Source organism: Rana temporaria, chromosome 9 (genome assembly GCF_905171775.1).
Source record: "Rana temporaria chromosome 9, aRanTem1.1, whole genome shotgun sequence".
Lineage (NCBI taxonomy): Eukaryota > Metazoa > Chordata > Amphibia > Anura > Ranidae > Rana > Rana temporaria.
In genome coordinates this window covers 42,116,142-42,692,857 of record NC_053497.1, presented here as the reverse complement: position 1 = coordinate 42,692,857, position 576,716 = coordinate 42,116,142, and the positions used below count along the sequence as shown (strand labels likewise).

Here is a 576,716-nt window from a genome sequence, read left to right as displayed (position 1 = left end):
GATCAGTTTGTAGAGGAAATATATTAGCCAGCACAGAAGGGGTCACTTGATATTTGCAGTCTCTTGATATTTGCTACAAAGAGAAGATTTCTGTGTGAAAAAGAGTATGCGTTCTTTTTGGGGTTCTGTGAAGGTGACTTTGTAAGTCTCTCTCCCATTTTGCTAAGAATTGAGGGTCTTCAGTGGCGTGAAGGTCTAGCAGGCATTTGTAGGAGGTTGAAAAGGACTTCGGGGTCGGTCCCTCTCCCAAGCAGAGTTCCTCAAAAGAGTGAAGCTTTCTGACAAAGTGGGTTGGTTTGGGCAATGAGCCAAGTAAATTAGATAGTTGATTGACCCTTCATCAGTCTAAAGAGAGTGGAGCCTGGCCTGAGAGCAAGGTCTCCGTAGTTAGCCAACTGGAGGAACGTAAAAACAAAGAGGCCCTCATGAGTCCCTGAGGGGCCTGCGAGAGGAAGGATGGGTCAGTGAGGCCAGGTATAAAATCAGGGTGACCAACAAGTGGCATCATTGGGGATGGAAAATGAACACATAGGCTTCTAGCAATGTTCAAGAGCTGCTGCAGTTAGGGGAGTTTCAACCTCATTCAACCTCCCTCTCCTGAACACGTAAGGAAAATCTCTCTTTTTGCTGATGCCCCATTTGTAAGGACCCATGGACACATATATGCTGTGGAAACATACAATTGTGCTAAACATGCGTTACAGCAACTTACATTAACTTGTGGATATATACAGTAACACATACACTTTGTCACAACAGAACACACAGATGTGAGTGTTGCCGTGTGCTGTCAGAAACAATGCATTTGTGTGCAGGTTTTTTTGCATGCCTGGAAGCTAAGAGCCCATTTAAATGAATAGGATATCTTAATACGGACCAAAGCTAGCCATACATTAGTAGAGGTTTTTTTTCATTTTTTTTGTTTCTGGAACTTTTATTTGTCTTTCTAAAGGGTAGTGGGATTAAATGTACAGTGGAACCTCGGATTACGAGCACAATCCGTTCCAGGAGAATGCATTCGCATATCAAAGCGAGTTTCCCCATTGAAGTCAATGGAAACAAAAAAAAATTGTTCTGCATTGACTTCAATAGCATGCAATACCGCATGTGGCTAGAGGTGGGGGGCGCCGGAGAGCCTCGGAACCACACGGAATGGCCCGAGGACAGCTTGGCTGACCTCGGCAAACCTCGGAAAGCCTCGGGAACGGAGTATTTCCATGCATTTCCGAACGGCGCCAATTGTCTGCGATTGGCGCCGTTTGGCTCCGGCGCCCCCCCCCCCCACCTCAGGCCAAACGTGGTACCGCACACCGCTTTGGCTTGAATCCTGCTCATTTTGCAAACCGAGTTAGAATTTTTTAAAAATACAGTGCTCGTAATGCGAAACGCTCATTAACCGCGTTACTCGCAATCCGAGGTTCCACTGTGTATTCGTTTTCAACTGTAATTCAAAGGAGCAGGATGGAAAATGTATCTAGCATCAACACAATTTGTAGCTTGTATCTTAGCCAGGATAAGTAGCTTGTATGACATCCAGGATCATTCCAACAACCATAAAGTCCAGGCCTTTAATACATTTTACAAGAAAGTGTTAAGCTCCATGCACACTGGGCTTAAAAATAAAGGGCTCGATTCAGATAGCCCGGCGTAATTTTCTGTGGGTGTAACGTATCTCAGATACGTTACGCCGCCGTAACTTAGGGCGCAAGTTCCGTATTCATAAAGAACTTGCGCCCTAAGTTACGGCGGCGTAGCGTATGTGGTCCGGCGTAAGCCCGCCTAATTCAAATGTGGATGATGTGGGCGTGTTTTATGTAAATTACTTATGACCCACGTATTTGAAGTTTTTTACGAACGGCGCATGAGCCGTCCGTGAAAGAATCCCAGTGCGCATGCTCGAAATTATGCTGCAAATCGTCAATGCTTTAGACGTGAACGTAACTTCCGCACAGCCCTATTTGCGAACGACTTACGCAAACGACGTAATTGACGGAGAATTCGACGCTGGCCCGACGTCCATACTTAACATAGGATACGCCTCATATAGCAGGGTTAACTTTACGCCGGAAAAAGCCTAACGTAAACAACGTAAAAAAATGCGCCAGGCGGACTTACGCTTCTGAATCGGCGTATTTACCTAATTAGCATATTCCTTGCGTAAATCGACGGAAGCGCCACCTAGCGGCCAGCGTAAATATGCAACTAAGATACGACGGCGTAAGAGATTTACGCCAGTCGGATCTTAGCCTAATTTCGGCGTATCTTGCTTTCTGAATACAGAAAGAAGATATGCCGGCACAGCTTTGAATTTACGCGGCGTATCAATAGATATGCCAACGTAAATTCTTTCTGAATCTAGCCCAAAATGTCTGTTCTCTTGGGAGTAAAAAAACTCTCATATAGAGCATTTTTTGTACAAAGTTTAGGAGAGTTTTACATTTTTTTCTGCCAGTGAGGTCCAATCAGAAACGCGAATCAGAAGTGTTTTTTTTCCTGCCTCTAAACATTGAGCTCAAAATATGCCTCTAATTGTCCTAATGTGTATGGATACATATGATAACATTGAGCTGCTTCGACAAGCAGAACACAAATCTCCGGTAGAAGCAACGTTTTTTATGTCAGTGTGCATGGAGCCTTACTCATACACTTTGCAAGCTGTTGTCACTGTTTGACTTCCCTCCTTGCAGTGCGTTCCATTGTACTATCTGGTATACAAAGCACAGAATCTGGCGGAACACACTGCCCCTAGTGGTCACATTACCATAACGTTTTTTCTCCAAACGTAATTTACAAGAAGTCATCTAAAAGGCAAATAGAAGCTTTGCAAAAATATCATAAGGGCCAGACAATCTAACGGTTTACCAGCCTTTTCCAGATGGGCATTCCTATCTTCCCAGTCTGTTCTTGAGTTTCCAGTAAGTAGTTCCTGTGTCTCTAAACAAATTATCTTTCTTGAGTAAACTCTAAAGAGCCATCAGAAAAATTAAACATGATTCCTTGTTAGTTGCCATAGGTTACTGAAGTTTGCACACTGCTCTTTTCCTTACTGAATACGCAGAGTAACTAATTAGCATTTTATAAACAAAATTATACACAGAACTTCATGGGAGGATTTTCATCAAACTGGTTAAAAAGTAAAATTTGGTCGTTAGGCCAAAGGAAAATAAATAAATATATATATATATATATATATATATATATATATATATATATATATATATACAGTTGTGCTCATAAGTTTACATACCCTGGCAGAATTTATGATTTCTTGGCCATTTTTCAGAGAATACGAATGATAACACAAAAACTTTTCTTTCACTCGTGGTTAGTGTTTGGCCGAAGCCATTTATTACCAGTCAACTGTTTTAATTATTTTTCATAATCAAAACAGAAACTACCCAAATCAAAAGTTTACATACCCTGGTGATTTTGTCCTAATAACATGCTCACAAGTTGACACAAAGGGGTTTGAATGGCTATTAAAGGTAACGATCCTCACCTGTGATCTGTTTGCTTGTAATTAGTGTGTGTGTATAAAAAGTCAATGAGTTTCTGGACTCCTGGCAGACCCTTGTATCTTTCATTCAGTGCTGCACTGACATTTCTGGATTCTGAGTCATGGGGAAAGCAAAAAAATTGTCAAAGGATCTGCGGGAAAAGGTAGTTGAAATGTATAAAACAGGAAAGGGATATAAAAAGATATCAAAGGAATTGAGAATGCCAATCAGCAGTGTTCAAATTCTAATCATGAAGTGGAAAATGAGGAGTTCTGTTGAAACCAAACCACGGTCAGGTAGACCAACTAAAATTTCAGCCACAACTGCCAGGAAAATGGTTCGGGATGGAAAGAAATACCCACAAATAACTTCAGGTGAAATACAGGACTCTCTGAAAACATGTGGTGTGGCTGTTTCAAGATGCACAATAAGGAGACACTTGAAGAAAGATCGGCTGCATGGTCGAGTCGCCAGAAGAAAGCCATTGCTATGTAAATGCCACAAAGTATCCTGCTTACAATACGCCAAACAGCACAGAGACAAGCCTCAAACCTTCTGGCACAAAGTCATTTGGAGTGATGAGACCAAAATTTCGTTTTTAGGCCACAACCATAAACATTACATTTGGAGAGGAGTCAACAAGGCCTATGATGAAAGGTACACCATTCCTACTGTGAAACATGGAGGTGGATCGCTGATGTTTTGGGGATGTGTGAGTTACAAAGGCACAGGAAATTTGGTCAAAATTGATGGCAAGGTAAATGCATTATGTTATCAAAAAATACTGGAGTAACATTTGGATTCATCAGCCAGGAAGCTGCACATTCCAACATGACAATGATCCAAAACACAATGTCAATTCAACCTTTCATTGGCTACAGCAGAATAAAGTGAAGGTTCTAGAGTGACCATCTCAGTCTCAATATCATTGAGCCACTCTGGGGAGATCTCAAACCTGCAGTTCATGCAAGACAGCCCAAGAATTTACAGAAACTAGAGGCTTTTTTCCAAGAAGAATGGACAGCAGCTTGCTATGAGGTCACCCGAGCCACTGCTCTGTGTTTCCATTCAGACACTGAGCCCCGGTTTGGTTCCGCCCCCTCTCTTTTCTCATCGGCTAACTGACTTTGATTGACAGAAGCGGGAGCCAATGGCACCGCTGCTGTGTCTCAGCCAATCAGGAAGGATGGCCTAGGCACTTGTGCACACTGCTGGATCAAGATGGGGCTCAGGTAAGTATTAGGAGGGCTGAGGGGGGAGCTGCACAGTGAAGGTTTTTAATTTTAATGGAGCATGCCAATTTAGCCCCGCTCCCATGTTCTTCTGCCATGGCTCAAGTCCGCCCAGCCACTTGCCTGCTTATCTCCTTGCCTTCCCTGGTGGAGTGATCTTCCTCCGCTCCCCACTCAGTAGTAGCCGGGGCCCGGAGAGTAAGACTTGATAGGCTGTGAGACGGACGGCGGCGGCCACGGTCAGAGAGTTGCTGATTGCCGCCATTACTAGTAAAAAAAAAAATACGTTAACAGATTTCATTTTAAAAATATGGTCACCTTATTATAAGTGGATTGTGGATTGTTGGAAGTGCTCAAAATGATTCACTTAGAATTTACAACATCTTGAAAATGTTCTATGTAAAAGGAACAATCTTTTCCTTGCTTCACTGAGGACATGGAAGGAAGTGTTAATTGCACTGGGGCTACTTTTACTCATTAGCCAAGTCAAGAACAGGCAGAAGAGAGGCCTGGGTCCTCAGAGCCAAAAGCTACTAACTCCACCATGTTACGCCACATGATTTTGACTAGAGTGTAGCTACAGTGGGTTCAGAGCAGCTGCTGTGCAGACCATTGGGGAAATCCCTGCAAGGTTGCTGCAGCTTTTCTCTTTTCATCATCAGGTGCTTCCTGGTTCCCCCAAGGACATTATCTTTAACTAAATGTGTTGGGCAGGGTAGGTTGTCTGACGTCATCATGCATGCATGCTGTACAGCAAGTCCTAATATGTGCATTAATCACTGGCGAATTGTCCGTATATCTGCTGGTGAACAAATGTAAAGGGTAACTACACTTTCGTGGAAAAAAATAAAAAAACTACCGGTGGCTGGCCACAGTATGTACCAAAAAGCAGGGTCAAGAAACCTAGGGTAGGGGTGCTGCAATGAATTCCCAGAGTTGGAGTGTACAGGGGATCTCCCAGGAATAGCGAGTATTTGACATATTATTGTTGGCCGCTGGGTGGTCCCAGTGTGAGACGGTGGTGACCTATTAGGGGGTTTGCAGTATACTTTTATCAACTTTTGCTTGGGTAGACATTGTCTTTATACCAAACAACGGCTGTGGTTGGTATCATATATTGCTTGATGAACATATCTTAACACCTTTCCTCTACTTACCCCTGATGAAAGACATTCTGCTTGTCTGAAACGGGTAGGGATAATGAGGACAGATTTTCACACCAAGCTTCTGTGTATCTATTGAGTACTCAGCTGTTACTGACAAATTTGATCAGATTTTGTTATTTTTGTATTCTCCTAAATGTTTAGTAAAATGTTATAATTTTATTTATTTCATTATTGAGATTAAAGGGGTTGTAAAGGTACAATTTTTTTTTCCAAAATAGCTTCCTTTGCCTTAGTGCAGTCCTCCTTCACTTACCTCATCCTTCCATTTTGCTTTTAAATGTCCTTATTTCTTCTGAGAAATCCTCACTTCCTGTTCTTCTGTCTGTAACTCCACACAGTAATGTGAGACTTTCTCCCTGGTGTGGAGTGTCATGCTCGCCCCCTCCCTTGGACTACAGGAGTGTCAGGACGCCCACTAACACACAGCTCCTTTCTCTATCTGCAACGTAGAGAGTATCCTGATCGCTCGGTTCTCAGTCTTAGCGCTGATAGGGGGCATCATTTGACCGATGCTGCATCAACCTAGGTAAGTATGATTCTAAAATAAATAAACATTTCTACACTTCCCTTTTAACCACTTCCCGTCCAACGACGTCATATGACGTCATCAACTTTGAGTGTGGATATCTGAATTATGCCTGCAGTTAAAAAGTAAAAAGAAAGTGTCAAAATAGAAAAATAAAAGTAAAATAAACAATAAAAAAAATGTTTTATTTAAAGTGCCCCCATCCCCACGTGCTTGTGCGCAGATGCAAAAGCATACACATATGTAAACAAATTTAAAGTGTCATCTATGGGGATTTTTAAGTACCTAAGTTTGGCGCCATTCCACAAGTGCACACAATTTCAAAGCGTGACATGTTAGGTATCTATTTGAACAGCATAAAATCATCTTTTACATTATGCAAACAAATTGGGCTAACTTTACTGTTTTTTTTTTATCAATGAAACTGTTTTTTCCCCCCAAAAAAACGTGTTTGAAAAATGACTGCACAAATACCATGTGAGATAAAAAGTTGCAACGACCACCATTTTATTCACAAGGGTCTCTGTTAAAAAAGAAAACATATCTAATGTGTGGGGGCTCTGAATAACTTTATGATTTTTACATGTAGGAGCAAAGTGTCAGAATTGGCCTGGGTAGCAAGTGGTTAAAGTCCCACTATTGGGAGTAGTACTTCTGCTTGTTGTGTTCACTTTGGGACATTGGGAACAAGTTTGTGGTCTTTAAGGAAGGATTTACAATTTAGTTAATAATTGCACCACAAGCACAACACGCATTTTGCTGCATTTTTTGTGCGTTTACAGAAAAGCTAGCAAAAAAAGCGCATATCTGCCCACATTTCCAAGTCACTCAGGTGTGAATGTAGCCTTGAGTCTTTGCCATGCTATTTAAAACTAGAACATTGGTGGCTCAACAGGACCTGTTGCATTCAGTGACTATAAGTGATCTGGTCCTACTTCCGGATGCTGAGGCGAAAATCGCACTGTGGCTATGGCCACCCTAGAAGGCAATAAGAATCATATCTAAAGCCAGAAATGCTTGTTATCAGTTACAAAAACTCAAATTTGAATAATAAAGTACAGTAAAACCTTGGTTTGCGAGCAAAATTTGTTCCAGAAACATGCTTGTAATCCAAAGCACTTGTATATCAAAGCATTTTTTTTACAGGGTATAAAAGAGAAGAGAGGCACCTCTAAGGCCTCGTACACACAACCGTTTTCCTCGGCAAAATCCATCAAGAAAAATGCTGGCAGAGCATTTTTACAGAGAAAAACGGTGGTGTGTATGTTTTTCGTCGAGAAAACTGTCGTGGATCTCGACAAGAAAAAAAGAGAACATGTTTCTCATCGGGCTGGTTTACGACGAGAAACACATTCGTGTGTATGCTTAGAAACCCGCCCATGCTCAGAAGAAAGTATGAGACGGTAGCGCACCTTCGGTAAAAGTAGTGTTCGTAATGGAGATAGCACATTCGTCACGCTATGAGGCCTCGTACACACGACCGTTTTCCTCGACAGAATCCATCAAGAAACTTGGTGGCAGAGCTTTTTTGCTGGGGAAAACGGTCGTGTGTATGTTTTTCATTGTGGAACTCGATGAGAAAAAAAGAGAACAAGTTATCTTTTTCCTCGTCGGGAGTCTCAATTTCCTCGTTGTGTTCCTCGTCAGGCTGGTTTTCGATGAGAAACACGTTCGTGTGTATGCTTAGAAACCCGCACATGCTCAGAAGGGTGGCGCCAGTGGAATCAAACTTCCGCTTTATAGTGCCGTCGTACGTGTTTTACGTCACCGCGTTTGAGAATGACGAGATTTTGTCTTGACAGTGTGTACGCAAAGAAAGCTTGTCAAGATTCTCGACAAGCCTAACAAGGAACTCGTTGAGGAAAACGATGTTTCATTTACGACGAGTTCCTCGGTCGTGTGTACGACACCTAACAAAGCGCGAATCGTCTCTCTCACCAAACGTTTACTTAACACACGGTAACATGAGATTAGCAAAAGCAGCCCCAAGGGTGGCGCCAGTGGAATCTAACTTTCCCTTTATAGTGCCGTCGTACGTGTTGTACGTCACCGCGTTTGAGAATGCTGAGATTTTGTCTCGACAGTGTGTATGCAAGGAAAGCTTTACAAGAACCTCGTCGAAGAAAACGTTTCTTTTACGACGAGATTCTCGGTCGTGTGTACGAGGCCTCGGTGTAGCAATAAGTTTCTAAATGTTGTACCTTCATTAAATGTAACCATATTGCTACACGTGACGCAACACTACTCAAGACATCGCTTGTATAGTAAGGCAAAATGTATTAAAACATTTTGCTTGTCTTGCAAAACGCTCTCAAACCAAGTTACTCTCAAACCAAGGTTTTACTGTATCATGGAGCCTTTTGTGATGGCTGGAAATAATACACTGTGTGTGCCACTTCTGTTCACTGGGTAAGAGGTAAGACATAAAGGGCAGCTACTAGCATTTAGGCACAAGCATATTTCTCCCTACTCATGGCAAGCTGTTGTTCTGCAAGTAGCCTTTGTCTAATGTTTATACCACAAGGCAATGGCTTTCACATAAAGTCCCTTTTTTAAATTATGACTTTAATTGGCTCTTAAAGAAAAAATTCTAACATTACATTGTGCTCACTTCCAACATTGACAGTATGCTGATTTTTTTTTTTGCTGTACATACCGTCGTATAGCTATTTTCCCCCCCGGCTTCCGGGTAGTGGCTCCCGCGGGAGTGGGCGTTCCTATGCAGAGGCTAAGTGATTGACGTGATGACAAAAACTTCCCTCCGGCGCATAAGGCGCATCACGAGTTTCCGAAAGAAGCCGAACTGCGAGTCGGCTCTATACGGCGCTATACGGCGCCTGCGCACCGACGTTCGGCTTCTTTCGGAAACTGGTGACGCGCCTAATGCGCCAGGGGGAAGTTTTTGTCATCACGTCAATCACTTAGCCTCTGCATAGGAACGCCCACTCCCGCGGGAGCCACTACCCGGAAGCCGGGGGGGGGGGGGGAAATAGCTATACGACGGTATGTACAGCAAAAAATATATAAAAAATCAGCACACTGTCAATGTTGGAAGTGAGCACAATGTAATGTTAGAAAAATGTTTTTAGGGTGACCCTCGGCTTTAACCTGCCCCATGGATTTAGATAAAACGTATGGACAGTCATTGAGTATTTTGTATAACCCACTACTTGCTTCCCTTTTTCTAAACTTGCCAACTCCTGCAGCTATCTTCCCTCTCCTATCACCCCACATCTGATGTTTATTCCACTTCACCCCTTTCTTTGCCAAATCTGTCACCACCTCTCCGCCATGCGGCTACCCCATCTATCTCCCTTCCCTCACTCCCCCTATAACAGTTCTGTGCAATCTCAGATAACTCACACATAATTGCCAGTACAAAGCAATTAGCGTGGATCCTTCTCCATTCATCATAAGGTTCTGGCCTGGTTCTTGAAAGATAAAAATACATTAACACTCAATTAATTCCTAACATGCTAGTGACAGGGGGCAGAATAACACTTTGCCTGCTGGAGATCACCAAGGAGAGCAAAGGAGAAAACAAACTTTGCAAACATCCATCTGATGTAGCGCAACCTCCGTTGCCACATTTGTGGAGAAACGTTACTGTGAATAAAACAGGGATTTGTGTATGTATTAGATGACACTGAGAAATAATAAGAGTCACAGAAGATTAAGATAATATTTCCAGCTCCAAAATAATTTGTAAAGGGTAACTCTACCCTTTGTAAACATTTCTGGCTTAAGCCAACCCGTAGACTCAAGAGATTGGTTGGATTTGCCGGCATAATCGGCCAAAAGAGAGTGACGAGAGCTACAAATATGTGCAAGTTTGGCTCGGCTTTCACTTTAGGTTTGTGGAATGGAAAAGGGGGTAGGAGGAAAGAGCTGCAGCATGATATCTCCAGCACTGGCTTATCTATGAAGGAACAAACAGTAATCACTCAAGGTTTCCTAACTCAAAGAATAGTTATCATGGCTTCCCTAATGTACTACAGATTTGAGATGGCCACCTGATCTCACACTTTTTGACCAGAAGATGCCCGTCTGAAATGCCGAAACAAATTCCAGATTGTAGTCATTTGGGATTTCAGTACTGCTTAGACCTTGAAGAAGGGGGAACACCCCGAAAGCTTGTCCTGAAAAATTGTATGTTAGTGCAAATAAAAAAAGTATCACGGACAGTACTCAATTTTCTCTGTCACAATTGCACTAATACGGCTACAATCATGTCAAGTATGGATTTCCTAACTCAAAGAATAGTTATCAGGGCTTCCCTAATGTGCTACAGATTTGAGCTGGTCAGTTGATCTTGCACTTTTCGACCAGAAGATGCCAAACAAATTCCAAATAGTAGTCATTTGTAGCGAGATCTCCGTGGCATCAAGCTAAATGTTAACATTTCCAGTAGGGCATAGTATATACTTCAAAAGGCTATACAGACCTAATGAAAAAATTAGTAATACCACTTACAAAGCTTCCTATTTCACTGGCTTGCTCTACAGTATCAAATGTGCCACAGAAGTGACAGTTCGATGCTTAACCTCCCTGGCGGTCTTCCCGAGACTGACTCGGGGTTTGATTTTCCTGCTACGATCGGTAACCCCGAGTCAGTCTCGGGCTCGCCTCGCTGAATCCACAGGCACTTTTTACTTACCTTGTCCCTGGATCCAGCGATGCCACCGCGCTGTGTGAGCGAGCGGGACCTCGCTCGATTCACATAGTGCTTCCGTGTGACGCCGATCTCCGTTCCCTGCGACGTTACGACGCACGGGGACGGAGAACGGCGCCAAATTTAAAAACGTAAACAAACACTTTACATACAGTATACTGTAATCTTATAGATTACAGTACTGTATGTAAAAAAAACACACCCCCCTTGTCCCTAGTGGTCTGTCCTGTGTCATGCATGTCATTTTATATAATAAAAACGTTTCTTTCTCCCTGCAAACTGTAGATTGTCCATAGCAACCAAAAGTGTCCCTTTATGTCAAAAATAGTTTTAGATCAGCTAAAAAACAGCGATAATAAATTATAATCACTTGCAGAATTGTGCGATAGCGATTTGTGGGGAAATTCGTCATAAAAAAAAAAAAATAATGACAGCAACAATTCTGCAACTGAGCAAATTTCAGTGATTTTAATTTGATTACATTATTGAATAATTTTTATTATAATTATATTATTATTTGTTATAATTATTTATAATTATTTATTATATTATAATTTATAATTTTGTTTTTAAAAAAATGTCATACCCGGGATGCCTATTAGAATCTTGTTTGGTCAGATTTAAGTGAGTTATTTCTAAAAATTACAGACCTACAATATAAAACACCAAATTTCCTTGCAAATAATGGTACCGCTTTCAGCACCTTTTTTCTGACAGAATCATACCGCCAGGGAGGTTAAAGTAGACCTGTCAAAAACTTGTATAACTGAAAATGATCATGTGATGAAAAAAATGCCTTGACAGGGGTTATTTTTAGTGAAAACCACAAGTCGAAATGATCAGTACATATGGGGATATGAGCTGAACTTATACAGTAAAACCTTGGTTTGAGAGTAACTTGGTTTGAGAGCGTTTTGAAAGACAAGCAAAATGTTGTAATACATTTTGCCTTGATATACAAGCGATGTCTTGATATAAGAGTAGCGTCATGTCACAACTGAGTATAAAAAAGAAGAGAGGAGCCTCTAAGTGTAGCAATATGGTTACATTTAATGAAGGTACAACATTTTGAAACTTTATGCTACACTTAGAGATGCCTCTCTTCTCTTTTATACCCTGTCAAAAAAATGCTTTGATATACAAGTGCTTTGGATTACAAGCATGTTTCTGGAACAAATTATGCTTGCAATCCAAAGTTTTACCGTATACAGATTGAAACTTTTTGTTAAAACGTCACGCATGATCTTGCTTCTCAAGCTCCCGCTTTGTTTCATGTAACAGGCAGGCTGGCTGACCAATAGAGGGGCTCAAGAGGTGGAAAGAGATTGCCAAGCTATAGGAATAGTCCAGATTTGCATCCATTTTTGCTGGTTTCAATCATACAGCTTTGTGACAGGCTCATTTGAAGTACCATAATAAAAAAAGGCAACACAAAACATAACTGTACTGCCTTAACTACCCATATTTTACAAAAACCTGACGTGGAATATGGCAGTTGGAGGACAGAAGAACGAAAGTTAGGGGTTGATTTACTAACGGCAAACAAACTGTACACTTTGCAAAGTGCAGTTGCTCCAGAGCTTAGTAAATGAGGTAAAGCTTCACTTTGCAAAGAGTGCACGTGCAAGGAAAATAAAAAATTCAAACATTTTTTATTTCATGTGATTGGATGATGGAAGTCAGCAGAGCTTCTGCTCATTTACTAAGCTCTGGAGCAACTGCACTTGCAGAGTGCAACTGTACTTTGCAAAGTGCACAGTGTTTTTGTCTTTAGTAAATCAACCCCAATGAATCTCATTAGTAGCTACGGAGAAGTTTTCTTTTACTGAAGATATGCTAATAAATGAAGCCTATAGAAAGCCTATAAAAAGAAGCATCTGTGTTGCCCATAGTGACCAAACTCCAGCTATTAGCTTGGTAATGTTGGTTAGCATATGCTATAAATATTCAAATGAAAGCTAAAAAACTAAATCGGTCAACCCCCTCTGTTTTCCTTCCTCTGAGTTTTATTAAATAGATTTAAAGTGAGGAAAACCCTTATTAATATTCATAATCACCAACTAAGAAAAAAATAATATTAACATACAAATATATTTTTTTACTCAACTCAAATAATTAAAACATGCATTTTTTCCTTGAACTGAAAATTTGCCAGGAAGTATGCATTATAGGATTGATATAGGATACTAACGCCCTGAGTAACAAGGAAGTATGCATACCTTACAATTCAATAGTAAAATATGTTTTTAAATTACAAATAGTAAACATTAAAATCATAAGCACAGTTCAGATTACCATTATGTCTTGTTTAGCTTGTCCTTTCTCTCTTGATTTTACACAGGAAAATATGTATTTTTTTTCAGGCCCCCCTTGCCAATATTATATTCAATGTTTTATAATATAATATGTTCATTTTAATTGTCTCGTGAAAATTGGTGCATAGTATGGATGGGTTTTAAAAATAACATCTAATAAAAAAAGGTATATGTTACATGCTTAGTTCATTTCAATTGAACTACTACAATTTTTTTCAAATGTTTAAAAAAAAACACAAAAAAAAACAGAATGTGTAATGTACAATATTACTATGTAAAGTATATTTTTTTAATAAAAAATACAAAATATTCCACTGCAATCCACATGGTGGTTTAATTCAAAATATTATATGGTCATTTTAACCATGTTCAAAATAGTTTTAGTTAATTTTAAATAAAAAAAATAAAAAAATAACACAAATGCAGAGCAAGGAATTTTAGGTGCAACACTCATTATAACGAATAGCTAGAATCCATGCTGCTCCCCCCGCCTTGAAACCAAGTAAACAAACTGCCAGATGAATCAGATTCAGGCAAAAAAAAAAAAAGAAATGCTACAGATTTTTTTATATTTGCTCGTTTACAGTGCCACTCTTTAACAGGCATTCAAACATTTTCACACACATTCTGTATCAATAAAGATGTTAAAATAAATAATCTGGTTTTACAGTATTTAGGCAACTGTGCTGCTAATTTTAGGCACAGTATTCACACATATTGTCATGAAAAGATGGCTTTTCTTCAGCAAAATGTTCCCACCAACATGCCAGCAAAATAACTGGTGCTAGGTTTAACAGAAGCTTCCAGTCTAAAGCAGACAGTGAAAAGGTTAATATTATGCTTCATTAAAAACTACACCCAAGGATAATATATGCAAAATAACAGGGCTACCGTCTTTCTACTGTATTTTCCTGCAGTCAGAAATGCAAAATTCAATCTTTTTAATTTAGTTTATATTTTTTCATATGCAATCTTTAATTTTGTAGGAAAGATTCTTGATTTTTTTTTTGAGAAATACAATGTTTTTTTTTTATTTAGAAAAAAAAAAAAAAGGAAAGGGAGAAAAAGCAAAATGTTTTTTTTTTAAGGCATGGTAAAATGGAATTAGAGATGCTTGCAAGCTTCTTGATATATATTTAGTAGTAAAAAAAGAGTGCTTAAAACCCAGGCTCTGTGAAAACAAAATGTACAATATAATGGAGGGTCAAGATTTATTGATCATAAAAGTGGAATTTGACGGCGTGTTGGTGAGAGCAAAACGACCCCGTACTGTGCTTCGTTCCTGTGCTTGAACCTTCTCTGTAATTTATCTCTGACGGGGAAGAAACTTTAACTTAAAGTTTCTTCAGTAACGTTGACTGCTGAATCCAAATTGATTTAAAAAAGATGTATTTAATATACAAGCAAGCTTCCAGAAAATCTGAAAGCTTGGAGAACAGTGTGCAATGCATACATTTCAAAATAAACTGTTCTATTGAGTTCTAAGCCTCTATGCAATTTATACACTTTAGAAAAAGGGAGGCACTCTGATTGTGGCTTCATTCAAACCACAGATGGTCATTTTAGCTTCTACATGTCACTTCCAGATTTCTCTGGGAAAAACCCAGAGATGAGCCTATTCACAGCTAAAGGTGTGAATGGCTTTTGTTCAGACATAGGATGTTGAATGGTCGCATCCCATGTCTGATACATCAAAGTATAGGCTTTTAAACACAGTAAGAAATACATTGCTATTCCAATAAATTTTACCTAATGAACACAACTAATATATACATATATATATATATATATATATATATATATATATATATATATACACACATACATACATGCATATATACATACATACATGGACACACATATATACATATATATACATATACACATATATCCACATACACACATACATACACATACATAACAGAAACACATGCTTTGATAATCGTGAATAAATGTTTGATTAAATAAATGGCTATTCTATTTACCCGATCAATCCCATCTCTTGGTCAAATTAGAAATTGACCACATAATCAACAAAACATAACAGCACTATAACAATTCATACATTGGTTGTGGACAGTTCTTGACTATTCAGTGTAAAGATTCTTTTTTTTTTTTTGAGACAGTTAAAGCTGTAAAGGGCCTAACTAGACGTGAACATTATTTGTCATGATAATGGGGAAGATGGAAAAAAAACTAAGTTTCATAACACATACAAAAACCTAACATCATATACAATTATAAGTCCTAAATTCCAACATGTCCCTCTAACTGCCTAATCTTACGTGAAATATTCATTTGGTTGCTAGTTCATATTTTTCCTAATTTATGTCCCCAATTTACTTCTGCAGAAAAATCTCATTTTGCTTTGTCAAGGCTAAAAAATACAAATAAAAATATCAAAAAGATCTAAACAAAATGAAAATATTATGTTTTGGTCTAACAATGCATGAACACCAAGTCTATAGTTGATTCCTCTGCTGTAACTGTCACAGGCTATTCTTTCATGAGACGCCACGGAAACACCTTAAGAGCGCATATAATGTACATAATTTTCTTCAGGACTATCGTAGTCCACATAGACCTCCGGTAGGTGTGCACCATGTAATCTTCTTCAGGATTTTTCTCAATCCACATGATAAACAGATTTCTGATAAATGTGCAGCTTTCCTTCAGGATCTTTGCAATCCATACGATAAAATAATTTTTTTATAAATGTGCAGATTTTAATCTTCTTTTCTTCAGGATTTTTTTTTCCAATCCACACGATAAAATACCTTGTTACTGACATGGTAGGTATCAAAGTTCTTTAGACACAAGTTTTTTTGAAAGCACTCTTTTTCATCAATGGTGTTCGTGACTGATGGCATGAGGAGGGATGGTGGAGGGATGGTGGAGGAATGGTGTCAGAGATTGCTAGTCCGAAAACATGATTATCAACAAAAAAATGCCCATAAAGCCTTTTGAGTTTTCTTTTTCTGCTGAAGTAAATGTATGTTTTAGAGGCAATACGACCTAGAAGGAAAAATAAAAATAAAAAGTAAATCTTTATACAAGGAGAAACCATTCTCATTTACAATAAAATGTTATTCAACTGTCATCCAACTAAACTGTCCACATTATTCTAAATTCAATAAGACATTTATCATAAACAATAGGCTTCTCCGAAGGGGAACATATGGCCTGGATCAATGATCCTACAGGAACATAGACAAGGGAGCACAGACTACAGGAATAACAGGAGTATAGTGCAGCACTGAGCTTCATGGTTCATAGGAGGTCAGATACACAAGATACAGTTGATGTATACAAGGATTCTAAGGCAGGAATGATACCTAGCACTAAAGGCCAATAAACACATGAGAATCCCTTGCAGTGCTGAGATGCTGGGATCACTAAACAGTAGGGAGTGTGTGCCTGGACACACAGACATTGGAGACACATATGCCAAGACATATAATACAGCTAGAAATGAGTAGCCATATATTGTGACCCCGCACAGGAAACTGGCTTCAAATACACTTGGAGACACAAAGGCAGACTTGCTTGGGACATTATTATGCAAAGCCCAAGGCAATCTGTTTCAGCTTAAAAAGGCAGTACTGGCTGGGCATGTAGCTAATTCAATTACCAGGATGTTAAACTAGTCTTAAACACTTTTTTTGTAATGGAGGAGACAGATCTGTAGAAAAGCTGAAGATCTGAGACATAGGCCTAGTTTAAACTCTTAATAATACCCCAGTAATCTTAACACTCACTGTAGTGACACTAACATGCATGTAGTAATACATTCATTACTTTTTTTTTTTTTTTTTTTTATACTAGAGCAACAGTTATTCAATTCAATCTTATCAAACCTTTTTTTTTTATCATAAAATAATATACAAAAACTGTATAAGGCTCAGTTCCCACTATTGCGATTTAAAGTTGCAGCGACTTTTAAAAGATTCCTGCACTACCTTGACGGGGACTATAAATTTGGACCAAAGTCACAATCCAGAGTCTCTGAATCATGTGATTTTGGGGGTCATTATAGTGGAAACGTAGCCCAAGACAGTGGACCTTTAATTCTCTAGGGCAGGGGTGTCAAACTCAATTTTATCATGGACTGCATCAGCATCACCCTCAAAAGGGTAAAAGGGCTGGTTGTATCTATAAGACTAGATATCCAGCGTATCCCCTCCCCTCACACTAGATGTCAAGAGCCACCCCACCATCAGAAGCTGAGTCCCCCATTCTCCCCCATATTACAGTGCACCCCCCTTTCCCCATGCCGCTGCTGGGGAGAAGCTGGCATTGCTTAAAAACAGAAAGCAAGGGTCCAGCGGAAGACCAGAGGAGGGCCGAAGCTGCAGGAGAGGCATGAGGGCCACATGACATGGCCTGGAGGGCCAGATTTGGCCTGCGGGCTTTGGGCCTGAAACCTGTGGTTTAGGTCATTAGAACTTGTTAAATCTCATTCATGTCAGATAAAAAAAATGTAGTGCTAATGGCAGTACAGATTTAGCTAGTGGGGGGGGGGGGGGGGGGGGTTTGAAACTCATGTTTATATATAAATAGATAAAAAAATACTCCTCAAAAAGGGAATTGTCTTTGAAGGCTGTGGTTTTCTTCTGTTCTGAAGACCTTGAACAAATCAATCCAGGGCATAAGGCTTAATCTGAGAAATAAGCATTAAAATTTTAGTAACAAAACACATTATATTTTCCTCCTGAAAACAAACCAAAGGTTAGAGATATTTAGCATACAGTAAGCATTTTGAACATTTTCTTTAAATATTTTAACAGTGCACGTTTTCTAATACCAAAAAAAATTGTTTGACGTCAAACTATTACAACCACGTGGTTTTTTAAATGTATGGTATACCATTACTATATATATATATATAAAAAAACTATTATTCACCATGGTTTAAAAATGAGCAGCTCAAAACAAACAACATTTTTTATATGAGTTCCCCTTTGTCTTGCAAGACAATTATACTTCACCTATACTGAATATATTGGAAAACTCTTCAAAAACAGTTTTTTTTTCTATGGAAACAAAGATTACTGTTAATACAAACACATACATGTAAATATACATTATCCATATATATATTCTATAGATTGGAGGCATTTTATTTTTATTTTTACAACTTCAATCGGCTCACTTCAATTTGCATGATAATACAGCTGTTCACACACTCTTACAGGAATGAAGGGGGGGTCATTTGGGTTGTCAGCAGCTGAGAACACACGTCAATGAAAAGAACTATAAAACACCATTTCTTGTTTGTTTATTTATTTATTTATTTATTTTTCTTGGCCTTCTCGTGGTACAAAAGCATCTTGGTTGTTATTATTACCTTTGAGATGCTAGTTTAAGTTCATTTAGAGGTTTAGCTTGCTAATTTTTGCAAGATTTAGCATAATGGCCTCTTTTTCGACATCTGTAACATGTCACTTTAGAGACATCATGTTTTCCTGATTTAAAATGGTTTGCAGGTATAAATATACCATTAGGACCTACAGGACTTACATACATTACTTTTTGTGTTCTGGTCTTTATCCTCTATATCAAGTTCCATGTTTCTAGCTAAATCCATTATAGAAAGGGACCCCATTCTCCTCCATTCTGGTCTTATTAGCTTTATTCTGTGCCTCACTTTTTTGTTAAAGCCACTCATCAAAGCACTTCTAAGGATTTCATCATTTACTTGCTCATTTGCATTCTGACAACATGCAGTAACACACTCACTCATTCTTTGAAAGAACATATCACATGTCTCATTTGCACCCTGAGTTGTTTGCAACAGACCAGCCCAGTCACCCCCCTTGTATTGTTTTTGTACTTCTGTACAGAAGATGTTAATCCATTCCTCACCTTTTTTTACATCAATATTTGGTATGGGTTCTTTAAGACTGTCACTGTTATCAATAATTTGATTAGTGATTTGGACACCCAGGCATGCACAACAAGCTATGTAGATATCATATGCTGAACACTGGTGAGCAATTTGTAATGCTTTCATCTTTTGAGTGAAAGCATGTGGATTTCTCTTAAGGTCAGGCATGGTTTTTATAATTATCTGTAAATCAGAGTTAATGAGGGGTACATGCCTTGCCCCATCATTTGGTGATGTAAATTGAGATCTCACAGGCCCCCAAAAATTTGATTGATTGGCTGCATAAGGGGACATGGGAGACTGATGTGTTATCACAGGTCTTCTTGAGGGGGGGGGGGGGTTAGGATGGCTGAGAATCCCTCTGCTAGTGGTATTTTTGAATCTGCACCTATTGTTGGTTCTGAGTGGGGGGGTAGGGGTGGGGGTGCAGATAAGTTATGCACAGTGGAACTGTTCGCTGCCCTTTCATCACTAGTGGTAGGTGGGGGTGGTAATGTAAGGTCTAATCTGCTTACAGTCATTACAGCAATATTGTCATCAAGTTCTTCAGGACTGTATTCATATAACTTTCTCACAGGGCAATAGGTTACTTTTAATCTAGTTTTTAGCATGATTTCACAACACTGACTAGCCCGTCTAATGCCTGCTTGTCTTTTCTTGTTTTAAAAATAGTGGTTTTTACATTCATTCCAGAATAAACCCCTGTGGGCCTCTATTCCATTTCTTCAAGGGATGAACCGTTCCTTTTCCAAAGTTATATATCATATACTCTTTGGCCGACCAGGAAGGGTTCACAATGGGATTTACACAGATCCTCTTCTGGGGTGTACGCAGTGGTACAATTCCCAGACTTCCTGAAGAATTAATCTATACCTAAGACCCCATGTCATACAGACACAGCGACCCCAGTTATAGCAGGAACTGTATTGTTTGGACTCTATCCTGGCCAGGAATATACCAGACAATACACTATAAATCAATCACACAGACTGAGTGAGGTCACACAGATAGTTTAAGAATGTAAAAAAATAAAAAATAAACAATAAAAACACTCCCTTTAGACAGGTCACTTATGCAGGATACACACTTAGCATAATATTAAATAGGAGAAAGTTATAGAGTACAGAATCTGACAACTTGGTTTCCCTAAGAGTCTTCCACAGCAGTTTATAGACACTGTGCGGAATCGGAGAGATAGTATTTCTGCTTATTGTACGATTTTATAGAGAATTGCGCACAAGCGAAAAGAAGACAGTTTTTTTTTTTATGCGAGTCTGGTACTTGTGATTCGAGCAGCACTGTTTTTTAAGCAGGCCATCACCCTGAGCTATAAACTCCGGTCTCCCCACACAAGTACCTTATCAACCACAGCCTATGGTCCCTTGAGTCCGAAAACCCAAATCTCTGACCTGGCTAGTCGCCTAGTCGCAGGAAATGCAGAAATTCTAGCTCAACATTCACTGCATCTGATATAGAGCAGACCGTTCACACAGAGCATTCATACAAAGGACAGTAATAGCACAGATAGTATGAAAGGTAAAAACGTTATAAAGAAAAATAACAAATTTTTCAACAGTCAAGGTTCTTGAAAAAGAGAATCTCTTACAGCACACCTTCTTACACAGACCAGCACAAATGGGAAGATCACAGTAAGCAGGAAGTTTAGCTTACCTTATCCAGTTGCAATGACCTCCCAGCCTGTGTTGTTCCGTTTCTCAGCGGCGTGCTGTAGAGTATTTCTTTCCCAGCTCGAAGGACCAAATTGACGGGGAAGAAACTTTAACTTAAAGTTTCTTCAGTAACGTTGACTGCTGAATCCAAATTGATTTAAAAAAGATGTATTTAATATACAAGCAAGCTTCCAGAAAATCTGAAAGCTTGGAGAACAGTGTGCAATGCATACATTTCAAAATAAACTGTTCTATTGAGTTCTAAGCCTCTATGCAATTTATACACTTTAGAAAAAGGGAGGCACTCTGATTGTGGCTTCATTCAAACCACAGATGGTCATTTTAGCTTCTACATGTCACTTCCAGATTTCTCTGGGAAAAACCCAGAGATGAGCCTATTCACAGCTAAAGGTGTGAATGGCTTTTGTTCAGACATAGGATGTTGAATGGTCTTACCCGATCAATCTCCTTTTGTTAAAATATTATTTCACGTCGCATACTTTATTAATGTATAAATTTGCATATGCTATCTAAAGTTTATTGAATTTTTTTTTTTTATCCCAAATTTTTATTTCTTTGTAGATATTTTGAAAATGTGTATATATTTATTTTAAAAATCGACCTTTGATCTCATGCATTTAAACGGTTTAATTTACAGATTACTGGTTGTGCAACCAAGTTGAATTTATAAGTGCAGAATTAAACGGCATGCTTCCGTTTTCATAAATTGATGGAATAACAAGCCAATATTTTTTTTTCTCCCTCCTCTCTGCTGCAGTGTACAGCCTATGCGCCCGAGAGGCAGATAAAATCTCACTCGCAGATGCTGTGGGTTTGCCAGGACAATGGGTCGTGGGCTGGTCACCGGCTGAAAGGGTTAATGGGCTGGAGCTTTTATTTATATGGGTGAGATCCCTGCACCATGTGCTGGGGAGAAAGGGGGGGGGAAGGAGATTTAGTTTATTTTCCTCATTCTGTCTTCCCCTTTCAGCTGATCTTCTTTCAGAACAAACTGTTAAACATTTAACTGATTAGTTTATTTGCAAAGGCAATTAGTGTCAGGCTGCTTTGGAAAAATAAACTCTTATGAAGATGGATAGAGGGGAGAGGAGGGGAGGAAAATCTACATCCCAAACATGGGATTTGTACAAATCCTACACATTAATACGCACAAATAATCTTTTAATCCACCGCCTTGTGTTTTCATTTTCCTACCCAAAAGAGAGTGAACTTTCCCTAAACTCTGGTAATTAAGGAGTTAAAGTGCCATATCCTTTCTATAAGGGCTGGTCGTCTGTAATTGCTGGTACGGAAGCTTGTACCAGCCTGTAGTAATCTTCGGCTATGGAAGTGCCTTGTATAGCTATAGTAAAAGCGTAGAGACAACTTATCTGGGTTATTTTTTTTTAGAAATGTGCCAATCGGTTTTATTCCATTTATAAATATCCATTATATATAAATGCACATATACATATAATGCCACCACCATATAATAATACTAAATAAAATACATAAAACATAGGATTTATGTCACTTTTTTTTATTTCTGTTGTGTCTTGTAACACAAACTCCGTACTATGTCTAGAAAGATGATGACACTATAGTAATCAATATTATAACCTTTCGTGTGATTTTTTACAGAAAATAGCCATTCTATTAAGGATTAGGGTAACAAAATACAATAAGAATTACAGACTTAAGCTTACATCTATATAGATCTCTATTTTGTAATTTTTACGTAAAGACAGTAAAAAAGGGAAATCAACAAAACACTGAATAAGGTACAAACTATTCTTGTAAAAATATAATCTTGGCATTTTGGTTTAAGTATCAAGATTATACTGAATGCCATTTTGAATCAGCCATGCAAGAATCGTTGCCATGCCTGGGTAGAATTTGACATTCATGGGTAAAAAAAAAAAAACATCTCATGTGAAGATGATGCTTATATATCTTAGCTTTAACTCTGATTGCATGGAGTAAAGCCTCATACACACGACTGAGGAACTCGACGGGCGAAACACATAATTTTCCTCGTCGAGTTCCTTGTTAGGCTGTCGAGGAACTCGACAAGGAAAGTTTCTCCATTCCCGTTGAGGAAATTGAGAACTTGCTCTCTTTTTGGCTCGTCGAGTTTCTCAACAGTTTCCTCGACGAAAATGTACACACGACCGGTTTCCTTGGCAAAAAAATATCTCCCAGTAAGTTTCTTGCTGGTTTTTGCCGAGAAACTCGGTCGTGTGTACGAGGCCTTAGTGGGTTCTGATCAGTTAGATGGCTTCTGTCTAAACTGGCCTTGGTGTTGTGTGTTGGCTTTCTGGGTGACTGCAAGCAGGAAGTCATTTTGTATATTACAGGGTAGTTATTGGTGTGGATACTAAGAAGATATTCCAAAAAGTGGCACTTCTCAAGTTTTGTTAATCACGGGTCTTCACATGTGTGTCACAGATGATGCCTGGGCCTCTCCTAGTTTATACAAGGCTGAAAACTAAAACTAACGCAAGAGGCAGCTTAAAAGGAAACCCATCATGGAGGAAATACGGAGCCTTTCTTTGCTGACCTTTTTCTTCTGGCGGATGTGGTTACCAGCCGGTTTTAACACTTTCCAAGTCACTGTCCCGAAACAGTTATTAAGGGTTGTAACTTTACCTATTGCATGCTTTATTTGAAGTCAATAGCACAAAAAATGTGTGGACCCAAAGACAACTAGGCAAGTAATATTGCCAGAAGGAGGCCAGGAATTGTAGCTACCATATTTTACTTACCCTAGGTTTAACTGTTGCCCAAATCGTATATAACACATTGATAAAAAAAAAAGAAAAATGAAGCTAGAACAAGATCAGTAATTAAAAAAAGGTACACGCTTTAAACTCAGTTACTAATATGAAAAGCGGCTCAAGGCTCTCAAGTTTTAATTGGTCATCTTGCTGTCTGACAACTAGTATTTATATAGCAAAATTCAACAAGTTGTATGGTGGCACCATCCAATTTATGCTCTGAAAGGGGGGAAGGGGGGGTAGAGTGAGTGCCTGGATGCAATCAAAGACTTCCCTGTATAGAGTCAGATTGTCACACAATCAATCTATTCCAGAAGAGTTGTATGACATGCCCAAAACATCAGAGCGTCTGGTGCTGAGGACAGCTACTGCAACAATCTGTGTATGGCCTAAACGCTGCTGTCACAATGTCCTCTGAGCATTAGGAGCTGGATCACCAAAACATCAGATGATACTCTAAGCTTCTCTGTTGAGGAGGTTGAGTTAGGCCAGTGCCATACATTAGAGCCTGGGGGAAAAGGCCGAGCTATACATTAGAGCTTAGGGGAAGAGGCCCGATGAGAAGTATAGTGGATGTGTATAACATATGAAAAAGCTTCTTTGAAGTTTGATTGCTTCTACCAACCCGTTCAAGAGTCACTAAACACAAAAGTGACAGTATAATAAATGTTCTAAACTATGGATGTAAAGGTATCCAAGCTGTGCAAACATAAAAATTGACCCCAGTATGTGTATGTTTGCATGTGGGGTAGGGACCTTAGACTGTAAGCTCCTTGGGGGCAGGGACTGATGTGAATAATAATATATGTATGGCAATATGTAAAGCACTGCGTAAATTGTTGGCACTATATAAATACCTGTAATAAATAAAATATTTTAATCCCGGGTTTTGGCACCAAAAAATAAATAAGTAAAATAAATATAAACTATGAGGCCCCGTACACACGAGGAGACATGTCCGATGAAAACGGTCCGCGGACTGATTTCATTGGACATGTCTCCTGGGAGCTTTTGGTCTGATGTGTGTACACACCATCAGACCAAAATCCCAGCGGACAGAGAACGCGGTGACGTAGAAGACACCGACGTTCTCAAACACGGAAGTGCAATGCTTCCACGCATGCGTCTAATCAATTCGACGCATGCGCGGGATTTCGTCACGCTGGTTACACGTCATAACCAGCGGACATGTCCGATTAGGTGTACTAACCATCGGACATGTCCGACGGACATGTTTCCAGCGGACAAGTTTCTTAGCTTGCTAAGAAACTTTTGTCCGCTGGAAACCTGTCCGCTAGGCCGTACACACGGTTGGACATGTCCACGGAAACTGGTCCGCGGACCAGTTTCAGCGGACATGTTCGACCGTGTGTACGCGGCCTGAGACTTACCATTCAACACCACAGAGCAAATAGAAACATTCAAATCTGTACATTCTAATGGCCCTACCTTGGTTGTACATGCACATGTTGTAAGGTCAATTTATTCAGGAGTCTGCAAACCTGCCAGGATGTTTTTTTGAATGTGGGGGAAAACTGCAGCACATTGATAATAAAAAAAAAAACACACACAACGTGTCAAGCATGGAGAAATCGTTCTAACCATTTTAGCATTATTATTATACAGTATTTATACAGTGTCCTGTTCTTCTTATGCCGCATACACACAATTCGGAAATTCCGACAAGAAAAGTATGGATTTTTGTGTTGCATACACACAGTCAAACACTACAACGAGCCGAGAAAAATGAAGTTCAATGATTCCGAGAATTGTTTCTAAACATGCGTGTTTTTTTGTGCGTCGGAATTGCATACAGACAATCCGAATTTCCGACAAGAACTTTTCCTGTCGGAAAAATTGAGAACCAGCTCTCAAATTTTTGCTGTCGGAAATCCCGACAGAAAATGTCCGATGGGGCCTACACACGGTCGGAATTTCCGACCAAAAAGCTCACATAGAACGTTTCTTGTCTGAAATTCTGATTGTGTGTACGCGGCATAAGAGTTCAATTCATTTTAGATACCCACCATGGAAATGTTGATTCTGAGTAGCCCTTTAAGGGTCTATCTTCTCCCACCGGGGTCAGTGAACTTTTTTGAAGTAATTCTATATACACAAGACCTGGGGAAGTGACAAGAGTGGATAATCTGTTTGTGTAAACAGGAGAAGACAAAAGGTGAATTTGGTAGGACAATTCTCCGGCCTCTACCTTTCCGCTCCTCTGGAATACCCACATTGCAGTTTTGGGGACACGACCAAAAGCTTACAAAATGCTTGGTATTTTTCTCTCCACAAACTTGTTGCTTAATGTAATTAATCCAGAAGAGGCAGGGCGGTTAATCTGAGTCTGTTGTCTAGATCTGAGCAGAAGAGAACATTTTTTTGCTGGTTGGAAATTGGAATCATTAATTCAGTTTAAACCATAAAGATGATTTATATGACAGCGGGAGACAGCAGAAGAGCATCTTGTACACAGTCTGCACGGTGCAGCATTAACCCTGCACTGTCCTTGGGGGCACTGACAACACAGTCACAATCAGTCTGCACTATGGTACATTTGTGTAGGACACCATAATATAAAGAGGGCAGAGACCCCTACATTGGGGGACCCCAGTATGCTCAGTTTAAGACCCTATGAGCATAATGTACACTGCACATTTTACACACCATCCATTCATATCCAGATAGACCTAATGGGGCAGATCCACAAAGAGAGTACGCCGGCGTATCTACTGATACGCCGGCATACTTTCAAATTTCCCGCGTCGTATCTTTGTTTTGAATCCTCAAAACAAGATACGACGGCATCTGGGTTAGATCCGACAGGCGTACGTCTTCGTACGCCTTCGGATCTTAGATGCAATACTTCGGCGTCCGCTGGGTGGCGTTCCCGTCGTTTTCCGCGTCGAGTATGCAAATTAGCTATTTCCGACGATCCACAAACGTACGGGCGGCCGTCAAATTTTTTTACGTCGTCTCTAGTCGGCTTTTTTCGGCGTAAAGTTAGACCTGCTATTTGGAGGCGTACTCAATGTTAAGTATGGCCGTCGTTCCCGCGTATAATTTTAAAAATTACAAATCTATTTGTGTAAGTCGTCCGTGAATCAGGCTGGACGTAATTTACGTCCACGTCACAAAAAATGACGTCCTTGCGACGCCATTTAGCGCAATGCACAGCGGGAAATTTAGGAACGGAGCATGCGCAGTTCATTCAGGGCGGGACGCGCTTCATTTAAATGAAAATCGCCCCCTACTCGCCGATTTGAATTACGCGCTGTTACGCCGTGAGAGATAGACTACGCCGCCGTAACGACTACGCCGCGAAATCTTTATGGATTCGAAGTTACGGTGCGCGGGTGCAGATCTCTGTGGATCTGCCCCAATATCTCTTTCTTTCTGAAATAATCTGATCATGTATGGGGAGAAAACAGCAATCAAAGCAGTTAGAAGGCCTTTGGTTGATTCCTTTAATACCAGCTGTTTTTGAAAATACAAGCCAGCCTAGCACATGCTGTTGTATTGGTAGCGTGTACATCAAATTCAAGCATCTGACTAAGTAAGCGTTCTGTTCTGTTCTCTTTGGAGAGATAGCGTTAAAGGTGAAAAACATTTTTTTTTTTAAATACATAAACAGAATTTAGCAAATTTGAAATAATATATCCACCGGGTGCATAGCCGGCTATGCTAAGAAGAAAGCGCACACACGGGTCTACTTAGAATTTAAATAGCAGTCTAATATGTCTGTATTTGAATATATATTCTTCCTTCCTGACCAACATATTAAAAGTGATAATACATAAAAAGCAACCTTCGCTCTACAATACAATAAAAAGACTTATAGCCCAGTGCTATTGAGCCCTATCTGTCTGCATAGTAGGGGATCCATGGAAACACCAAGCCTGGAGTCCAAAAATGTCAGATGGATGGTAACAAGCTATTTCCTTATTTGAAAGAGGACCTGTAATATTTTTATATATACACTTAAAAACAAATACGTGATATGCAATGACTCTTAACAAAGCGTGTTGTTTTAAATAAAATAGTTTCAATTAATTTGCGTGTTGATGGATGCCATGATATTTGGTTATTAGACAAGCAGGCTTGAGTTTTCTTTCTGCTGCTTTCTCCTCCTACCTCACTATTAAGGTTTGCCTGATTGAAAACCTGCAGTCTTTAATTATGTAAAAACCCAATATGCCACTGGTAAGCCAAAGACCATGTCATCTTTGCTTGCCTGTAAGTGATGTTATAGATCTCAGAGTTGCATTTCTGTATTCATGGCATGCATAATAAGGCAATTTGGTGATGTCAGCTTATTCTGACATGTGTCATAGTGATTTATGGGATGGGTGATTTTTACTGGTAGGCCCAATGTAACCCATTTTTATATATATAAAAAAGGTCTAAATGAGCCCTTGTCAATTTACAGCCAAGTAGGGAAACATAAAGGGGGAGAGGACATTAGGCATATGCAAAATTAAAAAAAAAAGTTTACAGTTAACAAAAGATACGAAATTACAACCAGTTTAAAAATTTTCAATAAGAACAGAGGTCTTATCCTAATCTGTAGGACATAATAAGAGCGTTCATATAGATAAGAGTAGGAGGCTCCTTGACCGCAAATGCACAAGGCCTTGTTTTTTACCGCAAGTTCTAATTAAGCATCTATTGGTGGCTAACAAAGCTAAGAAATGTTGTTTGTTGCTATATATATATATATATATATATATATATATATATATATATATATATATATATATATGTATATATATGTTTTTTTCTGTGCATTCATAACATAGGCTTTAGAGGTCACATCTGTCTCCTCAACACCGTCATTACTCACTCCAGGCCAGAGTAAGCATTTAATCACATATAATGTCACCCTCACAATAAGAAATAGTAGGGGGAAGCACGGTGTACTCCCTGTAACCCCCCCACCCTACCCCGGCCTTCCTTGTCAGATTTCATGCTTTAACCCTTCGCCTCCTTCCCCAGTTCATACAGAGAGATGCTATCCAGACATGTGGTGGTCAGACCCCTCTGTAGCCCCCCTCCCCATACAGGATCCTTTTACACAGAAGAAGCTGCATTTTTCTGTAAAGAGTGAACTTTTTTTGACCCCCCTCAGCATCCCCCCCCTCATTTCTCACTGACACAGTCATGTACTCTATGTCTTTCATGGGGTGGGGGCTGTGTTCTATCACTTCTTCCAGAACACAAGAGATATATATCTCTTTCTCTCTACCATTCTGGAGATGCTCAAGATCTTCGCTTGTGGTTTTTACCCCAGTATGTGGGGAATTTTATTTTTAACAGCGCCTGTGATCGCCTAGTTAACGCTTTTTCACACCTTCCCGGTGCTCACTCAAGAGAAAACAAACAATAAGGCTCATTAAATCCATGTGCTGCGCGTTGGATGGTTCATTAATAGAGAATCTGCCAGCGGACGAAATGATCGCACCGTTAGAAATGGCCTCATGAACGTATAATCTAGAATTGAGGGGGGAAGAAAGCTTGCATTCTAAATGCCAAGATTTTCTTCTACTGAGATAAAAATAAAAGCTTAGGAAACCCGTCACAGGGGAAATACAAAGGCTGATTATGCTAGCTACCTGGTTGTATGCTAATGCTATGGCTCAAATGTTTTTTATTCCTTGACCGGGAACAAATCCAAACCCCCTAACTTTCCTAGATTGAAGCAAAGGCCATCTTCAAGTAGAAAATATGTAGGTAAAGGACACACCGTTTACCCCAGTTACGTGAACCATGAAAAACTGATTTCGAAAACAATTATCAATTAAGCCAGTAAATGTATCTTTCACAACTATTTTTTGTTTATACTGAACTGAATTGAGTAAATTTGAGGTTAGGTAAAAGGTTTAATGTAGTATAATGCTTTTGGAAGTAAAAATAAAAATCATATGATAGTAAGACATTTTAAGCCCTGTACACGCGATCGATCCATCCGATGAAAATGGTCTGATGGACCGTTTTCATCGGTTAACCGATGAAGCTGAATGATGGTCAGTCGTGCCTACACACCATCAGTTAAAAAACCGATCGTGTCAGAACGCGGTGACGTAAAACACAACGACGTGCTGACAAAAACGAAGTTCAATGCTTCCAAGCATGCGTCGACTTGATTTTTAACCGATGGACGTGCCTACAAACGATAGTTTTTTTTCTATCGGTTAGGTATCCATCGGTTAAATGTAAAACAAGATTGCTTTTTTTTAACCTATCGATAAATAACCGATGGGGCCTACACACGATCGGTTTGGTCCGATGAAAGCAGACCGCTCTCATCGGTTTGACCGATCGTGTGTACGCGGCATAAGAGATCTATACATCAGACAAAAAAAGAGGACAACTGAACAGAAGAGAGAGAGACAGTTCCTCCAAATGAGTCCCAACTTTACTGACTTCATACTTTGCTGTTTTACATCAGTGACTCCGAAAGTTGGTCAGCTTGACAGCCTGGCAACCACCGTTTGTAGAAAATGGTCATAACATAAATGATTACCTATTTTTCTTATGACAGGCTTCCTTAACACTGCAATGCTGCTGATATCACTAAATTTAACATAATAAAACATTTCTCAATTTTTTTTGCATATGTACAACTACATCCCACCTCCAATATGTCATGCTGACAGTATGTCCAAAGGAGAAAAGGTAAAACTACTACAATGGAGGCCTGCTCATTTATGACTTTCTAAGCAGGGGGAGTGACCATTCTCAAGTCTTATTTTTCTTATTATAGAAATGTACCAATGACTTTGAAATGTCAGCGTCAACCTCAATAAGCCATTCAGAAATATCACATTTTGCATTTGCTATTAAGTTCCAGTAAACACGGGCCGAATGTCGGGCGGCATTGGTCGATTTCTATTGAACCGGCCCATGTGTACGGCAGCCGGTCTGACAGAAGCTGGCCATTCTGCCGACTTGCTTCTGGTGAGCGCTCTTAGCCACTGGTTGACCATGTTCTGGTGGGGGAGCCACCCCCCTGTCCATGGGCTTCCGCTCCGTATGGCAAGGGGGGGCAATTGCCCCCCCTTGAATCGAGAAGGTGTTGAAGAGTGAAAACACCCCTCCGCAACTGAAGCAGTGACAGCGCAGCGGTGACAGGCAGGTAAGAACAGGGAGAGAGAGGAGAGGTGCTGGCCGTGGCGTTGCAAGGGGGGGGAGGGAGGTGGTCTTGTGCGGAGTGACCAACCATCTCCTTCTCTCGTGGCTGTTGGCTGCCTGAGCAGTCCCGGGCCGGATGTCACACAGGCACAGAGAGCAGAGTGAAGCCGCCTCCCCCTCCAGTGTTTGTGTACACAGGGGGATTGAACCTGCTGTGCTGATCTGAGGTACTGAATGGAATGAGGGAGGGTCTGTGCTGAAGGGTGGGTTTGTGCTTAAAGGTGGTCCATCTGTGCTGAAGGGGGTCTGTGCTGAATGGAGGGCTCTGTGCGGAATGGGGGGGTCCATTTGTGCTAAATGGAGGGGTCTGTGCAGAATTGGGGAGGTCCATCTGTGCTCAAGTAGGGCCAACATGTGCTGAAGGGGGGTCTGTACATTCTCTAGGCTATATTTATATGGGCATGGAGTGAAGCTGAATTATCTCAAGAGCTATTTCACACTGCCAGCTGGGCACGTTATCGGTAAAGTACCGCTAAAAATCAGCGCTTTACCATTGTTTTAGGTGCGCTATTTGGCCGCTAGTAGGGCGCTTTTAACCCTCGCTAGCGTTTGAAGAAAGTGTTAAATGCGACTGTGTATAGCAGCAGCCAAAGCGCCCGCCCCTGAAAACATTTCAGCGGATGCCCATGCCCCTGTCAGAACGCAATAGCACAGCAGGGGAGATCACTGTACTAACATCAGATTGTTAGGACAACGGCTCCGACTTGAGCTGTCAGTTTTTCTTCATTCAACCCCAAACTAGTAGCGTTAAGGAGGCTTAAGTTTTGTTAAACTAGAAGCTCAAAATTTGAATATGTGTGCCAGTTTTAGAGACCTCTAGATATTATAAACGTGTCGGGTTCCTAAACCAATTTTCTTTCTGTCTGAATTTGCAGTGGGGTTGTGGTGGTGACAGACACTTTTTTAGTTAGAGGGAGAACTTATTTACTCCCTGTACCCAAAAAGCAGTATGTACAACAAATATGCTTGTCTATCTTTGTGTATTATACTTTCCAAAAAAATGATTACTGAGGGAACATTGGCATGGAAAGCTTACTAAAGCGCAATATTGGTTTAGCCATTGGTGTAGCTTTTGAAACAGTTGCAACAGTGCTCAACAGTAGTGTTGATCTAATGAAAAAAGAAACTTACCAGAACTGAAGATATTTGAGACACAACTGCTAGAGCGGAGAGATATTTATACTCTTTCCATTTCCAGTTTTCAATGGAATACTCGTCTGTCCATTAACCCTAAGGGCAATAGTCAGCCATTCAACCAAAAATGGCTGTTAAGGAAACATACATTGCATTTAGTCACAAAAAGGTAGTATGATGTGAAAAATGACAATTCATAAAAATTTGGAGAGTTTTACTGTATACTAAATCTCACTGTTAATTTAAAAATGTACTGTTAATTTTTTGTAGATCGAGATCTAACCGCAGGATGACTGCAAAACGAAATGGTTTAAAGGCTTTATAAGAACACAGAGAAGCAATCCTGCTCATAAAAACCCAAGGAACTATTTTTTTTAAGGTGGCTTTGAGTAAGGGCTAGTATCCCAATAAAGTGAATCCTGTTCTCATCAGTCCTTACCCTGAAAATGTTTTTTATGCCATAGCACAGTAATGAACATGTTACGATCAATTTGGGTGGACGTCTATTATAGCTGATGACGTCCTGGTTTGCCGTTGGCTGCAAACTGTTATTTTTGACGCCTAGACTCCACAACTGAAACAGCAGCTTCATTAGGAGGGTTTGGAGCAGCCTGCCAACTGGGAGCCAAATTGCCTGTCCTTCAACTTTTTGTGTTCTCTCTGTAATGTAATTAATGGTATCTTAACATAATGTCATAGGATCAGTTGCCCTTTAAGAACCTTTTCAATGAACCATGTGAATAATTATTAGATACAATATTAGATACATAAAGAACATGGGGCCAGATCCACAGCCAGCCGGTGTAACTTAAATATTCGGATTTAAGTTACACCGCCGGAAAATTTCTACCTAAGTGCCCGATCCACAAAGCACTTACCTAGAAATTTTCGGCTGTGTAACTTAAATCCGGCCGGCGCAAGGCGTTCCTAATTTAATGGGGCGAGTCCCATTTAAATTAGGCGCGCTCCTGCGCCGGCCGTACTGCGCATGCTCACAACGTCATTTTCCCGACATGCTTTGCGCAGTTTTACGTTGCGCCGGGTTTTGAGAATCGCGACGGGCGTAAAAAAAAAATACGAGTTGCAGCGGGAAAAAAAAAAATAGAAAAAAAAAAAGACGGCGACGCGGGATAGAAGGGTCTACTTTTACAAGGCCTAAACAGTTTAGGCCTTGTAAAAGCAGCCCTAATATTGCGATGGCAAACTAATACTTACGGAGAAAAAACGAAGCGTAAAAGCTTTGTGGATCTCCGTAAGTGCTAATTTGCATACCCGAAGCGGCATTTCGACGAGAAATGCCCCCAGCGGCGGCTGCGGTACTGCATCCTAAGATCCGACAGTGTAAGTCCCTTACACATGTCGGATCTTCTCCCTATCTATTGGAAACTGATTCTGTGGATCAGTTCCATAGATAGAAACAGGGATATGACGGCGTATCAGTAGATACGCCGGCGTATCCCTTTTGAGGATCTGGCCCATGGTAACTCAGCATATGGGCTGGTTCTCCAGATGCAGGTCAGTGTATTTTTAATCTGCATCAAAAACACATGCACAATGAGGTTGATTTACTAAACCCCGAGAGTGCAAAAATCTGGTGCAGCTCTGCATAGAAACTTGTTTCCAAGCCTTTTTAGTTTTTGCTTAATTAAACAAGCTGAAGTTAGAAGCTGATTGGCTACCTGAGCTGCACCAGATTTTGCACTGTCTCTCTAGTTTTATTCGTTTAACCGCAGTGTTTTCCATGTATTCCAATGGCCCTAGTTCACACCAGCGCAGTCAATAAAAGTAGAACATGCTGTATTTTTTCTGTAGGGAACGCATCTGGATCATAAAAAACACCACATCAAAAAAACTCACCACAGCTATCAAAAACGCACATGTCCTGAAATAAGGGGAAAAAAAAGAGGGGAAAAAATTCCACGGAACGCATCAAAAGCATGCATGCAGAGACGCATCCGGAATGCAGGAATTGTGGTGTCAACTGGCCTTCAGGAAAACCATGGCAAATATACAGCTAGCCAGTGTTGCATTTTTTTTATGGAGAGGAACTTCTGTGCTCAAGATTTAAAGTTGACCTCTAGATGAATAGCTTAGAAGAGAGTTGAAAGAGTTATATGTGATTAGTCTCATATGTTAGTAATCTGCAAATATGTTCCAGACAGCACATTCAGTTTGGTGACCTTACTTATCTCTGCTGCAATTAAAGTAAAGCTTTTATTACTGGTCTTCACCAAGCCAGCTCAATGGCTGATGAAGGATCTTGATCACGATGAGTTGGCCATCTCTCTGCTCGCCCCTCCAGTCTGCCTGCGCCCAAGGGTAGGCTGGCAAAACTGTGTTATGTAACAGATCCACAATCTTACAGACTCTAGCCCTGGCAGGACTGGTCCTTCTCTCTTCCAGTACAATGGTAGTCATATACAGTACGTACAGTACATAAGATAACAAACAACCCATTTGCCCATTTTTAGCCAGATCGGGGGAGGAATTCATGTCTATGATTTCTTCCAAATACTGCTTGGCGGAAACGGGTGATTAGACAGAGTAGAAAGACCTTTTACACAATGCACTGGCCTTCTCTTCTCCATTCCTCCAATCGACATTGACCTTTTCAAGGATCTAAAAATACTCTGTAAACCTTGCCATAGAACAGTAGAATTTTGTTCAAAACTTTTCATTTTTAGAACATTCCGTTGATTTTCTATTGATTAATGGGATCAAATCGATGGTCACTTTTGGTCATAGTGCTGGGACGATTTGCAGAAGCATGATGGATTTTTTTCACAAATGAAATTGTGAATGTGGTTTTCATTTTTGCAAAATTGTACATATTGTAATGCACATGTTCTAGGCATAAAAGAAACAGATTTCATATGTCTGGGATTCCATTAAGGGCCCTTTCACACGGGGCGGATCAGTAATGATCCGCCTCCGTGTGTCCGTCAGCTCAGCGGGGATTGCTCCGTAAATCACCGCTGATCCGGCGGCTGACAGGGCGGTCCCCGCACATTGTGCAGGGACCGCCCTGTCTCTTCTCCGCTCTCCCCTATGGGGGATCGGATGAACACGGACCGTGTGTCCGTGTTCATCCGATCCGCAGACGGAAGCAAAAATAGGATTTTCTTCCGTCCGCAAAATCGGATCTTTGCGGAGGCGGGTGATTACGGGTGTCATCCGCTGACACCCGCAATCACATAGGGACCAATGTATGTCCCGTTTTCATCCGCAAACGGATGGATGAAAATGCGGACATGCGGTCCGCACATGTGAAAGGGGCCTTAAGCAGTAGGTCTGGATGAAATTTTAAGGGCTTTCAAACAAAATTAGTTGACTCAATTATGGCAAGATTGAATGCTCTAAAGAATGACTTTTAGGAATTAACGTACCAACATCGAAATGAAATGAAATGCTACTTGTGTATGGCCAGCGTAATGTCGCGTACACACGACTGTTTTTCGGGATGTAAAAAATTACATTTTTAATGGTCTAGAAAAAACAACGTTTTTTTCAACCCGATTATTGTTAAACTGGCCTTGCCTACACACGATCGTGAAAAAAAACAGCTCTAGCAAAGCGTGGTGACGTACAACACGTACAACGGCACTATAAAGGGGAAGTTCCATTCGGATGGCGCCACCCTTGGGGCTGCTTTTGCTGATTTAGTGTTAGTAAAAGACGATTTGCGATTTTCAGTCTGTTACAGCGTGATGAATGTGCTATCTCCATTACGAACGCTAGATTTACCAGAACGAGCGCTCCCGTCTCATAACTTGCTTCTGAGCATGCACGTTTTTTCACGTCGTTAAAGCCTACACACGACCATTTTTTACGACGTTAAAACGACGTGAAAAATTAGAGCATGTTCTAAATTTTTAATGCCCATTTTTTACGTCGTGAAAAATGCTCTGGAGCCCACACACAATAGTTTTTAATGACATTAAAAAAAAAAACTTCGGGGCAGATCCACAAAGGTATTACGCCGGCGTATCTCTTGATACGCCGCGTAATTTCAAATTTTGCGCGTCGTATCTTTGTTTTGTATCCACAAAACAAGATACGACGGCATCTCGGCTAGATCCGACAGGCGTACGTCTTAGTATGCCGTCGGATCTAAGCTGCAATTTTTCGGCGGCCGCTAGGTGGCGTTTCCGCCTAATTCCATGTCGAGTATGCAAATTAGCTAGTTACGGCGATCCACGAACGTCTGTCCGGCCAGCGCATTATGTTTACGTCGTTTGCGTTTGGCTTTTTCCGGCGTATAGTTAAACCTGCTATATGGTGGCGTACTCAATGTTAAGTATGGCCGTCGTTTCCGCGTACAATTTTTGTTTTTACGTCGTTTGCGTAAGTCGTTCGCGAATAGGGCTTTGCGTAGAATGATGTCACCGTCGTGAGCATTGGCTTGTTCCGGGTTAATTTCGAGCATGCGCACTGGGATACCCCCACGGACGGCGCATGCGCAGTTAAAAAAAAACGTTGTTTACGTCGGGTCACAACGTATTTACATAAAACATGCCCCATTACATCCATTTGAATCCCGCGCCCTTACGCCGCCAAAGATACACTACGTCGCCGTAACTTACGGAGCAAATTCTTTGAGGATTCGAAAATAAATAAATAAGTTACGGCGGCGTAGTGTATCTTAGATACGCTGCGCCCGGCGGATGATTACGCGCAGGTACAAGGATCTGCCCCTTAATTTTTTACAACCTGAAAAATGGTCGTGTGTACGCGGCATAATGCTCCACAGCCAGATTGTCCTAGGCCTGCCTAGATAACCAACTTTCTTCCCAAAAAAATCTGGAGGGCTAGGTTTTGCTGTGTAGAGGATTACAGGACAGATACGGGCACTGCTGTATTTAGAAATGCATTTATTGAATTCCCGAGAAATAAATAACTGGATGAAATGGTGTTTCTTCATACCTGTCTTGAGCTCAGTAATAATAAACTCACGCTCCTATCATAACTCACAGTGTTGTGCAATTTGCTGCTAATTGCTTTATGTATACAAGGATCTTCTCCCAAACTTCATTGTAGCATTAAATGAAGTTTATTGAATGACATGGGTGATAATGCTTGGAGGTGCTTGCCATGCTTACTGCTATCAGCAATTAATATCTTACACAGATTGTTAAATAAGGGCATCCAGGCAGGCGTGACAGACAGGTCATTCACTGGCACCTCGCACAGTCTGTGACTGGCTGATCTATGGCTTTTTAATGACTCTGACTTGTCCCCGTTGTGCAGGCAAAAAAACAAAAGCATCATGCAATTGTGTCAGCCAATCAGAGGGTCCATAAAACTATCCCAGCTAAGAATGAGCCTTGAGAGGTGATAATTAGGGTTTAGCAGCCATTTATACAATCTGAGATAGCCCAAAGGCTTCAAGACTACTTGCCTTAAAGGTGGTCCTGATTGATGTGCCGACAGGTCAGAAAGATTTATGCCTCCTGTCTATCTGTGTACAGTTATCTAGAAGTCAGAGTGATCCAATACTAGCCCATCATGTCCCTTAAGGTTGGGTAGAAGACACTGAAGAACACTTCACCGAAATATACGGTTTATCTATGTGGACAGTTTTTAAGCACTCAGGGCAGACATGTCAACTGGTGTTTTTTGGGCAGCATGCAGCTCTCCAATTGTTGGATCTATTCCTCCTAACAGAATGTTGCATATGAGTAGTTCAAGGTCCTTGCAATTAGGGTTGTCCCGATACCACTTTTTTAGGACCGAGTACAAGTACTGATACTTTTTTTTTATGTACTCGCCGATACCGAATACCGATACATTTTTTTAAATGTGTCCCCAAATGCAGCCATGTCCCCCCACATATGCAGCCATGTCCCCCCCCCACAAATGCAGCCATGTCCCCCCCCCCCACAAATGCAGCCATGTCCCCCCCACAAATGCAGCGATGTCCCCCCACATATGCAGCCATGTCCCCCCCACATATGCAGCCATGTCCCCCCACATATGCAGCCATGTCCCCAAACATATGCAGCCATGTCCCCCCACATATATGCAGCCATGTCCCCCCACATATATGCAGCCATGTCCCCCCATATATCCAGCCATGTCCCCCCATATATCCAGCCATGTCCCCCCATATATGCAGCCATGTCCCCCATACAGTATATGCAGTCATGTCCCCCATACAGTATATGCAGCCATGTCCCCCCATATATCCAGCCATGTCCCCCATACAGTATATGCAGCCATGTCCCCCATATATGCAGCCATGTCCCCCACATATATCCAGCCATGTCCCCAAACATATGCAGCCATGTCCCCCATACCTGATGATGATGATGCCGATGCCGCCGCCCCCGCCGCCGTGTTAATCATTGTGCGGCGAACATTACAGGCAGCTTTCGTTTCAATAGCTGTTTTCCCTGCCACGCCGTGTAAAGCACACTCCCCCTTGCTCGGGATTGGACAGATCCGTCCAAGGGGGAGTGTCTATACACGGCGCGGCGGGCAAAACAGCTATTCAAACTAAAGGTGCCTGTAATGTTCGCCGCACGGTGATTAACGATATACGGCGGCAGCGACGGCGTCGGCGGGGGGAAAGTATTCTATTTAGGTATCGGGGGTATTTGCGGGAGTACGAGTACTCCCGCAAATACTCGGTATCGGTCCCGATACCGATACTGGTATCGGTATCGGGACAACCCTACTTGCAATATTACCTAAAATCACTGATTAAAGTGCATGCAAACCCGAAAAAAAAAAAAATTATTTGCTGTCACAATGTACAGTATAAGATTTCCTATCATCTGTGCCCAGTCTTACCACACAGAGTTAATCCAGCTCCGAGCAATCCTCTTTTATTGTTCAGTGAAATAAAACAGACTTACAGAGAAAAACCGTAGTCCGTTCTGCCCCCTTGCTGTGAGTGACAGGTTATTTACATATCTCATACACTAGCCTGGAGACAGGCATTATTTTTTAATTCCCACCCCCACTTCTTTTATGAAGTCATGTAGTTATTTTTCTGGATTTTGACTGGATGTTAGTGATCATAGCAGAATTCAGTGTAAGGGGAGTGCAGAGGTGGGTGGGGAGTCTACTGACATCATGACTCCACCCACAGAACTCCAGACAACAGACCCACCCACAGAATATGCAGTTTTTCAGTTCTTATAACAGACAGGGGAGACATTTGACAGGTAAGGATACATGCAGGAGGCATCTATATCCTTATAGATCAGCACTATGGCAGTAGTTTAGAAAGGATGAGAGTGGGTTTACATCCACTTTAAAGTAAATTAAAAGGACACTCCAGCAGCAGAAGCAGCACTATTTTATTTGTTTTCTTCTATTTCTTTGTGGCAGGTGGGTGAAGGTGGGAGCATAGGTGCCAAGAACTCTCCATATCAGCCTCCTAGAGGCACAAGAAACTCACCTTAGGAAAATCAATTTGCTTAAATTTTTCTTGCAGGTAAACTGACATACTTAACCACTTAAGGATCGCCTCCTGCACATTTACGTCGGCAGAATGGCACGGCGAAAAAAATCGCTGATCGCCGCCATTAGTAGTAAAAAATTTTTTTTTTATAAAAATGCAATAAAACCATCCCCTATTTTGTAAACGCTATAGAATAGCAGGATAATGCACCATGTCACAAAGCTCAAATCATCTTAGGCTGCATTCACATCTATGCGACCGCGGCGTACGGCGTACGCGGCGTATTTTGCCGCGAGTGTGTATCTTTTTTTTTTTTTTTTCAGATTCTTCCCATTGCTGTCAATGGGCGAACGCCAATGTCGCCTGAAAAAAAGGGTCCGGGACTTTTTTTCTATGAGATGTGAACCATCTCCATAGACAGCAATGGGAATTCTCCCCTCTAGCGGCAGAAGCGTCCGGCGTCGGGCGTTTTGTCGCATAGATGTGAATGGAGCCTTAAACTGTTTTTTTGAACATGACAATGAGGTCACTGTACTCCAATGGCCTCCACAGTCACCAGATCTCAATGCAATATCGTATCTTTGGGATGTGGTGGAACAAAAGATTTGCATCATGGATGTGCAGCCAACAAATGTGCAGCAACTGCGCAATGCTATCATGTCACTATGGACCAAAATCTCTTATACCCTGTACACAGGATCGGTCCATCCGATGAAAACGGTCTGATAGACCGCTTTCATCGGTTAACCGATGAAGCTGACTGATGGTCAGTCGTGCCTACACACCATCAGTTAAAAAAACGATTGTGTCAAAACGCGGTGGCGTAAAACACAACGACGTGCTGAAAAAAAAAGTTCAATGCTTCCAAGCATGCGTCGACTTGATTCTGAGCATGCGTGGATTTTTAACCGATGGACGTGCCTACAAACGATCGTGTTTTTTTTCTATCGGTTAGGTATCCATCGGTTCAATTTAAAACAAGATTTCTTTTTTTAACCTATGGATAAATAACCGATGGGGCCCACACACGATCGGTTTGGTGCGATGAAAACGGTCCCTTAGACCGTTCTCATCGGTTTGACCGATCGGGTGTACGCGGCATTAGGAATGTTTTCCACACCTTGTTAAATCTATGCCATGAAGAATGAAGACCGTTCTGAAGGCAAAGGGTCCAACCCGACACTAGCAAGGTGTACCTAATAAAGTGGCCGGTGAGTGTATATACAGACCTGAGCATTTTTAATGCTCTATTGCCTTAACAAAGTAGAGACCAGGTTTTATGAGGTTATGGTTTTATAAATTTTTGTCCTGTTATCTATTTATTACACGTATTAATTTTCTCAATTCTATAATATTGTACAAGACATTATGATACACCATTTGCTATCTTCACTATCTATTGATTATACATCTTTTTTGACCTATTTATAATTATATTATTGGACGAGAAACGTATTAGTTGTGTTTACTGTCTGTTGTTTCCTCACATAATAGCCCTGTTGAAGGGGGAGGCATTTCTCCCAAAATACATTGGCCCAGATTCACAAAGCACTTACGCCGACATATAACAAGTTACGCCGACGTAAGTGCAAATGTGCGCCATCGTATCTGTGCGCCAGACCCACAAACTAATATGCGCCTAAAAACAGGCTACACCCCGCCGACGTATCTTGCTTACGCCGGCGTAGAGTGAAATACGGCGATTCACGAACGTGCGTGTGCCCGGCGCATGCTACGCAAGATGCGCGTAAGTTGTACGTCCGGCGTAAAGTTATTCCCCATAAAGGAGGTGCAACCCAGCAACAGACATGCTCAGGTCTGCACCAGGGAACACAAGCCGGCGTATTGTGCGTTGGACGTGTGTCTGGCTGGGCGTACGTTATGTTCACGGCGTACGCAGTGATCCGGCGTAGCTTAGGCAGTTTTGCCAGCGTGGTTGTGAGCAGGCGCATAGGGGTGCGTCCACGTCACGGCGTATGCCCAGTTCGTAATATGTACCTGTCTGGCGCTTGGCCCATGATTTGCATGGGGGCACTCCTCATTTGCATGGGTCACGCCCACTTCCACCTACGCCGGCGTAGGCCTTCGAAACCCACGCCACGCTGGCGCAGCGTTGGGAGCACTGGCTTGCTGAATGCAATGCTTGCCTCTCTGCGCTGCGTTGGCGTAGAGTACGGTGGTTACTCTACGGCGGCCTAATGTGCGCCTTGCTCTCTGTGAATCTGGGCCATTGGCTTTACCAGTTACCTGTGAACTTTAATACCGCACATGCCTTTACCAAGTGTTTTCTGTGGACAGTCTTTTTTGTTGCTTTCAGAAAGGCAGCAGCCTCAGACGCAAACAGGGTTTTCTTACACCAAATTTTGATTGGGTACACACAACCTGATAACCCACAGGACTTCCATTATACCAGACCATCCATCAGTTCAGTGCAGTCACACACACATCAGATATACACTGGCAGGTCAGCCTCCTGAAATTTCTCCTTTCACATAGATGACTAGATCCAGCGGGAACGATGGGGGAACGCAGTTCCGGCACCTTCTGAACTGAACTGACTGTATGTAATAGCAAGGGATGCTGGGGTGTGCTGCAGGGTATTGATGCTCACTGCTGTGGATCAATTTTTGCAGGGGGGTCTGTTGTTGCTGGTGGGGGACCTATTGTTTCTAGGGCGTCTTATGTTGCTGGGGGGGGGGTCAGTTGTTGCTGAAAGAGATCTACTGTTGGGGGAGGGGTCTATTGTTGATGGCAGCCAGAGAGTCTATTAATGCTGGCTGTACGGAGATCTGTTGCTGCTGCCGTGAGTCTATTGTTGCTGGCGGGGAAATTAGGTTGTGGGCATGGGCGTCCGCTGAAATTTTTTCAGAGGGGGGCGCTTCGGCAGCGGCGATACACAGTCGCATTTTACCCTTTCTTCGACTGCTAGCGGTGGTTAAAAGCGCCCCCCCACGTTAAAATGTAAAAACACCCCACTGTACCCCCTGCATCTTTCAATATCTCTTTGTCACTACTGTGTACCCCCTCTCCATAACTGCACCTCTGAACCCCTTTACATTACACAGCACCCTACAGCTCTGGACCCCTTTAAATTACACAAGGTCCCGTCCCCCCTATTTCAGCTTGTGTGATAGGCGGAACACTAAAAGACTATAAGACGAGCCAAACTAGGGGGGCGGGACCTTGCACACAGACTCAGCGCCATTATATACGATATGAGCGCCGGAGGGGAGCGATGCAGTCACCGCTTAAAGCGGCCCCAGGGCCAGTTCGGCCCTGCTCCTGGCTTTCACTGGCGATTCCAGGGGGGGCAAATGACCCCCCTTGCCCTATGGAGCGGACGCCCATGGTTGTGGGTGGGCCATTGTTGTTAGGTGGATCTATTGTTGCTGGCTGCAAGGGATCTATTTTACTGCTTTTCTTGATATCATTACCAAATTCCATATAAATCACTTAGCACCACAAAATTATACTTGGTTCTATATTATTATTATTATTATACACAGTGCTTTAAGTGGGCCAAAAGAGGTGCCGGTACTCTATTAGGCGCCGGTGCTCCCCCCCCCAATACTGAACATGAAAATACCCTTGGCTGCGTGTGATGGGCACAGTGGTTGCATTTGATGGGCACAGTGGCGACAATTGATGGTGGCACAGTGGCTGAGTGTGGTGGCACAGTGGCTGCGTGTGATGGCACAGTGGCTGCGTGTGATGGCACAGAGGCTGCGTGTAATGGCACAGAGGCTGCGTGTAATGGCACAGTGGCTGCGTGTGATGGGCACAGTGGCTGCATGTGATGGCACAGTGGCGACAATTGATGGCACAGTGGCTGCGTGTGTTCGCACAGTGGCTGCATGTGATGGCACAGTGGCTGCGTTTGGTGGCACAGTGGCTGCGTGTGATGGGCAGAGTGGCGACAATTGATGGGCACAGTGGCTGCGTTTGATGGGCACAGTGGCTGCGTTTGATGGGCACAGTGGCTGCGTTTGATGGGCACAGTGAGGCTGCAATTAATGGGGGGGTTTTTTAGTTAGAGAAGGCAAGCTCAAAATAACTCAAAAATATTTTTTTCTGCCATTTTTTTATTAAAAAACTGATGGTCACCTCAGTCCAACCCCCCCTCCCTCCAATACAGTCAATTCTTTTCTTACTTTCTTCTGTTGCAGTCCTGAGTCCAGGATCCAGACAGTAGCAGCACTAGGAACTGTAGACGCAGGCTGAGCTGAGGCTCCTCGTGACTTGGGCTTCTTTCCTTGCCGCCGACACAGCTCCCTGCGCGAGTCCTCCTCTCACCTCTCACCTCGCCTCCGGCGTGACGTCAGGCGGCGCACGCCGGGGAATGAACCAACTCTCCTCTATGGGGGGGGGGGGGTCGAGGAAACGCACAGGACAGGAGTGACAGGACAGAGGAAAGGGAGCCAGGAGCGCACTCGGCAGCAGTGAGTCGGCTCCGGCGGGGCGGCATACAGTTTCTATTGTGACTGCGCTGCCTGTCTGACACACATTACCGGCCCGCAACTCAACATGCCCACCGGCTGCGTTCCGGTACTGTAAACCCACGTACTGGGCGCAAGGAGAGGTGCTGGTACTCTCCAGGGCCATTTTTGGAAGTGGCGGTACTGAGTACCGCCGCGTTCCGGCCCAGTTAAAGCACTGATTATACAGGATTTATATAGCGCCAACAGTTTACGCAGCGCTATATTGTCTAAAAGGGGCGGTACTGGGAGGTGGGTAGGGGTGAAGAAAAGGGGTGACTCGGAAAGGGGGAGTTCCTGCACCTATTGTCTGAGAAAAAAAGCCCTGACTAGATCTATTACGTGGGCATGAATTGAGCCACATACAAAACCATCCACAGCTAAACATTCAACACATTTTTAAAAATTCCTTAGAAATCTTGCTTTCTATTAGTCCAGTTGACACCATGAAGCTAAAGATCAAGTAGCCGGAACTAGATGTGCAATAAACTAGACAAACAAGGAAGGCTTTGGCTGAGAAGATTCTCCATTTTCACAGCATGGGTCTTAGCATCTTCCTAAACTGTTAAGGATACGGGAGGATTGTCGTGATTCTTACACTGATGCTTAGCTGGAAGATCAATGGCTTGGCCTTCAAGGCAGGCATGATCTAGCTGCTTTAATGCCGCGTACACACGATCGGAAATTCCGACAACAAAACCGTGGATTTTTTTTACCGACGGAATTATGGTTTAAACTTGTCTTGCATACACACGGTCACACAAATGTTGTCGGAAATTCCGAACGTCAAGAACGCAGTGACGTACAACACTACGAAGAGCCGAGAAAAATGAAGTTCAATGATTCCGAGCATGCGTAGGATTTTTTTTACATACAGACGATCGAAATTTCCGACAAGAACTTTTGTTGTAGGAAAATTTGAGAACCAGCTCTCAAATTTTTGTGGTCGCAAATTCCGACAGAAAATGTCCGATGGAGCCTCTACACGGTCGGAATTTCAGACCAAAACTCACATCGAACATTTGTTGTTGGAAATTCCAACCGTGTGTACACGGCATCAGACATCTATACCTACCAGTGGATCCCTAAATCATTTTTGCAAATGCTTACCAAATGCTTATCAAAGCTTGCTAAATGCCTTTTGTACATGATGCTGCTATGATGCATGTAGGCTTACATTAAGGGTGTACTCACACTAGGCAATCTGTACTGTGCTAAGCACAATTGACCTCCAAAGTCCAGTTTGGGTGACTAATGTGAGTGGCCCCTACCATGCTGATTCATTGTATTGTGCCCTGGTCAGGGCTGGACTGGGACACAAATTTGGCCCTGGACTTCATCCAGACTAGCCCACTTTGACAGGTCTCTCCCATGGCGGCCGGACAACTCTCGCACCCCCCCCTGGCCATCCAACCCCTCTCTCCCCCTTCACTAGCCACTAGCCGTTCTACTTTATTAGAGTAGAACAGCTGGTACTGGTACTCTTATAGGCAGTACCAGTGGGGAAGCTACACATTATTTCACCCGGGGCAAAGAATCAGTTTGGTGCCCCCCCCCCCCCCCCTTATAGGACAAGATTAGGCAGAAGTGAGAAACTCCCAGGCAATAGCTGTTGAGTCAGCTGTCTGTCCCCTCCCTCATGCTCCTCTGTCGTCGTCCCTGCTCCTCCCCCTGTTTCTCTGTTCCCCCCCCAAGTGTGCGCTGCGGGTAAGGAGAGACAAAGGAGCGGAGAGGGGCGGCAGTCCGCTGTCGCTGAGCCGGCCCACTGAGCCATCGGCCCACCAGGAAACTCCCTGTAGTCTCAATGGCCAGTCCATCCCTGGCCCTGGTCCATGTGAAGAGTTAGGCTCGGGCATGGTTCAGTTGGACACAGGCATGGTACGCATCTCTGTGTTAATAGTGCTAGAGCATTGAACTATTGCCGATCACTGAGCATGGAAGTAGGGATCACTGTAGTCTGGTTGGCAGAGGTGATGACGTACGTGTGCTTGGGCCTCCCACAATATGAGTGGGGCCAGCATGGGAATGTAAAAGTGAATCATCGTGCTTGGGCATGGTACAAGGCAACTGCCCAGTGTGAGTACGCCTAAAATAAGCTTTAATCTCTATTTTTACTAAAGTTATTTTTTTTAATGGAAAAACGTCTTTCTTTAGCCTTTCCTCTTCCCACTTTGACAGGATAAAGACCTACTCGCCAGCACTATGACCTTTCCAGGTATCTCCATTCATACAACTAAAGCCTATTGATTTAGCTCAGTAGTACGCTGACTATTACCAGAAGTTATCCCAAGATTAATATCAAATGATGGTAAGTGATTCATCACCACGGTCGTACATCTGAACACACTTTATACACAGAAAGCTTTTGCCATCTCTCCTCTACCTCCATTTTTTTCTATTTTACTTCTATATTGTAGTGTGGATTTTATATATATTATAACATATATTTTTAGTTATAATTGCTGCTGTTACCTTAAAGGAAAGAGAGAAATAAACATGAAGACTTCCACGGCTGACCTCACCTTTAGCATATGCTGCCTGGCTATCATGCTGGTCCAATGGCTTGAATATTTTGAGTATGTTGATTTCTCTGACTTTCTTGATCTGCATACTTATTGTTTCTCAGATCGGTGAATCTAAAAAGTATTATAGTCAGGTGATCAGCATTAATGCCTGACAGCTAGCATTTATAGGAGCTCAGCAAAGGCAGACCCATATATTTCTCAAGATGGGCAGCGCAGTGGTGTAGTGGTAAGCACTTTCACCTAGCAGCAAAAAGGGTCGCTGGTTCAAATTCCAACCGTGACACCATCTGCCTGGAGTTTGCATTTTCTCCCTGTGCCTGTGTGGGTTTTCTCCGGTTTCCTCCCACACCCTAAGAACATGCTGGTAAGTTAATTGGCTCCTGTCTAAATTGGCCCTAGTATATGTGTGTTACGGAACTTAGGTTGTAAGCTCCTTGAGGGTAGGGACTGATGTGACTGTACAATGTAGATGTAAAACACTGCATAAATTGACAGCGCTATATAAGTACTTTAACCACTTAAGGACCGCCTCCTGCACATATACGTTGGCAGAATGGCACGGCTGGGCACAGGTACGTCCTGTACTAGTACCCAGCCGTGGGTCGCGGGCGCGCTCCCGCAACCCGGTCCGAAGCTCCGTGACCGGGACCCGTGGACCTGATCGCCGCTGGAGTCCCACGATCGGTCCCCGGGTGCTGAAGAACGGGGAGAGCCGTGTGTAAACACGGCTTCCCCGTTCTTCACTGTGGCGGCAGCATCGATCGTGTTATTCCTTTTATAGGGGGACACAATCGATGATGTCACACCTACAGCCACACCCCCCTACAGTTGTAAACACACTTCAGGTCACACATAACCACAGGGGGCGCTGATGGGGTTAACTCCCAAACTGCAATTGTCATTTTCACAATAAACAATGCATTTTAAATGCATTTTTTGCTGTGAAAATGACAATGGTCCCAAAAATTTGTCAAAATTGTCCGTAATGTCCGCCATAATGTCGCAGTCACGAAAAAAATCGCTGATCGCCGCCATTAGTAGTAAAAAAATTTTTTTTTATAAAAATGCAATAAAACTATCCCCTATTTTGTAAACGCTATAAATTTTGCGCAAACCAACCGATAAACGCTTATTGCGATTTTTTTTTTACCAAAAATAGGTAGAAGAATACGTATCGGCCTGAGGGAAATTGTTTTTTTTTATATATTTTTGGGAGTTATTTATTATAGCAAAAAGTAAAAAATATAGAATTTTTTTCAAAATTGTCGCTCTATTTTTGTTTATAGCGCAAAAAATAAAAAACGCAGAGGTGATCAAATACCACCAAAAGAAAGCTCTATTTGTGGGAAAAAAGGACGCCAATTTTGTTTGGGAGCCACGTCACACGACCGCGCAATTGTCAGTTAAATCGATGCAGTGCTGAATCGCAAAAAGGGGCAAGGTCCTTTAGCTGCATTTTGGTCCGGGTCTTAAGTGGTTAAATAAAAAACCACAGGTTTACGTTAACGTAAGTTTGAATATGACTTTTTCATTTCTACACCCTTGCTGTGCAATATTAGTACACTATGGGGGTTATTTACTAAAGTCAAATCCACTTTGCACTACAAGTGCAAACTACAAGTGTTAAGTGCACTTGAAATTGCACTGAAAATGCACTTGGAAGTGAAGTCGCTGTAGACCCGAGGGGGACATGCAAGGAAAATAAAAAACAGCATTTTAGCTTGCACATGATTGGATGATAAAATCTGCAGAGCTTCCCCTCATTTCAGATCTACCCCTCAGATTTACAGTGACTGCCTTTCCAAGTGCACTTTCAGTGCAATTTCAAGTGCACTTTGCACTTGAAGTTTGCACTTGTAGTGCAAAGTGGATTTGCCTTTCATAGAAAAAAAAAACTATGGGGTAGATTCACGTAGGGAGCGCGTATTTTAGTGCGGGCGTAACGTATCCTATTTACATTACGCCTCCGCAACTTTGACATGCAAGTGCAGTATTCACAAAGCAAAATTGCGGCGGCATAGCGTAAATAGGCCGACGTAAGCCCGCCTAATTCAAATGTGGAAGATGTGGGCGTGTTTTATGTTAATTTATTGTGACCCCACGTAAATGATGCTTTTTCCGAACGGCGCATGCGCCGTCCGTGAAAGTATCCCAGTGCACATGCTCCAAATTAACCCGCACAAATTCAATGCTTTCGACGTGAACGTAAATTACGCACAGCCCTATTTGCGAACGACTTACGCAAACAACGTAACCGACGTAAAATTCGACGCGGTCCCGACGTCCATACTTAATATTGGCTGCGCCTCATATAGCAGTGGCAACTTTATGCTGGAAAAAGCCTTACGTAAACGGCGTATCTGTACTGCGACGGCCGGGCTTACGTTCGTGAATAGGCGTATCTAGCTGATTTACATATTCTAGGCGTAAATCAGCGTACACGCCCCTAGCGGCCAGCGTAAATATGCAGTTAAGATACGACGGCGTAAGAGACTTACGCTGGCCGTATCTTAGAGAAATTCTGGCGTATCTGATTCTTTGAATCAGGCGCCAGGATACGACGCCTCACACTCAGAGATACGACGGCGTATCTGGAGATACGCCGTTGTATCTCCTACGTGAATCTGGCCCTATATTTGTAGGTCTTTCAATGATCCCTCTAGCGAATACCCGCTAAGATAAAGCTCACTTGAGTTCCCGATGAACTGGTTGAAATTCGCATTGTGGGTGGCCCTTTTGCGACCTTCCCTGCCGATGGAAAATCAGAGTCGGGAGCGAGACCGAAAACTGTCATCAAATCAGATGCATTCGCTATTTGGGCATTCTGGATGTTGGAACACAATAGCCGCAGTGGGAGATTCGTCTATCCGCGCCGTTTAACGTTTTCAAGGTCTGCACAGCTGTACTAAGTAGGAAGCGGACTCCGATTATGTAAAGTGCTAACATGACTGCCGCCATGTACTTACATAATTACAAACTCTACAAGGAGACATTAAAAATACAACCTTTTCATGTATAAGGTGATTAGTATCAGCCTGATCACTTTTTATCTGTCTAATTAAAAAAAAAAAAACCCTAGCATCCAATTTTAACACAAACGGTTAAAAAAAAAAAAAAAAAAAAAAAAAAATGTCCATGTGGCACATCAAACAGTTAAATCCCAGTGGCCCTTCTCTCTAGTTCTAGATATAAAGTCAGCATAAACGCCTATTAGTTTGTTATGGGCAACACCGCCACATGTTATGCAGGAAGCCCCTAGCGCTATATGGGTCAGTTTGTCTGCCACATGGGAGCGCTTTGCCTGTAAGAACGCCAAGTATATCATTTGTTGTAACACAGAAAACTAATTTTTCCTTTTGCTATATTAGGCCACTACAGGGATTTCAGAAATGCTCCCGTTTTGGACTGGAAAAGCACAGCACACTCCGATGTCAATGTGACACTAGGCTACGAGGCTGGGGTCAACGGTGTCATAGGTAATGTCAGAGGATTAGCTGATAACCCCAAGTGGTTGTCACTTCCCACAGATCTACAGAGGGCTGACCTCATTCACATCATGACAGGTACCCTGACATACCCCATGAGCTAAAAAAAAAATAAGATCAATTTTGAAATAAAAACAAATTCAAAACTCGGCGCGGGAACGACGGCCATACTTAACATTGGTACGCCGCACTTACGCCACCATATAGCAGGGGTAACTATAAGCCGGGAAAAGCCTAACGTAAACGGCGTAAATGTACTGCGTCGGCCGGGCGTAAGTTCGTGAATTCGCGTATCTAGCTAATTTGCATACTCGACGCGGAATTCGACGGAAGCGCCACCTAGCGTAAATATGCAGTTACGATACGACGGTTTAACACAGTTCCGCCAGTCGAATCTACGGGAAATCTATGCGTAACTGATTCTAAGAATCAGGCGCATAGATACGACCGCGCAACTCAGAGATACGACGGCGTATCTGGAGATACACCGTCGTATCTCGTTTGAGAATCTGGCCCATATAATTTAGAAGGGAATACTATAATTATAAATAAGAAGACACATATAAATATAACATTTTAAACACAACTTTTTTTTTGGGGTGTTTACCCCTCAATAAGGCTGCATTCTCACCTGAGCGTTTTGTCGCCTGAAGCGCGACGCTCAAATACGCTAGAGGGGAAAAAATACATTATTCCCTATGGAGATGGTTCACATCTGCACGCCAATACGCCTAACGCCGAACGCCTGAAGCTCAAACAAGTTCCGGACACTTTTTTGTCGCGCGTATCGGGCGATTTGGGCGTATTTGAGCGTTTCTATTTCCCATAGAAAGTAATGGAAACGCTGGATTCAAGCGACTAGCGCGACAACGAGCGTTTGCTACGGGCGTTTCGTCACTTTAATCAATAGAACTTTTCACCCAGGCAGAAGATTAAAAAAATCGCTTCCGTCGACGCGGAATTCAACGGAAGCGCCGCCTAGCGTAAATATGCAGTTACAAATTTAGTAATTTTTTTATTTTATTTTTTATAATTAAACTTTATTACATTTTTTTCTTTACATAAAACATTTAACATGCCTTGACACTTAAAAGGCAGCTCGATACTACCATCCTTTACTATATGGTGGTTTCCGGTCCTCCCCCCCAAAAAAAAAAGAGGAGGTGGGAAGGGAGAACGCAGGAAGACGTTTGTGACTATAAAAAATTTATTAATATATATGTATTCCTAGTGCTATATACTTGTGATATTTATTATTTATTATGTTCCTCTGTGACTTCTTATATTTATTTGTCTGTGATTCAGGTTTACCTCCCTTAGGCTGCATTCACACCTGAGCGTCGGTCGTTCGCGCGTATTCATGCTTATTTGCGCGTTTGCATACAGCGTCGTCCGACGTTTTTGTACTTCGACGTTTTTCATTTTAGCCAATAGGAAAAATTATCATGTTTTCATTACTTGTTGCTACGTTGGTAGATTTTTTTTATCTTCTGCCTGGGTGAAAAGTTCTATTGATTAAAGCGACGAAACGCCCGTAGCAAACGCTCGTTGTCGCGCTAGTCGCTTGAATCGAGCGTTTCCATTACTTTCTATGGGAAATGGAAACGCTCAAATACGCCCAAACCGCCCGATACGCGCGACAAAAAAGGGTCCGGAACTTGTTTGAGCTTCAGTCGTTCGGCGTCAGGCGTATCGGCGTGCAGATGTGAACCATCTCCATAGGGAATAATGTATTTTTTCCCCTCTAGCGTATTTGAGCGTTTTGTCGCCTGAAGCGCGACGCTCAAATACGCTAGAGGGGAAAAAATACATGCAGCCTTATGGCCCGTACACACGATCCGAATATCGTACGACGGATCGTACGACTTTTTTCGCTTAATAGTCGCAAGTAAAATGAAATAGGTTATTAAAGTCACGAAAATTCTCGTACGACCGAAAAAAATTATCGGAAGTGATGTCATGTGTTGTAATGTATTTGTATTGTATTGTCGGACGACAACTGTACTGACTAAACGAAAATCGTACGATCTTACATCGTACGAGGAAAATTTTCGTGCATGTCCGATCAAATAATATCGGATGAACGGTCGTGATCGGCTCTCGAAAGTGGTGTACACACGATCCGAAAATCGTACGATTCTTCATCGGACGATCGTATTCGTCCGATATTCGGATCGTGTGTACAGGCCATTAGGCTTACCTGTGGATGTTTGCAATATCTCCTAAACCTACACGGTTTAGGAGATACTTCCTAAAAAGAGTACACCGCATGCGCGCCGTAGACATCGGCGCAGGCACACTGTAAATGCAGTTTTTGCTAAAATATAATGCCGTGTTTTAAAGCACCCGCACGCATTCGCGGAGTGACGTCATCACCGCTCCGGCCAATCACAGGGCCGGAGCGGCGATACCCGGAAGTAACCTCCGGGTTTCATGGCTGCGGCTGGAGGGGGAGACGAGGACGGCATCGGGGGCTTCGATCTAAGGTAAGTAATGCATTATGAGTTAGTATGCTAGTCATACTAGCTCATTATGCCTTTGTCTTGCAGGTTGTTTTTTTTTTTTTTCAAATGGATTTACAACCGCTTTAAACTCTCCATCATGCTACTTATTTCTCTCATGACAGGTTTCCTTTAAAGCACCTGTAAGATGATCGTAGCGAACAAGTTTTTAGGGTGGAAAATTTGATTAGCCAGATTAGGGTTTTGAGTTGCCAGGTTAGGTTTGATTAGCCAGATTAGAGTTTCGATTAGTCAGTTAGAGTTTCGAACCGCCATGTTAGGGTTTCGGTTAGCTAGGTTAAGGTTTCAACTAGCTAGGTTAGGGTTTTAATTATCGGGTTAGAGTTTCGATTAGCCAGGTTAGGGTTTCAACTAGCCAAATTAGAGTTTTGATTAGCCATGTTAGGGTTTTGAATAGCCAGGTTAGGGTTTTGATTGGCCAGGATGGAGCTTTAATTTAACCAGGTTAGAGTTTTGATTAGCCAAGTTAGGGTTTCGAATAGCTAGGTTAGGGATTTGATTATCAGGTTAGGGTTTCGATTAGCCAGGTTAGGGTTTTAACTAGCCAAATTAGAGTTTTGATTAGCCAAGTTAGGGTTTCGAATAGCTAGGTTAGGGTTTTGATTTGCCAGCTTAGAGTTTCAATTACCAGGCTAAAGTTTAGATTACCAGGTTAGAGTTTCGATTACCAGGTTTGGCTTTTGATTACCAGGTTAGGGTTTTGATTAGCCATGTTAGAGTTTTGAAAAGCCAGGTTAGGGTTTTGGTTAGCTAGGTTAGGGTTTCAACTAGCCAGGTAAGGATTTTGAATAGCCAGGTTATGGTTTCTATTAGCTAGGTTAGGATTCAACTAGCCAGGCTAGAGTTTCAGTTACCAGGTTAGAGTTTCGATTAGCCAGGTTAGAATTTTGAATAGCCAGGTTAGGGTTTCTATTAGCTAGGTTAGGGTTTCAATTATCCAGGTTAGAATTCTGATTAACCAGGATAGAGTTTTAAAAAGTCAGGTTAGGGTTTTAATTAGCTAGGTTAGAGTTTCAACTAGCCAGGTTAAAGTTCTGAGTACCAGGTTAGAGTTTTGATTAGCCAGGTTAGAGTTTTGGTTAGCTAGGTTGGGGTTTCAACTAGCCAGGTTAGAGTTTTGATTGGCCAGGTTAGAGTTTTGATTGGCCAGGTTAGAATTTTGAATAGCTAGGATAGGGTTTCTATTAGCTAGGTTAGGGTTTCAACTAGCCAGGTTAGAGTTTGGATTACCAGGTTATGGTTTTGATTTGCCAGGTTGGAGCTTAAATTAGCCAGGTTAGGGTTTTGATTTGTCAGGTTAGGGTTTTGATTCGTCAGGTTGGAGCTTAGATTAGCCAGGTTAGGGTTTCGATTAGCCAGGTTAGGGTTTCGATTAGCCAGGTTGGAGCTTAGATTAGCCAGGTTAGGGTTTTGATTCGTCAGGTTGAAACTTAGCTTTGCTAGGTTAGGGTTTTGATTCGTCAGGTTGAAACTTAGCTTTGCTAGGTTAGGGTTTTGATTCGTCAGGTTGGAGCTTAGATTAGCCAGGTTAGGGTTTTGATTCGTCAGGTTGGAGCTTAGATTAGCCAGGTTAGGGTTTTGATTCGTCAGGTTGGAGCTTAAATTAGTCAGGTTAGGGTTTTGATTCGTCAGGTTGGAGCTTAGATTAGCTAGGTTAGGGTTTTGATTCGTCAGGTTGGAGCTTAGATTAGCCAGGTTAGGGTTTTGATTCGTCAGGTTGGAGCTTAGATTAGCCAGGTTAGGGTTTTGATTCGTCAGGTTGGAGTTTAGATTAGCCAGGTTAGGGTTTTGATTTGCCAGGTTGGAGCTTAGATTAGCCAGGTTAGGGTTTCGATTAGCCAGGTTAGGGTTTTGATTTGTCAGGTTGGAGCTTAGATTAGACAGGTTAGGGTTTCGATTAGCCAGGTTGGAGCTTAGATTAGCCAGGTTAGGGTTTTGATTTGCCAGGTTGGAGCTTAGATTAGCCAGGTTAGGGTTTCGATTAGCCAGGTTAGGGTTTTGATTCGCCAGGTCTTTTTGACCAATTGCTAATGTTTCCTGCGCCAGGATAGGACAGGCTGGTGCTGTGATGACTGTTTTCCTGCTACTCAGACAGAACATGCACTTTCACAGCCGCAATTCCTTGTCCAAGGCTGGCCCTTTATAAGTAAAAGTAAAACTCTCTTATCAAAGGACAAACATCCACTTAATTATGCTTAGTGTTCACCCAAAAAAGAATTCCAGTTGCAGGGTTGCCCGCTGCCGTACCCCCCAGTGTGGACAGTGATCCCCCCGCCTGGGCCCTGACCTCTCCTTGCCTCCAGTCATGTTGGGCCAATGTGTGGGAATAGTAAAGGGGCTTTTCATCCCTCTCCACAGGGCTGGGGGGCAGAATGCACATATCAAGGCAGGGAAAAACACTAACACAAACAGGGGGTGAAAACACTTTTGTGTGTATTGAAAATCCCCCCGCGGCCCCCCCTGCTCTTCTGGAAGTCCAGCACATGGAGATCTGACAGAGAGAAGGGAGAATCCACGGCTCCTTTTGTCTTCCCTGCATCTAATCTGTGTGTCCAGAATCACACTGTGCAAGAGGTGGATGAGGAGGGGCAACAAGACAATATAGAGGAATGACAAAAAAAACTTAAATGGGATCAAAGTGCACAGCAGCTAGAGGAACCAGTAGGATCAAAGACATTAAAGCAATGCAGGCAACTGCCACCTCATTGGGGCACAGCAGGGCCCGTATGCCTGGCCTTACCAGGTGACCAATGATAATAATATATTAGATCATTTAATATGCCGCTATCACTTTGTCACCGATGTTGCAAATTATAGGAAAAGAGAAACTTTGCAACTTATTTCTACAGAATCTTGTGTTCTCTTTGCACTGAAATATCACTGTGCTTTGGTGCAAATCTGGAAGGTGACCTACATAGCAATGCTAGATTATTTTTAATAAATGATTTTTAATAATTTATAGATCACTTTAATAATAGGAAGATATAGCAAGGGTAGTGCTGTGACAGGCTGCGAAACTTAAAGCGGTATTAAGCCGAATTAAAAAATGAATCATATTACAACTTACCAGGGCTTTTTTTCTTAGAAAATAGGTGAAGGAACTCAACCACAACCCCCCAAAACCCCCCTCCTCCCAGGGGTGCGCTATGTGCAGAGTTCTGGGGTGTGCTTGGTACATAGTACAGAGATTAGGGGTGCGCTATGTGCAGAGTTCTGGGGTGTGCTTTGTACATAGTACAGAGATTAGGGGTGCGCTATGTGCAGAGTTCTGGGGTGTGCTTTGTACAAAGTACAGAGATTAGGGGTGCACTATGTGCAGAGTTCTTGGGTGTGCTTAGTACATAGTACAGAGTTTAGGGGTGCGATACGTGCAGAGTTCCGGGGTGTGCTAAGTACGTGGTACAGAGTTTAGGGGTGCGATACATGCAGAGTTCTGGGGTGTGCTTGGTATATAGTACAGAGTTTAGGGGTGCGCTACGTGCAGAGTTCTTGGGTGTGTTTAGTACATAGTACAGAGTTTAGGGGTGCGATACGTGCAGAGTTCCGGGGTGCGCTTGGTACATAGAACAAAGTTTAGGGCTACGCTATGTGCAGAGTTCTTGGGTGTGCTTGGGTACATAGTACAGAGTTTAGGGGTGCACTATCTGCAGAGTTTAGGGGTGCACTTGGTACATAGTACAGAGTTTAGGTGTGCGCTACGTGCAGAGTACCGGGGTGCGCTTGGTACATAGTAAAGAGTTTAGGGGTGCGCTATGTGCAGAGTTCTTGGGTGTGCTTGGTACATAGTACAGAGTTTAGGGGTGCGCTATGTGCAGAGTTCTTGGTTGTGCTTGGTACATAGTACAGAGTTTAGGGGTGCGCTATGCGTAGAGTTCTTGGGTGTGCTTGATACATAGTACAGAGATTAGGGGTGCGATACGTGCAGAGTTCTTGGGTGTGCTTGGTACATAGTACAGAGTTTAGGGGTGCGCTACGTGCAGAGTACCAGGGTGCGCTTGGTACATAGTACAGAGTTTAGGGGTGTGCTATGTGCAGAGTTCTTGGGTGTGTTTGGGTACATAGTACAGAGTTTAGGGGTGCGCTTGGTACATAGTACATAGTTTAGGTGTGCGCTACGTGCAGAGTACCGGGGTGCGCTTGGTACATAGTAAAGAGTTTAGGGGTGCTCTATGTGCAGAGTTCTTGGGTGTGCTTGGGTACATAGTACAGAGTTTAGGTGTGTGCTACGTGCAGAGTACTGGGGTGCGCTTGGTACATAGTATGGAGTTTAGGGGTGCGCTATGCGTAGAGTTCTTGGGTGAGCTTGGTACATAGTACAGAGTTTAGGGGTGCAATACATGCAGAGTTTTGGGGTGCGCTTGGTAGATAGTACAGAGTTTAGGGATGCGCTATGTGCAGAGTTCTTGGGTGTGCTTGGTACATAGTAAAGAGTTTAGGGGTGCGCTACATGCAGAGCACCAGGGTGCGCTTGGTACACAGAACAGAGTTTAGGGGTGTGCTATGTGCAGAGTTCTTGGGTGTGCTTGGGTACATAGTACAAAGTTTAGGGGTGCGCTATCTGCAGAGTTTAGGGGTGCACTTGGTACATAGTACAGAGTTTAGGTGTGCGCTATGTGCAGAGTACTGGGGTGCACTTGGTACATAGTACAGAGTTTAGGGATGCGCTATGTGCAGAGTTCTGGGGTGCGCTTGGTACATAGTACAGGGTTTAGGGGTGCGCTATGTGCAGAGTCCCAGGGTGCGCTTGGTACATAGTACAGAGTTTAGGGGTGCGCTATGTGCAGAGTTCCGGGGTGCGCTTGGTACATAGTACAGGGTTTAGGGGTGCGCTATGTGCAGAGTTCCGGGGTGCGCTTAGTACATAGTACAGAGTTTAGGGGTGCGCTACATGCAGAGTTTTCCTTTTCTTTTATTTATTTTTCACTTCCACTCTGGATGAAGGAGGAACAGAGACATCTTTGGACAGCAGAATTGTTAATCTGGGTTAGAGGCGTGTCAGATGTATTATCAGATTTAAATACATTAACAAATTGAGCTAACACTTCCTAAGCACGTACAGCGTACATTTTTTTTTCTTTTTGCCAGAAAGGTTCCTTGTAAATATAAGATGATCATTGTAAGCACCCCTGCCAGTGCTAAATGGTTTATCTCAACCCTCTAACTGTTAAATCTCTGCAGGGCAGCTTGATCTGCTGAAAAACGACAGACTAACTAGCAAGATCACGAGGGGAAAATAAAATAAAGAAAGCCTAAAAAAGAAAACGAATGCAGCCATATAATATTGTTTGCTTTTGAGTTTATTACTACTTCAAAGTGTTACTAAACTCACAACAGTAAAATCAGTTGGATTGATTCAAAGAGCAATTGCGCCTGCGTAACCATAGTTACGCAGCGCAATTGCTTACTTGCCCCGGCGTATCGAATGCTCCCGATTCAGGAACCTCATTACGCCGACTGCAGCCTAAGATATGACTGGCATAAGGCTTCTTATGCCATCGTATCGTAGGCTGCATTCTTACGATGGCCCCTAGGTGGCGTTCCCGTAGTGGTCAGAGTATAGTATGCAAATTGCATACTAACGCCGATTCACAACGGTACGCGAGCCCTGCGTACGCAGTTTACGTCGTTTCCGTCCGTCGGGTTTCGCGTAAGGCTGCTCCTGCTAATAGCAGGGGCAGCCAATGCTACGTATACCCGTCGTTCCCGCGTTGCGAAGTTTACATTTTACGTTGTATGCGTAAGTGAATCGTGAATGGCGCTGGACACCATTCACGTTCACTTTGAAGCAAATGACGTCCTTGCGACGTCATTTGCCGCAATGCACGTCGGGAAAGTTTCCCGACGGAGCATGCGCCCTACGCTCGGCGCGGGAACGCGCCTAATTTAAATGATTCCCGCCCCCTACGGGATCATTTAAATTGCGCGCGCTTACGCCGGGCATTTTGCCGGAGCGCCCACGCAATTTACTGCTCCGTGAATCAAGGGTAGCGCAGGTAATTTGCGGAGGCGCAGCGGCAAAACGGTGCGCTGCGCCTCCGTAAAAACTGCGCAAATCTACCTGAATCTACCCCAGTCTGTATATGCAGTAAAGTATGCTTGTTATACTCACTGTGGAACCTAAGGGGTTAATCCTCTGCAGTGTGTAAAAAGCTGTTTGATCCTGTCTTCTCTGACCCTCCCCTTTTTTTACTGTCCTCAATCCATCTCCTGATAAGACAGAGCCTTTGGAGTCACTCTGCACATCATGCTCAGTTTGGTGTGTATTGCGAGAGAGTGTTTTTTTTTCTTTGTAGGGTACATGGCACAGGGCCAATCAGCACTGTCCAGGCAGAGGGTCAGGGGACCTGCAGCCTCATAGGACAACCAGAGCAGAATGAAAACTCCTCATATAAGCTTTAACCAGTGCTCAACCAGACTGCTATATACTGCTGGTGAGAAAAGGTATTTATCAGTTTATATTTACTAAGATAATTTCCATGTTCTGTGTAGTGTGGGAGTCCAGATATAGTGTATGCAGGGTCCTGGGTTTATCTGGCCATACCCCAGCAGAATTTCATTTGAAATGTTGTGTTTTCAGCCAGTTAGTTTGTTTTCCTAATCCTTAGTGAGGTCAAATCTACTTTCATTTTCGGAGGGAAATTTTCTTGCCATGTGACCTGTGTTTTCTGCTTGTCGGATAAAATGTAACGTCCCTTCTGCCTTCTCCCTTAATAGCTAAATGTGGTGAGCACTTATGCACTGGGGTCCTTGGAATCAGATCTCAGCCAGGACACTATCTGCATGGAGTTTGCACGTTCTCCCTGTGCTTGCATTGGTTTCCTCCAGGTACTCTGGTTTCCTCCCACACTCCTGAGATGAAATGTTAGGTTACCTGGCTCCTGTGTAGATTGGCCCTATCCCCTTCTGCTAGTTGGGGTAAGGAAAAACCTGGCAATCTACTTTGTAAAAATTAACCAAGAATCAGTGGCAGCTGGTGCTCAAAATTTTTTGGGGGGCGCAAACAAACGAAAAAAAACCCATCAATTGCAGCCTCACTGTGCCCATCAAACGCAGCTACTGTGCCCATCAATTGCTGCCACTGTGCCCATCAAACACAGCTACTGTGCCCATCAATTGTCGCCACTGTGCCCATCAAACGCAGCTACTGTGCCCATCAATTGCCGCCACTGTGCCCATCAAACACAGTCACTGTGCCCATCAATTGTCGCCACTGTGTCATCAATTGTCGCCACTATGCCATGCCATCAAACGCAGCCACTGTGCCATCAATTGTCGCCACTGTGCCCATCAATTGTCGCCACTGTGCCATGCATTTGTCGCCTCTGTGCTATGCCATCAATTGTCGCCACTGTGCCCATCAATTGTCGCCACTGTGCCATGCCATCAAACGCAGCCACTGTGCCATCAATTGTCGCCACTGTGCCCATCAATTGTCGCCACTGTGCCATGCCATCAAACGCAGCCACTGTGCCCATCAATTGTCGCCACTGTGCCATGCATTTGTCGCTTCTGTGCTATGCAATCAATTGTCAACACTGTGCCATGCCATCAAACGCAGCCACTGTGCCATCAATTGTCGCCACTGTGCCCATCAATTGTCGCCACTGTGCCATGCATTTGTCGCCTCTGTGCTATGCCATCAATTGTCGCCACTGTGCCCATCAATTGTCGCCACTGTGCCATGCCATCAAACGCAGCCACTGTGCCATCAATTGTCGCCACTGTGCCCATCAATTGTCGCCAATGTGCCATGCCATCAAACGCAGCCACTGAGCCCATCAATTGTCGCCACTGTGCCATACATTTGTTGCCTCTGTGCTATGCCATCAATTGTCGCCACTCTTCCCATCAATTGTCGCCACTGTTCCATGCCATCAAACGCAGCCACTGTGCCATCAATTGTCGCCACTGTGCCATGCCATCAATTGTTGCCACGCTGCCCATCAATTGTCGCCACTCTTCCCATCAATTGTCGCCACTGTGCCATGCCATTCATTTTGCCACTGTGCCCATCAATTGCTGCCAGTTTTCCCCTTCAAAAACCGCCAGTTTGTCCAGTAAAATGCTGTCAGATTGCCCGCTCAAATACCACCAGATTGCCCCCGACTTCCCTCCCCCCCCCCCCTGCTCGACATTTACTTTTCTCGGGTCAGCCATTCTCCCTCCACGATCCCTCGATGTCTTCTCCCGCCCTCGATGTCGCTTCAGCCAATCAGGTTACCGGTAAGCCTGATTGGCTAAGACGCGTGTCCCCTGGTTAACCTGGTCCCCTGGTTAACTATTTGGTAGCCGATTAGAGCCCACAGGCTTTAATCGGGAAGCCTATCAGAGCCGCTGGCTCTGATAGACACTTCCAAAAACAAACCAACTGCTGTTATTCAGATGGCCGGCGCTCACCAGGGGGGCGGCCATCTGAATAGTGGGCGGTAGTGGCGCCGGCGACAATACATAGCAATGCATGAATCTATGTATTGTTGACTTCAGTAACGGTGCAGGAGAGAGAGGGGGCGGCGCTCCTGCGCCCACTATGAACGCACCGCCACTGCCAAGAATATTCTATGAAAAAAGGCTCAAGCATATCAGACATGGTACCTGAGAGCCGGCCCATAGAATTACTAAGAGTTGGATACGGCAGAATGTACAGTATACGTATATACATACAATTTTTGAGTGGACCTAAAGCCGGCCATAGATGGTTTGAATCTCGGCCAGTTCAGCTGAGATTTGAACCGTATGAGCAGACTGATCGATCAACTCGGGTACAACCAGCCTGTCAGATTTTTCTTCATATGGTTACTGCCAGCAGCTTTACCCCGCTGGCAGTAACCATTGTATTCTGCCGGCCGGGAATGCTCCCCACGCCCCCCGCTGGCAGAATAGAATAGTGCAGCGGGAGGCATTTCCCATTAACACTGACACAAATTGGAAGGAAAGAAAATCTTATCATCTATGGCCAGCCTTACTTTATAAATGAGATCTGCTTTACTTGGGATAATCTAGCCTAGTTCAGCCATTTGACAAATTGATGCATAGTTTGTTCTTTTTAACCACTTGAGACCCGCGCTATTGACAAAAGACGTCAACAGCGCGGTTCTCAGGTGCCAAGTGGACGTCTTTGGACGTCATTTCAAAAGCAGTACCCGCGCGGCGGGTAACCACTGTGCCGCTGCATCGCTGGGGAGCCGATGTGTGTACCTGGCGGCCGCGATGTCCGCCGGGTACACGCGATCGTCGGTGACACAGCCGGTAACAGCAGGGACGTGAAGCTCTGTGTGTAAACACAGAGCTTCACGTGCTGTTAGAGGAGAGGAGACCGATCTGTGTCTCTTGTACATAGACACAGCATCGGTCACCTCTCCCAGTCAGCCCCCTCCCCCCACACAGTTAGAACACACCCAGGCTACACATTTAACCCCTTCCTCACCCCCTAGTGTTAACCCCTTCCCTGCCAGTCACATTTATACAGTAATTAGTGCATTTTTATAGCACTGATCGCTGTATAAATGTGAATGGTCCCAAAATTGTGTCAAAAGTGTCCGATACGTCCGTCGCAATATCGCAGTCCCAATAAAAATCACAGATCACAGCCAATACTAGTAAAAAAAAAAATGAAAAAAAAACCATAATTCTGTCCCTTTTTTGTAGGCGCTATAACTTTTGCGCAAACCAGTCGCTTATTGCGATTTTTTTATTTTTTTTTACAAAAATACGTCGAAAAATACGTATCGGCCTTAACTGAGAAAAAAAATTTTTTTTTTTTTTTAAAAATGGGATATTTATTATAGCAACAAGTAAAAAAAAATATATATTTTTTTTAAATTGTCGCTCTTTTTTTGTTTATAGCGCAAAAAATAAAAACCGCAGAGGTGATCAAATACCACCAAAATAAAGCTCTATTTGTGGGAAAAAAAGGACATCAATTTTGTTTGGGAGCCACGTCGAACGACCGCGCAAATTTCAGTTAAAGCGACGCAGTGCCGGGAGCTGAAATTTCGCCTGGGCACGAAGGGGGTTTATGTGCCCAGTAAGCAAGTGGTTAAATAAGCTGGCCATAGACAAAAGCGAGCAGTTGGGCGTGCACGCATGGACCAACAATCTTACCACGTCGTTTGGATCGGCTCCTTATCTAAACAGAAATGCTCTTCCTGCACAAACCTTCCTGTCCAACAAAGTAGGTACAGGAAAAGCACCCAGAATGTTCTGTATTCCAATACAAAACACCTGCTTTCTCAAAGGTTGCAGCTTTTTATATCAATCTTATCAGATATTTCTATCAGGAAGACCATAGAGGAAACATTATTTCTGGGGACAGCAGGAAGGGAGATACAGTTGTGCTCATAAGTTTACATACCCTGGCATAATTTATGGTTTATTGGCCATTTTTTAGAGAATATAAATAACACAAAAACATTTCTTTCATACATGTTTAGTGTTTGGCTGAAGCCATTTATTATCAATCAACTGTGTTTACTCTTTTTAAATCATAATAACAACAGATGAACCTGATCTAAAGTTTACATACCCTGGTGATTTTGGCCTGATAATATGCACACAAGTTGACACAAAGAGGTGTGAATGGCTATTAAAGGTAACCATCATCACCTGTGATCTGTTTGCTAGTAATTAGTGTGTGTCTATAAAAGGTCAATGAGGTTCTGGACTCCTGGCAGACCCTTGCATCTTTCATCCAGTGCTGCACTGACGTTTCTGGATTCTGAGTCATGGGGAAAGCAAAATAATTGTCAAAGGATCTGCAGGAAAAGGTAGTTGAACTGTATAAAACAGGAAAGGGATATAAAAAGATATCCAAGGAATTGAGAATGCCAATCAGCAGTGTTCAAACTCTAATCAACAAGTGGAAAATGAGAGGTTCTGCAAACCACGGTCGGGTAAACCAACTAAAATTTCAGCCACAACTCCCAGAAAAATTGTTTTGGATGCAAAGAAAAACCCACAAATAACTTCAGGTGAAATACAGGACTATCTGAAAACAAGTGGTGTGGCTGTTTCAAGATGCGCAATAAGGAAGATGGGGTGCATGGTCGAGTCGCCAGAAGAAAGCCATTGCTACGCAAATGCCACAAAGTATCCCGCTTACAATACGCCAAACAGACAGGCCATAGCAGGAACATGTCCTGATGTCAGTGGAGGCAATGTACATAGCACTAGATGACATAAGAGAGGAGATGTGATAGCGATATACATATACCTCAATGGTGATGTTAGCATAAGCACAAACTATTCAGTGTCAGGGAGAGTAAGAAGACACGGGGCCCCTCAATGAAAATGGAGGAGAAGCAGTTTAACCTGGAGGGTTTTCTCTGTCAGATCTGTAAGGGTGTGGATCTCCCTTCCACAATTGGTGGTGTCAGCGGGAAGTATAGATAGTTTAAACAAACTCTTAGATAGGCATCTTAGCGAACACAGTTTACAAGGATATGGGAAATGTTTTTTGACATGAACACACACACACACACAAGGGTTGAACTGGATGGACTGGTGTCTTTATTCATCCTTACCAACTATGTAACTATAGAACTATATATGAGAGGAACAGCATTTTTAAACTATAATACCAATCTCACATCCCCACCACAATCGCAAAGAGAGACACCCACATACCCCACATTATTGTAAAATCAATAAGACCCCTTTCACACTGGGTCGGTTTGCAGGTGCTATAACGCTAAAAATTGTGCTTGAAAACCGACCTTGAAATCAATGGGGCACCGCGGCTATACCGCCGGCACAGCGCCTCTGCAGAGACGCTTTGCAATGGTTTTTAACACTTTCTCAGCCCACCCCGCTAGCGGCCGAATAGCGCAGCGAAATTGGCGGTAAAAGCCGCCCCCGCTTCAAAGTGAAAGGGGTCTAAAAACGATTCCAGTACCGAATTTGTGTTTTGGTTCTGAGAAGAAGCCAGAGAACCTGGAAGTAGCGCAGAACTGAGTGATCATATACAGTTTATTTCATTGATTGGAATTAAGGTAACCACTTCTGGGCTACATTCCTAACCTCTTTAGCTATCCATTGGCATCTTTTGCATAAACAATCATTCCATAAGAATGCTCATGTCTCCCAGTTATCCTGGTAATTCTTATCTCCTGGCGCTTATTTTGATTTAATGGTTCCAGTACAAGTCACTGAACTGGAAGAAGTAAGAAGGTCAGGTGTTCTGACCTGGCTGCATACTTAATACGGTTTAGTGACTCAGAAATGAGCCAGCTGCCAGGCTTTTAGCATGTTCAGAAGGAGGTACCCAATGGCAAACTACATATTTCTCCCAGCCTAGCCCAGTAAGATTGATCAGCTAGGGTGTCTGGTGTTAGCCAGAGGCAAAATGGTCACTGGGGGTGTGGTCATCTAATTTATGATGGCAACTTAAAATGCATATTTTAATAAATACTATCTAAAATTACATTTATCTTATGCAGCAGGTACCTGCATGCCATCCCCACTTTCATTTAGATCAGTGGTTCTCAACCACCAGGACATTGCCTACCTCTTCCTGGGCCTTCAGCCAGCTGCTGACCCCTTTACCTCTCATAAAGCTTCCCAGCTCCCATAATGCTACCCAACCCCCCAGGGTGGTCCACAAGGCCCCTCAACCTCTGACAGTTACCAAAGCCCTCACAGTACCCCCAGCCCCCTGCAATGACCCCCATCTTGCTGCAGAGCCTCCAGCCCCATAGCATCCAACAGTGTCCCACAGTGCCCCCCAGTCCCTGCAGTACATTCCAGTCACCCACAGTGCCCCTGGAAAGCCTCCAGCATCCTGGAGAGACCTCCAACCCCCTCCAGAGACCTCATTCCCTACAGGTCCACCATCCCCCGTCCGTTTTTGCTTAAAAGATAAACTTTTAAAAACCGATCCTGGCATTTTCCATTTTGCTTGTGGGCATTGTGAAGCCCACAAGCACGGCGAGCTTAATGGCAATATTTACCTGTGTGCCCTTATTTAAAATGGCAAAATTAGATCCGCCCTCGTCACGTGACCGGCTTGACGAGTCACACGACGAGTGAAATCTCGAGAGATTTCGATAGTCGGCGTTCCGGATTGTCTCCTGGGAAGCATGACACTGTGCTCCCAGGAGAAATGGCTGAGACCTCCCAGCAAACACTGCGGCGCCGGGGGAAAAGAACATATACGCCTACTCCCGCGGGAGGAAAACCCGGAAGTCTACCTTCAGACAGCTGATTCACGGTATATAAATCATCACCAAAAAAAAACATTAGGCATATGTAACGCTTACCCCCGAAGGAGCCGCTGATTTGTTTTGGGACCGGCCTGCTAAGTTACCCTGGCGTTGTCTAAGGGTGCAATAGTGAGAACAAAAGCAGTGAGCGAAGGTCCAGGCAGTGAATAAAGGTTTTCTCAATGCTTTATTTTCCAGCCCCAACACGGCCAACATCAACATCAGTTAGGAAGGTCAAGGTTGATGAAGAACGAGAGGAGAGAACTTTGCAGTATCAGGCCTGGATATTGAGTGAAGCAGTCAGTACTGCTCTGTATAGTACCAATTTGTAACACGTCGTCACTCCATCTGAGTGGGTAAAGTGCCCCCGGACAGACTCATTTTTCACAAGTCTGGCAGCCAAGGTGTCACTTAGGATTTGTGGTAGGATGCAGGCCTGTCTCACGGGCCAAGGACAATAACTGAGCTAGGTAAATGAATAGAGCAATCCTCCCAGTAGATTTCTGCGTTGGTCACCAGATGACAGCAACATACCTGTCAGCACTCTGGTCACCGCATCCCCAATTGGTTTGTCCAGGCTCTGTTGGACGACCTGCCTCCGGGTTCCCCCTCAAACCGACACCCCAATCGCGCGGCACTCAGCCTGGGATCCCTTCAATAGAACCGGGAACCCAGCAAGTCACTGGGGTCCCCTTGTACCTCCAGATGAGGGTTTTCGTAGACTGCAACTCTGGCCAGGAGGGCCGCGCCGGCGGGGTCCATGGATGCGCGCACCCTGAAGGGGGATGCCGCACCTGTAACGGGACCCCGGGAAGATTTTAGAACACCTGTCACAGATATACTCCTCCCCAGCATGCCCCGCAAGGAAGAAACTTCTCCAATTGGCTGCTGGGGAAATTGCCAGAACCCCCCTGGCGCCAACTGCTGGCCAGGGATGATATTGCATCCCTGGACCACAGACCGACCCAGCGGACATTTCTGGAATGACAGAAGTCCCAGAAATTTCAACAATTAGTGAATGGGAGCAAGGTAACTCTCCCATTCCCCACTAACTTTAGTGTAGTGCCCGTACTGAAAGTAGGGGGGCGCTACACATATGTATATGTATATGGTGCAAAGATCAGCATAAGCTAATGTTGATATTTTGGGTGAACCTCCGCTTTAACACTACAGCACAATGTACTTCTAGGAAGGAGATGTAGACATATATACATGCTATATATATATATATATATATATATATATATATATATATACACACACACACATACTCCATATGAATATATATGTGTGGCTGAGTTCACGTCACCTCAGACAATGCAGATGGATATTAAACAGCAGTGAATTGGTTAATGAGGGACTTTAATCAAAAGCTGCAAATGATTCCCAAGGCTGGTATTAGTGAGTGGAGGGGGTGTTAGTCACTCCAATGATTTCTCCTGGGACCCAGGACTGCAGCTATAGCAAGAACCTGACAGAGCCATAAATCTTCATTTACTGCAAACATCGAGCTCTACACAGCGCCGCTGCATAGGTTGGTGCCTTCTACAATTAATGCTCCGTTCTTCTCTGCTATTACTATGCATACATGGGGGGGAAAAAATGGTGAGATTATATATGCCTAGGCCAGAATGACTAATGCCCATGTGTGCATATGTATAATTAATTTTTACAGGAATTTTGCCTTTGTGACAGGAGCTATTTTGGACGTTGTAATTTTTGTGATTTCTACAAGCTGCTACAAAAGGTTTGGACACAATGCAACAGTCTCGTAAAAGATTACAGTGATCATCAACATGTATGGGCCATGCAAGTGATATTGAGCAACCAAACCAATAAGAAGTCCCCTACTTCAATACTGTAAAGTACAGGATTATCTTTTAGAGGCAGAAGGTATTTCTCTGACATCCTTTTTTAAATCTGAAAATCACTGCAAATTCAGTTTTAGAGCAATTTCTAATCAACATTTTTGCAGTATCCTTTTACTCTCTCATATACATGAATGATTTGCAAAGTTCCTCACACTATCTTAAAATGAGAAATAATCCCCATATTTTTGATGATTTGTAATGGAATGAGCAGGCCCATCGGAACAGGACAGGCAAAACAAGCAACTGCTTGGGGCCCCGAGCTGGCCTGGGGCCCCAGCAGAGCGCCGCTGCCACGCCGCCACTTCCTATAAATCCTGCAGCCTGTAGTGTGGCCAAGCTCCTTTCCTAATTCCTCCTGCAGTCCGGCCGGGTACCGTAACAGCGTAGTACAGGAGATTCAGTTTCCTGTTCCTGGCCGGACTGACAGGAAGTGCACACACTCAGTGCTCACTTCCTTTCAGTCCGGCCAGGAACAGCAAACTGCAGTGCAGTATGCGGTTAGGGGGGGGGGGGGACAGGGTGGGAGCCGGGGAGGCAGTCAGAAGAAGTACTAGATGACGTTCGGCAGCAGCTGTATGCGGCGGTATGCGGTAGGGAGGGGAGGGGGGGTTAAAAAGAACATGGGGGGGAGGCAGTCAGAAGAAGTACTAGCCGACGTTCGGCAGCAGCAGCCCCCCCCCCCCCCGCTTATCTGGTTTATAGCAGAATAATTTGGTTTATAGCAGAATCATTTTTTACACTTGTCAACTTACCTCCCCCCCGCGCTTCTCAGCTTGAATGAAACTCAGCAACACCCCCTCCCCCGCTTCTTGCTTGGGGCCCCCCAAATTTCTGCAAACGGCCCTGGGAATGAGACATGTTAAAGGGGTTGTAAAGGTTTTTTTTTTTTTTTTTTCTAAATAGGTTCCTTTAAGCTAGTGCATTGTTGGTTCACTTACCTTTTCCTTCCATTTCCCTTCTAAATGTTTTTTTTTCTTTGTCTGAATTTCTCACTTCCTGTTTCTCCTCAGTAAGCTTGCCCACATCATCCCAGCCGTTCTGGCTGGGGGTTAGTCAGCCAGAAGAGCTTACTGAGGAGGAACAGGAAGTGAGAAATTCAGATAAAGAAAACAAAGAAAAAAATTTAGAAGAGAAATCAAAGGAAAGGGTAAGTGAACCAACAATGCACTAGCTCAAAAGAACCAATTTAGAAAATAAAAAACAAACCTTTACAACCCCTTTAACCACTTAAGGACCGCCTCCTGCACATATACGTCGGCAGAATGGCACGGCTGGGCACATGCACGTACAGGTACGTGCCGTGCTATTGTCCAGCCGTGGGTCGCGTGTCCCGGTCTGAAGCTCCGGGACCGCGGGACCAGCGGACTCGATCGCCGCTGGAGTCCCGCGATCGCTCCCCGGAGCTGAAGAACGGGGAGAGCCGTGTGTAAACACGGCTTCCCCCGTTCTTCACTGTGGCAGCGTCATCGATCGTGTGATCCCTTTTATAGGGATACATAATCGATGACGTGACACCCACAGCCACACCCCCCTACAGTTGTAAACACACATGAGGTCATACATAACCCCATCAGCGCCCCCCTGTGGTTAACTCCCAAACTGCAACTGTCATTTTCACAATAAACAATGCATTTTAAATGCATGTTTTGCTGTGAAAATGACAATGGTCCCAAAAATGTGTCAAAATTGTCCGAAGTGTCCGCCATAATGTCGCAGTCACGAAAAAAAACTATGATCGCCGCCATAAGTAGTAAAAAAATAATAATTAATAAAAATGCAGTAAAACTATCCCCTATTTTGTAAACGCTATAAATTTTGCGCAAACCAACCAAAAAACGCTTATTGCGATTTTTTTCACCAAAAATAGGTAGAAGAATACGTATTGGCCTAAACTGAGAAAAAAAAAAGTTTTTTTATATATTTTTGGGGATATTTATTATAGCAAAAAGTAAAAAATATTGAATTTTTTTCAAAATTGTCGCTCTACTTTTGTTTATAGCGCAAAAAATAAAAACCGCAGAGGTGATCAAATACCACCAAAAGAAAGCTCTATTTGTGGGAAAAAAATGACGCCAATTTTGTTTGGGAGCCACGTCGCACGACCGCGCAATTGTCTGTTAAAGCGACGCAGTGCCGAATCGCAAATATGCTAATTATAACACATCCCTTATCCTTAACGCAGTATTAAACCCAAAGTACCTAAATTGTATGAATTGCAGCTTACCAATTCTTCCGACCGTATTTACGCAAAATAACTAAATACGGTCGGAATTTCCGACAAGAAAAGTTCGATGTGAGCTTTTGGTCGGAAATTCCGACCGTGTGTAGGCCCCATCAGACTTTTCTGTTGAGAGCTGGTTCTCATATTTTCAAACGAGAAAAGTCCTTGTCGGAAATTCCGATCGTCTGTATGCAATTCCGATGCGCAAAAAAACGCATACTCAAAATCAATTTGACGCATGCTCATAATCATTGAACTTAATTTTTCTCGGCTCGTTGTAGTGTTGTACGTCACCGCGTTCTTGACGGTCGGAATTTTGTGTGACCGTGTGTATGCAACACAAGTTTGAGCCAACATTTCGTCAGAAAAAAATCCATGGTTTTCTTGTCGGAATTTCCGATCGTGTGTACGCGACATTAGATGTGACTGCATTCAGTTTATTTTTTTAGGTTTTTTTTAAATGCATTTTCACCTGGTTATTTAGCCACTAAGCCTGTTTTTCAATTTCCTTTAACCTCCCTGGCGGTATGATTCTTTCAGAAAAAACATGCTGAAAGCGGTACCATTATTTGCAAGGAAATTTGGCGTTTTATATTGTAGGCCTGTAATTTTTAGAAATAACTCACTTAAATCTGACCAAACAAGATTCTAATAGGCATCCCGGGTATGACATTTTTTAAAAAACAAAATTATAAATTATAATATAATAAATAATTATAAATAATTATAACAAATAATAATATAATTATAATAAAAATTATTCAATAATGTAATCAAATCAAAATCACTGAAATTTGTTCAGTTGCAGAATTGTCGCTGTCATTACTTTTATTTTTTTATGACGAATTTCCCCACAAATCGCTATCGCACAATTCTGCAAGTGATTCTAATTTATTATCGCTGTTTTTTAGCTGATCTAAAACCATTTTTGACATAAAGGGACACTTTTGGTTGCTATGGACAATCTACAGTTTGCAGGGAGAAAGAAACTTTTTTATTATATAAAATGACATGCAGGACACTGGGCAGACCACTAGGGACAAGGGGTGTGTGTTTTTTTTACATACAGTACTGTAATCTATAAGATTACAGTATACTGTATGTAAAGTGTTTATTTACTTTTTTGAATTTGGCGCCGTTCTCCGTCCCCGTGCGTCGTAACGTCGCAGGGAACGGAGATCGGCGGCACACAGAGGCACTATGTGAATCGAGCGAGGTCCCGCTCGCTCACACAGCGGGGATGCATCGCAGGATCCAGGGACAAGGTAAGTAAACCATACCTGTGGATCTAGCGAGGCGAGCCCGAGTCTGACTCGGGGTTACCGCTCGCAGCAGGAAAATCTAACCCCGAGTCAGACTCGGGAATACCGCCAGGCAGGTTAACAGACCAAGCTGTTCAGAAAAAGTGGAAGTTGGAGGGTTGGAACAAACCATTTAAAGAGGAGCTCCAGGCTCCCACCAAAAAATTGAAAGTCTGCAGCTACAAATAGTGTTGCTGCTGACTTTTAATATAACGACACTTACCTGTCCAGGGATCCAGTGATGTCCTCACCCAAACCGGTTTTTAATATGACTTTGGGTGCAGGTGCCAGCATGGCAAGTAAGGGAAACAGGAAGTGAAGCCTTGAGGCTTCACAGCTGGTTTCCTACTGCACATGTGGGAGCCACGCTGTGCCTTGTAAAGGGTCCTGTAGTCTTCTGGGACCTGTGATGTGTCCCAGAAGACTGCGGGGGAAGGTGGGGGGGTGAGCTTCTGTCTCAGATCACTGCGTCTGGTGTTGACAGGTACCCGCTCCCCCCTCCCCAAAATGCCAGTGGGCAGCACAGTGGCTAAGTGGTTAACACTTCTGTCTAGCAGCGCTAGGGTCGTCGGTTCAAATGCCAACCCCGGCATTACCTGCATGGCATTTGCATGTTCTCCCTGTGCCTGTGTGGGTTTCCTCCAGGTACTCCGTTTTCTTACAACACTCCAAAGATATGCTGGTAGGTTAATTGCATCCTAAGTTGGCCCCTAGTATGTACATGTATGAATGTGAGTTAGGGACCTTAGATTGTAAGCTCCTTGAGGGTAGGGACTGAATGTAAATGTATAAAAAATATGTAAAGTGCTGCGCAAATTGATGGCACTATTTAAGTACCTGTAATAATTAAATAAATTTGGCAGTGGAGAGGGGGGGGTGCAAACAAGCAGAAATTCCCCTTTTGGATGGAGCTCCGCTTTAAGATTGGCAAGGTGCTTACTTCCCTCTCTTCAGTTTGACAATGCTGCTGTCCAAAGGTGATTTCATTGCTCCCCCATCCAGAGTGGGGAAACCCCAAGACAGGAAGTGTGTTACTGGCAAGATCATTTAGTGAAAATAAGCCTAAAAAAAACAAACACAACCACCACATTTACAGTGTTACTAAACCCACAACAGTTAAATGTGTATATGCAGTAAAGCATGCTTGTTATACTCACTGTGGGGTTAATTCTATACATTGTGTAAAAAAGGCTGTTTGATCCTGTATGCACAGATCCTCCCCTTCTTCCACTGACTCCCTAACAGGTCCAGATAAGACAGAGTCTTTGGAGTCAGGCTGCACATGCTCAGTTTGTTGTGTATTGCTAGAGAGGTTTTTTTTCTTTTTCTTGGGAGAGTGTGTGTGATCAGCACAGACCCAATCAGCACTGTCCAGACAGAGGGCCAGGAGTCCTGGATCCTGATAGGACAGCTCAGTGCAGTATGATAACTCCTCCTACAAGCTTTACCAGGAACTGATAGTCATAAGACTGCTATAGACTGCTGATAAGAAAAGGTATTTAGCAGTTTATATTTACTAAAATAATTGCACGTCCATGTTCTGTGTACTGTGGGAGACCAGATATAGCGAATGCAGGGTCCTGGGTTTAGTAACACTTTAAATTGGAGGTCCGCCTAATAAAATAATTATGAAAAGCCAGCAGCTACAAATACTGCAGCTGCTGATTTTTAATAAATGGACACTTACCGGTCCTGGGTGCCCTTGATCTCGGCAGCCGAAGACGATCAATCACTCGTCTCTCGGCTGCCCCCGCCGCCATTCTCTGTGATGGAATCAGGAAGAGAAGCGTTGCGGCTTCACGTCCCGGTTCCCTACTGCGCATGTGCGAGTCGCGCTGCACTTTCTCACCAGTCGCCGCCGTCTTCTGGGACCTGTGTTTCCCAGAACACAGAGGGGGGGAAGGGGCGTGAATTTGCACCCCGGAAGTGCACGTTGACCTGTATTATACAGGTATCTGCACCCCCTCCCCCTGAAAGGTGTCAAATGTGACACCGGGGGGGGGGGGGGGGATTCCGAAAAAGCGGAGGTTCACTTTTTGTGTGGACCTCCGCTTTAAGGATTGCTAAGCTGCAATATATTGCTTTTTTGCTCTTGGTTTTAATATTCCTTTAATAAGAACACCTTTGCAGCAAAGTGTACTAAACCTTTTCATTGATAGGCTACACATGTACATGATATATATTTTTTTGAAACAGCTATTTTTTTATTGAGTTTTAAAAAAAAGGTTTCTTTTTTACACAGAACAAATCATTCAAACCAAATGGTCCAATAACATGTAAAGTAATCCAGTTACAAACGACCATGAAGTTCGAACAGACCAAATATCAATTGGATTTTACATTGATTGTGTAATTCAAACAGAGAAGGAAAATCCGTACCAAGTAACCCATCAAATGTACACAGATAGCCATCATGACTATGTATAACTTGTAATAGGCCTAAAATACAATAAAAATAATAAAACAGCAATGCCATGCATGATATCTTTAAAAAAATATATATTTTTCGAAAAAAAATCTTATGTAATGCAAAAGGGTTTGAAATATTATTACATACTACACCATGAAGCACGTACAAACATACGCAATTATAACAATTATTGCTTCTACCACGTTAACACCCTTCAATATCCCACCAGTCAGTGCTTCACAGATTGAAACACACAACGTAGAAGAGTTCTATCAATTATATATTGCACTGGCGGGTGATATTCAATGCGCTCCTCAAACTGTAAGTCTGCCTTGTCAGCATCAAGACAAGGTTTTCATTAAAAAGGTATCAAACACACACAGTACAATTTATTCCGTGTCATGGTATTATAATAATTTACCATTACTTTGACTTGTGTGTCTAAACAAAGAAATTAAAGCCATATTAAACCCAAAAGCAATCGTTTATTACTGTATTTTTCGGCGTATAAGACGACCTTTTGTACTTAAAAACTTGCCTCAAAACTCGGGGGTCGTCTTATACTCCGGTACCTGTCTCAGTCAGACTTCGGGCATCCATTATTCAAAAGCCGCACCTCCTCCTTGTGCTGTTCCGTGATAGGCGGCACACTCAGTTTCACAGCAGAGCCTCTGTTCAGTGTTCCGCCTATCACGGATGTCTTCTCATCCTCAGCCTCGGACAAGAGGACATCTGTAATAGGCTGAATACCGAACACAGCCGCTGCTGGGAAAACGGAGTGTTCCGCCTATCACGGAACAACACGAGGAGGAGGCGTGGCTTTTGAATAATGGATGCCCGCAGTCTGACTGACTCTGCATTACAGGGATAAAGTATGGGATCGTCGCGGGTATGCAATGGCACAGTGAGGCATGTAATGGCACAGTGAGGCATGTAATGGCACAGTGAGGCATGTAATGGCACAGTGAGGTGTGTAATGGCACAGTGAGGCATGTAATGGCACAGTGAGGCATGTAATGGCACAGTGAGGCACGTATTGGCACAGTGAGGCTTCCAGACAGACTAGTAGGAAGGGGGTCATCTTATACGGCGAGTATATCCCAAAACCCAAATTTTAGCTGGAAAATTAGGGGGTCGTCTTATATGCCCTGTCGCCTTATACGCCGGCAAATACAGTATCTTCCAGAAGTATCAGTTTACAGAGATGAGACAAACCATTTAAGGGGTGTTTACAGTGATTCGTTTTTATTTTTCAGCTCAATCTAATTTGATTGAAAGTAATAAAGATCAGGAAGTAACAACAAGTATGAAGTTAATATTTTCAATTGACATTGTCATAAAAGTAATACACAGCGCAATTAAGGCATCATATCGTATATTCCACTCTCTGTCTTTAGCTCGAGAATAATACTACCGTATTTATCGGCGTATATCGCACACTTTTTTGCCCTGAAAATCAGGGCAAAATCGTGGGTGCGCGATATACGCCGATACCCGCTTTCCCGCGCCGAGTTTTGAATACTGCGCCGACATATACCGAGCGCAGTACACTCGGGTATAGTCGGCCAGTCTCGGCTTCTTCCGCGGTCACGTCCTGGACGTACAGGACGTGAGCACGACAGTTGCCGAGCCTGCCCGAGTGTACTGCGCTCGGTATATGCTGGCGCAGTATTCAAAACTCGGCGCAGGAAACGAGCGGGGAGGACGCGAGGACGCCACAGAAGGACGCCGGACCCGCCGAAGAGGACACCGGACCCGCCGCAGAAGGACACCCGAAGCCGCAGAAGGACACCCGAAGCCGCAGAAGGACGCCGGACCCGCCGAAGAGGACACCCAAAGCCGCAGAAGGACGCCGGACCCGACGAGGCCGCCGATGGACGCCGCGCAAGACACCAAAACTGTAAGTACAAAAATAACTTTTTTTCCACAGGATTGGGGGTCACTTTAGGGGTGCGCGGTATACGCGGGAGCGCGTTATACCGCGATAAATACGGTATTTGGTATAACATAGAACTCAAAACGACACTTATAAGGCTAAGCTACTATTTCCGGGTAACAGAGGTGCTGCAAAAACGCATGTAGAAATTGAAAGGCATCTCATATTGTATTACGGCTAGAGTTGAGCGGACACCTGGATGTTCGGGTTCGGGTCCGAACCCGAACTTTAAAAACCCGAACTCCAAACACCATTGTAGTCAATGGGACACGGACTTTTAGAAAAAAAAAATGCGCGGAGGTCCCCTTTAGGTCTGGTATGGATACCTCTTCCTGGGCTTCCCCAATGACGTAGCAGAGGGTACATCAGAGGGGGCGGGGTCACGTGACGGGTGGCCCTGCCTCCTCTATATAAGTAATGTCACAGCTTCAGCACGTCATTCGCTGGGCTGTGTCCAGCGCTGAGAGGAGGTCGGGGATGCTGCTGCGCTGGATGGATGGATCTTCTCATCGCTGGAGCGGAGATCACCCGACGCAGGATCTTCTCATCGCTGGAGATCACCCGCAGCCGTTGCTGGATCAGGACAACGTAGGAAGCCGGGAACGAGTGGATTATCACCGCTGGAGTTTTTTTTTTTTTTTTTTAATAAAGGACTTTATTCTACGGTGTCAGTGTGTGTTTTTTTACAATACTTTACACTTCCTTCGTGAAATGGTAGGGGTACAGTGTACCCCATTACCATTTCACACAGGGGGGGTCAGGATCTGGGGGTCCCCTTTGTTAAAGGGATCTTGCAGATTCTGATAAGCCTCCCGCCCGCATACCCCCACAACCACCGGGCAAGGGTTGTGGGGATGAGACCCTTGTCCCCATCAACATGGGGACATCCTCCCCATGTTGAGGGCATGTGGCCTGGTGCGGTTCAGGAGAGGGGGGAGCTGCACTCTGTCCCCCCTCTTTTCTGCGGCCGGCCAGGTCAACGTGCTCGGAAAACGGGTCTGGTTATGGATATTTAGGGGGAACCGCACGTCATTTTTGTTTTAAATTGACGGTGGGGTTCCCCTTAATATCCATACCAGACCTAAAGGGTCTGATTATTGAATTTGCGGGGACCTCCGCCCATTTTTTTTTTCCCGAACTCCGATACCGGACCCGAACTTTTTTCAATTATTCGGGTTCGGGTCCGGGTTCGGGAAAAACCCAAAGTCCGTACCGAACCCGAACTTTACAGTTCGGGTTCGCTCAACCCTAATTACGGCCCCTTCGTGTGCAGAGAGTGATATGCTGTCAGGGTTACATATTATCTTCAAATGAAGGGAGAACATTACATAACTAATGTTCCAAGAGCAGTTAGATTAGTTAAAGAGGAAGTAAACCCTGATGGGTGTTCCTTCCTCTTTATTTCCCTCAAAGGTAAAGCATAATGGGCTACTATGCATTGCATAGTAGCCCATTATGTGTCACCTACCTGAAACCGAAGCCTGCGATGCGTTGTCCCCACTGGCAGCGAGCGTCCATCTTCACCCGTCTTCCTTCCAGGGCCGCGAACTCCAGCTCTGTGACCGGCCGGAATCGTGTGACGTCACTCCCGCGCATGCGCATGCGAGCCGCTAAACAGCACGATCGTCCTTTCTAAAGTGTGCCTGCGCCGTTGTCTACAACGCATGCGCCGTAGACATCGGAGCATGGCTCGATTGTTAATATCTCCTAAACTGTGGAGGTTTAGGAGATATTTCCAGCACCTACAGGTAAGTCTTAGACCCCATTCACACCTAGGCGTTTTTACGCCTGTAGCGCTACGCCGCTGCCGCCAGAGGGCTGAAAACAGATGTCCCTCTATGGAGATGGTTCACATCTCCACGCCGGACGCCTGTCGCCTGCCGCGTGAAAAAAGGTCCCGGACCTTTTTTTCAGGCGTCTTCGAGCGTTCGGCTAGGAGATGGCAATCATCTCCATAGAGGGGGTCATCTTGGGGCACATCTAGGCGGACAATACCGGCGTTTTGTCGCCGCAAATCCCGGTACAAAACGCCGCTATTTTTACCGCGATTTGCGGCGACAAAACGCCGCGATTTTGTCCGTCTAGATGTGAATGCAGCCTTAATTTAGGCTTATCTGTAGGTAAAAGATGTTGTATAGGGTGTACAACCACTTTAAATAGCTTACAGGAGAGTATGGGGAAAGGAAAAGGGAAAAGCCTGGTAAGTCAACCACTTGCCGACCGCCGCTCGACTATTTACATCGACAGAATGGCACGGGCAGACAGATTGGCGTACAGGTACGTCCCTTTAAATCTGCCGCCCAGCGGTCGCGAGTGCGGCCGCGGGTCCCGGGAACTCCATGTTCCCAGGAGACCCGCGATTGCGGTCGGCAAGTGCAGAACAGGGGAATGCCTTGGTAAACAAAGCATTCCCCTATTCTGCCTAGTGACACTGTCACTGATGACTGCTCCCCATGATCGGGAACGGTCATCAGTGACGTGTCAAATGTAGCCACACCCCCTATCAGTAAGAATCACTCCCTAGGGAACACTTAACCCCTGCAGCGCCACCTATTGGTTAACCCCTTCACTGCCAGTGTCATTTTTACACTAATCAGTGCATTTTTATAGCACTCATCGTGGTAAAAATTATAATGGTCCCAAAATAGTGTCATAAGTGTCCGATGTGTCCGCCATAATGTCACAATAAAAATCTCTGATCGCCACCATAACTAGTAAAAAAAAAAATATTAATAAAAAGGCCATAAAACAGTCCACTATTTTGTAGAAGCTATAACTTTTGCGCAAACCAATTAATAAACGCTTATTCCAATTTTTTTAACAAAAATGTGTAGAGGAATACGTATCGGCCTAAACTGAGGGGGAAAAAAAAATGTATATATTTTTTGGGCATATTTATTATAGCAAAAAGTAACAAATATTGAATCTTTTTTAAAATTGTTGCTATTTTTTTGTTTATAGTGCAACGAATAAAAATCGCAGAGGTGATCAAATACCACCAAAAGAAAGCTATATTTGTGGGGAAAAAAGGACGTCAACATTGTTTGGGAGCCACGTCGCACGGTTACGCAATTGTCAGTTAAAGCGACGCAGCGCCGAATCGCAAAAAGTGGCCTGGTCTTTGACCACCGGGGCTGAAGCGGTTAAAGAAAACGTAAAGGGACACTCCATCTACGCTAATATGTGGTTGTATCTGATTCCCCTTCGGCCCATGAGACAAACTCCGCAGACTACCGAAATATGGACCAATGTACCGGGAAATCTTTCTTCTTTTTTGTTTTCCTTCGCCAACAGACGCTCCAGGTCTCTTATACCAGTGGTCATCAACCCTGTCCTCAGGGTCCACTAACAGGCCAGGTTTGCAAGATAACTGAAATACATCACAGGTGATATCATTTGCTGCTCAGTGATTGCAGTATTCTAGTCTGCATCTCCCCAAGGTAATACATAAAACCTGGCCTGTTAGTGGGCCCTGAGGACAGGGTTGGATGACCACTGGGTTAGTGTATATAAATCTGCTAGTACATTTAACACGGCCAGCCCCTGACAAAATGGGGGCACTCTAATACAGGAGTTTTTTTACTGGCCTTATCAGATGAAAACAAGGGGGAAAAAGTCTAAAAAAAGAAAACAAATGCAACCACCACATCCTAAGCATTGGTAAGTTGCAATATATTATATTTTTGGGTTTAATACCGCTTTAAAGTCTTAATTGTACTAAAAGGGGCTGGACGCCTGAATGGGGGTGGCTACAGCGGCCGTGGATAGAATTATGCAATGCATGAATCTATCCATAGCAGAAGAGGCTCTAGGCTTTGTGAGGCCTTAGGCAAAACTTAGACATGAGGCTCCAGTCACGCCCATAATAGGAAAAATAATTCAAGCAAGAAAAATGGCTGCAGAAAATGCACAGATCTAGCACACAGGTGATCAGCACCACTTCCAGGGCACCCTCCTCACCCATCAGACATATTCAGCTAATGCAAGAGGGGGGAGAGAGGGGGAGGTGAGAAATAGAGAGGGATAATAGAGAGATCCGATGACGCCGACATTAGTATTTATCACAGGCAAATTAGGCGACCGCAAGGCCCCTGTGAGTGCGAGGCCTTAGGCGACCGCCTAATTAGAGAGCCGCCTCTAATCCATAGTAGACAGAGGGGGTGGCTGGAGAAAGGGGGCGGCGCCTGAGCGCCCCTAATGGACGCACCGCCACTGTATGTAATTTCAAGTCATTTGAAATATTTGTAAATCTGCAGCTTTTGTAAATATACAACCTGGTGATCCTGCCATGAAGGTCCATGATCAGATACTTACTGTTATAGGATGGAAAGCTCTGTCCCTGTCGCCTGAGTGGGCGTTTTAACATACATTACACAGGCATGCTCAACTGGCATGCTCAGTAGGAAACCCTTCCTGAGAAATGCCATGTAGCCATTGCTGTAGCGCATGTATATAGACATAAGGCGACTGCAAAGAGGCTGCATGAGATCAGCAGTATTGGGATTCAGCAAAGGATGAAAATTAGGTGAAAACAAATATTTTATTCTAAGAAAAATGACAATTCTGTATGATACTTTAGAAAACTAAAATGTCATTCCGTTAGGATATGCATCCACTCTAAAAACGATGAACCCTGTGGAAGCTAGTTCACAAGATAAACATTAGCCTTGACAGGTGAGGAATTGTGAGCCTGAGCAAACTAATTTCCATTTTAAACAAATAATTGAAATTGCCTAAATAGAGTTACATGATAGGAACAAAGGGCCAGATTCACATAGAATTGCCCAGGCGCAGCGTATCAGAGATACGCTACGCCGCCGTATCTTACCTGGCTCTAAGTCGAATCCAGGAAGATTTTGCGCAGTAAGTTACGGCGGTGTAGTGTATTTCTCGGCACGTATTTCAAATTGGGCGGGTAGGGGGCATGATTCATTTAAATGAAGCGCGTCCCCGCGCCGATTGAACTGCGCATGCTCCGTTTTGAAATTTCCCGCCATGCTTTGCGCGAAATGACGTCGCACCGACCTCATTTTTTGAACTTTGACGTGAGTTACGTCCTTTCCTATTCACGGACGACTTAGGCAAAAAAAAAAAATGTAAAATTTGACGCGGGAACGACGGCCATACTTTAAAATGGCAGGTCTATCTATACGCCACATAATAGCAGCTTTAACTATACGCCGGGAAAAGCCGACTAGCGACGACGTAAGAGAATGCGACGGCCGCGCGTACCTTCATGGATAGCGGAAAACGACGCAAACTCCACCCAGCGGGCGCCAAAGTATTGCATCTACGATCCAAAGGCGTACGAAGCCGTACGCCTGTCGGATCGAAGCCAGAAGCCGTCGTATCTTGGTTTGAGGATTCAAACTAAAGATACGACGCGGCAAATTTGAAAGTACGCCGGAGTATCAGTAGATACGCCGGCGTACTTGCTCTGTGAATCTGGCCCAAAGATCTTAGATTTGTCTAAAGCAGTGTGGACCAATGTTAATGGCATACATAATAGATCAGCAATGCCCTAAACACATGTATAGAAGGTGTTGGAAGGTGAAAATTAAGGATAAATTCCAGATATGGCAATTTTTACATAGTTGCATTGCTCCAGCTTGGATCAATGTAAGTATGAATGTGCTATACCTACCTATGGGATCCACCTGGAAGCTAAAAATAACTATAGTAGGCACCAATTCTACAGTTATCCCCACTAGTTTCCATTAGCTTCCAGGTCCTGTGCCAAGGGCTTGCCCTGCTGCATTGTGAACTCTGGAAGTTGGCATGAGCACCATTTACATATCACACTATCTTCTGTATCATGTCCTTGGTCTCTGAGTATCTTCTTTAGGCACCAATTCACACTGGTACAACATACGCTCTGAATTTGAGAGCACATGTTATATAAAATGTATAAACCTAAGATTCCCTATGAGAGCCGTCTTAGTACATTCCGTGTAGTATATATAATACAGGGCAGAGTATATAGTGCAGTCCGTATAGTATATATCAGTGGTCTCCAAACTGCGGCCAGATACGACCCTTTGATTTATTTTATCCGGCCCTTCGGGTGCTATTTTATTTATTGGCACAAATGAAGGGCACAATTCCTTCCAATGACACCAATGATGGGGCCCAATGATACCAATGATGGGGCAGAATTCCTTCCAATGACACCAATAATGAGGACATGTCCGACGGACAGGCTTCCAGCGGACAGGTTTCTTAGCATGCATAACCTGTCCGCTAGGCCGGGAAACTGTCTGGTAGGCCCTACACATGGTCGGACATGTCCGCGGAAACTGATCCGACGGACCAGTTTCAGCGGACATGTTCGGTCGTGTGTACAAGGCCTTACGCTTAATGTAAGAAGATTTTTTGCCCTGAAATCAGGATATGAGATTACCTTTTCACCTTTTAATATACACAGGAACTCTATGAACTTAGGAAAATCCCCCTCCCACCGTGCCTATAACATGACATTATCTGAGTTTTGGTGTCAGAGCTTTTTGAATCATGTCTATATTAAAGAAGACCTTAAGGCCCCATTTCCATCTAGCGACGGCAGAGCGTTGCAGTTTTAGTGCGTTTTTAAATGCACAGTTTTTGTCACGTTTTTGGAGCAGCGCCATTTATTTGAATAAGCTGCTTCCCGCTCCAAAAATTTACAAAAGTAGCTCCTGTATGTACCCTTCTTTGGAGCCGACTTTGGGGCACTGTTAGAAAGTGCATTTTTGATAGTTTTTTTTTTTTGATGTGTGATAAAATGCCTTTTTCTTTTGCATGTTTGGGGTGCCATTACTAATGGCACCACAAACATGTTTTGTGCATTTTGTGGCAATTTTACAGAGCTGCAGAATAGCAGGCAGAATCACACAATTCTGCCAGTGATTCTAGAACGCCCAAATGTGAACAGTGCCTAAATATAACGTTTTTTGCCCCCCTTCCCTTAGGCCCCATTTACATCTGGACGTTGTAGAATTGCCCACAAAATTGCGCAATTCTGCATATGTTTCAAGAATGCAATAAAATTGCTGCATACAGTAATGTGCACATGGGTGTCATTGTTGTTAATGGAACCCCAAACACGCAAGGAAACAGATATTCTGTCATATGCGCACAAAACGCTCTTTCCAAGATTACGCCAAAGTCAGTTCCAGAAAAAGGTACAGAAGCTACTTTGTCACATTTTTGGAGTTGAAATGCTATGCATACAGGAAACTGCACTTGTGGAACAATGTAAATGAAAAAAAGAGAAAGCAGCTAGCACGCTATGTTAGAATGCTAACATAGCATCAATGTTCATATATCAACTGTGCTGCGCTAATAAAGGGAAACAAGCATACAGTATAAAATAGATAAAACTCTCAAAGTCTACACTCATACAAATACACTTCTGTGCAAGACCCAGCACAAGGCTTACCAAAGATATAAGGCCTTGTACACACGAGCAGACATGTCCGATGAAAACGGACACCATCAGACCAAAATCCCCGCGGACAGAGAACGCGGTGACGTAGAAGACACCGACGTTCTCTGACACGGAAGTTCAATGCTTCCACGCATGCGTCGAATCAATTCGACGCATGTGCGGGATTTCGGGCTGCTGGTTATACGTCATAACCAGCGGACATGTCCGATGAGTCGTACTAACCATCGGACATGTCCGACGGACAGGTTTCCAGCGGACAAGTTTCTTAGCATGCTAAGAAACTTTTGTCCGCTGGAAACCTGTCCGCTTGGCCAGGAAACCGGTCCGCTAGGCCGTACACGCGGTCGGACATGTCCGCGGAAACTGGTCCGCGGACCAGTTTTAGCGGACATGTTCGATCGTGTGTACGAGGCCTAAGAGTCTCAGATTATAGAGGAGTCATATAAAGCAATTGCAGCCACTTCCCAAGGCTTCCCTTGCCATCCGAGAGGTAACACAGCTTCAAACTATTGTCTCCGGTCATCCCTTTATGCATTATATGCATGTTGAAACACAAAAAAAAAAAAAAACAGTGCCGTCTATAATGCATTTAATCATACCCTGTAATGTCAATCTATACTAGTAACACGCCTTGCGCTTTGTTTTGTATATGACCAGATGAAGAAATAGATGGATGTGGCGCCCTGACGATGCTTAATTGTGAAACATGTTGGCGACCAGCACTATCTCCGTCTAAATAACTCTGTCATCAGCATTGTATCAGGGCAAAATTGATTTTATTATCATTTTTTTATTTTTGTATTACACGTTGTTGTTATCCTTGCTCACCTATAATAGACACACTTCTCCAATAAGGTCCTAATTATTCTGAGTTGGCTAATACCCGCCCAGTTTATTCCTCTCAATCTTCTTTTAACACTTTAAGGACTGGAGCATTGTGTCTATTCTGGAAACTGTCCAATACCCCTCTCCAAATAATGCATTTAATCAGAAATTACATCTGCCGTGCCCTGGAAGACGTAATTTCTGACAAAACGCGTCAGAAAGAGCTACATGCCGTAATGTCATCATTTTCCTGAAAGTGTCCCCAGAAGTGCCTTTTACCGATACGAGATTGCATTATTACAACGCAGTAGTGCATATAAGTGATTTCTTTTATGTATTTGAGCTTTTTTTTTTGTCTCTTTACAACAATAACATGACTTAAATTATCTTACTGCTACCCTGTCCTACTCCATCTTCACTGGGTAGCCAGAATAACCCTGTGGGTGATGAACATGTAACCATTGCAATGACCATTATACAAATGTCAAGAGTTGCTTAGAAGAGCTTGCAATACTTAGAATAGACAAACTTTATTGCTGGCTAAAACTTTGGCAAAGGATTGCAATAAAAAAAAAAAAATTCACAAGTGTGTAAAGGGTCTACCAACCTTTAGTAACCTACAACTGTTGGGCCATCTAAAGAGAATAAGAGCCAAAAACATTAAGAGTAATTTTTTGTTGCAGTGATTAATCAGATAAAGATTTCTAACTTGTGAAGATAACGCCTTCTATGAGAAGTTCCAGGGACAATGCTATTCCTGGGGACACTTTGGTCCTGGCTAAAGTGTCCCTTAGCTATCTAAAGTGTTATGTCATAAATGGCTTGGCTTTTTCATCGTAACCTCGATGGCTATACAGTAACATCTTTTATGGAAAATCTTTTGCTGCATAAGGGGTTAAAATAATTAGTTCTAGTAGCATAGAGTTTTATGTCTTGCCGGTCCCGCGCCTCATGTATTCCCCTAGCCTCCAATCTATTAGGATTAAATATAAACTGTATCACAATAGGGGCTGCGTCAGAGCTCGGAAAGCAACCATTAAATTTGTAACTTCCCCCCCTTCATTTCTTCACCTAACTAGGGCCGCTAACTACCGGGGCCATTAAGGAATTAGCTAGAGAAACTGTCAGAGGCTGAAAGGCTCTCTTAACGAGATCACTCAATTAACAGCTGGGGTGAACCCAAGCATGAAACACTTCTCAATTCCTCTGTCGCTCCTGAATACATAATTACCAGTTTCTCCCCTCTATCATTTCAGCTCATGGATTAACAAGCGTTGGAGGAGCCTAATAGTTGTAGGGATGGTATTAAGTTTGCTTGCAGCCCACATTATGATGCAGAATTGGGGAGCTTAATGTCCAAAGTTGCCCCATTCAGTAGGCCAAATTTACTTAACACCACTTTAGCCAGTCCTCACCTGCATAAACTCTCAGATGGCTGAACATTTTCTAAAGCCAATTCTGTATTATAGGATCAAGCTCACCCCTTCATTCCTTCATTATTGGTGTCATGTATATTAATTGCTCCAACACACTCCAGAGTGTTGTACTGCAAAGCAGCAAACCAGGTCCTTATTGCCATAGGCCACCTGTCAGCGGACTTGAGAGAAAATAGCATTCATGCATGTTATTTTCTTTTTACCATCTGCTGTGTGATGTAAAAAGGAGGGGGAATAAAGGGTTCCAGACTTTATGCTTTTCGCATAAAATGTTCTGCTTCAATTTTCTTGCTTTTATATGCTTCTTAATACTACTGCTTTAGAAGAGGTCATGGGTGAAGCTCCCAGGTACTGAAGTTGCTAAATTTTAGGATAAGCAAAATTCCTCACAATCAGGTATCAATAGATAATGCAACCACCATAGTGGACAAAGAATCGCAGAAATTGAATAAGGTCATGCCAAGCTATTTGTGTGGTCACCTTTCTGTTTTTATGAAGCCCACAGCAAATTTAAAGGAGTTGTAAAGGAAAAAAAAAAATTGCCTAAAATTAATGGCCCGAATTCAGAAAGAATGACCTAATTTTCTGCTGGCGTAGCGTATCTCATATATACGCTACGCCGCCGTAACTTAGAGAGGCGAGTACCGTATTCACAAAGAACTTGCGCCCTAAGTTACGGCGGCGTATCGTAAATGGGCCGGCGTAAGCCCGCGTAATTCAAAGTAGGCTGGTAGGGGGCGTGTTGTATTGAAATGAATCATGACCCCACGTAAATGACGCTCCTAACGAACGGCGCATGCTCAGTATAATGTCGAATTTTCTCCCTAAGTTACGCCGGCTTAATGCTTAGTCGACGTGAACGTAACCTACGCCCATCCCCATTCACGTACGACTTACGCAAAAGACGTAAAATACGACGTTGTTTTCCGACGTTTTCGACTTCCATACCTAACATGACTTACCCCTGCTTTGTGAGGAGTAAAGTTACGCCGGACCGACGCCTTATGTAAACGACGTAGCTAAATCCGACGGGCGCAAGTACGTTTCTGAATCGGCGTATCTACCTCATTTGCATATTTGACGCGGAAATATACGGAAGCGCCCCTAGCGGCCAGCGTAAATATGCACCTAAGATACGACGGCGTAAGAGACTTACGTCAGTCGTATCTTAGACAAATTCTGGCGTATCAGATTCTTTGAATCAGGCTCCAAGATACGACGGCACGGATTCCTACTTACGACGGCGTATCTGAAGATACGCCATCGTAAGTTGTTTCTGAATCCGGGCCCTTGTCTGCAAGGTAGACAGACAGAATAGTGTAATGATTCTGTTAAAAAACGAGTAAATGCCTATTAAATTCCTTCATCTATATCACCTCCGGCATTCTAGTTTCTGTTCTCTCATTCACTTCCTGGTTTGCATCGTTCGTTCATGTAAGAACTACATTTCCCAGTATGAATTGCGGCACGCCCAGTAATTCACACGTCCTTGAAGTCTCTAACATGTAGAGAGCGTCCTGCCGCACAGATGTAGTTCCCAGGAGGGGGTGAGCACGTCACTGACCACCGCAGTAAAGCCTCCCTTCACGGTGGTGAGTAACAATCAGACAAGCAGGAAGTGAACAGAACAGAGAAGAAATAGAGCAACTTCTCAGCAAAAACTAACCATGAGGAAGTGAAAAGAGGAATGTCTGCAGGTAAAGGATGCTTATTATGGAAAAAAATGTTTTCCTTTACAACCCCTTTAAACTGATTTAGGCCAATTTAACAGGCCATTGCAGCTATAGTTCCTTTTATAATTTTGCTGCTAAAAGATTTACACAAACTTTTGCTGCACCTATGCTAGAGGTACAATTTAGCAAAAAGCAATATTTTATTAATTTAAAAAAATAATGTTTTATTTTTTTTTACATATGTAAAAATGCTGTGTTGATACAGTTCAAGCAAGTGCTACATTTTGAATAGAGCTTCCTAGAAAATAGAGTAAATATTCTCCTGCTGCCCATGCCAGAGTCTTTTGCTGCCAGAAAACTTTACTGAGTGAGCTTCAAACTATAAACAACTAAAATATAGGATTGACAGATTGTATAGATCAAGGGTGCCCAACCAGTGGTCCGGGGGCCACATGTGGCATGCTGAGCGCTCTGATGTGGCCCACGACCTCCTGCTCTGGGATGGTGGGTTGGCACACCCAGATTGAAGGTTGCCTACCTGCAATGCCAGGGCATCAGTGTTGTGAATGAAGCCAGCGGTTCCTTACCAACCAGCTTACACTGCACCCTGATTGGGCAAAGCTTTGTCCAATCAGGGTACAGAATGCACTGTGTATCACTCAGGGCATTGCAGGGTGTTCGTCAGGGCGAACACCCGGCGAATAACGTGCAAATGTGGGTGTTCGGCGAAAGGCCGAACAGTCAAATGTTCGGTCCAAACTCATGCTCGGGCTGAACCGTTCACCCATCCCTATGTCACATGAGGTTGTATATTCTGCAATATTTACATTTTTGGTAAACTCATTTGAAGAATCCAAGCAGTAAAAATGAATGCGAAACCTTCTAAGCAGCTTATAAACCTTGTGATCTTTCTGCACATGTGAAGATTGGAGTGATTTATTCCTCCCATGGGGAGCAAAATGGCAGCAGGCCATAACAGAGACCCAGTTTGGGAATATTTTAGTTCCTCTATCTATGGGAAAAGCAGGTATGCATGCAAAATGCAAGCAATGCAACAAAGAGATGCAAGGCCTGGTGGCTTAAATGAAACAACATCATGAGAAGACGTGCTGTGAAGAAAGGACTGCGTTTAAAGTTTTTTTTATGTGGACCCAGCTGACATATTCAGTTTAAGGCCCCTTTCACATGATCGGACCGATCGGATCCACCTGTCTGTTTTTCAGGTGGACCCGATCGGGCCACCCATTGTCCTCTATGGGGAGACGGATGTCAGCGGACATGTGTCCACTGACATCCAATCAGGCAAAATTTGCTGAAAACAGACAGATGGCAGTTTGGATCGGATGGGATCGGAAGAAAATGGACAGGCTGTCTGTTTTCTTCTGATCTCCCCATAGTGGAGAGCGGGGCTCTGACAGATCCGTCTCTGCGCAGTGAGCGGAGACAGACTTGTCATGCGCCTGCTCAGCGGAGATCAGTGGAGCGATCCCTGCTGAGCAAGCAGAGTCCGTCAAAACGGATCCACCCCATGTGAAAGGGGCCTAAGTTCTTTTGTTTGTTTTTTTAAAGATATTTTGTTTATGCACTTCAAGTTACTCAGAGGCGGTTCACACTGGGGCGACTCGTCAGGCGTCCCATTCTATTCACCAGAACCATTCTAATAGGAGCGACGCAAGTCGCTCCGACTTAGAGAAAGGTTCTTGTACGACTTCGGGGGCAGCTCGGGGCGATTTGCATTGACTTCTATACAGAAGTCATTTTGCTAATCGCCTCTGAAGTCGTCTTCAGGACGCCTTGCCGAGTCGCCCCCGAAGTCGTGCCGCCCCAGTGTGAACCGGCTGTAAACATACATTTTCAAGCAAATACAAGAATATGTAATATAACGTTATTGTTTTAATAAAATAAAAGAATTTAAGTAGTTCTCCAACTACGTGTGATTAACCTATTAACCTAAAATCGGTTCTGAGATCGCTGTTTTACTAACCTGACAGCTTATTATTCTAAATAGGAAACCTTCATTTTGTTTGCAAATATTAAAGATTCTAACTACCAGCAAGAATAAGTGAGTCCTTACATGTAAAGAGCACCTGTCATTTCAGATTCATCATGGCAGCGCCTGTTTAGCGGGCATCCACTCACCTGCTGCTGCGGCGTCCCTCACCTTGTGTCACTGCCGCATCACCAGCCGTCCCATTAAAGTGAATGGGACTGTCGGTGAGTCAACAGCAGGTCAGAGGAAGAGCCGCTACGGGACAGAGATGACAGTTGCTCTTTAAAATTATGATTTAAATCAAGCCTTTTTACTAGTAATTTAAATCTTGATTTAAATCGACTTGATTTAAAGTGGTTGTAAACCCTTTACAACCACTTTAACCTACAGGTAAGCCTAGATTAAAGCTTACCTGTAGGTGCTTGAAATATCTTCCAGACCTGCACGGTCTAGGAGATATTTGCAAATCGCCGTACGGCGATTTGTTCTGCGCATGCGCCAGAGTTAGAAAGGACACGCTGTGATGTTTTTAACTCAGGTCATGCCATGATTGGAGGCTCCCACACGCATGCACGGGAGTGACGTCACGTGACTCCGGCCACTCACAGAGCCGGAGTTCGCGGTCCCGGAAGGAAGAGAGGTGAAGATCCTGTTCCTGAGGAAGACGGGAACATCGTGGGTATCTCCTGCAGGTAAGTGTCACATAATGGGCTACTATGTGATGCATAGTAGCCCATTATGTTTTACCATTGCAGGGAAACAAAGAGGAAGTAACACCCACCAGGGTTTACTTCCTCTTTAAATCAAAACCACCCTGAAGGAAAATAAAGCATCTAAAAGGAGAGCAGCTCAAGTTAATGGAGACAAATGGAGGTCTCTGTTGCAAAGAGGAGTGTGTGGCAAACCACCATTAAGTGGTTCTAAAGTCTAACTGTTCTTTACCTTAATGCATTTCCTACATTAAATTAAAAAAATAATCCACTACCTGTCCCCCCGATTCCTAAACACCTACCAGGCTTCTCTCAGCACTCAATTGTTGTCCCAGCTGCAGCACCGTACCTCTTACTTCCTGGCCTCACAGAAGACACTGAGAGGAGTGGGAGCCATAGGCTCCTGCTGCTGTCAGTCAAACTGCTGTAAGGAGGGGGTAGGGGCGTGGCTTACCAGCACCGTGCGTGTCTGTGGTCGCACACAGCCCAGCTTGAGAGTGCACGTGCATGGATGCCCTCATGGATGCCCTCATAGCACACAGCTTGCTAAGGAGGAACTAGCAGAAGGAAGAAGCAGATAGCGCTGGCAGGGAACTTCCATAAAAAGTCTCAGTTTTATTTGATTAAAAAGAGTTAGCCTTTAATATAACTTTACTGCTTGCCTAATAATCAGAGATTCCAAAGAGCAGGGAATTCATAAGGTTTTGGAAAAAGCACCAGGAGTGCAGTAATACAGAAGCAAAAAATAAAAGTGCATTAACCACTTGCCGACCGGTTAACGCCAATATACGTCGGCAGAATGGCACGGCTGCACAAAGCAAGCTCCTGCAGAACAGGGAGATGCCTATGTAAACAAGGCATTTCCCTGTTCTGCCTAGTGACAGGGCAGTGATCTACTGCTCCCTGTCATCGGGAGCAGTGACCAGTGTCATGTCACTCATAGCCCAGCCCCGCCATAGTTAGAATGACTCCCTCGGAAACACTTAACCCCTTCCTCGACCCCTAGTGGTTAACCCCTTCCCTGCCAGTGTCATTTACACAGAAATCAATGCATTTTTATAGCACTGATCGCTGTATAAATGACAATGGACCCAAAATAGTGTCAAAAGTGTTCGATGTTTTCGCCATAATGTCGCAGTCACGATAAAAATTGCTGATCGCCGCCATTACTAATAAAAAATAAAATAAAAAATGCCATAAAACTATCCCCTATTTTGTAGACGCTATCACTTTTGTGCAAACCACTTTTGCTTATTGCGATTTTTTTTTACCAAAAATATGTAGAAGAATACGTATCGGCCTAAACTGAGAAAGAATTTTTTTTTTATATATATATTTTTTGGGGATATTTATGATAGCAAAACGTTAAAAATATAACTTTTTTTTTCAAAATGTACGATTTTTTTTTGTTTAGAGCACAACAAATAAAAACTGCAGAGGTGATCAAATACCACCAAAAGAAAGCTCTATTTGTGGGAAAGGATGTAAATTTTGTTTGGGTGCAACGTCGCATGACTGCGCAATTGTCAGTTAAAGCGACGCAGTGGCGAATCGCAAAAAATGGCCTGGACATTGGGCAGCCAAGTCCTCCGGTGATAAAGTGGTTAAGAAAAGTTAAAGACTGGAGCTACAAGGAAAATCTGGAACTCTAAACTGCTAGGAGATAAACCAATAAGCAATATAGCAGAACAAAAAAAATAATAACTCATAGATGACCTCAAGATCTGGCATTTGAGTGGGAGGTAGACTGTGATCATACACAAGGTATTACTGTAATAGTAGAAGAATTGGGATCCTCTGCCCCATCCTACGATCTTCTGCACTAAGATAGGTACACATTCTGAGCACTGGAGGCCTCATAAATAACTGTGTGAAGAGCAAAACCAAAGAGGAATTTAAAAGTAATGGGTGAATAGATCAAATGCACCTCTTGCATATCCTCAGCATGCCAGGAACAAAGCTAACATGCTTTACACACTTGAACAGCCAAAATGTGAGACAGCAGCTTAGATCCTTTCAAGAGACCATCACAGATGAACATAGGTTTCAAGACAATTGCTCCAAAATCTCCAGGACTTGAGGGTTTAACTTCAGGATGGAGGGTTCTCATTTACCAGAGTTGATCCATACTGACATGAATTTGTAAATCTGAGTCACTACCAATAAGAGACAGACAGTTAGTTATACCAGAGAACTGAAACTGAGACCTAAGCAGGGTATCTAATAGACATGTGCGTTCCCGTTCGTAAACGAATGGATTTTCGTACAAATTTGTTAGTATTCCTACATTCGGATCAATTCGAACATCCGAAAAGCTGAAAGAACCAAAATACGAAAATTACGGAATTACAAATAAGCAAAATAACGAACAAGCGAAAATACGAACGTACGATTGGACAATCTTACTAAAATACGAAACACCGAAAAAGCAAAAGAATGAAAATGACATTTATAACGAACGATTTGCATTCCGTATTTTAAATCCTTTGTCTGTTCGTATTTTCATTTGTGTGTTTTGTAAGGGCTCTTTCACACGGAGCGGACCGTTTCCGGGTCCGCTCCGTGTGTCTCCGTCGGCTCAGCGGGGGTCCCCGCTCAGCTGTCGGCGGATAGGCCGGTCCCCGCACACAGTGCAGGGACCGCCCTGTCTCTGCTCCGCTCTGCCCTATGAGGAACCTGATGCAGACGGACCGTCTGTCCGTCTGCATCAGTTCCGCTCCGCCGAACGGAAGAAAAATAGGGTTTCTTCCGTTCGGAAAAGCGGATCCCGACTGACGCGGACGCTAGCGGATGCTCCATCCACTAACGGACACGTTCCCATAGGGATTCATTACAAGTCCGTTAACGGACTTGTAATGAGCGGACGAACGGTCCGCTAGTGTGAAAGGACCCTAAATCTGTTTCTTTGTCTGTTCGTAAATTTGTGAACTTGTATCGATCTTTCGAATGGGCACTGGGCAGTGTAGTTAGTGAGTGATTACTTAATATCTTAGCCAATCAGCTTATCTCTTTTGTGCTGAGTCACATTGTACAGTGTAAAGCCTCGTACACACTATCGGACTTCAAACAAACTTTTCTGTGGATTTTTGAAGGGAGTTGGCCAGACTTTTGACGTTTGTTGGCAAAAAGTCCGACCGTGTGTACGGGGCTTAAGAGAAAGTATATCTTAATATGGATTAGCCGCGTGTTGCTATGTATTTACGAAAGTACAAAATTACGAATCCATTAAACAAAAATTATTATCTAACAAAATTACGAATTTCGAATCAACGAAAATAAATTAGACAGAATTACGAATCATTCAGTATGAACGAAAATAAAACTGTTACGAAAATACGAACGGGTCCGAATAGGAAAACTTGCGTCTTACGAAATTACGAATCTTTACGAATCTACGGAACGAGACGAAACGGAACATAAAAATCCGAAAATTTTTGTTGTGCACATGTCTAGTATGTAACTGAGAGTCAATGATATCCGTAAAGGTAAAAACAACTTCCACTCATTTGATAGTATGTTTGTTGATGTGAATGACTGAAATGTCTACAGTGCTGTACACATATTGCTGGATTAATTGTGCACAGACTATTAAACAAATCCGAAGTGGATATTAAAGGTCTTGTGAATATGATACAAAAGGAGAAAAAACTGCGCCAACAACTAGCAATCAAGCTAGATAAATAATAAACATAAAATAACCAAACATATAAATCAATCATGTGAAAAAAGTCCCAATAGATGATAAATCTCGTTGGTGTCAACATCTGAGACAAACATCCATGAGACCCGCCACCACATGGAAAGTCTCTTACCAGAGTGACAGGTATAAACAGCATTAAAAAAGTATGGTCTCCGTCCGTGGATCCAGATGCCCCAGGAATGAATCGCGGGATCGCTATCTCCTTCACAAATGTGGTCCGTGGATCATAGATAACAGAAAACGAACCATAGCATAATAAAGCTTTTAACTGTTTATTTTTAAAAAATAGTTGTACTTACAAACATAAATTTCATAAAAGCATGTAAAAAGATGCCGGCCGGCACTATAGGAGCCCTTCTTCCTTCACATCGAATGCGGTGACATCACTGCACGCCGTCCCAGACGCGTTTCGTCATAAGTTGACGTTTTCAATGGGGATGTGAATATGAGGTCTTACCCTTATGCTGGGTAGCTGTGCAAAACCATGGCTAGAATGACTAGTAATAAGAATGCCATCATTTATGTTGTAAAAAAACACCAAAAGATCCCTCCAATCGACAACTGAGGAGTATGCTCTTAGGTCACCAGTTGCAGTGGGACCGTACTCTTATACAGTAAAATATTTAAATTTGCGAGCATAATTCGTTCCAGAAACATGCTTGTAATCCAAAGCACTTGTATATCAAAGCATTTTTTTACAGGGTATAAAAGAGAAGAGAGGCTCCTCTAAGTGTAGCAAGAAGTTGCTAAATGTTGTACCTTCATTAAATCTAACCATACTGCTACACTTAGAGGCGCCTCTCTTCTTTTTTATACTTAGTTGTGACATGACGCTACTCTTATATCAAGACATCGCTTGTATATCAAGGCAAAATTTATGAAAATTTTTTGCTTGTCTTGCAAAACGCTCTCAAACCAAGTTACTCTCAAACCAAGGTTTTACTGTATATTAAACTGAGCAGGATATGGCTTCCTTATAATCTTATGATAAGTCTCAGGGGTTGTGTTAGAAATAAAACCATTGTATCCTGTCATGGTGGAAGCATAGGTGAAAAGATCTTAATTTTGGGTAGATGAATGTTTAATAGGCATCCAGTGTTCCCCTGATGACACAACCTGACGCAAAACACGTTGGGAGGGGCTTGAACTTGTGACGTCATCACGCCCGTCAGGCTTCTATAATGCCGCGTACAGACGACCATATTTCGGGATGTAAAAAATTACGTTTTTTTTTAATGTCATTAAAAACAATTGTGTGTGGGCTCCAGAGCATTTTTCACAACTTAAAAAATGGGCATTAAAAATTTATAACATGCTCTAAATTTTCACATAGTTTTGAATCATTTGAGTGTCACCTGTCATTTTTAAATACATTGGCTCCTTGGCTGGGTGTCATATTCTGGGATACAGTCAGCAACTATCCGTAGCAGCGAGCCTATTAAGATGTATTTTATGGTTACAGAAGTACATCATATATTAATGTACTGATCGTTAGGCTGGCAAAACGCACCTGATTCCAAGCAGTCAGACCCTCGCCAGCATCTTTTGTCACCTGGCATCTGTTCAGTGTATGTCTGCTTACTTTTAGTACTATCTCACCTCTACTGGGTAAGCAAGGAACAAGAGGGCATTGGAAAAACTTCTGCTTCAAATGTCCTCCGACAATGCACTGGCAAAGAATCTCTAATACAAAAGGACATGTTTACGGGTGATGTACACTCACCGGCACCTTTATTAGGTACACCTTGCTAGTACCGGGTTGGACCTCCTTTTGCATTCAGAACTGTCTTCATTCTTCATGGCATAGATTCAACAACGTGTTGGAAATGATTCTCAGAAATTTTGGTCCATAGCGACATGATTGCATCACTTATATTTGTCGGTTGCACATCCATGATGCAAATCTCCCGTTCCACCACATCTCAAAGGTGCTTTATTGGATGAGATCTGGTGACTGTGGAGGCCATTGGAGTACAGTGACCTCATTGTCATGTTCAAGAAACCAGTGGCAAGATGGAGCTTTGTGACATGGGGCATTATCCTGCTGGAAGGAGCCATCAGAAGATGGGGACACTGGAGTCCAGAGGCGGCTCTTTATTTAGGCAAATTAGGCGGTCGCCTAAGGCCTCACACTCACAGGGGCCTCGCGGCCGCCTAACTTACCCAATGCATTACCCCAGTTTTGAGGGACAGGGGACCTTAACGTTGCTGTGCTCAGGCAGCAATAAGAGCCCTGACTCAGGAGGGGGGCCGTCAGCGTCCCTAACAACCAGTGAATAATAGTGACACCACCCCTTGTGACGTCAATGACCCAGCATGCACTCAGTCAATGACGTCACAAGGAGACGGGTTCAGCAGGTGACATCACTGGGTGGCCCCCGCCCCTTAGTTATTAAAGAGCAGGATCTAGGGGCCACCTTGTTAAAGGGAGCATCCAGATTCTGATAAGCCCCCTGCCCACAGACCCCGACAACCACCAGCCAGGGTTGTGGGGAAGAGGCTCTTGTCCTTGAATTGTTTTTCCCATCATGGGTGTGAGTGGGGCCCTATGTCAAGTTTTGCCTAAGGCCTCACAAAGCCTAGAGCCGCCTCTGCTGGAGTCATAAAGGGATGGACATGGTCAGCAACAATACTCAGGTGGGCCGTGGGGTTTAAACGATACTCAATTGCTACCAAGGGGTCCAAAGTGTGCCCAGAAAGTACCCCCGCCCAACACTATTATACCACCACCAGCCTGAACCGTTGATACAAGGCAGGATGGATCCATGCTTTCATGTTGTTTACACCAAATTCTGACCCACATCTACACTCATCAGACCAGGCATTGTTTTTCTGATCTTCTATTGTCTAATTTTGGTGAGCCTGTGCGAATTGTAACCTCAGTTTCCTGTTCTTCTCTGACAGGAGTGGCACCCGGTGCAGTCTTCTGCTGCTGTAACCCATTTGCCCCAAGGTTCGATGTGTTGTGCATTCAGAAATGGTATTCTGCATACCTTGGTTGTATCGAGTGGTTATTTGAGTTACTGTCGCCTTTCTATCATCAACAAGGCATTTACTTTCTATTTACCAGTCTGCCTATTCTACTCTGACCTCTGATCTCAACAAGGCCTTTTCCTCCACACAACTGCCACTCACTGGATATTTTCTCTTTTTTTCGGACCATTCTCTGTAAAACCTAGAGATGGTTGTGTGTAAAATCCCAGTAGATCAGCAGTTTTTGAAATACTCAGACCAGCCCATCTGGCACCAACGTCACTTAAATCCCCTTTCTTCCCCATTCTGATGCTCGATTTAAACTTCAACAAGTCATCTTTACCACATCTAGATGCCTGAATGCATTGAGTTACTGTCACGTGATTGGCTGATTAGCAATTTGCGTTACCAAGCAATTGAACAGGTGTACCTAATAGACATGTGCACACTGAAATATTTTGTTTCGGATTTTGTGTTCGTCCAAAAATAAATGTATTTACCGGTAGTTACTCCTGAAATTCGTTTTTTTTATTTTGTTTTGTTAAAAAAATGCATTCGTCTGAAAATCCAAATTAATTAAGGTCGAATCTGTCATTGAAGGCTGTCTGTTAATTCTATAGCCTATGGGCTGAGCATTTGACTGGAAATGTACGATTGCGACGTCGTACAGTTTAGCTGCTTGTCGAATCTTCTTAGAACTTCCGACAGACACCATAAGCCTTCAATGACAGATTCAACGTTTGTATGTTTTTCGCTGCTTCATCGAATCTTCGTCGTTCATGCCGAATGGTCTACCCCAACACTGTCTCTATAATGTTGAATCTTTTCTCTCTATGTAGAATAATCTTGGACTAATAGAGTTAAGGTTAGGCACATTCGACCGCAGGTTCGATAGACACAGATTGCTATTGTCAGCGCCATGTCGAATCTTCTATCTTTATCCAACTGGTGTAGCAACAAAAATGTTGGACCTTTCAGATTCTGCGTGTTCGTTTTTATTTGTTAAAACGATAACGAAAATACCCGAAATTCGGACAAAAATGCATTTGGACGAAAACGAATGCACATGTCTAATACCTAATAAAGTGGCCGTCGAGTGTATATTACATATGTAACCACTTGTATTGGCTTATAGCAACCAGGTTCAAACCTGCGCTGTAAAATAACGATTGTGGAAAAAAAACATATATCTAAAGTCACAGCACTGCGTTCATATCGGATCAGACGAAAGACTACTTCTTAGTAAGTTCAGCCCTAGAAGAAATATATAATAAGACGTAACATAGATTATATACATAGACAGGATGGCGGCCATGCTCAGAATCTTGCTGTATTCACAGTACTGAGGTTTCTGGCAAGGAGGCGGTAGCTGTGAATTACAGACACAGGATTTGCACGTCTCATACAGCAGATTGAAGTCGCCGTCTTCCTCATCCATCTTCTCCCCGGCTCTGTTCCTGTGAGCTATGAGGGTTTGCTGGGAACAGTCCGATAATTGAAATCCCTTCCCGGCCAGTACCGGCACAAGGCTGGTCAACGGAGAAAACATTTTTCTTTCCCTCCATTCCCCCGGCTGCTCTCCCTCCGCCTCCAGAGCAAGCTGTACTCCACATATTGCTCCATTTCCCTTCGGCACGCACTCCAAGCATTGATTACCCGCCTGCACCATCTATCACCTCGGATAGCCGGCAAATTACTCTGCTCCCAACATTCATTTTTCACCATCCTGCCTCCCTCCTAATCACTTTTTGTGCTTCTAAGGCTGTTTATATCCACTCGGTTCTCTCTGCTAGTGTCGCACCTGCCACCTGCATAACACAGCGTTCATTAAACTGCTCTAACTTACAGGGTGGTGCTGGCCTGCTAAACATAGAAGCAAACCCATTATTTAAAAAGTGATAACCCAGACACTTCTCTTTTCAGAACTGTTTGCAAGTTGTTTGTTGACCATCAAGATGGCTGGCTATCACAGCAAAATGGCTGACCAACATTGCATTGCTCACCCTCTGCCCAAACGATCTTAAAACTGATCTTCAGGTAGAAAAAAAAAAAAATTGAGTTAGCAGTCATTTCAAAATCATTCAATACAGGGCTTTTTTTCTCAAACAATAGGTGCTGGAACTCAACCATGACCCACCAAAACCCCCCCACCCACATACACCCCCCAAATCACATCAAATAGTGTGTGTGTTTAGTCAAGGAACAGTAGAAGGATCTTAAAAGGGGCATTAAATACCAAGATTGCATTAGATACAGATTGCAGAGTTCAGGGGGGTTGCACACAGAGTGCAGAGTTCAGGGGGGTTGCACACAGAGTGCAGAGTTCAGGGGGGTTGCACACAGAGTGCAGAGTTCAGGGGGGTTACACACAGGGTGCAGAGTTCAGGGGGGTTGCACACAGAGTGCAGAGTTCAGGGGGGTTACACACAGAGTGCAGAGTTCAGGGGGTTACACACAGAGTGCAGAGTTCAGGGGGGTTGCACACAGAGTGCAGAGTTCAGGAGGGTTACAAACAGAGTGCAGAGTTCAGGGGGGTTACACACAGAGTGCAGAGCTGTCACTTAGGCCTCATGTACACTGCTGCTGGTAAACGGATGTTTAGGAGCAGTTGGGCATTTTTTTTCAACTGCTCCTGAACTCCCCTCTATGTTATCTTATCTGTCCATGTACACAGGGTTTATAGTAGTTTCTAGGCAGTTGAGTTTAGAGACTTTAGAGAGAGACACACAGGCAGAGAGAGAGAGAGAGAGAGACACACACAGACAGAGAGAGAGACACACGCAGGCAGATAGAGAGAGACACACACAGGCAGAAAGAGAGACAAACACAGGCAGAGAGAGACAAACACAGGCAGAGAGAGAGACAAACACAGGCAGAGAGAGAGACACACAGGCAGAGAGAGAGACACACACACACACAGGCAGAGAGAGAGAGACACCCAGGCAGAGAGAGAGACACACACAGGCAGAGAGAGAGAGAGACACACAGGCAGAGAGAGAGAGACACACAGGCAGATAGAGAGAGACACACACAGGCAGAAAGAGAGACAAACACAGGCAGAGGGAGACAAACACAGGCAGAGAGAGACAAACACAGGCAGAGAGAGAGACACACAGGAGAGAGAGAGACACACACACAGGCAGAGAGAGAGAGACACCCAGGCAGAGAGAGAGACACACACACACAGGCAGAGAGAGAGAGACACCCAGGCAGAGAGAGAGACACACACAGGCAGAGAGAGAGAGACACACAGGCAGAGAGAGAGACACACACAGGCAGATAGAGAGAGGCACACAGGCAGATAGAGACAAACACAGGCAGAGAGAGAGAGAGACACACACACGCTCATTATGTAATACTCACCTGGGATCGAAGCCCCCACTGCGGTGCCCAACCCTGCACCATCCGGCGACATGTCGTCCCGGAGTCAATTCCAGGTATTGTGGCTCCGGCGCTGTGATTGGCCGGAGCCGCGATAATGTCACTCCTGCGCATGCGCACAGGAGCCTCCAGTCACGACATGACGTCCTTTAGAAGCGGCACGATCGCCGTTTCTATAGTGCTAAAGCTTGTCTCTATTGTAAATATCTCCTTAAACGTTGGAGGTTTAGGAGATATATCTTGCACCTACAAGTAAGTCTTAATCTAGGCTTACCTGTAGGTAAAAGTGGTTGTACACGGTGTACAGCCACTTTAAGCTGGCCATAAATGGTTAGAATTTGGGCCTATTACTTCTAATCAGTCCAAATTTTTGCCGTGGTTTGCTCTGCTGGTACAATTTGGCTTTGGTGAAAAAACTCAGATGCATCCTATCAGATGCAGTCACTGTTCATGTAGTCACATACACACTATATTGTCAAAAGTATTGAGACGCCTGCCTTTACACACACATGAACTTTAATGTCATCCCAGTCTTACACCGTAGGGTTCAAAATTGGGTTGGCCCACCCTTTGCAGCTATAACTGTTTCAACTCTTCTGGAAAGGCTGTCCCCAAGGTTTAGGAGTGCGTCTTTGGGAATGTTTGATCATTCTTTTAAAAGCGCATTTATGAGGCCAGGCACTAATGTTGGACCAGAAAGCCTGGCTTGCAGTCTCTAACCTAATTCATGCCAAAGGTGTTGCTGTTGTAGCTGAAATGGTGGGCCAACTCAATATTGAACCCTATGGACTAAGACTGGAATGCCATTAAAGTTCATGTGTGTGTAAAGGCAGGTGTTCCAATAGTTTTGACAATATAGTGTATACATAGAAACAAGTGGGCTACCAGATAAACTTTTAGGCCCTGTACACACGATCAGTCCAAACTGATGAAAACGGACTGAAGGTCCGTTTCATCGGTTTACCGATGAAGCTGACTGATGGTCTGATGTGCCTACACACCATCAGTTCAAAAACCGTTCGAGTCCAACGCGGTGACGTAAAACACAATGACGTGCAGAGAAAAAGGAAGTTCAATGCTTCCAAGCATGCGTCGACTTGATTCTGAGCATGCGCGGGTTTGGAACCGATGCTTTTGCGTACTAACCATCGGTTTTGACCTATCGGTCAGGCGTCCATCGGTCCAATTTGAAAGCAAGTTCTCTGTTTTGGGACCGAAGGACAACTGACCGATGGGGCCCACACACGGTCGGTTTGGACCGATGAAACTGAACTTCAGTCCGTTTTCATCGGTTTGGACTGGTCGTGTGTACAGGGCCTTAGATGCAGTCCAAAAGTCCAATATAAATTGCATATGAAAACTATCATTATATACTATATTATCAAAAGTGTTGGGACACCTGCCTTTACACGCACACCCTTTGCAGCTATAACAGCTTCAACTCTTCTGGGAAGGCTGTCCATTTAGGAGTTTAGGAGGTTTAGGAGTGTGTCTATGGGAATGTTTGGTCATTCTTCTAGAAGTGCATATGTGAGGCCAGGCACTGATGTTGGACGAGGCCTGGCTCACAGTTTTCTCCGAAAGGAGTTCTATTGGTGTGAGATCAAGTCCCTCCACCTCAAACTTGCTCATCCATGTCTTTATGAACCTTGCTTTGTGCACTGGTCCAAATCATTTGGTGGAGGGGGGGGGGGGGGGGGGATTATGGTACGGCGTTGTTTTTTAGGGATTGGGCTTGGGCCCTTAGTTCCAGTGAAGGAAAATCTTAAGACATCAGCATACCAAGACATTTTGAACAATTCCATGCTCCCAACTTTGTAGGTACAGTTTGTAGATGGCCCCTTCCTGTTCCAACGTGATTGCGTACCAGTGCACAAAGCACTGAAGAGTTGAAGCTGTAATAGATGCAAAGGGTGGGCCAGCTCAATACTGAACCCTACAGATGAAGACTGGGATGCAATTAAAGTTCATGTGCGTTTAAAGGCAGGTGTCCCAATACTTTTGACAATATAGTGTAAATTGCATATGAAAACTATCAATAAAAAAAAGAAGAAAAAAAGCAAAAGGTCCATCCACCAAGATTAATGGAATGTGAAGGTTCCTGGATTCACCCACAGTAGCATGAATATTGGTGTGAGAAAAAACTCCAAGAGATCTTGTGCCTTCCACTACAGATGAGCCTCTTACCAGATTTACGGATCTCAAGTAACAGAGATCATTATAGCATGTGCCATGACAAACGTCTCTTGGTACTCTGTGATAGTCCTCATCTGACTGCCATGGTGAGCAGCTCCAAGCTAACAGACCCAGGCAGACCGTTTACATCAAGCACAATGGAAGAAGAAAACAGAGGCTGCACACAGTGTGAAAACCGCTAGGTATGTATTTATTAAAAGCAAAGACAGGTACTCACATAATAAAAACAGAACGCATGCACAAAGCCAGAAAGCATCCCTGACGGGCGTGATGACGTCGCAAGTTCAAGCCCCTCCCAACGTGTTTTGCGTCAGGTTGTGCCATCAGGGGAACACTGGATGCCTATTAAACATTCATCTACCCAAAATTAAGATCTTTTCACCTATGCTTCCACCATGACAGGATACAATGGTTTTATTTCTAACACAACCCCTGAGACTTATCATAAGATGATAAGGAAGCCATATCCTGCTACTTAGCAATCAGTTTAATATACAGTAAAACCGTGGTTTGAGAGTAACTTGGTTTGAGAGCGTTTTGCAAGACAAGCAAAATGTTTTCATAAATTTTGCCTTGATATACAAGCGATGTCTTGATATAAGAGTAGCGTCATGTCACAACTGAGTATAAAATAGAAGAGAGGCGCCTCTAAGGCCGGGTACTAACGAGCAAACATGTACGATGAAACCGGTCCGTCGGACCGTTTTCACCGTACATGTCTGCCAGAGGGCTTCTGTACGATGGCTGTACTAACCATCGTACAGAAGTCCGCGCGTAAACAATACGCGGAGGGTGTCCGCGTCGTCGCCGCGGCGATGACACGGCGATGTGGGCGGGCCTGCCATTTAAAGGCTTCCACGCATGCGTCGAAGTCATTCGACGCATGCGAGGGACGGCGGGCGCTCGGACATGTACGGTAGGTCTGTACTGACGACCGTACATGTCCGAGCGGGCAGGATTCCAGCGGACGGTTTTAAATCACGTCCAGGAATATTTGTCTGCTGGGAAAAGGCCCGGCGGGCAAATGTTTGCTGGAATTCGGCCCGCTCGCGCCTACACACGACCGAACATGTATGCTGAAACTGGTCCGCGGACCAGTTTCAGCATACATGTTTGGTCCTGTGTACGGGGCCTCAGTGTAGCAGTATGGTTACATTTAATGAAGGTACAACATTTAGCAACTTATTGCTACATATAGGGGCGCCTCTCTTCTCTTTTATACCCTGTAAAAAAAATGCTTTGATATACAAGTGCTTTGGATTACAAGCATGTTTCTGGAACGAGTTATGCTCGCAATCCAAGGTTTTACTGTAAATCCTTACAGCAATATCTGCAGAAGGTGGATTTGTAAAGATCTAGGATAAGTTTGCTAAAATTTAAAGCAAGGTATATAGTTTACCAGGTGGAGATTTTTTTTCTCAGCTAAACTGGAGTTTCGTTTTAATTAAGGTGGCAGTGGGTGGCAAAGGAAGAACTACACTTGGGAAGAGCCTGTCGCTACAGCTCTGGCACCAATTGGTGATTTATCTCATTAAGAACTCAAATGTCAGCTGGGCTCCAGTTTACACTTTAAGAAATGGAAATCTATTTAAAAATGATATTCCATTGCAACAGTTTGATAAAGCTGAACTCCGGGCACAAAAACTTGTATTTAAATATATTTCCTGAAGAGCCACAAAGTGTATAAATCCAGTTTGTGTCCATCGAAAACCTTTGCAAACCCAGAAAATATCTTGTGACATCATCAATGTGATGTACATGAAGCCTATGAAGAGAACAAAGCTGTGGGAGGGACCAGAAGGCCTGCAGCCAACTAGGGAGGGGCAAGACCAGTCACCCTGCAGATTTTAGAGAGAGCAGCAGTGACTGGTCTTTTTTACAGGACTTATGACTTCTATAAGGCCGGGTTCACACCGTCCCCGCATGCGGCTCACAGCAGGGGTCTGGTAAGTGCTGGTTCACCGGTTCAGGTCAGATTTCAGCCCGAATTTTGGGCTAAAATCGAACCTGAAACGCACCAAAAAAGGCACACGTTTTTCCGGCACACCGCACCGGCCCCGCTGCACAGATATGTGAACCGGCTCCATAGAGAGCCAGTCACATTCTCCTGCTATGCGAATTGAATGCGGGGAAATTCAATTCGCTTAGGTGTGAACTCGGCCTCAGTGTCTGGTTAAAACTTGTAGAAAGAGTTTTCATTCTACTCTGACTGTCCTATGAGACTGCAGGACTCCTGAGGCTCTGTCTGGACAGGGCCGATTGGCCCTGTGCCGATCACATGCAGCCTCCCAAGAAATAAAAAATAAAACTCTCTAGTAATACCCACCAAACTGACCATGTGCAGAGTGCCCCCGAGGCTATATTCTATCAGCAGATGGATTGGGGACTATGAAAGAAGGGGAGGATCAGGGACGACAGGATCAAACAGCCTTTTTACACAATGCAGATGATTAACCCCTTAGGTTCCACACTGAGTATAACAAGCAAGCTTTACTGCATATACAGACTGATTTTACAGTTGTAAGTTTAGTAACACTTTAATCACTTCCAGCCCAAGGGCGTCATATGACGTCCTTGACTTTCAGTGGGGATATCTGAATGATGCCTGCTATAGGCATCATTCAGATATCATTATTTTTTTGCACCAGATTTTGCACCGTAAGAATGATCATAGCGGCTGTTCAGTCGCTTGATCGTTCTTACTGGCAACAGGAGGGGACATCCCCCCTCCCGCTGCCCTCCGGTGCTTCTCCGGGCTCTCCCGTGCCATCGGAGACCCGGAGAAAGGATCAACTGCCACTGGATGAAGAGCATAGAGATTTCCGGTGACCAGATGGCCACCGGTTATCTCTATGACCGTCAGAGACCCGGGCACAATGTTATGATGTCTCTGCTGGAAAGCATCAGATCTGTAATTTATATTTTTGATCTGATGCTTTCCAGCCTGGAGGAGAGATGTGAGGTCTTATAGATCCCATATCTCTCCATAAAGAGGACCTGTCACACACAGTTCCTATTACAAGGGATGAAGAGCATAGAGATTTCCGGTGACCAGAGGGTCACCAGTTATCTCTATGACCATCGGAAGCTCGGGCGCAACATTATGACGTCACGTCACGTCCGGGGCCGTGGATGTCAACAAAGCGGCGATCTCTGCTGGAAAGTATCAGATCTGTAATTTATATTTTTGATCTGATGCTTTCCAGCCTGGAGGAGAGATGTGAGGTCTTATAGATCCCATATCTCTCCATAAAGAGGACCTGTCACACACAGTTCCTATTACAAGGGATGAAGAGCATAGAGATTTCCGGTGACCAGAGGGTCACCAGTTATCTCTATGACCATCGGAAGCTCGGGCGCAACATTATGACGTCACGTCACGTCCGGGGCCGTGGATGTCAACAAAGCGGCGATCTCTGCTGGAAAGTATCAGATCTGTAATTTATATTTTTGATCTGATGCTTTCCAGCCTGGAGGAGAGATGTGGGGTCCTATAGACCCCATATCTCTCCATAAAAAGGACCTGTCACACACAGTTCCTATTACAAGGGTTGTTTACATTCCTTGTAATAGGAATAAAAGTGATCACATTTTTATAAAAGAAATTGCAAAAAAAAAAAAATTACAATAAAATAAACAATATTTTTTTTTTTTTAAAAGCACCCCCTGTCCCCGTGTACACGTAAGTCCTGCCCACATATGTAAACGCAGTTCAAACCACACATGTGAGGTATCGCCATGTGCGTTAGAGTGGGAGAAACAATTCTAGCACTAGACCTCCTCTAAACATGTAACCTGTAAACAAAAAATCATTGTCGCCTAGGGAGATTTTTCAGTACCGAAGTTTGGCACCATTCCACGAGTATGCGCAATTTTAAAAGGTGATATGTTGGGTATCTATTTACTCAGCATAACATGATCTTTCACATTATACAAAAAATGGGCTAACTTTACTGTTTTGCTGTTTTTTAATTCATTAAACTGTTTTTTTGTTCTTTTTAAAAAACGCGTTTGAAAAATCGTTGCGCAAATACAGTGTGACATAAAATATTGCAACGGCCCCAATTTTATTTCCTAGGGTGTCTGTTAAAAAAACATATATAATATTTGGGGGTTCTGAGAAATTTTCTAGTAAAATTATGATTTTTACATGTAGGAGAGGAGTGCCAGAATAGGCCCGATATGGAAGTGGTTAATGATATTCTTCACAAATTTTTTTTGCGAATAGGATATGCAATGATACTTGTTCCCTATCTAAAAGTTTCACATTCATATTTATGAGTCCCTTATTCAAAGCTCCCGTGTATAGCGCGCACCCCGAAAGTTGCCCGAATTCCTGTGGAAAAAAGTTTTTTTGTACTTACAGTTTTGGTGTCTTGCGCGGCGTCCATCGGCGGCCTCGTCGGGTCCGGCGTCCGTCTGCGGCTTCGGGTGTCCTCTTCGTCGGGTCCGGCGTCCTTCTGCGGCGTCCTCGCGTCCTCCCTGCTCGTTTCCCGCCCTGAGTTTGAATACTGCGCCGACATATACCGAGCACAATACACTCGTGTATCGTCGGTCAGGCTCGGCAACTCTCGCGCTGACGTCCTGTACGCTCAGGACGTCAGCGCGAGAGGCGACGAGACTGCCCGAAAATACACGAGTGTACTGCGCTCGGTATATGACGGCGCAGTATTCAAACTCGGCGCGGGAAAGCGGGTATCAGCGTATACCGCGCACCCACGATTTTGCCCTGATTTTCAGGGCAAAATAGTGTGCGGTATACGCCGATAAATACGGTATATGTGTTTTCTCAAAAGTCAAATCACATGAAGCCATGGAATCTCCAGTGGCATAGGATCCACAACAGAGTTTCCGTATGCTTCTCTCCAAATGCATTCACCATAATGCCACATAAACAAACAATTGGCAAGTGAAAGAACAAGAGAACTGCAGGTAAGAGAGCTGCGGCTCCAGGTGAGCTCACTAGGGTAATTGATGTCCACTCAGAAGCAGATGGGTGCTGGCAATGCACAGGATGTGCAAAAACAATAAGGATATGGACAGCCGCACTCCAGTAACTTGAAAAAAGACGTGCCCTTTATTGGGTACAGGAAAAGATGCACTACAGGTATCAGCACACAGTGGGATAAACAGCTGACGCGTTTCGCATTGAGTGTCAATGCTTAATCATAGCTATGATTAAGCATTGACACTCAATGCGAAACGCATCAGCTGTTTATCCCACTGTGTGCTGATACCTGTAGTGCATCTTTTCCTGTACCCAATAAAGGGCACGTCTTTTTTCAAGTTACTGGAGTGCGGCTGTCCATATCCTTATTGTTTTTGCACAACAATAGAACTGCACTTGTTATGGTCTTGTAGGAAGGTGCTGAGATGCAAACCACTTCAGAGAAATCAAGCCTTGGAGTTTCTGGGAGGTTGCCCATTACCAACCAACCAATTCAACCCACAGATGCCCATGCCAAATAGCACTACAGTAACAGAAGTATGAGTTGGCCTTCAATACGGCAGTGAGAAGAGCAATGATGATGTATATAGCCTAGTTACCCTTATCAAACAGATGGTTGAGGAATAATTGCTTTGACACTTTCCCATATGAAAAATAATGAATTATGTTTCATGTGTGAACATTTTTCTTTCTCAACAGATTTTACAGATACATTTCCAGATACCTGATCAGCTAGACCAGTTTTCTCTACAAAAAAAGAGGGAAAAAAGCACCAAAGTGAAATAGTATAAAAGTTGTAATGCTTAGACGTACGAATGACAGAAGAGGTCAAACAATAAGGTCTTAAATGGGTTGTAAAGGTCTGTTTTTTATTTTCTAAATAGGTTCCTTTAAAGTGGATGTTTTTTTTTTATGTCACAATGTAGAGAATAAGATTTCCTATCATCTGTGCCCAGTCTTGCCACACAGAGTTAATCCAGGGCTGAGCAATCCTATTTTTATTGTTCAGGGAAATAAAACAGACTTCCAGATAAAAACCAAAGTCCTTGCTTGAGTGACAGGTTATTTACATATCTTGTGCACTGCTTGCAGACATGCACAGCTTCTGTAAAGAGTGCTCAATTCACATTCCCCACCCCTCTTCCCTCCAGCTCTATGTATATTCTGATGGCTGTTGCATTTTCTCATGACACTGAACTGTGACTTACCCCATATTTTGAAAACATTTAATCAAAACACAGGGGAGGGGATGTGAATTGTGCACTTTTTTTCAGAAGCAAGGACTTTGGTTTTTATCTGGAAGTCAGTTGTATTTCACTGAACAATAAAAGATGATTGTTTAGAGCTGGATTAACTCTGTGTGGCAAGACTGGGCACAGATGATAGGAAATCTTATACTGTACATTGTGACATAAATAATATAAAAATAAAAATTTGAGGGTTTTCATCCACTTTAAGCTAGTGCATTGTTGATTCACTTTTCCTATGATTTCCCTTCTAAATGTTTTTTTTCTTTGTCAAAATTTTGCACTTCCTGTTCCTCCTCAGTAAGTTTGCCCTCATCACTTGAGCCGTTCTGGCTGGGGGTCAAGCACTAAACACACAACCAGGATACCCAGCGTTAAAAAGTCCACCGGGAATCCCCGGGGGAAAACCGAGAACCTGCTCGGTAACTTTCCCCCTGTACACACCAGAGGTTTTCCCATCGGGAAAACTGGGGTGAGAGCTTTGGCCGGGAATATGTTCTCATTTTTCCTGCCACCATTACCAGCGTTTTTCCTGATGGGAAAACTGCCATGGAGCATACACACGGCCAGTTTTCCCGGCCAAAATCTGTCATGGCAGTTTTCCAGACGGGAAAACTGGTCGTGTGTACGAGGCTTCAGTCAGCATGCTCGCCCCCTCCCTTGGGACTACATCTCTGCAGGGAGACACTGTGCAGGGATGTAGTACCAAGGGAGGAGGCGAGCACGCTGACTAACCCCCAGCCAGAATGACAGCGTCGCCCTGCAGGGATGTAGACCCAAGGGAGGGGGCGAGCACGCTGACTAACCCCCAGCCAGAACGGCTCAGATGATGGGGGCAAGCTTACTAAAGGGGGAACAGGAAGTGAGAATTTCAAACAAAGGAAAACAAATGTTAGAAGGGGAATCGAATGAAAAGGTAAGTGAACCAACAATGCACTAGCTTAAAGGAACCTATTTAGAAAATAAAAAACAAACCTTTACAACCCCTTTAAAGATATCCCTTCCTTCCAATAAGATGTGTAGCAGCAGTAAAGTCCAAAGATAAGATAGGTTTAGGGAAGATGGAAGATATAAAATCCACCATCAATTTACCTAACTCAAGAGCGCTGCAAGAAAAGGTCAAGCGGTTGGCAGGTGGCTTCCAGGCAATCGGTTTTGGCATCACAAAATGTACACCATACTCGAAGCATAGATACAAAACTCTATCTTAGACCCACCACCCCACAGTGATTGGTGTTTATTCCTTCAGGGTTCAATTCTGACCTCATTGTTACTATGTACTCGGGGTATATTTCAGTATTTACTCCCTGCTCACGTCGCTTAGGTCTGATTTCTCTCTTTCAATCCAAATACATAATGGTAGATCAATCAATGTCTGGTCGCCATTGGTGCTAGTGTCAATGACTATAGTTACAAAATTAGATTAGGGCCAGGGAACGATATGTATGGTTCTAAGTGATTTGGAATTTGTCACCAGTAAATAATTAACCAATTTTAAAAATCTGGGTTTTTCATGGAACGATTCGCTCATCTGTTTTAGTTATTTGATTCAAATTGGATTAGGAGCATAACACGGTGTATACTACCCCAAGGTCAATCACCGTAGAACAATATTGTACCGAAGCCGAGATATTATTGGAGGCTCTCTCTATTTTATAACTTTTTTTTTTTATTATTGTATTGTTTTTGTTCTCCTTGTCTCTCCCTGGAAATGCAGTTTCCCTCACTCCCCCGTCTCCCTCTCTCTATCATCCATCTCCCCTTCTCTCCCTCGCTTGCCTCCCCCCCTTTTAATTTTCCAGGCTGTGCTCGGCTGTGGGGTAGGAGCTAACATTTTTCTTCCCTTATTGTCAGGCGGATCGCTGTGCTCTCGGCTTCCAGAGATGGCAAAAGCCAATCAGCTCGTCTATGGATTAAAGATTGTTGTTTACTGCTGGGGGACCATTGATCAAGTAAATGACTTTATGTTAATGAAGGGAACCGTTGCACTCATTACTCTTTGCTGGCCTCTGACAGGTCCTGCTAGAGATGCAATTTCCAGTCTCCCCCATCCTTCTTGGCTGGCGAAGAAACACATTAGACAGGGATACCTGCCGATTCACCCTTCTTCTCCCCGATTCTACCTGCCCTATTCACCCCACATCTCGACGCTCATTGAGGGGCACACCGCTGAGGCCCCGAGATGTCACATTATATAGGACGCCATACATTTATTGTACATTTCTCCAGAACAAATGTCTGTTGTTTCATTTTGTACATCAAACCTCATTCATGTCTGGCTCGCCTTGTTCTTATATTCAGTGCATCCCACTGAGATCTGCTATTGTATGTCCTGTTTAATTTTAAAGTTGAACTCTAAGCAGATATTAAATATAATAATATAACCCTGGGAAGAACCCATTAAAGAAGATCATTACATATCTTTTTAAATGTATCTAGTAAACGTCCCTGAATTTGTATTTATATCAGTTTACTATTTTAGCGCCCTGCTCCCAAATGACTGGGCGCTATGTTAAATTTGTGGCTCAGACTGTATGATTTATTCTAAATTAGCCTCTGTCCTGGCAGTGGCTGTGCCTGACAGCATTTTCCCACTGTTGCCTGTAGGTGGCGATGCCCCCACAGGTCAGTGTTGGAACACAGGCAAGCCATAGATCATTGAGTATCTTTCCTCTGGAGCAGCCCAGTGGGAGTGGTGCCCCGCTGTGCATGCCGGGAAGGCATACTTAAGGGGCAGATGCCATATTTTGGGGTCCTTCGTCCCGTGGCCCTCCTGGCAGAGATATGTGTTGCGTGATTTCCAGCCTCGGGACCACGTTGGCCCGAGGCTGCATCTCTACCAGTAGGCCCAGTTATGCTGACTGGGGACTATGAATCAAGAGGGATCCCAAGCTGTCCATCTAAGTGAATGAAGCTACACTTAATGAAGGAAACCAGGGGAGGACCTGCCCTGGAGGAGACCAAGCGGAAGGCTTATGTCTTGGCATAGGCCTGGTGACCTTATTAAGGAGGGATCCACGACTCAAGTTCTCCTACAGTTCGCCAGGTGGGCTTAAAGTGTAACAGCACTGGTGAGCAGGAGTGAACCACAACTGCGGATAGCAAGGATTTATGTGAGATTTCAGTATTGGACCCCAGGCGTCACTCCACACAAACAGGAGTTTGGGGGTTCTCTACATCATCTCTCTCTCACATAAAGAAGGCGCCGAGCCACTAGGGCAGGACGCATCACAACATGCAACCAAAATGTAGCTTCAAAAGAATATGATTCAGGAGGATGTTCCAATGCACAACTGTATGCAAGTGATTATCAGTATTGGACCCCAGGCGTCACTCCAATAAAAAAACAGGAGTTTGGGGGTTCTCTACATCATATCACTTAAACATACAGAAGTGCATTAGGCCACTAAGGGAGTAGGCGTGAATTACCTTCAACCCTTAGCATAGAAAAGTTAGTGACTTAGGGCATTGGCCCTTTAACAAGTAAGAACTTATGTCAAGCACGTAGCAATTAAGAATATCGTATGCAAGTAATATTTGCGTAAGAGAGGCAAGTATAGCTGAGCTGAGTTGAGAGTGTATATCCCTTTAAGATATTCAACAGCGACAGCTAAAGACACACCAGTCAATCCCAAGAAGTATGTTAATAATTAGCAAACCAGAACAATTACAATAAATGTTTAAGAGCAATTATATGTAGCAGGTCTTCCTGTAGAACTACAAGTGAAACAATTGCAACTTTTCCATTTTGTAGGGATCAGCGTTAAAGTATCATAGCAGCAAGGGTTTCTTTAGTGCAGGGTCTCCTGGTGGGGGATAGCTTAGGGTGTCAGAAGCAACTCCTGCAAGGTTGGCAGCGCAGCTCCAGGTGTGGGATAAATCCCAGGTTAGGGATGGATAGTGCCTGTGGGCTGCCTTTAGCCAGGCCGGCTACCGCCGACAATAATAGTCAGATGCAGTGCATAAGCACTGATTTGAGAAACCGCCGTGTGGAGGGAGGATGGGAAGATGTCCTGTCTAAGCTCTCTTCCGACTGAGCTCCTCCTAGACCCTTCCCACCTATCGACTCTTAAATCCACTCCTGCTCCCCTTTTTCACCAATCAGGTAAGTGCCCACACTTACATTCCCCACCTAGTAACTACTCTTATTCTCAAACCCCTTCTGACCCAGTCATGTTGGCCCTTTGTCTAGTCTTTGCCTTTACTCCAGGCCTCTCTTGCGCTCTGGAGGTCCAGCATACCTACCAGACCTTCAGAGCTTTGTGACGGAACCGAGGGCTCCCGTGTAGGAGTGACATCATCTGGGCTCCGGCCAATCACAGCCGCAGCGCGCAAACGCGAAAGGGGGGGTACATCAGCCCTCTTAGCGGTGACAAAACAGCGATGGAGGGCTTTGTTCCAGGGTGAGCATCATGTGATGCATACTAGCACATTATGCCATTGCCTTGCATGTTTTTTTTTTTTTTTTACAGGCCACACAGCTGTGGTTTACAACCGCTTTAAGTATCAGGAGCACAGTGATTACATCATCAATCTACTCCTTCTTTCTTGTTTCTAAGTTTTTCAGCGTTTTTAGCATTTTTTCAGCACAGGGGAGCCATGTTTTTCAGCGTTTATCTGCGTTTTTTGACGTTGCAGTGTTTTTACAGCTGAAAAACGCCTCTCAAAACCCACAAGTTTGGCGGGTTTTTCACAGCCAAAAACTGTTGATAACAGCCTATGTGTGCATGGATTATCAACTAAGGGACTACATACATACTTGGCTTTTAATATCAGTTAGGCCTCATTCACACTGGACGTTTTTTACATATTTACCCTTATATTAGGGTTGTCCCGATACCACTTTTTTTAGACTGAGTACAAGTACCGATACTTTTTTTATAGTACTCGCCGATACCGATTACGGATACTTTTTTTAAATTTTATTTTGACAGTGGCACTAATATGCAGTACTGACGACGCGTGGACTTTTTTTTTTTTACAATTTAATTGTTTACAATTATTTTTTTAAATTATTCTTTACTATTTTTTTTTTTTACAATGCTTTCCTTGGGGGTGGGGGGGGGTGGGGTCAGTGTGTTTGTTTTTTCTTTTTACTTTTTATTATTTTAACAATATTTAACAGACCCCTGATATCTCCTCTTTGAGACAGAGAAAGGGACTAAGGACACAGATTCCCCAGTCCCTTTCTCTGCAGGCTCAACTGCACTGTAGATGAATGTAAAGGAAACAGCGGCTCCTCTCCATTCATAAACTGAGACATTGTAACACAGTTACTATGCTCAGTTATGAATGGACAGTCAGTGATCACTGAAAAAAAAAGAAAAAAAAAGATCACTGACTGTTTATTCTAAAAAGGGCTCCTTCCTCCGCTCTCCATCCTGACAGATCGGAAACAGAGGGGGGGAGGGGGAGCGGTACACAGAGGGGAGCGGAGGACGGCAGGGGACCGGAGCTGAGCATGGCGGGGAAACGAGCGGAGCGCGGTGGGGGACACAAGCAGTACATGGAGGGGGACCGGAGCGGAGCATGGCAGGGGACACAAGCAGTACATGGAGGGGGACCGGAGCGGAGCACGGCGGGGGGACACAAGCAGTACATGGAGGGGGACCGGAGCGGAGACCGGCGGGGGAAACAAGCAGTACATGGAGGGGGACCGGAGCGGAGCACGGCGGGGGACACAAGCAGTACATGGAGGGGGACCGGAGCGGAGCATGGAGGGGGACCGGAGCGATACACGGCGGGGGACAGAAGCGGTACACGGCGGGGGACAGAAGCACCACTGACAAAAGTATCGGATTAGGTATCGGTATCGGGACAACCCTAATATATATATATATATATATATATATATATATATATATATATATATATATATATATATATATATAAAAAATAAAAACGCCAGTAGCTTTGCAGTGGGTTTTTCATTGTTTTTCAATGTCTTTGCAATAGCGTTTTAAGGGCCAGATTCTTAGAGGAGATACGACGGCGTATCTCCAGATACGCCGTCGTATCTCTGCGTCCGGCCGGTCGTATCTCTGCGCCGTTCGGGAAAAACGTCAATCACGTCGGGTCAAGCCTGTTTTACATAACACACGCCCACCTCTTCACAATTTGAATTAGGCGGGCTTACGCCGGCCTATTTACGCTACGCCGCCGAAACTTTTTTTGAGAATACGGCACTTGCCTGTAAAAGTTGCGGAGGCGTAACGTAAATAGGATACGTTACGCCCGCACAAAGTTACGCGATTCTACGTGAATCTAGCCCTAAGTGTTTTTCAGCGTTAGCGTTTTATTTTATTTTTTTAAATTGGCAATCAAAAACAATAAAAAACGCTGGTGAGCCACGTTTTCGAACGTTTATCTGCATTTTTTGACGTTAGAGCATTTTTACTGCTGAAAAACTCCTTTCAGAACCCACTAGTTTTGGGATTTTTTTACAGCCAAAAAAATGCCCCAGCCAAAAACAGTTGATAACAGCCTATGTGTGCATGGACACATAGGATAACATGCTGAAAAGTTTATTGACTGTAGAAAAAAATGTCTGAAGCCAAAAACAGCAGCTGTAAAAATGTCCAAAAACGTCCAGTGTGCATTTTGTGGTTTGCATTTATTACTCCTAACCAGTTAATGTAGATGCATGGCAAAATTATACTAAAACACATGGTATAAGATAAACACACAGTAGAAGCTTCCCAAACATACAATTTACATATACAGTGTGTAATGTATATCACCAGCATATTTTGATATGTGGTAGGAATTTAGGATAAATATTTTTTTTTCATCATATTGAAATCAGAATATCAAATGGCAAAATACGACCTATTGGGTGTACATTGTTCATTTTCTCATGAAGATCTATAATTAATTTACCTTTTCAGTGATTCTTTGCGCTCATCTTCCTTCTGGCGCCACCCACCTTTTCACATACTGCTAATGATCCGTACACAAATGGAGACGCTATGTGTAAAGAACAAAAAAAGGCCACTAGAATCAGTCTTTATTGTAATTGCCATTAAAGCGCAGAGCAGCTCACAGAATACTTGAAAAAGAACTAATGTATGTAAGGAATGCACAGGCCATATGCTAAACAAGCATGAGCTAGCCATACACGGTTACTATTGCATTTGAAAACTCAAGTTTTGGAATGGGGCTAATGGAGGCAAATCAACAATCGGTTTCAACCATGATGACGGGAATAATCAAAGGTGAAGGATTAAACATTTCTTATGTGAAGGAATAAAGTTTTAAAGGGACACTAAAGGTTCTTGTTTAAAAAAAACAAAAAAAAAACAAACATGTTATACTTACCTCCACTGTTCAGCTCGTTTTGCACAGAGTGGCCCCGATGCACGTCTTCTGGGGTCCCTCGGCTGCTGTCTTGACTCCTCCCCCGCATCAGCTAACCCCCTTCATAGGAAGCACTCTCCCAAGGGGGTTAACTTGTGGGAGCGCTCCTGTTATACAGCCGGCGGCCTTAGGTCACCGAGTGTATCACACGGCCCCGCCCCCCGGGGCGCCGCGTCATTGCATGTTATTGACAGCAGCGCGAGCCATTGCCGGGCCATCATTGCCAGGATTGTTTTCACCTTAATGCATAGGATGCATTAAGGTGAAAAAAACGAACCTTTACAACCCATTTAAAGCGGGAGTTCACCCTAAAAAAATGTTTTAACCTTAGCAACCCATTTAAAGCGGGAGTTCACCCTAAAAAAAATGTACCCTTAGATTGATGCTCATTTTGTCTAGGGGGAATCGGCTAGTTTTTTTAAAATCGAAGCCGTACTTACCGTTTTAGAGAGCGATCTTCTCCGCCGCTTCCGGGTATGGTCTTCGGAACTGGGGGTTCCTATTTTGATTGACAGTCTTCCGACAGGCTTCCGACGGTCGCATCCGTCGCGTCACGAGTAGCCGAAAGAAGCCGAACGTCGGTGCGGCTCTATACGGCGCCTGCGCACCGACGTTCGGCTACTTTCGGAAAATCGTGACGCGATGGATGCGACCGTCGGAAGCCTGTCGGATAACTGTTAATCAAAATAGGAACGCCCAGTCCCGCAGCCCATACCCAGAAGCGGCGGAGAAGATCGCTCTCTAAAACGGTAAGTACAGTTTTGATTTTAAAACAACTAGCTGATTCCCCTTGACAAAATGAGCATCAATCTAAGGTTAAAAATTAACATTTCCGGGTGAACCTCCACTTTAACTGTGAACATGGGTTTCGGTTAACCACTTAAAAGTTTTTTTTATCTTAATGCATTCTATGACGATACCCAAATCTATTTCTCTACCCCTCAGCTCACTCCCTCCGTCTCCTCACGTATCACTAATTTACTAACAGATATATCAGTCTGGATGTCACACCACTTCCTCAAACTCAATCTATCCAAAACTGAACTTATCATTTTTCCTCCCCCATGTGCCCCTTTCCCTGATCTCTCTGTCAAAATTGATGGCACAACTATAAGCCCATCCCCGCTTAGGTGTAGTCCTGGACTCTGAACTCTCCTTTAAGCCCCACGTCCAATCACTGTCCAAATCTTGCCGCCTCAACCTCCGTAACACCTCCAAAATATGCCCCTTTCTAATCAATGACACATTAAAGCTCTTAATTAACTCCCTGGTCATCTCTCGCCTAGACTACTGTAACTTCCTTCTCATTGTCTCACCTCTACATAGGCTATCCCCCCCTTCAGTCCATTATGAATGCTGCTGCCAGACTCATCCATCTTACCAATCGCTCTGTGTCTGCTACCCTTCTCTGCCAATCCCTCCACTGGCTTCCGCTTACCCAACAAATTAAATTCAAAATACTAACAACTTCTTACAAAGCCATCCACAACTTGGCCCAAGCTACATTACTAACCTATAGGTAGATTCAGAAAGAGTTAGGCCGGCTTATCAGTAGATAAGCCGGCCTAACTCAGAATCTACGCCGACTTATGTTTAAGCGTATGCTCAAACAGAGATACGCTTAAACATATCTGAGATACGACGGCTTGCGCTGTCCTATCTTAGGTTGCAATATTGAGGCTGGCCGCTAGGTGGCGCTTCCATTGCGGTCGGCGTAGAATATGCAAATTAGTAGATACACCGATTCACGAACGTACGCCCGGCCGACGCAGTACATTTACGCCGTTTATGTAAGAGATAGGCCGCCTAAAGTTAGAGCTGGGCCCTAGGTGGCGTTGCCAATGTTCAAGTATGGCCGCCGTTCCCGCGTCGAAATTCGAAATTGTTACGTCGTTTGCATAAGTCGTCCGTGAATAGGGATTTACGTAGTTTACGTCCACGTCGAAATCAATAGGCCCGTGCGGTGTACTTAGCCGCAATGCACACTGGGAAATGTAGGCGCCCGGCGCATGCGCCGTTAAAAGAATATGTCAAAAACGTAAGGTCAAAGCATATTAACATAAAACACTCCTCCTTAAACACATTTGAATTAGGCGCCCTTACGCCCGCCCGCTTAAGGCTACGCCACTGTAACTTAGCAGGCAAGTACATTGTGAATCATGTACTTGCCTCGCTAACTTACGGCGGCGTAGCTTAAATGCCTTAAGCTACGCCGCCGCAAAGTTGCGGCAATGTATGTGAATCTACACACTAGTCTCTAAATACCAACCTATTTGTTCTCTTCATTCCTCTCAAGGCCTCCTGCTCTCTAACTCCCTCATCACCTCCTCCCATGCTCGCCTACAGGATTTCTTTAGAGCCTCTCAAATCCTATGGAACGCCTTACCCCAATCTGTCTGATTATCTTCTACTCTATTAGCTTTTAGACGATCCCTGAAAACAGGACTGTATTTAAGGCAGGGCAAAAGGGGCAGCTGTCATTGTTTTGGGGCCCAAAGCAGCTGCCTCATACTTGCCAACTATCCCAGTCTAAATTCCCTTGTCCCTTGAAGTTTTAGTCCTTTGCTGTGTCCTGATATCTCAGTGTGAAGTGCTGTTACTAATGCTGCCCAGCTCTGTCCTATTTATGTGTACAGATGACTCACCTGCAGACCCTGTGTTTAAATGGCATTCATACGTAAATAACGGGAACATTCATATGTAAATAGTGGAGACATTCATATGTAAATAGTGGCCCCTCTGCAGTGAAAAGCTGATGTGCTGTAACCTCTAGCAACCAATCAGTGAGCAGTATTACTGTACAGGAATTTCTCTAGCAACCAATCAACAAGAAGAAATCATGGGCTGCAACCTCTAATAACTAATCAGTGAGCTGTAATGTGTGCTGTAACCTCTAGCAACCAGTCAGTAAGTGATAATGATATGCTGTAACCTCTGGCAACCAATTGCAATCACTGCCTGATCTGATAAAGTAAATGGATTTTAAGTCTAGCTGATATTTATTGTATGTCTCAAAGCAGGTGGAGAGCAAAAATTTTTTTGCCCAGGGCCCAATCAACATTAAAGACGGCCCTGCCTGAAAACACTTCTCTTCACAGAAGCCTATCCTGCAACAACTGCATTTTAATTTTCTCCATCACCTCACACCCCACAGTTAATACCTTTTGTTCCACTTGACCCTCCCTTCTAGATTGTAAGCTCTAACGAGCAGGGCCCTCTGATTCCTCCTGTATTGATTTGCACCTGGTCACCATATATATTGCTTCAATAATATTGTATCCAATAGAGTCACAAAGGACAGGGATGTGAGCGAAGCACCGATGTCTGCAAATGAGCATACCCCCCAAAATGAGCATACCCCCCAAACGAAGTTGTTGAGCGGGGGGGGGGGGGTCCGCGGATCAAAGTTGGGGGAGGAGGTGCCGCGAAATCGATGGACAATAGCACTGCTCGCAGGACCGCGGGACATTCCCGCGCAAAATCCGGGACGGTTGGGAGGTATGTATAGTGTCTGTGGGTAATAAAGACCTTGTTTCCCGTCTATATGCAGTGTTCATGGGTTCAAATGGGTAGGTGCCCGCTCACTGATCACCACATATAAGTTGCTGGCAATGATGCAGATGAAGATAATTTCAGCCTCTCCCTCTGGGGCCTAGCTCAAGGAATGGCGTCCAATCCCGTGATCCCACGGCCTACCCAGATCTGAAGTGCAGGCAACTCTGAGGGATCTGGTTCAACCTTTGGAAGCAATGCTGTCCTCAGATGTCCTTCTGGATGCAGCTGTATGGCTCCCGTCTGTGCAGGCCGCGATTCAGCCGCAGCACAGAACTCTTGCTGGCAGATCCAGGCCGATGTTCCAAGAGAGCGATCTAGGCCTAAACCAGCCTTTTTATATCCTCTCCCAGCAGTCTGTTCTTTTCTCCTCAGCATTCTGGTGGTTGTAGTTCAGACCAGTCCTGCTGGAATTGAAACCCCAGCACTCTGCACTACACATCCCACAATGCTTTGCTCTGCTCTAATTTTCTGTCTGTCAGGAATAGACATATGGGGCCAGATTCAGATAGAATTTACGTTGGCGTGTCTATTGATACAACGCGTAAGTTCTAGGAAGCGTCGGCGTATCTTCTTTCTGTATTCAGAAAGCAAGATACGCCAGAATTTTACTAAGATACGGCCGGCGTAAGTCTCTTACACCGTCGTATCTTAGTTGCATATTTACTCTGGCCGCTAGGTGGCGCTTCCGGAGATTTATGCAAATTAGGTAGATACGCCGATTCAGAAACGTACGTGCGCCCGGCGCATTTTTTTACGTCGTTTGCATAAGGCTTTTTCCGGCGTATAGTTACCCCTGCTCTATGAGGCGTACGCAATGTTAAGTATGGACGTCGGGCCAGCGTCAAATTTTTTACATTTTACGTTGTTTGCGTAAGTCATATGCGAATAGGGTTTTGCGTAAGTTACGTTCACGTCGAAAGCATTGACTATTTGCGGCGTAATTTGGAGCATGCGCACTGGGATACTTTCACGGACGCCGCATGCGCCGTTCGTTAAAAACATCAAAGACGTGGGGTCACGATTAGTTAGCATACAACACGCCCCCTACCAGCCAGTTTTGAATAAGGCGGGCTTACGCCAGCCCGTATACGCTACACCGCCGTAACTTCGGGCGTAAACTGTTTCTGAATACGGGACTTGCCTGTCAAAGTTACGGCGGCGTATCGTATAGGAGATACGCTACGCCCGCCTAAAGGTATCTGAATCTGGCCCATGGAGTCCAAGCCAACACTAGAGGGAGACAGCTCCACATTAACAGCGCTGCATAATGTCTCTGAATTTCAGGCATAATAACCAGCTCTGGGCTACATATACAGTGATGAAAATAAGTATTTGAACACCCTGCTATTTTGCAAGTTCTCCCACTTGGAAATCATGGAGGGGTCTGAAATTGTTATCGTAGGTGCATGTCCACTGTGAGAGACATAATAAAAAAAAAAATCCAGAAATCACAATGTATGATTTTTTTAACTATTTATTTGTATGATACAGCTGCAAATAAGTATTTGAACACCTGAGAAAATCAATGTTAATATTTGGTACAGTAGCCTTTGTTTGCAATTACAGAGGTCAAACGTTTCTTGTAGTTTTTCACCAGGTTTGCACACACTGGAGGAGGGATTTTGGCCCACTCCTCCACACAGATCTTCTCTAGATCAGTCAGGTTTCTGGGGTGTCGCTGAGAAACACGGAGTTTGAGCTCCCTCCAAAGATTCTCTATTGGGTTTAGGTCTGGAGACTGGCTAGGCCACGCCAGAACCTTGATATGCTTCTTACAGAGCCATTCCTTGGTTATCCTGGCTGTGTGCTTCGGGTCATTGTCATGTTGGAAGACCCAGCCTCGACCCATCTTCAAAGCTCTAACTGAGGGAAGGAGGTTGTTGCCCAAAATCTCGCAATACATGGCCCCGGTCATCCTCTCCTTAATACAGTGCAGTCGCCCTGTCCCATGTGCAGAAAAACACCCCCAAAGCATGATGCTACCACCCCCATGCTTCACAGTAGGGATGGTGTTCTTGGGATGGTACTCATCATTCTTCTTCCTCCAAACACGGTTAGTGGAATTATGACCAAAAAGTTCTATTTTGGTCTCATCTGACCACATGACTTTCTCCCATGACTCCTCTGGATCATCCAAATGGTCATTGGCAAACTTAAGACGGGCCTTGACATGTGCTGGTTTAAGCAGGGGAACCTTCCGTGCCATGCATGATTTCAAACCATGACGTCTTAGTGTATTACCAACAGTAACCTTGGAAACGGTGGTCCCAGCTCTTTTCAGGTCATTGACCAGCTCCTCCCGTGTAGTCCTGGGCTGATTTCTCACCTTTCTTAGGATCATTGAGACCCCACGAGGTGAGATTTTGCATGGAGCCCCAGTCCGAGGGAGATTGACAGTCATGTTTAGCTTCTTCCATTTTCTAATGATTGCTCCAACAGTGGACCTTTTTTCACCAAGCTGCTTGGCAATTTCCCCGTAGCCCTTTCCAGCCTTGTGGAGGTGTACAATTTTGTCTCTAGTGTCTTTGGACAGCTCTTGGGTCTTGACCATGTTAGTAGTTGGATTCTTACTGATTGTATGGGGTGGACAGGTGTCTTTATGCAGCTAATGACCTCAAACAGGTGCATCTAATTTAGGATAATAAATGGAGTGGAGGTGGACATTTTAAAGGCAGACTAACAGGTCTTTGAGGGTCAGAATTCTAGCTGATAGACAGGTGTTCAAATACTTATTTGCAGCTGTATCATACAAATACATAGTTAAAAAATCATAAATTGTGATTTCTGGAAAAAAAAATTTTGATTGTGTCTCTCACAGTGGACATGCACCTACGATGACAATTTCAGACCCCTCCATGATTTCCAAGTGGGAGAACTTGCAAAATAGCAGTGTGTTCAAATACTTATTTTCCTCACTGTAACATGTTTGTTATTTTTAACAAAAAAAAAAAAAAACGTCTTTAGTATCACTTTAAGGACCCACACTTTTTATGACATTTGTTGTTTATAAGTAATAATTTACATTTTTTGCTAGAAAATTACTTAAAACTATCAAACATTATATATATAAATATATGCAGAAATTTTTGAGTATAGCCTCAGATTAATTATTTAAATAATCATTTAATGTACCATCATCCAGGATTTAATGGAAAAAAGGGGGACGGGAGGATAGGATGGTAACAGCTGCTAGTACCGCAAACCAAAAATAACTATCACCCGGAAAAGAATTTAATATGGACTTTCTCGGTACTGATGACACAAGTAGATACAGTAAAAAATTCCTATATTGTACATAAAAAAATATTATTTTATTATTTTTTACGTACAATAAATACATTTTTTACTGTATCTACTTGTGTCATCAGTACCGAGAAAGTCCATATTAAATTCTTTTCCGGGTGATAGTTATATTTGGTTTACGGTACTAGCAGCCGTTACCATCCTATCCTCTGGTCCCCCTTTTTTCCATATATAAATATATATATATATATATATATATATATATTTTTTTTTTTCTAGCAGAGACCCTAGAGAATACAAGAGCATACAATGGCAGTCGTTGCAATTTTTTTATCTCACACTGTATTTGCGCAGCAAATGTTTGGGGGAAAAATGTATTTCAAATTTGAATGCAAATAAACACAATACATCACCCAATGTTTTTGTAAAATATAAAATATGATGTTACAGTAAATAGATACCAAACATGTCACACTTTAAAATTCACCCAGAGCAGAGGGATCGGTCGGCTTCAGGTGAGGACAATTGTGGGCGCCCTGGACAGGTAATGCCCCATACACACGATCAGATTTTCCTTGGAGAAACCTGTTTTTTCCGGCGGAAGTTCTGCTCAAGCTTGGCTTGCATACACATGGTCACACAAAAGTTCTCTGAACTTTTGTCTGTCAAGAACGCGGTGACGTACAACACTACGACGAGCCGAGATTGCATGCATTGCATTGGAATTTTGCGCGTCAGGATTTCCTACAGGCGATCGGACTTTAAAAAAAAATTTAAGTGATACAATTTTAGTGTAAGTCTGGCCAAAAATTTCCTTTAAGCTAGGTTCATGCTTGTACGGGTGGTTGCCATTGCAGGACGGCACCTGTTCCCGCATACGCAGGCAAAAATGCGCTGCAGTTTAGGAGATGCCTTGGGGTGCCATTAGTCTATATATAAATATCCTGGGCCAGATTCAGAAAGAATTACATTGCGCAGCGGCGGAGTAACGTATCCCATTTACGTTACACCACCGCAGGTTTACAGCGTAAGTGCCTGATTCACAAAGCACTTACCTGTAAACTTGCGGCGGTGTAATGTAAATCCGCTCGGCGCAAGCCCGCCTAATTCAAATGGGGCGGGCACCATTTAAATTAGGCGCGTTCCCGCGCCGAGCGTACGGCGCATGCTCCGTCCGTCAAATTACCCGACATGCATTGCGCTAAATGACGTCGCAAGGACGTCATTGGTTTGACGTTAACGTAAATGGCGTCCAGCGCCATTCACGGACGACTTACGCGAACGACGTGAAATTTAAAATTTCGACGCGGGAACGACGGCCATACTTAACATTGCTTAGACCACCTAGGAGGCAGCCTTAACTTTACGACGCGTATCGATACGGAAACAACGTACATTTAGACCGACGGGCATCGCGGACGTTCGTGAATCGCCGTAACTAATCATTTGCATATTCTACGCCGACCGCAATGGCCTCGCCACCTAGCGGCCGGCCTAGAATTGCAGCCTAAGATCCGACGGTGTAACACAAGTTACACCTGTCGGATCTTAGGGCTATCTATGCGTACCTGATTCTATAAATCAGTCGCATAGATACGACAATCGTATCTCAGAGATACGACGGCGTATCAGGAGATACGCCGTCGTATCTCTTCTCTGAATCTGGCCCCCAGTTTTTATTGCTGTGTTTAGATACAGCTGAAGCCCTAAGCAGGTAGGCTGTATTCTTTTGGTAACAAGGTGCATAGGTCACCCTAATTCTGTAACCTTTCACATGTAATACAGAAGGAAATGTTGCTACCCATACACATTAAATCCCAAATCTGGCCGAGCACAGACAGGGTACCAGCAGGGGTCTGGAAGTACAGCGGGAGCTGTTCTATACGTGGAAACTAAAAGCTAAAAGCTCTTTATAAGGATCAAATATTAACTTACTACACCACTGAAGTATACAATTTATAAGCCCTTGAAAAACCTTAAAAATGATGGTGCCAGGCTTTTGACTTTAAAATGTATGTAAACTTTAACAATTGACTTCCCCTATTTGCTCTCTCTTTGTCTGATAAATAAGTTCTATGGTCACAGCACACAGTTTCATTGTATAGCATCAGCATTGTAACAACACAAACAATAGGTATTATTGACAATCCAGTATGAACTTACCTGAAAAAATCTTGAGTGCTGCTTGTCTGCTGGCTATCTCTTTCCACATCTTCCTGGATTCCCTGAATGCTTTCAGCTTCTCCTCTGCTTTTTACTTTCCATTTCTAAGGACTACATGTCCCATGGTACCTTGCTGCCTGCAAGAAGTGATTCCTGTACTGACTCCGCCTCCTGAATCTCCTCCTCTCTGCACCTCTGTAGTTCAGAAAGCAAGTTCTAGCAGTGCTACTCACATGGCATAGTGACTACATGCAGGGCAGCCATCAGAAATCTTCCCAAATCACGTCTTCCTCTTACAATCTCATCTCCCTCATCCCATGTTGTCTCCTCCTCCTCCTCCATCGCATGTCGTCACCTCCTCCTCCATCCAATGTTGTCTCCTCCTCCTCCATCCCATGTTGTCTCCTCCTCCTCCATCCCATGTCGTCTCCTCCTCCTCCATCCCATGTCGTCACCTCCTCCTCCATCCAATGTTGTCTCCTCCTCCTCCATCCCATGTTGTCTCCTCCTCCTCCATCCCATGTCGTCTCCTCCTCCTCCATCCCATGTCGTCACCTCCTCCTCCATCCAATGTTGTCTCCTCCATCCCATGTTGTCTCCTCCTCCTCCTCCATCGCATGTCGTCACTTCCTCCTCCATCCAATGTTGTCTCCTCCTCCTCCATCCCATGTTGTCTCCTCCTCCTCCATCCCATGTTGTCTCCTCCTCCTCCATCTCATGTCGTCTCCTCCTCCTCCATCCCATGTCGTCACCTCCTCCTCCATCCAATGTTGTCTCCTCCTCCTCCATCCCATGTTGTCTCCTCCTCCTCCATCCCATGTCGTCTCCTCCTCCTCCATCCCATGTCGTCACCTCCTCCTCCATTCAATGTTGTCTCCTCCTCCTCCATCCCATGTTGTCTCCTCCTCCTCCATCCCATGTCGTCACCTCCTCCTCCATCCCATGTCGTCACCTCCTCCTCCATCCAATGTTGTCTCCTCCATCTCATGTTGTCTCCTCCTCCATCGCATGTCGTCACCTCCTCCTCCATCCAATGTTGTCTCCTCCTCCTCCATCCCATGTTGTCTCCTCCTCCTCCATCCCATGTTGTCTCCTCCTCCTCCATCCCATGTCGTCTCCTCCTCCTCCATCCCATGTCGTCACCTCCTCCTCCATCCCATGTTGTCTCCTCCTCCTCCATCCCATGTCGTCACCTCCTCCTCCATCCAATGTCGTCTCCTCCTCCTCCATCCCATGTCATCTCCTCCTCCTCCATCCCATGTCGTCTCCATCCCATGTCAGTAGGGCAGTGAACTGTGCCAGTCATTTTTTTTATTATTGTTAATATCACTTTAATATGTAAGACATTTCTCCTCTTCAGTGCCCTACCTGTGCAATGCTGGAAGGAACATGAGATTCAAGGCACAGGACCTTACTACTCTTATACATCTCAAACCAAGGGTATGGCAGTACAGCGTATAATAACATAATCATTTGAGTTAAAGGCATTATACATTTTCAAATGTTTTCAAGTTTTAATTATTTCTATTGTATCAGTGCAGTTATATTCCCTGTGTGGTTTGTTTGACTTACCTTGTAATGATGGTCTCACTTGTGGTGGCTGTAGGTTTGCTACAGCTACCCTGTCCTTATTCACCAAAGGGACAAGGCAACTTTCTGTTTCGGGTGGGAGGTCCAACAAAACTTCTTCCAGCTGCATAGTGACCTCTCAGTGTGTCTGTGAATGCTCTGCTTGTTTGAGGCTGTGTCAGATCCAATTACAACACCTTCAGAGCACTATACTGAGAGACCCAGGAACTATGGGATATGTAGTTTCTAGTTTTTATGAACAGACATGCCCACAACATGTTATACTTTGTATACAGAACTGTATATACTATGTTCCTTTATATTGTAGCACCCTCTAGTGTACAGTTTGGTTAGGTACATTTATGCTGACTCACAGTGGTTAAAGTGGAGGTCCACCCTAAAAAAAAAAAATAGCCAAAAAGGCTAAAAAATATATATATATTTTTTTTTACACTTACCAGAAATGGCTGTTACTAGGCAGATCTTCCTAATCTGCCCCTTCCTTGTCCGCGGTGCTCCTCGGTCTCGTCCTCCTTGCATTTTCTTCTGGGGAATGGGGCGCGCTGACATTTGGGTACTGTGGGGCAGATCCACATACATCTGCGTGGGCGCAGCGCATGTGAGATACGCTACGCCGCTGTAACTTACTTTGCTATTCTTTGAATCCTGAAAGAATTTGCTCCAAATGACGTCGCAAGGACGTCATTGTTTTCGACGTGAACGTAAATGGCGTCCAGCCCCATTCACGGACGACTTACGCAAACGACGTAACATTTTCAAAATTATACGCAGGAACGACAGCCATACTTAACATTGAGTACGCCACCAGATAGCAGCTTTAACTATACGCCGGAAAAAGCAGAACGGAAACTACGTAAAAGAATGCGACGGTCACTCGTACGTTCGTGGATCGTCGGAAATAGCTCATTTGCATACTCGACGCGGATTACGACGGGAACGGCACCTAGCGGACGTCGAAAAATTGCATCTAAGATCCGAAGGCGTACAAAGACGTACGCCTGTCCGATCTAACCAAGATGCCGTCGTATCTTGTTTTGAGGATTCAAAACAAAGATACGACGCGGGAATTTTGAAATTATCTATTGATACGCCGGCGTACTTTCTTTGTGGATCTACCCCTGTGTGTCTCCCAGAAGTCAGCCGGCCATTCACAAAGCGGCGCGCGACTGGCGCATGTGCAGTAGGAAATGGGCAGTGAAGCCCCAAGGCTCCACTGCCTGTTTCCCTTATTGAGGATGGCGGCACCGGGACCAGCCACAATTGATGGATTGGCTTTGGGCGGCCGACATCGTGGGCAACCTGGACAGGTAAGTGTGCTTATTAAAAGTCAGCAGCTACAGTGTTTTTAGCTGCTGACTTTTAAAGACATTTTCTAAAGCTGCACCTCCACTTTAAATGAGTCTGGGTAATTGCTGTGGGTTCAAACTAAAGTCAGGCTGCCTGCAGACCAGGCCTCTATCATCTCCCCCTGCTTCTGGAGGTCCACGGAAACTTCTAGAAGCTAGTGGGCTGAGGGAAAGAGGCAGGGTCTGAATATTGATGGGAGTTTTGACCAATTTCCAGGTAGGAGGCCTGGCAGGGTGGTAAGACTGGCCTAGCCAGCAGTGGTGGTTGTCGGGTTTGAAGTTGGAGTGCTGATGTTGAAGTTGCAAGGCCTGAGAGGGGCCCCTGAGGCTAGGAGGGCTCTGCTTCAAGGCTGGAGCTGAGGAAGGAAGGAGACAAAGCTGATGCAGCATTGCACTCATGCATACCTCCCAACTGTCCCTGATTTCGAGGGACTAACCCTGATTTGGAGCAATGTCCCTCTGTCCCTCATTCTCCTTATTTGTCCCTCATTTTGGTCTGATCTTATTATAGATGTATATAAAATGCACTTTTTATCTATCAAAAAGTGTTTCCCAGCACTAAACTTTCATCTGATTTCTAAATTGCTGCATTTGTAAATTCCGAAAGCCAATATAAAGGAATAGTAGTGGTAAAAAAAAGCACTTGTGGGTTTAACCAATCTTATTTTTTTGTACAATTCTCCTTTAAGGGGGCGTGGCAAGGGGTGTGTCCTATGCCTGCATACTTTTGCTGATAGGTGTCCCTGATTCTAATCTCAGAAAGTTGGGAGGTGTGCACTCATGGAATTTCACAGTAGCTCTGGTAACACAGGTGAACACCTGGAGGGATCCCAAGCCTAAGGACACAGTGGGACCACCCCACTGGAACTGTACTCTAGGGGCAATCAGATAGGTGCTCCCCACAGTAACTGAATCTTCAGAAAAGCTCTATGCTAATAGGCTCCAGCCCAGCTGCCTGCATGACGGTTCTGACAATTGAGGGCCTCTCAGCTGGCACCCCCTCCTTATCACACTCACACAACGAGAACCTCATTGGATGTGATCTATCCTTAATTTATATCTGAACCCAATGCACCAGCACCACAAATCCGCTTCTCTCTCTACCCTCACAACCTCACCCCTTTCCCTAATATTGGGTTAAATCCTAATTTTACACTTTGGTAACTGAATAACAATTTTTGTGGTCTTATGATCTGAGATATACGTTTTTAAAATTAAATGACATTGAAAGTTTCATGATATCCTCCATCCTAAGTACCCTCCCAATGGTGGTATGTCCCGTGTCTGATAATTCAAGCTGTAGGGCCCGTTCACGCCCGGTGTGTTGGGAACGCTAAAAAGTAAAAAGTAAAAAGCCCAGTTCTTTACTGAAAAAAAAAATATGGCATGCAGTAACACAATTCACCACCTTACACAATACTGCAACCAACAGAACTTAATGAAATGTCACTCTGTGATGTTTCAATAAAGTTCACACAAAAAAAATGATACATTTGGATTGGTGCAACAGCAAGTCAGTGTGCACCTCCTTTTATCCTGTAAATGTTCTCGGATAAACATTTTTATTCTGTAAAAACATAGGCCCGGATTCACAAAGCACCTCGCGTAAGTGTAACTATGCGCCGTCGTATCTGTGCGCCGTGCCCACAATCTGAGATACGCCTAAAAATAGGCTTCCTACGACCGACGTAACTTGCCTACGCCGTCGTATCGTGGGCGCATATTTCCGCTGGGCGCATTTTCCGCTCCCATTGATTTTCTATGCACATATGCAAATGAGGGAGATACGCCGATTCACGAACGTAGTTGCGCCCGGCGCATAATATACGCAGCTTGCGTAAGTCGTATGTCCGGCGTAAAGTTTTTCCCCATATAGGAGGCGCAATTCATGCAAAGGGATGGACCAGGGAACACAAGCCTTCGTATCTTTTGTCGTTTACGTTGTACGTGAATATGATTAGGCGTAGGTTACGTTCACGTCGTAGGCAGTGATTCGACGTATCTTAGGCAGTTGTTTCGACGTGATTCTGAGCATGCGCACTGGGATGCGGCCACGGGACGGCACATGCGCTGTTCATTCTAAGTACTTCTATGACGCTTGGGCCATCATTTGCATGGGGTCACGCCTCACTAGCATGGCTCACGCCCACTTTCACCTACGCCGGCTTACGTCAAGGAAACCCAGCGTATCTTTAAGAGCGAGTGGGAGCAAGTGCTTTGTGAATCCAGTGCTTGCCTCTGTGCGCGGCACCGGCTTAGCGTATATTAGATACGCTACGGCGGCATAAATATGCACCGATGTATGTGAATCCGGGCCATAGTTTTTATGTATGTTGTGTATATTATCTCTCAATGAGAGGCTGACAGCTGCTGCAGCTGGACAGGCCTGGCAGTGAGTACGATTAGGGCGGGATTTGGGAACAAATGCCCAGAACACAAGCAGTCTGCCTAAATTTTCCTGAAACACATACAACCAGGAAAATACCACATTGTGGCCACTGGGTGGAGCTGATGATCATAGGAAATATACATATTAGACACATTGCTGGGATTATTTGTGATGGCTCTGCTAATGCTGAAAGAAAAAGGGTAAATAGACACCCATGTGATATGGAAGAGGATATATTTGTGCAGAAAAGGGAGCAACATATAAATAGCAGGGCCTAGAATGGAAAATTTTGTGTAATGCCTCGTACACACGTCGGAATAAACTGGGTTTTTATGACGGAATTCCGCTCAAGCTGTCTTGCATACACACGGTCACACCAAATTCCGATCGTCAAAAATACGGTGACGTACAAAACTACGACGAGCCTAGAAAAATAAAGTTCAATGCTTCCGAGCATGCGTCGAATTGTTTGCGAGCATTCATGTTTTTTTCTCCCACGGAATTCCATACAGACGAACGGAATTTCCGATATAATTTTTTTCCGTCTGAAAAAAAGAAAACATGGGGCCAGATCCACAGTGAGAGTACGCCGGCGTATCTACTGATACGCCGGCGTACTTTCAAATTTCCCGCGTCGTATCTTTAGTTTGAATCCTCAAACCAAGATACGACGGCATCTGGGTTTGATCTGACAGGCGTACCGCTTCGTACGCCTTCGGATCGTAGATGCAATACTTCGGCGTCCGCTGGGTGGAGTTTGCGTCGTTTTCCGCGTCGGGTATGCAAATTAGCTATTTCCGACGATCCACGAACGTACGCGCAGCCATCGCATTCTCTTAAGTCGTCTCTAGTCGGCTTTTTCCGGCGTATAGTTAAAGCTGCTTTTTTGCGGCGTATAGTTAGATTTGCCATGTTAAGTATGGCCGTCGTTCCCACGTCGAAATTATAATTTTTTCTTTTTTTTGCGTAAGTCGTCCGTGAATCGGGATGGACGTAAGTCACGTCTAAGTTTAAAAAATGACGTCCTTGCGACGTCATTTCGCGCAATGCACGGCGGGAAATTTAGAAACGGAGCATGCGCAGTTCATTCGGCACGGGGACGCGCTTCATTTAAATGAATCACGCCCCCTAATCGCCGATTTGAATTCCGCCCCCAGAGATACACTACGCCGCCATAACTTACGGCGCAAATTCATTGTGGATTTGAAACAAAGCCAAGTAAGTTACGGTGGCGTAGCGTATCTTAGATACGCTGCGCCGGTGCCGATCTATGTGGATCTGGCCCATGTTCTCTTCTTACTCCGTCGGAATTTCCGAAGGAAAAAGTCCAATGGGGCACACACGGTCTGAATAGCCAATGAAAATTCCGTCTGACTTTTTCCATCGGAAATTCTGACCGTGTGTACACGGCATAACAGACACAGCTGGGGCAGATGTTAGGACAGCACAGTTACTTAATGGTTACCATTTCTCCCTTGCAGCACTGGGATCCTTGGTTTGACCATCTACATGGAGTTTGCATGTTCCCCCATGTCCTTATTGACTTTCCTTCCACACTTCAAGACATGCTGGTAGATTAATTGGCTCCTGTCTAAAATTAGCCCTGATATGAGATTCTATTGAACGTTCTCAAAATATCTGCCTCAATAGCAGATAAAAGACTTCCCCAGGGAGCATTATAGAAATGTAAGTTAAAACCTTTTTCAGTTGTTAGACTGTAGGTGGCGCTTGTCCGCAGCAGCTTAATGGAGAGTAAGTCAAAAGGAACATGGTTCCTCTATGGTTTCCGAGGTCACTGGGGAAGCTATCCAATTGGATGCTGCTGCCCCATGTGACTTGAGCAGCCATATTGGGTCATGCAGAGACTATTTAGGACCCTGGCTCCCAGGTGTGGCACACATTGGCAAGTGGGTAGAGTAAGGACAGGTACCCCATCTCTTAGGGACAGAACTAGCGGCAGGGAAATGTTCCTGGCAAGGGGGGAAAGCAGTTCGGCTGAAGCCTGCTCTTTTCATGCTGTTGGGATCTTTGAGTGCTCCCTGTTGGGCTGCCTTCCTTCCAGGATTATTGTGGACTGTCTTTGCATTACTTCAATACAAGTTCTTTACACTGCACGTGTGTGTGTTATTATTGCTTCACCATGCTGTACCCCACCTACAAGCTTTTTATTGCTGTCTGTGTCCCCATTAGGGAGGCTCACCCTCTCTATTTGTCCTGGTGACTGTTATCACCAAAATTTAAAGTGAAAGGAAACCCCAAATTTTAAAGTGGTCACCACAACAGGGATAGAGGGGAAATCTTCCAATGGGGACACTAGTATTTGGGACAACCAGGGATGGAGGTATTTCCACTAATTTCCTGTCCAGGCTATGGGACAGGAAGTGAAGGGAAATCTCTCCAATGGGTCACAGATTGGGAGACTAGCCTGACAGGAGTGATAACCCTCCTCAAAATGAAAAAATTAAAGTTTTGCCTTTGGTTCTAGATAATTACCGTATTTATCGGCATATACCGCGCACCGGCGTATAGCGAGCACCCCAAGCTGAGAAGGGAAATTTAGGGAAAAAAACGTACATTTTGGATGTCTTGCCCGGCGTCCATCAGCGGCCTTGTCCGGCGTCCGTCTGCGGCCTTGCGCGGGGTCCGTCCAGCCTTGTTGGTGTCCGTCTGCTGTCTTGCCCGGCGTCCATCGGCGACCTTGTCCGGCGTCCGTCTGCGGCCTTGCGCGGCGTCCGTCGAGCCTTGTGGGTGTCCGTCTGCGGCTTTGGTGGTGTCCATCCACACCTTGCCCGGGGTTGCAGCATCATGTGCTTGATTTCCTGCGCACTTGGCTTCACTCGGCTCCTCTCGCGTGGCTGCGGGCGGAGCCGAGCGCGGCCCAGCCTAGCCGAGTGCGCAGTACACTCGGCCCGGCTCAGACAATGTCGGAGACAGTGGTGATCAGCGTATATTGCGCACCCATGATGTTCCCCTGATTTTAAGGGGAAAAAAGTGTGCGGTATACGCCGATAAATACGGTAATATAAACCAGCAGGATTGCAAATCCCTACACTTACCCTATTTACCGTATTTATCGGCGTATACCGCGCACTATTTTGCCCTGAAAATCAGGGCAAAATCGTGGGTGCGCGGTATACGCCGATACCCGCTTTCCCGCGCTGAATTTTAATACTGCGCCGGCATATACCGAGTGCAGTACACTCGTGTATCTTCGGGGAGTTCCGGCGCCTCTCGCGCTGACGTCCTGGACGTACAGGACGTCACCACGAGAGTAGCCGAGCCTGCCTGACGATACATGAGTGTACTGCTCTCGGTATATGTCGGCGCAGTATTCAAACTCGGCGCGGGAAACGAGCGGGGAGGACGCGAGGACGCCGCAGAAGGACGCCAGACCCGACGAAGAGGACACCCGAAGCCGCAGACGGACCCGACGAGGCCGCCGATGGACGCCACGGAAGACACCAAAACTGTAAGTACAAAAAATCTTTTTTTCACAGGAATCCGGGTCAAGTTTAGGGGTGTGCGTTATACGCGGGAGCGCGCTATACCCCGGTAAATACTGTATTTATTTTGTAGAAGTGAACAGTTTTGCATAATAGACATCATTATGGTCGGAATGTACAACGAAGTAACCGGGGGGCAAGGCCATTTATTAAATGTCGCCTAACGTATCAAATTTGACTCAGGCCATGTATAAAATGTCGCCTAACGTTTGAAGTTTGTACAGATTCTCTATAAAAGTGCCAGGTTGATGTACTGAAGTATTCCAGGAAAGACGACATGACGGGGTCACTTCATACAAACCTGTATCTCCGGCCCTCTGTAGTGAAAGTGCGCTTTGTTAACAGTACCTTCCTACATTGGTCTCTTTGTGTGATTCCCGTTGTGATCCTGGCAGTGACAGCAGCATGATCTCACCTGGTACTTCTCTCTGTGTGAAATATCTCTGGTACTTAATGGAATGTTTAAAAGGCACATCCAGCCTCGGAGTGCCCTGTGGCACCCTTTGCTATTTTAACACGGGGCCCTTCTCCTGCAAAGGGGTAATTGAGGCCTGGACTTCTGCTGGAGATAAAAGCCCTCTGGGGATGACGCTGATAATTACCAAACTCATTCAACTTTGGGAGCTCAGCTGGGATTTGAACCCAGGTCTACAGAGGTTAAAGGTTAATGTGCTAACCTCGGAGACCCTCTCCAGCTCGGTGCCCCGCCATCCTTAATATACACAATTGCAGTTGGAGATTACAAGTATTTATTACACACATAATGATCGTTTCTGTACACAGTTGTGCTGATTCACGCAAAATATACTCTGCCCACACACATATAACATATTGCACGCATTCCTAAACAACCATACACAGACAATCCGGCACAAGCCTGTACTACAGCAGCCAAACACTAATTGCGGCTTATTACATATTTACCCTGGCTTGTACATTCATAGGATTGGGACTCTGTAAAGCGTTGCAGAATTTGTTGACATTATTAAATTGACTAAAATAAATAAGGTCCCGTACACACGACCGGATCTGTCCGCCGGGATTTATCCGCGGATCAGTTCCAGCAGATAGATCCGCTCGTCTGTACGAGGCCTAAGAGTAGTATCGAACCCTCAGCATTAAATAAACATTACCCAGTAATCTATTTGTTACTTGTCCCACCCCGGAAAAAAAAACCTCATGGCCAGATTCTCGTAGAGTGGCGTAAAACAGCGGCGGCGTAACGTATCTCATTTACGTTACGCGGCCGCAAGTTTTACGGGCAAGTGCTTGATTCACAAAGCACTTGCCTGTAAAGTTGCGGCGGCGTAGCGTAAATTCTCTGGCGCAAGCCCGCCTAATTCAAATGATCCAAGTAGGGGGCGTGGATCATTTAAATTAGGCGCGTTCCCGCGCCGATCGTACTGCGCATGCGCCGTCCCTGAAATTTCCCGACGTGCATTGCGCTAAATGACGTCGCAAGGACCATTCACGGACGACTTACGCAAACTACGTACTTTTTTAAATTTCGACGCGGGAACGACGGCCATACTTAACATTGGTTGCCCCTCATATAGTAGGGGCAACTTTACGCGTCGCAAAAGCTACGGAAACGTCGTAAATTCTCTGCGTCGACCGCGCGTACGTTCGGGAATCTCGCGTAAATAGCTAATTTGCATAGACGACGGGGAAAACAACGTCGGCGACACCTAGCGGCGGAAAAAAAAATGCATCTACGATCTGACAGCGTAAGAGCCTTACGCCTGTCAGATCTAATGGATATCTATGCGTAACTGATTCTAAGAATCAGTCGCATAGATACGCCGGGCCAGATTAGGACTTACAACGGCGCAAATGGCGTTGCGCCGTCGTATGCCCTTTGAGAATCTGGCCCTCAGTTTTTCCGTCGGAATAAACTCAGACGAGCTTTTCCTGACGGAATTCCGCTCAAGTTGTCTTGCATACACACGGACACACCTAATTCTTACCGTCAAAAACGCGGTGACATACAACACTAAGACGAGCCTAGAAAAATGAAGTTCAATGCTTCCAAGCATGCGTCAAATTGTTTCCGAGCATGCGTGTTTTTTTTCTCCGTCGGAGTTCCATACAGACGAACGGAATTTCCAATAAAAAAAAATTTCCGTCTGAAAAAAGTAGAACATGTTCTCTTTCTAAGTCTGTCGGAATTTCCGAAGCAAAAAGCCAGATGGGGCATACACACGGTCGGAATATCCGATGAAGAAATTCAGATCGTGTGTATGTGGCATTAGTGCTGCTTCCCTAAACTTCCAGTCTTCATAGGAAAGGGTTAAAGAAGAACTATGGGCAAAAACTTTTTTTTCATTTAGGATAGAGTAAGAGAGGGCTATAACCAGTGGAGGCTGCTGCTGGAAGATTTTGGGGGGGCATGAATAGGCCCCTCCAGGTCTGCACTCACCCTACAGCGGAGCCCTCCAGCTGCCACGGCTCCCCTAGTGCCCGGCACCGTGCCTTCTGTCTTGACCCAGTCTCCTTTCTGGGTTCTGGGTCTTCCTGATTGGCCAGGGAGCCGCAGGTTGGGAGGGCTCAGGGCGCAGTGGTCTGCGCCCCGAGGACAATATGAAACTGGCCAATTGAGGCTTTGGGATGTGGTCATGTGCCTGTGAGGGGCTGATGGACCTGGTATAAACCTGTTAGTCCGGCGCCCCACACAGTGCACAGACACACAGATGGTGCGGGCTAGGGGGCGGCGACAAGGGCAAACAGGAAGTGGGAGAATATCCCTGCAAATTAAATAAATTCTTTGGGGACCCCCGAGTCACCAGAACCAGTACCCCTATTGGAAGATATCCCCTCTATTACTTTTCTGTGGCCTTCTGTCCACTCAACAGCTCCTGGACAGAGCAAGTCTCAAGCTATTTTGCCAGTACACCCCACTACTTTTTATCTTAAAAGGAACTGAAAATTTATATTTTTACATAGTTGGTACTCTGTTGGGTAAGTTATGTTTTTTGGTTTCTTTAGCTATTACCCTTGCATGATTATTTTTTTTCTTTTATCATTAAAATAATGGCTTCCCTACAGATACCCTTAAGGGTACTTTCACACCAAGGCAGTTTTCAGGCTTTTTAGTACTAAAAATAGCGCCTGTAAAGCACCTGAAAATTGCCTCTCCTGCCTCCCCTGTGTGAAAGCCAGAGTGCTTTCACACTGGGGCGGTGAGCTTGCGGGATGGGAAAAACCGTCCTGCAAGCAGCATCGTTGGGGCGGTGAAGGATCGCTGTACACCAGTTGGTATCCTATCACTCTCGACGCGTTTCGTAAAACAAAGTTCACTTTACAGGAGACAATATTGCTTTAAGGGTACTTTCACACTGGGGCGGCGGCTCTGCAACATGGGCACTATTAACCCCTTCTTCGGCCCTTGGGGAGGGTTAAAAGTGACCGGCTAGCGATGCTTTACCGCTAACGGACCCACCGCCCCAGTGTAAAAATGCCTTTAATGCAATATCATTTCCTGAAGAAGTGAACTTTGTTTTACGAAACTTGTCAAGAATTATAGGATACCAACTGGTTATCTTGATGTGTATATATGGTACTGTGTAATCATTCATTATATTTTGTCATGCCTTATGGAACTTTATTCATAATTTTATATATTAATGTATTAGAAAAAAACTTTTTTTAAGTAACTGTTGATTTGTTTATGTGTGGTGCAGTTTTCAAAAGTCCCATTGGCAAGTTTTTGGTTGGGATATTAATATTACTTTAGGGTGGCCCTACACAGAACTAATTAGCCCTCTAAGCACCCTCCTGCCTGACATCCTATAACTGATGTAGCGCTTACCCCCGAAGGAGCCGCTGGTTGATTTGGGATCGGCGTATTAAGTTACCAAATTCTTCTGTCTAGGGGTGATACTTGTGAGTGTGGGCAAAAGAACAAGTGTCCAGCCAGTAGCGTGAGTTTTCAATGCTTTATTCCAAGGCCAACAAGGCCAACATCAACATAACTCACAGTAGAGGAAAATGTTGATGAGAAGGAAGAACTTGTAGTATCAGGCCTTGGATATCAAAAAGCATAGAGAGCAAGCCTGCTCTCCGCACAGATAATTCAAAATGTCGCCACCCTCGCCAGGGTGGGTAAGTGCCCTTTAGACTGGCAATTAGCTTAAACCTTTCAGCCAAAGGGTCACTTGCAATAATCAGATCACTGGGAGGAAATAATGCCTCTGCCACAGGCGTAGTACATTTTCTTAGTATAATCGGAGTGTAAGGATAGCGAATCCTCCCAGTAAGTCTTATTCTATAGAATCACCTACTGACAGCAATAAAAGGGTACCTGTCATGTAACGTGGTGATCGGATCCCCGGAGGTTCGTCCAGGCCTTGCAAGCAACCTCTGCACTCAGGTTCTCCCGAGCCAATCCCCCACCGTTCAGCCTCCAGCTTAGGATCTGGAACCCAGCAAGCCGCTGGGGTCCCTTTCTTCATCAAAAGAAGGCTTCGCAAGGTGCACGGCCTCAACTGGGCAGGCCATGAGGATGGGGCCCGCGGATGCGCGCACTCTGAAGGTGGATGCCGCACCTGGATCTCGGGCCCCGCAGACTACCGAGAAAAATGGTCGGTGCTCCAGATACACCCCCCCCGCCAGCATGCCCAAAGAGGGATACTCCACTGATTGGCTGCTGGGGGGAGGATGGTTCTGTCAGAACCCCTACAGCGCCATCTGTCGCCCAGGGGTGGCAGCGCACCCCTGGACACACAGACTGACTCAGGAGGCAGTTCTGAACTGGCAACAGCACAAACTAACAATCAGTGAATGGGAGCAACTGAAATCTCCCATTCCCCACTAACTTTAGCGTAACGCCCCAGCCGTTTTAAAAGGGGGGGGGGGGGGCGCTACACTGAGAAACCAAAGAAATTGGCTGAACAGCGGCTGCATCCAGTCAGATGTAGGTACTATTTTGATATTTTCAGTCGGCCCCGCCAGCTGTCAGAACATATCGGGCTAGATTCAGATAGACTCGTCTATCTTTATGCCCGGCGTAACGTATCTCAGATACGTTACGCCGCCGTAATTTAGGGCGCAAGTTCTGTATTCAGCAAGAACTTGCGCCCTTAGTTACGGCGGCGTAACGTATCTGTGTCGGCGTAAGCCCGCTTAATTCAAATGTGAATGATGTGGGCGTGTTTTATGTATATTAACTGTGACCCCGCGTATTTAACGTTTTTTACGAAAAGTTTTTTACGAAAATATCCCAGTGCGCATGCTCGAAAATCCGCCGCAAAACATCATTGCTTTCGACGTGAACGTAAATTACGTACATCCCTATTCGCGGACGACTTACGCAAATGACGTAAAATTTTCAAAACTCGACGCGGGAACGACAGCCATACTTAACATAGGATATGCCTCATGTAGCAGGGGTAACTATACGCTGAAAAAAGCCTAACGTAAACGACGTAAAAAAATGCGCCGGCCGGACGTACGTTTCTGAATCGGCGTATCTAGCTCATTTGCATATTCCTCGCTTAACAATACGGAAGCGCCACCTAGCGGCCAGCGTAAATATGCAGCCTAACATACGACGGTGTAAAACACTTACGCTGGTCGTATCTTAGGGAAATCTATGCGTAACTGATTCTATGAATCAGGCGCATAGATACGACCGGCCGGACTCAGAGATACGACGGCGCATCTGGAGATACGCCGGCGTATCTCCTCTCTGAATCTAGCCTATCATCTACAGTGGGAGATTCATCCATTCATGCTGTTTAGCAAGGATGGAGGAATCTGTTAGTTTTTTTTTTTTTGTTTAGCCCGCAGGCTAAACAAAATAAATCTATGTGTGTATGGGCAACTTTCCTCCAGAACTTATAAAAGAACGTACAGCTACTATATAAATATGCACTGATTACTATATAAATGTCACTGGCAGGGAAAAGGTTAACACTAGGAAGCGATCAAGGGGTTAGCTGTGTTCTCTATTGTGTGTTCTAACTGTGGGGGGGGGGTGGGAATAACTAGGAGATTTGACAGATCGTATTTTCTACTTTGCAGAAAGACACGATCTGTCTGGTGTCCTCAGACTGCACGGAGAATTTGTGTGTTTACACACACAAACCCCCGTGCTCCCGCTCGTGCAAGCGATCGCACGTGGCCAGTGGCGATCGCGCCCGCCGGCAATGCGCATTGGGTTCCCTACCGTGCAGGGGGCGGTGCTCGCGTGCCATCTGGTGGCTCTCCTGGGTGAAGGAGATTTCGCCCAGGAGAGCCATTCTGCCACAGTATATCGGGTCAAGCCGGTCGGGAACCGTTTAAATAAAAATCTGAGGAAAAGAGCTCCTTTTTATTCATACACCCTGGAGCCCCTCATCGTGTGTACTGTATACAGGGCCGTCTTTAATATGGTTTGGGCCCTGGGCAAACATTTTTTTTGGGCCCCCCTCCAGCTTATTTTGGGCCTGGCTGGTTCACATGTATGTGTTTTGGCGGCCCTCATTTGTGCAGGCACAGCATCCCATTGATTTGAATGGGCTGCCATGCCTTCGTATATATAAAAAATAAAAGAAATAAAGAAATATATAGAAAAAATTTTCTTTATAAAAAAAAGGGGGGTTGTCATCTGGGGCCCTGGGGAACTACGGGCCCCTGGGGACCTCCAGACCTCTAAAAAAAAAAATTGTCCCTTTAATAAAAAATAAAATACAAATATATTAAAAAATATATATTTTTTTGTTATTTAAAAATAAATAAAAAAGGGGGGTTGCCATCTGGGGCCCTGGGGACCCCTAAAAAAAAATTGGCCCTTTAATAAAAAATAAAAATATATTAAAAAAATATATATTTTTTTATTTAAAAATAAATAAAAAAAAGGGGGGGTTGCCATCTGGGACCCTGGGGACGTCCGGACCCCTAAAAAAGAAAAAAGAAAAAAAAAATTTGTTTTTTTTTTTCAAAGAGGGTTGCTTTGGGCCCCCAACAGTGACAGGGCCCTGGGCAGCTGCCCCTGTTTGTCCTATGGTAAAGACGGCCCTGACTGTATATATATATATACCTATATTCTTCACCCCTAGCTATTCATTTTTTTATACAGGATATACAGTAGCAAAATCAAATTGCATTCAACAGTATCTCTAGTGTACAGATGCCTGAAAATTGAAGACCTTGATTTGCGAGACTCACAGGGACTTACTGTGTATCATGCTAATTTTACTGACAGATCATAAACAGGTTTGCGTCAGTGCCAGGCAAGGAACCATTTTTATAGTAGAGATTGGGTTACACTCACCTCTTCAATAAGGTCATTTAGCTGGGAGTCAGTGGCCCAGGCCACATCCTAAGTGCGAATTGGGGGCCTCTGACCCCTGCTCCGATTTCTTTCTTCCCCCAGTGTGGCAAATGAACTCTTGCAGAGTGTTCTGACCTCAGTGTGCGTCCTTTTCACAAACAAGACATGCGATCAGTCTGCAGCCTCACTGGTAGCACAACATCATTCATTTGCATAGGCTGCGATTTTGATTTTTTTTTTATAATAAAATAATAATAAATAAATACAATAAATAATAATTATCAGATCCTAGTTCGCAGTTATCAGTTACTTTCAGAAAAGTAATAAAATCTGTGAACAAAAGTGATGCACTGGGCAGTCAGATTACATAGGCATATCCAACTGCACCCAGATGAACATCCCAAAGCCCTGGTGCCCACCACACAGCCTGCCTGCTCACTCAGTGTCCTGGACTGGGTCCCTCACCTGTTGGGTACCTGTATTTGCAAAGCTGCAACAGGGTGTTGGGGGTTAAAACATTTTGTGCATTTCAGCACCCAGCACTGAGTATAGACAGGGCTTTTTAGACAAATAGCCAGATTCATGTAGATGGCCGCAACTTTAAGGCGGCGTAGCTTAAAGGGGAGTTCCACCCACAATTTCACTTTTTAAATATAAATAACCCTGTAATACACAAGCTTAATGTAGTCTAGTAAAGTTATTCTGTAAACTAAGGTCCGTTTTGTTAGGTTGTTAGAGCATTTAGTTAGTTTATAATCTAGAAATAGACCGTGGCCATCTTAAGTGTGGGCATCATGAAGCCAGACTGTATGACTTCCTGGATTTCAGCCTTGCAGATCTCGCACATGCTCAGTGCTGCACAACGGAAGTGTCAGAGGAAGTTGCCGCCCCTTCTCTATGCAAATAGGCTATTTGCAAGGACTACTGGGATACATGATGCCTATCCCAGAAACCCTTGCGAATAGCCTTGTGACTTAATAGCCTAGGCTAATAAGGAGGAGGAAGTAATGAAGGACTACAAAATAAAGGTATAAAAAAGGGGTTAATCCGCGCTTAGGATCTGGCAGGGCTAATACAAATGACAGTAGATACTAGACGAAGGTCTAATCAAATCCGGGAAAAACGGTAGGTGAAATAATCAAAGTAATCAATAATCAGGCTGCAGCCCCCCAAAAACAAATCCCCATAGGGGATAGTAGAAGGATAAATGTAGGGAGGGGTGGTGGCGCTGCCCTACCTAAAACTGGACACAGCTACTACTTGCACTTTACCCCTGCAGGGGTTAGTGCCTCTGGTAAGTGGGGACCCATAAGGGGGAGCACCGTGACCACTGCATGCAAGTTACACTATCGTATACCTGAGCACCCACCTTTATAGGTGCACCTCTAACAGCACGGACTTCATCACCCCTTGGATGGCCTTTTTTAAACTTTTGTTGCAATAAGTTTTGTTCACTGCATAATTACTGCTGGACTATTTTTGCTACATCATCTACACAAATTGTTGGACTATCACACACTATATATATTTACAAGTACCACAATTTTCCCTTTTTTGTCACTTGCTTATCCCTTTTTTGTCACATGTATTCCTTTTATTGTCATATGTATTTATAGTATTATTTATCTTTATTTATTTATTTATTTATTCATTATCTTTCAATACAGTGGAGCCTTCACAGGCTACCCTTATAATCTATAAGTGATATCACAATCTACCCTTTAACCCCATAGTATATATATGCGGTGGGGTATCCTATTATTTTGCTACTATCACTACACTACTATCTTTTGAAACCTAGGTCTGTTTTTACCGACCACTAGATTATTACACGTTACCTTATACCCTTTTGGGTCACTGTTCACAATTGTAGCTGTGTCCAGTTTTAGGTAGGGCAGCGCCACCACCCCTCCCTACATTTATACAAAATAAAGGTATTTACAAGCAACAAAATAAATAAAAATTGTCCATTCTGAACACTATGAGATTAGGGCATGCAGCACATACAAACATAAAAGAATGGGTGGAACTCCACTTTAAGGCATTTAAGCTACGCCGCCGTAAGTTAGCGAGGCAAGTACATGTTTCACAATGTACTTGCCTGCTAAGTTACGGCGGTGTAGCCTAAAGCGGGCGTGCGTAATGGCGCCTAATTCAAATTTAGCTAAGGGGGCGTGTTTTATGTTAATGGAGCTTGACCTGACGTTTTTGAAGTTTTTTTTTAACTGCGCATGCGCCGTGCGTCTACATTTTCCAGTGTGCGTACGTTCGTGAATAGGCGTATCTACTGATTTGCATATTCTACGCTGACCGCAATGGAAGCGCCACCTAGCGGCCAGCAGAAATATTGCAACCTAAGATAGGACGGCGCAAGCCGTCGTATCTTAGATATGTTTAAGCGTATCTCTGTTTGAGAATACACTTAAACATAGGTCGGCGCAGATTCTGAGTTAGGTCGGCGTACTGATACGATACGCTGACCTAACTCTATCTGAATCTAGCTAAAAGTAATCTTTTCTCTGCCTGACAGTATTATAGTCCCGGCCTCATTGGGGGGAAAACAGCAGAGAAGCATGTGAAAAGGTAAAGATACATTTTTCTACCAATCCACTGACCACTGATGCAGATGGGAGGGGCTAAAAAGCACTGCCACTGACCACCAATGCGGGGGGTTACATTTTTTTTACTGACCACTAATACAGGGGGGGGGGTTAAAAAAAACACTGCACTGACCACCAATTTAGGAGGAGGGGTTAAATAACACTGCTACAGAGCACTTAAGCCAAATGAGGGGGGATAACAGCACTGTCACTGACACCGGTGCTGGGGGGGTATTATTGTGGTTGCTGAGACCAATCCTGGGGGGTAATTTTGTGGATACTGACATTAATACTGGAGGTTATTATTGCAGTCACTGACACTCAGGGCCGCCAATAAGGGGGGGGGTACCACTGGTCCTCTTACAGGGGGACCGGCAGCAGAGGGAATCGGTACGGCAGGGGGAATCGCTACGGCAGGGGAATCGCTACGGCAGGGGGAATCGGTACGGCAGGGGAATCGGTACGGCAGAGGGAATCGGTACAGCAGAGGGAATCGGTACGGCAGGGGAATCGGTACGGCAGGGGAATCGGTACGGCAGGGGAATCGGTACGGCAGAGGGAATCGGTACAGCAGAGGGAATCGGTACGGCAGGGGAATCGGTACGGCAGGGGAATCGGTACGGCAGGGGAATCGGTACGGCAGAGGGAATCGCTACGGCAGGGGGAATCGGTACGGCAGAGGGAATCGCTACGGCAGGGGGAATCGGTACGGCAGAGGGAATCGCTACGGCAGGGGGAATCGGTAAGGCAGGGCGGGGAAGAAATTACAGAAGGATGCCCTGTGCAGCGCTCTGCAGCAGCTGTGAGCTGGTTCTCTCCACCCAGAGCTGGTGCAAGGATTTTTGACACCCTAGGCGAAACCTCATCTTTCCACCCCATTGGCTCCGCCCCTGACACCACCCTCTTTGCCCTGCCCATGTGACCCATGTGACCTATCTGACCATTACACTGACATACCTAACCCCTACACTGACCTACCAGACCCCTACACTGTCCTACCCGACCCCTACACTGACCTACCTGACCATTACAATGACCTACCTGATTCCTAATACAATGTCAGTGTTTTTCACTCACCGGGGCCCTACATGCATCCGATAACCCTGCCAGTGCCAGGAACAAACCCTGCCTTGGTGCCTCCAAGTGCGCCCACTACTCCGATCCAATTAGGCTATAGCACACGCTGCCGCTGTACAGGACAGGCCAAGAGGGAGAGCGGCCTCTACGAATGACGGTGACACGGCAGGGGGTGGGGTCAGGGGGTCATGAGTTAGTTACATGCTGCAGACAGTAGATAGAGGCATCCCCTGCATACAGTCACCACTGCTCCGAAAACCTACATAGCGCAGAGGCCGGCAGAAGATGGAGAGAAGGAAAACCAGCAGATGGGGGCCCTAGGCGGCTGCCTAGTTTGCCTAGTGGTAGCACCGGCACTGTCCCACCCTTCCAGCTATTAGCTGCTGCAAGGAGAGACACTGACATAGGGCATCATTCTGTAATTGCCCCTCTCTGCACTGATCCCCCTCCCTGTCCTGCCCATATCTGTGCGCGAGCCCCCCTCCTGCAGCATTGTCAGCTTCCCTGTCCCACCAGATGATGCAGGTACACAGGGGGGTTGTGTCACAGTCAGGATGAAGAGTGGGGAAAAGGGCCAGTAAATATGTAATTTACTGGCCCCTTCCTTTTCTGAATGGACAAAGTAAGTGATCGGTACTAATCATAGTGCTTACTATGCTTCAGTTTATGAATGAACAGGAGCCTCTGTCTCTTGTTAATTCATCTTCAGAGGGTGTAGAGAAAGGAATTGAAGAATCTGTGTCCTCAATTCCTTTCTCTATCTCAAAGGGGAGATGTTAGGCCCCATACTCACGAGCAAACATGTCTGCTGAAACTGGCCCGCAGGCCAGTTTCAGCAGACATGTTTGGTCGTGTGTGGGCGCGAGCGGGCCGAATTCCAGCAAACATTTGCCCGCCGGGCCTTTTCCCAGCGGACAAATATTCCTGGACTTGTTTTAAAACAGTCCGCTGGAATCCTGCCCGCTCGGACATGTACGGTCGTCAGTACAGACCTACCGTACATGTCCAGGCGCCCGCCGTCCCTCGCATGCGTCGAATGACTTCGACGCATGCGTGGAAGCATTTTAAAGGCGGGCCGCCCACGTCGCCGCGTCATTGTCGCGGCGACACCGCGTCATCGACGCGGCGACACCGCGGACACGCCCCGCGTATTGTTTACGCGCGGACTTCTGTACGATGGTGTGTACAACCATCGTACAGAAGCCCTCTGGCAGACATGTATGGTGAAAACGGTCCGACGGACCGCTTTCTCCATACATGTTTGGTCGTGAGTACCCGGCCTTATGTGTATGTTTAGACCCTTGATAGCTCACAAAAGCGCCCCCTCAGTGTTGTGAAGTAAAAAATTATAATGTCAAAAATACAATTGTAATAAAAAATTAAAATAATAGGAAAAAAATGAATTGCAATTTAAAAAAATAATAATAATTTAATTGTAAAAAATAAAATTAAGGACTTATTCACACAGATCCTCTGACATACAGAGTGAATGAGCAGTTTGTGCAGCTGCAGCCATCTGTTACTCTATGGATGCAGCAGCTGTATGGACACAACCACAGGTCCTACACGATAAGTGTGTATGTGTGGGTGAGTGGCCCCAAATACACACTGCCACGTTATTGTTGTCTCCGCTAATATTGACTTTAGTGACACCAATGATGGGGAATATTATTGTGATTGACACCAATGCTGGAGGTTATTATTGTGGCCACTGATACCAATGTTCAGGTTTTCTTGTGGCCAATGACACCAATAATTCCTCCAATTTTCACTTGTTGATGTGAATTAAAGCCCATGCATTTTCAATGGGCTGCCTAACTCACCGCAATGCACCTAATAGCATGAAACTTGCTATTCAGCTGCCCATAGGAATTGTCAGGGTCACACTTTGAGGTCCTCTATAATTTCCACTTTCCTAAAGGCTCATATAGAGTGCCTTGAAAAAGTATTCACACCCCTTGAAATTTTTCACATTTTGTCATGTTACAACCAAAGTCATAAATGTATTTTATTGGGATTTGATGTGATAGACCGACACAAAGTAGCACATAATTGTGAAGTGGAAGTAAAATGATAACATTTTTTTCACAATTCTTTACAAATAAATATGTGAAAAGTGTGGTGTGCACGTTGTATTCAGCCCCCTTTATTCTGATACCCCTAACTAAAATCTAGTGGAACCAATTGCATTCAGAAGTCACCTAATTAGTAAATAGAGTCCATCTGTGTGTAATTTAATCTCAGTATAAGTACAGATGTTCTGTGAAGCCCTCAGAGGTTTGTTAGAGAGCTTTAGTGAACAAATAGCATCACAAAGGCCAAAGAACACACCAGACAGGTCAGGAATAAAGTTGTGGAGATGTTTAAAGCAGGGTTAGGTTATAAAAAAATATCCCAAGCTTTGAACATCTCACAAAGCAATGTTCAATCCATCATTCGAAAATGAAAAGAGTCTGGCACAACTGCAAACCTACCAAGACATGGCTGTCCACCTAAACTGACAGGCCGGGCAAGGAGAGCATTGATCAGAGAAGCAGCCAAGAGGCCCATGGTAACTCTGGAGGAGCTGCAGAGATCCACAGCTCAGGTGGGAGAATCTGTCCACAGGACAACTATTAGTTGTGCACTCCACAAATCTGGCCTTTATGGAAAAGTGACAAGAAGAAAGCCATTGTTGAAAGAAAGACATAAGGGCCCAAATTCACAGAGAACAGGCGCACATTACGCCGCCGTAGGTGCACCCTTCCCAGCCAAGAAGGTAGGAGAAGAGGTCGGGGAGTGCCCACCTAAGCAGGCACTCCCACCTAATCACATTCTGGAAGTACTACCCGCTCCTCCCGGTAAAAAGAGGAGCAAGGATTCCCTCCAGAACAACTGACTGGGGCAGATACCACCAAATCCAGGCCAACGGCCAGGGACCCGGCCTCTTGGCTTCGACCTCATACCTCTCTGTCCTGATCAGAAGGCTTTCACCTCCACGCCAACAGGCTTAGCGTCCGCCGACTGCCATCCCTTTCCCCCTCTCACAGGGTACTGGGGACAGTCAGCTTAGCACCACCTATTGGCAACTGATAAGAACAGATACTACACTTGATCTTAGCCAAAAGACCGAGAAGCGGACCAGTTTCAGCAGACATGTTCGGTCGTCTGTACGTACGAGGCCTTAGAGTCTTCACAAGACTTGAGACTGAGTGAGTGAGAAACTTGTAAAGCGCAACACATGCAAACTGAATCGCCTCTGGGCTCTGTATCCATTTCATGGGTTTTCATGGGTTTTAATCTTTCTCCTGAAGGCCAAGTGGTCCGACTCCAGTCGGATGGTAGTTGGTAGCGCATTCCACAGCTGAGGTCCCTGGACTGCAAATCTTCGATCTCCTTTGAACTTGTATCTGGCTTTGGGTATCTGGAGTAGGTTTTGATTGGTGGATCGCAGAACGCGATTGGTGTTATGGGCTTTTATTTTTTCGCATAGATATTGGGGGGCGTTGCCTTGAATACACTTATGCATTAGGCAAAGTGCCTTGAAAGTGATTCTGTCTTTTACTGGCAACCAATGAAGGGATCTCAGTGAAGGCGAGATTGATTCCCATGGTTTTTTACCGGTCACTAGTCACACGGCCGTGTTTTGAACGACTTGCAGACGAGTGATTTGGTATTTGGGGAGTCCAAGATAGAGGGCATATGCGTAGTCGAGTCTGGAATTGATGATTGTTCCCACCACGACTGCAATGTCCTCTTTTGGGATAAAGGGGGTGAGTCTGCGTAGTAGGCGCAGCAGATGATGGGATCCGCTGACTACTGACCCTATTTGTGCATCCATTGTCATGTAGGTGTCAAAAATGACTCCAAGACTTTTGACTTTGGTGCTAGGGGTGATAGTTTTACCCAGAATGGGCGGGGGAGTCCATGTTGAAGCGGGGTGACTTTTTCGGTTAGAGTGAAACAGGAGAAGATCTGTTTTTGAACCATTGAGTTTAAGATAACTGGATGTCATCCAGTTATCTATTAGAGAGAGGGATTTCTCTAGTCCAAGAGAATGATCCTTTTTGTTGCAGATGCAAAAATACAGTTGTGTGTCGTCTGCATAGGAGTGGTAAAGTAACTTCTGATTACTGATGATTTGAAAGAGAGGGCAGAGGTAGATATTAAACAATATGGGCGACAAGGGAGATCCCTGAGGGACTCCGCATGACACCGTACGTTTTTCAGAAGTGAAAGACCCCAGTTTCACAGTTTGTGATCGGTTTTCCAAGAAGGAGGAGAACCAGGGTAAAACACCTTCCGCGACTCTGGCTACTTCAGCTAGCCTAGCCAGTAGTAGTCCGTGGTCTACAGTGTCTACTGGGGCTGATCGAGGTTCACCTTCCTGCAGGACAATGACCCTAAACATACAACCAAAGCTACAATGGAATGTGTGGTGACCGGGGAGGGTGAGCCCCACGGCCACACATGCGCTTGATGGTTAGCTACTTGGTTCTTGGGGCTAGGAGCCCAGGGTCAGGTGGTATTAACCCTTAGTGAGGGCCAGATGGTATTAACCCTCTCTGTCACGTGACGCCACTGTAGTCTTGGTATACCCCGGGAAACTACAGCTCCGGGGGCCTCCGTATCCCTGCTAGTTAGGATGGTAATAACGCCGTCCACAACAGGGGTTAATACAACGAAGGCTTTACTGGCATGAAGGCAGGTGACAAAATCTTCACAGCGTTTACACAGAGTGTCACAAAGGTTCTGCAGACAGTCTCTAGAGGATCACACAGCTGATAATGCTTGAGCTTGGCTGATCATATATATATACTCGGCTGCTGAGGCCGGATTAGTAATTCAGGGCCTATGCTTAACTAGGCTGAAAAATAGATACACTTACTGAAGTGTCGGTAGACTTGAGGCTTTTCGCCGGAATAACGGATTGATCCGATAAATGAGCTGAAGTACTGGTTCTGTAGTGTTTAGGGATACTCCACGCTTTGCTGTACTTTCTCCTGAACTGGAGGCCTCTGGCCTGCACTGCTTCTCCTCTGACTGTGTTTTGCTCTGCTCTGCCAGGAACTGTGTGAAGCACTAGACTGCCTTAAACAGGAAGTACAATCCCTTATAAGGGCCTGATGAGACTGAAGCCCATTGGTTGAGAGCTGTGGATCATAGAGACTGACCTGTATTCCCCTTGGAACTTACATTCAAAGTTTGTTACAAGTTAAAGTATAACACAACACAATAAGGTCTTGTCTAGCACTTAGTCCTCCTGACTCTAATACACTCTGACTGAACATGAGATGGCTAACTAAACCTCTTAAAGCTATACACACCTAATAAACGTATTATCAACCATAACAGTGTAAATCACATCATGACTAGCTGAGTCCCTGCAGGGGAGAACCCACAAGCCGAGGGCCTCAATCTGACAGGGCCTACAGCAAATACCTGTACTGGGACACCACAAATGGCTTAGATCAAAGCATATTCATGTATTAGAATGGCCCAGTCAAAGTCCAGACCTAAATCCAATTGAGAATCTGTGGCAAGACTTGAAAATTGCTGTTCACAGATGCTCTCCAGAAGAATGGGCACAAATTTCACTCTCTAGATGCGCAAAGCTGGTAGAGACATCCCCAAAAAAACATGCAGCTGTAATTGCAGCAAAAGGTGGTTCTACAAAGTATTGACTCAGGGGGGCTGAATACAAATGCACGCCACACTTTTAAGATACTTGTATGTAAAGACAATTTGAAAACCATTTAACAATTTCCTTCCACTTCACAATTATGTGCCACTTTGTGTTGGTCTATCACATAAAATCCAAATAAAATACATTTACATTTTTGGTTGTAACATGTCCCTGCTGTACTTACCTGCATGGTTAATGAGCTATCAGTGCCCATGCATCCAGTATTATTAAGGGATATTAATTATTTTTCAAGGCATTTGTTTTCAGATCTTCTCCTGAGGTTTGTTCTACTGAGCTTAACCAGTTGTTGCGGAGGAGAAGGCCTCAAAATGGATCATATTGCAATGGAATCTAATGCCACATACACACGATCGGACATTCCAACAACAAAACCGTGGATTTTTTTCTGATGGAATTTTGGCTCAAACTTGTCTTGCATACACACGGTCACACAAATGTTGTCGGAAATTCCAATCGCCAAGAACACGGTCATGTACAACACTACGACGAGCCGAGAAAAATGAAGTTCAATGATTCCCAGCATGCGTCAAATTGATTGCATACAGACGATCGGAACTTTTGACAAGAACTTTTGTTGTCGGGAAAAATTGAGAACCAGCTCTCAAACATTTGTTGTTGGAAATTATGACAGCAAATGTCCGATGGAGCGTACACATGGTCGGATTTTCCGACAACAAGCTCACATCGAACATTTGTTGTCGGGAATTCCTACCATGTGTACGCGGCATAAGAATACAAATTATTATACCAAATGTGGCGCTCACCCCCGAAGGAGCCGCTGGTTATAGATTGGGATGGCGTGTTACCTCTGTGAGCGTCTAGGGGTAGATGATGAGAGCAGCAATGATGGAATGTCCAAACAGCAGGTGTATTTTCTTGTGCTTTTATTTTACCCAACACGGTAAAACAGTAAAACTTGAGGTAGACAACGGAAATGTAAGAGGAGGAGAAATAGCAGATTCAGGCTCAACAGTATGGAAGCAGTCCTGCTTCCAACGACACTTTACTTTCGTCACCACTCCAGCCGGAGTGGGTATAGTGTACCTGGACAGGCCTCTCACACCGACCTGGCAGCCAGGGTATCACTCGGAACCTTGCAGGAAAGCAAGTCTCTGCCACAGACCCTTCCCCGGAACGCGGATCATGGAAGAAAATCCTCCTCAGTAGTATTTGTGCCTGAATCTCCCTCAGGTAGTTCTCAATTTGGTCACCGACTGACGGGTTGCTGACATCCAACCTTTCAGTGTACGGTTACCTTGATCCCAGATGGTTTGTTGAGGCCCTATTGGATTGCCTGCCTCTCTTGGCTCTCCTCAGACTGACTCCCCACCGAACAGCTATCTCGCTTGGGATCTTTCCTCAGACTTTGGGGACCCAGTCGATCACTGGGGCCCCACCACAGCTTCAAATGTTCCGGGCCAACATGGTCCAGGAACACCGCGAGGCACGCACACCCCGGCCTGGTAGGCCATCTCTCCGGGGAGACGTGATGTGTTGTCACCCTGAAGGTGGGTGCCACACCAGGAACAAGAACCCCGCCCAATGGCGTCTGCTCCAGAAATACCCTCCCCCAGCATGCCCCGCAAAGGAAACTCCCCTCCCATTGGCTGCTGGCAAGAGGCACCCTAGCCTGGACTCCACTGGCGCCACCTGTCGCTCCAGGGTGGTATAGCACCCCGGAAACAACAGAATGGACCCACAGTACAGCCCAGCCAAAGCAGAGGTCAGATTTAGCCAAATCAACTGGATGAGAGCCAACTAACTCTCTCATCCCCCTTTAAATTTAGAATAGCACCTGTACAGAAAGTACACAGGTGCTACACAAAAATTGCGTTTTTATTTTTATAGAAAAATGTTGTCTTGTTTTCTATATATAAAAAAAAATGACATTGTCCCTGGCTTCCAGCAGCATTGTGTTTCATGTCCTTGTAGACCGGAGAGAATATTTAGCTTTTTAGCAGATGAAGCCCTTCTAGTAAACTTCTAGTGACAGCATGAGAGAATCCGCAAGGTGCGACCAGGATGCAGAGCCAGCATGTGTATTGGAAAAGTTTAGCAAGCCCCCAGTATACATAGAAACAAGATTTTTTTTTTTAATACATTAAAACACGTTAATGCGATTATTCAATAGGCTGATCTCTTTCACATGTGTTACTGAAAAAAAAAAAGTAAAGTACAATGACAAAGACAATGCTTTACTCTTAAAGGATACATAGATACGCTAGTTAAGAAGCTGTTGCAGTTGGCAGAGTTCAGCATGATTCACTTTTTGGTAACACTCAAAATGCTGCCAGAAGTGGATTTTAGTGGCAGTCCCTTGTAGACGGGGAAGAATGGAGCAGCACCAGGTAGGTAAGGGTTAATCGGCTCGTAGTCACAGTTGGAAGTAATTGGATTGTCTTTCTCTGGCTCTCACACACACTTTGCTGTCTGGTTTTCTCCCTCTCTCTTTGCCCCCCAATTAAAATAAAATGGGGGAAATAAGCCATCACATGGAACAGCTTAGTGCTTAGCTGCAGTTACTTGTGCTCTGCTGATCAAACGTGGTCAGCGACAGAGACTGTACCCGGCCATGCACGGTGAGGTCAGTTTAAGAGAGGTGAGTGGAGGGCCACTGTAAGGACAGGTCACCAATACTATCCATGTGTAGCGCTACCCCCTCAGGAGCCGCTGGTTACATTTGGGACGGCATGTTATGTTACCTCTGTGATGTGTCTAGGGATGATGATGAGATGCAATAACGGAATGTCCAAACAGCAGGGTGTCGCTTTCTGTGCTTTTATTTCTTGCCAAACACGGCAAACAGTTAACTTGAGGTAGATAGAAATAGGCTGGTGAACGGAGAATTTGCAGATTCAGGCCTATGGAAAATGGAAGCAGTCCTGCCCCCAATGGGACTTTAACTCACGTCGCCACTCCAGCCGGAGTGGGTAAAGTGTACCTGGACAGGCCTCTCACACCGACCTGGCAGCCAGAGTATTACTTAGAACTTTTGAGAAGGAACAAGTCTCTGCCACCGACTTGGCTCTAATGTATTTAGAATTAGGAGTGGAACCTCTGCCACAGGCCTTCTACTCAGGAACGTAGACAATAGAGCGAATCCTCTCAGCGAATATAACTTGCCTGAATCTCCCTCAGGTAGACTTCTTGATTTTGGGGTCACCGACTGACAAGTTGCAGCATACAACTTCCCAGTGTCCGGCCACCCAGATCCCCGATGGATTGTCCAAGCCCTGTTGGATCACCTGCCTCCGGGCTCACCTCAGACCGACTCCCCACGGAACAGCATAACTCGCTTGGGATCTTCCTCATGAAGTATGGGGACCCAGTAAGTCACTGGGGCCCCTTTACAGCTTTAGTTGCTCCGGGCCATGAGGGCCCAGAGTCAGGAACTCCGCGTAGCACGTGCGCCCTGGCCTGGTAGGCCATCTCGCCGGGGACCGTGATGTACGCAAACTCTAAAGGTGGGTGCCTCACCTGGAATCAGGAACAGGCGAAGACCCTCACAAAATGGCGTCTGCCCAAGAAATACCCTCCCCCAGCATGCCCCGCGAGGGAAACACTCCTCTGATTGGCTGCTGGAGAAAGGCACCTCCGCCTGGACCCCTCTGGCGCCACCTGACTCCAAAGATGGAATGGTATCCTTGGAACACAGAATGGAACCACAGAACAGTCCAGCCTGGCAGAAACCCAATTTACACAAATCAACATGGATGAGAGCAAAGTAACTCCCTCATCCCCCTCTAAATTTAACATAGCACCTGTAATGAAAGTACACAGGCGCTACACATGTTACTCTAAATTCTACACTACAGAAAGTACATTGCTGCCCTCCTTTACTAGTGCTAGAATCACACTGATTATATGGGTGGGACGTCACCTAAATTCGCTACGCAGTGACAACGTTCAATAGACAAAGTACAGTTCACTTAAAGTGGAACTAAACTGCATCAGAGCACCAGAAAATAAAAACGCTGTTTAACCCCTTCAATACAGGGCTTTTATACCCACCTCCATACTGGGCCTATTCTGGTACTTTTTTAGCAGACACCCTAGGGAATAAATGGGCGGCATTGCAACTTTTTATCTTGCACAGTATTTGCGCAATCATTTTTCAAACGCCTTTTTTTGGGAAAGAAAATGGTTTCATGAATTACAAAATAACAAAACAGTAAAGTTAGCCCAATTTTTTTGTAAAATATGAAAGATGATGTTAAGCCGAGTAAATAGATACCTAACATGTCACGCTTTAAAATTGCGCACACTCATGGAATGGGGCCAAACTTCATTACTTAAAGGGACACTAAAGGCAGAAATGTTTTTTTTTAAAAATAACAAACATGTTATACTTACCTCCGCTGTGCAGTTCGTTTTGCACAGAGTGACCCGGATCCGTGTCTTCTGGGGTCCCTCGGCGGCTGTCTCGGCTCCTCCTCGCAAAAGCTTTCCACGTTCATGCGAGCTCCCTAGCATGGTGGAAAGCTTTTGCGAGCGCGCTCCCGTGATACATCGGCGGCAATAGCCGTCGACTGTATCACTCGTCTTGCCCGGAGCGCCGCGTCATCCGCTGTGATTGACAGCAGCGCCAGCCAATGGCTACGCTGCAATCAATCTGCCCAGCCTAGCCAATCAACGGCCAGACTGGGAAACCAAGAACATCACGTGAACGTGCCCGTTACCATCGGATGTTTTTTCACCTTAATGCATAGGATGCATTAAGGTGAAAAAACTTTTACCATTACAACCCGTTTAAAAATCTCCATAGGCGACGCTTTGAAAATCTCTAGCGTTACAGAGGAGGTCTAGTGCTAGAATTGTTGCACACGCTCTAACGCACGCGGCGATACCTCAGATATGTGTTTTTTTACACTTTTCTTACATTTTTTTTTTTTATCACTTTTATTCCTATTACAAGGAATGTAAACATCCCTTGTAATAGGAATAGTGTGTGACAGGTCCTCTTTATGGAGAGATGCGAGGTCAATAAGACCCCACATCTCTCCTCCAGGCTGGAAAGCATGAGATCGTGAAAAAAAATTCACCAATCTCATGCTTACTAGCCACAGTCGCGGCTTTATTTACTTGACGTGACGTCATCACATCACGCCCGGTCCTCCGACGGTCATAGAGATGACTGGTGACCATCTGGTCACCAGTCATCTCTATGCTTCCCATCCGGCGCTGGACGATTCTTTCTCCGGGCCCCTGACGGCACAGGAGAGCCCTGAGAAGTACCCGAACCGCCACTATGATCGTTCTTATGGTGCGCAGGATCGCTTTCAGGGCGCTTTGCAGGCGCTATTTTTAGCGCAATAGCGCCTCAGTGTGAAAGCAGACTTAAAGGGGTTGTAAAGGTTTGTTTTTTATTTTCTAAACAGGTTCCTTTAAGCTAGTGCATTGTTGGTTGACTAACCTTTTCCTTCGATTTCCCTTCTAAATGTTTTTTTTCTTTGTCTGAATTTCTCACTTCCTGTTCCTCCTCAGTAAACTATTTTGTCTGACTAACCCCCAGCCAGAACGACTCGGATGATGGGGGCAAGCTTACTGAGGAGGAACAGGAAGTGAGAAATTCAGACAAAAAAAAACATTTAAAAGGGAAATCGAAGGAAAGGGTTAGTGAACCAACAATGCACTAGCTTAAAGGAACCTATTTAAAAAATAAAAAACAAAATTTACAACCCCTTTAAATGTAAATATGCAATAAAGATCATACCAGGAGTCCAGGTTTAAAAGGTCTTCTGTATGAGTTGCATAAACTGGAAATAAAGAGAAGGTGTCTCCCAACTTTTTGAGATGGAAAAGAGGGACACCTTTTAGCAAAAGTATGTAGACATAGGACACACCCCTTGCCACCCAGGGTTAAAGGAGAATTAAAAAAAAAAAAAGATCGATTAACCCCACTAGTGCTCTATACCTTTTATATTGACTTTTGGAATTTACAAATGTAGCATTTAGAAAAGATGAAAGGAAAACACTGCAAAACACTTTTTGATAGACAAGTAGTGTATTTTGTATACAATTATACAGATCAGACCAAAATGAGAGACAAATGAGGTGGAAAGAGGGACAGAGGGACTTTGTTCCGAATGAGGGACAGTCCATTGAAATCAGGGACAGTTGGGAGCTCTGCAATCAGATTCCATCAGCCGTTTCACTAGAGAAGGTTAGTAGGGCATACATGGACCCAACTGGTTCCTGGAGGTGAATGCTCGTTGCTTTCATCCAGGTTTTATACACTCAGGGCCGGCCTTTGGGGTGTGCGAGCTGTGCGGCCGCACAGGGCGCCATGGGCAACAGGGGCGCTGTGCGGCCATTCAGAGGCGTACTGGGGGGGGCGAGCCGCCCCCGGGTACCACACACTGGGGGGGTGTCAGACCGGCACCCCCCTCCGCTATTGTATTACACCCACGGTGGCATCGCTGCGGGTTTAGGCAGTGGCACAGGCAGGGAGAGGCGAACTAGCTACAGTGGCGAGGGGGAGGGGGTGTGCGGGGGGGGGGGTTCAGGGTGACACCGCTGCACCTACCATCCCCTCCTCTTGCGGCCACGAGCTGCCTGTCTGTGCGATCCAGGATGTCACACAGGCACAGCCGAGTGAAGCCGCCACCCCCTCCTCTCTTTTTATGTGTAAACAGGGGGAGGGGACCTGCTGTGCATGTGCCACCGCGCTGATCTGAGGTACTGAAGGAGGGGCTGCACTGAACAGGGGGTGGGCTACACTGAACGAGGGGGGCTACACTGAACGGGGGGGCTGCACTGAAGGGGGGGCTGCACTGAACGAGGGGGGCAGCGACACTGAATGGAGGGGGGGCTACTCTGAAGGGGGGCTACACTGAAGGGGGGTCTGCACTGAACGGGGGGTCCGCATTGTAGTGGTGGATACACTGAAGGGGGTTCTGCAGTGAAGGGGGGTCTGTGTAACATGCAGGGGGTCCAGAGCTGCAGGGTGCTGTGTAATGTAAAGGGGTCCAGAGGTGCAGGGTGCTGTGTAATGTAAAGGGGTCCAGAGGTGCAGGGTGCTGTGTAATGTAAAGGGGTGCAGGGTGCTGTGTAATATAAAGGGGTCCAGAGATGCAGGGTGCTGAGTAATATAAAGGGGTGCAGGGGGCTGTGTAATGTAAAGGGGTGCAGGGTGCTGTGTAATATAAAGGGGTCCAGTGGTGCAGGGTGCTGAGTAATATAAAGGGGTGCAGGGGGCTGTGTAATGTAAAGGGGTCCAGAGCTGCAGGGTTCTGTGTAATGTAAAGGGGTCCAGTGATGCAGGGTGCTGTATAATGAAAAGGGGTCCAGAGGTGCAGGGTGCTGTGTAATGTAAAGGGGTGCAGGGTGCTGTGTAAGATAAAGGGGTCCAGAGATGTAAGGTGCTGTGTAATGTATAGGGGTGCAGGGTGCTGTGTAATATAAAGGGGTCCAGTGGTGCAGGGTGCTGTGTAATATAAAGGGGTCCAGTGGTGCAGGGTGCTGTGTAATGTAAAGGGGTGCAGGGGGCTGTGTAATGTAAAGGGGTCCAGAGGTGCAGGGTGCTGTGTAATGTAAAGTTAAATTAAAACTTTACATTTAAATTAAAAAATTAAAAATGTTCCTCTTTGTGTATGTTTAGGTGACCAGGGGGCGAGGGGTGAAGATGGGGGAGGGGGGGGGGGGTCGCCACAGGATTAGCTCGCACAGGTCTCCTGAACACCTAAGGCCGGCCCTGTATACACTAGGCCAGTGATGGCGAACCTTGGCACCCCAGATGTTTTGGAACTACATTTCCCATGATGCTCATGCACTCGTCAGAGTAGCTGAGCATCATGGGAAATGTAGTTCCAAAACATCTGGGGTGCCAAGGTTCGCCATCACTGCACTAGGCCCTATTTTACTATCACAATTTATTTAAAAGGCAACAGAGCCTGTAGCGCCTCAGAGGGGGAAATTATAGGGAGAATAATGACATGTATGAACACGCTTCTCCTTCCAAACTGTCACAAAGGGTGAAGAGATGTACCCTTGAGACCTTACATATTCATAGAATGCAAATGTCAGCATTCAACCCCTATAAAATCTGTAGTGTCATTTTTACAAAAACTCTGCCAGGCAAAAAGCACTACAATAAAGCCTCGTACACACGATAGGTTAACCAGAGGACAATATTTATGAAAGAAAGAGAGATGCGCCCTAAGTGCAGTAAGCATGAAATTTAATAAGGAATGACATAAAAGAAACAGTCAAGTGACTACTCACAAATAGGAAGGGCATGTAGATAATGGTGGCCGACCCGATGTCACTGGGGTGGTCAGCAGTTCACCTGATGGATCTGAGGAAACAGCGGAGCTGTGAAACGCGTCATTGGCTGGCCAGGCTCCCCACATCACTTCCGGTGCGACAACGGCACGCTGCGTTCCACGCTGACACGCACGCCGTTTCTAGCAGCGCATCCTGGTTCCCTGCTCTCCCGTGGTTTGTTGAGGCTTCTGAGGTACTGGACCGTTGGAACTTCTACCACTCCTGTGACATCAAGCACTCCCACGCTCCTGTGACATCAAGCGCTCCCACGCTCCTGTGACATCAAGCGCTCCCACGCTCCTGTGTTAGCGGATTGAGACCCATGAACTGCTGACCACCCCAGTGACATTGGGTCGGCCACCATTATCTACATGCGCTTCCTATTTGTGATGCTTGTGAGTAGTCACTTGGCTGTTCGTTTTATGTCATTCCTTATTAAATTTCATGCTTACTGCACTTAGATGGGCGCATCTCTCTTTCTTTCATAAATATTTTCCAGAGCCTGCTTCTGCTATAGGGTTGCTGCCGCTAGTGCTGGTATATATCTTTTGGATTTTAAATTGGGCTTTTATTGGACGATTGACCAAACCCTTTGCAATTTTATGGACCATATGCTATTTTACCATTGATCATTATTAGATACACTGATAATCGTGCGCCATCTACCACATTTTTTACATTAACCAGAGGACAACGGTCTGAAGGACCGATGTCCTAGGTTAACCGATAAAGCAGACTGATGGTCCGTCGCGCCTACACACCATAGGTTAAAAAAACGATCGTGTCAGAACGCGGTGACGTAAAATACAACGACGTGCTGAAAAAAAAGAAGTTCAATGTTTCCAAGCATGCGTCGACTTGATTCTGAGCATGCGTGGATTTTTAACCAATGCTTTTGCGTACTAACGATCGGTTTTGACCTATCGGTTACCAATCCATAGGTTAATTTTAAAGCAAGTTGTCTTTTTTTTTAACCTATAGTTAAATAACCGATGGGGCCCACACACGATCGGTTTTGACCGATGAAAACGGTCCTTCAGACCGTTGTCCTCTGGTTAACCTATCATGTGTACGAGGCCTAAGAAGTGCTTGAATAAAATGCACAGGGTTTCTTTTTTATTATTAATTGATCAATTTATTTATTGTAATAGTCTTTGTTTCCAATCAGGTAAATAAGAAATATTACAGTACATGTGAATATTTACTCTTTACCATAGGTGTGCGCAGCCTATTGCATTAGGGTGTGCACCCCAAAGCTCAAACACACCTGTATACATACACACATGCTAAATAAATGTAAAAATGTTGTAGGGCAGTGGTCAGTGTCAGTAGAGCAGTGGTAGTTTTTAGACTTGTGTGGTTCGTTTCGTTCCAAATGAAAATTCTGACAAATTTTCGTTATTTAGGAATTTCGGATGTATCATATATCATTCGGATGTATAATTCGAATAGTTTTCCCATTTCCAAAGACAAAATAATCGAATAGAAAGTAAAAGAAAGAATAGAAAAGAATATATATATATATATATATATATATACCGTATTTATCGCGGTATAACGCGCTCTGGCGTATACCGCGCACCCCCAAAGTGGCCCCCAATCCTGTGGGAAAAAAAGATTTTTTGTTGTTTTGTACTTACAGTTTTGATGTCTTGCGCGGCGTCCATCTGCGGCCTCGTCGGGTCCGGCGTCCTTCTGCGGCCTCGTCGGGTGTCCTCTTCGGCGGGTCGGGCGTCCATCTTCGGCGGGTCGGGCGTCCATCTTCGGCGGGTCGGGCGTCCATCTTCGGCGGGTCCGGTGTCCATCTTCGGCGGGTCCGGTGTCCATCTTCGGCGGGTCCGGTGTCCATATTCGGCTGGTCCGGCGTCCTTCGGCGGCGTCCTCCCGCTCGTTTCCCGCCACGACTTTGAATACTGCGCCCGCATATAGCGAGCGCAGTACACTCGTGAATCTTCGGGCAGGCTCGGGCGCCTCTCGCACTGACGTCCTGTACGCTCAGGACGTCAGTACGAGAGGCGCCGAGACTGGCTAAAGATTCACGAGTGTACTGCACTCGCTATATGCCGGCGCAGTATTCAAACTCATGGCGGGAAAGCGGGTATCGGCGTATACTGCGCACCCACGATTTTGCCCTGATTTTCAGGGCAAAATAGTGCGCGGTATACGCCGATAAATACGGTATATATATATATATATATATATTTTCTATTCTATTACTTTGTTTTTTATTCTATTTTATTCTTTTTGGAAATTGGAAAACTGTTCGAATTCAAAAACTATTAGAAATTGATTTAATTTTCCTCGTTAAATCTACCTTTGACCCTCGGAACTGTTATCTTCTGAGATATTCTGTGAAACGTATCTTATGTTGCATATGTACCTGCTGGAAAATGTAATAAAATATATATAAAAAAAAAAATGCATACTAGACTCTTGTTTGGACAGATTTAAGTGAGTTATTCCTAAGGCCCCATACACACGAGAGGATTTATCCGCGGATACGGTCCAGCGGACCGTATCCGCGGATAAATCCTCTCGAGGATTTCCGCGGATTTCCATGCGATGGAGTGTACTCACCATCGAATCGAAATCCGCGCCGAAATCCTCTGGCGATGACGTGTCGCGCCGTCGCCGCGATTATGACGTGGTGACGTGCGCGACGCTGTCATATAAGGAATTCCACGCATGCGTCGAATCATTACGACGCATGCGGGGGATCCCTTCGGACGGATGGATCCGGTGAGTCTGTACAGACCAGCGGATCCATCCGTTGGGATGGATTCCAGCGGATAGATTTGATAGCATGTCATCAAATATTTATCCGCTGGAAATCCATCCCAGGGGATAAATATCCGCGGAAACAGATCCGCTGGAGTGTACACACCATAGGATCTATCCGCTGAAACCCATTCGCTGGGATTTTTCAGCGGATGGATTCTATTGTGTGTATGGGGCCTTAGAATTACAGGCCTACAGTATAAAACGCCAAATTTGGTACGTAATTTCAGACAGAATCATACCGCCAGGGAGGTTAAGAAGAAAACTTTGTTTCTGAGAATTACCATTCCACTACATTTCATAAAAAAAAAATACATTTTGCTCTACCCCTATCAGATGCAAAATTTTCATCCATGCTTTCATGTATGGTACGTATTTAAAAAATCCTGCTTGCCACTTACTTTGCAGAAACTGCTTCCATAGGTAGGGCACATTAAGACACACATATTTCACATATAACCACATGATAAAATGTACAACAAACACATCAAAAGTGCAACACATCATAAAATGCACTGGAAAGAGAAGAAATTTGCAAGCAAATATTAAATCATATATGAAATATATATGAGGGAGAATTTGAGTTACTTCAAACATAATTAACATTTAAAAAATGATGAATCCGCAGTGAACTGGTGCTGTTAATAAATGGACCCGAGCCAACGGGGTCCTCAGTGCACACTGCCTTATGTAAAGGAGTTCTTATAGTAATAACGAATGGTAGCACCGGTGCGGACTGCCTACATGTGTGGAATTTTGGACAAATCTAGAGTTTCTTGTTTGCGTTCGCTCAAGCGGTAATATGTAGTGGTAGGCAAGTGTGATTGTGTTTTCTCTGTACCTCTGAGGGGAACATATTGTATTTTTATCAGCTGCCCCCCCACCACCTCTCATCAATCTTGGCCTGTCTTAAACATCAGCATGATCCAGTTTCTGGTCCTCTCTTTCTCTCTCTCCTCCCAGTTTGATGGATCTTCCATTCTGAGCCATTTAATTGAAGTCCTTGAGTCCTCATCTGAACATCTCTGTGTGACTGGCATACTGGCTGTCACTGGGAGATCTCTGGCCTCTGGAGGGCCGGGTTGTGGGAGGTCATCCCCTCTTGACATGGAGGCCCAGCAAAGTGATCCATCATTTGCTGCCAGTCACTGATCCAGAGGGAAGACAGGACTGTGCTTGTCTTCCCCCCTTCTCATTCTTTGTGTATTGTGGATTTGGAGGAGCCCACCATATGGTAGGCAGGGTCATTGCACAGCAGAGATACTGGCAGAGTGGAACACGCTGCACATATGTGGTGTCCGTGGTGCACACGTTGATTGTTATTGTCATATGGTGTTCCTTAATCAATAGCATCAGGGCTGGAATCTATTTTGTATGATAATATGGCAAAATCAGGAAACTATTCTCCCATATCTGAAATCTTCTTATAATAGAAAGCCCAATGTCTTCTGTATTTACATACACATAGGGTCATGTACAACGTAAGACGTATTCCCAACGAGTCTAGTTCAGTTCTATTTGGAAACCTTTCTATACAGAAGAAGGATCGTGCATGAATAAATAATAATAATAATTAATTACTCTCTCTCACTTTATACCAGCTTACTTACAGTGGGTATAGAAAAGAATCACCCCCTTTTAAAATAATCAAATGTTGTTGCTTTACAGCCTGAAATGAAGGCAGACACAGTTTTTTGTTTTATCCAGCTGTATTTACTCAGAAATTCTGACAAAAAAAACATGTGCCAAGCCAGGGACCAAGCTGGCGAGTGGGGTGATGCTTAAGGAGTATCTGTGAGTGCCAAGCTAGGGACCCAGCAGGGACGCGGGGGGGGGGGGGGGACCCTTGTGGAAGATACTCAGTTAGAAGATTGGAAGAGCTCAGGAGATCCAGATTCAGCGAGTCTAGTGAAAGACTGGGAGCTCAAGATCTAAAAGGGAGATTGTGGAGGAAGTAAACAAGTTCATTGCAACCTTTGTTAGAAACTGTTCAAGATTGTTGGCATAGGCGACAGCGTGTCTGCACATGCAGATGTGGTGCCCGGCTGGCTTTCCCCTACTCATTCACCCCAAAAAAGTGTCAAAGATAAAGACAGTACACAGGTTTTTGACAAGGTCTTTCATTAAAAGTGAAAAATGTCCCCCATTGTAGCTCCTACATATCTTCTCCATCCAGTCCCTATGGAAAAAGACATCATAGGAGGAAGAAGACCCTGAGGGAGAAGATCTGGAGGGAGAAGTCCCGGAGGTAAAAGACACGTTGGAGCTACGAAGGGGGACATTCTTCATTTTTAATAAAGGACTTTGTCAAAAACCTGTATACTGTTATTATTTTTTAAACTTTTTTTTGGGGGGGGCAGGATATGGGGACCCTCTAGTTAAAAGGGGCTTTTAGATTCCGATAAGCCCCCTGCCCGCAGACCCCCACAACCACCACCCAGGGTTGTGCTAAAAAGGCCTATGGTGATGGGGATAAGGGCCTCTTCCCGACAACCCTGGGCACTGGTTGTGGATATCTGTAGGCAGGGGCTTATCAGAATCTGGGCCCCAGATCCCGCTCCCCTCATTTGAATGAGTATGGGATATATTGTACCCCTACCCATTCACCCTAAAAAAAGCAGTGTAGTGTAAATAAAAACAAGAGATGTTTTTAAAAACAGTACATAGGTTTTTGACAAAGTCCTTTATTAAAAATTAAGAAAGTCCCCCATCGTAGCTCCAAAGAGTCTTCTGTCTCCGGTTCCGCCACCAATATGTTCTTCCTCCAGTCTTCTCCCTCCACCGCTGTTTTTTCCCTCTGGTGATGTGTTCTTCCTCCGGTCTTATCCCTCTGCTGATGTCTTCTCCCTCTGGTGATGTGTTCTTCCTCCGGTCTTCTTTGCCGCTGCTGTTTTCTCTGCTGCTGACCCGATCCTCCTCCGAAGCTGGCTCCTACCGTTGTGTCATCTCCGATGTCTGCCAGTTCTTTTTTTTTTTTATTCTCTGTTTTTATTTTATTTTAAGAAAGAAAGAGATACAGAAACCAAAAAGGGAACAAACAGAATCCAATAAAACATCATATATGGATATTACATTATATCTCTCTCTTCAACTCTATTTGCATTTCATATCTTACCTTAAAGGAAAGTAAAAATATAATATAATATAATATATAATATATCCCCGGTGACTTTCCTTTACTTAAGTCCAATACCCCTGGGAAAAATGATATATCCAAACCACTATGGCCTCGTACAGACGAGAGGATATCCGCTGGAAAACGGTCCGCCGGACCGTTTCCAGCGGATAAATCCTCTGGCGGATTTGGATCTGATGGCTGTACACACCATCAGATCGAAATCCCCGCGGAATACATCCGCTGTGACGTGGCCGCGCCGTCGCCGCGCCGATGACGCGGCGACGTGCGTGACCCTGGAAGGTAAATACTTCCACGCATGCGTCGAATCATTACGACGCATGCGAGGGATGGGAGCGGACGGATTGATCCGGTGAGTCTGTACAGACGACCGGATCAGTCCGCTGGACTGGATTCCAGCGGATAGATTTCTTAGCATGCTAAGAAATTTTTATCCGCTGGGAATCCGTCGGCTGGATTTTTATCCACCTGAAAATGTCCGCTAGGCCGTACACACGACCGGATCTATCTGCTGGAACTGATCCGCGGATCAATCCCAGCGGATCGATCTGGTCGTGTGTACGGGGCCTTATCCTTCTATAACTAAAATTCATTCTTTCCCAGTTATTTCATCGCCCTTCCTAATTATCCATATATTACCTACTCTTTAAACGAATTCCCTCTTTAGCTCCGTCCTCCTTCCTTCCCCATTTCTTTCCCCAAATACCCTTCCCCTTATCCCCTCCTCAAGACCCCCATCTCCTCTACTTCTCCTCCTCCGTCCGTGCTAAGCAACGGGTCGGAAGAGGAAAGGAAAAAAAAAAGGGGGGGGAACCCCCCTCCGCTGTCCCCTCCGGTGTACGAAATCCTGACATCCTTCCTACTTTTCTCTTTTCCCTTTTTTATTTTCTTTCCCTTCCTTCCCCTCCTCCCTTCCTCTCTCCCTATCCGTTTTGATCTTATTCTTGCGCCCCTAATAACTTTTTACCTTCCTCTGATTGTACAAATGATTCCCATGGTGCCCATATCATTTTAATTTGCTCTTTCTTGTCTATCGTCCTTGGCAAGAGTTTCTCCATTATTCCTATTTTCCTAACTTTTTTAAACCACATAGAGATTGGAGGTGCTTTAGATTCTTTCCAATTTATTGCAATACAACTTTTGGCCGCATTTTGTTAGATGGCACATCACTGACCTCATATATCTTTTCGGTGAAATTTGTGTATGATGTAATAGAAGAAAAGCAGGATCATCTGGGATCTGATATTCCGTAAGTGATTGAGTAATTCTCCGAACTGTTTGCCAAAATTGTCTTATTATTGGACAGCTCCAAAATATATGTACCATTGTCCCTTTCTCCCCACATCCTCTCCAACATCTGTCTGAAACTTCTGAAAAAAATGTATTTAAACGCGCTGGTGTATAATTCCAACGTGTTAAAATTGTATAGTTTAATTCTTGTATCTTCGTACACCTTGAGGATGTTAACGATAAATCTATGATATTCTGGCATTGTACTGGGGAGAAAGTTTGATCTAGATCTCTCTCCCATTTGGCCAGGCATGACATTTTAAAGTCTTCTGGGGGTGCAGTCAATAGTGTATATATTTGTCTCAACCCCCCCACAGTACTCTTCAAACTTTGTCAGTGCTCTCTTGTAATTTTCTGCATTACCCAGAGTTTTCAAAACATGTCGGACCTGCCGCGCTTGCCATGCCGGTATTTCATATCGCCCTCCACTTTGTAAAAGTTCACCTGTTGTTAACCATCCCCTTTCTCCTAGGAAGTGCGAGCCTTGAAATTTACCTTTTTCTCTTAATCTCTTAAATACTTGAGATTCCATGTCAGGTTGAAATTCTGGATTTCCTATTATTGGATAGAGGGGGGGGAGTTTTTAGTAGAAAATTTCGAGTTATGACATACTTTGTTACCAGTCCATAGTGTTGGGCCCATCGTAAGATGAGTTTGAACTGTATAACACCATATTGCCCTGTTTAAGGGTACGGGGCATATTTGTTGCTCTATAGTTATCCCCAATTTATGATCTCCATGTCTACTCCAATCAACTATCCTTCCCAGCTGGGTTGCCTGATAGTATTTTAACATATCCAGTGCTGATTTTCCTCCAGCCCTTTTGGGTAAGGTTAATAATTTCCTGACGATCCTTGGCCGTTTACTGGCCCAAATAAATTTTGTGAGTATAGCACGAACTTGGTTGAAGTAAGACATGGGAATCTGAATTGGTAGAGCTTGGAAAAGATAGAGAAATGTTGGCACTATACTCATTTTTAAGATATTACATCTCCCGAACCATGAATGCATCCCTTTACTCCAGCCATCTAGCAGTGTTCTAACTGTACTGAGAATTGGTTTGAAATTTAGCTCAAAAGTATCTTTTAGGCCCCGTACACACGACCGGATCGATCCACTGGGATTGATCCGCGGATCAGTTCCAGCAGATAGATCCGGTCGTGTGTACGGCCTAGCGGACATTTTCAGGCGGATAAAAATCCAGCGGACGGATTCCCAGCGGATAAAAATTTCTTAGCATGCTAAGAAATCTATCCGCTGGAATCCAGTCCAGTGGACTGATCCGGTCGTCTGTACAGACTCACCGGATCAGTCCGTCCGCTTCCATCCCTTGCATGCGTCGTAATGATTCGACGCATGCGTGGAAGTATTTACCTTCCAGGGTCGCGCACGTCGCCGCGTCATCGTCGCGGCGACGGCGCGGCCACGTCACCGCGGATGTATTCCGCGGGGATTTCGATCTGATGGTGTGTACAGCCATCAGATCCAAATCCGCCAGAGGATTTATCCGCTGGAAACGGTCCGGTGGACCGTTTCCACCGGATATCCTCTCGTCTGTACGAGGCCTTAAGTCTGGGGGCATTTGTGTTCCCAAATAATTCAGTGCCTCAGTTGTCCATCTAAACTTATAACTATGTTCCAGGCCACTTTTAATGAACTCAGGGATTGCCACACCCATCGCCTCTGATTTGCTGTAGTTTATTTTAAAATTTGACATCTTCCCATAAAGTTCTATTTTTTCCATTAAATTTGGTAGGGAAATTTGTGGTTTTGCTAGGGAGAAAAGCATATCATCTGCGTAAGCCGATACTTTATATTCCCTTCTCCCAAGTTCAATACCCACAATGGGCTAGATTTAGGTAGGGCGACGTAAATTTGTGCGGGCGTAGCGTATGTTATTTACGCTACGCCGCCGCAATTTAGAGAGGCAAGTGCAGTATTCACAAAGCACTTGCTTCGTAATTTGCGGCAAATTCAAATTGTCAAGAGGTGGGCGTGTTTTAATACAAATAAAACATGACCCCACGTAAATGACGTTTCACACGAACGGCGCATGCGCCGGCCGTGAACGTATCCCAGTGCGCATGCTTCTAATCACGTCACAAATAGTCAATGCTTTTGACGTGAACGTAATTTACGCAAAGCCCTATTCGCGAACGACTTACGCAAACAAAGTAAAACGACGCAAAATTTGACGCTGTCCCGACGTCCATACTTAACATTGGCTATGCCTCATATAGCAGGAGCAACGTTACGCCGGAAAAAGCCTTACGCAAACTACGTAAAAAAATCCGCCCACGCAATGCGGGGGGCGGGGCCTTATCCGCCGGGGGGAACATTTTCTGATAGACATCAATCATCTGGGCGAACGCCCAGATTACATTGCGGCTCAGCTTGGAAACGCCTATTTCCGCGGGAGAAGTACCCGGAAGCCGGATTGCAAATATAGATTATAAGGTATGTACAGCCTAAAAAAAAAAAAGTGCCGACTGTACATGCTGGTAGTATAAAGCAGTGTTTCTCAACTCCAGTCCTCAAAATCTTCTCCCCAAAAGAAAAAGAAAAGCTCCCAGGTAAGACTTGCAGTTGCTCCATTCAGTAGAGTGGAGAGGAGATATAAAAGGGGTTCTTTGTTCCACTCGGTTGATTGGAGGACCCCCTTTGAGCCCAGCTGCTGCCATTACAATAGTTTTCGGCAGAAGCCATGCAGGACTTGTTTGTGGATCCTTGCAACAAACAGCTGCCTCTAAGGGGTAAGGCTCCCTGCATAGCTCATGCGGAGGTGAACTCTCTCCCTGACCTCTACCTGAACTCTCACAACATAGAGGCCGCTGTACAAAGAGGGTGGTGCATGTCAATTAAAACGTGCACACAGGGGGTTAAATTGAGAAGAATGCCAGTAATTCATCATTACCTGGCCATGTAAAAAAAAATAAAAAAACATGCTGATGTGAGCATGTGCAAAGAATTACCGCCTGCCAGCATTCGTAACAAAATGTCAAAAAGTGAAAATGTAACTTATTTTTGCAAAGACAAATAGCCAGATTCAGGTAGAGTTACGCCGGCGTATCAGTAGATACGCTGTCGTAACTCTGAATCTGCGCCGTCGTATATTTAAGTGTATTCTCAAATTGAGATACACTTAAATCTAGCTAAGATACGACTGCCGGCGCCGTCGTATCTTAGCTGTCTACTTCCGCCGGCCGCTAGGGGCGTGTACGCTGATTTACGCCTAGAATGCGTAAATCAGCGAGATACGCCTATTCATGAACATACGCTTGCCCGTCGCAGTAAAGATACGCCGTTTACGTAAGGCTTTTTCAGGCCTAAAGATATTCCACCAAAAAGATGGCGCAGCCAATGTTAAGTATGGATGTCGGAACCGCGTCAATTTTTTTAATTTTTACGTTGTTTGCGTAAGTCATCCGTGAATGGGGCTGGGCGTAATTTACGTTCACGCCAAAACCAATAAGTCTTTGCGGCGTAATTTGGAGCATGCGCACTGGGATATGTCCACGGACGGCGCATGCGCCGTTCGTTCAAAACGTTAATCATGTCGGGTCACGATTCATTAGCATAAAACACGCCCACCTCTTCACAATTTGAATTAGGCGCGCTTAGGCCGGCACATTTACGCTACGCCGCCGTAACTTAGGACGCAAGTGCTTTGTGAATACAGCACTTGCCTCTCTAACTTACGGCGGCGTAGCGTATATGAGATACGCCACGCCTAACGTTAGGCACGTGTACCTGAAATCAACTAAAAATGTATAGAAGTTCATCTGCATCAGAAAGGAAAGATTATAGAAGACACTGCTAATGACGTACACATCATTCATTCGGAGTAACCAATCAGAAGTCATCTTTCAGTGAAACTGGAATCTGATTGGCAACAGGTTACTGTCATTTTTCACTGCTATTTAAGATGCCCCGCCAATATTATCAATTGAGGTTGTTTAACCACTTCAGCCCCGGACCATTTTGCTGGCCAAAGACCAGGCTTTTTTGCGATACGGCACTGGGTCGTTTAACTGACAATTGCGCAGTGATAGCAAATCATTTACTGTGTTCGATGCAAGAAGGAAATGCTATGTGATTGCCTGTGCAGTGGGGAACCCTGCCGTTTGCAACTCCTACGGGGGAAATACTACATGTTTTATATCATCTTTTAACCACTTAAAGGGGTTGTAAAGGTTCGTCTTTTATTTTCTAAATAGGTTCCTTTAAGCTAGTGCATTGTTGGTTCACTTACCTTTTCCTTCAATTTCCCTTCTAAATGTTTTTTTTCTTTGTTTGAATTTCTCATTTCCTGGTTGTGCTCAGGAAACTTGCCCCCATCATCCGAGCGGTGGAAAGTCATTTAGAACACCTTACTGAGGAGGAACAGGAAGTGAGAAATTCAGACAAAGAAAACAAAGAAAAAAACATTTAGAAGGGTAATTGAAGGAAAAGGTAAGTGAACCAACAATGCACTAGCTTAAAGCAACATATTTAGAAAATAAAAAACGAACCTTTACAACCCCTTTAAGACCCGGCCCATTATGCAGGTTAAGGACCTTGCCCCTTTTTGCAATTCAGCACTGCGTCGCTTTAACAGACAATTGCGCGGTCGTGCGACGTGGATCCCAAACAAAATTGACGTCCTTTTTTTCCCCACAAATAGAGCTTTCTTTTGGTAGTATTTGATCACCACTGCGATTTTTATTTTTTGCACTATAAACAAAAATAATAATAATAACAATTTTGAAAAAAAATCCATATTTTTTACTTTTTGCTATAATAAATATCCCCCAAAAATATATAAAAAAAGTATTTTTTCTCTCAGTTTAGGCCGATACGTATTCTTCTACATATTTTTGGTAAAAAAAATCGCAATAAGCGTTTTATTGATTGGTTTGCGCAAAAGTTATAGCATCTACAAAATAGGGGGTATTTTTATGGCATTTTTATAAAAAAAATTTTTCACTAGTAATAGCGGTGATCTCTGATTTTTATCGTGACTGTGACATTATGGCGGACACATCGGACACTTTTGACACCATTTTGGGACCATTGTTGTTTTTACAGCAATCAGTGCTATAGAAATGCACTGACTACTGTAAAAATTACACTGGCAGTGAATGAGTTAACCTGTAGGGGGCGCTGAAGGTGTTAAGTGTGACCTAGGGAGTGCTTCTAACTGTTAGGGGGCGTGGCTTGCTGTGACACGTCACTGATTGCTGTTCCCGATGAAAGGGAACAGATGATCAGTGACATGTCAGGGGAAGGACGGGGAGATGTTGTGTTTACACTGACATCTCCTCGTTCTTCAGCACTGTGACCCGATCGCGGGACACCTGCAGATATCTAGCCCGCGGGTCCCGCGGGCACGGTCACGGAGCTCCTGACAGGGTTGCGTACGCGCCAACGGCGGCGTGACCACAGGGCTCGCAAATTAAAGGGGATTTATATATTTGCCCATTTGCGCAGCCGTGCCATTCTGTTGATGTATAAGTTTGTGCTGCGGTCGAGAAGCGGTTAACCACTTCAATTCCAGAAGATTTTACCCCCTTCATGACCAGGCCATTTTTTGTTATGTGTTACTTTAACTGGCAATGGCGGGGTCATGCAACACTGAAATTAAATCTATATATATATTTTTTTTTTCACACAAATTGAGTGGTATTTGATCACCTCTGGGTTTTTTATTTTTTATTATATAAACTAAAAAAGAGCGAACATTTTGGAAAAAAAAACATTATTTTTTGTTTTTCAAAAATAAAACATATTGGCAAAAAAAAACTAATTAGGCCAAAATTGATTCTGCTACGTCTTTGGTAAAAAAAAAAAAAATCCCAATAAGTGTATATTTATCGGTTTGCGTGAAAGTTATAGCGCCTACAAGCTTTGGGATATATACTTAAAATTTGTATTTATAAGTTTTTTCTATACTAGTAATGGCAGCGATTAGCGACTTATAGTGGGACTGTAATAGTACGGCGGACAATCTGACGCTACCTGGCATTTGGGGGAATTGACTAACTGCCATTGGTATCTCCATTGACACTAATACAGTGATCAGTGCTTATAATATACCCTGTCGTGTGCCTCCTTCTCGTCTGCTCTCCTCTCCTTCTTGTTGCTGACCCGGAAGTGACATGTACATAGCTCCCAACTGCCCCTGATTTCGAGGGACTGTCCCTGATTTGGAGCAATGTCCCTCTTTCCCCCTCATTTGTCCCTTTTTTTGGTCTGATCTTTATAGTTGTATATAAAATTGACTTTTTATTTTTCAAAAAGTTTTTCCCAGAGCTAAACCTTTCATCCAATCTCTAAATTGCTGCATTTGTAAATTTTAAAAACCAATATAAAGTAGTGGGGGAAAAAAAAGCCCTTGTGGATTTAATTAACTTATTTTTTGGTTGATTCTCCTTTAAGGTTGTGTAGCAGGGGGCGTGTCCTATACCTACATACATTTGCAGGTAGGTGTTCCTCATTCCCGTCTCAAAATGTTGGTAGGCATGCATGTCTGATGTCACTTCCAGGTCCCCGTTGACACTTTCCCCACCCATCAAGTCCTGGAAAGCATGTAATGCAGTGCTGTGATAGTTTGACTGACAATTATGTTACGTACTTATACTTATACAATTTTTTTTTTAGACAGCTAAAGCTACTTTAGGTCATACCGTATTTGCGCAGCGGTCTTACAAGTGCAATTGTTTTGAAAAAAATACACTTTTTTTAATTAAAAAATAGGACAGTAAAGTTAGCCCAATTTGTTTCTATATTGTGAAAGATACCCAACATGTCATGCTTGAAAATTGCGCCCACTTGTGGAATAGTGACAAACTTTGACCCTTCTAATCTCCATAGGCGACATTTAAAAATGTCTACAGGTTACCAGTTTTGAGTTACAGAGGAGGTAAAATTATTGCTCTCGCTCTAACGATACGTGATACCTCACATTTGTGATTTGAACACCGTTTTCATATGTGGGCGCAACTTGCGTATGCGGGCGAAACTTACGTATGTGGGCGCTTCTGCGCACAAGCTCAGCGGGACGGGGCACTTTAAAAAAAAATGTTTTCTTATTTATTTAACTTTTTTTTACACTGTCTTTAAAAAAAAAAAAAAATAGGTCACTTTTATTCCTATTTTAATCAACCCCTGTGTGTTTTTACTTTCTCCATCAGCTCATAATAATGTGAACGATGTCTAATGGAAATGTATCAACTATCAGTTCTAGCGGAATCTAAAGACCCATTACGGTTGATTGACTAAGGCTAGGTTCACACTGCTGCGAATTCTATTGCGAATTTGATCCGTTGCAATTACTCAAATTCGCAAGTCATTTTACTAACATAGTTTTCCATGAGTGCCCGTCCACATCGCGAATCTAAGCTACCTAAAAAAGGGTCCAGTGAGAGTTCGATCCGTGTGCGATGCGAATTCAACTCTATAGATTGGCATTCCCTGAAATCGAGGCCGCGAATCGCGGCAAATTCGCGCGATCTTACCGCGATTTGCCGCGAATTTGCCGCGATTCGCGGCCTCGATTTCAATGAATGCCAGTCTATAGAGCTGAATTCGCATCGCACACGGATCGAACTCTCACTGGACCCTTTTTTAGGTAGCTTAGATTCGCGATGTGGACGGGCACTCATGGAAAACCATGTTAGTAAAATGACTTGCGAATTTGAGTAATCGCAACGGATCAAATTCGCAATAGAATTCGCAGCAGTGTGAACCTAGCCTTAGAGCCCATTCACACCTTGGCGTTTTGTCGCCTGTAGCGCGACGCGCACAAACGCCAGAGGGACCAAAATACATGTAAGGCTATGGGCATGGTTCACATCTGAACGCCGATGCGCCTGACGCGCATCGCATGTAGTCAATAAAAGTTCCGGACCCTTTCTTGTCGCGCATATGCGCGTATTTGAGCGTTTCCATTTCCCATAGAAAGTAATGGAAACGCTCGATTCAAGCGACTTGCGCGACAACGGGCGTTTGCTATGGGCGTTTCGTCAATAGAACTTGTCGCCCATGCAGAAGATTAAAAAAATCTACCAACATAGCAACAAGTGATGAAAAGATGATAGTTTTTCCTATTGGCTAAAAAAAAAACGTCAAAGTACAAAAACGTCGGACAACGCTGTATGCAAACGCGCATATTAGCATGAATACGCGCGACAAAACGCCGGAAAAAAACGCCGGAAAACGCCGCTATTGCCTACGCCTAGGTGTGAATGCAGCCTTAGGGAGAATAGACCATGCACTTAGAAAGGGAATTTGCTCCTGAACTTAGTAAAAGAGGTGAAGCGTCACTTTGCAAAGACTACCCAATCACATGCATGGAAAAAAGTTTTTTTGCTTGCAGATAATTGGATGATGGAAGTCAGCAGAGCTTCCCCTCATTCACCAAGCTCTGGAGTAAATTTCCTTGCAGATTACAACTGCACTATTAAAGTGCGCAGTCTATTTGCCTTTAGTAAAGCCACACCACTGTGTTGCAGAATTGTCTCCGAGTTATGAGACAATAATTACACGTGCAACACAATCAAAAATTTACTCCAACATGGAAGAAGTCATATTTACCTCCACTTACCTTATCACTGATACCGCGATATTTCATTAATTATAAATCTGTCACAACAATAGCGCTGTACAGTAAAAGTGTTGCAAATAAGAACCACTTGAATTTGTTACACGGTTCGGTACTAACAATTAAAATGTCGCAGGGTTTTCATGAATTCGGCACAAAATTTCCAACTACACACACACTACCAGAACAGAAATGTGTTGTCACATTTGTTGCCCGTTGCTTGAAGTTGGATAAAGTACACAAGCGTCTATGGGGCAGATTCCTGCGTTTTTAGCTGCATAGACTCCTATGGGGCAGATTTCTGCATTCTATAGCTGCATAGATTTCTATGGGGCAGATTTCTGTGATTTTAGCTGCATCAATTTCTATGGGGCAGATTTCTGTGATTTTAGCTGCATAGGCTTCTATGGGGCAGATTTCTGTGTTTTTAGCTGCATAGGCTTCTATGGGGCAGATTTCTGTGTTTTTAGCTGCATAGGCTTCTATGGGGCAGATTTCTGTGATTTTAGCTGCATAGATTTCTATGGGGCAGATTTCTGTGATTTTAGCTGCATAGACTTCTATGGGGCAGATTTCTGTGATTTTAGCTGCATAGGCTTCTATGGGGCAGATTTCTGTGATTTTAGCTGCATAGGCTTCTATGGGGCAGATTTCTGTGATTTTAGCTGTATAGGCTTCTATGGGGCAGATTTCTGTGATTTTAGCTGTATAGACTTCTATGGGGCAGATTTCTGTGATTTTAGCTGCATAGACTTCTATGGGGCAGATTTCTGTGATTTTAGCTGCATAGATTTCTATGGGGCAGATTTCTGCGTTTTTAGCTGCATCAATTTCTATGGGGCAGATTTCTGTGATTTTAGCTGCATCAATTTCTATGGGGCAGATTTCTGTGTTTTTAGCTGCATAGGCTTCTATGGGGCAGATTTCTGTGATTTTAGCTGTATAGGCTTCTATGGGCAGATTTCTGTGATTTTAGCTGCATAGACTTCTATGGGGCAGATTTCTGTGATTTTAGCTGCATAGGCTTCTATGGGGCAGATTTCTGTGATTTTAGCTGTATAGGCTTCTATGGGGCAGATTTCTGTGATTTTAGCTGTATAGACTTCTATGGGGCAGATTTCTGTGATTTTAGCTGCATAGGCTTCTATGGGGCAGATTTCTGTGATTTTAGCTGCATAGGCTTCTATGGGGCAGATTCCTGTATTGTTAGCTGCATAGACTTCTATGGGAGCTCCTGAAAAATAATGATTATGGCTTGGCTGGCTGGCAGTTAAGGCCCACTACAATTGGACATTATCTTCCCCAAAGCTTGCAAATGGCACTCAGTGCGCTAATTTTAGCGTTACTCTATTTTTAACTGCCGTCTGACCTCAGGGAAGAATTAAATTGGGCAGAAGTTCTATTCTGACACAATGGCTGGGTGTCGAGAGTTTGCTTTAAAAAAAGAATAAAACAGACCGGAGTCTGCTTATTTAATAGTTTTCTGATCTGCAGTTTTATCATTCCAGCGGATTTATTAAACATAAACAAGTCGTAAAGCAGGGGCCAGCAATGTGTAATGCACAGTGGCAGACAAGGAGTAACCTAAAGTGACTAACAGTGGCTGCTCCTATGTGTCCCAGCTGTTCTGGTGGCTGGAGGTGTAATGGAGCCCCCTTGTGGCAGAGAATCAAAATGACAACATTCAAGTTTGGGACAGACCAGGCAGAGAAAAATTTTTCCCTTAAAAATCCTATTCCTTTAATACCGGGCTCCTTCCTTCCTGCCCAGGACAATTTTCAGCTTTCAGCGCTGTCACACTTTGAATGACAATTGCGCGGTTATTGAACGTTGTACACAAACAAAATTTGTATCATTTTCTTCTCGCAAATAGAGATTTCTTTTGGTGGTATTTGATCACCTCTGGAGTTTCTATTTTTTGCTAAACAAACTAAAAAATACTGAAATGTTTTTCTTTGTTTCTGTTATACAATTTTGTTTTCTCTTTCACCGACGGGCACTGATGAGGCAGCACTGATGGGCACTGATGAGGAGGAACTAATATGTAGAATTAATGGGCACTGAAAGGCGGCACTGATATGCAGTACTGATGGGCACTGATATGCAGCACCGATGGGCACTGATAGGCGGCACTGATTGTCACTGACAGGTGACACTGATGCACACTAATAGATGACACTGATGGGATGCATTGATGATGAGGTACTGATAGATAATACTGGTGGGCACCGATTGGCACTGTGGTGGGCACTGACTGGCAGCTGATGGGCATGGATTTGCAGCTGTGGTGGGCACCTCTCATGGAGGCTGTGCTGATAATCAGCGCAGACTCTCCCGATCGGCTCTCCCTGTCAGCGCAAACCGAGGAAAGCCGTTTACCGGCACTTCCTGGTTCACGCGATGATCAGCTGTGATTGGTCACAGTTGATCATGTGGTAAGGAGCCTCCGTCAAAGGCTTCCTACCACGATTGGAGATGCGGTGTGTCGCGCGCCAGCATGTTATCCTGAAAGACGTCATATGTCAGTATAACAGGACCACCACCCGGCCATCATTCTGCTATAGGCCAGGCGGGAAGTGGTTAAGGGGGTGTGGCATGGGGTGTGTCCTATGCCGACATACTTTTGCTAATAGGTGTCCCTCGTTCCCATCTCAAAAAAGGTTGGGGGAATGCATACCTGTAGGCCATTTGAGTAAGAAGTGAAGCCTACCTCAAACTCTTCTCAAAATTCCGTCCTGTCCTCTTCTCTGGGACAGACCAGCCTTTAGGACGAGAGCCCCCTTGTGGTAAAGGAGCAAGCGGCATCCTTCTTCTGAACCCCACACATGCGTGGAGCTTGTTACTGCACATGACCTCAGCAGCTGCAATACTTCCTCTCGCTGAGCTGATCTGTTCAGCAGAGAGCACAATGGGCAGGCGCAGGGCTCGAAAGAAGGATGGCACTCGCTTCTGTACCACTAGGGGGTGCTCATCCCAACGGCTGGTCCATCCAAGAGCAGAGGACAGAGCTGTGAGAATTATAAGAAGCATTCGGGGCAGATTTCACTCTGTGCCTCTGGGTATGTGAAGACCATAAATGCATATTTTCCCTCACTTCTTGTTTTGGCTATGGCACAGGAAGTGAAGGAAAATTACCACAATGGGACACAGAGGACAAAAAAATTAAAAAAGACAAGGGCTCAAGCCCTCCCGTACTCTATCCAAAATGAAAAAAAAAGTTTTGCCTTTAGTTCTACTTTAACTCTGTACAGTGTTATTTTAATATGTACTATACTAGAAATGTTAACGATTGTGGGCGTTAATAATAATATAAAGTGATCTTTATAGGCTCAACAACCATGGGGATGTAAAAGCAGAATGATCATCTCTGATTTCTATAGGTCCTTCACATTCAGAAAGTATCTGATTTTCATAAACTTCACATTTTTTATTTAGTAATGGTAAAAATATGAAACTTGGCTCAGCGACGTGCATAATTAGGATCAGGAAAAATATTGTACCAACTTCCATATAATTGATAATGTATTTCATCTTGTGGGACAAATCAATGTAGCCGAGTGCACAATGTGTGTTTATTAGGTGTAACAGCGACATCTGGTGGCCACTACCCAGATTTGCTGCATGTGTGTGTCCAACTCGCATCCAAACAGGATAACAGCTATTTTATATTTGTTATATGTTCACATAGGATACCATAATAGAAAATGCAAATATTTTTATTAAATTGTTACCTTCCTTTTTAAATCGCTTAAAATCCAGCCTAGCTTTCCACCATCTATGTAATGTTAACGCCTTAATGACAAAGGGCAAAACAAATCTTAACTCCTGAGTTTTAAATCTTTCTCATGTGTTACAATTTTTTTTGTATGTTTGCAAATAGTACATCCAGGAGAACTGGCCAAAAATCATTAAAAAAATTACCGTTACTGTCACACGCCATCAAAGAACCACCCAAAATATATTCTCTCACTCCTGGCGTACACTAGTGTGTATCCGGTGCGGAAAAACAACACTCAGCACACACAACAAGCTGACAACCACTGTAGTGGGGTACACTGACCACACAATATAATGGGGCATACTGACCACCAATGTAATGAGACACACTGCCCAAAACAATATAATGGGGCATACTGACCACCAATGTAATAAGACACACTGACCACACAATATAATGGGGCATACTGACCACCAATGTAATGGGAGACACTGACCACACAATGTAATGGGGCATACTGACCACCAATGTAATGAGACACACTGACGCCACAATATAATGAGGCATACTGACCACCAATGTAATGGAATAAACTGACCACACAATATAATGGGGCATACTGACCACCAATGTAATGGGAGACACTGACCACCAATGTAATGAGACAAACTGACCCCACAATATAATGGGACATACTGACCACCAATTTAATGGGGTACACTGCCCAAAAAATATAATGGGGCATATTGACCACCAATGTAATGAGACACACTGACCACACAATATAATGGGGCATACTGACCACCAATGTAATGGGAAACACTGACCACCAATGTAATGACGCATACTGACCTCCAATGTAATGGGAGACACTGAACACCATTGTAAGGGAGCACACCATAGGCTTTGGGGTGCACACCCTAATGCAATAGGCTGCACACACCTATGGAGCACGGTGACCACCAATGTAATATGGCACGCTTACTAATATACTGTAAGGGGACATACCGACCACCAATGTAATGGGGCACACTTACCACCAATGTAAAGGGATGCAGACACTGACCACCAATGTAAAGGGATGCAGACACTGACCACCAATGTAAAGGGATGCAGACACTTACCACCAATGTAAAGGGATGCAGACACTTACCACCAATGTAAAGGGATGCAGACACTGACCACCAATGTAAGGGGGCACAGACACTGACCACCAATGTAAGGGGGCACAGACACTGACCACCAATGTAAAGGGGGCACAGACACTGACAACCAGTGTGAGGGGGCACAGACACTAACCACCAATGTATAGTGGGCACAGCCAACTTCCATATAATTGATAATGTATTTCATCTTGTGGGACACATCAATGTAGCCGCGTGCACAATGTGTGTGTAGTAGGTGTAACAGCGACATCTGGTGGCCACTACCCAGATTTGCTGCATGTGTGTGTCCAACTTTTGCATCCAAACAGGATAACAGCTATTTTAGATTTGTTATATGTTCACATAGGATACCATAATAGAAAATGCAAATATTTACATTAAATTGTTACTTACCCTTTTAAATCGCTTAAAATCCAGCCTAGCTTTCCACCATCATACTCTGACTCACATGAAAATCACCCTACCACTAAAATCTGTAAATCTACAGGCATCCACGATCTAAGACTAACCTAGTTCTGTAAAGAATTCGCTATACATACCTTTTCTGAAGCCACTCTGGTCCGGTCTCCAGCGGCGGAAGTTCTGCAGAGGAGACAGCCTGACCATGGCTGTGAAATGAATGGCGAGTAATATCACTCATAGACTTAATATGGGGCTTCCGTCAGCTGCCTCTTCTGCACCCGCCTTCACAGGGAAGCCAGCGCTGATAACTCAGTGTGGGACCGAAGCGGAGTGGCTTCAGAAAAGATATGTATAGCGATTTCTTCTTTACAGGGCTAGATAGGTTAGTCTTAGATCATGGATGCCAGTAGATTTACATATTTTAGTGTTAGAGTGAACTTCTTCTTTAAGCTGGTGAGTCTTAACTGGGTCAGGGTTCATTAGAGTTCAGGGCTGGATGACTCATCCTGGCAGCTCTCTGGTGCCTCCCCCTGGTCTAGAAGATTGGAGAATATTCTAGAACTAAAGGGTGGGGGTTAGGAGGAGCTGCCTTAAATATTCAATCCTTAGCAGTGGGCTGGCAGGGGGGCAAGATAACTCCATAAATAGACATAGGCCATGCCAGTAGTGGCAGTCGGGTGGAAGATGGAGATGCAATGTTGAGGAGGCTGTTGGTGGCCGACTGTGAGGCCCCTTTCACACGGGGCAGTGGAGGTGTGGTGGCGTTATAGCGGTGCGATTTTTAGCGCCGCTATACCGTTGTATTTGCCTCAATATTCGCCCGCTAGTGGCTGAAAATGGGTTAATACGGCTCACAATGCAGAGGCGCATTGCCGGCGGTATTACTGCGGTTTCCCATTGATTTCAATGGGAAGGAGCGGTAAACACACGGCTCCTATACCGCTCCAAAGATGCGGCTAGCAGGACTTTTGGAGGGGTCCTGCTAGCGCACCGCACCGCTTCAGTGTGAAAGCCTTCGGGCTTTCACACTGGAGACCTTCCTTCTGTGAGTCAAACCCAGATAACACAAGCTTTGCTGTTTGCAAGGTAAATAAAAAAAGGCAAATAAAAAAGTTTTAGCATTAGCTTTAGAATGTTGAAAGATACCCTGACATTAGACCATTTACTTCATCAACAATCTTCTCATATTATTATTTGCAAATTTAACATGTTTTAGGCTTGTTATTTACCTGGGCGCCGCCATAGTGAGAGACTGGCTCAGAGCTGTCACTAAAGTGACACTCTATAGTCTATAGTGAAATGTTTCCCCATTCCTCTTTGCAAAATAGCTCAAGCTTTATCAGATTGGATGGAGAGCGTCTGTGAACAGCAATTTTCATGTCTTACCACAGATTCTCAATTGGATTTAGGTCTGGACTGTGACTGGGCCATTCTAACACATGAATATGCTTTGATTCAAACCATTCCATTGTAGCTCTGGCTGTATGTTTAGGGTCATTGACCTGCTGCAAGGTGAACCTCTGCCACAGTCTCAAGTCTTTTGCAGACTCTAAGGCCTCGTACACACGAGCAGACATGTCCGATGAAAACGGTCCGTGGACCGTTTTCATCGCACATGTCTGTTGGGATCTTTTGGTCTGATGTGTGTGCACACCATCAGACCAAAATCCCAGCGGACAGAGAACGCGGTGACGTAGACGTCACCAGCGTTCTCTAACACGGAAGTTCAATGCTTCCACGCATGCGTCGAATCAATTTGACGCATGCGCAGGATTTCGGCCCGCTGGTTATACGTACTAACCAGCGGACATGTCCGACGGACAGGTTTCCACCGGACAAGTTTCTTAGCATGCTAAGAAACTTTTATCCGCTGGAAACCTGTCCGCTAGGCCAGGAAACCTGTCCGTTAGGCCGTACACACGGTCGGACATGTCCGCGGAAACTGGTCCGCGGACCAGTTTCAGCAGACATGTTCGTTCGTCTGTACGAGGCCTAACAGGTTTTCTTCTAAGATTGCCCTGTATTTGGCTCCATCCATCTTCCCATCAACTCTGACCAGCTTCCCTGCTGAAGAAAAGCATCCCCACAACATGATGCTGCCACCACCATGTTTCACGGTGGGGATGGTGTGTTCAGGGTGATGTGTAGTGTTAGTTTTCCACCACACATAGCATTTTGCTTTTAGGCCAAAAAGTGAAATTTTGGTCTTATCTGACCAGAGCACCTTCTTCCACATGTTTGCTGTGTCCCCTACATGCAGTGGTGGTGTAGTATACACCCCCTCTGTGTAGTATGGATAGATTCATGCATTGCAGCCACCCCCTATTCAGGCATCCGGCCCCTTTTTCGGACGCTGGGCGCCTGAATTACAGTGGCGTTTTGTTTTTTTAAGCACCTGATTAGACCCATAGGCTCTAATAGGCTTTAAAAAAGTGAACTGCGAGCGCATTGCGTTTGCAGTCCACCAAGATGTGTTAGCAAAGCAAATTAATATATGCTTTGCTAACACAGAACTGCCAATCAGGAGGTGCGGATGTAATACCAGTCACCTGATTGGCTGAAGGCAGAGACGATCCCATTGGCTCCCTAGCAGAACAGGAAGAAGATGCGAACAGAAGACACAGGAGCCATAGCCGAGCTCCCCGTCCCATAGCTCACCGTCTGACCCGCTGCCTGACCCATCACCACGATGGGGTAAGTGCCGGGCTGAGAGCAGGCAGGTGGGGGGGGGGGAGACACAGTGGCTGAATATTATTGGCACAGAGGCTGCAATTGATGGGGCACAGTTGGCTGCATATAATAGGCATAGTGACTGCATTTTATGGGCACCAAGGCTGCAATTGATGGGGCACAGTTGGCTACATTTTTTGGGCATAGTGACTGTATATACATATCAGTCTGTGAGCAGCCATAGCAACAAAACATCACTCACCATTAGTACAGAATCTGTACTTCAGATCCAAAGCAAAGTCCGATGACTGATTTTTCACTTTGCTGCACCGTCCTAGGAGGGCCAGTCACCCGCTCACATCCACCACGCCGCACTGATCGCTCCTCACAGGCGCGCGGAAAGGAGTTGACATCATCTAACGTGAGGTCAACTCCCTGCCTGCGCCTGCACGTACGGCTCAAGCCGTACTCTGCACACGGCCCGCCCCCCTCCACTAGCTGATGGCCGGCCCAGCCAATGACTATTATGGAGGAGACGGTGCGCAATGTAATTCGCCCAGCGGCCAGCCACTACAATGCTGTAGCTAGCTCTCCGCCCGGGGGCCGGATTAAAAGGTCCGTCGGGCCGTATCATCATATTCCTGGCCTGGGGCTGCGTTCCGGTACAGGAAACCCACGTACTGGGCGCACGGAGAGGTGCTGGTACTCTCCAGGGCCATTTTTGGAAGTGGCCGTACTGAGTACCGCCGCGTTCCGGCCCAGTTAAAGCACTGCCCACAACCCATCCTGCAGTAGCAAGGCGGAATCTGACAATTACATTCTCCCTCGGCACTTAGCAGATTGTCGGATACTGCTTCAGAAAATCTGCGCATGCGCCGTGTTGACGTCACGCCAGCTGATCAACATATCAGCTGGAGTGATGTTAAGTACTGTACAGACGGAGGGCATTTCTCCATAGAACACCGGCACATGAGATAAATTTGTGGGTGGGGGGGGGGGAGCTCAGCATGCAGCTATTGTCTATTCACAACACATTTCTTCTGCTGTGTGGAGGGGGGTGTGTTCCTTTCCTCCAATCAGCTCTCACACACTGTAACTGCAGCCTCTCCGCCCTCTCCTCTGTGCTCCTAACAGAGGATGAAGGAGTTTCACACTTTTCTGCACTTTTGAAGGAGTGTAGGGAAGAGAAGACAGCAGTTATACATGTAAAACTTATGTAGGAGGATTTGTTTCATCTCTGTGTATCATCTGAGGTTGTTCACTTCACTGGGTATATGTGAAGCTTTGTATCCACTTTAAAGGGGTTGTAAAGGTTCGCTATTTATTTTCTAAATAGGTTCCTTTAAGCTAGTGCATTGTTGGGTCACTTACCGTTTCCTTCGATTTCCCTTCTAAATTTTTTTTTTCTTTGTCTGAATTTTTCACTTCCTGTTTCTTCTCAGTAAGATTGCCCCCATCATCCGAGCCGTTCTGGCTGGGGGTTAGTCAGCGTCCTCGGACAGGAATCGCACCACATTCCTTTTCAAATCATATGTGATTATTTGCATACAATTTGAGCCCATTTATTTTGTATGGGCTCAAATATCACTGCAAAGTTATAGGTTTCAGGTATCCGAGCATTTGCATGAGTACGAGTGAAAAAAAGCTTAGTATCGACAACGATTCCGGTATCGCATACCTCCCAACTTTTGAGATGGGAACGTGGGACACCTATTAGCAAAAGTATGTATGCGTAGGACAGACCCCCTGCCACGCCCTCTTAAAGGAGAATTATAATATATATTTTTTTTACCACTATTATTGCTTTACATTGGCTTTTGACATTTACAAATGCAGCAGTTTAGAAATTGGTAAAAGGTTTAGCACTGGGAAACACTTTCTGAAAGATAAATAGTGCAGTTTATATACAACTATATAGATCAGACCAAAATGAGGGACAAATGAGAGGGAAAGAGGGACAGAGGGCCAAATCAGGGACAGTCCCCGGAAATCAGGGACAGTGCCTCGAAATCAGGGACATTAAGGATCTATGGTATGAGTACAACCCTAGTAGCTAACAATCAGATAATAAATATTTGGGAGGGTGCGTACTGACGTCAACACGTCGTTTTACGAGGAGGACGGGCTCCTATATCTGCCGGCCGGCACTATTTTTATATGGAATCTTTCTACTATTACCATGAAAGTGCATTACTTTTTTATTAAACTTTTATGAGAGTGTATAACGCTATGGTCAACTTTCTTTCCTTTTGAACTAATTACTGAATCATGGACACGGATTCTATGAGACGCTTAGGGGTGATTTCTAACCATCCAGTCTGCCTTCTGTGTGTTCGAGTGGTCATCAATGGCAAGCTAAAGGCCATGGCTGCCCTTTATGCTTGCCATTTGGTAAGCAGGTCTACATTACGGTGATTGGGCACTTTTTCTTTATGTGAAGTCACTGTGGTGCAATTAGAGTAGGATTAGTTCTCCATGTGGACTCAGGGCCGGCCTTAGGTGTTCAGGCGCCCTGTGCGAGCTAATCCTGTGGCGCCCCCCATCTTCACCCCTCGCCCCCTGGTCACCTAAACCTTACCTTTCGGTGAACGGTGCAGCTTTGCATTTAAAAATGGCGCCGCCCGGGGCTTAGACACCACTGCGCATGCGCCATCTGCCCGAGAATAGCCAAGCGTTTTCTGGCTTTCTCGCGCAGCGGCGGCACATGCGCAGTGTGCCTGTCGGGGCCGGCAGCAGCCATTTTTTTCAGGTGCCGCAACCGATGCGTTGCTCTTCACCCAGTCCTAGGGCAGGGGGACCTGGCAGCGCGCAAGGAGACCTGGCAGCGCCTGCTGCTGTGACTCATAGGAGTCGGACTCCTGTGATGATCATGTGAGTAACTGACTGCGACTCACATTCTGCAAGCTGTGATGGCACGCACAGCGCCCCTGTTGCCCATGGCGCCCTGTGCGGCCGCACAGCTCGCACACCCCAAAGGCCGCCCTGTGTGGACTATTAACTTGCTCAATTTTTTATTATCATATACCTATTTTAATTAATACATTTTTGTTAACTTGGCAAAGGCTTCTTTTTTCTTTAATTCATTGCTTATTTACTTACCTTTTTTGTAAATTTTGTACATTATGTATATTTATATCAGTCTAGCACAGTTTCTTTTTACTAAGAAATAAATATATTTACTTTGATCATCAGCTTCATATTCCAGTACTTTCTTAATTCACTCTTTTCTATAGGCAGAATATCATTCGACCTGGAGAGTAAATTGCCAAGTAACATTTGATTTTTGCCTTCTTTCACACAAAACAAATGTACATTTTTGCTATTGTTGTACCTTGATTGTCACTGTGCCTCTGAGCTCCATTTAAAATGTGTTGGTTTTAACCTTTCTTGGTTCTTTGTACAATTGTACATTTTTGATACTGGAAAATATTGTTATATTTTCTTCTTTATTTTATGGAAAAACAAATAAAAATGATAGTAATAGAAAACAAGTGTAGTTACACAGGATGAACAGCTCTGCAATTTTTTTACAAATACACCCCAAAGTAAAGAGTGAGGCTTGGCACTTCCAAAACATCCCCAAACTGCAAAGGAATTCACCCTTCACCTCTTCCACTTTCACCTTCAAGGTAAACACTGATGCGACCCAATGGCAGCGCTTTTCCAACATGCTTTCTCTTCCTTTTCCAGTCTTTTCATTGCATTGGTTAATGCGACTTTTCTTGGTACTCACTACAGTACACCATATGTGGTTCACATTACCACTTTTCTTACATTTTTCATACTTTTTATTTATCCTATACGCCATTTTCTACCCTTTATTTGCATCCTTACTCTCACCAACTAATGGTCACTTCACTCACTTATTTTAGGTTACATAACCATCCTTTCTTCACTATCTTGCACACACCTTGGAGGGATCTGTGCTTCTCTGAGGATCCTACTTGGGCGTCCCTGCGGTCATGGGGCGATTGCCACCTCAGCTCCCGGGACGGACCACTTTCATGGCTCTGGTTCTGTCAACACTGCATGCCGTCGCTATTTTCTGGCACGTGAGTACTGAAGATTGTTTACCTTGGTTTGTCCTGTTGTTACCTACCCCTACATCAGGACTAACTACGTTTATATGTTTTATAGATATCTTACAATATTCGCCCCTGAAGAAGTGTTTTTACACAGAAACGCGTCGGGCTCTAAAGATATAGCTATGTGCTCTATCAGGATATATATCTGGACATGTCTCATTTGTTATCCAATTTATTACACACTAGGGGCCAGATCCACAAAAGGGATACACCGGCGTATCTACTGATACGCCGTCGTATCCCTGTTTCTATCTATGGAACTGATCCACAGAATCAGTTTCTCATAGATAGGCTGAAGATCCGACATGTGTAAGGGACTTACACTGTCGGATCTTAGGATGCAGTACCGCAGCCGCCGCTGGGGACATTTCTCGTCGAAATCCAGCGTCGGGTATGCAAATTAGCACTTACGGAGATCCACAAAGCTTTTACGCTTCGTTTTTTCTCCGTAAGTATTAGTTTGCCGTCGCAAAATTAGGGCTGCTTTTTTGTAAAGTTAGTACACCATGTAAAAGTAGACCATTTTTTATAAAAAAAAAATTTTCCCGCCGCATCTCTTTTTTTTCCAGACGCAACTTTTTTTACCCGGCGCGATTCACAAAACTCGGCGTAACGTAATTTCGCGCAATGCACGTCGGGAAAATCGCGTCGGGAGCATGTGCAGCACGTCCGGCGCGGGAGCGCACCTAATTTAAATGGGACTCGCCCCATTAGATTGGGCACGCCTTGCGCTGGCCGGATTTAAGTTACACCGCAGAAAATTTCTAGGTAAGTGCTTTGTGGATCGGGCACTTAGGTAGAAATTTTCCGGCGGTGTAACTTAAATCCGAATATTTAAGTTACACCCGCTGGCTGTGGATCTGGCCCTGGGTTGCCAACTACCACATGAATGAACCATGCTATTTACCATATTTGTGTGCTGACCATGCATACCATTGTGAACTTGATGACACTACTGCTATATATGTGTATAGATGTGTTGACATTTACAGATGTGTTATCATTTACTCATTGATTCTGTGTCCGTTTAATAAACTGTGAAGTTTTTTCTCCGTTCAGTTCACGGCAGTTCTCATGAGGAGAATTATCTCCTCTGCAGCCGGTTTAATAAACTGAGAACTTCAGTTCTCAGATGGTGAACAGAGGTGAAGTTTTTTTCTCTGAAAACAGCCGAGATCTGTGTAAAAGTGGATGGACTGCCTGTAATCTCGTGAGATATTGTGAGATTATGGTGCAGCCGAATTCAAACAGTGAAACTAACGTTTAAAAGAACATGTAATTAATGTTTTCAGACATGTGATAACATATTATATATATATATATATATATATATATATATATATATATATATATAAAAAATTACATATATATATATATATATATACACACATATATACATACATATATACCATATTTATCAGCCTATTGTGCGCACCCGCGTATAGCGTGCACCCCTACTCTGGACGTGAAATTCCTGAATTTTATTTATTTTTTATTACTTACAGTTTTGGTGTCTTGCCTGGCGTCCATCGGCGGCCTTGTCCGGTCCGGCGTCCGTCTGCGGCCTTCGTGGTGTCCTCCCCGCTGCTCCTGCGCTGTCTCTGAGTGCCAACATATACCGAGTGCAGTACACTCGAGCACGCTCGGCTCCTCTCGCATAACCTAGAAGGGAGCCGAGCCTGGCCGACTGTACCCGAGTGTACTGCGCTCGGTATATGTCCGCGGCGGCGTTCAAACACAGCGCGGGAAGCAGGGATCGGCGGCAAAGTTCAAACACAGTGCGGGAAGCAAGTATCAGCGTATATCGCGCACCCACAATTTTGCCCTGATTTTAAGGGCTAAAAAGTGCGCGGTATACGCCGATAAATACGGTATATATGTGTGTGTGTGTATATATACAGTATATATATATATATATATGTATATATATTGTGACAGTATGCGAGGTGCGATACATGATCATAGGTACATTTCACCTCGCATACGTTCCATTATGAGAGACTGAACCGGAATCCATTCCGGGTTTTACAGCCTCTGGGCCTGGCTAGGGTTCCGGTCCGGATGTTTGGGTCCACTGGAGTCCACAATCAGCTGGACTTTAAATGTCCAGGAAGAGAGCACAACAGGGCTCTGGCTTGAAACTCAGGAAGGGACCTGAGTGAGGTGAGCGCTGAGTGCTGGATTGAAAAGGTTTGCTTTACTGCATGTTTTGTGGGTGTCAGGGACTAGCCCCACACTGTATAGAGAGGAGATCCTGTTTGTTTAGTTTAGCGCCGGACGGCAAGGATTTAATTTATTGTTTTGTTTATTTTAATCTGCAAACCGTGTATAAATAAAATCTGGCATCCGCCAGACTTAAAAGAAAGTGCCTGCTTACAGACTGTGATTTCAGAAAAGGTGATCCCCACGAGCTAATCCCTCACACGTGGTGGATTCAGCGGGCACTTTTCTGAAAATGGAAGAAATGTTAAAGGCCCTGCTACAGGCCAATGCAGCCCAGCGGGAAACCAACCGCCAAGTCGCAGAGGCCGCTGCAGCACAACGAGAGGCCGCTGCAGCACAACAGGCTGCCCAGCAGGAGATAAACCGCCAAGTCGCAGAGGCCGCTGCAGCACAACACCGCCAAGTCGCAGAGGCCGTTGCAGCACAACACCGCCAAGTCGCAGAGGCCGTTGCAGCACAACACGCTGCCCAGCAGGAGATGAACCGACAGTTCGCCGAAGCTCTGGTGGAACTGAAAAAGGGGTCCGCACCTCCGGTGTTAGCGGAACCAAAGATTGTACGTGCTTCCTACCACCTGCAAAAGATGACACCGGCGGATGATGTTGAGGCGTACATGGCGACTTTCGAGAGAGTCGCTGACCGCGAAGGATGGCCAAAAGAGCAGTGGGCGGGACTATTGGCCCCATTCCTAACAGGAGAACCCCAAAAGGCCTATTTTGACCTAGAACCAGATAAGGCCCAGGACTATGAGACTCTAAAGACAGAAATACTCGCACGCTTGGGTGTCACCATGGCAGTCCGATCCCAGCGCGTGCATCAGTGGTCCTATTCCAGCAACAAGCCACCCCGGTCACAAATGTTTGACCTGGTCCACCTCACCAGGAAGTGGTTGCAGCCAGAGACTCTGACCAGCCCTCAGATTGTGGAGCGTGTGGTAATGGACCGGTACCTGCGTGCACTCCCTGCTACCCTGAGAAAGTGGGTCGGACAGGGGGACCCCAACACTGCAGCCCAAATGGTGGACCTAGTGGAGAGGTACAGTGCTACCGAGGACTTAATAAACCCACCCACGCCCCACTTCGGAGTGTCTCGGGGTGCAAGATCTCCCCACGGTTCGGGTAAGACTGTTCCGGGGTTCAAGAGTTTGGGGAGAGTGGATAAGACTGTTGTTACAGCAGATGAGACTGTAGGTCCTAGACCTGGAGACTGGCCAAAGAAGCCAGGAAGGTTTTTGGGACCGGTAAGAGGACTGGGGGTAGGGCAAATACGGTGTTTTCGTTGCCATGCATTAGGTCATATTGCTGCAGACTGCCCTCTAAATGATGAACCTATGCAATGTGATTATGTTGATAGGGTAAGACGCCTTTCTCTGTTTGCACAGGTCGCATGTGTTGCGACAGGTCAGCGTCGCCTGGAAAAACAAATGTGCGTTATTTCAGTAGATGGCAAGCCTCTTACAGCCCTGCTAGACTCTGGTAGTGTGGTGACCTTAGTCAGGAGTGTGTGTGTAGACCCCGCAAAACTACACCCCAGTTGTATTGGGGTAATATGCATCCATGGGGACACTCGGGACTACCAGACAGCGGTGGTTGAGGTTGATACCCCCTGGGGCTGTGTAACACATTCAGTGGGGGTGGTACCTTCACTGCTCCATGAAGCCTTAGTGGGGAGGGACTTTCCTCATTTTTGGAAGTTATGGGAGAGTGAAGGGAGGCCCGTAGATAGCGCTCCCCCTACTGGGGAAACTCGAGAACTCTCACCAGACCCGTTTTGCCAAAGGGAAGGGCATGCTGTTGGTGGGATCGAGGAGGCCGGAGATCCTCCACCATTCCCTGCCATGGCTGGGGAACCGGAGGACTTAGAAGCTAGCACCCAGCCTGAGGGTAACGAACAGGAAACCTCGCCTGACCCTGACATGGAGAGTAGCCAAAATGTGGTACCCGACTTGGAGGTCAGGAGGGAGGATTTCTGTACCGAGCAGCTGCGAGAGCCCACCCTCATGAATGCCAGGGAAAATGTTAAGGTGTTGGATGGGGAACCGGTGGATCCTAATTGGGTGGTGTCCTTTCCCTACATGGCAATTAAAAACAATTTGTTATATCGAGTGATAAAACATGGAGAGGAAGAGGTAGAACAGCTACTGGTTCCCAAACCCTTTCGCAGGATGGTGCTAGACCTGGCTCATGGTCACGTAATGGGGGGACATCTCGGGGTCGAAAAAACCAGGGAGAGAATCACCCAAAGATTCTTCTGGCCCGGTTTGCATGCAGAGGTCAAGGAGTACTGCGAATCGTGCCCCGAGTGCCAAATGTCAGCACCATCGCCCCATTTTCGCAGCCCCCTTGTTCCTCTACCAATAATTGAGGTCCCCTTTGAAAGGATTGGCATGGACCTGGTGGGGCCGGTCGTGAAATCTGCCCGAGGTCACCAGCATATTCTGGTGATCCTGGACTATGCGACTCGCTATCCTGAGGCCATACCCTTGCGTAACACCTCCGCCAAGGTTATTGCCAAGGAATTAGTCCAGGTGTTTAGTCGAGTGGGGATACCAAAAGAGATCTTGACCGATCAAGGCACCCCTTTTATGTCAAGGGTTACCAAGGAATTGTGTAGATTGTACAAAATCTCCCATCTCCGTACTTCTGTCTACCACCCCCAGACAGATGGTCTGGTCGAAAGGTTTAATAAAACATTGAAGAGTATGTTGAAAAAGGTGGTCGACAAGGATGGGAGAGACTGGGATTTTTTGCTACCATATCTCATGTTTGCCATACGAGAGGTTCCACAGGCCTCCACAGGCTATTCCCCCTTTGAGCTCTTGTATGGTAGGCATCCCAGGGGCCTGCTAGATATTGCTAAAGAAACGTGGGAAGGAGAGGTCAGTCCATATAGGAGCATCATAGAGCATGTCTCCTTGATGCAGGACCGAATCGCAACCATTCTGCCCCTAGTACGGGAACATATGGAGCGAGCCCAGGAGGCCCAAAGGAGGGTCTATAACCGGGGTGCCAAGGTCCGTACTTTCAACCCGGGGGACAGAGTGTTGGTACTGGTTCCTACGGTAGAAAGTAAGTTTTTAGCCAAGTGGCAGGGTCCCTTTGAGGTTGTCCAAAGGGTGGGGGAGGTAAACTACAAAGTCTACCAGCCAGGGAAAAGGAAACCACACCAAATTTACCATGTAAATCTCTTAATGCCCTGGAAGGACCGAGAGACTTTACTGGCCACGTCCCTGCCTCCAACAGACCGGATACCCGTGATACCTGACGTTCCCATCACGGATTCCCTGTCCGTAGCACAGCAAAGTGACGTTAGGGCATTCGTGCAGAAAAATAGAGACTTTTTCTCCCCCTTACCCGGACTGACCAACACGATCCAACATGACATAGTGACGGAACCAGGGGTTCGGGTAAATGTAAAACCATATAGAATTCCAGAGGCCCGGCGAGAGGCAGTTGCAGAAGAAATAAAAAATATGTTAGAGTTGGATGTGATCGAGGAGTCTCACAGTGAGTGGTCAAGTCCCATAGTGCTGGTCCCAAAACCTGATGGCAGTATTAGGTTTTGTAATGATTTTAGAAAACTTAACAGTGTGTCCAAATTTGACGCCTACCCGATGCCCCGGGTCGACGAACTTGTGGACAGGTTGGGACAGGCTCGCTACATAACGACCCTAGACCTAACGAAAGGTTATTGGCAGATACCGCTTACTGAATCGGCCAAGGAGAAGACTGCCTTTTCCACTCCTGAGGGCTCGTTTCAGTATAAGCGGATGCCGTTTGGTCTGCACGGAGCCCCTGCATCATTCCAGCGAATGATGGACAACATTTTGAGACCACATCGCTCGTATGCAGCGGCGTACTTGGACGATGTGGTCATCCACAGCCCAGATTGGGAATCGCACCTGCTCCGTGTACAAGCGGTCATAGATTCCCTTAGGGAAGCACGGCTCACGGCCAATCCAAAGAAATGTGCCATAGGCCTGGAGGAGGCCAAATACCTTGGGTACGTTATTGGCCGGGGGATGGTCAAGCCGCAGGCCAATAAGATTGAGGCAATTCAAAAATGGCCCCAACCAGTCAATAAAAAACAAGTGAGGGCCTTCCTGGGCATTACGGGGTATTACAGGCGTTTTATACCCAATTTTGCCACCATTGCCGCCCCCTTGACCGATCTAACGAAGGGTAAGGGGTCGGTCATGGTCAAATGGAACCCCGAAGCCGAGGGGGCATTTCAGAAGTTAAAACAGGCTCTTTGTATGGTACCCGTACTAGTAACCCCGGATTTTAGCCAGGAGTTTGTTATACAGACGGATGCCTCTGAGGTGGGACTAGGGGCCGTACTGTCACAGATCAGGGATGGTGAGGAGCACCCAGTGGTATACCTGAGCAGGAAGCTGAACAAGCACGAGAAAAATTATGCCATCGTAGAAAAGGAGTGTCTCGCCATTAAGTGGGCCTTAGACTCCCTGAGGTATTACCTACTGGGGAGGTCATTTAAGCTGGTCACAGACCATGCTCCCCTGAAGTGGATGTGTGATAACAGGGAGAAAAATGCTCGTGTGACAAGGTGGTTCCTGGCTCTACAGCCTTTTAAATTTACGGTGGAGCACAGGCCAGGGAAGCTCCAAAATAATGCAGATGCCCTCTCCCGTGTGCACTGTATGGTTGGGTCAAGTGCTCAGTCGCAGGGGCTTGAGCAGAGGGGGAGGATATGTGACAGTATGCGAGGTGCGATACATGATCATAGGTACATTTCACCTCGCATACGTTCCATTATGAGAGACTGAACCGGAATCCATTCCGGGTTTTACAGCCTCTGGGCCTGGCTAGGATTCCGGTCCGGATGTTTGGGTCCACTGGAGTCCACAATCAGCTGGACTTTAAATGTCCAGGAAGAGAGCACAACAGGGCTCTGGCTTGAAACTCAGGAAGGGACCTGAGTGAGGTGAGCGCTGAGTGCTGGATTGAAAAGGTTTGCTTTACTGCATGTTTTGTGGGTGTCAGGGACTAGCCCCACACTGTATAGAGAGGAGATCCTGTTTGTTTAGTTTAGCGCCGGACGGCAAGGATTTAATTTATTGTTTTGTTTATTTTAATCTGCAAACCGTGTATAAATAAACAGACTTAAAAGAAAGTGCCTGCTTACAGACTGTGATTTCAGAAAAGGTGATCCCCACGAGCTAATCCCTCACAATATATATATATATATATATATATATATATATATATATATATATATATATATATATATATATATATATACACACACACACGTGTATATTGTTGTTAATATTGATTTTTAACCCACTGGTGTTGAAATTAGGAAGAAATAAGCCTTCTTCCTCTTATCACACCAGCTTCTCTCCCAGATTCTCCACCTCTGAGCTGGTGAATCTGGAAGGGAGATATTTCAGTGGAAGAGCTGTGAAATCTTCATATCACGGTTTATTAAACTGGCCGTTTGTAACAAAACATCCATGTGCTGTGATGTGAAGTGGAGAATGTGTTCTCTGCTCCTTATCACAGTTTATTAAACCGGCAATGCTCTGTGATAAGCAGTGATCAGCCGTGATCATCATGATCTCGGCTTATCACGGTTTATTAAACGTACACCTGTGCTGTTGTCATGTGTTTATGTGCTTTGTATTTTATCAATTAAATCTGACTATTTTTATCTACACGAGTCAACCACCCCATTTAAAGTCGCAAGCTCCTGCTTTGTCTTACTTTCATACACAAGGTCCAGCGATCTCCAGTGCAAACACAGTTGCTTGTGAACAGCCATTCCTGTATTTATAGTTTATTAAATGATCACACATGATCCAGCCTAGGAGTGCATAGGATTTCATGTGTTTCCACAAGCTTTATTAAGGTTGGCATCTTCAGACTTTTGCGCCCAACGGTGATGGTGGTATTTTCTGCACTGGCAACAGAGTTCCTTTCCCACAAACAATGAGAACCTAAGATGCTCCATTTTACTGTAATCAAATGAAAGCAAAATGTGTCTGTACTGTTTGGTTCTGTTCACTGCAGACATGGCAGAGGTGGGTGACCACTGTGAAGGCAACAACTTACCATGTGGCTCAAGGCTGTGCTTGATTAGAATTATGCAGAAAAATGCATCTCTGACGTGAAAGGGTCAGATAAAAATATTTTCACACAAGATTCTCACACTTTTATAATTGGATTCAATCTAATGTGTAGATCATGGGTGAAAGCTGTGTACACTAAGGCCACATACATACAACTGGCCAAAGGTTGAAAAGTCACTAGAGTGATAATGATTGTTTTAAGGCATTATTGCCAACTCAGTCCAGTAATTGTATATGTAGAGGTCTGGAAATGGGATGGTGTAAAAATGAAACACATTTCCTGTGAAAGAATATAGTTAATACTGCCTATATATCATAAATCACCTTTGTCAATAAATAAATACATCTTCATTTGAATTAAAAATACATAAAAATTGTAACCTCTGAAGACGTCAGACGTAGGCTGACGAAACGGCGTTGGGTGGTGTTTGTGATACGTCATTTTCAATTAGCTGTAACGCAGGTGGAGCGCTAACTGGTGATTCCTATACAATACATGCTGATCCCTGTCTTCTTTGATGTAAGTGCAATGCTCCCTTCATTTTTAAATAAATGATATGAATTACTGCACCATGAGAGTGTTCTTCCCTCTCACTCTCTATATGGCAAAACTGGAGCTTTAAATACTATCTCTCTCTCTCTCTCTCTCTCTCTCTCTCTCTCCATATATATATATATACACACAGTTGCAATAAAAAGTATGTGAACCCTTTTGGAAAGATTTGGATTTCTGCACAAATTGGTCATAAAATGTGATCTGATCTTCATCTAGGTCACAACAATAGACAATCATAGCCTGCTTAAACTAATAACACACAAAGAATTAAATGTTACCATGTTTTTATTCAACACACCATGTAAACATTCACAGTGCAGGTGGAAAAAGTATGTGAACCCTTGGATTTAATAACTGGTTGAACCTCCTTTGGCAGCAATAACTTCAACCAAACGTTTCCTGTAGTTGCAGATCAGACGTGCACAACGGTCAGGAGTAATTTTTGACCATTCCTCTTTACAACAATATTCTTGGGATGTCTGGTGTGAATCGCTTTCTTGAGGTCATGCCACAGCATCTCAATTGGGTTGAGGTCGGGACTCTGACTGGGCCACTCCAGAAGGCGTATGTTCTTCTGTTTAAGCCATTTCTGTTGAGCTTCAGCTGGTGGACAGATGGCCTTAAGTTCTCCTGCAAAATGTCTTTATAAACTTGGGAATTAATTTTTCCTTTGATGATAGCAATCCGTCCAGGCCCTGACACAGCAAAGCAGCCCCAAACCATGATGCCCCCACCACCATACTTCACAGTTGAGATGAGGTTTTGATGTTGGTGTGCTGTGCATCTTTTTCTCCACAAATAGTGTTGTGTGTTTCTTCCAAACAACTCAACTTTGGTTTCATCTGTCCACAAAATATTTTGCCAGTACTGCTGTGGAACATCCAGGTGCTCTTTTGCAAACTGTAAACATGCAGCAATGTTTTTTTTGGACAGCAGTGACTTCCTCTGTGGTATCCTCCCATGAAATCCATTATTGTTTAGTGTTTTATGTATAATAGATTCACTAACAGGGATGTTAGCATATGACAGAGACTTTTGTAAGTCTTTAGCTGACACTCTAAGGCCCCGTACACACGGACGGACAATCCGCTGAAAACGGTCCGTCGGACCGTTTTCAGCGGACATGTCCGCCCAGAGATTTCTGTCTGACAATACCCGGGGCGTGGCCGCCCCGTCGCCGCGACGATGACGCGGCGACGTGGGCGGCCTTGAAGTTCAAAGCTTCCAAGCATGCGTCGAATCAGTACGACGCATACGAGGGATGGTGGTCGGTCGGACGTGTCCGGTGAGTCTGTACAGACGACCGAACACGTCCGACGGACAGGTTTCCAGCGGATAGATTTCTTAGCATGCTAAGAAATTTTGATCCGCTGGAAACTGTCCGATCCGCCGGACAATTGTCCGGTCGGGCCTACACACGACCGGATCTGTCCGCTGGAACTGTCCGTCGGACAAATATCAGCGGATAGATCCGGTCGTGTGTACGGGGCCTAAGATTCTTTTTCACCTCATTGAGCAGTCTGCGCTGTGCTCTTGCAGTCATCTTTACACGACGGCCACTCCTAGGGAGAGTAACAGCAGTGCTGAACTTTCTCCATTCATACACAATTTGTCTTACCGTGGACTGATGAACAGCTATTCTTTCGGAGATACTTTTATAATTCTTTCCAGCTTTATGCAAGTCAACAATTCTCAATCGTAGGTCTTCTGAGAGCTCTTTTGTGTGAGGCATTATTCACATCAGGCAATGCTTCTTGTGAAAAGCAAACCCAGAACTGGTGTGTGTTTTTTATAGGGCAGGGCAGCTGTAACCAACACCTCCAATCTCATCTCATTGATTGGACTCCAGTTGGCTGACACCTCACTCCAATTAGCTCTTGGAGATGTCATTAGTCTAGGGGTTCACATACTTTTTCCACCTGCACTGTGAATATTTATATGGTGTGTTCAATAAAAACATGGTAACATTTAATTCTTTGTGTGTTATTAGTTTAAGCCGACTGTGATTGTCTATTGTTGTGACTTAGATGAAGATCAGATCACATTTTATGACCAATTTGTTCAGAAATCCATATTATTCCAATATATATATATTATTGCAACTGTATATATATATATATATATATATATATATATATATATACACACACAGTATCTCACAAAAGTGAGTACACCCCTCACATTTTTGTAATTATTTTATTATATCTTTTCATGTGACAACACTGAAGAAATGACACTTTGCTACAATGTAAAGTAGTGAGTGTACAGCTTGTATAACAGTGTAAATTTGCTGTCCTCTCAAAATATCTCAACACACAGCCATTAATGTCTAAACCACTGGCAAAAAAGTAAGTACACCCCTACGTGAAAATGTCCAAATTGGGCCCAAAGTGTCAATATTTTTGTGTGGCCACCATTATTTTTTAGCACTGCCTTAACTCTCTTTGGGCATGGAGTTCACCAGAGCTTCACAGGTTGCCACTGGAGTCCTCTTCCACTCCTTCATGATGATATCACAGAGCTGGTGGATGTTAGAGACCTTGCGCTCCTCCACCTTCCGTTTGAGGATGTCCCACAGATGCTCAATAGGGTTTAGGTCTGGAGACATGCTTGGCCAGTTCATCACCTTTACCCTCAGCTTCTTTAACAAGGCAATGATCGTCTTGGAGGTGTGTTTGGGGTCGTTATCATGTTGGAATACTGCCCTGCAGCCCAGTCTCCGAAGGAAGGGGATCATGCTAAGCTTCAGTATGTCACAATACATGTTGGCATTCATGGTTCCCTCAATGTACTGTAGTTCCCCAGTGCCGGCAGCACTCATACAGCCCCAGACACTCCCACCACCATGCTTGACTGTAGACACACTTGTCTTTGTACTCCTCACCTGGTTGCTGCCACACACGCTTGACAACATCTGAACAAAGTATGTTTATCTTGGTCTCATTAGACCACAGGACATGGTTCCAGTAGTCCATGTCCTTAGTCTGCTTGTCTTCAGCAAACTGTTTGCAGGCTTTCTTGTGCATCATCTTTAGAAGAGGGGTCCTTCTGGGACGGCAGCCATGCAGACGAATTTGATGCAGTGTGCGGCGTATGGTCTAACCACTGACAGGCTGACCCCCCACCCCTTCAACCTCTGCAGCAATACTGGCAGCACTCATATGTCTATTTCCCCAAAGACAACCCCTGGATATGACGCTGAGCAAGTGCACTCAACTTCTTTGGTCGACCATGGCAAGGTCTGTTCTGAGTGGAACCTGTCCCGTTAAACCTCTGTATGGTCTTGGCCACTGTACTGCAGCCCAGTTTTAGGGTCTTGGCACTCTTCTTATAGCCTAGGCCAGTGGTCATCAACCCTGTCCTCAGGGCCCACTAACAGGCCAGGTTTGCAAGATAACTGAAATACATCACAGGTGATATCATTTGCTGCTCAGTGATTGCAGTATTATAGTCTGCATCTCCCCAAAGTAATACATAAAACCTGGCCTGTTAGTGGGCCCTGAGGACAGGGTTGATGACCACTGGCCTAGGCCATTTTAGGTAGAGTAACAATTTTTGTTTTCGATCCTCCGAGAGTTTTTTGTCATGAGGTGCCATGTTGAACTTCCAGTGACCAGCATGAGAGAGTGAGAGCGATAACACCAAATTTAACACACCTGCTCCCCATTCACCTGAGACCTTGTAACATTAACGAGTCACATGACACCGGGAAGGGGAAATTGCCAATTGGGCCCAATTTGGACATTTTCACTTTGGGGTATACTCACTTTTGTTGCCAGTGGTTTAGACATTAATGGCTGTGTTGAGTTATTTTGAGGGGACAGCAAATTTACACCGTTATACAAGCTGTACACTCACTACTTTACATTGTAGCAAAGTGTAATTTCTTGAGTGTTGTCACATAAAAAGGTATAATAAAATATTTACAAAAATGTGAGGGGTGTATTAACTTTTGTGGGATACTATATATATATATATATGGATGACAGCAGCGGTTTAGATTCATTCCTGTGACCTCATGTATGACATCTTGGATTTCCCTATATGCTTACTTTGACTCCCTGTAATAGTGTTCAATTAAAGTGATTGTAAACTCTCCCCAAAAAAACAACAACCTGCAAGACAAAGGCATAATGAACTAGTATGCATCGCATATTAGCTCATTTTAAAAATACTTAAAATACTTATCTTAGAACAAACTGTTGCAGCGGTCCCCGAACACCGCTGTGACCGGCGACATATCTCTTGGAGTTACTTCTGGGTTTGCAGGCTTTAGCAATTTGATTGGTCACAGCACAGCTACTGAAGAAACGGCACGAGTGAGACGTTTCTTCAGTGCGCAAGATGTATTTATTTTATTTATTTGTTTATTCACTATGGTAATTTATGATATGTAATTTATAATATAAGAGCAGAGGGCCAGATCCTCAAAAGAGATACGCAGGCGGATCTGCTGTTCCGCCTGCGTATCCCTGTGCCTATCTTTGGAACTGATCCTCAGAAGGAGTTTTCCAAAGATAGGCAGAAGATCCGACATCTGTAAGAGACTTACACTGTCGGATCTTAGGATGCAGTACCGCATCCGCCGCTGGGGGCATTTCGCGTCGCTCGGCCCATCATTTGCATGGGGTCACGCCTCATTTGCATGGGTCACGCCCACTTCCACCTACGCCGGCCTGCGCCTTTGAAACCCACTCCACGCTGTCGCAGTGTTGGGAGCACTGGCTTGCTGAATTCCATGCTTGCCTCTCTGCGCTGCGTTGGCGTAGCATACAGGGGTTACTCTACGGCGGCGTAATGTGCGCCTGCTCTCTGTGAATCTGAGCCTCAGTGCCTTGAAAAAGTATTCATACCCCTTGCAATTTTCCACATTTTGTCATGTTACAGCCAAAAATGTAAATGTATTTTATTGGGGTTTTATGTGATAGACCAACACTAAGTGGCACATAATTGTGAAGTGGAAGGAAAATGATAAATGGTTTTCAATTATTTTTACAAATAAATATATGAAAAGTGTGGCGTGCATTTGTATTCAGCCATTACTTTGTAGAACCGCCTTTCTCTGCAATTACAGCTGCAAGTCTTTTTTGGGGATGTCTCTACCAGCTTGTCCACATCTAGAGAGTGACATTTTGCTCATTCTTCTTTGCAAAATAGCTCAATCTCTGTCAGATGGAGAGTGTCTGTGAACAGCAATTTTCAAGTCTTGCCACAGAATCTCAATTGGATTTAGGTCTGAACTTCAACTGGGCCATTCCAACACATGAATAGGTAAGTATTGATCTAAACCATTCCATTGTAGCTCTGGCTGTATGTTTAGGGTCGTTAACCTGCTGGAAGGTGAACCTCCGCCCCAGTCTCAAGACTTTTGCAGACTCTAATGCCGCAGATGCAGCGTCGCACCGATTAGGACGGTGCCATTGCTGGCAATTTGTGGCAAATATCGCCGTTTTGACATGCCAAAACGCATGGCCTTAAACTTCTTCACAATTTTATCACTGACCTGTCTGGTGTGTTACTTGGCCTTCACAATGCTGTTTGTTCACTAAGGTTCTCTAACAAACTTCTGAGGGCTTCACAGAACAGCTGATTTATACTGAGATTAAATTACACACAGGTGGACTCTATTTACTTATTAGGTGACTTCTGAAGGCAATTGGTTCCACTAGATTTTAATTAGAGGTATCAGAGTAAAGAGGGCTGAATACAAATGCACGCCACACGTTTCAGATGTTTATTTAAAAAAAAAAAATGAAAATCATTTACCATTTTCCTTCCCTTCATAAGTATGTGCCACTTTCTGTTGGTCTATCGCATAAAATCCCAATAAAATACATTTAAGTTTTTGGTTGTAACATGGCAAAATGTGGAACATTTTAAGGGGTATGAATACTTTTTCAAGGCACTGTATGTAAATGGCCTACACCTAAGTAACAACTAGGCCTCACTTAGCATTATCCTAGCAATGTCCTGGGAGTATTTCAGTCATGCTTTGGGAGATATGTAAATGGCCTTTACCCAATGCTGCATATACAGGGTCGGAATTTCCGATGGAAAAAGTCTGATGGAAGCTTTTCATCGGATATTCTGACCGTGTGTATGCCCCATCTGACTTTTTTCATCAGAATTTCCTACGGACTTAGATAGAGAACAGGTTTTCTATCTTTCCAACGGAAAAAAATTCCTATCGGAAAATCCATTCGTCTGTATGGAATTCCGACGCACTAAACACCACGCATGCTCGGAATCAAGTCGACGCATGCTCGGAAGCATTGAACTTACTTTTTCTCGGCTCGATGTAGTGTTGTATGTCACCGCGTTCTTGCCGGTTGGAATTTGGTGTGACCTTGTGTATGCAAGACAGCTTGAGCGGAATTCCGTCAGAAAAACCATCCAAGTTTATTCCGATGAAAAGAAACGGTCGTGTGTACAGGGCATCAGCATATTTTTCATCTTTAGTCAGAGCTGCACAGTTTGTTTTTGTCTACAAACACCCCTTACCGGCATAGACAGTTTCTTTGTAAAGGTGAACGAACCCTTTAACCACTTAAGGACCCCTTCACGCCGATATACGCCGGCAGAACGGCACGGCTGGGCACATCAACGTATAGGTACGTTGCCCTTTAAGCTTTTGTCCGAAGCTCCGTGACCGCGGCCGCAGGACTCGCGGACCCGATCGCCGCTGGAGTCCACGATCGGTCCCCGGAGCTGAAGAACGGGGAGAGCTGTGTGTAAACACAGCTTCCCCGTTCTTCACTGTGGCGCCGTGATCGATCGTGTGTTCCCTTTTATAGGGAAACGCATTTAATGACGTCACACCTACGGCCACACCCCCTACAGTTAGAAACAGAAATGAGGTCACACTTAACCCCTTCAACACCCCCTTGTGGTTAACTCCCAAACTGTAATTGTCATTTTCACAGTAAACAATGCATTTTTAATGCATTTTTTTGCTGTGAAAGTGACAATAGCCCCAAAAATGTATCAAAATTGTCCGAAGTGTCTGCCATAATGTCGCAGTCACGAAGAAAAATCGCTGATCGCCGCCATTAGTAGTAAAAAATAAATAATTAATAAAAATGCAATAAAACTATCCCCTATTTTGTAAACGCTATGGGCCAAATTCTCCAAAATCCTGCGTAACTTAAATTTCAGCAGTTAAGTTACACTGACTTAAAATTTCTACCTAAGTGCCCGATCGTCAAAGCACTTACCTAGAAATTTCAGGCCGTGTAACTTAAGTGCCGCCGTCGTAAGGCGGTCCTCCTCTCCTGGGGGCGTTTAAAATTTAAATGAGGCGCGCTCCCGCGCCAGCCGTACTGCGCATGCGTGTGTAGTCATTTTCCCGACGTGCAGCGCGCGAACGTAATTAACGCCGGGCGGCTTTGAGAATTTCGACGGGACACTAAAGTTGCGACGGGTGAAAAAAAAAGACGCGCCGGGAAAACAAATAATTATTAAAAAAAATGACAGCGTCGCTCAGCATGCATTCCTGAGAGGGAGAACTCCATGCCAATTTTCAAAGAAAAAACCGGCATGGGTTCCCCCCCCAGGAGCATACCAGGCCCTTAGGTCTGGTATGGGTTGTAAGGAGACCCCCCCCACGCCGAAAAATTGACGTAGGGGGTCCCCCTACAATCCATACCAGACCCGTATCCAAAGCACGCTACCCGGCCGGTCAGGAAGGGAGTGGGGACGAGCGAGCGCCCCCCCCCCCTCCTGAGCCGTGCCAGGCCGCATGCCCTCAACATGGGGGGGGTTGGGTGCTCTGGGGCAGGGGGGCGCACTGCGGGCCCCCCCACCCCAGAGCACCCTGTCCCCATGTTGATGAGGACAGGACCTCTTCCCGACAACCCTTGCCGTTGGTTGTCGGGGTCTGCGGGAGGGGGCTTATCGGAATCTGGGAGTCCCCTTTAATAAGGGGGCCCCCAGATACCGGCCCCCCACCCTAAGTGAATGGATATGGGGTACATCGTACCCCTATCCATTCACCTGGAGGCAAAAAGTAAAAGTTAGTAAACACACAACACAAGGCTTTTTAAAATAATTTATTATTCTGCTCCGGATGCCCCCCCTGTCTTCTTTATTAGCTCTATTTCCAGGGGGGGCTTCTTCTTCCGCTCTCCGGGGGTCTTCTTCCACTCTCCGGGGGGGGTTTCTTCTTCCGCTCTCCGGGGGGGGGCTTCTCCGCTCTCCGGTGGGCTTCTTCCATCTTCTCCCCTCTTCCGCTGTTGACTCGGCGAACCCCGGTTCTTCTCCAGCTGTCCGGTGCCTTCTTCTTCAGCGCTGGCTGCCTGCTATGTTTGTGTGTTAGCTCAATTAGTAACAGGCAGCCGGCGCGGTCTTCTGTGACGTCAGGGTCTTCTGTTCTTCTCCCCTCTTCCGATGTTGACTCGTCGCCTGTTGTCGCTGTAATGATGGAAGCGCGCCTTGCATCCCATTTATATAGGCATCACCGTCCCATCATGCTCCGGTAGGTACCCACGTGGTGGGTGCACGTGGGTAGGCACCCACCACGTGGGTACCTGCCGGAGCATGATGGGACGGTGATGCCTATATAAATGGGATGCAAGGCGCGCTTCCATCATTGCAGTGACAAGATGCGATGAGTCAACATCGGAAGAGGGGAGAAGAACAGAAGAGAAGAAGGTGACGTCACAGAAGACCGCGCCGGCTGCCTGTTACTAATTGAGCTAACACACAAACATAGCAGGCAGCCAGCGCTGAAGGAGAAGGCACCAGACAGCTGGAGAAGAACCGGGGTTCGCCGAGTCAACAGCGGAAGAGGGGAGAAGATGGAAGAAGCCCACCGGAGAAGCCCCCCCCCGGAGAGCGGAAGAAGAAACCCCCCCCCGGAGAGTGGAAGAAGACCCCCGGAGAGCGGAAGAAGAAGCCCCCCCTGGAAATAGAGCTAATAAAGAAGACAGGGGGGGCATCCGGAGCAGAATAATAAATTATTTTAAAAAGCCTTGTGTTGTGTGTTTACTAACTTTTACTTTTTGCCTCCAGGTGAATGGATAGGGGTACGATGTACCCCATATCCATTCACTTAGGGTGGGGGGCCGGTATCTGGGGGCCCCCTTATTAAAGGGGACTCCCAGATTCCGATAAGCCCCCTCCCGCAGACCCCGACAACCAACGGCAAGGGTTGTCGGGAAGAGGTCCTGTCCTCATCAACATGGGGACAGGGTGCCCTGGGGTGGGGGGGCCCGCAGTGCGCCCCCCTGCCCCAGAGCACCCAACCCCCCCATGTTGAGGGCATGCGGCCTGGCACGGCTCAGGAGGGGGGGGGGGCGCTCGCTCGTCCCCACTCCCTTCCTGACCGGCCGGGTAGCGTGCTTTGGATACGGGTCTGGTATGGATTGTAGGGGGACCCCCTACGTCGATTTTTCGGCGGAGGGGGGGTCTCCTTACAACCCATACCAGACCTAAGGGCCTGGTATGCTCCTGGGGGGGAAACCCATGCCGGTTTTGAATTTAAAAATTGCCGTGGAGTTCTCCCTCGGGAATGCATACCAAATGCCGTCGCTGGAATGGGCCTTTACAATGTGTGACTAACTTTCCACATTGTAAAACCAGCCCTAGTTTTGCGCAGGCAAATTCGGAACTTAGGCAGAAATCACAGTGCTGAAATGCTTTGAAAATCTGCTTAAGTCCTCATTTGCATACGCAAAGCTGCATTTCAATGAGAAATGCCCCCAGTGGCGGATGCGGTACTGCATCCTAAAATCTGACCGTGTAAGTGTCTTACACATGTCAGATTTTCTGCCTAACTTTGGAAAAAGCCTTTTGAAAATCGTTTCCAAAGTTAGGCACAGGGATACGCAGGCTGAACAGCAGTTAAGTCTGCGTATCTCTTTTGAGAATCAGGCCCTATAAATTTAGCGCAAACCAATCGATAAACGCTTATTGCGATTTTTTTTTTACCAAAAATAGGTAGAAGAATACGTATCGGCCTAAACTGAGGAAAAAAATATTTTTTTATATATTCTTTGAGGGATATTTATTATAGCAAAAAGTAAAAAATATTGCATTTTTTTCAAAATTGTCGCTCCATTTTTGTTTATAGTGCAAAAAATAAAAACCGCAGAGGTGATCAAATACCACCAAAAGAAAGCTCTATTTGTGGGAAAAAAGGACGCCAATTTTGTTTGGGAGCCACGTCGCACTTGTCAGTTAAAGCGACGCAGTGCCGAATCGCAAAAACTGGCCAGGTCCTTTAGCTGCCTAAAGGTCCGGGTCTTAAGTGGTTAAGAAGGTAAAAAACAAAATGTGAAAAAACCTGCTGAAAGAATTATGAATAATCTTTTATAGCAATGATCCTATAAAGTCTTATCTGATAGATAGCAACAGGCTGAGACTTTACTAGTCACCCCTGTACTGCGCAATTATTTTTTTATTAATGCAGCGGAAAAAAAGCTGAGCAGCTGACCGGAACTTACACTGAGCCGCCGACACTTTGAGATAAAGCATCCCTGGCACCAACACCAAGTCCTTCGCTGCTAAATCTAGGCCTTGTGCAGGATAATCCAATCCCCAGTACTGGGCTGGCAAAGTCCGAAAGCAGTGGTGAACCTAAGTAGAAAATCGAGCAGCCTCTGGGTTTTCTCCAAAGGTTTCCAGAGGTTTCTTAAGAAGTTGTAGATCAAACTCCTGCCTACACTGATCCCTAATCTAAGATGTCACTTCTACACTGACCAACAATGTAAGAGGGACTTCTACACTGATCACCAATGTAAGGGGGACTTCTACACTGGTCACCAATGTAAGGGGGACTTCTACACTAACCATCAATGTAAGGGGGACTTGTACACTGATCACCAATGTAAGGGGGACTTTTACACTATCAATCTAAAGGGGACTTATACACTGATCCCCAGTGTTAGGGGGATTTCTACACTGACCACCAATGTAAGGGGTCACTTCTACAATGATCCCCAGTGTTAAGGGGACTTCTACATTGACGACCAATGTAAGGGTTCTCTTCTACGCTGATCACCACTGTAAGGAGTCACTTATACACTGATACCCAGTGTAAGGGGGACTTCTACACTGATCACCAATGTAAGGGGTCACTTCTACAATGATCCCCAGTGTTAAGGAGACGTCTACATTGACGACCAATGTAAGGGTTCTCTTCTACGCTGATCACCACTGTAAAGGAGACGTCTACATTGACGACCAATGTAAGGGTTCTCTTCTACACTGACCACCAATGTAAGGGGTCACTTCTACAATGATCCCCAGTGTTAAGGGGACTTCTACATTGACGACCAATGTAAGGGTTCTCTTCTACGCTGATCACCACTGTAAGGAGTCACTTATACACTGATCCCCAGTGTAAGGGGGACTTCTACACTGATCACCAATGTAAAGGTGACTTCTACACTGATCCCCAGTGTTAGGGGGATTTCTACACTGACCACCAATGTAAGAGGTCACTTCTACGCTGACCACCAAGGTAAGGGGTCACTTCTACATTGGCCACCGATGTAAGGAGCCACTTTTACACTAATCACCAATGTAAGGGGTGACTTCCACACTGGCCACCGATGTAAGGGGTCACTGCTACACCGACCACAAATGTAAGGGGCCACTTCTGCACTGGCCATCAATGTAAAGGATCACTTCTACACTGGCCACCATTGTAAGGTTTTACTTCTACACTGGCCACTAATGTAAGGGATCACTTCTACACTGGTCACCAAGGTAAGGGGTACATTCTACACTGATCACCAATGTAAGGGGTACATTCTACACTGATCACCAATGTAAGGGGTCACTGCTACACTGGCCACCAATGTAAGGGGTCAATTCTACACTGATTACCAATGTAAGGGGTCACTGCTACCCTAGCCACCAATGTAAGGGGTCACTTCTACACTGACCACCAATGTAAGGGGTCACTTCTACACTGGTTATAAAGTGAACCCCATTTTCTATTCTTGTATTTTAAACCCTCTACAACCTACTGTTTGTACTAATGTACCATTAGCTGTAGGGCTAATTTTAGTGAAAGTTCCCTGATGCCTAAAAACTCTTTTAGGTGTGCTTTTGGTAAAAAAAAATAAGGTTCAGAAAGGCTGATACAGAGCAGTCCTATGCAGCTGGGAAACCTATCTCCATTTATCAAATGATGTAGCGGTTAACATGAAACACATTCTTATATCACACAATAAAGCGTACACATTTCTTTTTTCAAAATAAATAATTATATTGATAAAGTTATAGCTTTTTCTTGCATTAATATGACATGCTGAGGACCTTTCTGTGTCAGCACAGGCAGACTCAGAGAGACGCGGGGACATACAGCAGGCCAGGTAGAGGAGGGTTAGCTAGAGAATGTGTAAAGAGAGAGAGACATGACAGAGACATGGCATGTCTCAGAGAAAGATGAAATCCCAGAAGAGACAGGATGAATGCTAAAAAGGCAGACATTTGCCAGAGCCAAAAGGAGGAAGTGAGAGGTAAGACCCCAGAGAGACAAAGGGAGAAAATTGATCAAATAGCGCCAGAAAGAGAAACAAAAAATCTATAAAAGACCTTAAAAAAAAACGTAACAAAGGGAAAAAAACAGGCAATAAACCAGCAAAGGTCAAATTGAAACAAAAAAAAAAAAAAACAGTTCGCAAACTCATAACTTGTTTTCAGTGGAGGGAGGTTATGTGTTGCGTGTAACTACGGTATATTTTAATGTTCTTTTTTCCTGGAGCAAAAAACAGGGAACATTTGGGTCAGACTTTATGCATTTCTTTGCTATCACAAATAACATATTCATTGGTTTGAACATTTCTTTTACGTGTAGGATTTGCTAAATATCTATATTGGGTATACTGTATGTAGATCAGAGTCAGGGCTTGTTTTGTAACAATCTAAAGTCAAATGGTGCTGTCCAATGCTGAGCAAAAAAATGTAGTTGTAGTTTTGCTTTTTTGGTCCTACACACCTTGGGTCAGATTCTCAGAGACTTACGTTGGCGTATCAGTAGATACGCCGTCGTAAGTCCGAATCTGCGCCGTCGTATATTTAAGCGTATTCTGGAAACCAGATACGCTTAAATTTGGCTAAGATACGAGCACCGTAAGTCTCCTACGCCGTCGTATCTTAGGGTGCATATTTACGCTGGCCGATAGGTGGCGCTTCCCTTGTTTTCCGCGTTGAATATGCAAATGAGCAAGATACGCCGATTCACGAACGTACGTACGCCCGTCGCAATTAGTTACGCCGTTTACGTAAGACATACGCCGGCGTAAAGATAAAGCAGGTCTCTAGGTGGCGTAGCCCATGCAAAGTATGGACGTTGGAACAAGCGTATCTTTTTACGTCGTTTACGTAAGTCGTACGTGAATGGGGCTGTGCGTAGGTTACTTTCACGTCACAGGCATTGAGCCGGCGTATCTTTGGGCGTAAATACGACGTGATACGTAGCATGCGCCGTTTGTTCGGCCATGCATCCACATGGGGTCATGCTTAATTTAAATACAACACGCCCACGACCTGCCTACTTTGAATTACGCGCGCTTACGCCGGCCGATTTACGCTACGCCGCCGTAAGTTAGGAAGCAAGTGCTTTGTGAATACAGCACTTACCTCTCTAAGTAGCGGCGGCGCAGCGTAAAAAAGATACGCTACGCCGGCACAACGTAAAGCCGCCCTACGTGAATCTAGGCCTTGTATTCTATAGTCTAGAACAGGGTTTCTCAGCTAAGGTTCCTCCAGAGGTTGCAAGGGGTTCCTTGAGCCACGAGAAATTTCTACCTCTCAGATAAGTTCCCACTGACACCAATGATCTTTTTAGCTATCTGTAAGAGGGTAACTCTTCCCAATGACCACAAGTGTAAGGAGGATTCTTCCCACTGACCATCTCATTAATGTATCATGAGTTGCAGATATAGTAATTTTTAGCAGAGGTTCCCTGAGACCAGAAAGTTATTTCAAGGGTTCCTCTGTGTTGAAAAGGTTGAGAAAGGCTGGACTAAATAAAGGGACTGTAGGGCCCATCTCTCTTTCTGCAAATGGCAATCTCAGGACTATGCAAGTTGTGGGTTAAGAGCCCTAATTTGAAAGGAGGATGTGGCTGAGACAAATACCTAGGCTGCCTTTGCTGACCCTCTTTTGAAAATGCCTGTTGCCTGCCAGCCAATGCCAGTGTCTACTCCGAATTCTGGGTCACGTACCAAGATCATGCAGGCAGGCAAAAGAATCAGGACTCCTTTTTTTGCATACTTGCTCCAGCTCAATGTTTCGGGACATATTGAAAATGACTTAAATCTTATTCAAAATTAAGGCAAAAACACCAATCAGCTGGGTCATATTTTTGTGAAAAAGGGGTGGAGGGACAACACAATTGTGTTGTCCTCCAGCTGTTGCAAAACTACAAGTCCCATCATGCCTATGCCTCTGGGTGTCATGCTTGTGGCTGTCAGTCTTGCTATGCCTCATGGGACTTGTAGTTCTGCAACAGCTGGAGGTCCGCTAATTGAATATCCCTGCTATAGACTATATCTTGATCATCTACCATAGAATAGAAAATGGAGGCAGTGGTTTCCTGCCTACACAGGACACTATGTGCCTAAATACATGCATTTAAAGCTGACCCCCCCCCCCCCCCCCGAGGGTATTTTTAAGGTGATGTAAGCTTTTGTGGGCTTTCTGATATGCTTCAGCCTTATTGTTTTAAAGCGGTAGTAAACTCATATAAAAGGCAATATCATAATGTGCTAGTATGCATTACGAGAATCTCGGGCATGGCACGCAGTTTTAAAGGACGTCACTGTCTGCTACTCAATGAAATATCTCCTAAATGATGCACATTTAGAAGATATTCATTTTGCCTACAGATAAGCTTTATTATAAGCTTATCTGTAGGTAAAAATAAATAAAGAGAGTTTACTACCACTTTAATGAAAAAAAAAATACAGTTTTGATTCTACTCTTCCTGTACATTGGCAGCAATAAACTGCCATTGCATACATATTTTTGTTCAACCAGAGTGAGTAATGTATACGTAAAGGTACGAGGGTTCTTCAAAAAGTTTCTGCACTTTTTTTTAACTCTATCAAATATAAAAAAGTGCGGAAACTTTTTTGAAGATAGTATTATCTTTAGTGCCCAGTATGGCCTTAACTTTGCTAATCATTGGATCAAAACTTGTACTAGTAATGGTAGGTCTGTGCAAATGTCCTATTTTAAGCACTCTTCCTCCTTTAGGTTTTAAAACTAGCCGTCCCTATTGTAAAAACAGAGTGTGATAGGGGTGGGCAGAAAAAAAAGAAGAACTTTGTTGTTAGATGCAGGTCAATAAAAAAACATCTAAAGAAAGGATGAATAATAGAAAAGTCAAGACAGAATAGGAAAAGGCATCTGACAACTTACAGAGTAAAGGGTAAATTTGGCCCATGAAGATTGACACACAGGGGTAACGAACAAAAGGTAATACCAGAGGCTAATAGAGCAGAGGTATGGGGATGTAGCAGAGAATTGGTGAGAGATGGTAGGGTGAGCAGGTATAAAAACAGATACACTAAAGGCTATAGCCAACATTACATAGAAACAGCCACACACAGAAAACCCCAGTACAAAGGGTATGTTACCATTACCTCTCAAAAGTCCAAGATGCCCTCATCTGTTGTAGGGGCTTGTCACAACTTTTTAAAATGTTTTAATTTTTATTTGGTAAGCATATAAACAGAAAATATTCATCAGTTTTCAACCCGCCAACCTGTAGCAGAGTGGAGCCTGGTCCTCGTAGTGTGCTTATTGAAGTCTGCCCAGTAATGCACACATATTGTCTTGCTATATCAGGTAGCTAATGTCCCAACTGGTCGAAAGAACACATCACATTGTGCCTCTGAAGATTATCACCGTGAGAAGTCCACAGCAAAGTTTGAACGGAGAATGGATAAAGCCCATGAAGGCTGAAGCCCATGAAGGATGAAGGCCAGTCATGGAGGCTTACCATAAATGCGTTAATATTTGTCCTTAGCACTGGACCAGTCTTCTCCGGGCTCAGAGCTGCTAATAATGACAATTTGCAGTCCACTCTGAGACCAGAAGAGTATTTTTCCCATAGGACTTTTCAGAATTCATTTAGAACCCTTAAATAAAATGTGGCCTTTTAAGAAGACGTTGTTGAACATTCGTTGAATGAAATGTTTTAACCAGACCTGGAAGACATGCATCTTGGCTGATGGAGAGATGGATACATAGTTACAAAATGGTAGACATTCCTATTATATTCTTAAACTGGACAACAGATTTGGCTGGATGATCTGATGGAATGTTTATTAATCACTCAATAATTCCTTACAAGTCCAGTTTTACAGCTCAGACAGAGTAATATGTCTTAGTTTGGCCTACTAAGTTGATAGCAAAGCATCTTCTTTTTTAAATGCGATATCCCAGGATAAAAGTGACTCTGGCCCCATGGACAGAAGCTCACGGTGATCTACCTCATTGGCTAATCCTACTCACCTTGCTGGGCATTAATAGGAGGTATAGGATGGCTGATTTTTGTGCCTTCTAACGCTATAAATAATCGGGCTCCCTTCCCGACTGGGCAGTGACATGCAGCAGCCTCTGCCCCTAAAACTGTAAAGTAAAGTCAGGGGCTGGCAAAATGGCTTTATCCTGATTGGCTTGGGAATCCCAGGTTGTGAAAATTGACTGGCAATCAGTAAACCAGTCTGTTATCACTGAGGAACTGTATCGAAGGGCAGTGAAAGCTGAAAATTCATTAGTTCAGTAATACCATCTACACACACAGATCCTACCGGGTATCAAGCACTCCATTTCTTAAATTCATCTTTTATAATCTGACCCTTTTATTACATGGTGAGACTGAGAAAACTGTGCTAGCAGACAAATAGTCTGCTCTCCCCATACACAGAGAGAAGTGAGTTATTAAAAACGGAGCCTGTCCCATCCACTGCAAGGTGCTAAATATGGAGGGGAGCAATGGGACATGCCATCTGTCCCTACCACTGCAGTGTAACACAGACAGAATAAGAGCTATGAGATATGGAGGCTATCCCTTCCATTTCAAGGTGACACAAATACCGGGCAGTTCTATGGGATGGAGTCTGACCAGTCCCACTGTGGAGTGAGATGGAAGGGAGCCATGAAATATGGAGTATAAATTTCTCATAGAAGGCCATAATGAAACGAGGAGTCGGGCCCTCCAAATGTAAGATAACACATACAGAAGGGGTCTGTTCCTCCTACTACAGGGTGGAACAGTCTACCTTAATGAATAAATATTTGTTGTAAATATTAAGTTCAGTAACCCATACAACAAAAAAACAACAGAATTCATCATATTATAAAGTCATAACAATTAACAATGGATTCTGATTGGTTTCTGGTTGAGAAACTGCATTTAAAGATAACACTTCATTGAATAAGGCCAGCCCATCGCAGGAGACCCAGGACCTCAGTCATTCAACAGACAAAAAAAGTAATTCAAGAATTCTGTTTTCTGTTGTACAGTGTGCCTCACCCAACAGAGCGTAACACAGACAGATGGGAGCAATGGGAAGCTGAGCCTGCCCGTCTTATTCTAGGGTACAGGTGTCAAACACAAGGCCTGCGTGGCAAATCCGGCCCTCCAGGCCATTTCATGTGGCCTTTGCACCTCTTCTGCAGCTGCAGGAGAGCTCCAGCCCTCCTCTGATCCTCCTCCAGACCCTTACTTTCTGCTTTTAAGCAATGCATCCAGCTTCTTCCCAGCAGCAGCATTAGGAAAGGGGGTGCACTGTGATGTAAGGGAGTGGGGCACTCAACTTCTGATGGTGGGGTGGCCCTTGACATCTAATGTAAGGGGAGGGGATGCGCTGGACATCAAATCTTACAGATACAACCGGCCTTTTTGAGGGCAGTCATAATGCTGATGCGGCCCACGATGAAATTGAGTTTGACACCCCTGCTCTAGGGTGAGTAACTGAATAATACTTTTCCAGTGCAGCCTGTACATCTTTATACAGTCTACATTCCTAATACAAATCTGATGCTTTTTATCATTATTGATGGATATATCTCAAGTTTGCTATGAGGAGAAGGGTGAGATCTGGGCTACCTAAATAATGAGGAAAATATATATAACAAAGTGATATGTTTTAGTTTTTTCAAAGCTGGCAGTTTAAGCGTTCTGAGTGCTTCTGATCACATAGAGAAATCTCTGAGTTCCCAACTATGTCCACTTGCCACCAGCACTGGAAGCTCTCTATGCAGTTCATTTTTTTAATTTAGTTCCCACTTTAGTGAATCATGGTGGTTGTGACATCATTGACATGCTCTCCTGCTGAGGCTGGATTATTAAGACTCTAGGCCGGCGGTCTCCAAACTGCGACCGGGGGGGCCGGATGCTCTTTGCTTGACTTTATCAGGCGTATTTCTCCCATTGGCATGAGATACTATCTTGCCAGCTGACATCAACAATGGGACACCATTTCTCCCACTAATACCAACAATGGTATTATTCCTCCCCTTAATACCTAATGTGGTGATGTTTACTCCCACTGATGCCAGGAAAAATTGTCTGGCCCCCCTAAAGTCTGAAGGACATTAAACTGGTCCTGTGTTTAGAAAGTTTGGAGACTTCTGCTTTAGGGTATTGTTTTAGAGGGCAGAACCAGGATGTCCCACATAAGAAGCTACTCAATGTCAATGGTTGAAATGTCCGTTTTGAGTAGCCTGATTCTTCAAAGGAACACGCTTGGAATTATTACCGTACTATTATTGTACACACGAATGTACAAAGAAGAAACGTAAGTGCCAACTTGTCTTTTTGATCTTAAAAGTGAATGAGCAAAGTCAAGTGGGAGGAAAGACATAAGTCTCTCTGCACCAATCCCCTTATCTAATAAACACTGGATATACGTTTTATAAGGAATACCTTCGTCCTCGTGCTCGTTAAAAATATGTAATGATTCTTTGGGCTCTTTCATATTTACATAATTGCTTTAAAGTCCAACTGATCCATCAGTTTAGATACCTGCCAGGTGCATTAAAACAAAAGATGTGCAGAGTCTTATGCCGCGTACAAATGATAGGAAATTCTGACAACAAAACCGTGGATATTTTTCCGACGGATGTTGACTCAAACTTGTCTTGCATACACACGGTCGCACAAATTTTGTCGGAAATTTCGAACGCCAAGAACGTGTTGACGTACAAGACGTACAACGGCACTATTAAAGGGGAGTTCAGTACCAGTCGTGTTAGTAGAAGTTTGGTGAGAGACGGTTCGCGCTTTTCAGCCTTGTGCTTTTCAGTCCGTTACAGCGTGACAAATGTGCTATCTCCATTACGAACGCTAGTTTTACCAGACCGAGCGCTTCCGTCTCGTACTTGATTCAGAGCATGCGTGGAATTTTGTGCATCGGAATTGTCCACACACGATCAAGAACGGATTTTGTTGTCGGGAAATTTGAGAACCAGCTCTCAAATGTCCGATGGAGCCTACACATTGTCAGAATTTCTGACAACAAGCTCCCATCGAACATTTGTTGTTGGAAATTCCAACCGTGTGTATGCGGCATAACAGTTAATTTTCTTCAGAAAGCATAGAAGATTCTGTTCTGCCAGCTTATTACAGGGTGGGACATTTGCTGTCTGGGTGGAAACAAATGTCTCTATGCAGAGGTCAAACACATACCCCTGCTGAGTTAGACTTACAGCTCTGCAACTAGCAAAGCCCATTGTCTTTGCTTATTGGAATATCTAGGTCTGAATCAGCATAGGTCGACTCGCAGCATTCTGGTAGGGGACAGGCTTTTTTAACTAGGCTGTGGCTGTTTTTTTACAGTAAACAAACTCTGATGGCGCGTACACACGCTCAGAATTTCCCACAACAAATTTTCGATGGGAGATTTTGGTCGGAAATTCTGACCGTGTGTAGGTCCCATAGGACATTTGTTGTCGGAATTTCCAAGTACGAGACGGAAGCACTCGGTCTGGTAAAACTAGCGCTCGGAATGGACATAGCACATTCGTCACGCTGTAATGGACTGAAAAGCATGAGGCTAAAAAGCGCAAATCGTCTCTCACCAAACTTCTATTAACACGACTGGTATTGAACTTCTTTTTTCTAGTGCCATCGTACGTGTTGTACATCACCGCGTTCTTGACGTTCGGAATTTCTGACAACATTTGTGTAACCGTGTGTATGCAAGACAAGTTTGAGCCAACATCTGTCGGAAATGTATCCACAGTTTTGTTGTCGGAATGTCCGATCGTCTGAACGCGGCATAAGACTTTACACACCTTTTGTTTTGTTGCACCTGGACCATAGTTAGCTCATTTAAAATGATTGTTCATTAGTGCTATAAGTACAATAAAGATGTTCTAAAGAGGATGCTAGTCATTGAACCCAAACTTCTGCACACAAGAGCTTAGGAACACACTGTCAAAAACATCACATACAACCCCACCGATCTGAACTTTTGAATAAAATGATCCAGCTCTCATACGCACCTATCAACCTGGTATGAACATACAAGAGGGGAGGGGATATTGGTGGGAAATCTCCCTACAGGTCCTGCACACTTCTAAAGGTCCAGTAAGGAATCAAATCTTGCTCAAACCAGTGCAAATGTAGAGATTCCCTTATGGGACGGATTGCCCTTTGAGGGCCAGTCCACCTAAAGATGATACCCGTGTTAGAGGATGGGCTAGGTGGGCTGAATCACTTGACTTTTTATAAATCTTGGACACTACAACAGAGAGACCCAACTTAACTTTAGCTGGAATTCTTTTACCAATGTCTTCGACGTGTCTTTTTTATTTGAGATTTTGTTATCTTCAAGTAAACCTGGATGCCATTTTCAATGTAGAAGAGCAGACAGCACAAAATACTGGCACCTATCATTATTAGCCACCATAGCCTCCTCTATATCTCTCTATGTGCTAGTTTTACTTACTGGAAACTGGCATTCCTGAATTAAAGAGTACCCCGTTTTTTTGTTAATCCCCTTTGGGCGATCAACGTACATTGCAGAAATTTTAACAAACTTTGAGGAAGATTCCAACCTTTTGTTTCACTGAAGAAATGGCTGTTTATTTCACCATGTTCATGGAAGGCTGAATCTGAATAGGAAGGTCTGGATCATTATTACCGCCTGATGCACTTTTTGTGCTCTAATGAGAAAAGCTTCAGGGTCTGCATCCCTTTAGAAATATTAAACTCTTGGGTAGTAAAAGCTGAAATCCCTATTGCAGGGGGTGCCTACTAGGGATGAGCCGAACACCCCCCCCCCCCCGTTCGGTTCACACCAGAACCTGCGAACAGGCCAACAGTTTGTGTGAACTTTAGAACCCCATTAAAGTCTATGAGACTCGAACGTTTGAAATCTAAAGTGCTAATTTTAAAGGCTAATATATAAGTTATTGTCCTAAAAAGTGTTTTGGGGACATGTATCAATGCAAAAAAACTGCATTTTGTTTTCAGGAGCAGTGATTTTAAATGACTTTTTATCCTTCAAAAATGACACTTTGTGCAGGGACAGATCTAAGCACGGGAAACAAGCGCTGCTTTACAGGCATACTTTACACACCCCCTAGGTTTCACTTTTATATTTCACTTTTATTGTTTCACTTTAAGCATTATTAAAATCACTGCTCCCGAAAAAACTGCCATTTTTTTAAAACCCACATTCCATGAGAGTTTTCCATACTGCATTTAAAACGCACTGCGCTTGTAATCTGCAGCAAGTAGAAACATAGAAAAGTGACGGCAGAAAAAAACAGAGAAGTCCATCGAGTCTGCCCATTTTTCTTTTACCTTGTCTGACTATAGATTTATCTTTATGCCAAGCATGTTTGAAGCCATTTACTGTTGACTGTCTCACTACCTCTGTTGGTAGTTTATTCATCAACCACTCTTTCAGTAAAATAATACTTTCTAAGATTAGTTTTGAACTTTCCTCCAGTTAGTTTAAGATGTCCCTGTGTTCTTGATTTTGGTTTCCTAAACCTTATTCACCCCCTTGATGTATTTAAAGGTTTCAATCATGTCTCCTCTTTCCCTTCTTTCCTCCAGACTGTACATATTAAAGTGGTTGTAAACCCTTAGGCCGGGTACAGACGAGCAAACATGTACGATGAAACCGGTCCGTCGGACCGTTTTCACCGTACATGTCTGCCCGGGGATTTCTGTATGGTGGCTGTACTCACCATCATACAGAAATCGATGTGGGCGGCCCTGCCAGTTCAATGCTTCCACGCATGCGTCAAAGTCATTCGACGCATGCGAGGGATGGCGGGCGCTCGGACATGTACGGTAGGTCTGTACAGACGACCGAACATGTCCGAGCGGGCAGGATTTCAGCGGGCTGTTTTAAAACAAGCCCAGAAATATTTGCCCGCTGGAAAAAGGCCCGGCGGGCAAATGTTTGCTGGAATCCTGCCCGCTCGGGCCTACACACGACCGAACATGTCTGCTGAAACTGGTCCGCGGACCAGTTTCAGCAGACATGTTCGGCCGTGTGTAGGGCCCATTACAGACCACTTATACACACGATCCTTTTTCGGCATGAAAAAAAACAACGTTTTTCGGCATGTAGAAAAAACAATGTTTTTCCAACTTTATCATTAAATCGAAGTTGCCCACACACCATAGTTTAAAAAAAATTCTCTAGCAAAGTGCGGTGACATACAACACGTACGACGGCTGCTTTAGTAAAAGACGATTGGCGCTTTTCTGTCTGTTACAGCGTGATGAATGTGCTTACTCCATTATGAACGGTAGTTTTACCAGAACGAGCGCTCCCGTCCCATAACTTGCTTCTGAGCATGCGCGGGTTTTTAACGTGGTTTTAGCCCACACACGATAATTTTTTACAACCCGAAAAACTACATTGTTTAAAACGTCGTTAAAAAATGCAGCATGTTCGAAAAAAAAAAAAATTGTAGTTTTTCAGAGCCCGAAAAATGATGTGAAACCCACATACGATCATTTTAAATGACATCTTTTTAAAACAACGTTTTTTTTTCATGCTGAAAAATGATCGTGTGTACGCGGCATTAGACCTATAGGTAAGCCTAGATTAACGCTTACCTGTAGGTGCAAGAAATATCTACTGAAAACCTACACGGTTTAGGAGATATTTCCAAAAGACATGCACCAATGTCTACGGCGCATTCGCACTGAGCGTGCCGTTACTAACGATTAGTGACGTCATCGCGGCTCCGGCCAGTCACAGCGCCTGAGCCACGATACAAGGGTAAAGATGGCGGCGATGGAGGAGAGGAACTAGCACCACTGCAGGGGCTTTGATCTCAGTTAAGTAATACATAATGGGCTAGTATGCTATGCTCCAGCCACTCACACCGCGATACCCGGAAGACACGCCGAGGCAACATGTCAGCTACCTCGGCGTGGACCAGGTAAGTTACCGATGCCTCGTTCTAAGGTACGTATTTCATAATAAGCTAGTATGCGGTGCTTTAACTTAAGGACACCCCAAATGTAGGTCGCAAACGCAGTGCAATTCATGGTGTGAACCGGTGTTTAGTCAGATTAGGCGACACGTCAGAATTTGTAACAGAAGTGATGTTCCATCAGCGCTCTCTTGCTACACCCCGCACTCGTCCACGGTAAGGATACAGTGGGAAGGTGGCAAGCGGACATCTTTTTACACCCACTGGAGTCTTGCATCTCACACTTACTTTTAACAGTAAACTCAGCTTATATAGTGAAATACAGTATTTTTGAAATCCGGCAGACTGTTTTGATGTTAATTTTTCAAAGCAGCCATGTTCTGTCAGATTAGCAAACCTGTGAGATCAGTAGGCTTGCTGCTGCTTTTAATATTCAACATTTAAACAGGATTTTTAAATACTGTATTTCACTATATAAACTGAGTTTACTGTTAAAAATAATCCGGTGGGTCTAACAAGATGTCCGCTTGCTGGCTTCTCACTGTATCCTTACGGTGGACGAGTGAGGGGGGGAAGCAAGATGGCGGCGGCGTAACGTCACTTCCATTACAAAATCTGATGGGTCGCCAAATCTGACAAAACACTGGCCCTTAAAGACTAAAATCTGCCAGCTGCCACCCCAGTCCAATAAGATTTTCTTTGGGCAGGAAAGTGCAAGGCTTGGTCCTAAACTCAGGTGGTAAAGTTGGGCTTCTAGAAAAAAGTGAAACTAATAGGCACAGAAAAGAAGGTTTTTCAGGGGGTAATAAGTAATAAAAGGATTTTGTAATGTCTACTGCAACGTTGAACGTTTACTTTTAAGCATTTAAATGGCATTTAGTTTTACTTTAAGATAAACTGATGAAAACACACAATACATATGTACATTTCCTCTACTTGAAAGTATCATTTTTATGTTAATTGGCCCTATGAATTTTGTGAGTGTACTCATTTTTAGGTAAAGAACGTTGGTTGAGTTTTTTGGATGTTTCTAATTGTATTGACTGAAGATTGAGCTACGAGTCTTTCAAGCAATTGTTTATTATGGATAGTGTTGGGGCTCATTCACTTCAGATGTGGTTCCACGCTTGTGTTATCCAATGCAGGAAAACTCTGCGGTACTTATAAATCCGTGTATTGTATTTCCGTAAAGCCTATTCACAGAAGAATAGTGCATTTTAAAGCTATTCTGCATGGTGTAGTTTAGGCTTCGTTGACCTGCAGTTCTCAATCATGTCAACTAGCGGCCTTCAAAAAATGCATTGGAATGCATCTAAAACCGATGGCAAGACTACTAAACATGTAGCACTCTTTCAATTTCAATTGCATTTGTGGTGAAAAAGCCTTAAATCTGTCAGATTGATTTTTGCATTATGGGAAATAGAAAAAAAAATCTACCTCGTAGAAATTTTATGACCAGAGCCTCTAAAAAATATTTGACGGTGGCATGTGATTTTAATCCTAGATATCTGCCAGAAAAAGAAATATTAATCTTGGTTTGCACTGACCTTCATCATCTATGGGAAAGATCAGTCAAACATTGATTTGGCTCAAAAATGGTTGCAGCACATACTATAGATGTACCATTTTGTTTTCTCAGGTAACAGATTGACTACCAACGGCTGCCCATAAATTATTGAAATTAGACAGTTCCTTTCCTCAGCAATCTAGGTACCAGCAGAGGCCTAACAGGCCAAGCGGAAAGCCCTTCCCCTTCCTTTTTATGTGTATATCTCTGTATTTCAGTTGTTTAGGAGTTCAGTTTGACGTCCAAATTCCTTCCAGTGTCAATTTGTTTTTGCAAATTGTGCTACTTGTCTAAAATGACACAAGATGGAGGATGAATAAGACCCAGATGAAAAAAAAAAATTACAAAAATAAATAAATTATCCCCATTTTTTTTTTTTTTTTGCCCTCAACTTCACCCTAATGTTACACCTCACGACCTAAGTGAGTGTCATCCCATGGAATGTTTGAGTCCTCAGTGGGAGAGCCCCTCGTTATATTGTCAATGACATTTAGAAGCCCTTGATATGGCAGTAGGCTTCCAAGCTTGAGAACAAGATGTAAAGGAACCAAAGGCCGATGAAAAGCATGGCAGTGAGGGTCTTGGAGAGACGAGTGCCCCCTAGCTCACCGCCTATACTGGGCCTGCGGCGGTACAAGAGGACACCGATGCTGATAAACGCGAAGATGGTAAAGAGTGTGACTGAGAAGGCCAAATTGCCGGCATCCACTATAAAGTCTTTGCCTTGGATGGCCCAGTAGATTGCAGCCACAGACCAGGCCACTCCGATGCCCAAGAAGACATTCACTGCATTGCTGCCTGTCACATTGCCGATACAAGCATCTGCGTACTGGTCCTGTTGGGCAGCCACCTTGCTGGCAAAAGTGTCTGCAAAAGAGAGATATAAAAGATATTTACATTATCTAGATTTCTACTTAGTGCATAGGAAACAAAGTGTGAAAAATATGAAGGCTGCCATTGTCGTCTTGGTACATGCTGATTTAGTGGTTTCAACTGTTTCTGATTCACTCACCAGGAACAAGTAATCATATCAGGACATCAGAAAACACATGGGGGCAGATCCTCAAAGAAATTACGCCGGCGTATCTGTTGATACGCCGCGTAATCTCAAATTTTGAGCGTCGTATCTTTGTTTTGGTATCCACCAAACAAGATACGACGGCATCTGTGTTAGATCCGACAGGCGTAGTACACCGTCAGGCCGTCGGATCTAAGATGCAATTTTCCGGCGGCCGCTGGGTGGCGTTCACGTCGTAATCCGCGTTGAGTATGCAAATTATCTATTTCCGACGATCCACGAACGTACGAGCGGCCGTCCCATTCTTATACGTTGTTTCCGTTCGGCTTTTTCCGGCGTATAGTTAAAGCTGCTATCTGGTGGCATACTCAATGTTAAGTATGGCCGTCGTTCCCGCGTATAATTTTGAAAATTTTACGTCGTTTGTGTAAGTCGTCCGTGAATGGGGCTGGACGCCATTTACGTTCATGTCGAAAACAATGACGTCCTTGCGATGTCATTTGGAGCAATGCACCCTGGGATTTTTGACGGACGGGGCATGCGCAGTTTGTTCGGCGCGGGGACGCGCTTCATTTAAATGAAACACGCCCCCTACTCGCCGCATTTGAATTCCGCGCCCTTGCGCCGCAAGAGATACACTACGCCGCCGTAACTTACGGCGCAAATTCTTTCAGGATTCAAAGATTTGCAAAGTAAGTTACAGCAGCGTAGCGTATCTCACATACGCTGCGCCCACGCAAATGTATGTGGATCTGCCCCATGGTTTGCTGTATGCTTCTTCCGATTGACTTAGAAAGTACTGTGGGCACTGGATCAGCATGCCTCCCCAACATTAGTAAATTGAGGGTGTCTTTAGTTAAGTGTGGCTGGTTCCTGTGGAAGAACTCTTCTCCAATATTTCCTATGATTGTCAGCTCCATCTAGTGGCCATAATGCAGCATTTTCCTGAAATACCTCAATCAGCAAACTACTGCATTATGGCCACTACATAGCGCTGACCATCATAAAAAATGCTATGACATTAGCACAGCAAGTTTTATGAAACGTACATATTTCATACTTTTTATTATTCACTATACACTTTGCAATCTCCACTAACTATGTAGTTTAAGACCCTGCCTTATTTGACAATATTTGAATGAATTGTGCAGGTTTGTCCTCATATTACTTGTACTATCAGAGTAGTATTAAAGATTTCCACATTCAATACACTGGAGTTGTTTTTTGATAAAAGTAGGGGAAGCCCTTCCCATGGTTGTTGGTTATTTGTCTAAAATACTGGGCATTTCATCCTGTGATCTCAGCCAAAGAGGAAGTTCAGCCAATCTAAATTCTCACCCTTTAGCAGAGATAATTTGAAGACATTCCTGGGCGCCTGACCGTGTTTCCAAGGGATCCTGAAGCAGTAGTTCATTCATGGTATTTCAGAGCTTCTGCTTCCTTTTACAAAAATAAGGGTGGAGGATTGGCAGGGTAGCAGGAGACTTTTTTTACACTATGATACTCTTTAATATGTCTCCTACTGGGTCACTTCACCTCTGATGGGTAATCATTTGGAGGAACACACTGGAGATAAAGATTAGTATCAGCCTAAGGGGCAAACAGCGCATTTTGACCTACCAGAAAAAAGGGGTCAGACATTTCTGGTGAGTTTACATTCACACCAGTGGCGGCCCGCCCATAGGGGGCGCTCGGGCGCCGCCCCTTCCCCCCCCCCCAAGCTGTGGAAGAAAAAAATTTTTTTTTTTTTAAAAAATGTCACTTTAAGAGTGACCAGGCGCCGGACATGCGGCGGTCTATGGGAAGCTTCCCAGCCTGCAATCAGCTGATCGCAGGCTGGGAAGCTGATTTGCCCGTGTTTAGGGCGTGTGCAGGGCGCAAGCTGTGCGCCCGCACACACTCCCACTTCATTTGATTTGCTAGCATGTCCGCTAGCTATCATGGGATTGGCAGGACCGGAGCAGAGGTCAGTGGGCGGATCGTCACATGACTTCCGGCGGCATCTCTCTGTAGCGTGTGGGGGCATTATTGAGGAGCGGCGCCAAGAAGGTAAGTGTTACTTCCCGGCTCCATCCCCCGCATCAGCACTCCCGAGTCCCGCCGCCGCTAGTACTGCCAGCCAGCTCCGCCACCACCAGCATAGCTGTGTTTGTGGCCAACCGTGAGCTCTCTTTCAGCAGCGGCACATTGAGATGGAGGTGGGAATTTCAAGCACGCACTGTGCTCCGGACTGGTGAGTGCTGTGGCGGCAGGACTCTGAGTGAACTGCGGGGGGAGGGGGGGGGCCCGCTGCTGGATTGTAGCTGAGAGCCAACGGCCAACACAAACACAGGTATGCGGTGCTGCGGGGGGAGAGGAGGGGGGGGGGGCGCTGCTGCTGGATTCCAGCAGCAGCCCCTCACCCCCGCAGCATACCTGTGTTTGTGTTGGCCGTTGGCTCTCAGCTACAATCCAGCAGCGGCCCCTCCCCCAGTTCACTTCGAGTCCTGCCGCCACAGCACTGATATTCACTCAGCTAATGGGATCTCTAAGGGGGGGGGGGCTGCTAATGTTAAGGGACTCACCCCCCAGCCCCCAGGCACTCATCCCACCATCCCTCCCCCAGGCACTCATCCCACCATCCCCCCCCCCGGGCACTCATCCCACCATCCCTCCCCCCAGGCACTCATCTCACCACCCCCCCCGGGCACTCATCCCACCATCCCCCCCGGGCACTCATCCCACCATCCCTCCCCCCATTCACTCATCCCACCATCCCCCCCCGGGCACTCATCCCACCATCCCCCCCCTGGGCACTCATCCCACCATCCCTCCCCCCAGGCACTCATCCCACCACCCCCCCCGGGCACTCATCCCACCATCCCTCCCCCAAGGCACTCATCCCACCATCCCCCCCCCCAGGCACTCATCCCACCATCCCCCCCGGGCACTCATCCCACCATCCCTCCCCCCAGGCACTCATCCCACCATCCCCCCCCGGGCACTCATCCCACCATCCCTCCCCCAGGCACTCATCCCACCACCCCCCCGGGCACTCATCCCACCATCCCTCTCCCCAGGCACTCATCCCACCATCCCCCCCCGGGCACTCATCCCACCATCCCTTCCCCCAGGCACTCATCCCACCATCCCTCCCCCCCAGTGGCGGTTCGTCCATAGAGGGCGCTGGAGCGCCGTCCCCTCTGGCTCTCACCGCCACTGAGTGAAATAACATAGATTCATGCATTGCACAAATCTATGTTATTTTCGCCGCTGACGCTTTTATTCAGATGGTCGGCGCTCAATGTCCGGCCATCTGAATAACGCCAGCTGGTTGGCTGTAGGAAAATGTCTATCAAAGCCAGCGGCTCTGATAGGCTTTCCCAATACAGCCCCCGGGTCCCGGAAGCTTATTCTCGGAGCGCACAGACTGTACGCCTCAGCCAATCAGGTTGGCCGGTTCTGGCTTCCAGTAACCTGATTGGCTGAGACGCCTGTCAGTCATCGAGGGCGGGAGAAGACATCGTGGGACGTGGATGCCTGACTCCAGTAAAGGTAAGTGCCGGGCGGAGGGGGAAGAAAGCAATTTACAGTGCACAGTGGCGACAATTGGCACAGCGGCGACCATTAAAGGGCACAGTGGTGACAATGTATGGCACAGTGGTGACAATGTATGGCACAGTGGCTGCGTTTAATGGCATGGCACAGTGGTGACAATGGATGGCACAGTGGCTGCGTTTAATGGCATGGCACAGTGGTGACAATGTATGGCACAGTGGTGATAATGTATGGCACAGTGGTGACAAAGGATGGCACAGTGGCTGCGTTTAATGGCATGGCACAGTGGTGACAATGTATGGCACAGTGGCTGCGTTTAATGGCATGGCACAGTGGTGACAATAGATGGCACAGTGACTGCGTTTAATGGCATGGCACAGTGGTGCAAATTGATGGCACAGTGACTGCATTTGATGGCATGGCACAGTGACTGCGTTTAATGGCATGGCACAGTGGTGCAAATTGATGGCACAGTGACTGCATTTGATGGCATGGCACAGTGACTGCGTTTAATGGCATGGAACAGTGGTGCAAATTGATGGCACAGTGGCTGCATTTGATGGCATGGCACAGTGGCTGCATTTGATGGCATGGCACAGTGGCTGCGTTTGATGGCATGTAACAGTGGCTGCGTTTGGGCACAGTGAGACTGCAATTTTTTTTTTCCTTTGCGCCCCCTCAAATATTTTGAGCACCAGCCGCCATTGATTCACACTTTTTGGAACAAGAGATGAATAAACAAGATTTTGAAAAAATCACAGTGTTGGGAATTTGTCACTTATGGACTTTTAATTAATTATTATACCTGTATCAACTTTTTTATGTATTTTCATTTTGAATTATGGTCGAATTCCATTGTTTATCATAAGTTAGCGCCTATTTTTTTGTTGTTTTTATACAGTACAGACCAAAAGTTTGGACACACCTTCTCATTCAAAGAGTTTTCTTTATTTTCATTACTATGAAAATTGTAGATTCACACTGAAGGCATGAAAACTATGAAGTAACACATGTGGAATTATACATAACAAAAAAGTGTGAAACAACTGAAAATATATTTCATATTCGAGGTTCTTCAAAGTAGCCACCTTTTGCAGCAGACACATCTCTAGAACTGGTAAGAGGAGACTGTGTGAATCAGGCCTTCATGGTAGAATATCTGCTAGGAAACCACTGCTAAAGAAAGGCAACAAGCAGAAGAGACTTGTTTGGGCTAAAGAACACAAGGAATGGACATTAGACCAGTGGAAATCTGTGCTTTGGTCTGATGAGTCCAAACTTGAGATCTTTGGTTCCAACCCCCGTGTCTTTGTGCGACGCAGAAAAGGTGAACGGATGGACTCTACATGCCTGGTTCCCACCGTGAAGCATGGAGGAGGAGGTGTGATGGTGTGGGGGTGCTTTGCTGGTGACACTGTTGGGGATTTATTTAAAATTGAAGGCATACTGAACCAGCATGGCTACCACAGCATCTTGCAGCGGCATGCTATTCCATCCGGTTTGCGTTTAGTTGGACCATCATTTATTTTTCAACAGGACAATGACCCCAAACACACCTCCAGGCTGTGTAATGGCTATTTGACCAAGAAGGAGAGTGATGGGGTGTTGCGCCAGGTGACTACCTCTTGAAGCTCATCAAGAGAATGCCAAGAGTGTGCCAAGCAGTAATCAAAGCAAAAGGTGGTTACTTTGAAGAACCTAGAATATGAAATATATTTTCAGTTGTTTCACACTTTTTTGTTATGTATAATTCCACATGTGTTAATTCATAGTTTTGATGCCTTCAGTGTGAATCTACAATTTTCATAGTCATGAAAATAAAGAAAACTCTTTGAATGAGAAGGTGTGTCCAAACTTTTGGTCTGTACTGTATATCCTTGCTCGACTTGTATCCCATCATTGTTTGTGGGAGATAGATTACTGTACCTGGGATGGATGTGCCAAGAGCCACAAATACCACAGCGGTAACCGAGTCCTTCAGTCCAACGGTGCAGCCAAAGTGTGAGGCCAGGTCCCCTATGACTGCAGTCAGCATCCCCACAATGATAATACAGACGAAGAAGCAGGCCCAGCCATTCCAGTATTCTGTGGGGGGCACAAAGGCAAAGAGCACTTTCCAGAACACAGTCAGGAAGTGCATGACGTAATCAAAACAAGATGGAAGCTTTTCTTCTCTGCCATCATCATCTTCTTCCTCGTCACCTGTGGAAAAGGGAAGCCAATTTAAGCAATGAAGTCTTTTACTCTGCTTCTCTGTAAAGTATGAAGCTGGAAGCAGGTGCACTCAGCAGGAATTTACAGTGTGGCTTTATTGCTATCAAAGCGTGGGCAGGGCGCAGCCCTACTTTCTCAAAACGTCTTGAGAAAGGTTTGCTGCATCCCACCAAAATGTTGACACCAATAAAACCACATTGGTGTGCACCTGTTACCGGCTTCATCTTCTACATACCTTCTTCATGTATTGCATGCAGGCCAGTATCCCTATAAGCATGTGCGGTAGACCACTTCTACACTACATGTAGTATCTCACAAAAGTGAGTACACCCCCACATTTCTGTAAATATTTTATTATACCTTTTCATGTGACAACACTGAAGAAATGACACTTTGCTACAATGTAAAGTAGTGAGTGTACAGCTTGTATAAGAGTGTAAATTTGCTGTCTCCTCCAAAATAACTCAACACACAGCCATTAATGTCTAAACCGCTGGCAAAAAAAGTACACCCCTAAGTGAAACTGTCCAAATTGGGTCCAATTAGCCATTTTCCATCCCCGGTGTCATGTGACTTGTTAGTGTTACAAGGTCTCAGGTGTGAATGGGGAGCAGGTGTGTTAAATTTGGTGTTATCGCTCTCACTCTCTCATACTGGTCACTGAACGTTCAACATGGCACCTCATGGCTAAGAACTCTGAGGATCTGAAAAAAATTGTTGCTCTACATAAAGATGGCCTAGGCTATAAGAAGATTACCAAGACCCTGGAACTGCGCTGCAGCAAGGTGGCCAACACCATACAGCTGTTTGACAGCACAGGTTCTACTCAGAACAGGCCTTTCCATGGTCGACCAAAGAAGTTGAGTGCATTTGCTCAGCGTCATATCCAGAGGTTGCCTTTGGGAAATAGATGTATGAGTGCTGCCAGCATTGCTGCAGAGGTTGAAGGGGTGAGGGGGCTCAGACCATTCATCTGTTGTCCCAGAAGGAAACCTCTTCTAAAGATGATGCACAAGAAAGCCCGCAAACAGTTTGCTGAAGACAAGCAGACTAAGGACATGGATTACTGGAACCATGTCCTGTGGTCTGATGAGACCAAGATAAACGTAGTTGGTTCAGATGGTGTCAAGCGTGTGTGGCGGCAACCAGGAGAGGAGTACAAAGACAAGTATGTCTTGCTTATAGTCAAGCATGGTGGTGGGAGTGTCATGGTCTGGGGCTGCATGAGTGCTGCCGTCACTGGGGAGCTACAGTTCATTGCGGGAACCATGAATGCCAACATGTACTGTGACATATTGAAGCAGAGCATGATCCCCTCCCGTTGGAGACTAAACCCTATTGAGTATCTGTTGGGCATCCTCAAAACGGAAGGTGGAGGAGCGAAAGGTCTCTAACATCCACCAGCTCCGTGATGTCGTCATGGAGGAGTGGAAGAGGACCTCAGTGGCAACCTGTAAAGCTCTGGTGAACTCCATGCCCAAGAGGTTTGAGGCAGTGCTGGAAAATAATGGTGGCCACACAAAATATTGACAATTTGGGCCCAATTTGGACAGTGTGTACTCACTTTTGTTGCCAGCAGTTTAGACATTATTGGCTGTGTGTTGAGTTTTTTTGAGGGAACAGCAAATGTACACTGTTATACAAGCTGTACACTCACTACTTTACATTGTAGCAAAGTGTAATTTCTTCAGTGTTGTCACATAAAAAGATATAATAATATATTTCCAAAAATTTGAGGGGTGTACTCACTTTTGTGAGATAATGTATATACAGGCTGTACTAAAATAATGCCAAAGTGTACATAATGCTTTTTTTAACTTGCATACAGGTAGGTCATTCATCGGTTACATGGTGGTAGAGTAACTCTTCTATTATAGTAACTCTTCTTTTTCATTGCAGGTATAATGGATTCCAAGCAGGAGCAATGTGCAGTCATTAAGTTCTTGACAAAGGTGGGGTTCAAGCTGTCCGACATCCACATAAGGCTACAGAATGTTGTTGGAGATGACACCATTGGCAAGAGCAATGTGCTTATATGGATGAGGAAGTTTACCCCTTTCGCTGCCATGTCCGTATATCGTACAGACCTGACAGCGGTGGGTTTACACACATTTACAGTGGATTTTGTGTAAATCTGACAATCAGACTCCTGCCTGTCAGGTGGAAGCAATGGGGCAGCTGCGCTACCGCCTGACTGCTTCCACACACATCCAGTAACGGTGCACCCACGCGCGCCACCGACAAATATCCCAGGCTGTGCTTGCCCTTTCTGCAGGACTGGGACCAACATAGCAGATGCCTTCGGGTAGGAGGGAGGGGGAACACATCCAAAAAGTTATAAATTGATTTGCATTTTAATGAGTGAGATAAGTATTTTATCCCCTATCAACCAACAAGTGACTCCCAGGTGTCTTCTATACAGGTAACAAGCTGAGATTAGGAGCACTTCCTATCTCAGCTTAGTACCTGTATAAAAGATATCTGTCCACAGAAGCAATTTCAATCAGATTCCAATCTCTCCACCATGTCCAAGAACAAAGAGCTGTCCAAGGATTTCAGGTACAAGATTGTAGACCTACACAAGGCTGGAATGGGCTACAAGACCATCGCCAAGCAGCTTGGTGAGAGGGTGACAACAGTTGGTGTGATTATTCGCAAATTGAATAAACACAAAATAACTGTCAATCTCTCTTGGTCTGGGACTCCATACAGGATCTCAGCTTGTAGAGTTTCAACGATCATGAGAACGGTGAGGAATCAGCCCAGAACTACTTGGAAGAGTCTTGTCGATCTCAAGGCAGCTGGGACCACAGTCACCAAGAAAACAATTGGTAATACACTATGCCATGAGGGACTGAAATCCTGCAGCATCCACAAGGTCCCCCTGCTCAAGAAAGCACATGTACAGGCCCATCTGAAGTTTGCTAATGAACATCTAAATGATTCAGAGGAGAACTGGGTGAAAGTGCTGTGAGACCAAAATTAAGCTCTTTGGCATCAACTCAACTCGCCCTGTTTGGAGGAGGAGAAGGAATGCCGCCTATGACCCCAAGAACCCATCCCCACTGTCAAACATGGAGGTGGAAACATTGTGCTTTTGAGTTGTTTTTCTGTTAAGGGGACAGGACAACTTCACTGCATCAAAAGGACGATGGAAGGGTCATGTACCGTAAAAACTTGGGTGAGAACCTCCATCCCTCAGCCAGGGCATTGAAAATGGGTCGTGGATGAGTATTCCAGCATGACAATGACCCAAAACACACGGCCAAAGCAGGCCATACACGGTCGAATTTCGAACAAATTTTCTTTTCAAAATCAGAAAGTTTTTTTTTGTGATCCGATGATGCCACCATTGATTTTTCGAAATTCGGCTGATCAAACCTTCATGTTGCCAACATGTTGGATTCCTCAAATTTGATTGCCGCACGAAAATCGGCTGTTGCTGCAGCCCACTAACGGTGCGAATTTCGTACGAAAATTCTTTGATACGATTTTCGAAAGAAAATTATTTCGAAATTTAAACCGTGTATAGCCACCTCAAGGCAACAAAGAAGTGAATCAAGAAGAAACACATTAAGGTCCTGGAGTGGCCTAGCCAGTCTCCAGACCTTAATCCCATAGAAAATATGTGGAGGGAGCTGAAGATTCGAGTTACCAAACATCAGCCTCAAAACCTCAATGACTTGGAGAGGATCTGCAAAGCGAAGTGGGACAAACTGAGATGTGTGCAAACCTGGTGGCCAACTACAAGAAACGTCTGACCTCTGTGATTGCCAACAAGGGTTTTTGCCACCAAGTACTAAGTCACGTTTTGCGACGGGGTCAAATACTTATATCACTCATTAAAATGGAAATCAATTTATAACTTTTTTGAAATGCGTTTTTCTTGAAATGTTTGTTGTTATTCTGTCTCTTACTTTTAAAATAAACCTATCATTAAAATTATAGACGGATCATTTATTTGTCAGTAGGCGACTGTACAAAATCAGCAGGGGGATCAAATACCTTTTTCCCTCACTGTATATATCAGCTATTAGGAGTAGTGCTCTTTGTGCTGCCCAGCTACCATTTTTAGTATCTCCATTCGTGTATAAACCCATGAAGTCATTGTACGTGTGTTCACATGTGGTGGATCAGTTTCAATAAAGTGATCAGTAATTGCTTCTCAAGGGGCCACATGGGAATACCTCAAATCAAACTCTGAGGCCTCGTACACACGACCGAGTTTCTCTGCAAAAACCAGCAAGAAACTTGCTGGGAGATATTTTTTTGCCGAGGAAACCGGTCGTGTGTACATTTTCCTCCAGGAAACTGTCGAGAAACTCGACGAGCCAAAAAGAAAGCATGTTCTCTATTTCCTTGACGGGATTGGAGAAAATTGGCTTGTCGAGTTTCTCGACGAGGAAAACGATGTGTTTCGCCCGTCGAGTTTCTCGGTCGTGTGTACGAGGCCTGATGGGGTCTCTTAAAACCTGAGATGTGCCAAAAAATGAAAAAACAGCTGTCTCGTTGTATTTTCCCTATTCCAGTCACAAGAGGGCAGCAAATCGCTTTGGCTCTTCTATGTAAGACTATCTTATTTTATAGTATCGGGCAGCCAACATAGTGCGCCACCTTGGGTTAACACCACAGGTCATAATGAGTTTTATTTCACCTGCACTGACAGTGATGGCTTCCATGAACTGTTCTCTCCAAGAATGAGTACCAATCACCAGGGCCAGGTTCGTTTTCTTTATAAGCTTGTCCACTGTGCTCTGTGGAGAGAAGGAACATCAATAAGTAGGGCATTGCAGACATCGTATAACATGATAATGATTAACTGAAGAAAGTGCAATAATCTGTAGAGTTCAATGTATTTTTTCGATTTCAGTTCTTTATATAATACATTTGAAACTGAAAAAGCAAGTGCCTTTACCAATGTGTAGTAAGAAGTCCGTACAAAGCCTTGTTCTTCACAATCAGTATTGAAAAAGAAAAACGTAAGAAAGGTAAGTAGTGCATGGTGATGGACTGACTGTTATATATAGGGAAAGTTAGTGTAAAGCCTCGTACACTTGACTGAGGAACTCGACGGGCGAAACACATCGTTTTCCTCTTCGAGTTCCTTGTTAGGCTGTCGAGGAACTCGACAAGGCAAGTTTCTCCATTCCCGTCGAGGAAATAGAGAACTTGCTCTCTTTTTGGCTCGTCGAGTTTCTCGACAGTTTCCTCAACGAAAATGTACACACGACCGGTTTCCTCGGCAAAAAAATATCTCCCAGCAAGTTTCTTGCTGTTTTTTGCCGAGAAACTCGTGTGTACGAGGCCAGAGGGTATCAGGAAGGGGTTTAAAGAGCTATGCCCTGTACACACGATTGGAATTTCCATCGGAAAAAACTCTGATTGATTTTTCTGACGGAATTCCGGTCAAGCTGTCTTGCATACACACTGTCACACCAAATTCCAACCATCCAAAACGCGGTGACGTACAACACTACGACGAGCCGAGAAAAATGAAGTTCAATGCTTCCGAGCATGTGTCGACTTGATTTTGAGCATGTGTGTTTTTTTCTCCGCCGGAGTTCCATACAGACGATCAGAATTTGCAATAGAATTTTTTTCATCAGAAAAAAAGAGAACATGTTCTCTTTCTAAGTCCGTCAGAATTTCTGATGGAAAAAATCTGATGGGGCATACACATGGTCAGAATATCCGATGAAAAAATTCCGTCTGACTTTTTTCAGTTAGGTTTACATAGAGGGTTAATGTTAGGGTTAAAGGGGGAATTAGTATAGGGGGTTACAAAAAGAGTGAGTTTTACGGGTACAGAGTGTATTAGTGTTAGGTATACAAGCAGGGTTCAATTTAAGGTTACGTGAAGGGTTGGAGTTAAAGTGATTGTAAACGATCCCCTGTAAAACAACCCATTCAGTTTAAAACAGAAATGAAAGGCAACATTTTTTGTATAGAAATAAAAAAAACATAAATTTTTCTCTTTTTTATAAGTGATCACGTTGCCTGTGTTCTCAGTTGCATACTGTAAAAGCTTGGGTGGTGGGGGGGGGGGGGGTCAGTACACAGTGAATGGCTGTGCAGCGGGGGCGTGTCAGGACAAGTCTGATCATTGGAGGAGAGCACACCGAGTTCCCAGTATAGCTAGAGAACTGACCAGGTGTGCTCTCATGCCTAGTGTGGCCAGTTTTTAATAAGAAAGCATAGGGACTGACAGGAACACCAGGGATTTCACGCAAAGGAAGCAATACAAAATAGAAGAGGATATTTTCTCATACAAGTACATGGCACAGCAGGCACAAATCAGGAATATGAAATGTTGGGGTAACAAATGCTTTAAGGTTACAAGCATATTCAGGGATACAGGTAGGGTTAGAGGTTAGGAAAATAGGGAAGGTCTGTGTTAGGATTACAATTGAGGGTTGTGTTAGGGCTACAGAGGGGGTAGATGTTAGGATTACAAACAGGGTTAGTGTTAGGGTTGCAGGAAGGGCTACTGTAGGGTTACAGAAAAGATCTAAATTAGGGGAACAAAAAGAGTTAGTCCTAGGGTTACAGAAAATTTGTGCTAGGGAGTGTTACAGTTAGGGTTACAGACACAATTAGTGTTCAGGTTACAGGGAGAGTTTTTGATATGGTTAAAGGGAAAGTTCATTTTAGAGCATCAAAGTGAAGGGTAAGGTTACAGAGAGTTAGTGTTAGGGTTACAGAGAGGGGTAGTGTTAGGGTTATAGGGAGAGATAATGTTAGGAATATAGAGAGGGGTAGGGTTAGGGTTATAGGGAGAGATAATGTTAGGATTATAGCGAGGGATAGTGTTAGAATTATAGGGAGAGTTAGTGTTAGGATTATAGAGAGGGGTAGTGTTATGCCGCGTACACACGATAATTTTTCGGCATAAAAAAAAACCAACGTTTTTAAAAACGTCATTTAAAATGATCGTGTGTGGGCTTCACATCGTTTTTCGGCTTCTGAAAAACGACAAAAATAAAATTCGAACATGCTGCATTTTTTCACATCGTTTTTTTAAATGTTGTTTTTCGTGTTGTTAAAAATGATCGTGTGTGGGCTAAAACGACGTTTTAAACCCGCGCATGCCCAGAAGCAAGTTATGAGACGGGAGCGCTCGTTCAGGTAAAACTACCATTCATAATGGAGTAAGCACATTCATCACGCTGTAACAGACAAAAAAGCACAAATCGTCTTTTACTAACAAGGAATCAGCTAAAAGCAGCCCAAAGGCGAATAGAACTTCCCCTTTAGAGTGCCATCGTATGTGGTGTTCGTCACCGCGCTTTGTTCATCATTTTTCAAAAACGATGGTGTATGGGCAACATCGTTTTTAATGATAAAGTTGGAAAAACTTTGATTTTTGGACATGTTGAAAAACAACGTTTTTTTTTTTCATGCCGAAAAATGATCGTGTGTACGCGGCATAAGGGTTACAGGGAGAGATAATGTTACTATTATAGAGAGGGGTAGTGTTAGGGTTATAGGGAGATATAGTGTTAGGATTATAGAGAGGGGTAGTGTTAGGGTTATAGGGAGAGATAACATTACTATTATAGAGAGGGGTAGTGTTAGGGTTATAGGGAGAGATAGTGTTAGGATTATAGAGAGGGGTAGTGTTAGGGTTATAGGGAGAGATAGTGTTAGGATTATAGAGAGGGGTAGTGTTAGGGTTATAGGGAGAGATAGTGTTAGGATTATAGAGAGGGGTAGGGAGAGATAATGTTACTATTATAGAGAGGGGTAGTGTTAGGGTTATAGGGAGAGATAGTGTTAGGATTATAGAGAGGGGTAGTGTTAGGGTCATAGGGAGAGATAATGATACTATTATAGAGAGGGGTAGTGTTAGGGTTATAGGGAGAGATAGTGTTAGGATTATAGAGATGGGTAGTGTTAGGGTTAAAGGGAGAGATAGTGTTGGTATTTTACAGAAAGAGTTGGTGTTAGGTTTATAGAGAGGGGGGGTAGTGTTAGATTTTTAGGGAGAGTTAGTGTTAGTAATATAGAGAGGGGTAGTGTTAGGGTTATAGGGAGAGTTAGTGTTAGGATTATAGAGAGGGGTAGTGTTGGGATTTACAGGAAGAGTTAGTGTTAGGGTTACAGGAAAGGATAGGGTTACAAAGAGAGTTCATCTTATGGGTAGAGAGGGAGATAATGTTGGGGGGTGACAGAGAGGATTAGAGTTAATGTTACTGAGGGAGTTAGGGTTACAGGGAGAGACAGTTTTAGGGTTACAGGGCTCCAAGAGGGTTAGTGTTACAGAGAGCGCTAGTATTAGGTTTCTAAGGGGGTTAATGTTAGGGTTAAAGAGAGTTAGTGTTAGGGTTACAAAAAGAGTGAGTTTTACGGGTACAGAGTGTATTAGTGTTAGGTATACAAGCAGGGTTCAATTTCTTATATTGTTTTATTTCTTGATCTATATATATATATATATATATATAGGTGTGTTGCAACAAGTATTATTTTCCTTAAAAGTCATTATAGAGTTAAAAAACCTTCAGGAGTGATAAGTGAAAACAGCTGTTACTCCTCACTCCTTCCGGCCCCCTTCACTGAAGAAGCACAATGGCGAATGAGTGTAAAATGAAAGCCACGAGGTCAAGAACAGACGTCACAAGAAGAAAACCATATATGGACTAAGCGAATCAGTTGTGCTCATATTAATGATGTCATTCTGTCTATAAAGCTGTGGTAACAATAAAAGTTCCTCCTCTTTTGCGGTGGGACATTGAAAGAAGCAGACTGTTTCTCTTCATCTGCATGCTTTCACAATTTGGATCAGAGGCAGTTTTAGGTTGCCCTGGAGTTGTGCCAGGGGCCTATCCTTATCACTAGGAGCAGACAATTGCTTGGCAGGAGGGATTCCCCTGTCAGCAGTGTCTGTGTTGATGGGGGAATCGTGCAAATTTCTTTCCTTAATTCCGCACCGTCTATTGCCTGCCTTAGGCAGGTTAGTACAACTTGCCTAAAGTCTGGTACACACTATGAATTCATTTTTTTTTTCAACTCAGCGGGTTGAACGAAAAAATTGCAAAGTACAGCGATCTCACCTACAGTGATCTCCCCTGCTGAGCTGCTGTGTTCTGACGGGGGATGACCCTCCAATTAGCGCTCTCTGCCATTGGCTGAGAGCACTGATCCGGAGTTGGTCAGCTGCTGGTTTTCCAGCATTCTTGTCCTATAGAAGCCTACCGAACAGCCAGCTTCTGTCGGACAGAGTGACATACCATGTTTCCCCCAAAAAAAGCCCGGGTCTTATATTAATTTTGGCAACAAAAGACAAAGTAGGGCTTATTTTCGGGGTAGGTCTTACCATGTAATGTGCTGTCTTCTCTCCCTCTCTCTCTCCCTGCGTGACAGGAATCATTGTAATGGAGGTGAACCTCAATGGGGTTCAGGCTGCTGTTCCAAAATTATTTGTGTGGAGATGCGTGCACGCAGGAGCAAACACCCTGGACATCTGTACAGTACAGTTACGTCCTTATCTCTGATTTATTACAGGCAGTGCCAAGCTCTTTTACACACAGCACGATAAAGCATAAAGCCTCGTACACACGATCGAACTTCAAACAAACTTTTCCTTGGATTTTTGTCCGAAGGGAGTTGGCCAGGCACACCCATAGCATACACACGCTAGGACTTTTCTGCAAACTTTCCTAAAACTTTCCCAACATTACGTGTTTTTTCTGCTCTTTTCTGCTCTTTACCGCCACCCTTTGGTCAACTTCTGCTATGGTTGATTGATTTTAACATTGGTTCTGAGCATGCGTATTTGTACTTTGTACAAAAGTCCGATGGCTTGCTGTACACATGGTCGGACTAGGCACCATCAGACTTTTGTTGCCGAAAAGTTTGTCCGTTTGCAAAGCGAATTTTTGTCAGACGAAAACCGAAAAAAGTTTGTCCGATGGAGCGTACACACAGTCTGATTTTTTTGAAAACGTGCTCATTTTGAAGTTTGTTGGCAAAAAGTCCGACCGTGTGTACGGGCCTTTAGTCACTATTATGTTAATGTGAGTCTAAAAAGGCACATCTGATTGACTGGAGCTTGTTTGTCACTCATTTTCTCATTCTTCCAATGCGTGGGTAGTAGGGGGTAGGCTCCATCTTTGGCTTCAGTCATCTTGATGGGAGGGGGTGTTACTAGAGACCATTTTGAGTAAGGACTTTACTAAAGCAGTTTATATATACAAAGTAGAATATAGACTTATAGTATAGTAAAGATGCATAGAAACATGTAAACACATAAGAAAATAGGCATTTTTATAATTATCACATTCCTTCACATCCCCAGTGTGAACCAAGTTTAAAATGCTTGTAAAATCCTATAATACACTCTATTACTGTAGTATATAATGTACAATGTGTGTATTTATTAGGGTTGTCCCCAAATGCAGCCATGTCCCCCACATATGCAGCCATGTCCCCCACATATGCAGCCATGTCCCCACATATGCAGCCATGTCCCCCATAGATGCAGCCATGTCCCCCACAGATGCAGCCATGTCCCCCACATATGCAGCCATGTCCCCCACATATGCAGCCATGTCCCCACATATGCAGCCATGTCCCCACATATGCAGCCATGTCCCCCATAGATGCAGCCATGTCCCCCACAGATGCAGCCATGTCCCCCACATATGCAGCCATGTCCCCCACATATGCAGCCATGTCCCCACATATGCAGCCATGTCCCCACATATGCAGCCATGTCCCCACATATGCAGCCATGTCCCCCACATATGCAGCCATGTCCCCCACATATGCAGCCATGTCCCCCATATATGCAGCCATGTCCCCCACATATGCAGCCATGTCCCCCACATATGCAGCCATGTCCCCCACATATGCAGCCATGTCTCCCCATACCTAGATGCCGCCGCCTAGTTAATCAGCATGCGGGGAACATTACAGCTTCCATTTGAATAGCTGTCTGTTCCCCGCCGCACCGCGTATAGACACTCCCCCTTGCTCGGGATTGGATGGGTGATCTGTCTATCAAAGTGCAGAACACCCGTCCAATCCCGAGCAAGAGGGAGTGTCTATACGCGGCGCGGCGGGGAACAGACAGCTATTCAAATGAAAGCTGTAATGTTCCCCGCACGCTGATTAACTAGGCGGCGGGGGGCGTTGCAGTATGCGGCGGCATTGCGGTGGCGGCGGGACGGCGACGGCGGGACGGCGACGGCGGGGGGTAGTATCGGATCTGGCATCTGGCATCGGATCTGGCATCTGGCAGTACTCCCGCAAATGCTCAGTATCGGTCCCGATACCGATACTGGTATCGGTATCGGGACAACCCTAGTATTTATGTAATATAATTGTGGCAAATACCTTTGTTATAGCGCCGCTCTACGCTTCTCTGACCCGCTGGAGCTCTCTTCCCTTCAATTATATTACAGAAACACACACATTGTACATTATATACTACTGTAATTGAGTGGATTATAGGATTTTACAAGCATTTTAGTTCAGGGCTTATTTTCGGGGTAGGGCTTATATTGCATCCCTCTTGGAAAATAGCGCTAGGTTTTATTTTCAGGGTAGGTCTTATTTTCGGGGAAACACAGAATAGACGGGCCGAATGCCGGGAATTATTATTTTTTGATCCGGCCGATGTCTTCCGACATTTGCCCCGTGTGTAATCAACTTGGTACATTTAGCCTATCCATTAACGGTTCGAATCTCAGCAGGTTCCTTCTAAACCCGCTGAGATTCGAACCATGTATGGCCGGCCTCCGTGTTGAAGACCTTAGGGTAGGACATCATGATGGCTGAGACCTCCAGCACTGAATGCTTATATGCTGCTCTCTCATCAAGCTGATCTACTGAAGCTGTCTGCCATATCACAGCCTGTGCATGAATATTAACAGAGAAGATTAACAAAATATAATTAAAGCCATAAAATACATTAGTCACAGCCAGTAGCTATTTTACACAGCCTTAATTGCTGCGAATTATGACAGTTTATTGGAAAGATGATCCATGTTCATGAATCCTATATTAGAGTAAAATACATTGATAAAACCTTCTAAACCTTTCCAGTCTTTGATGGGATTTACTTCATCAGATAAGATCATTGCTGTTCATTCTGTCTTATCTCTCTTATCTTCTTCAAGGATACATTTTTGGAAAAAGGGGGGGGAGGTGAACAGCATACTTATGTCCTGAATATTTAATATTGATAGATGTTACGCTACATGGTACAATTCGATTTTGCTTTTAAATTGGACTAGAAATTGTTATTCAAATAGAGTAATCTACATTGTGTATTCAGCTTTATAAAGAGCGATAGGTGCGAAAAATCCTCCACTGTGCATGCAGAGTATGACTGCGATCTACACGCCGCTAATTCATTTTGCCATTCAGAGCATTTAAAGCCCAATTCTATTTGATAGTCATGTGATCTGCAATGTCAGCATTATTTTTCTTCCCCTGTCAGTGTAAGGATGAAGATGAATCACAATTCTCTGTCTCTCTGGAGCCTTTGTTAGAATAGAGAGACGGGAATGGTAGCTATTATGCCGCGTACACACGATCGGACATTCCGACAACAAAACCGTGGATTTTTTTCTGACGCAATGTTCGCTCAAACCTTTGTGCCTTGAACCCCCAGCTGTAATCTGACTGATGTGAGTGTTTACTAAAGAGAAAATTGAAATGTGATATAAATTGAGAATCATGATTCAAACCATTCACCTAAATTAGACCCCACATATTCAGCCACAGGATCATTATTCAAAATCAAGGGGCCCTGTGCAGCCTTACTTATGGGGCCCACTGTGCAGTTTAACAGCAGCACTGACTTTATCCGTCTACACTTTAAAAATAAAAAAAAGTCCCTTCTTTGCTCCTGGGCCCTTCTGTAGACCCAATTGGGCCCAGAGAAATGTAATTCAAGCCCTGGTAAGCAAGTAGGAGTGGAGGTGTGATCTAGTATTATCCATTTATTCATTTAGGCAATAGTGAACAATAAAGCTTCCCCGGGTCCCCCTATTTAGCTGCTGGAGCCTGGGCCCAGTACAACAGGACCGGCTGTACTGCCTTATCACCAACCCTGTTCAGCCTTAGGGTGTCACCAGATCACAGCCTGGTGCCCCCAGTCAGAATTCCCGGCACCGTGGAGAGGAGGGGGAGAGTAGCGGGGCTTCATTCGCCCACATTGCTGGACCGTGGGACAGGTGTCCGGGTCCGATTATTAAAAGACTTTTATATGGGTGGTCTTGTCAATATTCTGATCGCACAGGTTCCTGGAAAGTATGGCTCTTAAAATGGTGGGCTCTGTAGCGATTATCAGTTGGGTCCTGGAAACATCAAGCAAGTGAACATATTCGCCAGCACACCATGGATCAACACTTTCGTCCAAAGGTTTCTTTTAGTTAGAAAGGTCACATCACAAAAATAGGTGCAACGTTTCGGAGGCGCGCAGGGCCCCTTCGTCAGGTATGTAATGAATGCCTGACGAAAGGGCCCTGCGCGGCTCCGAAACGTTGCACCTATATTTTTTATGTGAACTTTCTAAATAAAAAAACCTTTGGACGAAAGTGCTGATCCATGGTGTGCTGGCGAATATGTTCACTTTTTTTATATGGGTGGAACTCCACTTTAATAAAAAGTAATGGAAATGAGAAATGTATTTAATCATCCATCGCCTTCAAATTTTCTCATCACCATGGTTGAAAACAAACTTCTATTTGACCCCACTAAACATTGGAAAACGAAATTAACGTTCTTAAACCAAAAACATTTTGACCAGGATTTTACTATTTTTTTATTACCAGAATTATACTCACTTTTTTCAGCATTGAAACAATAATTGTCATCTGAAATTCTACAAGTGTATGGCCAGCATAATCTTAAAGCACTTTTAGGCTCACAGGGGTTGATTTACTAAAATCTGGTGCTACTGTGCATAGAAACCAATCAGCTTCCAGGTTTTATTGTCAAAGCTTAATTGAGCATACTTAAGTTAGAAGCTGATTGGCTACCATGTACAGATGCACCAGATTTTGCACTCTCCAGTTTTAGTAAATTAACCCCACAGTGTCAGTATATTGGAAGCAAATGGCAGGGGAACTACAGATCAAGGATGAGATAATAAATCATGAATTTATTGTCCCCTGGTGCCTGCATAAAGAGAAACTGTCACCCAAAATCTATACGGTGACGTGAGGGATATGTCGGTCACTTGTTATCAAGTTCGGTAATACAAAGTAAGACGTAAAAAAAGAACCCAAATAATGAAAAATTATTTAAAAATCCCCCACATGTACACAACATCCACACACAGGCTGTTAAGGCGCACAAATTTACAGAAATGCCTATTTCACTACATATTATGTACTCCCACACCGCAGAGGTAGAGGAATAAAAAAAAAAATTACAGTAACTCTGATGAGTTGTAAAGGTTTTTAAGGCATCACCAACTTACATTTTTGCGTATTTGTGAATTTTTTGGGCCCATCTTTCATAATTAAAAGCTCAAAATTGAGTTTTGAACAACAGTTGCATACAAAATCACAAATACTATGTCTGGCCATTCTACAAAATGTGTTATTATTATATTATATGAATATATTATTATTCTAAATGCCAAACATGGAAAAATTGGTCGAGCAACAAAAAGGTTAAAAAACATTGAAAAAATGGATATCCATGGAGACAATAATTCCCTGTGTGTATGATATCATAGTGTCTGAGCACAAATGACCAGCGCAGTCCTGTAAATTATATATTTCAAGACAGCTATGAAGAAACTGTCTACATCTGTGTCTGACTTTATAACCCAAACTATTACCGTTCTTCATTGCCGATATAAAAGATAAAAAGAATACGTTTTTGCAAACAAAAACAGCCCAGCAACTGACACCCGTATAAATAAAGTATATATAAAGCCAAACTTCCTGTTTCATTTTAGATATCACTGTCTGTTTTTTGTTGTTTTTTTTTGTTTGTTTGCTTTTTACCATTTGTGTCCCATTGGGGAGATTTCCATTAATTTCCTGTCCTGTAGACTCAAGTCAGAGGAAATCTCTCCAAAGTGAGGAAAATACCCCGTCGGTCAGTTGTCACTGGAACAAGTGCCCCAGTGGAGCATTCCCCCTCTATTCTTGTTCTAGTGACAACTAAAAATTGTGGATTTTCTCTATAATCACAGGGCCAGATTCAGGTAGAATAGCGGCGACGTAACGTATCGCATTTACGTTACACCGCCGCAAGTTTTACGGGCAAGTGCTTGATTCACAAAGCACTTGTCTGTAAAGTTGCGGCGGCGTATCGTAAATCCCTCCGGCGCAAGCCCGCCTAATTCAAATGGGGCGTGGATCATTTAAATTGGGCGCGTTCCCGCGCCGAACGTACTGCGCATGTTCCGTTTTGAAATTTCCCGCCATGCTTTGCGCGAAATGGCGTCGCACCGACGTCATTTTTTGAACGTCGATGTGAGTTACGTCCTTTCCTATTCACGGACGATTTACGCAAAAAAAAAAAAATTTTATTTGACGCGGGAACGACGGCCATACTTTAACATGGAAAGTCTAAAGATAGGCCAAGAAATAGCAGCTTTAACTATACGCCGGGAAAAGCCGACTAGCGACGACGTAAGAGAATGCGACGCCCGCGCGTACCTTCGTGAATTGCCGTAAAAAGCTAATTAGCATACCCGACGCGGAAAACAACGCAAACTCCACCCAGCGGGCGCCGAAGTATTACACCTACGATCCGAAGGCATACGAAACCGTACGCCTGTCGGATCGATGCCAAAAGCCGTCGTATCTTGGTTTGAGGATTCAAACTAAAGATACGACGCAGCAAATTTTAAAATACGCTGGAGTATCAGTAGATACTCTGGCGTATTTCTTCTGTGAATCTGGCCCACAGTTTTCACCAGGGCAAAAGAGAGAATAAGGGGATTATTTACGAAAAGGCAAATCCTCTTTGCACTACAAGTGCACTTGGAATTGCAGTCGCTGTAGATCCGAGGGTGACATGCAAGGAAAATAAAAAACAGCATTTTAGCTTGCACATGATTGGATGATAAAATCAGCAGAGCTTCCCCGCATTTCAGATCTACCCCTCAGACCTACAGCGACTGCACTTCCAAGTGCACTTTGCACTTGTAGTTTGCACTTGTAGTGCAAAGTGGATTTGCCTTTCGTAAATAACCCCCTAAATCTCCTTAACCCGGGAAACAGACAGCAATAAGAAAACAAATTATTACCGTTTCTTATACCTTAATACTCAAAAACTAAAAAAGAAATGTGGGCTTCAGATACACTTAAAGGCCCCGGATTCACAAAGACTTACGCCGACGTATCTAATGATTGTTTTTTTTTTTCTGAATTTCGCACTTCCTGTTCCTCCTCAGTAAGCTTGCCCCTGTTTCATCACATACCCATCACAGTTTGCTCCGGAAGTGACGTTCCGCTGAAAAATTTAGCACTGCGCATGCCATATGCCTTCCAACACTTTTACGACAAAATAGCACACTAAAACCGTGATGGGTAGCGTTGCATACCACGTTTTTATGTGAGTATAACCATTGCTGTTTTTACCTCTATTAAAAAAAAATTGGTAATGCACAAGGTCGGTGCCCCCTCCCTTTTTTCTTATGTCTCCTCCAGCAGGACTGGACCTAGGCCTCATTTTCACGAAGCTCTCCAGCCACCTACTGGGCACACCTCTCCAGGGATTGGCCAGACTTCCCATAAATATTCAGGCTGCTCACCCTGTTCTTTCTCCCACTATAACTCTAGAATCCTCTAGAATACAGGGGGAAGCAATCAGAACAGCAGAACCGCTTGGCGACCAGCCCCCGCCATTATACTGTGGCAGGTTGGCACAGCAGCGCGAATCACCCTTCAAGAGCAATAGAGCGACACCAGAGCCAATGTGCGTGGCTGGTGGCGACAAAGAGCCAGAACAGGGATCTGTCAATGTACTACTACTGTACCTACTGTTCATGAAATTTGACTGACCACACACACTATTTGATGTGATTTGAAGGGTGTGTGTGTGGGGGGAGGGGTTTTGGGGGGTCGTGGTTGAGTTCAAGCACTTATTGTTTGAGAAAAAAAGCCCTGCATATGGGAATGATAATGTGATGAAACACATCTCTTCCCTTCATTGCGCTGCCTTCTTGTGGCTGTATCATATCTAATTAATGTGTAGCTCTAACCTTCAGAACACTAGTTTATTCACAGGAAATGTTAGCTCTTAGATTATAGACAGATAGGTCATACCTTAAAAGGAGTTGTAAACCAGAAGGTTTTTATCTCAATGCATTCTATGCATTAAGATAAAAAACCTTCGGATGCGGAGGACGTGACGTGAGTGAGGTGGGAGGTGCCGGACGGCTCCATGGCGGCAGGAGACACACGCCGCTCCAAGGCTCCGTCAGCACCGCTCGTGGCCCCGCTGTTTACAGCGTGAGAGGCTGGGATCTGCGAGGAGCGAGCGGATGCCTCATCCCTGCCCGGGTGCAGACATACTCAGGGGGTCTTTACCTGAGAGGCGCCGGTGAATGGGCTCCCACTGGACACGCGCCGGAGGATCGGAGGCTGCCGTGAGCTCAGCGCTGGGGGTCAGCAGTCGTGCTGGGTTTGCAGAGGTCCATCGGAGATGCGTCGCCGGGGAGCAGCCCAGGAGGAAAATCAAAGGGACTGGTGAGGCGCTCAGTAGAGCCGAGTCTGAGCAGGTCCCCCACCCCCCCCCGTGACCCCCCCGAGACCCCCCCTCCCGTTTGTTACAATACTGCTCTCTAGAAGTTCCTACATATGTACATCATAAGGCGCCCTTTTGTGTAAAATTGGAGAATAACTATCATACCACTGGATTTGAATTCTGTGTCTGCTGCATATGAAAGGAATATGAGAACAAAACGTAATCGAACACATAATTAAATATATAACTCATACTGGGACAAGGTGAAGTAATTGAAGGATAATCTGAGGGGAATGATATCTGGTCTAATTGAGCTCCCCACCTGTTGCAATATCTCTACACTACCTGCTCTGCCTGGGACATATGTATGAGTTCTGGCCCCTGTCCCTACTGCCTGTACTGGCCTTACTGAACCGCTCTGACGAGCCCGGGTGGGCCTGTGGAGTTAAACAGGAGGGAAACCTAGGGAGATCTTAACTTAAAACTCCCCGTCCGTGACCTGCCTAAATTGCCCGGCTTATAGCGGAACTAACGACAACCTCGAGGGCCTGGGCATTGAAGCGGTCAAAAATATATTATTTTCTCCGGACTGTACTGGTACAAAACGCATACGTGAATGTGAGAAGCTGGTAAAATCCCAGTTTTGATGATTGGGGAATAGGGGAAAGAACATTTAGACCCTTCCTGACACAAAGTGTCTACCTTGTTGGCCGGAACAATTAGGACGTACTGGGCGGATGCAACACAAGAGAAATTTCGGTAAATACACTGAAAGTTTTCACCTTATAAGAAGAAAAGCCGGTAGTCCAAGTAACTCTGCCTACAGCAGTAAACGTCTTCTCTCGTGTTGACCAGCCCTTTACCTCCTCCTTTCAGTTCGGGGCTCTCGCCTTCCTGTGGCCCTCTCTATATTAAAATATCTATTCTTCCAGGGCATGAGAAGTAGTTAAGGGAAGATAGGAGCATCCATAGGTGAAGAAAATTGTGAGCCGAAAAGGGTGCTAATTACATAAAAAAAAAAAAAAAAAATCCACTTTCAAACTGGGGAAGAGAATTCGACCCTCTAATAAAATGAATAGATCAACGAGGGGTGGTACTACAAAACCAACCAAGAATAACTCGGGGAATAGCTCCATACAGCAATATATGACGCAGGAAGGGAGCCTTAAAAGCCCAGGACTCGCAAAAAAAACTGAAAAGAAGAAAACTGAAAAAAAAAAAGATGTAGGAACAGGTAGTGTGGAGAGCTCTAGAGGTGAAACGACACTAGAAAGCGAGCAAGAGCAAGAGCAAAATAATGCAGAGGAACTAGCCCAAGATACACAGCCCCTCACAAAGGCAGAGATGAACGCAATGCTGTTGAGGATGGAAAATGTCATGGAAAATATCATAAGGACAGAAATTAACAAGGTAAGAATAGACCTTGGAGGGCTTCGTGAAAGAGTGGTAGAGACGGAAAAGAGAATAGAGGAGCAGGACCAGGAAATAAACTCCTTGAAAAAGCAAGTAAAGGCTCTGACTGAAAATCAGAGATTGGCGGCATATAGGATCGAGGACCAGGAGAACCGCAACAGGCGACAGAACCTTAGAATCAGGGGGTTGATAGAACAAAAGGATGAAGACCTTAGAAGCATTATGAATACAATTTTTAACCCTCTGCTAGAGAGATCAGTAGAAGCTAAGCCCCTTAAGATTGAAAGAGTGCACCGTGTGGGGAACCCCCAACAGATGGAAAGATACGGCCCAAGGGATGTGGTAGTGAGGTTCAGGAGTTACGTCGATAAAGCAGAAATATGGAGTAGGCTTAGGGGAAAACCCCCCCTGAGATATAGAGACACAGACTTACAAATATTCTCCGATCTGGCGAAAGAAACACTGGCAAGGAGGAGATGCTTGAAACCCCTCTTAGAGCTGATGCGGGCACAAAATATTAAGTACCAATGGGGATTCCCGGCGTGCCTCATAGGTATAAAGGGGGGCAAAACAGCACGACTTAGGTACCCGGAGGAACTGAACGTATTTTGCCTTAAAATGGATTTAACAATTCCTGAACTCCCTGATTGGGTTGATTAGATGGGCTCTGCCTAGCATGGAACTTTGAGAAGCGGGACGGTGAGGTGGGGGGAGGGGGTTGGGAGGGGGTGGGGAGGGGGGAGCCAAGGGAGAGCCCCGAACACCACCACGAAAGAGGAGCCAAGGATGAAGGCGAGTAGTCTTCTACCAGCGGCTCCCAGGCCAAGAGCGGGCCAGGGTGGGGGAGGGAGGGAGGGGGGGTTGGGGCGAGGGGGAGGGGGGGAAGGGGGGGGAGGGAAATGGGAGATGGGGGAAGGGAGGGTAACGGGAGGGGGACCATCTGAACGACTCCACAAGAATTCTTCTCAAACTCAAAAAAAAAAAAAAAAAAAAAAGAGAGATAAATGACAGATATTAAGTTCTTATCATATAATGTAAAAGGATTAAACTCCCATATTAAGAGACATAAAATTCTTGCCGAACTCACGCAGTATAAAGTAGACATCGTCTACCTACAAGAGACCCACATTACCTTAGAGTCTAATATAAAGTTATATTCATCTGATTATCCCGTCTGGTATTATGGAGACACAGTCTCATCGAGATCCCAGGGGGTCGCCATAGGATTTGCAAGAGGAGTTAGATGCACATTGGTTGACAGATTGAACGATCCGGAGGGGAGGTTCTTGTTCTTGAAAGTAAAACTAGGAGAGGAGGACTACACTCTGGCAAATGTGTATGCACCCAATGTGAATTTGGCTAAATATATTAGTAAAATACTCAGAAAATTTAAAGATTTCGAAGAGGGACATGTGGTGTTAATGGGGGACTTTAACTTTTGCATGTGCCCGAGCCTCGATAGTACGTCCCATGCTCAGGGGAATAACGGTGAGCACCTCAAGCTACTGAAAAAACAAATGATACAAAACCAAATGGTGGATGTCTGGCGAATTCTCAACCCCAAGACACGAGACTATACGTTTTTTTCCCCTGTGCATGGGACGTACTCGAGGATCGACTACATCCTCGTAGACCATAGACTTTTGGAGAGGGTGGTCGAAGCAAGGTGTGAGATCATAACGCTATCAGACCACGCCCCTATAACCATGAAAATAAGCACATCCATACAAAAATGCATACCTCCTGAATGGAGATTGGATGACAGTCTGTTGAGAGACGAGGATGTGGTCGAGAGAGTACAGAAAGAATTGGAATGGTATTTTCAGGAGAATGACAAGGAGGGAATCACAGGAGCAACCCTGTGGGACGCCCACAAAGCGTATATAAGAGGGATTTTTATTGCTGAGGGGGCAAAGAAAAATAAAACAAGAATGAGTAAACTAAAAACATTAAAAGAGGAGATATATAGGCTGGAACAGGAACATAAGCCAAAAGAGGGAAACACTCCGTAAGTTAACTATAACAAGGGATGAATACAAAGCCCTTGCCGGGCAAGAAACCAAGAATTTCATAGACAGGGTAGAGAGAGAAAGATATGTCTGGGGAAATAAACCTAGTAAAAACTTGGCCAGAATGGTAAGAAAAAAGAAAAACAGGAATTTTATCGAAAAAATCAGGAATGGGAATGGGGACTTAGTATATGCGACAAATAAAATAGCAGAATCCTTTAGAAGCTATTATGAAAAACTATACGACGTCCAACAGAAGATCAGGGACCCAGCCGAAAAAAAGGATAAGATCAGGGCAGTATTACAGCAAACTAATCTACCGAAGATAGAAGAGCATGAGATAGAAAGAATGGAGGAAAGTATAACTGAGCAGGAAATAAGGGAGGTCTTAAAAAATACTCCCAATGGGAAAAGTCCTGGACCAGACGGCTTCACGTCTGCCTACATACAAAGGTTTAGCACCATCTTAGTCCCTAGACTATGTCAATATTTCAATGGGTTGGGGCTAGACTATGAGATGAGTAGAGAGGCATTAACAGCTACGATCACTGTCATTAAAAAAGAGGGAAAGGACAATACGAATTGTTCAGGGTTCCGACCTATCTCACTCCTGAATGCAGATACCAAACTGTATGCAAAAATTCTGGCTGAACGAATGAAGGGGGTAATGACTGCCATTGTCCACCCGGACCAGGTTGGTTTCATACCTGGGAGGGAGGGAAAGGACAATGGAGTTAGGGCACTTCTTCTCATGGAGCAGATCAAAGAAAGAGAGACCCCCGGTCTATTCCTGTCAGTAGACGCTGAGAAAGCGTTTGACAGGGTAGACTGGGGGTTCCTGATACAAACACTAGAATTTATAGGAATAGGCCCAAGGATGATCAAATGGATCCAAGTGCTCTATTTCCACCCATGTGCTAGGATCAAGATCAATGGATCTTTATCCGCACCCTTTGAGATGAGAAATGGAACCAGACAGGGCTGTCCCCTATCCCCCCTTCTTTTTGTCTTATCATTGGAACCCCTGCTTGCAATGGTCCGACAAAATCCAGAAATATATGGAATAGAAGTTGGAGAAGATGAGCACAAATTATCCGCCTTCGCAGACGACATTCTATTCTATATAAGTAGTCCAAGAGTCACCCTCCCGAAGTTAATAGCTACCTTAAAACAATATGGTGAGTTGTCAAACTTCAAAATGAATACAGAAAAGACGGAGATCCTGAATATCAACATTCTTAAAGAAGAAGAACAATATCTGCGGAAGAAATATAATTTCAAATGGCAAAAAGAAATAAAATACCTGGGAATAAAACTGGCAAATACCATCAAGAAAATATATAGAATAAATTTTATCCCCCTACTCAACGAAATAAAAAGTGAAATTAAAAACATATATAATAGACCAATTTCGTGGTTCGGGAGGATAAATGTGGTAAAAATGGTTCTCATCCCAAAAATCCTATACAAGTTTCAAATGGTCCCAATTTACCTACCACCGTCATACATCAAAATAATTAACTCCCTCATAATGAACTATATTTGGAATAATAAAAAACACAGGGTGTCTGCTCAAATCCTAAAACGGGCCAAGAAAAAGGGAGGCTTAGCTGTACCCGACATCAGATTGTATTATAACGCTTCGGTTCTCTCACGGGTTATAGAATGGGCTAAAGAGTCCCAGGACAAAAGATGGTTAAATATTGAATGCACATCAGCGAGGGCACAGTTAGGGAGATTAATTTGGAATCCACCACAACACAGATTCTTACACTCCTCAACACACACAATTACTCACAATGCATGGAGGATCTGGGATAGACTTCACAAACAATTAAAAACAGAATTCAACTCACCCTTTATTGATTTAAAAGAAAATGAATATTTCATTCCAGGGACAAAAGAAGTAGGGGGAAATTGGATCACAAATAGAACACAGTTAAAAGATATAACACTAGATGGCAAAATTAGGACACTTCACGATATTAAATATAGGATTGGAATTAGGGCGCTCGACGAGTGGAGATACTTGCAGTTAGTCTCATTCGTCAAGCGCCTACCACACCCTTTGAGGTCACAAGAGGATTACACCTTATTGGAACAATTGTGTTGCATCGAAAGCTCAAAAGGAAATATATCTAAAATCTATAATTACTTGCAGAAAACGGAAGAGTTGGACACGCCAAAATACATCCAAAATTGGGAAACAGACTTAGGGGTCCCAAGGGGGAAAACGACCATAGGAAGAATCCTGAAAATGACTCACACCTCGGCAGTAGATGTAAGAACTGCCGAGATGAACTACAAATGTTTGACGAGGTGGTACGCCACCCCAGATAAAATGGCAAAATTCAGAGGGGGAGAGTCAGAGAAATGCTGGAGAGGTTGTGAGTCAAGAGGAACAATGGCACACCTTTGGTGGGACTGCCTGAAAATTAAAGCCTATTGGAAAAAAATCTTGTCCCTGATAAAGGTAATAACAAAAAAAGAAGTGGAAGATAACCCATGGGTAGTTCTCTTTCATGGGGGGGAGATTCCAGAGAAGGAGTACAAGGGTTCACTGATCCCTCATTTGCTGAACGCAGCGAAACGATTGATTCCCCTTAAATGGAGAGACGCGAAAAGTCCGCAAATGTGGGAGTGGATCGACTCCGTAGAGGACACTTATAGGAGAGAGAAATTAAAATACGGGAGCTATAAACATAAGGAAGGGGAAAAGGATATATGGGTACCCTGGTTGGAATTTAAAAAGTCCTGGAGGTTCGCAGAAAACCTGAGAGAGGAATAGGAACGCATTTTTCAATTAAGAGAATGAATTCTTATAGTGGAGTCGTGGGATGGTCCAGGGAGGGGGTGGGTAGGGGGGGGGAGGGGGGATTTAGTTGGGGAGGGGGAGATGGGGTGCTGGGTATTTTTTTTTTGTCACGCAGATAAAATCTTTTAAAAATTCCGTACTTACTATAAAAGAGTGAGTTCTAAACGGTGAGAAGGAAAAAAAAGGAAAATATAAAAATAAACAAATAAATAAAATAAAAATAATAACAAGTATAAAAACTTGCAAAAGAAATACACCACAAATGATGCTAAACCAGATGTAGAGACGGAATTATGAATAAAATCATGAGCAAGTCTCTTGCTGTGGTGAAGTCTGAAGTGGCAAAAAAAAAAAAAAAAAGATAAAAAACCTTGTGTGTGTAACAGCCCCCCCTTCCCATTACCTAAGTGAGCTCTGTGTCTGAATGGATACAGGGAGTGCTGACTGGGCTTGGGTGCCTCCTGTAACAAGCTGCTGGCTGAGGGGCACTCAAAGGAGGGAGAGGGTAGGAGCAGTAAAGATGGACCCAGTAAGAGGAGGATCCAGGCTGCTCTGTGCAAAACCAACTGCACAGAGGAGGTAAGTATAACATGAGCCTTTACAATCACTTTAACCTGTTAAGTGCAATGTGGCATGCCTTAAAGTGGTTGTAAAGTCAGTTATTCCAATTCCTGCCAGCCCCTCTGTAATAACAAGATATTCTACACAATGTGTAAAAATTCTGCAGCTAAATTTCAAAAATCGCACATATGCGGTCACATGACCACCCACCACTCACTCACTCACTCCTTCCCCGATCTAAGGACTACAGTGGGAGGGGCTAAGTTTCCCCTCTGACATCAGCCGGGCAGTCACACAACTGCACATCGGCGATGTGAAAAAATATATTTGGCTAAAGAATTTTAAAAAAAAACACACACACGTGTAGTACATCTTGTTATTACAGAGGGGCTGGCAGGAATTGGAGTCACTAACTTTACTGCCAGACGAAATAGCGGCAGAAGGAGTTGGGGGGTAGACAGCCCACACACAGACTTCCAAGCTGACAGACAGAGAGGGAGAGCAACGGGATGACGGAGGCACGTAATCAGACCACAGTATCATGGATCAGTTAGCACACTAAGGGGGACACAGGAACAGGCAGGATCAACCAGGTATATTACAACATAGAAAGGGACAAATGACACCGCACAAACACTATGCGGTTTAACATGCTTTAAAGGAAGAGGAACTTTTTTTATTTTATTTTTAAGTGTGAAGATTTAGGCTTGGTTCACACTGGAACCGGCTGCAGATGGCACATGAACACTGTGTGTCCCCATTCTCCGGTTCAGGGATGAATCAGGGCCAAATCTGTGCCTGAATTTCGGACCTGAAACAGAGCCAAAGACACACAGCATTTCTGTGCAGTGCGCTCCGCAGCTGTCCCGGACATATGTGAACAGACACCACAGAGAGCCGGTCACATTTTACTGCTATGCGAATTGTATGCGGTGAGGGGAGACGTAAGTGGAGCTCTCGCCGTACTGTTTGGCTCCAGATCACAGAGGCTTTGTAACTGCTATGTAAATTTAAAAAAAATTGGATTCAACGGGTATAAAATATTACAGGTAATATTAGGTATTAAAGAACATTGAAAAACCCTGTGCCTGGAGTTGGGCTTTAATATATTATGACCCCTCCTCTATTATAAATAGCAGCTTTAAATTAAGAAGCCTGTAGAGAAAAGGGTCACTAAATATATTTAGCCTTTTTTTTAATATGCAGTGCTTTTCCAAAACCAAATATCACCAGTTTAGGTTTTTATCTACTGTAACCATTGAGAATAAGTTGAACTTAATCACTAAAGGGAAACTTTACCTCTAGGAATTAAAATTATAATGATCAATATGCATGCGTAGTTGCTTCAGAATTAGGTAAAGCTTCACTCTGCAAAGAATACCCAATCACATGCAAGAAAAAAAAAATGCATTTTTTACTTGCATGTGATTGGATGAGGGAAGTCAGCAGAGCTTTCCCCTATTTACTAAGCTCTGGCGCAACTGCACTTGCAGAGGTTGAAAAATGCATAGTCTATTTGTCTTTATTAAATCTTTAGTAAATCAACCACATTGAGTCAAAAGGTTGCCCTATTGAGCAATATATACGTATAAATATTTTTTTACACTCATTTTTGATTTCTTGGCCATTTTTCAGAGAATATGAATGATAACACAAAAACTTTTCTTTCACTCATGATTAGTGTTCGTCTGAAGCCATTTATTATCAATCAACTGTGTTTACTCTTATTAAATCATAATGACAGCAGAAATTACCCAAATGACCCTGATCAAAAGTTTACATACCCTGGCATGTTGACACAAAGGGGTTTGAATGGCTATTAAAGGTAACCATCCTCACCTGTGATCTGTTTGCTTCTAATTAGTGTGTGTGTATAAAAAGTCAATGAGTTTCTGAACTCCTGGCAGACCCTTGCATCTTTCACCCAGTGCTGCACTGACGTTTCTGGATTCTGAGTCATGGAGAAAGAAAAAGAATTGTCAAAGAATCTGTGGGAAAAGGTAGTTGAACTGTATAAAACAGGAAAGGGATATAAAAAGATATCCAAGGAATTGAGAATGCCATTCTGCAGTGTTCAAACTCTAATCAAGAAGTGGAAAATGAGGAGTTCTGTTGAAACCAAACCACGGTCAGGTAGAAAAACTAAAATTTCAGCCACAACTACCAGGAAAATTGTTTGGGATGCAAAGAAAAATCCACAAATAACTTCAGGTGAAATACAGGACTCTCTGAAAACATGTGGTGTGGCTGTTTCAAGATGCACAATAAGGAGGCACTTGAAGAAAGATGGGCTGCATGGTCGAAGCGCCAGAAGAAAGCCATTACTACACAAATGCCACAAAGTATCCCACTTACAGTACGCCAAACAGCACATAGACAGGCCTCAAACCTACTGACACAAGGCCATTCGGATGGATGAGACCAAAATTTAGCTTTTTGGCCACAAACATTTGGAGAGGAGTCAACAAGGCCTATGATGAAAGGTCCACCATTCCTACTGTGAAACACGGAGGTGGATCGCTGATGTTTTGGGGGATGTGTGATTTGATGGCAAGATGAATGCATCATGTTATCAAAAAATACTGGAGGAACATTTACATTCATCAGCCAGGAAGCTGCGAATGGGACATACTTGGACATTCCAACAGGACAATGATCCAAAACACAAGGCTATGTAAGTCAACCTGTCATTGGCTACAGCAGAATAAAGTGAAGGTTCTGGGGCGACCATCTCAGTCTCCTGACCTCAATATCATTGAGCCACTCTGGGGAGATCTCAAACGTGCCGTTCATTCAAGACAGCCCAAGAATTTAAAGGAACTGGAGGCTTTTTGCTAAGAGGAATGGGCAGCTTTACCATCTGAGAAGATAAAGAGCCTCATCCGCAAATACTACAAAATACTTCAAGCTGTCATTGATGTTAAAGGGGGCAATACACGGTATTAAGAACTGGGGTATGTAAACTTTTGCTCAGGGTCATTTGGGTAGTTTCTGTTGTGATTATGATTTAAAAAGAGTAAACACAGTTGATTGACAATAAATGGCTTCAGCCAAACACTAACCATGAGTGGTAGAAAAGTTTTTGTGTTATTCATATTCTCTGAAAAATGGCCAAGAAATCATCAATTCTGCCAGGGTATGTAAACTTATGAGCACAACTGTGTATATATATATATATATATATATATATATATATATATATATATATATATATATATATATTAATACAGCCATGACGATGACAGTTTGCATTTTTAGGTGAAGAAGCTCTATATGTACACATTCTGGCATAACTATCCCATCCATTATAAAGGTAGAGAGAGCCATGTGCATATTTGGGGACCTCAAACCTTTTGGCGTCAGCATTCATTATCGCTGCGTCTGGAGGGATTAGTCACATAGCGTAGGATTAGCTAGATGGAACGTCACATGTAAATAAAACTCCATTGCAATCTGATGATACCAGAAAGCCAAACACCAGAGCAGGATTTGAAGACTCCCCCTTGTCACACTCAGCTGGCTGCAACCTCCATTGCCTTTGCACGCTGCCCGTATAGAAATGTTTTCTGCTTCCGCAGCATCAGGGATATGCTTAAGACTTAATAAGGATTAGACAGCATTCCTTCCTTCTTTATGGCTTTAGTACAGCAACAAGCAGATAAATCCTTTTGCTAATCTGTTCGTAGCATTTTAAGGATGACTGCTAAAATAAAATTAAGAATTTGCAAGACACAGGGCTGTGACAGATGAGAGGTGTCAGAGTTTTAATAGCACTGGTCAGGGTATTTACTATAAGTTAATACCGCAGAATCACAAGTCACAGTTAAAAAGTCTTTCTACATTCAAAAATATATATTTTTTAAAGTGGTTGTTAACCTTAGATATGAAATATGAACAAAGCATATCCCTCTATAGCAGTGGTTCTCAACCTGGGGGGTCGGGACCCCCTCTGGGGTCGAATGATGATTTGCCAGGGATCACCAAATCCTGGCTGTTCCTGAAGCCTGCACTGCTCTCCCAGCCTCTTAGCGGCCGCCCAGTACGGCTGTCCCTGGAACCCGTGACCGCCCGCTCAGCCTCTTCGCAGCCACCCATTCAGTTCACGGCATGGCTGGGGGTCAGAAACTAGAGGTCAGCTGACTAGTGAGGAATGTGAAAATGGGAGGGGCTGGAGGAGACCCTATCTCCAGATTTAGGCATAGGTGTCACTGCTATGAGACACCACCAAGTCGGAGTCACAGTGAGTAAAGCCCTGTACACACGATCGGTTTGTCCGATGAAAACAGATCGATGGACTGTTTTCATCTGACAAACCAATCGTGTGTGGGCCCCATCGGTTTGTTTTCCATTAGTGAAAAAAATATAGAACATGTTTTAAATTTTTCCTATGGTTAAAAAAACGATAGAAAAAAATGATCGTCTGTGTGGAAGTCCATCGGTCAAAAATCCATGCATGCTCAGAATCAAGTCGACGCATGCTCGGAAGCATTGAACGTCATTTTTCTCAGCACGTCGTAGTGCTTTACGTCACCGCGTTTTGACTGATGGTGTGTAGGCAAGACTGATGAAAGTCAGCTTCATCGGATATCTGACGAAAAAATCCATCGGATTAGATTCCAACAGATATCCGATCGTGTGTACAGGGCTTAACACTACCTGTGATTATAGTTGCCATTAAAATTCCCCACTACAGTTCTCAGATCAGCAGATGACCTTGATCAAGAGCACCTAGTTTGGTTGATCAGAACTCCCCCCCACCCTCCCACCAAGGAGTAAGAGAAGGAATAGGATAGAGACATAAAAGGAAAAGGAAGGAGAACAAAGATAAAGAGTGGACTTCTGGGGTCCCTCGGCGGCTGTCATCATTAACAATAGTACAGCCCATTAATAAGAGCAAAAACCATCATATCAATCCCGCATTGTACATTCATTATAGCTACAAGAAGGAATCACATCCCTCCAGTTGGTCCATGGCTAAAAACTGCTCTAGCAATATTAGTCATAACTCAGGTCATACAAGGTTGAACCACATGGGTAAGAACACTCCTGTTCACATGTAGTACATGTAAAAGTGATGCTAACTGGGCTCAATGTGTATTTCTCTGACCGTCACAGGAGGCCAGACCCCTGAAGAATCAGTTAGAAAAACAAGGAAAAGATGTAAAGTGGGACCAAGATAAGGCAACGAAACAAAAAAAAGGGGGGAGGGGATAGGAGAGAGAAGGATAGAAGAAGAAACCGCCAGCAAACAAGTACAACTCTCCATAACTCCTGAGAACTTAGAAAGAAGAAATTCTGTGCAAGTGTCCCAACCAATGGCTGGGTCAGAAAACAAGCTAACAATATGCTGACGTAATAGAGTAATACATTCACCCATAACAGTTGTCCAAGAACTGTTGTTCCCTTTGCTGACTTAGGTATAAACCCATCTCTCTGTCTCCATAACCCTCTTAACCTCCCTCCACCAATCTTCTAAGGTAGGGCAGGTATTTTGTCTCCAATACCTGGGAATAGGACATTTAGCTGCATTGAGGAGGTGTGGAGTAACACTACGTTTATAAACTTTTAGCGAGGAGGGTGTGTCATGAAAAATATTGTGTAAAGGGGTAAATTGAATAGGTGTAAATAAGTGTAAATAAGTGCCTTCTTCTGAGCAACCTCTCCAGCACACGGGATCTGCTTGTGGATAAATCCTTGCTAGTCAACTGGGTGTCCATTACCACTTAGCCATAAACTTATAGCATGATTCTTGGGTTTTTGTACCTATCGAGGCAGCCTGGGTTAGTTTTTATTATTTTTTGTAATTGGGGTGGTGTGAAAGTAACTCCCAGGTCAACCTCCCACTAACATATAAAAGGGGTTGCACTGGGCTGTGCTCCCAGCATAAGCTGGTACGTTCTAGATAGCAAGTATGAAGTGTCAGTTTGGTGAGCGCACATTTGGTCAAACTCTATGAGGGAATCAGAGAAGTGGAGCTTGGGAGTTAAGCTCTGAAAGAAAAGTTTTAATTGCCTGTATCGCCAAAAATCTAGAGGGAACCCTCCATACATCCTTCGGAGTATCTCTAGGGCTAGGCGATGTCCCATAGGAGCTAATTTAAGGCATCTATTGTCACAATCAGCACCCCACGTTCTAAAAAAAGGTAGTTTCTCACCCGGCGCAAACCATGGGAAGCCACCCAGAGAAGTCAGTGGTGAAGTCTGAGGTGCAAGCTCCCCTTCCCACTTTATCCTATCCAACGTGTGCAAAGTAGCCCATGTGATCTGGGATGTCCAGGTAGATAGACCCCTCGATGTAACTGAAATGCATGGTGCTCCAGCTAGATTATGGCCCACAAGAGTTTTCTCCAGTGAGGCCTCGTACACACGACCGTTTTCCTCGACAGAATCCATCAAGAAACTTGGTTTCTTTTTCCTCATCGGGAGTCTCAATTTCCTCGTTGTGTTTCTCGTCTGGCTGGTTTACGATGAGAAACACGTTCGTGTGTATGCTTAGAAACCCGTGCATGCTCAGAATAAAGTATGAGATGGGAGCGTGCCTTCGGTAAAAGTAGGGTTTGTAATTGAGATAGCACATTCGTCACGCTTTAACAGACTGAAAAGCGCAAATCGTCTCCTACCAAACTTTTACTTAACACGCAGTAATATGAGATTAGCAAAAGCAGCCCCAAGGGTGGCGCCAGTGGAATCAAACTTCCCCTTTATAGTGCCGTAGTACGTGTTGTACGTCACCGCGTTTGAGAACGACGAGATTTTGTCTTGACAGTGTGTATGCAAGAAAAGCTTGTCAAGATTCTCGACAAGCCTAACAAGGAACTCGTTGAGGAAAACGATGTTTCATTTACGACGAGTTCCTCGGTCGCGTGTACGAGGCTTGACACCCATAACTTTTCCGCAGAATTGTGGTGCCAGTTCATAATACAAACTAAAGTCATCGCTTTATTATAAAGGTTAATGTCTGGTAGCCCAAGGCCACCATCTGCCTTGCGTCTGGGCAGGATTGAATGGGCTAACCTGGGTTGCGTGTCCTGCCAGACAAAAGCTAAAAATAATTTGACAATATGAATTTCTAATGGATTATTGGAGTGCTGAAGGCATGCCTTCAACTATTAAAACAAAGCTTTCCTAAATTGTGCATTGCAATAGACATTAAAGCAGATCTTCTACAGACTATACCCAACAGAAATTTAAAGGAGGAGTACAGCCGAAGCTCGTTTGGCTGTACTCCTCCTATGGATTACAGGAGTGCAGTTCGTTCTGCACTCCTGTGACTCGTTTTCACCAGACAGCGGGTTGAAATCTGCTGATGTCACAAGATTGCGACAATCGAGTGGGGATCTGGCCACATACCTTGACCAACACCTGACTCAGTCTCTCTGCAAAACCACTCCCGCCCCTCCACAGCCCAGTGCTCAAAGAGCTTTTTTTTATATAAGTTTTGTATAATATTACTCAAGACAAGAACCCATACATTGAGCTGTTAAGAAGCAAAAGGTCCTTTGCATTGTCATCTTATGTGCTACTGTATTGTATACACTGGAATCAATACAATTGATGGAAGCTATATTGTACTTGTTTTGTACATGGTCATGCCGATTATTCTAAATAAATACTAAACATTTTTAATCTGGACTATTTTTTTTTCGGACTCGTTGCATTGCATGCTCATTGCAGTTTTTATACTTATATGTGTTGAACATAAGCTTTGCAAACCTTGCACTATGTGTACATTTTACCTTGAATTCATAGGACTCCTCAATAATAATCTCCATTTTGGAATGCTCGCCCAGAATTGGTTTTCCCATCTCAGCAATCCGCCTGGCCTCTTCCTCCTCTGTAGACAGCTTCTTATCATCGTCATCTAGTCACAGAGGGGAGACACATTACAAGCGTGTCTGCAACACATTACCAGATGTAGGACACCCTTCATTGTACATAACATTGACATCATATTTCCACAGACAAATGGTGACTGGCCTGGATGGTGAATGCTGTGAGACCTCTGACTAGGCTATAGTTTGGAAGTCAGACATGCATGAGATTTAAGTCCATGGGTAGCTTAAAACTCAACTCCAGATAGATAATAACAACACAATTTAATGCAGTTGTGTATTTTACATACAACTAGTATAAGCATCTGAAACTGTCTTGATATCAGCTTTATGTCATCTCCTGCACAGTTGCATTTAAACTGCGAGGATGATGTGGCGGCACTAGGAACCAATCAGGAAGTGCTGCATGCCCATATGCAGACAAGGAACACATTGACAGGAGGATAGAGCAGAAATAAGTACTCATCATTCTGTTAATGCCCTTATGGGGAGGTGCCACCAATATATTCTAACAGAGAAAGTGGTATCACCCACTGAGGTGTGCCATCTGGCAGAGGTGTATGAATCCAAAGAGTGACCAGAATTATAAATCCTTTGGTAGACAGTTCACACGTATGTGTTTAGCTGTTCTGGAGTTTAGCTTTAAGACCAAAAAAAGGTCTTTGTATAATAACTAAGTGACATGTTTTCTACAACAAAGGAGGCATTTGTGCGCCTGAGTATTGTGCAGTACAAGCAGGAATAATGCATAATGTGTCTGGCAATCATAATGTGGAAGTGTTAATGGCAAACATTAACGATCAAGCATTTGCAACAAAATAAACCTTTTTTACTGATGTGCTCAGTTGCATTCTGATCTATTTTAAGGGTTGATACACATAAAGGTTTTCCCTGTGCCTGTCATAATATTGTTTCTATCTATGCTCATGGAAGGAGCTCAGCTCACTGCCCCGACGGGGGAAGAATTGGCAAATAATTTACGCACAGTGGAAGGGTTTTCCCATGATAAACTAGAATATGGTCAGCGCCTTTGGTCTTCTGCTGTGGATTCTCTTGTTCAAGCCTCCAGGATCCTAAACTTGAACCTGGTCAAAGTTTTGAGATGGCAGTCACTCGATCCAGCCGAAATGTATCTTACATCTAGGCCACCACCAGACAGCCCCTGGCCTACAACTCTGAGTGAGTGGATATAGATTGGGCAGGTTGTCTTTCAAGATAAGCCAGTGCTGGGAGCTGGCTGTCCATGTTTCCACATATATACCAGCCACCCCTCTTAAAGTGGTTGACAATCCAACTGCTGGCGGCATATCAATTGACTGGTTATTTCCTAAATATATTTATGTACATAAACATAACAGAATTAAAGAGGAAGTAAACCCCTGGGCAGGTTGTCTTTCAACATAAGCCAGTGCTAGGAGCTGGCTGCCCATGTTTTCACATATACCAGCCACCCCTCTTAAAGTGGTTATAAACCCTCTCTGAGAACTTTCACCTACAGGTAAGCCTAGATTAAGGGTTACCTGTAGGTGCTTGCAATATCTCCTAGACCTACACGTTTAAGGAGATATTTGCAATAAATAATGCACCGATGTCTACAGCGTGCCGTTGCTGAATGGCATCATGCCGTCAGTGTTGGCTCCCACGCGCACGCGTGGGAGTGACGTCATCGCTGCTCCGGCCAGTCACAGCGCCGGAGCAGCAATACTCTGAAGGAAGAGGGTGAAAGATGGACGCTTCGTGGAGGTGAGGAAATCGGGGACATCGCAGGCTTCGGTTTCAGGTAAGTGACACATAATGGGCTACTACGCGATGCATAGCCCATTATGCTTTACATTTACAGGGAAACAAAGAGGAAGTAAACCCATCAGGGTTTACTTCCTCTTTAATTCTGTTATGTTTATGCACATAAATATATTTAGGAAATAACCAGTCGATTGATATGCCGCCAGCAGCTGGATTGTCAATGCCGGATTGACACATTGCCACTGTAACGTGTACCTGCAGTAAAATTAAAGATAGTTAATTGCCCTGCCCCATTCAATTGTATATCTGGCGCTCCCAAGTGCCAGAACACAGATTAATTCTATTTTGTGAGAGCCCCAGAAACTCATAATCCTAAAGTGTTGAATTATGCAAATTTCAACCAGATCTTGGAAGGTCGCCAAGGATCTGCTTTAGGCCCCTTTCACACTATTGCGACTTCAAAGTCGCACAACTTTACCGTGATTTTTCAGCCGCGACTTTGCTGCTATTCGCGGCCGCGATTTCAGTGAATGTCTGTGTAAGTGGCATTAAAATCGGACCAAAGTAGTGCAGGGACTACTTTGAAGTCGGAAGGACTTGAAGTCGTACTAATATGAATGTTTGTCACTGGAAATCATGGGAAATGACTTGTCATGCTACTTTGCCATCACAAATCGTGGGACAAGTCATATAAGTGTGAAAGGGGCCTTAACAGCACTCTTAGGCCTCACGCACATGTGGTGTTTGGAAATCTCTCCTAGATGCCCTTCCTCCTCCTTTTTTAGAAAAAAAAAAACACTTGCTTTGGCGTTAATTCATTTACATTTACACGTGTCAAGTATTTTTTCTGCCAAAACACTGCTACTTCTGCGCACCCTGGCAGTGGGCTTTTTTCTGCCTCTAAAGGCCTATGTGTGCATGGACACATAAGCAAACATGTACGTTAAAATGAATTAACGCACAGATGCTTCATGTGCCTACAAGGGGCAAGTATTTTTTCTGCCAAAACACTGCTACTTCTGGACACCCTGGCAGTGTTTTTTTATTGCCTCTAAAGGCCTATGTGTGTGCATGGACACATAAGCAAACAAATGCGTTTAAAATGAATTAACGCATGCGTGCTTCATGTGCCTAGCTTCAACACGCATTTACACGTGTCAAGTGTTTTTTCTGCCAAAAACACTGCTACTTCTTGACACTCTGGCAGTGGGTTTTTTCTGCCTCTAAAAGCCTATGTGTGCATGAACACATAAGCGAACATGCAGGGGCATTTAAAGGCAGAAAGAAAAAACCCCACCAGAAGCCTCTTAGACAGCATTGTTAAAAACATCCATGCATGCGGCCTAAGGGATCCCAGTGGTGAGGTCTATATGCTGCCAGGGCAATTATGAAGGATCTCTGCCAGGTCTGCATTGATGTCATGATGTCTACGATGTTGTCTGATGATTTTTATCTTCAATAAAGTCTTCAGTTTTTCTTCAAACCTGTGAGTGCGGTCAAACCTTTTCCTGTTCCAGGGGCTCCTATCCAGATTGCGGACTGGACCTGCACGTGAGGTTGAAGCGTGGGATTGCTCTCACCTGGAGCAGCTTGGCTTTGCCTGTTTTCCTTCATTCCCGCTGTGTTTACAATGTATTTTATCTAATGGAGAATGCAGGAGGATGTCTGGAAGTTTGTGTAAATACCCTTATGGTAGCGGTAGTTGAGCTCCAAGGTGGATGGGAACTAAGCTGGGAAGATCTTGGTGCTGGGTCTCCACTCAAGAAAAGAAAGTCAGTGGCCAGCAGCCAACCAGATGTCACACGTAAGTGATATGTCACTTTTGGATGGAGAAACACTTTAATAATAGCGCTCTTGTAATCCAAAAAAGAAACAAAAGAGCAAGGAAAGTTCCCCATATATTGCTTTTTAGGGATTGGTGATTGGGGTACCAGAATCTTCCTGACTGAGGTCTCAGCATTCCCCTCCCAAAAATGCATAATTCGATTTGGGAGGAATTCATCTTTACTTATAATAGGAGACTTGTCTTAACATGAACAATAACTTGGACAACTGAACATTTATATTTATATACTATTACATGACTCTTCTTTAAATTTCACAATACCCAATAAGTGACTACCCAGAGCAACAAACAGTTTCTAGCGGCCATGTTTCTAGTCATAAAATAAAAAGTTAAAGCTGAACTCCAAGGATGATGTATTTTTTGTATACTCACATCAGGCCAGCTTTGTCCACTGTAAATATACATATGTGATTCCTGATCAGGCTTTGGGGTTGTTGTATAGCCTGACCAATCTTCCATGCGCTGTGCTGTCCCACATAGCAAGCATTTTGCTGCAAGTTTGAAAATGACTTGCTAAGCTATTGCTAGACTTGCCAGGCTTGACAATATTGTTGCACAATTGCAGCAAGTCTGCGTTGCATGACTCCAGATCCAGATCTTTCTTTGCAAACATTCTGCAAGTCTGCTGCAAGTTCTGGTTCAGTTATGTCATCCCACCACAGGGGGTCACTGTGGCTAAATTTCCATGCTGTAGACTTGCAGAGTGCTTTCTGTAGACTCACCACTGCAACGTTGCTCTTGCTAGAGACTTGCCATGCAAATTTGCTACAAATTGGAAAAAAAGTGTCAACTAGAACTTGTGCTTCTTCAAGTGTTTTGCAAGTATACAACTGGCAAGTTGTCCTTGCTATCTGGGAAGCAGCTGACCCTTCATATAGTAACTACAGGAAATCGCTCACTTGACATGGCCACCATTCAGAGAACACCATGCATTTTTATCAATGAATGCAAAGCATTCCCTGATTGGATGAGGTAGAGATTGTGATGTCACCACCCCTTATCTCCACCTTATGCTTTGCATTCATTGAGAAAAAGGCAAGGTGAGTTCTAGATGGCGGCTGTGCCGAGCGAGTGACCAGTGTGGTTGATATGCAGAAGAGAAGATTACAGCCACAAGGAAAGATCACAACCATCCCTGTAGTAGCTTGAACTACTACAATGATTTACAGCATCTATAGAGGCTGATTGGGTATCACATATGCATATCAAGCTGTCCCAATGTAAGTATGCAAAATATCGTGTTTCCCCGAAAATAAGGCCGGGTCTTATATTATTTTTGGCAACAAAAGACACAGTAGGGCTTATTTTCGGGGTAGGTCTTAACATGTAATGTGCGGTCTTCTCTCCCCCTCTCTCTCCCTGTGTGACAGGAATCCCCAGTGTGAACCAAGTTAAAATGCTTGTAAAATCCTATAATCCACTCTATTACTGTATTATATAATGTATGATGTGTGTGTTTCTGTAAAATAATTGTGCCAAATACCTTCGTTATAGCGTCTGTGCTTCTGTGACCCACTGGAACTCTCTTCCCCACAATTATACCGAGTGGGCCATTTATATGGATACACCAAAAACAAAAGTTGGATTCAAAATGGCCGACTTCAAAATGGCCGCCATGGTCACCACCCATCTTGAAAAGTTTCCCCCCTTACATATACTAATGTGCCACAAACAGGAAGTTAATATCACCAACCATTCCCATTTTATTAAGGTGTATCCATATAAATGGCCCACCCTGTATTACAGAAACACACACATTTGTACATGATATACTACAGTAAAAGAGTGGATTATAGGATTTGACAAGCATTTTAAACTAGGGTTTATTTTCGGGGGAGGGCTTATATTGCAGCTAGGTCTTATTTTTGGGGAAACACGGTATGTCATGGCTGTAGTTCAGCTTTAAATAAACACCAGATTAGCTGCTATGCACAACCCCCTTTATTGTTTATGTCCTCTATATTTTATAAATCAGCCCTGGAAGACTTGAAGAAACAAGAAAGATAAGGAAAGTAATCTTACCCTCATTGAGTAACAGAGCTGGAGAGACAGAGAAAGAAAAGTGAGTGAGCTGAGAATAGTGAACGATTAACAGAATTCCACATTCCGCCCATCCACAGACATATAAGCCAATGACGTTTCTTGGAATAGTGACACTTAAAGGATAACTGTATTTTCTATGCAACCCAACTGCCATCATTGTTCCCTCCATTAGGTATAATGTATATGCCCCGATAAAATCTAAGATTAGACTTAGCCCAACACTACAGCCAAAGCTTACGTGGTAAAGCAGTGTATTTATCCTTCGATTTGGATCGTGGGCGGAATCGCCGTAATTCTACCCACGATTCCAGATTTGCGGCAAAACACGGAACGCGTTTGCGATGCCATTATTTCTTAGGCCTTGTACACACGAGCAGACATGTCCGATGAAAACGGTCCACGGACCGTTTTCATCGGACATGTCTGCTGGGATCTTTTGGTCTGATGTGTGTACACACCATCAGACCAAAATCCCCGCGGACAGAGAACGCGGTGACGTAGAAGACACCGACGTTCTCTGACACGGGAGTTCAATGCTTCCACGCATGCGTCGAAGCAATTCAACGCATGCGCGGGATTTCGAGCCAGCAGACATGTCTGATGAGTCCTACTAACCATCGGACATGTCCGACGGACAGGCTTCCAGCGGACAATTTTGTCCGCTGGAAACCTGTCCGCTAGGCCGGAAAACTGTCCGGTAGGCCCTACACACGGTCGGACATGTCCACGGAAACTGGTCCGACGGACCAGTTTCAGCGGACATGTTCTGTCGTGTGTTGGCTCTATGCCAAGATTTGGTACATGAGCTACTTTGGAGTTTTTTTGGAGCGGAGGAAGGCCCATTCAAATGAATGGCACCACTCCAAAACCACTCCATTAAAGAAAAAAAAAAGCACTCAACAGCTATCGGAAAATTATAACCGATGTCATGATTTTTTCTAGATATACACATGAAATTGATCATCTTAATGTTAACACTCCTACCAACATGTGTTGATATATTAACATCCTTTTTGTGAATATTATTTATAATTATGAATGCACATGGGGGCAGCCATATTTGCACATGACATATGCATGCTCTTCTTCCTGCCTAATAGTGCCGCAAGCTGCTGTGCTTCTCTGTTCCTATCTCTGAATGCATGTCTACCATTCGACTGGATAATAATACTATGAGGCTGAGGTTTCATCTAAGCAATTCTTGATCATGGGGCTGAGTGACTTTTAATGAAATTAAAATCTGTAATCTAATACAAATCTGTACTGCAAATGTCAAATGTACATAAAAAATGACTTTAGGCTACACTTGATGAAATTTACAGCAATATCACAGTTTTCATATGCTATATAGACTAAGCAGCTCAAACTAAAAAAAAACAATAAGCTGAATGACTGGAAGTAATAATATGCAAAAGTCTAGAATTGTTTTTCTATGAATACATAGCATTCTCCGATTAGACAAGGTAGAGAGGAACATTTTAGGTAGGAGGTTAAGCTGGACAGCTGTTGGAGCTTTTTATTAAAGGCTAATTTCACCCTTTTCCAGAATTTTTTTTTATGCAGACAAGGGGACCCCAGTATGTAAAAAAAAAACTGAGAAGCTTTGTAAAATGTAAAATGTTCATTAACCACTTAAGACCATTTTGTAGCTAAAGGACCAAGCTCCTTTTTGCGATTCGGCACTGCGTCGCTTTAACTGACAATTGCGTGGTCGTGCGGCGTGGCTCCCAAACAAAATTGACGTCCTTTTTTCCCCACAAATAGAGTTTTATTTTGGTGGTATTTGATCACCTCTGCGGTTTTAATTTTTTGCGCTACAATGAGCGACAATTTAAAAAAAAATGCAATATTTTTAACTTTTTGCTTTAATAAATATCCCCCAAAAATATATAAAAAAACGTTTTTTTCCTCAGTTTAGGCTGATATGTATTCTTCTACATATTTTTGGTAAAAAAAAATTGCAATAAGCGTTTATTGATTGGTTTGCCCAAAAGTTATAGCGTCTACAAAATAAGGGGTAGTTTTATGTCATTTTTATAAATATTTTTTTTTACTAGTTATAGCGGTGATCAGCGATTTTTATCGTGACTGCGACATAATGGCAGACACATCGGACACTTTGAGACACTATTTTGGGGCCATTGTAATTTTTAAAGCGAAAAGTGCTATAAAAATGCAACGATTACTGTAAAAATGACACTGGCAGTGAAGGGGTTAACCTGTAGGGGGCGCTGGAAGGGTTAAGTGTTTTCTAGGGAGTGATTACTACTGTGTGGGGGCGTGGCTTGACAAGTGACGTCACACTAGGAAGAACGGGGAAAGGTTTGTTTACACTTACCTCTCCCCGTTCTTCAGCTCTGTGACCCGATCGCGGGACACCGTCGGCGATCGGGTCCGTGGGTCCAGTGGGCGTGGTCACGGAGAACAGGACCAGGTCGCGAGCCGCTCGCGACCCACGGCTGGGCTCTTAAAGGCGACGTACAGGTATGTGCTTGTGCCCAGCCGTACCCTTCTGCCGACGTATATCGGTGTAAAGGGTTCCTTAAGCTGTTAAAGTGGAACTAAACCCTCCTATTCCCTACAGCCAAGGAAGGTTCCATCTTAGCCTCCATTTGATCTACAGTTGCCATGGTGCTCCACATGTGATCAGTGATGATACCAGCCATTTGGTAGCTTGATAGTTCAGTTGAGAGCACAAGCAACCGTGAGAGTTATCATTCATGGCATGCCTTGAATGTAACTGTTTAGGGAAACGTTACATCGATAGAATTAGTTCCACTTTAATTATCACACCTGCAGGCCATTTGGGTCCCCCAGGGAAAATTCGATCAGTGTGGTTACCCCTGCTCGACAGGTGCTGATTGTTGATTTGTGTTCTGTTGAAGGGGCATGTTGGAAAGTTATCCATTGATCAGAAGTTGCGGCCAATTAGTTGCAGTTGCTGATCAGTATTTGGGTGCGACTATCAGAATACAATGTCCCAACGGGGGATTTCTCCATCCACCTCGTTTTGGGTCCCTCAACTGCATAGGATGTTTTCTGGAAAAGGTAATCTTAGCATTTAGTGATCAAAACCCATAAAAAAAAAATATATATATATATATATATATATACTGTATATATATATACAGTATATATATATATATATATATACAGTGGAACCTCGGATTGCGAGTAACGTGGTTAACAAGCGTTTCGCAATACGAGCACCGTTTTAAAAAAAATCTTAACTCGGTTTGCAAAACTAGTAGGATTCAAGCCAAAGAGGTGTGCAGCACCATGTTTGGCCTGAGGTGGGGGGCGCCGGAGTCGAACGGTGTCGATCGCAGCCGTTCGGTAATGCTCGGAAAGACATGGAAATAGCCCGTTCCCGAGCCTTTCCGAGGTCAGCCGAGGTGTCTTTGGGCCTTTTCGACCATTCCCGAGGCTCTCCGGCACCCCCCCACCTCTGGCCGCATGCGGTATTGAAAGCCACTGAAGTCAATGCGGAACAAATTATTTTCGTTTTTATTGACTTCAATGGGGTAACTCGCTTTGATATACTTTGGATTACGAGCATTCTCCTGAAATGGATTATGCCCGTAATCTGAGGTTCCACTGTGTATATGTATATATATATATATATATATATATACACATATATACACACACACACAAACAGTATCTCACAAAAGTGACTACACCCCTCATATTTTTGTAAATATTTTATTATATCTTTTCATGTGACTGAAGAAATGACACCCTATTGAGCATCTGTAGGGCATCCTCAAACGGAAGGTGGAGGAGCGCAAGGTCTCTAACATCCACCAGCTCTGTGATGTCATCATGGAGGAGTGGAAGAGGACTCCAGTGGCAACCTGTGAAGCTCTGGTACACTCCATGCCCAAGAGGGTTAAAGGGGTTGTAAAGGTAAAAAAAACAAAAATTCCTAAATACCTTCCTTTACCTTAGTGCAGTCCTCCTTCACTTACCTCATCCTTCGATTTTGCTTTTAAATGTCCAAATTTCTTCTGAGAAATCCTCACTTCCTGTTCTTCTGTCTGTAACTCCACACAGTAATGCGAGGCTTTCTTCCTGGTGTGGAGAAAGCCTCTTGAGGGGGCGAGCAGGAGGGTCAGGACGCTCTACTTTGCAGATAGAGAAAGGAGCTGGGTGTTAGTGGGCATCCTGACACTCCTGCTCACCCCCTTCACCCTCAAGAGGCTTTCTCCACACCAGGAAGAAAGCCTTGCATTACTGTGTGGAGTTACAGACAGAAGAACAGGAAGTGAGGATTTCTCAGAAGAAATAAGGACATTTAAAAGCAAAATCGAAGGATGAGGTAAGTGAAGGAGGACAGCACTAAGGTAAAGGAAGCTATTTAGGGGGGGAATTTTTTTACCTTTACAACCCCGTTAAGGCAGTGCTGGAGAATAATGGTGGCCACACAAAATATTGACACTTTGGCCCCAATTTGGACATTTTCACTTAGGGGTGTACTCACTTTTGTTTAGACATTAATGGCTGTGTGTACACTCACTACAGTACTTTACATTGTAGCAAAGTGTTATTTCTTCAGTGTCTTCATATGAAAAGATATAATAAAACCTTGACAAAAATGTGAGGGGTGTACTCACTTTTGTGGGATACTGTATATACAGTTGTGTTTTTAAAGTTTACATACCCTTGCAGAATTTATGATAGAGAATGATAACACAAAAACTTTTCTTTCACTCATGGTTAGTGTTTGGCTGAAGCCATTTATTATCAATCAACTGTGTTTACTCTTTTTAAATGAGAATGGCAACAGAAACGACCCAAATGGCCCTGATCAAAAGTTTACATACCCCAGTTCTTAATACCGTGTATTACCCCCTTTAACATCAATGACAGCTTGAAGTCTTTTGTGGTATTTGTGGATGAGGCTCTTTATCTTCTCAGATGGTAAAGCTGCCCATTTCTCTTGGCAAAAGCCTCCAGTTCCTGTACATTTTTGGGCTGTCTTGCATGAACGGCACGTTTGAGATCTCCACAGAGTGGCTCAATATTGAGGTCAGGAGACTGAGATGGCCACTCCAGAACCTTCACTTTATTCTGCTGTAGCCAATGACAGGTTGACTTGGTCTTGTGTTTTGGATCATTGTCATGTTGGAAGGGCTGATGAATGCAAATGTTCCTCTGGTATTTTTTGATAACTTACTGCATTCACCTTGTCATCAGTTTTGACCAAATTTCCTGTGCCTTTGTAGCTCACACATCCCCAAAACATCAGCGATCCACCTCCATGTTTCACAGTAGGAATGGTGTACCTTTCATCATAGGCCTTGTTGACTCCTCTCCAAATGTAACGTTTATGGTTGTGGCCAAAAAGCTAAATTTTGGTCTCATCACTCCAAGTGACTTTGTGCCAGAAGGTTTGAGTCTTGTCTCTGTGCTGTTTGATGCATTGTAAATCGGGATACTATGTGGCATTTGCGTAGTAATGGCTTTCTTCTGGTGACTCGACCATGCATCCCATCTTTCTTCAAGTGCCTCCTTATTGTGCATCTTGAAACAGCCACACCACATGTTTTCAGAGAGTCCTGTATTTCATCTGAAGTTATTTGTGGGTTTTTCTTTGCATCCCAAACAATTTTCCTGGCAGTTGTGGCTAAAATTTTAGTTGGTTTACCTGACCGTGGTTTTTCCACTTCTTGATTAGAGTTTGAACACTGCAGATTGGTATTCTCAATTCCTTAGATATCTTTTTATATCCCCTTCCTGTTTTATACAGTTCAACTACCTTTTCCCCTGGATCCTTTGACAATTCTTTTGCTTTCCCCATGACTCAGAATCCAGAAACGTCAGTGCAGCACTGGGTGAAAGATGCAAGGGTCTGTCAGGAGTCCAGAAACTCATTGACCTTTTATACACACACACTAATTACTAGCAAACAGATCACAGGTGAGGATGGTTACCTTTAATAGCCATTTGTGTCAACTTGTGTATATATTATCAGGCCAAAATAACCAGGGTATGTAAACTTTTGATCAGGGTCATTTGGGTAGTTTCTGTTGTCATTATGATTTAAAAAGAGTAAACACAGTTGATTAATAATAAATAGCTTCAGCCAAACACTAACCATGAGTGAAAGAAAAGTTTTTGTGTATTCCTACATATTCTGTGAAAATGGCCAAGAAACCATAAATTCAGCCAGGGGCCCAGATTCACAAAGGACTTACGACGGCGTATCTCCAGATACGCCGTCGTAAGTCCAAATGTGAGGCGTCGTATCTATGTGCCTGATTCAAAGAATCAGATACGCCAGAATTTCTCCAAGATACGACTGACGTAAGTCTCTTACGCCGTCGTATCTTGGTTGCATATTTCTGCTGGCCGCTAGGGGCGCTTCCATAGATTTACACGTAGAATATGCAAACGTACTTGCGCCCGTCGGATTTAGCTACGCTGTTTACGTAAGGCTTACGTCCGGCGTAACTTTACCCTTGCTATATGAGGCACAGCCAATGCAAAGTATGGACGTCGGAACAGCCGTCGATTTTTATGTTGTTTACGTAAGTCATACGTGAATGGGGCTGTGACGTAAAGTTACGTTTACGTCACAGGCATTGAGCCAGCGTATGTTAGGGAGTAAATTCGACGTGATACTGAGCATGCGCGCATGCGCCGTTTGTTCGGCGCTTCATTAACATGGGGTCACGATTCATTTAAATACATCACTCCCAACTTCCACCTACTTTGAATTACGCGGGCTTACGCCGGCCTATTTATGTTACGCCGGCGCAACGTTGTCGGCTAGAGCTTTCTGAATACTGATCTCCCCTCACTATCTTACGGCGGCGTAGCGCATATCAGATGCGCTACGCCGCACTAAAGATACTCCAATGTATCTGAATCGTGGCCAGGGTATGTAAACTTATGAGCACAACTATATATTATATATATAGCATTAATTTAGTTTATATATATATATATATATATATATATATATATATATATATTGCAGTAAAAAATAAAATGTCTTTTATTTTTATGGTGGGATGGCATATTCACAGCAGCGAATAAATGCCGCCACCTTGGAACATTCAGTGCTTTCAATCAAAGTCATCGCTCAGAGCAATAATACATGGGATGATTTGTGATGTGTGAGGAAAGCAGAGATCCTCACAGAGAGTCTGCAGCCATATCAATGCAAGGAATAACACGCTGCCATTCCGATACGTGACATCATTCCACTACATCCATCTAGATGTTCAAGCTATACTGTCTGTTACCTAGCAACTGTTTCAACCAGTGTTGCTGGGTAACAGAGTATCAGCGTGCCACAAGGTAACGCTATTTGGCAATAATTTACCATGGCCGGATATTTCTCTGTTAGAGAGGATGCCTGTTGCTAGGCAAAAATGTAATCGTCTACAGGTTGCCAAGCAACAGAGTAACCACGGAAATCGATGCTTCCCATCCGCTGGAGATGATGTGAGCTGTTTAAACCATTAACAAAGACTGCCACAGAATTCCGAATTGAAGTGACTTCTTTTATTTTTAACCTATTGGATGCTGAAGCCAGAAAGTGTTCATTTTCATTTCAGATCTATTTCACTTCAACAGCACTTGTAGTTGATACTCAGTTAACCTCTTGACACTGAGGCCTCGTACACATGGACAGACTGTCCGATGAAAACGGTCCGCCGGACCGTTTTCATCGGACATGTCCGCTGCCGGATTTTGGTCTGATGGTTGTACACACCATCAAACCAAAATCCCCGCGGACAGGAGACGCGGTGACGTGGCCACGCCGTCGCCGCGACGATGACGCGGTGACGTGCACGACCCTGGAAGGTCAATGCTTCCACGCATGCGTCAAATCACTTCGACGCATGCTAGGGCTTTCGGCCGAGCGGACATGTCCGGTAAGTCGTACAGACGACCGAACATGTCCGACGGACAGGCTTCCAGCGGACATGTTTCTTAGCATGCTAAGAAACATTTGTCCGCTGGAAACCTGTCCCATCCGCCGTAAAATTGTCCGGTCAGACGTACAGACGACCGAACATGTCCGCTGAAACTGGTCTGCGGACCAGTTTCAGCGGACATGTTCGGTCGTGTGTACGTGGCCTTACACTAACACTGACACGTGAGAGAAACATGGGGGACACTGAGGAACTTCGCTTCAGAAAATGCTGGCTGCCTGCCTGTCATATTGATCCAATGGCTCCAGCACTTTCTGAGTCTTAAAGGGGTTGTAAAGGTAAAAATGTTTTTCCCTAAATAGCTTACTGCAGTCCTCCTTCACTTACCTCATCCTTCTATTTTGCTTTTAAATGTCCTTATTTCTTCTGAGAAATCCTCACTTCCTGTTCTTCTGTCTGTAACTCCACACAGTTATGCAAGGCTTTCTCCCTGGTGTGGAGTGTCGTGCTCGCCCCCCTCCCTTGAGGGGGCGAGCAGGAGAGTCAGGATGCCCACGAACACACAGCTTCTTTCTCTATCTGCAATGTAGAGAGCGTCCTGACTCTCCTGCTCGCCCCCCTCAAGAGGCTTTCTTCACACCAGGGAGAAAGCCTTGCATTACTGTGTGGAGTTGAAGACAGAAGAACAGGAAGTGAGGATTTCTCAGAAGAAAATAAGAACATTTAAAAGCAAAATGGAAGGATGAGGTAAGTGAAGGAGGACTGCAAAGGAAGCTATTTAGGGAAAAAAAATCGTACCTTTACAACCCCTTTAAGGCCCATACACACGATAAGAAAAAAAAAGTAAAATTTCGCACATCGATTATTTGATCGTTAGTATAGTGCTTTTGACAGCTGGTTCTGACTTTTTGGATGACAAAACCTGAAGGTGCACGCTATAAAATGTTTATCATACGTGAATACAACGTGCAATGTTCATTTAATTAGTACAGTTTTCATCCAAAACAAGACTACCCATGCTCAGAAACAAAAGAATACATTACAAAACAATTCAACACATGACATCACTTCCGCAGTTGTATCCTGTCGTGCGAGAATTTTCGTAAGTTGAGTAACGTCTTCACTTTCCATATGAGACTAGCACGCAACAAAAAATGCACGATTATTGGTCCGATAATCTGATGGTGTGTACCAGGCTTTACCCCCTGCTGTTTGGAATCTTGAGTAAAGTTGGGTATACACTAGTAGAGTTTCATACAAAAATTTGTACAAAAATTCTTAGGAAAATTTGGACACAAATTTTCTGAACATTCAAATGTCATTTGAAAGTAGTTCAAGATTTTGTTTGCTTTTAACATTACATTTTTAATTTTTAAAAATGTTTAAATGAGATTTAACATTTTAGAATGAAGGGACTTTCCCTAACAAAAAATCACATTAAGCTGGATTCACGTAGGGCGGCGTATGTTTCAGCCGGCGTAGCGTATCGTATTTACGCTACGCCGCTGTAAGTCAGAGAGGCAAGTGCTGTATTCACAAAGCACTTGCCTCCAAAGTTACGGTGGCGTATCGTAAATGGGCCGGCGTAAGTGCTCCTAATTCAAATTGTGAAGAGGTGGGCGTGTTTTATGTAAATAAACCATGGCCCGACATGATTGACGTTTTTAACGAACGGCGCATGCGCCGTCCGTGGACATATCCCAGTGTGCATTGCTCCAATGTACCCCGCAAGGACTTATTGGTTTCGACGTGAACGTAAATTACGTCCAGACCCATTCACGGACAACTTACGCAAACAACGTAAAATTTTCAAAATTCGACGCGGGAACGACGTCCATACTTAACATTGGCTAGGCCAGCTTTTTTTCGGACTAACTTTACGCCTGAAAACGCCTTATGTAAACGGCGTATCTTTACTGCGACGGGAAAGTGTACATTTGTGAATAGGCGTATCTCGCTGATTTACGCAGGCGTAAATCAGCGTTCACGCCCCTAGCGGCCGGCGGAACTAGACAGCTAGGATACGACGGCGCAGGCAGTCGTATCTTAGCTACATTTAAGTGTATCTCAATTTGAGAATACACTTAAATGTACGACGGCGTAGATTCAGAGTTACGACGGCGTATCTACTGATACGCCGGCGTAACACTCTCTGAATCCGGCTAATTGACTGTTAGAAATTCATACCCATTAGAGAAAAAATGTCCATTCTGCTCCTTCAAATTTTCTTATCACTGTGGTCGAAAACGAATGTCAACTTGACCCACTAATGATAAGAAAAACAAACGAACGTTCTTACAACATTTTTACAATGAAAAATGTCAAATGAAATTCTACTAGTGCATACCCAGCTTAACACACTGAACACGTATGTAGAAAAGGCTTCAAATGTTTTCTGATCCACTAGCTTTCTACTGAATCCAGTAGATCAGCATGAGAGGCAGGAAACAAGCATTTAAAGAAGAAGGTAAGCATTTGCAGCCTCTTCATCTCTCTCATGACAGGTTTACCCAAAACACAGCAACATAAGCTAACCTGCCTCCTCTGCTGCTAATACATACCTTCCATTTGCTTCCCTACCACCCCATTTTTCCACCAAAGCCCCCTCCAATGTCTCTGTGATTGACTGTTGAGGCACCCAGTGCTGCATCAAAGGTGCAAGAGGAGAGTCTTGGGCTGAGAAGCTCTGGATTTTACTGGTAGCTCTGGCACTGACCAATAAGAATCGCACTGATCAGTCCAGGAAGCCCTACAGAAATAAGGGGAAGAAGATCCAGTTTCCCCTGGGTCAAACTGGCGGCATTTGATGGGGCAAACTGGCGGCAATTGATGGGCACAGTGGCAGCAATTGATGTTTTTTTGTGCACCAGCCGCCACTGGTAACCAATGAGCTTCTAACTTCAGCTTCATGTTATGTTTGTCGTGTTAAAAGCAACAAATAGAAACAGACATCAGATCTATGATTAGAATTAATTTGTAGATTCAAATGGGTAAATGTCTACATATTCAGTGCCTTGAAAAAGTGTTCATACCCCTTGAAATTCTCCACATTTGTCATGTCATGTTACAACCAAAAATGTAAATGTATTTTATTGGGATTTTATGTTATTTTATGTTATAGACCAAGGGTCTCCAAACTGCGGCCCAAGGCCGAATGTGGCCCTTTGCTAGCCTTCATCCGGCCCTTGGGGTACTATTGCTCCCAATGATATGAGGCACTATTTCCGCCCAATGACACCAACAATGGGACACTATTTCTTCCACTAACACCAATGATGGAGCACTATTCCTGCTCCTACTGACCACCAACACTGAGGCCGTGTTTATTCTCACTGATGCTTGGCCCGAGGCATTTTCTACCCCCACTGGTCGGAATCCGGCCCCCCTAAAGTCTGAAGGACAGTAAACTGGCCCTTTGCTTGAAAAGTTTGGAGACCCCTGTTATAGACCAACACAAAGTGTCACATAATTGTGAAATGGAAGGAAAATTATAAAGGTTTTTCACCATTTCTTACAAACAAATATATGAAAAGTGTGGTGTGTATTTGTATGCAGCCCCCGGATGTCACTGTACCCAGTTTGTCAATGGGTGTAAAATAAGGTATGTTATGAATATGCAAAGGGAAAGGGAGCTCACTTTTATGGAAGGATGGCTTGAAGGATGAGTCTAAAGGGTAACTATGGTATAGGCATACTTACATGTAGCAACTGCACACGCTTGTACTATAATGTTTTAGAGGAATATGCTCTATATTCCTTCATGTAAATGTATGTATTTTAACCTACGGTCTTGTTTGAGACTATAGATAGGTTCTGTGTGTTAGGCCCCGTACACACGAGAGGATTTATCCGCAGATACGGTCCAGCGGACCGTTTCCACGGATAAATCCTCTCAAAGATTTCCGCTGATTTCGATGGGATGGAGTGTACACACCATCGCATTGAAATCCGCGCGGAAATCCTCTGCCGATGACGTGTCGCGCCGTCGCCGCGATTATGACGCGGCGACGGGCGCGACGCTGTCATATAAGGAATTCCACGCATGCGTCAATTCATTACGACGCGTGCGGGGAATCCCTTTGGACGAATGGATCCGGTAAGTCTGTACAGACGAGCGGATCCATCCGTTGGAATGGATTCCAGCAGATGGATTTGTTGTGCAGCACAGCAAATATCCGATCTGCTGGAATCCATCCCAGAGGAGATTTCTCCGCGGGAACAGATCCGCTGGCGTGTACACACCATAGGATCTATCCGCAGAAACCCATTTGCTGGGATTTATCTGCGGATGGATTCTATCGTGTGTACGGGGCCTAAGATTAGACTTTGTATAAGCTCTAATAAATGTTTATTATATTGAAGCTTTCAATTCTGGTCAAAAGAACTCTTACTTAACTCTTATCATAGCTTTGAAATATTAAATCTTAAAATATAGATTTTACTGGTAACACCGGCCATGTGTATGCTCCATCGCAGTGTTTCCCATAGGAAAACTGCCGGGTTAAAAACCGATGGGAATCCCGGCTACAAAAAAGAGAACTGGTTCTCTTTTTTTTTCTGGCAGTTCTCCTGTTGGGAAAACTGCGATGGAGCATATATACGGCCGGTTTTCCCGGCAAAAAAGCTCTCATGGCAGTTTTCCAGACGGAAAACTGGTCGTGTGTATGAGGCTTGATTCTTATTGGTCAGCGCCAGAGCTACCAGTAAAATCCAGTGCTTCTCAGCCCAAGACTCTCCCCTTGCACCTTTGATTAGGGTGACCAGACATCCCCATTTTCAGGGGACAGTCCCCGGATTGAGGACACTGTCCCTGGGCCAAGTCTGTCCCCGGTTTTGTTCCCGGATTGGATTTGAACAGGGACTGGGGGAATTTCAAAGACAGTCAGTACAGAATAAAAAAAAAAATACAATTCTTAATAATAGCCGCTCCTACTAACTTAGGGGGTGTATTTTTTTCCATTATCTGTGCCCCTTTCTGATGATCATGTGCTGGTCGGAGTGGAGGGAATATTTCTTCAGTTTCAGGGTGCATACCCATCCAGCTCCGTTCGCATGTTCTTCTGCCTTGGCTCAAGTCCCGGCCAGCCGCCTGCCTGCTTATCTCCTTGCTTTCCCTGGCAGAGTGATCTTCCTCCGCTCCCCACCCAGTAATAGCCGGGGCCCGGAGAGTAAGACTTCACAGGCTGTGAGGCGGGCGGTGGTGGCGACGGGCAGAGAGTCGCTGATTGCCGCCATTACTAGTGAAAAAATAAATATGTCCCCGGATTTTATTTTAAAAATCTGGTCACCTTACCTTTGATGCAGCACTGGGTGCCTCAACAGTCAATCATGGAGACATGGAGGGGGCTTTGGTGGAAAAATGGGGTGGTAGGGAAGCACATGGAAGGTATGTAGTAGCAGCAGAGGAGGCAGGTTAGCTTATGTTGCTGTGTTTTGGGTAAACCTGTCATGAGAGAGATTAAGGCCTAAATTCTCATTAGTATTAGCATTAATCATGTGGTCTTTTGCTACCAGAAAATGTAAATGTGGGTATTTAACATTTTTTGGGTCTGCATATAATTTCTAGTTTTAGTCAGACAGCCCCTGTTTGGTAGACTTGCAGTGAGATAATAGGATCAACAAAGCACAATTATTGTACGGCACTACTATGTATAATGGTATAAATGTAATATAGTACTTGCAACTTGGAATGCCAATAGCAGAGTTCAAGCTTATTTGGGATTTTTGGCAGAATTATAAAGGCCAACCTGTTTGAAAGTTCCTAAAAGCTCATGTCATAACAATATATCACAAAGGTGATAAAGCCAGACATGTAAATTGACACATTCGTGTATTAATAAAAATTCTTTGAACATTCTTTGAACATAAACAGTAACCCAAACTTCCTGTTGTCTACCCTGCTAAAATGTTAATATTTTTATATGATTTTGTAATTACACTTCTCTCTAAATCTAGTGCTTTATGTTTTGCCTAGAAATTATGTTTTTTCCTTTAAAAAGGTCTGCAGACTTTCCTGCATGTGGTACTCCTCCATTGCTGTGGAGGGCGCTGTGCATTACCGACAGATTGATCAAGTTAGTGTGAACTCCAGTAGCCAATTCGTTACACAGGAGCCCCATGTGTGCAGCAATAGCTGTCACATGAGCACAAACTGAAAAAGTAGGTGTGGTCAGAAAGAAACGGCAAGTGAAAGAAACATGCAAAAGTGCAAGGAAACACAATCTAATGTTATTTGAAAAATAAAAATAAAAAATAAGGATGCACAATCGAATCTACTACACATAGAAAAGGTGAAGATAAACTTTAAAGTGTCAGTCCACAGAAAATGGAGATGACAGTTTATAGATGATGCTGGACATGTAAGCTGTATATACATATTACAATTTGATTTTATAATCAGCTGAACTTCAGGATTAAAAGAAAAAAAAATTACCCTTGGAGTAAGGCCCCCCCCCCTCCCGCACCATTTAGGGGTAGAGAAATTAGGTCCTTTGGGTTTGATGATGTCATCAAGTACAATGCAGGGCTAAAAGTTCTGCATTGTAGGAGAGATGAGCGAGGGGGGAGGAAGTTGGTCTCACTGCAAGTGGAAATTTTTATTTATTTTTTTCATCTTGGAGTTCAGCTTTAAATCTCAAACAGCTGTACTGTGAGGGCCTGCCTGATTGGATACATATTGAATGGATTCTAGGCTCCCAAATCACATATTTCAGTAAATCTTAGGATAATTGTCCAGATATGTGCAATATGTATGGCCAGCTTACATCTCCCAGGGACTTTGGTGGTGAGACATTTATATTATAGATTTCGCAGCAATAGGTGTGATAATATTACCGCAGCAGCAGAAGTGAGACTCAAAGCTTGGCTGAAATATAGTGCGGAAAATTGGATTCCCAAAGATACAAAAGAAACATCTCAAACCACCAGAGTCCTCTGATAACTCAAATATCACCTGGAAGTGAACTGATCCTTTATTGAAATGAAAACCTCACCAAAATGTATTTTTCATTTGAAAAGAGCTGGAAATAGTTATACTTACTCTCAGTTTTTGTTGCTGTCTGCATCTTCGCTGGGGTGATTTTCCCTTATTTCCTAGAGCAGAGGTCTACAAACCGCAGGCTGGATGTGGGTATTTCTCCCTGGGATATGAGGCACTATTCCTTTGACTGACACCAACAATGTGGCACTATTCCTGCCACTGACACCAACAATGTGGCACTATTCCTGCCACTGACACCAATGATTGGGCATCAATACTCCCACTGATACCAATGATTGGGCGCCAATACTCCCACTGACACCAATGATCGGGCACCAATACTCCCACTGACACCAATGATCGGGCACCAATACTCCCACTGATACCAATGATCGGGCACCAATACTCCCACTGACACCACTGATCGGGCATCAATACTCCCACTGACACCAATGATCGGGCACCAAGACTCCCACTGATACCAATGATCGGGCACCAATACTTCCACTGACACCACTGATCGGGCACCAATACTCCCACTGACACCAATGATCGGGCACCAATACTCCCACTGATACCAATGATCGGGCACCAATACTCCCACTGACACCACTGATCGGGCATCAATACTCCCACTGACACCAATGATCGGGCACCAAGACTCCCACTGACAGCAATGATCGGGCACCAATACTCCCACTGACACCAATGATCGGGCACCAATACTCCCACTGACACCAATGATCAGGCACCAATACTCCCACTGACACCAATGATCAGGCACCAATACTCCCACTGACACCAATGATCGGGCACCAATACTCCCACTGATACCAATGATCGGGCACTGTTTCTACCACTGACACCAATGATGAGGTACTATTCCTCCCACTGACATCAAAGATGGGCCGCTATTCCTCTCACTGACACCAGTGCTGAGGCACTATTCCTTCCACTGTCAACAATGATGGGACACTACTCCTCTTACTGACACCAATGATGAGGCACTATTTCTTCCACTGATACCAATGATGGGGTACTATCCCTCCCATGGACAACGAAGATGGGGCACTATTCCCTCCACTGACACCAATGATGAGGTACTATTCCTCCCACTTGTACAAAAGATGGGCTTATATTTCTCTTACTGACACCAGTGATGAGGCACTAATAATTCCACTAACAACAATGATGAGGCACTATTCCTCCCACTGACGCCAATGATGAGGCTTTATTCCTCCCACTGACACCAACGACGAAGCACTATTCCTCCCACTGACACTAATGATGGGCCACTATTCATGCAACAGACCACAAAGATGGGAGACTATTCTCTCCACTGACACCAATGATGGGGCTCTATTCCTTCCACTGGCACTAAAGATGGGCCACTATTCCTCTCACTAGTGATAAGGCACTATTCCTTCCACTGACAACAACGAGGCACTATTCCTCCCACTAACAACAAGGATGAAGCACCATTCCTCCCACTGACACCAATGATGGGCCACTATTTCTCCCACTGACTCCAGTGATTGGCCACTATTCTCCCAATTGACACCAAAATAGAGATCTGTTTTTGCTACTGATACCAATGACTGGGCACTATTACACCTCTACTGACCAAAGGTGATATGTTAATTTTTTTTTACTCCCACTGACCACCGTGATTGAGGCATTGTTTACTCCCACTGACGCTGGGACAATTTCTACTCCCACTGACCACAGTCCAGGGCCCCCTATTGCCTGAAGGATAGTAAATTGGTCCTTTGTTTAGAAAGTTTGGAGACCCCTGACTGCAGAAAGATAAGAACCTGTGCCAACAGTGTGGTCACTGGATAGGCGGTGAGTGGAAGCTTCCCCAGAAATAACATAGACAGCAATAAAAATCTGGAAGGTATTAAATATCTTCCATTCTGTCCAACTCTAAAAAGAAGCTTTAGCTGGATCCCACCTGTAATTCAGAACATGTAACCTTCCATGGTACCTGAAATCCCACGTTTCATCCATCGGGGCTCCTCTAGGACCACAAAGAAATTCTCTTGCTTCTCATATTCTTCATCGTCAACAATCTTCACCTCCAGGATTTTACTAGGAAGAGAAAAAAAAATGTCTTGTATGAATGACAGCGATTCTATAAAATATTAAATAGCATTTCATGTACCTTACAAGTGGCATATGACAGACGGCAGCTATAGAATGGTTGTATTACTTCATGTCGTTAAGGTTTAAAAACAGAAGACCAAAACTAGTGGTGCAGAAGTGGCGCGTGGCTCTCAGGTCCCTTTGATGTGGCTCCAAGCAGCCTCTTGGTAGATTCTCACACCCTGTCTGTCTTGCTTCCTGTATACTTTAACCCATTTCACCATGTCAGCTACTGGCAGAAGCAAAAAAATGTGGAGCTACTGTAAATCATATATGAAGTCAGGGCTTTTTTTCACCACCTCTGGCTCAGACCCTTTGGTGCCTGCTCACCACAATCACTTGTAAACACAGAAGTCTGGTTTCTGTGTTTACAAGTGACAGCTCTGCACTCTGTATGTAACCCCCTGAATTCTGCACTGTATGTAATGCAATCCTGGTATTTAATGCCCCTTTAAGACCCTTCTACTGTTTGTGAAATATGAACGGGGTCGTGGTTGAGTTCCTGCACCTATTTTCTGAGAAAAAAAGCTCATAATGAAGTGCACCATACCCAGCCTTAAAATTGCCTGCAGGTACCTGCGTATGATTGGCCACTCATTTTACTATCACATTTTTCAACCCGCTTTAGATTTTCCTACAACTATGTAGTTTCTGGGCCAGATTCTCAGAGACCTACGACGGCGTATCAGTAGATACGCCGTCGTAAGTCCGAATCTGCGCCGTCGTATATTTAAGCGTATTCTGGAAACCAGATACGCTTAAATTTGGCTAAGATACAAGCGGCGTAAGTCTCCTACGCCGTCGTATCTTAGGATGCATATTTACGCTGGCCGCTAGGTGGCGCTTCCGTTATTTTCCGTGTTGAATATGCAAATGAGCAAGATACGCCGATTCACGAACGTACGTACGCCCGTCGCAATTAGTTACGCCGTTTACGTAAGACATACGCCGGCGTAAAGATAAAGCAGGTCTCTAGGTGGCGTAGCCCATGCAAAGTATGGACGTCGGAACAAGCGTATCTTTTTACGTCGTTTACGTAAGTCGTACGTGAATGGGGCTGTGCGTTGGTTACTTTCACATCACAGGCATTGAGCCGGCGTATATTTGGTCGTAAATACGACGTGATACTGAGCATGCGTGCGCATGCGCCGTTCGTTCGGCCTTGCATCCACATGGGGTCACGCTTAATTTAAATACAACACGCCCACGACCTGCCTACTTTGATTCACGCGCGCTTACGCCGGACGATTTACGCTACGCCGCCGTAACTTAGGACTCAAGTGCTTTGTGAATACAGCACTTGCCTCTCTAAGTAGCGGCGGCGTAGCGTAAATAAGATACGCTACGCCCGCACAACGTAAAGCCGCCCTATGTGAATCTAGGCCTAAGTGCCTAAGCATGTTCTTTTACTACACATCTGGTGGTAAATCTAAGGGATATTGAACACCCACATTGTAAAAAATTTGGCAAGCTTAATGGCCCGTACACAAAGGCAAAGGCAAGAGCATGATGGGACTGCTGGAGAGCCACAGGTTGAGCACCCACAGTTTACGGGTTTTCGAGTTGAGCGGCGGTAGTTTGTTTTCCTGTAAAAATGTGCATGCATACAGACTACAACTCCGAATGCAGACAGTCTGGTGTATACCTGCATGTACATTGGTGTATACCTGTGCCATTAAAGCCTTGTGCCGCGTACACATGATCGGAAATTCCGAAAAGGAAAAGTCCGATGTAAGCTTTTGGACGGAAATTCCGACCGTGTAGGCTCCAACGGAATTTTTCTGTCGGAATTTCCGCCAAGAAAAATTTGAGAGCTGGTTCTCAAATTTTCCGACGGGTAAAGTTCTTGTCGGAAATTCCGATCGTCTGTATGCAATTCCGACTGAGAAAAATCCTACGCATGCTCGGAATCAAGTCGACGCATGCTCAGAATCATTGCACTTCATTTTTCTCGGCTCATCGTTGTGTTGTACGTCACTGCGTTCTTGACGGTCGGAATTTGGTGTGACCGTGTGTATGCAACACAAGTTTGAGACAAAATTCCGTCGGAAAAAAATCTACGGTTTTCTTGTCAAATTGTTGTGTGTATGCGGCATAAGGGCACCTGGACGCTGTGGCTCCTGAGCAGAGAAAACACACAAATGTTATGTTGTTTGGCTGCAGGCACTGTAGGGTGACCACATTTCTAACCTACCATTCAGGGACACCCTCACTTCCCAAAAATCAGCTTGTGCTGTAACGAATTACGGCAAAGTGATTGGACACAAGAGACAGGATTTATGATGTCTCCAATCACCAGCAGGGGGTGGGGACTGTGCTCCTCCAGGTATTCCCGGCCAGTACAAGTGCTTTCAGAGAGTAAAGCGGTGATGTGGCGGCCTTTTTTGGGGGCATCAGATTGGCCCGGGGGGTGGCTGTGTCAGTTTCATTCCGGGACACTGTATTATCCTGTAATAAATGTGCCTGGGACAGACCTTCAAAATGCGGGACAGTGAGGCCCGGAACAAAAGGAAGAAAGCCATAGTGAAGGGCCAGGCATGACTGAGTGTGCAGGACACACAGGAGTTAATTTTGCTGGGGGTGGAGAAGGAAAGGAAAAGGCAGAGGGGGAGTGGCTATATAAATAGGAGAGGCGGGAACAGAGGGGGAATAGTTCACAGTCTGAGTTAGTGGAGGAGGCAGTTTTTCCCACCCTCCCTCCCTGTGTATATTTTTGTGTTGACTTGTGTTTTTTTTTTTGCAGGTGCATTGGTCAAGGGTCGTCATGACAGCTGTGAAATGGCGATGGTGTTTTGTCTGTTGGTCTTTTAAGGTGGCAGTAAGAAAAGTGATGAAAGTGGGGTGGGGGGGCTCATTGGTATGTGCCCCTGCGGTGTATTCCAGCTGAAGGTTTGCTGGAATACAGTAATGGTTGCACTGCGGGCGGGGTTTTTTCCCTGAGCGGACTACATGGCTGGAGGCCTAATGTGTTATGGGCCCGCAGTGTATTGATTATAGAAGTTTGAGTTTGGGGGGGGCTGCCAGAAAAGACCAGACTGTTATAATGATGTTATATGTTATTAAAATGATTATAATGTTAATTTTGAGTTGTCGTTTTTACCCTACATTGTTTAATAAATAGGCTGTTATGGCCATTTTTACTCCAAAACAATGGTGTGGTCTCATTATTATAGGTACAGTGTGGGTGGGAGTAGAAGCATAGCTCCCAACTGTCCCTGATTTCGAGGGACTGTCCCTGATTTGGAGCAATGTCCCTCTGTCCCTCTCTCATCCTCAGCTGTCCCTCATTTTGGTCTGATCTATATAGATGTATATAAAATGCACTTTTTATCAAAAAGTGTTTTCCAGCGCTAAATCTGATTTCTAAATTGTTGCATTTGTAAATTCCAAAACCCAATATTAATTCCAAAAGCCAATATAAAAGGAATAGTAGTGGTGAAAAGAAGCACTTGTGGGTTTACCCAATCTTGTTTTTTGTACAATTCTCCTTTAAGGGGGCGTGACAAGGGGTGTGTCCTATGCCTGCATACTTTTGCTGATAGGTGTCCCTCATTCCCATCTCAAAAAGTTGGGAGGTATGTAGAAGTGGTATAACGGGTTTAAGGGGTGGGTATCTCTGGACTACACTAGCCACTTCCATACCAGGCACTTACGCACCTTCCCGCCCAAGCCAATTTTCAGCTTTCAGCACTGTCGCACTTTGAATGGCAATTGCGCGGTCATGCTACACTGTACCCAAACAAAATTGGCGTCCTTTTTTCCCCACAAATAGAGCTTTCTTTTGGTGGCATTTGATCACCTCTGCGATTTTTTTTTTTTGCGCAACAACTAAAAAAAGACTGAAAATTTTTAAAAAAAATTACGTTTTTATTTTTTTCTGTTAATTTTTTGTAAATAAGTTTTTCTCTTTCAATTACGGGCACTGATATGGCGGCACTAATGGGCACCGATGAGATAGTACTACCTCATCGATTCCCATCAGTGCCAACGGGCACAGATGAGGTGGCACTGATTGGCGGCGCTGGTATGCGGCACTGATGGGCACTCATAGGCGGCACTGATGGGCACACATAGGCGGCACTGATGGGCACACATAGGCGGCACTGATGGGCACACATAGGCGGCACTGATGGGCACACATAGGCGGCACAGATGGGCACTCATGGGCGGCACTTATGGGTGGCACTGATGGATACTTATGGGTGGCACAGATGGGCACTGGGCATGGATGGGCACTGTGGGGTGGCACTGATGGACACTGTGGGGTGGCACTGATGGACACTGGGGTGGCACTGATGGACACTGTGGGGCAGCACTGATTTTCCCAGGTTGCCAGTCAGTGCCCATTTGGGGACTGATTGGCATCTTTTTTTATTTTTTTGAATGCTTTTTTTTTTTCAGACTTTTTTTTTTTTTTTGCCCACCCTGGTGGTCCAGGGTGGGCATCCCTGGTGGTCCAGTGTGGCGATCCGAGGGGGGGCTGCGCTGATAAACAATCAGCGCGAACCCCCCCTGTCAGGAGAGCCGCCGATCGGCTAGTGAGGAAGAGCCATCAACGACTCTTCCTGTTTACATCGTGATCAGCCGTCATTGGACAGGGCTGATCACGTGGTAAAGAGTCTCCGCTGGAGGCTCTTTACCAAGATCGGAGATGCAGGGTGTCAGACTGACACCCCGCATCACCGAACGCCGCGCTGCGCGCCCCCACGGGCGCGCGCGGCATGAAATCCTGAAGGACGTTCTGGAACGTCCTGTCAGGATTTCAGAACCACTTCCCGGACGTAAATCGGCTATAGGCCGGGTGGGAAGTGGCTAGTCATGTCCCGGGCAATCCGGGACACATGGTCACCCTAGTGGTCACCCTAGAAGGCAGTCATCTGCATGGGCCTTGTGGAAATTGCAAGTGGTTAAGGAGAAGCTTTGGATTTATCGACAAGTCCTCAGCTAGAAAAAATATTAACCTCCAAATATAATACCATAAAAAAATCCACTTTGGCCAGAATGGCTTTTTATTTAGTGATATGGCATCTTTTCCTTTACTTCAGGAGTCTGTAGGACAGGAAATTCATATCCTTAACTGGCCATTTACATAAAAGTCCATTATTCCCAAGGGTGAGATGAAAGGCGCACCATTCCATCTTAATAATGGACTTTATAAATGAATTTCCTTGAGAATCCGGTCAGTTCTATCCACTATAATAAGGAGACGAGGCTGTGATGATTGGTGTACAGAAGGAGAGAGTAGGAAAGAAAGGAGGGGTAATATGTGGTTGGCAAACGTTATGGAAATGTACGAATGTATCCAGGGAATTTGCTAATAATGAAAACCTTTCCCAGCACCCATAGGCAAGAAGCAGAAAATGAGGGGGGGGGGGGGGGGGGGGTTGAAGGGAAATACAGTTTGCCAATGAATAATTTAAACCCCAGATTCATGGACTGCTGTCCCCCGGGGTCACTGAAACACTGTTTCGAAAGCTTTGCTTTCTGTTCTTATAATAGGCCCATTAACACAGCAGAGCCCGGCAAAGTCTCTCCCTGGAGAGGTAGGGGAGGGAGCACAGGGTCCTTATCTTCATAGATGCTCTTGTCAACCTTGTCTCCAAATTCTGCACCAAAGCTACAATTCTGGGATTAAAAAAAAAATCTGTGTTCAGACATTTCCTTATAAAACGGTTGCCTGTACTTATATTATGTTGATATGGGAAAAACTTAATTTAGAGCACCAAGTACCGTCACCAGCAGCAAATGCACGATTCTGAAAAGGGAAATCCCACTTCTGCCCCTTTAACCACTTCAGCCCTGGAGGATTTGGCTGCCAAATGACCGGGCCACTTTTTGCGATTCGGCACTGCGTCGCTTTAACTGACAATTGCGCGGTTGTGCGTCGTGGCTCCCAAACAAAATTGACAGCCTTTTTTTCCCCACAAATAGAGCTTTCTTTTGGAGGTATTTGGTCACCTCTGCGGTTTTTATTTTTTGCGCTATAAACAAAAATAGAGCGCCAATTTTGAAAAAAAGGTTATTTTTTTGCTATAATAAATATCCCCCAAAAATATCGAAAAAAAAAAAAAATCCTCAGTTTAGGCTGATACGTATTCTTTTACATATTTTTGGTAAAAAAATAGTCAGTACTACAAGGTACATGGGCGCCGCGCTACATACATGTACCTCCCAAAAGGGACCTGTGGCAGAGGTGTCTTTCTGAGGCTCTTTGAGAGGGGTCTGTGGCAGAGACTTTCTCCCAAGTTCAAGTTCGCCAAGGAGGGCTGTGGCAGAGATTTGTTCCTATCATTGTCCGAGTGATGCTCCGGCTGCCAGGTCAGTGGGAGAGGCCTGTCCGGATACACAGAACCCACTCTGGCGGGAGTGGTGAAGAAAAGTGTTACGTTTGGGAGCAGGACTGTTTCCTATCATTACGCCTGAATCTGCTATTCTTCCTCCTTTCAACTTTACTTTCCTCACCGCAAGTTTTATTGTTTTTACCCGGCTGGGTAATAAAGAGCACAGCAAAGAGCACCTGTCTGGACATTCCTTTACTTCTGTTTATGCACATACGCATCACTCACCCCTAGAAAATTCGGAGGAGCCACGAGGTAACACGCCGCCCAGAAATCCTGCAGCTCCAATGGTGGTAATGCTACATGTATATGATAGAAATCTACTAATTTCAATATTAACAAAAACATTGTTTAATCATTTGTTCTCTTTAAACAGGTGTCAATATATATACTGTATATCTATATATCTATATATCTATATATCTATCTATATATATATATATATATATATATATATATATATATATATATATTATACATATACAAAATTCATCATCTAATCCCAATCTAAAGTCCCAATTACTATGTATCTATTCTTTTGTTGCATATGCTATATTATATATAGGATGGTGGTATAACCCTAAATTAGGGAAACAGTCAGGAGTATATCCATTGTTCTAGAAAGCCATTCAAGTTCCTATGCAGCACAGTAGCTCTGGTGAAGCTGCTCCCTACAGCGCCACCTAGTGGTTAACCCCTTCACTGCCAGAGTCATTTTCACAGTAATTAGTGCATTTTTATAGCACTGATCGCTGTACAAAATGACAATGGTCCCAAAAATGTGTCAACAGTGTCCGATGTCCGTCATAATGTCGCAGTCACGATAAAAATCGCTGATCGCCACCGTTACTAAAAACAAAACAAAAAAATATTAATAAAAATGCCATAAAACTATCCCCTCTTTTGTAGACGCTAAAACTTTTGCGTAAACCGATCAATAAGCGCTTATTGTGATTTTTTTTTACCAAAAATATGTAGAAGAATACATATCGGCCTAAACTGAGGAAAAACATTTTTTTATATTTTTTGGGGCGATATTTATTATAGCAAAAAGTAAAAAATATTGTTTTTTTTTTCAAAATTGTCGCTTTATTTTTGTTTATAGCGCAAAAAATAAAAACCACAGAGGTGATCAAATACCACCAAAAGAAAGCTCTATTTGTGGGGAAAAAAAGGACGTCAATTTTGTTTGGGAGCCACGTCGCACGACCGTGAAATTGTCAGTTAAAGCGACGCAGTGCCGAATTGCAAAAAGTGGCCTGGTCTTTGACCAGCGTAATGGTCCGGGGCTTAAGTGGTTAAAATCTTGTGACCAGACAAAAAATCTTAAAGAATCCAAACAATTTTGCTAATTGTGTTCACTCATAACAAGGAACCATAGAACAGTCAACGCACTTCATGCGCACTGATGCTCCTTCTTCATCAGGCTTAAGATATTTGATTACTAGAAAACTCAGAATGCTCTACTTATATAGCGGAAACTATTTCAAACTTTCTAGCGGACCATGCCTCAGACTCCACTGCACTTCCCATTCAATGGGAGGCTTTGAAAGCAGTTTTGAGAGGGTCTTTTATTCAATTAGGTGCCCGAAAGAAAAAGAAGCGATTAGCAGACATTACAATGGCGGTCCAAAAGCTTAGAACCTTGGAAACAGAACATAAGCGATCAAATACGACAGAAACTTTACTGGAGGTTGCCTCAGCTCGGACATGCTTGCGCAATTTATACGAATCTTCAGCTTGCACACATTCGGGTAAAGTGGCGCTACATCAGTACAAATTTAGTGATAAATGCGGAAAGTCGTTGGCCGGTTCTTTAAATCCACGCCAGACCTCTACTTTTATCTCACAGCTCCAGGGATTAAATGGAGAAATCATAACTACACCTTCTTTAATTATGAAAACATTTAGCGATTTTTACCAGTCCTTATACAATATACCCGCAGACCAATCTTTAAGTGTCCCTACAAATGAAGAGGATATTGTAACATCCTATATAGTAGATACTTCGTTACCCACTTTGGAGGAAAATATAGTAGAAGAATTAGAAACCCCAATCACTGAAGAAGAGGTTGCTAAGGCTATCGTTAACACCCCGGGGGGTAAAAGTCCAGGCCCTGATGGTTTTACGCCTACATTTTATAAGCTTTTCTCCCTTCTTCTTACCCCTTTTTTGACTCGGGTATTTAACTCTTTAGCGAATGGGTCTTCCTTTCCTACACAAACAATGGAAGCTCATATTTCACTCATGCCGAAACCAGATAAAGATCTTTCGTTATGTACAAATTATAGACCTATATCTCTAATAGGGGTAGACTTAAACATTTTTGCTAAAATTTTAGCTAGCTGCCTACAACCATTATTACCTCAATTAATACATCTGGATCAGGTTGGCTTTGTCAGCGGTCGAGAGGCAAGAGATAACACGCTTAAAGCCCTCCTGCTGACAGACTATGCCCGCATTCAAGATATACCTCTTTGTTTGTTAATGGTTGACGCCGAAAAGGCGTTCGATCGTGTCAGTTGGAAGTTTTTACGATCCTCTCTTATACAGATTGGCATGGGTCCCTATATGATAGCAAGGATTATGTCCCTATATCAATCACCATCGTCTAGAATTAGGGTGAATGGATCCCTATCCACTGCTTTCCCTATCTCAAACGGAACACGTCAGGGATGTCCTTTATCACCCTTATTATATGTTATTACAATGGAACACCTGGCAAACGCATTACGACAAAACGAAAACATAACGGGCATTCAGGTAGGCCCCCTACATGCAAAATTGGCACTTTTTGCAGATGATTTACTATTATTTGTAACAAAACCACATACTTCCCTTCCATCTATACTTTTAGAATTCCAGAGATTTAGGGAAGTAAGCAATTTTAAAGTTAACTGCAACAAATCAGAACTTCTAAACATATCTCTATCTCAAGCAAATATAAAGCGAATATCGAAGAACTTTTCCTTTAGGATTTGTTCCGAGTCCATTCGGTATTTAGGGATTAATATCTCAGCTTCAACAGCACAACTATATTCCCTACATTTTCTTCCGATGTTTAATAAAATCCAAACGACCTTGACATCCCATGCACTTAAGAAACTTTCCTGGTTTGGTAGAATTAATGCCCTTAAGATGGATATACTCCCTCGGCTTTTATACTTGTTTCAAACGATTCCAATTCATCTTCCGGCTGTGTACTTCCGTAAAATACGCCGGCTATTCTCTAAGTTTATATGGAACTGGCTGTATTTGATGGGGAAACTGGCGGCATTTGATGGGGCAAACTGACTGTATTTGATGGGGCAAACTGGCTGTATTTGATGGGGAAACTTGCAGCATTTGATGGAGAAACTGGCTGTATTTGATGGGGAAACTAGCAGCATTTGATGGGGCAAACTGGCTGCATTTGATGGGGCAAACTGGCTGCATTTGATGGGGAAACTGGCGGCATTTGATGGGGAAACTGGCTGCATTTGATGAGGAAACTGGCGGCATTTGATGGGGCAAACTGGCATCATTTGAGGGGGTAAACTGGCTGTATTTGAGGGGACAAACTGGCTGCATTTGATGGGGAAACTGGCAACATTTAATGGGGCAAACTGGTGGCATTTGATGGGGGCAAACTGGCATCATTTGAGGGGGTAAACTGGCTGTATTTGAGGGGACAAACTGGCTGCATTTGATGCGGGAACTGGTAGCATTTGATGGAGCAAACTGGTGGCATTTGATGGGGAAACTGGCGGCAATTGATGAGCACAGTGGCTGCGTTTGATGGCACAGTGGCCACAATTCATGGGCACGGTAGCTGCGTTTAATGGGCACAGTGAGGCTGCAATTGATGTTATTTTTTTTTTCCAGTTTGTTTGCGCCCCCCAAAAATTGTGAGCACCAGCCGCCACTGGTAGAACATATTTTACCGTTGATAAAGATATCCAGCTGGGATTCTGACTTGGTAACACAATGGTGGATGATTTCATTTATCACAGCGAGTATTGAAGGAGTCTCACTGCCGGTGCTGCAGCATTCGTACAAATAGCCCCGTTACTTTTCTATTTTTATTATAATGAGAATACAATGAACATCCCCTCTAAGTAGATGATTGCAGGACTACGCAATATTCAGCTCTCTGTCTGAACACAAAACATTGCATGTTATCACTGTAGCCAGACAGCACTTTACTTCTACAGGAGACATCTGCCTGTCACTGATTGCATCAGGATCCTCTATTGTACTCTCCAAATGAATTGAAGATGTGCACATGTGGCTCAATACTTCATTCCTTCTATATAGTGAAAGGAGGAAAAAGATCAACCAGATCACTCAGAGATTTCCAAGCAAGTTGGAAAACCTCTGTCAGAGGAGTTACAAGCATAAACAGTCCAAAAAGAGTCATACAGGGGAACATTGGTTTACGAGTAACGCGGTTAAGGAGCATTTTGAAAGACGAGCAACTTTTTTTTTTTTAACCACTTCCTGACGGCCGCAGTGTGGATCTTAATTGCCAGGAGGCCGTCTATATACGGCGCGTGCCCGCCGCATCACTGAGATGCCGATGTGCGTGCCTGGCAGCCGCGATGTTCCGCCAGGCACCCGTGATCGGCGGTTACAGAGACAAGGACGTGGATCTGTGTGCGTAAGGCATTTACACTCCGCCGCCCCAACCTACAGGAGCAAGTGCTGTATTCCCCAAACACTTGCTCCGTAGTTTGGGGCGGCGGAGTGTAAATGCCCCGGCGTAGCCACGCGTATCTCCAAGGGGGCGGCTTCTATTCAAATTAAGCGCGCCCCCGATTCTAAGTAACTGCGCATGCGCCGGGCTTTAAAAAAGCCCAGTGCGCATGCTCCGACATGTGCATCATTGACGTAAAGTCGTATTCAAGAACGACTTACGGAAACGACGTAGCCGGCGGAAAAACACGACGCGGACCCGACGCCATCCGTAACATGGCCTACGTGGGACTTGCGGAAACTTACTCCTCATATAGCAGGAGTAAGTTTCCGCTTACGCAAACGACGTTAGCGACGGGTACGCAACGCGAAATCGTTCAGGAATCGGCGTAGCAGGCTCATTTGCATAAGCAAATGAGTCCTTCATGTACATGCCATCTAGCGGCGGCTGGCGTACTTACATTTAAGATCCGACAGTGTAAGTGACTTACACATGGCGGATCTTAAGTGTATCTATGCGAAAATGATTCTAAGAATCAGTCGCATAGATACACGGGCCAAAAAAGGGAGATACGATAGAGTATCCTGAGATACTCCATCGTAACTTCTCTCAGAATTTGGCCCTATAACTTTTGCGCAAACCATTCGCTTATTACGATTTTTTTTTTTTTTTTACCAAAAATATGTAGAAGAATACGTATCGGCCTAGACTGAGAAAAAAAATGTTTTTTCAAAAAAATTGGGCTATTTATTATAGCAACAAGTAAAAAATATTGATTTTTTTTTCAAAATTTACGCTTTTTTTTGTTTAAAAAAAAAAACCCGCAGAGGTGATCAAATACCACCAAAAGAAATCTCTACTTGTGGGGAAAAAAGGACGTCAATTTTGTTTGGTAACGTCGCACGATTGCGCAATTGTCAGTTAAAGCGACGCAGTGCCAGAAGCTGAAATTTCACCTGGGCAGGAGGGGGGTATATGTGCCCAGTAAGCAAGTGGTTAAATCCTGACTCGGTTTGCGAGTGTTGTCTCACAAAACGAGCAGAATTCAAGCTAATGGGATGTGCAGTACCGCATTTGGCCAGAGGTGTGGGGGGCGCCGGTGACACTCAGAACAGTTCAGAACTACTCGTAAATACTCCATTCCTGAGGGTTTCAGAGATCAGCCAAGCTGCTCCCGAGTATTTCCGAGGCTTTCTGGTGCCCCCCCTACCTCTGGCCACACGCGGTATTGCATGCCATAGTAGTCCATGCAGAAGGAATTATCTTAGTTTCCATTGACTTCAGGTGCGAGTGCTTTGGACTACAAGCATTCTCCTGGAACGGATTATGCTCGTAATACAAGGTTCCACTGTATTAGGCTTCTAATCTAAGATTCATTGTGTGGTCTATGGCCCATTCTAAATAGTTTAACACATTGAGCACAACAAAATAAACATTCTCCAGTAAACTACCGGAGCCGTGCATGCTCCGAAACGCGTTACCACCCACCACCTTCACCTGATGTTACATCAGCCGTGTGCGTTCCAGCTTGGTTCCAGAACCTGGGCCGCTTAATTATCGCATCTTCACCTCCTCGCTAATCCACCTCACCAGGGACTCTGACAGAGGCTCTCTCTCTCCCCCAGACAGACGAGGATTACAGCGATCCGCATGAGGACTAATCATTATATGCCTATGACCTCTTACTCTCTTGTAAATCGTTTTAATCCCATTGTGCCTGTAATAAATATTTTAGCTACCGCACTTAGAGGCGCCTTTCTCTTCCCTTTATTTGTCTATTGTTGCAGGCTACTAGGAGATCTATTGTTGTTGGGGTGGATCTATTGTAGCGGGGGATGTATTGTTGCTGGGTGGGTCTACTGTTCCTGGGGGGACCTAGAGTTGCTGGGGGGGTCTATTGTTGATAGGGGGATCTATTGTTGCTCAGAGGGTCTATTGTTGCTGGGAGGGATGTATTTTTGCTGGGGGTCATTTGTTGCTGGGAGGGATGTATTTTTGCTGGGGGGAGTCTAATTTTTTGGGAGGGATCTTTTTTGCTGAGGGGTCTATTGTTGCTTGGAGGGATCTATTGTTGCTTAGAGGGGTCTATTGTTGCTGTAGTGGATCTATTTGTTTGCGATTCCATACAAACTACCTAGCACCAAAAAAAGATATTTGGTTCCGTATTCTCTAAAAAGGGGTGGAACAGTGGTGGCTGGTGCTCAAACAAACTAAAAGATTCAGGAAAAAAAACATCAATTGCAGCTTCACTGTGCCCATCAAAAGCAGCCACTGTACCAAACGCAGCCACTTTGCCATCAAATGCTGCCACTGTGCCATCAAATGCTGCCACTGTGCCATCAAAAGCTGCCACTGTCCATCAAACGCGGATACTGTGCCATCAAACGCTGCCACTTTGCCCCAAATCCTGCCACTGTGCCCATTAAATGCTGCCACTGTGCCCCAAATGCTGCCACTGTGCCCATTAAATGCTGCCACTGTGCCCGAAATGTTGCCACTGTGCCCATTAACTACTGCCACTGTGCCCCAAATGCTGCCACTGTGCTCATTAAATGCTGCCACTGTGCCCCAAATGCTGCCACTGTGCCCCCCGCCCACCGTCTGCCCGCAACTTACCCTGTCTCAGGTGGGCAGGGGGTGACGGCGGCAGGTGGCGAGCGATGTCCGGTGTTCTCCATGTCTTCCTCAATGTCATCTCCCGTCCACCCTGTCCTATGATTGGATGCCTGATAGGCGGCGTGCAATCACAGCGCCTGTCTTTTTAGCCAATCATGTGACAGGTAACAGACCCGGCTAACTGATTGGCGGGTCAGTGTTAAGAAAGTGATTGGCGCCCGCTCTTCACCATTTTGGACGCCTACGGCTCTAATCAGGTGCTTCCAAAAAATACCCCGCGGCTGTAGTTTCAGGTGCCCGGCGCCCGACAAGCAGCCGGACACCTAAATAGGGGGTGGCAGCGGCGCCCATAGATAGATTCATGCAAAAAACAGGTGCAGCAGAAAGGGGGCGGCGCCCATGCACCCTAATGGACACACCGCCACTGGTTGGTACTGGGAGGTGGGTAGGGGGTGGAACTGAGGGATGGTGCTTGGAGGTGGCTAGGCGGCGGAGGTAAGGGGGGAGTACCTGCACCTATTCTCTAAGAAAAAAGCCCTGTGCTTGTGACTCAATCCGTTTGTGATTATATTACTTACTTTTATTCATTAATAAACTCTCTATATGGGTAATGCCCGATGCTCTTGCACCGTCTTTTTGTTGTTTTGTAGTATTGAACGTGATAACGCTGAGAAACAGTCCACTGCTGGAGCATGGGGGAGCGCCACCTGCCAGGGGAGTGGAGGATCAAGTAAGTAAAGGTGCTTTTATTCTCCCCTAGACGAAACGAGCCGCCAGCCCCAGGAATGCGGGCGCAGCCTCACTGCAAGGGAACATTTTCCAATTTCCCAGAGAATTGGGCTTAAGGCATAATAGTACTTTTGTACAATTATCCTTAAAATGACTGGATCTGCCCGGAGTGATAAGATCTTGAGGGGGGAGCAAAGTCATTTAAAGGATAACTTTACAAAAGTAGGGTTTTCCTTTAACTATTTAAAGACCAGCCGCCGCAGTTTTACTCTATGTGGCTTGAATCGCTGTCATTGTACGTTGCTTTATGTAATAGATATAGTAGGCATGTGCGAGCGCCGTGCCCCCGGAGCCCGTGCCCAGCGGGCGCGATGTACGCTGGCCACCCGCGATCGCTCCACACAGTGGCAGAACAGGGATCTGCCAGTGTAAACACTGCGGATTCCCTTTCTAAACAAATAAAACAGCCGGATAGCTGCACTCCAAAAATCGTCGTTTCCTTTATTGAAGATACAGTCTGCACAAAAACAGATTACAATTGCAAACAGCTAACGCGTTTCACACCGCTCTCACTGGTGCTTAATCATAGCTGGATCCCCGTTCTGACGGGAGCTGAGAGTGATCGTCTGTTCCTAGTGATTAAGAACAGCGATCTCTCTCCTCCACCAGTCAGCCCAGCCCCCATAAAGTTAGAAACACCTCCCAGGGCACACATTTAACCCTTTGATCGCCCCTGGTGTTAACCCCTTCCCTGCCAGTGACATTTACACAGTAATCAGTGGCTATTTTCAGCTCTGATCTCTGTAAAAATGTCACTGGTCCCAAAAAAGTGTCAAAAGTGTCCCATCCGCAATGTTGTAGCCCCGCTAAAAATCACCACCATTACTAGTAAAAAAATGCAAAAATAAATAAAAATGCCATAAATCTATCCCCTATTTTGTAGACGCTATGGGGCAGATCCACAAAGAAGTTACGCTGGCGTATCTATTGATACGCCGCGTAACTTCTAGTTTGCTCCGGCGTATCTTTGTTTTGTATCCAAAAAACAAGATACGCTTGAAGCTGGGCTAGATCCGACTGGCGTACGTCTTAGTACGCCGTTGGATCTAAGGTGCATATTTACGCTGGCCACTAGGTGGCGTTTCCGTCGATTTCCGCGTTGAGTATGCAAATTAGCTAGATACGGCGATCTACGAACGTATGTCCGACCGGCGCATTTTTTTACGTCGTTTCCGTAAGGCTTTGTTCGGCGTATAGTTACCCCTGCTATATGAGGCGTATCCTATGTTAAGTATGGCCGTCGTTCCCGCATCGAAATTATTTTACGTCGTTTGCGTAAGTTGTTTGCGAATAGGGCTTTGCGTAGAATGACGTTCACGTCGTAAGCATTGGCTTGTTGCGGGTTAATTTCGAGCATGCGCACTGGGATACCCCCACGGACGGCGCATGCGCCGTTCAGAAAAAACGTCATTTACGTCGGGTCAAGACGTATTAACATAAAACACGCCCCCATCTCACCCATTTGAATTGCGCGCCCTTACGCCGACACAGATACACTACGCCGCCGTAACTTACGGCGCAAATTCTTTGAGAATACGGGAAATACGCTGTAATTTTACGGCGGCGTAGTGTATCTGAGATACACTACGCCGACCGGAAAGAAGTGCCGCGCTTCGTGGATCTGGCCCTATAACTTTTGCGCAAACCAATCAATATACGCTTATTTGATTTTTTTTATACAAAAAATATGTAGAAGAATACGCATTGGCCTAATTTGAGGAAGAAATTCGATTTTTTTACATATTTTGGGGGGGGATATTTATTATAGCAAAAAGTAAAAAATATATATATTTTTTTCAAGATTGTCACTTTTTTGGTTTATAGTGCAAAAAATAAAAACCGAAGTGGTGATCAAATACCACCAAAAGAAAGCTCTGTTTGTGGGGAAAAAAGGACGTAAATTTTATTTGGGTACAGCTCTGCATGACCGCGCAATTGTCAGTTAAAGCGATGCAGTGCCGTATCGCAAAAAATGTTCCGGAGAAAATCATTTCGGTCCTAACCCATTTAGTTTAAAGCATAGGTGTGCGCAGCCTATTGCATTAGGGTGTGCACCCCAAAGCTCCAACACATATGCGTTTGACATATTTACCGGCCTCTTCCCCACTCTCCATCCTGAAGTAATGGGAGAAAGGAGGAGCAAGGGAGCACATGGGGACCCAGGCAACAGAAGGAAGAGGAACAGGGAAAGGAGGGGTGGCATATATTAGTACCGATCCCCTATATTTTCCTTCTGTGGCAGCTGAATGTTGACAAAAGGGAGAGGAGGAGAAGCCTACTTTCAGCTGCTGCAGGAGGAAAATACAGATCGGTTCCACTAAATTCCACCCCTGTTGCCTCTCCTGTCCAGGTTCTGAGGACCGGCAAGGAAGGATTGTGGTTTACCTGTCAGCTGCCCACCATTGACAGGTTGCCAACCCCAGGATTAGGGTGTGCCCAGGCACACCTGGCACACCCCTTGCGCACGCCTATGGTTTAAAGGATAAGTTCACCTTTACAAAAAAATAAAAAATAAATGCACATTTTTTTTGCAGGTAAAAAAATATTAATTGTCCTGTTATATTTTGATTACATAATCTTTGTTCTCAGCTGCATAAAGGGCTTGGAGAGCTGGAGGCGGAGAAGAAGCAGCACACTGATCCTCCCAGTAAATGGCTGTGCAGGAGGGGGTCTTCGCCATTGAAGGACAGTTCTCCCAGCACAGCCAGAAAACTGACCACACTTGGATGAATGTGCTCTCATGCCTAGCATGGTCAGTTTGAAATAGGAAAGCAGAGGGACTGGTAGAATCACCAGGTATTCACACAAAAGAAGCAATACAAAGAGAACATATTCTTTAACTTTAATATAACTCATAAGTCCTTTTATCCAAACTTCTACTTAACCCCTAAACCTGACTGTAAACCTTATGGATGATGCAATTAAGTTATCTCAATAAAACTATAAAAAAAAAAAAAAACACTAGCATTCATAATACTATAACTGAAACGTCATGCGACCAAATGCATCTATGTTAAAGCGGGGGTTCACCCAAAAAAATTTTTAACATTACATTCAGCCGAGTTGTCCTAATGACAATCAGCTGTTTTTTTTTTTGTTTTTTTTCCCGTACATACCGTATTTCACTGCTGCTTCCGGGTATGTCTTATTCGGGACTGGGCGTTCCTATCTGATTGACAGGCTTCCGACCGTCGCATACTGCGCATCACGAGTTGCTGAAAGAAGCCGAACGTTGGTGCGGCTCTATACGGCGCCTGCGCACCGACGTTCGGCTTCTTTCGGCAACTCGTGACGCGTAGTATGCGACGGTCGGAAGCCTGTCAATCAGATAGGATCGCCCAGTCCCGCAGACGACATACCCAGAAGCGGCGGTGAAATACGGTATGTACGAAAAAAAACAAACAAACAGCCGATTGTCATTAGGACAACTCGGCTGAATGTAATGTTAAAAATGTATTTTTTGGGGTGAACCTCCACTTTAAAATCCACCAAACATAAAAATAGTGGCGCTCAGACTACATGAACCCATCAAATAGTTAACACAAAAACACACAATATTCTCTCCAGACAGACGCACAGAACAGATTGGCCGATCATGCGTGCCGCAAGGCTCTCTGTCAGCTGCAATGAGTAGCCAGCGTGATATGACCAACATACTGGGCAATTCCTATGTGGCGCTGTGCCAACCTGCACTAATTACTTCCCTGTGTTTTTTCTTCACGCCAGATCATTCTTGCTGTTCGTTTGCAACTCTTCAAGAACTGCATCTGTTTGGAACCAGCAAGCTCCTGTCCCCGGATATAGTCCTGAACGCCCGTGAAATAATAAACATTTTTTTTTCAGCTTCAAACCTTTCCATGTGACTAAATGTAAGTGACACTAAACAATATCCTTACAAAGATGTTCCCGTGATATAGTAATACTTAGATCGACAAACGTGCTGCTACCTAAAGCAGAACTTCAGTCATTTTTTTTTCAACCTTCTATTAAATCTTCTGCCCTTGTTTTTTTTTTTTTTCAGTTTATTGGTTTTGAGAGCGCAAAATACAGAACAACATACATTGGTTATGAAGGGTATAAGAGGTGGTTCTTGCAAGGGACACGTCATCTGGTCCCCCGACCCACATCTAGGCAGGGACGTACCTGTACGCCAATGTGCCTGTACGTGCCATTCTGCCGACGTACATATACATGCGGCGGTCTGGAAGTGGTTAATCATGGTTTATACTGTTACCATATACAGTGGGACCTTGAATTGCGAGTAACACGATTAACAAGCGTTTCGCAATACAAGCAATTTTTTTTTTTAAAATCCCGACTCCTGAGTTTGCAAGCAGGATTCAAGCCTCTGCAGGGTTCAGTACCGCATTTGGCCAGATGTGCGGGGGGTGCCGGTGACACTCTGAGCCGCTCGGAGCTGTTTGGAAATACTCGAAAACACTTGGAAATACTCAGTTCCTGAGTGTTTCTGAGCCTTTCCGAGGGTTTCCGAGTGCAGCCAAACAGTCTTCGAGTATTTACGGCGCCCCCACCCCGCCTCTGGTCACTTGCGGTATTGCATGCCATAGAACACAATGTGGAACTAATGAACCTTGTTTCCATTGACTTCTATGGGGAAACCCGCTTTGATATGCGGATGTTTTGGATTACAAGCATTCTCCTGGAATGAATTATGCTTGTAATCTAAGGTTCTACTGTATACTTTAAATTAGAGCCATCTTGACGGCTCCATGTAGCGTTTATCCTGTGTGGTTGAAGGGGGAGCAGATCTTCGTTGTTTCAGAGAACGGATAGTAGAGGGTGCAGAGGGAACAGATTTCATCTCTCACTGACGCCCACGCATCCTAGACAGTCAGCTATCACAGCATGGAGGGGACACTTGTTTGGACGTTACATCTGAATGGGTGGAGGGGATTGGGCCCCTCTCAGCTTGGCGAAGCAGCAGAGGGGGCCGTTTAGAGGGGGGGGGGGGTGTCAGAGAGGAGAGATTGGATCTCATTATATAAGTCTCCTTCCAAGGATGACAGAACATTCAGCACATCCTTTGTTGCTAAGGCTTGCTGTCACCTGGCTTTATGAGTTCCGCTGACATTTCTACGAGGTCGCCTCGCTTCTACACAATAACGCGTCTAGTTTTATGTTCAGAGCTCGTGCTGTTACCAGAACTGCGAGGACTGACTTCTGAAACATGACGCAAAGATGCGACCTGTCACTCGAAGCAACTAAAATCATGCATTTTTTTTATTTATATATTAAAGTGGATGTAAACCCGATTTTTTTTTTTGCTGTCACAATGTAGAGTATTATGCCGCGTACACACGGTCGTTTTTCGGCATGAAAAAAAATGCCGTTTTTAAAAACGTCTTTTAAAATGATCGTGTGTGGGCTTCACATCGTTTTTCGGCTTCTGAAAAACTACCAAAAATAAATTTGAACATGCTGCATTTTTTAATGTCGTTTTTTGAAATGTCGTTTTTCGTGTTGTAAAAAATGATCGTGTGTGGGCTAAAACGACGTTTTAAACCCGCGCACGCCCAGAAGCGAGTTATGAGACGGGAGCGCTCGTTCTGGTAAAACTACCGTTCATAATGGAGTAAGCGCATTCATCACGCTGTAACAGACAAAAAAGCGCAAACCGTCTTTTACTAACAAGGAATCATCTAAAAGCAGCCCAAAGGCGAATAGAACTTCCCCTTCAGAGTGCCGTCGTACGTGTTGTACGTCACCGCGCTTTGTTCATCATTTTTCAAAAACGATGGTGTGTGGGCAACATCGTTTTTAATGATGAAGTTGGAAAAACTTTGTTTTTTGGACATGCTGAAAAAAATTTTTTTTTTTCATGCTGAAAAATGACCGTGTGTACGCGGCATAAGATTTCCTGGGCTAGATTCAGATACAGTTACGCCGGCGTATATCAGTAGATACGCCGTCTTAACTCTGAATCTACGCCGTCGTAAATTTAGGCGTATTCTGGAAACCAGATACGCTTAAATTAGGCTAAGATACAAGCGGCGTAAGTCGTTCCCGCATCGAAATTTGAAACTTTTACGTCGTTTGCGTAAGTCGTCCGTGAATGGGGCTGGACGTAATTTACGTTCACGTTGAAACCAATACGTCTTTGCGGCGTACTTTGGAGCAATGCACACTGGGATATGTCCACGGACGGCGCATGCACCGTTCGTAAAAAACGTCAATCACGTCGGGTCACGAGTAATTTACATAAAACCCGCCGCCTCATCCTCATTTGAATTAGGCGCGCTTACGCCGGACCATTTACACTACGCCACCATAACTCAAGAGGCAAGTGCTTTGTGAATACAGCACTTGCCTCTATGACTAACGGCGGCGTAGCGTATATGCGATACGCTACGCCGCCTCGAAGGTGAGCCGCCCTACCTGAATCCAGCTACCTATCATCTGTGCCCAGTCTTGCCACAAAGAGTTAATCCAGCTCTGAGCAATCCTCTTTTCTTTTTTCAGTGAAATAAACGGACAAACAGGAGAAACATTTTGTCTGTTCTTCCCCCTTGCTGTGAGTGACAGGTTATTTACATATCTCATGCACTAGCCTGGAGACAGGCATTATTTTTTAATTCCCACCCCCACTCCTTTTCTGAAATCATGTGGTTACTTTTCTGAATTTTGACTGGATGTTAGTGATCATAGCAGAATTTAGTGTAAGGAATACACAGGAGAAAATGCATGTTGACAAGGGGAGTGTAGAGGCGGGCGGGGAGTCTACTGACATCACGACTCCACCCACAGAGCTCAAGACAACAGACCCACCCACAGAATCTGCAGTTTTTAAATTCTTATAACAGACAGAGGGGAGACATTTGACAGGTAAGGATACATGCAGGAGACGTCTATATCCTTATAGATCAGCACCATGGTAGTAGTTTAGAAAGGATGAGAGTGGATTTACATCCACTTTAAGGCCAAGAACCACTGAGACCTCTGTTTTTATTAGAAGATAGTCATCATGTTTTTCGGGTTTTTTTAATCACTTGCTGACCAGACCTATTCTGGAACGTTAGTTTAAATCAGAATTTTATGCTGGAAAATTACTCAGAGCCCCCAAACATTTATTTATAGAGATATATATATATATATATATATATATATATATATATATATATATATATATACAGGGCTTTTTTTCCTCAAACAATAGGTGCTGGAACTCAACTACGACCCCCCAAAACTCCTCCCCCCCCGTACACACCCTCCAATCACATCAAATAGTGGGTGTGGTCAGATTTCACAAACAGAAGGAGGGTCTTAAAGGGGCATTGAATACCAGGATTGCATTACATACAGAGTGCAGAGTTCAGGGGGGTTACACACAGTGCAGAGCTGTCACTTGTAAACACAGAAACCAGACTTCTGTGTTTACAAGTGATTGTGGTGAGCAGGCACCAAAGGGTCTGATCCAGAGGTGGTGGAACTGAGTTCCACCAAGTTCCCCCTGAAAAAAAGCCCTATAAATATATATATATATATATATATATATATATATATATATATATATACACACAGTGAAAACTTGGTTTACGAGTAACGTGGTTTACGAGCGTTTTGAAAGACGAGCAACTTTTTTTAAATTTGCTTTGATATACAAGCACTGTCTTGATATACGAGTGTTTCTTTGTAAAAAAAAAAAAAGAGTTGCACTCACAATGTGAATGAGTCTGCTGCTCATCCATGTAAAGCCTCTGGGGCAGATCCACAAAAGGATTACGCCGGCGTATCTATTGATACGCCGCGTAATTTTAAATTTCCTGCGTCGTATCTTTGTTTTGTATCTACAAAACAAGATACGACTGCATCTCGGATCGATCCAACAGGCGTACGTCTTAGTACGCCGTCGGATCTTAGGTGCATTTTTTCCACCGGCCGCTAGGTGGCGTTTCCGTCGAATTCCGCGTCGAGTATGCAAATTAGCTAGTTACGGCGATCCACGAATGTACGTCCGGCCGGCGCATTTTTTTACGTCGTTTGCGTCCGGCTTTTTCCGGCGTATAGTTACCCCTGCTATTATGAGGCGTACTCAATGTGAAGTATGGCATTGGTTCCTGCGTCGAATTTTGAATTTTTTTACGTCGTTTGCGTAAGTCGTTCGCGAATAGGGATTTGCGTAGAATGACGTCACCGTCGTAAGCATTGGCTTGTTCCGGTTTAATTTCGAGCATGCGCACTGGGATACCCCCACGGACGGCGCATGCGCCGTTCAAAAAAAAACGTTGTTTACGTCAGGTCACGACGTATTTACATAAAACACGCCCCCATAACATCCATTTGAATTCCGTGCCCTTACGCCGCCAAAGATACACTACGCCGCCGTAACTTACGGCGCAAATTCTTTGAGGATTCGAAAAAAAAAAAAAGTTATGGCGGCGTAGTGTATCTTAGATAATGCGCCGATGTACGTGGATCTGCCCCTCTGTGTATATGTACAGTGAAGCCGCTGGTGTACAGTATACAGTATAGCTTTGTATGTGGCTAGAGATTTGCGGGTGATGGTGGCTCCCATCGCTTTCTGGAGGCTTTAAAGCGGAGGTCCACCCACATTTTTTTTTTTAAAAGCCAGCAGCTATAAATTCTGCAGCTGCTGCCTTTTAATAAATGGACACTGTCCAGCGCGCCCGCGATGTCGGCAGGCGAAGCCAAGCAATCGCTCGTCTCTCGGCTGCCCCCGGAACGGATTATGCTTGTAATCCAAGGTTCCACTGTGTATATATATATATATATATATATATATATATATATATAAGGCTTACCTTTCATGCAGCCGCAAGGGGAGTTTCTCAGCTGAAAGGTCCGGCAGACGCCAGACCTTGCCGGAAAGAAGTCTCCCGCTTTCATGCGTGGGAGTGATGACATCGTGGCCCGGCCACTCACAGCGCCGGAGCCACGATACCCGGAAGAGACGCTGAGGGAAAAGGTCCGCTGCCTCGGCGTGGACAGAAATCAACTGCGACACCTCATTCTCAGGTAAGTATTTCATAATGAGCAAGTATTGCATACTAGCTCATTTTGCCTTACAGGTTATAAAAAAAAAAAGTATGCAGGTTTACTACCGCTTTAAGAAATTTTGGAGTCACCTGATTTAGAGAGAATTTAGAAAGCTTTTCTTCTGGATGGACATAGATATAATATACTGTACAACAGTTGCTTGTGCTGTCCATGGTACTGAAATGGATTTACAACACTACAAGCTCAACCAACTTCCAGCTAATTAGCCAGATTCAGGTAGACTTACGACGGCGTATCAGTAGATACGCCGTCGTAAGTCCGAATGAGCGCCGTCGTATATTAAAGCGTATTCTGGAAACCAGATACGCTTAAATTTGGCCAAGATACGACCGACGTAAGTTTCCTACGCCGTCGTATCTTATGTGCATATTTACGCTGGCCGCTAGGGGCGTGTACGTGGATTGACGCGTCGAATATGTAAATGAGCAAGATACGCCGATTCACGAACGTACGTACGCCCGTCGCAGTAAGATACACTGTTTATGTAAGACATACGCCGGCGTAAAGATAAACCATCAAAAAGATGGAGCAGCCCATGCAAGGTATGGACGACTGAACAGCCGTCGTATTTTACGTCGTTTGCGTAAGCGTACGTGAATGGGGCTGGGCGTAGGTTACGTTCACGTCGAAAGCATTGAGTATTTACGACGTGATTCTGAGCATGCGCCGTACGAACGGCCTTCATTTACATGGGGTCACGGTTAATTTAAATGTAGCCCGCCTACTACATGCCTACTTTGGATTAGACGGGGTTATGCCGGCCCATTTGCGCTACGCCGTCGTAACTTACGGAGCAAGTGCTTCGTGAATACTGTACTTGCCTCTCTATTTTACGTCGGCGTAGTGCAAATGAGCTGCGCTACGCAGGCTTAAACATTAGAGGCAATCAAAGGTTTAACTGTGTGCCTAGCCAGTGTTTTCTTACTGTGTGGGAGATGCTTTAACTTGCAGGAACACAGGATCCATGCCTTCCCTACTGACGGAACGGCGATCTGCCTTGTTTACATAGGAAGAGCGCCATTCTCCCTCTGTACCGAATGATTAGCAGTTGCCGGCAGACATCGAGTCCACAGTACCCGTTGATCAGCTCCCACTGTGTAAAATCACTGCTGCCGGCGGAGCACGTGTGCGCCCCAGACCCAGGAGTGTCGGATTACCTACTAGGTACATGATCCGGCGCAGCAATTAAGAAGTTAATTGTAGGGTTTACATCAGTGGTGGCTGGTGGGTGGTGGCATACTACAGCGTACACCCGTGCGCGGGCCATGTTTATCTGCAGGGGGAGGCACAGGTGTTCCATGCATCCCTGTGCAGGTAGTCCTATTCATGTCAATTGGGACACAAGGGCTGCTGCTCCCAATCTGACATCCGTGTGGGCGCACAGCTCTGAACGCACACTGTCCGCTTTAAGCTGAAAGGCAGAAAAGCTTTCCTGATGCAAAGGGTGAATGTTGACTTTCGTAGATTACATGAAAATCACACAATGTGGCATCCTTGTACGCTGCAAAGTTGGAGTTATTTTTTATATATATATATATATATATATATATATATATATATACCGTATTTATCGCGGTATAACGCGCCCCCGCGTATACCGCGCACCCCTAAAGTGGCCCCGAATCCTGTGGAATTTTTTTTTTTTTGGCTTACAGTTTTGGTGTCTTGCGCGGCGTCCATCGGCGGCCTCGTCGGGTCCGGTGTCCTTCTGCGGCTTCGGGTGTCCTCTTTGTCGGGTCCGGGGTCCGTCTGCGGGCTTCGGGTGTCCTCTTCGTCGGGCCCGGGGTTTTCTGCGGGCTTCGGGTGTCCTCTATGTCGGGGTCCGGCGTCCTTCTGCGGCGTCCTCGCGTCCTCCCCGCTCGTTTCCCGCACCGAGTTTGAATACTGCGCCAACATATACAGAGCGCAGTACACTCGTGTATTGTCAGGCAGGCTCGGCAACACTCGCGCTCACGTCCTGTACGTCCAGGACGTGAGCGCGGAAGAGCCGAGACTGGCCGACTATACCCGAGTGTACTGCGCTCGGTATATGTCGGCGCAGTATTCAAAACTCGGCGCGGGAAAGCGGGTATCGGCGTATACGGGGCACCCACGATTTTGTCCTGATTTTCAGGGCAAAAATGTGCGCGGTATACGCCGATAAATATGGTATATACATTTAGGATTGCACAGATTACATAAAAACAGCATTTGGATTCATTGCTGGAATTTGTGTTTTCTTCTTTGCAATGTTTCTTTTTATAAGTGATCGCCATCTGTTCTCAACCACATAAGGAGCTCAGAGAGCTAGGGGAGGAAAAACAGCAGTACAGTGGTCATCCCAGTGAATGACTGTGCAGCTTGGGGGGGTATGGAGGCGTGTCAAGTGTGATCATTGGAGGAGAGCAGTTTGAGTTCTCAACACAGCCAGAAAACTGACCAGCCGCCACTGATATTTAGATGGACTTTTTACATAAGCGACTAAAAATTAAAGCAAACAGTTTTTAAGCAGAGACAGAAATGTTTTTTCTTTTGAAATAAAAGTTTTATATTAATGAATAAAAGTTGACCAATGCAAACACCCGTGTCAGTGGTAAATGTTTTTTCTCAAACCCTCTATTTGTTACTTTGTCTGGACAGCTTCCTCTGTTACAGAAAGTTGAAAAACAACAAACTTACAGGCCGGATTACCAGGAAAGCTAAAAGCTAAGAAAAAACAAACAAAACAAAAAACGAATGCAGCCACCACATCTAGGATTGGTAAACTGCCATATATTAAATTGTTATTTTATATTGTTTGGATACACTGTAACTGTTGTCATGTTCTCAGAATTCTAATACACTAGCCCAGGTGATTTTATATTCTGTGCAGCAAAAAAAAAACAGCTCAGCACTCCATTAGGAGCTCCTTCAGTACAACAGCTGTGCACGACCACAGGAATGCCTCATGCGGCAAATGGCAAAGTCAGTGGGTGCTTATAGTGCCCCATTTACATTGCCCTAGTTTCATAGCAAACGTGTGAAATAGTAACACACCGTATCCACCAACAGGCTGTGAGATGAGCGTGCCGGTGGATTATTTGTTTCTAAAAATGCTGCAAGCTGTGTGTCAGTGAAGCTTCCAGGGGTGGACTGACAACTCATGGGGCCCCGGGCAATAGGAGATAATGGGGCCCCCGGGCAATAGGAGATTATGGGGCCCCGGGCAATAGGAGATTATGGCGCCCCGGGCAATAGGAGATTATGGCTCCCCGGGCAATAGGAGATTATGGCGCCCCGGGCAATAGGAGATTATGGGGCTCCCGGGCAATAGGAGATTATGGGGCTCCCGGGCAATAGGAGATTATGGGGCCCCCGGGCAATAGGAGATTATGGGGCTCCCGGGCAATAGGAGATTATGGGGCCCCCAGGCAATAGGAGATTATGGGGCCCCCGGGCAATAGGAGATTATGGGGCCCCCGGGCAATAGGAGATTATGGGGCCCCCAGGCAATTAGGGTGACCACATTTCCAAACTACCATTCAGGGACACCCTCCCTTTCCAAAAATCAGCTTGTGCTGTAACGAATCACAGCACAGTGATTGGACACAAGAGGCGGGATTTATGATTTCTTCAAGCAGGAGGCAGGAATTGTGCTCCTCCAGGCATTCCCGGCCAGCACAAGTACTGTCAGTGAGTAAAGCGGTGATGTGGCGGCCTTTTTTGGGGGCATCAGATTGGTCCGGGGGGTGGCTGTGTCAGTTTCATTCCAGGACACTGTATTATGCTTGAATGAAGGTGCCTGGGACACGTGACGTGGTCACCCTACAGGCAATAGATTATGGGGCCACACAGTATACACACACATACAGTATACATACACAGTATACACACACAGTATACAGACACACAATATACACACACAGTATACATACACACACTGAAAAGGTACTGGAGAGGCGGGGAAGCTATAATCTTGGGATTTTTTTAAAAACACCGATTTTTACATACTGTCCCTGGTTTTACTGAGGCTGGCAACCCTGATGGGGCCCCCTAGTTGCATGGGGCCCCCGGGCAGTGCCCAAATGGTCAGTCCGCCCCTGGAAGCATCTCTTGTGGTAGCAGAGCGTTCTACAGTGTAAGCCATCGAATAATGCAGATTGTTTAGCGTTTAAAGCGGAGGTTCACCCTCAGAGAACACATTTTCCCTTAGCTTCATGCTCGTTTTGTCTAGGGGAATCGGCTAGTTGTTCTAAAATATGATCCGTACTTACCGTTTACGAGATGCATCTTCTCCGTCGCTTCCGGGTATGGGCTGCGGGACTGGGCGTTCCTTCTTGATTGACAGTCTTCCGAGAGGCTTCCGACGGTCGCATCCATCGCGTCACGATTTTCCGAAAGAAGCCGAACGTCGATGCGCAGGCGCAGTATAGAGCCGCACCGACGTTCGGCTTCTTTCGGCTACGAGTGACGCGATGGATGCGACCGTCGGAAGCCTCTCGGAAGACTGTCAATCAAGAAGGAACGCCCGCTCCCGAAGACCCATACCCGGAAGCGACGGAAGAAGATGCATCTCGAAAACGGGTAAGTACTGCACATATTTTAAAACAAATAGCCGATTCCCCTAGACCAAACGAGCAGGAATCTAAGGGGAAAAGGGGAAAAATTTAATAAATGGGTGAACTCCCGCTTTAAGTGATACCTTTTATTGGCTAACTTAAAGTGGCATTAAGGTTAGGTTCACATTTGTGTGTTGCAGGATCTTGCGCAAAATTACAATGCACAAAAATGCGTAGTACCCCCACGCACTGAGCTAGCGTGCACGCTTTTCATGCATTCCAAAATTCATAACAAAGTACCATGCGTTTTGGTGTGGCGTGATTTGTAAAAAGGGTCATTCATTTCTTTTGTGCAATGTTTGCGCACAGGGCAGACCACTGAAATGAAAAACCTGCTCCAAGCATGACAAGCAAAATTGCGCACATGCATAGGTGTCAGCAGAGCCTTATCTCTGATTTTAAAAATAGAATCTTTTCAAGTATGTGTTTTTAAAGCAGAACTTTACCCAAAAGGGGAAGTTCCCCTTTTCTTCCCCCCTATATGATATTTGAAAGTTTTTTTTCAGGTGATAGGTGAGTGAGTACCTAGTTTTGACAGGTACCCGCGTACCCATTCCCCACTTCTGCTCCGACCACCTTTTTTTGACTGCAGGGTGCCTTAAATTTGGTTTTAATAAATGAAATTAAACGCACAACAAGTATTTAATAGTTACAATGATAAAAAGGTAAATTAGACTGTACCTGGCTTTCCTAGTCTTGCTATATACAGTGCATCCGGAAAGTATTCAAAATTTACAGGACTCAGGACTGCAGGTATCGTATTTATCGGCGTATAACGCGCACTTTTTTCCCCTTAAAATCAGGGGGAAATCGTGGGTGCGCGTTATACGCCGATCCCCGCTGTCTCTGAGCACCGCCGACAATGACCGAGCCAAGCCGAGTGTACTGCGCACTCGGCTAGGCTTGGCCACGCTCGGCTCCGCCCGCAGGACTGCGAGAGAAGCCGACATAGACCGAGCCGAGTGTACTGCGCACTCGGCCACACTCGGCTCCGCCCGCAGGACCACGAGAGAAACCGAGAGAAGCCGACATAGACCGAGCCCGCAGGACACAGGAAATCCGGCAAGACAGCAGATGGACACCTCCAAAGCCGCAGATGGACACCCACAAAGCTGGATGGGCCGCAGACGGACGTCGAACAAGGCCGCCGATGGACGCCGGGCAAGACAGCAGACGGACACCGAAAAATAAAAATACATTTTCCCTTAAACTTCCCTTCTAAGTTTGGGGTGCGCGTTATACGCCGGTGCACGGTATACGAAGATAAATACGGTAATACATGGTGCCGTAAAGTGGCCTTGCAGCTTACACATGCGTTTGCAAATGTGTGCTTACTAGACCCCTGTTTTTAATGCATACTGTTATGCCCCGCACACACGATCGGATTTCCAATCGTGTGTACGATAATCTCAGACGGGTTTTTCAGCCGGAATTCCACTCAAGCTGTCCTGTATACACACAGACACACCAAATTCTGACCGTCAAAAACTCGGTGACGTACAACACTACGACGAGCCGAGAAAAAGGAAGCTCAATGCTTCCGAGCATGCGTCTAATTGGAAAAAAAGAGAACAAAAAGTCCGATGGGGCATACAAACGGAAAGGAAAATTCCGTCTGACTTTTTCCATCGGAAATTCCGACCGTGTGTACGTGGCATTAGACAGGTTAATTTAGTTGATAAGCAGACTGGTTGGTGAGTTGAGCTGGGAATTTCTCTGCTTTTGTCTTGAGAAAGAAGAACCTTCCAGAAGAACAACCATCTCTGCAGCACTTCACCAATCTGCCCTGTATGGTAGAGTGGCCAGACAGAAACCACTCCTCAGTAAAGGGCCCATGACAGCCCGCCTGGAGTTTGCCAAAAAAAAGGCACCTGAAGGACACCTAAGCACACAGCCAAGATAACAAAGGAGTGGCACGAGACAACTCAGTGAATGTCCGTGATTGGCCCAGCCAGAGCCCAGACTTGAACCCGATTGAACATCTCCGGAGAGATCTGAAAATGGCTGTGCACCAACACTCCCCATCCAACCTGATGGAGCTTGAGTGGGCCTACAAAAAAATGGGAGAAACTGCCCAAAAATAGATGTGCCAAGCTTGTAGCATTATGCTCAAAAAGGCTTGAGAAAAGGCTGTAAATTCTTATGTACGTGATTTTTTTCATTTTTTGTTTTTAATACATTTCTCTAGTTTCAAAAAAAACGTTCACATTGTCATTATGGGGTATTGTTTGCAGAATTTTGAGGAAAATAATGGGCCAGATCCACATAGAAATGCCCAGGCGCAGCGCATCAGAGATACGCTACGCCGCTGTATCTTACCTGGCTCTAAGTCGAATCCAGGAAGATTTTGCGCCGTAAGTTACGGCGGCGTAGTGTATTTCTGGCAGCGTATTTAAAATTGGGCGGGTAGGGGGCGTGATTCATTTAAATGAAGCGCATCCCCGCACCGATTTAACTGCGCATGCTCCGTTTTGAAATTTCCCGCCGTGCTTTGCGCGAAATGACGTCGCAACGACGTAATTCTTTGAACTTAGACGTGAGTTACGTCCATCCCTATTCACGGACGACTTACGCAAAAAATTCAAATTTCGATGCGGGAACGACGGCCATACTTAACATGGCAAGTCTATCTATACGCCGCAAAATACCAGCTTTAACTATACGCCGGAAAAAGCCGACTACAGACGACGTTAGAAAATGCGACGGCCGCGCGTACGTTCGTGGATCGTCGTAATTCGCAAATTTGCATACCCGACGCGGAAAACGACGCAAACTCCACCCAGCAGGCGCCAAAGTATTGCATCTAAGATCCGAAGGCGTACGAAGCCGTACGCCTGTCGGATCTTACCCAAATGCCGTCGTATCTTGGTTTGAGGATTCATTTCAAACTAAAGATACGACGCGTGAAATTTGAAAGTACGCCGGTGTATCAGTAGATACGCCGGCGTACTTGCTCTCTGGATCTGGCCCAATGAATTTTGGAAGAAGGCTATAAAACATAACAAAATGTTGAAAAAGTAAAGCGCTGTGAATACTTTCCGGGTGCACTGTATTATTAGAGTTTTTATTTTACTGTTGCCATCATGTGATGTTCATCCATGTCTAAGAGGGTGATATGGAGCACAGACATGGACTGGACACATCCTCAGTCATCTGTGTACAGCACGCACCATGCACGCCAATTTGCTCAGCGGAGACATCTGTGTAATGAAATGTAAGCACTCGAGTTGTCTCGTCTGTCAGGCTGACCAGACCAAGTTTCACTTACTTCTACAGAATTGCTCCAATGAAGACTGGCACTAGACGGGTGATGTGAGATGGGCGATCTGACACACAGTGCTCCTCTTAACAGAGAACTCTGCTAAGTACAAGTCACATCAGGGCCGATCCTGGGTGCAGAAAAATTTCTGGCACCCCCACATGGTCAGGGACTGCAGATATAGTACAGAAGATGGTCAGAGACTGCAGACATAGTACAGGAGATGGTCAGAGACTGCAGACATGATACAAGAGATGGTCAGAGACTGCAGATATAATACAGGAGATGGTCAGAGACTGCAGACATAGTACAGGAGATGGTCAGAGACTGCAGACATGATACAAGAGATGGTCAGAGACTGCAGATATAATACAGGAGATGATCAGAGATTGCAGACATAGTACAGGAGATGGTCAGAGACTGAAGATATAATACAAGAGATGGTCAGAGACTGCAGATATAATACAGGAGATGGTCAGAGACTGCACATATAATACAGGAGATGGTCAGAGACTGCAGACATACTACAGGAGATGCTCAGAGACTGCAGATATAATACAGGAGATGCTCAGAGACTGCCGCTATGGTCTCCGCAGTGCCCGCCCAAGACATTGTGCTGCCTGGTACCAAGAATGAAATGCTGCCCCCCCCCCCCCCCCAAAAAAAATTACGTTCACCAAAATGCCCCCACATCCATTATTTTATATCATGATAACTAAAGTGGACCTATCATGGCTCTATACATGCATATAGGAGTATAAAAAAGGACCTGTTATGGCTCTATTCATGCAATTAACCTCACAGTGAAGCGGAGAGCGGAACGGGAAGAGCGGTCGGGCGGCAATTAGCCCCACAGTGGAGTGAAGAGTGGAGCTGGCGGAATGGGATGGAAATTTGCTGCCCCCCTGAAAGTGCTGCCTGGTACAATGGTACCATCGGGTTCCATGGTAGGACCGGCCCTGGGTCTCCGGCTACTTCGCTCTCCTCCTCTGACAGGAGGAGGGAGGGAGGATGGACTTGGGCAGGAAACACAGCGGCGGTTGCGGCGGCACAGTCTCTCCTCCTCTGATCCGCTCCTGTCAGTTGCCGGTAGAGAGAGCTGCCTCTGGACACAGACAAGAAGAGGAGGAGGAGGCGGGAGGGTAGCACTCTGGCACTTCAGCACCCCCACCTCTGTGGCACCTGGGTGCGCTGCACCGCGTGCACCTGTCCAGGAATGGCCTTGAGTCACATATAAACTACTGAAATAATACAACCCCAGAAAAACAACCCTTCCCGTAAAAAAAACACATACTCCTGGAATACATAAAGACTGGTGCAGACAGATTTAACAAAAATGTCTCAAGTGGTGCAGCATGTGCCAAATGAATGTACCTGTCTATAACTTGCACATGAATTTGGCGCATGCATCACCACTTTTAGAATGCACGCTAGACACTTTTGCAAAATCTGTCTGCGCCGGGGGGTCTTTATCTATTCACGACGAGAAAGACGACGCCGTGAAAAACGAAGAGTAGGTTCTACAATTTTAATGCCCATTTTTCTCGTCGAGAAAAATGCTCTGTATCCTACACGCGATCGAATTTAATGACCAATTACGTCAACACGAAACACGAAAAGCGGTCGTGTGTACGCGGCTCTGATCATGGTATCAACCTTTAAAATTCAAAGTTACAATCCAATGGTCCTATATGCCTTTCCACGATTAGTGAAGATTGTAACTTTTTTTTTTTTTAAAGTTGGTACCATGATCAGAGCACACTTGTTGTTTCCTTTTGTTTACAGTCCACTATATAATTGTATTGAAATGTTTTTCTTGAAAATTTTGTTTTCAAATTGTTTTTTTTTTATTGTTTTTTCTGACACATATTTTTCTATTCTAGTGATCAGTGTATATATACAGTGCCTATTGTAACAGAACTCCTGAAGAAGCCGTAACAGGCGAAACATGTAGAGAGACAATTGCACTTGTGTTGGTATTGGATACTGATCTACGGTGAAATTTCATGTTTTCACTTATGAACTTTTAATCAACAATACATTTTGTATTTTTCTAAAATATTGTCTTTGTATGCGCTTGAAAAGTCCCAATTCTCCTTTTACATGTTTTATCTACTAAAAGGGATGCAGCGCCTTTAGACAAGTTTTTCCAACAATCTAGCTCTAAATTCTTATCTCTCCTTTGTCACCACACCGATGTTGGGAACAGGTCTCAAGCAGTACAGCAGGAGATATCAGAAAAACCTCAAAAAACAAGTGGATTGTACAGCATATTAAAGCCTAGAAAATAAAAAAAAGTTATAGTAAAGAGGTAAAAGCCGTACAACATATATCATGTACATTGTACAACTGTCAAATGCTTGGTGCCTGGAGTTCAGCTGAACATTTCCCATTATCAGTGTTCACAGAATCTGCTGCCAAATATGAATTATTCAGCTTATATAAACAACTCATCAGTGCATAATCAGTGACTAAAAACTCTGCTCCAGTCTAGCCTAAGTGACCCAGTTTTTCCTCAGTGAACTCGACCATCTTACCTCTTAAGCAGGCCATACATTATACTTTTTGTTTTTCATTCAACCAGCGAGCTGAACGGGAAAAAAAATGGTGCCGATTCTCCCATCCACACATTCGAGGTAGATGGAGGAATCCAATATAGAAGAGAAGGTGACCGACCACCTTCTAGTTTGCAGAGGATAAAATACTTTATTCCATAAAATCCATAGAAAGTATCAAAACATAATCATGATGCAGACAGCAACCAACAAGGTTGACGCGTTTCACAAAAAAGCGTTGTTTAGACATAATTGGGACGCCTGCCTTTAAATGCACATGAATTTGAATGACATCCCAGTCTTGATCTGTAGGGTTCAATATTGAGTTGACCACCCTTTGCAGCTATAACAGCGTCAACTCTTCTGGAAAGGCTGTCCACCAGGTTTAGGAGTGTGTCTATGGGAATGTTTGACCGTTCTTCCAGAAGCGCATTTGTGAGGTCAGGCACTGATGTGGAGGAGAGGCCTTGGCTCACAGTCTCCACTCTAAATCCTCCCAAAGGTGTTCTGTCAGGTTGAGGTCAGGACTCGTGCAGGCTAGTCAAGTTCCTCCACCCCAAACTCTCTCATCCATGTCTTAATGGATCTTGCTTTGTGCACTGTTACAAATCATTTGGTGGAGGGGGTATTATGGTGTGGGGGTTGTTTTTCAGGGGTTGGTCTTGGCCCCCTAGTTCCAGAGAAGGGAACTCTTAAGGTGTCAGTATACCAAGACATTTTGGACAATTTCATGCTCCCAATGTTAGGGAATGGCCTCTTCCTGTTCCAACATGACTACGCACCAGTGCACAAAGCAAGGTCCATGAAGACATGGATGGGTGAGTTTGGGGTGGAGGAACCGGACTGGCCTGCACACAGTCCTGACCTCAACCCGATAGAACACCTTTGGGGCAAATTAGAGCAGAGCAAGAGCAAAGCAAGCTAGGCCTCGTGTCCAACATCAGTGCCTGACCTCACAAATGCGCTTCTGGAAGAATGGTCAAACATTCCCATAGACACACTCCTAAACCTTGTGGACAGCCTTCCCAGAAGACTTGAAGCTGTTATAGCTGCAACAGGAGGGCCAACTCAATATTGAACCTTACGGACTAAGATTTGGGTGCCCTTAGTCCATGAGCGTGTAAAGGCAGGCATCCCAATACTTTTGGCAATAGAGTGTATATGTGTTGCGGTGCATTAGGGGTCATGAATGCACATCGGGGACCCATTAGAAACAAATTGCCCCACCCCATGCACAACATGCAATGCACGTCAACATGTCTATGTGTGTAATTATGGACATGAATTGTTGTGACCAGAGCCCTAATCTTGTCCTCACCCTACAAAGTTCGTACTGATTTTTGGTCACCAGGGGGCAGGAATAAGCCCAGGAAATGTATTATAGTGAAATAGATTTACGACTCCTAGATCTCTTAGGCTCCATTCACACCTAGGCGTTTTGTCGCCTGTAGCGCGACGCTATTGCAGCCTGCAATACGCTGGAGGGGTGATTTAACATTGTCGGCTATGGAGATGGTTCACACCTCCACGCCGAACGCCGAAACGCCGTACGCCTGAAGCTCAAAACAAGTCCCGGACCTCTTTTTCAGGCGGCTTTCGGCATTCGGCATAGCCGACAATGTTGATCACCCCTCCGGCGTATGTTAGGCTTAAAAAACTCTGCGTTTTGTTGCGGCCATTTGCGGGACAAAACGCTGCAATCTGTCGCGGTAAAATACGCCGCGTTCAGGTGTGAATGCAGCCTAAAGATGAGGGCCCGGATTCAGAAAGGAGTTACGTCGGCGTATCTCCAGATACGCCGTCGTAACTCCGAAATGAGGGCCGTCGCATCTCGGCGCCTGATTCATAGAATCAGATACGCCTCAATGTTGCCTAGATACGAGCGACGTCTCCTACGCCGTCGTATCTTAGGGTGCATATTTACGCTGGCCGCTAGGTGGCTCTTCCGTTGATTTCCGCGTTGAATATGCAAATTAGCGAGATACGCCGATTCACAAACGTACGTGCGCCCGGCGTATCAAGATACGTCATTTACGTAAGGCGTCGGACCGGCGTAAAGTTACCCCTTATAAAGCAGGGGTAAGTCATGTTAGGTATGGACGTCGGAAACGTACGAACAGCGTCGTATTTTACGTCGTTTGCGTAAGTCGTCCGTGAATGGGGCTGGGCATAGGTTACGTTCACGTCGACTAAGCATTGAGCGGGCGTAATTTAATTTGAAAATTCGACGTGATACTGCGCATGCGCAGTTCGACCGCCTATTCATTTGTATGGGGTCACGGCTGATTTAAATACAACACGCCCACTGCCTGGAGCATTTGAATTCCGCAGGGCATACGCCGGCCCATATACGCTCCGCCGCCGTAACTTCAGGCGCAAGATCTTTCTGAATACGCTACTTGCCTGGCTAGGTTACGGCGGCATAGCGCATATGAGATGCGCTACTCCCGCAGAAAGATACGTGATTCTTTCTGAATCAGGGCCTGTATTCAGCAAACTGTAGAGCAGTTGGATTTTTATTAGATAGCTAAAAATAAAAGGCAGCTGTATGTGTCACTAACTGATGTTCATGCAAAATTTATGGATCATCTCTATTAAGCCACCGCTTCAATAAATGCTGCTTAAACTCCGATGATCCTCATAATAAGATGATCCGTATTTCCGTATCATTTTTTAGGAATATTAACAGTGTGTGTTGGAAATACAGCAAGGAGACTAGCAGAAAGCTGAAGACAATTAATAAGATGTTATGGTGGTTTCCTGCTGCCCTTCTTCCATTGTGTAGGAATATGAGCCTTGCGTGACCAGGCTGCTATTATGACATTATCAACATTTGAGTTGTCCCAGACTATAGGCAAGCTTTGTCCACTGTGCCGTCCTCTACCACAGTCCCTGCTAATGAGGCTTTGAGGAATCCCAAGATACTCGTGACTGAGAAGTAGATGGAAGTATTAAACGTAATGGGTTAAGAGGAAGGGGGAGGCATAATCAGAAAACTTCAGACTGAAAGGGGATGGAATGGAGAGACAAAGGCTAATGCCGCGTACACACGATCGGATTTTCCGTCGCAAAAAACATCCAAGGAATTCCGCTTAAACTTGGCTTGCATACACACGGTCACACAAAAGTTCTCTGAACTTTCAACCGTCAAGAACGTGGTGACGTACAAGCCAAGAAAATGTAGTTCAATGCTTCCGATCATGTGTTGAGTTGTTTCCGAGCATGCGTTGGAATTGTGCACGTCGGAATTGCTACAGACGATTGGAATTTCCGATTGGAATTTTTGCAGTCAAAAAATTGAGAACCAGCTCAAGGCGTACAGGCGTCCTCCATCAACCAGGGGATATTCATATGGACGTGCAATAAGGCTGTTGGTTCTAAGGACCCTTTTTTTTGTTCTTGCTTGTATATTACCTCCATCCATTTGGATTGGAAACTTACAAGCTGGCAACTGGTGAGTCAGGCTTATCCCCCTGCTCACTAGCAATTTGGCCTAACTGACCCAGCCTACAGCCTTGCCATCCGCACATACCCCTGGACCTGGAGTCTTTTTTGCTTACCAGCAACTAATTGCCCTACCACTTAACGCAACTTTGTTGCTCCAATGATATTATCCCCCTAACTGGCTTGATCAGTATCCTGGTGAACTCCAGCCAACGTTAGGCCCTAAAAAAGACCGATCGTTTTTATACCCAACGAGGTCAATCTGTATTGAAATGTCTGTGCTCCTGAGGAAGCGCTTTTCATAGCGCGCAACATGTAGAGCAAGTCCTCCTACCCCTCTGGATACCACTCGGTTTTACAATATTTAAGTCAATTTTAGAATCATGCTTTGTATTTGAGCTCTATATGGTAGAATTGTAATATCATTGTAATTAGCCTATGTGGACCAGTTATCAACCTGATTTCTTTTTGATTTTATGTTTGTAACTGCTTTTATGATATTCCTATAATAAATGTACTTAGTTTTCTTACCTATACTATAGCGTTATGCTTGAAAAAGGTGGGGGAAAGGTCGGGGAAAGGGGTGAACGCAAATTGTCCACTGCTATTTATAGAGGATAGTATATATTCCCTATACTGATCAAACACCCAAATGGGTCGTGTGGCTGTAATCAAAACTGTTATCACAAAAATTAGGTAGGAAAAGGTAAGGGAAAAAGAAAGATTGGGAGGTTTATAGAAAAGGATGAAATCAGCCAGTCTGGCTTAAAGGGATTACTTTTAGCAACACTATAGTGATCAATTGGTTGAGGCTGTGATACGTTTAAATTTAATTTATTGGTATCAAAAGATATTTATAAAAGGCATTAAATAGTACAAGTTATATGAAGAAAACATGAAAAAATATATATGGCGGTGGCCAAAAAGTTGATGTGGCTACCTTAAGTGAAAGATATGCAAAAACTTACACAAAATGGAGACAGGACATAGACAAACATTTAACAATTAACGTGATCCGGACACGTTGTGTTCAGACCGATCATGTATTGACACTCCATGGAAAAAATAATAATAATAAATTTGGATGCAAGGGTCTATATTAGAGAGGGTACGGATTAAGTAGTCCCCACGCTGTTTGCATCAAATCAATAGGGTGTCAGTATATAATGAAGGGGCTGAGCACTGGCTTGGTGGGGGACAGGAGGTGGAGGGGATGGACAGTCCGGGATGGATGTATGGTGGACCATGCATGGATTGTTGGTCGACTTAAGCACTTGTTGGTTGTTAATCCTGAGGTAGTTCAATAATCAGATTAGAGATTATGGAAGTTAAGGTGAATATATAACTTCATATTAGTCTCTTGTCAAGTGACATTCAGGAGAACATTAAAGGCTTACTTTGGTATTTGTGAGTATATCACTGATACTGTGGTACAACTAGTGACTGAGCAGAAGTTGTTATGTACACCAACAAAAATACCGGGAGCAGTTATGAACAAAGGACTGTCCTACCAACATTAGTTCTGTGAACTGAAACGCACGTCCCTAGATAGCAGCTGGTATAGGTAGTATTATATGACAGTCTATACTATCGTGTGCCTTCAAAGTCCAATCCATTAATATCGGGACGGTGGCACATTGAGTACTTGTACATCCGAAGTATCACCCTGCTTTGGATGTACGTTAAATTTAGGCCTTTTTCTTTCCATACATAGGCATCTCCCCGTTCCGTGACAGGACTTCTGCCGCTCCGTGACACGATCGCGGCACACCGGCGGACATCGAAACCTGTTTAGGCTCTTTTGAAGAAGTACGAAGAAGTGGGCAATGTTGAGGACTGTAGATGCAGTGGACGGCCCCTTGATGCAGAAAATGAAAGACACATCATGCTTACTTCCCTTCAATACGTATCGGCCTAAACTGAGGGAAAAAAAATGTTTTTTTAACCACTTCAAAACCGCATGCCGTCATATGACGTCCAAAAAGGGGATCTCTTATCCCGGGTGGACGTCATATGACGTCCTGTACTTTGTGCAGTGATATCTGAATGATGCCTCTAGCTGCTGGCATCATTCAGATATCACATTTTGTTCCGGCAGCGATCCTCCGCACCATAAGAACGATCATAGTGGTGGTTCCGCCACTTAATCGTTCTTATAGGCGGCGGTAGGGGACACCCCCCCTCCCATCGCCATCCGGTACACCCCCCCTCCCGTCGCCATCCGGTGCTTCTACAGGCTCTCCCGTGCCATCGGGGGCCCAGAGAGATGATCGCTGTACGCCAGATGGGAGGCATAGAGATGACTGGTGACCAGGTCACCAGTCATCTCTATGACCGTCGGAGGCCCGGGCGCGATGTGATGACGTCACTCCCGGGTACCCGTAAGTAAACAAACCGCAATTGCAGCTAGTAAGAATGAGATCTGTGAATTTTTTTTCACAATCTCATTCTATCCAGCCTGGAGGAGAGATGTGGGGTCTTATTGACCCCGCATTTCTCCTTAAAGAGGACCTGTCACACACTATTCCTATTACAAGGGATATTTACATTCCTTGTAATAGGAATAAAAGTGATCGAAAAAAAAAATATAAAAAAAAGTGTAAAAAATAAATAAGTAAAATAAATAATAAAAAAAAAAAAATTAAAACGCCCCTGTCCCAGTAGCTCGCGCTCATAAGCGAAAGCACACGTAAGTCCCGCCCACGTATGAAAACGTCGTTCAAACCACACATGTGAGGTGTCGTTGCATGCGTTCGAGCGTGTGCAACAATTCTAGCACTAGACCTCCTCTGTAACTCTAAACTGGTAACCTAATTTTTAAAGCGTTGCCTATGGAGATTTGAAGTAACGAAGTTTGGCGCCATTCCATGAGTGTGTGCAATTTTAAAGCGTGACATGTTAGGTATCTATTTACTCGGCGTAACATCATCTTTCATATTTTACAAAAAAATTGGGCTAACTTTACTGTTTTGTTATTTTTTAACTCATGAAACCATTTTTTTTACAAAAAAAAGGCGTTTGAAAAATTATTGCGCAAATACTGTGCAAGATAAAAAGTTGCAATGACCGCCATTTTATTCCCTAGGGTGTCTGCTAAAAAAACATATATAATGTTTGGGGGTTCTGAGTAATTTTCTAGCAAAAGAATGATGATTTGTACATGTAGGAGAGAAGTGTCAGAATAGGCCTGGTATGGAGGTGTGTTTTAAAGCCCTGTATTGAAGTGGTTGAAAAGAAAATTGTGATATTTATTAAATCAAAAAGTAAAAAATATTGTGTTTTTTTTTTTTTAAATAGTCGCTCTTCTTTTGCTTATAGCGCAAAACATAAAAACCGCAGAGATGATCAAATACCACCAAACGAAAGCTCTATTTGTGGGGGGACAAACATACAGATTTCATTTGGGTACAGTCAGTAGTGTATTTAGGTTTTGTGCTGCCCTAGGCCTGACTAAACTCGTGCACCCCCTAATTTAAATATGACCCACCCCTTCCTGCCAAGGCCACACCCCTTTCTGTTGAAGATCCACCCTGAAATTTTCAAGTGGGGACACTAGTTTTTAGGGCCGGGGGGGCAATGGATTCCCTTAATTTGCATAGATTTCCTCTCACTTCCTGTTTGGCTATGGGGCAGGAAGTGAAGGGAATTCTCTGCAATGGGTCAGGGAGAGAAAAAAAAAACTGACAGGGGCTATAACCCTCCCTTACTCTATCCAAAATGAAAAAAAGTGTTTAAAGCGGGAGTTCACCCGAAAAACATTTTTTAACCTTAGATTAATGCTCATTTTGTCAAGGGGAATCGGGTATTTTTTTTAAAATCTAAGCAGTACTTACCGTTTTAGAGAGCGATCTTTTCCGCCGCTTCCGGGTATGGTCTTCGGGAATGGGCGTTCCTATTTGATTGACAGCCTTCCGACGGTCGCATACATCGCGTCACGAGTAGCCGAACGTCGGTGCGGCTCTATACGGCGCCTGCGCACCGACGTTCGGCTACTTTCGGAAAATCGTGACGCGATGTATGCGACCATCAGAAGCCTGTCGGAAAACTGTCAATCAAATAGGAACGCCCAGTCCCGCAGCCCATACCCCGAAGCGGCAGGGAAGATCGCTCTCTAAAACGGTAAGTACTGCTTCGATTTTAAAAAAACTACCTGATTCCCCTTCACAAAATGAGCATCAATCTAAGGTTAAAAATTTACTTTTCGGGTGAACCTCCACTTTAAGCACAAATTTCTGATAATTTTATGGAGAGGACTAAGAAGATATAACCATGCCAATGGTGCAACAGAAAACATATAGCCCAGTGAGGAAGGTTTGTGGTCCAGACTGATAGGACAGTCAAAATTAGAAGCAGCTTGCGTTACATTAAAGTGTAGCACAAGACGGCGGGGACTCTTTCCGTGCTGTCCCCCCTGCAAAGTGCTGCCCTAGGCCTGGGCCTTGTTGGCCTAGGCCAGGATACAGCATTGGGTACAGTGTTGCATGACCGCACAATTGTCATTCAAAGTGCAACAGCGCTGAAAACTAAAAACTTATCTGGGCAGGAAGGGGGTGAAAATGCCCTGTATGGAAGTGGTTAAAGCACCAGTAACTTTCAGAAGGAAGGGTCAGCAGCTTTATCCAACAAGTTTCTTTCCTTTAACAAGCAGAAATGTTCCCTGAAGCTGTCAAAGTACCCCCTAAGGGTCCACGTTTCTCAGTTTCACACAAGGTGACTTGGGTTTGGAAGTTAAATATTGTAAAAGTTGAGAATAATGAAAAAGAATTGTTAACTGGGAAAAGATACCGGCAAGAGACAGGATTGTAGGACATTATGGCCAATTTAGGACGGGACAGAGATAGTTCCTGTGTGACAGTGATTATCATACAGTCTTTGGTGATAGAAGCGGAGAAGTAATAGAGTCAGGGATTATGGTAATGATCCAGACTTCAGAAAATTAAATATTTACTGTGAGAGCATAATTAGCTTTAGAGGTCACTAAGCAATGTTATCGAAAATTTTACTCATTTTTGTCTGTTAAATAAATGAATTAGGATAAAATTTCATTTTATTATATGCATTTCCTTGTTGCCTATAATTTTATTATGCCCTGTGTATATATAGCACTGACATATTGCGGAGTGCTTTGCTGTGAATATAGAAGCATATCCAAGCATAGGAATATCAGTCTCTGCCCTGAGGTCACAAATCCAGCCAATTCAAAAGTGAGCATATGATGAAAAAGTTCTTGAAAAAAGGTTACCGTCAATGTCAAAATTATAATTAGACTTGGAGGTATGAAGATGTATGGAAAATCATTTTCTTTTTAATTTTTTATTCTGAATTTGGCCTCATTCCACCTTTCCAACTCCATGAAAAAAAAAAATCCACCAGTACAGTTACCCCCCCCTTTCCATACTGCAATGATTAACCACTTAAGACCCGGACCAAAATGCAGGTAAAGGACCAGGCCCCTTTTTGCGATTCGGCACTGTGTCGCTTTAACAGACAATTGCGCGGTCATGCGACGTGGCTCCCAAACAAAATTGGCGTCCTTTTTTTCCCACAAATAGAGCTTTCTTTTGGTGGTATTTGATCACCTCTGCGGTTTTTATTTTTTGCGCTATAAACAAAAATAGAGCGACAATTTTGAAAAAAATGCAATATTTTTTACTTTTTTCTATAATAAATATCCCCCAAAAATATATAAAACACATTTTTTTACCTCATTTTAGGCGGATACATAATCTTCTACCGATTTTTGGTAAAAAAAATCGCAATAAGCGTTTATCGATTGGTTTGCGCAAAATTTATAGCGTTTACAAAATAGGGGATAGTTTTACTGCATTTTTATAAATTATTATTTTTTTACTACTAATGGCGGCAATCAGTGATTTTTTTCGTGACTATGACATTATGGCGGACAAATCGGACAATTTTGACACATTTTTGGGACCATTGTCATTTTCACAGCAAAAAATGCATTGTTTACTGTGAAAATGACAATTGCAGTTTGGGAGTTAACCACAAGGGGGCGCTGAAGGGGTTAAGCGTGACCTCATCTGTGTTTCTAACTGTAGGGGGTGTGGTTGTACGTCTGATGTCATTGATTGTGTGTCCCTATATTAGGGAACACACGATTGATGACGGCGCCACAGAGAAGAATGGGGAAGCTGTGTTTACACACAGCTCTCCCCGTTCTTCAGCTCCCGGGACCAATCGCGGGACTCCAGCGGCGATCGGTCCGCGAGTCCCGCGGCCGCGGTCACTGAGCTTCGGACCAGGTCGCGCTCGCGGGCGCGTGCCCGCGACCCACGGCTGGGCATTTAACAATCACGTACAGGTACGTGATTGTGCCCAGCCGTGCCATTCTGCCAACGTATATCGGCGTTAGACAGTCCTTAAGTGGTTAAAGGGGTTGTAAAGGTTTGTTTTTTATTTTCTAAATAGGTTCCTTTAAGCTAGTGCATTGTTGGTTTATTTACCTTTTCCTTCGATTTCCCTTCTAAATGTTTTTTTTCTTTGTCTGAATTTTCCTCCTGTTCCTCCTCAGTAAGCTTGCCCCAATCATCCGAGCTGTTGGCTGGGGGTAAGTCAGCGGGCTCACCCCCTCCCTTGGGACTACATCCCTGCCGGCAGAGCCATTCTGGCTGGGGGTTAGTCAGCGTGCTTGCCCCCTCCCTTGGGACTACATCCCTGCCGGCAGAGCCGTTCTGGCTGGGGGTTAGTCAGCGTGCTCGCCCCCTCCCTTGGGACTACATCCCTGCGGGGAGAGCCGTTCTGGCTGGGGGTTAGTCAGCGTGCTCGCCCCCTCCCTTGGGACTCTATCCTTGCGGGGAGATGCTGAGAACACAGTGTCTCCCCCCAGGGATGTAGTTCCATGGGAGGGGGCGAGCACGCTGACTAACCCCCAGCCAAAACGGATTCCTGAGCAAGGACCCCTGAAAGGTGCCAAATGTGACATCGGAGGGGAGGAGGGTTCCTTAAAGCGGAGTTTCACTTTTTGTGTGGACCTCCGCTTTAAGTGGTTAAACTTCCCTCATTTACAGACTGAAGTTGATTCCTTTGATCTTAAGAACAAAATGTTACAATGTTTATAGTTAGCTCAGGGCTAATAAAAGTTGTGATACTTGGCAGACTGCCTGTTTTATTTTTTAGTTTTTTTGACAGCTGTCGGCTTGAGCAGAGAATTCTCTGCATAGAAAGAATCGGGAAAATGCTTTGTTAAGATTGCGAGGGGGAAAAAATAGAGATCGCGATTCTTAACGATTTATCGTGCAGCTCTAATTGCATCACAATTGTATACGCTATATTATGATTTTTTTATTTGTAATTTTTTCTTCCCCACAGAAGGGGGTTTGCTCTTTAATAGGTAGATTCAGTAAGAGTTAGGCCGACTTATCAGTAGATAAGTCGACCTAACTCAGAATCTACGCCGACTTATGTTTAAGCGTATGCTCAAACAGAGATACGCTTAAACATATCTAAGATACGACGGCATGCGCCGTCCTATCTTAGATTGCAATATTTTGGATGGCCGCTAGGTGGCGCTTCCATTGCGGCCAGTGTAGAATATGTAAATGAGTTTATACGCTGATTCACAAACGTACGCACGGCCGCCGCAGTCGATTTACGCCGTTTCCGTAGCGCATTACAGGCCTAAAGTTATTCCATCTATTAGGTGGAATAACATTGTAAAAGTATGGCCGCCGTTCCTGCCGCGAGATTAGAATTTTTAACGTCGTTTGCGTAAGTCGTCCGCAAATCGGGGTTTACGTCATTTACGTCCACGTCGAAATCAATAGGCCCGTGTGGCGTAAGTAACCGCAATGCACACTGGGAAATGTAGTCGCCCGGCGCATGCGCAGTGAAAAAAAAATGTCAAAAAACGTGAGGTCAAGCCTCATTACCATCAAACACGCCCCCCTCCAAGATATTTGAATTAGGCGCCCTTACGCCCGCCCACTTTAGGCTACGCCACCGTATATTAGCAGGCAAGTATATTGAGAATCATTACTAGCCTAGCTAATTTATGGCGGCGTAGCCTAAACAGGCTAAGCTACGCCGCCGTAACTTTGCACTATTGTACCTGAATCTACCTATTTGTCTCCCTGTTGATCACTGAGATGCCCTTTCATAAAAGCAGCCAGGGTTCAACAATAAAATCGTTCTTTGATGACAGGGTCTCTTTAAATGACAACATTTTGATAGAGCTAGAGCTCAACTTTCATGCTCCAAACTGTCATTTTCTAGGTTTAAATCTGATTGGTGGCTGTGGAGGCAATACAGCGAGTTCCTCGCGCTGACTGACGCCTTGATATACGAGACCTGCTGCGAAATAAAAGATTGAAAGTCTTGCCGTGTGCAAAAATGAATTTAACAGACAATTCCCGGCTATGGTAATATATTTCTACTGACACTGTATGCTGATGAATGAAGGAGGCAAAATGATGAAAATTTTAATTTAGCAACACGCAGCGGGAATTAATGTATTGATTAGTTCTAAAAAGTTAAATGAACACGCCGCTACAGCAAATTGATGTATGTAGTGCAGAGAGCTCTGCAGAATCAAGCAGTAATGGATCGTTCGGTGGGAGATGTGGGGGGCCCCATGCTGACAGCACACAGGGCCCCTGGGCAAAGTAAAGAGACACCTTTATGTACTGATAGTGCTCTACTTATTCATTTCAAGCAGGGGAGATTAATCTCTTGCCTCACCAGCTCTATAGAAGTTTTATATCACAGAAACTTTTGGTTGCGGTGCAATACTAAACTGGCTGCACGGCTTGCAGGTTAAAAAAGGAAGAAATGAACACCTATAAATGCAGACATGTTTTTGTTTAACCACTTGCCGACCGCCGCCAGTAGATATACATTGGCAGAATGGCTGGCGTGCGCAAAACAACGTATGGGTATGTTACGGGCGCGCGTGCCCGCTGCGAGCTCTATGCCCGCGGGACCTGCGGACTTGATGTCCGACGGTGTCCCACAATCGTGTCACGGAGTGGCAGAACGGGGGGTGCCATTGTAAACAAGGCATCTCCCTATTCTGCCTAATGACAGAACACTGATTTTCTGCTCCCTGTAATCAGGAGCAGTGATCAGTGTCGTGTCACAGGAAGCTCCGCCCCCACACAGTTAGAATCACTCCCTAGGACACAGTTAACCCCTTCCTTGCCCCCTAGTGGTTAAAGAGGAAGTACCGTATTTATTGGCGTATACCGTGCACTTTTTTGCCCTGAAAATCAGGGCAAAATCGTGGGTGCGCGGTATACGCGGATACCCGCTTTCCAGCGCCGAGTTTTGAATACTGCGCCGACATATACCGAGCGCAGTACACTCGGGTATAGTCGGGCAGTCTCGGCTCCTTCCGCGCTCACGTCCTGGACGTACAGGACGTCAGCGCGGGTAGCCGAGCATTGCCGACAATACACAAGTGTACTGCGCTCTGTATATGTCGGCGTAGTATTCAAAACTCGGCGCGGGAAACGAGCGGGGAGGACGCGAGGACGCCGCAGAAGGACGCCGGACCCGACGAAGAGGACACCCGAAGCCGCAGAAGGACACCGGACCCGACGAAGAGGACACCCGAAGCCGCAGACGAATGCCGGACCCGCCGATGGATGCCGCGCAAGACACCAAAACTGTAAGTACAAAAAAAAAAAAAATTCCACAGGATTAGGGGCAACTTTAGGGGTGCGTGGTATACGCGGGAGCGCGTTATACAACGATAAATACGGTAAATCCTCATTCATTAATGAGCAAGCAGGGCAAGCAGGGCCATCTTAATAGCATCATGGGCCCCTGGGCAAAGAAATGCTCTGGGGCCCCTACAAAGATGACAGTGAAGGTAAACAGACATCAAGTAGGTTGGAGGCAGACTGCCTCCCCTGTGTATCTATCACTCTCAGTGCCACCATGGGGCCCCCAATTTCGGGGCAGCGTGGGCTCAAGGACCAGCTGCTATGGGGAAAGTGCAGGGGCCCCCCATGCAGCTGGGGCCCCTGGGCAGTGCCCAGGTGTGCCCTCTCATTAAGACAGCACTGCCTGCAAGAGAAAGTCATAATGAGCTAGTATGCATAGCATACTAGCTCATTATGATCGACTTACCTGAGATCAAAGCCCCCGAAGTTCTCCTACGTGCCCTCCGCCGCCGCAGCCATGTCTCCGACGATCTTCTTCCTGTTATCGCCAATCCGGTGCTGTGATTGGCTGGAGCGGCGATGATATCACTCCCGCACATGCATGCGGGACCGGCCGATCCCCGCGCATTGCGAAAATTCGGCATTAACCCCGAATTTACCATTCACAAAAACGGCACGCTCAGTACGCCTGCGCCGTTGTCTAAGGCGCGCATACGCCATAGACATCGGTGCCCGTTTTTGGGAAAATATCTCCTTAACCGTGTAGGTTGAGATATTTCTTGCACCTACAGGTAAGCCTTAATCTAGGCTTACCTGTAGGTGCAAGTTGTGTGGTTGGCTTTACAACCACTTTAACCCCCCTTCCCTGCCAGTGTCATTTACACAGTAATCAGTGTTTGTCCCAGTCCAGCCCTGCCTACGGTGGTAGGGCTCTGTAGATCTCAGACTTGGATGGGCAGAAATAGAATTCCTACATATATATTTCATCTGTGTATGTAGATGTTTGATGGGAGTTCCAATTTAAGAAGTTTGAGCTCACAGTATATCCAGTGTAGTTATAAAAATACATACGTCTATATTTAGCTTATTCTGCTTATACCATGAAGTCTGAGTCTGCAGCTATATAATTCAGTGTTACTATCCGCCTCCTCACATATGCTTTCACGCCAACTTCCTGGTGAGATTTCAAATCTGGGTAGGAAGTAGGAACCAATGAACTGACCTGTCCGTCTGCTTTTTATATCCCTCTGAGACTCCAGCCGTAACATTTAGTTCCCATCTCAATCCCCTGCCATGAGGCCATTATGAAGATATCAATCACGTTTTCATTATTTATTTAATGTACATTATGAAAAAACAATCAGGGGAGCAGGATGCCATCTCCCCACTTTTAGTGTCACTACATCTGGGTGGAAATGGTGATGCTGCTGAGGACATCGCAAACGCAGAATCGCAGGGAAATATAAAATAAGACATCAGCCATTGGAGTTTGGTTTGGCATCTCCCAAGGTTTCTGACCTACATGTGTAAAGGAAACCTTCCTATAAGACCCCTTTCACACTGAGGAGTTTTTCAGGCGGTACAGTCCTAAAAATAGCGCTGCTATACCGCCTGAAAAACTCCTGCCCAGCAACCTCAATGTGAAAGCCAGAGGGCTTTCACACTGAGGCGATGCGCTGGCAGGAGAGAAAAAAAATCTCCTGCAAGCAGCATCTTTGGAGCGGTGAGAGGAGCGGTATGTATACAGCTCCTTCACCGCTCCTTCCCATTTAAAACAAATTAGGAAACCGCGGTAATACCGCCCACAATGTGCCTCAGGAGAGGCATTTTGCGGGTGGTATTAACCCTTTATCGGCCGCTAGCGGGGGTTAATACCGCACCGCTAGCGGCCGAATCCCGTGGCAATTACGACGGTATAGCGCCACAATTTTTAGCGGCGCTATACCGCCACCGCGGCTCCCGCCCAAGTGTGAAAGGGGCCTAAGAAATATGAATATGGCCACTGTTGATTTCTCATTACACAAATGCTAGTTTCCTGGCTATCATGTTAACCCACATATGACCTGGAGAGAATTTTTTTTCAGGACTGGTTCATACCACAAAAACATCCTCCAGATGCGTTTCTGCATGAGTGTTTTTTTATGCTTTTTTATATGTTGCATTTTTTATTTATTTTTTGCATTTTTGGATGCGTTTCCGGGTGCATTTTTCCTCTTTTTTCCACTGTACTGGGGTCCAGTGCATTAAGGTGAAAAACCTTTTGTGCTGCAGCTCCCCCCCCAGATCCCCCTCCCCTTTCCCTAACCTGATCCAGCAATGTGCACGAGTGCAGCAGCTCCCGTCGATGTCTATCTCCAGAAAGAAAGATTACCGCTCTCCAAGCTCATGATCCCTTGTAGCTCCCGCCCTACTCAAACCGACAGGTGCTGGCTCTGCAGTCAAATGAAATAGTTTCCTGTTGCTCACTTTCATTTGACTGCATGATTTTGGAATATATGGATTTTATACAATAATGACGCCTTTGATGGAGTGCGGCAGTCCAGGATTTTTTCTTTCTTCGCTGTCTATCTCCACATTGGACAGATTGATAGCAGTGGGAGTGATTGGCTCCCGCTGCTGTCAATCAAATCCGGTGACACGAGATCGGGGGGCAGGGCCGAGTCCTGCTGCCTGTGTCAATGCACGCAGCAGGGGGACTCAGGAGCGAGCACGCATGGGTGCCACGCATGGGGGCACCCAATGAAGAGGAGGCACCTGAAGCGCTGGCAGGGGACCCCCAGAAGAAGAGGAACAGGGCTGCTCTGTGCAAAACCCTTGCGCAGAGCGTCCCCTGAGTTCTCCCTTACATCAGAGTCTGCAGAGTCCCCCCTTACAGTGAAAGGGAACTCTGCGAGTTCAGGTGTATTTGGTATTTTTATATTAAAAAAAACCTTTACAATACTTCAATATGCTGGCTAATGGAGTCCATTAACTCTCAAATGCATTAAACGCCTAAATGCATCTAAACGTGTGTGCAATACATGGCTTTAGGCAAGCTTTTTAAGCTGCTTTTTCCTGCAAGGTGTAAAAAGGATTCAGAGGAGAAATTCAAATGCCCTGTGTGCTTGAGGCCTTAGGCCCCTTTCACATGGGTTGTCCGATCAGGTCCGCCTGTCAGTTTTTCAGGTGGACCTGATTGGCTGGAAGCAGGAATGCACTTGAACTGCAAGCACCGGTGTGTGAACTATGCCATTGAAAACCATGTAACCTACTTTTAATGCGTTTGGGATGCAGAAAAAAAAAGCACTGTAATGAATGTGGTGTGAACTAACTCTAATGCCGCGTACACACGATCATTTTTCAGCATGTTGAAAAAACGAAGTTTTTCCAAGTTCATCATTAAAACGACGTTGCCCACACACCATTGTTTTTAAAAAATGATCTAGCAAAGCGCGCCGGTGATGTACAACACGTACGACAGCACTATAAAGGGGAAGTTCCATTCGCCTTTGGGCTGCTTTAGCTGATTCCGTGTTAGTAAAAGACGATTCACGCTTTTCTGTCTGTTACAGCGTGATGAATGTGCTTACTCCATTATGAACGGTAGTTTTACCAGAACGAGCGCTCCCGTCTCATAACTTGCTTCTGAGCATGCACGGGTTTTTAACATCGTTTTATAGTCTCACAATCTGTGCCGCACAGATGTAGTTTCCAGGAGGGGGGGAGCACGTCACTGACCACCGCAGTAAAGCCTCCCTTCACGGTGGTGAGTAAGGCCCCTTGCACACTGGGGCGTTTTTCATGCGGTACAGCACTAAAAATAGCGCTGCTATACCGCATGAAAAATCATGCCCTGCAGTGTTCAATGTGAAAGCCCGAAGGCTTTCACATTGAAGCAGTGCGCTAGCAGGAGCGCACCAAAAGTCCTGCTAGCCGCATCTTTACCGCGGTATAGGAGCGGTGTGTTCACCGCTCCTATACCGCGCCTTCCCATTGAAATCAATGGGAAAGCGCGGTAATAACCCTTTTTCGGCCGATAGCGGCGGTTAAAACCTCACCGCTAGCGCCCGAATATCGCGGTAAATACGACGGTATAGCCGCGCTACAAATAGCGTGGCTATACCGTCACCGCGGCTTCACGCCTCAGTGTGAAACCAGCCTAACAATCAGACAAGCAGGAAGTGAACAGAACAGAGAAGAAATAGAGCAACTTCTGAGCAAAAACGAACAATGAGGAAGTGAAAAGAGGAATGTCTGCAGGTAAAGGATGCTTTTTATAAAATAAATAAATAAATTCCTTTACAACCCCTTTAAGGTGAAGGAAAAAATGGGGGGAGAAAAAATGCACCGGAACGCATCAAAAATGCACCGGAAACGCTTTAAAAACGTGAAAAAGATGCACATGCAGAAACATATCTGGTTTGCATCTGTGTGTGTGAATCAGCCCTTAGCACTGGTTCACACCACACTCCAGATCCGTTCTGGATGCGTTTCTGCATGCACATTTTTAATGCATTTCCGGATGCATTCCAGATGCTTTTTTCTTCTTTTATCCTGTTTTTTATGCGTTCCGTTGCATTCTGGAGCGATTTTTATATGTTTTACCACGATCCAGTGCAGTCAAGTTCAGGAAAAAAGCAGCATATTCTATCTTTTTTTCTGGAACTGCAACGCCCTGGAACTGACCTATGCCACTGGGAGCCATATAACCTACTGCCCATGCGTTTTTGTTGCAGAGTGGTGTGAACTGGCCCTAATAAAGTTCGATTTTGCCCCCCCCCCCCCCCCCCCCCCCATTCACACAGAATGATTTCATAGGACAAAAAAAGTTTTTATTTTTTTTAAATACACTTCTATCTCAGAAGGAGAATGTAGATAAAGTATATCTGGAGCCATATCCAAAGGCTTAGAGAAAACCTCAATCAAGCTTTTGCTGCTTTCTGTGCTCCCGCTGGGAGGATTCGCTCTCTATCTGTCCTGAAGAAAGAGATGGGAAATCCTAATTTTACAGTTGTCACTAGAACAGAAATAGAGGGGAAACCTTCATCTGTTTGCGTGACATTCATCTAAGAGAGCTTTCCCTTATCTCACTGCAATTTCCTTGTTGTGTCTTCAGGAAAGGAAAGGAAAGGAGAAGCTTCACAATGGGACACAGACAGCAAATAAAATATTATTTTAGCAACAAAGTCACTTTAAAGTGGTTGTAAACTCCAATCGATTAATTGTACCTGTAGGCATGGGCGTCCGCTCCATAGGGCAAGGGGGGCAATTGCCCCCCCCCCCTTGAAGTTAGAATGGACTGCACTTTTCAGGCTCCACATGGATGCATTCCACACACACACACCATATCTTAACAAAAATTATTATTTTTAATAATGTGGAATACTTTCTATGTAGAACCTGAAAAGTCCCAGTATATTCCTGACATTGTCATAAGTATAAAAAGACATACAGAATACAGCCCACCTCCAGGAAAGGGAAAATTCCACCCTTGCACTGCTGGGGGGAAATTACCACTTTTACTTCTATGTTTCCATGTTCCAGCCAGCCACAGTGCTCTCCTCCTCAACCCAAAGCCTCAGCATCATTGCATACCATACAGGAACATTAACCCTGTATGGTACAATGAGGATGATGGAGTGCTGCCACAGCCTGTCACAACTTTCACAGAAGTTGCAGGGGACCAGTCACAGAGATTGAGGGAATCAGGAAAAGTTTGGTACACAGAGAGTATATTTGTTCCAATTTACTATGTTTATTATGCCTCAGAGAAAGGAACTGGAGAATTCACACTGAGTCCCTTTCTATTTTTCAAAAGTGAGCTATCAGGGGTCTGTTTAGTCCCCTGATATTTCACCAAAGCCCCCCAACAAGTCTGGTAAAAAATGTAAAAATAAATACATTTGTAAAAAAATAAATAAAAAACGTCTGACACCGTCCACTGCCCTTCTAACACCGCCCACTGCCCTACTGACACCATCCATCCTATTCGGCTGCTGGGGGAGGTGGGGTTTAAACCCCAGCTAGTGGTCGAAGACAGGGTTAAATGTGACTATGTATTGCCGCTGCCGAAGCGCCCCCCCCCCTGAAAAAATTTCAGCAGACGCCCATGCCTGTAGGTAAGCCTATAATAAGGTTTACCTTTAGGTACTGTAAATATCTCCTAAAGTTTAGGAGATATTTACAGTACCTAAAGGTGAACCTTATTATAGGCTTACCTACAGGTACAATTAATCAATGGGAGTTTACAACCACTTTAAAGTGACGACATGCACCATTTAGGAGATATTTACTGTATATGAAGCCGATGACGTCATCAGCGCATGTCCTCTGAAGGAACAAGTGTACAACTTCAAGGTTATTCCTACATCCCTACTCCTAACTACAGGCGTGTGCTGCCCCAGCATACCTGCAAAGGTGAAATCCAAGCAATTACAGTCCTTCAGAGGTGCTCTCATGCAGACATAAGTACTTCTGAGGCATTCTCCAGTGTTGGTGTCTTCAGGGTGAACCCTAGGTTCTGAGGACTTTGCATCCCAATGATAATAGATGGCCCCTTCTGCTCCTTGCAGGTATTACTCTGCATCTCACTCCCTTATGGGAACTCTCATGAGGATAAGCTCAAACTCTCCCAACTCTCTCAGAAATTCTCTGAGCGAAACTTGAACCTCTGCCCCCTTTTCTTTCTTTCCTCCTCTTTTTCCCTTCTTCTCCCCCCTGCCCCGGGCCACTTTCCCTTTCATATCACACAGGACCAGTGGGCTGAACCCAGAGAAGAGCAAACCAATGAACCAGGAAAGGCATTAACTCCTAGCCTCTTGGTCAGGACAGCGTCTAACTACTTCAACATGCCCACACGTTTAGGCACGTTTCAGTTCAGTTTTTCATTAGTGCAGTTCACATCAGTGCGGTGCGAATCTAAGCTGCGGAAAAAAGGGTCGTGTACGATGCGAATTCAGCTCTATAGACTGGCATTCCCTGAAATTGCGGCCACGAATCGCTCCAAATTCGCGGCAAAATTGTGGCCGCGAAATCGCGGTAAAATCGTGCGATTTTGAATTCGCAGCAGTGTGAACCTAGCCTGAGAGGAGAAATTCAAATTCCCAGTTTACATGAGGCCTGAGGCTAGGTTCACACTGCTGCGAATTCAAAATCGCGGTAAAATCGCGATTTCGCAGCTGCGTTTTTGCAGCGATTTTGCCGCGATTCGCGGATGCGATTTCAGGGAATGCCAGTCTATAGAGCTGAATTCGCATCGCACACGGATCAAACTCGCACAGGACCCTTTTTTCCCGCCGCTTATATTCGCAACGCATTGATGTGAACGGCATTAATGGAAAACAATGGCCCAGATTCAAGAAGCTATTGCGCCCGCACAACCATAGGTTGCGCGGCGCAATAGCTGTTTTGCTCCCGCGTAGCGAATGCCCCTGATTCAGGAACATCGCTACGCGGACTGCAGCCTAGGATATGACAGACATAAGCCTCCTTATGCCTTCATATCTCAGGCTGCATTCTTGCGTTGGCCGCTAGGGGGCGCGGCCATTGTGATCGGCGTATAGTATGCAAATTGCATACTACCACCGATTCACAAAAGTTGCGCGGGCCCTGCGCACGCAAGGTACGGAGTTTCCGTACGGCGACTTTAGCGTAAGGCTGCTCCTTCTCATAGTAGGAGCAGCCAATGCTAAAGTATAGCCGCCCTTCCCGCTCGTGAAATTTAAATTTCACGTCGTTTACGTAAGTGATTTGTGAATGGCGCTGGACGCCATTCACGTTCACTTAGAAGCAAATGACGTCCTTGCGACGTCATTTGCCGCAATGCACGTCGGGAAAGTTTCCCGACGGAGCATGCGCTGTTCGCTCGGCGCGGGAGCGCGCCTAATTTAAATGATTCCCACCCCCGGCGGGATCATTTACATTAGGCGCCCTTATGCAGGGCTAATTAGCATAGCGCCCGCGCAATTTACGGAGCTACTGCTCCGTGAATCGCGGGCAAATCGAAATATTTGCGTGGGCGCAGAGAAAAATCTTTGCCCTTTGCCCACGCAAATATTGCGCGGATCTACCTGAATCTGGGCCACTGTTATTTTAATGACTTGCGAATTTGAGCGATCAATTTCGCAAAAGAATTTGCAGCAGTGTGAACCTAGCTTTAGGCCTTCTTCACACGGGCTGTCCAATCAGGTGCACCTGTCTGTTTTGCAGGCAGACCTGATTGGAGTCTCCTCTATGGAGAAGGTGGATGGCAGTAGACACCCGCCGCCATCCGATTTTGCCAAAAATAGAAGAATGGTGGTTCTATTCCCCATCCATCTGGCGGACAGGGGGGTCCGTTTCCATCTGACTACCCCATAGAAGAGACTGGGATTGTGTCCATGCCCGCTCTGCATGGCAGTGCATACACAGACCTGTCACCCACCTTCTCAGCAGTGATCAGCGGAGAGATCCCCCCCACTGAGCAAGCGGATTTACTTTGGCAAATCAAAATCTACTGTCATTCCTAGGTCCATGTATTGTTCCCAGAAAAAAAAGGGAGTGCAGAATGTTCCTTATGAGCTGGCATGAGCCTGAGTGGACTTTGTTAAAATAGCATTTTTGCAGAAACAGTTTGTTCAATCTATCAATCATCTATATATATATATATATATATATATATATATATATATATATATAAAAAAAAAATGCTCTTCCACTTAGTATTACTATTTATGTACATTTCTATTTGGCTGCTTTTGGCTGTGTGACAACATTTTTTTGCTAAGTGCATAACCGTTTATGTACAGTATGTCCTTTTAACCACTTGACAACTGGGCACTTAAACCCCCTTAATAACCAGACCAATTTTCAGCTTTCGGTGCTCTCACATTTTGAATGTCAATTACTCAGTCATACAACATTGTACCTAAATTAAATTTGTATCCTTTTTTTCACACAAATAGAGCTTTCTTTTGGTGGTATTTAATCACCGTTGGGTTTTTTATTTTTTGCGCTATAAGAGAAAAAAGACTGAAAATTCTGTAAAAAAATAATAATCTTGGTTTCGGTTATGAAATTTAGCAAATTGGCAGAGGTGTTGCTAGGGGGGTGCGGGGGGTGCGTTCCGCACCTGGGTGACACCCGCCAGAGGGGTGACATCGGGGGACGCCGCGCCGCTTAACACCGTACTGTATGGATTGGAGCGGTGCGAGCAGGGCATCTGGCCATGCGGGGAGGCTGCCTGTAACATTCCTCAGTCAGGCTATCCCCGTGAGAGCCGGAGTTGGTGGGCGGAGCTGTAGGTGTGGCTGCCTCCTCTTCTCCTCCCACAGACTCCTGCACCATCGATGATGCTGCAGCTCAAGCAGCTAGAGGTGAGGACACAGCAGCCCCGCCCACAAGCCCGGGTCTTCATCTGCATTCATGCTATGTAAGTAAGTTACTCTGCAGTGTCACTACATAGAGTTCCAAGATGCACTGTGCCACCACAGCCTACCTTGTACCACCCAGCCTGCCCTGTACCACCCCAGCCTACCCTGTTCCACCCAGCCTGCCCTGTGCAATGCCAGCCTACCCTGTACCACCCAGCCTGCCCTGTACCACCCCAGCCTGCCATGTGCCACCCAGCCTGCCCTGTACCACCCCAGCCTACCCTGTACCACCCAGCCTGCCCTGTATCACCCAGCCTGCCCTGTACCACCCCAGCCTGCCCTGTACCACCCCAAACAGCCCCATACCACCCCATTCTGCCCTGTACCCCCCCAAACAGCCCTGTACCACCCCAGCCTGCCCTGTACAACTCCAGCCTGCCCTGTACCACCCAGCCGGCCCTGTGCCACCATAGCCTGCCCTGTACCACCCCAGCCTGCCCTGTACCACCCCAAACTTTCCCATGCCACCCCAACTTGCCCTGTGTCACCCTAACTTGCCCTGTACCACCCCAATCTGCCCTATGCCACCATAACTTGCCCTATATCACCCCAACCTGCCCAATGCCACCCTAACTTGCCGTGTACCACCCCAACCTTTCCCATGCCATCCCAACTTGCCCTATGCCACCCTAACTTGCACTATACCACCCCAACCTGTCCTATAGCTCCCCAACCTGCCCTGTGCCACCCTCATTTTCCTGTACCACCCTAACTTGCCCTATACCACCCCAACCTGCCCAGCCTGCCCTGTACCACCCCAAACTTTCCCATTCCACCCCAACTTGCCCTGTGCCACCCGAACTTGCCCTGTGCCACCCCAATCTGCCCTATGCCACCATAACTTGCCCTATACCACCCCAACCTTCAAAAATGCCACCCTAACTTGCCGTGTACCATCCCAACCTTTCCCATGCCATCCCAACTTGCCCTATGCCACCCCAACCTGTCCTATAGCTCCCCAACCTGCCCTGTGCCACCCTAATTTTCCTGTACCACCCTAACTTGCCCTATACCACCCTAACCTGCCCTGTGCCACGCTAACTTGTCCTATACCACCCCAACCTGCCCTATGCAACCCTAACTTGCCCTATACCACCCCAAACTACCCTATATCACCCCAACATGCCCTATACCACCTTAACCTGTCCTATACCATCCCACTACACCAACCTGCCACTATACCACTCTATACTACCCTAACCTGCCACTATACTGCCCTATACTATCATTTACAGGGGCTGGTTTGGGGTGCACCCCGTGCCCGTGCGCTGCCTGCTTGGTGCTGGGCAGCCTAGACAGAGGGGGGGGGGGGTTGACACCATGTTTTACCGCACCGGGTGACACCAACCCTAGTGACGCCACTGAAAATTTATATTTTTTCTTCATTTTTTGCTGTAGCTTCCCCCAGAGCCCCCCTTTTTTTTACCTGAACCCGATTGTTCCAGCGATGAGCACAGCAGCTCCAGTCGTTGCCTCAGGTCCTCATTGGATAGATTGATAGCAGTGGGGGCCATTGGCTGCTGTCAATAAAATCCAGTGACACAGGGGGTGGTGCTAAGTCCTGCTTTCTGTGTCAATGGACGCAGCAGCAGGACCCATGGAAAATGGGGGCACTCGATAAAGAGGAGGAGCCAGGAGCACTGCCGGGGAACCCCAGAAACGGAGGATCGGGTCGCACAGAGCAGGTAAGTATAACATGTTTGATATCTTAAAAAACTAACCTTTACAATCACTTTAACCAGCCCTCAAAATTTCCACTCGCCTGCTAGCATTTGGCGAGTGGATTTAAGCTGGGGGCGAGTGATAACAGTTCTGCATGACCAACAGTCCAATCTGTGCCTACACTTAGAGCCACGCTGCGATTGGCGGCCGAAGATTGCGTACCCAGGAAAAGTAGTCGGGTGAGCCGCACACATGCAGAGCAGTACACAGGTGCTCTCCTTACAATTCTCGTTAAGCCATGGGACCTGATAGTATGGCCTGGCTTCCCAACCTGACCAATGTAGCTGGAGAGCAGAGAGCAGGAAGGAACAAGTGAGCTGGAGGACTGCGATTATCACCACTCTGGGTGTCCCAGGTAGGCAGTGCAGCACAGCGCTCACCAAGAGTTGCCCTGACAAGAGAGCGGCAGTATGCTGTGCGGTGTCAGTGTGCGCTGTGTTGTGGTGTCAATGGCTATGCAGGTGTGTGAATCTCAGTGCTGGATTGTACTCCCTCCCGCTGTGCTGCAGCTCCTCTCCTCACTGCCCGACAATGAAAGGGGGAAGTGGGGACATGCAAGTGTGGAGCCGCACACAGGGGCTCCTGATTATGAGAGTGGGTAGAATAGAAGAGGGAGAGAGAGAGAGGAGGATGGATGGGGGTTGCAGAGGAGACAGCAAGAGAATGGGGGAAAATACCTGGTTCTAGAGAGAAGGCAGAGGAGGAGGAGGGAGTCTTGTACATAAGAAGAGGGAGAGCAATATTTGCAGAAGTAAAAAAGTCCATGTCCCTCTGGTTTGCCCCAGTGCCATGTCCCTCTGGTTTGCCCCAGTGCCATGTCCCTCTGGTTTGCTCCAGTGCCATGTCCCTCTGGTTTGCCCCAGTGCCATGTCCCTCTGGTTTGCCCCAGTGCCATGTCCCTCTGGTTTGCCCCAGTGCCCTGTCCCTCTGGTTTGCCCCAGTGCCCTGTCCCTCTGGTCTGCCTTAGTGCCCTGTCCCATTTTGTTAAAGTTGTTGTTGGTAATATTTAATTGTGTAACTTGATTCGGCATAAAACATTTAACAGTGTCATTCAAAGAGATAATCTACAAGGGCGTTTTTAGGGGTGGGGCAGTGTATGGTTTAGGTGAGGCAACTGGTGGCGAGTAACACTTGAGGCCTGGCTAGAAGCTTAGGGCTTGAAATTTTGAGCCCTGCTTTAACTACATACAGTTGTCAGAATACATTATTTTTCACTCTATGAGCATTTGCCGAATTGTTATTCTCATTGTTATTGTGGTGGGAATGTGAATGTAATGATACAATTTGGCATTAGCATTTCCTTTTCTTATTTCTCATACCTTTATTTATATATTTCTACAAATCACCTGCCGAACAAGCTGTCCAAATAAATAAAAAAAATGGTTGCTGAAGCAGAAAATAGCCTGACAGTTGGGTACCCAGCATTTGCAATTACTATGTTAATTCCCAGAATGATGTATTTGTTTTGCAATCGGGTAAGCATGGCCTTCAAAAGACTGGCTGCCAAATTTACTATACACTGTGTCACTTGGTGTCATTTAAATTTGGCGTGACGTTCTAAAGGAATTTTTTGGAAACGTTTACATGGAAGAATAATCAGTTTGAACTTATGCTCCCTGTGGCCTCTGAATTCTAATATCGATCATTTTTAGAGATGGATGCAACCGAATCAATTTTTGTTACAGCCACTGGCGACCTTTTACCTCAAGAGAACTGTGATTGATTTGAGTTTTCGCAATAAATCAATTCCTTTTGGGTCGAAAATAATAATTATTCTCAAATTAAAGGGACTCCCTGAGCTCTCTGTAGCCACCAAATTGCGTTCGTATTTTATTGGCATGTGGGACAACTGACACCAATTTAAAAATCGCCCCCTTACATCTCGCAGTCCTCATAAAATACATGAAGATTACTAAAACAGACCACCAAGTCAGTCGAGGTGTAGGAGCAGCAAAACAATCTGAAGGCAGGATGTTTAGACTTTATTGTTTTCAGGGCCGTATTTAAGGCAGGGCAAAAGGGGAAGCTGCCCTGGGCCCTGTCATTGTTGTGTGGCCCAAAGCAGCTGCCTCATACTTGCCAACTATCCCAGTTTAAATTCCCCTGTCCCTTGAAGTTTTAGTCCTGTGCTGTGTCCTAATATCTCAGTGTGAAGTGCTGCTACTAATGCTGCCCAGCTCTGCACTACTGTTGTGTACAGATGACTCACCTGCAGACCCTGGGTCAGATTCAGAAAGACTGGCGTATTTTTAGGCGGGCGTAGGGCATCTCATATATGCTAAGCCGCCGTAACTTAGAGAGGCGGGTACCATATTCAGAAAGAACTTGCGCCCTAAGTTACGGCGGCGTAGCGTAAATGGGCTGGCGTAAGCCTAATTCAAATTATCAAGGCAGTGGGCGTGTTGTATTACAATGAGCCGTGACCCCATGTAAATGAGGGGCCGAACCAACGGCGCATGCGCGCACATGCTCAGAATCACATCGCAAATACTCCCTAAGATACGTCGGCTCAATGCTTTGTCGACGTGAATGTAACCTACGCCCATCCCTATTCACGTACGACTTACGCAAACGACGTAAAATACGACGCTGTTCCGACGTTTCCGACGTCCATACCTTAACATGACTTACCCCAGCTTTATGAGGGGTAAACTTACGCATTACGTAAATGGCGTAGCTAAATTCGACAGGCGCAAGTACGTTTCTGAATCAGCGTATCTAGCTCATTTGCATATTATACGTGTAAATCTACGGAAGCGCCCCTAGCGGCCAGCATAAATATGCACCCAAGATACGACGGCGTTAGAGACTTACGTCAGTCGTATCTTGGACAAATTCTGGCGTATCTGATTCTTTGAATCAGGCGCATAGATACGACGCCTCACATTCGGACTTACGACGGCGCATCTGGAGATACGCCGTCGTAAGTCCTTTCTGAATCTGGCCCCACGTGTTTATATGTAAATAACCGTAATTCATATGTAAATTATGGGAGCATTCATATGTAACTAAAGGCGGCATTCGTATGTATATCACGCCCCTCTGCAGTGAAGAGATGATGTGCTGTAACCTCTAGCAACCAATCAGTGAGCAGTATTACTGTACAGTAATCTCTAGCAACCAATCAACAAGAAGAAATCATGTGCTGTAACCTCTAGCAACTAATCAGTGAGCCGTAATGTGTGCTGTAACCTCTAGCAACCAGTCAGTAAGTAGTAATGATATGCTGTAACCTCTGGCAACCAATCGCAATCACTGCCTGATCTCATACAGTAAACTGATTTAAGTCTAGCTGTTTTTTATTGTATGTCTCAGAGCAGGTGGAGAGCAAAATTGCTAAGCATTTTCGTAATCTTAAAAGTTATTAAAGTGGCAGTAAATGAGTAAACCCTCCTATCATTTTCAGACAAGGAAGCTGCCATCTTTTCTGTTTGATCTGCAGTTACCATGGTGCTGAACATGTGATCAGTTATGACACCAGCCATTGGATGGCTTTACAGTTTGGTTAAGAACACAACTAATGTGACAGTTAGCAATCCATGCATGCCGGGAATGTAACTGTTTTTGGAAACTGTTAAATCGATGGGTTTAGTTCCGCTTCAAGGGCTAAAATAAAAGTTTGAAATATACGGTACATTTCTAATAGATGCTTCAAGCGGAGCGTTACCCATAACAGCTTGATAAAAAATAATGTTCTTTGGCAAGGAACATTCATTGCACATTAATAATTATGCTACCAAAATTAGCAATGTGAGACAGTGTATTACTGAATTTTAAACAGTATAGGCTTATATTTAATGTTTTATATAGCTATACCTGCAAAAGGAGCCTGAAATGATCAAGCAGGACTTCATTTTATGACTTAAGTTCCACTTTAACTGCTTCCAGACCAGCCGCAGCACTAAGGCGGCACTGATAGGCACAGATAAGGCGGCACTGATGGGGACAGATAAGGCGGCACTGATGGGGACAGATAAGGCGGCACTGATAGGCACAGATAAGGCGGGACTGATAGGGACAGATAAGGCGGCACTGATGGGCACAGATAAGGCGGCACTGATGGGCACAGATAAGGCGTCACAGATGGCCACTGATGGATGGCACTGATGGGGGGCACTTATGGGGGGCACTGATGGGGGGCACTTGTGGTGGAGGTAAATAAAATGAATATTTTTGTGTTATGATTACTTTCCTCCTGAGCTACTCAAATAATACATATGTATATGAGTGTATTAGAAAGTTACTTTCCTTAAAAGACATTATAGAGTTAAAATCTCAGCCAGGATTTAAGAGTGAAAACAGATGTCTTCAAACCCCTTCTTTCAGCTAAGAAGCATATATGGCTCTGAGTGAAGAATGAAGCCCCTGTAAGATTGAGAATGGATCCCTGTGTCTGGACATTCCATAAGGAACTTTCATGCCTGAAAAGACACATGGACTGTTTGTGCTAATTAAAGACTTTGAAACGTGTGCAGTATGCCAAGAACAGACGTCACAGGGGCGTGTAATAAGAAACCACCCTTATATGAACTGACCTATCAAATGTGTTCATGTGTGTGATGTCATGTTGTTTATAAAAGACCAATAAAAAGTCCAGCTCCTTCCTCTCTATGCTGGAACACCGAAAGAAACAGAGCTCTCTCTCAGTTCTCTGTAGACTTTCACAATTTGGGTCAAACGGCAGAATGGGGTTAAGCCTTGAGGTTGTGTCAGGGGTCAATCCTTATCACACTGATGGGTTGCACTGATGGGGGGCACTGATTGCACTGATGGACACTGATAGGTGGCACTGATGGGCACTGGTAGGTGACACTGATGAGAACAGGTAGTGGACACTGATGGACGGCACTGGTTGGTGAAACTGATAGGTGGCACTGTGGGCTCTGATGGGTGGCATTATGGGCGCTGGTGGTCACTGGTAGGTAGCACTGTTATTCACTGACAGGTGGCTCTCAATCATCGAGATCGATGTCCCTCTGACAGCCGCCGGTGATTGGCCAATTTTTTCTCCTCACGCTATGAGTGTGAGGTAAAAAAAACTAGCCGATTACCGGCTCTGTTTACATCACATGATCAGCTGTCACTGGCTGAGAGTTGATCACGTGGTAAGGGATCTGTTATCAGCCGAGTCTCATTGACGGGCGTCCAGGGACGCCATCCCGGCAATTCAAGTCCGCGCTGTAGCCGTCTTTTGGCTATAGCGCGGATCTGAAGTGGTTAAAGATTCCAAGCATCCCTTCTTCAGGACATAAACAAACAGCTGTATGAAGATTTTAGGTTGTAAGTTCTAGCAGAGCCCTCTGATTCTACTTGTATTGAATTGTATTATAACTGTACTGTCTTCTTCCATTTTCTAAAGTTCTGTTGCAAACTTTTGGCGCTATATACATTCTTTATAATAATAATAACAATAATAATAATAATAATAATAATAATAATAAAGCCTGAAAAGGGATCTAAGTCACTCTTAAAGCTTGCATCTTTAAAGTGGAACTAAACCCTCCTTTTTTTCAGCCAAGGATCTGAGCTGCTCGCTGAGAGGCTGAGCCAGGTGTCGGTCCAGTCATGTGGGTGGATCCTGACCATATGGTCACAATCTTTGCCAAGCCTGGACCAGCTCTGTGACATCAGCCGACAGCCCGCTGTCTGCTGAAAACGGGTCACAGGAGTGCATAACGGACTGCACTCCTGTGATCCATGCGCTTTGGCTGTACTTTTCCCTTAAAGCGGAGTTCCAACCACAATTAGCATTTTTTAAATGTATGTCCTTTCATCCTGCGTTTTTATAATATAAATCTGGTCACTTACTATTTTACAATCTGCCGCCAATCCGCATAGATATTCAAAAAAGATAATTTATAAAACTATATCTACACCGTTGTCATTTTGCTTGTGGGCATTGTGAAGCCTACAAGCACTTACATCCTGGAAGTCTTGGATGGGGAGTGATAATTGGACAGCGCACATGATGACACACATTTCCCAGGAGCATTAGGCCTCGTACACACGACCGAACATGTCTGCTGAAACTGGTCCGCAGACCAGTTTCCGCGGACATGTCCGACCGTGTGTAGGGCCGACCGGACAATTTTCCGGCCGAGCGGACAGGTTTCCAGCGGACAAATGTTTCTTAGCATGCTAAGAAACATGTCCGCTGGAAAGCTGTTCGTCGGACATGTCCGATGGTCAGTACGACTCATCGGACATGTCCGCTGGCCCGAGAACCCGTGCATGGCGTCGAAGTGATTCGACGCATGCGTGGAAGCATTGAACTTCCGGGTTCGCGCACGTCGCCGCGTCATCGTCGCCGCTACGTCGCAACCACATCCCCGCGCTGTCTGCCAGCGGGGATTTTGGTTTGATGGTGTGTACAACCCTCAGACCAAAATCTCCTATCGGACATGTTCGAGCGTGTGTACAGGGCCTTAGATGGAGATGATGTCAGAATCCTAGGTGGTTTCAAAGGCAGATTTCGTGGGACCGTATAGCAACAGGTATTTTTTTTTTACTTTTTTAGGTTTAATGAGCACAATAATGAAAAACAAATTTTGGGATGGAAACTCCACTTTAGGAGCACAAGCAAATTTACAGTTAGTATTCATGGCATGCTGTTTTTTAATCGTTAAATTGATAGGTTTAGTTCCGCTTTAACAACGTAAAGCAGAACTAAATCCCCCAATCTCTTGCAGCCAAGAAAGCTGCTATCTTAGCTTCTGTTTGATTTGCAGTTGTCATAGTGCTGCACAATATGATCTCTTATGACACCAGACATTTGATTGCTTGACAGTTCAGATGAGCCACTGTGACAGTTATCAGTCATATCATGCTTTGAATGCAACTGTTTTGGGAAACAGGGTTTAGTTCTGCTTTAGTTAAGTCAGTAAAGATTATCACTTAACCATCAAATGTAACATAAATTGGGTTAACTCCAAACTTTCTACAAAGATATTTACTAAATTTACCAAGAGACAAGGATTCAAAGAATGAATATTGACGTTAGGCTGACTGCTTTCAGAAGTAGATCTAGAGAAAATTGAGTACTGTCCGTGATCCTTTTTTTATTTGCACTGAACAGTACTGATTGGACCTTGAAGAAGGTGAAACACCCAGAAAGCTTGTCCTGAAAAATTGTGTTAGTGCAAAAAAAAAAAGTATCACGGACAGTACTCAATTTTCTCTGTCACAATTGCACTAATACGGCTACAATCACATCAATAAGTATATCTAAAGTAAAGAAATAAAAAGACTAGAGTTCTCCTGTATAGGTAATTCATGTTCATACTGCTTTTATAAAAATTGGACACAGTGGCCCGGATTCTCGTACGAGTTACGCCGGCGTATCTCCAGAGTCCGAGCCGTCGTATCTATGCGCCTGATTCTTAGAATCAGTTACGCATAGATTTGTATTAAATCCGACCGGCGTAAGTCTTTTACGCCGTCGTATCTTAACTGCATATTTACGCTGGCCGCTAGGGGCGTGTACGCTGATTTACGCCTAGAAATATGTAAATCAGCTAGATACGCAAATTCACAAACGTAAGCCCGGCCGACGCAGTACAGATACGCCTTTTACGTTAGGCTTTTCCCGGCGTAAAGTTACCCCTGCTATATGAGGCGTAGATGCGGCGTACCAATGTTAAGTATGGACGTCGTTCCCGCGTCGAATTTTGAAAATTTTACGTCGTTTGTGTAAGTCATTCGCGAATAGGGCTGGGCATCATTTCCGTTAACGTCGAAAGCATTGGCTTATTGTGGGTTAATTTGGAGCATGCGCACTGGGATACTTTCACGGACGGCGCATGCGCCGTTCGTAAAAAGCGTCATTTACGTGGGGTCACAGTAAATTTACATAACACACGCCCACATCTACCACATTTGAATTATCCGGGCTTACGCCGGCCTATTTACGCTACGCCACCGCAACTTTCGTTTGAGAATACGGCACTTGCCTGTAAAAGTTGCGGAGGCGTAACGTAAATAGGATACGTTACGCCCGCACAAAGATATGCGATTCTACGTGAATCCGGGCCAGTGGGTTTAAAAGGGTTAAAACATCAGTTTTTTTGGGGGATAATGAAATCCCATTTATTATAATAGACATATAGTTTACCTTTAGAGGGAGCTTCCCTCAAACCAAGGAGGTCATACTAATGAAGGATACCCTGAATATAGAGGTTCGGCCCCGGGGTCCCATTATCCCAATTAGCAGGCTAACGCAGAACTCAGCGACGCTCGGAGGATGCTAATTGGCCGGAATGAAGGGCAAGAGTCCCAGAGCACAGTGCGTTTCTGAAACATGAATCACTCTGTTTGCAAACTGTGAGTTTTGTAAACAGATCTCTAAAATAGCCCGGGGCACAGTCAGCAGCAGATGGAAAGGAGTTACGAGATATGCATTATGTCTGTCCCTTAACAGAAGAATATCGACAGACTGGGGCCAGGAGATGTCTACATACTGCAGAGTCACACAGGCAAAAAAAAAGACAAGGAGACCAATACTCAACCCCCTACCCCCCCCCCCCCCCCATGCAAGAATAACTCCCAGCATTGGAGTCAGTGGATGCATTGATAACCCCAAGCATAGGCATCAGTGGACACAATAATAACCCCCAGCATTGGTGTCAGTGAACCGCAATAAAAAAAAAGCACAGATGTCAGTGGACGCATTAATAACCCCCAGCACAGATGTCAGTGGACGCATTAATGACCCCCAGCACAGATATCAGTGGACGCAATAATGACCCCCAGCACAGTTGTCAGTGGACGCATTAATAACCCCCAGCACAGATGTCAGTGGACGCAATAATGACCCCCAGCACAGTTGTCAGTGGACGCATTAATAACCCCCAGCACAGATGTCAGTGGACACAATAATAACCCCCAGCACAGATGTCAGTGGACGCAATAATAACCCTCAGCACAGATGTCAGTGGACACAATAATAACCCCCAGCATTGGTGTCAGTGAACTGCAATAAAAAAAAAGCACAGATGTCAGTGGACGCATTAATAACCCCAGCACAGATGTCAGTGGACGCAATAATAACCCCCAGCACAGGCATTAGTGGATGCAATAATAACCCCTAGCATAGTTGTCAGTGGACGCATTGATAACCTCCAGCATAGTTGTCAGTGGATGCATTATTAACCCCCAGCACAGGTGTCAGCAGATGGCTGCATTAATAACCCCCAGCATAGTTGTCAGTGGATGCATTATTAGCACCCAGCACAGTTGTCAGTGGATGCATTATTAACCCCCAGCACAGATGTCAGTGGACACATTAATAACCCCCAGCACAGTTGTCAGCAGACGCATTATTAACCCCCAGCACAGGTGTCAGTGGATGCATTATTAACCCCCAGCACAGGTGTCAGTGGATGCATTATTAACCCCCAGCACAGATGTCAGTGGACGCATTAATAACCATCACAGTTGTCAGTGAATGCATTAATAACCCCCATCACAGATGTCAGTGGATGCATTAACAACCCCCAGCACAGGTCTCAGTGGATGCATTAATAACCCCCAATACAGGTGTCATGGCACACAACAGTGACCTCCAGCACAGGTGTCAGTGCATGCAGTAATAACCCCCAGCATTGTCAGTGTTAGTATTATTAACCCTCTCCTCCAACATTAGCAGTCAGTGGCATTGAAATGTAATCCCCCCATGACCACAAATGCAGAAGGGGGGTAGTGGGTTAAAATTTCACTGTCATTAGGACCAATGCCCTTCCCCAATTCTAGCTTATTTTGCTCTGGGTTTGGACAGGGAGCAGCAGGGATTCTAATCAATGACATTAAATGATGACAGCTGTGCTTACCCCAGCATACACTCGCTATTTGCTGCTCACACCACCCTCTTGTAGGTGGACAGGCAGGATCTTCAGAGCCGACTGCATGCCCATCCTGCCCCTCCCCCTGGTCACCACAGCGCGGAGTAAAGTGCCCACCCTCCCCTTGTTTGTTTGTGTTTTGTCTGGTTGTGTTATGTTGATTTTTTCCGGACAGGGACGTGGCGATCCAAAAGTCGTGGCAGTGGCGGGTGTTGGTCTTTGCGGGTGAAGGAAGATACCTCGGAAGAAAGAGTTCAGGACCTCTCTTGCATCCAAGAAGTGTCTGGCGCCCAATGACTTTTACCACCTTTGCACCCACTATGCCTCACAACCCACTACATATTGGAAGTTAGCGGTCTGTGGCCTCAAAGGTTCTCATTAGACTGGAAGAGGTTAGAGATTCTGCTATAGATATATACATATATAATTATATTATACCCATTACAGCCCTATAAGCTGATGAACATACTATATAAATATACTAAATACTTATGCTAAATTTAAATAAATGTTATTTTGCAGTATTCTTTTGTTTAAAGGAGAAGTATGTCCAAAGTTTTTTTGGCCCTCCTTCTCTTACTGATCACAGGAGTGAACTTTGTTCTGCATTCCTGTGACCTGTTTTCAGCCAACAGCGGGCTAAAGCCCACTGTTGGCCAAATTCAATCAGCCAGTCCTTTACAGTCTTTACAGTCGGCATTCACCCAGTTGCCTCAACCTCTCAGAAATCTGCTGAGAGTCTGAGCAAGCCACTGCTGCCCCCTTCATAATCTATCGCTCCAGTGAGCGCTGGAGGGGCAGAGCAGAGAGACTGACAGAGAACTGAGCAATCGGCAGTGTTTGGTCACTCAGTTCTCAGTGCAGAGCCGGCAGGGGACAGATGAAGCATCGGACCAATGCTTCGTCCACCAAGGTGAGTATAAATGTTTGTTTTTTTATAAACCCGAACTTCTCTTTTGATAAGTAAAAGGGGCCAGTTCACACTGCGTGTTTCCTGCATCACATTCAATACGCATTGCACTTGTGATCTGCAGCGGGTGTCAGTGTTTCTTTGACAACACCCCAATTGCAGTTCACAAGTGCAATGTTTTTGCCTGCACCAGATCCCATGATACAGTTGTACCATGCAATCGGGTTGCTGTGCATTTTTTTTAAGTGATCTTTGGTGTGGTCTGGCACCATTTCAGCCTATTCAAATGAATGGGCTGAAATTGCACTGCAACCGGATTCCATGTGAATTGCACAGGAACGCGGTGTGAACTGGACCTAAACTAAACCACAATGTCCGGGGAAGTTCGACAAGATATGGTCTGTGTGGATTGATGCTTGTGAAGTATTTGACCCCCCATCTGAATATAGTGGATGGTCTCACTTGTGAGGTATTGCCTCCCCCCCCCTTTTTTCTTTGCTGTGGCTTCCCCTTTACCTCTCCATCCTTCCCCCCCCCCCCCCAGTCCTATACACATGCTACCATTGGAATGTAAGACATGATGGGGAGTTAATGATATGAACTGCTTATTGTGTATGACTACATTTGTATCTCCTTAAGGTTATGTGGGTGGGAATCGTGGACTTATTAAAAAAAAAAAAATACATTGCAAAATCAATTTAAGTAGCAGGTCCGAAAAACATTTTGAAGTGCCCGCAACCAAAATTGGTTGACTCTGTGATGGCATCACCGAATGTTGTGGTGAATGATTTTTTAAGAATTCCATACAAACATTCGAACACAAATCTAATGGTGTATGGCCTGTTAAATGTTGGAAGTGGTTTTCACACCTCCAGGTGATAGGAATGACAGCTGGTACATCTGTCCTGGAGTGTCCAGGCCATTAAACAATGATAATTTGGAGTGACATCACAAGCAGCTCTGGTTTGATCCATGCTTTGGCCTGGGTGCGTACACCTCTAGGCACCAGTACAGTCCTGTCACTCAAGAGAAAGAAATGCCTTGTGAATGTAGAAATTGAAATTCCTGGCAGAAGGTTTGCGGGATTCTATTTTATTTTCAAATCAAATATTCTGCCCCCGGTTTTAAACTAGAGGCTGTTTTGATTTGTGAGGGTTAAAGTTAAAATGAAAGAACGAAAAGAGCTGACATGGATTTCATTTGTCTATTTTGCTCAGCAGAATCAAATGCATTGGCTTGGAATCTAAGAGTGCAAAATTAAAGCATGACAGCAGACATCTGAAGTGAAGATAATCTGGGAACAGAAGAGAACAGGATTTTCTCGGCTGACATTCTCAACTACAAGCACCCGCACAAAGAAAATGGGCAATTCGGTGGTCAGGGCTGAAGATTTAAACTTTTAAATCATTCAGAATTACAGAAACTACTTTGTGAAATGTAAAAAAAAGGTTAAAGGGTATTTCCACTTTGGCAGCCAACTTGGGATAAAGCCTAATTTATATTTGTTACATGTTCTCATTCACATGGCATAATTTAAAGCGGGGGTTCACCCGTACATAACACTTTTTTCCCTTAGATGGATGCTCGTTTTGTCTAGGGGAATCGGCTAGTTGTTTTAAAATATGAGCTGTACTTACCGTTTACGAGATGCATCTTCTCCGCCGCTTCCGGGTATGGGCTGCGGGACTGGGCGTTCCTATTTTGATTGACAGTCTTCCGAGAGGCTTCCGACGGTCGCATCCATCGCGTCACGATTTTCCGAAAGAAGCCGAACGTCGGTGCGCAGGCGCAGTATAGAGCCGCACCGACGTTCGGCTTCTTTCGGCTACTAGTGACGCGATGGATGCGACCGTCGGAAGCCTCTCGGAAGACTGTCAATCAAGAAGGAACGCCCGCTCCCGAAGACCCATACCCGGAAGCGACGGAGAAGATGCATCTCGAAAACGGTAAGTACGGCTCATATTTTAAAACAAATAGCCGATTCCCCTAGACAAAACGAGCATCCATCTAGCATCCATCTAAGGGGAAAATTTGTTTTATGGGTGAACTCCCGCTTTAAAGTGGATGTAAACCCTCCATACACCCAGTGAAGTGAACAGCCTCAGATGATACACAGAGATGAACCAAATTTCCCTACATACGTTTTACATCCATATCTGCTGTCTTCACATTTATATACTGTTTAGAAAGTTGAGATCCTGTTAGGAGATTTTCTCTTCCTGGTTAACACAGAGTGTGATGTCTGGGCATACAGTCAAGATAGTTAACATTGCTGATTGGAGGAAAGGCACACACCCCCTCTCATCATAGGCAGAGACTCTCAGGCCTTGTACACACGACCGTTTTCCTCAACAGAATCCATCAAGAAACTTGGTGGCAGAGCTTTTTTGCCGAGGAAAACAGTCGTGTGTATGTTTTTCATCGAGAAAACTGTTGAGGAACTCAATGAGAAAAATAGAGAACAAGTTCTCTTTTTCCTCGTCGGGAGTCTCAATTTCCTCGTTGTGTTCCTCGTCGGGCTGGTTTTCGACGAGAAACACGTTTGTGTGTATGCATAGAAACCCGCACATGCTCAGAAGGGTGGCGCCAGTGGAATCAATCTTCCCCTTTATAGTGCCGTCGTCCGTATTTTACGTCACCGCGTTTGAGAACGACAACATTTTGTCTTGACAGTGTTTGTACGCAAAGAAACCTTGTCAAGTTTCTCGACAAGCCTGACAAGTAACTCGTCGAGGAAAACGATGTTTCATTTACAACGAGTTCCTCGGTCATGTGTACGAGGCCTCAGAGCTGTTTTGTAATAGGAGCTTCTCTCTGCTAATCTATTTTATTGACCCTACCCTGTATGTGTTGGAGTGAGCATGTGACTGTAGCCTTGTTTTTGCCACATTTCTGGAGTTCAGATTTATTGAGAAGTAGTCTGTACCACCACTTTCTATTGGGAAGGACTGACAGTGAAAGCGTTCAGAAGTGCATACAGTCTGCCATGACACCTTCTCCTAAGAAACATTTAAAAGGTAAGAATAATAATACATAAGGTGTATATATATATATATATATATATATATATATATATATATATATATATACTGTATATAAATATGACAAAAGAAGGTACAGAAAAGGGGGCCCACAAGTGCACTTCTCGGCGCCAGGGAAATAAATAACTGTTTCTGAGACTTCACTAATAAATAAATTAAAAGAATAAAATGATAATCACACAGAAATAACAAACCTTATTTCAGAATATCAGAATATAAAAATCCACATATAAATAAATAAATGATGACGTAGAAAAAAGGTCCTAAATTGGTAAGTGCTTCTAGGATTTGGATCAGTAGTGCACCCTACACCAGCTTTCCGTCAACATTTGTGTAACCGTGTGTATGCAACACAAGTTTGAGCCAAAATTCAGTCGGAAAAAAATCCACGGTTTTGTTGTCGGAAATTCCGATCGTGTGTACGTGGCATAAGACCCAGGGTGTCACATGACTGATCAGAAGACATCTAAAAACACTTATTTTTAAAAAGTGCAAAACAATCATGCAGGGGACCCTCTAGGGAGGATGATTAGATGGTAGGGGGACAGAGAGTTGGGCTTTAAGCTAGCTGCATTTATAAAAAAAACATTTAATGATTTATTAATTACTTCAGAACTGCTTTAATTTATTTATTTTATATCTACCCGGAGTTCAGCTTTAAAGGAACACTAAAGGTTCATTTTTTATTAGATCAATTGATTGCTGTAAGCTAGAGCATTTAAATATCACTTACATCGTTTTTCCTTTTGACCTCCAAAATACAGTAATCCAGGTTTGAAAATGCCATTTCCTGTCTCTCCTCTTCTTGCTTTCCACCAGCATCTGAGCCGTTTTGCATGGTGGAAAGCAGAATGTGCTCACCCCCTCCCTATGACTACAGCCCTGCGTGAAGATACTCTCTTATCCCTTACAGGCACGGAGGCTAAGCCTAATGGGAACTGTAGTTCCCATTAGGCCGTGATGTAGCAAGAATGAATGCGCACCGCAAACCAGGAAGTCAGTGAGAATAATGATTCAGGAGTGACGGAGGTGAATAAAACAGCTCGATTTCAACAGGTATCAAACTAGTTATAATGCAAAACATTACTTTTTACTTTATCAGCTACTGTCAGGCCCCGTACACACGACCGAGGAACTCGACGTGCCAAACACATCGAGTTCCTCGGCGAGTTCAGTGTGGAAGCCGCCGAGGAGCTCGGCGGGCTGACTTTCCTCATTGAACAACGAGGAAATAGAGAACATGTTCTCTTTTCGGCCCAACGAGTTCCTCGACGGGTTCCTCGCTGAAAAGTGTACACACGACCGAGTTTCTCGGCAGAATCCAGCTCCGACCGAGTTTCTGGCTGAATTCTGCCGAGAAACTCGGTCGTGTGTACGGGGCCTCAGACTTTAAAGCAGGAGTTCACCCAATTCGTTTTTTTTTTCTATTTTCCCCTTAGCTTCATGCTCGTTTTGTCTAGGGGAATCGGCTATTTGTTTTAAAATATGAGCCGTACTTACCGTTTTCGAGATGCATCTTCTCCGTTGCTTCCTGGTATGGGTCTTCGGGAGCGGGCGTTCCTTCTTGATTGACAGTCTTCCGAGAGGCTTCCGACGGTCGCATCCATCGCCTCACTAGTAGCCGAAAGAAGCCAATCGTCGGTGCGGCTCTATACTGCGCCTGCGCACCGACGTTCGGCTTCTTTCGGAAAATCGTGACGTGATGGATGCGACCGTCGGAAGCCTCTCGGAAGCCTGTCAATCAAGAAGGAACGCCCGCTCCCGAAGACCCATACCCGGAAGCGGCGGAGAAGATGCATCTCGTAAACGGGTAAGTACGGATCATATTTTAAAACAAATACCCGATTCCCCTAGACAAAACGAGCATGAAGCTAAGGGGAAAATGTGTTCGCTATGGGTGAACCTCCGCTTTAATTTAAGAGGAAAATATTTTTGTCTTTACAACCCCTTTAAGCAGGAATAGTAAAATTTGCTAAAATTCAGATAACCACTAGGGAGTAGTTAAAAATGTGTATATGAAATACAATAGTTAAAATATGTAACATCAAGAATGTAAAAATGTGGAAATCCCATCAAGAATTTCTCTTGGTGGTTATTACAATAATAACTCAAAATATGCAATTAGGGAAATTACACTTCCGTTTTCTCCTAAATTTGTTTCTCATGTTGAATTAGTTTGGATTTTACCGACTGAGCTGCACATGGTTTATTTATTGCTTTATTTTTCATTGATGTAACTGCATTAGAATTTTCCCCAAAGTAGGACTTTTTTTATTACAAAACGCATTGTACCATGCAGCATTATATTATTTTGCACAATTCCCAGAATCTAAATATAGACGCTTAGAATAAATTCTGTCAGTGGTTGCTGCTGGCTCGGCACTGAAATAGGTTTTTATATATGCATTTACTGTATATGTGTGTCCATGCTATAGGCTTCCCTTCACATGCTCCCAATATCATTAATTCAAACATTTATGAGATACCTAGCTGCATTCTGGCACAAATAAATTACTAATCAATACCTCACTAATGAGAAAAGGTCACAACCTTTTTCACACTAATAAGAAAATTCAAATGAGGACAATGTTGTGATGACCCAGAACCAGAGCTTTTTTTCTCAGAAAATAGGTGCAGGAACTCAACCACGACCCGTTCAGATTTCACAAACAGTAGAAGGGTCTTAAAGGGGCATTAAATACCAGAATTGCATTACATACAGAGTGCAGAGTTCAGGGGGTTACACACAGAGTGCAGAGCTGTCACTTGTAAACACAGAAACCAGACTTCTGTGTTAACAAGTGATTGTGGTGAGCGGGCACCAAAGGGTCTGAGCCAAAGGTGGTGGAACTGAGTTCCCCCAAGTTCCCCCTGAAAAAAAGCCCTGCCCAGAACTAGTCAGTGAGAGGACTATGTATTAGGATGTGACTGGAGTGATAAAAAATATAAAAAAAATTAATATAGGGCCTTCGTTTTAAAGTGGTTTGGCCATAAAGCAGTCATATAGGTGGATTCAGAAAGACTTAGGCTGGCGTATCAGTAGATACGCCAGCCTAAGTCTGAATCTGCGCCGACGCTAATTTAAGCGTATTCTGGTAACCAGATACGCTTAAATTAGGCTCAGATACGAGCGGCGTAAGTGTCTTACACCGTCGTATCCTAAAGTGTACTTTTTAGGCTGACCGCTAGGTGGCGCTTCCATTGCGGTCGGCCTAGAATATGTAAATGAGTAGATACGCCGATTCACGAACGTACGCTTGCCCGACGCGGTAAAGATACACCATTTACGTAACGCACTTTCAGGGCTAAAGTTATTCCATCAAATAGCTGGAATAGTAATGTTAAGTATGGACGTCATTCCCGCGTCGAAATTTGAAAATTTTACGTCGTTTGCGTAAGTCGTCCGTGAATAGGGATTTATGTCATTTACGTCCACGTCGAAACCAATAGGACCGTGCGGCGTACTTTGCCGCAATGCACACTGGGATATGTACACGGACGGCGCATGCGCCGTTCATAAAATACGTCAATCACGTCAGGTCAACCTCATTAACATAAAACACGCCCCCCAGCCGAATTTGAATTAGACGCCCTTACGCCCGCCCGATTTACGCTACGCCGCTGTAACTTAGCAGGCAAGTACTTTGTGAATCATGTACTTGCCTCGCTAACTTACGGCGGCGTAGTGTAAACACGATACACTACGCCACCGCAAAGTTAGGGCGGTCTTTGTGAATCTAGCTAACAATGTTACTTGAAAAGAGCACAAAAGTATGCTTTACAAATGTGCATTGTGCACTGTCTGCTTTGCGATTCTGAAGCTGGGTGACATTCAAATGCATGGAATTAAAACACAAAAAAAAAAAAGATCTGGAGAAAAGCCTTGTCAAGTGACCAGTGAAAGTCATGTGACTGGCCTCTTCTCCAATCACAGATTTCTCTCCATAGCGTTGAGCAGGGAGAATTACTTGGCACATCACAGCTTAATACTGGACAGACATTTCTGATTTGACAAGGAGAGAATACAAGTGAATAACAGCACACACACCCAGAGGAGGGCTGGCAGCCTTAGGCCTGGGGGGCAAGTCCAGTCAAGTGGCCCATTAAACAGCCGAATCAGCTCACCATCCATGGCCCACCTGGTTTTTCAATGCAGCCTCACCAGTGCCCATCAGTGCAGCCAACTCCAGTGCCCATCAATGCAGCCTGGGGGGTAATGCACACCACAGCCTCCTGGGGGGTAATGCTTCTGGTCCTGGGGTTAAGTTGCAGCCAGCGCCTAGCCCTGCAGCAATGCGTCCCGACTCCCTGGCACGCACTGCCTCTGCCTGCTTCCAAGAATCCGGGCCCAGGGAGTTGTAGTTTCTACTGCGCTGCTCTGATTTCTGCCCACGGGAGCTTGAGCGTGGACTACAACTCCCGGAATGCAACAGCTAGGGTAAGTTGCTGTGGCCGTGCCCCCGGGCCCGACTTCCTAGAGCAGAATAAAAAAGAAAATGGTAGTTGGCAGCGGCTGCCGGCGGTTTTGAACATAAGTTTGAGCAGCCTGGGAGGCAATTGCCACCCTGCCCCCTGGCCCAGCCCTCCCCTGCACACACCTACGCCTAAAAGGTAAAGCTACACTATTATAACAAAGTAGATGTAAATCCTAACATAAACAATTTCTGTTTAAATATTTGCTCAATTTTTTTTTTTTTTTTTTTTATATTTTGTGCATGTCAGTGCTACTGTGCTCCTGCAGCCTCTTTCTACCTACATACACGCCAACCGTGTTTCCATGGCATTTCTTCAGGTGGGCTTCCTACTTGCAAAACAGTCCATTCCTAATGTGTGTTGAAATGGCCACCTGTAGTCTCAATCAGAATGTGTGACTATGACAATGACTATAACAGGGTGACAATGCAAGAACACAGTTGTGAGACAGGGGCACAGTGTTGTCACCCTATAATAGAAATTGCCTGAACAAGGACATTCATGCATGATCAATAGGTATTATTTTTATGAAAATAGAGCTTTCTTTTGGTGGCATTTGATCACTGCTAGGGTTTTTATTTTTTGCGCAACAAATAAAAAAGACCACAATTTAGAAAAAAAAAATGTTTCTTTGTTTCTGTTATAAAATTGTGCAATTAAGTAAGTTTTCTCCTTCACTGACTGGCACTAATAAGGTGGCACTGATGGGCACCGATGAGGTGGTGTGTTGTCACATTCTGCTCCCCATCACAGATTGCTCCGGAAGTGACGTTCCGTCGCCGCCATCTTGCTACACCCCACACTCCTGCACAGTAATGATAGCGTGTGAAGGGGGCAGGCGGACATCTTGTTACACCCACCAGAGTTTTAGATTTCACAGTTATTTTCAACACAAAACGGAGCTTGTATGCTTTAATACAGTGGCCCGGATTCAGAAAGAAGATACGAAGGCGTATCTCCTGATACGCCGTCGTATCTCTGAGTCCGGCGACTGATTCATAGAATCAGGTTACGCATAGATATCCCTAAGATCCGACAGGTGTAAGTGACTTACACCGTCGGATCTTAGGCTGCAATTCCAGGCCGGCTGCTAGGTGGCGTTTCCCGTATTATTACGCAAGGAATATGCAAATGAGGAGTACGCCGATTCAGAAACGAATGACCGTCCGGCGCTTTTTTTTTACGTCGTTTGCGTTCAGCTTTTTCCGGCGTATAGTTACCCCTGCTATATGAGGCATAGCTAATGTTAAGTATGGCTGTCGTTCCCGCGCCGAGTTTTGAAATTTTACGCTGTTTGCGTAAGCCGTTTGCGAATACGGATGGGCGTAATTTACGTTCCCGTCGAAACCAATGACGTAATTTAGAGCAATGCACGCTGGGAAAATTTACGGACGGCGCATGCGCAGTTCGTTCGGCGCGGGGACGCGCCTGATTTAAATTTTACATGCCCCCTACCCGCGGAATTTGAATTCCCCAGGGAGATTTACGATACGCCGCCGCAAGTTTACAGGCAAGTGCTTTCTGAATAAAGCACTTGCCTCAAAAACTTGCGGCGGCGTATCGTAAATGAGATCTAAAGATCCGCTAACCTATCTGAATCTAGCCCTGTGTTTTTAAATCCGACGGACTGTTTACATGTTAAATGTGAAAATTAGAGGTGTTCTGTCACATTAGCAACCATGTAAGGTCAGCAGGTTTGCTTCTGCTTTTAAAATTTAACATCTAAACAGTCCGTCGGATTTCCAAATCTTGTATTTAAGCATGTAAGCTCCGTTTTGTGTTGAAAATAACTGTGAAATCGAAAAACTCCGGTGGGTGTAACAAGATGTCCGCCTGCCCCCTTCTTACTCTATCATTACTGTGCAGGAGTGTGGGGTGTAGCAAGATGGCGGCGACAAAACGTCACTTCCGGAGCATTCTGTGATAGGGAGCAGAATGTGACACTACATGTGGCACTGATGAGTACTGATAATGGGCACTGATAGGCAGCACTGATAGGCACTGATAGGTGGCACTGGTATGCTTTTGTTCTATCAAAAAGTGTTTCCCAGTGCTAAACCTTTCATCTGATTTGTAAATGGCTGCATTTGTAAATTCTAAAGGCCAATATAAAGGAATAGTAGTGGTAAAAAAAGAACTTGCGGGTTTAACCAATCTTGTTTGTTTTTACAATTCTCCTTTAAGAAGGCGTGGCAAGGGGTGTGTCAAATGCCTGCATACTTTTGCTGATAGGTGTCCCTCATTCCCATCTCAAAAAGTTGGGAGGTATGAGAGAGCATCATTAGATACCTAATTGTACAAGTATGTATCTGCATTCTGGGAGCCTATATAAGTAAATGAATATGCATTGGCTGAGTTTGACAGGTACGCATGGAATGGGTACATGGTCCCAAAGCAGAGCCTATGCATCCAGGGCTGCCATAGGGTAGTTTCTTTATCTACTAAACTGGCTGAACACTGTGAAATAATTTATGATCGGCATTAAACAAAATTACCATTGCGGTGGAGAATTGACATAGCTGTCACAATTAAATGAGAGAAGATTGTTTACAGCTGTTAGTTTACCAATTTAGAGTGTCAGTAAAATGCTTCTACAAATACTTTTTTTTGGCTGCCAAACAAACTATAGCCAAAGCCTGGAAGAGGCCCAAGGTTAATCTTCAAGAAGTTAAAGAGCGCTTGAACGCAATGCTAATCAATAAGAAGCTGTCTAGCATCCTTAATGATTCGCAGGTCAGGTTTTAAGGTGAGGGAACCCTGGCTTAATTGCTTTTCTGTCTTCAAATCTTTCTAGTCTTGGTTATTTATATTTTTACATCCTATATTTGACCCCCAAGTTTGTTAAGGAAGCAGAGGTGGCTCTAGGCTTTGTGAGGCCTTAGGCAAAACTTGACATTGGGCCCCACTCACACCTACAATGGGAAAAATAATTCAAGGACAAGAGCCTCTTCCCCACAACCCTGGCCGGTGGTTGTGGGGGGTCTGCGGGCAGGGGGCTTATCGGAATCTGATTGTCACAAGGGGTGGTGTCACCGATATTTACTGATTGTTGGGGAGGCTGGCGGCCCCGTTCCTGAGTCAGGGCTCTTAACGCTGCCTGAGCACAGCAGTGTTAAATTTCCCTGTCCCTCAAAACTGGGATAATGCATTGTGTAAGCTAGGCGGCCGCGAGGCCTTGGGGCGACTGCCTAATTTGCCTAATTAAAGAGCCGCCCCTGTAAGGAAGACACTCTCTCTTTTATTTGCCCACCCTCTCACCTTTAGCTTCCCCCTTCCTAACATTTCTCTCTCCATTCTCTCTGCCCCTCTTCCCCTCACCCACTCCTATTCTTCCCTTTCCTTTGCTGCTTCCCCTTTCTTTCCCGTATATCTCTCTGGTTGGGGGACCCTCCAGATTACACACATCACAAGGCCCCATTCGGGGGCACTTGGTATAATTTCCTGCATAGGTCCTTGTTGACCATTTATTGCAGACTTCTTTACCCCAGAGAAGCCCCTAAAATAATTTTCAGGTCTTGGGGAAACCTTATTGGATGTTAATGGAAAAAATGCTTTTTGTGCTGGCAGAGGCGGCTCTAGGCTTTGTGAGGCCTTAGGCAAAACTTAGACATGAGGCTCCAGTCACGCCCATAATGGGAAAAATAATTCAAGCAAGAAAAATGGCTGCAGAAAATGCACAGATCTAGCACACAGGTGATCAGCACCACTTCCAGGGCACCCTCCTCACCCATCAGACATATTCAGCCAATGCAAGAGGGGGGAGAGAGGGGGAGGTGAGAAAGAGAGAGGGGTAATAGAGAGATCTGATGACGCAGACATTAGTATTGATCACAGGCAAATTAGGCGGCCACGAGGCCCCTGTGAGTACGAGGCCTTAGGCGACCGCCTAATTTGCCTAATTAGAGAGCCGCCTCTGTGTGCTGAGCAGAATTACACCCATGGATAGCTAAAAAGATCATTAGTGTCATGCCACTGGCTTTGCCAAGTAGCATTGGTCCTGCAACTATAGAGGCACCATCAAATTGGAGGTCAGCCAACCACAGTTCGAAGAACCTCTTGAGAAACCCTAGAGTTCCACAGAACTCTGGTTGACAATGGCTGGATTATTGTATTCCACTGATATCACCCCTACTTGTCTGTTATTAGTGCAAAACTTTCCACTGCCCCCGCATTACTGTTGATACTTTTGTCTTGAAAATCAACAAAATTATTGAAATGGAATATACTTCTACAAATAAACATGTTGAAGGCTTCATTCAGGCCTGGTTCATACCTATACATTTTTTTGTGCATTTTCAGTTTTGCAGAAATACACTAGGGTCCATTTACACTAGGGTCCATTTAACATGGTTTCCTATTGCCCCGTACACACGATCCGAAAATGCCACTTTCGAATCGATCGTACGATAATCGGATCATTAGTACAGCGCTTCTGAGAGCCGATCAGGACAGTTCATCCGAATTTATTTATCGGACATGCACGAAAATCTTTTTCGTACGATGCCAGATCGTCCGATTTACGTATAATCAGTACAGCTGTCGTTCGAAAATGCAATACAAATGCATTACAACACATGACATCACTTCCGATTTTTTATTCTGCCGTACGAGAATTTTCGTGACTTTAGTAAACTCATCAGATTCGACATGAGATTAGCATACAAAATAAAACGGACGATCATTCGTCCGATAATCGGATCGTGTGTACGGGGCATAAGGGTCACTTTCACACTTTATGGAAAGGGCCAGTGACCAGCAGGTTGTGTCTTTGGATCTATAGACTTCAATAGATCAAAAATGTGTATTGAAAAATGCAAAATGCACCAGGAATATGCATCAACTGCAACCTGCATAAGTGGGAACCAGGCCTTATAACCAATAGGCAGGAAGGTACGTCACCACAGGGTGGCACTGTGGACACCAATAAGATAAGTTACGCCACGTCCTAAAATTAACCAGAAAACATTTGTAACAGAAGATGGAATTTTTAGGCATCAACACTCTGTGTGTACATCTTTATTAAAAGATTATATATAAAACAACATTTAAAACTGAATCTTATCAAAAAATATGAGCATTGTTACTTTTCAAAAATTTACCAATCTGTTCCACAGGGTTTGCTAGGCTCTGACATATAAATTAAATATGCTAACGATTAACACCCAAAGATACTGTGTGGTGACGCTCAGTTGGGGGCTGCTGCAACCTGGGTTAATTATTTCCCGCTCAACATGTTTCATGCCAAAGAGCGTTTCCTCAGGAGCTTAAGCAGATGTAAAGAATGGGGACCGAAAAAATTGATATGGGCGCAACAGCCAGGGTATGTGAGAAGTGTCTGTGTCTTTTAGGGTTTATATAGTACAATCCCTTGGGCCCCGTACACACGAGAGGATCTATCCGCTGGAATTGATCTGCGGATCAGTTCCAGCGGATAGATCCGCTGGTGTGTACATCCCAGCGGATCTTTTTCTGCGGATTTTTTTCGGGCCGACCGATTTCCAGCAGATAAAAATTTCTTAGCATGCTAAGAAATCTATCCGCTGGAATCGGCTTCAGCGGATCGATCCGGTGGTCTGTACAAACTCACCGGATCGATCCGTCCGATTCCCTCCCTCGCATGCGTCGTAATGATTCGACGCATGCGTGGGTATCCTTATATGACAGCGTTGCGCACGTCGCTGCGTCATCATCGCGGCAACGGCGCGACACGTCATCGCGATGGGATTTTGGCGCGGATTTCGATCCGATGGTGAGTACACTCCATCGGATCCAAATCCGCGGAAATCCTCGAGAGGATTTATCTGCGGATACGGTCTGGCGGACCATATCCGCGGATCAATCCTCTCGTCTGTACCCGGCATTGTTCTTATAGAGTTGAGCAACTTATCTATCTGAGCAGGGCAGCCATCAGGAATTATTGGGCCCCTTACACAGCTTCAGGCATGGGCCCCCTGGAGCAGAGAACCGGGGGGGGGGGGGCCGGGGGCAACATAGACTTAGCCAGTAGAACTGGTGATGGAGAAGCCTGTTTTCTCATCTGTATGTATCAGGAGTAGTTGGGTGCACAGGTGTGCGCAGCCTATTGGATTAGGGTGTGCACCCCAAAGCTCAAACACATGCTACCGATCACTCACTGTGTTCACTCAGAAAGGGAAGGTGCTAGTAAATCACATATTTACAGACCCCTTCCCCACTCATCCTAAAAAAATCCTGTGTGCCTGCAACAGCAGCCGGTGGGAGAGGAGGGAAGCGGGCGGCACTGTGGGGGAAAGGGGGGCAGGGCAGTAGGGGAAATCTGTGCTGTACAGGATGATTAGGGTTTGCCTGGGCACACCTGGCACACCCTGTGTGCACGCCTATGGTTGGGTGGCTGTTTCCTATTACAGATTTTATGCACAACCCTCATCACAAGTGACACTGGGAAATACATGCCTAAGCTAGCAGGTGTGTAAAGCATCCTCACTTTAGAAATGTCCTGCATACCCAGTGGATTAGAAAGGAGTGAGAAGCCTGTGTTCTAATGCTTCTTTAGTTGAAGTGATCCATCTATCATTAATACTGTGAAAGCTCCTCTCACTCACACAGAAACACTCAGCCCACGCTCCCTATCGGGTGATTAAAACGCGGTAGAAAAAAAGAAGCAGTGTCTTGGTTCAGCAGAAGTGGTGGGCGGATAGGACTCTGCTATGCTGCAATGATCTGCTATCAGTATCTCCTCATTGCACAGGCTGGCTTGGGCTGCCAATCCAGCTTAAGCTTTCCACTGTAAAATAAGCAGAACTTTTCATGGTGCGCTGTAAACGAGCAGATATGAGATTTTTCAGGCACATTTGCGCATGATGATTATTGCACTCTACAACCAGTCATGTAATCCATGGGTTATGAACAGGGCTTTTTTTCTCAAACAATAGGTGCTGGAACTCAACCACGACCCCCCAAAACCCCTCCCCACACACACCCTCCAAATCACATCAAATAGTGGGTGTGGTCCGTCAAATTTCACAAACAGTAGGAGAGTCTTAACCACTTAACGCCCACCGCACGACTATTTACGTCCGCAAAATGGCACGGACAGGCAGATGGGCGTATATATACGTCCTTGCCTTTCCGCAGGTCGGGGGTCCGATCGGGACCCCCCCCCCCCCCCCGCTGCGTGCGGCTTACCTCGGGTAGCGATCCGGGACGACGGCGCGGCTATTCGTTTATAGCCGCTCCGTCGCGATCGCTCCCCTTGTTTCTTTATAGGGGAGACACAATCGATGACATCAAACCTACAGCCACACCCCCCTACTGTTGTAAACACACACTAGGTGAAGCCTAACACGTTCAGCGCCCCCTGTGGTTAACTCCCAAACTGCAACTGTCATTTTCACAATAAAGAATGCAATTTAAATGCATTTTTTGCTGTGAAAATGACAATGGTCCCAAAAATTTGTCAAAATTGTCCGAAGTGTCCGCCATATTTGTCGCAGTCACGAAAAAAATCGCTGATCGCCGCCATTAGTAGTAAAAAAATTTGCGCAAACCAATCGATAAACGCTTATTGCGATTTTTTTACCAAAAATAGGTAGAAGAATACGTATCGGCCTAAACTGAGGAAAAAAAATGTTATATATGTTTTTGGGGGATATTTATTACAGCAAAAAGTAAAAAATATAGCATTTTTTTCAAAATTGTTGCTCTATTTTTGTTTATAGCGCAAAAAATAAAAACCGCAGAGGTGATCAAATACCACCAAAAGAAAGCTCTATTTGTGGGGAAAAAAGGACGCCAATTTTGTTTGGGAGCCACGTCGCACGACCGCGCAATTGTCTGTTAAAGCGACGCAGTGCCGAATTGTAAAAACCCCTTAGGTCATGTAGCAGCATATTGGTCCGGTCCTTAAGTGGTTAAATTACATACAGAGTGCAGAATTCAGGGGGGTTACACAAAGATTGCAGAGCTGTCCCTTATAAACACAGAAACCGGACTTCTTTGTTTACAAGTGTTTGTGGTGAGCAGGCCCCCCCCAAGGGTCTGAGCCAGAGGTGGTGGAACTGAGTTCCACCAAGTTCCCCCTGAAAAAAAGCCCTGGTTATGAATACATAAGTGTTGATTCATTGTAGGTTACACAGAACCATGCACATATTTGCTTAAAAAACAAGGAATTGCACTTTGCCAGGAAATGGCACTTTTACTGAGGTTTGGGTTGGGCAACAAATATTCCTGTAGCTTACCAGAAGGGCCAGGTCTGCTATTTGTGGGATGATAGAAACCATTGTTGCCATTTGCCTGGTCAAGGTTGGACTTGGTCTGTTACAGAATATTTTGGGGCTGTGGCAAATTTTTGGGAGGTTCTTGGTCATAAAATGATGAATAAACCAACACTCTATGAGGAGCTTAAAAATCTTCTTCGTAGAATTAAACCCTCCTATCGTTTTTAGCCATGGAACCTGCCATCTAATGCCACGTGCACGCGATCCTGTTTTTCGTCGGAAACACCTTGGATGGTTTTTCTGACGGAATTCCGCTCAAGCTTGGCTTGCAAACACACGGTCACACAAAAGTTCTCTGAAATTTCAACCGTCAAGAACGCGGTGATGAACAACACTACGACGAGCCGAGAAAATTAAGTTCAATACTTCCGAGAATGCGTCGAATTGTATCCAAGCATGCATCGGAATTTTGCGCGTTGGAATTGCTAGAGACGATCATATTTTTTCCGTCTGAAAAATTGAGATCCCGCTCTCATTCTTTTCTTGGAGGAAATTCCGACAGCAAAAGTCCAATGGAGCTTACACACGGTCGGAATTTCCGTTCAAAAGCTCACATCGGACTTTTGCTGTTGGAATTTCCGATCGTGTGTACGCGGCATTAGACTCTGTTTGATCTTTTACTGCCATGATGCTGCACATGTGATCATTACAACACCAGACCTTTTCTGGTTTGGCAGTTTGGTTGAGAGCACAAGAAAATGTGACGGCTACATTCTGCGTACGTGCCAGGAATGTAACTGTTTTTTTGGAAATGTTAAATAGATGGGGTTATTCATATCACCCCCTGCCTCCATCCCCCTCCGCCACCAACACCCCCTGCCTTCACCCCCCTCTGCGGTGCCACAATCTCACCCTGCCTCCAATCTCCCTCTGCCCAGGGATGGACTGGCCATTGGGACTACAGGGAGTTTCCCGGTGGGCCGATGACTCAGTGGGCCGGCTTCAGTGACAGCGGAATGCCGCGTCTCTCCGCTCCTCTGTCTCTCCCTCCCCGCAGCGCTCCCCTGGGGGGGAACAAAGAAGCAGGGGGAGGACCAGAGGAGCAGGGGTGACAACAGAGGAGCATGGGGGGAGGGGACAGACAGCTGACTCGACAGCTATGGCCTGGGAGTTTCTCACTTCTGCCTAATCTTGTCTCATAAGGGGGGCACCGAACTGATTCTTTGCCCCGGGTGAAATAATGTCTAGCTTTCCCACTGGTACTACCAGCCGTCCTAAACTAATAAAGTATAATGGCTAGTGGCTAGTGAAGGGGGAGAGGGGGCTTGGGTGGCTGGGGGGGGGGTGCGGGAGTTGTCAGGCCGCCATGGGAGAGACCTGTCAAAGTGGGCCAGTCTGGATGAACTCCAGGGCCAAATTTCTGTCCCAGTCCAGCCCTGCCTCTGCCTCCAATCTCCCCCAAGCCCCCTGCCTCCAATCTCCCCCAGGCCCCCTGCCCCCATCGTCCCCTGCCTTCATCCCCCTCTGCGGTACCACCAACAACCCCTGTCTCCATCCTCCACCCTCTGCGGTGCCACCATCCCCCTCTGCTGTGCCACCAACACCCCCTGCCTCCAATCTCCCCCTGCCTCCATTGCCCCCTGCCTCCATCCCTCTCTGCGGTGCCACCGCAGCCAGGACCGTTTGAAGGAATTTGGGGGCCCCAAGCAAAATGGGGGCCCCCAAGCACCCCTCCGCACGCAAAGACTACGTTAGCGCTACACTAATTTTTTAAACCCATGTTCTTACTCCCCCCCCCCTCCCTTGTCCCTATGTTTTTCTAATCTCACCTCCACATCTTCCCTGTAGGCTGCCGCTGTAGCGTGGCCGAGCTCCTCTTCCTCCTGTCAGTCCAGTGTTCTATCATTATGGGTCCCCAGCCCCCTATTAGATAGTGCCTGGGCCGGGCCGGGTACCGCGCGGTACAGGAGATTCAGTTTCCTGTGTTCCCGTCCAGACTGAAAGGAAGAGAGCACTCAGTGTGCACTTCCTGTCAGTCAGGCCGGGAACAGGAAGCTAAATCTCCTCTACCGCGCGCGGTACCCAGCCGGACTGACAGGACTCCAGGAAGAAGGGGAGCAGGGGAGGGGAAGTTGGGGGCCCCAGGCCAGCTCGGGGCCCCAACCAATTGTTTGTTTTGCCTGTCCTGTAGCGACGGGCCTGACCGCAGCCACCATCACCCCCTGCCTCCAATCACCCCCTGCCTCCAATCTCCATGCGCAGTTCCAAGCCGAACCGTCTCGGCTATTTTTACTGGCACATTCCCGCAACCACGGACATTTACAAACGGGGGAAAAAAGTGCCCGTTTTTACGAACTGCCCGTAAAACTACGGACAGTTGGCAACACTGCTGACCTCACATGTAGGGGGTTATACGAAGCCATCTGCATGCTAACGCAGACCACCCAATAACTCCATGTCTTGCTTGATGCTGCAGCGATCATAGGGGTGTTTTCTTCTTCTCTATCCCTGTCCATGCAAGCCTAGTGAATCAATAATGGCTGAGAACTCTTGGGAGCAGATGACTACATGTGAAGAAAGACATACAGGGTGCCCTGCCAACCCCTCCCACTAGCAGCTGCTGCAGAATGAGCTTTTCTAGAACCCATGATGATGTCAAAAGGTTTAAAATAGTGAACATATGATAAATAAAGCCAAGTATTTACACAATTCTCTCTGTATGATTGACGGGGATAAAGAGAGAACGTTGGGAATGTTTATATTGTTTGCTTTGACGTCTGCTTTAACATCTCTGAATAGAGCTCAAGGTTGTTTTTTTTTACAAAGCTGCCTGATGCTTCCTGAAAGCTCTGTAAATGCTTTACAAAAGCTTAATGTACTCATTCAAGCAGAATCTCATGTGTGCAAGAAATTATTGAAATTATAAATAAGTATTAGGTCCAACTGAACATATCAGCACCTCCTAAATATATAGAAATTGACAGAAAGCAACTTAAAAAGTCATATTGATCAAAACAAGAGTTGTATTACAATTCATAGTTAAAAGGTTTTTGGGGAAATAATCCCCTAAAATACATGCGAGGTAAGATATAAACAGCTCAGCCACCCTGAAGTGTCTTCCTCCCCCATAGACCAATCACAGTAATGAATAAAGTAAATGTTCCACATATGTGTGATACAAAGATGAAGAGGGAAGATGACAAATAACCCAACGCGTTTTGCAGTTGCAGCTTCCGAAGGGGTATAAAAGGTATTGTGGAGCAGTGTGACTGGATTACAAATCACCTTTGCACCAGTGGCGGCCTGTAATGCAGGGCGCAGGGGCACCGCCCCCCTAATCAATGCGTCCAGGCCCCTAATCTACAGGCAAGGCGCGGGATGCATGGATTCCAATGGGGGGGGGGGGGGGTTTGTATCGCACGTGAATAGATCCCTAGGCCCAGTTTGACAGAGAGCGGGCGCACATTACGCCGCCGTAGCACAAATAAAATACGCTACGCCGACACAGCGCAGAGAGGCAAGCATGGAATTCACAAAGCCACTGCTCCCAAAACTGCGCTGGGTTTCGAAGGCGTAAGTCGGCGTAGGTGGAAGTGGGCATGAGCCATGCAAATGAGGCGCGACCCCATGCAAATGATGGGCCGAGCGCCAGACAGATACGTATTACCAACTGCGCATGCGACGGGATGTGGACACATCCCTCTGCGCATGCTCAAAACCACGTCGGAACAACTGCCTAAACTACGCCGGGTCACTGCCTCCGGCGTGGACGTAACCTACGCCCAGCCAGACACACGTCCAACTTAAACAACGTAAAATACGCCGGCTTGAGTTCCCTGGTGCAGACCTTTGCATGTCTGCTGCTGGGTTACACCTGCTTTATGTTGCTTAACTTTACGCCGGATTTACAACTTACGAGCCCATCGCATAGCCTGCGTCGGGCGCACGTACGTTCGTGAATCGCCGTATTTTCCTCATTTGAATGGCAAAACAATGGGAGCGCCACATGCGTCCAGCCTAAATGTGCGCCCACGCTACGCCGGCGTAGGCAAGTTACGTCGGCGGGTTTAAGCCTGTTTTTAGACGTATCTTAGTTTGTGGGTCCAGCGCACAGATACAACGGTGCACATTTGCACTTACGCAGCGTATCTTGAGATACTTTGGCGCAAGTGCTTTGTGAATCCGCGCCATAGTGTCTGGTCACCTGAGTCCAGGTGACAGATGCACACCATTGGAGTCAGGAGTGCACCACTAAGGTAGTGGACCCTACTGCTGGCTGCTGCAGATGGAACTCTTGGTGGTTCAGGAAGGTAGGTCCACTGGAATACCAACATGGATGCCACTAGGAACTAGAGCATAAGATTCCACACGGTGCGAAGTCTAATGCCCTGTACACACAATCCAAAATTCCGACAGCAAAAGTTCGATGTGAGCTTTTGAACGAGAATTTAGACCTTGTGTATGCTCCATCGGACTTTTGCTGTCGGAATTTCCACCAACAAAAGATTGAGAGCTGGTTCTCAAATTTTCCGCCGGAAAAAATTTAAAATCCAATCGTCTGTAGCAATTCCGACGCATGCTCAGAAACAATTTGACGCATGCTCGGAAGCATTGAAATTTATTTTCACGGCTTGTCGTAGTGTTGTACATCACCGTGTTCTTCACAGATGAAAGTTCAGAGAACTTTTGTGTGACCGTGTGTATGCAAGCCAAACTTGAGCGGAATTCCGTCGAAAAAAACATCCAAGGTTTTTTCCGACGGAAAATCCAATCGTGTGTAAGGGGCATAAGAGCCAGCAGGTGTTCACCAGAGCCTCTAGTGGTGAGGATGGACTGCGCTGCAACTGGCAACAGGTCATGGCCCTCATGGTCTCCCAGCTCACGCTCACGGTAGGCTGCAGTAGGATAGAGAGCAAGCAGTAGCCCAGGACAACAAGGAATAGTCAGGAGATAAGTCAAAGTTCGGGGAAACAAGCAGACAAGGATAGACAGAAAACAAAAGGTCAGGGAACAGGCAGGCAGGCATAGTCAAAGAACAATCCAAGATCGGTAACAGAAAAAGATGTAGTAAACACGGCAAGCAGGAGACAGGAAACCAAACACATAATATTGCTCGGCAAGGCAAGCTTGGAGAACACAGTGTTAAATAGTGGTTCCTATTGAGGCTGGGGTGGAGCCACGCTGAGGGAAGATTACTTAACCATACAGGTGTGAGAGTGCAGGCCGTAAGGCTGATACACAGACCAGGTAAGAGACAGACAGGGTATGAAAGTATTACTGCAGATTCATGACACAGAGGCACCACTACCTTAGTGGTGCACTCCTGACTCCAATGGTGTGCATCTGTCACCTGGACTCAGGTGACCAGAAACTATGTCACAAAAAAAAACACCCCCTCCATTGAAATCCATGCATCCCGCGCCCTGCCTGTAGATTAGGGGCCTGGACGCATTGATTAGGGGGGCGGTGCCCCTGCGCCCTGCATTACAGACCGCCACTGGTGCAAAGGTGATTTGTAATCCAGTCACACTGCTCCACAATACCTTTTAAACCCCTAAGGAAGCTGCAACTGCAAAATGCGTTGGGTTATTTGTCATCTTCCCTCTTCATCTATGTATCACACATATGTGGAACATTTACTTTATTCATTACTGTGATTGGTCTATGGGGGAGGAAGACACTTCAGGGTGGCTGAGCTGTTTATATCTTATCTCGCATGTATTTTAGGGGATTATTTCCCCAAAAACCTTTTAACTATAAATTGTAACCATTTGGAAGCTGATTAGAGCCCGCAGGCTCTAATCAGGAAGCCTATTAGAGCCTATGGCTCTAATCAGGCACTTCCAAAACACACCCACCGCTGTTATTCAGATGGCCGGCGCTCAACAGGGGGCCGGACACCTGAATAGTGGGCGGCAGCGGTGACAAAAAAAGGATTCAAAAAAGGGTGGGCTCAGGGCCCACCCAGTTGTGTGATAATAGCAAAATAATAGCAAATGAATATTGTTTTCCTGATTCTTCCTGATTCTCTTCCCGGCCAATCAGGAAGCGGGTCCTGAGACCCGTGACCCAATTGACCTGGAGGCAGTGGCGGTGCATCCATAGTGGGCGCAGGGGCGCCGCCCCCTCTCTCCTGCACCTGTCAATCTCCAATAGATAGATTCATGCACTGCATTAATCTATCTATTGTCACCGCTGCCGCCCACTATTCAGGTGTCCGGCCCCCTGTTGAGCGCCGGTGACTTATCGGTATGGTTCCCCTATCCAGATGGTTCCTGTAAAGACTGCGCAGGCGCAATCCATGCCGACGGAAATCTCCGATCCTCGACCGGCATCCAGGCTCATTCCTTGGAGGATGTTAAAAAAAAGAGCCAGGAGGCCGAGCGAGCGGAGCGAACTGTCCGAGCGAAGTGAGGACGGGAGGCCGACTGGCCACTTTCCTCAAATTCCACGTCGCCCTGGATGCCAACCGATGTTCAGAGATTTCTGTCCGCAAGGATTGCGCCTGCGCAGTCCTTACAGGAACCATCTGGATAGCCGGAACCATATTGGCAGATCACCGGCCATCTAATTAACAGCGGTGGGTGTGTTTTGGAAGTGCCTGATTAGAGCCACAGGCTCTAATAGGCTTCCTGATTAGAGCCTGTGGGCTCTAATCAGCTTCAAAATGGTTAAACAAAGGGCCCAAAGATATGAAATATGCAGGGCTTTTTTCTTAGAAGATAGGTGCAGTTACCCCCCCCCCCCCCTTCTGAGCCACCCCTTGGATGACTTATGAGCCCCGCCCCTTGGTTCCACCCCTACCCACCTTCCAGTACTGCCCCTTTTAGTGGTGCTAAGTAATTAGTATGTAATTGCGTTATTGATAACATAAAAAGCAGCAAAATAAATTCCCTGCAAACATCAATAATAGACCCCCCACCAATGATAGTTCCCCCTAGCAACATTAGATCACAAACCAGCAACACTAGAATCCCCCCCCCCCCCAGCAACAATAGATCCCCAATAGAGTATCAAAGTAATAATTTATTTCTGAGATAGAATTCATCATGTATAGGCCAAAACAAACTTGACCTCTATAAAAACAAAAAGCTCTATAAACAAAAATGAAGCATACACTCAACCTTCTAAATATAAAATTCCAAAATACGAGTGTCGCTTTTACAAATGTGTGCACCGAAGTGGCGGATCAAAAGTATAAAAGTATAAAAAAGAGGAAGAGATTTGGATAAAGCACAGACCAGTCTCAATGACCTAAAAAAAGAACATTGATGTCTACTTAGTCCTGAAATCATCCTGCTCTATGGACACCATGGGCAGCCGCAGCGCAGATAGAAAAGAAGTGTGCATAAGCCTATCTGCTGCTCTAACCTCAGATTATTAATGTGTCTGCTAAGTGGTGTGGGGAGAGATAAGAGAACTGAGAATAAATTCATTAGATAAAAGACACAGAATCACAATCTGGCAGGGATAAAATGCTAGGTAGACAGTGACAGAGGATTCTCAGTTTTTATTTTTTTTTTATCAAATATTTGGGCGTATGTGAGCATCTACTACAAGGGGAACTATAGTCCATGTTCTGATGTTTTTTTTTTTTCAGCACAGCCCCCCCATTCCGCACAGACCCCTCCATTCAGCACAGCCCCGCCATTCCGCACAGACCCCTCCATTCAGCACAGCCCCCCCATTCCGCACAGACCCCTCCATTCAGCAAAGACCCCCCCTTCAGCACAGATGGACCCCCATTCAGCACAGACCCCCCTTTCAGCACAAATGGACCACCCCTCCCGCCATCCCATTCAGTACCTCAGATCAGCCATCAGCACAGCCGGGTCACAGCAGGTTCCCTGCGTACACATAAACACTGGAGGGGGAGGCAGCTTCACTCTGCTCGCTGTGTCTGTGTGACATCCGGCCCGGGACCGCTCAGACATCCCGCGACCGTGAGATTCTTCAACACCTTCTCGATTTTCCAGGGGGGGGTCAATTGGCCCCCCTTGCCCTATGGAGTGGACGCCCATGTGCCCTTGTTGTTTTAACTTTGGATAGTAAAACAATTTTTTTCTGCCAGTAAATACCTTATACAGCCCACTTCCTCCTTGTCTGGAAAAAAGCCTAGGCTTATGACATCATGCACAGCTCTCTCTCACTCTCCTGAGAGTTTACCAGGAAGAGGCATGAGTCATAAGAGGGTCAATGAGAGCTGCAGGGCTGTAGAGCTGGAGGTGTGCCTCTGTGTGTCTGTGTAAAACCAGGAAGTGAACAGGCAGCAGCTTCAGCTGCCCACAGTTACAATGGTTGCAGCCAGACTCAGTGGAGGGATATTTATGGAGCATATTTGGCAAGTATAAAATCACAGTATACAGTGGAACCTTGGATTACGAGGATAATCCGTTCCAGGAGAATGCTTGTAATCCAAAGCACTCGCATATCAAAGCGACTTTCCTTATAGAAGTCAATAGAAGCAAAGATAATTTGTTCCGCATTGACGTCTATGGCATGCAATACCGCATGTGGCCAGAGATGTCCCTGTGTATAGTTCATATTTATGTATGTACATATGGGCAGCCCTCTTGAATATCCTATTTGACTACCTGATAAAGAGGAATTTGCTCCTGTAATATTTGCCTCCTGCTGCCCCTCTTCTGCACCACCAAATTTTAATGTCCTGTGCATGCACAGATGTACTGCGGTCTGTGTCAGGGAAATGGCAGAGACATGTGGCATATCTGTGATCTGTGCACGGGGGGATGCCCATGCATGCGCTTAAATATCACTGGTTACTGGTATCCGGGGACCTAGAGGCATCTGTTCGCTTGCATGGGAACCCTCCCCCTATCACAGAAGAGTGTGCAGACAATACACAGCAGAGAGCAATGCCATCAACGCAAAGTGTTACTAACCCTGGAACCTTCATTCACTATATCTGGTCTCCCACAGTACACAGAACATGGAAATGCAATTTAGTAAATATATACCCAGATTCAGGTAGAGATACGACGGCGTATCAGTAGATACGCCGTCCTAACTCCGAATCGGCGACGTCGTATATTTAAGCGTATTCTCAAACTGAGATACGCCTAAATATTGCTAAGATACGAGCGGCGTAAGTCTTCCTGCGCCGTCGTATCTTAGCTGTCTATTTAGGCCGGCCGCCGTACGTTTGTGAATACGCCTATTCACGAACGTACGCTTGCCCGTCGCAGTAAAGATACACCGTTTACGTAAGGCGTTTTCAGGCCTAAAGTTATTCCACCAAAAAGATGGCGCAGCCAATGTTAACCACTAGCCGACCAGCCACCGTCATTATACGGCGGCAGGTCTGCTCTCCTGGGCGAGAGCCCGCAGCTATACGTCCTATTGTATAGCCGCCACTAGGGGGCGCGTGCGCGCCGCCGGAGGCGCGCGCGTGCGCCCCCCGCTCGCCCCCGACTCCCGTGCGCGTGCCCGGCGGGCGCGATCGCCGCCGGGCACACGCGATCGCTCGTTACAGAGCGGGGACCGGGAGCTGTGTGTGTAAACACAAAGCTCTCGGTTCTGTCAGGGGGGGAAATGCTGATTTTCTGTTCATACAATGTATGAACAGAAGATCAGTGTTTCCCCTAGTACGGCCACCCCCCCCACAGTAAGAACACACAAGGGACATACTTAACCCCTTCCCCGCCCCCTAGTGTTAACCCCTTCACTGCCAGTGGCATTTTTATAGTAATCTAATGCATTTTTATAGCACTGATCGCTATAAAAATGCCAATGGTCCCAAAAATTTGTCAAAAGTGTCCGAAGTGTCCGCCATAATGTCGCAGTAACGAAAAAAAAACGCTGATCACTGCCATTACTAGTAAAAAAAATATATTAATAAAAATGCCATAAAAATACCCCCTATTTTGTAAACGCTATAACTTTTGCGCAAACCAATCAATAAACGCTTATTGCGATTTTTTTTTACGAAAAATATGTAGAAGAATACGTATCGGCCTAAACTAAGGAAAAAAATTTTTTTTTATATATTTTTGGGGGATATTTATTACAGCAAAATGTAAAAAATATTATTTTTTTTAAAAATTGTCGCTCTATTTTTGTTTATGGCGCAAAAAATAAAAACTGCAGAGGTGATCAAATACCACCAAAAGAAAGCTCTATTTGTGGGAAAAAAAGGACGCCAATTTTGTTTGGGAGCCACGTCGCACGACCGCGCAATTGTCAGTTAAAGCGTCGCAGTCCCGAATCGCAAAAAGTGCTCTGGTCTTTGACCAGCAATATGGTCCGGGGGTTAAGTAGTTAAGTATGGACGTCGGAACCGCGGCAAATTTTTTAATTTTTACGTTGTTTGCGTAAGTCGTCCGTGAATGGGGCTGGGCGTAATTTACGTTCACTTCGAAACCAATAAGTCTTTGCGGCGTAATTTGGAGCATGCGCACTAGGATATGTCCACGGATGGCGCTTAGGCCGGCACATTTACGCTACGCCGCCTTAACTTAGGACGCAAGTGCTTTGTGAATACAGCACTTGCCTCTCTAACTTACGGCGGCGTAGCGTATATGAGATACGCTACGCCTGCCTAACGTTAGGCTCATCTACGTGAATCCAGCTAATAAACTGTAAAGTATGATAAAAAATAAAAAATCCCATACTTCTCGAGCTTGTAGGGGGAGTTTTCATTCTACTCTCACTGTCCTATGAGGCTGCAGGACCCCTGACCCTCTGTCTGGACAGTGCTGATTGGCCCTGTGCTGATCACATGCATCTTCTTCCCAAGACAAAAAAAAACTCTCTAGCAATACACACCAAACTGAGCATGTGCAGAGTGCCTCCAAGGCTCTGTTTTATCAGCAGATGGATTGGGGACACTGGAAGAAGGGGATGATCAGAGAAGACAGGATCAAACAGCCTTTTTACACAATGAGGATTAACCCCTCAGGTTTTACAGTGAGTATAACAAGCATGCTTTACTGCATATACAGACTGATTTTACTGTTGTGGGTTTAGTAACCAGATGATGTCTGTAAACTGGCTTTTAATGTTCTTACACATGATACCCCATGCCTTGAGAATGTATATGTCAGGTGATAGCTCATCATAGTTCATGACCATGAAATCTTCATCACAGCTATGACATGGTGACTAGTGATGAGCTTGGGTGTGTTTAAACTATCATACATGAAAGCATAGGCGTGCGCACAGGGTGTGCCCAAAAAATAGCGCAAAAAATAAAAAACGCATAGGTGATCAAATACCACCAAAAGAAAGCTCTATTAGTGCGAAAAAAAAGAAGGCCAATTTTGTTTGGGAGCCACGTCGCACGACCGCGCTATTGTCAGTTAAAACAACGCAGTGCCGAATCGCAAAAAACTGTCCGGGTCCTTTAGCTGCCTAAAGGTCCGGGTCTTAAAGCGGGGGTTCCGCGGCTTTACGTTTTTTTTGGTTTTTTTAACAGCTTCTGCCGCTCTTACTTTGTGATTGTAATCTCTCATCTGTCCCAGTCTTGTAGCCCGCTGCGTTGAAAATCGCGAGGAAAGAATATTTTATAAAATTCTAAGATGGACGTTACCATCTTTACTGTGGGCACTGTGAAGCCCAGCTCCTTGTTCTTCCGGGATGCGGCGAATGCTGACCTCCCAGCATTCACCGCTCTATCCCGTGCATGTGCAGTGTTGACGGCGAGCGTCGCCGTCAACACTGCACTGTTGCTATCACAACGGCCGGCGTATGTCACGCCCCGTTGTGAACACATATGACCCGCGAGATATCGCGGGATTTCAACACAGCGCGTCTCCTGGGATTCTCAGGACTCACTCCCAGGAGACATAGCGCTGATCTGGGAATTTTTAAACCACGCCCACTCCCGCAGGGAAAAGTGAGTGACAGCTCACAAAAGGCCCTTGTTCTAAGGTAAGGAGGCTGATTAAAAAAAAAAAAAAAACGGATACATTGCGTACTGTGGCTGCTGGTTTTAAACAGCAAAACATGTAAATTAGGGTGAACCTCCACTTTAAGTGGTTAAGCAATAGAATGCTCAGATGTGAACAGAGGCCATTGAAATGAATGGGATTTGTCTTGTTGGAAATTTTGGAGCTGAGACTAAGGCCCCATACTCACGACCAAACATGTCTGCTGAAACTGGTCCGCGGGCCAGTTTCAGCAGACATGTTCGGTCGTGTGTGGGCGCGAGCGGGCCGAATTCCAGCAAACATTTGCCCGCCGGGCCTTTTCCCAGCAGACAAATATTCCTGGACTTGTTTTAAAACAGTCCGCTGGAATTCTGCCCGCTCGGACATGTACGGTCGTCAGTACAGACCTACCGTACATGTCCAGGCGCCCGCCGTCCCTCGCATGCGTCGAATGACTTCGACGCATGCGTGGAAGCATTTTAAAGGCGGGCCGCCCACGTCGCTGCGTCATTGTCGCGGCGACACCGCGTCATCGACGCGGCGACACCGCGGACACGCCCCGCGTATTGTTTACGCGCGGACTTCTGTACGATGGTGTGTACAACCATCGTACAGAAGCCCTCTGGCAGACATGTATGGTGAAAACGGTCCGACGGACCGCTTTCACCATACATGTTTGTTCGTGTGTACCCGGCCTTAGAGCAGAAAAACGCTCAAACGCCTAGGTGCGAACGGAGCTTTAGTCCCCTTCTAGCACTTGCACACCCAGGAGTCCAAAGCAAGGTCTTTACTCACAATATCTGGGGCATTGTCTGCCCCCAGCATCCACAGGTAGTTTCTCAGTGAGGGAGACAAAAGTTCCTTCTCCAGACCAGGATTCTTTTAGCAATCTTCTTCAGGCCCTCAGCCCAGCACCCGCTGAGGCCCAGACTGCAATTTCTTGTCTCACTAGCCAAATCCCAATGGCAGCAACATCAGAAAAGCTGGAACCCTCCCTGTAGAGCAGGGGTCTCAAACTGTTGCAGAACTACAATTCCCATGAGGCATTGCAAGTCTGACAGTTACAAGCCTGACCCCCATAGGCAGAGGCATGATGGGCCTCCTACACATTTATCACCACCCCAGCCACCTTCTGGATACCTCCTTAAAGGGATTATCTGGGGCATGATGAATATTAATACTGGTCATTTGACTCTCCCTACCCTATATTATGGAAGCTTCTCCCAGAAGTGGGCGAGAGAACCCTGTTAGAAAACCCTGACCAAAAAAAAAAAAAAAACAGTATATCACTTCTCCACTGATTACAGTGAAGCCAAAAACTAAATTTAAACCTAGATTCAGGTACGGCGGCGCATCTTTCCGGCGGCATAGCGTATCGTATTTACGCTACGCCGCTGTAAGTCAGAGAGGCAAGTGCTGTATTCACAAAGCACTTGCCTCCTAACTTACGGCTGGCGTAAGCGCGCCTAATTCAAATGAGGATGAGGGGGCGTGTTTTATGTAAATTATTGGTGACCCGACGTGATTGACGTTTTTTACGAACGGCGCATGCGCCGCCCGTGTACATATCCCAGTGTGCATTGCTCCAAAGTACGCCGCAAGGACGTATTGGTTTCGACGTGAACGCAAATTACGTCCAGCCCCGGACGACTTACGCAAACGACGTAAAATTTTCAAATTTTGACGCGGGAACGACGGCCATACTTAACATTGACTAGGCCAACTAGGGGCAGCTTTATCTTTATGCCGGCGTACCTCTTATGGAAACGGCGTATCTTTACTGCGACGGGCGCACGTACGTTCGTGAATAGGCGTATCTAGTCATTTACATATTCTACGCCAAACTCAACGGAAGCGCCACCTAGCGGCCAGCGGAAAAATTGCACCCTAAGATACGACGGCGTCGGAGACTTATCTGGTTTCCAGACGGCGTATCTGGTTTCCAGAATACGCTTACATTTACGACGGCGCAGATTCAGAGTTACGTAACTCGCTCTGAATCTGCCTATTAGTTTAGAAGCCTAACTAGAGATGGAAGCTACACCTGTATGGGCCAATCATCTGTGACTAGGGCCTTCCTCACCCCACCACCACATGTATATAAAGGGCGTGCAAATGTGTGACTGTGGGGCAGGAAAGGCCCCAGCTGCAGATCATTGGCCAATACAGGTGACACCTTCCTGGAACCGAGCGCCCCAATTGGATGCACCGCCATTGGCAACCTGCTCATCACCACAATGCGGTAGTAGGAACAAGCCATTCATTTTAATTGTCCCTGTGTTCAGAATGCATTTATGAAAGCATACAAACACATACCTCCCAACATTTTGAGATGGGAATGAGGGACACCTACTAGCAAACGTATGTAGGCATAGGACACATGCCCCCTGCCACACCCCCTTAAAGGAGATATAACCAAAAGAAAGGTTAATTAAATACACAAGTGCTTTATTTACCACTACTATTCCTTTATATCGGCTTATGCAATTTACAAATGTAGCAATTTAGAATTTGAATAAAAGGGAAACACTTTTTGAAAGATAAAAAGTGCATTTCATATACAACTATATAGATCAGACCAAAATGAGGGACACATGAGGGGGGGAAAAAAGTCACAGAGTGACATTGCTCATAATCAGGGACAGTCCCTCCAAATCAGGGACAGTTGGGAGCTATGCAAACACATCTTGCCTTATATTGCAGAATCGACTTTTTCTCCTCCCTTCCTCCTTTCCATTACAGAAAGAGAGTAATAATTACTCATAAAATATCACCGGTAAACTCTATTATAAGAGGTTGCTACCATTTCCCTGGTGTTTTTTGCAGTGGCGGCTGTCTGATTGTGATGGGCTCCCTTGTCAGATAACTCGGTGCTCCATTATATTGTTCGGGGATTACTGTGTTGGCAGTCTATGGTGCCCTCCCTTTTTTTATGTCTGCTATAACTGCTAAAATGTGAAGATTTTGGGATTGATTCCCTTTGTTATTACGTGGATAACTCGATATGCTGTGGTTTCCTACTACCTCCCTCTCATAAATACTTTACACTGTGGAGGAGCTAGATTTACATTCTACCATATATAATCTCTAAAGGGATAATTTGACTCTCCAGCAGCCGCCCTGCTTATGTTTTTAGCTGCATTACTTACGTCTTTATTATACATTACCTAAAGCTCCTGAAGAAGCGATTGGTGTGTAATACGTAGAGCAACTAAAGCTCCTGAAGAAGTGCTTGGTATATAACATGTAGAGCAACTAAAGCTCCTGAAGAAGCGCTTGGTATATAACATGTAGAGCAACTAAAGCTCCTGAAAAAGCGCTTGGTGTGTAACATGTAGAGCAACTAAAGCTCCTGAAGAAGCACTTGGTATATAACATGTAGAGCAACTAAAGCTCCTGAAGAAGTGCTTGATGCATAACATGTAGAGCAACTAAAGATCCTGAAGAAGCGCTTGGTACATAACATGTAGAGCACAGGTGTCAAACACAAAGCCCGCGGGCCGAATCCGGCCCTCTATGCCATTTCATGTGGCCCTCACACCTCTTCTTCAGCTGCAGGAGAGCTCCAGCCCTCCTCTGGTCCTCCTCCAGACCCCTACTTTCTGCTTTCAAGCAATGCATCCAGCTTCTTTACAGCAGCAGCATAAGGAAAAGGGGGTGCACTGTGATGTAAGGGAGAGTGGGGGACTCAACTTCTGATGGTGAGGTGGCTCTTGACATCAAATGTAAGGGGAGGGTATGTGCTGGACATCTAATCTTACAGATACAACCGGCCCTTTTGAGGACAATCATAATGCTGATGCAGCCCACAATGAAATTGATTTTGACACCCCTGACATAGAGCAACTGAAGATCCTGAAGAAGCGCTTGGTGCGTAACGTGTAGAGCAACTAAAGGTCCTGAAGAAGCGCTTGGTGCGTAACATGTAGAGCAACTAAAGATCCTGAAGAAGCGCTTGGTGCCTAACATGTAGAGCAACTGAAGATCCTGAAGAAGCGCTTGGTGCATAACATGTAGAGCAGGGGTGCCCAACCTTTTGAAGAGCGAGGGCCACTTAAGCGACTTGGTAACCGGTCGCGGGCCCCAATGAGCTGAGCGGGCGGATAACAGGTTTGTGTCCTTTTTGCACTTTGCCATAGACGTCTATTATATCCTGCAAGTGTGGTGCACTTTCTGAAAGCGCACCAAATCCGCAGGTAATAACAGAAGTCTGATTCATTGAAGGTAACCTGCAGGTGCACTGCTCTGCACCTGCGTATCAGTTTGAAAGCAGCCCAGTAACCACTGCAGAACAGATATGCCCATATATACCCTGTGATTTTAGAAAAAAGCATACCTTTAATTCCAGTCTTCCATTCAGGTATCATCGGCTGTTTCTGTCCCAGGCAGAGTGCATTCGGTATCACTCCACCTATGACAGGAGCTGGCGCTATACAGAAAGCATTGACTTATGCAGCTCTGCTCTGAAGCCGCTTGCTTCCTCTACCACTGGATTCATTCACAAAACGGATGCTCTGGAATTGGGGGGGGGTCAGCGACTAGCAATCTGGAATGGGATCCGCCATCCCAGAGCAGGAGGCCGCGGGCCACATCAGAGGGCTCCGCAGGCCACATGTGGCCCCCAGGCCACTGGTTGGGCACCTCTGATGTAGAGCAACTAAAGATCCTGAAGAAGCGCTTGGCGCGTAACATGTAGAGCAACTAAAGATCCTGAAGAAGTGCTTGGTGTGTAACATGTAGAGTAACTAACACTCCTGAAGAAGCGCTTGGTGCGTAACATGTAGAGCAACTAAATGTCCTGAAGAAGCGCTTGGCGCGCAACATGTAGAGCAAGATCAAGTTACATCATAACCGCACTCTGGGATTTATTGTATTATGAAATAATCTTTTCTTATTCCATGTAGTGCATCAGGTTTATGTCATAGTTACAACATTTTACCTACTGGCTAATCTATTAGCGTGAATTTTAATTCTCATTATGTATTTTTCAAAAAATTTTGTTCTGTATTAAAGTTAGTATTTTTCTACTTTGTGTATTGTTGTGCCTAAAAAGTCCAAGCTCTTAATGCAATTTTCTACTTCAATCTATTATAACTGAAAAATTGTTCTGTATCTAAAAATAAACACATTTGTGGTGCACGTCTCTCAAAACATCAATTATACAAAATATAGAGAGAAATGGAGGATACATGACACTCCATGAACGTATTTATTTCATATCTCATTATATACAAAATCCACACGAATTACCCCAAACAAAAGCACAGTACAAAACCCCACCATAAAAACTGAACAGTCTGGGGTTGCTTTACTAAAGGTTAATAGACTGTGAATGTTGCAAAGTGCAGTCGCTCCAGAGCTTAGTAAATGAGGTAAAGCTTCACTTTGCAAAGAATACCCAATCACATGCAAGGAAAATAAAAAACAACAGCATTTTTTCTTGCACATGATTGGATGATGGAAGTCAGCAGAGTTTTTGCTCATTTACTAAGCCCTGGAGCAACTTCACTTTGCAAATCTATAGGCGTTCTCTCAAGTCTTTAGGGCACTTTCACATGGCTATGCCTATCAGATCTGCCTGACAGACAGGTGTAAACAGGTGTGCATCTGTTCACGTCTTATTACCTCCAAGTCTGTCTAGTTCAGGAAAAAAAAAAAGTTTGCGTCCTTTTTTACTTTTTTGGATGCAAACGTGATGCATGTTCATTTACATCTGCCTGTGCATAGACCTAACATGGGTTCATTAACCTCCAGAAGATGTTACCCCCTTCATGACCAGGGAATTTGTTGCTATTCAGCACTGCACTACTTTAACTGGAAATTGCGCACGAAACTCTGTCGACAAATTAAATTTATAATATTTTTTTCACACAAATATAACTTTCTTTTGGGGGTATTTGATCACCACTGGGTTTTTTATTTTGTATTATATAAATAATAAAAGACAGAAAATGTAGGGGGAAAACAATATTTTCTACTTTCTGTTATCTTTCTATATATTTCTGTTTATATTTATATATATTTCTGTTTTCTGATATGAAACATATCCAATAAAAAGAAATCAGAAACTCAAATGTCTTCATAAATTTAGGCGAAAATGTATTCTGCTATATGTCTGGTAAAATAAAAAATAATCCAAAAAGTGTATTTTAATTGGCTTGTGTGAAAGGTAAAGCGTCTACAAACTAAAAAGCTATAGGCGCTATACTGTAATTAGGGTGATCAGAGACTTAGCCCAGGTTCATAAAGTTGCATTACTTTTGCACAAGTTTGACTCCAACATCTCAGCGCGACTTCACATCGGCTTGCATACGACTTCTTTTAGACCTCGTACACACGACCGAACATGTCCGCTGAAACTGGTCCGGCGGACCAGTTTCCGCGGACATGTTCGGTCGTGTGTACGGCCGACCGGACAATTTTCCGGCGGATCGGACAGGTTTCCAGCGGACAAATGTTTCTTAGCATGCTAAGAAACATGTCCGCTGGAAGCCTGTCCGTCGGACATGTTCGGTCGTCTGTACGACTTACCGGACATGTCCGCTCGGCCGAAAGCCCTCGCATGCGTCAAAGTGATTCGACGCATGCATGGAAGCATTTACCTTCCAGGGTCGCGCACGTCGCCGTGTCATCGTCGCGGCGACGGCGCGGCCACGTCACCGCGTATCCTGTCCGCGCGGATTTCTGTTTGATGGTGTGTACAACCATCAGTCAGAAATCTCCGAGCGGACATGTCCGATGAAAACGGTCCGCGGACCACGGTCCTCTCGTGTGTACGAGGGCTAACAGAAGTCGTGCTGAAGTCGCTCCAAAAGTAGTGCAGGAGCCTTTTTCTACGTCTAAGCGTCTTAAGTCGCACAGATTAAAACGGATCCATTGCACTTAATAGGGTACGACTTGTCATTTGAACTCTCAAGTCGCATTGAAAAGTTGCAGCAGTGTGAACCAGGGCTTATAGTGGAACTGTGATAGTGTGGTGGGCAATCTGGCGCTAACAGACACTGGCTGGGAGGGTCACTAACTGACACTAACGTCGCTAGCGACACTAATCCAGTGATCAGTGATAATACTGTACACTGACACTGTACTAATTTATCAGTAGATCTTTCCATGGATCACCTGAAAACCAGAATAGGCACCACCAATCTAAAAAAGGGACATTACACTTAAACAAAGTTAGGGAAGATTTAGATGCGCGTCTAAATTTCCCTTTCCTCTGAAGCCTGATCCGTGTTCAAATCGTGCTTCAGAAGGGCGACTGATATGTGTTAACAAAGCAATGTGATACCTCCTGTTTTATCCCCATTTTTGCAGACAAATGCACTACAACTGCATCCATTACACGCGACTGCAGGGCATGTGTGGCGCTTCCCCATTTCCTTGAGTGTGTAGTGGTCAGTGGGCTTGCCACCTGCTGATCGCTACATGTCCAGTAAACTTTGCCGCGGGGGTGGGTGTTTGTCCAACCGCATCTGTAATTAAATCCTTACTGCCTCTCTACCTAAGTTGGAACCTGAAGCAACATTGTTGCATGCATATTGCAACAGTCCCAACGTGATAATGTATCAGCTATTAAAAAAAAGTGTTTAAATAGGAAAATGTACAGTAGTAGCTTGGATTACGAGCATAATTCCTTCCAGAAGAATGCTTGTAATCCAAAGCACTTGTATATCAATGCAACTTTCCCCTCAGGAATCAATGGAAACTCTGAAAATTTGTTCCAGTGTCACTGCTAGTGTATGCAGTACCGCATGGGGCCAGCAGTGGGGGGGCCATGGAGACACTCGGAAACACTCGGAGGTGCTCGGACACCACTCAGAGGCGCTTGGAGACCATTCAGAGACGGAGTGTTTCCGAGTGTCTCCAAACATCTCTGTTTGTCTCCGAGCATCACCGGCGCCCCCGCACCTCTGGCCACATGCGGTACTGCACACCCCAGAGGCTTGAATACTGCTCGTCTTGCAAGACAAGACAACGCTCGCAATTGAGTCAGGATTGAAAAAAAAAACAGCTTGTATTGCGAAATGCTCGTAAACCACGTTACTCGCAATCAAAGGTTTTACTGTATATCTAAGCCCCCCAGTGATGTGATTACTGAAACAACAATAAACAAAGCACTAGGTCCATAAATTATAGCATACAGATGAATATTGTTGCATCCAAAACAAGCCGTCCTTTTCTTGGGGGTAAGAAATTCTCCATCCAAATGTTTAGGCTGGTATGTAAATCCAACATATGATGAGCATTGTCACCTGCTTACATCAAACCTTCCAACCAATATATGCCGATACACCCATCAATAACCTGCTCCACGACAGCATTGAACACCATTCAGTGATCAAGGACCATGCATGTACGGTAATTTGCGCAAAGGCCATCAGTAGCCACAAATAGTATTCATCTATAAAGATGAACCATGCAAGCAATCAAAATATGCATATCATGGATGAAACCGGGCCGCTGCCTCATACCTACGTGTTTCATTCAAGCATGAAACAAATCCTTTTTTATTTTTCAACATCTCTTCAATTATTTATTCTCTAATGTTTCATCACCTTCTCAATACCCCAGAACTGTAAAACTGATGGATACTCTTTATGATATTTCCTATAAGAAGATGATAAACTATAATTTTTAAAGCTTCTTCTAATGTGATACATATGCTCTGCCAATTTTTCTATAAAATCCTAGCAGTCCTCAATAAATATTGCAGGCCACATGGGCACAGCAATAGATAAACTACATGTGTGGAAAGACAATGAATACATTTCTTTAATTCTTCTTTTTTCCCTGTAGTATTATAGACTAAGGGCCAGATTCTCGTATCCTGGCGTAAAACTATGCGGGCGTAACGTATCTCGTTTACGCTACGCGGCCGCAAGTTTTACGGGCAAGTGCTTGATTCACAAAGCACTTGCCTGTGAAGTTGCGGCGGCGTAGTGTAAATCCTCCGGCGCAAGCCCGCCGAATTCAAATGATCCAGGTAGGGGGCGTGGATCATTTAAATTAGGTGCGTTCCTGCGCCGATCGTACTGCGCATGCGCCGTCCCTAAAATTTCCCGACGTGCATTGCGCTAAATGACGTCGCAAGGACGTCATTGGTTTCTACGTTAACGTAAATGGCGTCCAGCGCCATTCACGGACGACTTACGCAAACGACGTACATTTTTAAATTTTGCCGCGGGAACGACGGCCATACTTAACATTGGTTGCCCCTCATATAGCAGGGGCAACTTTATGCGTCGCAAATGCTACGGAAACGTCGTAAATTCACTGCGTCGACCGCGCGTACGTTCGGGAATCTCACGTAAATAGCTAATTTGCATAGACGGGGAAAACGACGTCTGCGACTCCTAGCAGCGGGAAAAAAAATTGCATCTAAGATCTGACAGCGTAAGAGCCTTACGCCTGTCAGATCTAATGGATATCTATGCGTAACTGATTCTAAGAATCAGTCGCATAGATACGCCGGGCCAGATTAGGACTTACGACGGCGCAAATGGCGTTGCGCCGTCGTAAGCCCTTTGAGAATCTGGCCCTCATTATTTTCTTCTTTGTCTTGTTACAAGCCTTTTCAATATAAATCATGTTTTTTCTTACGTGGGTCACATATACCAATTTATTTTTTAGGAATAGGTGCCTTTAATCATTTTCATTTGGAATTAATAAAGTATTCTGAATCTGAATCTTTCAATAGATCATCCTTGTGTTATTAGGTATGACTGAGGATAGAATATAATCCCTTCTAAAAATGGGCCAACGTCTATAAAACAAATCTTCTCAATTCCCTTATATTGAAAACAGAACTCCAAAAAATAGGTGTATTCCCCATTTCCTTAACCACTTCAATATCCGGCACTTTCACCCCTTCCTGCCCAGGACAATTTTCAGCTTTCAGCGCTGTTGCACTTTGAATGACAATTGCGCGGTCTACAGCTTTCTTTTGGTGGTATTTGATCACCTCTGCGTTTTTTAGTTTTTGCTAAACAATCTAAAAAAGACTGAAATAAAAACAAAGTTTTTAATCGTTACTGTTATAAAAAAAATCTCCTTCACTGACAGGCACTGATGAGACTGCACTAATGGGCACTGATGGGGCAACACTGGTGGGCACTTTTGAGGTGGTACTGATAAGGTGGCACTAATGAGCACTGATGAGGAGGCACTGATATATAGAATTGATGGGCACCGATAGGCTACACTGATATGCAGCACTAATGGACAGTGATAGGCGGCACTAATGGGCACTGATGGGCGGCCCTGATAGGTGGCACTGATGGGAACTGATAGATGGTGCTGGATAAGCAGCACTGATGAAGAGCTACTGGTGGGCATTACTGATTGGCATCTGAAGGGCACTGACAGGCATTACTAATGGGGCACTGATTGGCACATTTATGGGCACTGATTGGCACTTTGATGGGCACTTACAGACATTACTGATTGGGCACAGACTGGCAGCTGATGGGCACTGATTGGCAGCTGATGGGCACTTCTCATGGGGGCTGCGCTGATAATTAATGTGCTGATTATTAGTGCAGACCCCCCTCTGACAGGAAGAGCCGCCGATCGGCTCTCCCTGTCAGCGTGAATCGAGGAAAGCCATTTACCAGCACTTCCTGGTTCACAGATGATCACTGGTAAGGAGCCGGGTCAGAGGCTCCTTACCACGATCAGAGATGCGATGTGCCACAAGGTAGGGCAGTGATAGCGAACCTTGGCACTCCAGATGTTTTGAAACTATATTTCCTATGATGCTCTACTGCACTGCAGTGCATGAGCATCATGGGAAATGTAGTTTCAAAACATCTGGGGTGTCAAGGTTCGCCATCACTGAGGTAAGGTGTTGTGGTGCTTTGCATTACAATAAAAGGGTTGTATGGGGGGTGTTTTGGGCTCCTTAGGATGTGTTGGCTAGATACTACAGGCAAAATGAAAAAAAACAAGTAAAGAAAACACCAAAAATCACTGAGAAAGCAAGAAATGTGCAAGACAGAGAGACCGCTCTGTATCACTTGACTGACGAGTACCCAGATTAACCGCTAAATATGCATTTACCAACCAGTAACTCTGATATCGAGGGATTTGGTAAAAGCTTTAACCTGTTCCTGCCTGGTGTACTGAGCCCCCTCCCCCCCCCAGCACTCAATGACTGCCAAACACATGTGGGCACTCTGCGGTGGGAGTGGGAAATCTGCCTCTTCATGGCTTGCTGCTATTACATCCTTCTGGCCCAGTTTTCCTCTTATAACAGCTGAATATCGACTCTCTGTTACCGCCTTTCCGACAGATCTACAAACAACATTAGTAGGTAATTAACTCTTCCTGAAAGCAACATATGATACTCCTTGGGGAGCCCTAGTGTGCAGGACCAGCTCTAACACATTTAAATATAATGCTACCTATTTGCTTCCTTGTCAAAACATTCAGAGTCTCTTAGTTAAAAGGGTCAGTTTATCATAAACGGGCATTCCAAGTTTTCCAAGTCAAGGCCGCTGTCTGATCTATGCAGCAGCTTCCTATATCTTTTAGGGACTCTGATGGGGATATCTCTGATGGGGATATCTCTGCACTGTGTTCCCAGCTCCTCCCACTTGTCATTACAAGCTTTACTCTCTTTGTCTGATTATTGATTTACACTATATTACCAAAAGTATTGGGGCGCCTGCCTTTACAAGCAACCCAGTCCTTGTCCATAGGGTTCACTATTGAGTTGGCCCATAACAGCTTCATCTCTTCTGGGAAGGCTATTCACAAGGTTTAGGAGTGTGTCTGTGGGAATGTGGGAATGTGGGAATGTCTGATCATTCTTCCAGAAGTGAGGTCAGATACTGATGTGGTCGAGAAGGCCTGGCTCACAGTCTCCACTCTAATTCATCCTAAAGGTGTTCTATTGGGTTGAGGTCAGGACTCTGCAGGCCAGTCAAGTTCCTCTACCCCAAACTCGCTCATCCATTACTTTATGGACCTTGCTTTGTACACTGGTCCAAATCATTTGGTGGAGGGGGTATTATGTTGTGGGGTTGTTTTTCAGGGGTTGGGTTTGGCCCCTTAGTTCCAGTGAAGGGAACTCTTAAGGTATCAGCATACCAGGACATTTTGGACAATTTCATGCTCCCAACTTTGTGGGAACAGTTTGGGGATGGTCCCTTCCTGTTCCAACATGACTGAGCACCAGTGCACAAAGCAAGGTTCATAAAGACATGGATGAGCGAGTTTGGGGTGGAGGAACTTGACTGGCCCACACAGAGTTCTGACCTCAACCCGATAGAACACCTTTGGGACAAATTAGAGTGGAGACTGCGAGCCAGGCCTTCTCGTCCACAATATTGAGTTTCGCCAAACCCACAGGGACTTAGATCGCATACACACTATTCGATTTTCTGCATATTTTTGTCTTCAGATTTACCAAAACCATATAGTGCAAGGGCCTGCCTGATTGCATACAGATTGAAACTCTTAAAATTTGACCTCATATTATATGGTTTTGGTAAATCTGAAGACAAAAATCTGCAGAAAATCTAATAGTGTGGCTTTAGCCATAGAGGTGGGATGATGGAGATTGTTATGTATCATGAGCCACTTGAAAAAAAAATGTGAATAGTGTTAGTGGAATGAGTGAATGTGTGTGTATGTGATGAAACAATTTAATGTGCTTAAAGCTAAATGAAAAATAAAAATAAAAAATATATATACTTAACCCCTTCCCGCTGATGTAACATATATGCAGCCTCACTGCACTGGGCTTTTTTCCATGGGGTCCCATATGTGCATATTTCCCTTTGTGCTGGGAGTGCACTGCACAGCACAGTGCTCCCAGCATAGAGAATGGGGTCCCGCTGAGACCCCTGGGCCCCGTACTGACAATCAGTACCTGGAACTCCTGATTCTGGGTCACCTGATTGGCTACCACCAGGGTAGCCAATCCTAGGGTCACAGGCGCCTGGGTGCATAAATATTTCTGGCGCCCCCACATGGGAGTTGTCCTTTTACTAACTCCTCCCCTTTACATCTCATTATACATCACATCTGTAGATGGACTAGGCGCAGGAATGGGCAGAGGCTGTGCAATCTATCATGCCATAAAACATCTAGAGCAGGGGCAGCCCAGAGCATGTGTAAAGGGATGCTGGGAATGCCATCCCCCAGCACACAGCACACTGAACACTGTGACTCACCTAGATTCTCTCTCTGTGCAGCCTGAGATAGAGATGGGAGTGGGAGGCATTCCAACTGGAGTTGGTGGAGACAGTGCGGGATCCAAGACTCCCAGTGTTAGGAATAGTGTTGAGCAGAATATGCCATATTCGATTTCGCGATATATCTCGAATATATATTCGAATATTCGAGATATATTCGCTAAATTCGAATATTCGTGATATTTTATCGAAATTAAATGATTGCGATTTTTCGCTATTGCGAATGCGAAAATAATTGCGATTTTTTGATAACTGCGGTAGGAGCACTCTGATTGGCTCAGAATATTCGTGATATTTTATCGAAATATCGCAACATGCGAATGCGATATTTATTGCGCAATTTCGACAAATGCTGTAGGAGCGCTCTGATTGGCTCAGAATATTCGTGATATTTTATCGAAATATCGCAACATGCGAATGCGATATTTATTGCGCAATTTCGACAAATGCTGTAGGAGCACTCTGATTGGCTCAGAATATTCGTGATATTTTACAATACAAAATAATTGCGAATATTCGGCAAATGCAGAAGGAGCACTCTGATTGGCTCAGAATATTCTTGATATTTTACAATACAAAATAATTGCGAATATTCGGCAAATGCAGAAGGAGCACTCTGATTGGCTCAGAATATTCTTGATATTTTACAATACAAAATAATTGCGAATATTCGGCAAATGCAGAAGGAGCACTCTGATTGGCTCAGAATATTCTTGATATTTTACAATACAAAATAATTGCGAATATTCGGCAAATGCAGAAGGAGCACTCTGATTGGCTCAGAATATTCGTGATATTTTACAATAGAAAATAAAAAGTGTTTTGCATTGGTAGTGATTCTTTACTCTATCCATCTGTCACAGCCATTTGTCAATCAAACACCTTGAAGATTGAACACGTTCATGCTGTATGCTTTGGACTTTTTTTCACTTCACATATCAAAGACATTTTTATGAAAGATTATTTTTCTATTATTGGGACTATATTTCTTTATATATTTGTTTCACTGTGTATTTCACAAGTTATTTGCGCTTGCTTATTTTATAATTTGCCCACATGTCTTGTCACTAGACATATTTTTTATTCTTGTAGAGCGACTCCATTTTCTGTCTTGTATTAATTTATGTTGTATAAAATTTTTGAGTTGCTGCTGTATTCTCCCCTTTTTTAAGGTATGCGCAATTTTTTCCTTCTTACAAAAAATAATAATATCAAACATACAAATATTCATAACATACACAAAGCCCCCCCCTTTTGCATCAGAGACAATCAGAGTTCTCCTACCACAGTTATCGAAAATTCGCAATCATTTTCGCATTCGCAATAGCGAAAAATCGCAATTTTTTTTTTTTCAATTTGGCAACATAAAAGGATCGCCTCAGCTTAGCTACTCGGCCCAGGGTCTCTAATCATACCAGCAATGCTTTTAGACGTCGATAGGATGTGATCTGTTTTAAAAATCAAATTGAAAAAATGCGAATATTCGGAATTGCGAATATTCACCGCGAAATTCGAAATATAGCGCGATTTCTCGAATATGCTATATTCGAGTCGAATATTCGCAATGCGAATATTCGTGAGCAACACTAGTTAGGAAGTCATTCCTGCACATCAGCACTCAGCAGCCACTGAAAACTAGAACTCTCATGTCAGGAAGAGGAGGGGCCCCTCCCCCGAGCACTGCCAGGCTGAACGGGCTGCCCTATGCTCACACATCAGTTTTGGACGGACACACACCTATGCTCAGAACACTAGTTCTGGATGGACACAAACAAGGAGAGAAGGAGGGAGGGGAGAACTCTGGCACTTCTGCGCCCCCACCTCTGCAGGCGCTTGGGTGAATGCACCCTGTGCACCCTGCCTAGGATCGGCCCTGGCTACCACAGTGATCAGTCACTGTGAAGTCCGCTCCTGTGTTTCTCTCTCTGTGAATGAAGAGGAAAGAAACAATGTATCTTTCGCTTTCCTTGCAGAAGAAAAAATAAATAAGTATTTAAAAGTAAAATAAAAAATAAAGAAAAAGATACATAGATCAAGATTTGATCTAAGTTAGTGCTAGGGTAAGTGTTTGGGTCAAGTAAGGTTCAAAGGTCAAGGTCAGGGTCAGTATATTTTGAGCAGGATTTTTTATTTCATTTTTTTAATTAGCATTAGTGTCATTTAGTGTCAGTGTGTTTTAGGTAGGGCAAAAAAATAAGCAACATGTGCACTATTGCTTCTGGGCTGTACTACTGGTACAAACAACAAATAACATACACATACAGTATGTGATATCGCTGCAATATCAGGAGCAGAAGAATTTATTTCAGGTTCTTCTTTGGTGGTAATAGCAAGAAATATACAGCTAAATTATAAAAAAAATGATTTTCTTTACTATTTTGGGCCAATTTTGATAATAAAAAGCTAATCAGGAGATATCCATAGCCATTTACTACCAAATGAAAGCACAGTTTGTCCTGAAAAAAAAAAAAGATATAATCCACCTGGATGCACAAAGTAGTGATGATATGTACTGTTTTGATATGTACTGCCACGTCGCTTCCTGACGACGTGGCAATCACGAAACGTACGTCGAGGCGCACTGGTCACGCACAATCTACGTACTTCCGGTCACGCAGGCCCTCTCTTCCTGAGAGGTGGAATGCACGCTGGCTGCAGGCTTCCTGAAATGTGGGACCGTCTCTCCATACTCCATCCAACGCCGACCAGCCTCAGTGGCGGGTTAAGGCACTTCTCAAGTAAGGGGCTATCTGGCGCTGCCTGTTTTATATATATATATATAAATAAACGTTATTATTCTATGGCGATTTCTCTTTTCTGATTCACTTCATGTGGTGTGGAGTATGGCGATATCGAGTCATCAAGAGCTAGGTCTGGAATCTATGGTTATTACATATGCCTATTTGACCTCTTTTTAACTAAAGTGGTCAACATCTTGTGGTAAGGTGCCATCCATGAGCACTTTTTTGCGGTGATTACATTTCTTTCTTCTTGTGGTGGAGGTGGAAACCTGTACTGATTAAGTGGAATCATCCTTCAAGCATTTGTTTATTATTCACTGTTTGGACTTTTTTTTCTGCACATTATTGGTTTAAGATATCTCCCTTATGGGAGTCTGCATTATAATGGACATTATTGTTTTACAGTCAAATTATCAATAATATTATTCACTTTATATATTCTCACCATTTATGATGAATCATTGTTGCTGATTAGTCACTATTGATTATCTATTATTTATTTATTTAAATTTAGGTGATTAATTACCCCTAGCGCCCCCCTTTTTTCACTTATGTACTGTTTTACTAACATGTTAATGCTGCAAAATTGTGCTTAGGCATTAACCACATCCCGCCCAGACTATAGCAGATTGACGGCCGGGAAGTGGTCCTATTTTCCTGACTGGACGTCATATGACATCCAGCAGGATAACATGCCAGTGCACGCCCGATAGGAGCACGCAGCGCGGCGATCGTGAGTGCGCCGTGTCAGTCTGACATGCCACATTTCTGATCGTGGTAAGGAGCCTCTGACAGAGGCTTCTAACCACGTGATTAACTGTGACCTAGCTCAGCTGATCATAGCGTGAACCAGGAATTGCTGGTAAACTGCATTCTTTGGTTCACGCTGAAAGGGAGAGCCGATCGATGGCTCTCCCTGTCAGAGGGGGGGGGGGGTCTGTGCTGCTAATCACAGTGCCAATAAGTGCCCACCACAGTGCCAATCAGAGCCCACCACAGTGCTCATCAGTGCTCATCACAGTGCCCATCACAGTGCCAATCAGTTCCCAGCAGTTACACCTGTCAGTACCTCATTAACAGTGCTGCCCGTCAGTGCAGTCTATTAGTGTCCATCAATGCCGCCTCATCAGTGCCCATAAGTGCCGCCTCATCAGCGCCCGTCAGTGAAGGAGAAAACTAATTTTATGACAGAAACTAAGAAAAACGTTTTTTTCTTAGTTTGTTTAGCAAAAAATAAAAACCCCGGAGGTGATCAAATACCACCAAAAGAAAGCTCAATTTTGTGGGAAGAAAATTATAAAAATTTAGTTTGGGTACAATTTTGTATGACAGTGCAATTGTCATTCAAAGTGTGACATTGCTAAAAGCTTAAAATTGTCCTTGGCAGGAGGGGGGGAATTGCTTGGTATTGAAGTGGTTAAGATTTGTTTTACCCTTTGGCATGAAGGCATTAAAAAAAAGAGAATTATATGGAAAAAAAAACTAAATATAAAGAGAAATTTAAATCTGGAGAATTTAAATAAAAAGTACTAAGCAATAAAAGAAAAAACATAAGGAGCGATCAGAAAATGAAAAAAAAAAAAATGTAAGACAAGGGCTGAGAGGTTAAAGTGGTTGTATAGTCATTTTTTTTTACTTTTACTTACAGGTAAGCCTATAATAAGGCTTACCTGTACGGTTTAGGAGATATTCCCCTCGCAATGAGCCGCTGACTGCAGCGGCGCATGCGCACAAGGGATTCTCGGCTGTAAGCCCGGCAGACGCTGGACCTTGGGCGGGAGTGACGACATTGCGGCTCCAGCCACTCTCAGCGCTGGAGTCGCGATACCCGGAAGACGCGCCAAGGCAACATGTCATCTCCCTCGGCGTGGAACAGGGGAGTTACCGATGCCTCGTTCTAAGGTAAGTATTTCATAATGAGCTAGTATGCGGTGCATACTAGCTCATTATGCCTTTTGTCTTACAGGTGACTAAAAAAAAAAAAAAAAAAGTTTGGGACTATACAACCGCTTTAAGGAGAATAAAAAGTACAGTGAATAATCAAGTAATACCAATAAGAAAAATAATAATTAAATATTGAAAAAAAAAGGGGAGTGAGGAGGAATATAAAGATGGGGTTAAAAAGAGGGTGAAAATAAGAAAATGATGTATGCAAAAAAGTGTAAAAACTTGATGTGTCCCTAAATAAGTTAGCAATGAATGTTAAGATATATAGTATATGTGAAAAATAAAAATTCAATAATAAAATAAAGATGGAAATAAAAAGAACAGAGAAAGCACCTATCATCCTGTTCAAAGGGACATCATAGAGGATGGGAGAGAGGCACATCATACGTGATTAGAGGAGCACGCTGTTTCATAGGATCAAAAGGAAGGATCTTCCATTTGGCTTGAGTGGCACTTCAAGTTTTGTATTTGGGTCCTAAAAGGGTTATTATACACAATGGACCTTTGTGATGAGGGTCAACTATTAACGTGAGCGGCCACCTTTCAGTGGTATGAACTGCCATAATAGGGAACAAGGCTTTTTGGATTGAATGGGTCCTAAAACTCTAATGCCGCGTACACACGATCATTTTTCAGCATGAACAAAAATGTTTTTCAGCATGTCGAAAAAACGTCGTTTTCCCAACTTCATCATTAAAACGATGTTGCCTACACACCATCGTTTTTAAAAAATGATCTAGCAAAGCGCGGTGACATACAACACGTACGACGGCACTATATAGGGGAAGTTCCATTCGCCTTTGGGCTGCTTTAGCTGATTTTGTGTTAGGAAAAGACGATTTGCGCTTTTTTGTCTGTTACAGCGTGATGAATGTGCTTACTCCATTACGAACTGTAGTTTTACCAGAACGAGCGCTCCCATCTCATAACTTGCTTCTGAGCATGCGCGGGTTTTTTACGTCGTTTTAGCCCACACGCCATCATTTTTTACAACCCGAAAAACAACATTGTTTAAAACTACGTTAAAAAATGCAGCATGTTCGAATTTTTTTTTTAGTCGTTTTTCATAACCTGAAAAATGATGTGAAGCCCACACACGATCATTTTAACTACTTGCCGACCTGCCGCCGTCATTCTACGGCGGCAGGTTGGCTCTCCCCCGTCTCCTGTGCGCGTGCCCGGTGGGCGCGATCGCCGCCGGGCACCTGCGATCGCTCGTTACAGAGCGGGGACCGGGAGCTGTGTGTGTAAACACACAGCTCCCGGTCCTGTCAGGGGGGGAAATGCTAATCCTCTGTTCATACAATGTATGAACAGAAGATCAGTGATTTCCCCTAGTGAGGCCACTCCCCCCACAGTAAGAACACACCCAGGGACATACTTAACCCCTTCCCTGCCCCCTAGTGTTAACCCCTTCCCTGCCAGTGGCATTTTTATAGTAATCCAATGCATTTTTATAGCACTGATCGCTATAAAAATTTCAATGGCCCCAAAAATGTGTCAAAAGTGTCCGAAGTGTCCGCCATAATGTCGCAGTACCGAAAAAAATCGCTGATCGCCGCCATTACTAGTAAAAAAAAAAATATTAATACAAATGCCATAAAAATACCCCCTATTTTGTAAACGCTATAACTTTTGTGCAAACCAATCAATAAACGCTTATTGCGATTTTTTTTTACGAAAAATATGTAGAAGAATACGTATCGGCCTAAACTGAGGGAAAAAAAAGTTTTTTTATATATTTTTGGGGGATATTTATTATAGCAAAAAGTAAAAAATATTCATTTTTTTTCAAAATTGTCGCTCTATTTTTGTTTATAGCGCAAAAACTAAAAACCGTAGAGGTGATCAAATACCACCAAAAGAAAGCTCCATTTGTGGGGAAAAAAGGACGCCAATTTTGTTTGGGAGCCACGTCGCATGACCGCGCAATTGTCAGTTAAAGCGACACAGTGCCGAATCGCAAAAAGTACTCTGGTCTTTGACCAGCAATATGGTCCGGGGGTTAAGTGGTTAAATGACGTTTTTGAAAAACGTTTTTTTTTTCATGCCGAAAAATGATCGTGTGTACGCGGCATAAGACAATGGCCATCAGGTAATAAATAAGAGAAGATCTACCCAACAGGGTCAGTGGCAGCAACAAAGGCTTGACAGAGTTTCTAACCTTTCTCAACTCTACCCAAAACTAAAGAAGACATTTTTGGCTTTTCTCATTCAATAGCAGCAGAACATAATGCCGCGTACAGACGGTCATTTTTTGTGATGAAATAAAATGACATTTTTAAAAATGTCAATTAAAATGATCGTGTGTGGGCAAAATGTCATTTTATGTCTTCTGAAAAATGACAAAAAAAAAATTCGAACATGCTCGAATTTTTTGTGTCGTTTTTCAAAATGTCATTTTTTGTGTCAATGAAAATGATAGTGTGTGGGCAAAACAACGTTTTTAAACCCGCACATGCCCAGAAGCAAGTTTTGAGACGGGAGGTAAAACTACCATTCATAATGGAGTAAGCACATTCATCACGCTGTAACAGACAAAAAAGCACGAATCATCTTTTACTAACAAGTAACCAGCTAAAAGCAGCCTCAAGGCGAATAGAACTTCCCCTTTAGAGTGCCGTCACTTTGTTCATCATTTTTCAAAATGATGGTGTGTATGCTACATCGTTTTTGAAAATGAAGTTTCAAAAATGTCGTTTTTTTTCATCACTTCAAACGTCATTTTTTTTTCATCACAAAAAATGACCGTCTGTATGGGGCATAACACATTCGCTGTGCCTTCCTAATTATCTGCACAGGTGTTAACAAATTCTATACCTGTCAACATCTGCCTTCCCAAGAGGTGGCAATTACTCTGATTTCATGTTTGGCTTCCTCTCATTAAAATGGAACTTTACCCAAAACAACTTAAGAAAAAATAATGTTCTTTAGCAAGGAACATACATTCCACATGAATAATTATGCTACCAAAATGAGTGTGTGCTGTAAATTGCCTCCAGCATTGCTCCTGTTTCTTCTTGCTGGAGGCTGCCCTTTTTGCTGAAGCCCAGAGCCCCTGAGCAGCAGTAAATATTTAGGCTGTCAGCAGATCGGCCTCTAGTGACTCCGATTTTTGGCAAAAGGCCAACGATGAAGAGCAACTGAGCATGTGCAGAGCAAGGTGAGACCTTGGTTTTTAACCAACATAGGCATTTATTTTTAAGGTTTTTCATAGCTATACCTGCAAAAGGAGCCAGCATGAAATAATCTAGCGGGACCTAACTATCTGACTAAAGTTCCACTTTAACACCTTCCTGCTCGCCAGTCCTCCATGGCCCTTAAAGAGGAAGTAAAACCTGCAGGAAAAAAAAGTTCCCCCCTTCCCTGCAGAGTAAAGGCATTATGTGCCTATGTCCTCCTAGCACAAATCCCCTCCCCCCTCTACCATATTACCTTTTCTAGCGCAAACCCCCCAAATCTTCCTCCTAGTACAAATATCCCCCCATCCTCCCTCTACCATATTACCATTTCTAGCACAACCCCCCCAATTCTCCTTACTAGCCCCCCCCCCCAAAATCTCCTCCTAGCACAAATCCCCTCCTCCCTCTACCATATCACATTGTATAGGACGAACCCCCCAAATTTTCCTCCTAGTTCAAATATCCCCCCATCCTCCCTCTACCATATCACCTTTTCTAGCACAACCCCCCCAATTCTCCTTACTAGCCCCCCCCCCCAAAAAAAATCTCCTCCTAGCACAAATCCCCTCCTCCCTCTACCATATCAACGTTTCTAGCACAACCCCCCCCCAATTCTCCTTACTAGCCCCCCCCCCAAAAAAAATCTCCTCCTAGCACAAATCCCCTCCTCCCTCTACCTTATCACCTTTTCAAGCACAACCCCCCAATTCTCCTTACTAGCACAACCCCCCCCCCCCAAAAAAAAAAAATCTCCTCCTAGCACAAATCCCCTTCTCCCTCTACCATATGACATTTTATAGGACGAACCCCCCAAATCTTCCTCCTAGTACAAATATCCCCCATCCTCCCTCTACCATATCACCTTTTCTAGCACAACCCCCCCAATTCTCCTTACTAGCCCCCCCCAAAAAAACTCCTCCTAGCACAAATTCCCTCCTCCCTCTACCATATCACATTTTATAGGACGAACCCCCCAAATCTTCCTCCTAGTACAAATATCCCCCCATCCTCCCTCTACCATATCACCTTTTCTAGCACAACCCCCCCCCCCCCGATTCTCCTTACTAGCACACCCCCCCTCCCCCAAAAAATAAAATCTCCTTCTAGTACAAATCCCCTCCCTCCCTCACATAACACCACAGTGCCCAGGGCAGCTTCCCCTCCTGCCCACCCCTTGTGCTGTCCCTTTAGGAATGACATTGGTCACAAACATATCTAGGGAGTAGCTACAGGGTATGTAAAGTGTTTAGGACTCATAAGGTCAGTGGGCCGAGCCATCACATAACTTTTTATACAAAATGAAGCAATTCTGGTCTTTCATTCACATTCCTTTTTCTGTTCTGTCAACTATGACTCTAGAACAGTAATTAGGATTACTGTGCACATAGGCAGGAAGGTTGTTGAAAGTTCAGGCACAATCCAACCGCCTCTAGGCAAAGCTATCTTCAGACTTCACTATAAACATTAACGCTTGGCACATTTATTCCATTTGAGAGCGGAGGAGGAAGGAATAAACTCTTAGCTTGAATGCAACTGGGCTACTTTTCATAGCATGGGCAACGATTATTGGCTGGCCATGATCATATGACATTATGCAATGCTATCGGTTTCTATCATTGCTGGGGCAGGGTGGTGTGCAGAAGAGGATCCCCTCCTTTTGCACTTTTTCTTTCAATACAGTAAAACCTTGGTTTGAGAGTAACTTGGTTTGAGAGTGTTTTGCAAGACAAGCTACATTTTTAAATACATTTTAACTTGCTATACAAGCGATGTCTTGATATAAGAGTAGCGTCATGTCACAACTGAGTATAGAAGAGAAGAGAGGCGCCTCTGAGGCCCCATACACACCATAGAATCTATCCGCAGATAAATCCCATCAAATGGGTTTCTGCGGATAGATTCTATGGTGTGTACACTCCGTCGGATATTTATCCGCAGATAAATCTCCCCTGGGATGGATTTCCAGCAGATGGATATTTGCTGACATGCTCAACAAATCCATCTGCTGGAATCTATTCCAACGGATGGATCCGCTCGTCTGTACAGACTTACCGGATCCATCCGTCCAAAGGGGTTCCCCGCACGCGTCGTAATGATTTGACGCATGCGTGGAATTCCTTATATGACAGCGTCGCGCCCGTCGCTGCGTCATAATAGCGGCGACGGCGCGACACGTCATCGGCAGAGGATTTCAGCGGGGATTTCAATGCGATGGTGTGTACACGCCATCGCATAGAAATCTTCTGAAATCCTCGAGAGGATTTATCCGCGGATACGGTCCGCTGGACCGTATCTGCGGATAAATCCTCTCGTGTGTATGGGGCCTTAGTGTAGCAATATGGTTACATTTAATGAAGGTACAACATTTAGCAACTCACATGGTTGATGATTAAAAGTATGGAGGCATCCGGGGTAAAGCTTTTATGGTTACACAACCTATCACATTGCTATAATCTTTTTATATGGACTATAAACTGAAGAACTTATGAATAAATGGTTGTAGAACAAATCATTTGAGTTTCCATTATTTCTTAGGCCGGGTACTAACGAGCAAACATGTACGATGAAACCGGACCGTCGGACCGTTTTCACCGTACATGTCTGCCAGAGGGCTTCTGTACGATGGCTGTACTAACCATCGTACAGAAGTCCGCGTGTAAACAATACGCGGGGCGTGTCCGCGGCGTCGACGCGGCGATGACGCGGCGATGACGCGGCGACGTGGGCGGGCCTGCCATTTAAAGGCTTCCACGCATGCATCGAAGTCATTCGACGCATGCGAGGGACGGCGGGTGCTCGGACATGTACGGTAGGTCTATACTGACGACCGTACATGTCCGAGCGGGCAGGATTCCAGCGGACGGTTTTAAAACACGTCCGGGAATATTTGTCTGCTGGGAAAAGGCCCGGTGGGCAAATGTTTGCTGGAATTCGGCCCGCTTGCGCCTACACACGACCGAACATGTATGCTGAAACTGGCCCGCGGACCAGTTTCAGCATACATGTTTGGTCGTGTGTACGGGGCCTTATGGGAAAATTTGCTTTGCTATAAGAATGCTTTGGATTACAATCATGTTTCTGGAACAAATTATGCTCGCAATCCAAGGTTTTACTGTATTTTTTATTGAAAAATTATTTGTCAACAGGAAACATATTAAACATAACTATAGTCAGAGCCCTGATGCATATTCTCAGAAACAATAGTAAAGAGCACAACGTAATAGTTTAGGCTCCATTCACATCTAGGCGTTTTCACGCCAGACGCCCGACGCTCGTGCCGCTGGAGGGGAGATTTCACATTGATGTCTATGGAGATGGTTCACATCTCATGCCGAACGCCGAAACGCCTGCCGCCTGAAAAAAAGTCCCGGACCCTTTTTTTCAGGCGGCATTGGCGTTCGGCCATAGACAACAATGTGTTGTCAAAAAAAAAAAAAGACCCGTTTTGTCGCGGCAAATCGCGGGTTAAATACGCGGCAAAATACGCCGAAATACGCCGCGTTACAGTGTGAATGCGGGCTTACATGTGAAAATTAAAGTCCAACCAGTAACCATCTAGGCCAAGAGTGTCATGCTCAATTTCCTTGTGGGCCGCATCAGCATTATGATTGTTCTCAAAAGGGCCGGTTGTATCTGTAAGATTAGATGTCCAACGCATCCCCTCCTCTTACATTAGATGTCAAGAGCCACCCCACCATCAGAAGTTGAGTCTCCCACTCTCCCTTACATCACAGTAGGCAGAGTGGGAGACTCAACTTCTGATGGTGGGGGGGCTCTTGACATATAATGTAAAGGGGAGAGGATGCGCTGGACATCTAATATTACAGATACAACCGATCCCTTTGAGGGCAATCATAATGCGGCCCACGATGAAATCGAGTTTGACACCCCTGTGCTAGAGTTTAATATGAACATAATGAGCACAGGGGCTTCAGATGGCCTCAATTACTTACCAGTCCCTCTGTTGTAACACACTATACCACACAGTGCCTGTGTTTTTTTGTATTAAATTCACCTGCTAAATACCATTTTCCACATCACCAATGTGCGGTCACGTGACCGCCCACCACTCTCCTTCCCTGATCTAAGGAATATAGAGGGAGGGGCTGAGATTCCCTTTTGATGTCAGCCGGGCAGTCACATGACCGCACATCGGCGATGTGGAATTAAGTATTTAGCTGCAGAACAAAAAAAAAAAAGTGGGGGTTATTTCCGAAAGGCAAATCCACTTTGAACTACAAGTGCAAAGTGCACTTGAAATTGCACTGAAAGTGCACTTGGAAGAGCAATCGCTGTAAATCTGAGGGATAGATCTGAAAAGAGGGAAAGTACTGCTGATTTTATCATCCAATCACGTGTGTCATGGATATGCAATAAAGTCTGGCAGCTTACCTGTCTCATGTGTTCATTAGAGGCCTGATCCTCTTTCTGGCTGTCTTTTATCACCTTCCTCCCTGTATGGCCCCACCCAGGCAATCCCAGGAAGTCTATATTAACTGTTGCACTACAGGTCTGCAGTGCTGTTCAACCTTTGTTTATAGCTTGTTCCTGTCTGCAGTGTGTTACGTTTACCTTCCTGTGTACCGACCTTGGCTCGTCTCTGACTTCTCCTGTTTGCCTGTTTCCCTGAACCTTGGCCTGTTCCTTGTTTACCCTTGTCTGCCTGTTGCCCCAACCTCGGCTTACCCATCACTATCACTTGTCCTGGTTTCTGCTTCCCCCCTCTCCCTGCGGAGCGTGACCTTGGGGACCCCAGGGGTCGCAACCTGGATCCAGCTGCGGCGAAGGCCATCCTCACCACCAGAGGCTCTGGTGAACACAAAGCTGGGTCTTAGACTCTGCACACTGGGGAATCTTGGGCTCACGATTCCTCTCTGATCGCACCATAGGGTTCACTACCCTGTGGTGCATCCCTGACCCCAACGGGGTGCCCTTGCCACCTGGCCACAGGTGACCTGACAGTTTGAACAGCACTGCAGACCTGTAGTGCAACAGTTAATATAGACTTCCTGGGATGGCCTGGGTGGGGCCATACATGGAGGAAGGTGATAAAAGACAGCCAGAAAGAGGGTCAGGCCTCTAATGAAAACATGAGACAGGTAAGCTGCCAGACTTTATTGCATATCCATGACAATGTGCAAGCTAAAATGCTGTTTTTTTTATTTTCCTTGCATGTCCCCCTCGGATCTACAGTGACTGCACCTCCAAGTTCATTTTCAGTGCAATTTCAAGTGCACTTTGCACTTGTAGTTTGCACTTGTAGTGCAAAGTGGATTTGCCTTTAGTAAATTACCCCCACTGCGTTGTATATTTTTTGTATACTGACAGTAATTGTGAGCACTAACTTTACTGCCACTTGGAATAGTGGCAGGATGGGAGGGGAGGGGCGGGTTTGTTGATCGGCTCACACACATGAGCTTACAGGCAGGGAGGGAGGAGGAGAGTCGGATGACGGAGGCATGTAAGCTGACCACGGTATCATGAATCAGAAGCCATGATTGCCGTGGTCAGCACACCTGGGGGGACACAGGAACAGGCAGGATCAAGCAGGTTTTTTATAGCATAGGAAAGAACAAAGGACACCGCCATAGGTGTGCACAGCCTATTGCAATAGGGTGCGCACCCCAAAGCTCAAACATGTTTGCATGGGTGTGTATATATACTGACGATGTCAGCAGACCAATGGACAGTATCAGTAGGGCAAAGATTGGTGTCAGTAGGACAGTGGACAGTGTCAGTCGTTTTTATTTTTATAATTTTTTTACTATTTTTTTAGGAGCCCTGTTAGGGGGCTTTGGTGTAATATCAAGGTTCTAAACAGGGAGAATCTGTAGCACATAGGGCAATTAGGGTGTGCCCAGGCACACCTGGCACACCCTGCAAGTACTATGCGGTTTAACATGCTTTATAGGAAAAGGATCTTTTTATTATTATTATTTATTTATTTTTAGAGTTACAACCTCTTTACGCGTTGCTGAATTTGCTGTTGGCACTGACCCTGTACCCCTCTGTGACATTTCCAATCAAGTTAGAAAAGTTCACATCTGCACTGGAAGGCTAAATCCTAAACTAAATCCTACACAGCTCCAATTTTGGGCTAATTCACACAATTCAAGCAGTGGGTGTTCCTGTAGCCAGTCCAGGAAAAAGGCAGCTGCAGTCTCTGTATGGGTATTTTCAAAGCTGCGGGTGTCAGAATACAGTAGCTGGCAGCGGGAGATTAGTCTGTCTAGGCTGTTTAATGTGGATGGGCTTTCTTTATATAAATGGACAGCTTTACTGGTGATACAGCAAGCAGAAAGAATAGAGGTTCTATAGTAGAAATTTGGGGAAGGAATCTCACCCATCTCACATATGGAATGCTCTGTGAAATGAGGGCCAGATTCAGGTAGAATCGCGGCAGCGTAACGTATCGTAGATACGTTACACCGCCGCAATTTTTCACCGCAAGTGCCTGATTCACCAAGCACTTGCGTGAAAAATTAAGTAAGCCCGCGTAATTTAAATAGGCGCGTGCCATTTAAATTAGGCGCGCTCCCGCGCCGGACCTACTGCGCATGCTCTGTTTCAAAATTCACCGCCGTGCTTTGCGGAAGTGACGTCATTTTTTCGAACGGCAATTTGCGTAGCGTACTTCCGTATTCCCGGACGTCTTACGCAAACGACGTGAATTTTTAAATTTCGACGCGGGAACGACGGCCATACTTTATACAGCACATACGTGTGCTGTGTAAAGTTAAGGCACCCAAAACGACGACTAACTTTGCGACGGGAAACTAGACTAGCGGCGACGTAGCGAACGCGAAAAACCGTCGTGGATCGCCGTAACTCCTAATTTGCATACCCGACGCTGGTTTACGACGCGAACTCCCCCCCAGCGGCGGCCGCGGTACTGCATCCTAAGATCCGACAGTGTAAAACAATTACACCTGTCGGATCTTAGGGATATCTATGCGTAACTGATTCTATTAATCAGTCGCATAGATACTCTGAGAGATACGACGGAGTATCTCGGCTGTGAATCTGGCCCTAAGTCTTTAGAATGATACCTAAAAGCCAGATTAATGCCCCGTACACACGATCCGAAAATCGTACGGAAAATGCCGCTTTTGAAACGATCGTACGATAATCGGATCATTAGTACAGCGCTTCCGAGAGCCGATCAGGACAGTTCATCCGATTTTATTTATCGGACATGCACGAAAATGTTATTCGTACGATGCCAGATCGTCCGATTTTCGTATAATCAGTACAGCTGTCGTTGTAAAATGCAATACAAATGCATTACAAAACATGACATCACTTCCGATTTTTTATTCTCTAGTACGAGAATTTTCGTGACTTTAGTAAACTCATCAGATTCGACGTGAGATTATCATACAAAAAAAAACGGACGATCATTCGTCCGATAATCGGATTGTGTGTACCAGGTATAAGGCAACTCTGAAGTGATAAATGCATGCCGAATAACATGCTGTCTCTCTTCAATGTACTGTATTGATAATCCCACATGTGCACTCTTGATGTGGGCCAGAACCCAGGAGCTCCATAATCCTTGGATCAGCTCTGAATGTAGGTGTAGTGATTGATTACGTCACCATGGCACCCAGAGCTCCTCTTAGCGGGATCACACAGGTTCTGATTACATTAGCAGCAGAGCGCAAAGACAGCAATAAGACCGATGACAGATGCCAGGCAAAGCATTGCATTTTTCTTGGGAAGAACCTCTAATATATCAACAGATAATACACAACAATACGTTTCAGCAAAATATTAATTAGAGTTTAAAGCGGGGGTTCACCCTTAGAGGGCACTTTTCCCCCTTCGCTTCCTGCTCGTTATTACTAGGGGAATCGGCAATTTATTTAAAAATATGTGCAGTACTTACCCGTTTACGAGACGCATCCTCTCCGTCGCTTCCGGGTATGGGCTTCGGGAATGGGCGGTCCTTCTTGATTGACAGGTTTCCGAGAGGCTTCCGACGGTCGCATCCATCGCGTCACGATTTTCCGAAAGAAGCCGAACGTCGGTGCGCAGGCGCAGTATAGAGCCGCACCGACGTTCGGCTTCTTTCGGCTACGAGTGACGCGATGGATGCGACCGTCGGAAGCCTCTCGGAAGACTGTCAATCAAGAAGGAACGCCCGCTCCCGAAGACCCATACCCGGAAGCGACGGAAGAAGATGCAGCTCGAAAACGGGTAAGTACTGCACCTATTTTAATATAAATAGCCGATTCCCCTAGACCGAACGAGCAGGAAGCTAAGGGGAGATTTTTTTTTTTTTTTTAAATGGGTGAACTCCCGCTTTAAAGTTCTCTTTAAAGACGAGTGGCCTGCAGACTTATTAAAGCGGAGGTTCACCCTTAGAGAGCACATTTTCCCCTTAGCTTCATGCTCGTTTTGTCTAGGGGAATCGGCTAGTTGTTTTAAAATATGATCCGTACTTACCGTTGTAGAGATGCATCCTCTCCGTCGCTTCCGGGTATGGGCTGCGGGAATGGGCGTTCCTTCTTGATTGACAGTCTTCCGAGAGGCTTCCGACGGTCGCATCCATCGCGTCACGATTTTCCAAAAGAAGCCGAACGTCGGTGCGCAGGCGCAGTATAGAGCCGCACCGACGTTCGGCTTCTTTCGGCTACGAGTGACGCGATGGATGCGACCGTCGGAAGCCTCTCGGAAGACTGTCAATCAAGAAGGAACGCCCAGTCCCGAAGACACATACCCGGAAGCGACGGAAGAAGATGCATCTCGAAAACGGATAAGTACGGATCATATTTTAAAACAAATAGCCGATTCCCCTAGACCAAACAAGCAGGAATCTAAGGGGAAAAGGGCAAAAATTAAATAAATGGGTGAACTCCCGCTTTAAGGTTTTGGCTGGTCTCCTCTGCCCTATTAGCTGTCTGCTTTAATAACAATTATAAAAACATTGGTTCTGTTTACTTGGATAAAAATGTATGCGTGTATCAGTAATTAATTGGCTCTTTTACAGGTCCAGGACATGTTCAGATGAGTGCTTCAAGAGGTTGCTCTCACAATTAACAGAATGTAAAGTAATAGCAGACAACCCTTTAGATTTAGAACATACTCTTTGATCATTGACCCTTGCCCTATCATACTTTTTTCTAATGCCGCGTACAGTAGTGTGACCAGATTTTTAAAATTAAATCCAGGGACATATTTATTTATTTTTTTACTAGTAATTGCGGCAATCAGCGACTCTCTGCCCATCGCCGCCCACCTCATACCCTTTAAAAGTCTGATGCCGCGTACACACGATCATTTTTCGGCATGAAAAAAAACGAAGGGCCGGATTCAGGTAGGAGATACGACGGCGCATCTCCAGATACGCCGTCGTATCTCTGAGTTGCGGCGTCGTATCTATGCGCCTGATTCATAGAATCAGATACGCATAGATTTCCCCAATATCCGACTGGTGTAAGTGTCCTACACCGTCGTATCTTAGGCTGCATATTTACGCTGGCCGCTAGGTGGCGCTTCACGATTTACGCAAGGAATATGCTAATTAGGTATGTAGCCTTGTGGTGTGTCACAGAGGTGAGACAGAAGACCGATAATTCAGCGGCTCCTTCGGGGGTGAGCACTACAGGTAGATGCGCCGATTCAAAAACGTACGTACGCCCAGTGCTATTTTGTTACGTCGTTTACGTTAGGCTTTTTCGGCGTAAGGTTGCTCCTGCTCTTATGAGGCGTACGCAATGTTAAGTATGGACGTCGTTCCTGCTTAGAATTTTGAAATGTTTACGTCGTCTGCGTAAGTCGTTCACGAATAGGGCTGTACGTAAGTTACGTTCACGTCTAAAGCATTGACGATTTGCGGTCGAATTTCGAGCATGCGCACTGGGATTTTTTTAGTACGTGGGGTCACACTAAATTTGAATAAAACACGCCCACATCATCTAAATTTGAATTAGGCGGGCTTACGCCGGAGCACATAGGTTACGCCGCCGTAACTTAGGGCGCAAGTTCTTTCTAAATACGGAACTTGCGCCCTAATTTACGGCGGAGTAACGTATCGGATCGGAGATACGTTACGCCCGCACAATATTACGCAGGGCTACCTGAATCCGGCCCTAAGTTTTTAAAAACGTAATTTAAAATGATCGTGTGTGGGCTACACATCATTTTTCGGCTTCTGAAAAACGACAATTTTTTTTTCGAACATGCTGCATTTTTTAACGTCGTTTTACATTTTTTGATTTTTCAGGTAGTAAAAAATGATCGTGTGTGGGCTAAAACGACGTTTTAAACCCGCGCATGCTCAGAAGCAAGTTATGAGACAGGAGCGCTCGTTCTGGTAAAACTACCGTTCATAATGGAGTAAGCACATTCATCACGCTGTAACAGACAAAAAAGCGCGAATCGTCTTTTACTAACACGGAATCAGCTAAAGCAGCCCAAAGGCGAATAGAACTTCCCCTTTAGAGTGCCGTTGTACGTGTTGTAGGTCACCGCGCTTTGTTCACCATTTTTTAAAAACGACGAAGTTGGAAAAGCTTAGTTTTTTGGACATGCTGAAAAACAACATTTTCTTTCATGCCGAAAAATGATCATGTGTACGCGGCATTACTCTCTGGGCCCCGGCTACTACTGGATGGGGAGCGGAGGAAGATCACTCCGCCAGGGAAGGCAAGGAGATAAGCAGGCAGGCGGCTGGCCGGGACTTGAGCCAAGGCAGAAGAACATGCGAGCAGAGATGAATGGGCATGCTCCCGAAACTGAAGAAATGATCCCTCCGCTCCGACCAGCACATGATCATCAGAAACGGACACAGATAATGGAAAAAAATACCCCCCTAAGCTAGTAGGAGTGGCGGAGCGGGGGTGTGTAATTCAGATTTTTTTTTTAATTCTGCACTGTCTTTGAAATTGCCCCAGCCCCTGTTCAAATCCAATCCGGGGACAAAACCGGGGACAGACTTGGTCCAGGGACAGTGTCCTTAATCCGGGGAATGTCCCTGGAAACTGGGGATGTCTGGTCACCCTAGCGTAAAAAAACGTGGATTTTTTTCTGACGGAATGTTGGCTCAAACTTGTGTTGTATACACACGGTCACACAAATCTTGTCGGAAATTCCGACCGTCAAGAACGCGATGACGTACGACGAGCCGAAATCAATGAAGTTCAATAGGCAGTTCGGCTCTTCTGCTTAATTCTGAGAATGCGTGTTTTTTTTGCTCATCGGAATTGCATACAGACTAGCGGATTTTCCAATAGGAACTTTTTCCGTCGGAAAAATAGAGATCCAGCTCTCAATCTTATTTTTGGCAAAAAAATTCCGACAGCAAAAGTCCGATGGAGCATACACACGGTTGGATTTTCCGACCATAAGCTCACATCAAACTTTTCTTGTCGGAATTTACGCGGCATAACTCTCATGTGAACAATAGCACCACAAGGATTGGATTAGGGCCCTTTCACACTTATGCATTATTATGGCAATTTTACCCTACTAAATGCGCAAGAAAAATGCAATAAAAATATTTCCCTTTAAAGCCAAGGAACTATTGACACCAGTGTCCGGCAGGTGCAGTTCATTTTTAATAGTCCTGCATGCTGCATCTTTGGCGCCCTGTTTAAAAAGGTGCACCAAAAACTCACCTCCCATTGCAATCAATGGAAAACACCACAAAAACACAACACTGTAGGCGTGCGCACAGGGTGTGCCAAGTGTGCCCAGGCACACCCTAATCACCCCGTGTGGTTCCGGAAATCCTTACTGCAGGGCTGCCAGCACAAACAGATGATGTTTCAGGATGAGTTGGGGAAGTGTTAATGTCATCTACCGGTCCCTTACCTTTGTGATTGAACACAGTGATTGGTACCAGGTGTTTGAGCGTTGGGGTGCACACCCTAATACAATAGGCTGCGCACACCTATGCACAACACAATTGCGTTTTTGTTGTGCTTTTTGTCCATGTTTCACAGGTGCATGCTGGAAATCAGACAACTAGAAAATGCACCAAAAATGCATTAAAAATGCATTATTTTTCGTGTTTTTTTTTAGCAGAGTAGTGTGAAATGGCCCTTTAATATTATAGACGTTTGTACGCACACAACCTCTTAGGCCCCGTACACACGACAGAATTCAGCCAGAAACTCGATGGGAGACGTATTCTGCCGAGAAAACCGGTCGTGTGTACACTTTTCGCCGAGGAAACCGACGAGGATCTCGTCGGGCCAAAAAGAGAACATGTTCTCTATTTCCTCGTTAGTCAATGGGTAAAGTTGCCTCGCCGAGATCCTCGGCGGCTTCACAAGAAACTCGACGAGCAAAACGATGTCTTTTGCCCGTCGAGTTTCTCGGACGTGTGTACGGGGCCTTAAAGGGAAAACTTTACCAAATGTTTAGTAAGTTGTCACCACTCACTGTTATGTTTAATTTAAAACGCTTAAACGAATAAATAGATAAATAACAGTCTGTACCTTAGTTTTGTTGCCCCACTGTGGCCCTCTGACTTCTGATTACATCTGACTGTGTGGAGTAAAGAAGAACTCTCACCAGAAGTTAAAAAGGCTTGTAGGATTCCACAGGGGACACAATGCACATAGTACATGTCCCAGCCAATGTTGTCTGTAGCTCCACCCCTGGCAAAAGCCCAAATTGTAGCCATTCCTATGGGGAGAGTGGGAGACAGCACAGAAGCCACAGTACTCTCTCTGTTATGCAGCCCTACTAGCTGTATAGCCCTGTGCCTCCTCTGCTGCCTTTGTACTGTGAAAAGAATGAGACCACAATCTCCCACAGCTGGTAGCTAGTCCATAGAGTATTGCTAGGGATGAGCTTGGATTTGGCCCTGACCTAATATATCCATATGAGGTCAATATCATTCGCTCCCGGTCTCACTGTCTGAGAGTAAATTGTCACTGGTTGCAAGATGCCAGGCAGCGCTGGCCCTAGCAACCAGTTCCGGAAATGTAGTTATTAGTTAAAGCGGGAGTGCACCCGAAAAAAAAATGTTAACATTAGATTGATGCTCATTTTGTCAAGGGGAATCGGGTAGTTTTTTTTAAAATCGAAGCAGTACTTACCGTTTTAGAGATACATCTTCCCCCGCCGCTTCCGGGTATGGTCTTCGGGACTGGGCGTTCCTATTTGATTGACAGTCTTTCGACAAGGCTTCCGACGGTCGCATCCATCGCGTCACGAGTAACCGAAAGAAGCCGAACGTCGGTGCGGCTCTATACTGCGCCTGCGCACCGACGTTCGGCTACTTTCGGAAAATCGTAACGCGATGTATGCGACCGTCGGAAGCCTGTCGGAAGACTGTCAATCAAATAGGAACGCCCAGTCCCGCAGACCATACCCGGAAGCGGCGGGGGAAGATGTATCTCTAAAACGGTAAGTACGGCTTCGATTTAAAAAAAAACTACCCGATTCCCCTTGACAAAATGAGCATGAATCTAATGTTAAAAAAAAAGGTTTTAGGGTGAACCTCCACTTTAATAGGGGGTGGCTGTGTCCTCTATTTCATTCCGGGACATTGTATTGTCCCAGAATGAAGGTGCCCCGGGACAGACATGTCAATTGCGGGACAGTCCCGGGCAATCCGGGACACGTGGGCACCCTACCCAAAAATGACAGTTGCCTTCCTGGTTTGGTCAAACCCAAATTTAGACCAAACCCAAGGTTATCACCAATTAATATAGTAGTGGCTGACAGCTTGTGTTCTGAAGAGGCCAAGAGGTGGCAGTATTGTTTTGCTGAACACCCAAAAATACCCGTTCAGCCGTCTGAGAAGAGATCCATTGTGAATCTCTTTTTTAAAAAAGCCAGAAAAGTATGCTGCCCATGTGAAAGGGGCCTAACAGAGACCTTGTTATCAGACTACGTCAAAGAAAATTGTTCTGTAAGATTCTATTGCATTTAACATGTTTTGTGCATTATTTACCTGTAAGTGCTTCCCTTGTTCAAAATTTCTAGGCACCACCATCCAGGGTTGCCAACCGCCAGTAAATTTACTGACAGTTTGTAAAAATCTGTGTTTTTTTTACAACTGCCAGTAATCATCAGAGGATGATAATTTTATGCTGTGTTGACTTTTTAAGTGTAAATCAAGCAAATTACTTTGTTATAGGTGTAGCGCCTGTGTACTTTCTGTACAGGTGCTATTTTAAATTTAAAGGGGGATGAGAGAGTTAGTTAGCTCTCATCCATTTGATTTGGCTAAATTGGGCCTCTGCTTTAGCTGGGCTGTACTGTGGGTCCATTCTGTTGTTTCCGGGGTGCTATACCACCCTGGAGCGACAGGTGGCGCCAGTGGAGTTCAGGCTAGACTGCCCCTTGCCAGCAGCCAATGTGGAGGGAGTTTCCCTCGCGGAGCAAGCTGGGGGAGGGTATTTCTGGAGCAGACGCCATTAGGCGGGGGTCTTGTTCCGGGTGTGGCGCCCACCTTCAGGGTGACCACACATCACGGCCCCCGGCGATATGGCCTACCAGGCCGGGGTGCGCGTGCCACGCGGTGTTCCTGGTTCCGGGACCATGTTGGCCCGGAACATCTGAAGCTGTGGCGGGGGCCCCAGTGATCCGACTGGGTCCCCAAATTCTGAGAGGATCCCAAGCGAGATAGCTGTTCAGTGGGGAGTCAGTCTGAGGAGAGCCAAGAGAGGCTGGCGATCCAACAGGGCCTAGACAATCCATCGGGGATCGAGGTAGCCGGACACTGAGAGGTTGGATGTCAGCAACCTATCAGTCGGTAACCTGAGGAAAATGCTACCTGAGGGAGATTCAGGCACAAATACTACTGAAGAGGATTTTCCTTTATTATCTACGTCCTAGGAAAGGGTCTGTGGCAGAGACTTGTTTTCCTCAAAGTTCCGAGTGATACTCTGGCTGCCAGGTCGGTGTGAGAGACCTGTCCAGGTACACTATACCCACTCTGACTGGAGTGGCGACGAAATTAAAGTGTCGTTGGAAGCAGGACTGCTTCTGTGTTGTTGGGCCTGAGTCTGCTATTTCTTCTCCTCATGCATTTCTGCTGTCTACCTCAAGTTTGTCGTTTCTTGTGTTGGGTACAATAAAGCATCAGAAAAGACACCTGCTGTTTGGACATTCCATCATTGCTGCTCTCATCATCTACCCTAGACGCTCACAGAGGTAACACGCCATCCCAATCTAAAACCAGCCGCTCCTTCGGGGGTGAGCGCTACATAGGTATTGTGAGTGTTTTCATATCATGTTTATACTGTTCAGACATTCACGTTGTTAGTTTTCAATAGGAGTTCTGTAATTTCTCAGGTTGTCAGTAAAAAATGTGCTCCGCCAGTAGGGTTGCCACCTCATCCCTTTAATCCCGAACACATATGGATGACAAATGTTCTGTGGCTAATGTAATGCAGATATGGCACCAGGTGAGTTTAATTACCACCTTAATCAGCCACAGAACCTGTGTAATTAATATGTGTTCTGGTTTAAAGGGATGAGGTGGCAACCCTATCCACCAGTAAACTTTCCATGTTTTGTCAGTAAAAAATGATGCAGGAGGTTGGCAACCCTGCCACCATCTTGGATGTGATGTCAGTGGATTCTGATCTGTCACCCAAATGACACTCTATAGTATTCCCATCTACTCCTTCATCAGCAGTTACACAAAGGGTTTTGTGTGGAGGTGAGGGGAGGGTGGAGGAGTTCGGCCAGCTCAGAGAATAATTAGATACTCTCAGAAGAGGGGAGAGTTTTGATGTGCAAAGAGGGAGGGGGGCAATGCTAGGGAATTGATTCTCCTGAAGTAGTCAAATTTTCTAGTGAGTTTAAAAGCATATTTCAAATGAATAAAAAATTACAGAATGGAAAAACACTGCAAGTAAGCATTTAAAATACTTGACCTTTTGATGCTTTTACTTGCGACCTTATTAAGTTGCTGACAGCGTCTCTCTAAAGTACACTAAATAAGATGGTTAAGTGCTACTGCCATTGGTATTTAATTGGTGCCTGCTCACCAGGTTAGTTTTCCTGTTAAATGTCTTTGTGCTGAAGCCCTGGGCTCTGTGGTGTGTCAATTTTGCCCTGATCCCCTTCCCAGATAGCAAGCAATTGTGCTGCAAGTTTGAAAATGACCTGCTAAGCTATCGCTAGCCTCGCCAGGCTTCACAAATTTGTTGCAAATTGCAGCAAATCCGCATTGCGTGACTCCAGATCAACTTTCTTTGCAAACATTCTGCAAGTCTTCTGCAAGTTCTGGTTCAGTTACGTTGTGCAATAGTCATCCCACCACAGGGGGTCACTGTGGCTGAATTTTTATGCTGTAGACTTGGAGAGCTCTTGCTGTAGATTCACCATTGCAACTTTGCTCTTGCTAGAGACTTGCCATGCAAACTTGTTACAAATAGAAAAAGTGTCAACTAGAATTTGGGCTTCAATTGCTCTGCAAGTCGACAACTTGCCAGTGAAAATGTGCAGCAAGTTAAAAGACTAAGGGCCCTTTCACACGGGTGGACCGTTTAAGTCCACCTGTCAGTTTTTTAGGCGGACCTGAACGTGCGTTCCGTTCAGCTCTATGGAGCCACGGATGTCAGTGGTGACATGCCAGCTGACATCCGACCCGCTCCGATCTGCCAAAGTATGACGGAGGAAAACCCTTTTTTTCCATCCATCTGGGGGAGAGCGACGCTCTGACAGGTCGGAGTGTGCAGAGACAGACATGTCATCTGCCTGCTCAGCGGGGATTGACAAAGCGATCACCCGCTGAGCAAAGCGGAGCCCGCACACGGACAGCACCATGTGAAGGGGCCCTTACAATTCAACACGGCCACAAATTTGTGGCAAGTTATCTTTTCTATCTGGGTTATTGAGACCCAGGGCCGATCCTAGGGTCACAGGCGCCTGGGTGCAGAAATATTTCTATAAAACTAGCAGGGCTTTACCGCCGACCCCCCCACACTGTCAGTGTGAAAGGGCTCTTGGTACATCTCATTATACATCACATCTGTAGATGGACTACTGAGGCGCAGGAATGGGCAGGGGCTGTGTATCCTATGCAATCTATCATGCCATAAAACATCTAGAGCAGGGACAGCCCAGAGCACATGCCATCCCCCAGCACACCGAACACTGTGACTTACCTTGGTTCTCTCTCTGTGCAGTCCGAGATAGAGATGGGAGGGGAAGGCATTCCAACTGGAGTTGGTGGAGACAGTGTGGGATCCAAGACGCCCAGTGTGGGGAAGTCATTCCTGCACATCAGCACTCAGCAGCCACTGAAAACTAGAACCCTTGTGTCAGGAAGAGGATCGGCTCCACCCCAGAGCACTGCCAGGCTGGACAGACTGCCTTATGCTTACACATCAGTTCTGGACGGACACACACCTTTGCTCAGAACATTAGTTTTGGACGGACACAAACAAGGAGAGAAGGAGGGAGGGGAGAAATCTAGCACTTCGGCGCCCCCACCACTGCAGGCGCCTGGGTGCAAAGCACCCTGTGCACCCTGCCTAGGATCGGCCCTGTTGAGACCCTAATTCTGCCTCTTGCACCTTACTATGGGTTTACTGCTGTGACAGGTGGCCTCATTGGCAAATAAAGAACCACAGACCAGTGGCTCTTAATGGTCTCTCACATAACTGGTGGCTTTACGTAGGGGTGGAGTAGAGCTATAAGTCGTTTTTTTCTCAGTGATCACGGGTAGGGTTAGGGACCATGGCCTGCTGGTGATAAAGAAATTAGATAGTCCCTAATATGAAAATGGCTGCATTATGGACACCATTTGAATATTTTTCCAGGGAAAGGTTAATGATTCATCAAAGTATTTTTCGTTTTAATGCACAAATGAGAAAAATGTCAATCCTTCAGACATAATTCAGACATAAAAAGCCTAAGTACAGCTAAAAAATCTGCATATTGTATGTGGTTAGACAAAAACGTATTAAGGCTAATGGCAGCTTACAGTTTGATGGATCAGTCCTTGAACAAAATGGCATAGTATTATAGTACTATTGTAGTACAATAGTCAAATACACACCTTGTTGGCACATGACATTGCTTACCGGAGGCCAGTCTGGCCTGCTTGAAACCAGAGGCGGCTCTCTAATTAGGCAAATTAGGAGGTCGCCTTAGGCCTCGCCCCCACAGGGGCCTCTCAGCTGTCTAATTTGCCTAAAGAATTGGTTAGAGAAAATTCTATAAACAGTAAATTCATAGTTCATAGAATTTAAAACTCATAATATATGCAATTTATACAGTTAATTTTTATCGCTTGAATTATTTTTCCCATTATGGATGTGAATGGGGCCTCATGTCTCAGATTTGCCTAAGGCCTCACAAAGCCTAGAGCCGCCTCTGCTTGAAACCTAGTTATAAATTGTACATTGGAAAAGATTGTACTACAGCGCTACTAACATATAATATACAAGGAAAAAAACACACAAAAAATACCAAATAATAAAAGCTGCAATCTAAACAGTGAAACCAAACCAATAGTAATAAAATAATAATAGTGATGCGCTAATATTAACTAATGTATGGTACAGGAGTACAGCAAGTGCAAATGTGAAATACAAACAATAGCATGACCCCAGTGCAAATGAAAACCGACACAATGGATATGTGTAATAGGATGAGTAAGATGATCCAAAATGCCTCCCCTCTGATTAGTATACACTCACAACGTTCCAGTGATAAGGGTCAGATCAAGCAGACACCAGGATTGCTCAGGAACAATCATATGCAAAAAAGGAGAACAAGAAAAACCTCATTGCGCAATTAGGTAACCCATGAGTAAGTCACGTGACGAGTGACGCAACGCGTAGGGGAGGGGCCTACAGTGACGGGGCCATCGGATGTCGAATCTGTCGAATCCGAGTAAGGAGACCTTCAAACTGAGCGGCAAATCACTAGCCTGAGTCGTAGCGAGGATTCGTGAGTGCACACACTACAGATGTAGTCTATGTCCGCAACCCACATCATACAATATTGCGCAGAGGTTTTTCTTGTTCTCCTTTTTTGCATATGATTGTTCCTGAGCGTTCCTGTTGTCTGCTTGATCTGACCCTTATCACTGGAGCGTTGTGAGTGTATACTAATCAGAGGGGAGGCATTTTGGATCATCTTACTTATCATCAGGACTTCCTATTACACATATCCATTGTGTCGGTTTTCATTTGCACTGGGGTCATGCTATTGTTTGTATTTCACATTTGCACTTGCTTTACTCCTGTACCATACATTAGTTAATATTAGCGCATCACTATTATTATTATATAAATTGTACATTGATTGTGGTACTTACACAGTCTCATCATTCTGGAACTCCAGTTCTCCATAAGCATCTTCAAAGTCAATACCTCCTCCCCGAGCTGTACCCTCTACTGTCCGATATGGTATGATCACAGTCCCTCTTGCCCCCGAGTTCCTCAGCACTCGTACCTCCAGAACCCCAACACTTTCACTGACACGAACCAGTTTCTCCTCAAAAGTAAATATTCCAGCATGATCATCATCCAGAATAGTCACCGTAGCAATGAGCGGTGAGACCAAGCGTGCCTTGGGGCGTCCTTCCCCATCTGGTTCAAACATTCCTTCTGCATCTCCCACCCTCAAGTTCATTAGACGTACAAAGAAATGTTCATCTTCCTCAAAGATGTCATCATCAATTATACCAACTTTTATTTCTTTTTGGGTCTCACCAGGTTTAAAAATCAGTGTTCCTTCACTATATTCGTAGTCTGAACCAGCATTGGCTGAACCATCCTCTGTCTTGTAGTCCACGTAGAAAGTGCTTGTGCCATCTCCTCCTTGGCAGGCAATATTGAGCGTAACTAAGCCACAGTTCTCTAGACACTGGTAATTGCAGGGCTGGAAGAAGATCTTGCTAGTGTTTTCTTCCCCAGCTTCAGAAGCCACCTCCTGTAGGTTAGCTGGCTTTTTGCTATGATCAGCTGCATGTTTTTTCAGCACGTTGCCTGCCCCAATCATCATACGCGTGGCTTGAATACGGTAGAATGCTCTGCTCTTCTGTTGGTGCAACAAGGCATAGTAATTGGCCATTTCAACCAGCTGATCCAACTCCCGCTCAGGGTACTTCTGCTTCAGTTCTTTTAGAATGCGGATGACCTCTTTGCGGCTTTCATCAAGTTCCTTGGCTTCAGCAGCAGCAGCAGCTGCACTGTCTTCGTCTATCGGGTCCTTCATTTCTGGTGCCACCACTGCCCCAGACCCCAGTTTTCCATCCATCTCAATGCTTTTGGGAAACTCACCCTCTGTCTCGATAATGATACCTCTTCTCTTATCTGCTCTGTACCTCTTGTAAACATATTTGTAGAAGAGGAGTCGTTTGTCTGCAACCCAGGCAAAGAGTACACAGGCTGGAAAAAATAAGAGGGTGACCAGTCCCTCCCAGACCTGAACACAGTTTGGGGAAATCACAGCAAGAATGAGATACAGCCATATGTAGGCAAAGATGCTCCAGGTGGCAGTGACAAAAAAAACTCTTGGGTGCTTAATCTTTCGTGATTCACCATTGGGTATGACGTAGACACAAATAGCTATAATGACAAACATATTAAAGGCAGCAGAACCTACAATTGTTCCTGGTCCTAGCTCTCCAGCCTGGAAATTGTGTCCACACACTTCAATGACAGAAAGAAGGATTTCTGGAGCAGAGGAACCTAGGGCCATCAGCGTTAAGTTAGAAACGGTTTCATTCCATATACGGACAGTGGCCACACTGGTTTCCCCATTTGGCTTGGTAAGAGTAATCTCCTTCTCTTGAGAGGTAATAACTTCAATGGATGCCATGAATCGGTCAGCAATGATGGACACTCCCAGGAAGAGGTAAAGCATGGCTACGAAATAAACAACAGCACGAGCAACTTTGTCTCCTGTTGATGGATTGTGGGGCCTCCAGATTGGAAGCAAGATACCTGGCTCACATATTGCATCTTTACTATTATCACAGGTTCCATTTACTGTTTCTTTTGATGAGGCGGAAGCCAGGACAAAGACCACTAGAACAAATCCAACTTTCAGGAGGTATGTCATGGTTGATCTTTCTCTTGTGATAGCCCTCAAGGAGATGGTGGGTTTACGGCAGCTCTGGACAAAAATCCCTGTATGAAAAAAAATGATAAAAGTAAAAACAGAGTATGCAAACCAAGACGAAACATATCATATACTGTTTTTAATCACACACTTGTATAGACAGACTGATTTTGAGGAAATAATTATAGACATAAGGGCTCTTTCACACGGGCGGACCGTATGTCCGCTTTTTCATCCATCCGTGTACGAATGAAAAAGGGACATACATTGATCCCTATGAGATTGCGGGTGTCAGCGGATGATCATCTGCTGACACCCGATCTCATGCGGGTCTGCAATCCCAATTCTGCAGACGGAGGAAAACCCTATTTTTCCATTCGTCTGCGGATCGGTTCGGCTGAACACAGACAGACGGTCCATGTTCATCCGTTCCCCCCCAATAGGGGAAAGCAGAGATCTGACAGGGTGCGGGGACCGCTCTGCCATCCGGCGGCTCAGCGGGGATCAGCGGAGCGATCCTCGCTGAGCAAGCAGAGGTTCACTGGGCGGATCATCACAGATGATACCGCTCTAAAAACTGCTGATCCCTTGGCTTTGCTTCCGTCCAACTAAACCAAAAGGGTGCTGGCTATGCACAGGTGCATTGCATAGAAGAAGATCCTGGACTGCCTCACTCCTTAAAACGATGTCTTTATTATACAAATGAAATCCAAAAAACAACCATAGCGATGCAGTCAAAATTAAGTGAACAACAGGAAAAAGGTGGCTGACATGTTTCACATCATGTGATGCTTACTCATAGCGTGTGAAAGAGCCCTTACTGCTTATTCTAGAATCCCCAACATTATATATTCTACCAACTTACCTATGCCAAGCCCTGTAAATAGACCTCATAAAAAATATTGTAGTAAGACAGTACCAAGTAACGAAATATGGACTATCATTTTCCAAAGAATTGCAACAACCAAATATAAAGCCCAAGTTGTCCATTTATGCTATGTTCTTATATTTAATGCTTTATGGTATTTTACCATCATTTGTACACATGTGGTTAAAGTCAATCTGTAGCCAGGCTACAAACATTTCAATATTTACATGTTCTTAACACAGTAAATACACTTTTAAACTTTTTTAGTAGCAGGTACTGTGGAGCAATTCATAGCCTAGGTATAGAAGTCATTCATGTTGTTCTCTCTGAGCTGCTCAGCTTACCCTGCTATCTCCCCCAGGGATCCTGCTTTGTGTCTACATTTAAGATTAGAAGGCTGGAAGATTGCAGAGTCACTGTGCTGGAAAAGGGGAGGAGAGCAGGGTGAGCTATTGAGAGAATAACTTGAATGACTTCAGTGTTTCTTCTTAGAACGTTGAGGATTAATTGCTTCATAATGCCTGCAGCTACAGAGGTAAGGGAGAGCTCATTTAAAATGTTATTTACGACTGAAAGAAAAATGTAAAACAAAAATGTCCATAGTCTTGACACAGATTCACTTTAAAGGGTCATGGTGATTATGTTGCATAGTCAACATTTATACCTCCCAACTTTTTGAGATGGGAATGAGGGACACCTATTAGCAAAAGTGTGTAGGCATAGGACACACACCCCCAGCCATGCCCCCCTTAAAGGAGAATTATACAAAGAAAAATGATTAGTTAAACCCGCAAGTGCTTATTTTTTACCACTACTATTCCTTTATACTGTCTTTTTTGAAAATTACAAATGCAGCAATTTAGAAATTGATTGAAAGGTTTAGCACTGGGAAACACTTTTTGAAAGATAAAAATGGCATTTTATATACCACTAGATAGATCAGACCAAAATGCCTCCTGCATGTATTCCTACCTGTCAAATATCTCCTCTTTAGCTGTTTGGAGCCCTGCAACACTCTGGATTCTGTGGGTGGGTCTGTTGTCCGGAGCTTGGTGTGTGGAGTCGTGATGTCAGTAGACTGCCCACCCGCCTCTACACTCCCCTTGGCCAGACATCGATATTTCTTACACTGAACTTCTGCTGGTCTTGTGGATTATGCCTAATGATGACGAACATCCAGTCAAAACCCAGGAAAGTCACCACATGACTTCAGCATGTCTAATCATGCTGAGGTGTGGAGCAGCCAATCCTGGGAGAGCTGGAGAAGAAAGGAGGGGGGATGTGAAGTACATAGAATGCCTCTCTTACACTTGTGCATGAGATAAGGAAATCACCTGTCACTCACAGCAAGGGGGAAGAAATGGATACCTATTTCTTTGTGTGTCTGTTTTTATCTTAGTGAAACAAGATAAAAGGATTGCTCAGAGCTGGATTAACTCTTTGTGGAAAGACTGGGAACCGTTAAAATAACATCCTCTGTTGTAAGGCCTCATTCACATGAGGTGGATCTGCTCAGTGGAGTCCGCCAGCTCAGCAGGAGATCTCTCCATTGATCTCCGCTGAGCCAGCGGGTGACAGGTCTGTCGCTGCTCGCAGAACGGGTAGGGGCCTGTCATAGCACTGTTGATTTCTATGGAGAGATCGGATATGCATCTGATCTGCCCAGACGGATGGTGAACGTATCGCCATACGTCTGATTTTACGTTTGATTCATACGTCGGATGGCAGACGAGTGTCAGCGGACACATCTCTGCTGACATCCATCTCCCCATAGGAGTCAATGGATGGTCCCCCTAGGATCCACCTGAAAAACGGACATCAGTCCCGAGCGGGCTTGCCGTGTGAAAGGGGCCTAACAGATACGAGTCTTAGATAAAAAAAAATGTTTTGGGGTTTACATCCACTTTAAGGTTTCTTACCTTAAAGGAGTTGTAAAGGAAAATGTTTTTTCACCTTAATGCAATCTATGCATTAAGGTGAAAAAACATCTGCTGCTGCCGGCCCCCCCCCGAGCCCCCTTTATACTTACCTGACCCCTCGAAAGTCCAGCGCGGTCCCGATATCCTCTGCGTCGCTCAGCCTGGCCACTGATTGGCTAGAGCGGATGGATTGAGAGCAGCGCAGCCATTGGCTGGTGCTGCTGTCAATCACATCCAGTGATGCAGCGCTCCAAGGGGCGGGGCCAAGTGATACAGTGAGCGGCTATGGCCGCTCGCTGTATCACGGGAGCGCGCCTGCAATTAGTGACCACCATGCGAGCTCTTGCATGACTGTGGTTACTAATTGCGGGGAGGACCAGAGACAGCCGCCGAGGGACCCAGAAGACGTGGATCGGGGGCCACTCTGTGCAAAACAAACTGCACAGTGGAGGTAAGTATAACATGTTTGTTATTTAAAGAAGTGACCCTTTAATGCATTCTCTGCATTAGGTTAACAACCCTCTGTGCCCAGAATCCCCCCTTATACTTAAAGCGGGGGTTCACCCTATAAAAAAAAATTCTAGCATAAAATTCGGCATAGTAGCGCGAGCTACAGTATGCCTGTCTTAATTTTTGTATCCCCGTACTCACTGTTATATCGTACATCGAAGATTCAGACTGCCCACGGGGAATGGGCGTTCCAATCCAGACGGAAGGTGATTGACGGCCGGCTCTGGCGCGTCACGCTTCTCCGGAAATAGCCGAAATAGGCTTGGCTCTTCACGGCGCCTGCGCATAGCCTGTGCGCAGGCGCCGTGAAGAGCCGAGACCTACTCCGGCTGTCTTCGGGGAGCGTGACGTGCCAGAGCCGGCCGTCAATCACCCTCCCTCTTGAAAGGAACGCCCATTCCCCGCGGGCAGTCGGAATCTTCTATGTACGATATAACAGTGAGTACGGGGATAAAAAAATTAAGACAGGCATACTGTAGCTCGCGCTACTATGCCAAATTTTATGCTAAAAAGTTGTTCTGCAGGGTGAAACACCGCTTTAAAGGAGCCTAATTTCGAACCAGCGCTGTTCACATGAGCAGCGGCTCCTCACAGGGCAGATTGATAGGAGTGGGAGACATTGGCTCCTGCTGCTGTCAATCAAATCCTATGGCAAGGGAGTGGGGAGCAGGGAAAACCCCCGCTGTCTATGTCTATGGACATTGCCAGCGGTGCTCAGAAGCGAGCCCACACATGTATCGCAAGCTGCTTGCTAAGGGAGGTACTCAGAAGGCATAAGGAGCCAGGAGCTCTGGTGGGGGACCCCAAAAGTGAGAGTTCAGGGCTGCTTTGTGCAAAAACCAGTGCACAGAGCAGGTACAGTAAGTATGACATGCTTGTTATTTTAAAAAATGTAAGGTTTAAAATCACTTCTAAAAATGTAACTAGTAGGGTAATTATAGTCAAGGTTTAGTGGTCCATACAATGTGATAAGATCATAATGCAGTAGAAAAGCTATGGTTATAAGCAGTTTATAATTCTCGAGGATTTCTGATTGGTTGCTGTTGGTTACTATAGTTTTCACATCATCACTGCAATTTTCACTTCCTTGCTGAATAAGACCATCTATTCCTAGTGATGTCTGGGTAAAAGCTTCAAAGGGAAATCAATACTTTTTGCTTTCTATTACCTATATTCTTATAGCCTGGAATCCATAATAAACAAAAAGCCAAGCATTCTATTCCTAACATAATGACAGCTCAGACCAATTTTATGATATTCTCACTTGCTCGCGTACGCTACAGAGAACACTATTCAAATAGGAGACAATCTAGCATTTAAAAAGGCACAGAAGAGATCAATGATAAATTGCAAAGCACAGTAATCTCAAGCAAGCAATTAGCAGACCTCCCCACTTTCTGATGTGGGAAAGAGGGACACATTTTAGCACAAATTATTTAGGAAGGGGACATAACCTTGTCACACTACTAGCCAGGCTGACTGTGAAGATCTAATTAATGTGTGATAATATTCTGTTTAACCCACTGAGGATCTATTAGCATTTCCTATCCTGCTCACATCATAGCATTTGACAATTACCATTGCAATAAAGACAGAAAAAAAGTTTAGCCCATTAACACGTTTGATAAAATATATGTACTTTCACTTATACAAGTCTCTACCAGGGGCGGACTGACCATTCGGGCACTCGGGCATTTCCTGAGGGCCCCATGCCACTGGGGGGCCCCACCAGGGTTGCCAGCCTCAGTAAAACCAGGGACATTATGTAAAGATCATTTGTATTCTGTGTGTATGTATACTGTGTGTGTATATTGCGTGTCTGTGTATGTGTATACTGTGTATGTATACTGTATGTGTGTGTGTGTGTATACTGTGTATGTATACTGTATGTGTGTGTGTGTATACTGTGTATGTATACTGTGTGTGTGTGTGTGTGTGTATACTGTGTGGTCCCATAATCTATTGCCTGGGGGCCCCATAATCTCCTATTGCCCGAGGGCCCCATAATCTCCTATAGCCCGGGGGCCCCATGAGCTGTTAGTCCGCCCCTGGTCTCTACAATAGAACCTAAAGAGGGGCCGAGGAGAAAGGATGGACAGGATTTGTTTTTCAAAAGAGGAACAGTCGGGAGTTATGAATCAGGCCCATCTTAGTACCGTTTACTACACTCTGATTGAATGCTATAGATCACAGGTGTCAAACACAAGGCCAGTGTCGAATCCTGCCCCCCAGGCCATTTCATGTGGCCCTCGCATCTCTCCTGCAGCTGCAAGAGGGCTCCAGCCCTCCTCTGGTCCTACTCCAGACCCTTACTTTCTGCTTTCAAGCAATGCATCAGCTTCTTCCCAGCAGCAGCATAAGGAAAGGGGGGTGTACTGTGATGTAAGGGAGAGTGGGGGACTCAACTTCTGATAGTGGGGTGGCTCTTGACATCCAATGTAAGGGGAGGGGATGCGCTGGACATCCAATCTTACAGATATGACCGGCCCTTTTAAATGCAATCATAATGGTAATTGCAATGGTAAGGCTGCATTCATGGAAATGGTGAGGCTGCATTCATGGCCATGGTGAGGCTGCATTTAGGCAATGGTGAGGCTGCATTGATTGCAATGGTAAGGTTGTATTCATGGCAATGGTGAGGCTGCATTCATAGCAATGCGGAGGCTGCTGATGGGCACTGATAAGGCTGCATTGATGGGCACTGACCCTTATTTTGCTTCACAGTTCCTTATTTAAAATTAATTTTTTTTCCTGAAACTTCCCTCTTAAAGTGAAGGTGCATGTTATACGCCGAGAAATACGGTATATCCAAATAGCACGCCCAAGCTCATCCTTACTCCTAAATGGCGGTTGGGGATTCGCTGGGTGCCACAAAAGATATATATATATATAAATAACATGCCAGAGCTCAGCTCTTCACCCCACACAGCCACAACGTCAAGATAACTCCTGTTGGGCAGTGTATTAGACTTTTAATGGTTCAAAGAATGTCAGGAAAAAGGGTCAGCCCTCACGCATGTTCACTTCATAAAATCTTTGAAAAAAGTTTGAACGCCCCTGGTATAGACAGTCCTCCCAAGGCCTCCCACCCAATGTTTAGTTCAAATTTAATCCTGTCTTTAGATCATAGGCCAGGAAGGTCAAACTCAAATGCATACACTGGGCAACATTTATAGGTAGATTCAGGTAGAGTTAGGCCGACTTATCAGTAGATAAGCCGACCTAACTCAGAATCTATGCCGACTTATGTTTAAGCGTATGCTCAAACAGAGATACGCTTAAACATATCTAAGATACGACGGCTTGCGCCGTCCTATCTTAGATTGCAATATTTCTGCTGGCCGATAGGTGGCGCTTCCATTGCGGCCGGCGTAGAATATGTAAATGAGGAGATACGCCGATTCACGAACGTATGCCCGGCCGACGCAGTACTTTTACGCCGTTTACGTAAGAGATAGGCCGCGTAAAGTTAGAGCTAGGCTCTAGTGGAGTAGTAATGTCAAGTATGGCCGCCGCGAGATTCAAATTTTTTTCGTCTTTTGCGTAAGTCGTCCGCGAATCGGGATTTACGTCGTTTACGTCCATGTCTAAATCAGTCTAAATCAAGCCGCAAAGCACACTGGGAAATGTAGGCGCCCGGCGCATGCGCAGTATAAAAAAACGTAAAAAACGTGAGGTCAAGCCTCATTAGCATTAAACATGCCCCCCCCCCCCCAACACATTTGAATTAGGCGCCCTTGCGCCCGCCCGCTTTAGGCTACACCGCCGTATATTAGCAGGCAAGTATATTGAGAATCATTACTAGCCTAGCTAATTTACGGCGGCGTAGCCTAAACACGCTAAGCTACGCCGCCGTAACTTTAATCCATTGTACCTGAATCTACCTATCTGTGTAATAAATCTGGGAGGGGCCATTACTATTGTGGAAAATTACAATAATGCAGTTTACTCTTCGCTTCGGAGTAAAAAAAACATTTCATTTATTATTCAACTGCAAAATTATAATAGGAATTGTAGCCTTTATCAACTGGAGAACAGCTGGGGCTTCATTCAATTTCAATTCGTAAACTGCTTAGAGCTGTAGAGAAGCGAGAGGGATACAGGCAGCCAAAAAAACACCAGTTTCCCATGTCTGCTTCAAGCTTAACCAGTTAACTCCTAACACTCCCGAACAAGTATAGCTTACCAGTATCCATTGCATCCTTCGCAAATCCCTTATAGTTCCAGCAGCTGTACCTAAAATAGTGGATATATAGTATATGTGTTTGAACTGTGTATTTATTTGTGTAGCCAGAGTTTCAACTATTCTCTCCATAAAATGTAGGTGACAGGTCTACTTTAAAAAATAAACCAGACTCCCTATCGCCATAAATTACCATTGGTCATAAATATTGAATGACACTAGGATAATAAAAGTCCCAAGTAAATATAGTGTGGTTGATTCTCTGACACAGAAGATAGAGTACAATTTTGGATATGCTTGTTGCTTGATTTGTGAAGCAATACATACAGTGGATGTTTTATAGTTTATAGTCATTCAGGCATACTCAGCAAACTCTGGAAGAAATGTATTCCTGTGCTGGGACAAGGAGTGCTGCAAAGTGTTATTAGGACTCTACACATGTGCAAAACAATAAAATGAAAATATTTTTTAAAACAAAAAGAAGTATAGATGTTACAGGAAGTATGCAGTTATATAGCAATTAATTGTCAAAAGTCTTGTAATTGTCTTTTGACACTTACAGTTCTAAATATATGCACTTACACTGTACCAATGACATTAGCTGGGAAGGGATTAAACCACTAGGGCGATCAAAGGGTTAAATGTGTGCCTAACCAGTGTTTTTGTGTACATTGGGGTAGATTCAGAGAGAAGATACGACGGCGTATCTCCTGATACGCCGTGGTATCTTTGAGTCCGGCCGGTCGTATCTATGCGCCTGATTCATAGAATCAGATACGCCTAGATTTGACTAAGATCCGACCGACATAAGTCTCTTACGCCGTCGGATCTTAAAGCGGAGGTTCACCCTCAAAATGAACTTTCCAGCATCCTTAAAGCGGAAGAAAACCCATCAATTTAACAGTTTGAAAAAGCAGTTACATTCCTGGCATGCCGGGAATGCTAACTGTCACATTGGAAGTGCTCTCAACCAAACTGTCAAACCATCCAATGGCTGGTGTCATAACTGATCACATGTGCAGCATCATGGCAGTTGAAGATTAAACAGAGGCCAAGACGCGCCTTAGCAGCCATCAATCAACTCCTCTTCGCTTAGAAATGCCCATTCCCCGCAGGATTCCCCGCTCGGAGCCGGAAAACAAGGGCTCATATAACAATAAGTACAAGTAAAAAAAAAAAAAGAAACAGCATACTGCAGATGTTAGCAGTATGCTACAGCTAATGTCAAAAAGTGGATTTTTGGGTGAACCTCCGCTTTAACTGCATATTTACGCTGGCCTCTAGGGGCGTGTATGCTGATTTACACCTAGATATGTAAATAAGCTAGATACGCGAATTCACTAACGTACACGCGGCTGACGCAGTACATTTACGACGTTTCCGTAAGGCTTTTCCTGGCGTATAGTTACCCCTGCTATATGAGGCGTATCCTATGTTAAGTATGGGCGTCGTTCCCGGGTCAAATTTTAAAAAGTTACGTCGTTTGCGTAAGTCGTCTGTGAATGGGGCTGGACGTCATTTACGTTCACGTCGAATCCAATGACGTCCTTGCGGAGCAATGCACACTGGGAAATTCCACGGACGGCGCATGCGCCGTTCGGGAAAAACGTCAATCACGTTAGGTCAAGCCTGATTTAAATAACACACGCCCACCTCTTCAGAATTTGAATTAGGCGGGCTTACGTCGGGATATTTACGCTACGCCGCGGCAACTTTCTTTTAAGAATACGGCACTTGCCTGTAAATAGGATACGTTACGCCCGCACAAAGAAGCGCCATTCTACCTGAATACACCCCATTGTGTGCTGCTTTCACTAAAAGATGTGCTTTGCAGGGAAAGAAAATCCATCACATCCCTGCTGACAAGACAGAGCTCTGCCTTGTTTACATAGGCAGAGCTCCATCCTGTGCCTCTCCTCGATGATCAGTGAGTGCCAGCGGACATCCATTGGCAGGTGCCTGCTGATCAGCTTCTGCTGTGACCAAACACATGCACCCCCTACTCATTCTGCACAGAATGATCGCCCTGTAAATCTTCTATAGGGCGATTGGCAAGCGATTACATTTTTTATAAATAGTTTTTATGGTAATGCACAAGGCTGGTGCAAAGACTCTCCTAATCTGAAGAGGGGAGCAAGGCCGACACATTGCCTGTGGAGTTTATGGAGGAATTGCTTTTGGGGGTGACATTAGAAGAAACTATCTTTATCATTGGTCTCCAAACTGTGGCCTGGGGGCCAGATGCGGCCCCTTGCTTGCTTTTATCTGGCCCTTGGGGCATTCTTATTGTCTGATACCAACAATTCGGGCATAATTCCCCCTACTGATGTGAATGAATGGACACAACTCCTTCCCATTACATCAATGATGTGGCACTATTCCTCCCCAAGGACACCAATGATGGGGTACAATTCCTTCAAATTACACCAACAATAAGGCCCAGTGACAGGGCACAATTCCTCCCAGAGACACCAACGATAGGGAACAATTCCTCCCAATGACACCAACAATAGGGCCCAGTGACCCCAATGATGGTGCACAATTCCTCCCAGTGACACCAACAATGGGGCACAATTCCTCTCACTGCCACCAATGATGGGGCACAATTACTCCCAATGAAACAAACAATGGGGCATTATTTTTTCCCCACTGACGTCAGGACCTTTTCTACGCCAATGCCCACAGTCCGGCCCCTCCACCTAAAGTCTGAAGGACAGTAAATCAGCTCTTTGTTTAGAAAGTTTGGAGATCCCTGATCTTTATGATTGACTTCTTTCTATGGGACTGATAATGCCCATTTTCCTCTAGCATTTATTTTGTTTTTGACCTACTAGCATGCAACCTGTTTTACATGAGCTATCCTACCAGTGGCCGTCCGTCTTTAGAGGGCGCTGGAGCGCTGCCCCCTCTGGTGGCTTCGCACCGCCACTGAAATAACATTCATTTAGTGCATTGCATGAATGTATGTTATTGTTGCCAGCTGCCGCTGGCAATTCAGATGGCCGGAACTTGAGCGCCGACCTCCTGAATAACGGCAGCTGGTTGGCTGTGCGGAAGTGCCTATAAGAGCCAGCGGTTCTGATAGGCTTTCCGAGTACAGCCCTCGTCTCCCAGAAGCTTATCCTCGGAAAGTATGGGGGGTGCGTTCCTTGGATAAGACTGACGGCCCTCTCAGCCAATCAGGCTCACCGATTCTGGTTATTGGTAACCGGATTGTCTGAAGCGTCACCAAGGCGGGAGAAGACATCGAGGGACGTGGAAGGAGAAAGGTAAGTGCATTTTACAGGGCACAGAGGCGACAAAGGGCACAGTGGCATCAATGGGCACCGTGGCGACAAAGGGCACAGTGACATCAATGGGCACAGCGGCGACAATGGGCATAGAGGCAACAAAGGGCACAGTGGCATCAATGTGCACCATGGCGACAAAGGGCACAGTGGCATCAATGGGCACAGTGGTGACAATGGGCACAGTGGCAACAATTAAAGGGCACAGTGACATGCACAGTGGCAACAATGGGCACAGTGGTTATAATTAAAGGGCACAGTGGTGACAATTGGCACAGTAGGGACAATTGAGGGGCACAGTGGCTGCGTTTGATGGCATGGCACAGTGGTGATAATTGATGACACAGTGGCTGCGTTTGATGGCATGGCACAGTGGTGACAATTGATGGCACAGTGGCTGCGTTTGATGGCATGGCACAGTGACTGCGTTTGATGGCATGACACAGTGATGCGAATTGATGGCATAGTGACTGCATTTGATGGCATGTCACTGTGGTGACAATTGATGGCACAGTGGCTGCATTTGATGGGCACAGTGAGGCTTTTCTTTTATTTTTTTTCGTTTGCGCCCCCCCCCCCCCCCTAAAATTTTGAGCACCAGCCGCCACTGTATCCTACTACACATTTTAGACATCTTTACCCACAGAAACCAGATTCCAGCTGTCATTTTCTAGTCTACAATAGAAATCACAGGTCATAGTATCAAAGCAGGTGTCTTTTGCACATATAAAAGATTCACTTTGTATTGCAGTTCTCAATACAGAATCATCTTGAGTAGCATTACTATAGCATTGCCTATTCATTCCATACTGCATGCTGCGTCTTCAAACTTTGATGTAATGTGTTTCATAGTGTAGGTGAAAGGTGTTCTTTAAAGCAATTGTTGATTTCTTCTCGGGATAAATATGGATGCTGCCAACAGAGAAAATGTGACAAGTGCTGTCTGATAAAGGGCCATGTTTGTATACTTTACATGTAATTGCTCAGCTGGGCCGTTTGCTTTGCCACCCCACACTGTGCCATGCCTTTGTTTGCTACCGTCTCAAGAGAGATGTCAAACAGGGACATACTTTAACGTCTGCGCTATTTATACAGTTCCCACCCCTGGGAGAGCTCCGAAGTGCTTCTCTCCCTGTGTACCAGCTGGAGACGTACAGGAATTCATTGCCAGGTGCTACAGGTTTCATACCGCCATACAGAGAGGGGCCCCTGGGAGTCTCCTGGTCTGCCAGTGCACATGGCTCTGCTCTGCTAAACAAGTGAAAAGCTGAAGAGTCACGAATAGGCAGGAGCACAATAAATACAGTACATGCTACTTACAAATGTATTACTCCAGCAACATTCCGTGGACTGCTGACAGCCAGCATACTGCATGCACTTAGTACCACATCATGTAGCTGGGCACAGTAGCATAGTGGTTAGCACTCCTGTCATGCAATTCTAGGGTCCTCGGTTCAAACGCCACCCAGGACATTAAATGCAATTTTTTAAATTGGTAATTAAAAACGACCGTGTGTATGCTCCAGAGCATTTTTCTCGACTTGAAAAATGGGCATTAAAAATTTAGAACATGCTCTATTTTTTCGCAACGTTAAAAATGGTCGTGTGTAGGCTTTAACGACGGGGGAAAAAAACACGCATGCTCAGAAGCAAGTTATGAGAAGGGAAATTTGGCTCCGCACCGCCACTGAAATAACATATATTCATGCATTGCATGAATGTATGTTATTTTTGCCAGCAGCCGCTGGCAATTCAGATGGCCGGAACTTATTTGCATAATCAAGCCCAAAGGGTGGCGCCATTCGAATGGAACTTCCTCTTTATAGTGCCATCGTACATGTTGTACGTCATCGCGCTTTGCTCGAGCAACGATTGCACGATCGCGTGTATGCAAGGCAGGCTTGACAAGAATCACGACGAGAAAAACATAGGGGTGGATTCAGCAAGCAATTACGCCTGCGTATCCATTGCTAAGTAGCGCCGGCGTATCGACTTTCTGTATTCAGAAAGCTCGATACGCCGACTGTAGCCTAAGATATGACTGGCATAAGGCTCTTATGCCGTCGTATATCTTAGGCTGCATTCTTACGCTGGCCGCTAGGTGGCGTTCCCATAGTGGTCAGCGTAGAGTATGCAAATTGCATACTCACGCCGATTCACAAACGTACGCTCGCCGGCGTTCGAGTTTTACGTCGTTTGCGTTCGTCGCTTTCTGCGTAAGGCTGCTCCTGCTATTAGGAGGCGCGATTTTCTAAATTTACATCACTTGCGTAAGTGAATCGTGAATGGCGCTGGACGCCATTTACGTTCACGTCGAAGCAAATGACGTCCTTGTGACGTCATTTACCGCAATGCACGTCGGGAAATTTTCCCGACGGAGCATGCGCAGTAGGTTCGGCGCCGGAAACGCGCCTAATTTAAATGATCCACGCCCCCTACGGGATCATTTAAATTACGCACGCTTACGCCGGCCACTTTTACGAAACGCCCCCGCAAATTACGGAGCAAATGCTTCGTGAATGAAGCGTAGCTCAAGTAATTTACGGAGGCGTAGCGTAAAAACGGTACGCTGCGCCGCCGTAGTAGTGCGCTCCCCTACTTGAATCTACCCCACATTTTTTTTCCATGTCATTAAAAACGGTCGTGTGTACGCGGCATAAGACTTTGTACACCTTTTACTTGATGCACCTGGAATGTGTCTGGATGATTTAAACTGAAAAACTAAAGGCATTGATAGCAGTGGTAGACAAACCAGAAGGCACATGGGCCCCCTGGAATTTAGGGGCCCAATTATACTAAAAGTGGTTTTGGGACCCCATTCTGTTGGAAACTACTTATTTCTATGGCGGGGAGAAAGCGGGAGGCATTCTCCTTCATGCCCCATCCATTCTCTTGGATTATAATATTCAAATAGTGGCAGAGGGCGAGTATTTCTTTAACTCCCTGTCTGAATGGCACTGAGACATGCAGAGCAGAATTATTCTCCCTTATTATTTTCCTCTTGACAGCATTTGGACTGGAAATGAAGGGGGTGATCCCCAACTGTATAATATGGACCATGAGAGAGTTGATCTTCATCTGCTGTCTATGGCCCAGATTCACAACCGAGATACGACGGCGTATCTCCAGATACGCCGTCGTACCTCTGAGTTGCACCGTCGTATCTATGTGCCTGATTCTTAGAATCAGTTACGCAAAGATATCCATTAGATCCGACAGGCGTAAGTCTCTTACGCCGTCGGATCTTAACTGCATTTTTTTTTTGGACCACTAGGTGGCGCTTCCGTTGAATTCCGCATCGAGTATGCAAATTAGCTAGATACGCGAATTCCCGAACGTACGCGCGGCCGACGCAGTAAAGTTACGACGTTTACGTTAGGCTTTTCCTGGCGTAAAGTTGCCCCTGCTATATGAGGCGCAGCCAATGTTAAGTATGGCGTCGTTCCCGCGTCGAAATTTGCGTTTGCGTAAGTCGTCCGTGAATGGGGCTGGACGTCATTTACGTTCACGTCGAAACCAATGACGTCCTTGCGGCGTACTTTGGAGCAATGCACACTGGGAAATTCCACGGACTGCGCATGCGCCGTTCCGAAAAAACGTCAATCACGTCGGGTCACAGTAGTTTTGCATAAAACACGCCCCCCTGATCCAAATTTGAATTAGGCGGGCTTACGCCGGCCGATTTACGCTACGCCGCCGCAACTTACGGAGCAAGTGCTTTGAGAATACAGCACTTGCGCGTGTAAGTTGCAGAGGCGTAACGTAAATCAGATACTTTACGCCCGCACAATTTTACGCGGCTCTACGTGAATCTGCCACTATGTATTTATGTATCCATCTATCTACACTACCTAAGTGTTTGTACTTGGGCAGTAGTTAAATGAGGGGTGTCACAATTGTTTTCACAGAGACCTTTTGGTGACTTTGTAAAATAAAGACATTATTAGGAGTGGTAATGTTTTCTAAGACACTGGCGATTCCCTGTATGTGAAAGAACAAAACACACTGCCAAAATAAATAGGATGTACAAGTGACATGAAAAATAAGTATTTGTACAGGTGTGGGAACATTTAAAGACCATTTAACCACTTCAATACGGGGCATTTTGACCCCCTTTCTGCCCAGACCAATTTTTATTTTTTAGCGCTGTCGCACTTTGAATGACAATTGCGCTATAAACAAAAGAAGAGCGACAATTTTGAAAAAAAACACTATTTTTTACTTTTTGCTATAATAAATATCACAATTAAAAAAAAAAAATTCCTAATTTTAGGCCGATATGTATTCTTCTAACTATTTTCGGTAAAAAAAAAAACGCAATAAGCGTATACTGATTGGTTTGCGCAAAAGTTATAGCGTATACAAAATAGGGGATAGATTTATGCCATTTTTTTTTTTTACTAGTAATGGCGGTGATCTGCGATTTTTTTATTGTGACTGTGACATTGCGACGGACATTTCGGACACTTTGGACACATTTTTGGGACCATTCACATCTATTCAGCGATCAGTGCTATAAAAATGCACTAATATCTGTGTAAATGTGACTGGCAGGGAAGGGGTTAACACTAGGGGGCAATCAAGGGGTTAAATGTGTTCCCTAGGGAGTGATTCTAACTGTGGGGACTGACTGACTGGGGGAGGTGACCGATCGGTGTCCCTATGTACAAGGAATACACCATCAGTCTCCTCTCCCTGACAGGACGTGGATCTGTGTGTTTACAAACACACAGATCCACGTCCTTGGCTGTGTAACCGACGATCGTGGGCATCGCAGCCACCAGGCACGTGCATCGGTACCCGAGTGGCACACGCGCGCCCCCTAGTGGCCGGGAGGCCAGAGGACGTCATATGACGGCCGCCCAGGATGGCAGAGCCACCTTGTGGCCGTCATATTAATATACACGGGATGGGAAGTGGTTAAAGACATACTCCACAAAAAAGTTCTAATTCTGTAGGGCCCATTTATACTTTATGTCAGGGATCTCCAATCTATGGCCCTCCAGCTGTTGCAGAATTACATGTCCCATGAGGCATTGTAAAACTCTGACATTCACAGACATGACTAGGTATGATGGGAATCGTAGTTCCTGAACAACTGGAGGGCCATAGTTTGGAGACCCATGCTTTATGTTAAAGTATTTAAATGTCATACATTAATGTGTGTTGTCTTAAAATGGATCTAAATGCAGAAGGTTTTTTATCTTAATGCATTCTATGCATTAAGACAAAAAAAACTTCTGTGTGCAGCAGCCCCCCTAATACTTACCTGAGCCCCATCTCGATCCATCAATTTTATACAAGAGATTGTACAACTGTCTGGGACTCTCCCTCCTGGCTGAGAACATGGCGGGCGCCATTGGCTGCCACTGCTGTCAATGAGCCAATGAGAATAGTGAGGGGGTGGGACCGAGCCAAGGCTCTTTGTCTGAATGGACACACAGAGCAGCGGCTCAGCTCCAGTGCCCCCATAGCAAAATGCTTGCTGTGGGGGCAGGAGGGAGGGGTCAGGAGTGCCGGTGAGGGACCCGAGAAGAGGAGTATCTGTGCTGCTCTGTGCAGAACCACTGCACAGAGCAGGTAAGTAGAACATGTTTGTTATTTTTAAACAAAAAAAAAACAAGACTTTAGTATAACTTTAAGGCAGCCTACTTATATTCAATGAGCTGCCAATGCACCACAACAAGCCAATTATTGACATGGACCATTTTTTCCAATGCAGTGCACCATTAAGTTACTCAATACCGTATAGGTGCCTTGGGGTGTCATTGAAATGTAATGCAACAAAACATAATGGACCCTAAATGTTAACTAATTAAAGAAGAATTCCAGGTATGAATATTTTAAACAAACATTTCTCCAGCACAGGGCATCGACCAGGTATGGTATTTGCTTAGTTACATTGGTCCAATGTTACTAGGAATAAAATAGCTACACCTGGAATTCTTCTTTAAGGCCAATATCCTACTGTGTCCAAGGGACTAAATTCTGACCAACTACTAATGATTAAGGCACTGGATGCATGGCTGAACTGGCCCTTGTCCTTTTTTAGGCACATAAGTTTCCCATTGAGATCAATAGAAGTAATGCCGCGTACACACGAAAAGTTTGATGTGAGCTTTTGGTAATTTCCGACAACAAAAATTTGAGAGCCGATTCTCAATTTTCCCAATGGGAAAAGTTCTTGTCGGAAATTCCGATCGTCTGTATGCAATTCCAACGCACAAAAAAACATGCATGCTCGGAATCAAGTCGACACATGCTCGGAAGCATTGAACTTCATTTTTCTCGGCTCGTCGTAGTGTTGTATGTCACTGCATTCTTGACGGTCGGAATTTTGTGTGACCGTGTGTATGCAACACAAGTTTGAGCCAAAATCCACTGTTTTCTTGTCGGAATTTCCGATCGTGTGTACGCGGCATAAGTGTCCATGCACATTAATGCAGATTTTAACATGAGCTTCAAAGAACTTTGCATTGTATGTAAACGCATATAAAACCAATATCAATGTGCGTAAAGGCACTTTAACAAGCATTTTCATGCATTTCCACTGATTTTACTAGAAAACAGATGTGCCTAAAAATAGACAAGTGGAAATGCAGCCTTAGCTTATGAACTCTTTAGTGTATAAAGCCGATAGTTGATAATGCAATTAATGCCTTTAATGCACATCATTTATGTTTTTTACATTTTTTAGGTTTAATGGTCATTAACCAAGGCGAGAGTTAATATGCAGTGCCCAGAACCCCAAAGGAATTAGTCAGTGATCATCTTTAATTGTTCTGACTGCTCTAAATGCTAAAAGCTTAAGCTGGCAAAACACAGTAATTTTTTTTATTTTCAACCTGCGGGCTGAATGAAAAAAAAATCTAACAGATTTCTCCATCCACACTACACCGCGTGGATGGGCGAATCTCCTGCTGCGGCTATTGTATTCTGACAGCCGGCACCAGCGGGAACCAGCTGAAGTACGCATAGCGTATGGCCAGCTTAATTTTTACAGTACATAATTTTGCAGCTTTGGCATAGTTGTTTTGCATTGATACAGAGAGAGTAGGGATGAGCTTTGAGTTCGAGTCAAACTCACGTTTGACTCGAACATTGCCTGTTCGCCGAACAGCGAACAATTTGGGGTGTGCGCGGCAAATTCGAAAAGCCGCAGAACACCCTGTTAAAGTCTATGGGAGAAATCTAAAGTGCTAATTTTAAAGGCTTATATGCAAGTTATTGTCATAAAAAGTGTTTGGGGACCTGGGTCCTGCCCCAGGGGACATGTATCAATGCAATTTTGTTTTTTTAAAAAACTGAAGTTTTTTCAGGAGCAGTGTTTTTAATAATGCTTAAAGTGAAACAATAAAAGTGAAATATTCCTTAAAATTTCGTACCTAAGGGGTGTGTAAAGTATGCCTGTAAAGCAGCGCTTGTTTCCGGTGCTTAGAACTGTCCCTGCACAAAGTATAATTTCTGAAGGATAAAAAGTAATTTAAAATCACTGCTCCCAAAAAAAATTCAGTTTTTAAAACTTTTTTTGCATTGATACATGTCCCCAGGGGCAAGACCCGGGTCCCCAAAAACTTTTTAGGACAATAACTTTTATATTAGCCTTTAAAATGAGCACTTTAGATTTTAAACGTTCGAGTCCCATAGACTTTAATGGGGTTCTAAAGTTCACACAAACATTTGGTCTGTTCGCAAGTTCTGGTGCGAACCGAACGGGGGGGGGGGGGTGTTCGGCTCATCGCTAATAGACTCAGAAGAACTAAATCTTTGAGCACATGGGTTTTCTGCACAAACAAAAAGTTTGTCACCTATACCTGGTACTAATGCTTTGAGATGTAACATTTGAGTGAAAGTTCATCAGACCCAAAAAGCTAAGTCATTATTTGTGTACTTGTTCTTTTTATTGTCAATAAATAAATAACTCCTGAGCTTCCAAGGCAGCTTATTGCTCTGACTATGAGAATTGTTTGTGTTTAATGCCATTAGAGACTGCGGAGATTCTACTGCATTTACACCTGAGAAGTAGATATGTGCATTTGTTTTTGTCCAAATGCATTTTCGTCCGAATTTCGGGTATTTTCGTCATCGTTTTAACAAACTAAAACAAATGCACAGAATCCGAAATCCGAAAGATCCGACATAAAAAAAATGCATTATTTTCGTAGCTACAACAGTTCGATATAGATAGGAGATTCTACATGATGCTGACAATAGCAATCTGTGTCTCTCTATTAGTCCAAGATTATTCTACATAGAGAGGAAATATTCGACATTATAGAAACAGTGTTGGGGTAGACCATTGGACGAAGATTCGACGAAGCAGCGAAAAACATACAAATGTCGAATCTGTCATTGAAGGCTTATGGTGTCTGTCGAAAGCTCTGAGGCCCCGTACACACGTCCGAGAAACTCGACAGGCAAAACACATCATTTTGCTCGTCGAGTTCCTTGTGAAGCCGCCGAGGATCTCGGCGAGCCAACTTTTCCCATTGAATAACGAGGAAATAGAGAACATGTTCTCTTTTTGGCCCGACGAGATCCTCGTCGGTTTCCTCGGCGAAAAGTGTACACATGACCGGTTTTCTCGGCAGAATACGTCTCCCATCGAGTTTCTGGCTAAATTCTGCTGAGAAAACCGGTCGTGTGTGCGGGGCCTAAGAATATTCGACAAGCAGCTAAACTAATCGTACATTTCTGTACAAAAGCTCGGCCCATAGGCTAAAGAAGAATTTGAATGTTGGTTGACTAGTATTAATAATTTATAAATGTAATTATTACCAGTGTCATACAACATTAGAATTCTTCTATAGCTTGTAGGCGGAACATTCGACCGGAAATGTACGATTGCGGCGTCGTACAGTTTAGCTGCTCCGTCGAATCTTCTTAGAACATTCGACGGACACCATAAGCCTTCAATGACAGAGTCAACCTTAATTAATTCGGATTTTCCAGACGAATGCATTTTTTAACGAAACAAAATAAATAACAACTACTTTCAGGAGTAACTAAATACATTTATTTTTCGGACGAAAACGAAATTCCGAAACAAAATATTTAATTTAATATGTCTACTGAGGGAAGCAATTTTCATATAAACAAACAAAGTAACAATGTGTTGCGAAAAGTCCACACTAAATAGGTTTCAACAGAAAGAAAACCACTATGACGTTTTATTCCTTCACCAGTTTCAGTGCTCCTGGTCACCACCACAATGATCAGTTTACCAGGAAAACAGAGCTCAGTACACAGGAGGTCTAATATGGCTTTATGCTGCCCGCAGATGGATGGAGGGCTCTCTTCCCTGTGCAGGGTGTGAATGGCCACACACACTAGAACCGCATCTCATACGCAGAGGAAGAAAGAAAAATCCATATAGTGTAGAAGCTTCCCAATGGGTTTATAAAAAAAAAAAAAAATACCCACAAGCAAGGGATTACAAATCAAGCATTAAAACTAACAATCACCACCCCTCTGAGCTGGTGTGACAATGTCACTGTGTGGCTCTGCCCTTACACGTTTCGTCTTACAGAACATCTTCTGAGGGATGCTGGAGTCAATTTACATGTGTAATAAAACGTCAGGATTTCCCACAGGCTAAAAAAACACCTGAAATACGCCTGAAAAATACCCTGAAACATTTGATTTGTGTATAGCGGTCTCCCAGAGCCAGGGAGAACTGACATTCCTCTTCAAGGTGCAGGTTACTAGTCATGTGATCCAGTGCGGGCAAACACACTATGTTTGCAACCTGTCTTTGGGGTGTCATTAGCTTAATATTGACACCCGTTGCAGATCGCAACTGCAGTGCTTTTATATGTGGTGCATGAAACCCGCACAGAACAAGGGTTTCCTGCAGCACATTCTGGTGGAAACCGACACCAAGGGTGAATGGGCCCTCACTCCTATATATAGATCCAAAGTATACATAGAAACAAGTGTATAAAACATGAACAGACACAGATTTTTTCCATTACGTTCACATGTATATCTAAACATTAAACAAATGGTTTCTATTTAAAAATGTTGAACATTTTCTAAATTATGAATAATGGACGACTTGCTCAGATATCGACCTGTTAATTTCCCTATTAAGAAGTAATTAATATGTTACAGTACAATGCAATTAATAATTCCTCCTTTAATAATGAATTCCTTTATGTCTGTAGGAAAGGGGTCTGTTTTGCTGTAAGGCATATACTGTCACTGGGCTACAGTTTCTTAAATATCCAACAAAGACAACTAAAAAAGGGCACTAAATCTAATATACTACCTTCTTTAAACTCCTCTTTTGAAAGCTTGGATGTACTTTGAACGCAATCCCTAAGGCCCCGTACACACGGTTGGACCAAACCAATGAGAATGAACCGAAGTTCAGTTTCATCGGACCAAACCGACCGTGTGTATAGGCCATCGGTCTGTTTTCCTTCGGTCCAAAATTTTAAAACATGCTTCAAAACCGAACCGATGGACCACTGCCCGATCGGACCAAACCGATGGTTAGTACAGAAAAGCATCGGTTCAAAACCCGCGCATGCTCAGAATCAAGTCGACGCATGCTTGGAAGCATTGAACTTTGTTTTATTCAGCACGTCGTGTGTTTGACGTCACCGCGTTCTGACCCGATCGGATTTTGGACTGACGGTGTGTACACATATTAGGCCGTACGGCCACTTCAGAGGTGAACTGATGAAAACGGTCCGACGGACCAGTCACATCGGTTTGGTCCGACCGTGTGTACGGGGCCTAAGCCTGTTTAGCAAAGCATAGTCTGATATCTAAAGCATATAGTCCTGTTTTTGTTTTAAAAAAATGGAAATCTGTGTTAGATCCGACAGGCATATGCCTTAGAACGCCGTTGGATCTAAGATGAAATTTTCCGGCGGCCGCTGGGTGGCGTTCACGTCGTAATCCACGTTGAGTATGTAAATTAGCTATTTCCGACGATCCACGATTGAAAATTTTACGTTGTTTGCGCAAGTCGTCCGTGAATAGGGCTGGACGCCATTTACGTTCACGTCGAAAACAATGACGTCCTTGCGACGTAATTTGGAGCAATGCACCCTGGGAGTTTTCAAGGACAGGGCATGCGCAGTTCGTTCGGCGCGGGGACGCGCTTCATTTAAATGAAACACGCCCCCTACTCGCCGCATTGAATTCCGCGCCCTTACGCCGCAAGAGATACACTAAGCCACTGTTAGTGGGCCCTGAGGACAGGGTTGATGACCACTGGTTTAGACTACATAAAGTTACTACAGTGCACCAAGCAAGCGCACCTGTTGGTGCGGTAAATAGTTCGCTTAGACCAGCTTGGCAGAAAATGAACGATTGAAAGGCACATTAAACATGGAGTTAGGCTTCAAGAATTAGTAAGTTTCAGTATATTAACCGCTTCCCGACCGCCGCATGTAGATATACGTCGGCAGAATGGCACGTACAGGCACATTGGCGTACCTGCTCCCTGTACCTGTTCCGCGGGTCGGGGGTCCGATCGGGACCCCCCCCGCTACATGCGGCGGTCGGATTCCCTCGGGGAGCGATCCAGGACGACGGCGCGGCTATTCGTTTATAGCCGCTCCGTCGCGATCGCTCCCCGGAGCTGAAGAACGGGGAGAGCCGTATGTAAACACGGCTTCCCCGTGCTTCACTATGGCGCTGCATCGATCCAGTGATCCCTTATATAGGGAGACTCGATCGATGACGTCATTCCTACAGCCACACCCCCCTACAGTTGTAAACACACACTAGGTGAACACTAAATCCTACAGCGCCCCCTGTGGTTAACTCCCAAACTGCAACTGTCATTTTCACATTTTCGCTTATTGCGATTTTTTTACCAAAAATAGGTAGAAGAATACGTATCGCCTAAACTGAGGGGAAAAAAAAAAATATAACTGTTTTTTTGGGATATTTATTATAGCAAAAAGTAAAAAATATTGCATTTTTTTCAAAATTGTTGCTCTATTTTTGTTTATAGCGCAAAAAATAAAAACCGCACAGGTGATCAAATACCACCAAAAGAAAGCTCTATTTGTGGGGAAAAAAGGACGCCAATTTTGTTTGGGAGCCACGTCGCATGACTGCGCAATTGTCTGTTAAAGCGACGCAGTGCCGAATTGTAAAAACCCCTTGGGTCATGTAGCAGCATATTGGTCCGGTCCTTAAGTGGTTAAAGGGAAACTCCACTTTTGTGATAAAAAATTGTTAATAAAAAAAAAAAAAAAAAAGAATATAGCATATACAATTGCGACAAAAGTCATATTGTAATTGAATGTTAATAAAAATGACCTTTCCTTTTCAATCTGCAGCTCTGTAATTTTCTGTAAAATGCAATATGACTACCTGGAGGTTTACACCCCAGATATGTAATTTTCTGCTTGTGTGATTGGCTCACTGAGATACAAGTCAGGTATCAGGCATCCCTTGCAAAAAAAAAAACAATTCATACTCCCAATAGGAAATCAGGGATGCAGACCCAGCCATTTTTATCATTAGAGCCCTGCAGGTGCAGCAGCTGGTTGATAATTGTGACACCACTCCTATTAGACTCACTCAGAACATGGGCACAAACAAGCACACAGGGATTTCTTCAGAATAATAAGGATGGAATCCTGCAACAAGGTTTGTTCAAATCCTTGCAATGTACATAGATCACCCAGAGGGGAAGTTACACATTAAAAGAGTACATAACCTGAAAGTATATATTTCCATTAGTTATGTTTTTATTTAAAGATAAAACCCTGAATATTCAAGTTGCGTCAGTACGGTTATTTATCTGGCTGTAAACAGGAATAAGAGAGAAGTTGGCAAGGTGACAATTACTGGTACTGATTAAACCTAATTTCTGCAATGCAAGAATGCATGCAAACTTTAGAAAAATATATTTATAATCTCTAAATGGTGTGAATATATGTATAAACACCTGTGACAATATCATTACCTTTGACTACCAGCATCTCTAGTCATCAAGGATAATAATATCTTTTAGCATTGTGGCTCTGTAGAGACTTTCTTTATTGATGCAAGAGAGAGATATAATTAAGAAGCGGAAAAAACAGAACAAAGAGTCTCTGAACTCTTGTCTATTGATCAGGTTCCATGTTTCCTTTTGGAGAAGGCCAGAGAATGACAGATGAAATGTGTTGCTTTGGACAGCTCTACTTTTTTTATTTCTAGAAATGACAGTCTGTTTATGCCGTGTATGTGCATTGGGTGCTATTCGGAATAAATGGCAACACACTGCAACGCATATATACAGTGGGTTAGATTCAGCATTGAATTACTCCGGCGTATCTATAGATACGCCGCGTAAATTCAAAGCTGCGCTGGCGTATCTTATTTCTGTATTCAGAAAGCAAGATACGCCGGAATTAGGCTAAGATCCGACTGGCGTAAGTCTCTTACACCGTCGTATCTTAGGGTGCATACTTACACTGGCCGCTAGGTGGCGCTTCCGTAGTTTTCGGCGTAGAATTTGCAAATGACCTAGATACGACGATTCACAAACGTACGTGCGCCCAGCGGAATTTTTTTACGTTGTTTGCGTAAGGCTTTCCCGGCGTAACGTTGCTCCTGCTGCTATGAGGCGCACGCAATGTTAAGTATGGACGTCGTTTGCGTAAGTCGTTCGCAAATAGGGCTGGACGTAATTTACGTTCACGTCAAAACCAATACGTCCTTGCGGCGTATTTTGGAGCAATGCACACTGGGATATGTACACGGACGGCGCATGCGCCGTTCGTAAAAAACGTCAATCACGTCGGGTCACCACCCATTTACATAAAACACGCCCCCCTCATACTCATTTGAATTAGGCACGCTTACGCCGGCCCCATTTACGCTACGCCGCCGTAACTTAGGAGGCAAGTGCTTTGTGAATACAGCACTTGCCTCTCTGATTTACGGCGGCGTAGCGTAAATACGATACGCTACGCCGCCGTAACAATGCGCTGCCCTACCTGAATCTAGCCCAGTGTCTTGGAGCTTATTGTCTCTATATCTGGCTTTCCTGTAAAAAAAAATCTCAGGATGTTCCATAGCATTTCTTTCAGGCCTCGTTTACATGGGCGTACTTAAGCGCACACCCGTTTGAGGGCCGTATTTTTCCTGCATGGGATGTACAGGTGTTTTGTGCATACTTACGCAGGAAATTCCATTCGTGTTAGTTGGTATGTAGAAGCTGCTCCTAATAGGACATCTGTGTGGGTCCCCAAATGCAGGCAGTTTGAGTGGAAGATTTACGCCTGCACCCACACTGCTGTCAAATTGGGAGCAAATTGTCTATGCATCCTCTGTGTCCCAATTGACAGGAATGGAACTGCCTGCACATGGATGCAAGGAACACCTGTGTATTCTATGCAGGCAAGACATGGCTCTAACACAGGTATACGGTTAACAAAACTTTAACATTTTATCATTTCTCGGCAGATACCAATGTTTTCCAGATCTTATGATGTGTATTAGGCCGCGTACACACGATCAGTCTAAACCGATGAAAACGGACTGAAGGACCGGTTCATCGGTCCAAACCGATCGTGTGTGGGCCCCATCGGTCAGTTATCCTTCGGTCCAAAAATTTAGAACTTGCTTTAAAATTCAACCGATGGACGCCTAACCGATAGGTCAAAACCGATGGTTAGTACGCAAAGGCATCGGTTAAAAACCTGCGCATTCTCAGAATCAAGTCAACGCATGCTTGGAAGCATTGAACTTCATTTTTCCCTGCACGTCATTGTGTTTTACGTCACCGCGTTGGACTCGATCGTTTTTTTAACTGATGGTGTGTAGGCACATCAGACCATCAGTCAGCTTCATCGGTTAACCGATGAGAACAGTCCGATGGACTGATCGTGTGTACAGGGCTTTAGTGTACTGTAGATGTAATCTCAGTATTTGTTCTTTTGGTTTTCCCTCTTTTTATACAGCGAACTGTCCTTTTAACTCTACTGTAAGTTTTATTCAAACATTTGTGGCTATAACCCCTCTTTCTTAACATTGGCTTCATCTTCAAAATCCTCCCTTACATGACACTTTCTATGGATTTGTGGGTATTGTCCTATATGGATACTATTGACCAAACACCAGGAATAATTTATTTTTGTTGGCATGTATTAAATTACTAGAGTTTATTCTTTTAGTCCATTGTTTTTTATTTCTTTCCCGAAATGCAAAAATGTAACTGTGGTTAAAGCCTTCGTAAACTTTAGTTAGTATTCGTTGAACAGCGAATATTTGCTAAGTTCCTTCACAGTGCATGACCAAAAAAAACAGAAGGTCATCTATGTATCCTTACCTAGACAAAACACAGTGAAAATACATAGTGGCCAGCTCATCCATGAACAGACTACATTCCCCCCCCCCCCCCCTATACAGGTTGGCATATGATGGGGTACATGTAGAGCCGATCGCTGAACCATCGATTGTCTCAAACTCAAACTTATATGTCAGGAGTTACAGCACTGCCACGGTCCACCAAGGCGGGGGGGTCAAGGGTCACCAAACAACATCCTTATTCTCCAAAACTAATCCATACACATCCACAACCTAATGGCTCTGTAGTCTATTTTTCATTAAATAAAAGGAAGTTATATTTTAATCCTCTTGTATTTAGTGTATTCCTACTTGCCGACCGCCTAACTGTAAATATATGTCATGTTTTTGTTGTTAAATACCGGGGTTATGGTAGCAGCTACCTGCTATAACCCTAGTATCTTTTTTTCATTAGGCAGCCGGCTTTCCGATAAAAGTGATCCCAACAGTGCATTCGCTGAGAGATCACTTTTATAGGCGGTGGGACAGGTATCCCCCGCTGCTTCCCATCGTTTTCCAGCTTACCGGAGCCATCCATTAAGCCTGGAAACGATCATCCAGTGCGGCCGATCGCTAGGCAGGAAGTCAAGTGAAGGCAGGAAGGTCCCCACTCAGCTCTGTGCCCTTGGAGGACCAGAGCGGCCTCTGACATCACTTCCTGCTCTCGAGCATAAACAAGGGATTTTTCTTTTTTCCCAAAAAGTCAAAATGAAAAAAAAAAATTCTTTTGCTTTTAAAGGTAAATGAGACATCTGGGGTCTTTTTGATCTCCAGATCTCTCAATAAAGAGGATCTATCATGCTTACTTATATTACAAGAAATGTTTACATTCCTTGTAATAGGAATAAAAGTAATAAAAAAATAAAGGAACAGTGTAAAAATAAAAAATAAAAGGTATCTATTTACTTGACGGAACCTCATCTTTTTTACATTATACAAAACAATGGGCTAACTTTACTGTTTTTTTTTATTATTATTTCAATAAATTCGATTTTTTCCTAAAAAAAATTGCTTTGAAAGAGTGCTGCACCCAATACAGTATGACATAAAATATTGCAACGACCACCATTTTCCTCTCTAGGGTCTCTGCTAAAAAAATATCTATATAATGTTTGAGGGTTTTAAGTAATTTTCTAGCAAAAAATACAGATTTTTATTGTAAATAACAAATGTCAGAAAAAGGCGTGGTAGGCTATACGCCCTTGGAGGACCGGAGTGACCTCTGATGTCACTTCCAATTCTTGGGCACAAAGTCAAAATGTTAAAAAAATATATATATTTTGCTTTTAAAAGGTAAATGTGACATCTGGAGTCTTTTTGAGATGCTAATGCTTATTTCTATTACAAGGCATTTTTACATTCCTTGTAGTATAAATAAAAGTGATAAAAAATATAATAATATAAAGGGACTGTGTAAAAAAATGTAGAAGAAAAAATACATTTGAAGTGCACCATCCCTCGTGTGCAGAAGCATACGTAAGTCACACCCGCATGAGTAAACAGTGTTCAAACCATACATGTGAGATATCGCCGCGATCGTTAGAGCAAGAGCAATTATGCTAGTGCAGGACCTCCTCTTTAACTCTAAACAGGTAACCAGTAAAAATGTTTAAAGCATTGCCTATGAAAATGTTTAAGTACCAAAGTTTGTTGCCATTCCACGAGCATGCCCAATTTTAAAGCATGACATGTTAGTATCTATTTACTCGGCGTAACATCATATTTTCTGTTATATACTGTTTTTTTTTTTTCATTTTTTTTTATTGATCCCCCCCCCCCCCCCCCCAAAAAAAAATTGTGTTTGAAAGAGCACTGCACAAATACAGTGTGACAAAAAATATTGCAACGACTGCCATTTTTTTCTCTAGGGTCTCTGCTAAAAAAATATATAATGTTTGGGGGTTCTAAGTAATTTTCTAGCAAAAAATACAGATTTTTACTTGTAAACAACTATCAGTAAAAGGCCAGGTCTTTAAGTGGTTAACATCATCTTGATTTGGCTTGAACATACAACTTTATTCTCTTGTGAAATCCCCATGTGTATTTCTTCTAATATGTCTGAACTTATATTTTGTATTCTGTCTTAATACACATCCAGAGACAAAGGCATATAGATACCTTTCTCATTTGGAATTTTAATTAATAAGAAGCCCCCTACTTAACTTCTCGATAGATTGGCATATCTCTTCTTCCCTCTTCTGATAAAATGAAATTCTGTTTAAAGGTTTCAAATGTTTCCATGGTGGATTTGACCTCCTTATTGATCTCTGTAAGTTAGTGAGGGACTTTGAAGGCATCAATATAGACACATGATTATATTAAATGTAGAAAAGTTTATTGGTACATACAATTAAAATAAATGAATTAAAATTAAAATTAAAATAAATTAAAATAAATGTTAAAATTCACGCACATGGAAAATACATGTTACATGTGGTGAACAAGAGATAGAGCAATTCCATTTCTCAAAGAAGCATTGCAGCCCAAAGGGACCCCATTGATATAATCATGTGTTTATATTAATCATGTATAATATATATATACATATATATATATATATATATATATATATATATATATATATATATATATATATATATATATAATATATCCCAATTCTGTCTTTCTTGATTTACTACTGAGATGTGGCACCTTTTGACATTGGGACAGTTTAGGCATTTCTAAAAGAAATTGTTCACTCTGTAAGTTAGTGGTTATAAAATCACATACAGCAACAACACCGTGTTCCTAGAACACTTCTAAAAGTTTTCCTTCCATCTAATTTTTAAAGAATAATTAACTTTTTTTTTAATTCAGAAATATTTGTGTTCTAACCTTTTGGGTAGATGTCATCGTCCAAATATTTTATAAAGAAGAAGATATGGTATTCCAATAAAGTGTTGTTTTTTTAGTCATAATTATCTCTATACATTTTTTTTCTTGCGTGTTTTGAAATAACGTGCCTAAACTTCTGTCTGGCCCTTTCAGTAAAAAAACAAATGGGATAAGAAACAAGTCTTAGGCCTCGTACACACAACCGAGAAACTTGACAGAATCCATCAAGAAAATTGGTGGGAGAGCTTTTTTGCTGAGGAAACCGGTCGTGTGTACGTTTTTCATCGAGGAAACCGTAGAGGAACTCGACGAGGAAAAAAGAGAATAAGTTCTCTTTTTCCTCAACGGGAGTCTCAATTTCCTGGTCGTGTTCCTCGTCGGGCTGGTTTTCGACGAGAAACACGATGGTGTGTTTGCTAAGAAACCCTCGCATGCTCAGAATAAAGTATGAGACGGGAGTAAAAGTAGCATTTGTAATGGAGATAACACATTTTTCACGCTGTAACAGACTGAAAAGTGCAAATCGTCTCCTACCAAACTTTTACTTAACACGCAGTAATATGAGATTAGCAAGAGCAGCCCCAAGGGTTGTGCCAGTGGAATCGAACTTCCCCTGCCGTTGTATGTGTTGTATGTCACCGAGTTTGAGAACGAGGAGATTTTGTCTTGACAGTGTGTACGTAAAGCAAGCTTGTCGAGTTCCTCGACAAGCCTAACAAGGAACTCGTCGAGGAAAACGATGTGTCTTTTCCAACGAGTTCCTCGGTTGTGTGTACGAGGCCTAACACCCCAACAGTTCTTCATGATTAGAATACCATTGTATGTGCAAGATGCCTCTTGCACATAGGGTACTTTATTGATGACCTTGGACAATCGAAGACTTGTTCTCCAATTATCCCCATTATATTGGTTTGAAGGTATTACCTTCCACTCCAACTTTCCCAGATGCAGGTTGCCATATGATAGGACATATTTAGAACCCGTCATATGTGATCTGGATGATAGAACATTCTATTTGTTGTCGAAATTGCAAAGCAATCGAAGACTTGAGATAGTGGTTTCAATCAACCACTAGGTGATGGGATCCAAACTGCCCATAGGATTTGAAATTGCCATAGTTAGTTCTGTCTTCAATTCGATTTTTTAACCTGAAGCTGCCATTTCATTGCTCAGTTTGGACTTCACAATTGAGCAAATTCGTGTGGTTAATTGAACACATTTGTGGTAGATCTCTTAGTTTCTTGCCACCTACAATTGTATATGTGATTTCTAGTGAAAATTACGATGTGTATGACCAGCTTCAGGGAGGATTTTAAAGGAGAAGCAACATTGGTGAGAATTACTATGTTTAGATAGATAGGTTGTAGCCACAAATGTTTAATCAGAGCATACAATAGAGCTAAAATGAGGTAAAGGGACAGTCTACTGTATAAATAGAAGAAGAAAAACAGAACAAACAAATAGTAAGATTATATCTACAGTACACTGATGTACAGCAGAAGGTCAAGAATACCTGTGAAAAACAATTGATACTTGTTGAGAAATTATGAAGGTTTGAAAGAAATTGTACTGGAACATCTTAGGCCCCGTACACACGAGAGGATCTATCCGCTGGAATTTATCCGCGGAGCGGTTTCAGCGGATAGATCCCCTGGTGTGTACGATCCAGCGGATATTTATCTGCGGATATTTTTCGGGCCGATGGATTTCCAGCGGATCAAAATTTCTTAACATGCTAAGAAATCGATCCGCTGGAATCCAGTCCAACGGATTGATCCGCTGGTCTGTACAGACTCACCGGATCAATCCGTCCGATTCCATCCCTCGCATGCGTCGTAATGATTCGACTCATGCGTGGAAGTCCTTATATCACAGCGTCGCGCACGTTGCCGCGTCATCATCGCGGCGACGGCGCGACACGTCACCACGGAGGGAATTCCGTGGGGATTTTGATCTCATGGTTAGTACAACCATGAGATCAAAATCCGCCAGAGGATTTATCCGCGGAAACGGACCTCCGGACCGTTTACGCGGATCGATCCTCTCGTGTGTACTAGGCCTTACAGTTGTATACAGGAGAATCTGTAAAGTGGTCTCCAAACAGTGGCCCCAGCAAAAGTTGCTTGCTTTTATCTGGCCCTTGGAGCATTATTTCATCCACTGACACCAATGAAGGGGCAAAATTCATCTCAGTGACTCGGCTCCTTCCACATTGAGAGACTGACTCCTATGCCCAGGGGTGGTGATAAGAACACGGCTTTTAGATAGGGAGGCATGGTGGATATTTAGGTTAAAAACCAGGGACCCTCAAGGGTAAACTTTAAGTGGGACCTGGATTTGTATTTAAGTTTAAGAAACAGACAGAAAGGCGGAGGTAGGCCCCTTTGCGGTAGACTGACGGACAGGAAGGCGGCGATCTGAGGCCTCCTTACTTTAAGTGGCAGATGACGAGTCCTGACTGGGATGACATTCTGATCTCCCCTCCTCCTCCCTCCACTGTCTGAGCCGGGGAGTGCTGGATGTGGCTGCGGGTGAGCCGTCCCTGGAGCCCTCGCTCCGGGGCCGTTGCTTCTCCTCTTGGCCGAACAGGAAGTGGGTCCTGAGACACCTGGCCAATCTGGTCTCAGGACCAGATTGGCCAGGAGGCGAATCAGGAAGACAATAGTGAATATGAATTTGCTATTGTCACAAAACTTGGTAGGCTCAGGGTGCAATGCTCTGCTCCCCGAGCCCACCCTTTTTTGAAGCTAATTAGAGCCTCAGGCTCTAATCATGTGCTTAAAAAAAAACATTGAAATCCATGCATCCGGTGCCCTGCATGTAAATTAAGGACCAGGCGCATGGATTAAGGGGACGTTTATGAAAGGGCCACCACTGGTGAGTGAATGTATACAGAAGTAGATGAAAGAGGCCAAAGAAGATCAACTGCGCTAAGATGGGATGAAGGGTAAAAAAAAAGATAAAACTAGTATTTTATTACAAAATACCATGGCAATTGCTTATGATACATAATGCTTTAGCAAACGAATTGTTACCAGTTAGAGCCAGTTCACACAGGGGCGACCTGTCAGGCGACTCAGCCGCCTGACAAGTCGCGGTCCGCAGTAGTCAATGGAACCGTTCTAAAAGGAGCGACGCAAGAAAAAGGGGCGACTTGCATTGACTTCAATACAGAAGTCATTTTGGAAGTTGCCTCTGAAGTCGCCTTGAGATCGCCTTGCCGAGTCGCCCCCCAAAGTCGTGCCGCCTGTGTGTGAACCGGCTCTTAGGTTTTACATGTACTTGAACTAACTTGAGAACTTGGCTGTTATTGGATACATTAGTGTCATATAAGGGTAATTGGATAATTGTGGTATTTACTATGATCTAGTAATTAGAATGGTTACTTATAGATGGTGAAACATATAATTGAAATATATAATATATATTTGACTTATACCTGAATATATCATCCCTTGAAGGCATTTCATGGCAGATCCTAGTAGTAGAGGACTGCTGTGATGTTTTTATTTTCGTAGGATAACAGCTGGATTGGTTAACATAGATATTATAAGTGGGCACTTCTAGGCAGACCCTAATACTTGGGTGGCTGCCTTGCCGAATGCTATTATTAAAGCGTGAGATGCGTGGCGGCTGCCATGCTAATCGCATACTGCAATTTGCACAGCTGGGTTTACAAACATTGAAGGATTAAGAGTAGGTTTTTCCCTACTGGGTGCCTTCCGTGCCAATCAAATTTCTTTATTAAGATCAGAGGTCTATGGATGTTGGAACAGTGCCTTTCAGAGGTCATTTGCAGCTGTATACTGCTACTGATTGGTGTTTCAACCTATAGTTAAAGCACTTGTGTTATATATCTGTTGTGTTATTGGTTCCCTGATTTTCCCAAAAGTCTGTATATATGTCACCTGATATAGGAATATCAGAACCAGGATCTGAACCCACAATCCTGCCCTGTGCCTGGTGAACCTTGAACTCTTTGCTCAGATAATTAACTTATTATTTAAGCCATGTCTTTGCACTTCCTGTTTGCTAGATTATTGTGCTCTTTTCCAGCCAATATCTTACTCTTGTCTCTCCTGCTGTTTTCCATATCTTCACTACTTCTCATTACCAACCTTGGCCTGTTCCTTGACGCTTCCTCTTGCTCCCAACCTGCAACCATTCGGTGCTGACCTTTGTCCTCCGATGGGAGCCTCTCTACTGCTATAGCTACTGGTCTCCGAGCTTGACCCCTGACTGTGACAAGCAATTTAAATTTTGGTAAGACACACCCTATGGGTCAAATACTTCTAAAGGGAGGCAGACCCTGCAGCTTTACTTATTAGGACACAGAGTGCACCAGATGATTATAATGAACCAGTCCCTCCCACTCAGAATCAGTCTACACATTACAAGGTGAAAACAGCTATTTCTTCAGAGTAACAAAAGGTATGAATCTGCTTTGTTAAAATATCTCTGTACATTGATCAAGCAGAGTGACTCTTTAATTGTATCACAGTAAGATGCCTGTATATCAGCATACCTTCCAATTTTCTGAAATGATAGAGGGACACCCTTTAACACACAGTATGTAGACAAAAGACATATTGCTGCCACAGCCCTCTTTACACTGACCACAAAGATCAAATACCCAGAAAATGGCTGGCTAAGCTCAGTGTTGCCAACCGTTCATATTTTTACGGACAGTTCGTAAAAACGGGGCACTTTTTCCCCCGTTTCGGGAATGTGCCAGTAAAAATAGCCGAGATCGGCTTGGAACTGCGCATGGAGATTGGAGGCAGGGGGTGATGGGTGATAGTGGCTGTGGTGGCACCGCAGAGGGGGCAATATGGAGGTAGGGGGAGATTGGAGGCAGGGGGTGTTCGTGGCAGGGGGTGATTGGAGACAGGGGTTGTTGCTGTCACCGCAGAGGGGGGTGGAGGCAGGAGACGATGGAGGCAGGGGGCCTGGGGGAGATTGGAGGCAGGGGGAGTTTGTGGCACCGCAGAGGGGGGTGAAGGCAGGGGATGTTGGTGGCAGAGGGGGATGGAGACAGGGGGTGACGTGACTAAATATTTTCGCCCTTATTATATCGAAAATAAGAATTTTTTTTTACCTTAATATCTACCTTAAATCACATTGCTATTAGCCTAGCGTACTTGTTTGTAACCTAAATACTGAAATTTGCACCTAAAAATGTAATTTAGTAACTTTTGTGAAATGCCAGTAAAAATGTGGCTGCGCCAGTAAATTTCGGGTGTCGTGCCAGTAAATTTCAATCTGGTAGGTTGGCAACACTGCTAAGCTATACAAGTGCTTTTTATATCTCTATTTTTCCTTTATATTGTTTTTTAAAACAACAAATGTAGCAATTTAGAGGCTGGATTAAAACTGTAACACTTTTGGTAGAAAAATAGTACATTTTGTATAGAGATTTGTATACGCTGCACAAAGGGCAGACGGATTTGTTCTCAAAAGGAGAACAGTCTCTCCAAATGAGGGATAGTTGGGAGCTATATATCATTAGGACACATATGCTGTGCCTGTGGAAGACTGTACCGTCATTTAGCAGTTAATTAGGCAGATCTCCCAACGTTCTGAGATAGGAAAGGGGGGGACCTATTAAAAAAGAGTATATGGAAAAAGAACACAGCCCCCATTGCGTTAGGAAATAATACACAAAAAAAATGATTAGTTAAACCCACAAGTCCTATTCACCATGACAATTCATTCATTCTGGCTTTTGAGAGTTACAAATGCAATAAAGTAGAAATTGGATGAAAGTTCTAGCACTATAAAACACTTTTCATAAATAGTGAATTTTTATAAAGTTGTATACATTAAGACCAAAATGAGGAACAAAGAGAGATAGAGATGCTTTGATCCCGAAGAAGGGACAGGCCCTCCAAATCAAGGACAGTTGGGCACTTTGAATTATTTCTTGTAGAGTTAGGTGATCTATAGTAAAATTGAGTGAATATAATGCTTAAAGCGGTTGTATAGTCCCATTAAAAAAAAAAAGATGTTGTCACCTGTAAGGCAAAAGGCATAATGATCTAGTATGCACCGCATACTAGCTCATTATGAAATACTTACCTTAGAACGAGGCGTCGGTAACTTACCTGATCCACGCCGAGGTAGCTGACATGTTGCCTTGGCGTGTCTTCCGTGTATCGCGGCTCCAGCGCTGTGAGTGGCTGGAGCCGCGGGAGAATTCTTTCCGGCAAGGTCCGGCGTCTGCTGGGCCTTCAGCCAAGAATCCCCTGTGGGCATGCGCCGCTGCAGTCAGCGGGTCATTGCAAGGGGAATATCTCCAAAACCGTAAAGGTAAGCCTTATTATAAGCCTTATAATAAGTAATGTAGTCTCAGTTACATCTGCGGCGGCGTAACGTATCGTCTTTACGTTACACCGCCGCAAGTTTTCAGCGCAAGTGCCTGATTCACCAAGCACTTGCGTGTAAACTTACGGCGGTGTAACGTAAAGCCGTCCGGCGCAAGCCCGCCTAATTCAAATGGGGCGTGTACCATTTAAATTAGGCGCGTTCCCGCGCCGAACGTTCTGCGCATGCTCCGTTTGGAAATTTTCCGCCGTGCTGTGCGCGAAATGACGTCGCCCTGACGTAATGTTTTGAATGGCGACGTGCGTAACGTACTTTCGTATTCCCGGACAACTTACGCAAAAAAAAAAAAAAATTAAATTCGACGTGGGAACGACGGCCATACTTTAACATTGGCTGTCTATTGTTACACCACCTCAATAGCAGCCGTAACTTTGCGACACGAAAAGCCGACTAGCGATGACGTAACGAACGCGAGTACCTTCGTGGATCGCCGTAAACAGTTAATTATTATACCCGACGTGGAAAACGACGCGATCTCCACCCAGCGGCGGCCGAAGTATTGCATCCTAAGATCCGAAGGCGTACGAAGCCGTAAGCCTGTCGGATCTTAGCCAAATGCCGTTGTATCTTATTTGTGAATTACAAATTAAGATACGACGCGGCAAATTTGAAAGTACGCCGGAGTATCAGCAGATACTCCGGCGTACTTATTCTGTGAATCTGGCCCATAATTTGTTTGGGCCAGCTTGTCCCAATGTAAAGTGTAACAAAAGATGAAATTCTGAAGCTTGCTGACCGTTTGTTTAATTTACATATATTATGGTAAGTATGTACTCTGCTAGTATGTGATCCTTCAGTTTCGGATCACCTCTGCCGGCCCACTCCCAATGTGATTAAACAATGTGGCAGCTGATCTACCACCCGCTGATCATTAGGCAGAGAGCCAGAACGGCGATCTGACTATGTAAACAAGGTCGATAATCGTTCTGTCAGTAGGGAAGGCATTGATCCTGTGTTCCTGTAAAGCAGGAACATGGATCAATACCTTCCCTTAGTAAAAGCACCTCACACACAGTACACAAACACTGGCTAAGCACACAGTTAAAGAGAAAAGAAAGGAGGGCGCACCGTCCTAGTGCATTGCCACTTACATTTTTTATTAAAAACAGAATAAAAGCAATAGTCCTACTCACAAGGAAAATTGAGTAAGCGCTTTTCAGACAGCTGGACTGGACCTTGCGGCACATGCCAGTGGAACCCCAGACATCTGGACGGCTGACGCGTTTCTGGGGCATACCCCCTTCCTCAAAGCCTTCGTGGTCTGTGACATTTTTTTTCATCAGAAAAATTGAGAACATGTTCTCTATCTAATTCCGTCTGAATTTCTGACGGAAAAAGTCCGATGGGACATACACACAGACAAATATCCGATGAAAAACTTACGTCTGACTTTTCCCATCGGAAATTCCGCTTGTGTGTACACGGCATCAGAGTGCCTTCACACTGAAAGCGCCCCATGTGTCGACGGTAAAACGCCGCTAATTTTAGCGGCACTTTACCGTTGTTTTTGCGGCGATTTTCGGGCGCTAGCGGGGAGCTTTTAACCCCCATTCAATAATGTAATTAACTCAAAATCACTGAAAAGTTACAGAATTGTCGCTGTCATTACTTTTATTTTTTTATGACGAATTTCCCCACAAATCGCTATCGCACAATTCTGCAAGTGATTATAATTTATTATCGCTGTTTTCTAGCTGCTCTAAAACCATTTTTGACATAAAGGGACACTTTTGGACAATCTACAGTTTGCAGGCAGAAAGAACAGTTTGTATTATATAAAATGACATGTTGGGCACTGGGCAGACCACTAGGGACAAGGGGGTGTGTATTTTTTACATACAGTACTGAAATCTATAAGATTACAGTATACTGTATGTAAGGTGTTTGTTTACCTTTTTGAATTTGGCACCCGTTCTCCGCCCCTGTGTGTCGTAACGTCGCAGGGAACGGAAATCGGCGGCACACAGAGGCACTGTGTGAATCGAGCGAGGTCCCACTCGCTCACACAACGCAGTGGCATCGCTGGATCCAGGGACAAGGTAAGTGAACCAAGCCTGTGGATTCTGCAAGGCGAGCGGAGTCTGACTCGGGGTTACCGATCACAGCAGAAAAATGTAACCCCGAGTCAGACTCGGGAATATCGCCAGGGGGGTTAAAAAATAATGCCCGTCTCAGGCTAGTGCATGAGATATGTAAATAACCTGTCAATCATAGCAAGGGGGAAGAACGGACAAAAGTTTTCTCCTGTTTGTCTGTTTATCTCACTGAAAAAGGAGGATTGCTCAGAGCTGGATTAACTCTTTGTGGCAAGACTGGGCACAGATGATAGGAAATCGTATACTCTACACTGTGAAAGCAAAAAAAAAAAAAATGTGGGTTTACATCCACTTTAATAGCTGGGACTGTTACTTGTATTCTAGGTGGGCGGCTCTAGGGTTGCAGATGTACTCCCTGCTATACAATGCAATGGAGTATGGGAGCCTCTCTGGGTAATATACTTGTTTAATATGTGTTACCTGTGTACTACCACTAATCAACACCTTTGTTGGAACCTGCAGTGGCCTAGAAATATCTTGGCATTGCACAAAAGAAATAAAACTGAGAACAGATACATTTATCTGTACATTTCTCCAAGACAAGAGACTATATTTAATGTGAGAAACACAGAACAAAGGCAAATTGGAACAGTATTTTCCGTTAAAAGTCTTCGGAGACAAGACTTTAAGGACCTCGACGTGTGTGCTGCCAGAGAACAGGAGGCAGCCGCCGAACATAAAAGACACGTCTGGATACATCAAAGCAATTGTCCTGGGACTCTATAGATCTTATTGCGGGGAAAATGAAGATATAGCGAGTGGGGGGATCATGTACTAAGCAGGGGTGGGAAAGCCCTGGAGAAACGTGTGAAAAAATTCTTCGGCATCAAATTGAGTTTGGGCGCCCGGAGAGGACTCCCCAAAGAGTCGGCCCCGAAAAATCAGAGTGCAAAGAGAGGGCTTATATACAGGAGTTAAGTCAAAAATCAAAGATTCCCTTCACTTGGCCTGAAGCTTGATGGGAATTTAATCAAAGCCAGAAAGATGGGAAGACTAAACAGGCTTAGGACTACGTTACGCCGCTGTAACTTTGGGCGCAAGTTCCATATTCAGAAAGAACTTACGCCCTAAGTTATGGCGGCGTAACGTATGTGGGCTGGCGTAAGCCCGCCTAATTCAAATGGGGATGTTGGGGGCGTGTTTTATTAAAATTTGCTTTGACCCCGCGTACTTTACGTTTTTTTTTTACGGCGCATGTGCCGTTCGTGAAAAAATCCCAGTGCGCATGCTCGAAAATCCGCCGCAAAACATCATTGCTTTCGACGTGAACGTAAATTACGTCCAGCCCTATTCGCGAACGACTTACGCAAACGACATAAAATTTCAAAACTCGGCGCGGGAACGACGGCCATACTTAACATTAGCTACGCCTCATATAGCAGGAGTAACTATACGCCGAAAAAAGCCTAACGTAAACGACGTAAAAAATTGCACCGGCTGAACGTACGTTTCTAAATTGCCTTATCTACCTAATTAGCATATTCCTTGCATAAACATACGGAAGCGCCACCTAGCGGCCAGCCTGAAAATGCAGCCTGAGATACGACGGTGTAAGACACTTACACCAGTCGGATCTTAGGGATATCTATGCGTAACTGATTCTCTGAATCAGGCGCATAGATACGACCGACCGCACTCAGAGATACGACGGCGTATCAGGAGATACGCCGTTGTATCTCGTCTCTGAATCTGGCCCATGGGCTTCAGTTTCATGATACTGTAGATGCCACTCACTGCCTATGATAGAAAACTCAATTCCTAACCTTATTTTTCTTAATCCCTCTCCCTCACACTCCAAGGTCAATTTATTGTACGATTCTGTTCATTCTCAAAGATCATTCAGCTCTTTTTTATTCATATGGTCGGGGCCGTCTTTAATGTTGGTTGGACCCTGGGCAATGCGGTAATGGACCCTGGGCAATGCGGTAATGGACCCTGGGCAATGTTGATTCCGACCGTGTGTAGGCCCCATCGGACATTTGTTGTCGGAATTTCCAACAACAGAGATTTGAGAGCTGGTTCTCAAATCTTCCAACAACAAAATCCGTTCTCGTAAATTCCGATCGTGAGTGGACAATTGGGACGCACAAAATTCCACACGTGCTCTGAAACAAGTACGAGACGGAAGCGCTCGGTCTGGTAAAACTAGCGTTCGTAATGGAGATAGCACATTCGTCACGCTGTTAAGCCTCGTACACACGATAGGTTAACCAGAGGACAACGGTCTGAAGGACCGTTGTCATAGGTTAACCGATGAAGCTGACTGATGGTCCGTCACGCCTACACACCATAGGTTAAATAACCGATCGTGTCAGAACACGGTGACATAAAACACAACGACGTGCTGAAAAAAACGAAGTTCAATGCTTCCAAGCATGCGTCGACTTGATTCTGAGCATGTGTGGATTTTTAACCGATGGTCGTGCCTACTAGCGATCGGTTTTGACCTATCGGTTAGGAATCCATCGGTTAATTTTAAAGCAAGTTGTCTTTTTTTTAACCTAAGGTTAAATAACCTATGGGGCCCACAAACGATCGGTTTTGACCGATGAAAACGGTCCTTCAGACCGTTGTCCTCTGGTTAACCTATCGTGTGTACGAGGCCTAACGCACTGAAAAGCACGAGGCTGAAAAGCGCGAATCGTCTCTCAGCAAACTTATACTAACACAACTGGCATTGAACTTCATTTTGTCTGCTCGGCGTACGTGTTGTACGTTACCGCGTTCTTGACGTTTGGAATTTCCGACAAGATTTGTACTATCGTGTGTATGCAAGACAAGTTCGAGCGAACATCCGTCGAAAATGTATCCACGGTTTTGTTGCCGGAATGTCCGATTGTGTGTACGTGGCATTATGCCGCATACACACGACCGTTTTTCTCGACGTGAAAAATTTAATTTTTTAAAAATTTCATTAAAAACGATCGTGTGTAGGCTCCAGAGCATTTTTCTCAACGTGAAAAATGGGCATTAAAAATTTAGAACGTGCTCTAAATTTTTGCGTCGTTTTTCACATTGTCGTTTTTCACGTCATGAAAAATGATCGTGAGTGGGCTTTAACGACTTGAAAAAAATGTGCATGCTCAGAAGCAAGTTATGAGACGGGAGCACTCGTTCTGGTAAAACGAGCGTTTGTAATGGAGATAGCACATTCGTCACGCTGTAACAGACTGAAAAGCACGAAGACTAAAAAGCGTGAATCATCTCTCACCAAACTTTTACTAACACAAAATCAGCAAAAGCGCCATCCGAATGGAACTTCCCCTTTATAGTGCCGTTGTACGTGTTGTACGTCACCACGCTTTGCTCCAGCATTTTTTTTTCACGATCGTGTGTATGCAAGGCAGGCTTGACAAGAATCACGTCGAGAAAAACGTTGGGCCAGATTCACGTAGGAGGACGTATCTTTGTACGGGCGTAGTGTATCCTATTTACGCTACGCCTCCGCAACTTAGACAGGCAAGTGCAGTATTCACAAAGCACTTGCTCCGTAAGTTGCGGCGGCGTAGCGTAAATTGGCCGGCGTAAGCCCGCCTAATTCAAAGTAGGCTGGTAGGGGGCGTGTTGTATGGAAATTAATCGTGACCCCATGTAAATGATGTGCCTAACAAACGGCGCATGCGTGCATGCTCAGTATCACGTCGAATTTACGCCCTAAGATACGCCGGCTCAATGCCTGTGACGTGAACGTAACCTACGCACAGCCCCATTCACCTACGACTTACGTAAACGACGTAAAAAGATACGTCCATACTTTGCATTACCTGCGCCTCATATAGCAGGGGTAACTTTACGCCGGACGTAAGCCGTACGTAAACGGCGAAGCGGGCGCAAGTACGTTCGTGAATCGGCATATCTAGCTAATTTACATATTCGAAGCATAAATCTATGGAAGCGCCCCTAGCGGCCAGCGTAAATATGCACCCCAAGATACGACGGCGTAGGAGACTTACGTCGCTCGTATCTTGGCCGAATTCTAGCGTAACTGATTCTAAGAATCAGGCGCATAGATACGACGGCGCTCATTCGGACTTACAACGGCGTACGTGGAGATACGCCGTCGTAAGTCCTTTGAGAATCTGGCCCGTTGTTTTTTCTAGAACATTAAAAAAGGTTGTGTGTACGCGCCATTAGTCTTAATTTTTTCCCACAAATAAAACATTCTTTTTGTGGTATTTGATAGTTTTTTATTTTTGCACTATAAACAAAAAAAACTTAAATTTTGAAATGAATAGGAAAGGTTTAGATTTGACTATAACTTCAGCTGTATTCACCTGGGGATCTATATATCATTTTCGCTTAAACTCATGATAACCAGTGTTCATGCATTTTTCATCATATCTTCACTTTGAATAGCTCAGACTTGTGAAAGGTTTACTTTAACATTTGTTAATGAATACAAAACGGGATCAAATATCTGCTTACAAAGATTCCAGCTCTTCATCCTGAAAGGCGGTTAGTGCTGGATAGTGCAGTTTCTGCATTTTTTTTTGTATGTTCAAATGTCATTTATTAAACTTTTTTGCTCAGTATTGAATGCAACAGAGGTACTAAGGTAAAAAAAAACACAACTGAGATAAAACACATCAAAAATCAAATATGAATGTATTATCAATCATCACGATGCTTCACTTTATAGGGTTTTGTCACTGAAACAGATATCACAGCATTAAATTGTACAATACGCCCTGCTGCGTGAACAGGAATCTTTGTACTTGCTGTAAAATTATTTTCTCTTTGGTTCATTATGAGACACAGCTATTGATAGAAGATCAACCATATACCAGTGGGCTATAGTGCCTACTTTTAGAAATGGGCAGCATAAGCCACTGGTACTGACTGATCTCCAATTACAAGCCATGTCTCTCAATGAACATTGAACATAAGAGAAGTTTTTTCTTGTTTTTTTTACTCATTTTATATTTCTGAGTTCACGGAGGGACTCAGCTGTTGACATAAGATCAATCATATACAGATGGGTTATAGTAACCACTGCTAGAAATGGGCAGCATGACCTGCTGGTACTGGCTAGGCATCAGTCAAAAGCATTGTCTCTCGATGAACATAAGAGCAAATAGAATTTTGTGTACTCACCCGAAAATTATTTTCTCTTTTGTTCATTTAGGGACACAGCTATTGTGAAGATCAACCATATATGTGGGTTATAGTGCCTACCCCTGGGAATGGCCAGCATATACCACTGGTACTAATTGATCTCTAGTCAACAGTGTTGCCAACCATCCGTATTTTTACGGACAGTTTGTAAAAACGGGCAATTTTTTCCCCCGTTCGTAAATGTCCGTGGTTGTCCAATAAAAATAGCAGAGATCGGTTCGGCTTGGAACTGAGCATGGAGATTGGAGGCAGGGGGTGATGGTGACACCGCAGAGGGGGATGGAGGCAGGGGGCAATGGAGGAAGGGGGAGATTGGAGGCAGGGGGTGTTAGTGGCAGGGGGTGATTGGAGGCAGAGGGTGTTGGTGGCACCGCAGAGGGGAATAGTGGCACTGCAGAGGGTGGGGGATGGAGACAGGGGTTGTTGGTGGCACCGCAGAGGGGGATGGAGGCAGGGGACAATGGAGGTAGGGTGTGATTGGAGGCAAGGGGCCTAGGGGAGATTGGAGGCAGGGGGAGATTGGAGGCAAGGGGTTTTAGTGGCAGGGGGTGATTGGAGGCAGGGGGTGTTGGTGGCACTGCAGAGGGGGATGGTGGCATCGCAGAGGGTGGGGATGGAGACAGGGGTTGTTTGTGGCACCGCAGAGGGGGGTGGAGGCAGGGGACGATGGAGGCAGGGGGTGATTGGAGGCAGCGGGCCTGGGGGAGATTGGAAGCAGAGGGAGATTGGAGGCAGGGGAAGATTGGAGGCAGAGGGAGATTGGAGGCAGGGGGTGTAAGTGGCAGGGGGTGTAAGTGGCAGGGGGTGATTGGAGGCAGGGGGAGATTGTGGCACCGCAGAGGGGGGTGAAGGCAGGGGGTGTTGATGGCAGAGGGGGATGGAGGTAGAGGGTGATGTAACTAAATAATTTGCCCTTATTATATCGAAAATAACAAACATATGTTTTTTTACCTTAATACCTTAAATCACATTGCTATTTGCCTAAGGTACTTGTTTGTAGCCTAAATACTGAAATTTGCACCTAAGAATGTAATTTAGTAACTTTTGTGAAATGCCAGTAAAAATGTGGCTGCGCCAGTAAATTTCGGGTGTCGTGCCAGTAAATTTCAATCTGGTAGGTTGGCAACACTGAGTCAACAGCATTGTCTCCCAATTAGCGTACGATGAAAATAATGTGTTGTACTTATTGTACATTTTTTTTAGTTCATTGAGAGACACAGTTGTTAGAAGATCGACCATATACAAGTTGGTTATAGTGCCTACTCCTAGAAAAGGGCAACATAACCCACTGGCAACTGACTGATCTCCAATGAAAAGTTGTGTCTCTCAAAGAACATAAGATGAAATAGAATTTGTATTTGAATACAAACAAACTCTATTTTCTCTTTCATTCATTGAGAGACTTGGTTTTTGATTTAAGATCAATAAATACTAGTGGGTTATGCTTCCCACATCTAAAAGTAGGCACTATAACCCAAGTGTGGTGGTTGATTTTCTATCAACAACTGTTTCTCTCAATGAACTCAGAAAAGTACATTTCAGTGGGTACAAAACATTCGATGGGCGGTATAACTAGTACCGATTAATTTACAATCAAAAGCTATGTGTCTTAACCACTTAAGCCCCGGACCAATATGCTGGCTAAAGACCCAAGGGGTTTTTACAGTTCGGGACTGCGTCGCTTTAACAGACAATTGCGCGGTCGTGCGACGTGGCTCCCAAACAAAATTGGCGTCCTTTTTTCCCCACAAATAGAGCTTTCTTTTGGCGGTATTTGATCACCTCTGCGGTTTTTATTTTTTGCGCTATAAACAAAAATAGAGCGACAATTTTGAAAAAAATTCAATATTTTTTACTTTTTGCTGTAATAAATATCCCCCAAAAACATATATAAAAAAAAAAATTCTTCAGTTTAGGCCGATACGTATTCTTCTACCTATTCTTGGTAAAAAAATCGCAATAATCGTTTATCGGTTGGTTTGCGCAAAATTTATAGCGTTTACAAAATAGGGGATAGTTTTTTTGCATTTTTATTTTTTTTATTTTGTTTACTAGTAATGGCGGCGATCAGCGATTTTTTTTCGTGACTGCGACAATATGGCGGACACTTCGGACAATTTTGACACATTTTTGGGACCATTGTCATTTTCACAGCAAAAAATGCATTTAAATTGCATTGTTTATTGTGAAAATGACAGTTGCAGTTTGGGAGTTAAACACAGGGGGCGCTGTAACATTTAGGGATCACTGTGTATGTGTTTACTAGTGTAGGGGGGTGTGGCTGTAGGATTGACATCATCGATCGAGTCTCCCTATAAAAGGGATCACTCGATCGATGCGCCGCCACAGTGAAGCACGGGGAAGCCGTGTTTACACACGGCTCTCCCCGTTCTTCAGCTCCGGGGAGCGATCGCGACGGAGCGGCTAAAAACAAATAGCCGCGCCGTTGTCCCGGATCGCTCCCCGAGCGGACCCGACCTCCGCATGTACCGGGGGGGGTCCCGATCGGACCCCCCACCCACGTCTAGGCAGGCACGTACAGGTACGTGGATGTGCCTGTCCGTGCCATTCTGCCGACGTAAATGTACATGAGGAGGTCGGGAAGTGGTTAATGAACATGTTGTCCTAAATTCATTGAGGGACACAAGAAGACCAACCATATACCAGTGGGTTATAGTGCCTACCCCTAGAATAGGAAGCATGACCCACTGGTATTGATTGATTTTCAGTTAAAAAGCTGTGTCTCCCAGTGAACGTAAGAGAAAATATAATTTTTTGTTCTAAGTGGAGCACTACCCCTGGAGGATCCGCTAAATGATTTGGGACCGGCCTACTAAGTTACCCTGGCAGTGTCTAAGGGTGCAACTGTGAGAATAGCAACAGTAAGTGGAGGTCCGGACATCCAATAAAGAGTTTTCAGTGCTTTATTGTCCAGGCCAAACACGGCCAACATCAACATACATTAGGAAGGTCAAGGTTGATGAAGGAAGAAATAGAACCATGCGGTATCAGGCCTGGATATAGAACTGAGCAATACACTGCTCTGCATTAAACTGAATGCATACACGTCGCCACTCTGCTCGGAGTGGGTAAAGTGCCCCCGGACAGACCCCTATGATAGGCCTGGCAGCCGGAGCGTCACTCTGAATAATACTGGGAGGAACAGGTCTCTCACACATACCTGCCTCTAGGGCCCCCCACCACGGGCCAATTTCTATAGAGGACTTAAGTAAATAAGGACAGAGAATCCTCCCAGTAGACTTCTTTTACGAATGGTCCCTGGATGACTGCAAGCATAATTGTCAGTGGTCCGGACACCCGATCCCAAACTAGGATGCTTTCAGTAGGCCTCGGAACCCAGTGGAGCACTGGGGTCCCTTCTCTCATCAGGAAGAGGTTCGCTGCAAAGTTCAGCTCTGGCCAGGTGGGCCACGCCGGCGGGGTCCATGGATGCGCGTACCCTGAAGGTGGGTACCGCACCTGGAACGGGGACCCCGCGGAAAGTTTTCGACACATGACCTCTCTCACAGATATACCCTCCCCCAGCATGCCCCGCGAGGGAAAACATCCTCTAATTGGCTGCTGGGAGAAGATCTGTTCTGCCAGAACCCCTCTAGCGCCAGCTGCCGACCAGGGGTGGCACCGCACTCCTGACCACAGTCTGACCCAGTGAAACTTCCAGAATGACAGAGATCATCAAATTTAGACAAACATTGAATGGGAGCAAGGTAACTCTCCCGTTCCCAACTAAATTAAAGCGTAGCGCTCATGCTGAAAGCAAGGGGGCGCTACATAAGTTCATTGAGGGACACAAGAAGATCAACCATATACCAGTGAGTTATAGTGCCTACTCCTAGAATAGGCAGAATTACCCACTGGTATTGATTGATTTTTGTACTGTTAATAGAAAATCAACACAAACAGACAAACGTTTCCAAGGCTAGTTATAAATTGAGATGGTTGCCATCTTTTTGTATAGCTTGTTCGCTGAATTTGGCATGGAGACACATTGGATGCCTCCAGCCACCATTGTGCATTTGCTGAGTTTTTCCTGTGTCCCCGTAGGGTTTCTTCAAGGCAAACCCTCCATTAATTTATCCACTGCTATATTTGCCCCAACTTAGAGACTCTCAAAAATATAGAGTTAGGGCCACAGTATACAGAGGAACCTTGAAGCACTGAGGCTTACACATTTTTTTGCAAATGTGTGCAAGTAAAACCTCTGTTTTATCATGAATGTTAGACAGGGTCAATTTGGTTTTCTTTTTGCAGGCTGGTAAGTGTTCTGGGAAATTTTTGTCTGTTTTTGTTGTGCATTGCCCTTCTATCTGCACCTTACTGCAAAGGCCAGTTGTAAATAGCCATCTTTATGATAGAGCAACCACATATAAGTGGGCAACAATGCCTTCTTTTAGACATTGGCAACATAACCTACTGGTATTGATTGATCTTCAGTCAAAAACCATGGAGATCACTCAGTACCAGTGGGTTATGCTGCCCATGTCTAAAAGTAGACGCTATAACCCACTGGTATACGGTTGATCTTCATTCAACAATTGTCTGTCCAATAAACTGAAAATTTCCTAGCAGCCAACACACGCACACCCAGATGTTTAAGAAAACCCCTGCCCGTTGGCTGGGACACCCACATACCCATAACCTGACCTTGGGTTGCCCTTCTCGTATCTAGTACCATCAAGTACCCAGCCACCTAGTGGTAGAGGAGAAAAGTGCAACAAGGCCAAGCTTAGGGAGAAATCAATCAACAGATCCCTACCAATCGATCAAAATAACTACCGGTACTCTTGGCAAGTAAATTTGTGAGGAGCTCCCTGACTAAACTCCAGGGTGAGGAGCTCCCTGACTAATCTCCAGGGTGAGGAGCTCCCTGACTAATTTCCAGGGTGAGGAGCTCCCTGACTAATTTCCAGGGTGAGGAGCTCCCTGACTAACCTCCAGGGTGAGGAGCTCCCTGACTAAACTCCAGGGTGAGGAGCTCCCTGACTAAAGGAGCTCCCTGACTAAACTCCAGGGTGAGGAGCTCCCTGACTAAACTCCAAGGTGAGGAGCTCCCTGACTAAACTCCACGGTGCTACATCTGTAAATTGGAAAAGATTTGGCATCCATGGATTAAACATTGTCTTCCACCTGACTTTGACAATTCTTTACTGTTGCCTTGGTGAAGTATCTTCTTACCTGCTATTTTTGGACCTGTTACATAAATGTTGACCCTCTACCCCTGGAGAACTATCCTGCCCTCTCTCACCCCTTTCCTTGTCTTAAGCCTCGTACACACGACCAAGGAACTCGACGGGCGAAACACATCGTTTTCCTGGTCGAGTTCCTTGTTAGGCTGTCGAGAAACTCGACAAGCCAATTTTCTCCATTCCCGTCAAGGAAATAGAGAACTTGCTCTCTTTTTGGCTCGTCGAGTTTCTCGACAGTTTCCTCAACGAAAATGTACACACGACTGGTTTCCTTGGCAAAAAAATATCTCCCAGCAAGTTTCTTGCTGGTTTTTGCCGAGAAACTCGGTCGTGTGTACGAGGCCTGAGTCTACCCCTTTTTACCCTTGGGTCACTAACCCAAGGGTAAAACATACGCCATTCGCCATTACGCCATACGCCATTCAATTCATATATTCCTTACAAACCTTCTTGTTCCAAGACCGTGAATCAGCAGGAACTGTAGCCCGGAGACAGCCAGTCAGCAAGAATTTTCACAAGCAGGTCAGCAATAGCAGTCTCGATGTTTTCCACAATACACAATCCCTTTAACACATTTTTTGGTAATTTTCTATCAGTTAGCATGACACTGCCTATCACTTCCTCCCCCGCCATACGACAGAGTGGTTCTCGGCCTCGAAGTGGGGCTGGCAGAATTCCCTCTATCCTCCAAGCTGGTGCATGGAATCTGTGCGCTGCTTTCCATGGAAGATGTTTATTTTTGGGCAAAGCGGTTGTCTTGGTGACACACACGGAGTCGTACGCAATGGCGACGAGTCCCACGCAAATGGCAAACTGGAATCTTTATGCAAGACGCATAGCGAATGCCCGACTGCTCTTTTTACATTGAATTATCAAGCAATATGTCACACGACGGTGCCGCACGCAGGATTCTATTTACAGTTCCTCTGCGCTGAGGGCTGCTTGTGCAGAAAAAAACGTCTTTGGCTTGTCGTAAGGCTCTGCCTCCCAGAATAAGCCAGGGATACATAAAAAGTCACCACTGGGAAGAATGCGGTTTCCATGGTGAATTATATATAAACCAACTTCACAGAAGCACTTCGGCTGGTCTGAACAGAATTCTAACAGTTCCTGCACAGTGGCTGGTGTTTTGTAACAAGAACCCTATGAAAATGGAGCAGTGTGCCTAGGCTAAGGTCAGTGTGGTGAGATACCTAAAGCAGTTTTTTTGAAGTGCATAGCTTTAAATGGATCCTGTGCAAATGGGGCAAAATCTAATTTTTTCAGGCTATATTCTCTGCAAACCGAATGGTATTCATTAAAAAAAGAAAGTGTGAATGGGGAAACACCACACTATGGCCACTAGATGGTGCTGAGTATCATACAATATAAGTATGCTCCTCGGGTCTATCTAGTGACCATTTAGCCGTATTTTCCCCATTTACTCTGGGGTAGATTCAGGTAGCAATTACGCCTGCGTATCCATAGATACGCAGCGTAATTGCTAAGTAGCGCCGGCGTATCGACTTTCTGTATTCAGAAAGCTTGATACGCCGACTGTAGCCTAAGGCCTAGTACACACGAGAGGATCGTTTCCGCGGATAAATACTCTGGCGGATTTTGATCTCATGGTTGTACTAACCATGAGATCAAAATCCCTCCGTGGTGACATGTCGCGCCGTCGCCGCGATGATGATGCGGCGACGTGCGCGACGCTGTAATATAAGGAATTCCACGCATGCATCGAATCATTACGACGCATGCAAGGGATGTAATCGGACGGATTGATCCGCTGTGTCTGTACAGACCAGCGGATCAATCCGCTGGACTGGATTGCAGCGGATAGATTTCTTAGCATGCTAAGAAATTTTGATCCGCTGGAAATCCATCGGCCCGAAAAAAATCCGCGGATAAATATCCGCTGGGTTGTACACACCAGGGGATCTATCCGCTGAAACAGGTCCGCGGATAAATTTCAGCGGATCGATCCTCTCGTGTGTACGGGGCCTAAGATATGACTGGCATAAGGCTCTTATGCCGTCGTATCTTAGGCTGCATTCTGACGCTGGCCGCTAGGTGGCGTTCCCGTAGTGGTCAGCGTAGAGTATGCAAATTGCATACTCACGCCGATTCACAAACGTACGCGCGCCCGGCGTTCGAGTTTTACGTCGTTTGCGTACGGCGCTTCCGTCATAAGGCTGCTCCTGCTATTAGGAGGCGCAGCCAATGCTAAGTATGGACGTCGTTCCCGCGTCGCATTTTTTGAAATTTGCGTTGTTTGCGTAAGTGGATCGTGAATGGCGCTGGACGCCATTTATGTTCCCGTCGAAGCAAATGACGTCCTTGCGACGTCATTTACCGCAATGCACGTCGGGAAAGTTTCCCGATGGAGCATGCGCACTACGTTCGGCGCGGGAACGCGCCTAATTTAAATGATCCACGCCCCCTACAGGATCATTTAAATTACGCGCGCTTACGCCGGCCACTTTTACGCAACGCCCCCGCAAGTTACGGAGCAAATGCTTTGTGAATGAAGCGTAGCTCAAGTAATTTACGGAGGCGTAGTGTAAAAACGGTACGCTGCGCCTCCGTAGTAGTGCGCGCCCCTACCTGAATCCACCCCACATTCTTTATTTCAGTGAATAACATACAATTGCAGTGAACATTAGATTTTGCTCCATTTCCACAGAATTAATTAACATGCAGTTTAGATAGACGAACAGCTACACGCTTTTTTTAATAAATACACCGCAAAGTAAATCTGAACCAGAAAACCAAAATTTCATATATTGCAGCTTACCAGTCCTTGGTGGCTGCATTTAATAGACTTTTTTTCTCTTTAGTTTCACCCGGCGATCCTGCCAGCAATCTCACTTCCTGTCTAAGGGTGGCAACACTAATGCCGCGAACACACGCTCGGAAATTTCTGGCAACAAATGTTCGATGTGAGCTTTTGGTCGGAAATTCCGACCGTGTGTAGGCCCCATCAGACATTTTCTGTCGGAATTTGAGAGCTGGTTCTCAAATTTTTTCCGATAACGAAATCCGTTCACATAAATTCCAATCATGTGTGGACAATTCCGATGCATGGAATTCCACGCATGCTCTGAATCAAGTACGAGACGGAAGCGCTCGGTCTGGTAAAACTAGCGTTCGTAATGGAGATAGCACATTCTTCACACTGTAACGGACTGAATAGCACGAGGCTGGAAAGCGCAAATCGTCTCTCACTAAACTTCTACTAACACGCCTGCGCCGTCGTATCTTAGCTGACTATTTACGCTGGCCGCTAGGGGCGTGTACGCTGATTTACGCCTAGAGTGCGTAAATCAGCGAGATACGCCTATTCACGAACGTACGCTTGCCCGTCGCAGTAAAGATACGCCGTTTACGTAAGGCGTTTTCAGGCGTAAAGATAAACCACCAAAAAGATGGCGCAGCCAATGTTAAGTATGGATGTCGGAACCGCGTCAAATTCTAAAAATTTTACGTCATTTGTGTAAGTCGTCCGTGAATGGGGCTGGCCGTAATTTACGTTCACGTCGAAACCAATGAGTCTTTGCAGCGCACTGGGATACGTCCACGGACAGCGCATGCCCCGTACGTTCAAAACTTCAATTACGTGGGGTCATGCCTTATTAGCATAAAACACGGCCACCTCTTCCCAATTTGAATTAGGCGCGCTTACGCCGGCACATTTACGCTACGCCGCCGTAACTTAGGACGCAAGTGCTTTGTGAATACAGCACTTGCCTCTCTAGCTTACGGCGGCGTAGCGTATATGAGATACGCTACGCCTGCCTAACGTTAGGCACGTCTACGTGAATCTGGCTAAGGGTCTGCAGGTGAGTCATCTGTACACAACAATAGGGCAGAGCTGGGCAGCATTAGTAGCAGCACTTCACACTGAGATATCAGGACACAGCACAGGACTAAAACTTCAAGGAACAAGGGAATTTAAACTGGGATAGTTGGCAAGTATGAGGCATCTGCTTTGAGACCCACAACAATGACAGGGCCCAGGGCAGCTGCCCTGAGTAAATCAACCCCATTGTGCTCTCTATCTAACAACACAGAGCTCAGCTGCTGCTGCACCAGAGAGGAAAATCGATCATTCCTGCGCTATTGGGGCCGCATGTCCAAAGCCTGGCCTGTCCAGCCAGTTAGGCAGGATGTGTATGGTCTAGGTTGACCACGTGTCCCGGATTGCCTGGGACAGTCCCGCATTCTGCAGGTCTGTCCCGGGCACCTTCACTCTGGGACAATACAGTGTCCCGGAATGAAACTGACACAGGTCCTAGCATGAACCCCTCAGAGCTTAAGATGCGACACCCCCCCCAACTAGTGACGAACTACAGGTCCCAGCATAGATCTGTGAAATCTATGGGGTCACACCCTTAGATCTCACGGGTTCATGCTGGGGGGGGGGGGGGTCACATCTTTAGATATCATTGGTTCATGCTGGGATTGGTAGTCCTTTACTTTGGGGGGGGTGTGACCTCCCCAAGGTTAAGGAATACAGGTCCCAGCATGAACCCCCCCTCCCAGAGCTGAAGATGTGAGACCCCCTGCCCCCCAAATAGTGAAGAACTACAGGTCCCAGCATACGCCTGTGAAATCTATGGGATCACACCCTTAGATCTCAGGGGTTTCATGCTGGGTGTTGTAGTCCTTCAAATTGGGGGGTCACATCTTTAGATATTAGGAGTTCATGCTGGGACTTGTAGTCCTTCACTTTTGGGGCGAAGGTGACCCCCAAAAGTGAAGGACTACAGGTCCCACCATGAACCCCTCAGAGCTGAAGATGTGCCCCCCCCCCCCCCAACTACTGAAGAACTACAGGTCCCAGGATGAACCAGTGAAAACTGTGGGGGGGTCACAATTTTTTTTAGGAAAGGGGGGGGGGTGTCCCTGAATGGCAGTTTGGAAATGTGGTCACCCTAGTATGGTCACCCACTCTAGGGGCCAGATTCAGGTAGAATCGCCCTACGCTGCGGCGGCGTAACGTATTACATTTACGTTACACACGCAAGTTTTCAGCGTAAGTGCTTGATTCGCAAAGCACTTGCCTGTAAACTTGCGGTGGCGTAGCGTAAATCCGCCCAGCGCAAGCCCGCCTAATTCAAATGGGGCGGGGACCATTTAAATTAGACGCGCCGAACGTACTGCGCATGCTCCGTCCTTAAAATTTCCAGACGTGCATTGCGCTAAATGACGTCGCAAGGACATCATTGGTTTCGACGTTAACGTAAATGGCGTCCAGCGCCATTCACGGATGACTTACGCAAACGACGTGAAATTTCAAATTTCGACGCGGGAACGACGGCTATACTTAACATTGGCTAGACCACCTAGAGGGCAGGTTTAGTTTTACGCCGCGTATATCTATGGAAACGACGTAAATTTACAGCGACGGGGAAAGCGGACGTTCGTGAATCGGCGTAACTAGTCATTTGCATATTCTACGCCGACCGCAATGGAATCGCCACCTAGCGGCCGGCCTAGAATTGCAGCCTAAGATCCGACGGTGTAAGTCAATTACACCTGTCGGATCTTAGGGCTACCTATGCGTAACCTGATTCTATGAATCAGGCGCATAGATCCGACAATCGTATCTCAGAGATACGCCGTTGTATCTCTTTTATGAATCTGGCCCTAGGAGTACAAGTTGCATACTGCCTACATGTGTGCCTTGGAAATTAAAGGACAATTCCACCTTTTGCAAAAATAATAATACATTTTACACTTATTTTGTGCGTTTGAGCCCGCAAGGTATCGCAACTGAGATCAGTGCGCTACAGCCTGCCAGACCGAGGGCATTGGAAATAAGTAATACACTTTATCCCTGCAACCTTGGATTAGCACTTATCCCTTGCAGTGTGGGTAATGGGCGGGGGTTTATGGCTTCACTACAAACGTAGATTTTGTCTAGGGTCTCTTTCAGATTGGCAGTCGGGGCGGTAAAATGAGCCACCCAGCCGAGCTGTAAATAAACAGGTCTGTACACATGCTGCGAAGCAAAGCATCTTGATTGTGGCATTTTTTTTAATTTGACTGCTTGTCAAACTTGCCCATTGAGTTCAATGGGGCCAGGCCGCAGAAGCATTATAGGGTTAAATCATTTGGGGCGGAGGTGCCTATCAAATGCTCTCTGAAAAGCGATACCAATGTAGATCACTCCTCAGAGGGCACCGCACACCACCACGGATGTGATAGAGCCCCAATTCTCAGACTACAGCGTTAAACATCACATTTTCACGTCTGACTGCCGCGTACTTTTAACAGTCAGTGTGGCGCGCATATTCTGGATTCTAATTGTCGGGGTAAGGCATTACAGCAATCTGCAATGATCTGGGGACATGTAGACGCTGGATGTTAACTAGAGCTGATGTAAGACTTGTTTACGATGCCAGCGCCGGGGCACACACATTACATTGCATACGGGAGATTGATCAGCCGCTGATCTTGTATTCCGAGAAATCAGAACTCTCCCCTCCACCGGAGGATCCCAGGCTGCTGACACTGACATGGAAAATGTAATGTCCTCAGCAAGCCAAAAGCCAATTATTATTCCCCATGAAAGACGGAAATTGGAATATAATTTGTCACTTAAAAAAGGACGAAAAATCGTTGCATTGTCAACTTTATTTAACCACTTGCTGTCCGGGGGATTTTTTTTTTTAATTTTCCATACATGTGTTAGAGTCAGGATTTTATTAATTCCAGACCCCCAAACATTATTATAATTATTATACAGGATTTATATAGCACCAACAATTTGCGCAAAATGCCCCTGTCCCCGGTACCTCGCGTTTTAGGAGCAAACACACACATATGTAAACGCCGTTCAAACCACACATGTGAGATATCGCCAAATGCGTTACAGCGCGTGCAACAATTCTAGCACTAGACCTCCTCTGTAACTCTAAACTGGTAACCTGTAAAAAAAATTAAAGCAACTCCTATGGAGATTTTTAAGTACCGAAGTTTGGCGCCATTCCATGAGTGTGCGCAATTTCATCATCTTTCACATTATACAAAGAAATTGGGCTAACTTTAGTGTTTTGTTATTTTTTAATTCATGAAACCGTTTTTTTTTTCCAAAAGCGTTTGAAAAATTATTGCGCAAATACCGTGCAAGATAAAAAGTTGCAATGACTGCCATTTTATTCCCTAGGGTGTCTGCTAAAAAATATATATATACCGTATTTATCGCCCTATTACGCGCTCCGGCGTATAGCGCGCACCCCTAATTTAGCCCTGAAATTCCTGGAAAAAAAAATGTTGTATACTTACAGTTTTGGTGTCTTGCCCGGCATCCATCGGCGGCCTTGTCCGGTCCGGCGTCCTTCTGCGGCCATCGTGGTGTCCGTGCTGTCCTCCCCGCTGTGTTTTTCAGCCGATCGCCGCTTCCCGCGCTGTGTTTGAACCACTCCGCCGACATATACCGAGCGCAGTACACTCGGGTATACTCGGGCAGGCTCGGCTCCTCTCGCGTAAAGGACGCTCAGGACGAGACCGCGAGCGGAGCCGAGCCTGCCCGAGTATACCCGAGTGTACTGCGCTCGGTATATGTCGGCGCAGTGGTTCAAACACAGCGTGGGAAGCGAGTATCGGCGTATATCGCGCACCCACGATTTTGCCCTGATTTTAAGGGCAAAAAAGTGCGCGGTATACGCCGATAAATACGGTATATATAATGTTTGGGGGTTCTGAGTAATTTTCTAGGAAAAACAATTATGATTTTTACATGAAGGAGAGAAGTGCCAGAATAGGCGCGGTATGGAAGTGGTTAAATGTTATAAAATGTATTCACTGTTCAATAAAGCAAAAAAAAATGATCACAATGACAATGTGAAAAAACAGAAAATCCATATTAGGCGATTAGATAATAGTTTCCCGCAGTCAGAGAGCTTTTTGTGGGTTAATGCGCTACATTGTTCTCCGCCTTGTTAAATGAATTAAAGCGATCGTTTACCTTTACGGTCAATTCACTAAAGCATAGTCCATGTCGTATTTTAATCGACTTCATTTTTAATTTTTAAGATCGAAAAATGTGTTTTCAGTTCACTAAAGGTATTGTCACATGGATCAATGAAATTACCATATACATGTTATATTATTGATGTTAGTTGTAGTTCATATGTCGCAGTCAATTCATAAAGAATATTGCGTCCGTCTCTACAGCTCCTCTTCTGTACTGAAATGGCTTACTCTGATTTTACTGCACACTGTGAGTTGATTACTTTGTGCATTAGAATCTACAGTACAGCAAGTTAGACAGAGCCTGCCTAACTACCTGGCAGGAGGACATCCAGCATCATCTAGCTCTTTCCTCCCTAGCTTTAGTGTTCCTGCCCCACTCCTTTCATTCATTGGATATCACTTCTTTCAATCATAGAGCTCAGCATCACATGAGGGCACTACCCAGGACTATTTGCCCCCTTTCCTCCAGACCGACATCCACCCATGGGTGCATTTTCATACTTAGCTTTTTCCAAGAGCACCTCTGCTTGCATTAAAGCAGTTGTAAATTAAATATTTTTTTCACCTTAATGCAATCTATGACACCCCCCCCCCTTCTTTTTATATTTCTGTTTATTTCTTGTCTGTTCCCCTCTTTTACTTAGATGTCCTAGTTTCTTCTGTTTGCTCTTGGGAACTGGATACCCCCAGCGTATTGGTAAGCGCTTAGACGCGAATTTCGCAACTCGCATTCGGCGCTCTAAGTATTTATTCCAATCCAATCCAATCCAAGGTGAAAAAACATCACCCCCCCCCCCCCCCGAGCCCCCGTTTTACTTACCTGACCCGTCGAAAGTCCCGCTCGGTCCCGAGATCCTCTTCACCTCTGGCTAGAGCAGATGGATTGAGAGCAGCACAGCCATTGGCTTGCACTGCTGTCAATCACATCCAGTGACGCAACGCGCCGAGGGGTGGGGCCGAGTGATACAGTGAGCGGCTATGGCCGCTCGCTGTATCACGGGAGCGCACCCGCAATTACTGAGAGGACAGAGACAGCCGCCGAGGGACCCCAGAAGACATGGATCGGGGCCACTCTGTGGAGGTAAGTACATGTTTGTTATTTTAATTACTTAAGGACCCCCTCACGTCGGCAGAATGGCACGTCGGGACACCGGCGGCGATCGTGTCCGCGGGTCCCGCGGCCGCGGCCGCGGTCACGGAGCATCGGACCGGGTCGTGATCACGCGCCGGTGGTGCGCGCGCGACCCCCTGGGCTTAAAGGGCAACGTACAGGTATATTATTTTTGTAAGCACCTGATTAGAGCTGTGGCTTTCCTAACACTTTCCTAACTAAACCGCCTCTCAGCCAATCAGGTGCTCTCGTCTTTACCTGTCACCTGATTGGTTGAAACAACAGGCTCTGTGATTGGATGCTGCCTACCAGGCGTCCAATCATAGCAGAGGACGAGAGAAGACATTGAGGAGAGAGGAGCGTGGAGGACCGCGACCTGTTGCCCCACCAAGACAGGTAAGTGCCGGGCGGGCGGGGATGCACACTGGCAGCATTTAATGGGCACAGTAGTGGCAATTGATGGGCACACTGGCAGCAGTTGATGGGCACAGTAGCGGCAGTTGATGGCCACGCTGTCAGCAGTTGATGGGCACAGTAGCAGCAGTTGATGGGCATAGTAGCGGCAATTGATGGGCACACTGGTAGCAATTGATGGGTACAGTGTCAGCAATTGATGGGCACAGTGGCAGCAATTGATGGGCACAGTATCGGCAATTGATGGGCAGTGTCAGCAATTGATGGGTACAGTAGCTGCGTTTGATGGCACAGTGGCGGCAATTTATTGGTACAGTGGCTGCATTTCATGGCACAGTGGCAGCAATTGATGGCACAGTGGCTGCGTTTGATGGGCATAGTGGGTGCGTTCCATGGGCACAGTGGCTGCGTTTGATGGGCATAGTGGGTGCGTTCCATGGGCACAGTGGCTGCATTTGATGGGCATAGTGGCTGCGCTTGATGGCTCAGTGGTGGCAAATGATGGGCACAGTAGCTGCGTTTGACGGGCACAGTGGCTGCAATTGATGGGGTTTTTTTTGTTTATTTGCGTCCTCCCAATAATTTTGAGCACCAGCCGCCACTGCTGGCAGGGGACTGGCTTTTATACCCAAAAATTCTTTCTAAAAGAAAATTAACGTTTTGTTTTGATGTGCGTAGAATAAATTTAGCTGATAAGTTCCAGCTTTGGGACAGCAGGGGGTGTGTTGGACCTCTGCGGAGAGACCACTCTGTCCACACAGAAAGCAATGACCCCTCTTTATACCATGCTGGCGGGGAACAGACTTTTCTACTCAGAGTTAATATATATATATATATATATATATATATATATATATTTGGCTGATTTAACCTAAAGTTTATTTGGGCTTTAATCCAAACAATTTGGCTAGTTGGGCATTGCCAGTTCACCCAAATCCAACGTTTCTGAATATCCATTCAGTCTTTCCTTTACCATCACATCCAAACACAGGCAGTTTATAGCAAGTCTCTGCAGCCTGATTTTCCATTCCGCTCTTGTAAAGTAATCCCTTTCCACAGTGCTGAATGAATGGAACAATTGGGAGACACAGGAGAGGTGGGGACAGAGGGAGCCTACAACAGATGTGTATATCACACAACACATGGGACAATAGAGTATAATTCATGGTGAGTCACAGCACACATTGACTCAATATTATTGGCTGGTAGCCCACTTAAAGCCATATTAAATCCAAAACCGAAAAAAATCATATATCGCAGCTTACAAATCATTCGATGTGGTGGCTGCATTTGTTTTCTATTTGTTTTTTTCTAGCCTTTTTTCTGTTTTCACCTGGTGATCTGGCCAGTGACACACCTGCTGTATTAGAGTCCCCCCCCCCCCCACTCTGGATGAAGGAGCAGCATTTTCAGTCTGGGGGGAGGAGAGTATTAGATGTACTAGCAAATTTAAATAACAAACACTAAAGCCCTGTACACACGATCGGTTTGTCCCATGAAAACAGACCGATGGACTGTTTTCATCGGACAAACCGATCGTACGTGGGCCCTATCAGTTTGTTTTCCAGCGGTGAAACATAGATGTCCTCCCAGAACCTCACCCCCTACGGAGTGCATCAGGCGTGCTCTGTGACAGCTGTGTCCTTTGGACATCACAGTGGCCCTCTACCATGTGATCAGCTGTGTCCAATCACAGCTGATCATATGTAAACAGACTGCTAATGATACCGTTCTCATTACTAAAATCTTGTATATAGTGCCTTATCATCCCCTCCAAGAGCTTACATACTATTGATGTTAGGCTGACTGGTCTGTAATTCCCAGGGATGTATTTAGGCCCTTTTTGAAATACTGTTGCTACATTAACTTTTCTCCAATGAGCTGGTACCATTACAGTCAGTAGACTGTCAGTAAAAACTGTCTGGCAATTACTTGACTGAGTTCCCTAAGGACCCTCGGGTGCAAGCCATCTGGTGCCCATCAATGCAGTCTATCAATGCCCATCAGTGGAGCCTCATCAGTGCTTATCAGTGCAGCCTATCAGTGCCCATCAGTGAAGGAAAAAAAATTACTTATTTGCAAAATGTTATAACAGAAACTAAGAAATAATTTTTTTGATTAAAGGGGCTGTAAAGGTACAATTTGTTTCCCTAAAAAGCTTCCTTTACCCTAGTGCAGTCCTCCTTCACTTACCTCATCCTTCCATTTTGCTTATAAATGTCTTAATTTCTTCTGAGAAATCCTCACTTCCTGTTCTTCTGTCTGTAACTACACACAGTAATGCAAGGCTTTCTCCCTGGTGTGGAGTGTCGTGCTCGCCCCCTCCCTTGGACCACAGGAGAGTCAGGAAGCTCTCTACGTTGCAGATAGAGAAAGGAGCTGTGTGTTAGTGGGCGTCCTGACTCTCCTGTAGTCTAAGGGAGGGGCGAGCACGACACTCCACACCAGGGAGAAAGCCTCGAATCACTGTGTGGAGTTACAGACAGAAGAACAGGAAGTGAGTGTTTCTCAGAAGAAATAAGGACATTTAAAAGCAAAATGGAAGGATGAGGTAAGTGAAGGAGGACTGCACTAAGGTAAAGGAAGCTATTGAGGAAAAATAAATTGTACCTTTACAACCCCTTTAAATGAGTGATTAAATACCACTGAAGGAAAGCTCTATCCATGGGCGTCCGCTAAAATTTTTTCAGAGGGGGGCGCTTCGGCAGCGGCGATACACAGTGGCATTTTACCCTTTCTTAGACTGCTAGCGGTGGTTAAAAGCGCCCCCCCCCCACATTAAAATGTAAAAACACCCCACTGTACCCCCTGCATCTTTCAATATCTCTTTGTCACTACTGTGTACCCCCTCTCCACAACTGCACCTCTGGACCCCTTTACATTACACAGCACCCCACAGCTCTGGACCCCTTTGCATTACACAGCACCCTGCATCACTGGCCCCCTTTAAAGTACACAAGGTCCCCCCCCCCCTATTTTGGCTTGTGCGATAGGCGGAACACTAAAAGACTATAAGACAAGCCAAACTAGGGGGGCAGGACCTTGCACACAGACCCAGCGCCATGACATACGATACGAGCGCCGGAGGGGAGCGCTGCAGTCACTGCTTAAAGCGGCCCCAGGGCCAATTCGGCCCTGCTCCTGGCTCTCACTGGCGATTCCAGGGGGGGGCAAATGACCCCCCTTGCCCTATGGAGCGGATGCCCATGGCTCTATCTGTCCCAAAAAAATTATAAAAACATAATTTGGGCACAGTTTTGCATCACGACGCAATTGTCATTCAAAGTGTGACAGTGCTGAAAGCTGAAAATTAGCCTGGGTAGGGAGGGGGTGAAAGTGCCCGGAAGACAAGTGGTTATAGAGGCCTTCTGCATCTCACGTACCAGGTGCCCCCGCTGCCGGTACAATAACAGAGGCCTTCTCCGCTAACCAGTTGTTTAAAAGAAATTGCTAAGCAACTCCAAGGCTAATGCCGCTTTTAAGCTTCTGATTTTTTCTTTTTTTTTACGGCATGACATAGTTAGCCTGCAATTGCTATTTGCTATTAATGGGTTTCCAAGGCTGTATTTCATCACGCTGGTACAAACCGCACGGCTCCCAGCGTGCTAAATCCTTAGAACTACTTAGCGGCTCAAAAAGCTGACCGTTGGGGGTTTGCATGGCAGAAACGGGGGGTAAGGGAGGCGTCTGCATAGGTTTTTTGCATTTCTAAACATACAAAAGAAATCAGCTTGATGTGAATAACGTAATCAATAGGATTGAATCGCTAAATGGAATTGGCTATTCACTTTGCAAGGGAACGTTCCTTTAGCTAAGTAAATGAGCTGACGTCCATCATCCAATAAGGCGAGCAAAAATGTCACGTTTAAAAAAAAAATCCTCACGTTGGGTATTCTTTGCAAAGTACATTTTCACCACATTCACTAAGCTAAAGGAAAATGCCCTTACAAACTGAAAATTCCCTTGCCAAGTGGCCAGTCTATTTCCCTTTACTAAATAAACCCCAGTGGGCCGGATTCAGATACAATGGCGTATCTGTCCAGGCCGCGTAACGTATCTCCGATACGTTACCTAGCTCTAACTTTGGGCGCAAGTTCTTTATTCAGAAAGAACTTGCGCCCTTAGTTACGGCTGCGTAACGTATGTTTCGCGGCGTAAGGCCGCGTAATTCAAATGGGGATGTAGGGGGCGTGTTTTATTTAAATGTGTCTTGACCCCGCGTTTTTTACGTTTTGTTTGAACGGCGCATGCGACGTCCGTAAAATATCCCAGTGTGCATTGCTCTAAATGACGTCGCAAGGACGTCATTGGTTTCGGCGTGAACGTAAATTACGTATTCGCAAACGACTTACGCAAACAACGTAAAATTTCAAAACCCGGCGCGAGAACGACGGCCATACTTAACATTAGCTACCCCTCATATAGCAGGGGTAACTATACGCCGGAAAAAGCCGAACGCAAACGACGTAAAAAAAAAAAGCCGGGCGGACGTTCGTTTCTGAATCGGCGTAAATCCTCATTTGCATATTCCTTGAGTAAAAATACGGAAGCGCCACCTAGCGGCCAGCCTGGAATTGCAGCCTAAGATCCGACGGTGTAAAACACTTAGGCCCCATACACACGATAGAATCCATCCGCTGAAAAATCCCAGCGAATGGGTTTCAGCGGATAGATCCTATGGTGTGTACACCCCAGCGGATCTGTTTCCGCGGATATTTATCCCCTGGGATGGATTTCCAGCAGATAAATATTTGCTGACATGCTAAACAAATCTATCCGCTGGAATCCATCCCAACGGATGGATCCGCTGGTCTGTATAGACTCACCGGATCCATCCGTCCGAAGGGATCCCCCGCATGCGTCGTAATGATTCGACGCATGCGTGGAATTCCTTATATGACAGCGTCGCGCACGTCGCCGCGTCATAATCACGGCGACGGCGCGACACGTCATCGCCAGAGGATTTCGGCGCGGAATTCAATGCGATGGTGAGTACACTCCATCGCATGGAAATCCGCCCAAATCCTCGAGAGGATTTATCCGCGGAAACAGTCCGCTGGACCGTATTCGCGGATAAATCCTCTCGTGTGTATGGGGTCTTACACCTGGCGGATCTTAGAGATATCTATGTGTAACTTATTCTCTGAATCAGTCGCATAGATACGACCGTCGGAACTCAGGAGATACGCCGTCGTATGTCTTTCTGAATCCCGCCCAGTGTGATTATTGGATTCAAAACCTGGTTGGGTTTAGTTTGTAATTATATACAGTATGTACCAGTGTACAGCCATACTTGATCATTACAAGTACTGTGTAGTGCTACACAATGGTTGTGCTTTACTTCTCATAATGCAAGGCTATGGTGTTTTTTACTAAAGCATTGCGCACCCCAAGTCAGTCGGCTTACTGCAAAATAATACCCTTACTGGTAGGCTGATATGTTTTCTCAAACAAAAAGATATTAATTGCACTGAACCACCGAGAGCTCCCTCTAGTGGCTGATCTACAACTATTCATATATATCATACAACGGCAAAATGGAAGGAGCAAGGCCATAAAAATGGGAAAGTCATATAAAGAACTCACTTTACAGTAGATGTAAACCATAACTGAACAAAATCTAGTTAGCTAAAGCACCGTGTATCAAAGATAATTGCCTTTTAACCACTTAAGACCCGGACCATTATGCAGGTAAAGGACCTGGCCAGTTTTTGCGATTCGGCACTGCGTCGCTTTAACTGACAATTGCGCAGTCGTGCAACGTGGCTCCCAAACAAAATTGGCATCTTTTTTTCCCCACAAATAGAGCTTTCTTTTGGTGGTATTTGATCACCTCTGTGGTTTTTATGTTTTGCGCTATAAACAAAAATAGAGCGACAGTTTTAAAAAAAATGCAATATTTTTTACTTTTTGCTATAATAAATATCCCCCAAAAATATATAAAAAAACATTATTTTTTCTCAGTTTAGGCTGATACGTATTCTTCTACCTATTTTTGGTAAAAAAAATCCCAATAAGTGTTTATCGATTGGTTTGCGCAAAATTTATAGCGTTTACAAAATAGGGGATAGTTTTATTGCATTTTTAATAATATTTTTTTTTTTTACTACTAATGGCGGCGATCAGCGATTTTTTTCGTGACTGCGACATTAAGGCGGACACATCGGACAATTTTGACACATTTTTGGGACCATTGTCATTTTCACAGCGAAAAGTGCTATAAAAATGCACCGATAACTGTGAAAATGACAATTGCAGTTTAGGAGTTAACCACTAGGTGGCGCTGAAGGGGTTATGTGTGACCTCATTTGTGTTTCTAACTGTAGGGGGACGGGGCTGGACGTGTGACGTCAGGGATCGTCGTTCCCTATATCAGGGAACAGACGATCAATGACATTGCCACAGTGAAGAACAGGGAAGGTGTGTTTACACACACCTCTCCCCGTTCTTCAGCTCCTGTGACCGATCTCGGGACACCGGCGGCGATCGGCCCGGGTCACGTGCATGCGCCGGCGGCACGCGTGACCGACCCACGGCTGGGCTCTTAAAGGCGACGTACCTGTACGTGCCTGTGCCCAGCCGTGCCATTCTGCCAACGTATATCGGCGTTAGGCGGTCCCTAAGTGGTTAAATACTGTTTTCTCAGTTTTTTCATCCTTTGCTGCTTTTTTATGTTTAATACGTGTTTTGTATGTATTTCACATAGTGGAGGATCTGCAACTATTGTTATAACTTTTGTATTCTCTTTTGTGGAAACAATTCCAATAAAAACATTGGCCCAGATTCAAGTAGCAATTGCGCCTGTGTAACCATAGGTTACACAGCGCAATTGCTTACTTGCCCCGGCGTTACGAATGCTCCTGATTCAGGAACATCGTAACGCCGACTGCAGCCTAAAATCTGCGTGGCATAAGGCTCTTATGCCACGCATATCTAGGCTGCATTCTTGCGATGACCGCTAGGGGGCATTCCCATTGTGGTCAGCGTATAGTATGCAAATTGCATACTAACACTGATTCACAATGTTGTGCGAGCCCTGCGTACGCAATTTACGTTGTTTCCGTACGGCGTGTTTAGCGTAAGGCTGCCCCTTCTAATAGCAGGGGCAGCCAATGCTAAAGTATACCCGTCGTTCCCGCGTCGCGAAGTTCAAATTTCACGTAATTTGCGTAAGTGATTCGTGAATGGCGCTGGACGCCATTCACGTTCACTTTGAAGCAAATGACGTCCTTGCGACGTCATTTGCCGCAATGCACGTCGGGAAAGTTTCCCGACGGAGCATGCGCTCTACGCTCGGCGCGGGAGCGCGCCTAATTTAAATGATTCCCGCCCCCTACGGGATCATTTACATTAGGCGCCCTTACGCAGGGCAAGTTTACACAGCGCACACGCAATTTACGGAGCTACTGCTCCGTGAATCGCGGGTAGCGCAGTAAATTTGCGGGGGCGCAGGGCAAAAACGCTGCCCTGCGCCTCCGGAAATAAGGGGCAAATCTACCTGAATCCGGGCCATTGAAAAGGAAGAATACCGTATTTATCGGCGTATAACACGCACAGGCGTATAACACGCACCTTTAATTAAAGAGGGAAGTTTCAGGAAAAAATACTTTTTTTTTTAACTACTTCCCATCCCGGCTATTGTAGAATGACGGCCACAAGGTGGCTCTACAATGCCAGGAGGACGTCATATGACGTCCTCGGGTCTCCCGGCCGCTGCGTCACTCAGATGCCGATGCGAGTGCCTGGTGTCCGCGATGTCCGCCAGGTACCCGCATTCGGCATTTACAGAGCCATGGACGTGGATCGCTGTGTGTAAACACAGCGATCCACGTCCTGTCAGGGAGAGGAGACAGATGGTGTGTCCCTTGTACATAGGGACACCGATCGGTCACCTCCCCAAGTCAGTTCCCTCCCCCCACAGTAAGAATCACTCCCAGGGAACACATTTAACCCCTTGATCGCCCCCTAGTGTTAACCCCTTCCCTGGCAGTCACATTTATAGAGTTATCAGTGCAGTTTTATAGCACTGTTCGCTGTATAAATGTGAATGGTCCCAAAAATGTGTCAAAAGTGTCGGATCTGTCCGCCATAATATGGCAGTCCTGACAAAAATCGCAGATACCCGCCATTACTAGTAAAAAAAAAAAAATGTCATAATTCTATTCCCTATTTTGTAGGCGCTATAACTTTTGCGCAAACCAATCACTATACGCTTATTGCAATATTTTTTTACCAAAAATATGTAGAAGAATACGTATGAATATTGGCCTAAATTGATGAAGACCTTTTTTTTTTTTTTTTATTGGGAATGCTTTATAGCAGAAAGTTTAAATATATATATTTTTACTAGTAATGGCAGTGATCAGTGATTTTTAGCGGGACTGCGACATAGTGGTGGACACATGGGACACTAAGTAACACTTTTTGGGGACCAGTCACACCAATACAGTGATCAGTGCTAAAAAAAAAATGCCCTGACACTGTATAATGATACTGGCAGGGCAGGGGTTAACATCAGGGGCGATCAAAGTGTTAACTGTGTTCCCTCAGTGGGCTTACTAACTGTGTGGGGGATGGACTCATTGCAGGAACAGAGAGATCTGTGTCCCCGTAAAGCAGGAAGCACAGATTTCTTCGTTCCTGTCTGACAGAAGGACGGTTTGCTTTGTTTACATCAGCAGACCGCCGTTCTGTCATTCCCCGGAGCGATTGTGGGAGGCTGGCAGCCATCGGGCCCACTAATTTGGCTCCCGCTGTGTCCAATCATAAAGGTAAATGTTGTTTTGCGCAGCCGGGCTGCCCTGCCGCAGAATTTGTGCAGTGGGCGGTCTGGTTATAGTAATGTGTTTTGCGTTTTTGGCCAGCAATTCCCTCTGATATAAAAGCAACCCTAGGGGCTATTTAGCCGCTGGATTGCTTTTACAGGCAGCGGGAAATGAAAGTCCCCCTCCTGTGCGATCGGGAAGCCGAAATAAAGACCTGGCGCTGCCTCCGGATTACCATAGAGCTGGCAGTGGACCGGATGGTCCCCGAGCCATCTCTATGACCCTGGGAGGCCAGAGGCGATGCCATTTCCGGCACTGGCAGATGGATTACTTTGTATTTCAACTGTCTTCAGTAATGGTTGCGCGCTTGTTTTTATTTTTCAGATGTAAACAGCGCCAGTTTTTTCCCCTGGAAACAGAGATCGATATTTTTTTTTTTTATCTCATGCTTTTCAGGGTAGAGGAGATATTTGGGGTCTCATTGACTGCAATTGCATCCATAAAGAGGACCTGTCATGCCTTATTCCTATTATAAGGGTTGTTTACTTTTTTTGTAATAGGAATAAAAAAAAAAAAAATTAATTAAAGGGACAGTGCAAAAAATAAAAATAAATAAATAATATATATATATTTTTAAAGCGCCCCCGTCTCCTCATGCTCGCACACAGAAACAAACGCATACGTAGGTGGTGCCCACATATGTAAAAGCCATTTTAACCACACATGTGAGTTATCGGCGCGAACATTATATTGAGAGCAATAATTCCAGCACAAGACCTCCTCTGTAACTCTAAACTGGTAACCTGTAAACATTTTTAAAGCATAGCCTATGGAGTTTTGCGGCATTCCATGAATGTGCGCAATTTTAAAGCATGGCATGTTCGGTATCTATTTACTCAGTGTAATATCATATTTCACATTATATAAACAATTTGGGTAAATATTTTGTGTTTTTTTTTCCCCTGAAAAATTGCTGAGCAAATACTGTGTGACATAACACATTGCAATGCTCGCCATTTTATTCACTAGGATCTCTGCTAAAAAATATATATAATGTTTGGAGGTTTTGAGTAATTTTCTAGCAAAAAAATTATCAGGTAGAGTTAGGCCGACTTATCAGTAGATAAGTCGACCTAACTCAGAATCTACGCCGACCTATGTTTAAGCGTATGCTCAAACAGAGATACGCTTAAACATATCTAAGATAGGACTGCTTGCGCCGTCCTATCTTAGATTGCAATATTTTGGATGGCCGCTAGGTGGCGCTTTCATTGCGGTCGGCGTAGAATATTTAAATGAGTTGATTACGCCGATTCACGAACGTACGCCCGGCCGCCGCAGTCGATTTACGCCGTTTCCGTAAGGCATTAGCAGGCCTAAAGTTATTCCATCTATTAGGTGGAATAACAATGTTAAAGTATGGCCGCCGTTCCCGCCGCGAGATTCGATTTTTTTACGTTGTTTGCGTAAGTCGTCCGCGAATCGGGATTTACGTCGTTTACGTCCACGTCTAAATCAATAGGCCCGTGCGGCGTACTTAGCCGCAATGCACACTGGGAAATGTAGTCGCCCGGTGCATGCGCAGTAAAAAAAAAACGTCAAAAACGTGAGGTCAAGCCTCATTACCATTAAACACGCCCCCCTCCAAGACATTTGAATTCGGCGCCCTTACGCCCGCCCGCTTTAGGCTACGCCGCCGTATATTAGCAGGCAAGTACATTGAGAATCATGTACTTGCCTAGCTAACTTACGGCGGCGTAGCCTAAACAGGCTAAGCTACGCCGCCGCAAGTTTACACCCAGGTACCTGAATCTACCTATATGATTTTTACATGTAGGAGAGGAATGCCAAAATTGGCACGGTATGAAAGTGGTTAAAATTATATTTTTTTTAACAAAACTCTACCAGGGTATGACCGGCCATACCTGACTCCTCACTCAGGTTGGCTGCAGAGCCTCGACATCATCACTTACAGGGCACAGTGATTAAGTGGTGGAGGCAAGGGGGCAACTGCGGCCGGCAACAACTTACAGAGGAGGCTGCAGTGAAGCGGTCGTACCGATGGAGGGAGCCTGCTGGAGCAAGGAGAAGGAATGTAATGCAGCCTCTTCTGCAACCCCTGAGGCTTGGCATATAACCCCTGAAGTGTGTGGGGGGATTGGGCACTGCAAGGGTATTTTTTGTTGTGCCTGGTATTGGGCATTAAGTTCCATTCTTGGAGTTCCCCGATTTTTTTCTTCTCCACGCTATAGAATTGATACCTAGACTCTAGTGGGATGCTGTAGCCAACACCTCCAGTATTTCTCCTCTGGCTTTCAGAGCATTTGATTCTATCAGGTCAGGCCAGCAGAATCATTACTCCACACACAGAAGTAGTATGCAAACTGAATGACAATAAGGTGCTCTCCAAGATTTCAGCAATGTACAATAACAGGTGTCTCAATGTCATTCTCTGGGCAGAGATTTAAGGCCTTGGTCACATGGGCACCTTAGCATACATCCGTGTGAAGGGCCTATGGGACTTGGAGTGCACTGTGTGGGGGGCTGAAATATGGCAGCTCCGTTTTTGCTGGGACTTGTAGTGCACTGTGGGGGCTGAAATATGGCAGCCTCCTATGCTGGGACTTGTAGTGCCTTAGACTGTGGGGGGACTAAGGAATCCTCATTCTGCCACTGAGGGCACTACAAGTCCCAGCAGAGTGGGCTGCCATTCTTCCATCCCCCTGTAGTCTAGGGAACTACAAGTTCCAACATAGGAGGCGGCCATTTCTCAGCCCCCCCAGAGTGCATTACAAGTCCCAGCATAGGAGGCGGCCATTTCTCAGCCCCCCAGAGTGCACTACAAGTCCCAGCATAGGAGGCTGCCATTTCTCAGCCCCCCCAGAGTGCACTACAAGTCCCAGCATAGGAGGCTGCCATTTCTCAGACCCCCAGAGTGCACTACAAGTCCCAGCATAGGCGGCTGCCATTTCTCAGCCCCCCAGAGTGCACTACAAGTCCCAGCATAGGCGGCTGCCATATGTCAGCCCCCCCCCCCCAGAGTGCACTACAAGTCCCAGCATAGGAGGCGGCCATTTCTCAGCCCCCCAGAGTGCACTACAAGTCCCAGCATAGGAGGCTGCCATTTCTCAGCCCCCCCAGAGTGCACTACAAGTCCCAGCATAGGAGGCTGCCATTTCTCAGACCCCCAGAGTGCACTACAAGTCCCAGCATAGGCGGCTGCCATTTCTCAGCCCCCCAGAGTGCACTACAAGTCCCAGCATAGGCGGCTGCCATATGTCAGCCCCCCCCCCCCCAGAGTGCACTACAAGTCCCAGCATAGGAGGCTGCCATTTCTCAGCCCCCCCAGAGTGCACTACAAGTCCCAGCATAGGCGGCTGCCATATGTCAGCCCCCCCCCCCCCCCCCCCAGAGTGCACTACAAGTCCCAGCATAGGAGGCTGCCATATCTCACCCCCCCCCAGAGTGCACTACAAGTCCCAGCATAGGAGGCTGCCATATCTCACCCCCCCCCAGAGTGCACTACAAGTCCCAGCATAGGAGGCTGCCATATCTCAGCCCCCCAGAGTGCACCACAAGTCCCAGCATAGGCGGCTGCCATATCTCACCCCCCCCCCCAGAGTGCACCACAAGTCCCAGCATAGGAGGCTGCCATATCTCAGCCCCCCAGAGTGCACTACAAGTCCCAGCATAGGAGGCTGCCATATGTCAGCCCCCCCCCCCAGAGTGCACTACAAGTCCCAGCATAGGAGGCTGCCATATCTCAGCCCCCGCAGAGTGCACTACAAGTCCCAGCATAGGAGGCTGCCATATCTCAGCCCCCCCAGAGTGCACTACAAGTCACAACATAGGAGGCTGCCATATTTCAGCCCCCAGAGGGCACTACAAGTCCCAGCAGAGCAGGCTGCTCTTACAGAACAGGAGAAAGAGCTGGGGGGGGGGGGGTTGTACTGGGAGGGGAGAGAAGGAGGCACAGGTTTGCGATGAGGGGGGATTTTTTTTCTGAACGTGGAAGGGGGAGATGGGGAGGATTTGTGCCGAGAGATGTAATTTGTGCTGGGAAGGATGATATTCACTAGAAGCGGTTATATGAGGGTGAGGATTTGTGCTGAAAGGGGGTATTTTTGCTGCTAGGGGGAGATGGAGGGGGCAGGGGTCTGGAAGGGTTGTGGTTTACAGATGATAGGGCGGGTCTTAAATTGGAAGGGGTGTGGCTTTGACAGGAAGTGTGGGTCGTATTTAAATTAGGGGGTGCATGAATTTGTTCAGGCCTAGGGCAGCACAAAACCTAAATACACCTCTGTTTATACGTTCAACAGATACAAAAACATGAGGGTTCCTTGACTGCTGAGGCGCAATGTTTCCAGGTACCGCTTACTACAAAATGATGTACATAAACCTTCCCCCTTGCCCCTTCCTCCCAATAAATAAACACTCTTACAACCATTAAGTTGGAAAGGGCAAGGCCACAGCTTTATTAAAGTGGAAGTAAACCCTCCTACCGTTTTCAGCCAAGGAAGCGGCCATCTTGACCTCTGTTTAATCTGCAACTGCCATGATGCTGTACATGTGACCTGTTATGAAACCAGCCATTGGATGGTTTGGTAGTTTGGTTGAGAGCACAAACAAATGTGACAGCTAGCATTTCCGGCATGCCGGCAATGTTAACTGTTTTTGCAACTATCAAATTGAAGGGTTTACTTCCATTTTAAAGCAAACATAACGTTATACTGTGAGCACAATTCCAAAAAGGGGGGGGAGGGGCCTGTCCTTACCATAAGTGCTGGACAGGCCGCCTACTTCCGGAGTCCATAAGGCTGCATTCACACCTAGGCGTAGGCGATTTGCGGCGTTTTTTACCGTGATTTGCCGTGACAAATTGCGGCGTTTTTTACTGCGATTTGCCGCGACAAAACGTGGCGTTTTTTACTGCGATTTTTGCTGGTGGGGTGATTACATATTGTGTAATATGGCCGAACGCCGAAGACGCCTGAAAAAAAGGGTCAGGGACTTGTTTTGAGCTTCAGGCGTTTCGGCGTTCGGCGTGGAGATGTGAACCATCTCCATAGCCGACAATGTTAAATCACCCCTCCAGCGTATTTCAGGCTGCAATAGCGGCGAGCGGCGGGCGTGAAAACGCTTGTGTGAATGGAGCCTAAAGGGCATGGCCCACTACTTTCTGCTGGCAAGGTCAAGAAAACCGCAGCAAGCTGTGACATACCATAACAAAAAAGGGGCGGGAGGGCGGGCAGCTCATCCGAGCGCGCTTCCAAAAAGACCCAGAATTCCCTGGGGCGATCCCTTTTATCTGAGCTCAGGCCCAACCCATCCCCCAACTAACCAATCCTTCCGTGACAAACGCTTTGTCCAGTACCTGGCCATGCCCCCATCAGTCAAGGCTCTCTTTCCCTAAGGGGCTCAAGAGGCCTTCATTATAGCAGAAATACTGGAAAACAAGGGAAATAAAACAATCAGCTGGACGTCTACTCTGATTTTCTAACCTGTCCTATAACCAACACAGATATGTAATCTCCAGGCCAAACACGGGAAGTGTCTATACAAAATTGTGCCCCGTACAGGTATCCTGTATATTGGAGGGAAACAATGATGTAACTGATCATCCAGGACCCCTGCCTTATGAATTATTGATTACTGAAGCTGCCCAACAAGTTAAAAATAGAAAATTCTGGGAGGTGGGAGGGGCTATGCCAGACGACTTTTGGCAAGACAGTCAAGATTTGCATATATGGGAACCCCAGATTTCAGCACTTGATTTATACTAACATTTCACTACCCATTTCCGATATAAATAGTTACCTTAAAGTGGATGTAAACCCACTCTCATCCTTTCTAAACCTCTGCCATAGTGCTGATCTATAAGGATATAGATGCCTTCTGCATGTATCCTTACCTGTCAAATGTCTCCCCTCTGTCTGCTATGAGACCTGAAAAACTGTAGATTCTGTGGGTGGGTATGTTGCCCGTAGCTCATGGATGGAGTTGTGATGTCAGCAGACTCCCCGCCCACCTCTACACTCCCCTTGTCAACATGCATTTTCTCCTGTGTATTTCTTACACTGAATTTCTGCTAAGATCACCAGGCCCGGATTGGCCATAGGACAAACCGGGCACTTGCCCGGTGGGCTGAGGCCGCCGGGACCGCCAGGCCGCAAGTCCTTGCGGGGCCCAAAGCAGCTGGGCTGCTCTTTGAGCCTGCGCCGCTCTTCCAGCCTCACCCAGAAAGGGGGAGGAGCTAGAGCAGACACCTGATGCACCTTGGAGGCAGATGACAGAAAACTTAAGTTCAGCACCCCCTGTAACCTGGATAGGAGGAGCAGTGGGGGCGGCTGCATATAGAACAATCATTCTCTCCATCTTCCTGCTGCAGTCTCGGAATACCTGCAAGAGGTAGAGGAGAAGCAGGCATTCCGAGCCTACAGGAGGGAGATGGAGAGAATGATTGTTCTATATGCAGCCGCCCCCACTGCTCCTCCTATCCTGCTTATATTCTGGGCTCTCCACCTCACCCATACTCTTTGCCCCTCATGCTCTCCAACCCCCCCAATGCTCTCCAGCCCCCCCCATGCTCTCCAGCCCCACCCATGCTCTCCAGCCCCACCCATGCTCTCCAGCCCTACCAATGCTTTCCTCCTCCCCCAATGCTCTCCAGCCCCCCTCATGCTCTCCACCTCCCCCAATGCTCTCCAGCCCCCCATAGTCTCCACCTCCCCCAATGCTCTCCAGCCCCCCATACTCTCCACCTCCCCCCATGCTCTCCACCTCCCCCAAGCTTTACACATCCCACATGCTCTCCGCTGCCCCCTGTGCTCTCCCCCTCCCCCCATGCTCTCTGCTGCCCCCTCTGTGCTCTCCACATCCCCTAATGCTCTCCGACACCCCCCATGCTGTCCCCTTCCCCCTGTGCTCTCCACATCCCCTATGCTTTCTGCTGTCCCCCTGTGCTCTCCACTTCCCCCCTTTGGTCTCCACATCCTCCATGCTCTCTGTCACCCCCCTGTGCTGTCCATTTTCCCCCTGTGCTCTCAACATCCCCCTGTGCTGTCCACTTCCCCCCTGTGCTCTCCACATCCCCCCATGCTCTCTGACACACCCCCATTCTGAACACTTCCCACCATGCTCTCCGCTGCCCCCTGTGCTCTCCACATCCCCCCATGCTCTCTGCCACTCCCCCCCCCCCTGTGCTTTCCACTTCCCCCTGTGCTCTCCACCTCCCCTCATGCTCTCCGCCACCCCCCTGTTCTCTCCACTTCCTTCCATGCTCTCCACTGCCCCCCTGTGCTCTCGACTTCCCCACTGTACTCTCCACATCCCCCCATGCTCTCCGCTGCCCCCCTTGTACTCTCCACCACCCCACACACACACACCTCTGCTGGGTTTCGTCAGGGTGTAGAGTGGGGAAAGGGCCTGTTAACATGTCATGGGCTGCTCAATCCAAAATGCCCGGGCCTATTTTTTGTCCCAGTCCGGGCCTGATGATCACTAACATCCAGTCAAAACACAGAAAAGTCACCACATGACTTCAGCATGCCCGATCATGCCGAGGTGTGGAGCAGCCAATCCTGGGAGAGCTGGAGAAGAAAGGAGGGGAGATCTGAGGTACAAAGAATGTCTCTCTGGAGCAGCCAATCCTGGGAGAGCTGGAGAAGAAAGGAGGGGAGATCTGAGGTACGCAGAATGTCTCTCTCAGGCTCATGCATGAGATATGTAAATCACCTGTCACTTACAGCAAGGGGGAGAAACTGACTCCTATTTCAGTTTTTATCTCACTGAAAAAAGATAAGAGGATTGCTCAGAGCTGGATTAACTCTTTGTGGCAAGACTGGGCACAGATGACATGAAATCCTATACTGTACAAGGTGCAAGCCTTAATTTAAAAGAAAATGTCGGGTTTACATCCACTTTAAGCCCTGTGTCTGACAATGTCCCGCTTCTGTGGTTTGGAGACCACATTACACATCAGAATACGCTCTATCTATCTATCTATCTATCTATCTATCTATCTATCATCAGAAATCCTCAACACAAGAGAACAGATTTGTAACATTCACTGCAATCACTTAAAAAAAAAAAATAAGAAGCACTAGGCACACAAGCTGAACATTTGGATATTGATTTTTACCATGACAGAGTCCCTATTTAAAATGCTCATATATAGTAGAATAATGCATTTAGCACAAAATGATGAATATTATATGCGAGGCAGAGAGAGAGAGATCAAAAGACCAAAATATAAAGAAAGACACTTCTGAGAAACACACAGATGGAATGATCAGATAATAGAAATACAGATACATACAGACCCAGGGGAAGGAAAGAAGGAAGGCAGGAAAAAGGACACTGGAATGACATTCACATGTCATCGCACGCATCAGGTTCTGCACATAATATCCATGAAATGGGGGGGGGGGGTGTGGTCAAGAGGAGGCAGGAAAGAAATAAAAAAGGAAGCCTGAAAGAGTGGATGGATGGAAAGAAGGAAGGAAGGCAAGAAATAAAGAATGGAAGGAAGGAAATGAGGGAAGAAGGAAGAAAAGGGAAAGGAAAAAAGACGCTGGAATGATATTTATGACATCATAGATATTATGACATCACACATGGGTTTCAGCACAGAATATTGATGAAATAGGACAGGAATGGTCATAGGGAATGAGGGAAGGAAGTGTGGAAAAAAGGAGGAAAGAAGGAAGAAAGACTGGAAGGGAGGAGAGAAGCAAGGATAAATGGAAGGAAGGAAATCGAAGATGGAAGGAATGATATGTGAAAGAAAGGAAATGAGAAAAGGAAGGAAGAGAGGAAGGAAGGAAGAAAAGAAGTGAGTGAAGGAAGAAGAAGGAAGTAGAAAGACATTTGATTGACATCACACGCATTCAGTGGCGTCACTAGGGTTGGTGTCACCCGGTTTGGTAAAACATGGTGTCACCCCCCCTCTGTCTAGGCTGCCCAGCACCAAGCAGGCAGCGCACGGGGCGCACCCCAAACCAGCCCCTGTAAATGATAGTATAGGGTAGTATAGTGGCAGGTTAGGGTAGTATAGAGTGGTATAGTGGCAGGTTGGTGTAGTGGGGTGGTATAGGACAGGTTAAGGTGGTATAGGGCATGTTGGGGTGATATAGGGTAGTTTGGGGTGGTATAGGGCAAGTTAGGGTTGCATAGGGCAGGTTGGGGTAGTATAGGGCAAGTTAGGGTGGCATAGGGCAAGTTGGGATGGCATGGGAAAGGTTGGGGTGGTACAGGGCAAGTTAGGGTGGCATTGGGCAGGTTGGGGTGGTATAGGCAAGTTATGGTGGCATAGGGCAGATTGAAGTGGTACAGGGCAAGTTAGGGTGGCACAGGGCAAGTTGGGGTGGCATGGAAAAGTTTGGCGTGGTACAGGGCAGGCTGTGGTGGCACAGGGCAGGCTGGGTGGTACAGGGCAGGCTGGGTGGTACAGGGCAGGCTGGGGTGGTACAGGGCTGTTTGGGGGGGTACAGGGCAGGCTGGGGTGGTACAGGGCAGGCTGGGGTGGTACAGGGCAGGCTGGGTGATACAGGGCAGGCTGGGGTGGTACAGGGCAGGCTGGGGTGGTACAGGGCAGGCTGGGATTGCACAGGGCAGGCTGGGGATGTCAGCTATGAAAAAAAAACGGGATGGTGTCACCCCTCTAGCGGGTGTCACCCGGTGCGGACCGCACCCCCCTAGCAACGCCTCTGCACGCATTGGGTCCCTACACATAACGTCCCTGAAGTAGGACAGATCCAGGGGGCTATGATCTGACCTTAGTTGTAACTCACTATTATGGTTCTGCTTAGCAACATTGTTTTTTTGGGATATTCTGGATGTAGCAGTATGTCACTTCCCCCCTTCTGAAAGAACAAGTGACACGTTTTTCTTAACAAGAGGTTTAGCGCTAAATCAGCAAACTCGTATTTTTGTGAGAAACAGAGAACTCGATTGACACCGTCACTTCTCTTGGGGCTGTACCTCAGTGGTATGTAGTTGCACTTGTATATGTAATATGTAATATCATATGTGTGTCTTCTTTTCTATCTAGAATCAGGTTTTTGCTATAGATGCAATACCACAAATTGGCTCTAATCCACAGTATGATCTATCTATCGATCAATCTATCAATCAATCTACTCTTTTTCTGTCTCCCTCTTTATACACTTCTCATTAAAAAAAAAATGTTTTCTAAGATTAGTGTTAATTTCACCCCCCTTTACAAGACCACTTGACCATCCCAATCTTAATATTTTACGCTCTAATAAAATCTTTTTTAGGCACAGGGCCTCCAGGCAGCTTATAAGGTCAGATCTCACAGCTGACCCAATGGTATTTCTCAGGACACATACTGTTTACATTATTATTCATTATGCATCCTGCATGTGGATTATGCTGAACACATTGCACGCAAGTAAATCAGGAGGAGTAATTATATACATATAATGGGAGCCACTGACCAATTCTGCCAGCTGTGAAATCCTCTGTTTTAATGCTTCGGCTTTACACTCGGACCTTTCATTAAACTCATTCCATCAGATAGATAAGATGGTTGTAAAGCAGCTAAGCAGACAAATCCTTCTCAGCATTCCTTAATATACCCTGTTACTGTTCTATTAACCAACTCTGCTGGATGTTGTGTCCGTGCATCCATCAAATATACTGATCCTAGTGCGATTAGCAATGGGGGCGTAACCTCTAGCCCCTCTCAACAAATCAGATTTTACCATTTATCAATTGCTGGCCGGTTGCTACAGACTACTGCACCCTGCTTGTTCCCCCGGACTGCTATTAACCAATTAAATTTCACTTTTCCCAAGCATTAAACAATCAGAACAATGGACTATGATTCCAGTTGCTAAGGGTTACTGCATTTTGCTTGATCCCGTATTAAATTAGCCTATTTGGCTAACAGACAGAAAGCCCATTAGCCCCCTACTAGATGACCAAGCTGATTAATAGCCCAGAGCTGTACTAAAGGGGGAAATATGGAGACTTAATTAACTGCTTCAGTGAAAACCATATTTCTTTGCCACGTGCTCCACGCTCAGTACTGGAAGCCGGGCAGCCACTTGTGGACGGGTTATTGGATATTAATTAAGGAAGGAAGCACAGGAGACAGAATTGGAGGTAGGGGCTCCCAGAAATGGAGAATTGGGGAATCCAGTACTGGAAGCTGGGGGGGCTGCTTGTAAACTGGTTATTGGATATTAATTAAGGAAGGAAGCACAGGAGACAGAATTGGAGGTAGGGGCTCCCAGAAATGGAGAATTGGGGAATCCAGTACTGGAAGCTGGGGGGGCTGCTTGTAAACTGGTTATTGGATATTAATTAAGGAAGGAAGCACAGGAGACAGAATTGGAGGTGGGGGCTCCCAGAAATGGAGAATTGGGGAATCCAGTACTTGAAGCTGGGGGGGCTGCTTGTAAACTGGTTATTGGATATTAATTAAGGAAGAAAGCATAGGAGACAGAATTGGAGGTAGGGGCTCCCAGAAATGGAGAATTGGGGAATGCAGTACTCGAAGCTGGGGGGGCTGCTTGTAAACTGGTTATTGGATATTAATTAAGGAAGAAAGCATAGGAGACAGAATTGGAGGTAGGGGCTCCCAGAAATGGAGAATTGGGGAATCCAGTACTGGAAGCCAGGGCAGCCGCTTGTAGAATGGTTATTGGATATTAATTAAGGAAGGAAGCACAGGAGACAGAATTGGAGGTGGGGGCTCCTAGAAATGGAAAAATGTGGAATCCAGTACTGGAAGCTGGGGGGGCTGCTTGTAGAATGGTTATTGGATACTAATTAAGGAAGGAACCACAGGAAACAGAATTGGATGTAGGGGCTCCCAGAAACAGAGCATTGGGGGATCCAGTACTGGAAGCTGGGGGGGGGGGGGGGCTGCTTGTAGAATGGTTATTGGATATTAATTAAGGAAGGAAGCACAGGAGACAGAATTGGATGTAGGGGCTCCCAGAAACAGAGGATTGGGGGATCCAGTACTGGAAGCTGGGGGGGCTGCTTGTAGATTGGTTATTGGAAATTAATTAAGGAAGGAAGCACAGGAGACAGAATTGGAAGTGGGGGCTCCTAGAAATGGAGGATTGGGAATTCCAGCATAGAACAGGGATTCCATCACCGAGCAGGCTGCAAGGACAGGACCAAACCAGGAACAGGGCAGTGTCCACATAAGACATCAGTCCATTGGGACACTAGCCCCCTCGGAGACCATAGATCTTGACAGATGGGAGGAGGGAGGGTCAGGAGGATGGAGAGGAAGAAATCAGAAGGCAGAAGAAGATGACAGATGATATAAAGGGACAGGTAACCTGCTGTAATGACAGGGGAAGCGGTACTCATAGTAAATGGAATATATGGTTGACACATGGCCAGCTTGGTGCATGGTGGAGGGATGAAGAGGGGCAGAACGCAGCATGGGATCACCGGGGATAATATGGTGTTTATGTGAGAGAGCAAGACAGATGGACAGAGGTGCAATTATACAAATTAAGACTAGGGAGGGGGATAAAGCGGAGCACAGAGTGATACAGGGCAGCAGATGTGAGAGCGGGGAAGAGCGAGGTAAAGGCAGAGACAGCAGCTATTGTGAATGAAGAAGCAGAGAGAGCATTGCCAGGCACAGCCACACACAGACAACATGAGACATGGAAATAAAGGAAGAAAGAGGACTGATACTATTCAAGAGGACACAAGACGCTGACATATATCTGCTTACCTGCTCTCTCCCCACATCACACGCTCCAATGCATGTCTGTCCTTGCCTTGCTCAGTGAGGGGGTCCCTTGCTGCTCGGTGAAAAGAGGGGGGGGGGGGTTGCAGGAGTATCAGTGTCTGCGGAAAAGCCTCAGCTCCCACCCCCCTTGCTCTTTCTCTTTCCTCTCCTCCACAGCTGTTGCGCCTTCAGCTTCTCTCCACCTCCACTCCCTCTCCCTTGCCTGTCTGGATCCGCATATTGCGTCCCCCTCCCAGTGTCTCCACCCTCTGGTCCCTTCCACACATCACCCACCTCCTCTTGTCAGCTCTCCATTCCTCTCTCCTGCTTCTCTTCTTCCCCCAGCTTCAGCACCTGGACAGCGCCAAATCTCCATCCCTGCCCACTCAGCATCACACCTGAATATTTCACCAATGGGTGCGGCTAGAAAGAAGAATTCAGAGAGTTACTATTATATTTGACTTTACGGTGCCTTGAAAAAGTATTCATACCCCTTGACATTTTCCACATTTTGTCATGTTACAACCAAAAACATAAATGTATCTAAGGACCCTTTCACATTACTTCAAAGTCAAGCGATTTTGCCGCGATTTTTGCGGCCGTGATTTTGACGCAATTTCAGGGAATGCCTGTGTAAACTTAAGGTCTATGGACCTCGACTTGCATCAACGTCGGACCAAAGTAGTGCAGGGACTACATTGAAGTCGGTGCGACTTGAAGTCGCACAGATATGAATGGTACTCATTAGAAATCATGGGGTGCGACTTGTCATGCGACTTTGCAATCCCAAGTCGCAGGTCAAGTCGCACAATTGTGAAAGGGGCCTTACTGGGATTTTAGGTGATATAGACCAACACAAAGTGGCACATAGTTGTGAAGTGGAAGGAAAATTATAAATGGTTTTCAATTTTTTCTTTACAAATAAATATCTAAATATTGTGACATGTATTTGTATTCAGTCCCCTTTACTCTGATATCCCCAACTAAAATCTGGTGGAACCAATTGCCTTCAGAAGTCCCCTAATTAGTTAATAGAGTCCATAAGCTTATGGTTGAACTGGATGGACTTGTGTCTTTTTTCAACCTGACTAACTATGGGCCAGATCCACAGCCAGCGGGCTTAACTTAAATGTTCCTATTTAAGTTACACTGCCGCAAAATTTCTACCTAAGTGCCCGATCCACAAAGCACTTACCTAGAAATTTTCGGCTGTGTAACTTAAATTCGTCCGGCGCAAGGCGTGCCCAATCTAATGGGGCGAGTCCCATTTAAATTAGGCGCGCTCCCGCGCTGGACGTACTGCGCATGCTCCCGACGCTATTTTCCCGACGTGCTTTGCGAGGATTTACGTTGCGCCGAGTTTTGAGAATCGCGACGGGTGTAGAAGAAAAAAAAAGAGTTGCGGCAGGAAAAAAAAATGTTTTTAAAAAAATTGACAGCGACGCGGGAAAGAAGGGTCTACTTTTACATGGTGTACTAAGTTTACACTTTGTAAAAGCATTCCTAATTTTGCGACGGAAAACTAACACTTACAGAAAAAAAACGAAGGGAAAAAGCTTTGTGGATCTCCGTAAGTGCTAATTTGCATACCCGACGCGGAATTTCGACGAGAAATGGCCCCAGCGGCGGCCGAGGTACTGCATCCTAAGATCCGACAGTGTAAAACTATTACACCTGCCGGATCTTAGGAATATCTATGCGTAAGGCCCCGTACACACAAGGGGATCTCCGCTGGAAACGGTCCGCCGGATTCCTCCTCCGGATTTAGATCCGATGGCTTGTACTCACCATCGGATCAAAATCCGCGCGGAATTCATCCGCGGTGACGTGTCGCGCCGTCGCCGCGATGATGACGCAGCGACGTGCGCGACTCTGGAATGTAAGTACTTCCACGCATGCGTCGAATCATTACGACGCATGCGAGGGAGGGGAGGGAGCTCGCATGAAAGTGGAAGGCTTTTGCGAGGAGGAGCAGAGACAGCCGCCGAGGGACCCCAGAAGACAGGATTCGGGGACACTCTGTGCAAAATGAACTGCACAGCGGAGGTAAGTATAACATGTTTGTTATTTTTAAACAAAAACAATTTTGCCTTTAGTGTCCCTTTAAGGGCAAACCCTAACCCTCTTTCCCTGGCAAAAATATATAAGGACTGTTAAAAGAAATAAAACCTCTTTTGCATCCAAGAAGTGACTTTCACCATCTTTTCACCCACTATGTCTCACAACCCACTTCATATTGAAGGATGTCAGCAGTCTGTGGCCTCAAAGGTTCTCATTAGACTGGAAGAGTTAAAAGACTTTGCTACAGGGTCATAGTCAGCATTTTTCTTCCTCTAAACACAACGAGTCCCCCTCCTCAAGAAGGCAAATGTACAGTCATGCCAATGAGCATCTAAATGATTCAGAGAGGGATTGACAAATGGTAGTGTGGTCAGATGAGACCAAAATTGAGCTCATTGGCATTAACTCGACTCGCCGTGTTTGGAGGAAGAAAAATGCTGACTATGACCCTAAGAACACCATCCCTACAGTCAAGCACGGAGGTGGAAACATTATGCTTTGGGGCGGTTTCTCTGCTAAAGGTACAGGCCGACTTTGCCGCATTGTGGGGCCAATGGACAGGGCCCTGTATTGTAAAATCTTGGATGTGAACCTTCTTCTCTCAGCCAGAACAATGAAGATGGGTCATGGATGGGTCTTCCAGCATGACAATGACCCAAAACATACCACCAAGGCAAAAGGAGTGGCTCAAGAAGAAGCACATTAACCACTTGACCACTGGGCCCCTTAAACCCCCTTCCTAACCAGACCAATTTTCAGCTTTCGGTGCTCTCACAATTTGAATGACAATTACTTAGTCATACAACATTGTGCCCATCTGAAATTTTTGTCCCTTTTTTCCCACAAATAGAGCTTTCTATTGGTGGTATTTGATCACCTCTGGGTTTTCTATTTTTTGCGCTATAAAAGAAAAAACCCTGAAAATTCTGTAAAAAAAAAAAAAAAAATCTTGTTTCTGTCATATTAGCAGGTATTGCGGAGTATTGGGGGTATTGCAGGAGTATTGGGGGTATTGCAAAGTATTGGGGGTATTGCAGAGTATGGGGGGTATTGCAGAGTATGGGGGGTATTGCAGATTATGGGTGGTATTGCAGAGTATGGGGGGGGGGTATTGCAGAGTATGGGTGGTATTGCAGAGTATGGGGGGGGGGTATTGCAGAGTATGGGTGGTATTGCAGAGTATGGGGGGGTATTGCAGAGTATGGGTGGTATTGCAGAGTATGGGGGGTATTGCAGAGTATGGGGGGTATTGCAGAGTATGGGGGGTATTGCAGAGTATTGCGCAGGGATGGATGGCTGGATCTGTGACTGCATTTGTCACAGATCCAGCCCACAGCAGCTGCTGCTGCTTCCGTTCTCCCCCCTCTCCCAGGGACGTCCTCCCAGAACAACTCCACCGCGCTGTAGACGTCTTTTGTCTATGGCGTGGTGGCAAAGAGGTTAAGGTCATGGAGTGGCCTAGTCAATCTCCAGACCTTAATCCTATAGAAGATTTATAAAAGGGAGCTGAAACTTCGAGTTGCCAAGAGACAGCAAAAAACCTTAAGTATTTAGAGAAAATCTGTAAAGAAGAGTGGGCCAAAATATCTCCTGAGATGTGTACAAACCTGATCACCAACTACAAGAAACGTCTTACCTCTGTGCTTGCAAACAAAGGTTTCTCCACCAAGTCATGTTTTGCTTGGGGATCAAATATTTATTTTACTCACTGACTGCAACTTCATTTATAGCATTTGTTTTATGTGTTTTTTCTGTTTGATTTTTGATTTTTGGTTGATATTCTGTCTCTATCATTTAAAATACACCTATGTTAGAAAATGATAGACCCTTCAGTTCTTTGTAAGGGGGCAAACTAGGGATGCACCGATATATCGGTGGCCGATACATATCGGCCGAAAACAGCTGTTTTGGGGACATGCCGAAACAGCTTAAAAATTGCAGATAGTGGGCCAGATTCAGGTAGATCCACGCAATATTTGCGTGGGCAAAGGGCAACGATTTTTGCTCTGCGCCCACGCAAATATTTTGATATGCCCGCGATTCACGGAGCAGTAGCTCCGTAAATTGCGCGGGCGCTATGCTAAATAGCCGGGCGTAAGAGTGCCTAATGTAAATGATCCCGCCGGGGGCGGGAATCATTTAAATTAGGCGCGCTCCCGCGCCGAGCGAACAGCGCATGCTCCGTCGGGAAACTTTCCCGACGTGCATTGCGGAAAATGACGTCGCAAGGACGTCATTTGCTTCTAAGTGAACGTGAATGGTGTCCAGCGCCATTCACAAATCACTTACGTAAACAACGTGAAATTTTAATTTCACGAGCGGGAAGGGCGGCTATACTTTAGCATTGGCTGCCCCTGCTACAGCAGGAGCAACCTTGCGCTAAAGTCGCCGTACGGAAACTCCGTACCTTGCGTGCGCAGGGCCCGCGCAATTTTTGTGAATCGGTGGTAGTATGCAATTTGCATACTATACGCCGATCACAATGGCCGCGCCCCCTAGCGGACACTGCAAGAATGCAGCCTGAGATATGAAGGCATAAGGAGGCTTATGCCTGTCATATCCTAGGCTGCAGTCCGCGTAGCGATGTTCCTGAATCAGGGGCATTCGCTACGCGGGAGCAAAACAGCTATTGCACCGCGCAACCTATGGTTGCGCGGGCGCAATAGCTTCTTGAATCTGCCCCAATGACTGCTCGCACGATCACCACTGACTGTCCCGTGTCCTCCTCCAGCCCCCCTCTGTTTTGCTGCAGTCTCTCTCCCTCCATGTCCCCCTTGGTGTTTCCTTCTTCTCCGTGTCCCCCTCGGTTTTTCCTTCTCCCCTGTGTCCTCCGCCGTGTTTCTCTCTCCCTCCGTGTATCCCGCCGTGTATCCCGCCATGCATCCCTCCGTGTATTCCGCCGTGTATCCCTCCGTGTATACTGCCGTGTTTCTCTCTCCTTCCGTGCTCCTCCTCCACCCCCTGGAACTGTCAGGATGGAGAGCGGGGTAGGAGCCGGTAAATCCGGCTCCTTACTGTTCCGAATGGACAGAGTCAGTGATGACTGACTGTCCATTCACATAACTGAAACATTGTAAACTGTGTTTACAATGTTTCAGTTTATGAATATAAAGAAGCCGCTGTCTTCTCTCCATTCATTTGAAGCTGCAGAGAAAGGGATTGGGGAATCTGTGTCCCTAGTCCCTTTCCCTGTCTCAGAGGGGAGATGTCAGAGGTCTGTTAAGACCCCTGATATCTCACCAAAGCCCCCCCAACAGGGCTGATTAAAAAAAAGAAAAAAATTGCAATAAATAATTAAAACAATTTTTTATGTAAATAATAATAAAACATTTAATGTAAAACATAATAAAAAATAAAAAAACACACTGACAATCCACTACCCCCCCCCCTAAAAAAAAATATATATATCACTGTAAAAAAAGTAAAAAAATAAATAAACAAATCACCATAAAAAAAAATAGTGATTATTTAAAAAAAAAAAAAAATTTCATTTTCGGTTTCGGTTTCGGCCTGACATTTTTTTTGTTTCGGTTTTGTTTTGGTTCTGAAATTTCCATTTCGGTGCACCACTAGGGCAAACCTACAAAATCTGCAAGGAATCAAATAATTATTTTCACCACTTTAAGTAATGAAGCTTCTTCATCTCCCCCCAGACCTAACAAACATTTAACAGTGGTCGGTTTGAACCCCAGTGGGAAAACACCCTTACGTTGAATGGAAAAAAATATGCAAAAAATGGAAATAGCACCAGACCAATAGATAAAAGAGTCTAATTCCATTTAATGGTATTGTGCTAAAAGAAAGCCAACACATTTCAGGGGTCAAAGGAACTCCCCCTTTCTTCAAAGCAATCAAGATATCTTGATTGCTCATGCAGATACTACTGGCGAGTAATTCTTCTTATCCGGCAATTGGCTTCCCTGCACAGATTCAAACAGGAAAGCTTTAATTTGAGTCAATTCAAGGTTCTCATTTATAACTGAAGCCCTGATGCATGCTTTTTTTCTAGTAACCTGCTGGGGTACCCACAGGAGGGTAGCCTTGTCTGTTGTGAGCAGCCTAAACTGAGTCAATGGGCTTTTCAACTGTTTTTGCCCTCTTATGCCCCGTACACACGATCGGCTTTTGCCCGGCCAAACTAGCATTGGAATTCCGACAGAGTAAAAGAGAACATTTCTCTATCTAAACTTCGATGGAATTCCTCGGAAGAATGTCCGATGGGGCATACACACGTTCGGAACTTCCGATGGAAAAAGTCCGTCTGACTTTTTCCATCGGAAAATTCCGATCGTGTGTACGGGGCTTTACTAGCCTTTTTATTCATATGAAATTTGCAGTGCCTCTTGGATGCCTTTTTATTCATTTGACCCTTACATTGATTGTCAGCGGAGAAAAGCCTCGTTACATTGATGGTCATTGAAAAAATTTCTCCTTACACTATTGGGCAGTGAAAAATAATCCACTTGTAGTGGTGGCCAGTAGCAATCCCTTAAATAGTTAGTCGGTGTAGCGCCCCCTTACATTGTTGGTCAGTGTGTAGTGCCCCCTTACATTTTTGGTCAGTGTGTAGTGCCCCCTTACATTGTTGGTCAGTGTGTAGTGCCCCCTTACATTGTTGGTCAGTGTGTAGCGCCCCCTTACATTGTTGGTCAGTGTGTAGTGCCCCCTTACATTGTTGGTCAGTGTGTAGTGCCCCCTTACATTGTTGGTCAGTGTGTAGTGCCCCCTTACATTTTTGGTCAGTGTGTAGTGCCCCCTTACATTTTTGGTCAGTGTGTAGTGCCCCCTTACATTTTTGGTCAGTGTGTAGTGCCCCCTTACATTTTTGGTCAGTGTGTAGTGCCCCCTTACATTGTTGGTCAATGTGTAGTGCCCCCTTACATTGTTGGTCAGTGTGTAGTGCCCCCTTACATTTTTGGTCAGTGTGTAGTGCCCCCTTACATTTTTGGTCAGTGTGTAGCGCCCCCTTACATTGTTGGTCAGTGTGTAGTGCCCCCTTACATTTTTGGTCAGTGTGTAGCGCCCCCTTACATTGTTGGTCAGTGTGTAGTGCCCCCTTACATTTTTGGTCAGTGTGTAGCGCCCCCTTACATTGTTGGTCAGTGTGTAGTGCCCCCTTACATTTTTGGTCAGTGTGTAGTGCCCCCTTACATTTTTGGTCAGTGTGTAGTGCCCCCTTACATTGTTGGTCAGTGTGTAGTGCCCCCTTACATTGTTGGTCAGTGTGTAGTGCCCCCTTACATTGTTGGTCAGTGTGTAGTGCCCCCTTACATTTTTGGTCAGTGTGTAGTGCCCCCTTACATTTTTGGTCAGTGTGTAGTGCCCCCTTACATTGTTGGTCAGTGTGTAGTGCCCCCTTACATTTTTGGTCAGTGTGTAGTGCCCCCTTACATTTTTGGTCAGTGTGTAGTGCCCCCTTACATTTTTGGTCAGTGTGTAGTGCCCCCTTACACTGTTGGTCAGTGTGTAGTGCCCCCTTACAGTTTTGGTCAGTGTGTAGTGCCCCCTTACATTTTTGGTCAGTGTGTAGTGCCCCCTTACATTTTTGGTCAGTGTGTAGTGCCCCCTTACATTGTTGGTCAGTGTGTAGTGCCCCCTTACATTGTTGGTCAGTGTGTAGTGCCCCCTTACATTGTTGGTCAGTGTGTAGTGCCCCCTTACATTGTTGGTCAGTGTGTAGTGCCCCCTTACATTATTGGTCAGTGTGTAGTGCCCCCTTACATTGGTGGTCAGTGTGTAGTGCCCCCTTACATTGTTGGTCAGTGTGTAGTGCCCCCTTACATTGTTGGTCAGTGTGTAGTGCCCCCTTACATTGGTGGTCATTGTTACATTCGTGGTCAATGAGGAAATGTCCTTAGATTGGTAGTCAGTGGGACAAGGACACACATTCATGGTCAGTGAAGAAAAGCCCCATTATGCTGGTGGTTACTGGAACTTTGCCCCCTTACACTAATGGTCAGTTAAAAAGAACCTGCTTGGATTGGTGGTCAGTGAAATGGCAATTTACACTGGTGGTCAGTGTAGTGACCCCTTTAAACAATTGGTTGGTGTAGTTCCCCCTTACGTTGCCGGTCATTGTAATGCCCCCTTACATTGGTGGTCAATAAAGTTGCCATTTAGATTGATGGTCAGTGGGATAAGGACACCCCTTTATTGATGGTCAGTCGAGAAAGGCCCCATTACAGTGGTGGCCAACAGGAAGAATGATCTTTGCATTAGTGGTCAGTGGGATTCCATTTTTATTGATGGCCAATTGGAAGATCGCCCTACTTACAAATAGCCAAAAAGATCATTGGTGTCTTTGGTTATGTATCTGCTTAACCACTTGCTTAGTTAAACCCCCCTCCTGCCTAGACTAATTTTCAGGTTTTAGCACTAATGCACTTTGAATGACAATTGCGCGGTCATACAACACTGTACCCAAATGATTTTTTTTCCCACAAATAGAGCTTTCTTTTGGTGGCATTTGATCACCTCTGCGGTTTTTATTTTTTGTTAAAATTTATTTTTAAAAGACTGGGCCGGATTCAGCAAGAATTTACGCCGGCATATCTATAGATACGCCGCGTAAATTCAAAGCTGCGCCGGCGTATCTTCCTTTCTGTATTCAGAAAGCAAGATACACCGAAATTAGGCTAAGATCTGACTGGCGTAAGTCTCTTACACCGTCGTATCTTAGGGTGCATATTTACGCTGGCCGCTAGGTGGCGCTTCCGTCGTTTTTGGCATAGAATATGCAAATGACCTAGATACGCCTATTCACAAACGTACGTGCGTCCGGCGGAATTTTTTACATCGTTTGCGTAAGGCTTTTCCAGCGTAACATTCCTCCTGCTTCTATGAGGCGTACGCAATGTTAAGTATGGACGTCGTTCCCGCGTTGAATTTTGAATTTTTTACGTCGTTTGCGTAAGTCGTCCGCGAATAGGGCTGGAAGTAATTTACGTTCACGTCGAAAGCAATGACGATTTGCGGCGGAATTTCGAGCATGCGCACTTGGATTCTTTCACGAACGGCACATGCGCCGTTCGTAAAAAACGTAAAATACGCGGGGTCAACAATAATTTAAATAAAACACGCCCACATCATCCCCATTTGAATTAGGCGGGCTTACGCCGGCCCACATACGTTACGCCGCCGTAACTTAGGGCTCAAGTTCTTTATGAATACGGAACTTGTGCCCTAATTTACGGCGGCGTAACGTATCGGAGATACGTTACGCCCGCACAATGTTACGCAGGGCTACCTGAATCTAGCCCACTGAATTTAAAAATATATATATATTCTTTTTAAATTTTGTTATAAAATTTTGCAAACAGGTAATTTTTCTCCTTCATTGATGTACTCTAATGAGGCTGCACTGATGGGCACCGATGGGCTGCACTGATGGGCACTGATAAGGCGGCACTGATAGGCTGCACTGGTGGGCACTGATAGGCGGCACTGAAGGGCATTGATAGGTATTGACGTCCTCCCAGCAATTGGGGTCCGCGCTGTAGCCATCATTCTGCTATATAGAGGACGCGGAGTGGTTTAGGAACCCCTAGCAACCTCAGGAGAAAACTGGAGGTTTCATAGAACCCTGGATGAGAAGGAATAATAAAAGAATATAAAGTAGATTTAATGCCACGTACACACAACCGTTTTTCGGGTTGTAAAAAATTCAGTTTTTAATGGTCTAGAAAAAAAAAAAAATTTCAACTCGATCATTAAAACGGCCTTGCCTACACACGATCGTGAAACAAAAAATGCTCTAGCAAAGCGCGGTGAAGTACAACACGTACGACGGCACTATAAAGGGGAAGTTCCATGCGGATCGCGCCACCCTTGAGGCTGCTTTTGCTGATTTCATGTTAGTAAAAGTTTGGTGAGAGACGATTTGCGCTTTTCAGTCTATTACAGCGTGATGAATGTGCTATCTCCATTAGGAACGCTAGTTTTACCAGAATGAGTGCTCCCGTCTCATAACTTGCTTCTGAGCATGCACGTTTTTTTCACGTCGTTAAAGCCCACACACGACCATTTTTTCCGACGTTAAAAACGTTGTGAAAAATTAGAGCATGTTCGAAATTTCTAATGGCCATTTTTAACATTGTGAAAAATGCTCTGGAGCCCACACACGATCGTTTTTAATGACATTTAAAAAAAACGTAATTTTTTACAACCCGAAAAACGATCGTGTGTACGCGGCATAAGCCTAATTACCAAGAGCTCATACAAGCTTCAACATGTTATGAAAAATATTTTTGGTAATTTTCAAACTTTTTCAATGTGCAGCTTGCAATAAAATGATACTAGTGCCCCGTACACACAATCGGAAATTCCGACAGCAAAAGTCCGATGTGAGCTTTTGAACGGAAATTCTGACCGTGTGTAGGCTCCATCGAACTTTTGCTGTTGGAATTTCTACCAACAAATAAGTGAGAGCGGGATCTCAAATTTTCAGATGGAAAAAATTCCTATTGGAAAAACCGATCGTCTGTAACAATTCCGGCGCGCAAATTTTCTAAGCACGTTTGGAAACAATTTGACGCATGCTTGGAAGCATAAAACCAAGGTGCCAATACATTGATCCATATTTGGCTGGTCCCTGCTGAACCAAGCAAATTTTCGATCCATGTATGGCCAGCATAAATGCCATTCAGTTGAATGAATGCATGTTACAGGATGGGTAGTAGGATGATTTAGACCCCTTTCACACTGGGGCGTTTTTTAGGCACATTGGCATTACAAAAAAGGACCTGTAAAGCGCTTGAAAGAAGCCTCATCTGCAATCCCAATGGGAAAGCCTGAGTGCTCTGAAAGCCCTTTCACACTGACAGCGCCCAAAAAACGCTGGTAAAGCTCTGCTAAGACCCCTTTCAAACTGGGGCGTTTTTCAGGCGCTTTGGCGCTTTAGGAGTGGTGTATTCAACTGCTTGCAGGACTTTTTTTTGATGCCCTGCCAGCGCAGCGCCTCAGCGTGAAAGCACTCGGGCTTTCACATTGGGATTGCAGATGCAGCTTCTTTCAGGCGCTTTACAGGCACGTTTTTTAACACTAAAGCGCCTGAAAAATGCCTCAGTGTGAAAGAGGTCTTACAGGGAGAGAATGTAATGCCGCGTACACACGATTGGACATTCCAACAACAAAACCGTGTTTTTTTTTCTGACGGAATATACGCTCAAACTTGTGTTGCATACACACGGTCACACAAATGTTGTCGGAAATTCCGAACGTCAAGAACGCGGTCACGTACAACACTACAACGAGCCGAGAAAAATGAAGTTCAATGATTTCGAGCATGCGTAGGATTTTTGTGCATCGGAATCGCATACAGACGATCGGAATTTCCGACAAGAACTTTTCCCGTCGGAAAATTTGAGAACCAGCTCTTAAATTTTTGCTGTTGCAAATTTCTGACAGAAAAAGCCCAGTGGGGCCTACAGGCAGTCGGAATTTCTGGCCAAAAGCTCACATCGAACTTTTCTTGATGGAAATTCCGATCGTGTGTACGCAGCAATAAAAGTGATAGGCAGGCGTAAATTGATAAGCGGTGTAATTTAAAGTAGTTTTTTGTTTGTTTTTTTATATATATATCTGTCAATATGATCAGCTAGATATAAATATTCTTATCCATGTACATTTATGTTTTAAAAACCTTGGGCCAGATCCACGAAGCGTTTACGCTGGCGTATCTATTGATACGCCGCGTAACTTCTAGTTTGCTCCGGCGTATCTTTGTTTTGTATCCACAAAACAAGATACGCCTGAAGCTGGGCTAGATCCGACTGGCGTACGTCTTAGTACGCCGTCGGATCTAAGGTGCATATTTACGCTGGCCGCTAGGTGGCGTTTCCGACGATTTCCGCGTCGAGTATGCAAATTAGCTAGATACGGCGATCCACAAACGTACGCCCGGCCGGCGCATTTTTTTACGCCGTTTCCGTAAGGCTTTTTCCGGCGTATAGTTACCCCTGCTATATGAGGCGTATCCTATGTTAAGTATGGACGTTGTTCCCGTGTCGAATTTTGAAAATTTACGTTGTTTGCGTAAGTCGTTCGCGAATAAGGCTTTGCGTAGAATGACGTTCATGTCGTAAGCATTGGCTTGTTGCGGGTTGTTTTCGAGCATGCGCACTGGGATACCCCCACGGACGGCGCATGCGCCGTTCAGAAAAAACGTAATTTACGTTGGGTCAAGACGTATTACCATAAAACACGCCCTTATCTCATCCATTTGAATTGCGCGCCCTTACGCTGACACAGTTACACTACGCCGCCGTAACTTACGGCGCAAATTCTTTGAGAATACGGGAAATACGCTGTAAGTTACGGCGGCGTAGTGTATCTGAGATACACTACGCCGCCCGTAAAGAAGTGCCGCGCTTCGTGGATCTGGCCCCTTCTGTATAATTCTATGTATAGTTATGTATGTGCCTGGGGGCAGCCCTGTTTAATAATTTCATCGTAAGCTTTTCTTCACGCTTAGGGTTTCCGCAGAAAGACGGCGTGCTCTGCTTGTTTCTCTGAGAGAATGATTGAATGCCCATTCACACCGCAAGGCACGTTTTTGTGCATTCCCTTGCAGTGCAGCCCATTCATTTCAATAGGCTGACTTACATGCATGAAACACGCACAAATAAAGCGGCATCATTTGTACAATCGCGCTGCACCAAACCAAATGGTACTATTTACTATTGTACTGTGGTACTACGCAATTTGACAGCCGCAAACACATGCACATTTGCCAGATGCATGGGGGTGTCATTAGACATGAATGGCGCCCACATGGTTTGCAGCAGGCAGCGCCTAATGTGAACAAGCTCTGAAAGCAGAAGACACGTCATGTGGTTTGCTGATTTTATGACAGCTGTCTTTCAGCATTCCTGATTTACAGCTAACCACAAGAGGGAGCATCTAACAATATGTAAATACACTATATTACCAAAAGTATTGGGACGCCTGCCTTCACACGCACATGAACTTTAATGGCATCCCAGTCTTAGTCTGTAGGGCTCAATATTGAGTTGGCCTTCCCTTTGCAGCTATAACAGATCCAGCTCCTCTGGGGTGCCTGTCCACAAGGTTTAGGAGTGTCTATGGGAATGTTTGAGCATTCTTCCAGAAGCACATTTGTGATGTCAGGCACTGATATTGGACAAGAAGGCCTGGCTCCCAGTCTCCACTCTAATTTATCCCAAAGGTGTTCTATTTGATTGAGGTCAGGACTCTGTGCAGGCCAGTCAAGTTCCTCTACCCTAAACTTGCTCATCCATGTCTTTATGGACCTTGCTTTGTGCGCTGGTACAAATCATTTGGTGGAGGGGGGATTATGGTGTGGGGGTTGTTTTTCAGGGGTTGGGCTTGGCCCCTTAGTTCCAGTGAACTCTTAAAGCGGAGGTTCACCCAAATAACATGTATATAAGATCATATTCTTTATACTTCCACCATGTACAGTATGCCTTTTTTTTTTCTTTGCCTCTACATATCTTATTATGGCTATTTTCCACCCGGCTTCCGGGTACTAACTCCCGCGGGAGTAGGCGTTTTTATGCAGAGGCGCAATGTCACCTGGTACTTCGCCCAGATGATTGACGTCCTTGAGAAAAAGTTCCCCCCCCAAGCCCGAGAGTCACGGAGTTTCCGAAAGTAGCCGAACTGCGAATCAGCTCTACACGGTGCCTGCGCACCGACTAGGAGCCGTGTAGAGCTGACTGCGCAAGCGCCGTATAGAGCTGACTCGCAGTTCGGCTACTTTCGGAAACTCCGTGACTCTCGGGCGTGGGGGGGAACTTTTTCTCAAGGACGTCAATCATCTGGGCGAAGTCCCAGGTGACATGGCGCCTCTGCATAGAAACGCCTACTCTCGTGGGAGTCAGTACCCGGAAGCCGGGTGGAAAATAGCCATAATAAGGTATGTAGAGCCAAAAAAAAAAAAAGGGCATACTGTACATGGTGGAAGTATAAAGAATATGATCTTATATACATGTTATTTGGGCGGCGGTGCGCGCTGAGCAGAGCAGAGGGCACTCGTGCGATCTTCTATTCCTACCAGAGCGATCTGCAACAGTGAGTTGGGGGCAATGTTACTGGCTACTATGTGGGGGCAATGTTACTGGCTATTATGTGGGGGCAATGTTACTGGCTATTATGTGGGGGCAATGTTACTGGCTATTATGTGGGGGCAATGTTACTGGCTACTATGTGGGGGCAATGTTACTGGCTATTATGTGGGGGCAATGTTACTGGCTATTATGTGGGGGCAATGTTACTGGCTATTATGTGGGGGTAATGTTACTGGCTACTATGTGGGGGCAATGTTACTGGCTATTATGTGGGGGCAATGTTACTGGCTACTATGTGGGGGCAATGTTACTGGCTATTATGTGGGGGCAATGTTACTGGCTATTATGTGGGGGTAATGTTACTGGCTACTATGTGGGGGCAATGTTACTGGCTATTATGTGGGGGTAATGTTACTGGCTACTATGTGGGGGCAATGTTACTGGCTATTATGTGGGGGCAATGTTACTGGCTATTATGTGGGGGCAATGTTACTGGCTATTATGTGGGGGCAATGTTACTGGCTATTATGTGGGGGCAATGTTACTGGCTATTATGTGGGGGCAATGTTACTGGCTATTATGTGGGGGCAATGTTACTGGCTATTATGTGGGGGCAATGTTACTGGCTATTATGTGGGGGCAATGTTACTGGCTATTACTAATGTGGGGGTGAAAAATACGGTACATGTTATTTGGGTGAACCTCCGCTTTAAGGCCTCAGAATACCAAGACATTTTGGACAATTTCATGCTCCCAACATAGTGAGAACAGTTTGGGGATGGGGGGCTTCAGACAGGGACATGGCTAGGGATCTCTGTGTCACCCCTCTCAACACCCCCCCCCCCCTGCATTGGCTGCAAATGTCAGATGGGTGAAGAGGGTGCCTTGGAAGTGGCGCTGATCACCTGTGCGCTAGATCCGTGCATTTTCTGCAGTCATTTTTCTTGCCTGATTAATTTTTCCCATTATGGGCGTGATTGGGCCTCATGTCTAAGTTTTGCCTAAGGCCTCACAAAGCCTAGAGCCACCTCTAGATATAGTTTATTGTATTGTTTTGTGATTCTTCACTGTTGGCTAACTTCATCTATATATGTTATCCAATGATGTGTATGCACCACATTTTTCATTTCTAATCTTTGATGTATTTTGTAAAATGTGAATAAAAATTCTTTAAAAATGGATTTCAATGGCAAAGTTCACACCATTCCAGTGTGTTTCATTATAGTCAACAAGAGCAGAACATGCTGAATTTTTTTCCCGCAAGGAACTGCACTGGAACGTGGCAAAACGCATCAAAAATGCACTGGAACGCATCTAAAAAAACACAGCAGTATTACCGGTAAATAAACCAAGAAACTCTGGGGAAAAAACACACTGGAACGCATTGATAATGCACATGTAGAAACGCATCTGTGTTTCTGTGGTGTGAACTGGCTCTTAGAGAAAATAAAAAGGCTTTTTTCATGGTGGCCGACTAACAGATACAAACAGAAAGCCCAGAAATAAACACGTCAAATTTCAAAGCTAAAAACCCTGACACCCCCCTCATGAACACATTCCGTAGCGTTCACCAGCTTTTGTTCCACCAATGATATCTGTAAAACATTAGGATATATGAGGGAAGGTGAAGAGAAGGAAGCCTCCTAGCCTCTGGTCCTCAATAATTCATGGCCAAGTCCTTGACCCTGGGAGTTGGAAGATGCTTTGCTTTCTCCCCAGGAGAACCCTTGAAATGCGTTTCTTGTGATGACCTTGTGAACTCCGCCATACATTATGTAGGATGACAAACAAGGGGGGAGAGTGTTTATGTAACCTGACCGCAGGTAATGATATGATGCAGTCTCCCATTACATGGGCACAAACCGACCAAGAAAGCTCCATAGCAACCTGGGACTGTCACTCAGCTCTATACTCAGGTACATATGGAATAATCCCCTTAGGGTGTGCAGTGCAAGTTATCTGCCGTACATCTGATCCTTGCGCCAATCTCCGGAAAAATGCCTCAGGAAGGAAGTCTCTTCAACCTGGACTCATCTAATATGTAACATCTTCCATTCTGTACATGCAGCCCACAACACAATAGGCAACTGGAAATTAAACACAAAAACATTTTTTTGCCGCAAGGACGTATTGGTTTCGACGTGAACGTAAACTACGTCCAGCCCCATTCACGGACGACTTACGCAAACGACGTAAAATTTACAAATTTCGACGACAAATTTCGACGGCCAATTTCGACGGCCATACTTAACATTGGCTAGGCCAGCTATTTGTTCGACTAACTTTATGCCGGAAAAAGCCTTACGTAAACGACAGAAAAAAATGCGTCGGGCGCACGTACGTTTCTGAATCGGCGTATCTAGTCATTTGCATATTCTACGCCGAACTCAACGGAAGCGCCACCTAGCGGCCAGCGTAAATATGCACCCTAAGATACGACGGCGTAGGAGACTTACGCCGCTCGTATCTTAGCCTAATTTAAGCGTATCTGGTTTCCAGAATACGCTTACATTTACGACGGCGTAGATTCAGAGTTACGGCGGTGTATCTACTGATACGCCGGCGTAACTCTTTGTGAATCTACCTAATAAATTGGCCCAGCTAGGCTCAGCATAAGTATCCATATCTTAAAATCGCTGTAGTAGTTCATTCTTCATAGGGCAATGGCGGCTGGGGCTTAAAAAAAATGGGGGGGGGGTGCAAATAAACTGAAAAGAATTTGAAAAAAAAAAACCATCAAACGCTGCCACTGTATCATCAAACGCTGCCACTGTGCCATCAAATGCTGTGACTGTGCCCACCAAATGCTGCAACTATGCCATCAAACGCTGCCACTGTGCTTACTAAATGCTGTGACTGTGCCCACAAAATGCTGCAATTATGCCATCAAGTGCTGCGACTGTGCCATCAAATGCTGTGACTGTGCCCACCAAATGCTGCAATTATGCCATCAAATGCTGCCAGTGTGCCATGTGCCCAATGCTGCCAGTGAGCCCAATTCTTCCAGTCTTCCAAATGCTGCCAGTGTGCTTCAAGTGTTGCCACAGCCCCAAATGTTGCCCCCCCGCATTTCCCGTCGTCTGCCCAGCCCTTACCTTGTCTCAGGTCGGCAGCGGGTGAGGGTGGCAAGCGGGGTCCTCCATTTCTTCCTCGATGAGGAAGACTCTTCTCCCGCCCGCTCCTCCTCTCATCCTTCCAAGCCTTCCGCTTCAGCCAATTAGGTGACCGGTAACCAGACCCGGTGACCAGACACGCTCTTATGGGAGCGCATTTGGCGCAGTACAAATCCCGTATCAAATCAAACCTGATTGGCTGAGAGGCGGGTCAGTGTTAGGGAAGCTATTCCCTAACACAGCACTGTTTAAAGCGGAGGTTCACCCTAAAAACATCTTTCTAACATTACATTGTGCTCACTTCCAACATTGACAGTATGCAGATTTTTATATTTTTTTTATTTGCTGTACATACCGTCATATAGCTATTTTGCCCCCCGGCTTCCGGGTTCTCACTCCCGCGGGAGTAGGCGTTCCTATGAAGAGACTAAGTTATTGACGTGATGACAAAAACTTCCCCCCGGCGCATAAAGCGCGTCACCAGTTTCTGAAAGAAGCTAAACGTCGGTGCGCAGGCGCCGTATAGAGCCGACTCGCAGTTCGGCTTCTTTCGGAAACTGGTGACGCGCCGGGGGGGAAGTTTTTGTCTTCACGTCAATCACTTAGCCTCTGCATAGGAGTGCCCACTCCCGCGGGAGCCACTACCCGGAAGCCGGGGGGTAAAATAGCTATACGACGGTATGTACAGCAAAATATCAATGTTGGAAGTGAGCACAATGTAATGTTAGAAAAATATTTTTAGGGTGAACCTCCGCTTTAACCAGGGAACGCACAGCCTGTGCGCCCTCTGGTTAACCTCAGGCTCTAATTGGGAAGCCTATTAGAGCCTTTCGCTCTAATCAGGCACTTCCAAAACAAACCCACCGCTGTTATTCAGGGGGCCGGACACCTGAATAGTGGGCGGCAGCGGCGACAATACACAGATTCATGCAATGCATGAATCTTTCTATTGTTGATTGATTGGTGCAGGCCCACTATGGACGCACCGCCACTGACATTGAGTTATAGCTGTGATCTTCCATGTTCTGCTCTAATAGAATCCCCTCTGCACACTGACTATAGGAGGCCACTCGCTCAGCACCACCCTCATTCAGAGAACACCTTGCATTTCTTTTATTGAATACAATGGGCTAGATTCACAGAACACTTACGCTGGCGTAAGTGAACAAATGCGCCGTCGTATATATGCCCCCTATTCTCCTAACTAGATACGCCTGAATTTGGCCTCCATCCGACCGACGTAAGTCTCCTACGCCGTCGGATCTTGGGCGCATATTTACGCTGGCCACTAGGGGCGCTTCCATTAATTTACGCGCCAAATATGTAAATGACCGAGATACGCCTATTCACGAACGTACTTGCGCCCCTCGCTGTAATCTTCGTCGTTTACGTCAGGCGTACGTCCGGTGTAAAGTTATCCCTGCTATAGGTGGCACTACCCATGCAAAGGTATGGACGTCGGAACGGCCATCGAAATTTTACGTAGTTTACGTAAGTTGTACGGGAATAGGGCTGTTCGTAGGCTACGTTTACGTCGAAAGCATTGAGCCGACGTAGCTTAGGGAGTATATGTGACGTGATTCTGAGCATGCGCCGTTCGTTCGGCGCTTCATTTACATGGGGTCACGATTAATTTCAATATAACACGTCCACTCTACCAGCCTACTTTGAATTAGGCGGGCTTACGCCGACCATATTACGCTATGCCGCGGCAACGTACGGGGCGAGTGCTTTGTGAATACTGCTCTGGGCTCTGTGGGCGCCGTCGGCGCAGCGTATATTCGATACGCATCTCAAAATCGCATCTCAAATCGGCGGCATTTTCCGTCAATTGTCGGCAATGGCATCGTCCTAATAGGCGCTGCACCGATTTCAAAAAGTAGTTCCTGTACTACTTTTTGCGATTTCGGGCCGCGATTTACATTGATACCTGTGCAGAAACCTGCACAGATGTCTCTGAAATCGCGGCCGAAATCGGGACTGCCAGCGGAAGTTAAATCGTGTGAGTTCAGCTGCTCAGCTGTTCAGCACACACAGAGATCCACGGTCCTGCTTAGTTACTGGGCAATTGCGGGTGCCCGGCGGCCATCGCGGCCTAGGCAAAGTCAGGGCCGCCATCAGGGGGGTATAGGCATTACACCTGTAAGGGGACCGGCTGCCCCCCCCCCTCCTGTTTTATTTATTTATTTTTTGCATTACACCTGTAAGGGGCCCGATGGTCCTCAGGCCCCCCTTCAGGAGAGAAGAGATTACACTTGTTTTTTTTTTTTTTTCTGGCTAGCATTTAGGGATTGGTTCTAAGAGTGAAAAAAAATTTCACTTTTGCATCATACAGTATTATCCACTTCTGCGCTTCCACATAGGGGGCGCCGCTTCCCCAGTGTTTAGTCACAGCAGATGCCGATCAGCGGGTGTCGCCAATGGATGTCTGCTGGCACCCGCTGATCATCGAGAAGAGACACAGGATGGAGCTCTACATATGTAAACAAGGCAAAGCTCCGTCCTGTCAGAGAGGATGTGCTGGATTTTGTTTCCCCGCAAAGTAGGGAATAAAATCCACCACCACCACATGCCTTAGTAAAAAGCACTGGCTAGGCAAACATTTAGCCCTTTCATCGCCCTAGATTAACCCTCTTCCCAGCCAGTGTCAGTACAGTGACAGTGCATATTTTTGTCACTAATCACTGTTTTAGTGTCACTGGTTCCCACAAAGTGTCAGTTAGTGTCACACTGTCCTTCATAATGTCGCAGTCCCACTGATCACGCCATTATTAGTATTAAAATAATAAAAAAATACCAGTATACCATAGATTGTAAGCGATATAACTTTTGCGCAAACCAATCAATATATTCTTATTGGGATTTTTTTTTTTAAACAAAAATATACATATATTGGTCCAAATAATACATATTGGTGTAAATTTATAAAGAAATTTGATTCTTTAAATGTTTTTATTGGATGTGTTTTACAGCATAAAAGTTAAATATATTGGGCCAGATCCACAGTGAGAGTACGCCGGCGTATCTACTGATACGCCGGCGTACTTTCAAATTTCCCGCGTCGTATCTTTAGTTTGAATCCTCAAACCAAGATACTACGGCATCTGGGTTTGATCCGACAGGCGTACGGCTTCGTACGCCTTCGGATCGTAGATGCAATACTTTGGCGTCCGCTGGGTGGAGTTTGCGTCGTTTTCCGCGTCTGGTATGCAAATTAGCTATTTCCGACGATCCACGAACGTACGCGTGGCCGTCGCATTTTCTTACGTCGTCTCTAGTCGGCTTTTTCCGGCGTATATTTAAAGCTGGTATTTTGCGGCGTATAGATAGACTTGCCATGTTAAGTATGGCCGTCGTTCCCGCGTCGAAATTTGAATTTTTTATTTTTTTTGCGTAAGTTGTCCGTGAATAGGGATGGACGTAATTCATGTCTAAGTTAAAAAAATGACGTTGTTGCGACGTCATTTAGCGCAATGCACAACGGGAAATTTAGGGACGGCGCATGCGCAGTTCATTCGGCGTGGAGACGCGCTTCATTTAAATGAAACACGCCCCCTACTCACCAATTTGAATTACGCGCCGAGAGATACACTACGCCGCCATAACTTACGGCGCAAATTCTTTGTGGATTCAAAGAATTAAAAAGTAAGTTACAGCTTACGCTGCGCCTATCTAATTGTATGTGGATCTGGCCCATTGTTTTTTTGTTTTTTTTAATTGTCCGTTTTTTTTTGTTTATAGTGCCAAAAATAAAAAAAACTGTGATGATCAAATACAACCAAAATAAAACTCTATTTATGGTGAAAAAATAACATAAATTTCAATTATGAACAGCGATGCATGAAGAAGCATGAAGCGCAATTGTCAGTTTAAATACTATAGTGCCAAATAGCAAATCATGGCCTGGTCATGATGGGGGGGGGGGTAAATCTTCCAGAGCTCAAGTGGTTATGACATGTCAGGAATGAATTAATGTGGATGCATACATTCAGTTTTTATTAATATATACGGTGTACTTTACAGGGAAATTTCAAAAAATTGCGGACATGTGTCATGCTGATTTATCTGAAGTCTAATAATAGGCTCTCTTTACACCACATGTACTCAGAAAAAGTGCTGAACATTCAGTATTCAAGAATTTCACATTTTCTTTTTTTTTTAAAAGCAATGACGGCAGGTAATTGGTTGGCAGCAGTACAATTAATTTGTGTTTTAATTGACATACATGTCCCCAAAGATGTCCAGCAGTACACTAGTGAAATCCTACACACTGTGCCTGGCATGACCTCTACAGGAAGGAAAGGTAATTACAGCTTCCAGCAAGCGATACATCAAACTCAAGCTCCAGATCTTTACATTTAAATTATGATGTCGGTGCAAATCTTTTGAGTGCTATGAATTACCGGAGCCTCGGAACCCCAAATCTCTTTGTGGATTTAAAGTGGAGGTTCACCCGAAAACTTTATTTTTTAACATTAGATTGAGGCTCGTTTTGTCTAGGGGAATCGGGTAGTTTTTTTAAATTCGAAGCCGTACTTACCGTTTTAGAGAGCGATCTTCTCCGCCGCTTCCGTGCTGCGGGACTGGGCGTTCCTATTTGATTTACAGGCTTCCGACAGGCTTCCGACGGTCGCATACATCGCGTCACGATTTTCCGAAAGTAGCCGAACGTCGGTGCGCAGGCGCCGTATAGAGCCGCACCGACGTTCGGCTTCTTTCGGCATCTCGTGACGCGATGTATGCGACCATCGGAAGCCTGTCAATCAAATAGGAACGCCCAGTCCCATAGACCATAACCGGAAGCGGCGGAGAAGATCGCTCTCTAAAACGGTAAGTACAGCTTCGATTTAAAAAAAACTACCCGATTCCCCTTGACAAAATGAGCCTCAATCTAAGGTTAAAAAAAAAAATTTCGGGTGAACTCCCGCTTTAACAAATCAGCCTTTCCCTATTACTGTCAATGGCACTTAGAACCTGGTTGTTATTGGCAACATAGACACTGTGGGCCAGATTCACAAAGAAATTACGCCGGCGTATCTATTGATACGCCGCGTAATTTCAAAATTCCCGCGTCGTATCGTTGTTTTGAATCCTCAAAACAAGATACGACGGCTTCTGGGTTAGATCCGACAGGTGTACGTCTTCGTACGCCTTCGAATCTAAGATGCAATACTTCGGCGTCCGCTGGGTGGCGTTTTCCGTGTCGGGTATGCAAATTAGCGATTTACGCCGATCCACGAACGTACGCGCGGCCGTCGCATTTTCTAAAGTTGTCTGTAGTCGGCTTTTTCCGGGGTATAGTTAAAGCTGGTATTTTTCGGCGTAAAGATAGAATTGCCATGTTAAGTATGGCCGTCGTTCCCGCGTCTAAATTTGAATTTTTTTTTTTTTTGCGTAAGTCGTCCGTGAATAGGGATGACGTAACTCACGTCTAAGTTCAAAAAATGACAATGTCATTTGGTGCTAAGAACGGTGGGAAATTTCTGGACGACGCATGCGCATTTAATTCGGTGCGGGGACGCGTTTCATTTAAATGAAACCCGCCCCCAACCCGCCCAATTTGAAATCCGCCGCCAGAAATACACTACGCCACCGTAACTTACGGCGCGAAATCGATGAGGATTCGAAAATGCGCCAGGTAAGGTACGGCAGCATAGTGTATCTCTGATACGCTGCGCCGTTCTACATGTATGTGGATCTGGCCCTGTGACTTTAACCACCTCAATACCAGGCACTTTCACCACCTTCCTGCCCAAGCCATTTTTCAGCTTTCAGCGCTGTCACACTTTGAATGACAATTGCGCGGTTATGCAACACTGTGCCCAAATACAATTTTAATCACTTTTCCCCCACAAATAGAACTTTCTTTTGGTGGTATTTGATCACCTCTGCGGTTTTTATTTGTTGCGCTATAAACAAAAGAACAGCTACAATTTTGAAAAAAAAGCAATATTTTTTACTATAATAAATATCCCCAAAAATATATAAAAAAAAATGTTTTCCTCAGTTTTGGCCGATATGTATTCTTCTTCTACATATTTGTTGTAAAAAAAAAAATCGCAATAAGCGCTTATTGATTGGTTTGTGCAAAAGTTATAGGGGCAGATCCACGTACAGCGGCGCATTTATCCGCCGGGCGTAGCGTATCTAAGATACACTACGCCGCCGTAACTTACTTTTTTTTTTTTCAAATCCACAAAGAATCCGCGCCGTAAGTCACGGTGGCGTAGTGTATCTTTGGCCGCGTAATGTCGAGGCATTCAAATCTCTGTGATGGGGGCGTGTTAATTATTATTATTAATTTGATCTGTTCCATTTGTTTAGATGCGGCATTCGTTATTTCGGATAATTCATAACTTTGGATAAATTCATATTCGTTGGGCCAGATTCACAAAGAGATACGATGGTGTATCTACAGATACACCATCGTATCTCTGACTTAAAGCGGGGGTTCACCCTTAGAGGGCACTTTTTTCCCTTAGCTTCATGCTCGTTTTGTCTAGGGGAATCGGCTATTTGTTTTAAAATATGAGCTGTACTTACCCGTTTACGAGATGCATCCTCTCCGTCGCTTCCGGGTATGGGCTGCGGGAATGGGCGTTCCTTCTTGATTGACAGTCTTCCGAGAGGCTTCCGACGGTCGCATCCATCGCGTCACGTTTTTCTGAAAGAAGCCGAACGTCGGTGCGCAGGCGCAGTATAGAGCCGCACCGACGTTCGGCTTCTTTCGGCTACGAGTGACGCGATGGATGCGACCGTCGGAAGCCTCTCGGAAGACTGTCAATCAAGAAGGAACGCCCGCTCCCGAAGACCCATACCCGGAAGCGACGGAAGAAGATGCATCTCGAAAACGGGTAAGTACGGATCATATTTCAATACAAATAGCCGATTCCCCTAGACCGAACAAGCAGGAATCTAAGGGGACAAGGGCAAAAATTTAATAAATGGGTGAACTCCTGCTTTAAACTAGTCCTATCTATGCGTCTGATTCATAGAATCAGATACGCATAGATATGGCTAAGATCCGACAGTATTACACTGTGTTACACTGTCGGATCTTATTTTCAATTTGAAAATGGCGCGGGGGCGTTACCGCTGATTTACGTTGAATAATATGTAAATCAGCGAGATACGCGAATTCACGAACGTACGCGGACCCGACGCAGTGTTCTTACGTCGTTTCCGTAGCGGCTTTCCCGGCGTATACTTACCCCTGCTTCTATGACGCGCAGCCAATGTTAAGTATAGCCGGCGTTCCCGCGTCGAATTTGAATTTTTTAACGTCGTTTGCGTAAGTCGTTCTGGAATACGGATGGACATCGTTAACGTAAGCGTCGAAACCACTGACGTCCTAGCGACATCAGTAGGGGCAATGCACACCGGGAAATTTCGCGGACGGCGCATGCGCATTTAAATCGGCGCGGGAACGCGCCTGATTTAAATAGTACACTCCCCCTAGCCGCGGAATTTGAATTCCGCCGGGAGTTTTCCGATCCGCCGCCGCAAGTTTGGAGGCAAGTGGTTTGTGAATAACCCACTTGCCTCGCAAACTTGCAGGAGCGGATCTTAAATCAGGTAGATCGAGCGGATCTAAAGATCCGCTGATCTACGTGAATCTGGCCCGTTATGTTTACTAACAGCCAAATTTGAAAGGAAGTTCCAATACCTATAATTTGATAGTTCGTTATTATTAGTTAGTTATCATTTGGAATTTTCTGATTTTTGTTCTTTTGAATGTTTGGATTTTCTTTCTTATTTTCAAATTTTTTAATTTTCGTATTTTCAATTTTTCAAATTTACGATTTATAACAAATGTCCCGAAAAACGACTGAAACGAAAACAAACACATTTTTCGGCAGTGCACATGCCTATCATATGCTCATGTGAAAGACTACTAGTATACATAGTTGCTGAAGTTGCAAAAAAAAGACAGAAGTCCATCTAGTTCAACCAATAAAATCATACAATCTCAATACACAATCCTATATCCTATATAAAACAGAGATTAATTGAATCGCATTAGCGATTTTTTATTGTTTGACTTCACTTTTTGCTCAGAGTTGCTCTTTATTACAGGATGTGCATCATGTTTTTTTCTGTACAGTGGAATACATGTAATCCTTTAGTCTGCAGGAAACTCATCAATAATGACATAATCCTGTGGGGGCAGCCGGGGGTGCCGATCCTAATAATATCACTGCTGTTTTCAGGAGGAATGCTTTAATAGCCCGAAACAGGACTCTACAGGATTATGCCTCTTGATCCATGAGTTGTGTGGGATTACAGGGTCTGACCTAGTCCGTCCAGGATTCTCGAACTGAATAAGATTTTTGTGTCTACAACTTCGGCTGCTTGTCCTGGTCAAAAAATCCGAGCCTTCTAAACTTATTTGCCCTACTTTGCTTAACAGCTTTTTTTTCTATTTATGCAAAATGCATGAAGAGATCTGTACTACTGTTTTCAGTTTGCAACCAATTGTTTTGGAGAGGTACATTTTACAAAACTCCTGCTTAAGTAGGGTAACCAGACATCCCCGGTTTCCGGGGACAGTCCCCGGATTGAGGACACTGTCCCCGGACCAAGTCTGTGCCCAGTTTTGTCCCCGGATTGGATTTGAACAGGGGCTGGGGCAATTTCAAAGACAGCCAGTGCAGAATTAAAAACAAAAATCTCAATTACACCCCCCCGCTCTGCCGCTCCTACTAGTTTAGGGGGGAGGGGTGTATTTGTTTTCATTATCTGTGCCCCTTTCTGATGATCATGTGCTGGTCAGAGCGCAGGGAATATTTCTTCAGTTTCGGGTGCATGCCCGTTCCGCTCCGCTCGCATGTTCTTCTGCCTTGGCTCAAGTCCTGGCCAGCCGCCTGCCTATCTCTTTGCCTTCCCTGGCGGAGTGATCTTCCTCCGCTCCCCACCCAGTAGTAGCCGAGGCCTGGACTGTAAGACTTGGTGGCTGTGAGGCAGGAAGCGGCGACGGGCAGAGAGTCGCCGATTGCCACAATTACTAGTAAAAAAAAAATATGTCCCCGGATTTCATTTTAAAAATTTGGTCACCTTATGCTTAATGCTGTGTACACACGACCGTTTTTCATGACGAGAAAAATACAATTTTTTAATTGGTCGTGAAAAACGGTCACGTGTAGGATCCAGAGCATTTTTCTCGACAAGAGAAACAGCGCTAACAGGGTAGGATTCATTCATGAAGTATTCATTTATAAAGAATATGCTCTTTCATGCACTACTTACTTACAGAGAAATGTGTTATAAGCAGGGGCGGATCCAGGGGGAGGCAACAGGGCAATTGCTCCTCCCGAGAAAATAATTAGCGGGTGAGCGAGAGGATGGGGAGGCTGGTGAGCGGACTGGCGTGTCACTGAGCAAGCAGGCAGGTGTTCTGTCAGGAATCCGCTCCCCATCTGAATATGCAACTGAAGTGACGTTACGTCACGGCCATCTTGGTACACCTGCACTTGTCCACAGTAAGCCTAGAGTTAGAAGCGGACATCTTTATACACCCACCAGAGTCTTGCTTTTCACAGTTATTATTAACAGTAAACTCAACTTATATTTCACTATATGAACTGAGTTTACTGTTAAAAATAACCTTTAAAAGCAAGACTCCGGTGGGTGTATAAAGATGTCCGCTTGCCGACTTCTAACCCTAGGCTTACTGTGGACAAGTGCGGGTGTACCAAGATGGCCGCAATGCAACATTACTTTGGTTGCATATCCTGTAGTGGCTTTCTGACATCATCTCTCCCTGCCCACCCCCACTTTGGGACACTGGCAAGTGACAATCCACATCTTGTGACAGGTGACATTGGCAAATGACAATCCACATCTGGTGGCAGGCAACAGTGGCAAGTGACACACTCGGGGCTTGCAATGATTATGCATTATGGTGTGTTGAGCTATTTAATTTTATATTACAATGTAATAATAGTAATAATGCGCTTCAATCATCCTGACACCATATAAACCATGGCGCTGTGATGATTGAAGCGCCAACACCAGTCATTGCCCCGACAAATTGCCCGCAACATTTTCTGGTAGTGCCCCTCCCGAAACTAGACTCTGGATCCGCCCCTGGTTATAAGTGGAAGATTCCGCTACTGGCCCCAGTACTAACTATTGTGTGAATTCACATCTCATGAGTTACATCAACTGGACCTTACATTTTATGTCAGTTTTGGAAGATGGTGGAAATGGATCATCATAAAATGAAGTCTGTGGTTTACAAGTTTCATTTTGTTAGTTTATAATGTAGGGGCCCCATACTATATTTTTTAATAGTGAAATATTTTTAGTCTTTATGTATTGATATAAAGCTCTGTGTTCTATACAATTTTTTTAATTATATTACTTACAACGCTGTCCATGGCTTAGCTTCCGTATTAAAACCCTTTTTATTTAATGAAATACTCCTTGCAGCAATTAAAGTGTATCTATGGTCCAAATATAAAATCAGATATTAATTTATACACTGTATTTCAATTATTTCTAGCCTACTCATTAATCTCAACGATCTTGAAGTTTGTAAACTTAATTTGTGAAAATCCCCGCTCATATACTTCCACTATGTTCTCTGAGTAGGCACTGCTGTGTCATACCTTTCACAGAGCCTGCCTTCTGAACTACAGAGGTGCTGAGAGGAGGCGGAGTCAGTACAGGAATCACTTCTTGCAGGCAGCAAGGAACCATGGGATATGCAGTCCCAGGAAATTGAAAGTAAACAGCGGAGAAGTTGAAAATTAGGCAGGAAATCAAGGAAGTTGAGGAAAGAGGTGACCAGCAGACAGGCAGCCATTCCCTGATGATAGGATGACATCCTTGGGTGGGCAAGGGAGCCTGGAGAGGACACACAGACTGTTCACAGCCTGGAGAAGTGTGCAGGTGAGGCATAGGTTAGCAGTGTGTGATGTTAGAGAGGAAAGGAGGAGAGGGTGGACAGATTTTAGGGGCACTGTGATAGAGGAAGCTGTGAATGCTAGGAGCCTGGTTCCACCCCCCCCCCCCCCAACTGAGTGTCCCCACAGAGTGTGGAACGACCTCAGTTCCCGCTCCCTTCTCATTAGCTGTGATTGGCTGTGATTGACACTAGCAGGAGCAATAAATACCGCTTCTGTGTTTGAGCCTATGAGGAGGGAGCAAGAGACGCTGCTCTCTTGCACAGCACAGGATCAAGATCCAACTCAGATAAGTATAAGAAGGGGCTGGGGGTATATAGTGACTCCACACTATATACCTAGACGCTGTCTTCGCTCAGCCGACAAAGCTCTACTCATTGGCAATACTGACAGGCTAATTTCTATAGGAGGAAAACGGATTGGCTCCGCGGGGGCGACTCTCTGGAACCAAATCCCGCTTAACATTCGCATCTCCCGAAGCCTATATGCGTTCAGGAAGAAGCTGAACACCTGGCTATTCTGCCAAGCATTTCAATCCTAGGCCAATTTTTCTTCGCTGATTTCTTTTTTTCTTCTCCCTTCTCTTTTATTTATGCTCCCCTCGCCAGAACATCCGGGCTATTTTGTCACAAAGCGCTTTGGCACCACCGACCGGTGGTATATGCGCGCTTCCCAAATAAATAGTAATAAATAAATTAATACTGTAGTTTTTTTTTACCTTAATGCAGAGAATACATAAAGTTAAAAAAACTTCTATTTTTAGAACCACTTTAAGGTGTAAAATAGAGCATTTGATTGGCTGCTATGGCAACACCCACTTTTCTTCCTTTTGGTCTTCATAAACCAATCCCACTGTGTTATCCAATATGCTTTGGTAAGTACAATGTTTCTTTGCATTCACAAGGCAAATCACGGAAATAGTTCCTCTAGATAAAACAGAGAGGGGCCATTTTCCATGTTAAACCATACTACAGAAATCCATTCACATCTCCCTAAAGGCTTCTACATGCCCAGGCTAAACTCCAGCCCCGAGTGTATAATAGATATTATGCCCGCGGTTTACCTGGCACAACCTGCTCAGCACAGCCCTCAGGAGAATCCATATCATGCTGCACATTTCATTGTCAACTAATTTACAATATTGGGTCCAGTTCTAAAGACCCAAGTTACAAAAAAATATTGATAAGATTGAACAAGTTCAAAGACGGGCAACAAAAATGGTGAAAGGTCTGAGGGATAAAACATATCAAGAGACTTCAGGAACTTTACTTATTAAGTCTAAAAGAAAGAAGAAAAATGGGGGAACATGATTAACCTCTTCTGGTCTGCCTGCATGCAATGCAGAACAGATGAGCGACCCATACAGGCAAAATGATGTATCTGTACGTCACTGGCCTCTTTCGGGTTTACGGCGCACATGTGCGCCCTCGTGCTGACACCCACTGTCATTAGACACAGCAGGATTTTGTCAGCTGGTCCCGGACAATGATTCATGGCTGGGACCTGCTGATCGGCTGTGTCCAATCACAGCCCAGAAGGCCGTGTTGACAAACAACACAGGGCTCTGTACAGAAGGAACAATATCTCTGTTTCTTTTGCAAAGCAGGGAAAAGAAACAAAGAGGTATTTAGTAAAAAGCACTCATTAACACTTGTTAGGCAGACAGTTAAAGAGGTTGTAAACCCCAATAAAAAAACAACAACATTGCATACTAGTATGCATCACATACTAGCTCATCATGAAATACTTACCTTAGAACTAAGCCCTCCAGTGGTGCCTGCACACCACTGAGGTGGCTGACATCTTCTCCAGTGTTTCTTCTGGGTTTGCAGGCTCTGGCGCTGTGAGTGTCCGAAGTCGTGATGACATCACTCCCTCGCATGCACGCAGGAGCCGCCAGTCAAGGCATAGGGCTCTAAAGAAACGGCCCATGCTTCAGAGCGCATGCCCGGATGACATAATCAGCGATGTATACAGTAAATATCTCCTAAACGGTGCAAGTTAAAGCGGTTGTATACCGCTGTCATTTATTTTTTAAACCTGAAAAGCAAAAGCCATAATCAGCTAGTATGCACCGCATACTAGCCGATTATGAAATACTTACCTTGGAACGAGGTGAGAGGAACTTACCTGTTCCACGCTAAGGGAGATGTCATCTTTCCTCAGAGTGTCTCGGGTATCGCCGCTCCAGCACTGTGATTGGCTGGAGCAGAGATGTCGTCACTCCTGTCACTACCGCGCATGCACGCGGGAGACTTCTCTCTGCCGGCCCTTTAGCCGAGGATCCCCGCTGCGCATGCGCCGCTGCAGTCAGCGGCGCATTGCGGGGGGAATATCTCCTAAACCTGTAAGGTTTAGGAGATATTCTTTATACCTACAGGTAAGCCTTATTATAGGCCTTATTATAGGCTTACCTGTAGGTTAAAGTAGTAGTACAGAGTTTACTACCACTTTAAGGAGATATTTACAGTACCTATAGGTAAACCTTACTATAGGCTTATCCTATAGGTACAAACAAACCAGGGGGGTTTACTTCTTCTTTAACCCTTTGATTGCCCTAGATTTTAACTCCTTCCCAGTCAGTGTCATTAGCCAAATGACAATGTATGGTGTTAGCTCTGATCCCCGTATTAGTGTCACTGGTGATGTCAGTGTCAGTTAGTAAGTTCCCACCCAGTGTCATTTAGTGTCAGATTGCCCACTGCACTATCACAGTCCCATTAGAAGTTGCTGATCACTGCCATTACTAGTCTATAAAATAAAAATAAAATCAAAATTCCAGTATATATACACTATAGTTTGTAGATGCTATAACTTTCATGCAAGCAATATAGGTTTATTGGGATTTTTTTTTACCAAAAATGTAACAGAATACATTTTGGCCTAAATTTATTAAGACATTAGATTCATTTTTATTTATTTTGTATTTAATATAATACTTAGTGGTGATCAAATACCAAAAAATTTGTGCAAAAAAATGATATCAATTTTGTTTGGGTATAGCATTGCATGACTGTGCAATTACTAGGTAAAGTAGCACAGTGCTAAATAGCAAAAAATGGCCTGGTCATGAAGGGGGTAGAACTAAGATAGTTAAAACCAGAGCTTTTTTTCTCAGAAAATAGGTGCAGGAACTCAACCACGACCCCATTCAGATTTCACAAACAGTAGAAGGGTCTTAAAGGGGCATTAAATACCACGATTGCATTACATACAGAATGTAGAGTTCAGGGGGTTACACACAGAGTGCAGAGCTGTGACTTGTACACACAGAAACCAGACTTCTGTGTTTACAAGTGATTGTGGTGAGCAGGCACCAAAGGGTCTGAGCAAAAGGTGGTGGGACTGAGTTCCCCCAAGTTCCCCCTGAAAAAAAGCCCTGGTTAAAACCGATAAATACATCAAGGGAGTAAATAGGGTTCGGTAGGGTAGTATTTTCAACACAAATCCAAGTTAAAGAACACAAGGACATGACTTCGAACTAGCAAGAGGAAACTTCAAAACAAATTTTAGAAAGTATTATCTTACCGAAGGGCTAGTTGATGCATGGAATAGACTTTGAAAAGAGGTAGTAAGTCAACGATAAGTGGATTCAAACATGCTTGGTACAAACATAGATCTATACTCGGGACAAAAAAAAGTTAACATAAAAACAAAAACATATAGGGCCAGATCCACAAAGAAGTTACGTCGGCGTATCTATTGATACGCCGCGTAACTTCTAGGATGCGCCGGCGTATCTTTGTTTTGTATCCACAAAACAAGATACGCCTGAATGTGGTCTAGATCCGACTGACGTACGTCTTAGTACGCCGTCGGATCTTAGGTGCATATTTACGCTGGCCGCTAGGTGGCGCTTCCGTTGATTTCCGCGTAGAGTATGCAAATTAGCTAGATACGCAGATTCTCAGAACGTACGTCCGCCCGGCGCATTTCTTTACATCGTTTACGCAAGGCTTTTTTCGGCGTAACGTTAGCCCTGCCTCATGAGGCGTACGCAATGTTAAGTATGGACGTCGGGACATCGTCGAATTTTCCGTCGTTTATGTAAAACGTTCGCGAATAGGGCTTTGCGTAAGTTACGTTCACGTCGTCTCGGCATTGAGCGGGCGTAATTTAATTTGAAAATTCGACGTGATACTGAGCATGCGCGCGCATGCGCCGTTCGAAAAAAGCGTCATTTACGTGGGGTCATGCTTAGTTTACATAAAACACGCCCCCCTGTTCCTCATTTGATTTAGGCGCGCTTACGCCGGCAGATTTACGCTACGCCGCCGTAACTTTAGACGCAAGTGCTTTGTGAATACAGCACTTGCCTCTCAAAGTTGCGGCGGCGTAGCGTAACTAAGATACGCCTGCTTAAAATTACGCCTATCTACGTGGATCTGGCCCCCTAATTTTAAAAAAATGGGACAGACTTTATGGACCACTTGGTCTTTTTTCTGCCATCATTCTTCTATGTATTTTTGCTCCTGCAACCAGTAATGCCGCGTACACACGATCAGGCTTTTGCCTGACCAAAAGCTCATCGGAATTCTGACGAATTCCATCGGAGTAAAATAGAACATGTTCTATATTTAAACTTCGATGGAATTCATCTGAATTTCCGATGGAATTTCTCTGATGGGGCATACACGCGGTCAGAATTTCCGATGGAAAAAGTCAGTCTGAAATTCCGATCATGTGTAAACGGCATAACTGTTGTCTGTGATCCACAATCCTTCTTCTCACATCTACTCTGATGTCTATTTGCACTATAGGCCAATTTCTAATTGGAACGTACACACTACATTTATATTAATAAAATCTACATTCTTCTGGTAAGTAGAGAGGTTTTATGTTTTTTCTGGATTGCATCATTGATACTGCAAGCTGAAAAAAAAATGGGTTCAATATTATTAATGTATGCAGCATTAAAATATACAGTTCACACTTCACAACAAACTGTGAGCACCATTTCAATTTTGAGAAATTGATGGAATTAAATAAAAAAAAGACTTCTAGCATACTATAAAAAAAGACTACAAACCAAGATGAGAAGTGGGCAGCATTCAATGTGTAGTTGCAGCACAGTGACCACACGTTTGATCCTCTGAATCGACTGTGGGTGAAGGTAGGAATTTATATGTAGCACTACCTCCGAAGGAGCTGCTGGTTTGTTTTTTTGGGTGGCATGTTACCTCTTGGCTCTTCCGCCAGCCTAGGGGTGTATGGTGCATATAGCAGTAACGGAATGTCCACGACAGGCATGGGCGTCCGCTCCATAGGGCAAAGGGGGGCAATTGACCCCCCTGGAAAATCAAGAAGGTGTTGAAGAGTCTCGCGGCTGTGGGCTGTCTGAGCAGTCCCGGGCCGGATGTCACACAGACACAGCGAGCAGAGTGAAGCTGCCTCCCCCTCCAGTGTTTATGTGTACACAGGGGGAGGGAATCTGCTCTGCCCATGCCATGCTGATGGCTGATCTGAGGTACTGAATGGGATGGGGGAAGGGGGGTCCGTCTGTGATGAAGGGGGGTTTGTGCTGAATGGGGGTCCATCTGTGATGAAGGGGGGGGGTCTGTGCTGAATGGGGGGGTGTGCTGAAGGGGGTCCATTTGTGCTGAATGGAGGGGTTTGTGCAGAATGGGGGGTCTGTGCTGAAGGGGGGGGGTCTGTGATTCAGGGGGGTCCATCTGTGCTGAAGGGGGGTCTGTACATTCTCTAGGCTATATTTATATGGGCATGGAGTGAAGATGAATTATCTCAAGAGCAATTTCACACTGCCAGCTGGCCGCGTTATCGGTAAAGCGCCGCTTTACCATTGTTTTAGCTGTGCTATTTGGCCGCTAGCAGGGTGCTTTTAACCACTGCTAGCGTTTGAAGAAAGAGTTAAATGCGACTGTGTATCGCCACTGCGGAAGCACCCCCCTGAAAAAATTTCAGCGGACGCCCATGACGACAGGTGTCTTTTTCTGTGCTCTTTATTACCCAGCTGGGTAAAAACAAACTTGTGATGAAGAGTAGAGGTGAAGTAGAAGAAGAAGTAGCAGACTCAGGCGCAACAATAGGGAAACAGTCCTGATTCCAACAATGCTTTGTATTCTTCGCCACTCTAGCCAGAGTGGGTGTAGCGTACCTGGACAGGCCCACTCTCACTGACCTGGCAGCCAGGGTATCGTTTGGGCTTGAAGGAAAAGTCTCTGCCACAGAACCTCCCTGTGATTGTGATTACGGAGATGATCCTCCTTAATAGAATTGCGTCTGGAACTTCTTCAGATAATTCTCAGGTACCGACTGAGAGTTGACCAGTCTCTCAGTGTCCGGCTACCTTGATCCCCGGTGGTTTGTCAAGACCCTATTGGATCATCAGCCTCTCATTGGCTCTCCTGAGATGGACTCCCCACCGAACAGCTATACCGCTTGGGATCTTCAGGATTGGGAACCCAGTTGACCACTGGGCTCCCTGCCACAGCTCAAATGTTCTGGACCAACATGATCCCGGAACCAGAAAACACTGCCTGCCCCCGGGAAGGCCACTTCCCAGGGCGCCGTGATGCGCGGTCACCCTAAAGGTGGGTGCCGCACTACGAAGAAGAAGAACCCAGAACAATGGCGTCTGCCCCATAAATACCCTCCCCCAGCATGCACAGCAAGGCTCAACCATCCTGATTGGCTGCTGGGGAAGAGCACCCAAACCTCGACTCCACTGCTGCCACCCACTGTCCTGGGGTAGGAACTACACCCCAGTAACAATAGACAGCCCACAGCACAGCCAAGCTGAGACAGAGACCAGTTTAGAACATAATGATTGGATCAGAGTCAGTTAACACTCTGATCCCTCGCTAAATTTGACTAGCACCAGTACCTTTTAGGTAACCAGGCGCTACACATATATGGGATTGTTTTATTTTTGTTGGTTGAACTAGATGGACTTGTTTCTTTTTTCAACCTGACTATGTAACTATGGGATCGGTCTTTAGAGAAACAAGCATGCTACTTTATGATGGTCATATTGATCCTCCTAAGCTAACCATACACCAGTAGGTTTGTTAGAAAAGTTTAGTTTTTGTAACAGTTGTCCAATATTCTATTGATTGGATCAAATTGATGACCGTTTTCAATCATAGTGATGCAAAAATGTGAATGAATTGGATGGAAAATTTGAAAATGAATAAATGAAATTCTAGCTGTGATTGTGGTTTTCATTCAGCCAAAAAAATGTGTACATTATTATACAGGATTTATATAGCGCCAACAGTTTGCGCAGCGCTTTACATATACAGTATCTCACAAAAGTGAGTACACCCCTCACATTTTTGTAAATATTTTATTATATCTTTTCATGTGACAACACTGAAGAAATAACACTTTGCTACAATGTAAAGTGGTGAGTGTACAGCTTGTATAACAGTGTAAATTTGCTGTCCCCTCAAAATAACTCAACACACAGCTATTAATGTCTAAACCACTGGCAACAAAAGTGAGTACACCCCTAAGTGAAAATGTCCAAATTGAGCCCAATTAGCCATTTTCCCTCCCCGGTGTCATGTGACTTGTTAGTGTTACAAGGTCTCAGGTGTGAACGGGTAACAGATGTGTTAAATTTTAGTGTTATCTCTCTCACTTTCTTATACTGGTCACTGGAAGTTCAATATGGCACCTCATGGCAAATAACTCTCTGAGGATCTGAAAAAAAGAATTGTTGCTCTAAATAAAGATATTATTAAGGTCTCTCTCCCATTATGTTGGGATCATGTTGAGATGCGTTTTCAAGCAAGATATTATAAGAACAGAATAGAGATTTCGGTTTGGGCTCATCTCCCAGGCACAGATCTTCAAACGACGTGGGATGTCTACGGCAACAACCATGGAGAGGGAGGGATTGGAGGAAGCGTGATAGTTGAAAAATCTTCTACCACCTAAAATGGAGGAATTATGGGTAGGATCCAAGCTTGAGGAGTCAATCCACTCAGAAGGGCCAAGAAAGGAAGAGGCTCTAACCAATCTCTGGTCTGGCTGAAGACGGAAAGTCCTGTCAGAGATACCCGGTACAAAATCCGGGTGGCAGATTATAGGTGTTAATGGAGAGGGAAAACTGTCCGTCTCTGCTATCCTGAAATATCTGTGAAGCTTGAGCAAAGTGGGTTCGATCATTGGGTGTGGAGAGGAAAATCTGGAAATCTGGGTCCCACTCTAGTGTAGGCCCGCTAGGGGGTCGGCACCGTTTCCTGTTCCAAGGAGACCCATAAAGTTAAAGCAGCCTCGGCATGATGTTCATCTTTAAAACATTGCATCTACCAAACCAAGAAATTGCCATGTACTTTCATCTGTCTAGGTCTGTAGAAAAAATGTTCAGGAGGGGCTGGAAGTTAAGTTGGCAGATGAGGTGAAGGTTGGAGGGGATCTTAGTGCATAGATATTGGATAGCTTGAGGAGCCCAGCGGAAGAGAAAGTTGCCACTAAGGTGAGTGAGAGAGCTTGGAGTAAGAGAGATGTTGAGCGCTTACGACTTTTGCAAATTGATTTAAAAATCTGACAGGTCGCCATATTCGCATATTAGAGATTAGAGGACTGGAAGAGAGATATGCGGTTCTGACATGTAGAACAGTAGATCGTCTGCAGCAATTTTATGGTGGTATGTGCTGGTTTCGAGTCCTCTAATGTCAGGGTTGAGCCTAATGTGTTGCAAAAGGGGTTCTAAAGAAAGTATGAAGAGGAGCGGGGAAAACGGGCACTCTTGTCTCGTGCCATTACTTATAGCAAAGGAATTGGAAGCAACTCCATTTACCTTGGCCGTCACAGTAGGGGGTCGAGTAGATGGCAGAGATCCAAGATAGGATGGTGGTCAGCATCCCAATATGTCGCAGGGTGGCCAAGAGGAAAGTCAAATTCACCCTGTCAAATGCTTTTTCGGCATCTGTAGATAATAGGATGAATGGGGTGTTAAGATGTTTGGCCCTTGCTATGACCTCAAGTCCTTAGTCCTTATTGTGTTATCCCATGCTTCTCTGTTGCAGATGAATCCAACCTGATTCAGGGGGATTATATGCTGGAGAATTGAACCCAGTCTCTTAGCCAGAATTTTCGTGAACAGCTTAAGGTCATAATTAAGCAAGGAGATGGGCCTATAACTGGCACAGAGGAGTGGGTCCTTCTCGGGCTTGGGCATTACAATGATGCTTGCCTGCAATAGGTCCATAGGCATGCTATGGTAGTCTAGAATTACATTGAAGGCGGTAACAAAATGGGTTCTAGCTGCACTTGGAAGGTTTTGTAATAAGAAATTGTAAAATCGTCAGGGCCAGGCCCTTTCCCCTTCGGAGAGCCAGCTTGAGCGCCTGCGAGTTTGTCTTTGGATCCATACAGCGGTTTAAGAGGGCAGGTTCCACTCAGAAAAAGCTTTGCCATGGTCGACCAAGGAAGTTAAGTGCACATGCTCAGCATCAGAAGTTGTCTTTGGAAAGAATACGTACGAGTGCTGCCAGCATTGCTGCAGATGTTGAAGCGGTGGGGGGGTCAGCCTGTCAGTGTCCAGACCATACGCCACACACTGCATCAATTTGTCTGCATGGCTGTCATCCCAGAAAGAAGCCTTTTCTAAAGATGATGCACTAGAAAGCCTGCAAAAAGCTTGCTGAAGACAAGCAGACTAAGGACATGGATTACTGGAACCATGTCCTGTGGTCTGATGAAACCAAGATAAAAACGTATTTGGTTCAGAGGGTGTCAGGCGTGTGTGGCGGCAACCAGGTGAGGAGTACAAAGACAAATGTTTCTTGCATACAATCAAGCATGGTGGTGGGAGTGTCATGATCTGGGACTGCATGAGTGCTGCCGGCAATGGGGAGCTACAGTTCATTGAGGGAATCATGAATGTCAACATGTACTGTGATATATTGAAGCAGAGCATGATCCCCTCCCTTTGGAAACTGGGACACAGGGCAGTATTCCAACACCTCCAGGATGAACACTGCCTTGCTAAAGAAGCTGAGGGTAAAGGTGATGGACTGGCCAAGCATGTCTCCAGACCTAAACCCTATTGAGCATCTGTGGGGCATCCTCAAACGGAAAGTGAAGGAGCGCAAGGTCTCTAACATCCACCAGCTCCGTGATGTCCTCATGGAGGAGAGGAAGAGGACTCCAGTGGCAACCTGTGAAGCTCTGGTGAACTCCATGCCCAAGAGGGTAAAGGCAGTGCTTGAAAATAATGGTGGCCCCACAAAATTATGACACTTTGGGCCCAATTTGGAAATTTTCACTTAGGGGTGTACTCACTTTTGTTGCCAGTGGTTTAGACATTAATGGCTTTGTGTTGAGTTATTTTGAGGGGACAGCAAATTTACATTATTATACAAGCTGTACACTCACTACTTTACATTGTAGCAAAGTGTCATTTCTTCAGTGTTGTCACATGAAAAGATATAATAAAATATTTACAAAAATGTGAGGGGTGTACTGACTTGTGAGATACTGTATGTATACAGATGTTCTAGGCACAAAAGTAACCAGTTTGTCTGGGATTCCATTAAAGTAGCAGGTTTGGACAACATTTTAAAGACATTTGCCCAAAATTTGTTGACCTAACAAAATTGAATGCTTTGACAAATAATTTTTTCACGATTTCCAAATGAACAAAATTCTACACATGTATGGCCAGCAAAAATCCAATGCTCAAAATCAATGTCTAGGAACAGATACTGTACAGTGCCTTGAAAAAGTATTCATACCCCTTCAGATTTTCGTAAATATCTTTTATTGGGATTTTATGTGATAAACCAACCAACACAAAGTGGCACATAATTGTGAAGTGGAAGGAAAATGATAAATGGTTTTCAATTTTTTTTACAAATAAATATCTGAAAAGTGTGGCGTGCATTTGTATTAAGCCCCCCTCCCCCTCCCCCTCCGAGTCAATACTTTGTAGAACCGCCTTTCGCTGCAATTACAGCTGCAAGTTTTTTTGGGGATGTCTCCATCAGCTTTGCACATCTAGAGAGTGAAATTTTTGCCCATTCTTCATTTCAAAATAGCTCAAGCTCTGTTAGATTGGATCTGTCAACAGCAATTTTCAAGTCCTGCCACAGATTCTCAATTGGATTTAGGTCTGGACTTAGACTGGGCCATTCTAACACATGAATATGCTTTGATCTAAACCATTTCATTGTAACTCTGGCTGTATGTTTAGGGTCGTTGTCCTCCTGGAAGGTGAACCTCCGCCCCAGTCACAAGTAATTTGCAGACTCTAACTGGTTTTCTTCTAAAGCCGCTTACACACGACCAATTTTATTGTCCTAGAAAAAACAATGTGATTCTTGTCAAGCCTGGCTTGCATACACACGATTGTGAAAAAAAAATGCTCGAGCAAAGCGCGGGTAACGTACAACACATACAACAGCACTATAAAGGGGAAGTTCCATTCAGATGGCGCCACCCTTTGGGCTGCTTTTGCCGATTTCGTGTTGGTAAAAGTTTGGTGAGAGACTATTCGCGCTTTTCAGTCTTCGTGCTTTTCAGTCTGTTACAGCGTGACGAATGTGCTATCTCTATTACAAACGATAGTTTTACCAGAACGAGTGCTCCAGTCTCATAATTTGCTTCTGAGCATGTGCGGGTTTTTCCCGTTGTTAAAGCCTACACACGACCGTTTTTTACGATGTGAAAAACGACGAGAAAAATTAGAGCATGTTCTAAATTTTTAATGCCCATTTTTCACGTCGAGAAAAATGCTCTGGAGCCTACACACGATCGTTTTTAATGACCATTTTCAAAAATGTCATTTTTCTCATCATGAAAAATGGTCGTGTGTACGCGGCCCAAGACTTCCCTGTATTTGGCACCATCCATCTTCCCATCATGACGCTGCCACCACGTTTCACGGATGGTGTGTTCAGGGTGATGTGCAGTGTTAGTTTTCCGCCACACATAACATTTTGCTTTTGGGCCTAAAAGTTACATTTTGGTCTTATGTGACCAGGATACCTTCTTCCACATGTTTCACATGTCCCCCACATGGCTTGCCCGGCCTGTCAGTTTAGGTGAATGGCCATGTCTTGGTAGGTTCGCAGTTGTGCCATACTCTTTCCATTTTTGGATGATGCATTGAACAGTGCTATAGACCAGTGATGGTGAACCTTGGCATCCCAGATGTTTTGGAACTACATTTCCCATGAGGCTCAACTACACTGCAGAGTGCATGAGCATCATGGGAAACATAATTCCAAAATATCTGGAGTGCCAAGGTTCACCATCACCGCTATAGACCAAAGTACATATGAGAAAATTCACCGCTGGAGTGTTCTGGCGGCTGTACTAACTGTGGATTGTTAGCACATCAGACCTGAGCCATGAGTTTTTTTTTTTTTGGTCAAAAAACACCCCCCGGGTTGAACGGAAAAAAAAACCGAGTGGTCTGTACTAGGCTTAAAGGGGTTGTAAACCCTTGTGTTTTTTTACTTTAATGTGTCCTATACATTAAAGGTGAAATAACTTCTGACACTGACCAAGCCCCCCCCGGTTTACTCACTTGAGCCCATTCGTTTTCTTGGCGGAGACAAGCTCTTTCTCTCTGCCCCAGGTTCTCGGCTCTTGATTGGATAGATTGATAGCACCACAGCCATTGGTTCCCACTGCTGTCAATCAAATCCAATGACACGGGCGCCAGGGGGGCGGAGCCGAGTCCGGCATTGTGTGTCTATGGACGCAAATGCTGGACTCGGGAGCGCTCCCAAGGGTAACCCCCAGGGAGAGAACTTCTCCCAGGGGGTTTACTGGTGCGAGGAGGAGCTGCGAGCGCCACCTGGGGAACCCAGAAGACGAGGTTCGGGCTACACTGTGCAAAACGAACTGCACAGTGGAAGTATGATATGTTTGTTATTTAAAAAAAAAAAAAGGTTTACAATCACCTTAAGATAGGAAGTATATTACGGGCCAGATGGTAAAAACAGCAGGAAAAGGCCTAATAAAAGAAAATGAATGCAGCTACCACATGTTAACCTGCAATATATAACTTTTTTAGTTTTGGGGTGCTTGGGAGGTGATATGTCGCCTCCTCATCATCTGTTTTAACCCTGATGCCTTGTACACATGATTTTTTTTTTTTTGGAAAACCAGAGAGCAGGATCTCTTTTTTCCCCCCCTCATCAGAAAAAAATCCTAGCGGGAAAACCATTCGTCTGTATGCTTTTCCGATAGAAAAAAAAAACATGCATGACTGAAAAGCACGAGGCTGAAAAGCGCGAATCGTCTCTCAAACTTTTACTAACACGAGGATCAACAAAAGCAGCCCAAAGGGTGGCGCCGTTGGAATTGAACTTCCCCTTTATAGTGTCGTCAGACGTGTTGTATGTCACTGCGCTTTGGATGGGCGGAAACCATTGTTTTTTTTATCCAACGGGAAAACCGGTCGTGTGTACGTGGCATGAAAATCGTGCTCCACAATGGCAATGGCATGCATTACTTGCATTGAATGGGCCTTGTTTGGTGGCGGTATTGCCCAGCAAATGCAACAGGGGGTATACAGAGCTGCATAAGTTTGTATCTTGGGGTTCAGCTTTAAAGGGGAGTTCCACCCACAATTTCACTTTTTAAATATAAATACTCCTGTAATACACAAGCTTAATGTATTCTAGTAAAGTTAGTCTGTAAACTAAGGTCCGTTTTGTTAGGTTGTTACAGCATTTAAATAGTTTATAATCTAGAAATAGACCGTGGCCATCTTAAGTGTGGGCATCATGAAGCCAGACTGTATGACTTCCTGCATTTCAGCTTTGCATATCTCGCACATGCTCAGTGCACAAGCAATGTAATAGGTTTCAGTCAGGTTTGCAAGGACTACTGGGAAACATGATGCCTATCCCAGAAACCCTTGCAAATAGCCTAGGCAAATAAGGAGGAGGAAGTAATGAAGGACTACAAAATAAAGGTATTTACAAGCAACAAATTAAATAAAAATTGTCCATTTTGAACACTATGAGATTAGAGCATGCAGCACAGACAAACATAAAAAATGGGTGGAACTCCACTTTAAGAATACTTCTATTCAAAGATTTTTGTACTTAATTGCTGACATGCAACTCATATCACATTTAGATGACTGGAGAGATATTTCCATACACGAGTCTCTCCAGCAGTTAATAATTGGCTGATACACACGATTACTCTTCAAGCATATTTCCCACAGAGTCATACTTTTATAATGGACACCTACTCCTTCTCTCCTTCCATCAAACAGATGGCACCTTTTTAACATGATTTAGCAGCGTTTCGAGTTAAGCTTATGTAAAAGGCATCGCCTCCACAGTGGGGTTATTTCTGTTCAGTTATCAAAGTGATTTTTCACGGAGCTTATTAAGCAATACGATGAAGCGGTGTTCATGTAATTTACCCAAATCATGTGCATGAAAACATCTTGTTTATTATTATCTTTTTAATGTCCCTTGCACATGATTGGATAGTCAGAGTTAAAGTGGAGGAAAAGCCTCACTATAACTATTCTAAAAAATGTCCCCCCTCCTCCTATCGAGCCTAACCTGTATTAAAAGAATAAATAAATAATAATAATAATAATATCTGTGTACTTACCTATTTTTAATCCAATCTGGTCATGTGATCCTGCAGCTCTAGCTCTAGGAGAGAAGGAAGCGCTGACAACGGATGGGCCATGAGAGCCTATGGGTGATGTCACAGCTCCCAGAATTCACAGCCATTGTTGAGCGCACATTTTGGCCTGGTTCACACCTATGCAGGTTGCAGTTTCCATATTGCAGGTGTATTTTGTGTTTTTCAATACATGTTTTTTGATCCATTGAAGTCTATGGAACCAACAACCACAAGCTGCTGTTCCCTGGCCCTTTCCATAAAATGCACAGATGTGAACGTCACTCCTAGGAAACCATGTTAAATGGACTGTAGTGTGCGTCTGCAAAACGGAAAACGCACTAAAAATGCATAGGTGTGAACCAGGCCTTACACAGGGCTGCAAGATCACATGACCACACCGAGCGGATTGAAAATAGGCAAGTACACAGATCTTTTTTATATAAAAACTACTATACAGAACTACTGTATACTCACCTGGGCTCCAGCGATGCAGCATCCTGGAGCTCCCCACTGGCTGCTGACATCTGCGAGGACCAGCTTTCAGGTACCAAGTGCCAGCTGCCTTCATTGGCGGGGCCGATATGACATTACTACCACACATGTGCGGAAGTGCAATCCGATTCGGCATTGCTGAAATTGTGCAGTGCGCTGCATGTGCACAGCTCATTGTACAAGGGGAAACAGGTAGGTGGGACATTTTAATGCAGAAAAGACAAAGCATGTCTCTTCTGCATTAAAAAAGTACAGCCAAAGCTAAAGCCCGCTGTCGGCTGACGTCACAGAGCCGGTCCAGGCTCAGGAAAGATCGTGACCATATGGTCGGGATCCACCCATATGCCTGGAGCAGTACCTGACTCAGCCTCTCAGTTAACTGCTGAGATCCTATGCCGGACGCTCCCACCCCCTCCACAACTTAGCACTCCAGGGAGTGCGGGGGGGGGCAGAGCAGACAGCAGTGATCGGCAGTCACTAGCTCTCTGCTCAGAGAGCTCTGAGAACTGAGTTATTGGCGTTGTTTGATCGCTCGGTTCTCAGTGTTAAGCCTCGTACACACGGTACGATTGTTGGGCAAGCGGGCGTCTGATTTTTGTCAAAAGGGCGTGTGCCAGGATCTTGTCTTGCATACCAACGGTACACAATTGTCGTTCCACAAACACTAACGTAGTGACGTACTATGAGGAATTTCAGCTCTTGAGCGCCACCCTTTGGGCCTCTTCTGCTAATTTTGTGAGCATTGATTCCGAGCATGTGTGTTTGTACTTTCAACTTTTGTGGGACAAATTTGTTCACCGACTATCCGAAAATTAGACGTGAAGCTGTTGTCCGTCGAACATTTACTAGCCTGTCATCCAACATTTGTTGGGCGAAAGTTGTACAATTGTCAAAAGGAGCGTACTAAGGGTCAGATTTTAGGACAACAGTCCTAAACAGTCCCAGTGTACGAGGCTTTAGAGCCGGCGGGGGACTGATGCTGCATCCAGTTACGTAAGTATGAGAAAAAAATAAAAAAACATTCCCATACTTCTCTTTTAAAAATTTCTGTTTGCCCATTTTGGTTTTGTTCATAAAGTTCTACTTTTGCCTAAAGTTTAATGTAAAATGTGGATTTACTTTTATTGTACTGTCCAAGATTATCTGTCAAGCAAGTTAATGAAAAGAAAAATATAAAGGGCCAGATCCACATACATTTAGATAGGCGCAGCGTATGTGAGATACACTACGCCGCTGTAACTTACTTTTTAATTCTTTGAATCCACAAAGAATTTGCGCCGTAAGTTACGGCGGCGTAGTGTATCTCTCGGCGCATAATTCAAATCGGCGAGTAGGGGGCGTGTTTCGTTTAAATGAAGCGCGTCCCCGCGCCGAATGAACTGCGCATGCGCCGTCCCTAAATTTCCCGCCGTGCATTGCGCTAAATGACGTCATTTTTTAACTTAGACGTGAATTACGTCCATCCCTAATTCATGGACGACTTACGCAAAAAAAAAAATTCAAATTTCGACGTGGGAACGACGGCCATACTTAACATGGCAAGTCTAACTATACGCCGCAAAATACCAGCTTTAACTATACACCGGAAAAAGCCGACTAGAGACGACGTAAGAGAATGCGACGGCCGCGCGTACGTTCGTGGATCGTCGGAAATAGCTCATTTGCATACCCGATGCGGAAAACGACGCAAACTCCACCCAGCGGACGCCGGAGTATTGCATCTACGATCCGAAGGCGTACGAAGCGGCACGCCTGTCGGATCAAACCCAGATGCTGTTGTATCTTGGTTTGAGGATTCAAACTAAAGATACGACGCGGGAAATTTGAAAGTACGCCGGCGTATCAGTAGATACGCCGGCGTACTCTCTCTGTGGATCTGGCCCAAAGTATATTTTTACCAAGGCGTCTACAATGATAGGACTGTAGGGATGCATGCGACTTCGGGACCACCGGCTGCGTCTCACTGCTGTAGGTTACAGTGCGATCCCGTAAATCTCTAAATGTCGGGTGTTGCCTATAAAACACAATGAATACCAGTCTCCATAACAAGAAGCAAATCCTTTAAAAGTGAAGATCTGATGTGATTCGCAAACATAAGTAACACTTGTAACCTACTTTTCATGGAAAGCCCAGTCCCTGGCAGCATCCCATATGTTTTGCCATGTGTCCACTAATTATTGACAGCACAGCTAATACAGGATCAGAGGAGGGAAGGGGCCGCATGGTGGGAGTCCAGATTTTCCTTTCTGTTTTTAGTTACCAGTTCAGATAGAACATGCTGAGAAAAGCAGAACTCTGAAGATTGAAATTTGTGCACGTGTCTAGTAGTTAGAAGTTCGGGGGATCCACATACAGTATTTTTTTTTTAAGGTGCTGTAAATTATTTCTTAAACTGCACAGGGGGTATGAAATATGGGCAATATGGTATTATTTACAAAGGAAAAGCCCCTAGCAGATTTTAGGAAGTCTGGATTGAGGAAAAAAGTGAACGTTGCTCTTGCTCACTTCTTCTAAAATACCAGTTTCCTGACTGCCATGCTGATCTAATTGCTTAAAAGGGGTTCTAAAACCTTGTTTGTTTTTAAAATAAAAACAAACATGCCTATACCTTACCTGTTCTGTGCAATCGTTTTGCACAGAGCATCCCCAATCCTCTTCTTCTTAGCTGCCCCTCCGGCACTCCAGGCCTCACCTTTTCATCGGGTGCCACTGCTGCGGCCATTGACACAGACAGCATTACTCAGCCCCGCCCCCCGCGTCACTGAATTTGATTGACAACAGCAGGAGCAAACAGCTCCTGCTGCTATCAATCTGTCCAATGAGGAGAGAGACAGCAGCTGGAGCCGCTGGGCTAGTGCACATCTCTGGATCAGATCAGGCTCAGGTAAAAAAAAAGTGGGGGGGGGGTCCAGGGGGGGCTGCAGCACGGATTTTTCACTTTAATGCATTCTGTGAAAAACCTTGAGGCTTTACATCCACTTTAACTACTACCTGAGTCATCCACTCAGAACATCTGCAAATCGGGAGTTTGACTTCACTCTGACCTGCATGCTTACTTAACCACTTCCTTACTGGGCACTTAAACCCCCTTCCTGCCCAGAGCATTTTTTGCGATTCGGCACTGCGTCGCTTTAACTGACAATTGCGCGGTCGTGCGACGTGTCTCCCAAACAAAATTGACGTCCTTTTTTTACCACAAATAAAGCTTTCTTTTGGTGGTATTTGATCACCTCTGCGGTTTTTATTTTTTGCGCTATAAACAAAAATAGAGCAACAATTTTGAAAAAAATAAATCATTTTTTTTTACTTGTTGCTAAATAGCTCAATTTATTTTTTTAATTTTTTTTTTTATCCTCAGTCTAGGCCGACACGTATTCTACATATTTTTAGTAAAAAAAAAAAAAAAGAAAAAAAAAATAAGCGACTGGTTTGCACAAAAGTTATAGCGCCTAAACATATGAGATCAACTCTCATTGGCCGCACAGATCGCCTAGCAAACGGCCACTCCGATTGGCCGTTCACGGCGATCTGTGATTGGCTGTGTCCAAGGGACACGGCCAGCATAGCAGTTCCCCGATGCGTGCTCGGGAGCGCGCGCGGGGAACGTGGAAAGGGGCGGACGTCAAATGACGGCGCCCCAGAGAACTAGAACCACCCTGCGGCCGTATATAGTCGTACGGCCGTCGGGAAGTGGTTAAAGTGGATGTTCACTGCATCCAAGCACCACAAACACTATTTAATTCATGTTAAATTTTCAAAGCAAACTCCCCATTCCATTCATGTCTCAATGCTTTATTTTGCTGAGAAATCACTTTAAAAAACAACCCCTAACATTTCTGGCTGTGGCCGTCCTGAGTAAGGGCAAATGATTCATGGATCAGAGCACTGCCTACTTAAGAAAACTGCCACCCAATTGTCCATGCTGAGAATAACTGGCAGACAGAACTACAACCTAAAACGTTTCAACTCTACTAATTTTGCCACAGCGAGACTTCTCGTCTCCCTTTTGATTGAGAATTCCTGGTATATGACTGATGACTGATGCAGGCTGTGGTGTTGAGCTACTGAATCTGAATCAGGTGGCCCTCCAAAAGTTTGGTCCAGTTCTGAAGGGAAAGCCATATCACCTGAAGCTCCAAAATGTTAACATGGGTGATAAGATTTCTCCGCACCGACAAAATACACACAATTCCACCCCACTCTCCTAAACTGGCATCCATCATTAGGATTCTTTAGAACAGAAATATGCAATTGGCGGACCTCCAGCTGTTGCAAAACCACATGTCCCATCATGCCTCTGCCTCTGGGTGTCATGCTTGTGGCTGTCAGAGTCTTGCTATGCATCATGCGACTTGTAGTTCTGCAACAGCTGGAGGTGAGCTAATTGCATATCTCTGCTTTAGAACATGGAAAACGGGAACTTCCCCCAGTTCCAGATCTTGGAGCCAAGTCAGGGAAAGCCAAATCAACCCAATCAATGCTTTGTCCCACCATGACAAATTGTTCTGTTGAATATGTCTGGAGTAGAATTTGGGAAAAGGAGCTTCAAAAGAAGGCTACCATCAACATAAGGCCCTCATAGATACTAGGGCCTGATGACTCCTGGATTTAGAAACACAGTTTTGAGACCTTAAAGTCTGTAGTTTTTCTTAAACCTGGTTCACGCTATCGTGGCTGGCTGCAGGAATCACCCGTTTCTGCACCCAAAACGCGCTGCCATTTCAAAAACGCACAGGGCTGTCATTCGGTCTTAATGGCACCCCCACGCATTCAAAACCCAGATCGTTTGGGAACCACAGGAAATTGCATGCGACTTCCTGGTTGCTACATTTTCAAAATGGTGCAGGAACCTTTTTCCTGAATGCAGGCACACAAGCCCATTCAAATAAATGGGCTGCTGTGCCCACACAAATGTGTCCCGCAGACCCACAACAGTGTGAAAACAAGGCCTCAGAGCAGTGGTGCCCAACCAGTGGCTCGCGGAGCCCTCTAATGTGGCCCTTCAACCTTCTGCTCTGGGATGGCAGATTGACAAGTCCAGATCACGGGTTGCTGACCCGCAATCCCAGAGCAGCAGTTTTGTGAATGAAGCCGCTGGTAGAGGAAGCAAGTGGCTGCGGAGCAGAGCCACATAAGCCAATGCTTCCTGTATAGCGCCAACTCTTGTCACAGGCGGAGTGATACAAAATGCACTCTGCCTGGGACAGCAACAGCCGGCGATACCTGAATGGAAAACTGTTATTAGAGGCAAGTTTACTACTAAATTCACAGTGTATATATAGGTATATCCGTACTGCAGTGGTTACAGAGCTGCTTTCAAACCGAGCTGCAGGTTACCTGCACTGAGCCATAGACTTCTGTTATGACCTGCGGGTTTGTTGCGTTTTCAGAAAGTGAGCCACACCTGCTGGAAATAATGGATGGATACGCTCTGTTCATATTTTTCATGTCTGAGAATTACAAAACACATGAATTATTATTGTATACTCTGTGGCATTTTTTAGGAAAAGTGTTCCAACCAAAAGTCTTCTTGTTGCAAATGTCAACTGATCAGCTTTCTGAATACAAACCATTTACACCCAGCATTTTGTTTTCCACGGTTCATATGGTACCAGGGCAATGATTGAGGGAAGAGATTTTCCAGAGATGTGTACATGTGTTGGATAGAGGGAGTTTTATCCTGCTGAAATCCAGGGATTATACCATTTCAGACATAGTTCAAAATCTGCATATTAAAACTACTTTGCTCATGGGTGGAATATGCTGGTAAAATTAATCCAGCATTAACACCATTACAGTCCCCTTTAAATACATTTTACAGGTCAATAGATTAAATCTTACAAGAAGGAAAGTATGGTCCAGTCAAGTGAATTTAAAGGGTCACTAAAGGATTTTTTTTTAGCTTCCTTTATCTTACTGCAGTCCTGGTTTCATGTCCTCATTGTTTGTTTTTGCTCTGATGTTGCTGTAATTCTTCTCTGTTCTGGACACTTCCTGGTTGTCTGTTTCCTGATGACCACAGTACTGGGAGTTTATAAATTCATTTTCCAAACCATCACTGCTCTATGGCTCTGTACATGCAGAGGCAGGATAACATGCAAAAACGAAACTAGATGCAAAAACTAAACTGTAGGTACATTATATGATTGATTTTTAATCATTTTTAATCAATTTTAAAAGGAATCAGTTAACTATTATGTCTCTATACCCTGTAAACAGTCATTTTTACAGCAAAAAAAAATGTTTCCTTCACAACTCCTTTAAACTATAGCTGTAGCCAATCTTTAGAACACATTCAATTTTTTTCTCCATTTCCCAATTTGGAAGATTTTCACTACTTTCAACAGGAAGTGAGGAGAAATCTCTCAAATAGGGTCCAACTGGCAGTAAAACCATTTAATTAGTAGGCTGAGGGAGAGGCTAGAACATCTGCTAGCTTTTTACTGGTGTCTATACCCCCTGTTAGGGATTTTTACTCACATAATACAACAGAAAAAAGTATAGGAAAGAAGAAAGAAAAAATAAGAAAGAAAAAAGAAGAAAGTTTTCCCATAGAGATACATATTAATAAACATTCTTAATTTAATACTGCTGAAGTTCAGAGGTCAGGTTTAAAAATAATCTACAATACATGCTGAATCTGCCAATATACCTGCATGTAATTAAACTAGCAAATATTAACCACTTAAGCTCCGGACCAATACGCTGTCTAAAGACCAGAGGTGTTTTTACAATTTGGCAATGCGCTGCTTTAACTGGTAATTGCGCGGTCATGCAATGTTGTACCGAAACGAAACTTGCGTCCTTTTCTTCCCACAAATAGAGCTTTATTTTGATGGTATTTGATCGCCTCTGCGATTTTTATTTTTTGCGATATAAACGCAAAAAGACCGTAAATTTTGAAAAAAAAATGATTTTTCTTATAACAAAAAGTAAAAAAAATCGAATAAACTAAATTTTAGTCAAACATTTAGGCCAAAATGTATTCAGCCACATGTCTTTAGTAAAAAAAATCGCAATAAGCGTATATTTATTGGTTTTCGCAAAAGTTATAGCGTCTACAAACTAGGGTACATTTTCTGGAATTTACACAGCTTTTATTTTATGACTGCCTCTCATTTCTTGAGGTGCTAAAATGGCAAGGCAGTACAAAACCCCCCCAAATGACCCCATTTTGGAAAGTAGACACCCCAAGGAAACTGCTGAGAGGCATGTTGAGTCCATTGAATATTTAATTTTTTTGTCCCAAGTGATTGAATAATGACGAAAAAAAAAAAAAAAAAAAATGTTTACAAAAAGTTGTCACTAAATGATATATTTCTCACACATGCCATGGTTATATGTGGAATTGCACCCCAAAATACATTCTGCTGCTTCTCCTGAGTACGGGGATACCACATGTGTGGGACTTTTTGGGAGCCTAGCCGCATACGGGGCCCCAAAACCCAAGCACCGCCTTCAGCATTTCTAAGGGCACACATTTTTGATTTCACTCCTCACTACCTATCAAGGTTTCGAAGGCCATAAAATGCCAAAATAGCAAAAAAAAAAACCAAATGACCCCATTTTGGAAAGTAGACACCCTAAGCTATTTGCTGAGAGGCATGTCGAGTCCATGGAATATTTTATATTTTGACACAAGTTGCGGGAATATGACAAACTGATTTTTTTTTGCACAAAGTTGTCACTAAATGATATATTGCTCACACATGCCATAGTTATATGTGGAATTGCACCCCAAAAGACATTCTGCTGCTTCTCCCGAGTACGGGGATACCACATATGTGGGACTTTTTGTGAGCCTAGCCACGTACGGGGCCCCGAAAACAAAGCACCGCCTTCAAGATTTCTAAGGGCATACATTTTTGATTTCACTCCTCACTACCTATCACTACCTATCACAGTTTTGAAGGCCATAAAATGCCAAGATGTCACACAACCCCCCCAAATGACCCCATTTTGGAAAGAAGACACCCCAAGCTATTTGCTGAGAGGCATGTTGAGTCCATGGAATATTTAATTTTATGGCCCCAAGTGATTGAATAATGACCAAAAAAAAAAAAAAGGCATGTCGAGTCCATGGAATATTTTATATTTTGACACAAGTTGCGGGAATATGACAAACTGATTTTTTTTTGCAAAACGTTGTCACTAAATGATATATTTCTCACATATGCCATGGGCATATGTGGAATTGCACCCCAAAATACATTCTGCTGCTTCTCCTGAGTACGGGGATACCACATGTGTGGGACTTTTTGGGAGCCTAGCCGCGTACGGGACCCCGAAAACCAATCACCGCCTTCAGGATTTCTAAGGGCATAAATTTTTGATTTCACTCCTCACTACCTATCACAGTTTCGAAGGCAATAAAATGCCAAAACAGCACAAAACCCCCCCAAATGACCCCATTTTGGAAAGTAGACACCCCAAGCTATTTGCTGAGAGGCATGTTGAGTCCATGGAATATTTAATTTTTTTGCCCCAAGTCACTGAATAATGACCAAAAAAAAAAAAATACAAAACGTTGTCACTAAATGATATATTTCTCACACATGCCACGGTTATATGTGGAATTGCACCCCAAAATACATTCTGCTGCTTCTCCTGAGTACGGGGATACCACATGTGTGGGACTTTTTGGGAGCCTAGCCGCGTACGGGACCCCGAAAACCAATCACCGCCTTCAGGATTTCTAAGGGCATAAATTTTTGATTTCACTCCTCACTACCTATCACAGTTTCGAAGGCAATAAAATGCCAAAACAGCACAAAACCCCCCCAAATGACCCCATTTTGGAAAGTAGACACCCCAAGCTATTTGCTGAGAGGCATGTTGAGTCCATGGAATATTTAATTTTTTTGCCCCAAGTCACTGAATAATGACCAAAAAAAAAAAAATACAAAACGTTGTCACTAAATGATATATTTCTCACACATGCCACGGTTATATGTGGAATTGCACCCCAAAATACATTCTGCTGCTTCTCCTGAGTACGGGGATACCACATGTGTGGGACTTTTTGGGAGCCTAGCCGCGTACGGGGCCCCGAAAACCAAGCACTGCCTTCAAGATTTGTGTGAGTGAAATCAAAAATTTATGTCCTTAGAAATCTTGAAGGCGGTGCTTGGTTTTCGGGGTCTCATACGCGGCTAGGCTCCCAAAAAGTCCCACACATGTGGTATCCCCGTACTCAGGAGAAGTAGCAGAATGTATTTTGGGGTGCAATTCCACATATAACCATGGCATGTGTGAGAAATATATCATTTAGTGACAATGTTTTGTACATTTTTTTATTTTAATTTTTTTTGGTCATGATTCAATCACTTGGGGCAAAAAAATTAAATATTCCATGGACTCAACATGCCTCTCAGCAAATAGCTTGGGGTGTCTACTTTCCAAAATGGGGTCATTTGGGGGTTTTTTGTGCTATTTTGGCATTTTATGGCCTTCGAAACTGTGATAGGTAGTGAGGAGTGAAATCAAAAATTTGCGCCCTTAGAAATGCTGAAGGCGGTGCTTGGTTTTCGGGGTCCCGTACGCGGCTAGGCTCCCAAAAAGTCCCAAACATGTGGTATCCCCGTACTCAGGAGAAGCAGCAGAATGTATTTTAGGGTGCAACTCCACATATAACCATGGCATGTGTGAGCAATATATCATTTAGTGACACATTTTTCTTTTTTTTTTTTTTTTCTCATTATTCAATCACTTTGGACAAAAAAAAAAAAAATCAATGGACTCAACATGCCTCTCAGCAGTTTCCTTGGGGTGTCTTCTTTCCAAAATGGGGTCATTTGGGTTTTTTTGTGCTATTTTGGCATTTTATGGCCTTCGAAACTGTGATAGGTAGTGAGGAGTGAAATCAAAAATTTACACCCTTAGAAAGCCTGAAGGCGGTGATTGGTTTTTGGGGTCCCGTACGCGGCTAGGCTCCCAAAAAGTCTCACACATGTGGTATCCCCGTACTCAGGAGAAGCAGCAGAATGCATTTTGGGGTGTAATTCCACATATGCCCATGGCATGTTTGAGCAATATATCATTTAGTGACAACTTTGCGCAAAAAAAAATATATATATATATATATATTTATATTTCCCGCAACTTGGGTCAAAATCTAAAATATTCCATGGACTTAAGATGCCTCTCAGCAAATAGCTTGGGGTGTCTACTTTCCAAAATGGGGTCATTTGGGGGGGTTTTCAATTGTCCTGGCATTTTATGCACAACAATTAGAAGCTTATGTCACACATCACCCACTCTTCTAACCACTTGAAGAAAAAGCCCTTTCTGACACTGTTTGTTTACATAAAAACATATTATTTTTTTGCAAGAAAGTAAAGTTGAACCCCCAAACATTATATATTTTTTTAAAGCAAAGGCCCTACAGATTAAAATGGTAGGTGTTGCAAAAAAAATTTCCACACAGTATTTGCGCAGCGTTTTTTCAAACGCATTTTTTGGGGAAAAAATACACTTTTTTTTATTTTAAAGCACTAAAACACACTATATTGCCCAAATTATTGATGAAATAAAAATTATGATCTTAGGCCGAGTACATGGATACCAAACACGACATACTTTAAAATTGCGCACAAACGCGCAGTGGCGACAAACTACATACATTTTTAAAAGCCTTTAAAAGCCTTTACAGGTTACCACATTAGATTTACAGAGTAGGTCTACTGCTAAAATGACTGCCCTCGATCTGCCCTTCGCGGTGATACCTCACATGCATGGTGCAATTGCTGTTTACATATGACTCCAGACCGACGCTTGCGTTCGTCTTTGCGCAAGAGCAGGGGGGGACAGGGATGCTTTTTTTTATTTTTTTATTTTTTTATATATTTATTTCGCTTTTTTTATTTTATTTGTTAACTGTTCCTTCCATTTATTTATTTTTTTACCATTTTTATTGTTATCTCAGGGAATGTAAATATCCCTTATGATAGCAATAGTTAGTGACAGGTACTCTTTTTTTTTTTTAAATGGGGTCTATTAGACCCTAGATCTTTCCTCTGCCCTCAAAGCATCTGACCACACCAAGATCGGTGTGATAAAATGCTTTCCCATATTCTCAATGGCGCCGTTTATATCTGGGGGGGGGGACATTCCCTCCCACTGAATGTAAAAGCAGTCTAGAGGCTAATTAGCCGCTAGGACTGCTTTTACATGAAAGCCGACCGCTGGCTGAAAAGAATGATACCAAGATGATGCCTAAACCCGCAGGCATCATTCTGGTATAACCATTCAAAGTCCTGCAACATACCAGTACGTTGATGGTTCTTGTTGGACATGTATTGTAATCTTTTTTTTTTTCATGCAGTCTGTTGGCTGAACAAAAAAAAGATTGATCGGTGGGTATGCCCACCATTAGAATACCTCCCTTCATCCACCCACTTCTAATGATGGGCATACATGCACCATTTATATATGCCGAAGCATGGGGGCATCCTCCCGCAAAAAAGTTATGCCGCGTACGGTCGGACTTTTCTATGCCCCGTACACACGGTCGGACTTTTCTATGCCGTGTACACATGGTCAGACTTTTCCACAGGAAAGCCTCCGTAGGAATGTCAACCGTATGTACGCGGCATTAGGAGCAAAATCGCTCCTCCGCCCCTAATGCCCCCATGCTCCGGCATATATGCTCTTTTTTGAACTGTAGTGGTGAAATCACCTCCTACAGCATTGGAGTCGCGGCTTTATATATCGTGGGAGCAAACGCTGTTGCTGTCACGCTAAATAAATCCGCACTGCAACTGAATGGCGTACCTGCTAAGCAAATGATGGTTAACATTAAAACAAAGTAACATTCCAGTATAACAGTAAGATCATACCATACCTGCAAAGCAAATACCTATAAAAAAACATAGTAAAAAATAAAACATTTTTTAACGCAACCTGTGCCTAAAATATATATATATGCCAAAGCATGGGGGCATCCTCCCGCAAAAAAGTTATGCCGCGTACGGTCGGACTTTTCTATGCCGCGTACACACGGTCGGACTTTTCTATGCCGTGTACACATGGTCAGACTTTTCCACGGGAAAGCCTCCGTAGGAATGTCAACCGTATGTACGCGGCATTAGGAGCAAAATCGCTCCTCCGCCCCTGCTGCCCGCATGCTTCGGCATATATGCTCTTTTTTTTAACTGTGGTGGTGAAATCACCTCCTACAGCACTGGAGTCGCGGCTTTATATATCGTGGGAGCAAACGCTGTTGCTGTCAAGATAAATAAGTCCGCGCAACAGCTGAATGGCGTACCTGAAAACAGTAAAATAAATTACATACCTGAAAAGCAAGCATGAAAAAACATAACAACAATAAAACTTTGCAGAATAGAATACAGTAAAAAAGAGCAGAACAATAGAGAGAGAATAGAGAGGGAGAGAACAATAAAACGACAACTATTTTTGGTTTTTTTATTTTATATTTTTTTGTGTGTTTTTATTTTTTACTTTTTTTTTTTTTTTTTTTAACACTTTTTTTTGTAACTGTGAACTGTAACTTCAACTTTTCGGTTCCAGGTTTGGGTCTCTCAAAATGCGATGGCATCTTGGGAGACCCTGTGTGAGTGTGCCTAGCCTGTGAAATGTTTCACCCTACACTAATAATTAACGTGTGTGTGGAAGCGTTCAAAACATTCACCAATACAAAGACCAGGATTGCCAGGACATTTGGGACAAAAATAACGGGTGTCACGCCTAAATCCGCGCTTGGTACAGACACGACATTTTCTTTGGGGGGCTCGTTGGGTAGGGGTACTCGGGAGGACATAAGAAAAATGCCTCTCATGCAGTCGGCTTACTGCATTTGGTAGGAGATGGTGAGGTACAATACCGCCTGGATACAGGAGTTCTGTGATGATATCCCTCTGGAATTGAAGGAAGGATTCATTCCGTCCTGAAGCTCTGTATAAGACATGAGCATTCAGTAGAGCCAATTGAAATAAATGTAGAGACACTTTTTTGTACCAGCGTCTCGTCTTACGGGCAATATGATACGGCGCCATCAACTGGTCGTTGAGGTCCACCCCTCCCATATTAAGGTTATATTCGTGGACACAGAGGGGTTTCTCCACAACACCAGTCGCCGTACGAATTTGGACTGTCGTGTCTGCGTGAAGGGTGGTAAGAACGAAAACATTCCTATTGTCCCGCCACTTCACAGCGAGCAAATTTTTACATCTGCAGCAGGCTCTCGCCCCCGGCCTAACACGGGCATCTACAAGCCGCTGGGGGAAGCCCCGGCGATTAGGTCGCACGGTGCCACATGCTCCAATCTGTTGATCAAATAAGTGGCTAAAAAGTGGCACGCTGCTGTAAAAATTGTCCACATACAAATGGTACCCCTTTCCGAATAAGGGTGACACCAAGTCCCAAACAATCTTGCCAGCGCTCCCCATGTAATCTGGGCATCCTTCCGGCTCTACCTGACTATCTTTTCCCTCGTAAACCCTAAAGCTCCATGTGTAGCCTGTGGCCCTGTCACAGAGCTTATAGAGCTTGACCCCGTATCTGGCACGCTTGCTGGGAAGGTACTGTTTGAAAGACAAGCGGCCAGCAAATTTAATCAGGGACTCATCAACGCATACAACCTGCTGGGGATTAAACAAGGCTGCAAAACGTTCGTTGAAATGGTTTACGAGGGGCCGAATTTTGTAGAGCCGGTCAAATTCAGGGTCTCCACGTGGACGACAAAGTGCATTGTCACTGAAATGCAGGAACCGCAGGATCGCCTCGTATCGTCTCCTGGCCATGTGAGCAGAGAAAATGTACATATGGTCAATGGGATGTGTGGACCAATACATCCGCAATGACGGAAATTTGTGTATGCCCATGTTGAGGGTAAGGCCCAGAAAGGTCTTAAATTCGGAAACCTCGAGAGGTTTCCATTCTTTGGCAAGGCGAGACTGGGGGTTAGCGGCGATGTAAGTACCAGCATATAAATTGGTCTGGTCCACAATAGATCTATAGAGATCTTCCGTGAAATACAGCGAATAAAAATCAAGTGACATAAAGTTCGCTGTATCCACCTGAATACCGGGTTGGCCAGTGAATGGGGGAAGTACAGGTGCTGTAGAAGTGGTGGGGACCCAATCAGGATAGGCAAATTCTACAGGAAGGGCACTATGGGCACGACGGGCCTGTCTCTGTCTTTTTCTTGGTGGCAGCGGGACACTACTTGTGCTTGCCACATCGCCAGCTTCAACTGCACTTATGGGACTCGCCACGTCACCAAGTGTTACTGCAGTGCTGGATAAACGACCAGGGTGTACTAGGCCGCTGGTGCTTGCCAATTCACCAGAAGGAATAGCGGCGCTAGTACTGGATCTCTGCTCCATACGAGGGTCCTGCGGTTCTTGCTGCTCAACAACATCAGAATGGGATCGGGTACGCCTGGCCTTAGCAGGGACCTCAACTTCGTCGTGCGAGCTATCTGACATGGAGCCGCTGTCGTAAATGGGTTCATATTCTGAGCCAGAATCTGTCAGATGCGTGACCTCCTCCTCTTCACTATCTGACATGCACATGAACTCAAAGGCCTGCTTATCATTGTACCTTCGGTTTGCCATTTTGGACTCTAAATTTAGTGGTACAATGGTAAGGATTCACAGGTAAAAAAAGCACCTGACTATAGAAAAGCAAATGTAGAAAACGCTTCAAAAAAAACTGTAAGCGATCGCAGGGATCAGGCCTGTCTCTGCGAACGCTGCAGTTATGTGTCTTGTGTTTTGTAAGTGACAGTGATCGATCGATACTGCACTTGGGTGGGTTGGGCTGGGCAGAGGGGGAAAACGCAGGTGCTAGCGGGTATCTGGGCTGATTCCGCTAACAATGCGTTTTTGGGTACCCTAAACTGCTGGGTACGCTAGTATAGATCTGATCAGATCAGGTATCGATCCGTTCAGATCCTATACCACTAAGGGGGGTGTATGCTTAGCGAGTGGGTGTAAGCGGTACTGGCTCTAACCTAACGCTGCCTGGGGTGACGCAGACCCTGACTGGCGCTAAAATTAAATTTATATCACCCGCCGGGTGATCAGGGGGTTAAACCTATTGGGTTATATACGGCGGGTGCTCTGATGCTATAAACAGCAAACTAACCAACCAGCGTCAACCGTAACACTTATACGGTGATCACTGGTGAAAGGGTTAACTAGGGGGCAATCAGGGGGTTAAAACCTTTATTCGGTAATATATGGGGGTACCTAACGCTTTCTAAAAACCTGGTGGCGAACCTAAAATAACTAAATAACTAACTGGCTAACCACGTCACCAGTGACACTTATACAGTGATCAGTGGTGAAAGGGTTAACTCTAGGGGCAATCAGGGGTTAAAACCTTTATTTATGGGGGTACCTAACGCTATATAAACCTGGCGGCGAACCTCAAAAAAAACTAACTGCCTAGCGGCAACAGTGACACTAATACAGCGATCAGAAACCGATCGCTTAGTGACACTGGCAATAGGGGTGAAAGGGTTAACTCTAGGGGCAATCAGGGGTTAAAACCTTTATTTATGGGGGTACCTAACGCTATATAAACCTGGCGGCGAACCTCAAAAAAAACTAACTGCCTAGCGGCAACAGTGACACTAATACAGCGATCAGAAACCGATCGCTTAGTGACACTGGCAATAGGGGTGAAAGGGTTAACTCTAGGGGCAATCAGGGGTTAAAACCTTTATTTATGGGGGTACCTAACGCTATATAAACCTGGCGGCGAACCTCAAAAAAAACTAACTGCCTAGCGGCAACAGTGACACTAATGCAGCGATCAGAAACCGATCGCTTAGTGACACTGGCAATAGGGGTGAAAGGGTTAACTTTAGGGGCAATCAGGGGTTAAACCTTTATTGGGGGGGGGGGGTAGGGGGCTACCCTGGACCTAAAGGGGCCTAAACCTAACTGCCCTGACACTTTTTTCTGTCACACTGACACTAAAAGCAGTGATCAGAAAATAAATGATCACTGCAATCAGTGACACTGTGACAGGGGGTGATCTGGGGGTGCTGGGGGGGTGATCGGGGGGGGTTATGTGCCTATGTGTGCTGTGTCAGTGTGCTGTTGGTGCAACTCACAGTACTGACGTCTTCTCTCCTCTGGAATCAAACGAAAAGACCGCCAGAGGGGAGAAAACGTCACTTCCTCCCTGCCTGTGTTTACAGTTACACAGGCAGGGAGGGCTCTGCTGCATTCTCATTCGCTGAGGGAGATCGAGAGGGGACGGCTGGAAACCAATAGCCGCCCCCTCCTCCCGGACCTCCCGTACACCGTTCCCGGCCGCCGCATGTACCGATCGGACCCCCGAACCGAGGTAAGGCGGGGACGTACCTATACGCCCATGTGCCTGTACGTGCCATATTGTGGACGTATATGTACATGCGGTGGTCGGGAACTGGTTAAACTAGGAGAAAAAAAAAAAAAAACCCCTGTTAAAAAAAAAAAAGAAGGGGGAAGGATCTTGAATAATATTTCTTTAAATAAATAAATTAGAAAAACTTGAATTGTTTTTTTATTTAAATGGAATGGAGAATATTTACTTTGTTTTGTACATATCATACAGGAGGAAATGAACGGTAATCAGCATACCACTTGACATCTGCTAGAGCTATTGATGGACTTGATGTTCAGTTTCTACACTCAGCAATTTGCTCTTTACATTGATTCCTAAGGAAGTGAGCAGTTACAGTAACGATCTTTCGCTTCCCACTTTCTAAATTAGTACAGCAGAAGCACGGACAGTGTCAGGAAGAAATGAGGCCAAAGAGCTGAGGTTTATGTGCCTCTAAAACAAAGGGGGATATTTACTAAAACACAGAATCTGGTGCATCTGTGCATTGTAGCCAGTCAACTTCTAACTTCAGCTTGTTCAATCAGGCTTTGATAATTAGGCTGGGTTCACACTACTACACTACTTTCATCCTACTTTGCTCTGTGTTCAATGTTTCCCTATGAGAGCGTCTTGTAGCGTCCTACACAAGTCGGTCCGACTTTGAAAATGCTCCCTGTACTACTTTTGGTCCTACATTGATCCTACTTCAGGCCCATTGAATATCATTGAAGTCGGACCAAAGTAGTATCCTGTTCATGAAAGTAGGATGGATGTAGGACCAATGTAGGATAAATGTAGGACCAATGTAGCAGAGCAAAGTAGGATGAAAGTAGTGTAGTAGTGTGAACCCAGCCTTCGGCCCAATTCATACCTATGCAGTTTGCATATTGCAGGTGCAATTTGTATTTTTCAATACACACTTTTGATCCATCTATGAAACCAAAAAAACAGAAAAAAAGTCCCTGGCCCTTTCCATAAAATGCACACATGTGAACTACATCCATAGGAAACCATGTTAAATGGACTGTAGTGTGTTACTGCAAAACTGAAAATGCCCAAAAAAAAAAAAAACACACATAGGTGTGAACCAGGCCTTAAACCTGAAAGCTGATTGGCTTCTATGCAGAGCTGCACCAGATTTTGCACTCTCCAGTTTAAGTTTCGCTATAAAATGTTAACTATCCCCTATAGTCTGTAAATTAAATAGGGAATCTACATGGAAGATGGTTGGACACTGCAGTTCCAATTTCAACTGAATTAATAAAGGGCAGATTTCTCGGATCTTGAAATACTAAAACCGAAACACTTACCGTATATACTCGAGTATAAGCCGAGGCACCCAATTTTACCACAAAAAAACTGGGAAAACGTATTGACTTGAGTTTAAGCCTAGGGTGTCCATCTGAATGCCTCACTGTGCCCATGACTAGACTTACGTTTAACATGGGAGTATATAGAAGGATTGCCTGGCTTTCGGGAAAAAAAAAAAAAAAAAACGGTGCTTCCCGACCGTAGGTCCCCGAGACAGCAAACTTTGCACACTTGTAGAGGAGAACTTGGGCTACATGTGTGCCAAGGTTTGGGTCCAGGGGACCTACGGCTGGTACCAGGTCCCCAAAATTACCGGAGAAATTACCATTTAACATGGGAGTCTATGGAAGGGGTGCCCGAATTTCAAAAATCGGTGCTCCCCAGGCGTTGCTCCCCTGGACAACAAACTTTGCGAACTTGTAGAGGAAGAGTGGGGCTATATGTGTGCCTATGGCCGGCTGGTACCGGGTCCGGGAGATTAGGGGCAAAAAGGTGACTCAATTATAAGCAGAGGGCGGCTTATACTTAAGTATATACGGTATATGTATGGGTCGATTATTATGTACTCCTGTCGATATGCACTAGGAAGATTATACAATATGTAGATGTTTAGTTTAGTTTTAGCCTTTAAGAGCTACAGCAATATTGGTTCCTAATTTGTAATGATATTCATAGCATCTTGCCTCAAGATTCAGGAGTATATAATACTCAAGGAAATGTTACTTTGTAAGGCAGTTACCAAAAAAAGTATTCTAATTTTTACGGATAAAATTTTGGCCCCCTCATAACACTGTTTGGGTTTACCCAAGGGTGAACGTACAATGGCAAGCTTCAGAAATGCACATTAATGTACATGAAGTTTTTCCAACATGGAAAGCCCAAATTGCTCAACGTTCGAGTCCCTGTGTAGAAAATCAAAGTGAACGGTCTGCCATCAGAACACCCGTGGTATGTTCAACAGGATTTCAAATTTTCTCAGTAGAGCCCAAGGAAGGGGTCTCCAAACTGTTTAAACAAAGGAACAGTTTACTATCCTGATTCAGACTTTGAGAATGCCGGACTGTGGCCAGTGAGGGTAGAAAATGTCCCGTCAATGGACGTAATCAAATGTCCCATCAAATGAATGCATGAGAGGAATATTGCCCCATTGTTGGTATCGGGGGAATTGGTGTCATTGAAAAGAGTAGTGTCCCATCATTGGTGTCAGTGGGAAGATTAGTATCCTGCCATTGTTGTCAGTAGGTGGAATAGTGCCCCATTGTTAGTATCAGTGAAAGGAATTATGCCCTGTTGGTGTCCATGGGAGAAATAGTTCCAAGGGCTGGATAAAGGCAAGCAAAGGGTCACATCCGGCCCCCGGGCCGCAGTTTGGAAAACCACTGGCCTAAAGGCAAGGACACTGCTGAATTGTAGGCACCAACTATAAGCGTTTTACCTAAGCTCCTGTGTCCACATGAAAACCCTTGGATCCCAGGTACAGGTGATACACAAAGCCTTGATTGTTCATCAATCAGAAATGAAGCCCTCAGGTAACAGAAACGGTAGGGCTTCATCTCTACTTGAAAGAACTCAAGGCTGTGTGTACAGTCTGAGCCTAAGATTCAAACAGCTCTGTACAGATAGGGATCAGCTTAAAGTTTACCACATGTACTTGCAGTCGTCTTAGTATTGTCACCTTAAAAAGGCGAAGTGCACTTTCACAGAAAGTGCACTAATCCATCCTGCCGCGTTTGGCCAATGCAACCCACAGCTGTGGCCTGAGCCACTGTAGTCATCCTGCCTTTAAAATCTTTTGTCTCTGCAGTCAATCCCTGTAGGCACTCCTATAGAAGTCTATGTGGATTAAGTCTGCAGGCGCAGTCAGTGCAACAATGCAACGGCCTTGGCTATGGAATGCAGATAAATGTACATTTGAGGCAGAGAAAAAAAAAAAGCGCACTCAAAAAGCACCCTTTAGGGCAGGACAACCTCACTTTTAGATCTTAGCAAAAATAGAACTCAAAACAGGTATCGATTCTCCAACCTACACCTGATCAACAGAAGTTGATCTTTCCTTCACGTGTCCCCTCTCTGAGAGGAGTCATATCCGAATATCTGTGGCGCAGTCAGGTGGGTGGTCAGGTAGCTGTTCAGAATCTGGATCCTTCTGCGTGTCTGACATCTTGGTGCGTTCTACCTTCTCTCGAAGCCGCCGGATGAGGCACTGAGATGTTTTTGTCAAACTGTGCTGTATAAAAAGAAGAGCGAAAAAGATTAAATTGGCCATTATACAATGAAGAAAGCACCAAAATATAGATAATATTAATTACACATCTGTTTTAAACGAGCCCAAAAAAATAAAATAATTCTCCAGTTACATTAATTTTCAGTAGATGAAAAATCTTTGCCCTTGTCATAAATTAAAAAACACACTGTTCCTTATGTGCGACTTAAAGTTTAGTGAAAAGATCACAGGGTACCTTCCATATTATGGAGAATGCTGCAGGAGGTACTAGAACTGTCAAAAGGTGGGAACATCCAAAAGTTCTGAGGTGTACAGGAACAATATCAGAAATTTTGACGGAGATCTCACAATTAAACAGGTTCTGTAAACAAAAAGTCCTTTAATACATTAACTTGTTGCCGCCCACATATGTGCAGCAGTAAAAGGGTGGGCTTTAGCGCCTAACTGTGTTAAGAGCAGGTTAACTGCACTCTCCCTGCAGACAACGAACTGTCAGACAGCTCTTGGTCCAGACCAAAAATTGGTAGTCGGCGGGACAGCCAATCAGTGGTCGCATGATCCTTCTGGCCCCCCTGGCCATTCCGTTAAGGGATGCTGGCAGGGATGGACTGGCCATTGGGACTACAGGGAGTTTCTCGGTGGGCCGATGGCTCAGTGGGCCGGCTTCAGTGACAGTGGACCGCCCCCCCCCCCCCCCGCTCTCCTCTGTCTCTCCCTTCCTGCAGAGCCAAGTCCTATTTCGGCTATTTTCGGGAAGCGTGACGCGCCATAGCCGGCCGTCAATCATGTTCCCCTCTTCATAGAAACGCCTACTCCCCGCGGGAGTCTGAAACGAAACTAATGGATTAAACTGAGTACAGCGAAAAAAAAAAAAAAAAAAAAGGCATACTGTTGCCGACGCTAGACAAAGATTTTTTTTTTTTAGGGTGAACCCCCGCTTTAAGGCTGACTATACAATCTAGCTAGTCTTCTAAACTAGAATAATTTTTTTTGTCTGTGCCCACCTTGCTTTAAATCAAATGCTAGGTCAATAAATTTTTTTTTTTTTAATAAATCCTGGACTTGATATACAAGTAGCGTCATGTCACAACCGAGTATAAAGAGAAGAGAGGCAATATGGTTACATTTACTGAAGGTACAACATTTAGAATCTCAACATGGTTGATGATTAGGAGAGGCACATCCAAGTATGCAAGCATCCGGGGGTAAAGCTGTCCACATAGACCGCCATCAACGTCATTCCTTCCACGCTGCGCTCCATAAGCGTTTCCAGCCTCGCTTTCAGATCACTCTACTGCAGGTAGTATCTACTACTACTCTACTTCCCGTTCACGATTGCAGACTGACAGCAGTGAGAGCCAGAGGTGAGAATGGTCTATATCAGAGATATGCAATTAGCGGACCTCCAGCTGTTGTAGAACTACAATTCCTATGAGGCTTAGCAAGACTCTGACAGCCACAGGCATGACACCCAGAGACAGAGGCATGATGGGACTTGTAGTTTTGTAACAGCTGGAGGTCCGCTAATTGCATATCCCTGGTCTATATGGACAGCTTTAACCCAGATGCCTGCATACTTAAATGTGCCTGTTTTAATCATTAACCATGTGAGTTGCAGCAATTACTGCCTCAATGAAGCGTGGCATGGAAGCCATCAGCCTGTGGCACTGCTGAGGTATTATGGAAGACCAGGATGCTTCAATAGCGGCCTTCAGCTCTTCTGCATTGTTGGGTCTCACGTCTCATCTTTCTCTTGGCAATGCCCCATAGATTCTCAGGTCAGGCGAGTTTGCTGGCCAATCAAGCACAGTAATCCCGCGGTCATTGAATCAGGTTTTGGTGCTTTGGCAGTGTGGGGGAGGTGCCAAGTCCTGCTAGAAAATTAAGTCAGCATCCCCATAGAGCTCGCCTGCAAAAGGAAGCATGAAGTGCTCCAAAATCTCCTGGTAGACGGCTGTGGCACTGGTGACCCAGGACTTAATGAAGCACAGTGGACCAACACCAGCAGATGACATGGCTCCCCAAATCAACAGACTGGAAACTTCACACTGGACTTCAAGCATCTTGCAGTGTGTGCCTCTCCATTCCTCCTCCATACTCTGTGTCCTTGGTTTACAAATGAGATGCAAAATTTGCTCTTATCAGAAAAGAGGACTTTGGACCACTGAGCAACAGAGGAATACGACATTTGAAGCCCATGTTCAGGATCCGTCTGTGTGTGGTGCTCTTTTACTGCACCGACTCCAGCCTCAGTCCACTCCTTGTGAAAGTCCAACACTTTTGAATGGCCTTTTCCTGACAATCCTCTCCAGGCTGCGGTCATTCCTGCTGCGTGTGCACCTTTTCCTTTACACTTTTCCCTTCCACATAACTTTCTGTTATTGTGCTTTGATACAGCACTTTGGCAACATCCAACTTCTTTTGCAATTACCTTTTGAGGCTTTCCCTTCTTATGGAGGGTGTCAATGATGGTTTTCTGCACAACTGTCAAGTCAGCAGTCTTTCCCATGATTGTGATTCCTACTGAACCAGACAGAGAGACCATTTAAAGGCTCAGGAACCCTTTGCAGGTGTTAGGTCTTAATTAGCTGATTAGAGTGGGACACTTTGAGCCTAGAATATTGCACCTTTTCACCATATTCTAATTTTCTGAGATTGTGGATTTGGGTTTTTTATGAGCTGTGAGCCATAATCATCACAATTATGACAAATCACGGCTTGGACTATCTTGCTTTTCATTTAAGGAGTCTATCTCATATATTAATTTCACCTTTTACGTTGAATTAGTGAAATGAATGAACTTTTGCACCATATTCAAATTTTTTGAGTTTCACCTGTATTATCAGTTTGTCTGTATATTATCTTCCCTACACCCTGCGCATGAAAACTCAGATTAGGAAGTTACCAAGCAGACATTTGATATATTTTCAAGTTGAGTGCATGTGATTTTAGATATCACGTTCTAGTGCATATTTATTTGTTGTTTTTCACAATCAGAGTTTATGTGATCATAGATATCACGTTTTAGCGCGGATCATTTGTTGTTTTTTTTATTGCAGCGCAGCTATTTTCTCTAACATTTGCTTCCTATGGTGTGTATCTCACATAGTTGCAGCGGCGAGTCGCGTTTCTATACACCTTATTTACCATTTTAGACAGTGCAGTATTTCCACCTTTACAATATTTTCAAGTACTGGGAGCTAAAGAAAAAAAAGTTTAGGTAGTCTGCGGAAGGAGGAGAGCAAATCTCAGCAGTTGGAGGATAGTCCTCTATAGCGGGGATATGCAATTAGCGGACCTCCAGCTGTTGCAGAACTACAATTCCCATGAGGCATAGCAAGACTCTGACAGCCACAAGCATGACACCAGAGTCAGAAGCATGATGGGACTTGTAGTTTTGCAACAGCTGGAGGTCCGCTAATTGCATATCCCTGCTCTATAGTCTACTGTGCAGGCAGGTGGCAAAAAAATGTGCAAGCAAAAACAGTGGTGTTGATGTACTAAAAAGAGGAGAAGAGACCGTTCTCTTAGCAAGGTGCACGTTAGTGAATAAAGTGAAATTTGTTTTCACTTTAAATACCCAATTATGTGTTGGTATAATATTTTTTTCCCCCCTTGAACATGATTGGGTATGACTACTTTTGCATTCAACGCCAACCTTCGCTTTTCATTACCAAATCAACAAAGTTAAACATGTTGCACACAGATATACCATTTATTATGACGCTTATTTTAGTACATGGCACATTACTGCAGCTATACTATGCAAATTTGAGTAAGGCCTAAAGGGATTTGGTTGGGGCTCGGAGGGATACAAAAATTCACACATCAATCACTGTCACCCGCCCCCCTTCTGTGCAGGGAATGTGTCAGAAGGCAGGACCAGGCTACAACCTTATTTAAATATAGCTGCAAAGAAATAGTAAAAAAAAAAATGCATATTGCAAGTGGACACAGAACTGTGATGGACAACCAGGCCGTTTGTAGCCAGAGATATGACCTTCTGCGGCTATAAAACAACAAAAGGAGCTTTGCACCTGCTGTCTATTGTGGTATGCTAATGTCCACAAGGAACAATACCGGTCATCAGCCATCTAATTAGGAGCCTCTGGGTAAGTATTAATCAAGCTGATGGCAGCGACAGAGCAGGTGTTAAGAAGGGGATATATTTGCCTTGATAAAACAGAGTGCTGGAAATGCATTTAATCCAAACCTGTTTCAGATGTACGTCTCTAGTGTTTTTCCCAGTACAAGGTGCAACTCTACAGAAATTGCCTTTCTGGAGAAATATTATTATTATTATTATCATCTCTCTATCTTAGGCTACTGCTTAACCACTTGCCAACCAGCCGCCGCAGTTTTACGGCGGCAGGTCGGCTCTGCTGGGCGAGATCACGTAGCTATACGTCATCTCGCCGAGCAGCCAATAGGGGGGCACCCGCGATCGCTCGTTACAGAGCGAGAACTGGGAGCTGTGTGTGTAAACACGCAGCTCCCGGTCCTGTCAGGGGGAGAAATGCCCGATTGTCTGTTCATACAATGTATGAACAGCAGTCATTTCCCCAAGTCAGTCCACCCCCCCCTTTCAGTTAGAACACACCCAGGGAACACAATTAACCCCTTCCTCGCCCCCTAGTGTTAACCCCTTCCCTGCCAGTGGCATTTTTATAGTAATCAATGCATTTTTATAGCACTGATCGCTATAAAAATGCCAATGATTCCAAAAATGTGTCAAAAAAGTGTCCGCCATAATGTCGCAGTACCGATAAAAATCGCTGATCGCCGCCATTACTAGTAAAAGAAAAATATTAATAAAAATGCCATAAAAAACAATCCCCTATTTTGTAAATGCTATAACTTTTACGCAAAACAATCAATAAACGCTTATTGCGATTTTTGTTTAATGAAAAATATATGTAGAAGAATACGTATCGGCCTTAACTGAGAAAAAAAATGTTTTTTATATCTTTTTTGGGGATATTTATTACAGCAAAAAGTAAAAAATATTATTTTTTTTCAAAATTGTCGCTTCATTTTTGTTTATAGCGCAAAAAACTAGAAACCGCAGAGGTGATCAAATACCACCAAAATAAAGCTCTATTTGTGGGGAAAAAAGGACGCCGATTTTGTTTGAGAGCCATGTCGCACAAAGCGACGCAGTGCCGAATCGCAAAAAGGGGCTGAAGTGGTTAAACACAGAATTTTAGACATTATTAAAGTAACCCATAGTATTAAAAATTAGACATAAAAAATGTGATTGTTTTTAATGTGGAAAACTTCCCTGCAATGGACCTGGACAATGTAAGCAAAACACATGATGGAACAAAGCATCTGCAAAAGGTCTTCAGTGAAAACCACGGATCAAAACAATCACCAGATCAAGCTGTTACTTCTATGCAAATCTGGGCCTTAAGCTGGTCCTATATGGATCAAACATAAGTTGGTTCAGCAGGGAAAGGCCAAATTTCAATCCATGTATGGGCACCCTGGCTGTACACAAGTAGATCTAAATCGATTGACTTGTGTACAACCAGCCTGTCCTGTTTTTCCTGAATGATTTGTGCTTACAAGGGCTCAAACTTTGCTCTGTGAGCGAGTTCATAAACCCGATGCCAAGCAAAACACTTATTTAGCATGCCTGTATGCAGCTACATACTAGAACAGGAGTCTCCAAACGTTCTTAGCAAAGGGCCAATTTACTGTCTTTGGGGGGGGGGGGGGGGGCGGCAAGCGAGTGTAGGAAATGCCCTTGTATCCTCACCCCATCATTGATTTTAATTCGAGAAATAGTGCCCCATTGATGTCAGTAGGAGGAATGCGGTCTCATTATTGTTGTCAGTTGGTGGAATAGTGCCCAAAGGGCCAGCTAAAATCAAGAGCCACATCCAGCCCCCAGGCCGCAGTTTGAAGACCCCTGTACTAGAACAAAAAGATCTTGGCTCAAACATCTCCCTTCTCCCAAGCATTCCTATTGGTCTTTTAGGACCTGTGTTGCCAGGCTTTGGACATGTATCAATGAGCAAGCACATTTGATAAAGTCACGTGAACAGTGATGCAACACATCAGGGAGGAGCCGGGTGTCGTCACTTCCAGTCACGGCCGAGACCAGAAGTGTCTCCACATTTGCCATGCTGCTTTGTGTTACTCTGAACTGTTAATACGTTTTGAAATTAAATATTTTTGGGAAATACTACGCCATGGAGCCCTCCCTCTTCTTTTATTACATGTGGATAAGTTGAGAGATTAATTCCTCTGAGTGTTAGCTTATCTTGGACGTTCTGGGAACTGATCGTTGGCTGTGGAACCAGTACTCAATCAGAGAGGCTTGTTTTTTTTACCTGAAAGGAGGTAAGAGGCTGGGGCAAACCATTTGCGCACATCAGATGGTGGAAATTTATTGGATATTTGGCACTTGAACTTTATTCTGATGAACTTTCTTTGCACGATTGGATACGTTCATATGCAATTATATATTTTGGTGTAATTTGCACTTTTAATGGGACTATTTTTTTGCACACTATTCCTGGAAGTACTATTGATGCCACTGTTATTTGCACATTTTTGCAAAGATTGCACATGTTTCCTTGTACTGTATGCACTTTATTCTATAGGAGGTACGGTATACACACGTGAGGTTCTATGTATTCTATGAGGAACAATTATATATGATTACTTAGTAAGCGCCAAATTCCTTTATTTTTCATATATCTTTAGTGTGGGAAAACCATTTATGTTGGCAGCTACTTGTTAGTTCTATTTTTTGGTTTGCGCATTAGTACCCCCAATTTACAATGAGCAAGCACAGCTTGCTATAAAAAATGTGTCGTCTCCGAGATGATTCATAATTAAATTGACAGATGCATTTGTCCTCCATCTGACTCGCTTCAGCCCTGGTTCACACCAGTGCAGGCTTTGAAATCGCACTACTTCAACAGAAAGCAATGCAAATCACAATAAAAAAAAAAAAAAAAAGTAGTGCAGGAGTTTTTTCAAAGTCGCATTGATTTGAATGGTTCCACACCTGGCAATGGGGTGTGACTCGTCATGCGATTTTGAATTTTCACATCGCATGACATATTACACTGGTGTGAACCAGGGCTCAAGCTGCTTTTGCATTCCTATAATCTTTCATGTGGAGAGAAGCCGTTCTGACATGACCAACATGGGGGTAGATTCAGAGAGCAATTACGCCGGCGTATCCATAGATACGCCGTGTAATTGCCAAGTAGCGCCGGCGTATCTACTTTCTGTATTCAGAAAGCTAGATACGCCGACTTTAGCCTAAGATACGACTGGCATAAGTCTCTTACGCTGTCGTATCTTAGGGTGCATTCTGCCGCTGGCCGCTAGGTGGCGCTCCCATAGATGTCAGCGTAGAGTATGCAAATTACATACTTATGCCGATTCACGAACATACGTGCGCCCGGCGGTAGTTTTTTACGTCGTTTGCGTACGTCATTTTCGTCGTAAGGCTGCTCCTGCTATTAGGAGGCGCAGCCAATGTTAAGTATGGACGTCGTTCCCGCGTCGCAATTTGGAAATGTTACGTTGTTTGCGTAAGTCGTCCGTGAATGGCGCTGGACGCCATTTACGTTCACGTCGATACCAATGACGTCCTTGCGACGTCAATTACCGCAATGCACGTCGGGAAATTTTAGGGACGGCGCATGCGCAGTACGTTCGGTGCGGGAACGCGCCTAATTTAAATGATCCACGCCCCCTACGGGATCATTTGAATTATGCGCGCTTACCCCGGCCCCTTTTACGCTACGCCGCCGCAACTTTACAGGCAAGTGCTTTGTGAATCAAGCACTTGCCCGTAAAACTTGCGGAGGTGTAACGTAAATGTCAATCGTTACGCCGCCGCAGTTTTGCGCGCCCCTACCTGAATCCACCCCATGGTCTTTTACTTAATGGGATATTAATCTTCACTGACTAACCAGCTTAGGAGGGTGAGAGGGAACCAAGCTTAACTATTAGGGCCTGCGTTGATAGGCTTTCAGGGGCATCCTGCTTGTATAGGAGGTCAACCTGAGATGTGCATTGACAGGTACATTTTACCTGCAGGTGTCCTCCTAAGCTGCTTTTGCATTCCCATTGACTTGCATGGTGAGAGAAACAGAATTTGAGGTTTACATATGGCTTCTGCTGCTCATATCTCTGGATCTACTGAAGCACTGACTGTCAACTTATGAGCCAAATTCAACTCTTTCCCCCATACATCACCAATCTTCAATCTATGTAATGCTTGAGAGGATTGTCAGACTGCAGATATAGTAGATGAAAATAAAAAGGTCAGACTGCACACGCTACATTTTTAACCTGACGACAAGCTGCAGAAGACCATACGAAACCTGGAGAGACTAGCAGAGAAACACTATTGCCCTAATCAATGTTCCCACTACACACTGCCGAGGTCCAAGGGCCGCACATCATATACAAAAAGGGTCACAGGTTGGCCACCAGGGTTTAAAGTATACACTTTTATGAAGGTGATCGCTAATTATGCATTTTTCCATAATACCTTTGAACTGCCCAGGTTTACCATAAAAAAAACAAAAAAAACACTTACTTAACAAAAAAAAAAAGCAACATAATTTTTTGTGAAAACGTATTACATATCAAGACTGATTTACTAAAAGACGTTGAGAATATTTACTCAAATTGTTTACATTTTGGGTATTCCAAGACCCCTTTCACACTGGGTCGCTGTGCAGGCGCTATAACGCTAAAAATAGCGCCTGCAAAGCGACCTGAAACAGCCGCTGCCCTCTCTCCATTGTGAAGGCCCTGAGGTCTTTCACACTGGAGCAGGACAGTAAAAAAAGTCCTGCTAGCAGCAACTTTGGACTGGTGGAGTGGTGAAGGAGCGGTGTGTATACCACTCCTCCACCGCTCCTGCCCATTGAAATCAATAGGGCACCACGGCTATACCGCCGGCAAAGCGCTGCTGCAGAGGCACTTTGCTGTGGTTTTAACCCTCTCTCGGCCGCTGGCAGGGGGTAAAGCACCCTGCTAGTGGCCGAATAGCGCCGCAAAATTGACGGTAAGGGCCGCACTTAAAAATTGACAGTCAGCGGCACTTCACTGCTGACACCGCCCCTGCCCCAGTGTGAAAGGGGCCTTAGCGTCCACTTTAAAAATCCCGGTATGAAAGAGAAAACCTTTGTGGAGTGATTTCTGATGGTTTCACCATGCCTCCAACACTTAGCTGTCCATCAGCAGGACTGGCGATGTCATTCTCAAAATTCTCTAGCTTGGCATTATACATGTGACCAATGCCATGACACAGATCACATGAATGAATGACATCCAGATTACCCTACTTTGAAAACATTGTAACCTTTTCATTATCATTGGGCATGGTCTTCCTAAGCTATAAAGTCACTTTCACACAGGTGGTCTGATCAGGTCTACTCGTTACTTTTTCAGGCAGACGTGATCAGAAGCTCCATGAAAGTCTATGGGGCAGGCATATGTAAATGGACAGGTTTCCATTTATATCCTCTTACCTCCAAGTCTGCCGATGTCCAGAAAAAAAAAAATGTATTGGAGTTTGTCTGTTATAAATGAACGCTTTAGTTTTCGACTGGAGCTAAAACACTGAACTATTTACCTGCCGAATAGACAACGTCCATATGAAAGGGGTTTCAAAAGGGCACTTTTAGTGATATGTCCGCTTCAAATTTGTTTTGCGAGTTATGCCTCCCTCTTTTGTATTTAAATTCATTACTTAACAGATTTATTGGCCATGCAAATGGAAAACTTTGGTATGTACACACCAATATTCACATCTACAGTACAGTCCATTGCTCTGCACTAGAACCTGGCCTGCAGTTGAACTGCAGAAATTCAAATATGAATGGAAACAGTGACACCACATGGAAGTATTGAGTAATACAGGTTATCGCAAATACAACTACAGCCCTTATTTGTGCGTTTTTTTTTTTTTTTTATTATTATTTTTATTTAAAGCAGACAACTTTAATGAAAATAAAAAAAACGCAAACAATAGTGCTTTTTGCCTACGAACAAATCAAAAATGTTTCTTGCACCGTTAGAAGACTAACGTACGGTAGCTTTTTTTTCTGTATTACAAGAACATATTCCTTTAAATAAAGCTTGTGCGACAAGAAATGTGTCAGCTTCCCAATGAAAATGCTTGTTTCCTGGCTACCGTTACCAATCCTTTAATTTTTCCTGAGTCACTAAACCACAACAAGCATTAAGATCACTTTATTTGCTGTATGTTTGCTCCTGGACAGTGACTGAAAGTATTGAATCCTAAGAAAGCTAAGCAAATAATACATTTCAGGAGATCAGCAATGACAGCCTATGTATTTGTCTTCCATTACATGACAATCAGCTAACTAGACAAAGACATGACCACTTTACCTTTCAATCCGCCAACGCTTTCATTGCGTGGTACATGGCAGAAAAAAAAAAAAAACACACCACACGTCTTCAGGCTTCACAAAGAAAACAATATAAATGGATCGGCAAACAAAATCCTACAAAAAACAACTCTATTGGAGATTCAAGATGCTTGCAAAGCAATCATCGATGGCGATGGCATATGTTTCAAAATAGTCATACTCCTTGCTTAACCACTTCAATACCAGGCACTTACACCCCCTCCTGCCCAATCCAATTTTCAGCGCTGTCGCATTTTGAATGACAATTGCGCAGTCATGCTACACTGTACCCAAACAATTTTTTTATAATTGTGTTCCCACAAATAGAGCTTTCTTTTGTTGGTATTCCATCATTGCTGGGGGTTTTATTTTTTGCGCAACAAATAAAAATACATTTCTTTGTTTCTGTTATAACATTTTGTAAACAAGTACGTTTTCTCCTTGTTTGTCCTGACGGTCACGGATATAGCTGCACTGATAAGGCAGCACTGATGGGCGCCACGGATGGGCACTGATAGGTGGCATTGCTGAGCATCACTGATCTGGCATGAATGGTGCCAGTCAGTGCCCATTTGTGGGCACCGATTGGTTGATTTTAATATTTCTTTACAGCGCCACATACACCCTGAAGGGTGTGTCTAAGCGCTGGAAGGAGGTCCGCTGGTCTATTCTGGACCAAAAAGCAATCCAAGAAAAGAAAGGAAAAAATACTTCATAGACGAACTGATAGCACGTGTACATAAAAGAAAAGAAACCATGTAAAATATCAATAATAAAAACAAACGGTAGCAAGGGGGTTTGGAGTGAGGGGGACATAGGACAAGGGGAGGAGGGGCCAGGTCAGTTTAATTAGGCGTGGTCATAATCAACTTGCCCCAAAGAGGAACGTTTTCAGAGCCTTTCTGAAGGTAATAAGAACAGTAGACTTCCTCAAAGGCAACGGGAGAAGGTTCCAAAGCGAGGCGGCTCTGGCTCTGAAGGATCGGCCACCGAACGAAATCAACCTTACTGGAGGGATGGCAACAAAGTCCTGATCGGCCGATCTCAGTGCCCTGGGGGGATGGCAATGTATGGCCATGTTATTAATGAACAATGATTGGCATATATATGTTGTGGCATCCCTGGTGGCCATGGGAGACGTACCTGGCCATCCACATGTTGGGGCTTCCCTGGTGGTCCAGTGTGGGCATCCGCAGGGGAAACAGCGCTGATAAACAATCAGCACAGACCCCCCCCCCCCCCCCCCCTGTCAGGAGAGCCGCCGATCGGCTCTCCTCTACTCGCGTCTGTCAGACACGAGTGAGGAAAGGCTGATAGACGGCTCTTCCCGTTTACATTGTGATCAGCCGTGATTGGACACAGCTGATCATGTGGTAAAGAGCCTCCGTCAGAGGCCCTTTACCGAGATCGGTGTGTCAAACCGACACACCGCACCACCGATCCCCGCGATGCACGCCGGGGTTCCTAGTTCTAAAGGAACGAAACATGTAAACTCTTGGGGTACAGGGACCCCCCGATGCACATTTTGAACCTCAGTGCTTTTCTTTCTTTTGGAGCTCGGTAACATGGTTACCTTGAGATACTAAGCAACTTAAGGAAAAGTATCACATGGAGACATGAACAGTGCAATCTGAACATAACTTGCACGCTCAAATTGGAGAGACTGACCCCATGGAGACCTAATACATTCTTTATTCTCAACTTTGGAGATTGGTATTTGCCCAACATCATTGAAGACACTGTATAATCGCAGTTCTATACTGGACATTACTATATTATTCACCTATCATTACTGCACTGAGGAGGAGTGCTTCAGGCTCTGTGTGCTACACATGGATGGATGGCTCAGCTGCAAATCTCTCTGGCAGCACGTGAGTACAGATTTGATGTGGTAGCTACGACTCTGAGCTACACATAACAGCCCAACAGTGAGTACAACTTCAGCCGTTTATTTTCTGTGGAATGCTGATCAATTATCTGCTCACCAACAGTGTATATATCAACACATCCAATATTCATGTAAGCCTAATTGCCACTAGCAGTTCAACAAGATTTCAATATCTGATGGACATATCTACTTGATATATTAGAATGGACACTACCCATAAGTAATGGGAACCCGTCAATCAATGGTGGCTACATTGTTGCAAATTCCTCTCAAGTGCAGCATAGGTGAACTCTGATACATAATGATCACTACTACAGTGTCTCAAATATATATTTTCGTTGAATGCCTCCTTATCAGTTACTATCTGATGGAAATTGAATAACTGTTTACGCCAGACGCAGTGACCTATCTGAAGAGCAGAGATTATATATATATATATATATATATATATATATATATATATATATATATATATATATATATATATATATATATATATATATATATATTACACCACTTTTTTTCTCCAGCCTAGTAGAATTGTCTGCGGTCCCTGGGACTATATCTCTCTCATCTGATTTATCACTTGCCATTTATCTCCAATTGAGCAGTATTACTATACCACTATATAGTGGATCCTTCTCATGTCCCCATTTTTGAGCTTTTCTTTTTTGCAACTTTTCCCACTTAGACGGTGGTACTTTCACCTGTAGTTACAGGGAACCACCGCATGGTGTGGAAATCTTTAGGATTATTGATAGCAGTGGGGGTTTTATATGTGCTTGGGGTGGGGGGTCTCTTTGTGTTGTGTGGAGGGTAAATGGGTGAGTTATGGACTTAGATCTCCTTATTGGATGATCAAGCTCCAGTTTTCAATTTGTCACTGATTTTTGCCGTCTCGTTTTTGTGAGTGTATTCTCAGGTCACTTCTAGGGTACTATACCATTATTGGTTACCTGTGTGTTTTTAATGCCTTTTATGCTCTATTTTCTGATATTTAATAAAACGTAGTAATAACTCTTAAGGGTGTGCAGCAGTCATTTTTCTTTTTTTCTCTCTTGGTACATTATATTTTTGATTGCACCCCCCGACAATATCGGTGAGTACTACATATTTGATAAATAGGTGGGATTCCCATATCCTTCTCTCCTTTGTTTATGGTATTGTTTTTTAGAGCCGAAGGTTGCCTCTCTTGTAAAAGCAATCCTAGCGGGTATGGTAGCTAATTGGCAAGTGGTTAAAGCAATGCTAGCGGCTGGTAGGGGGAATCGGGTGCACACACATAGCGATCATCCCGCATGACTGTAAGCCCTGGTTCACACTGACAGCGGCAATAAAATCGTGGGAGTTAAAAAAAAAAAAATATATATATATATATATATATATATATATATATATATATATATCACACATACATACACACACACACATTGGAAGGGTAAGCAAGAACTCACCTGCAGTATGTGTAGCCCTTTAAGACACACAATGGCCAGTTCATACAGCCCATCCCAGGTCAGATCTACAACAGCCATGCACAGCAGGGGACTTGGGAAACTTCTCTGCCAAAGTAGCTGTAAATGTCCCTCCACATCCGGTCGCTGTACGTATTTGTAACACAGAAGCTCCTAAAATGGGAAGGAGAAATAGAAATACATGTGGGCCAAGATTGTTTAATTCTTCTACTCCTTAAATTTAGTCCTGAAAAAAAGTTTTCGGCATCACAGAGAGCAACAAACCAATCACATCAGCTCCTGCTTTAGTGCAAAGACGCAAATGGCTAAAAGTATGTGGTCATCCCTCCAAAGTGACTGCCTTCAGGTGTTTCCAGCGTAGGGCACGGTTACTGCTGCAGACTCTGCGTCCTGCTTCAAGGGGAAAATATCTCACCAGTTAAACACCCAATATTGATTTTATTGTTCTTTAGGAAAACTTGTCATGGAGTTCAGACCTTTAAAACCAAGTGCACAATGCGAAGACAGGCCCCACTTGGAGTCATGTTGTTGGAAAATGAAATAGTAGAACTATAGCCCCCCCCCCCCCATTTTGGATAAAGTAAGGGAGGATTATAACCGCTGTCAGGTTTTTTTTTTGGCCATCTGTGCCACATTGGGGAAATTTTACCCTCACTTCCTGTCACTAGGCAAACAGGAAGTGAGGGTGAATCCCTGCAACTTAAAGTGGATGTAAACCAGATTCATGAAATTTGAGCTGGGCACATATATCTGCAGTATTTTGTTATCTCTCTTCAAAGAGCCAAGTCCCATATAACACTCTCCTGAACTGTTCCTCTGTTATCAGCCTGATAACTCCTGACAAATTCTCGGACACTTTAGACAAAAGCCGGACCTTTAGGCAGCTAAAGTTTTTGCGATTCGGCACTGCGTCGCTTTAACTGACAATTGCGCGGTCGTGCCACGTGGCTCCCAAACAAAATTGGTGTCCTTTTTTCCCCACAAATGGAGCTTTCTTTTGGTGGTATTTGATCACCTCTGCAGTTTTTATTTTTTGCGCTATAAACAAAAATAGAGCGACAATTTTTGAAAAAAAAATCAATATTTTTTACTTTTTTCTATAATAAATATCCCCAAAAAACATTATTTTTTTTCCTCAGTTTAGGCCGATACGTATTCTTCTACCTATTTTTGGTAAAAAAAAAAAAAAAAAAAAACGCAATAAGCCTGTATCGATTGGTTTGCGCAATTTATAGCGTTTACAAAAAAAAGGGATAGTTTTATTGCATTTTTATTACTTATTTTTTTTTTTACTACCAATGGCGGCGATCAGCGATTTTTTTTCGTGACTGCGACATTATGGCGGAAACTTCGGACAATTTTGACACATTTTTGGGACCATAAATGCAAAAAAATGCATTTAAATTGCATTGTTTATTGTGAAAATGACAGTTGCAGTTTGGGAGTTAACAACAAGGGG

General features: G+C 44.7%; 2 protein-coding genes and 1 pseudogene across 3 annotated transcripts in view; all 3 read right to left on the bottom strand.

The window, feature by feature from the left end:
- Window positions 1-147,021: 147,021 nt before the first annotated feature.
- On the bottom strand, window positions 147,022-147,116 carry LOC120914700 (annotated as a pseudogene).
- Window positions 147,117-219,776: 72,660 nt separating this feature from the next.
- On the bottom strand, window positions 219,777-498,716 carry SLC8A2 (solute carrier family 8 member A2). The gene is made up of 8 exons (XM_040323283.1): window positions 498,416-498,716; window positions 417,970-419,788; window positions 281,133-281,236; window positions 264,257-264,274; window positions 258,550-258,674; window positions 231,010-231,109; window positions 226,068-226,343; window positions 219,777-220,453 (listed from the first exon to the last, which is right to left on the bottom strand). The coding sequence occupies exons 2-8, from the start codon at window positions 419,718-419,720 to the stop codon at window positions 220,077-220,079; spliced, it is 2,751 nt and encodes a 916-aa protein (XP_040179217.1). The 5' UTR covers window positions 419,721-419,788; window positions 498,416-498,716; the 3' UTR covers window positions 219,777-220,076.
- Window positions 498,717-559,732: 61,016 nt separating this feature from the next.
- KPTN (kaptin, actin binding protein) overlaps window positions 559,733-576,716 on the bottom strand; it is a 37,055-nt gene continuing 20,071 nt past the window's right edge. The window contains exons 11-12 of one of the 2 annotated variants that reach the window (XM_040323281.1): window positions 575,240-575,410; window positions 559,733-561,485 (exon numbers count right to left, since the gene is read on the bottom strand). In XM_040323281.1, coding sequence (XP_040179215.1) covers window positions 561,339-561,485; window positions 575,240-575,410 — 318 coding nt within the window. In that variant the 3' untranslated portion in view covers window positions 559,733-561,338. The remainder of the gene's footprint in view (window positions 561,486-575,239; window positions 575,411-576,716) is intronic. The other variant, XM_040323282.1, reaches the window with a different exon arrangement.

What these genes read in the sequence shown, in the direction of transcription:
- SLC8A2 (XM_040323283.1), bottom strand. Translation starts at nt 419,720, where the DNA reads ATGACATACCTCCTGAAAGTTGGATTTGTTCTAGTGGTCTTTGTCCTG. An exon ending in AGGAGTCCTATGAATTCAAG is followed by an intron (nt 231,110 to 258,549) that starts GTAAAATGTACA and finishes TTCTCTCCACAG; the next exon opens with AGCACAGTGGACAAGCTTAT. An exon ending in AGCCATCACTGTCAGTGCAG is followed by an intron (nt 226,344 to 231,009) that starts GTGAAATAAAAC and finishes CCTTTTCCACAG; the next exon opens with GTGACGAGGAAGAAGATGAT.